Genomic DNA, 576,716 nt, shown 5'->3' on the forward strand with positions numbered 1-576,716 from the left:
GATGAAAAAAAAATGTATTTGTCCCTGTGGAAATAAACTATTAGTTATGCTTCCGCATAGAATCCTGTTATATAGTAATGCAATTGCCACCTATTATTTCCTGAGTCTCTGCACCTCTGCAGTGTAGAACGCGTCCTCGGCTTCTCTTGGTGCTCCGCCCCTTGATTGCCCTGGTACAGCCCAGATGCACCGCCTACCACTGCAGAGCCCTGCCCCCCGCTGATCCCTCCCTGTCCAAGTAAATGAGCATCCTGGAAGAAGGTTGGTAATAAAGTCATTCTCAGCTTTCGGACCGTTCGACCAATCGAAGCAGTTCTTCTCATGAGAGGCGGAGCTTCAGACATTGCTTCCTTCTTCCTCCTTTGCCCCGCCCCGCCCACTCAAACCACCACATCCCCTTTCTTTTTCCCTTTCGGATTGGGTGTCTATCTTTCTTTGGCAGAGGTTCTTTAAGCCCATTGGTCCAGGTTAGACAGGGAGGGAGGGGCTTTTCAGGAGCGCAGCCTCTGGCGCTGCAGGAGCCTCTGCCTCCGCCACCTCGTTGGGTGGGGCGGGGTCTTGTAGCAGCCGCCCTACGTGGGGAGGAGGCGGTGGCGGAGGGGGCGGTGGGTAAAGGAACCTGCGCTGCTTACGGCTCGGACCCGCTGCGGGTCTCGGTGAGAGGATTTTTCTTTACTTGGATCCTCCGTTCTTTGGCTCCTACGAGTTTGGGGGTAGGGGCGGTGCCTCCTGGGGCTACGGGCCCCCCTCCCCGGGGTCAGGGGATCCGGAGGACTTGGAGAGCCTCTCTCCGGCCCAAGGAAAGAGAGGAGCCGGGCTAGGCTGACTCCCTGCGGGGCTGCGGCTGCGGTGACATAAGCCGGAGGCCAAGACCTCCTCTGGCCCCCCGGGCCCGGCTCAGGTGGGCCCTTTTTGTCACTCGTGCCCTTGCGTACCCCTCCCTCTCTCTCGCTAGTCGTCATGTCGCAGTCGTAGTTCGGGATGGGTTTGATCTTGTTTTGGGGACTTTGGCAGCTGTGTCCTTCCCCCACTTTCGGCCCCCCCTCCCCCAATCTTGCCATCCCATCCCCACCCCCTCAATCCTAGCTCCTTTGCGGGAGGACCTTATCTCGCGCCTTTCTGCCCCCCTTCCTCCTCCATCCCCTTCTCACAAAGGCTTTGGATTTGTATTGAATTGCAGAGAACGGCCTCCCGTCCGTCCTTTCCTGCCCCTCTGTTATGCCATCGTATTTCTTTTCTGCTCTTCTGTCACTACATGTGTCTTCTCTAATTAGTCTATGCTACCCATTTCCTTAGACTGACCTGATGCCCCAAACAACTTTACATTAATTCTTCTGTATTTATCGTTGTTGTCCCTATCTGGCCTTCCTTGTCACTGCATTGTTTTCCACATTCTGTCATCTATTATGCCATATCTTCTATCAGTTTTCTCTAAAGTCTAACTTTCTTGTAAAAAATTCTTATACCAAATTTAAATAGGTGACTTTAAAATCTGTTCGTATTATGGAGTAAGAGTGGGATTGAATGTCATGGGTTTTAGTAATTGTAGATAAGCATTGTTAGATTAATTCCTCTCTGCAACAATTTAGTGCAATTTTAAGCTTTTTTAAGCTTAAACACCCTCAAATGTTCTCAGTGACTTAGCATTTTGATTCTGCACAGGCCTATTTGTTACAGGTTATATAAAGCAAGGATAGGTTGTCTGTGCTACTTTTGACATTATTTAGTTAATTACAAAGTTTGTTTTTTAATCGTGGAAGTTATTTATCCTCTTCGAAGACCACGTACATATTACATTGTAGCCACTTAAATATATTGGGTGTTAGTAGTTGGAGATGAAGGAAACTGCTAAAAATTAAGTATTTCAAATAGGTCTTGGCTATTTTTTAGATTGATTTTAGATTGAAAATTGTCTTAGTATGCATGTATGCTTTACCTACAACTAACATTGGTTTGAGTTCTTTATTAGATTTTAAATATGTAAACTATTTAGCTTTATAGTCGAAAGATATTTAAGGTAATTTCTTCTTCTTTACATCTTAATTTCATTGTTTAAATCTTCTTGTATTTCATTATCAATTGTCCATTTTTGAAATCTGTTTGAAAGTATTCCTTCCAGCATTATAAAACTAGTGTTTAATAGCATTATTATAGTCCCATATTTATAATTTCATATTTCTTCAATACATTTTTCTGACATTTGTCAGCTAAAGAATTATTTATAGTTGATAATCCTCTCCAAAATGCTATTTATTTTATTGACATTTAAAAAAAATTAATGAGGCAGTTTTGTCTTTTTAATATGTAAGCAGGATTGCCTTTCTCTGAAAAAAACTTTTCTACCTTCAGTTTTTTTTTTACTGTTAAATAATTAGAACAAAGAAATGTCAAGTTTTTCAGACATTGAATTGTGATTTAATCTTTCAAATTTTGTTATTATAAATTTGATTCTTAAATATAGTGCGCTAGCATTTTTCAGTGTTATCATATGACTTTTTTAATTTTGTAAGACTGCCTTCTTGTGCACAATTGGTATATATTTTAATATCCAATCATTTTATTTCACTAATAAATAAAAATAAAAGGTTAAATATAGGATCAATTAACATTTTCTTGTAATAAACTAACTGGAACTATTTTTAATTGTTTTGTTGTTGTTGTTTTGAGAAAATCTGCCCTTTATCCTTCCCCTTTTAGAGTCTGGCATGCTTCATTTTACTGAATACTTGTGTGGTATCAAATAAAGCCAGTTGATGGTGGTTTTGGGAAAAAGCTGACTTAGCTCAAGTGTTAATAGTATAGTAATGTTAGTATTTACTTGTATTATTCTTATTATATATTGAGAGTTATCATAGCAGTTAAGAATAGAGGGGCTGGCCTCAAATAAAGGAATCCAAATCTCTAAGTACTGTTTCTGTATACTAGTCTTGTGACTTCTGGCAATTAGTTTGACTTCTCTATGTTTTTTCCTAACTCCCTAAGTATATAAATTGCAGTTCAATTATCAGTGTTCTTTGGTAAAGGATGTTTCTTTGACAGGCATTCTCTATTGGGATGGGATCACAGATATAAAATCTCCACAAAAAGGGGGGGCTCCAAAACAACAAACTTTTATTTACTCTGAGTTCAAATTTCTTGGTTTTGTCAAGATATTTTGCTTCTCACATGATGAAAAATAGAAATTAATTCACCATTACTTATTCCTTTCTAGTCATCTTTTACTGGAGATGGTAGACTGGAGAGAAGTGGGGGAAAAAACTAGTGTTTTAAATTTTATGTCAAATGCATTTTATATATTTGTAACATTGCTTTATTAATATATTTAAATGGACTATAGAATAATGCTTTGATCTTTATAAGGAAGCGAAAACTTCTCTTAGAAATAACAATGAAAAGGGCTTTGTCATAACTTCAAAATTACCACAGAAACCATTATATTGCTGTTTTGTATTTTTTTTAGGCATTTTGGCTAGGAGTTTAGATATCACAAAAGACAAATTTCTTGCCTTATTTGAGTTTGTGATTTTTAAATGGAAAAGGAGATTTTAAATATTCCTCCCCATTTTAATTTCTATTTTTGGTGGCCAATACTTCCAAAGGAATAATTATGTGATAAATTAGCATTCTTAGTAGGTAAGAGATCTGGCCTTCCTCTCTAGCCCCCCCTCAAAAAAAAAGCACCCCTCTCCTCATATTCAAATGAAATATATTAAAGGGTATTTTCATTGAGGACTGAGGCTTTAGGAAGGCTATATAAGGGGAGTAAGTGGGGAAGAGTTTTGATAATACATTCAGACAGAATTCTTCATAGAATATTCAGTTTTTCTTTTTCTTCTTTTCATTTTTATTGTGAGAGAACCCATCTCTGATTTTAGTTTAATTTTCTGGATTTTAATACATTAAATAGTGGAGAAACAAGTTATTTCCTGATTCCCTTCTAACGCTTAAATTTTCATTTGGTGAAAATGGTTGGTGGAATACAGTATAGAGAAAAAAGAAAAGGAAATATGTAATAACTCTACCCATGGAAGATTTTGGGCCTTGCTATTATGGCCTTGATTAAACTCTTTAAAAACTTTCCTTGAGCCCAGGAGCTATTAGTTCAGAATAAGCCTCATGGCAAAAAACAAAGAACAAAAGTGCCATTAAGTTTATTTATAACCTGAATTTATGATTTAATTTTTAATTCTCCTAAACTCCTAGCATCCAGACACACAAAGATATGCCAACTGGAGCAATACAAATTTATATTACATAATCCCAACTAGACTCTCATTGCACAAGAAATCTATTCCATTCACTATCCCACTTACCATATTGGCTATTCCATACTTTTTCACCCTTTCTCAAACCTCCTATGGTTTGTCTCCCACCCGCTCATCTGAGAAAATTGTTTTCATGCTTAACCTATAGATGAGGCCCTTCAACGAGAAATTTCTCTTCTCATCTTATGGTAGTAAAAATAGCCACCAGGTTTCTTCCAAATGATTTATTTAACAATGTATTCATAATAAGTCTCTCTGTAAGCCAAAGATATCAAAATCTGGTTTCTCATAGTTAATAGGGAGTGAAAAACAGGGAAAACTGTTTTATAGAGATTTTGGCACCTGGGTTTTCATTATTCTGAGGGTGGGCATCAGGAGACAAGGAGGTGAGAAGGAAAGTGAGGTTAGTTTTGTGATATTTTTAAAGACAGGTGACCTTTGGGAAGGAAAGATTAATCTTGTGACTTAAAATTAGGTGACTTACAAGCAGGTGAAACTTAACTTCATATAATGGTGGATAAAAGCAAAATGGAGTTCCTCATACTCAATTTTAATGTAGCATTATTTCCTTTAATTCTGGTATACTTAAACATTAGGATTCCTTATTTAAAGCTTTATCTTATAGGGATTTCTGTATAGAATGATAATCTATCTTAAGGTACATCTAAGGAGTAGAATGAGAGACACAAAGAATACAAGCATCATAATCTTATATAATCCCTAAGGAGACAATCTTTGTTAAATAAAATCCTAGGTAAATTAAGTCATACTATAGGTCAGACTATAGCTCATTATGGACCAGATTAAGAGAGGAAATTTACATGCTACCAAGGTCACCAAGAAAACTCAGAACACAATGAAACAAAAAAGCTGAAGTAATGTAATAATGATCATCAATATTAAGTAATATCAGATTTTGTTTTGTAACCTGAAATCCATTCCCAATGTCTATTTATTCAGCCCTTTTCATCTTGGAGTCTTAGCTGTCCTATATAGTCATCTGGTTCCTAGAATTGTCTTTTCCTGGACATTTTGCAATAGAACTCATTCTCAAGGGCAGTTCAGAAAGTGGTTCCTCCTAACAGATAAACTTCTCTGGCTCCAAGTCACTTGTAGAGATTCCCAGGAAATTCTGCTAGAATTAATACAGTTTTGTACAATCTCCTAAATTTGCTTTTCCAATAACTAGTTCATATGTTAAACTAGCTCGAGTCTTATGACTCTAATCCTATTAAAAACATCAAATTAGGAACCCACACTTCACTTGAAACTTCAGATAATTTTCAGTCTTTACATACCACTTGCTGTTTCTATCTTTAAACTGTTGTACTTGATATGGAAACTGCCATCAACAGACTGAAGAAAGAATCTTTAAAAAAAAATCCATGAGGACTTAACTTGGAATATGAGGCCTTCTATCTCTTAAAATTATCAGGTGAAGACTTTAAAGAAATAGTTTTACTTTCTTTACAATTATCAGTATGATTTTATATGTAAAATCTTACTCCAAGTTTGAGAACTTGTTACTAAAACAAACTTCAGGTCAACATTTTCCATTAGAAAAATTTGGAAACCAGTAGTATACATTTATAGATATAGATATGTACTCTAGTTCTTATAGAAAAGTCTGCTGTTGCTTTCTCAAAATTTACAATTCCATTTAGTTAGAAAACTTTTACATCTTGTCTTCCTGCACATACACATATACAACCGTTGAAGATATTATTGCCATATCATCCTGAAAGAATATGTTTTAAGGACCTAATACTAGTAACAAAAAAGCCAAGAACTCATTTACCTAGTTAAATAGGATATAAAATTGACTACAAATTCAGATTAAAAAACAGTTAATATCTTTCATATTTGCATCCTATTATAGTAATTCAAATATATAGTAAATATAGTAAAACAAATTTTTTTTATTACTCTGTTGACATATTTAATATTGCAATGACAAACATTCACTGCTTACCTGCTTTGATTATATAAATTTTCCATAAAAGGAAAAAGAGAGACATAGTTATACTAATTGCAAGACTTTTCTTCTGAGGACACAGGGTGATCTGACACAATACGTAATAAATGAGGACAACTCCCTTTGCTCTTTTAGATGTCACATTATTCACAGGTTGTTATGACCAGGTTAAGAATTAACCAAGTGGGAAAATGTATTATTCAGGAAGAAACAGCACAATGGAAACTGAGTCATAAGGCTACTACTTTAGCCTATGTCAAGATTATTCCTTCAGTTTTTCTCAGTGACAGACATCCACTTGTAGCAGTTGTCTGCATTCCTTTTGAGCAGCACTTGGTGTTTTCTTTGAATGGTGGATTACTGGCTTACAGTTTAAACAATTGTTGTTGAGTTGTTTTTCAATTATGTCTAACTCTTTGTGACCCAGTTAAGGTTTTTTTTGGCAAAGATACTAGAATGACTTCTTCAGTTCATTTTACAATAAGAAAACTGAAGTGACTTATCTAGGATTATATAACTAACATATGCCTGAGGCTGTGTTTGAATCCAGAAATATGAATCTTCCTGACCGCAGGCCTGGCACTCTAACCACTTAACCACTTAGCTGCCTCTCATTCATACCTGAAATCAAAACTTAAAACAGTGTCAGTATCATTCTTATAACTGCCAAATCTGATATCTTTTCTTCTGTTCTTATCACTTTCTTATTCTTTTTTGACTTCTCTGCAACGATTAACAGTTTGATCAATCTCTTTTGGATACTCTTCCCTCTGTTTTTCTGATAACTGCCTTTTCATTCTTCTATCTCACCAACCACAGCTGAGTTACTTTTGCTAAATATTACCTCAGTTAACAAGATTTTACTAATCACAAGTAGGGCTTGGTTCTTATGTTAGTAATGACCAAACATAAGGACATTTCATCTGAATATTAAGATTAATTACATTCTGAACACATAACAATAAATACTTGCTAGTTGATTCAAAACTCCCAGAAAAATGCTAAACTATAGTAACCCTTCAAACTATATGTTGTGTACCCACACCTAATGCACGTTTGAAATCTTTGAATTATCTGTGTTAACTAAGCTGACTTAAAGATTAAGTAACTTCAGTATATCTTTAATGGGTACAAGTTCATCATTTTCATAAGTATAGCCAAATAATTTGAGATGAAACTTACTCTTTACTATAAACAAACTTGTAAGCTTCCCTACCTTGGCTGGGAGCTTCTACTTTAAAATTTTATCACCTTTCTGTTAGCAGAGCTGATAAGATCTTATTTATTTGGCAATATTTTTAGTTGCCAAAAAGCAGACCAAAAATTGGGGTCTAAAACTTTAGGTAAATCAAGGACCCAGAAGAATCTCACTCTAATATGCAGTTTGGAGGGAGTGAAAAACAGGATTATAGGGATTTGAACACCTGATTTGTCATTGTTGGGTGGGGAAAGTTTTGGGACACAGGGGAGAAGAGAGGGATTCATTTTGCCACATTTCTTAAATTGGATGACTCTTTGGCAGGAGAGATTAATCTTGTGACAAAATCAGGTAATTCATAAGATGAAATTTAACTTCACATATGATGGATAAAAGCAAAATGGTGTTATTCCTGTTTGTTTTTAATGTAACAGTCTCATATCACTTAGATTTATTTTCCTTTTTTCTTCTACCTATGTCACTTGTTGAGATGGTCCTTTTTGTCAAAACAAACTACTCTAAATGTGTGAACACATTCTATCTCTAGTCTTTCCAAAGATTGTTCCCTTTTATTACCATTATCTCCAGTTTCTCTCTAATCTCCAATTTCACCCATCCTATAGTATTTTCTTGCTGTCTAAAAACTCATATTTTTCTCATTCTTAAGAAAAAATCTCTTGATTCTTTGCTTCTCATCATGTTAGAGGCTAAATTCCTTAAGAAATCCATTTAAACTACTTGAACCTCATTTCTCTCCTATCACTGCTACAGTCAAGCTTCTAACACCATCATTCAACTTAAAATGCTCTCTCCAGAATTAGCATCATTCTTATAATCCAAATCTAATAGCTTTTCTTCAATTCTTATCACTCTTATTCTTTTTGACCTCTCTGCGACCTTTAACAGTGTTGATCAATCTCTTTTGGATACTCTCTGTTTTCCTGATAACTGCTCTTTCATTCTTCTTCTATCTGCCCAACCACAGCTGAGTCACTTTTGCTAAATCTTTATCCAAATTATATCCCCTAACCATGGATTTCCCTCAGGAATCTGACTTGGAATTTTAGTCTCCCTCTGTTTTCTCCTGCTTGATTATCTCTTTAACTCCCAATAACTTCACTGTGCATTTGATGTTCAGATCTATATATCTATCTGCAGTCTCTCTCCTGAGCCATCAAGGTCACATCATTGACTATCTTTTAGGTGTCTCAAACTTTATAATGTAGTGGTTATAAAACCATCACAGATGAGGAACATGTTTGCTTCCTGTGGGTAGTGAATCATATCTTTGTATCCCCAGTAAGTAGCGCTGAGGCAGTATAAAGCTTTGACAAATACTTGTTGACTGAATAGCAGGAAGTAATGAATAAGGGGGATAAATAGGCCATTGTTTATTCCATTACAATTTTTAAAAAAATAAAGATTTGCATCATAGGTGATTGGTGAATTCAGGAACTTCAGAGAAGATTGAAAGATAAGAATTGGAAACGATTGTTTATACACACACACAGACACACAAAAGGGACAATTTATGATTAGCAGAGAAAGGAGAAAGAATTAATTAGGTAAGGATAAAAAAAAATTAAAGAGTTGAGCTGATGTCTAAATCTCATTTTTATCTTTAAAATAATAATAGTTATCAACAAAGAAAAGAAATAATCATGGGGGTTTAAGCTCATAACTGCATATTTTTTGTGACTCATAATCATTAAAGAGCCGAAATTTTGAGAGACTGATGTGTATTTACTCCTTTTTAGAACAACTTTAAACCTTTTGGAAGTCTAGTAGAGATAGAAAGGACATAAGATATTTGATTCTTTTTCTCTTTAAAGGGAATACAATATAAATATTTTTAACCTAATGGTTTAGTTTAGTATACTCTAATTTATATAAATTCATATTTAAGCATAATAAATAATAGTCTCAGTTCTGCATATATGTCAGCTAGGTAATATAATGGATATTTTAATTCATTTTATTTCATTTCAAAATTTTATTTGAGAAACTTTAGTAATCTTTATTGAAAACTTTGAACCACAATTACTTTGTATTTAAAGGTTAAATTTCAGGTTAGATTGCCTGAAATCTCACTGACCTTGCCATTACTATATTATTGCCTTCTGCCTAACTATTATGACAAATACAATTTATCTCCTTATCTTTTGTCTTTCCGTTTCTTAACCTATGCTTCACACAGCTGCCAAAATAATCCTTATAAAAGGCTCTCATAATTGAAAAACCTTCAGTGGCTTCTTATTGACTGGAATAAAATGCAAACTCCTTAGCCAACATCTTTGGCCTTCTTTAATATAGCTTCAGCCTACCAGACTAGCATTATTTCATGTTACTTCTTTTTACAACCTCTTTGTTCCGGTGCTTAGTCCAATACCTGGACTTAAGTAAGTACTTAAAAATATTTTTTGGTTGATTGAACAAATTGCTAACTTACTAGACATTTCCCAGTCTTATCATTCTCTCCTTTGCCTCCATATATTTGTATGGGCTTTTCCCCACCTTGTAATATAGAATTATTTAAGGATTCATTGATAGATACTTCTACTAGTCAAAATCATCAAAATAAGATATAGGAGGTAAAACTATTATTTACTCTGCATAGACTCAAGGTATCTAAAATTAACCACTGAGTACCTGATAAGAGTTTTTAATCATTTTCATAGTTTCTAGTTATGTTCAAAGGGGAAAAAGTTATAATAGAAATTTATAGCTTCCAAATGAGAAAGGGTCAAGATTTGCATTTCAAAAATATGCTTGTAACAGTTGTAGTAGGATAGTGAAGAGAAAATAACATATGTCCAAAGATAGCAGAAGGGGAAAAATTGTTGTAAATTGATTAACAACTATTCCAAGTAGTAACTTTGGAATTTATAATTAGCAAATAGTTATCATAAAACTGAATCAAATTCTTTTACTCCTAAACAGATAATCATCTGAATTATTGGAGGTTTTTGTTAAATTTTATATAATAAGGAAAGCCTCATGTAGCTACATGATTTTCCTAACAAATAAAATTGCCACATCAAATACTAGAGAGGAAATTTAAAAATTTATAACACCTACAATTTACACTCCTCATTTCTACTGGTTCAGATCTTTTTGTTCCTTAAAGACTCTGTATAGATGCCACTATACCTTTCATCAACTTTTCCTTGTTCCCCATCCTCACAATTACAAGTTCTCTTAGTCCTTCAGTCTATATCCTGGTTTACTGTATCTCGTTTTGTTCTTATTTTTTATTGTAATCTCTTCTTAAAGGCAAGAACTTGTATTATTTGAATCTGTACATCTCCAGGGCTTAACACAATGTCTTTCAAATAACAGGTGCTTAATAAATGTCTGAAATGAATTAAATTACAAGTATGTTTAATTTTTTTCTTGTCTTTTTAAAAAAATTATCTCTCCATCCCTCATTGAGCAATGAAAAAACCAAAATCTTAACAACCACTAGTTTCCCCACTGGTGATATCTAAATCTTCATATCTCATTCCATATTTTAAGTGTAGTACCAATCTGGCAGGAAATGGGGGAGCATGATTCATCATTAGTCTTCTAGATTTGTGGCTTATTGTAGCATTAATTGCAGTTCTAAACGCTTTCAAAGTTGTTTTTCTGTACAATGTCATTGTTATTTTTGTGAATTGTTCTGCAATTTTGCTCACTTTATTTTGCATCTGATGACAGAGGTCAAATTAACAAGTATGTGTAGCACTAGTTATCCAGGTATCTGGAATGCTCCTCTCACCTGTAATTCAGAGCATTTCTGCTTCCCCCCCACCCCCCCCACCCCAAGACTCAGCTCAACTCCCATGTTCTGCTAGATTCCTTCCCATTGTTAGTGCTTTTCCTCTGTTACTTCTTTCCATTAGTAATGAATATATCTTGTACATAGTTTTTTGGTGTGTGTGTTCTTCTTTTACCTATTAGAATATCAACTCCTTGAGGGCAAGGACCATGTTTGATACAAAGATTTTCCAATCTGCTACCTTTTTTGTCCTTGTTATATTGATTTTGTTTGAACAAAAATATTTGAAATATGTTTTCATTTTAGTTTTTGAATATTTTTATTTATCATATTAAATAGTTCTAAATTACATTTTAAATTATAAATTCTTTTCCTCTCCTGCTTAATTACCCCTTGAAAAGGAAAGCAATGCAATATTGATTGTACATGTAGTCATGTAAAAAGTATTAACTATTTTGAAAAATAAAACACAAAAAGCAAGAAAAATGAAGTAAAAAAGTATACTTTAGTCTGATGAACAATGAGTGCAGTATTTCTTTCTGGAAGTAGATAGCATTTTTCATCGTGGTTCCTTTGGAATTATCTTGGATCATTGTCTTGATTAGAGTAACTAGTCTTTCATATTTGATCATCATTAAAATGTTACTGTTATTGTATCTTCTCATTTCACTTTCCATCAGTTCATGTATGTCCTAGGTTTCCTGAAAACATCCTCCTTGTTTCCTATAGAATAATAATATTCCATCATAATTATGTACCATAAACTTATTCAAGCTTACCACAACTAATTGGTATCCTTTTAATTGTTTAATTCTTTGCCATCAAAAATAGTTATTATAAATATTTTTGTACAAATCAGTCCTTTTCCTTTTTTCTTTGATTTCTTTGGAATTCTAAGTTGTTCTCATTATGCCTAAAGGGCTATAAAACTGTACATATTCTTTGACCTTAACAGGAACACTACTAAGTCTTTTCCAACTAAGTTGACAACTTCACCCGCAGTGCATTAATGTCTCTATATTTTCTAATTTCTCCATATTCCCTTTAGAATTTGTTGCTTTCTTTTTCTGTTATGCTAGCCAATGATAGATTGAAATATTTCAGAATTATTTTAATTTGAAGTTTTCTAATTGTTAGCACTTTAGAATATTTTTTCATGTGATTATTGATACCTTTCATTTCTTCTTCTAAAAACTTCCTATAAATATCCTTTGCTATTTATCAAGTGAGGGATGGTTCTTATTTTTATGATTAGATTTAGTTCTATATATATCTGAGAAATGAGGTCTTTGTCAGAGACTTACTATAAAACCTTTTCCCCCATTACAGACAAATCTTGCTGATGGTTTTAGATAGATACTGCTTATAATCTTAAGAAAAGTTCCATTTAGTCCTACATTTTCTACTATTTTTAATAGGAGTTAATATTGTATTTTGTCAAAAAGTTTTTATTGGGTCCATTGATATAATCAGGACAGTTAGATGGCACAATTGGACAGAATACCAGGCCTGTAGTTGGGAAGATTGATCTTCCCGAGTTCAGATCTAGCTTCAGACAAGTATTTAACTAGTTGTATAAATATCATACCCTTACCTGTGGGTACTCTGTCCTAAGAAATATAAGTTTTGGTCATTCAATTCACTTGCATGGCATGGTGTCATCACCTTGATGTCATGGTCCTCTTCAAGAATGAAGGATAAATTGCAAATAACAACTAGCTGTCTGACCTTGGACTAGTCATTTAATTTTGCTTGCTTCTGTCTTTTCATCTTACAATGAACTGGAAACTATTCCAGTGTATTTGCCAAGAAAACCCCAAATAATGTCATAAATAATTGGACATTACTGAAAATTAGTACAATCATATGATTTTTTGTTGTTTGTTTATACTTTTCTTAAGTATTCTGCCACAAATTCCATCTGGTCATTGTATATGATCTTTGTGATAAATTGCTGTGATCTCCTGCTAATATAGTTAAAATTTTTCTATTGATAGTTATTAGGGAAAATGGCCTGTAATTTTCTTTCTTTGTTTTTGTTCTCCTATCTTTAGGTATCAAAACTATATATGTAACATAAAAGTAATTTGGTAGGACTCCTTTAACTATAAAATGTAATCTTGAAGTGTATTTTTATCTTTTGAAATATATTTTATCTGGGACAGCTAGGTGGGGCAGTGGATAGAGCATCAGCTCTGAAGTCAGGAGGACCTGAGTTCAAATTTGATCTCAGACACTTAACACTTCCTAGCTGTGTGACCCTGAGCAAGTCATTGAACCACAAGTGCCTCAGCAAAAAAAAAAAAAAAAAGAAGAAGAAGAAGAAATATATTTTATCTCATGTATTTGAAATTATATGTTTTATCTTTTATGCATACTTCTGTTTCTCATTTTGTTAAGAATTTTCCCCTACTTACAGTTATGAAAGCTGTCTTACCTATTTTTCTTCTCATTTTATACTTTTAATATTCTTTTTTTATTTATCTTACTGATTTTATATCACATTCTCTACAAAGGCCTTTCATAACTTTTCCTTCAGCCCAAAATTTTATGTTTGATTCTCTTTTTCTGTAGATAATTTCACTTTTAAGACCATCCATTGTGAACTACTTCCTTTCTTATCTTCCATACTTCATACTGTCTGTTTTCACCCATCATCTCTTTTTTTCAATATAGTATTAAGTGGCCACTTAATCTTGTTGTAACTTTTCTCTTTATGCTCTTGATCCCACTTTTTCCCTCAGTATCTTTCCATTTTGGTTACCAGCTCCTACTTCATCTTCAGTGTCTTTAGATAGTTAACTCCATTATTTTTGGATTCCATATTTACAAATTCACCTACTCACGAAAATTTATTTGTCACCTCTAAAGCAATATTCATGGTGCTTTTGTAGTCATTTTCTGATGTGTACAGAAGTGGTAAGGAGAAAATGTCCTTTTGTGGTCTATTTTTTTTTTAAACATTTTCTTAGTTTTTATTGCTGATTTTACCGAGAGTAGTGCTGAAATACTTCTATTATTCCTAAATCCAAGAAGACTGAAATATACTTATAGAGAAAATATGTGTGAGATAAATATTTAGGCGTGAGTTATAGTGCTGTCATCTCTAATTTCAGTGTTAATGAAATAATAATATTGTACATCCAGAAAAAGAAAAAAGAAATTCATTTATCTATATATGAGGCCATTCTAGAAAGTGTTATAATACATGATGAAGCTATGGAAAAGATAGAAAAATGGTTAAATTTGTGGATTCATAAGATGATGACTGATAATGATAATTTTTAAATGCTTAGCAGATGACTTTGTTATGAAGTTGAAATCTAAAGACATTTACATCATGTTACCCTGGGTAAGGAAAAATTAAATCCCTTTTGATTAGTGCTGGTTGGCTCACAAACTATACAGCATGAAAGGTGTTAAACTTGCAGATGAAGCAGTTTCTTACAGATCAGGAAACTGTGAATGAATTTTTAAAAATATTTCTTGTTATACCTACAAGAGATTATGTAAAAGAATAGTTTTTTATGAGACTCCTTTGTTATACAAAGACTTTGGCAAAAAACCAATATCATGTAAACTCCCTGGCTTTAAATCAAAGATCATGCAATCTTTCTATTGTGTGCCAATGCCAAGGGTAACTTTAGTGCAAACCCCTAATAGTGTACAGAGCCCCACATCCAGAAGTACCTACAAAACCAAACTGTGTGCTAGTCCATTGGAAGTGGAACAATAAAGTGTGGATTATCAGTATATTCTGGAATTGTTTCTATAATTGCTTCATCCCAGAGGTTAAACTCTAATAGAATAAAATACTTGGCATCAAGGTTTTATTAATTTTGGACAATTCCCCAGTGCATTGTTGTGAGGAGCTTGAAAATGAATACCCTAACATATTCTTTTCATGCCCCCAAACATTACATTGCTCATATAGAACCTAGATCAGGGAATGATGTAGCTTTCAAGCCACACTACAGAGGAAGGCTCTTGACACCAACAGGAAAATCACTGGAAGTCATTACTATACACAATATTATTGATTATATTGGCATAATTTGGAACAGCATTAAGGCTACTAATTATTGTTAGAAAAATATTTATACTGTGAAAAATTTCTCATGCTGTTATAAAAAACATAAAAAAAAACACTGTTAAAAACATAATGCAGATTTCTTGGTAAATAAGAGGGGGAGTAGGCTATCATGATATGGAGCAAGAAGACATGCAAGAAATTTTGGTAGAGAAAGCAGTAGAACTCACCAATGAAGACCTGGACAAGCTGACATAGAAAAAGGCGTTGGAATCAGTAGTGACAATGACAGCAATCTTGGCTTAAAGTTCTAAGAATTAGAATGGAATTCCATGTTTTTGCTGTGTGTGAGTATGTTTATTGTGTGCATATGTTTATGTATAACTGAAAAAGTTAAAGAATTCAATCATAGCATAGTTGGCTATGTTAACAAAAATGCTATAATTGAAATTGCTTTATTATAAAGAAGTATTGCATATCATTATTTGAAAGCAATATTTGTATTAAATAAGGAATTGTTACACAGAAACACACATAAAACATCACCAGAGGCTCAAAAGAATCTAATCCCTTATTTCCCCTAGCAATAATGGCTTAGAATTTTTTTATTCAGTGTTCACAGTAGCTTTATAGAATATAACTACCATGAATGATGAAAACTGATTGAATACTATTTCCTTTCCTATTGCTTACAAACATGTTCAAATCTCTCCTATCTTTAAAATGACCTTCCCCGGGGGCAGCTAGTGGCACAATGAATAGAACACCAGCCCTGAAATCAGGGGAACCTGAGTTCAAATCTGATCTCAGATACTTTACACTTCCTAGTTGTGTGACCCTGGACAAATCACTTAACCCCAATTGCCTCAAGAAAAAAATTACCTTCCCTTAAACTGTAATTTTATGTCATTTCCCTTTATTGCTAAACTTCTGGAAAGAGTAATTAAGGCCACTTACGACCCAGTCTCTAACATCATTCTGTTACTGAAATTGCTCTTTTAAATTTGACCTTTGACCTCTTATTGCCATATCTGAATATTTTCATTTGTAGTATCTCTATTAAAAGTTGTCAGTGGCATAGTGAAGAAAGAGCCAGTCAGAAAAATTGGTTTAACAATCTTGAGTGTAACACATATTTTCCATGTGACCCTAGGCAAACTTGTAGTGGTCTAAAAAGCTCTAAATTGCAGAGAAGAGTGTTCTTGTATTGGTAGGTACATTGCCAATATTTATATAGTACTTTAATATTTCCAAAACACTTTACATACATTATCTCATTTTGTCCTCATGAATAACCCTGGGAAGATTGTGCCACTCTAATTCCCATTTTATAGATGAGGATCCTGAAGTACAGAAGTCAAATGTCTTTTCTCTGGATGACTCAGTTACTAAAGTCTGAAAAGAACTAAGTTCTTCCTCACATGAGTTCCTACACTCTAGTCACCACACAACTTAGAGATAGATAAAATATTTACTAAGTACTTACTTTGTAACAGATATTGGTAACCATTTGGGTTACAAATACAAGCAAACAAGGCAGTTCTTCCTTCAAGGAACTTACATTTTAATGGAGTAGACAGTACATAAAAGAGAAATGAAAATGGGGGGGAATGTCAAGAGAGAGGTGGAGAAATCTGCACATTGAGTCAAGATGGGAGTGAAGTAAATTTTGCTGAGACTCCTTGTGATAAATGATGGACCTTGACTAGTTACCAACTAAGAGAGCAAGGCTCCTGAAGACTAGAACATTAAGAAATTCAGTTATATAGGGAGTTTATTCATGCAGGAAATCTCACTTCACCAAAATCACTTAAACCTATTCCTTCTTATCCTTATTACAGCTTTTACCATCTTGACCTGTTGCTGAAGTAGGTATTTCTGGGCAGGAATCTCTTTAACTCCCAGTCTTGTCTTGAGAAAAACATTAAAATGATGGCTATGTGTCAGTTTTTCCTGCTCCGTGTACTCTATCAGTCCAGTGACAGTGGCTTCTTTGCTATTCCTCACACATGACCTCCCTCTCCTGACTATAGTATTTTCTACTACTTGTGCCTAGAATTCTTTTCCTTCCCATTTCTGTCTCTCAGCTTCCCTGACTTTTTTTTCCCCTACGTCTCAGCTAATGTCCTTCCTTCTATGAGAAGTCTTCCCCAGGTTTCTCTAATCTTAATCTGCTTTTTCTGATTGTCTCTAAAAATCCTGTACATGTTTTGTTTGTGCGCTTTATTTGCATGTTGTTGTCCTCATTAGACTCTGAACTCCTTGAGAGCAGATCCTGTTTTTATTTTTGCCTTGTTTTGTATGTTTAGGACTTAGCATACTGCTTGCCACATACTAAGGACTTATTAGTTGCTAATTGTAATTTTGACTGCATAGTCTTATACAGATGAACCTCTGTTCTCTATCTTTTCAACGATGATTGAGTCATTTTTGTACAAAATATTATATATTATATATATATGTATGCGTATATATATATATAAAACACATATATATATACACACACACAAACTATTGATATATTGTAATTGAGTTCAGGAATTATATTATTCTTTCAACTATACATGTCTAAATTCATTTGACAACCTGTTCTGAGAGATTTTATCAGTTAAATAATGATTTTTAAGTGACTTTTACAAAACATGGTTTCTTAAAAGCATGGTTTCCCTAGACTCTGTCATAAATGGAAAACCAACTTTAATTTTTAAAAGTAACTACTTCTAAATTAAGTATCAGCCTTGTGGTATATATGAGTCTCAAAATTAAGGCCCTGAAAAGAAAGAAAACTTCTAGAAAGGTAGAAAAAGGGTTTTCTAATTTTGTCTGGGACACTCAGAATTTAACCTTAGTCATGAAGTTAGCATTTTACTTGAGTACTTGAACATTTAAAAACACTTTTATTCATATATTAGTTATACTTTACTATGATTTTTCATGACCTTGACATGACCCTGTGTTTTTGAAAGATTTTGCCAACAAAGTGCAAGTTCTTCTAGCTTTAGATGATATGAGACTTTAAAGAAGGATCAAGTGATGCATGCCTGTTTTTCAAGGACCAGGCCAGAGGCATTCGTTACCACTTTAGTCATTATTTTGAACTTTTAGGATATATCACTGCTTACGGACTCAGAGGGGATGTGCTCTGTATCAAGGAGAGTACTTATACAGGTGAAATAACAAATCCTTGGAATGTTCTTGAATAAGTCTCAAAGATGGTAGGGCATATCCTTCATTGGTACAACTTACAGACTTAACCGTGCCATCTCAACCTGTGTGATTCTTATGCATTTTTAAAAATAAATCCTTGAAAGAAATATCCAACCCAATGAATATTCTTTAAATGTTTCATTGGATAACCATACAGCACTTGGGACATCTGTGGTTTGTTGCTCTTGTTTTACCTTTTTATGGTCATATATATGTTTAATGCTGCCTTTTCCATTTCTTTCTACATAGAAATTTCTATTGATGTTATGCTGTAATATTAATCTTTCCAGTTGTATTTGAGTCATTTGTGATTTTGATTCTTTTTATATGATGGTGTTATGAGATATTCAGACATGTAGTAGTATCTCTGACAAAATTGATTTCATTTTTAAAAAGCTTTTTGAACAAGTTGCAAGCAATAATCAAAAGCAATGTGAAGTTTTTAAAATGCAATCTGTGATAGGGTCAATATCTGCCATGATCTATCCCTTGTCCATTCTTTATCATTCCCTCTGTTCTTTTATAGATTAAATTAGGTTTTTTCCCCTCAAAAAAAGGCTATGAAGCTCATGTGCCTTCTTGGAAGTTTCCTGATGACCTAAAGAAATATAAGAAGCTTCCTGTGTGAAATAAAGGACTAAGTCACAATTCTGAATGGAGAAAAGATAGGGTCACCTGTCTACCTAAGTTAAATGTTGTATTCTTGTTGTCTTTTTTATGCTATAGCAAAGTTAACTGGTTGGATATATCCATGAGTATGTTTCATTTCATTCCTGTCTCAAATATGAACTACCACATATGTCTGATCAGTTATACCCTGTTATATAGTCCAAGTCAGATTAATTCAGTTTTTCTGTCTGATTGCTGTCTTTTCTACCCACTCTCCCCTCTTTTATTGGATTAACTCAGTGACCTGCCCATTCAAATGTTTCTTATAGTGTCACTATTCTCTCTCTCTCTCTCTCTCTCTCTCTCTCTCTCTCTCTCTCTTTCTCTCTCTCTTTGTATGTCTGTCTGTCTCTCTCGATTTGTGTGTGTGTGTGTGTGTGTGTGTGTGTGTGTGTGTCATTGTCTTTTAAAGGGCTGTGAATCTCAGTGGAGCCCCTGAAATGTTAACAGAGCTTGGTATATCTAGTTTCTCTTCAAACAGGAGTACGATAAGATCTCACTGCCTTGTAGAGATTTCCCTCTTCCATTTGGACTTTATGGAAGATAAACACAGGAATTAGGAGTCATCAGGAATCTGGATTACCATTATTCAACTCCAAATCTGATATGTATTAATTGTGTTACCCTAGAGAGGTCAGATTTTCAAGGTACTTCTCTAAGAAGATAAATAGCAGAATATTTCCTGATCTTCATTGGGAGAGGAAATGTCAATTACTGAATACCTTATATAAGCTGGGTAAGCCTGCTAGATTCTAGAAATACAAATACAAAAAAAAAACAATCTTTGCCTGTAAGAAGCTTATATTCTCTTGAGAAAAATAGTGAATACACATATAAATATATACAAAATAAATATAAAATAATTTTGGAGAAACATGCTTTAATTTAGAAGAGGATAGGCCTCCTATAGGATGTGGCTCTTGAACTGAATTAGGAATTATGTTAAGGATTCTAAGAGGCATAGGTAGGAAGGAATTATTCTGGGCCTGGGGGCTGGGGCTGGGACAATCAGTACCAGAATGAAAGATGGAATACCTTGTGTGAAGAACATCATCAGCCAGTTAATAGTATGTAAAGTGGAATTTGGAGGCAATAAATCTGGAAAAAGTAGTCTGGAATCAGACTAAGACAGGCTTTTAAATAAAGAGCTAAGAGTTTGTATGTAATCATGGAGCAATGAGGAGTACTGGAACTTCTTGAGCAAGTATGACAGAGTCAGAATTGGGCTTTAGTACTGTCATTTTGGCAGTTGTATAAAGAATGGATTGGAAAAAGGATAGTTTTGAGAGAGGGGAAAGTCAGCTAATAAACATATTAAGCAGAATGTCAGCATACCAAATCCTAGGAATACTGAAGTCAAGACAATCTTTACCCTCAAGGAACTCACAATTGAACAGAGGAGAAAACAAGAAACAGATGTACAAACAAGCTATGTACAGAATAAATAGGAAATAATTAAGAGAGAGAGAGAAAATACTGAAATTAAGAGCAATTAGGAAAACAGGGAAAAAATTCCAGGCATGGCAGACAGGCATCTAAAAGCTCAGAGCAGCCAAGAGATTGAATGGAGGCTAAACTGAAGCCTGAATTTGAAATATCTTCAAAATATATGTTTAAAATGTCCAACAAGCAATTGTTAATGAGGTTTGGCATTTTTGGAAAGAGAATAGAGCTGCATATGTGATAATTGAAACCTGAAGTTGAGAGGTCAGCAAGGACAGTATGTATAATGAAAGGGAAAAAAAAAAAAAAGATCAAGCTATGAGTATACTCTCATTTAATAGGTGAAATATGGATAATGCTCTATCAAAGGCTACTGAAGGAGTGGCCAAATGAGTAGAGAAGAACTAAGAGAGAAGAGCTGTATGATAACATAACCCTTAAAGGGAAACGTGTGTAAGAGAAGAGGGTGGTCAATTAGTTCATAAGAGAACCAGAGTTGTTTGACCTAGACTAACTATTGAAGGAAGCCACAGGAGAATTGGGAGCCATGGTGAAAAATATGCATTGGTAATTAACATGTTTTTGCAGCTAGACATAAATCCTGTTGTTTATTTCCAATATTGTTTTCTACTTTTTGATGTTATGTACATATTAATATTTAGTATTAAAGTTAATATCATATTTATTCTACTATTCTATTTTTAGTGCTGTTTTTTCCCCTACTTTCAGAATGATAGAAAACTTTGATGAATGTTTACTTTTTAATTTCAGTTTACCTAAAGCAAACATTCTTCTATCAACATTTTGATAATATTATTGAAAGGAAATTAATTACTTTCTTTGTTGATATGATTCTCAGTGAACTTTGAAAAATTTTGATAATTATTTTAATAAAAGGAAATCTCTGAACCAGTTCAAAAGTGACAGAGTAGCATAAAAATACTTCCATGAAATTTTACTACTAGCTAATTTAAAAGCTCTAGTACCAGCAAGATCAGATATTTTTCTGGCAATTGTTGATGGGAATTCAGTTTTTCATTTTGATGTGAAAAATTATGAAAATCATCTAGGTTATATGAAACACAGTTTTATATTTCATATTCCCTTAAGAATTGGTGGCATTAATTAGAAAACCTGTGCTTTTTGTCACTCAATAGATTTTACCCTGATAGATTTTTGATTTGCAAGACATCCAAGGAAGAGCAGTTTTAGAATGTTAAGTTATTGGTTATTATCATTTACAGAAATTTTTAGAGGAATTTTACATAGACTTTTGAAACAGTTTTCCTTTGGTTCATTGTTTATATAAATAATAATAGAAATGAGAAAAGTAAGAGATTTCTAATTATTGAATTTTTTATTAATACTTTATATTTCCATTGTGTTTCATTTTCATTACTTTATAAAAATACAATTAATAACGATATAAGCCTGAAATTAATTTTCATTTTTTTCTATTTAAAATTTTCCTTCTTTTATTTTTATTTTATTTTCTTGTTTCCATACTATATTAGTTTCATTTCAACCATTCTTTTTTTTCTTTTTGGTTGTACCATTAATGTGCTCATTTTTAGGAAATAATTTAGAGGTAGAAGGGACCTTAAAGGTCATCTGATTCACACATTGTTAATCTGAGGGCTATGAACATTATTTTTTAAAAATATTGTAAGACATGCATTTTGGTATAATTTATTTTCCTTCTAATTCTATGAATTTCAATTAATAAATTTCAAAACATTATTCTGAGAAGCCATCCATAGATTTCACCAGACTGCCAAAGCAGTCCATACCATTTTTAAAGCACATGGATACATCAGACCAAGCATGTTTTTATTCTTCTCCAGGCTATCCTCTTGACTCTCATGGACTTTCTGACATTTTCTCATGGCACATATGCCCCCACAACCTTCTTTACGCTGAAAGGTCATTTTGCCCCTGGAATGGAAGTAACTCTTATATTGCTGAACTCTAACATTAAAGAGCTCACATAACATTTGACAAAAGAGGAAAATTAAACCAGTTTGGATATTACGATTAAAGGGTGACAATAAGATAATTTTATAAATTCATTAAAAAAACTAATGTGAAGATAGAAATTTCATTTACCTGATAATTTTAATATGTCTGCTATGAGTATATATTGCAGGAAAAAAATTAGAACATTTATATTGGATATTTCATATCATCCCCAAAGTTTATAAAGTCTTGGGCAAGAAATTGAAGATCTTATGTTTAACATTGCTGCCAATTGAATATAAGGATTTCAGAAAAACCATAGAGATTTAAAAATGGAAGAATGGATTTTGTAGACAGTGTTTAAGAAATGGGATTGAATTTTTGGACCCTGACTAAAAAGATAGGAATGAAAGACCACCAACAAAGGAGAGAGTACAATTAACAAGAGTTAGTAAGAATATATTTGACTAGGTCTTACATTTAATCAAAATTTGTAGGAATAGAGAGAAAGAAAATAGTTTATGTGTGTTTATCAAGCTATATACTATATATCAGTGGTTTATTTTTTTAAAAATTCAAGGTACAAGTATTTTTAAAAATTCATCTGTCCCTCCCATTATGTCTTTCCTTGCCCTGTTGAGCAAATTAAAAAAATAAAAATTGACAAAACAGATCAATAGGAACCCCATCTTAATTCTTTGAGGCCATTGTTTATGTTTTGATGTCTTAGAATGAGTGTAAATAGCATTTGTTTTCTGTTCCGGATCAAAACTCTGAGTCTTCCTCTTCCAGGTTGATATCTTTGTGATGATAAATTGAGTCATCTTTTATCTCATATCTTGCCAAGACCTTAGTCAGACTGAGATCTGTGAAACACTTTAGTTTAGAAAGACCAAGGTTAGCCACTGTACTGTTGGCCATCACTAGTGATCTTGATCTTTGTCTTGCCACTGGACTTTGGTGACTGAAGGAGAAAGTGAGACTGATAACTTTGTGCAGCTCTTCCTCACTTATATTAGTTCACAGTTAAGTCAAGACAGCATATTCATGATGTCATTGATCTTCAAAAACAGAAGAGAAGAGGCAGCTAGGTGGTGCAGTGGATAGAGCACCAGCCCTGAAGTCAGGAGGACCTGAGTTCAAATTTGGCCTCAGACACTTAACACATCCTAACCGTGTGACCCTGGGCAAGTCACTTAACCCCAATTGCCTCAGCAAAAAAAAAAAAAAACAGAGGATAAACAACAACATACTTGTTGGAGTGCCTTCTGCCCCAAGATGAAAAAATTCGATTATGTAAATTTGTTTTATTTCTTAATTTGGGCTTTAATTTTTTTCAAAAATACATGAACCATGACATCAATTGCTATATTTGTTCTGAGTTTCACCCTTGAAAAGATGATTATCATTCTCTGGCTTTGATTTTCATCCTCAAGGAAGAACTGGTTGCTGGAGTAGAGGAACTCTTGGGGACCTTGAGGACAACTAATCCTTTTATTTTTGAGTTTGTGATACAGAACAAGATAATCAGGCAAAAGCTAATACATATCATAACATAGATTTGGGGAAAGTGGATTTCACAGAAGGCTAAAATTTGACAATCTCTTAGCCCCGACATTCTCAAAAATGAAATTCTGCACAAATTTTGACTCCCTTCTCTGTTTTTCTTCATTTTCTTACACTCCTTTTTTATTCCCTAACATTTAGAAAAAATACTGCTATCAGTATATTCTTTTGACTAACATAAAAACAACAGAAGAGTTGGTTTTAGTGCTTTAAAATACCATTGACTTCTTCAGAAAGAATGACTGAGGTTGAAGCCAGTATTTCAGCAAATGGCACCACTAGTGACTGTAGCAGAAAGTGATAATCTGAGTGAAACTTCATCCAAAGACGACAACCAGAAATCATTAAACAAGACCTTCAGACATATAGCAAAATTGTTTTTCCCAAGATTGTGTGGATAAAATAACAGACAAAGGCAAAGGCTGTAGCTCTGTAGGTTTTTTGGCAGCCTATAAACTGTACAAAAAACTCTTAACAATCCTGAATGCCAGTGGGTTCGTGCACAATGACAAAAATATAAATTCAGACTTCCTATTGATTTAGGGATGAACATAATTTGTAGGAGATATTGAAATAGGTGTGAACACTTAGATCATGCAGTCTAATCTTAGAATAACAGAGAACAGTGGATGGTCCTATACATGGGAAGGATATTACCTTTGCTTTTGTGTCCACCACTAGCTTGCATCACTTGTGGGTCTTGGGGTTACATATTTATATTCCTTTGTGCTACATTAATAGAGATCAGATTTTTAACCTGTTTTGCAAAGAAAGCCATTTTTTAAAACTTTTTTTTTTAAAGGTAACAATAACCTGTTATCATCTTCAAAAGGATCTCTATCATGGTGTGTCAGGAAATGCTTAGTCCAGCATTTATTCTGCCATTATTGTTGATAAGAATAATAAAAGATCTGGGCAGTTAACAGATTGGATAAAAGAATAAAAATCCTCAAGGGTCTTAATAAATTACAATATTGGACTTCTCTGATGTCTAATTTTACAATATGGAGAAGGGAGATATGGCCAGACAGTGCTTTGTCAGTAAAAGGTCTAGTGTTTTTAGTGGACTGCAAGCTGTGTGTGTGTGTGTGTATACACATACATATATAATATAATCTTGGGCTGAATTGAGAGGCATAATATCCAGGAGTATGGAGTTTATAGCTTTAGCTGTACTTTTCCACTATCAGATACATCTGAAATATGGTGCTAAGTTCTAGGCACTTTTAAGATTAACAGTGACAGGTTGGGCAGTCAGGTCAGTGAAGGAGCCTGAGAGTACTCCATATGAAGATTACTTGAAAGAACCCATGGTTGCTTAGCTTTGATAAGAGATGTTGTGAGTAAACATGATAGTTTGATTTAAAGTGTGTGAAGGACTGCAGTATAGCAGAGGGATTAGTTTTATTTTGTTTTGCCCCATTAGATAGAACTAACAGCAATAGGTAGAAGTAAAAGGGATCATTTGGCTTGCTTTAAGGAACAATTGTTAATTTTCCTAACAATTAGAGCTATCATAAAGAAGGGAATGAATCGCTTTAGGAAATAGTAGATGCCCCCTCTCTAGAGGTCTTCATATAAAGATTATTTGTTGGAAAGGGGATTTTTGTTTAGGTATGATTTAGACTCAAAGGGCTTCTAAAATCCAGTCAGATATTTAATTTAAAATTAAATTCGAGGAAATATGTCAGGTGGCAGATTCTGAATTTTGAGGGAATATGTTAGGTGGTAGATGAACATTTCTCTTTTCCATTATTTGCTATAATATAACTTGAAAAGAAAAAAAAAGATGATTCTTTACATTTAAGATTTAAATTGTGGTTCAAAAATTCTTATTTAAATCTGATTTAAAGTTTCTGTCCTGTTCTGTCCAAATCAGTTTGGATTTATAAAGTTATTCAAAAGAAATTAGGAAGCAGTTTCTAAAAGTTAAAATTTGCTGGGAAGTCACTGGGTGTTAATATCAAGTGGTTCATGCAATATAGTTCATTTTAAATTGTTTTTGAAGCCTTTTCTTCACAACAATCTTATGAGCTAGATTATGCAAATGTTATGTATTGTTGTACAGATAAGGAAATAGCCTCCAAGATTCTGATTTGCTGGTTGTAATGTGGCTAATTAAGTGGATGATCCCGGACTTAAATTCAGATTTACTGATTAAAAGTTCATTACTCTATTACACTATGCTACTATGATTGGATATAGCCTATTGGGGGAGGGGAGATGTTGAAAGGATGTGTTTCTCTATACTTTATAAGTAAATTTCATTTATGGATTTTAAAGGTATTTTGAATTATGTATTTTTCAACAATGGCCCTTTGGCTAAATTTTTACTCTTTGGATCATGTGGCCACAACAAAGAAAGCACTCCTTTGGTGAAATAGCCTATAGAATTATAGGCAGAGTGAGAAGAGATAAATAACTTCTTGAATCTGAACTTACAATTCTAGACATATCAAAGTTGTAATATTATCACTTTACAGAAGAGAATTTGATCTAAAATTTTAATTTCTTCCCAGGTACATTTAGATACAAGAAGACCCAGCAGGACCAGGAAGACCCTCTCTTTCATAACATCAATACTTATAAGGTAAGTTACATATAATGCCATAGGTTCTCTAATATTTATGGTCTTTATCTTTTGTTGATTTCACCAGTTATATATGTTAGCACACAAAATCTTGACAAACAGTTCCCTGATGTGTAGACAGAATAAAAGATGCCACTCTGCATTTTGTTTAACTACAAAATATTTAGGACTACAAATTCTCCAACTTGAATTTATTTTGTTTTATTGATGTCTTTTTTGTTGTTTTTACATCTTGTTTGTTTCTGAATATATCCTTCCCTCATTACCCTATAAAAAGTTAGGAAGAGAAAAAGAAAAACCATTGTATATAAACATACTCTTATCTGATGGCACATGAGACATTGCAGGCCATGTAGTCCCTTACTTTTTAAATGAAAAAGTAACATTTTCTAACTTCTTCTCTGGGGACATTCTTGGTCATTGTAATTAAATTTTTTTTCATTTCATTTTTTTCTCTTTACAATGGTGCAGTTCTTTTTCTAGTGACAAGGAACTGGAAATGGAATAGATTCCCACTAATGAGAATGGCTGAATAACTTAATAGTATACAAAGGTAATGGAGAACATTATTATTCTAAAAGAAATGATGTTCAGGCTAATTTTTTAAAAATCTCAAAAAATTTATATGAATTGATGTTAAGTGAAGTGAGCAGAACCACAAGAATATTGTATCAGTTACAACAAGATTATGTGACGATCAACTGTAATAGACTAGGTTCTTTTCAGCAATGCAATGATTCAAGACAATTCCAATAGACTTGGGATGAAAAATGCCCTCAACATCCAGAGAGAAAACTATGGAGCCTGAATGTGCATTAAAGTGCAATATTTTCATCTTTTTTGTTTGTTTATTTGCCTTTTCTTTCTAGTGGTCTTTTTCTCTTTTGGTCTTATTTTTCTTGTATAACATGACAAATATTGAAATATGTTTAAAAGGAATGTACATATTTAACCTATATCAGACAACTTAACTTGGGGAAAGGGGGAGGGAAGGGAGAGAGGAAGAAAAATTTGGAAGACAAAATCTTACAAAGATGAATATTGGAAACTATCTTTATGTGCATTTAGAAAAATAAAATACCATTGAGGGGGAAAAAAGAATTATTGGGCTACCTGAAAGCTATGATCAAAAGAAAAAATAGAAACAGAGGATTCCAGGAAGATGATGGAATAAGTTAGAAAATTCCAAAGTTTACACTGTATACAAGATGAACATAAATTTATTAAATACAAATAAGAGCTGAGGAAGAGTAGTAGTCCTCCTGGGACAATCTGAGAAGATCTAAAGAAAGGTGTAAGTTTGAACACTGAGGTGGAAACACTTACATGCTACTTCCACTGCAATAGCAAGTGGTGAGCCCTGGAATTAGTGGGATTGAGAGACATAATCAAAAAAAAAAAAGAATTCTGACACAATCATACAAGAAATTTAAAGAAAATTGTCCTGAAGTGTTAGAACAAAAAGGGAAAATAGAAATTTTAAAAATCCCTCATTCACTACCTGAAAGAGATCCTATGTGGAAAATCTACAGGAACATCATAGACAAATTCAGAAACCCCCAGAACAAGGAGAAAATTTTACAAGTAGCAAGAAAAAAAAATTCAAACACAGAAGATAATACTCACGTAAGACTTTCTAGTATAGCAGCTGCATTAAAAGACCGAAGATCTTGGAACACTATATATAGAAGAACAAAACAACTAAGATTGTGACCAAAAATATCACACTCAGCAAAATTAAGCATAATAACGAATGAAAAAAATGAATATTCAATGATTTGCCAGAGTTTCAGAATTTTGTTGCAAAAAAACCTTAATAGAAATTTCAATATATATATAAGATCTAAGAAAAATATAAAAAGTAAACTTCAAAGACTGATTTCAAGGGACTCAATCAGGAAAACTTTATATTTTAAACATGGAAATGTAAAACAAGTCTAAGATTGTCATTAGTAAGTAACTGGGTCATTAGTAAGTAAATGGGAAATACCCATTTCTACTCCTATATTTGTCAGCAAAGACTGCTCCAAATGACTGATTATGTGGCTATGAATGGGAATAGGAGAAAACAGGCATTGTATTTGTGACATGGCAGTTTTCTCCTTTTGTGTAGGAAAAACTCTCATTTCTGAAATGTTCCAGGAATTCCAGGGTAGTGATTGATGTAGTAACTTTCAAAAGAAAGATTGGGGTAGAGCTGAGAAATTGGAGTAGAGCTAAAAAAGCAAAACCATGCATGAAAAGATAAAAAGAGTAATTGTAAGAATGAAATGTGAAAATTTAAAGTATGGGCTAGCTCTCTAGAGGGCCTCAAGGTCAACCAGAGTCAGGATAAATCAAAGTCCTTGGTCTTTAAGGGGAGAAGTGAAGGAGGCAGGCAAACTGCCATGCGACTTGTCAAAGATGTATCCTGGATTTTGGAGTCCGGAGTCTCCAGCTGATCTCTTCCTCCTCTTGCAGCTAAGTGCCTCTCACTTCTATCCCTCCGCCCTCCAATCCTTGCCTATTACCAAACATTCTGCAAGCATCGGTGCTGAGGAGAACCCTCATCCAGATGTATGTTAATAGAGCCATTGTCTCACCTCAAATAGAGAGCCTTAAGTGCTCTCTTGCCTGATTCAGAGTTTTAGCTCTCTACATGAAAGCAAGAATTAGTACAGAATAATTAGGTGTGAAGGGAAGACTAATAGTTCTGGAATTCCACTTACATTGGGAATAAGGTGGAAACAAAGGGAACTATATATATCTGGAAGGATATAATAGTCTTCTAAATTTATAAAGAAATAAAAGAGGGAGGGAATAAGATGGGAGGCATAGAAGGGTATGTAGATTAATGGGAATGGGATAAAAAGGGAAGGAAAGAGTAGGGGGAGAGGATAAGGGAGGGATACTGGAAGAATAGGAAAGGTTAAGTAATAATAGCAAGGGAAAGTAGAGAGTAGAAGTAAAACAGCAGTCAGTAGAAATAGCAAATAAGAGATACACACAATAACAGTGATTAAGAGTAGAACCTGTTATGAAAAAAAAAAAAAACAGCTAGTAATCATTGATCTCAGATAAAGTCAAATAAATAGATTTAATCAAAAAAGAAAAACAGGGAATTTACACTATATGCCAACAATCTTAATATTGTTTTAGATTTATTTAAAATAACTAGATAATATAAGGTCATACAGAATATAGTCATGGTATAGGAAATGAGGAGTTAGTGAATTTAGAAAAATATGGAAAAATGTGAACTGATGAAGGATGATGGTCTCCTTTAGTACGGGAATATGTGAGAGCATTGACCACAGCAATACTACCTGGTCTTCTCACTCAGGGACTTAGATCAATCAGTTAAGTAGAGAAAAGGACCTTTGGTCTTTCTTTGTGTATTTTGCGTGTTAATTTTCACTTGTCCTAATTTTCATTAGGGACATTTCCTGTAATAGTTTGAGGGCTATTATGACTTCAAGGAAGTTTTTAAGACTTGAAAAGTTTTTCCTACCCATTTCTACTCCTATATTTGTCAGCAAAGACTGCTCCAATTCACTGATTATGTGGCTATGAATGGGAATAGGAGAAAACAGACATTGCATTTGTGACATGGCAGTTTTCCCCTTTTGTGTAGTAAAAACTTTTATTTCTGAAATGTTACAGGAATTCCAGGGTAGTGATTGATGTAGACCTGTTTCTAGATTTTTTATTTGAGATTTTTAAGCATCATAATTGGCTTAGAGGCCTTTTTTACAAAGAGAAGGAAGGAAAGAATCTGACTCATGACATCTAAAATCATAGGAGGTGAATGGATTCTGTTCTTCAGCCAGGGTGGTTTCTTACAAAGCAAAAAAGGTAGCAAAGTTTGCTTATTGCCTGAGTTTCGAATTCTATATACTCCAGACTACTAAAGCATACTAAATAGATATAAAGAATATAAGACCTTTGGCTAATTACTTCATATACTAGGGTTATTTGCATCTTTGAGATTGTCTAATAAGCAATTAATCAATTACCTAGGCATAGAGCTGGCCCTAATATGACCTATCAGTGAAATTTAAGCAATTTAAGAGGGCAAGAATTTTTGGGAAAACCCTAACTTTGGAATGTAGTAAGGAGAAACATTCCCAGGAAAACATACCCCAGTTTTCCCTTGTAGGGAAAGGTTTTGGGTCTTGTTCTCTTCTTTACCTTGTCATATTTGAAGTGCCTCCACCTCCCTATACTATGGCAGATGTTACCTTGTTGAGTATTTCCTGCCCTTATATAGAGAGGGCAGTTAGTTCATTTTCAGCCTGGCCCTGCTACTCAATCTCCTAATTTTTGTGCTCCCTACATTCATTCCTCACTGGTCTTGAGAAAGTTTGTAAAGGTAGGATGGGAAAATTTTAGAAGATAAGCTTCCTATAATTAAGGAGGCAAAATTGTCCCCCCAGAAAGGACAGTCCTTCAACTGGATCAGTAATGCTATCTCCTACTCCTCCCCTCTTCCTCCCAGATGCTGCCTGGAGAAGACTCATGTATTACTTCTTCTATTCTTAGCATCCTGTCAGCTCTTCCCATATCTTTCTTCTCCTAGGCCCTGCATGTAGAAAACAACTATTTCTTAATGGTTCTTAAACTCTCCTGCCCTTAGGCAAATTTCTTATTCTAGGGTAGTTGCCTACCCTGAGGCAGAACTCTAGTTATAGCTTTTAAATATCTCAAAGTCTTACTGTGCTATTTAAAAAATACAGAAGTAAAACATATTCCTTGAAAAGAATTTCTAGTTCCAAGTTTAAAAGCCAATTATACATTCAAAGATTCCCTGGTTTGAAGATGTGGAAGTTTAGCACATTAAACTGATGTGCTTTCCTTTTTAAATACATATTTTACCTACTACTAGTTGAATTTTGATCTTTTAATTTTCCAGTTGTGATCATGAATATGCCCCAGTCTGTGAGTCCTTTGCCATTTCATTTTGTATGCAACAGCATGCAGTTGGAAGAGTCTCGATAGGAATTAGGATAGGAATCTGGCCTAACAGCAATATCATCTCAGTCAACAAACATTTATTAGTGTCTACTATGTGCCAAGCACTGTTCTAAGTTCCATGGGTACCAAAAGAGGCAAAAAGTCAATCCTACTCTCGAAAAACTCAGTCTTCTGGGTAGGCGATAACACACATGATGTATACAGGATGAATTGGAGATAATAAACAGCATTTATATAGCAGTGTAAGATTTATAGAGCTCTTTATAAATGTTATTTCATTTGATCCTGACACACTATTGCTATTTTCCATGTTTTATAAATGAAGGTCTGAGGTTAAGTGGCTTATCATGGGTCTTACATCTACATTGTCTGCCTCCCTCCCACAAGATCATCACTCTGCTATACCATACTGAATAAAACTGAATCAATTAGCTCATGGCATTCTTAATATATTACTATAACTAACAGAGCTAAAGCCATGAACTATTTAAACAAATACTTTTACTGTAAATAAACAAAGTTTATTATGTGAATATTGCCGTATGCTTACCATAGTCAGAGCTGTGGATTAGTAGACATCACTGGTTTGAGAATCATAAGATCTGAGGTTGAATCCTTCTTTTGCCACTTACTAACAGAATAATTTAACCTATCAGAGTTTCATTTTCCTTATTTGACAAATACTTGCATTGCTTACATTACTCAGTTAATGTGAAGAAAATGCTTTATAACCTCATGCCATTTTTAAAATATAAGCCATGATAAGTTGCTTTATGTTACTCTAAGGAGAACATATAAAAAATATCTATTTTGTTCAGATTGGAAAATAACATATTCTTAATTCTGGTTAATGTTAATGAGGTCAAGAAGACCTGGTTTGAAGTCCTTCCTCTGGGACCCTGAGTCTCAGTTCCCCATTTATAAAAAGGAAATAATAATAGTATGAAACTCACGGGATTGTTGTGATAATCAGATCAGATAATGAATATAAAGTGCTCTGTAACTTCTCCCTTCCTTCTATATATACACACCCAGAATTCTTAAGAGGTACCTTCTATAGGACATTGGATAGATCAAATTTTGCCTAAGCCATTTACTAGCTTCCACACTGGATAAGCCAATTAGCTTAATCTCTCTTAGTTTCATTTTCCTGATTGGTAAAATGAGGACAATAATAGCACTTACCTCACAGGGTTGTTATAAGGATCAGATGAGCTAAGATATAAAATGCTTTGCAAACTTTAACGTGATATTTAGCAATAGATAGATATAGCTATATCATATATGTGTATGTATTAATGTGTAAACGTACATATGGGGGTATGTATATATATATATATATTATATATGGGATTATCATGCTGATGATAATATCTGTTTTCATTCTTAGTTTTCCTTGCTTACTGGGCAACTTCACTATTCAGATTGCATAACTTCCCTTCTTATGCCTCTTAAATCATTGTCTGATTTTTCATTTCATTTAAGGGAAAGAAGATTATCTTGGACTAGGACAGAAAAAAAAAGGATTAAAAAAAACAAATCTCAGTTGTAAAACAATTCAGCATAAGAAATGTTGTTACCTAAGTTCCATAAACCTTTAGGAATAGTATTAGTTGGAATTTTGGAGCCTTGGAAACTCTAGAAAATTGAGGCCATAATAGAGTAAGCGTATACATCAGCATTGTTTAAGTAGGCCAGCTCCCAAAAGTATACTCCTTGGGGTTTTAGTTCTCCTAAACTATATGCTTCTCTAATTTTTTAATTCACAGTTAACTCTTGGGGCAGTGAGGACTTTGAAGGTTGAGAGATGAAGGAGGGAGGAAAATAGTAATATCAGCTATTTGTTATGTCATTTAAAAATAATGTTTTTATGTAAGTTGCTAAATCCTTTGGAAAATAGAAATTAAAGCATTTTAATAATTTGCATTTTGCAAAAGAAATTATTTTGAAAGAAATGATATAGGAATTTTTATTTATTTTATAGATTTGGAGAAGGAAAAAATATCTTCAGAGAAATTAAATGATTTTTGCCATAGCCAAGTCATATAGTTAGTCATATAGTCATATACTAAGTTGGTACAGACATGTAGACCTGATTCCATAGCTAGTAATCTTTCTGCTACATCAAACAATATTATTTTGGTATACACTTTTGAATATCTGATAAATCTCAGAGATTTGACATAATTTGTTTTTATTTTTTATAATTTTTTTTGCAGTTACATGTAAAAAAGTTTTTAACACACATTTAGGAGATTTTAAATTTAACATTCTCTTTCTCCCTTCATTGCTCTTTGAGAAGGCAAGCAATTTGCTACAGATTACATATATTCACTCATGCAGAGCATTTCCCTATTAGCCATATTACAAAAGAAAACACAGACCAAAAAAACAAGAATAATAAAAATAAAGTTTAAAAAGTATGTTTGAAGATGTAAATCAGATGCATCAGTTCTTTCTTGGAGATGGATAGAATTTTTCTTTATAAGTCCTTTTGAATTGTTTTGGATCATTGTCTCTAAGTGGGTCACAGTTGATCATCATATGATATTGTACTGTTGTACAATGTTTTCCTGGTTCTATTCCTTTCCCATCAGTTTACATAAGTTTTCCCAGATTTTTTAGAAAGTATTGCCCCTCATCATTTTTAATACAACAATAGTATTCCATCACAATCGTAGACCATGACTTTTTGGTTATTCCCCAATTGATCGTAATTCCCTCAATTTTTAGTTCTTTGCCACTACAAAATAATCTGCTATGAATATTTTTTAGACATATAAGTTCTTTGTCTTTATTTTGATTGTGTTATTGCTCAATGTGTTATTGATCAAAGAGTATGCACAGTTTTATGGGTATAGTTCCAAATTGCTTTCCAGAATGATTGGAAGCCCATAATTCTACCAACAATACATTGGTGTCCCAATTTTTCTACATCTACTTCAATATTTTTCATATCCATTTCTGTCCTGTTAATCAATCTGATAGCTGTGAGGTAATACCTCAAAGTTATTTTAATTTGCATTTTTCTAATCTATAATAATTTATCATTATTTTTATATGATTACAGATAACTTTGATTTCTTCTTAAAATTTTCTATTCATATCCTTTGACAGTTTAATCAATTGGGTAACAAACAGTATTCTCATATATTTCACACAATTCTCTGTATATTTGAGAAATGAGGCTTCTGATAGAGAAACTCACTGTAAAAGTTCTCCCCCCCCCCAATTTCCTGTTTCTCTTCCAATCTTAGATATATATTTTTTGTTTTGTTTTTGTGCAGAATCCTTTTTAAATTTGATGTAATCAAAATAATTCATTTTATGTTACTTAATACTGTATCTCATTTGGTCATAAATTTTTCCCTTAGCCTTTCCCCATATAACAGGGCAAATAGTCTATGCTCCTCTAATTTGCTTTTGATATTCACTCCTTATGTCTAAATCAGGTACCCATCTTAGTATATGGTTTAAGATGTTGGTTTATAGTTTCTGCCAAACAGTTTTCCAATTTTCCCAGCAATTTTTGTCTTCAAAGATTGGATCTTTGTGTTTATCAAACACGAGATTACAATAGTCATTTAATACTATGTTATATACCTCATCTATTCCACTGCTCCAGCATTCTGTTTCTTTGTACTGTTTTGAAGTTAACTTCTTTGTAAAACATTTTGAGATCAGGTACTGTCCTTCACATTTTTTTTTTTCATTGATTCCTTTGATATTTTTCATCTTTTTTTTTTCACTCAAATGAATTTTGTTACAATTTTTTCTAGCTCTCTGAAATAATTTCTTATTATTGGTATAATTGTCATTTTAATTATATTGACTTAGTCTACTCATAAGTAATGAATAGTTCCCTTTTGTATATGATTTTATTTGTGTAAAAAGTGTATAATTTTGTTTATATAGTTCCTAGGTTTGTCTCAGCAGATAACTCTCAGTTATTTTATGTTATCTAAAGTAATTTTATATTGTCTAAAGTAATTTTAATTTATATTATTAAAAACAGAATAAGAAAAAATACAAAATACAAAAGAAAATTAAACAAAAGAGAATATTGTCATGTGGCCAGGAGAACGTCAGGGAAGATTCAAAATATGTAACAACAAATTATGAGTTCAAGAAAGCATATATATTTATTAGTAGAAGAAATTATATTCACATGTGTAAATTGTTTTTCTTCTAAATTTTTCTTCTAAATTGTCTTCTTCCCTCACACTTTTATTTCCTTATCTATCTATCCTTCCCCCTTATTTCTTTATAGATTTTGGAGGGATTGGAGTAACAATTATTATTTTTATCTTAACTTTGCCCTGCTCTTTCTTTTGTTGATGTCAATCTTAAACATATGGCATACATTTCCCATGTAAAGAAACATAAACAATTTGTTTATGTTGAGTTCCTTGAAATTGATCTTTGATTTTGACTCTTACAGATTAAATATTCTATTAAGTTTAGGTTTGGTTGATAGAAAGTACTGGAAATCTGCAAGTTCATTGAATGTCCATTTTTTCTTATTCATTGTTATAGATAATTTTGTTGGATGTGATATTTTTGGTCATAGACCTAGTTCTTTGGATTGTCAGTAGATTGTCAGTAATTCCAGGACTTGTGGTCTTTTATTGTGGCTGCTGATAAGTCCTATACAATTCCAATTATAGCTCCTACGTATTTGTCATTTTTCTTGTTTTTTGCAGAGTTTGATCTGGGGGTTTTGAAATTTGGCAATAATATTCCTACCATGTGTTTTCCACAAAGGATCTCATTAAAGTGATGATTGGTGGATTTTTTCTATTTCTACTTTCCCTTCCATGTTCTATCACTACAGGATAAATTTCTTAGATTATTTCTTGCATTGTTGTGTCAAGGTTCTTTTTCTTTCTTTCTTTCTTTCTTTTTTTTTTGGTTTCAATCGGTGCACTTTTTTTGATCTATTCTCCATATCTGTTGTTTTTTAAGCTGTTTCATATTCTGTTCTATTTTTTTCATTCTTTAGAATCTGTTTTGTCATTTCTTGGTCTCACCATTAGCTACACTATCTTCCCCTTGCCCAATTCTAATTTTCGAAGAGTTAGTTTTTTCTTTGAGATTCTGCTTCTCCTTTTACAATTGATTTTTTTTTTTTCATAATCTATTTTTTTCTTGGATGGTTTTTATTTTATTATTTTAGTTTTTTCTCAATGTCTCTTATTCAATTTTTAACTTCTTTTTGGAATTCTTCTACAAATTCTCTTTGGGCAGAGAGCCATTTCACATTATCTTTGGATCAGAAGAAGCTTTTTATTTCAATATCTTCCTTTGAAGATGAACCTTGGTCTTCCCTGTTCCCATAGTAAGTTTCTATGGTAGGATTCTTTCTTTACCGATTCATTTTTTTTTTTTTAAATAAGAAGTACTAGTGTAAGCACCTCTAATCATGAGTGGGAGGATGGTGCCTCTAGCTTCACTTGAATTCTCTTCTCTGACCTGGAACCCCAAACCAAGAGGTTCACTCTCCAGCAAGTGCCCACAGCCAGCAGTGCCATTGCCCCACTAACTCTGCACTCACCAGATTCTGGTTCCTTCTAGTCCAGGGCTGCATCTGCAACACAGCTGGACCTGGCATTCCTATTTAGCCTAGGTTTCCTCAGTCTTCCCAACACCACAAACAGTCCAGGAGGTGAACTGAGATTCTTGCTAGGGCTCCAGCCAAACCTAGCTCCTCCTAGGACTCTCCATTTGTTTCTGAGGAGTTAGCTTGAGGTATTTGCACTTCATTTGGGTTAATCCCTGGCCTGGGGTCTGTCTTCATATCTTCTTGGGTTGTACTTGAGGACTAATGTTCTGCTCCTAGTCTTCTTGATTTTTTACTAGTCTGTGTTTGCCCTGAGGCCCAAATTTGTTATATTTGTGGGGGAAACCTGGAGAGCTTGAAATTTACCAACCTGTTCTGCCATTTTCCCAGAATCCTCCTCCCTAAAGTTATTTTAAAAGAAATTTCTTTTGTCATCTCTTCCTACTGGATTCTTTAGTAATATGTATAAATACCAATGCTTTATGTAGGTTTAATTTTATATCCTGTAACTTTGCTAAAGTTGTTAAACATTTCAACTAGCCTTTTAGTTTATTCTCTAAAATTCTCAAAGTATACCATCATCCTCAAATGCAGAGTGATAGTTTTGTTTTCTCATTGCCTATTGTAATTCTTTTAATTTCTTTTTCTTCTCTTATTGCCAGAGCTAACATTTCTAGAAGAATATTGAATAATAGTAGTGATGGGCATTCTTTCTTCACCTCTGATTATATAGGAAAGGCTTTTAGCTTATCCCCATTATAGATAATGCTTGTTAATTATTTTAGATAAATGCTACTTATCATTTTAAGAAAAGCTGCATTTATTCTTATTAATTCAATGTGTTTAATAGGAATGAATGTTGTATTTTGTCAAAAGCTTTCTCAGTATCCATTGAGATCATCATATTGTTTTTGTTGGGTTTGGCCAGTAATGTTGATTATTGTGTTGTTCATTCATGTCTGACTCTTTGTGACCCCATGGACCATAGCATTCTAGGATCTTCTGTCCTTCACTGTCTCCCAAAGTTTGTCCAAACAGCTCATGTTCGTTACTTTCATGACACTATCTTATCCTCTGCCATTCTTTTATCCTTTTGCTTTCAGTCTTTTCCAACATCAGGGTCTTTTCCAATGAGTCCTGTCGTCTTATGTGGTCAAAATGTTTAAACTTCAGATTTATTATTTGTCCTTTCAATGAGTTGTCTGAATTAATTTAAGTATGATTTGATTTCTTTGCTGTCCAAGAAAATGGTGACTGTAGCACTCAGCTTTCCTCGTAATCTAACTCTCATATCCATACATTGCTACTGGAAAAACCACAGCTTTGACTAAATGGACTTTTGTCAGCAATGTGTTCTCCCTTCTTTTTATTATACTGTCCAAATTTGCTATAACTTTACTTCCAAGGAGCAAGTATCTTTTAACTTCCTGCCTGCAGTTGTTGTCTTCAGTGATCTTTGAGCCCAAGAATATAAAATTTGACCCTGCTTCCATTTTTTCCTTATTTGCTTGGATAGGATGGGACCAGTTGCCAAGATCTTAGTTGTTTTTGTTTTTTGTGATGTTAAGCTTCAAGCAAGCTTTTAAACTCTCCTCTTTTAATTTCTTCAAGTGGCTTCATAATTCCTCTTCATTTTCTGCTATTAGAGTGGTATCATCTGCTTTCCTGAGATGGTAGACAGTCTAAATTCTAGCTTTTAATTCATTCAGTCTGGCATTTCACATAATATACTCTCTATATAAAATAAATAAATAAGGTGACAATTTGCATCCTCATCATACTCTTTTCCTGTCTTCAACCAATCATTTGTTCCATATTCAGTTCTACCTTCTTTGGCTGTTTACAACATTTTCTTCTTGATCAGGAGTTCTGGAATTTGGTTATAATATTCCTGAGAGTTTTCATTTTGGAATACAGCCCAGTAGTTCCATTACTAGGTCAAAGGATATGCACAATATTATAGTCATTTGTAGCCCTTTTTTTCTTAAATCATCTCTCCTCAATCTATTTTCCAAGTCAGTTATTTTTCCAATGAGATATTTCACATTTTCTTCTATTTTAAAATTCTTTTGATTTTGTTTGATTATTTCTGGGTGTCTCATAGTCATTATCTTCCACTTGCCTGATTCTAATTTTTAAAGAATTATTTTCTTTAGTGTTCTTTTGTACTTCTTTTTCGATTTGTCCAATTCAACTTTATAAGGATTTCTTCTCTTCAGTGCTGAATTCTCTCTCTCTCTCTCTCTCTCTCTCTCTCTCTCTCTCTCTCTCTCTCTCTCTCTCTGTACGTGTGTGTGTCTGTGTCTGTGCATGCCTCTTTTACCATTTGGCCCATTCTGTTCTTTAAGGTGTTATTTTCTTCAGTATTTTGTGTTGCCACTTTTACCAATCTATTCACTCTCTTTTTATAATTTTCTTGCATCACTTTTATTTCTTTTCCCATTTTATCTCTACCTCTCATATTTGATTTTTAAAACCCTTTTTGAGCTCTTTCAGGAATTTTTGTATATAATACAAAAATTTTTTTTGAGGCTTTGCTCCTAACTGCTTTGACTTTTTTTTCCCCTGGGTTTGTATTTTGATCTTCTCTATTATTGTCAGATTACTTTTTTGTTGTTTGTTCATTTTTCCAGTCTGTTTCTTGACTTTTAATTTATATTAAAGTTGGGATGTGCTCTTGAGGTAGAGGAGGCACTGTCTCAAGCTTCAGGCCTTTCTTGCCTTGTCTTGCCTTGACTCCAGTGTCTCTGCAGGAGATTGTGAAGCTGATGACTTGACACAGCTGTGCCTCACTTAAATCGGTTCATTTGCAAGTCAAGACATCATCCTCCTTAATGTCATTGTTTCTCTTTGAAAATGAAAGCCCAACTACAATACATCTTTCAGAGATAGGTTCTGGAGGTCTTTAGGTTTTCAATCATTAAGAAGAAAAGAGGTGTGGTCAGTCCTTTCTTGATCTGTGCTCTGCCCTTTTCCCAGGAAGGAACATTATTTCCCTGAAGCCACCAGTGCTAGGACTCCTACAGACAACTGGGACTGTGACCAGGTCCAGCACTCTTCTATAGCCACAATTGTTGTTCCTCTCCTTGGTATTGAGAACCCGTACCTACTCCCACGGTGAGTGATCATAAGCAGTCCTCTCAGTGCTGGAACCATAACCTGAACTCCTGATCACCCTGGGTATGTCAGTGCATAGAGTCCTACACCCAGTGCTAGCAAAGGATCCCTTACAATCTCCTTTCAACCAGTCTTCTAATTCCCTCCCCTTTCCATCTGTGGCCTGAGAGCTCCTGAAGCTGTTACTACTTACCAGGATAATCTACATTCTGCTTGAGTGAGATAGATCTTTTCTGCTGATCTCCTAGGTTGTTTTGGCCTGAAAATTTGCTTTACCCAACCTTTTGTTGGTTATCCTGTTTTGGTTATCCTATTCCAGAGTTTTGTTTAGAATTGTTTAAAAGGAAATTTGGAAGAGCTCAGTGGAGAGCTTTTCTTTTTCACCATTTTGGCTCTCCCTACACTTTATTTTTTTTATAACTATTGGAATTAGTTTTTTCATTTTTTCTTTGATAAATACTTACAATTCACAATGAAAGCAAACTTAAATTTGAATCATTGTCAACTTCTTGGATACTTCTGGATTATTTTTGATAAACATGAATTTGATAGGCCTTTATTCTCTGAAAGCCAATATAAGATGGTATTTTAATAGGAAAAAAATTTATTATAAAATAGTGTTATTTTACACCATGAACTAGTGACTATTGATGATTGGTTTTATTTTAAATTTACTTTGAGCAATGGGATGAGGTCTTCCCTTGAGATTAGCTAAGAAAAATTTTATTGTGAAATAATGATTCATAATAATGTCAAATGCATGTTCTTACTATGTATATTGTTCTCATGCAAAGGTACATGATGATTTAATGTGCTGAGAACTCATGAGACTTAGATAATCCAAACTCATTGCTTTTTTCCCAGTTATATAAAATACACCTTTGATTATCTGGCATATCACAAAGATTGTGAATTAACATTGCTAGAATATTCTCCTAGCTTTTTAAGGATTTTTTGTTTGTTTTGTTTTAATTTAAGGATCATTCTGTAATTGAATCTGCATTTTTTTTATTTTGATTCACAAATAGTTATTGTATTTTATAATTATTTTGGATGAGATTCCCCTTCCTATTAGTACCTCCAGGATTTTTTTTTTTTAATTTAGAAATGCTATAAATTTTTTTTTTTTTTTTTTTTGGAGCCTGTTAAGTTTGCAGAAGCTAATTATCAGTTAATTTCTTTGCCTCAGCCCATTACAAGCATCAGCCAGAAGAAATATTTGGAAAAGTCCTGAGTCTATAACACAGAGAATGCCTCCTGCTTTGAATGAATCTGAAGGAATCAAATCCATATAATATGCATTATTACTTTCTTCTATCACTTCTTTGGGCTCAATACTTTCAGTCTTTTCAAAAACCATCTTTTCCAACTCTGTGCAACTTAACATTTGTCTTATCCATCTTTTCTTCCGCATCTCTCTTTAAAAAAAAAAAAAAAAAGAACCAGAGCTGAAATAATAAGCATTTTGGAAGATCCACTTCATTATTATGAAGGATCACCAGCAATAAACTCTGCCAAAGGTGTGGGGTCAAACTTTCTTTGGTGTTGTGTATACAAATGGAAAGCTAGAAAATTGGCTCAGAGGTACATTCTCGATCATCCCCCTCTAAATCATAAGATGATGTAAAAAGCCAGAAAACCAAGTAGTTCCCTATGTCCTGTCAGATTTCCCTTCTAGTAGAGTGAAAACCTGCATAGTATCCTTGACGAGCGCTGCTTTCAGCTGCAGATATAATGATCAAAAAAGTTGGCTTGAAAATTTTTCTTTTGATTGTAGTATCATTATTTGAAAGTGTAGAAAGAATAAGTCAGAGCTTTTGCAACAAAGTGGTGATGTCATCAGTGGGAGGGGCTACTTGGACAGTTGGGGTGGCTAGACAGTAACCTCACAGGATAGGTAGGGCCTGGGGTGGGGCCAGTCACATCACAGTGTGGGTGGGGTTTTAATTTAATAAATGGTTGTGGCTTTAACATTTTGACAGGTAGTAAATATAGCTTCTTACTTCTAGCAGATTTAAATGTAACTAAAAGCAGCATAAGCCAAGTGGAACAGGTTGTACTGAATGGAAGAGTAATATGACTGTCTGCATTGCCTTTTGGTGTCTAGGAGGTATCTGTAGCATTTTCTCCACTTGTGAGGTCAAACACTAGTAAACTCAATCAGTTTTCAGTAGTATCTTTTCATTTCTGAGTGTTGGTAGTTTTTTTGATACTTTGGTGCAGTTGGTCTTAACATAAGATGATAGATTAAAAGTTGGAAGAGATGTTAAGGTAATCAAATTGAGCTTCATTGTATTGTTCAGTTTTTCAGTTGTATCCAGCTCTTCATTATCCATTTGGGGTTTTCTGTATAAAAATACTGGAACAATTTGCTATTTCCTTTACTAGCTCATTTTACAAATGAGGTACCTGAGGCAAACAGGGTTAAATGACTTGTCCAGGATTACACAACTAGTGCTTGTCTAAGGACATACTTGAACTCAAGAAGATGAGTTTTCCTAGCTTCAGAACCCGCATTACTGCTTTTACGGATAAGGAAATGAGGCTCACAGAGGTTGTGATTTGCCCAAGCTAAACAAATGATAAAGAACAGCCATAATTCAAACCCATGTCTTTTGATTCCACTATCAAACTAATGGCATAAATCATATTGTCAATCAGTGCCTGCTCTATAGTAAGAAAGTTGTCCTCTTGTCAGTTCACTAACAACCGTATGATGTGATGTCATCACAATTATTATTAGATTCTCCACCCATTTGAAAAGACAATCTACCCACATATTTGAACTGGTACTACAAGACTGAGCAACTAAGTTTATAGTCAGTGAACAAATGCGAGAAATGATTTTAACTATTAATACTAGAAGTAGCTATCTAAATTAGATATTCTCCCTTGAGCTTTTCAAGAATTTATTTTGTTTGCTTTAGCAAGTGAATGTGATAAGAATATATGAAATGTTAATTTGCACAATTATAAAACTGTGATTTGTTGAGAAAAAGACTTGCTTTAGAATGGGAGGAATAAGTTGGAATACAAATCTGCAATTGAGACCGTCTCTGACATCAAACAAATCACAACTTCTGATTCTTTTTGAGGAACCATGATTTCTTTGCTCCCTCAGTTCCAGGTTCAAAGGATGTGAACATGGTTTTTCTGAAATTCTATATAAATTCGATCAGGCATAAATTTATATTCAAAAGTTTCTAATTTATTTATGATCTGTAGTTTTGTTCTGTGCAAATAACCAAAATGAGTACTATCTTGTTTGTGTGTGTGATTATAAAATCACTTCACCTAATAGAAATGTAAATCCGATGACTATTGAAATCTGTTATTTTTTTCACAAAGGGAGCTTTGAACTAATTAAATAATTTCATGGACCTGGAAGAAAGTTATTAGGTAAAACTAAATATGGCCTATTCTGTTTCTGCCTCATTCATTTCTCCCTTTTCTTCCCCCCCAAAATTGGTTCTTACTATATTTATTCATTGCTTAAACTTTTCATTTCTAGAAAAGACCCTTAAATACTAGTATAGACTTTCATTGTTGAATCCAAAAGATCCCAAATAAAAACTTTCATTTTAATAACTACTGAAGAAATACTAACTTGTTTATTTTTTTACTTAATTATATATTTTTCCCAATTATATGTAAAGATCGTTTTCAACATTTACTTTTGTAAGATTTCAAGTTCCAAGTTTCTTTTTCTCCCTCTTTTTTTTTCCCTCTTCCTCCATAGCTTTTTTTCTTTAATCTTTTCTTTAGGGGTTAAGTTTAGTGCTTGTCCTCTATATCTTATTTAACTAAATTTAACTTCTAAAAGAGTAGTATTTTGATCTTGGTTGGTGATCAGAGATAAAGATCAATTGATAACTGATTTCATTATTGCCAGTATGAATATCTCTATTGCTTTCCATGCTGGTGACAGCCAGTCTTGATAAAGTACAAAATAAAAGTTACCAAAGAATATTGAAAATCTTTGGAATTTTAGTAGCTTTCAATATGTTAGTCTTCTTGCAGGCATTTATTAGCAGTTTACTCTGTGTCAAGTATCTGGGCAAAGAGCTAAGTTATACAATATAAGATTAGATTAATATATTTAATTAAAGATAAATAAGTTATTTTAACCTGTATTAGAGTTGCCACACTGGGAGTGTCGAGGGGAACATTTAACAGATACCAAAAGAAAACTATGTTTTTTATGAAACTTGACACAAACTTGACCATTTAAAGAATTAACTATTTAACTGAGATAAAGATTTTGAATATATGTCACATTTTTGGCATAGGACATACCAGCTTTTTAAGAACTGGAAAATTTTTCTAGGCTTCTCACTTTCCAACAACCTTCCCATTTTTCTAGTTGCTATATATACCATTTTGGCCTTTCATTTCTTATCACTATGTGGGATGTAGAAGACCCTTACCCAAAATGACTACTCAGAGATCACTCCGTAGAAAGCAGAAAGGTTGTTTATTAAAAGCTCGGGAGGATGAGCGGTCCTATCACGAGATAAGAAAGAGAAAGCTTGTGCTAGGAGGGCTAAAGAAGTAGTAAAGATACACAGCTTTTATACAAGAGATTACTTCACAAGTAAGAGAGCATTAAGAAAAGGAGAGGGAGGCAACTAAGTGGTTGTTGCTATCTGGAGAAATTGGAATGGAAGGTTTCTGTTTTCCCGAAATCACCTGATTTCTAGGAAACAGAAAATCAGGCCTTCAGGCTTTTAGGTAATTAAACAGATGATCAAACTAATAGACTAAATATCCATAAATGTCAAATACTGATAAATGTCATCAACTCAGGTTAAGTAAATATGTTTATAGCTGGCAAAGGCTCAAGTAAATATGGGCTGGAACATATTATACAGGTCATAGGGGAAACACAGAAATAATGAAAATAAAATACAGACAAAGAGTTCACATATTCCTGTAAGTTCTTCTTCTTATCTCTCTATTCCATACATCACCATTTCCATCCTGGAAAGGAAAGAAAAGTCTTGTTTTGCTCCTTTGCAAAGGAGGTAAAATCATAGCTAAAAGATTTTTAAAAATACTTATGGATGTCAAATCAATCCATCTTTAAATCTGAGGTTACATAATATGGTGAAAAGAATTCATTAAAGAAATAATAAATAAATTGAGACATTAAACTACCAATTATTATATTTTGATGGGTAAAAAGTGGTAGATTCATTAGTTCTAATTTTTAATACAAAACAACAGTAAATTCATTAATAATATTAATCATTAGTTTTTCTTCTCTCATTTATCCTTTCCTGGTTTAATTATTAGGCCTTTATTTAATAAGTCTCAAAAAGGATTCTGATCAGGTATTGTCTCAGTTTTTGACAATAAGTTGTGTACAAATCTGACAAAATTTTCCTACGAATCCATCAGGATCAAAAGATTTTTCCTTTGGTAGTGAGTGCTCTTCTAATTGGTTCTACTTCCTTTTCTGATAGTGGGTTAAGATCTCTATCTAGACTTTTGACAGTTTGGATATTTTATATTTTTGAAGGTCTTCCTCTATTTGCTTTATGTTCTCATTTTGTCAGTATATAACTACCTTTGAAAAGAGCTTCTGATTATTCTTTTTATTCTGATTTTGTTGTGATTTTACCTTGCTTATATGCTATTTTTGGGATTTTATTGTCTGTGCTCTTCTTTTTAGTCAAATTAGTTTAAGATTTATCCATTGTTTTTTATAATTTCTTTGTGGGATTTTTTTGTTGTTGTCATTTGTTTTTGATTGCTTTTCCCCCAGATTATTTTTTTTTCTCTTAACTTTCAGTGTTTATTTTTGGTCTGAAAATAGTTGAACAATAACAACAAAAGCAATTAGAACAAATATGTTTAATATTAATAATTGATTTGTTGCTTAGACTTTTTTCCAATATAATGTAGTTTTCTTGTTTTTTTGTTGTTGTTGTTTGTTTTTTTTTGAATGTTGGAATTTGCTTTATCAGATAGCATGATTGCAACTCCTGTTGGTTTTTTTGGTTGTTGTTTGTTTTGGGCTTTTTTGCAGGGGTAGGGAGGAAAGTCAGATTCACTTGATCCATAGTAATTGTTTTCCTTTTTATTTTGTATGTATCTTTGTTTTTAAAATGAGTTTTCTTTAAGCAACAAATTGTAGGATTTTGTTTTGTTATCCAGTGTGTCGCTTTTTATTTTATTAGATTGTTCAGATTACATTTAAACAATTAGGGTTAGGTGTTTTTTTTTTTTTTTTTCCAAGTTATAGTTTTTTCTCTCTTCTGCTGTAAGTTTAATATTATGCCTCTTCAGTACTTTAGTTTAATCTTTCTTAAGATGACTCTGTTCCCACTGACTCTCTTTTTATAACTGCTGCCCTCCCCTTTCCATGTTATCCTTTCCCTTGAGAGCTCTGCTTATTAGTTCCTTTTTCTTTTCTGCTTTTATCTGACTGTTTAATTCTTCCCTTTTTTTCCTTCTCATATAGTCAAGGATATTCATCCTTACTTTCCTCTCCTTCAACTAGTCATGTTTTTTGTTATTTTTTAATTTTATTTTTTGGTTACTTTTTTTCCCAGGAAGAATTTTTCTCTGTCGGTCTTTTCATTATATATCCTCCCTTTCTGTCTATTCCAGATTTTCATCCTCTGGTTCATGATTTTATAATTAATTAGTCCCTCATCATTCTCTACATTTGTCATAGAATCAAAACTTCCTTTTTTGTGCCATTCAGTCTGCCTCTCCTTCTTCCATTGCACTACACTTCTAGAAAAATGTTCATTTCTGTACATCACTGTGAGCACTGCCAAGTGTCATAATCCTTCCCTTAACTACATCCTTAATTATGCAAAATATCATTGATTTATGTTCTCCATGATTACCTTCCTTCCTATTTGCCTGAACATTTTCATGTAGATGTTTCTGTGCTTCTCTATATTTTTTATTAAAGCTTTTTATTTTCAAAATATATACATGAATAATTTTTCAATATTGACCCTTGCAAAACCTTGTGTTCTAAATTTTCCCATTCCCCACCCTCTTCTCTAGATGGCAAGTAATCCAATATATATTAAACATGTTAAAACTATATGTTAAATCTAACATATGTATACATATTTATACAGTTATTTAGCTGCATAAGAAAATCAGATAAAAAGGAAACAAAAATGAGAAAGAAAACAAAATGTAATATGCTTCTCTGAATTAATTACATTTGTCATTTCAAACAGCATTGTAACATTCTATTACATTCATTTAATGGTTGGTTTTTTTTTTTTTTAAACTATTCCCCTGTTGATGGCTATTTACTTTGTTTCTAATTTTTTACTATCATGAAAAAGACTGCTGGAAATAATGTGCCATATATGGGATTTTTAACTTTCTCAGTAGCTCTGTTGGAGTTTGGTGATGAAATTGCTTTGTCAGGGGGGTATGGACATTTTGGTTATTTGTATAAATTCAAATTATTTTCCCAAATACTTGTACTGATTCATCAATAATGCATTATCTCCCACAATAAACCAATTATTAATATTAAATATATTTGTTCTAATTGCCTTTGTAATTCCACCATTTTCAGTTGTATCTGATTCTTTATGACCACATTGGCAGTGATAATAGAGTGGTTTGCCATTTCCTTCTCAAGCTTGTTTTAGAGATGATTAAGGCCAAATGTCAGCATTGACATCTTTTGTTATCTATATCAATTTTCAAGATATGTGATGAACCCTCAGGATTGTGGCAATATTCTTGTTATTAAGTGTTTAGGGGTATTCTTTCATTTGATTGTTAATTGTCAATCTTCTGAGAACTGTTCAAATCCTTTGACCTCATCTGTCAATGAATGGCCTGGAGACAGAAAGAGAGAAAAGAGAGATTGCATATGCATGCGTGATATCTGTTGATAGACTAACCTTTATTAAAGAAATCTAATGAAAAACTTTTTTTCCCCCATTTGTTTCCCTTCTATCCTAGGTACATTATTTTGTGTATACAAAAACAGTTCTATTGTTTCTTACTCTCTCTTCTTTAGTATCTCCCATTGATCTCCTTTTAAAATTTTTAACCAGTACCAGATGATTTTAATATGACTGTTGCTTTAATAATATAATTTTAATTCTGGAAGTTGCTATTCCCATTTCATCCCGATTTCTTTTTTGATGTTATAGATTTTTTTTTTTTTAGCGAATTTCAAAAATCAATTTCCGTAATATATTCTTTTCATAATTTGACCTAACATCTGACACATAAAGTAATTTTGGAAAGTGCTATTCCCACATCATCCTGATTTGTCTCTTGATATTATAGAATTTTTATTTTTTAATGAATTTTTAAATCAATTTCTGTAATATATCCTTTTGATAATTTGATCAAACATCTGACATGTAAATTAATTTTGGTAGTATTGTCATTTTTATTATGTTGGCACATTCAGTCATGACCACAAATAAAAGTCACTTACTGCATTTAATATTTCTGCCTTTCCGCATCTTACTGTAAGGTTTTTATGTCCTGATACATAATTAATTTTTTTTGTAGGTGCTATATACTTATGAGAAAAAGGTATATTCCTTTCTGTCCCCATTCAGTTTTCTCCAGAGGCCTATCATATGTAACTTTTCTAAAATTTTATTCTCCTCAATTTTTGTGTGTGTTTATTTTGTGGTTAGATTTATCCAGTTCTGAGGGAGGGAGGTTGAAGTTCCTGTCTAGTGTAGTTTTGCTGTTTGTTTCTTCCTCCAAGTCACTTACAACTTCTCCTCTAAGAATTTAGATTCTATACTATTTGGTGCATAAATGTTTATTATTGGCATTGCTTCATTATCTATGGTTTCCTTTAGCAAGATGGAATTTCCATCCTTATCTCTTTTAATAAAATCTATTTTTGCTTTTGCTTAATCTAAAATCAGGATCACTATCCTTACTTTTTTTTTTTTACTTCAGCTGAAGCATAATATATTCAACTCTAGCCTTTTACCTTTACTCTATGTGTATCTCTCTACTTCAAATGTATTTCTTATAAACAACATGTTGTAGGATTTTCATTTTTAATCCACTTTGCTGTTTCTATTTTATGGGAGAATTCAATCCATTCACATTCACAGTTAAGATTACCAACTTATAGGGGCAGCTAGGTGGTACAGTGGATAGAGCACCGGCCCTGAAGTCAGGAGGACCTGAGACACTTAATGCTTCCTAACTGTGTGACCCTGGGCAAGTCATTTAACTCCCCAATTGCTTCAGGCAAAAAAAAAATAAAATAAAAAGATTACTAATTATATTTCCTTCCCTTCTGTTTTTCCCCATTTATACTTTCCACTCTCCACTTACCCCCTTCCCTCCTCACCAGTGTTTTGCTTTAGACCTCCCCTTCCTTTCATCTGTCCTTCCTTTTATCAACCTCCCTCATTTATTATCCTTTTTCCCCTTCTTTTTCTACCCTCTTTTCTGCTAGCCTACCCTTTCTTTTCCCTTTCCCATCCTACTTTCCTGTGGGGTGAGACAAATTATTCCCTTTTTGAGCCAAATCCAGTGAAATTAAGGTTCAAACAGTGCTTATTCTTCTTCTTTCGTTCCTTCTACTATAATAGTTTTTGTGTCTCTTCATGTGATATAATTTAACCCATTATGCCTCCCCTTTCCACTTTTCTCAGTACAATCCTTTTTCTACTGCTTTAATTTCTTTTTTTTTTTTTATCATTTTCAACTTATATTCACTTCTTCTCTCTATGTATACTTCTTCTAACTGCCCTGACAAAGATACTGTTCTCAAGAGTTCCATGTATCATCTTCCCATGTAGGAATGTAAACAGTTTAAACCTTTATTTTTTTCCTGTTTACCTTTTTTATGATTCTCTTGAGTTTTGTATTTGAAGATCACATATTCTGTTCAACTGTGGTCTTTTCATCAGAAGTGATTGAAAATCCCCAATTTCATTGAATGACCATCTTTTTCCCTGAGAGATTATGCTCTTTTTTTTGCTGGATATTTGATTCTTAAGTATAGTCCAAGGTACTTTGCTTTCCAGATATCATATTCCAGGCCCTCGAATTCTTTAATGTGGAAGCTGCTAGGTTCTGAGTAAGACCAATTGTGATTTCTCAATATTTAAATTGTTTCTTTCTGGTTGTTTGCAATATTCTTTCCTTGATCTGATAATTTTGTAATTTAGCTACAATACTCCTTGGAGCTTTCATTTGAGGGTCTTTTTCAGGATTGATCAGTAGATTCTTTCAATGACAATTTTACCCTTTGATTCTAGGATATCAGAGCAATTTTCTTTGATGGTTTTTTTTTTTTTGAAAGATGTTGTCCTGGTTCTTTTTTTGATCATGGCTTTCAGATGGTCCAATAATTCTTAAGATTATCTCTCCTAATACTGTTTTCAGGTTTTGCCAATGAGGCATTTTATATTTCATTCTATTTTTTCTTTTTTTTTTTTTAATTTTGTTTGATTGATTCTTGATGTCTCATTGAGTCATTCACTTCCCATGTATTCAATTCAAATTTTTAGTCACTTGCTTAGCTTTTTTTTTTAATCACTTTTTCCATTTGATTAATCATACTTTAAAAGAGTAATTTTGTTTATTGGGGTGTTTTCTCATTTCACCAATTCTGTTTTTAAGGAGTTATTTTCATCAGAGTAAATATATATATATATACATATACACACACATACATATGCATATACGTATACATAACATATATATTTTTCATTTTACCAAATCTGTTTTTTAAATCAATTTCTGTACTTCTTTTTCCAAGCTGTTGACTTTTTCACCTGAAGCTTTCACACTTCTTCTGTATCACTCATTTTTTTCCCCATTTTTCTTCTGTGTCTCTTACTGGATTTCTAAAATCCCCTTTGAGCTCTTTTAAGACAAACTTTTGAGATTGAGAGTAATTCATATCCCTTTTTGAGGCTTTACATGTAAGCCTTTTGTCATTGCTGCCCTATTATGGGTTTGTTTTCTGATCTTCTCAGTTATTATAGTAGCTTTCTTCAGGGCTCTTTTTGCTCATTTTTAAAAGTTGAGCTATTCTCCTAGGGTACAGGGGAGATTGTCCCAAGCAAGAGTGCAAGGGGCTCCCTGACTTTCCATGGTACATTGTTGGTGCTGCCAGGCTTCCCACTGCACTGGGTTGACCTGACCTAGTCCCATCTGATATATTAGTATTTGGGGCTCACAATTTGTCTTATTTGGTTGGGTTGGAGGTCTCATAGCTGACCTGAGGAGTCATTTGGCATTCTGAACTAGGACAGTGGCCAATGCTGCTATACTTCATCTAAGATCCTCCTGCTAGATTTCCCATGCAATGTCCGTTTTGGGCCCCATTCCTCCTTGCCCAACTGAGACAGACCTTTCCTTAATCCCTTCCCATTATATCTTAAGCTGGAAAATTGTTTCACCTCAAATATTTGTGGATTTTGTCACTCTAGAATTCATTCAGAGGCTTTATCTAACATTGATTCTGAGGGAAAATAGGAAGAGCTTGGGCAATATTCTGCCTTCTTTCAGCCATCTAAGGTTGGCCTTCATAGCATTTTAGTGTTTTTTATTTACATTATTGTAATTCATGTGAAATACATTTTTCTTTTTGTTTTGCATTCACCATGTATAGATTTTACATGTTTTCTTGTGTCTCTGAACCCTTAAATTCATGGGTTTTGCTGGGTTTTGTTGCTTTTAAGTGCATTAATACTCTGTTACATCCTATACCACTTTTTGTTTACCCATTACACAGGTGATATTCAGTTTTTGCTTCCATAAAATAAAGAACCTTCCTTTCTGCTGAGGGATGAAGCTAGGAATCACATCACTGGATCAAAGGATATAATCAGTTTAGGGACTTGTTTCACATAATTCCAAATTGTTTTTCTTTTTCTAAAAGTTGTACCATTTTACAACCCTGTTGGTAATGCATTACTATTTTTAGCTCTCCAAAATTCTACTACTATTGACTGTCCATTGTGTTTGTCAGTTTAATGTCTATAAGATAAAACTTTAGAATTCTTTGATAGGAAGATACAAAATATTTAAAGACAGTTAAGTATAAGATATATGCAGAATAAATACACAGTGTATGGCCAAGGATCATTAGTACTTGGGACAAATGAAACTGTTTTTGCCTACTTGTATAAAATAATCATTTGATAACTTAATTGATACTGTCTTAAATCTGTCAACTTTTTTATTATATTGGCATTGATCAACTATGAATAATAAACATTTCTCCAATTGTTTAATTCTTCCTTTATTTATATAAAGCATATATTGAGTGTTATAAATTTCTTGGTAAACTAACTCGTAGATATTTTATGGATTAATTAGTTATTTTGAATAAAGTTTCGTTTCTTATTTCCTTTTCATTTCTTTGTAGTATGTACAAATATTGATGCATTATAAATTTAAGATGTATCTTACAACTTTTAGTGAAGTTATTGTCATGTTTATTTTTTGTTGATTTTCTAGGGGTTTCTAAATAACCTGTCAGCTCTAAATGGATATAATAGTGTATTCTTTTTACTGATCTATCTGTACATAAATGTAAATTATATCATTATATGACAGATAAATCAGTATAGTAGATAGAGTTGATGGGCCTCCAGTTTATAAGACCTGAATTCAAATCTGACCTGAGACACTTAAAAGCTGTGTGACCTGGCAAATCACTTAATCCTATTTGCCTCAGTTTCCTCAAATGTAAAATGAGCTGGAGAAAAAAATGATAAATTACTCTAGTATTTTTGACAGAAAATGCAAAATGGGATTCCAAAGAGTCAGAAGTATTTTATATCAAAGCAGTAAAATATTTTATGATTTATCATAATTTTTCTATGATTATATGATGCATAACTCACTTGTCTCATTAATCTAAATAGAATTTTTCAGACTTTATAAAATAATGAATAGAGTAGTTATGCTAGAGTTATTCCTTCTGTATTGGAATGTATTGTATGTATTGGAAACTCTTCTAGAGTTCCTCCATAATAAATAATATTACTCTTCTTGTTTTAATGTCTTATATATACACATATTGTGATCATATTAGAGAAAGCTCCTCTTCCCCATGTCTACACTTTTTAAGTTTGTTTTTGTTTTTTGTTTTGTTTTGTTTTTTGTGGGGAGAAGGAAGAAGCCAGGGGATCAAGGAAATATGAACCTGGGAAAAATCTATAAACACTTAAACAAATATTCATGTTAGGGGAAGGAGTAAAGTATGAGCACATCAAGAGTCATATATGAGGGTTATTGGAAGATCAAAGGGTTACTAAGAATAAAAGATTGTGTGTAAGAAAATAGAGTCTAGAATGCCCTTGAATAGATAGGAATTAGAAAAGGGAGGAATAAAAATGTTACTAGGCATAAAATGGACATTTCTTAAATGTAAAGAGGACCTGTGGAATTTAAGAGTTCATAATCTTTGCATCGTCAGCATTTTAGTGGCTGCAGTCTTCTTTTTTGAAAACTTATCTCTTATAATCAATTTTTTTTTCAAAACCTCGAATGCTACATTCTAGGAAGAATTAAAAGTTATAGGTCAATCAGAGGGCAGTAGAGAGATTTGTAATTGGTATTAGAAGGCTACAATATATACAAATGAATAACTACACAGAAGATATGTCATAAAAGATGAAATTTATTTTCAGAAACATATGGCCAAGGAAAAAAGTGGGCCAGGAAGCTCCAGGGGGAAAAAGTGATCTTGAAAGCAAGAAGGATAGAAAACTCTTTTATGCCATTGATCATCAGCACAAGTGATCTAGATGATGGACCCTGAGCGTGTTAGATGGACTCTGTGGAGGATTTATGGAGACTACATGAAAAGCATTTATAAAGAATAAAGTGTCAAAATGTTATTAACTGTGGCCTTAGATGGAAAATCTATTTTCACATGATCACAAATCTGTTAAAATATATAATCAGTAATGACTGATGAGACATATCAAAATAAATTGTTACCACAGTTAAATCGAATGTTTTATATAATCTCATCCAAATTCCACTGTGATAATCCTATGATTTATTATGCTTGCTTATAAGAAATCAGTTGAACCCATGCTTTGGGGGATTCTAGTTTTATTAGTTCCTTCAAATGCCACCTACCTTCCAAGCCATATCTGTATCAAAACTCTGGTATATAACAGATTATACAAAAAAAATTGTAAATTCTCCAATTGTGTGCATGATGCTGAGGATTATTTTACATTAATTTGTGAAAATGGTTAGGGTAAATATAAATATAAAAGTTTTACTATCTAGTATAAGAGAGCAATAACATAAATAATAGAAAATTAATTTCTTTTGGGTTTTGGAATATTTGGGGGGCAGTTATATTTAAAAATGGGATATCTGGATATTTACCCTGAGACCTTAAGAGAACTTTCTTGAGATTTTAATCTTTATTGTTTGCCTCAATTATTATGGGGTCCATGTTAAAAATATTGTAGTCAAGGTGAATTGTCATAAGCGTGCTATGTTTGTTTTCATGCATTGTATATCATACCTTTCTCGAATAGAGGTATTTGGTGCATTTAAGTGGTGTTTTGACTCTAAGGCCATATCTTGGTCTGCAAATTTCTTACCAGTTTGTTGTGAGGAAAATTTTTTAAACCTTAAAAAGCTATATATGTGTAAGCTTCTATTATTTGAGAAATTACAGAATTAGGTCAACAAAGAATTTTGTCATGATATTTTGCTTATCGTAAAATTATCAAGGCAAGATTTTTTTAGATTATTAAGAAATTAAGGATCATGATGTAGCTAATTTTTGAGGCTTCTTTCAAAATTAGTCTTCTGTTCTTTATATAGTATATATTATGTATTTTGTTTTAATAATTTTATAAAAAATTGTGATATTTTACATTCATTTTTATATAACTTTTTATGGATAGCTTAAAACTTGTCCATAAGCAGATTTAGTTATATGGGCATTCTGAGCCATGCCTTCCCCCTGCCAGGCCAATTTGTTGTAATTATGAAATAATATTTAAACATATTGTATAATAAAGTTACTTTATTAATAACAAAGGATAAAAAGAATATAGTTTCTAAGGTTAAATGTACAGTAATTCAGAAAACACTAAAATAAAGTTGTTTGCAATTATGTTCTAGAGACCATTTAAGTGCCAGGTTTTGTAATTGTTTGTTTTCCCTCTGTTTGCCCTAGGGAGCGCCTAAAAGTTTTTGGTCAAAGGAATGGCATATACTGTGTATTAGAGATATTAGTTTGGCAGGGGTCTAAAGAATTTGACAGAGGAGGGCTATAGATGGAGAAAGCTAGTTAGGCTGTCACTGTAAGTTAAGGGAGAGGTGATGAAGTCTTAAACTGGTATTGTGTGATAAAATAATGGTGATAGCTGATACTTGTATTGCATTATATTACTAAGTGCCTTACTTCTGTTACCTCTTTTGAACATCACCTATTAGGTAGATATTAAGCTATTATCATTGCTATTTTATTTTTTATGGGGTTTGAAGAGATTGATTTTGATTTGCCCAAATATAATCATACAGCATGGAGGCATTTAAATCAAGTCTTACTAACTTTTAGTCTAACTACTTTCCAATTTGTGCTACAGATTTGAGGGTGGGGGAGGGACTTAAAACCTGATTGTTATTACATAAGTTCAAAGCATGTCTTAAGTATTTCAAGAGATACCGGCTGGTGGTTTTCCTCAAAGAATTTATATTCAGCTAGGTCATAGTTAGGTCAAATAGTAACCAAGACAATTAGGAGTCTGACAATAAGGAAATTCTAGTGATAATAAAAATTTCATGGGAAATGGACAAATAAAGTCTTAAGTTTATTTGAAATTGGAATTTGGGATTAGGCATTATTTGGAACACTAAAGTAGTGGTAAATTTAAGAAAATATTTTAAGCATTATGTTATTAAAGTAACCTAAGGACAAAACCATTATGGACTAGAAAAAGGATTAACATATACTAAGCAATCTATGTTGATTATTAAATCTCAATTAGGTAGGAACTTTAATAATTTGTTTTGTGATATTTTTAGAGACAAACCATACATTGATATTTTCAATTTTTAAAAAAAAATTAATTTCCATATACTTTGAAAATAATCTACTACTTTTTAAACTAATACTAGTACTAATGTTTAGAATGCAATCCCAAGGACCACAAAAATATCTTTTTTCACTTACGTAGATATCTTCCAGTGTACACTGCTTTAAAAGACAAGAAATTTGGACAAAGGGACTAGAAAAAGGTTTTCAAAAAAGGTTTTAAATAGCCCTGAACTAACAAATTTGGACAAATTGAATCTATTAGGTATAACTGTCAAATGTGTGTTATAGCTTATATTGAAGTTAATTATGACTGAAATTTTGATAGGCTGAAGGCTCTTGGAATCTTTGTTTTTTTGCTGAGGCAACTGGGGTTAAGTGATCCCCAGGTTAACAGAAAGTGTTAAGTGTCTGAGATCAAATTGATTTCAAGGCCAGTGCTGTATCTACTATGTCATCTAGCTGCCTGTAGCTCTTGGAATCTTGATAAAATTCATTTTGGAGAAAGAGGAAACCATTGAATTATGTAGCAAAACTGAAATAATCAGTTGGTTAAATAGAAGTAATTATGTCTATTTTGAAGATATTTGCTGGAATTCTAGCATATATGGATTCTATGATAATGGGTCAGAGGGGAAGGCAGTATGACATTATGGAAAGTGCTAAATTAGAGTTAAAAAGCCTAAATTTGAATTCCTATACTGTATCAACCTTTTCCAGAGTTTCATCTAAGAAGGACAAATAGAATTGTATCTGTAGGGTTATTCACATCCTTTTAGAAAACCTCATTCATGTGTAACAACATTCATATTAAAAGGGAAATTTTGTTAATAATATTTTTGATTAGCAATGGTTTCTCATTTCATTATGTAGATTTAGAAATATGATACAATTTAGAAAAATAATAGTAACACAAACTTTAGGTGATACCCATTTCAAATTATCACATAAAAACCATTGATCTTATTATTTTTAGCATTATAAAACAACCTTTGAGTTATCAGATATGAAACAATTACATTCAGTTATATAAATAATAATAATGTAGTGCTGAGCATGTACTAGTCACTGTGTTAAGCATTTTAAAAGAAGTATATTACTTTGATCTCACAGTAGGAAATCTCAGGACAGCATAGTGCTAGAAAGTGACTAGAAACAGAGGGGAAATACTCCCATTCTAATTTAGATATCTTATAGCCTTTTGCATTACTTTGTTTTTAGGATAAACCAATTTGGACCCAGTCATAGGAACCCCACTGGAATTCAGGGCTGTCTTTAATTAGCCCACATCAATGCTGGCAATACTTAGGGTCATCAGACTATCTAATTTAGATTCTGACTGAGATACTAACTGACCCATGCCCAAAATACAGAGGATATCCTTACCTTCAAAGGAAACCTATACAACATGGTGTAGTCTCTGACTCCAGAACCTGCTTAGAGAGGAAAGTGGACTTTGAACAAGCAGGAGTCCAAGATAGAAGCAAGACATTTAAGCAAGGGACTCATTCACACATCAGCATCTGGACTTAAGGAGCAATTAATCCTGTGGCACCAAGCCTGGTGCTTTCAGGGAAAAAGTTCATATTCTCCAAATCTTCATCATCCTATCTGAATCACAGCACAATTACTGTCAACCTTTCCCCGCCAAAGTTTGGTCTAAAAAAGAGTTGTATTTTGGGGTTTAGTCCTCCTAGGAAGGTGGACATGTATACATGGGGGCACAGTTAGAATTGAACTCAGGATGGGCTTAGGAAGCAAGAGTTATAAAGACAAAAAAACACAAGTCAGGGAAAGGGAAGGAGTGGTGGTGGAGAGTAACTACTTAATGGTCAGGTTATCTCTGGGCTGGGTTGTTTTTCAAGACTGGGAATGACATGAGTCAGTCTAAGTTGATTATCTTGAGCGAGAGGACTTTTGGGTTTAATATGCCAATAAGTCAAGGAACTTCTGATGCACAAATACCACAAGGAATCTCTGATGTGCCCGGCTTAAAGAATGCTCAGTATCTCTTGCTCAGCTGGTTCTGATTGTCTTTTCTGTATAGTAAGTCAGTCTCTTCTGTATAGTAAGGGAGCCTGAGCAAATCAAGATGATAGTAACTCATTAAACATTCCATTTTCACATTACTCAATACCTTTGAGATTTGTAGTAAGTTCTTTGCTCTCTGAACCTTACTTTCCACTTCTTTAAAATCAGTAGTATATACTAAATAAGGACTTAGACTTGTGATTTCATTAATTTAGGGAAATACAATATAGAATACTCCTCATCCTAATGGAGAAACTCATGCCAGTGCAGGTTAGAATCTTTTTTTCCACTTATATTCTTAAAGATTTCCTAGGCCTTTGAAAAACTATTAACAGTATAAAAATATTTCTGCCCCCATTGGAACGTTGAAGTGGTCTTCCTAGCTGCAAGTCTACCTCTTTATCTAGCATACATCATTGCCCCTGTGGATTATATTTATTCCAGAATCCTAAATGGGAGACTCAAAATTTAAAAAAAAAAAAAAAAAAAAAACATGCTTTTAATCCAATGCCTAACAGCACTTTGTGCTGAATAGCACTGCTTGTTCCATTTGTTGAATTCAAATTTATTAAACATTTGGCAAAAGCTTTGACACATAAGAGCATACACATCCATGTGTTTTTACACACACACAGTTTCTCTTCTATTAGGATATATATACATAGATATATGCATTTATATAAATATATGCATAAATACATATATATCTTTTCTCCATTAGAATATACATTGACATATTTGTTGTAAACCTAACAGTAAAAAAATTAGCATGTATCCCTAATATTTGTATATTTATGAGCCATATATATGTACATATATGCTGATGTGATATAAATATATTAATTTTACTAATATATATTAGAAAATGGGCAGCTAGGTGGTACAACTAATAGAGTTCCTGGCTCTAGGTCCAGCACTCTATCAGACTTTTACTAGCTGTTTAATCCAGAGCAAGTCATTATTTGTCTCAGTTTCCACATGTATAAATATGAGATAGAGAAGGAAATGGTAATCTACAACAGCATCTTTGCCAAGAAAATCCTAGATGGAGCCCCAAAGAGTCAGATACAACTGAAACAATTAAACAACAATAAAATATTATAAAACATATATTTTAAAACAGATAAATCTGAAAAAAATATTTTAAAGTAATTTAATTTTTATGAACAGTAATATTTCTCATTAAAATATACAAATTATACTTTTTATAAATACTTTTAGTGAGAATAATGTGATTTAATATGTTTCATTATTTTCAAAAGTCTGTTTCACTTTGCAAGAGTGATTCAAAGGGCTGTTTCTAAGTTGTTTATATTTTGCTATTTACTATTTTTTCCCCCTCTGAGGCAATTGGGGTTAAGTGACTTGCCTGGAGTCACACAGCTAGAAAGTGTTAAGTGTCTGAAATTTCAATTCAGGTCCTCCTGAATTCAGGGCTGGTGCCCAATGCGTTCTATTACTTAGCTGCTCCATACTTACTTTTTAATGGCTATTATTGCTGAAAAACAAAACAAAACAAAAAACTCTCCGAAATACTTTTGATAGACGTATAAATTAGTTCAGCCATTCTGCTTGCTACACAATTTGGAAGTATGCCCTCCAAATTACTAAACTTTTCTACTAGGGTCCATAAAAGTATTGTTACCTCTTTTTAATAGTAGTAAGGAGCTATAAATTGAAAGGATATTTGCCAATGGCTGAACATATTATGAGATGTAAATGTAATAGAATGTTGCTGTGGTATAAGAAATGATAAAAGAAATATTTTCAAATAAATCTGGGGAAGCCTAGAGGAATTGATACAGAATGAAATGAACAGAAATAAGAGAACAATTTATACATAGCATCAACATTATAAATATAACTTTGAAAGACTTAAGATGTTTTATTAACCTAAGGACCATCTCTGATTTCTAAGGACTAGTGATGAGGCATGCCAGCTACTTCCAGACAGAAAAGTTGATGGAGCTCAGGATGCAGATTGAGGCATATTTATTTTGGACACTTCTGGGCAAGGAGGGCCCACCTGTCCCTATTGCAGCATAGGCCTTGTGGGAGATATGGACAATGTGGGAAGAACTGTATTCCATAAGTCCCCACCAAGGAGTAAGCCTTGAAAAGGTCCTTGCTCCTGGGTGAGCTCAGTAAATCAATAAATATTTAAGTATCTATTATTTATCACACTATCTGCTAAGTGCAGGAGATATAAGGAGAGGGAAAAGACAATTTCTCACTTAGTTTCCAGTGTAACATGGGCCCCCTGGGATCCAGATCATCCTGGGAACATGAAATATCTGCTTTGGTTGTGGTGGGGGAAAATAACTACTAGCATCATTCTTGCTTGGGAAGGAGCATGTAAGACTGACTTAGCATTCAATGCACTATGAATTAGCACTGACAGGGAGACAGAGAAGCAAAGATTGTTGGAATTTGCATATGTACTTAACAGTTGTACTCTTTTTCCTTAGTCCTGATTTTTTTCCATGTGCCACAAAAGATTTTTTTGTGTACCTTACTTTGGAGACTTTTGATTCACCTTCACTAATTTTTATTTGGAGAATCATAATTGTGTTTTCTTTTCAATTGCATTTGTAAAGTACCTTTCTAATATCTAGTTGATTTTATGTTGAGTATTTTGAATTATATCTTATGATAATCACTGTTTATTATCTATTACTGTACACATAACTTTTTTGTGCTTCATTTTCCTTGTCTTTAAGAGTGTTTGACCAGATGATCTCTGAAATATAATCTGAAAGTCTCTTCCAAATCTGAATCTATGATCAAATCACCATATAGTATTACTATGTTTGACATAAGAATAGTGTAAGTGACTTATTTTTAAGCCATCAAAATAAAAGTCACTTCATCCTATTGTGCTATATAGGTTAAAGTAACTTTGCTCTTGATTGCTGAGCATTATTAATTTAGATAATAATGAAACATTAAAAAATATTTGCCCACCATTCTTCTAGCTCAAATAGAAATGAGGCCAAAACTCAAGTAGAAACAGGAGCCATTAATTCATATATAAGGATCTCTGCAGGCAGCATGTTGACTTGACTTTAAAGTGTAATTTTATGTTTTGTTGTATTTTTTAAATTCTTTCCCAATTTTATTGAATATTTCCAAATTCATTTTAATCTGATTCAAACTTTACTTGGAATTACGGGACCTATGGGCTACATATTTGACATTTCTTTTCTAGATAATTCATTGTCCTCTCCCCTTCTAATTAATTTGGATATGTCCATTTTTTTTCAGACTTCTTCAGCAATGGGTCAGGAATCTGGAAAACCTACTTGGCCAAAACCAGCTGGAGGCTATCAAACAATAACAGGCAAGAGATATGGAAGGAGACATGCATATGTTAGTTTTAAACCATCTTTAAGCAATCAAGAAAGAAGCTCAAGTCAACAGAGTAGTGAATGCGAAGGTTTGGAACTGGATGATGTTCAAAAGAAAAAAGCATCATGTGAGTAATAATGTGAATATTTTGTGGATTATTAATGATTAATTGTTTAATGTCTTTGAAATTGCATAAAGTTTAGTTTATAATTTTCTATAATTCTGAGTGAGCTGAGTTCTAAACATTTCATCACAGGACAGAAATTTTTTTAATCAAATTTAGTATTCTTAGTGTTTTTAGAAAGAGCAAATAATTAAATTATAAGTATACTGTCATATCCCTTCAAAAGAGTGCTCCATGATATTTATAAAATCATACTAGAATTCCTTAAAGTTTTAAGGTATAATTAGGTATTATATAAAAAACCCAAAGAACTAGAAGAACCCAGTTTGTTGAGTAATTAGTCTTGTGACCTTGGGAAACTTACTTTAATTCTCTTAATCTTATTTTCCTCATTTGAAAAATAGGAAGGTAAAACAGTTCTCTCAAGTTATAATAGTTATAATAAGTTCTCAATCTGGATTGTCTTGTCTATCCTCCAAAACATCACAAAAATGAAGTCTTTATCAACCCTGATAGCTGTTTTATTTTTCTAACCTATTGGAACACCTGAAGCATCAAGATAGAGGAAGAATATCTCATATCTTTGACATTGTTAATAATTAAAAGGTTTTTCTTTTATTGAGCCAAAATCTGCTTCCCTGTAACTTCTAGATATTGGTCCTACTTCTATCCATTACAACAACACAGAATAATTTTATATCTACTCACAGTCTTTCTAGGTATTCTGAAAACTTAATTTAAGAAAATGCTATGAACTCATTTTTCTCCCTCTTGCATTTACATTCTGTTTCCTTGATTTAATTCTTATTCCTAAAGATATCTTTAATAAATACCAAAGTTTTTTATTGTTAGACTTCCCTAAATATTGTTATTTTAAAAGTACTTTAAAGATGGTTCCCTTTGATTTCATTCTTTGGGTTGTAATTTTTTTTCCTTTGGACGTGAGCAAATCTAATTCCATAGTTTTTCAAGATGTCAAATTAAAGCTTATATTATTATTGCTATTTTTTCAATAATCACTTTTTATAAGCCATGTCTAGCAATTTATTGAATAAAAAAGTTTAATGTTCTGACAAGCCAACCAAAGTCGTTGTCCTTTTTCTTGTCTGCTGAAAAAATATCAGTAGTGGGAGCCAAATGAAAAAGTCAATTGTAGTCTCCTAATAGAGGAGATTGACAAAATGTGATGATGTGAATAGGTTTATCATTGTGACCTTTTTATCAAGCTAATTACTCGAGTTTTCAGCTGGAGTTGTAAAAGACCCACTCCCATTCCCTCCCTCAAAAAATATAGATGAATTTAGGGGAATACTGTTCTTAATAAAATAGTTGTGGAAGCAAGTGGACATGATAAGTAAGTGTCTTATAGAGATTTCATTCATAGAGTTAAGTGGGTACTTGGCTGCTATAGATTTCTCATTGCATATTTATTATTGAATCAAATTTTATTATCTTTCTCTAAATATGTTTTCTTACATTCTCCTATGAAGGCTGCAACCCACTGGTTCAAGTTCGCCCTTCTTTATCAGGCATACCTTTATTAGAAAATGCCGGAGCTGAAATTCCCATTTGTAGAGCAGCATTGACTCAAGCTACTGAGAGAAGTCCATCACCATTTTCTGCTATACATCATAGTTTGGAAGGCAGTGAGACTTCAGGGAGCAGTTTGAATATTAATAATAATTCTGAGTACTCGTCAAGGTATACTCCAAGAAAGTATAATGTTTCATATGTCAAAAATGGAATTGCTTTTGTAAATATTGACTCATATGAGCCAGATAGCAGTGATGGAGAGGACAATAGCCAAATTGGTGTTTCCGGAGTTAAAATGGAAACTGGCAAATTTCAGGAAACATTGGATGATATGCTGTCTGACCTGGAAAAGGGGGTAGATTCTCTCAGTGGTTTACAATCTAAGTTCTCCACTTATAATTTAAAAGAAGGGTTTGAAGACAGAGCCCCAACATCACTAGTGAAATGTTCCAGTAGTGATACTGAATTTGCACAATACAGTGACAGGACATTTGAGAGTTCTTCTGCCGAAGATGAAGCTGTTGCAAAGAAATACCTAAACTATTCCGGTTGTGAGAGACAGAGGAAAAATTTATTTGAAGTCCCAATCAGAACTCCGGTGGATGTTCATAATGAACTAAATACCAATGATGGAAAGAAGAACCAGGGAAATTCATCTGAATTAGTAGTGAGGCCCAAAATTAGAAAACAGGCAGGTTCAAGCCAGTTGGACAGGAAAAATCTTTTTAATAGTGATGAGGATGAAAAAAGCAATATCGAGAGGTGGCAAGAGAACTCAGAAGCTGAGGAAATCCATTCAGAAGGTCTTTTGAGAAGCTTTAAAGACAAAAAAAATTCAAGCATGTTTTTTGACCCAAGAGACTATGATGGTGCACAAAAGAAAATGAAATATAATCAAATTAAACCAGAAACTGTAACTGTTCAAGAAAGGCAAGCCATTGTAGATGATAACACCTTTTGGAATAGTTTTGAAGATTATTGCAGATACTACTACAAAGGTGAAGATAGGTAAGCCTTTCCTCTCAAATAGAAATAGAATTCTATTTTATAATTTTGTTGAATGAAATGATTTCCCCTAGAAAGCATGAAATTAAGTTAAATTCCCAGTTGTCTGCTCCCTGGGTCAGAGAATGAGCTTTTACTAAGATAAAAGGGAAACAGTCCCTGCCCTTAAGGAGTTGGGCCACTGTCTACTACTCCAATTAATTAAGCCTTAACGTTGCAGAATTCTTACTTAAACAGATGTATTGAAACCTGTCAAAAATCACATTTCTTTTAAATATATTGGAGAATTGGATATGAAAAAAATGAGTTGCAATGGTGATTGAGATGTATATATAAGTTTTTAATCTAGGTAAGATGTTGCATATTTTATTAGTCTAAAGTTGACCTATTGTAGAAGCATTTTTGTTTTAAAGAAAAGAGAAAACTTAGTTCATTTGCTTCTGAAAATTGAGAGTTTTTGTTTAATTTTTCTGCTTAGCTAATTTGCCTTTTTCTTCCCTAACACCTCTGCTTTTTTAATACTTTAATTGCCTTGGACAGTACTGAATTTTTTGCTAGAAGCAATTAAATGCCGTTAGATGAATGAAGATTCCTTCTTCCTAAACCAACAATAATTTCATATTTCCACTGTGAGTTTTTATACTGTTGTTCTTTGGTAGAACATATGGCTTTAAAAAAGAGAACAGTTCTTTTTGTATTATTTTCTTATATTAGTCCTAGTTTAACATTTATTGATTATATAATATGTTTAATGAGCAGACTGAGAGATATCTAGGTATGAATTTATATACCATTTCTGATCTGAAAAGAGCTTATATTCTAATAGCTGTCAATGCTGAGAAAAATAAAAGTCAATGAATTTGATGGATAATCTCAAGACAATATCCAATCAAGAGAAATGGAAACTAGGGACTATTGTTTTTAAAATTCTTTTCTAGTAAATAAAAAATTGATTAACAAGCACTTATTTTTTTTTGCCTTTTTATTTTTGCCTTTTAAATATTGAATCTTTAGTTGTTATAGGAATTCTTAGATTTATAATTGAAAGGCATGTTAGAGATCATGCAGTTTAACCTCTCCTTCTTTCAGAATAATTCTTAGTAATTTTTCTTAATATAGTTCTTAAATAGTATGCCATTATGTGTTGTCAAACTCAGGATTTTAATTTGGAATAAAAAGTTTGAAGACAGAAGAATGAAGAATGGGGAGTTTTCTTTAGTTAACATAAGCTTTTTTCCAATCTTGTTGGCTTATTGAGCCCTACACTTGAAGGGCTGTCTCAAATCCTAAATGACTGAGTATAACTGCAGCATTCTGACTTAAGCAAGCATTTTGAAACATCAAAACATTAGTTATTTCTTATACAAATTTATCAGAAAACAATGTAAAAAAGAATGGAGTTGTACTTATAATGGAGATTCTGCGTAGATGTGCATAAACAAGCCTTTAATATAACAGATATGCACTTTAGTAATTTACTTCAACAGCCTATATGATTTCCAAAAGTAATTCAATTTTTCTTCTCTGTCCCCTTTTCTCATTATTCTACTTTAACTCCTCACACCTTCCCTTCTCTCTACTCATTTTGATTTTACTACTAGCCCTGTGAAAGTGTTATTAGTATAGCTTTTTCAGGTTAACAGTAGCAGATCATTGAAGAGGAAAGCATAGGAAACCCATCGTGAGCAGTCTGAGAAGAGAAATATAAATGATGCAAGCTTTATTTAACTTTTAAGGTTTTTTTTTTTTTTTTTTTTTTTTTTTTTTTGCTTTGTTTCATAAAAATTACCTTTGGTTATATTCTATTTTTAAAATCTAAACAAAAATAGTTATTTTCTTTAGATAATCACATATATTTTAATGAATACATGCTTCCTTTTTCTTCCTGAAGAACTCCCTAAGTATTCACCTAAATCACAATCAACATGTTAACACTATTTAGGATAATTACAACTCTGGTATAAAATTACCGTGGGCTGTTCTATAGGAACTGAACAATTCACTGTTAAATTTGGAGTGCAAAAAGGAATTTTGATAATCACTTGGACCAGAAATCTAAAATGGTCATTTCAATTTACAGAGTTAGGGCAGGAAAAGTTTTACATGAAATTGTACTTTTCCCATTAATATAAGTTCAATCTGTAGCTTTCAGAATTGTCCTTCTCTCTGCTTATTTCTGACCTTCCTCTCCCAAGATTTTGATTTTGATTTTGAAAGCCTCTTTTTATTATCTCAATTTCTATGGAGTGTTCACAAAAGGTGCTAATATGTTTTTTGAAACAGCTGCACAAGGATGACTGGATTTCACATTCATTCAATCTTAGTTAGAAAAGAGGTCTTCTACTACCCTACCTGAAATACAAGTTCTCTTTCTAACCTTTGTAACAAATATTTATTTTTTAAAAATCTCTTATCATCAAGGCAATGTTCTATAAATTTTGGGAACATAAAGTTATATAATATATAGTTCCTAAACTCATAGTGTTTATAGTCTATCATATGAGTTACATAACATTTCACTTACCTGAAATTCAACAGTCTGACAACCTAAACTGATGGGGCTCAGGAGAGAAATTACTGCTTCAAAAGGTGAGATGCAAAGTAAAAGGCCCTTGTGATGAATTCACAGTAGTATTCTCTTTGCCAAAAGGTACCTTTCTTTAAAAAAAGAAAAGGTTACAGACAAAATCCAAAGGTGATTTTGTGACATGTTTTGGGAAGGGGCTATAGAGAGAAGGAAGACGGGAAAAACCAGGAAAGAGTTGAGGAGATAAAGGATGTTTGAAGGAGAAGTTGGGAAGATTCTTGATAAAGGGGAAAATGATTTCAGAGTAGATGATCTGTTTAAGGAATTTACATCTTAGAAAGAGAACAAGCTGACTTGAGTTTCCATCAGAACTATCCAGGAAAAAGCCAGGAACCATGAAATAAACCAAAAAGATTCAAACATCCAAAACATATAATCAATCATGGCAAAATGTATATATTTTTAAAATTTATATTCTGTTATTACATAATACTATACAACTGTCACAGAGTCCATGCACTTAAAATCCATGCATTAAATTTATTCACAATGTGTATTATAATCCTCAATGAAAATTTATTTTTTGTACAATTCTAACAAGCTTAGTTTGTGATGCTGGAGAAACTGAGGCAAGATAGAGATTAGAGAGTTTTTAAAATTTATTTGAAAGGGAGAGATTTGCTGGGACCAAATGGATCCATGGTTTGATCTTGGGGCTGAATGAAACTATGATCTCCAAGAATCCAGCATCCAGCAGCCAATGCAAGTTTTCTATGACATATTTATACACAGAAGCTAAACAGAGGCGGGGGGGTGGAGTTCAAACTCTGGTGAGCAGGAATCTCCAGACAGGAACCATTAATTCAGTTCTGACATGTTGGGAGATAGGACCATAAATTCTAACAAACTAGGAGTTAAGAAAATGTCTCATTACAGACACAAAGTCTGGAGTCCCCCTTTCTGAGTTTACACATTGACAATTTATAACCTTCGAGCAAATAGCCCTCAGTTATATCAGAACCGGAGGGGGTGGGGGGTTGCCATTAAGGGGATTGAGGCAGAACAATTAAGGAAATTAGGCAGGACCAATTAGGGAAACTGAGGCAGAACAATTTAGGGAAGCTAAGTCAGGACAATAAAAGAGAATTGTAGCACAACAAGTTGTGCTTTCCAAAAACAACTCAATTCTTCCTTAACAATAATTCTGTGCTAAGTGCAGTTTCTATCTAAATTTTACAGGTGAAGAAACTGAGACAGGTTAAGTGATTTTCCTAATCATATAAGTACTGTGTGTCTGGTAAGAATTGAACCCAGGTTTTCTTGATACCAAATTTATAATTTTTCTGTGCTGCATTTCCAAACCCACAACTAATTGAAAATAGTAAGTAAGAAAGGAGAAGTGGTCAGTGAAAGATAGAAACCTGTACTATAGTTACAATTTGTAGAGAATAGCTAAATGACACAGTGGATAGAGCACTGACCCTGGAGTTGGGAAGACCTGAATTCATCCAGTTTCAGACACTTAATACTTACTAGCTATTTTGACTCTGGCAAGTCACTTAACCCCAATTGCCTCTCAAAAAAACCCAAAACAATTTGTAGAATTTATTGTGGCCAGCTTTGAATACATGGGGAAAAGAAATGCAAATTCAGATATATCACAGAAGCCTGAAAGCATATTAGCAAACAGTCCATAAACATTTATTAAGAAGCTGCTATATGCAAGGCACTGTTCTAAGTGCCAAGGAACACAAAAAAAATTTAAAAGGTCCCTGTTCTCAAGGAGCTTATAGTTCAATAGAAAAGTTTACAATCAAGTGGTGAGCTTACAAAAAAAAAATCAATCAGTGAACATTTATAAAGTGATAGGTAATGTAGTGGATAAGATTACTAGATCTTGAATCAGATGGTGTTTTGTAAAATTCTTTGCTAATCTTAAAAGAGTTTTATAAAGTTGTTGTTTGTGCCAGGTACAAATGACAGAGCCAACAATGAAACAGTCTTTGATTCCAGGATATGGCATTCTATTCAGGAAAGCAAAAACAAAAGGTTTTCCATTGTATCAGTTAGATCTTTGAGAGAGGATTTATGGAAGGACATCCTCATCATCAACATCACTTGTTGTTTTTGATGGATAATGAATTTTTTCCTGTATAGAAACCATGAAATATGAAATAATCATAAAGAAAAGCAGTATCCACTCCATTTGAATTCATGACTCTTCCAAAATAGAAGCTGATTTCTAGAAGGCAAGGAATAGATAGATTTTAGAATTATATCCACAGAGATTGAAATGGTTTAAAAATTTTTTTTAAAGATAGAAACTGAAAATCCAAACCAATTTATTGCACATTTTTTACTCTAATGTGTTAAGAACCACAAGCATAATACAAAATATTACAGACATTCAAAGCAAAGCCCTATCCCATTTTTGTTTGAACATTCAGTAAAATCTACAGGACTCAGAAAAACTTACTTTCCCATATGGATATTCTTATAAAGGTAAAAATAAAATTATATCAAAATATTATTAAAATATAAAATTATATTCACATATACACATATTCTTTTTAGTCCTATAATCCTTAGAGTTAAATATGGTTTGTCCTTATTATATCCTTTTCAAATTATGTATCCCAAAGATAATTCAGAATCAGGATATTACTGTCTCCTTTGAATCTATTAAAGGTTGTTCCCAAAATAATTTTCTTAGAACCACAGAATTGTTTTTTTAAAATGTGTGTTTTACCTCTTTTTGCAGTGTTCTTACTAATAGATGCCCCTCTTCCAAGTGCTTTCTTAAGTGAATAGTAAATAAAACTAGCCCATTTCTGTTAAGCTAGTTCATTATTTGACCTTGATATGAATATTTATTTGCACCTTTAAGTAGTGATTCAATGATTTTAAACTTTTGGGGTGAGAAAAAAACTTATTTTCAGGGGAATATTATCCTTTGCAAAAAAAAAAAAAAGTAACTTAAATTCATTTCTTCTTACTCAAATTGATTTGTGATTTTATCTGTGTGGATATCTTATGGTAATACAAATTACATCCTTTCCAAACCCACAGTCATCTTGTGTAATCTTTGTCTATGTCTGTTTATAAATTCAACACAGTAAGATCATCCAAATATGCTGAGAGCCTTCCTTGCCTTCTTGACATACCAACTATAGCAATGGAATTCATAAATGATCACTTTTTTTCTTTTGCCTTGTGAACTGCTTATCTTTGTTGATCTTCTTTTTTGATGATATCCTTTATTCTAATTCTTCTTTGTAATTCTTTCTTTATGTGTGGCAGCCTAGTCACACTCATTATGTGTTTCTTCATTGACCTTTTAGTGTGACATTAATTTTTAATTGTTCATAAATTCTTGTGTTCTAAGACTCATACTAATATATCATCTCTGGTAAAATATGGTTTTGTAAGAGAGATGATAATTAACATTTTTTTCCCAAATCTAGGACAAGGAATATAAAAAAGTTGCTGTTATAGCTTGACCAGCTCTTTTTTAAAATGTTCTCTTCATTAGTTTGCATATAAGTTATTTTAAAGATTTATTTAAAATCTTTACTCTCTTCTAGTCCTCAGGCTTTTTAATGGATTCTACTACTTTAGAAAATCATTGGAGTCATTAAGTACAGGCTTGCCCATTTCTACCTTAAAGTACCTTGGCATCTACACAAGTCCTTCCTTCCCTCCTTTGCCTTAGAAAAGGATATTCCTCTTTCTTCCTGAGACCTATTCTTCTACTTTTGCCCTTACTATCACTTTTTCCTGCTCCTTGAAAATGTTATAATTTTTCCCTCTCTCCTGTTTCCTTAAATTTCATCTTCATATCGTTCTCCCTTGCCTTCTAAGCATGCACAAATACTGTCTTGGGAGATGGGAAGTATTTCTTTGCTCTTTTCTTGATCCTAGCATTTTCCTATTTCTTTCCTCTCCAACAGATCTCTTTTTAACCTCCTGCAATCTAATATTTTTCATCCTAATGGAATTTAATTCTGGAATTCATCAAAGAAATCCCTTTCAGCTGTTCCAGGAACTTCATCTTGATTCCTTGTTCTATTTGACGTATGTCCCAATGGTGAGGTCAGGGTTACAGTTCCTAGTTTGTAATAAATATGTGACAAATTCACAATGAGGTATAACTTTCACCCTTCATTATTCCTTGATGTCCTTGTGGGTTTCAGTTTTCTAATTGAAGTTTCATTTCTCCAATTTAATTTTCCTAACAAACCAAGTGCCCATCCATTTCTCACATTATCAAGGAAAGAAGTTTGAAAGAATCCACTAAAAGAATATGCCATGATGCCTAGGTTGGCCATTGAGTGGCAAGTTAAATCCGTAGAGGAATTTAGTAGACCAATCAGAGTTAGCTATATAGTAGGGAGAAAGATGCCATTATAGAGAAGACACTGTGTGTGGAGGAGAGAGAGAACTTCATAGCAGTCTTAGTCCTAAAAAGGACTCAGTAAAGATACTCATCATGAGTAGATCTTATATAGGGGAAAATATGACCTGGGGAGTTTCTTAGGATCAGGGAAGAATTTGATAGCTAGAAAGGGAAGGATTAAGGAGGAGCCAGCTAGAAACCTGGCAAATCAGATCCCAGACCTGTCAAAAAGAAATACTAATCAATATCTCAAAAGTTGTTTAAAGATGCCAGGAGGTTAGAGAGAATAGACAATGGAGGTTGATAAAGAGTTCCATCCTCACAATCACTCTACATTAATAGGATGGTCAGGGAATTGGTCATATCTGATAATAGCCATTTGGGCTTCTTTCTGACCCAGGAAGAGAATTCATATCACCACCACATTCATCAGTTTCTGTGATACTTCTTTACTCATTTTCCTAACTTTTTTATTACTGGTGTGGCTCCTCTTTTTTTTAATCAGCTAAATATAAATTTACCCCAAGGTCCTTTTCTTTATGTTTCTTCTCTTGAATATTTCAATACCTCTTGCAACTTGACTAATTTCTTTGTGAAAAATTCTTAAATCTGAATCTCCAGCATGGGTTTCATTCTGGTTTTTCAGATACCTAGTGATTTCCATATGCAAATGTCACTTCAGACTCACATGTCCAAAACTAAACTCATCTGTTTGTATTCCATGTTTTCCTCATTAGAACTTTCTTGGTTCTATGGTAAAAATCACCTAAGCTTAAAATTTGTTATTTTGGATTCATTCTTCTAATGATAGTAGTGTTTTCTGATCTAAACTCTTCTGGAAATTGGTAACTACTTAGTGATAGAAACCAGAATCCTCTCCACCATCTCATGAAAGCTTACCAGACAAATTTTTGTCATTACTATTCAGTCATTTCAGTCTTGTCCAACTCTGTGACCCCATTTGAGTTTTTCTTGGCAGAGATACTAGAATGGTTTGCCATTTCTTTCTCCAGCTCATTTTTATACATGAGGAATGATTTACTCTGGGTTCCACATTAATAAGTGTTAGAGGCCAGATTTTAATCTTTATCTTCCTGACTCCTGGCATAGTGCCAGAGTGGTTGGGACTGAAGCCTAGCCCATAAAACTCAATATATCTTGCAAGGTTTTAGTAATCAAAATATGCATTCCTTTGGGAAGGTTAGGGTACGATACCCATATCCATATGATACCCTATGTGGACAGAAGGAAGGGAAGGGAAAGAAGAGAAGAAAAGGAGCTGTCTTGCCCAGTTGGCCAATTCCAGTTCAGTGAGGCAGTTCCTACTCCTTCTCACCAGCATTTTTATTATAACACAGGTCTGTCTGTTTTCTTTTCTTTCTCCTTTCCTACCCTCTCTCCACAGGATTTCATACTTGAGGGCTCTATCTAAAGGAATGTAAACTTTGATTATTGAAACTTCACCCAAATCTTATTATTTATAGGCCAGGATCTAGCCTTAAACTTGAATCACCCTGGTTCTCATTGCTTGACCAATAAGTTTCAGGCAAAGCCACATTTGGTCTAGTATAGGTCTTCTTTGTCCCCTAATATATGTAAATAGTTGTTGTTCCTATTTTGGCCAGAAACCTTAACAGGCTTCCTTTCTCAGACTGATTTTTTTTTTCTTTTATTAGGTAAAAGAAGCCATTCTGTGCCTCAGATCTTACCAGATTTAGTGATTGGACATTGCCTCAGCCATACTGAGATTTTTAAAAGACCTAAGCTTAAAATGATTAAGGTTTCCTACTGAATTTATGGCCATTTCCAATTGTCCTGATCTATAGCTGGACGTAAATAGCTCTGGAGGAGAAAGTGACTTTGCAAAGTCCTCCCTTACTTAAATCCAATTCACCTGTGTATTTTGGCATCACCACCCGAATGTCATGTCCTCTTTGAGAATGAAAGGCAAACAACAGCAAGCCTATACTCTATTTTACTGTGCCACTTGGGCCATTGAACTGCTTACAAACAATAAAACTCAATGTTTGAGCTACTTATAGGAAGTAATAAGGGCCTGAATTAATGTGGCAGGGAGACTGATTTTGATTTTCTTTTTTTAAAAGAAAAACAGGGAAGACAAAAGACAGCTGGAGTTTTTTGGGGGGTGTTAAGGGAACGGTGAATAGACTATGTCAAGTTTTGTTTTTAGGGAGTTTAAGGTGAAGGAAAGCAAACATTCGAAAGAGAACTTCTTAACTAGCTTGTTGAAGGCATGAAAGTAGAGGTTAAGAGAAAGATCAAAAATTTGTTACAGATTTTTGTGTTACCTTCCTTCAGTTATCCTTTTATGTTTCCTGTTATCTTTAATACCCTAGGGAGGTGATAATTGTAAGATAAGTTACAGTTATACAACAGACAGAAATATTGGTTTTTGACCATTGAGACTTTCTTTGAGTTGAAATTTAAGAATTTTCAGAAATTCTGAAAAGTGCTAGTCATGGTCTCCTGTATATTATGCTCCAGCTGCTGCTGGTATTACTATTACTACTACACTATCAAGACTACAACTACTGCTTCTGCTACTGCCTAATGCTGCTGCTGCTGCTGCTGCTGCTGCTGCTATTGCTACTCATAATAAAAATAATAATAACTAGGATTTATGTCAAACTTTAATATTTTTAAAGCATTCTATATTCTGTTATCTCAGTTTACCCATATAAATAACCCTGTGATTTAGATTCTATTATTATTCCCACTTTACAGTAGATAATCCAAGGGTCACACAGCTAATAAGTGAGTAAGCCAAGATAAAAACTCAGGTCTTAATGACTTTAGATCCAACCATTGTATTCACTTTACCATCAAAGGGCAATACTCTGTGATAAAGGAGGATGAATTTTCAAAAAAAAAAAAATCATAGTTGATTATCATACAATTGTCTTGACTTTTTCTAGAAAATGATATTTAAATAATGAATGTTAAGGCTTGACATTGGCAATAATTTAATTGTGAATTGTGGGATTGGTAATCATGTGCATATCACAGGGGAAAAAAAAGAATGACAGTGATCTTAGGGTTTTTTGTTTTGTTTTGGAAAGAGTTGTTTTTTGAGTCATAGAGAATTTTACACATAGCCAAGTATGATCTAAACCCAGGTGGGTGGTCTTCATGTATCAGCTACTTTGAAGCTATATCTCTTCATGAAAGCAGCTTTTCCTACCACTTTCTGTCCTTTAGGCCTAATACATTTCAAGCTATCTCTGCTGTTTTTTCAAAGGTCAAGCTAATATTTTTATGTTTTATTGGTATCATCTTTTAGGTAAGAGGAACATTGAATCTAATTATTTAAAATGTTACCATGTTGAATATGCATTTAATTTATGTTTGGGAAATTGTAAAAGACTTATTTGGAATCCATTGAAAATACAAACAACTAATCTAGATATTATGACATTATAGTTGTGAAGAAGAAATATTAATGAAAGTTTTGTAGATTTTGCTTCATGCTGTTTTTATATTTAATATGTTTATATTTCTTTAAATATATATGTTGCTAGACTTACAAAAATTCATTCAAATTTATATGTAATTAGTTAAACATAAATTTTTCTGATCTTGGATGATAGCAAACTATATTATCCAGTGTATACTATAATATATGGTTAAAACTATAAGAGAAATATCAGATGGCCAATCATTACCAATTTTTTCCTTTGTATCATAAATTTGCAGTTCAGAATGCAGTGATGGAGAATGGTCTGCTTCTTTGCCTCATTTTTCTGCTAGAGAAAAAGATCAGTCATCAAGTGATGAAAGCTGGGAGACTCTGCCAGGAAAAGAGGAACATGAACCTGAGTTACAGAGTAATAGTAGTGGTCCTGAAGAAGAAAACCCAGAATACTCTTTCCATACAGGGTATGTTAAATTGTACTCCACCTACCACCCACTACACAGTTTATAGATATATAGATATATATATTTCAAAGGAGTAGGAATTTTATTGATCATATATTTCATATAGCATTAACCCAATAATCAACTGTTACTGAAGTTATAAATGTTCAACATCCAACCTCCCCCTCCAAAAAACCTCCCCAATCATTTATTCAGTTCCAAAGTAATTAAATTGAAAACATGGATGGTTTTAAGTACATATGTTTAGTGATTATATATTCTGCTCTAGTAAAAGTACCAAATCGTAATAAAGAAATAGATATTTTTAGATAAAAGAATATTATAGTAGGATACTTGTGAAAAGTGAGATTTGAGTTATATAAGTGACAGGTCATTTTGATGGTTTCATTTTAATTGAGTTACCTGTATTGGAGAAGAAATTTTCAAGGCTCACTAGAGAATTCCCTATGCTGTGGAAATTACAAACAAACAAAAATAATAAAAATCCCAAATGATATATTAACATTGTTTCATTAATCAATGCTAGGCTAACTCATGAGTAGTTGCCTGGGGAGAAGAGGATTAGAGTAACCTGTGATATTGATACCCCAAAAAGACATCAACTTGGGACATCTACTCAAGGCACTTCAGTAACCTCTTTTTTTGTACTCTGGATATCCACCATTAAGAGTTGTTGCCATTCTAAACAAGATAGTCTGGCAGTATCCATGAACACACATGCAAGGGAATTACCCTAGAGAGTAAATAGAAGCATATCTATTTTTCAATTTTCTCCTGTACCTGATTCATATCTTTCTGTCATATTATTTCTCTTCCTCCAGCTTTATTTTCCTCATCTTACTTGAAAAGGTAGTTGCTATTATTTCTTAACATGAAATCAAAGTCAGGATAATACTAAAATCCATTTTTATTCTCTAAGCAAGTGGAGGAAAGTAGTTCAACATATATTGAGTGGCATAAGAAAGCAAGCCTTGGATAAAAAGGATACACAAATTATCTAAAAGAATGCCACTAATGAACCGTGGTTTAGATGAAATAGAATGCAATATTACTTAAATAGAAAGTTTCTTATATAATTTGGGATAAAGTCTACCTTAGACACTTATTAGATATGTGACCATGGGCAAGTCACTTAGCATTTCTCAGCCTTGGTTTCTTCATCTGTAAAATGGAAATAATAATAGTATCTTCTTCACATGGTTGTTGAGATTCAAACAAGGGTCATAGATGTAAAATACTTCATAAAATTTTAAATATTATATAAATGAGTTTTATTATTATAAAGATGCACTTTTAAAAGATATAGCTTAGTTGTTTTTAACTTTATTTTTTTAAACAACAAGTTTGGTTCATTGTATTATAGTGTATGAATTTGCACTATAGCTGTTCACAAGCTTTGAGAATATGCATGATACAGGCTCTCCCAAAAGTCTTATTAGTGCTGTTTTAAATTAGCTTTAAACTGGATTAACACTTTGGGGACAGTCTATATGTGGCAAGATGTTCTTGAAATATAAAATTTTATTTTACTCAGAACCATTTCAGCTAGCCTTTAAAGTCAAGAGTTTCCTTTTCTTTTGTGCTTTAATGTCAGTATATATCTTTTCTGTCTTTGAAAATACAAATTTCCTTAATGAATAAGCACTATTAAAAGTTAACCTGTAAAAGATTTGCAAACATTAGTGTTATAAAAAGCAGACTTTTCTAGGGGAAGTTGACAAGATGATTGAATAAGATGTTGTATATCAAACTCCTCTCCTGTTTATCACCTCAAAACCACAAGAAATGTTCCGCAATTTTTTTTTAAAAAAGGAAAGATGAAAGAAAAAACTCATAATGAAAATCCCATAGAAAAAATAATGCAGAGACTAAGGAAATAAGTAAATTTAAAAAGACTTCTTAAGGCAGTAAAGCTTGTGAGGTAAAAAGAAGACAAACAGAAAATGGAAATGACTGTCATGATTACATTTACACATCCAGAAATTAAAATGAAACTATTCTAACCCCAGGATTTGCTCAGTAATTTAATAATTAAATTAAATTAAAATATAAATTAAATCTGGAGGCATAAAAAACAATTTGACAGTAGAATTGATGTTTTACATCTGGAGGAGTAAGAAACCAAGAAAACTTGTAGCAAATGCCAGACCATTCAAATTTGTCCCAAGTACTGATTTTTCCAGATTTTACTGACAATTTTAGGAGGATCAAATATATTTTATTTTTATGAACTTTATTTTTCAGTTTATTTTGTAAATCTTTGGAACTTTATTTTTCATTTTCTAGAAATAAGCTATATATACAAAAAGTTGAAAGGTTTAATAAACAGTAGGAAAAGAATGAAAATGAAAAATATATAATGACAAAAAGAGTTAGAGAAGATTAAAAAACAGTATAATTAGAAGACTTGTGTAGGATTTTTACAAAGCAAAGCAACTGACAATGACAAAAGAGCTCAATGAAACAATTTAGGGTTTCCTTGGCCCTCAGAAAAATATAGTGAAACAAAAAAAGGCAAGTATATATCAGTAAATAATAAAATGAATTTAGTCAGAAGAATTTAAATTAGAGGACAGAGTATGCTGTGAATTCACCTAGAAATGCTGAGCTCCAAAACTTAGTGGCCAAAGAAAAAGTCTTTGAAGCAGCAAAATGTAAATGGCTCTCTTATCAAAGGACACCAGTATCAATCATACAGAACTTGTAGGAAAAAAAAAAGAAAAATAATCTTGTAATAAATGCTTGATGGCTATTTATAACACTATAATCTTAGGAGGAGGGAGGAAAAACATATGGGAGAAAAGATGGATTTTTAATAGAATGATTTCCCAGGCTTTCCAAGCAAGGTGAAGGTCAGCAGAATTTTGGAATACCAACTCAGTGGGCTGGAAAAAAAATATACAAAAGGTAAACAGAACAAAATATTTTGAAAGTTCTAAGAAATTAATCAGTACATGCTAAACATGTTATAAGGAAAAGACAAGACTATTTTCACTTGGTAGTATCTTGCCTGTGGAATATTGAAGATAACAAAGAACAATAATCTGTGGCCTTCGGTGATTAGACAAAAGTGTCTAAGAAAAGGCAAGGAGGAAAAAGGAACACGAAAAGGGACTTTTAGTATTTCCTGAAATCAAGGCACCATGGGTAAAGGTTATTCTAAAAAAAAAAAAAAAAAAAGAGGGGAGACTAAGTTAGGAAAGGAAAGCTAATTAGCTATATGCTTATTTGGGTTGAGAAAAAGAAGGATGGGAGGTTATTTGTAGGAAGCTACTACATGGTAAAGCTAGTCACAACAGCATAGGGCTGGTGTTTTTTTGTTTTAATACAGTGATTTGAGTTGGATCTAGGAAGAGAAATAATGACATGATTTGAGAGAGACAGATGAGACTGTGTGCGGCTTATTTCATGCAACATAAGCTGCAGGTAATGGATGCAAATTTTTAAAAAATTAATATCAAATGGGGGCAGCTAGTTGGCGCGGTGGATAGAGCACCAGCCCTTAAGTCAGGAGAACCTGAGTTCAAATTTGGTCTCAGATACTTAACATTTCTTACCTGTGTGACCCTGAGCAAGTCACTTAACCCCAATTGCCTCAGCAAAAAAATAATAATAATAATAATAATATCATCACAGGATTTGATGAAGGGAAAACAGACAGCTACTATAATCTTGAATGAGCAGAACTTATCCTAAAAAAAAAAGGAAAGGTGCAAAATGAATTCAAAACTAAAAATCCAAATTTGTTTCATATAAGAATATCAATCAAAATTTTAAAATTCATAAGAAGATAAAATGAAAGTTGGGAAGAAAAATTATATTTCAACTGAATAAAAACAAATAAGAATATTTTAAATAAGATAATGAAAAATATTCTTGAGAAACAAGAAAACATATTTAAAGGCACCATAGATAGGAAATATATATTAAATATACTTAGAGACAAACACACACAGACACACACACAACACACACATATACATATCAAATGTCATATAGCATCTAAGTACTTAAAAGAATAGCTTTCTGAATTTCAAAAGAAACCTAGATACTAAGATAGCAATTATAGATGAACAGCTTTTCTTTCAGTCACCTCTATTAGAAATCTAAAGAAGGATCTTAGCAGATGTTCTAGATGCTTGGCAATTACTGAATTAGAATCTGAAGACCTTCAAGATCCTTAGGATCATCTAGAGCTAGAACAAACATTAGGATCTACCTGCTTTCCAATGCCTCCATTTTGCAGATGTGGAAGTGAAGTTTAAGAAGACAAGTAACTTGCCCAAAGTCACTCAAACAATGAGCAACAGAGGTAGGGTTTGAACCCATTTCCCCTACTTCAGAATCATTGCTCTGTCACGTTTATTGTCATTTCTCCAACTCCAGCCTTTCATAGAATCTTTAAATAATGTACTGGCCTAAAGATAGATCATAAAAAATGCACAGATAAATGCAAAAATGTAAAAACTTTAAATCCTTTGTATACTGTTATAGATAAAAATTAGAAACAATAATAAATATTAATAAAATACTTAATTTTAGATTCAATGTTATGCTTAATGAATGCTACTAAAAAAATCATAAAAATGATAAGTATATGAAATAGAATGAAAACAAATGAGACATACCAAAATTTATTCAATATGGATAAAATAAGCCCTAGTTGGGTTTTTTCCTAGTTTTATAGTACTATATCTTTCAAATATGTGCAAAGACACTTGTCAGAATACTCCTTTGCAAAATCCTGTCTTCTAAATTCTTCTTTCTCTCTCCTGTCTACTCCATCCCCAAAACAACAAACAATCCAATAAAGGTTAAACGTGCAATTCTCCTAAACATATTTCCATATTTGTCAGGCTGAGGCCCTAAGTTTTTTTTTTTTTTTTTTTAAGCATCTTAGAACCCACACTAGTAAAAAAGATAAATGAATTTGATTATGCATTTTTAATCTGGAAAATAAAAAAAATTTTCTCAAAGAATTGCCAAAGTAGATATTTTGAAAATTTGCTGAACATTTATTAAGGATCTATTTACTCTGTGCAAGGCATTTACAAGTTACTAAAATACAGTGACAAAAAGAAAGACAATCTTTATTCTCACAGAGCTTCTATACTATAAACAATATGCAATATTTACACAGATAAGTATATACAGGATATTTAATAAGAGTCCCAAATACCACCACTTGGATGAGGGGTCTGGAAAAGCTTTTGGTAGGAAATAAAATCTAACCTGAGCCCCAAAGGAAACCAAAGATTTTGGGAGGTAGCATTTAAGAGGGAGCACATTTCTGGAACTTTAGGACAGCTAATATAATTACATGAAGGCAAGAAATGGAATTCTGAATTTGGAAGTACAACCAATAAAGTAATTTGGTTGGACCATTGAATATGAGAAGGGAAGTAAAATGAAATATGCCTATAAAGTTTGTCTGGAGCCAAATTGTTAAGAACTTAAAATGTAAAGCTTTTATTTGATCTTGTAGACAAGAAAGTGATTAAAGCTTCATAGAATCTGTGATTTAGGAACATCTATTTGGCAGCTATTTTAAAGATGTGCAGATATTAAAAAGGGAAAAAACAGAAATTCACAATTAAAAGGGAAGAAACAATTGGGTATAGTATTTTACTTAGAATGTGCAATTTCAGTACTTTGAATGTAAACTAGTTCACCTAGCTTGATATAGCAGATGTGGTTTCTAGTTTGATTAATGAAATGTGTTTTCAGTATGCATCATAGCTTCCTCCAAGGAGTTCTATGGGTGGATACCCTATGGATCAACCATGATCCTCTGACTGGATTTTCTTGGTCAAAACTGCTAGGAGTTTCAGGAATGAGCAGAAAAGGGTAGCTTGAGTCCACTTCATTGTTTTTGAGGGCCTTGGCCATCAGAAACAGAGTGGTCTGCTTGTGAAGGGAAGTCCAGGCAGTTCCAAATAACTGTGTCTTAAAAGCTGTAGTTTAAAATGTAGAGAGTCAAGATTGTCGTTTTGCTAGTTAGGAGTTAGCTCTAAGTATTAAGTACTTAAATGTAACTTATTTTTCTTTTGATGTTTTGGATCTCGTGTGAGATATCAAAGGGGAAGACAAGATACAGACAAATATATCACAGAAAATATTAATGTTCCCAAAAAGACAATTAGGAAAACATAAAACATCAATAAATACCAACTGACATTCTTTTTTTCATCTTTATAAAAATGACTTATGTACAGATTAAAGGTGTGTCCTTGATGAAAATGTGCGAGAAATATATGAGCTTTTATAAATTTTTCTGTTTTCAGATCATATCTAAGGAATGTCACTAAATTGATTGAAAGTTACAGAGAATACAAAATTCTGCTATGTTTTTGTTGTTTCTCTTAAAATAGTGTTAGAGTCAGCAGCATAGAATGGAATTTTGAAGGATGCTCTTCAACCGTGAGTCTTATACATGTATTAAAATCTTATAAGATTCTTTGGTGACACAGCCATATAGAGTAATAAGCAAGGCATCAGTGTCAAATGAGGCATAAAACAGGGAGCTAAATGTTTGTCAAGTTTTTACCACGAAGGATATCTTATGCCAAGGTCAAGATGGAAGAATTCCATTTAAATGGTGAGATACTCAAGATGCTCGTGCTAATTGCATTGTCTCCAAGTGTTATTTTTTCCTCCTCAGTGAGATTTATCATTATTCAAGAGAAGTCAATATGATGGTCTCTTTAGAGCAAAGTAAATTAATGAAAAGTTCTTAAGGTCAATATTATGACATACAGTAGAATGGCTAATCCTTTGAAATTACTGTGTATATTCCTGAGAGGAATGTTGACCTGGATCTAGGTTTGAATAGGAATTTTTATTTGTTTCTATTTTTGTACTCTTATTGTCCAGTGCAGCTACTTGTTAGTAATTGAAAATCATAGATTTGTTTGGAACACTCAGACATCAAAAGATTTTATGTTGATTAAACAAGTAATGTGTGTCAGAAGCAGAACTTAAACCCAGTTTTCTGTGACTCCAGATTCATCTTTCTTTATGCCCTATCATGTTGTCTCTGAATGCCTTGAAAAAGAAAGCACTTAAATAAATCTTGATTGAATTTTATTGAATTACTTCCTTGTAAGAAGTTACATAATGATTATTAATAAAATAAATGAACAGAGATAGATTGATTCTTTATGGAAAGCAAGAAATTAGTTATGCAGGTAGCATTTTTCTCTCCCCTCCCACATCCCCCCAAAATCTGTACTTGTACCTGTAAAGCATAAAAAGACCTATAAGAAAGAAACTCTTCTGAACATTGAGTTTGAGAAAAATCTATTGAAGAACATGTTTAAAAATCACACCAGATGAGAAAACATGGCTGGTTAGCAATCTGTATTAGTATAGAAATACTTATGAGATCAATGATACACCGACCTATGCTCATAGATTTAGAGCTAGATCTCTTGTAGTCTTATCTTTTTATTTTACAAGTAAGGAAATAGAACACCAGAAGTAACTTGATGGGGGGACACATATGGAAGTAAAGCCAGAATTCATACCTAGTTCTGACTCTTATAGATTTTTTTTCTTCTTTTCTATTTTTTTAAGGTTTCATACTTAGTGTATAGATAAAACAGGCTCATAATTACTCACAATTATGGGTTTGGAGTTTTTTGTTTCAAATCTGTGAATTTTTCTGTGTAGGGAGCACAATGTTTAGGATACTCCCTCTTTTAGTGCGTTTTAGCAACTTCTATGTAACCTTATCTTCAGTCACATAACCAGTGTACATCCAAGGAAGCTTTAAACCCAGATCTTGAGTAATGGATAGTTCTCCTCTATACCATGTTGGCACAGATCATATTAATAAATGAACATAATTTTTGGTTTGCCTTGTGTCTATGCTCTGGGCCCTAGGATCTTATTGAGTTTTTATTGTATTGTTTGTTGGAGTGGAATAATCATCTCTTAACTGTTTCATCAAAGAAGCTACATAAAGTCTCAAGAAAAAAATAGATACATTGGAATTATCCACAAGCCATTCAGTTCAGCAAATATTTGTCATATCTATACTATGTCTGAGAAGCCGTACCAAGGGATAATGATACAAAAGCAAAACAGTTCCTACACTCAAGGACCTTACATCCTATTTATTTACATTTTCTTGAAGACATTGCAGTGTTGTTACCTTCAAGTCAGTAAGATTCAATTGATTGTGTATTGAGTAGTTGGCAAAGCTTGTAATAGATTTATCAAATGATTTAAGTATTAAAAAAAAAGTGTTTCCGATTATGTAATATTACTAGAGCTATGTATTATATTATTCAATTATAATTAACATTAATAATTATTTTCATGATACAGGATTGACCCCGTTAAAGTTATTTTTTTTTAATCTGCAATGATTTTTATAACATTTACACCATGAATGACAAAATTGCCATCAAATTTATATTCTGACTCCTTAGTTGTTCTCAGTGAACTTCATGGAAAAATATAATTACATTAAAAAATGTCCAGATGAGAGTAACAGCTGGGGCTTTATCAAATATGGATATAGAGAAAACATCTTTGCCATAAGCAACAAAAATTCAAGACATTCAATAATGGAGTCTTAAGATACTGAACACTTGGAAGTATCATAGACTTCATTATTTTCCAGAAAGTCAGCTAAGATAACCATGAACTTATATGCCTGTATATACTTTCCAATTTCTGACAAAACTTTGAGAACAATCCATAACAAATAGTACGCATGTTTGATAATTGTATTATTAAAAATAGAAACATTTATATAAATGATATTCTACTGTAGACCAGAAGTGTCATACTCAAATTGGAATGGGGATCCATGAAACCATACATTAGAATCCTTGCAAGATGCATATTGACTTAGTTTTAAAATGTAACATTATCTATGTTTTATTGTGTTTTTATTTATTTTGTTAAGTATTTTACAATTTCATTTTAATATAAATTGGATTGTACTCAGGAGTGTTGTGGGCCACATGTGGTCTCCCGTGTGGTTGTGAGCTACTTCAAATGGTATTCTTAAGAGACTATTGCAGTAGTCCAGATTTTAAAAAATGATACAGAACCAAAATGGCAAAATGATAGGAAGGTAGTACAAGGAAATCTCCTCCATAAATTTCCTTTGAACAGATTTAGAAAAGGTATTAGACTTATTCCTGAATCAGAAAAAGTCACATTGAGTCATTTGTCTATCTCAACTTGACAGAAAGAGGCAGACTATAGAGACATGATTAGTCTAAGAATACCCTATACAAGAAACATTTTAATGCCTAGGAAAAGGCTGTCCTTTAGGTCAAGAATACTCCATGAGGCAACAAGAAATATTAAAATGAAGAGCTAAACAAAAACATAAAAAAATGTTTTGTAATAAAAAACAACTGATCTGAAAAAAAGAAAGGAGAAAAAAATTAAGAATTCTTAAACTACCTGAATGCTATGATCAAAAAAACCCCTAAAAATCTTATTTCAAGAAATTTTAAAACTACCTAGATCTCTTAAAATCAGAGAGCAAAGTAGAAATAGAATCCACCAATCACCTCTTGAATGAAACTCCCCCAACACTCCCAAGAATATGATGGTTAAAATCCAGAGTTTTTGGAGGAAGAAGAAGAGAATAACGGAAAAAAGTAAGGAGAGAGAGAGAAAGGAAGAAAGAGAGAAAAATAAAGAAAGAAAAAAGAGAAAAAGAGAGGAAAAAAGGAAGAAAATAAAGAGAAAGAATTAACTATTGAGGACAGTCAAGATCAACTACTGCTATAAAGGAATTAAAAACTTGGAATACAGTATTCCAGAAAACAAAAGATGTTAACTTACAATCAAGATTTACCCAGAAAAACTAAGTATAATATTATAGAGGAGGGGAAAAAATGGATTTATAATGAAATAGAGGATTTCCAAGTATTCTTCATAAAAAGGACCAGTATTATATGGAAACTTTAAAATTCAAACACAGGAATGAAGATAAATATAACAAAGTAAACCTAAATGAACAATGATAAAAGAGAAAACAAAAAGTAAATTTGTGTGCATTCAGTTTGGGGAAGATAATACATTCGTCTTCTTCTGAACTCTATCATCATCTTACATCATTGATTGAACCCATTTAGACAAGCCCCTGGGAGTATGTTTTATTATTTATTATATTTTTATGATTTTAAAAGAATGTAAAGAGAAGATAAGAGGCTACACTGGGCTGGGGTAGGGGAGACAAGGAACGTTAGAGCAAATTATCTGATATCTTTATGAATGGGTAGAAGAGAAAGAGGAGCATCTGACCTTGAACCTCATTCTCATCTGAACTGATCAGAAGAAGGAGCAGTATGCAAACAGTTGTGTACAGAAATACATTTCATGCAACAGGAAAATAACAGAAAGTGATGGAAGAGGAATTAGAGGAAAAATACATTTAGGGAAGGATTAATACTAAGTAGAGCAGACTCTAAGGATGTACAAAAATATTTCTAATTCTTTTTTGAGATAACAAAGAATGGAAATTTGAAGGGGAGGCCTATAAATTGGGGCATAGAAAAGCAAGTTATGTGATGGAATATTGTTGTTCTAAAGTCCTAGTGTAATGACCAACCTCAATTCCAGAAGACTATCTAATGGTTAAAGGTATTTCCTATCTCTTGAAGGAAATGAAGGACTCAGAATGCAGAATATAGCAAATTTTTTTTGACATGGCTAGTGTAGAAATTATTTGACTATAATGTTTTGTTTTTCTTATATTCTTTTTTGGGAAAGGGGGAATTTTAGTAAGGGGGTATGAGAAGGCAGATTTTTGCTAGTTAAATTTAATAAAATTTTTATAAAGTTTTTTAAATGATTATTAAGATCTGAATTAAAATGGTAGCTTTGTAGATAGAGAGAAGTAGGGGGCATCAAGGCTTGCTATGGAAATGAGAAACAATAAGGTTTGGTGACTGCATTTTGGGGTGGATGAGTGGTATCAGATATAACATTGAATAATTTATTAGCCTGGAGAATGATAGTGCCTCAATAACTAAGTAGGTCAGAAGAAGGATATATTGGGGATAGAATCAGAAATAATGAGTTCTGTTTTGAAGATATTATATAAAGATGACTATTGTTCCAGATTTCCCAGTAGAAAGTTGGTAATGCTAAAATGGAACTCAGGAGAGAGACTAAAGCTTCATAGGGGCAATAAGAAAAGCAATGTTCGAATGAGATCACATACCACTCCAAAAAATCTAATGAGAAACTTCAGTGACATCTTTCTCACTCAGAGTTTTACAGAAAGTCAGCCTCTGGATGATAAGAAACAGAATCCCTCAAAGCAAGTCATTGTCAGCATGATCAGGGATTGACCAAAGACATGTATAACCTGCAAGGTTTTGTATCCAGAGGTAGGAGGAGCAAAGAACTCTCTTGAGGAGACCCCAGGAATAGCAATGGGCAATAGGCAGCATATAAGAAAAACAGAACATAGTCAAACAATTTCTACTTACTTTTCACAAAGACTCTAGTCTTCAAGAATACATAGAAAAAAAAGGAATCAATAAAAATGAAATGCAAACTCTTGTGGAAAGAATTAGAAGAAGAACAAGTAGCTTACAAGAGAAATCGGTAAGCCTTTCCCCCAAAAGTGGAATGCTTGTAAACTAGGATAGATCAGACAAATCAAGGACTCATTGAGGCAGCAAGAAATATTAGAACAAAATCAAAAGATCGGAAAATAATGGGAGAAAATATAACATATCTGATATCAACAATTAACCTGGAAACACAAGTCAGGAAGAGAAAATCTAAGAATTATTCAGATTCTCTGAAAGCTATGTGAGGGAAGGAAAATTGGATACTTTATTTCGAGAAATTTTCAATATACTGCCCAGACCAATTAGGACCAGAAGGCAAAGAGAGTTTAGTAAGAATTCAATGATCATTTTCTGAAAGGAAATCTAAAAAGAAAAGACAGAAATGTCCCAGCCAAAAACCAGATCTCTAATATCAAAGAAAAAAAAATTTCAAACACCCAGAAGGAAGCACAACGTAGTCAGGATCACAGAGGACCTGGAAACGTCTAATAAAAACAAGAGGAGATCATGGTATACAGTATTGCAAAAGCTAAGAACCAAGAATAATTTATCTTGCAAGCTAAATATAGTAGGAATTTTAATGGAATAGAAGATTTTTAAGCATTCCTAATGGAAAAAATTGAGCTGAAAAGGAGCTTAGAAAATAAACACAAACATTAAAAGAAACCTAGAAAGGTGAATTTATTTGAGCAATTACAAAGAACTATTTCATCACTACTGACATTCAAATAGGAGAGAAGAAAAAATGTCCTTTGAAAACCATCACATTTTTTAAAATATCAAGGAAGATAAAGAAGAAAAACCGATCCTGATCATGGATGGGTTCTTTTTGAGATTCCTTTTAAAGGAAAAAGAAGGAATACACTAATATAGAAGAGAGAAAGAAAGGGTTGAACTTGACATTTTCTTATAAAAGGAATGCTTGAGAAGACTATATAAAGATGGATGGTAATGACAGTCTCAGATGAACTTCATTCTCTTTTGAAACAAAGGAAGATTGAACACAATTTTTTATAGAAATTATATCAGCCAGAATAGAAAATGAAGCGAGTGTGATTGAGGGAGGGGTCTGAATAGTCACAAGCAAATAAGACATACAAAGTTCTGCCCCTATTTCTGTTAATGGTAAGGGGTAGTTAATAAAGTGCATCTTTAAAAGCATCTTCCCTTAGCTCCCCCTCCCCCAAAAAAAGGCCATTTAAACTTTAAAATGTACATAAGTAAACAGAAGTAGTTTAAAACAAATAGAGGATTGTGACCTTATCAGAGCATTTTATTTTGAATTACACAGTTGAATAGTCTATTCAAGTCACTATGTATCCTTCTGTAATTTTGTGTCATCCTGAAAATAGTTTTAAGATATGAAGGATAAAACACATTAATAGATTTTACAATCTTGTACCCAATGGTAGTATGAATTAACTACACAAAATATATAATAAAATAAACTTATTTTCCAGAACAGCATTTCTTTTTTCAGAACTAGTATTCTTTTGCTACATTTCTTAAGTTAGCATAATAGTCAGCATATTACTGAAGCCATTTCTTTAAGATTTATGCGCCTCTTAAAGTTTATTCTATGTACAATTTATTTTCCATGGCCTTAACACTCTTGAGTCTTCTTTTTAATTTTATTAAATAACCACCAGAACTGTTTATAGTACATCTTCTGCAAACTACTGGGGTCACAGAAATTCATGGAACTTGAAAATTTATCTTTTCCAAACCAAACCTCTGTAATTTACCCAACATAAAGTCATTTAGCTTCTACCTGAGGACTACCAATGAGACAAAATAATAATTTCACAGTTTTAATTATGAAGTTAAGCTTGGATTAAGCCTAGACTTGCCTGTGCAAGTTTCAACTGTTATTTCTAGTTCTTCTTTCTGGAGTAAGCGAAATAAATGTAAGTCATCCATAGGATAACCCTTCATATCTTTAGGTGACTATGATATCTCTAGGGAGTCTTCTCCAGGGCAAATATTTTCATTTTCTTCAATCAGTGCTCTGATGGCATGAACTTTACTGTACAGTTCAGCTAATGAAGCCATGTTTCTCCCATCTTATAACTGTGTTTTACACCCAAGCATACATTTTATTCTGTTAAATTTTGTCTTACTGATTTCTAGCCTGTCCAGATTTTTTAAAAATCCTGACTGTGAACACAGTATGTTTGGGTCCTGGCTATTAACACAGTAGCTGTTCTTCCTAATGTGCCACTCGCAGTTTTGATAAGCATAGTATATATGATTTTATCCACATGCTAGATTTTTAAAATAATTTTTTAAAAAAGAGAAAAAAAGAACAAGCAGAGATCCCTGGGCTCATTACTGCAGATGTTTTTTCAAGTGATCTTTAAACTATTTATGACTAGCTCTGAACATTCAATTTGTTCTGAATCTACCTAATTATGATATTATTTAGCTCATTTTCCATATTTTCCATACATATTACTTGAGAGATTTTGCCAAATCTAGAAGACCATGACTACAATATTTCCCTGATCTAATATCCTAGTGTCATTGCCAAAAAATGAAATGAGTATAGTATAGGAGAACCATCTGTATTTGATGAATTTCTGATAATCAGTTCCAGAATTTTACTTAGGAATCATAGTCAAGCTTACTAGATAGTCTATATTTTCAAGATTCTATTTTCTTCTCTTTTTTGAAGTTAGGGCAATATTTGCTCTCCAGTCCCACATTATTCTTCCATTCTATATTGTTTTTCAAAGAATACTCCAGATTCACACATGCCATTTTCCCAATATTTTGTAATTCATCTTTTTATATGTTCTCTTTATATCTTCTTATCTTAGTTGTCAATTCCCTACTAACAATTTTTCTTGTCATTTCCATCATATATATCAGCCTTCTTTGTAGGAAAAAAAAGTAGAAATAAAATTAGTCAAACAGTTCTTCCTATACTCATCAGACATTGTTTAATTCGATAAATAATTATTAAGTACTTTTCATACACTAGTCACGGTGATAAGCACAATTCATGCTTTTGAATTCAATCAATTCTTTGTCATATTGATTTGAATGTCGGGTTCCAGATTCTTTTTTATACATTCTTGGCTGAAATGGTTATAATAGCTCAAAAAGAAATTTAAGTATAAAGTGAAAGAAGTACATTTTTGGCTGCACTTAACAAGTTATGACACCAATTTTTGATTCTTATTCATCAATTATACAGAGGTTTTATTGAAGTTTGGCTTATAATTTTTATCTTCCCTGATACCATTGTTATTCTGGTACACTGATCAGAAAGTATTATTTTTCATATTTGCATTAAATTAATTTAAAAGCTATTAAAACTCTTCATTGAAAAATTGCTTAAACCTCACAAAGTATCTTAGGATTTGGAGAATAGATTCTTTTTTCTCTTCCCTACTAATTCTTTTCCCCAGAAATAAACTAGGATAATTAACTGTTTTTCCCATGTAGTTTCCTTTATAATTTCTTGAAATAGAGTTTTGCAAAACCAGGGTTTGATAAAGCCCATTTGGGATTCAAACTGAACTGCATACTCTGGTTCTAACTGATTGACCAGTAATAGGTAATCAGCTCAAGCTTCACTTGGTCATTGGATTTTGATACCTTAGAGTGAGTTTAAATAACAATTGTTTCTGTTCTAACAAGAAATCTTGAGGGTCTTCCCCTTCAGGATTGATTTTCTCTCCCTTCCTCCCTCCTCCCCTCTCTCCCTCTCTCACCCCCTTTCTCTCTTCCCTCTCTCTCTCCCTTCTTCCCTCTTCCCCCTCCTTTCTCTCTCTCTCTCTCTCTCTCTCTCTCTCTCTCTCTCTCTCTCTCTCTCTCTCTCTCTCTCTCTTTCTCTCAACTAGGCCATTTTTTGCTTTATTTCTTACCTTGCCTTGAATCACTGAATAGGTATTGCCTCAGACAAACTGTGACCTGAGAAAGATCTTGGCTTAAAATGACCAATGTCTCCCATATCTTTGTCCATCTCTAGTCATCCTGACAATCATGTCTCTGGACACAGATGCTTCTAGAGGATAGAGTGAGACTGATGACTTTGCACAACCCTGCCTCACATAAATCTAGCTCACCTACAAGTTAAGACAATCACCTTCCTGATGTCTTTGATCTGATTGAACAACAAATATGTTCCAAATTATATTTTTGTATTTCAGTGTACAGATGAGAGTTTTGATTGGCAACATTTTTTTCTAATCTATAGAGGAGTTGGTATCTAAGAGAAGAGGGTAGTCAGCAGTGTCAAATACTTCCAAAGATGGTCAAGAAGGATGAGGGAGTTATATGATTTGGTCATTAAGAGGTTAAAAGGTGGTCATTGTTAACTTTGAAGAGAATATTTTGAGTTGAGTAATGAAAAGGTTGAGGACCTGAGTGACTAGAAGGAGAATGATGCCCTATGGAATGGATTAACAGTGTTGATAACCAACTGGCTATGTCCATTTATCCTGTGTAAATTATTCTACTAGAGATTAAAAAGCAGACAAGCCACTGCTGCAGAACACTAAGGCTGGTACCTACCACAGCAACAATGTGATCTGGGGTGGGAGCAGTGGAGTACCTTAGTTTTAGGTGTACTGCATGATAGTTTGTTTGGGGGTGTGGAATAGAGAGGATTGGTTTTTACCTGTGCATATCAATTTTTCCCTCCTGGTTCTTCTTTTGGTCTTCATCATCCCTCCAGAAATTCATCTTTCTACAAGATCACTTCAAATTTGAAACATAACTCCTCTGTGCCTTCTGGGGACCCTCCATCCTGTCAGGAGATGATTATCTGGAGATATCCCCTCCCAGATCTTCCATTTAAGGAAATGAGACCCTTTTGCCCTTCTGCCCTTCCTCCTTTCTCTCCCTTTTTCTGCCCCTTTTTTCAGCTTCTTTTTATGTATTGCATTCCCCATTAGATTGTGAGCTCCTTGAGGACAGGGACTATCTTCCTTTTGTATCTTCAGACAATGCTTGGTACATACTAGATGCTTAATAAATACTTATTCAGTATTAATTATATGTTGGAATGGGATTCTGGGCATGATTATGACATCACTAAAATCATGCTTTTAAAAGCCTGCTCTGATACTTAATAATCATAAGAAACAAACTTATAAATAACCTTTTAAGTAATGATATAACAATTTATGATAATTTCCAAATATTTTTCCCCATTTTAACTTTGTACATAGAACACACAGCATTGTTCAGTCCCCCTAATGTTAAATGCGTTTTATTTAATATGTTTTTTTTTCAATTTTCATAACAATGACTTGGATTGTCAGAGTATATATAGAATGTGTGTGTGTGTGTGTGTGTGTGTGTGTGTGTGTGTGTGTGTGTGTATTTAAATTTATCCTATGAAGGCAAATTGTTTCAGACTATTTGATAAAATCCATAAAATCACAAAAGTAGAACTGAAAGGAACCTCAGAGACCATCTAGCCCAACACCCTCATTTTACAGATGAGAAAATTGGTCCTTAGAAGTTAAATGATATGCTTAAGTTAATTGAATAGTAATATAAAAGGTGAAATTTTAACTTAGACTTTATTGCATTGCTAATGTTCTTTCTACTGTACCTCACTCTTAAATGTTATATGTTTTACTTAGGATGTAAATATGCTTTGCAGAAAATCTGTTACGTTTACAGGGTGAGATTCAGAGAAGAATGAAAAATAAGAAAATAGACAATTGTTCGAAATCATATTTAAATCTTAGTTATCATTCTTTGATATTACAATAATATTAAAAGTGGTTTGAATTTCTAAGAAATTCTATAGAAAAATTAATATTATAAGTTGAATTTAAGAAGCCTTGAATTTAAAAAAAAAATTTAATCATTTTAAGCTCAGATGAATCTCAGATTACTCATGATAATAGATCTGATGACTAGCATAAATTAAGGAAGGAGTTGTCAAGGAGGGGTCCCCATAGGTCTATTTCAGTATATGGGCAAAGCTGATTTATATTCAGAAAATTATTGGCAAGGGCAAAAAAACAAATTCTATATTACTGAAAATTCTATTTTTAGTAAAGTTATTTTATATAGGGTTGTTCCCTTGAAGTGTAAATCAAATTTTCAACCTAATTACTAAGGAAGTATTGCCACCTAAAGGTTTAGTGGACTTATTTTAGTGCAAAGGTAAAACTCATTTATATTTGGTGGATTAATTATTCTTGTGTAAATAGGTATACTACCAGAATTCTTAAAAACTTCATTTAAGTAGATTAAATATTCCCTAGTGTAGTCTTGTATACATTATTTATGCAAATAAACCTTTCATATATAAACTTTGTGTACAAATATGATAAAAATAAATGTCAGCTGCACCCCTACGGGCAGAGTATGACAGGTTCTTAATTAGTAGACACTGTTATGCTGATGTTTTGCTATATTTTCAGAGTTGCTGGTAACACATATAGTTTGTTTTATTTAGTGTGGTTGGATTTTTTTCTTTCTGCAAAAGGAAAGAACACAGAATAGCATATGAAGTTTAAAAAAAAAAAATCCATAGCATTTTATATACAGAAAGAATGTTAAGGAGTATATAGTCCAGTCACATTTTGTAGAAAAGTAAACCAAATTCTAAATAGTTATCTGGTTTAAGACCACACAGCTTTCACAGTTAATGAAATCTAGAATCTAAGTCTCCTGAACCCCAGTCCGGTCATTTTTCCATTATATCATTACAGTTATTTATAGTTGTTTGTATGTAGTCAAGAAAATAAATTTTGTTGTTAAAAAAAAACTGTAGTACTGGTGCAGGTAATAATAAAATATGAAAAACACTAGTTCTTTTTAAAACTTAAAATCCATTTGCAGACGATAGAATTTTAATAGAATCATTTTTATAATAAGTTTTAAAATTATATCCTTTTTCCCCCACAAAAAAAATGTAAAAGGGACCAGACTTCTTTGGAAGAGGGAGAAATTCCTTGGTTGCAATACCATGAAGAAATTGAAAGTAGTAGTGATGAGGAAAATGACCCTGTCAGCCATTTTATACACCCAGGATTTTTCATGCTGGATGGGAACAATAACCTGGAGGATGACTCCAGTATGAGCGAAGACTTAGATGTGGAATGGAGGTATGTATTACAGTATTATGTGGTATAATATGATTGGTTTTTTCATTGGGTAAGAGATATGTATGATATTAAAGTGCCAAGGTTAACTTCTCAGAGCTAGTTATGTTTTCTAGCTTCTGATCTATTCAAAAATCTATTCAGAATCCATGATTGATAGTCAACCTGAGTGGCTATCTTGTTATCCTGAAGATATTTTTAAAGAAGGTAGAAGGTTTTTCAATTTATTGGGTAGGTCAACTCTGCATGAATATTAATACCAGTGAGGGTAAGGATACACATCCATCTAAATGCGTTAAAATTTTCATAATTAGGGACAGTGATCAAAATATTTAATAGATTCTCTTTTCTGCTAATACTCACTGGCCACAAGTAAATCATTGATTCATTTTTCCTCAACTAAAACACAAGAGTGATACTACATTCCCTGGTATTTTTAAAAATAATTCCATGTGTATTTACAAAATATATATTTCAGAGCAATTGAAATGTATGAATGATTATTACTCATCTAGCTGCAATTGGTAAGCAAATTATAGAGTGCTGCTTCTTTGTAAAAAATAGTTTATTCTAATTCCATTAAAAGAATTTTTCTCCGAGAAAAAAACAAGCTTTTTATTGCTTTTCTCTACAGAAATAAAGTATTTGAAAAGTTATTAAAGGCTTATACTTTCATATAATTTTAATTTTGAAGGTTTTTTTTGGTACTCTTAACTTTGTTCTAATTTACCCTTTTCTGGGGAATGGATGCTGATAATACCTAGTATTTCTTGGCCTCTGCTAGTATCTTCCCAACTTCTAACTCCCAAATAATAATACAAGCACTCCTCTAGTATAATTTTCTAAACTGGAAACAATAATTTTCTGATACGATATTAGGTTTTCTGATTTGCTATTTCAAACCAAATTTTCTATGAGCACTTCAATTAGAAATCTTAATCAGTGAATCAAGCAATAGCTTGAATATTATACATTATTTACGTGGCACCTGTTGACTTAAAATTAGTGGATAATGTTAAGTTCTTGCTATATCAATATTGTAAGTTTTTTAGATTTTGTCAAAGGAAAGAATATATTGTTGCAAATATTCTCTATTAGGTAAACTGTTCTACCTTTTGTTAGTGTATAAGGGAAAAAGAAGAAATATTATTTGTTGTTATCATCAGAGAAGACTGCCCTACTCAAAGATTCCATCTCTTCCTATATTTCTTTTCTTGCTTGGATGCAATAAAATTTGCATAAGCATTAAAAAAAGAGTATCAATACATAGATAAAATGTAATTTAGATTTCCTTTCAATTTTTTTTTACTCATTCTATGCTTCTTAGCTAAAAACAGTATTTTCTTTTTTGCTAGAAAAAACTGAATTCATTTAAAAGTGAGTACTTTTTAAAAATAAGTGAGTTTCATTTTAATTTTTTTAAAACACTTAAAAATTTATTTGTATTTTGAAACCAAAAATCCATAAACATTAACATCATCATATATAAAGAATAGAATAAGATTGTACACTCTGTATATCTCTATTATGTACAGATTAGTTTAGGGAGGAAGGAGAGTGAGGATGAGAAGTTAAAGTATATAATTAGCACTGGAAGACCAAGAGAATATAAGCAACTTCTCCAGGGTCTCACAGCTAGTGAATGGCCAAAGCATGATTCAAACCCACGTCTTTCCAATGCCAAGTTCAATGTCCAATCCATTATAGTGGCATGTTAGTTCCAGAGTTCCAAATATCTGCATATTTGTGTTTCCTTCTCTCTTCTATTTTTTTAATGCTTCAATAACTTATTTCCTTTTACTTTTTGAGCGATGAAAGGGACATCACCATCAGTGTCTTCCCCTTCTTCCCACCAATATATTTTCCCCACAGACATAGAAAATCTTGTAGTGAATAAGCATGACAAGCAAAACAGATCCACACAGTTCTCATTGACAGTGTTTGGGGAGCATGCTTTATCATTAATCCTTTGAGGTAATGATTAGTCATTGCTTTGATCAAAATATTTCACTTAAATGTTTCAATTCTTCTCACTTTGCTCTGCATCATTTCATACAAGTACTCCCAGGTCTTTCTGAATCCATCTCTTTCATCATTTCTTACAATGTAATAATATTTTCCTATTATATTATTTATTATTCTCTTTGACATTCATGATCTTCTGTTCCTCCTATAGAATTATTTTTCTAATTCTATAAAAATATCCCTTTGTCAAATTGATATGGTACATAGATTAATGTAGCACTGGCATTTTTTTTTCATGTTGACACAATCAGACTATGAGCAGTTATGATTTCTCCAATTATTTAGATACATATTTGTGCAAAGAGTGTTTTGTAATTATATTTATGAAATACCTGAGTGTTTTAGTAGATAGTTTGCTAGATTTTTAATATATTCTATAAATTTACCTTGTCTTTTCCCTCAATTTCCTTATTAGTATAGCTAGCATTTCTAGAACTATATCAAATAATGTCCTTCTTTTATCCTTGATGTTATTTTAAAAGACCTCTAAGCATTTCTCCATTAAAAATTACAGTTTTAGATAGTTTATGTAATGTTGAACTTAATTGTTCTTTCAATATTTGCTAGAATTCACTTGTAAGTCCATCTGGTCCTAAAGATTATTATCTTAGGAATTCCATTATGGTTTTTTCTCCTTTATCATAATCTCTGCCAGGTTTTGTTTATCCTAGCTGTCGTACATTAAATTTTTTTGGGGGGGGGATAGATTGCAATATTTTTAGTTTGATATTGAAGTTCTGGATTTGGGCTATGAGATTCCAGAGAGATTTCATTTGAAATTTCTTTTTGAAGCAGCCCTGTAGCTGTTTTCTATTTTTATTTTACTCTCTGCACCTAATAAATCTAGTCAGTTTTCAGATATGATTCCTCAGAGTTAAATATATAAAGTTTTTGTTTGGTCCTTATTTTCAGAAATTCTAATGTTTCTTTTATCCAGGTCATTTTAAAAATAGAAGACATATTAAATTTTCTAATTTTTTTCTATCTTTTGTTTTTGTTCAATAGTTCTTGTCTCAATTATTTTCTCCAGAGCTCTAGTTTCCCTTTATAGTTCCATTTTCTTCCAGGTACTGTTGTAGTTTTTGTGACCAAACCATTTCTTTTTTTGAACTCCTTGTTGCTTGCCCATTTACAATGGAATTACTCTCTTCCTCTGATTTATCCATGATAATAATTTGCTTTTTTCTTTTTACTCATATCTTTAGTCTCATTTAACAATTTGGAATTTTATGCCAGAACAATCTTCACTGTCTCCCACACCCTTGAATGGAGTTACCAGGACCTGTTTGGTTTTGACTTCAATTTCTTGGGCTTTTGCCACTGGACTTTGTTTTTCCTAGTATGTCCGTGGTCAAAGAACTGGCAGCCTTCAGTGTCCTCAGTTAGAGCTCTGTCAAAATCCAACCCCACAAGGACATTCCAGTTTAAAGTAATGCTATAGGCTTCTTTCCCTTTTGATATATCAGAATACTAATCTGGATTTCTTTTTTCCTTTAGGACATCTTACCTCTTACTGGCTTCTTTAGTGATATCAGTCTTCTAATATGCATAGTTTCAGGCTATCTCTGATTAGTGTTGACTAGATAAAGTAGTCTGAGAAATCATGAGCTGGCTCAAGTTTAAAGTGAGCATAGTTGGCATGGATACTTTTTCAAATGAGAGTGTAGAGAGGAACTCAACAATCAGAGGAAGAGGCAATAGAAGTGAAGACTTTGTTGAAGTAAAAAAAAAAAAATACCATTCGGGTAGAAGTAGAAAAGTTGTCAGGGAGTCTGGGCTAGACTGGATTTAATGAATCAACAGATCATCATTATTAGCTGAGTCTTTTCTTTATGTTTTCTATGGTATTCCTCAAACAAGCTTTCACATTGATGCTGGAGTTCAATTTTTTATACTTAAACAAGAAAGTCAAGTCAACTACCAGAGCCTTAGTTTTCTAAACCAATGTAACTACAAGACAGTTTCAGTAAATTTAAAGAAAATGAATAAGCCCATTTCACATAGCAGGTGTTTCCTGATAGCTATTTCCTTTCCATTTTCATTATTCACATCTTCATATTCCTTGTCATCAAAGTTGAAGTTTGTTTTGGCAGTACTTAAAAGAATTTACCCTCCCTCTTAATCCCTCTTTTCCCTTCTCCATGTCACACCTATTTCCTATTTTCCCTGTTCATCTGAACTCTTACTGGCTTCTTTAATGGAAAAGTAAGATTTATGTGAAGTCTTTCCTTTCTTAAGATCTTTTACACCTAACACAGCAACTCTTAGGTTCTTACTTATTAAACTCTTTTTATGACCTTTGGAGATTTTAGGATTCTGGGTGGATACTAGTTTCTTTTCATCCTATTAGAATATGAACGCTTTTGACATACTGCCCCTTTCCAAATGTTCAAATAAATGTACCTTTCTGGGCTTCTCTGAACTATATTGTGTTTGAATTAAGATGCAAAAAGTTTCTACTCGGCTTTAATCTTTTCATAGGAATGCTTGGAAGTCCTTTAATTTCATTAATATTCTTTTTCTCTTTGTAACCTAACACTCACTTGTGCTGTGTATGTTATGTTTGTAAATCTTTATCGTTTCGTTTTTTGAATATAACATTCTAATTTTTCTCTCTTTTGTAGGAGTAACTGTCAAATCTTATATTGTGCTTATTGTGTAACGTTAGCACTTGAACTCCTTCTTTCTTTTTGTTTGCAGTTTGGGAATTTTGTTTATTATTTTTGTTTTGGACCTGGAAACTCTGGATTTTAGCAGTGATGATCCTGAGAACTTACAGTTGGTGGTTATTCTTCTAGGAGTTAATCTATGGATTCTTTCTATTTTCATTTTGCCCTGTGGTGCTAATAAACCTTAGTAGCTTTCATTTATGATTTCTTAAAAGATGGTATCAAAATTTTTTGTCATAATTTGGGGACAGTCTGATGATTCCTAAATAATCATTGCTTATTTCCTAGGTCATTTTTAATAGAATGTAACTTATCTTACATTTTAATCTATTTTTTCTTATGATTTGAATATTTTTTACTGTTTCATGGAATCATATCCTCCATATAGTTCATCCTAATTTTCAGAGAGTTTGCTACTTTTATAAAATTTTAGTTCTGTACTAAGCAGCTTTCCTCTAGAGATATATTTTCTTTTTTAATAAATAATTTGATCATTTATTTTTCTTTATTACATGTAAAAAATTTTTTTAATTTTTTTTCAAATTTTGAGTTCCAAATTCTCTCCCTGTTCTCTCATCATTTTAAATAGGTTACACATGTATAGTCATGCAAAACACATTTCCATGTAAATCATCTCTTAAAACTTTCAATTCTTTTTTCTAGAACTCTCGTTTCATTTATAATATCATTTTTTAAAACTCTTGCTTCACTTTTTCCTGAAATTCTTTGGTGTTTTTGAGGTTTATTTTTAGATTTTATAGCATTATTATGAGTTAGTATATCAGGAGCATCAGTTCCATATGTATCTATCATTAGTGTCTTCTTCTGTTTTGTTTTGTTTGTTTTGTTTGCTTTTTTTACTGAGGCAATTGAGGTTAAGTGACTTGCCCAGGGTCACTGAGTTAGGAAGTATTAAGTATTTGAGACTTTTTGAACTCAGGTCCTGCTGACTTCAGGGCTGGTGCTCTATTCACTGCACCACCTAGCTGCCCCATCCTCTTCTGTTTTCTCACTTTTTAAATCTTATTTAATTTGGACCTTTTGTCAGGTCCAGGCTCTGTCCACCTCTGGAAGAAAATTTGGGGACCTGTTTGTTCTGAATTGGTTTTATATGGTCCCTTTACACTGTGTCTTCCAGGTACTAAGTGCTATGTGCTTCAAGTACCTTAGGAGTGGCTCCAGGTAGTGAACTTCTGCAAATTTTTAAGTATCTATCCTCCCAATTAAGGTTTGCAGACTCTTGAGACTAATTAAGGGTCAGAGTGACCCAACTTGCAAATTCCAATTTTGCTGGCTCACCTTTGCTCTATGTTTTCTTCTTTATACCCTAGTATACAGCATCAGGCTCCAGATTCTCTGATTCAGTTCTGGTTCACATTCAGTAGTGTTGCTATGCTCTATATTGCCAGTCTAGACTTTTTAAACTAGACCTCTTCTATAGTTCTTGCTGCCTTCTAGTCTGATTTTTCTTTGGAATTCTTAACTATTATTTCATATAGTGCTCTATTTTCATCCTTGCCGAGGTAGCTTTGTAAGATTTGAGCTGCTTTTTTACCCAGTAACATCACCATCTTAGCCTAAAGCCCTTGAAATATGATAGCTGTTTCTGCTAGTAACAAGTCATATATTGATTTATTTATTTTCACAAGCAGTGAACTTTCCCTGGGGAAAGTATTTGGTGGGAGGGAAAGGCAGAATATATAGTCTGATAAATTCAGTCACATTCAAATTGTAATAGGGTTTTTTTTCCTTAAAGAGAAAACTCCAATACGTTATTTTTAATTAGTATTGCATTTGCTTGAAAAGTCAATATGTCCTATCACCTATTGTAAAATTGTTACTACCTAATTGTAGCAAAAATATTACTAATCTTACTAATTACTAATCTGTACAAAAAATGTTACTATATCTAATGTTCAAAAGGACATAAATACTTATAGAAGTTAATTTTTTCTATTTGTGAGATGTTTTGAACCTGATTATTTTCAGATTTGTTACCAAGTACTGAAGTGATACACAGTATATTTTAAACATTGTGAATGAAACTTTAATTTACAAATTAATTTTGTCTATAATAAATAGTTATTCTGTATTCATAGTATATTGTAATTAGAGAATAATCTCTCTGAATACCTTGTAAGGTTTCCTTATTAAATTCTGGACTATATATAGGGTAGCTCATATGATTTATAACAAAGAATTCATTACCATAATTATAAATATATAAAATAGCTTGAGAAGCGATTGAATTTTTTCATTACAGCATTTTCTCAAAAAAACTAACATTAGTTTAGAGAAAAATAGTTGAAAAGACTTAACTTGCACAGAGATCTGATTGAAAATTGGCACACATTCTTTTAAGAATTAAATTTGGAGTATCTTTTAAGAATAGGAATATCTGTCTTTTTCTTAAGATAAAATCAGCTACTATATAGTTTGTGGGGCGTGTGTGTGTGTGTGTGTGTGTGTGTGTGTGTGTGTGTGTTTTGCAGAGGAAATTGGGATTAAGTGACTTGCCCAGTGTCCTACAGCTAGACAGTGTTAAAGTGTCTAATGCCAGATTTAAACTCAGGTCGTCCTGACTTCAAGGCTGGTGCTCTATCCACTGTACTATCTAGCTACCCTTATATAGATTTTTTAAAGAGGTTCTTAAAGATTATGAAAATCAAAAGAATTTACTTGACTTTTTCCTTTGTTGCCAGCATTAATAGTGATATTGATAGTAGTGATATTAGTCAGGCTACTGAAATAAAATTTACTGTGATAAACCACTGCTGATATATAATATGATTGGCTAACTTATACATCTTGTCAGTGTCCCAGATTACTCTAACAGTATAAGTTTCCGAATTATTTTCAGTTTGCATTAGTACACAAAATTTTCCTCATCAAGAGTTAATTTTTACCAATCTCAGGTCCAGATCCTATGGTTGCTTCAACTTCCCCCCTCAAAAAATTATAAAATAATATAAATATTTAGGTTCATAAATAAGAGCTTCCTTTTTTTGATGAATAGACAATTTTAGTATATTTTACATAAGAATACTATGAATTCTACATTTGGCTGAACAGTCAAGATTTTATTGGCTTTGACCAGTAACCCACCATAGTAAGGAAAAAATCATTTTTAGGATATTGCATATTTGTAGCAGTTTTGTTATATTGTTTGTTCATACTCATTTGCCAACATTTGTGGTGGTGGTGGTATTTGGCAACTTTTTTTTTTTTTTTAATTATACAAGTCTTTTTAAAAACCAGCACCATTTTCAAGCTATGTTATATGTGACTATCATTGTTTCTGGCAATGACAAACACATTTTACTTATAGTCTGCCAAGAATATTTCATTTTATATTCTAATGATAACACTTAATCAAAGCAAAATCCTTCAGTAATTATCATGCCTTAAAAATGGCAAAAGAGTATTGTTTTGATAAGATCACTTAATGATATAATCCAAGGGTAAAAGTTTTTAGAAATTAGAATTAATGCTGTGTTAGGCAGATAAATTATTTATCATATTTATTGATGTGAACATACTTCAAAATAAAAAAAAGTAGATTTCAAGTTTTACCATATCTAACTTTCAGATGCTTTTTTCTGTGAGGTGTGTTAGTTACTAACGTCTGCCCAGTGTACTTGATTGACTCAATGAGTTTTTCGTTACCTATGTACAGAATAGATACTGTTTTTGATAACTTTTGCTGTATTAAAAAACACATCTGATACCATGAATATGAAATTAGGGGAAAATTTATACTAATACTGTTGCCCCAAAAATGTTTTATTGAATTTCTTACAGTGCAGTAGCATGTCCAAAATCAAGAAGATCCCATACATAAGTCAATCCGCATCAAGAATGTGTTTATTAAATTTGTGTATTGAGAGACTGGGAAAAAATGTATTAGGAAAATGAGCATTTATCTAAAAAAGTAGGATTAAAAATAAAGAATAATCATAGTTCATAACAATGAGTTGATATAAATTACTTCAAAGCTAAGTGACTATGAAATGAACCAAACACTTTAAAATAAAGGTACTAATTTAAAGAGATGAGAAAAAAAATTTTTTTAAGCTTGTGTAATTTGAACTCTATGAGATAAAACTAAGGGAAGGGAATAGTGACATCTTCCACAGTAATAGAGAATTTCTAAAGATTTGAGAGAAAAAATGAATTTTGTTTTGAACATGTTGATTTTGAGGTGCTTCTAAGACATCTCATTTGAATTATACAGTAAACAATTCATATATTTGGTAGAGCTCAGAAAACAGACTAGAGATATGGATATAAAGGTCTGATAATTATCTATATAGAGATTATAATTGAATTCATGAGAGCTAATGAGATCACTAATGTAGAGAGAAAAGATAAGAATATACAGGATATATTGGGATAACACACAGTTAGTGAGAATGTTCTAGATGAAGATCTAGTAAAAGAGATACAGGAAAAGAGGTAAGACAGGTAGAAGATTCAAAAGAAACCAACGTCAGGAAAACCCAGAGAAAATATCTGTGATGGTGACACCAATATAAATATAAATGCCTAACATTGTTTCTCTGCATACAAATGTAGTGAAATATTAATATGAAATAGTCTCTGGTATTGCGTGCTACACATTTTGTATCGTAGGTGTCATCACATTATAAGGATTCTTTTAATGTACTTGGTAATTTGAAGAATCATTGGAGAGTTGCTTCCTGTTCCTCAAAACCAAAGTTGTTTCAAACTAGCAAATTATTTTTGTTTTAAAATTTTAAATCCTAATAATATGAAAGGTTATCATTCAGTCAGCAAGTATTTACTAATCACCCGCTCTATGCTAGGCTCTGTGCTAGATGACTGAAATAAAAATATAGTGAATGAAGTAATTCCTACCTCCAGGGCACTTAACTTACAATGGGGAAGGCAAAAAGTATGTGATTTCAATATATGTGGGAAAGTTTTAGGGGAATACATAAAAATAAAAAGCCACCAAATATAGGGTAGCTTAAGGGAAGGAAGGCACTAGCAGTTGAAAGGATTAGGAAAATCTTTATATAGAACTTGATGATGAAGCTGTGTCTTAAATGAAAAGAAAAAAAAAAGGGATTGTGTGACTCAGAAGAGAGAAAGGAATATATTCCAAGTAGGAAGGGCCAGACAATGTAATGGTATAGAGTTGAGAAAGTGTTAAATAGTGCTGTGTTTAAGGAACAAAACAAAGACCAATTAGGGTGAATCAAGAAGGTAGGAGTATGAATAATACATAATAAAGCTGTTATAGGTTGGGACATGGTAAACAGAGGAGTTGATATTTCATCCTGGAGGCAATAAAGATCAACAGGATTGAGTTTGAGATAGGGGAGTTGTATGGCAATAGAAGTATTTTATTTAGATAAATCACTTTGGCACCATTGTGAAAGACGGAGAGAGTAAAGAAGTAGAGAAAAATAAGAGGGGGGGTGGGGGGAGAGAACTTCTTACATAATTTTAATCTCACATAATTTTAAAAAGGAGCTTATCTCACATAATTTTCTTTAATTTAAATTTTTAAATAACTCCAAAATATCAACAAGCGAAGCTCAAAGAAAAACACAGTTTGAACCCAAATTCAACTAGAATTCTAGAAAAGTTTCATGAAGCAAGAGTTTAAAAAGTTAAAAAAATTAGTTTTATAAATGAAATTAGAAGACTAGAAGGAAAAGAAGATAGGAAATTAGAGTTGTAAAAAAAACAAATTGGAGAAGAATTAACAGCTGAAATAAGAGGTACAAAACCCTTCCAAAGAACAAATTCCATGAAAATTAGGATGGACCTAATCAAAAGCCAGAGAGAGACTATAGAATAATGAGAAATATTACATGAAGTCAAAAAACTTGGAAAAATAGAAGAAAATATAGGATGTCTCCTAGCAAAAAAAAAAAAAATGACCTGGAAAATATATTGAAAAGAAAAAAATATAAGAATCATTGAACTGAATACCATGACCAAAAAAAAAATTGAAATAATCAATTGACTATAAAAGTGTGACAGAGACAGACAGACATACACAAATACTTCCAAAAATACCATAGCCAGAATCCATAGGTTCTAGGTTAAAGAAAAATTACTGCAAACAGCTAGAAAAAACCTTTGGGTACCAAGAACTCACAATCAGGATTACACAAGATTTAGCAGCCATCACAGTGAACAAGCATATACTAGCATAGATTTCCAGAAGATAAAGAAATACAGCCAAGAATAACTTACCTTATAAAATTGAATGTAATGCTGGGAGATGGGATGGAAATGATAGATCTTTAATGAAATAGAGAACTTCCAGACATTTCTGATGGGGAAAAAAAAAAAAAAAAAACTAGAGCTTATAGAAATTTTAACATTTGGAAATAGGAGTAAAGAGAAATACAGAAAGGTAAATATGAGTGAATTATAATAAAGGGATTAAACAAGGATTACCTGCTTACATTCAAATATGAAGAGAAGATGGCCCCTTTGAGCTTTTTCATGGGGGGTGGGGGTGGTAATTAAACAGGATTTAAGAGTGATCTTGTTATGTCTTGAAGAAGAAAAGAAAAGAGAGGGGAAGGTATACATTGAAAAGTAGGGAAGAAAAGGAAATGGAAAATTATTTCACATAATCAGGGCACACAGAATTATACACAAAAAAGGAGGAGGGTTGGGTGGACTTAAGCAGGTGATATTTGAATTTCACATTCATCTGAATTGGAGTTATTTTGCCTAATTACATGCCAATAAAATTAATGATTTAAGTGAAATGGAAGAAAATTTATAAATTTCCTATAATAGCAGAAAAGGAAATAGAATAAGTAGAACCATTTTAGAAAAAGAAGTTGAAAGGGCCATAAATGAACTTCTTAAGAAAAAAGCACTAGGATTAGATGGATTTACAAATAATTCTCAATTGATTTCAGTATTAAATTATTTGGAATAATAGGTAAGGAAGAAATCCTATCAAACTTCTTATATGAAACAAATTATGCTACTTATACCTAAACCAGGAAGAATGAAAACAGAAAAAATATATAGAAATCAATTTCATTAATGAATGTGATACAAAAATCCTAAACAAAATACTAGTCAAAAGATCACAACACTATATTAATAGATTCAGAAAAGGCTTTTGACAAAGTGTAACAAAGTATTATTAACACTTGAGAATGTTGTTATAAACAGATTTGTCTTAAATTGATTTTTAAAAGAACATTTATCTAAAATCATTAGCTAGCATTATTTGTAATGGGACTTAGCTAGATGCCTTCCAAGTCCATCATCACCATTATCAGATTTTTGCCAAATAAAAAAATAAAATTTTATATACACATATATATGTGTGTCTATGCTTCTAGAAATATGTACATATGTATACACATACATGTACATATATACATCTATATGTGTATAATGCCATGTCATTTACTATGTTTCAAAATTGAAACATGGACTAAATATTAAAAAGATATTACAAGAAAATTAGAAGAACATAATAATTCTCAGACTTAAGTATAAATGAACAACTTATGAATAAACAAGAAGTAGAGAATAAATTTAGGTGTAAAATGGATAATTTTGATTATATTAATTTGAAAAGGCTTTGTACAAATAGCCTAGATCATAAGGAAAGCAGAAAATTAGGGGAGGGAGAGAAAATTTATAGTTTCCCAAATAAAAGTTTTATATCTCAAATAAATAATGTCAATAAAATACATGTCAATACAAATATAACTCATTACTCAGTTGATAAATGATTAAAAGATATAAATAGACATTTATCCAATGAAGAAATCAAAGCAAATTATAGTCATGTAAAGATGTTCTAAATCATTGTTTATTAGAGAAATGTAAATTAAAATAGCTTTGAGATATTGTTTTGTACCTATTAGATTGGCTAAAATGATTGAAAGGAAAAATGACAAAATGTTGTAGGGAGTGTGGTAAAATTGGGTCACTACTTCAATATTGGTGGAATTGTGAATTGTCAACCATTTTGGAGAGCAATCTGGAATTTATGCCCAAAGAGTTATACCTTTATAACTATGCCCTTGGGCCCAGCAATACCACTACTAAATCTGTTTCCAAAGTTGATTAGGAAAAAAGAAAAAAACCTTTATGTTCTAAAATATTTATAACAGCTGTCTTTGTAGTAGCAAAGAACTGGGGTTTGGAAGGGTTCTCATCATTAAGTGGTGATACATGATTGTGATGGAATACTACTGTATTATAAGAAATGATGAGCTGAATGATCTTAGAAAAACATAGAACGACTTGTACAAAATAATGAAGAATGGAATGAACAGAATTAAGAAAACTGTATGTGGCAACAGCAATATTGTTTTAAGAATGACTGAGTGAATAAGTCATTTTGACTTAATTTACTGAATTTTTTTTTATTCTACTATGTTATGAAAATGTTTGTTTTATTCAATAAATTAAAAAATTATACATGCATTCAGTTGGGTACAGTAATATAGTTCTTCAACAGGGAAGTAGAAGGGAGAAGAAAAGAGAAGGGTGGGTTAGAGGGAGGATAGAAAAAGAAAAGGATTAGTTCTAAGCAAAACAACGCATATTCAAAAATATTTTTGGCTCTTTTTGAGGTGACAAAGAATAGGGATTTGAAAAGGTGCCCATAAATTGGGGAATGACTGAACAAGTTATGGCATATAAACGTAATAGAATATTATTGTAGTGCTCAAAATGATGGAGGTAATGGTCTAAAGAGAAACTTGAGAAGATAGTTTGAACTAATTAGGAATGAAGTCAACAGAATCAGGAGAATGATTTATATACAATGACAATATGGTAAAGAGAAAAACAACTTTGAAAGAATTGATTAGAATAATGATTAACCACTCAAGAACTAATAAAGAAATGTATTACCCACTTTTGGATAGAGAAGTAAAGGATTCCAAAAGCAGGATGAGCCATATATTTTGACAGACATGGCCAATGTGAAAATTTATTCTGCTTGATTATACATTTGTAACAGGAATTTGTTTTTCTTATTTTCTCAATTATAAGTGGAGCTTGGGATAAGAGGGAGAAAAGGCAGATTTTGCCAAATAAAAAAATAAATTTTTATATACACATATATATGTATATATACAGCCACACACACACATATGTGTGTGTCTGCTTCTAGAAATAGTACATATGTGTATACATACATATATATGTACACATCTATATATGTATAATGACTTGAAGTTCTCATTGAAAGAAAGGCAGGGGGGAAGATATGGGAGGTTTGAGAGAAGAGTTGATCACAAAGTTATTAGACTATAAAGTCCTTTGGAGTAAAGAGTGTTTCAATTTTTTTTGTATTTGTTTTCCCAACAATTAACACAATACCTGCCCCATTATAGCCATGTAATAAATGTTTGTTGTTTGAGTAAAACATTTTTATCTATATGTGTATTCCCACTGTCTAGTACAGCAGCTGACACTTATTAAGTACTTGATGTTTCTTGATTATTATGGGTCTTGGTATTGGCATATCCTTTTGATAAGACAAAATTATGTCTAATATAAATATATAGTGTTTAGGCATCCGGCTGAATATTATATTTTATAAAGAGTTAGAAACTAAATTATGCTATTTTGTGAACTTCTGCTATACATCTTAATATTTGGGCAGACTTTTAAAATATGATAATCTTATTGTAAAAACCAGCAAGCAAATGCAAATAAATTTTGCTTTCGTAATATATTACATCTTCAAGAATACAGGCACAATTAGCATCCTTATTGCTTAATTTCTCAGCTCAAGGTAGACCAAAGAATTGAACCACAAAGACTGATCTCCCCACTTATACTTTCAGAACTAAGGTGAAAACACAGTGGGAAAGAGTTTAGTTGGCAGAAATTAAGTCACTACATTGATAATTTCCCACAAATTTGTTCTATGTTTTTGACTCTTCTAACAAAATGTTTATTGCTTATGTGAGTACGATTTTTAAATTTCTCATACAAAAACTCAGTAATGTGATATTTTTTCCCCAGAGCAAAATTATTTCCCAAGTCATATATGTCTTTTCAGACTCCTGGATGAATTCGGTGATGGTTTAGGAGTTGCCCAAGCAATTTCTTATGTGGATCCCCAGTTTCTTACCTACATGGCATTAGAAGAGCGGTTAGCCCAGGCTATGGAGGTATGTTGTTTAAGTTTCTTTTATATACACATAATGAAATTTTTTTAAATGGGTATCCTCATGTTGCATTTAATTCCCTGTATTACATAATTCAATGAATAGTTATAAATGTCCTTAGCATATCTTAATAATACAAAACAAAAAAAGCAGTAGTCATTGCCCATCCTGTATTCACATAGAACTTACCCTAGGAAGACTGGCATTTTCTCTAAGAGTTAGAAATAATCTTATTATAGCATTTTTAATACCTGTGTGTGTATACACATATATACATATTTGTATATATATTGTACATATATAGACACATATATATATACATATATAGACACACACACACACACACACACACACACACACTTGTGAATCAGTAGTAAATAAAACTCTGATCTATGATCTGGAAGTTTCTGGGTACAAGTGCCTTCCCTGACATGTGCTGGATGCAGCCCAGGGATGTAAGTATTTCTCTGAGACTAGAAGCTGCTGAGAAGATGCTGACCTGCATTGGGAGAAGAAATTTCTTGTATCACTGAAATCGGAGTTCTGATACTTATCCCACTGTGTTTCTGTATGTGAGGTATAGAAATGTATGTGCATATGTGCATGTAAGAAACAGCCTGTGCTATTGTAGATCAGGGCTCCAGAATTGGAGTCAAACTTGGATTCAAATATTAAATGATCTCTCCCAAATCACTTAACCTCTTCGCTTTTCAGTTCCTTCAGGTGAAAGTCTTTGGATTGAATGGTTTTATCTTCCAATGATATTTTAACTCTAAATCTATAATCCTTTGTTTATATGTATGTGTATGTATACATTATTGATTTTAGCTGTATCCATGTATGATGACATGAAACTGCATTTGAATGTGTTTATATAGATAAATATTTATATTTCATTGTGCATGGGAGCAGTGTTTGTCAATGTATAAGATTGTGGGCTTGTGTTCAAGTGTGTCACTGCGTAGATGCATTGTGGATATGTTGTTTTATACATGTGTGCGTTGTGTGAATATGTTCATTTGTCCATGTGCCAGTGCATGTAGTTAAATTTGTGTGCTTAAATGTTTGCATGTAGATATATATTTATTTCCATATGAACATTTACATCTGTGTATGTGTATGTCTTAATTTGATTGCATTGTGTGTATACTTGTGGGTATATCTACATACTGTCCCAAAAGCCTTAGGATAGTTTTAAGTTTAACTTTAAATTAAACTTTTTTTAATACCTTAAGCTTTGAGAGCTTAAAACTGCCCTAAGATTTTTGAGAATCTTTGTATATTAAAAACAAAATGAAGGCATGATATAAGGTAATGTGTATATGCACATGGTATATAGGGATATGTGCATATATAATATGTATATTGTATTCACATACATATATATATATAGATGCATATATATGTATCTATATATATATATACACACATGTTTACAGTACATATTTGTATGAACTATCTGGTTTGTTTAATTATTCAGTCACTGCCTTTTTCATTTCTTATAGCTACTAGTCCAGGCCTCTTTGCTTACTCATCAAGCTCTCAACCTAATTCTACTTCTCTCATTCTCAGCTTTCATTTTTTTTTAGTGAGAAAAAAACAACTAGTATGAATTCCCTGAAGTTTCCTCTCCCATACCTCAACACTAATGTATTTCTGTTATCTTTTCCTTCTGATATAGAGGAAATTGTCTTTCAGCCCTTCTATCTGAATTCTTTGTCCTATCTTCTTACTTCTTAAATCAAGTTCCATCGGTCATTTCTTCTCTCGTCTTTCCATGTCCATATCTATAAGCAGAAGAAAAAGCATCAATATTTCATCACTATTATTAAAAATAAACCTTTTCCTCTACTTTGCTATCAATTTAAACTACTTAGTCTTTTCATTCCTTTCATTGCCATATTTCTAGAACAAGTTAGACACATTTCTTCATCATACTTTGAAAACAATATCATATGCTACTTCTTCATGATACTCCTCATTCCTCCCTTAGAAAGGAATTGTAATTAAGCAAAGCAAAACAACACATTAACTATTTCTGATAATAGTTACCTCATTTTGTACCTTTAGTCTACCATCTCTTTGCCAAAGAGAGGGATAATAAGATGTCAACCATTGATTCATTGATCACAGTTCTGAGGTTGACATCTAGGTAGTTCAGTGGCTAGAGCACTGGATTTGGAATTAGAAGAATCTGAGTTAGAATTCAGCATCAGGCAGTAGTTGAATGACTTTTTAACAAATCAATTCTCTCACTCTCATTTTCCTTAGCTGTAAATTGAGAATGGTAATAGCATCTATCTCATATGATTATTGTGAGATTCAAATGAGATTTTACACACACACACACACACACACACACACACACACACACACACACACATATATATTTATGTATGTATGTATGTATAAAATTCATTGCAAACCTGTAAAGTACGGGCTAGCCAAAGATATATCCTGGATTCTGGATTCTGGAATTCCAGCCTTTCTCCTCCTTATCCTGTCCCCATGCCATACTGACTTCTCTCCCCCAGCCCTCCAATTCTTCCAGTGATTACCTTACTACCACCCCTTCAGCCAGCCACTGGTGAGGAGAGCTGTCATCTAAATATGCTAATAGAACCATTGTCTTACATCAAATAGGTAATTAGCCTTAAGTGCTCTGCATTCTCAGATTCAAGTATACCTATTCAGAGTTTCAGTCCTCTACTGAAACCCTGAAACACGTTTATATAATTGTAACATATTTTTATTGTAAACATTTTTTTTAATTGGACTGTGTCAGTTTATACAAGTCTTACAAGTTTCCCTGAATTTTTTATATGTAGTTTTTTTAAAGGAATTTGTAATGAATAAGATTCTACTACATTTATATACTATAATTTGTTCAGCTATTTCCTTATTGGACATTCATTTTGCTTCCAATTGTTTGCTACCATAGAAATTGTTGTTATAAATTATTTTGAGAATTAGAACCTTTGCCTCTGGCTTTGGCCTCTTTCAAGGATATGTTCACTAGTGATATTAAGTCAAAGGATATTTACAATTTAATGACTTTTCTCTATGATTCCAAATTGTTAATGATTCCAAAATGCACCAACTTTACATGAATATATCCATCTTCCCATACCTTCAAACACTGACCATTTTTATCTTACAAATTTAATGTCACCCATTTACACAATCTGACATCTCTCTCAATTACTCCACTGAAATTGACTTCTCAAGTAACTTAATCATCAAATCCAATACTTTAATCTGCATCATTTTTTTTTCTTTTCAGTATTTGATACAGTTGATAATCCCATCCTTGAATACCACCCCCTCGTTTCATTATTTCTATTTTGTTCTAATAGATATCACATTATTTTAGAATCAAAAAACAGGGTTAGACTTTGCTAATATTTTACTAAATATTGTGTTACATCTGACCTTTTTCTCATTTCTTTTTTCTCCTAATTTAAAACAACAGCAACAAAAATCATAGTGCTTAATTTTATTTGTCTATAGTGAAGATCATTAATATAATAAAATAAAAGTCTGGTAAATCTTATTGTGTATTTCTTTATGGTAGTCTTAGAATAAGGAAGAGAGCCACCTATAGCCCTGTAGAGATTCCTTCTAACCCTCAGCATCTGAGTGCATCCTGCTCCCTGACTCTATGTATTCTCTCTTACGCCATTCAATTTTGTTATGGAACTATATGGAGTGGTGCCTCTAGTTGTTCCACTAGAACACTCCAAATTTTCTTTATCATGTTCTTCTTCCTGGAAGCTTACTCCAACCCTGGAATTCATATGTTAGAACGTACCCTCCACCTATGATAACGAATCAGAAATGTTCACAATTCCCCTCTGATTGAATGGATCCTGTCAGAACTTCCATTTAAGGAGGATGCCCAGGATAGCCATGTCTTTTTCCTTTCTCCAGACTTTTCCTGCCATTCTCCAGTGTCAGGTATCTTCTGTTTTCTTTTCCTTCCCTGCCCACCTCATGCCCATATTCCCCAACCCTTTCTCTCTCTCTCTCTCTCTCTCTCTGTGTGTGTGTGTGTGTGTGTGTGTGTGTGTGTGTGTGTGTGTAGAATGTGATTATTTTTATTTCTACTTGTATTTACAAATATATTTGCTGATAATACATTACCAGCATTTAGCACAGTGTCTGGTACAAGCATAGATTTAGAAAGTAGAAGGTTCTCAGTAGTGTCCCACATATGTTTTGGAGTTTGACTAAGTTATTTTAAGTCCTCTTCCCAGTTATCACTCTTTATTTCCAGGTCTTTGTTATAACAAAAAGAGCCATTATAAATATTTTTTGTACTTAGGGCTCTTTACCATTTTTCTTTTATCTCTTTGAGGTATAAGCCTAACAATAGGACCTCTGAGTTTGATGACTGTGGGGCAAAGTTTTAAATTATTTTTTAGAATTGCTAGATCTTTTCACAACAACTATGAATAGACCTGTTTTCTGGAAACCCCTTCAATTTTTGTCATTTTCATCTTTTGTTATTTTTGTCAATCTGACATAAGATGGAACCTCAGAGTTATATTAATTTTCCTTTACCTAATTATTAGTGATTTGGAGCATTTCTTTATATTGTTTTAGATAGCTTTGATATTTCCTTCTTCTTATCAGTTACCTTGCCTCTAAACAAATATCTTCCTTTTCCTTCCCTTCTACTTTCCCAGCTCTTCTTTTCCTCTCTCAGGATTTAATATGTGTTTTGAAATCAATCATCAATTAAGTCTTTAAACAAAGCAATGATTTGCATTTGATGCTTAAATTCACACATTGTACATTTAAGTTCTGAATATTCTTTGCCTTCCATTCATTTAGGCTAAAATTTAAATAAGTATGGATAATAGCTTTTATATGATTGAACATAAAGAAATCTTTCCTTTCAAAATAATGGAATATGTAATTTTAGTAACAAGTATAAAATATTACTAGTAGAAGGCTTTATATTTTTTTTCTTATGTAAATTATATTTAAAAAAAGAATTGTTATTCAGAATTTAAAATACAGAAAATCTATTGACATTCAATTACATTAAAAATATACATTATATATTATTCTGAGCTCTTGTTTTTTTTTAAAAAAAACTAAATTTCTCCCACCAAACAAATTAGCCCATTTTCAATCAAGTTTCTGTGTGGCTTTAAATTTCCTTAGTAGTGTTGAAGAATATCAGTATTAGGCTTTTTATTTGTCAATTCAATTTCTATAAGCCTCCTTTTCTCAAGACTTTTAAATTTTTTTTCCTCATTCCCATTTATGAGTAATAAATAATGAATAAAAAATTATTATGACTCTTTTCTCTGCTTCATGGAATACAAATCCTTCATCTAAGTGGAACTCTTGTTTTATTAACAAAACTATTCATCTCTCTCAGCAATATTGTGTTCTGTTTAAATTAAAACTGGTCTTTTTCAGGCATACATTTTTTACTCCTCTCAAATTCACCTTTTTCCAAAATTTTCTAAACTCAAAACAGTAGGTATGATTCTAAAAAATGTATTTTTTCTTCATTTTCTTATAAATTCTCTCCCAAGGTTAATTCTTTTCCCATTTTGTTATTTTCTCTTTATTCTTCTTGTACCTATCTTCTAAGTTTATTGTACCCTGTTTCAATCAATATAAATGTCAGTTGTGATTTCGTTTTTATAATAGTAAGGTGGTGGTAGGAATATAACTGAGATTTGAGCTTTTTCTTGAGCTAATAATCAAACATGCCTACATGTTTTCTTGTTTCCTCATTTCACTCCAAAAGGAGTCATCCACAAATGACCCATATTTTCTTGTGCACTTTAGTCAAAAGTTTTTGTAACCATTTGGACAGCATTGCCAACATGCTTATCTCATAAAAAAGAAAATGAAAAAAGTTCAAAACAAGAGGAATGGTTATAGAGGAGAGAAAATAAGAAAGAAAAAAGCAAAATATTTTAAAAATATTTTTCATGACTCTAGTAGGAATATATAGATAACTAATCAGAAATGTTCACAATTCCAGCTGTGTCTTACTTTGAAATTAGATTAATTTTGACTATATATTTTGTTTTTTAATTAAAAGTATCCCAGTTCATACAAAAGCAATTTTACTGCACTAGTAATTTGTTACACTAATAACATGATAACATGAAATAGTATTCTAAATAAACTTTCATCATATATTTAGTTTTAGTAATCCTTATATACAACCATTTCTTTTTTTAAAAAAGTACTTCTCTTAAAAGATAAAAGACTACTGATTTTCCATTCTGTGTACAATAGACAAATTCTCATTCAAGTTATATTTGCTATACATGTGTATTTGAAAAATAAATTTCTATTATTTGAACATCCTCAAGTCTCATAATCATTCATTTGTACACTCTGAGAAAATGGAAGGAGAGGGATTATTTACTTGCCAACCCTTTAGTAGTTTTTTTAGTTCATAATTACCTAGTTCTGCATTCCTAAAATATGCATTGTCATAGCAAAATCCATGTAAATTTTAAGGAATATTTCCTGATTCATAAATATTTTTGAAGGGACATTCTTGACTAATTCAATTCAGTTGAAGGAGCATTTATTAAGCACCTGTTATGTGCTAAGTATGGAGAGGGGTGAAGAAGGACTAAAACCTTCAAAGAAGTTGTATTCTTCAATGGACAAACTACATGTATTTTATTAAAGTAAATAAAAAATATGTCAAAAACTCAATTTAAAGTAATTGTTTAAGGACTAATAGTATGAAAAAGAAAGACCTCATGGAAGAGATAGATGGCACTGGAGCTGAGCTTTGAATGAAGCTAGGGAGTCTGAGAGACAGAGGGGAATGGAATTGTTGAAGCAAAATCAGGGCTTGATATTCTCATTTTAAAAACATGTAGCTCAGTTGTTTTAGAAGGAAAGGAAGCAATAGCACCAACTTCTAATCATAGTTAAATATTAAAAACTATGAGAATTATGCCCATTAACTGAAGGCAAAAAATGGATTGTTTTTGTTTCTTATTAATATTTTAAATGTAAGATTAATGCATAAATATATATATACACATATCTTTAATAATATTAACAGCAAACATGCATATGGAATTCTTTTAATCAAAAAAGATGGTTTTTTTATTACATTTGATATTATTTGATGCTTATAACACCCCTATGGGGTGGTAGATATTGTAGATGTTTGTATTTGGGTTTTAGAGATGAGGAAATTGAGGCATCAAAAACTGAAATTACTCAGCTAGGGTCACAAAACTAAGTAATATGACTGGTATTCAGATCCACATTATTATTATTTCCCAGTGTCTTGCAAATTGGTATGTGTATATGTACACATATATTTGTGTGTACATATATATATGTATTCATGTGTGTGTATATATATATACACACACCTACACATGTACATAAAATATAGTTCAGTATTTTGAACTTCGTCTTAGTTCTAGAGAAAAGTATGTTTCTGCTTTAAAAAAGAAAAATCTTTTTAAGTTTGACCCCTAAAGAGCAACTTTTGGTGTTGATAGAAACATTTTTATTTTATTTTTATTGACTTTTTTTAAAATTTTTTTTACCAGACATATGATTTTATTGATATAAGGAACTCATAGTGAGGAAATTCTTTCAAACAGTGCAAATCAGTAACTTTTTGAAGATTCTTATCTTTAAAAGTTTCCTACAGCACTGAAAGATAATGTGCCTTGCTCAACATATATTTGAAAGAGGTTCTCCTGACCTCATGTCTTACATGGTTTGTTAGACTGACACTTTATTTGAAACACAGTCTGGACTAAATATAGCTTGTGCTTCAAGAATAGTCAAGTTCAAATTTTGTTTTTGTTTCCTCAGCATTGGCCACACTTCCCCTCCCTCCGTCATTACATTGTTATCATCCTTGTGTAGAATTTCATTATTACCCACTTCGAATAATTACTACAATTATTACAATTAATGACAATTACAATTATTACCCCTTCTACCAGGGTTTTCTGCCTCTGATCCTCTTTTCCTCCAATATCCACCTTCACATAATTGGGAGATGGACTTAAAACTCCTTTCAAGGATTTCTTGTTTCTTTTTAAGTTAAGTTTCAAAATTTTGCCAATTATTGAAGGCCTACTGCAATATTGTTTCACCTTTTCTTTCTAGCTTTATCTCCTATTCACTTGTATTCAAACTTGTCCACTTATATCTGCAATGCACTTCTCTCTGCCTATTGAATTCATTTTCACCTTTTAAAGCCCACTTAAGAAAATACACCTATGATTCTCTCCTCCTTCAAAGTTGATCATAACTTTTATCTCCAAAACTCTGTTTGTCTTTTGTACTTAGTTTAAATTAGTTGTATACATGTGGTATTCTACTGTGTTAAATGAGGGGGAGTGATGATGTCTTAACTAAAGATGTATCTTTACAACATCTAGCATAGTTTCTATATCCAATGTTTAATAAATATTTGTTGAAATGAATAAAAAGTTGACTAATACTGTCCATAAACCAAAAGTTCAACTCTGCTGACTTTAACATTAGTTATGAAATAAAGTACCTGAGGTGAGTGAGGTTTTTCTTGCTTCTTTGTCCACCATGCTTTCCCTTTCACTTCCCCTTTCAACCATACCTAACTTGTGCTTCTATTCCTTCTCTTCCTCTATATTTTATAGTACTTGCTGATAATGTTTAAGACCCCTAGGGAGTGGGAGGAAGGCAGTGCCTCCATGGGGCTGCCATTCCTGGGGCCAAGTTCTATTTCCAATGAAAATGTAAAATACTTTAGGAAGGAGCATTGCTGATAAGGCAAGTAACTTTTTTTTTTTTGGTCTAAGGTTCTGTATTTTGAAGAAGAGATAAATTAAGTTAGTCTGTTGTATTGTGATTAAATTCTAAATAGTCACCATGAGACAGATTATTTGTTGTTTGAAGTTATTTTTGAATAAACCATCTTGACTTTTTCTCTCTCAGACTGCTCTGGCCCATTTAGAGTCTCTTGCAGTTGATGTTGATCAGGCTCATCCACCTGCCAGCAAAGAAAGCATTGATTGTCTTCCACAGACCATCGTTACAGAAGATCACACTGGTAGGAAAAGAGTGACCCAGAATATAATAAAAAGATTCATTCACTGTATGCTAATGTACATGATCAGTCTACATGTAAAATGGAATTTTAAACTTATAGAAGCTTTTGTTGCATTTTACCTAGCAGCTACATTTCATAGAATATGAAATGACATACTGAGACAGATATTCCTCCTTCAGTGTAGATTGTTAAAGACTAAATTGAACACCTGTTAGGTACAGTTTCGCAAATCCCAGCAGAGTATGGATTTTCAAGATTTGACTAACTCATTATTCTATTAGGAATTGATCAAAGTTTTGTTCTGAGTATATTCTTAAGCAGTGATTTTCATTTTCCATTTTATTTAAGTTAAACATTATTAACATGTAGTTGAACTAAATACTTTGTTTTTTCAGCTGTTGGTCAGGAACAGTGCTGTGCTATCTGCTGCAGTGAATATATTAAGGATGAAATAATAACAGAGTTACCATGTAGCCATTTCTTTCATAAACCCTGTGTAACTCTTTGGTTGCAGAAGGTAAGTTTTTATTTGACTTTTATTTCCTCTTGTTAATCAAGGATTTATACAGTTTTTATCTAGAAACTAATGCTGAAAGACTAGTTCTAAAGCATTTTTTAACTTTACTTCTTTCTTTATCAAGAACATAGAAATGATCAATCATAAGTCCTGTCTTTTTCCATCACTCTCCTTACTTCAAAATTGCCCATTCTCTTTTTCATCCTTTGTTTCACTTTCTCCAAGGCTAAACTGCCATTTATATTTTAAACCCCACTTCCTTTCTCCTTTAGAAGATTTACCTCCTTTAATCACTTGTTCTTTCTCACTATATATTTTTTAATCTTCACCCTTTCATAACCAATCTCTTAGAAAGTTCATATGCCTTCAATGCCTCATCATTTCCCATTTCTCTCTCCTCAGTCTCTTGCAATATGGCATTTAATATCTTCACTCAACAGAAAGTTCTCTGTCCAAGATTAGTAGTGTTTTCTTAACGACTAAAATCCAAATCACAGTTCTGCTTTACTTCACTGCAGATTCTGACACTATCAGCCACCTCTCCAGAAATTTGCTTTCCCCTTAGCTTCTGTGATAATGAGTTCTCTTAAGTTCTCCTCTTACCTGTTCTTGGTGTCCAATTGCAGTATCATATTCATCTTGCAGCCCACTAAGTGTGGGAATCTCATAAAACTCTTCCCAGACCTTGTTCTGAACTTAGTTTAGTGCATGACACATGGTAGGTATTTAGTAAATGCTTGTTTTCTTCCCTTCCTCCACCTCCTTATGTCAGTTCCCATAGATTTAACTGTCATCCCTATGCCAACTCCCCCAAGTACATATATCCTAATCTCTTTCCTGAACCATGTGAGATGCCCTATATTGCTTACTGCCTCCTGGACATCTCCTGCACAACAGTCCCATATAGGGATCGCAAATTCAGCATGTGCAAAACACAAGTCATTTTCCCCTCAGACAAACCCATTTCAGTTTTCACCACCATTCTATTTCCAGTCATTCAGATGACCACCTTGGTTACCACATCCAGGAACCTCTTTGATCTGGAAATCTCCTTGACTTTTCATAGTCCTAATATCCCTATCCCTTATCCAGTCATTTGCCAGGTTTCTCAGTTTTGTCTTTACTGCATCCCTTATAGTTTTTGCCTTCTCTTCACTGATATAGCCTCTACCTACTTAGGTCCTCATTACCTCTCCCCTTGGATGAATATAATAGCCTACTCTTTGGTTTCCTTACTTCTAATCTCTTTAATACATTTCCTACGTGAATCTGACCATTCCATATTTCCACCTCATCTGCTCTGAAAATTTCCAATGGCCCTTTATGACCTCTAGGATAAAATACAGAATTTTCAGCTTGATATTTAAAGGTCTTCACAGTCAGCCCCCTCCCCCACCATCTACTTTTTCCATTCTTTATTTCAAATAATTGTCCCTTATACACTATGTTCCATTCAAACTGAATGTCAGGGTGTTCATTGTAAACAACATTCATCTGCTTCCATGTCTTTGCATAGGTGGACCCTCATGTTGGGAATATACTTCTTCACTTCCATCTCCTTCAGAATAACTCAGTTGTTGCCCTATAAACAAGTATTTTTTTTTTTTTGATAGTTTTTTTGATAATTTTCTGTTTGTTATTCTTCCCTCTTCTCCCTTTTAAAATTACTATATGTTACTTTGTATATACTTTATATTTTACATGTTGCATCCTGTCTACTTCCCCTTGATGGAAAAAAAAAAAAAGAACAGTTTTATTTTCATCATTTCACCCCCACAACTTAATAAATATTTTTGTTGAATTGCTTATTTTTTGAATAATGTTTTTATTCACTATTAGAAATACATGCACACATAACTACAGATTGATAATTTTAAATCATTTTGCTAATTGATAGCTTTGGCAATATATAAGATAGAAAACAACTGTAATTAATGGAAATTCTAGAAATTTACAATCAATTTTTAGTCATAATCTTAAAAATAATTTAAAAACCTTTTGCAAATGTATATTTATTCTAGTATAACTATCAATATCTCAGTGGAGCTTTAAACAGTCCACTTAATGTATATTAAATAGTATTAGAGTATTTCCATATATTTCCTTTTTCTCAAATACCTTTGTGCATATAGTAGAGAATATTGAGATTTGGGGAAATTTTCCTTTATATTGATTTCCTTTATACATGCCATAAATATTTGATCAGCTTCATTTTAAAGAATGTAAATTTGTTTAGGTTTTTTGTCTTAGGTTTTTTCCCTTTTAAAAAAAAAAAATAATTGTTTTACTTCTTTATATGTACTTGGAATCATTTAAATTTAATAAATATTAATGATCTGCTCAGCTTAATTTATCTCTTGTCCCATTTTCTAAGAAAAAAAAATCCACTAAGTTATTTCCTTAAATCTAATTACCAAAATTACTTAAGAGCTATCTATTCAAGCTAATTTTCTATGTAATGCCCCAGAAATTCCTGAAAGTATGTAATGTGGATCACAACATTTTTATTCTTGACTTTAATAATTTATAAATTGATTATTGAAATTACTTACAGTGATCAAATTAATGATTTTATTTATTCCTTGGTTTGCTTATTCTAAAAATGCAATATTCTTCATAATATTATACCATTTATGTCATCCTGTTTAGAATGCCTATACTATTACTATATAGTATTTGACTTTACTCTTTTAACCACTTAGTTTTCTAACTCCTACATGCCACATTTTAGTGAGATTGTTTAGCCTTCTTATCTTTGCTGCTATTTAACAACAAATATGGCACCTGATCTTTGAGTATTTTGAGATAGTTGCTTATATCCTATGCCTTTCCTCAGTAGAACCGGTAAGAGCTACTTTCTTTTAGAGTTAGAGGAAGGTAGATAAATTGTGATTTAAAAATTTTTAATCATTTTTTTCTATGTTTTGATCCTTTGAGCAAAGAGGACTATGAATATTTTCTTTTGTCATTCTTTCATCCCAAAGAAAAAAACTCTTCATTTTCACCTTTAGTATATTAGAATCCTTAATAGAGCAGTAGAAACTTGGAAAAGTTTTGGTCTTGAAACTTTGCCCTAAAATGTCACAAAATATCCCATGATCTATGTATGTTCTCTTTTACCTGGCAATATAGTGGTCTAATTTTAAATGCCCACAATTTTGTCCCAAATATTATCTACAGTGTCTTGTATCCTTACTTTCATCATTGTGCCTGTTAGGAGATTAAAACTAAGTAGGAAAGAACATGTAACAACATAAAAAGAAAATCACAAACATTATTGCATGTACATGTATCTGACATACATAAGTATATCATATGTACTGCTTTTCTTGGTCTATTTAAAAAGCAACTATCTTTCCCAATTATAGTCAGTGAATACTGAATTGAACCTGGCATTAAAAAGAGACTCTTGAATTAAATCCTTTGGCTAGTGTCTTTGGAGGAACAAGCTAAGTCTGTTAAATGGGTTTTTTATTCCCCTAATCTTTACATTATACTTTAAATTATCTATTTAAAGTTTCCATTTAACCTGGGCCTCCCATGCTGGTTTGTTTTTTTTTTTTTTTTTTTTTTTTTTGAGTGTTTTTTTTACAGTATTTTAGCGGATCAGATTTAAGATGTTTTCCAAAAAATATCAGGGTACTTTTCATTGAGAGTTTTACTATGTCTTTACTATCTGTTAACTTGTTTTTTCCTCTCCTTCAGTCAGGAACATGCCCTGTTTGCCGTCACGTGCTTGCATCCATCCTTCCTGAAGCAAATTCTGCTACTTCTTTCCTGTCTGATCATGATTCCCTGCTTTCAATCCACACTGCTACAGGAACTCAGTAAAATTTAGCATTTGAAATGAGATCATTCAGTCCATCAAACTAAACTTGTAAATTCTTTCTAATTAATTCCAATGTGAAAATAAGTATATATAAATACCCATTAAATATTATATATAATATATTGTTGTTTAGAAAGGAAGCATTAAACTTTCTAAAACAAATTTAGGTTTGCAATAAAAACTGATATTTTCAAACGGAAAGTTGAAATAAATTGAACCAGTTTTCTTCAGTTGAATATGTTACTATCAATTGCAGTTAAAATAAGCATTAGTTAAATCTATCTAAAATAATTACCATTTATGTGACACATTATAGGTTTACTTTCTTGCAACTGCAGTGCAGTTAGAGCTTATTAAAGTTATGCTTATAATCTATTTACACAATATAATGAACTTCTTGGGTTTGTCAAAAATAGTGCCACTAAGTGACTTTGTAATTGATCTCTCATATTTGCATCAAATGTGAAGACTTTTGTGGTCACAGAAGTAATAAAGATTTGGTTTCACTGGAAATAAAATACATAATAAAACATTTGTGTTTTTTCATCATTTCCTATCCTTACATTGATAGATGTTGGTTGGAATTTGACATGAAATGTATTAAATGTCTGCCTTTTTCTCTTTAAAATTGTGTTATCAGAGGCAGTTAGATGGCCTAGTGGATCGAGCACTGACCCTGGAGTCAGGAGGACCTGAATTTAAATATAGCCCAAAGACACTTAATATTTACTAGTTGTGTGACCCTGGATAAGTCACTTGACTCTAATTGCTTCATCAAAAACAATGTATTATGCTTGACAACATTGGGGTTCTTCCAATTATAAATTATAAATGGAATTATAAATGAAAAATAATCATTCTTTTCAGACCATGAAGAAAAATACAAAATCTCTTATATTACCCTGAACAAGGCAGAAAACAGTTGCTTTTGTTTTTAGTTTTGAAATGGGAATAAAATTTAGCACTTACTTTCCTCCTTTAGCTTGCTCTAAAAGGAGAAAATAAAAGATAAAACATTCTTAACCCAAAGTTGAAATTTTGATATTCAATAACCCTTAATAGTAGGCATAATAGCAATATTTAATTTTGCATAAATAAGCCTAAAGAGATGCAGATGAGTTACACAAAAATGAGGAAAATAAGCCCTTTTTTAAATGTGACTCAGTATTGTTCTTTTATGATTCGATACTGATCTGTGTAGAAATGTTTAATCTTCTCGGTATAACTACATCTATTAGAAAAGTACAAACAGCCTAAGACTTGATTTTACTGTATTACATAATGTAATGTATTACATCCCAGAATATGAAGTGAAGGGAGGTCATAGTATAAAACAGCTTTACCAACCCAGCAAAAGCCCACATTATTATTTTTAGTTTGCACAAATACTACAAAAAATCAGAATTTTACAGCATTACATATGGCATCATATAGCAATATAGCCTAGTAACTATTGTTCTGGACTTGAAATCAGTAAGGATTTTAATTCATATGTTTTCCCTGATACTAAGTATCATTTAACCTGAGATTATGACAATTTTTTATGGTTTATCTACTAAGTTAGAGATGTCTGTATACATTCTATTTGTAGGAGGACTTTCTAATCAAGTAAAATCACTAAATCTTTATATGTTGTCATTTTTTTTGTGTATCTCTTGCCATAAGTCATTTTCGTTTATTGAAATTGAGCATCAAATGAAGATTTACAGTTTGTACAAGAAATTATTCATCAGTAGTATAAATTTTGTGTCTATTATGTAATTGAACAGTATTGAATAACAAATTCTAGCCTTATCCTTACAAGAAAACTTAGACTAACACATGTATAAAATGAGACTGCTTATTAACATTCTAAGTCAAAAATGGAAAAGAAAAAAAAAAAAACTCCCTGAAGAAAAGAATTCCTTAAAAATTAGAAGTGGGCAAGTGGAAGCTAATGACTCCATGAGACCTCAAGAAACAATAAAATAATCAAAAAATAGAAGAAAAATGTGAAACATCCCATTGGAAAAATAATTGACCTAGAACATGGATTCAGGAGAAATAATTTAAGGATTATTGTACTACCTGAAAACCACAATGTAAGTAGTAAAAAAGATCTTGGATATCATATTTCAGGGAATTATCAAGGAAAACTGCCTTGATATTTTTGAACTAGAAAGTAAACTAGAAATGGAAAGAATCTAATGATTACCTCCTGAAAGAGATCTCCCCAAAACTCACAGGAATATTTTAGCTCCCAGGTCAAGGAGAAAATATTGTAAGTAGCCAAAAGTAAGCAATTCAAATATTGTAAAACTACAATCAAGAACTCACCAAACTTAGAAGTTTCTGTATTAAGATTGGAGAGCTTGGAATATGATGGTCTAGAGGGAAATAAAAAAGATTACAACCAAGAATCACCTATCTAACAAAACTGAATATAATCCTTTGGGGAAGAAATAAAATTTTTTTCTGAGGTAATTGGGGTTAAGTGACTCACTGGAGGTCACACAACTAGGAAGTGTTAAGTGTTTGAGGTTGGATTTGAACTGAGGTCCTCCTGACTTTAGGACAGGTGCTCTATCCACAGCACCACCTAGCTGCCCTGAAATGGGTATTTTATTAAAAAGGATTGTCATGCATTACTGATTTAAAAAAAAAAAAAAGACAAAAAAATAGAAAATTTGACTGTCAAATGCAAGACTCAGGAGAAAAAAGGTAAACAAGAAAGAGAATTAATAGCAAATTCAATAAGGTTAAAATGTTCACTCTTCATAGGAAGATATTACTTGCAACTCCTAAGAACTTTATCAATATTAGGGCAATTAGAATGAGATACGTGTACAGAAGGCACAAATGTAAGCTGTCTTTAAATTTAAAGGGGTAGAAAAAGCAAACTGAAAGAGGGAGAAGGGAGAGATAGAATGGGGTTATTTGTCTCATGTAAAAGGCACAAGAATTTTTTCAGTGGAAAAGAAGGTGGGTGAGGTGGGCCGACAATGCTTGCTACACTAGTCAGAACTGGCTGTATGAGGGAATTAGATATACTCAATCAGGCATAAATATCTATCTTATCCTACAGAAAATTAGCAAAAGAAGAATATGGAGGTCAGGGGAAGAGATGATAAGGGAAGATAGTTTGGGATAGGGAGGGAACAGTCAGAAGGAAAACACTTTTAAGTAGGGTGAAAAGGGATAGGAGGATAAACAGGAAAAAATAGGATAGATTGCCATTAGTAATCACAACTCTGAAAAATTTTATAGCAAGTTTTGTGATAGAGGCCTCATTTCTCAAATATATAGTGAATTGAATAAAATTTATAAAAATACAAGTCATTCCCCAATTGATAAATGATTGAAGGATCTAAACAGGCAGTTTTCAGATGAAGAAATCAAAGGTCTCAATAGTCATATGAAAAAAAATGCCCTTAATTTCTATTTTTTAGAGAAATGCAAATGAAAACAATTCTAAGGTACCACCTCAGATATATCAGATTGGCTAATATGATGGAAAATAACAATGACAAATGTTGAAGGGGCTATGAGAAAACTGGGAGCACTAGAGCATTGTTGGTAGCATTGTGAACTGATCCAATCAGTTTAGAATGCAATTTAGAACTATGTCTAAAGAGCTATAAAACCACACAATCCAGCAGTTTGATCCAGCAATGCTACTACTAAGTCTTGTTTCCTCGAGAGATTTTTAAAAGAAAAAACTATATATGCATATATATAAATATACACATGCATGCACAAAAAAATAATTATAGTTACCTCTTTTTGTGGTGATAAAGATGTAGAAATTGGCTGCTAGGTGACAAAGTGGATAGAATGCTGAGCTTAAAGTCAGGAAGATCTGAATTTAAATCTGGTCTCAGATACTAATCATATGACTGATCATCCTGAGCAAGTCACTTAACTTGGTCAATTTTGCTCATGCAAAATGAAATAGAAAAGGAAATAGCAAACCACTCTAGTATCCCTGCCAATAAATCCCAAACATAACTAAAATAACTGAACAAAGGTATCAATTGTGGTATGGGTAAACAAGATGTGGTGTATGATTTTGATAGAAAATCATTGAGCAATAAAAAATGACAAACAGGATACTTTCAGAAAAACCTGAAAAGACTTACATAAACCAATGCAAAGAAGTGAGCAGAACCAGGAGATAAATGGATACAATAACACCCAATATTATACAACGATCATCTGCAAATGATTTGGCTATTCTTAGCAATATAATGATTCAAGAAAATTTCTAAGGACTGATGATAAAAAATGCTATCCACCTCCAGAGGAAAAAAAAATTTTTTTTAATTTTATTTAATAATTACTTTATATTGACAGAATCCATGCCAGGGTAATTTTTTTACAACATTATCCCTTGCACTCATTTCTGTTCCGATTTTTCCCCTCCCTCCCTCCATCCCCTCCCCTAGATGGCAAGCAGTTTTATATATGTTAGATATGTTGCAGTATATCCTAGATACAATATATGTTTACAGAACCGAACAGTTCTCTTGTTGCGTAGGGAGAATTGGATTCAGAAGGTAAAAATAACCCGGGAAGAAAAACAAAAATGCAGATAGTTCACATTCGTTTCCCAGTGTTCTTTCTTTGGGTGTAGCTGCTTCTGTCCGTCATTTATCAATTGAAACTCAGGTCTCTGTCAAAGAAATCCACTTCCATCAAAATATGTCCTCATACAATATCGTTGTCGAAGTGTATAATGATCTCCTGGTTCTGCTCATCTCACTTAGCATCAGTTCATGTAGGTCTCTCCAAGCCTCTCTGTATTCATCCTGCTGGTCATTTCTTACAGAACAATAATATTCCATAACATTCATATACCACAATTTACCCAGCCATTCTCCAATTGATGGGCATCCATTCATTTTCCAGTTTCTAGCCACTACAAACAGGGCTGCCACAAATGTTTTGGCACATACAGGTCCCTTTCCCTTTTTTAGTATCTCTTTGGGGTATAAGCCCAGTAGAAACACTGCTGGATCAAAGGGTATGCACAGTTTGATAACTTTTTGGGCATAATTCCAGATTGCTCTCCAGAATGGTTGGATTCGTTCACAACTCCACCAACAATGCATTAGTGTCCCAGTTTTCCCGCATCCCCTCCAACATTCATCATTATTTTTTCCTGTCATCTTAGCCAATCTGACAGGTGTGTAGTGGTATCTCAGAGTTGTCTAAATTTGCATTTCTCTGATCAATAATGATTTGGAACACTTTCATATGAGTGGTAATAGTTTCAATTTCATCCTCTGAAAATTGTCTGTTTTGTCCTTTGACCATTTATCAATTGGAGAATGGCTTGATTTCTTATAAATTTGAGTCAGTTCTCTATATATTTTGGAAATGAGGCCTTTATCAGAACCTTTCACTGTGAAGATGTTTTCCCAGTTTGTTGCTTCCCTTCTAATCTTGTTTGCATTAGTTTTATTTGTACAAAGGCTTTTTAATTTGATGTAATCAAAATTTTCTATTTTGTGATCAGTAATGGTCTGTAGTTCATTTTTGGTCACAAATTTCTTTCTCCAGAGAAAAAATTGATGGAAGTCTGAAAGCAAATTGAAACATACTTTAAAACAATTTTTTTCCTTGGGTTTTTTTTGGGGAGGGGGGAGGAGAGGAGTCTGTGATTTCTTTCACAACATGACTAATATAGAATTATGTTTTGCATGATTATATATATATGTAAAACCTAAATCAAATTGCTTGCTTTCTCAGTGAGGAGGGAGGGCAGGGGGAAAAGGAGAGAATTTGGAACTCAAAAAAAATGTTAATATATGTTAAAATTGTTTTTCATGTAATTGGAAAAAAATTAAATATTTTTAAATGATTTAGCAATCAATGTAATGAAGTAAAGAGCCTGGAATATTATATTCCAAAAGGGAAAATATATAGCTTTATAACCAAGAATGATTCACCCAGCAAAATTGAATACAATCCTACAGGAGAGGAATGAATCTTTAATGAAATAGAGGATTTCAAGCATTCCTGATGAAAAAAAAAAACATAAGGTAGTAGAAATTTTGAAATACAGGATTCAAGAGAATCACAATAAAGATAAATATAAGCATGTAATCAAGAGATTAAACAAAATTGAACTTTTCATTCTTATGATGATACATATAATCCCTGAAATCATCTGGTTCATAGAGGGAGTCTAACTTGAAAGAAAGCTTAAGAATGAATCTGTTGTTTTGATAATCTTAAGAATGGAAAGCATGGGAAAGAAAATACACAGAGAGAGGGAGAAAGGGAAAAAACGGGAAATATTTCATTAATGGAATGTTTAAGTAGAAGTCTGTAAAACAAGCAAGAGAGAGTAAAGGATGAGAAGGTGACATTTTAAGGGCAGAATGTAGAGAGAGAAACAGACACAGAAAAAGAGACAGACAAAGAGAACTGGATACAGAAATACATTTCAGTCAAAGGAGAAAATAGGAGGAAAAGTTATGGTAAAGTTGGTGGTAGGGAATAAAAGGGAAGGTAATTTAAGAGAATTCATTATAAATAAAACAATCTCTTAAAAGTGGAGAAAAAAGAAGGAAAAGTATAAAACAATAAAATGAGGAAAATATAAAATTAATCATAATAAGTAATCTGACTAGGATGAACTCCTAAAATGTGAGTGTGTAGCAGAACTGATTAGAAACCAGAATCCAAAATATGTTGTATAAACAACAGATTAATCAATAATCATTTGTTAAGTACCTACGACATGCTGGGCACTGTGCTAAGTACTTTAAAATTATTATCTCATTTTATCCACATAACAACCCAGGAAAGTAGGTACAATTATCACCCCCATTTTATAGATGAGGAAATGTAATGCCGGAGAAACTGAGGCAGGAGAGAGATTAGAGAATTTTTAATATTTTATTAATGGGAGAGTAAGATTGACTGAACAGGACTCTTGTCTCAAATTATCCAGTCAGACAGAGATAAAGATATACTGGAACCAAGGAATCCATGTTGGTCCCAGGGCTGGAGGAGACTGTCATCTCAAAGAATCCAGCGTCCAGCATCCACCCGCCAGCCGCCATTCTCCAGCGATGAATGGAGGAACCCCAGCTTCTTAAATACTTTTTCTCTGAACAAAGGAAGGGGTGAGAAGTGCGGGAAAACTGTCAGGATGGAAGAGGCCATAAACCCCAGAAAAAACCAGAGACAGGATGTCTGAATACACAGAGATAAAGATGTCAGTGAAATATCCTGGAATATTTTAGAGGGATATTGTAAATTCTTGAGGACAGAGAAGAGTCAGGAGGTCTACTCTCTCGTTTATCTTGCTTGGGCTAACAATTTATAACTTTAGAGTAATTGGTCCTCAGTAATGGACCAGAGGGGGAGGGGGGCGGCTTACAACTTAGGGGATTGACAAAGAACAGTTAAAGAAGGGAAACTAGTGCAAGGAAACTGAGTCAGGACAGTTAAAGAGAACTGTGGCATAACAGAAACAAACATTTTAAAGTGACCAATGTCACACAGTTCATATGTAAATGTCTGAGACTAAATTTAAACTCTCTCTTCCTGACTCCAAGTTCAGTGGTTCTATCCACTTTGACATCACCTACCTAAAAACTCATCACTGTAATATTTTGTAATGTCTTTAAATTCGTCTTATATTCCCCTTATCTTGCATAACCCCTGCATTTTGTTTAGCTGTAATTGACTCTGGAAGTTTGTGAAAAAAAAAAATACTGTTGCTGTGACCACTTTTGTGTTAAGAATTCAATTCAATGTAAAAACAATTTTGAACTAGTTTTTGCTGGTACCAGTTTAATTTTGCTCCTTCATTGATACAAACTTGTTTTTGCAGCAGGCCCTTTATTGAAACAAAAAAACTGAAAGTCTAAACTTTCAAATTATAATATTAGAGTAGGAAGTGGGAGCCAGTGATTGATGGCAAAGAAATAAAAAAGCTGCTGGATAAAAAATTTACACCAAAGGGATCATTTTATCTTGTAAATTGACAAACAGCATTTTCTAGTTAATATTGAAGATGATTTCCAGAAATGTGAAAATCAGCTTCACTGAACAGAATTTTTTTCTGTTTAATAAAAATCTAAATTCAATTTTAAACTGCAAGACAAGAACTACAGTACCATCTTCACACTAAAAATTATGACAGCAAAGTTCAATGAGAGCCTTGTCAATTTACTCAGAAGTAAACCTCCCTGATAAGAGTTTTTCCATTTTTCCCCCTAATTGACAGTTTAAAAAAAAAAAATACTAGCCCTTTTGAGCCTTATAACATTTCTCTTGACAAAAAGTAGTTCATAGTATATAACATGGAGATATTTTCCCCATCCATGTTACATAGTAACAGATCATTTATTGGTAGTTGGTAGAAAAGTGAATGACAGATCTTCTAGACGTGAACAGATAGATAGATGTAAGCTAAGTGCTGGAAAAAAACCCAGCAACAGCAACAAAGAAGTACCTCAAGTTCTAGCACAGTGCAGATACTCTTTGTGGCCAAATTTAGAAGCCAGGCCTGAGACCCGAATTTCAAACAAGGGCATCTGTGATATAATGGGAAGAAGTTAAACTAAAAATAAAAAAAATAGGCACTTCAATATCTTTCCTTTTATTTGCCAGCTGTATGATTTTGGACAAATAACGTTAATATGCAGTCTATTTTTCTTAATCTATAAAAGGGTTGTCATATCTTTATTATCAACCTCATAGTGTTGTTGTGAGGATTAAATGAGATAGAGTCAATGAACGTTAGAATTGGGAGAGAACTACCTCATAGACTCTGAGGTCTGTCCTACCTAAGCAATATCCAAAGCTTTTAAACTTTTTTGATGTTTAAATAGAAATTTATAATTCCTTTGACTCACTTATTTCCTCAGGAACTTGTTATGAGTCAACTAATAAAGATATTCGTATAATAATGAGGGCAGCTAGGTGGTGTGGTGAATAGAACTCTACCCTCACCCTCTATCCCATCTGGAGTCAGAAAGATCTGAGTTCAAATTCATCCTGGTACATTCACTAACTGGTGACCCCGGGCAAGTCACTTTACTCTGTTTGCCTCCATTTCTCATCTATAAAATGAGCTAGAGAAAAAATGACAAAGACCTCCAATATCTTTGTCAAGAAAATTCCAAAATGGGCTCACAAAAAATCATATAACTAAAACAACAGAAAAAGAATATAATAAAAAATAATAGTAATAATTGCAATAATAACTAGCATATATAAGGGACTTTAAGGGTTATAAAATTCTTTCCACATTTGAGCCTAATCTTACAAGTTGGTACAAAAGTGATTTGTAGACCTAAAAATACTAAAAAATGCCAACTTATATTGAATGTTGACAGGGTTAAAACACATACCAGCTCAAGAGTGTGACTCTTAGAACACAACCTGGATTAAACATGGAAATCAACAGTGTTGGATGCAGTTGACTTCCTATACTATTGCTGAAATTCTGGACTGTTTTTATATACCACAACTACAGGATACCCAGAGCAACACAGCTGGCTTTTACAGCCTCTCTGTGCTCTTTCTTGGGATAATGGGGCCCATTCAATTGTTTCCATAACCTGTGAATGCCATTTACAACTCCATTTCTAATCTTCTCTTCAGAATAACAGGGGACTCATTTTTTGTAGCACACTAAATACAATCTGTAATTCCTTTGATGATAAAATATAAAACCTTTCATAAGGTTATTTTTTATGTTGCAGAATAAACTCACTTGAGAGTATAGAAAATAGAATGGAGATTAGAAGTCTGAGATCCTGTATGTGGAGGCAAGGGTACTTTTTTCAAGTGTTACATATAATTAAGCATTATTATTTGCAAATCTGATGAGGAGGGGCCAAGCTAACTCATTCTCCTGATTTTACAGGGTTGGTACTGAGACAAGAAAGCTCTCCTTGGATTCTCTTCTCTTCTCAGGTTTCTCCACTATGAAAAGGAGCAAAATTCCAGATTCACAGAAGACCACTGAATTTAAGCCACAGACTATCTCTGGCCCCCCTCTCTTGTCTTAGTCACAAAAAGGACTTCTGAAAGTCAAGGGTTTAATGACTTTCAGATCATATAATTTATCTTCAAAGTTTGATGCCAAGTCTCCCTGAGAGGATCAAAAATTAGTCTTTGTGCATCCCACTTACTGCTAATTGATTTTAGGAAAATACAATGTGATAGAAATGATGAGGGAAAGCTAGTATCTTTGGGAAGCAATATTATGCCCATGACATTGGTCCAAGCTGGACAAAAGTCTTGGTTGTAATATACAAAGTTATTTCAAGAAGATATTGCTAAAATGATGATAAAAGTATCTGCTTGTAAACTGCTAGTAAGCATCAGGAAATTTTGATATGTGACTATAATAGATTTAGCTTTTTTCAGCAATAAAGCAATCCAAGACAATTCTAAAATATTTATAATGGAAAATGCTATCTATATCCAGAGAAAAAACTAAGGAGCTGAATGTAGATCAAAGCATATTATTTTCAATTTTTTAAATTTGGTTGTTTTTTCTCACAAAATTTCTTTCACAATATGATTAATATGGAAATATGATTAATATGCTTATATATGTATAACTTATATTGCTGACTGTCCTGAGGAAAGGAGAAGGGAAGGCAGAGAGGGAGAAAAAATTGGAACTCAAATATATTATAAAAGTGAATGTTGAAAACTATCTTTACAGAAAATTGAAAAAAAATTATATTAAGTGGGGGAGAAAGAAAATTTATCTTGTTTATAAGCTTTTAAGTTACTTTTTTTGCATTTTTAGACTGTGGTGCTAAAAAACAGGAAAACTCAAAATGAAGAGGATCTGTTAGGAAAGAAGGAACTATGTCTTGCCACATTCATATTCAGCCATATTAGCCTACTTGAAGTCATTTATACAAATGCTCTATCTATATAGCTCTATATGCTCTATCTATATATAAATATATAGAGATCTATATGTAGCTCTATATATATCTCTATATATAAATGCTCTATCTCTTACCTCTCAAGCCTGAAAGTTCCTTTCCTTACTGCATGTTCTCAAAAATACCAAGTTTCCCTCAAAACTTTGCTCAAGCATTACTTCTTCAGAAAACTTTTGCCAATACCCCACATATTAGTGCCTTTCCCTCCTCTCTAAGGTTACAAACAAAAAATGGAAGAAACCCCAGGTCCACAAATGAAGGCCTGAAATGAGTCAGAGTTTGATCATAGTTTGCACAATTTATAATTGCCTTATTTCCTGAGATGAAGTTTGCAAGCTGAAACAGTGAAACAGAGTCTACATCTTTTCAGAGAGGGGTTGAATACATTGAGTAATTTATAAATTTTTGAAATATTTCGGATTTATGGCTGTCAGGACTAAAAGAGAAACACAATAAATTGGAAATAAATGGAAAGTGGTGGTCTAGGGAGAAGATAGCTGCAAATAAAATAAATCAAAAAGTAGGACTTTTGTTGCTCTTTAGATAAGTCAGGAACCAAGATGTTTGCTTTTCTGAGCTGGTCAAGATTGGTTGCAGCAGGGATCTCTGAGTTTAGCTAAAATTTTTGTTTTTGTTTCTTTTCTTTCTTCCTTTCTATCTTTCTTTCTTTCTTTTTTTTTTTTTTTTTTTTTTTGTAAAGTATCACTTTACAAAGTCCTCTTAATTGGCTAGTTGTTGCACCATTCCATTGTCTGGTTCTCCTACAAACAAGGAAAACTCTGGCATATATAAGCAGTTAGCATAAACATTATAGAGTCCATGTTCACACTCTCTACTTTAATGTTACACATATGTGTACTGTATTTCTCTCCTGCTAGGGTTACATAAAGGCCTCCTCTCCTCTGGACAGTGATTGATTTCACTTTTCTTTTTTATTCCCAGTTCCAGAATACATAGTAAGTACTTAATTGAGATTGAGATAAAAGCACTTATGATTTAATTGGACCAAAAAGGTCAGTCAAAAAACTGAGATTATCATGTCCAGTTAAAATATGGATTGATATGCCCTATCATTAATGATAAATCTTTTTGTGAATGTGTATTGTCCCTGCAGGTATTAGGTGGTATTAGGTGATGAAACCATCACAAATTATTAACTAATATTTTACTGCCTAAATTAACATGTGTCATCTATAAAGGCAGTCATGTTTGCACTTAAGCTGGGAGACAGAATTTTCTAACCTATTTAAAAATTTCCAGATGAATATTCCTTAAAGATATAAAACTGCATTCCCTTCTGACTATAATTTATAAGAGCAACAGATTGGCATCAGTGAAAATGGAAAATGATTAGCCAAATTTCAGCAACAAAAATCTTTGCATAATTGATAGATGGGTTAGCAAATGAAGCCAATTATTCCCATTCTCCAAATACTATTTTCATGAGATATCATTTCATTTTCTTTTTGTTTTAAGCTAATAGAACTTAGAACTAAAACTTTAATTTCTGTATTATGAAGTCTTACAAGAAGATTTTTTAAAACAATGAAGCATTTTCAACCACAGTGTTCTCATGGGAAAATATAATGTTAGTAAAAATAAGAAGCTGTATAATATAATGAATTTTATTTTTTAAACTATTTTTAATATTTTTAATTTTAAAATATTTTCATCTTTATCTCATCCTTTAAAAATTTATTTTTGCATGTTTTATAATATATTAATATAATAATATACAACATATATTATAAATTATAAAAATCATCACATCAATTATGTATAAATTATATATTTATATATTGTATAAATATAAATTTTACACATGGAAGAGCATGCTTAAATATTATTAATGATATGATTATTACTGATACTTAAATAGTATTACTGATACATAATCAAAAATGTTTTAGAAACCTCTGATCTAGTCTATAACCCTATACCTTATGATCCAACTGTTTATCTAACCCAACCTTCAGCTCCATCCTCTGTGTTGAAAGGACAAAACCTGAATCCCTCTAAGTAGGGAGAATGTCACCAGTGGACATGGTCTTTGACTTTTTTTTTTTTTTTTTTTAGTGAGCACAAGTACCTGACAATCTTATTCAACTTATAGAACCTTCCAACAAAGCTAGAATTGAGATTCAAAAAGTGCAATTTTCCTCAAAATGCCTCATCTTCCAAAGATATCTCCTGTTCAATTGAATACCACCAAAATTTTACTCCCTTTGATCAAGAAGAAAAAAATTTATTTAATGAATTGCATGAAAATATGACTGAAATTTAGAAATCCAAAATGAATCTGTAACTGGTACCATTTCAATTATTATGATGTTAATAGGAAAAATTTAAAGCAGTATGAGGTAAACTTTTTTAAGAGAGGATCTATCACACCACCATTATATTCTTACTTGACTAATACCTATGACCAGCCCTTGGATTCCAAATAACTTCAAGAATCATTCCTATAGAATTCTATTAAGGTTTCCTTATTTGTCATTGAGGTTGAAAAGACCCATGGAAAATTCCCTGGATCTTTGAACAAATTGCCCTTAAGTTGTTGCACATCAAAAATTCTTCATACTTACCCTTAATGAATTGAGAGAACAATTGCAATTGGCACTAGAGGGCTGAGCTAGGAGTCAGGAAGATCTAAGATCTGAGTTCAAATCTTCATTGTGCCACTGGCAGTCTGAACCTAAACTCTGTGTGCTTCAGGCAGCTCCCTAGGACTCATTTACTATCTCATACATGGATCACCATGTGTTATGAAAGTTGACCAAATAATAAGTCATTTGCAAATTTGTAAAATTATAATGAACATCATGACAGAACTGGGAGTTATAAAGAGTGTTGCAGAGAGATAAATTTAGGCTTGGGATTGGGAAAATTTCTTAATGATTAAAGGAATCCAAAAGTAGAATGAATGACCTTTACAAGTAGTGGGTTCCTAATGATTTAAGATCTTCAGACAAAGGCTTGATAGTCACTTGTTGAATATGCTGGACTATGGATTCTTTGGGAAAGTATAGAATAGGTACAAGATTGCCAAGGTTGTATCCATCTTCAAAATTCCATGATTCTCATTTCCATTTTCTAAAAGTTATTTTTTTGTTGTTTTTATAGATGGGGGAAATCCCTTCTCAAGAGTCAGGCTGAGCTCCCTCCTCACAATAACCCTGTGTAGTCAGTAGTGTGGGCTATTATTCTTGCTCCATAGACTAGGGGAACCCAGAGAAGGGGGATGTCTTTACTCAGGATCACAACGCTAATGTGTTTTCATACTAGGACTTGGACCAAGAAACTTGGAATCCAGTACTCTCTCTAATGCACTAAGTTGCTCCAAGCCTATTGATGTATGGAACTACATCTTTGAAAGGAACCAATTGACTTAATGCATCATTTGACAATAATGAAAAAATAATAAGCCTGAATTTGTTATTGTTCAGTCATTTTTCAGCTGTCTGACTGTGACCCCATTTTAGGTTTTCTGACAAAGATATTGGAGTGATTTACCATTTCCTTTTCCAACTTATTTTACAGATGAGGAAACTGTAGCAAACAGGTTTAGTTGAATCACGTGGGCCCACACAGTTAAGTGTCAGTGTCTAGAACTGAATCCAAAAAGATGAGACTTACTGACTTCAGGTTCAGCAGTCTATCTGTTGTGCCATCTCACAGCCCTGATGAGCCTGTATTCCACAGCCCAAATATCCGAGCCAGGAAGACAAAAACATCCTTCTTTTGTTCGCCTATTCTTTCCTTACTTCACAGAGAGACTTTCATTTTTGAATGACTGACAACAGAGAATATTATAGAAGGGACATCTATTTAGATAAGAACTGGACCACATGACCTTTTAAGTTCTTCCTAACTTGGAGAATATATATAATTCCATGATTCAATGTTTCTTTTTTTGGTGTGTGTCAGGAGACCAGGGAATCTCTCAAACATAAATTTCCCATCATCTGCCACTATTTACTTTATTAATTGCTGCTTGTGGAATAATCCAAGACTTCTCCATGTCAGGTTTGCCCTTCACCTCTTTTTTTTTAAGCTTTTTATTTACAAAACATATGCATGGGTAATTTTTCAACATTGACAATTGCAAAACTTTCTGTCCAAATTTTCCCTCCTTCCCTCCCACCCTCTTCCCTACATGGCAGATAGGCCAATACATGTTAAATATGTTAATATATGTTAAATCCAATATATGTATACATAGTTATAGTTATCTTGTTGCACAAGAAAAATCGGATCAAGAAAAAAAAACTGAGAAAGAAAAATGCAACAACAGAGAGAGTGAGAATGCTGTGTTGTGGTCCACACAGTTCCCACTGTCCTCTCTTTGGGTGCGGATGGCTCTCATCATTGAACAATTGGAACTGGTTTGAATCTTTTCATTATTGGAAAGAGCCACATCCATCATAACTGATCATTGTATAGCCTTCTTGTTGCTATGTACAATGATCTCCTGGTTCTGCTCATTTCACTCAGCATCAGTTCATGTAAGTCTCTCCAAGCCCTTCTGAAATCATCTTGCTGGTCGTTTCTCACAGAACAATAATATTCCATAACATTCATATATCGTAATTTATTCAGCCATTCTCCAGTTGATGGGCATCCACTCAGTTTCCAGTTTCTTGCCACTACAGAAAGAGCTGCCACAAACATTTTGGCACATACAGGCCCCTTTCCTTTCTTCAGTATCTCTTTGGGGTATAAGCCCAGTAGAAACACTGCTGGATCAAAGAGTATGCACAATTTGATAACTTTTTGGGCATAGTTCCAAATCACTCTCCAGAATCGTTGGATCCATTCACAACAAGCATTTCTATTTTCAATTTTTTTTTCAATTTTTTGCTGAGGCAATTGGGGTTAAATGACTTGCCTAATATCACACAGCTAGGAAGTGTTAAATGTCTGAGACCAGATTTGAACTCAAGTCCTTCTGAGTTCAGGGCTGGTGCTCTATACACTGCACTATCTAGCTGTCCCTGCTCTTCACTTGTAATGTGTGATACTACTTTTCTGAGTCATGACTCCTGAGCAATAGTCATTTTATTAAATATAGTAAAAATTGCTGTAAAAAGACTCTAAGTGTATATATCTAAATAATTTTCATACAATATCAGGTTCACAATTGTTTAAGGAAGAAGTATTCTTCAAATACTTGCAGAATATTAAGAAGGTGACTTTTGTCTTTGACAACTCTTCCTTCCATCTTTCCTATTCCTCTTCCCCATTACCCTAGTTGTCTAGTTTTTACTTGTTGCTTAGAGACCCTTTTCCATGTGCTCGCAGACTTGTCTTCCTGTAGGTAAAGTCTCAGTATTTAGACTTTTCTTTTTAATGTTCCTATCATTCTTTTTATTTCTCCTCTCTACAACAATTTATCTTTCCATTGCAGCAGATGCCCAAGTTCCTCAGTGAATTTTTTTGTACCTCCTTTCCCCAATATGCCTTATCTCCTATCATCCTCCTCCCTTCTCTCATCCCTTCCCCTCCTACTTTCCCACAGGGTAAGATAGATTTCTACATCCATACTGAACATGGATGTTATTTTCTCTTTGAGTCAGTTCTGATGAGAGTAAGGTTTGCTCACTTCTCCTTCCTTTCTCCTCTTCCCCTCCACTGAAAAAGACTTTTTCTTGCCTCTTTATGATAGATCATTTATGCCATTCCACCTCTCCCTTTTCCTTTGTCTCTTAAAATTATTTTTTAAGGTATTATCCCTTTGTAGTCAATTTGTATCTGTGCCTTCTGTCTTTATATAGTCCTTCTGACTGCCTAATAAGGAGAAAATTCTTATGAGTTACAAATATATTCCCATGTAGAAAAGTAAACAGATTCACCTTGCTAAGTCTCTTATGATTTATCTTTCTTGATTAATCCTTTATGCTTCTCCTGAGTACTATATTTAAAAGTCAGATTTTCTATTCAACTTTGTTTTTGTCATCATGTATGTTTAAAAGTCCTCTATTTCACTGAATTTTCCCCCTGAAGGATTATACTAACTTTTTCTGGGTAGTTGATTCTTGGGTGTAATCTTAGCTTCTTTGCTTTCTGGAATATCATATTCCAAACTCTTTGATCCTTTAATGTAGAAGCTGCTAAATGTTGCATAATACTGACTGTGGTTCAACTATACTTAAATTAATTTTTCCTAGCTGCTTATAATATTTTCTCTTTGATGTGGAAGTTCTGGAATTTGACTATACTATTCTTGGGAGTTTCATCTTGGAATCTCTTTCAGGAGGTCATCAGTGGATTCTTTCAATTTCTATTTTATCCCCTTATTTTAGAATATCAGGATGATTTTCCTTGATGATTTTTTTTTATCTAGGCTCTTTTTTTTATTTTTTTAAATCATGATTTTCATGTAGACCACCAATTTTTAGACTATCTCTCCTGGATCTGTTTTCCGGGAAATATTTCACATTGTTTCTATCTTTTCATTCTTTTAGTTTTGTTTTATTTTTTTCTTGACTTCTCATAAAGTTGTTAGCTTCCATTTGCTCCCTCTCATTTTTGAGGAATTATTTTCCTCAGTGAACTTTTGTACCTCCTTTCCCAATTGGCCGATTTTCCTTTCTTCTCCTCATTAGCTTTTTATATTTCCTTTTGCATCCATCTCATTTCTTTTCTCAATTTTTCCTCTACCTGTCTTATTTGATTTTCAAAATCCCTTTTGAACTCTTCCATGGCTTGAGACCAATTTTTATTTTTCTTGCAGACTTTGGATGTAGGAGCTTTGACTTTATTTTCTTTTTCTGAGTATGTGTTTTGATCTTTCTTTATAGTAATTTTCTATGGTCATAATCTTTTCCTGTTATTTGCTGATTTTCCCAGACTATTACTCAGCTTTTAATTCTTTGCTAAAGAGGGCTCTGTTTCCAAGGTGGAAGGTGCAATATCCCAAGTTTCAGGGGGTAGCACAGATGTTTTCAGAGATCTTTCTAGGAACTTGTAAGTTTTCCTTTTTTCCAATGTGGTATGATTCAAGGAGAAGTGTGTTTACTATTCTCTTGGCTTATGCTCCGGTTTAAGAATGACCACAAGCACTTTTTTATGCCCCAGAATTGTGAGGAGGGTCTCCAGTCCACTCTGGACTGTAAGTTCTAGTGTGTTAGTGCTCCTCCTCACCCTGGAACTGTGAGCCAGCACTGCAGCCCAGATCGAGTATGGGCAAAGCAACAGAGTTCTGCCTCAGTGCCAGCAAAGAGACCCAGATAGTCTCCCTCTGAGTTTGACATCCTTACTCTCCATAGGTGAGACCTCTGGAAGCTTCCACCTCTGCTGATTCATCCCTCCTGGTTTAATGGTGCTCTACTCACATCCTAGTTCAACAAAACTTTCCTGGTGACCTTCCAAGTTGTCCTTGGTGTTGTGGGTTCAGAAGTCTGGAAACCTCCTTGCTGCCACTGAGTCAGAGGTCCCAAGCTGGCTCCTGGTTTGCTGCACAGAGACTCTGTTCAAGCAGTCTGTGCTGAAATGCACTCACACCCTGGTGCAACAGACCTTTCCTGCTGAGCTTCTAAGTTGTCTTTGACTGGAAAATTGTTATACTCCATCTTTTTGTGGATTATGATGCTCTAAAATTTGTTTAGAGCGATTATTTAGAGATATTTGGGAGAAAGCTCAGGCAAGTCCCAGCTTTTACTCTGCCATCTTGGTTCTATCTCCCCACTATTTCTTTATTTTTTGGGGGACAAACAATCAAATACAGACACAGGCTCCTTTAATGAAAAAAAAATCTAAGTGGAGATAACACACCTGAACAATGTTAACACTGAAGCCAAAGAGTTACTTAAAATAAGGGGAATTTTCAGATACTACTTATAAGAGGCAGCATGGTACAGAAGAGTTGACCTTCAAACCAAGAACTGGGTCCAAGTCTTGCCTTGCCAAACGTAATGGTTGTTTTAACATTGAGCAAATCACTTAATTTCTCAATTCTCTAGGCAATTCTGAGATTAAGTTGAAGACAAGATGCCAATGTACATTGGTAAAGTTTGTTTTTTCCTCTGAAAATTCCCTATATCAGTAAAATCATACTGTTTCCCTATGTAGCTATCAGCACACATTTGTGTTCCCAAGGGAGATGTTTAAAAGTAATTCAGAAATATTGGCTTTAGACTGTCCAAGCCTAGGATTGAAAGATCTACCAACTCCAAAAGGATCTTGAGTGCTAATTGAAAGGTATCTTGTGTCTTCCACAAAGAGTAATCATCACCTGGGAAGACCTCCCTTGAACCTTTTTGCATGACCCTTCTTAAACACTCACCTCAAATCCTACTTCCTCTGTGAATCTTCCCCTAGCTAGACCACATTGGGCTTTTCCCTTCTCCCAATTCCAAATTTGGCACTAAACCGTGAACTGTGACTTAACATTTCAAACAATGCAAGTTCTATGTCTTATGTCCTCAGTTAGCTTTCAAATTCATTGAGATCATTATCCATGATAGCCAACACAATTCTAAGAAGATAGTATTAGTTAAAACATAATTTCTGAATGAATAAATAAATGATCAAGGACATCTAGCTCATTTCCCCTACTATACAAAGAGCTGATTAACCCACAGCTCTTTTTTTTTTTTTTTTACTTACTTATTTACCTAATATAGTCTACTCTTAAAACTTTTTCGGGCAGAAGATTTTATTTTTTTTTCTCTTGTATATAGTTGTCACTGTTTCACAGATGCAAGATCCCTGGGCATATTAAGAGTCATAAGTAACTCTAACAGCACAACCTTGAATAAACCAGTTCATTCAATTATTTAAAAGAATTCTCATTAGTTTTAGAATTTGAAGAGTTTAAATTACTTTTGCCCAAGAAGCTTTTTAGGAAGAAAAATATAACAATAAAATAAAAATAATAAAATTCCCCAGCAGATGGGGGAAAATCCAAAAATACCTCTCAAAGTGAATATTGCTTGTGATTTTGATCCATGTAGATTGCTGGATTGGAGGTGTTAAAAATTCTTCAGATGATTTCCTTTGTCAGTTTAGATTGTGGGTGGCAAAGAAAGATCTAGATAAGAGTTTAAAGTGAGTTTTTCTATCATTTTATCACTTAATCAAGAATTATAAGAAGTTAAATGCAAGTAGCATTTGGTTAGTACTCCCAAGTTCACCTGACAGTTGTGAGGTGTGGGAGGATAGGTTGTCTTCTCTGTATCCTCATTCTGGCAGTCAAGCTGTCACCTTGATTGTTTTAATAGAGAGACAGAGTCTTCTTGTCAAAAGGAGGCTTACACAGGGGAACAGTTAGTGAGAGTAATGTTCTCTGTGTGTAAGGAAACTACCTCAGGATTAAGGCTTTTTTGGCTCTGAATCTTCTGCTTTGAACCCCATCCCTTTAATTTCCCTTCCTGTTTGGTGAGCATCTTCTGTTTCCCAATATAATTAGGTACCTTTAGCCATGTTTCACTTTACTCCCCACAATTTTCTTGCCAGCTACCTTGACTCTACACCCTCAAACCAGAGAGCATGATCACCATGGGATCCCTCTTATCTTAACCTGATTTGTGAGGTGAGTGCTGCATACCACTTAGGAAATTTCAGCTTTACTTTATATTACTCTCCTCCATCTTCTCATTAGTCATTCTGTCACTACATACATACCCTCTATCCTTCCTTTCCTTTGCTTTCCAATTCTAACCATAATCAAATGAATTCTGCAATACTCTTGGAGAGGTTGTATCAATTTTCTCCTCATTGGCTCCATTCACCATCCTTGTAACTTTCCAAATTGCCTTCTCTTGCCACCTCTCTTCTATTCTCCCTGTTAAATTATAACCTTCTTTAGAGAATTTTTGTACTTATATCACCCACAAAGCTTGATGTATAATAAGAGCTTAAAATTTTTTTCAATCATTCATTCAATCCATATGATGTGCTACATTCACAGTTACAGAAAAAGCAGTAGCCATGATAGTAACAATATTGTAAAGAATAATCACCTAGGGGAGTTGGGAGGAAAGAGATAGATAAGGATACCCTCTTATCAACCTAGTATATAGCTATCAGTTCCTAAAATTAAGGAAAACATTTAAATGTACAAAAAATCAACAAGTGAATTGAAGAATACTCCCATTTCCCTGATTTTGCACATCAGTAGTGCTGTCTGAAAAGCCTTACCTCACACTCTGCTAGACTACAGTACTCTGTCTGGAAGCACTTGCTTTACCTCCACCTCTACCATCTCTGATTCCTAGTCAGCTTAATCTCTGGTGAGTCATAATCTCATTATTATTTCACTGAAGATGGCCCAGAAAAAAAGGTCCATCAGTCTATCAATGAGGAGTCCACCCACTCAGGAGACCGAAGAGAAGAGAGAATGTTATTATATTTTTAATATTAAAGATATCCTTGGCAAGATGGTAGAATTGCTTTGTATTCTTGGTGTGTTGATATTGTAATGGCAAGAGTATTGGACTTGGGGGTCAGAATGCCTGGATTTGAGCCTTGGTTCTTTTTTCTCTGGTTTTTCTTATCTATACTTGCAAATTTTCATTGGAGAATCATCATCTCTGCACATTTCATCTTGTATCATAGGGCTCTGTTCTAGGCCCTCTATTCTCTATATAAATTGGGTGATTTAATTGAAACCTATGGGTTCAACTATCATCTTGTATAGATGACTCCCAAATTCATTCCTTAAAATTCGTCAAAATCTGGTTCCAATCTTGTTTTCCAGCATGATTCCCCATTTTTCCTACCCATGCAAATTATTCCAGTTAAACTAGCCTACTTGCTGACTACGTTCTCCCCAGACAATCCCATTTTTTATTTCTGGACTTTTGTACAAGTTTTCACATGCATCAGAATGTTCTTTCTCCTAATCTCTATTTCTTGGAAATCTTAGATCCTTTCAGGGGTTATTTGTACTTAATCTTCTTTTCTCCAAGCGATATATTCCCAGGGTTGTTGGGAGTTTTTTGAGTACTTGTCATATAATATAATTTACAGACTCTTCCTCCACTCTCAATGCACATTGGTCCATTTAAAACAGGTTTGAAGAACTCAATAGAAAGTTTTATATGTGTTCAGATTGAGAAAATATTCTCTGGATTTAAAATACGCTGTTGGTTAACAAGGTTTTACACTGGAATAGTATTTCTAATAATTTCTAATAATACCTGACACTTGGCTACATTTGGTTGTGCTCTTTAATTCCTTCTTTCTTTGAGTAGTGTCTGCCCATTATCTTCTTGTTCTTCACTTATTCTGAATTTCACATGACTTATCTTCAACTGGATTCATTTAATTAAAATATTTGTGAAATCTCACAAAAATCTCATGGAAGAAAAATAGTAGGCAAAAATCAAAGGAGGAAAAAGGGGAAGAAGAGAAAGAAAAGAAATAGATACGTAATTAAAGGATTATCTTCATTGTTGTGAATTATAGCAAAAAGAATGACATGGACTATGTTCATATACTAATAAGTAGCACTCTATTTTAAAGAGTTCTGAAGTTTTTAATGATAATATGTTTTCTATCAATATTGGTGGCAACTACTTCATCCTTAGTCAATTTTGACTTGAGTTCAGTAAGGGTCAGCAAAAGAAGAGATGAGCAGTGGTGATGGTTACTCCCTGCTGAGGGAGTACTGAGTTGTGAAATTGAAAACAATAAAAACGAGGCTTGATCTCTTCCTAAGGAATATATCAAGAGGTGATGGAGAACATACCAAGACTTGTCATATCTTACAACTACTACCATTCTTGTAAGCACAAATAATACTGACAGAAGAAATAGAGTCTACTATTGCTAAGCCTTGAACCACAGGCAATATTTTCATCTTTGCTACCAATGGAAGGCAAAGGATATAAAGGAGGAAAACAGATATGGTAAGGAAGCAGCTGTTTAAAAGTTGTTTTTGAGAATAGAATCTGATTTTCAAATGATGGCTTAAAATATGGGAATGATGGGTTCTCGGTCACAAATGAAGTACACTTTAAAAAAGGAATGTATTTTCCTGGAGTTCTATCAATCTAATTTTTAAAAAATCTAAAAAGGAAACAATAAGGAGGAGAAAAGGGAAAGAAAATCCCTCATAATTATCTCCCCACACTAATTGCCATTGTTACCCATGTCCAAGGAACCCCTCTTCTCATAAATGGATTCTTATAGACTCACAGAGATTGAGTTCAATCCTGGGATGGGCTATCCTCAAAAAGAGAGAATTAGATACTTTTCATTTCTCTCTGAATCAAAATTTCCCTAAGACAGAGTAGAACTCTTGGGGAAATATCTAAAACAAAGTTTGGTTATAATTCATATATAGGGTCTCTCCAAAACAGATTACAGTACAAAAATGTACTTAATGAACAAAATAGATTTGAGTCATTTCAGTCATTTTAAACTCTGAACCCATTTGGGCTTGATTTGAGCTCAGATTCTCCTCACTCCAGAGCCAGCACTCTATCTACTATATTACTTATCCCCTGTTACATTCACAACACATAGTACACACTAATGAAATTTTATATCAAAGGGATTGGCCCAGAGAAAGAGCATTTCATGAATAGAACAGGGAGATCATCATACATAGCAACAAGACTATACAAAGATCAGTTCCAATGGGCGTGGCTCTCTTTAACAATGAGATGTTTCAAAATAGTTCCAATTGTCAGGTAATGAAGAATCATCTACACCCAGAGAGAGAACTATGGGAAATGAGTGTGGAACACAACATAGCATTTTCACTCTTTCTGCAGCTTCCATTTTGTTTTCCTTCTCAGGTTTTTTCCTTTCTTTTTAGATTCTATTTTTCTTATGCAGCAAGATAACTGTATAAATATGTATACGTATATTGGATTTTATTTTTTTTAACATATTTAACATGTATTGGACTACCTGCCATGTAGGGGAGGGAGTGGGGGGGAAGGAGGAGAAAAGTTGGAAGAGGTTTTGCAAGGGTCAATATTGAAAAATTACCCATGCATATGTTTTTTTTTAATGGTTTTTTATTTACAAGATATATGCATGGGTAATTTTTCAACATTGACCCTTGCAAAACCTTTTGTTCCAATTTTCCCCTCTTCCCCACCCCCTCACTCAGATGGCAGGTTGACCAATACATATTAAATATGTTAAAGTATATGTTAAATACAATATATGTATACATGTCCATACAGTTATTTTGCTACCCATGCATTTGTTTTGTAAATAAAAAGGTATAATAATAAACAAGAAAGAAAGATGCAGTAAGGCAGAAATAGTAAATGCATCCTTTTCTGACCACGATGCAATGATTTTTTTTAAGACACTAGTAGAGAGAGAGCTATGAGCTCTTTTTGAACATGTGTTCCAAGTTTGAGCCTGCTTTCTATTAGATTTTATAAAGTTGTGGGAGAATATTTCACAGACTTTTTGAGAAATATGTTGTGCTATTTTTATTATACACTCATTAAATAAATATACATAATTAAAAGCTAATTAAGTCTGGCTGAATAGTTGACAACTAATAATCAATAGGATTTATCAGTGACAGGTGTTCCTAAGCAACAACTCTAGAAAAGCATTCCCGATAGCTATCCTCCAGAGACCTGTCAATGTGAATGAGTGTTTGAGGTAGAAGCCCAGAACATACACTCAACAGAAAGAACTCAACAATAGTGTCCTTGGCTATGTATATTATAATGTGTTCAGATCATATTAATCTGAAATAAAACAAAGGATTCAAATCTCAAGAGGCTAATTTGATTTATAGTTATATTAGTCTAATGTTGGACATCCAAAGTCTTAACTTATTTCTCAATACCTTATGAGACATGAAATGACTGGAAGTGTGTTTAGCTTTGCCTATTTAAAAGTCTATATATATATATAAAATGGTTATGCTCCATTCAGTAAAATGAAAGCATATAATTATAATAAGACTAAATACAATTTGTTATATTTTATAAGTGCAATTGAAATCAGAGCATCTGTCTGAACTGTGTTATTAATATTCAATGTATATTGAATGAGGCATGGAGGCACATATGAAAAAAGAGAAATGCCAACATTAAAGCAGAGGAAACAGATGGCATGCTTTTCTGTCAACTTTTTGATGCTTTAATCTGTAACATATATTTATTTTTAAATTGATGTCTACTACATAAAGAGCACTTTAATAGCAATAATATATTTTTTTAAATGATACTTTTTAACATATTTTAAATGTGTTAAAGACAGTATAATTTATCATCCAAATAAGCAATTTAACTTGGAAATAGAAAGTAGCAGCAAATCATTTTTAAAAATATTTTTCTATAATGTTCTATAAGTTCTGAAGGTATGTAAATTTAGAGAAGCCATTTTTTGGCAAATAGCTAATAAAACATTGATAATGATTTTATGAATGATTCACAAATGAATGTGATTATTCCATGTTGCTGCTTTTAAAAATATAATGTGCAGAAATATAAGATGCCTTTTGGTTATTTTTCACTTATGTCTATTTCATTCTTTTCAGAGACTATATTTCCTTTTTAAATCATTCAGATGTTTGTGCAAGCTCTGTCCATTTGGGATAAGTATAAACTAGTTCAAGATAGCGCTGTGGTTGCTGGCATAGCAGATATTTGGGGTTCACCCTGTGGACACCACAAAGGATCACTGGTATGTTAAACTGGAGCAGACTCATTCTACCGTGTGATTGGTTGGTTTTGATTTCCAGCTCCTTCTAAATAATAAGAGAGATCAAGCAAATCAAAGTGATCGATAAGCTTATTATTCATTCCATTTCTACAGAAGCACTGCTAAAAATAAGGCTAGCAGAGGTGATAGAATTTTAGCTAAGGTAGAGAAAGTAGAGACCAAATTGCCAACATTCACTGGAAAATGGAGAAAGCAAAAGAGTTCCAGGAAAACATCTACTTCTGCTACAGATTTCCAAAGCCTTTGACTGTGTGGATCACAAGAAAATGTGGCAAGTTCTCAAAGAGATGGGAATACCAGATCATCTTACTTGTCTCCCAAGGAACTGTATGCAGGCAAAGAAGCAAAGATTAGAATCAAATATGGAACAACTGATTGATTAAAATTGGAAAAGAAGTATGATAAATAAATATTGCCACTGTATTTATTTAACTTATATGCAGAGTATATCATGCAAAATGCCAGGATGGATGAATTAAAAGCTGGAATTAAGGTTGCTGGGAAAAATATCAACAATCTCAGATATGCAGATATAGCATCCTGATGTTTTGATAAATATATATATTTACATTGTCGTCTTCTTCTAAGTTTTTGCCTTGATTTTCCTTGTCATCATAGTAGCCTTTTATAATCAGAACTTGTTGTTTGCTCATATTTCTAGCCTATTTTTTTATTTTGAACTTTATATTAAAGTTGGTCTCTGTTCACTTGAAAGTTGGGTGGCATTGTCCCAAACTTCAAGGGTTTTTTTTGTGATGTTTCAGAGCTAGTTCTGAGGATCTGCAATTGTCAGGAGTTTCAAGGTTGTGCTATCTGAGGAGAGATGTGGTCACTGTTCTGCTGGTCTGTGCTCTGGACCAGCCTTGCTTTCTTGTAGTCATGAACCTTCATTCTCCTCTTGGTATTGGAACTGTGATCCACCACAAGTGCTCCTCTTTGGCCTGAAACTGCATATGCACAGTAGAGTTGCCAGTCAGCACCAGCTACCCCCATTCCAAAAAAGTGCTTTGTGTAATTTCTTTCTGACCAGTTTTTTGACCCCCTTACTATCCTTAGGCTGAGAGCTCCTGAAATTACTGCCAACACAATCACAGATGCTTCTAAGGTTTGTTGCTGCTTTTGCATGTGCTCAAGACTGGTCCCTATCCTGGTGCCATAACCTCTCTTAACAACCTCCTAAATTTTCTTAGGCTAGAAAAATGACTCTGACTTTTTTTATTTTTTGGGGGGGGGGTTCTTCTTCAAAATTTGATTTGAGATGTTATTTTTAAATTGTTTAGAAGATAATGTTGGGAAAATTCAGCTGGATTTTTTCTTATAGTCTGTCATTTTGGCAGAATTTTAAATAAATGATTTTGATGACTATATTTCAATAGGCAGATCCTTTCCTTTATAATACTATGTTTATTTTATGTACTTAAAAATTATTATGACACAGGTTTTCTAGATTTCACCAGACTGCCAGAAAGGTCCATCTCTCTCTCACACACACACACACACACACACTAAAAACCCTTGAACTAATAAACCTCTGTCATTTAGAACTGTAAAAAACTTAAAGAAATTGAATCTAAACATTTAAATGAACTTGCCTCAAAATCACATAAGCAGTAAGTAGCACAATTAAGATTCAGAGTCAACTCCCCTGGCTGTAAATACTATATTTCTTTCTTTACACTATACTTTCTTAAGCAAAGATGAAAAATACAGCATGGGAAATAGCCAGAGGGCTATCATAAGAATAGGCATCAGGGAGGGTAGAGGCAGAGGGATAGTCTGGGATGGAAGACTATTGGAGATTATTCAAAAGACTTTATTGTGTATGGTGCTATATAATGCTATATAAGGTTCATGAGACTGCATTTTTTACAATGGTTTGTTTCTGCTCACTCTCTGAAAGAAGCATAACTAGAGTTATATATCAAGAGAATCCAATGATTTTTCTCCACTCATAAAAATGAAGTTGCATACTATTTAGCTTCTCTCAAGATGCCAAATAAAGTATTATCATCTTCAAAATTCTCTTTGCAAGGTAAAGGTGAAAACAGCTTCAGTAGAATAGAATACCTCATCTCTTTGCTCTCTGAGTTCATCAGCTGTCCTTATGGACAGCTAATCCTAAACTATTCCATCTACAAGGGAGTCCAACACTTCGGGGGAACTTTACAGAGGTTTTAACTGCAGAGAAAAGCAAAAGAAAAACCACCTACATACTTCCATAAGAACAAAGACATGTTTCAAAAGAAATAATTCTACGATGCTGTGCTAATTATAGACATAATGCAATAGAAACAAGATTCTCTTTTAAGGGGCCTTTTAAATATTTTATTTGTGTTAATAACAATTGAAACAAGAATAAATTCTAAAATTATATATGCAGATTTTTTACATTGGAAAAATAAAAGCAAATATAGACTTTAGCACAATAATATCATTATCAATTTTAAGGCTGGGTTCTCTTCTAGATTTTTTTTATTAAAGCTTTTTATTTTTCAAAACATGTGAGAACAATTCTTCAACTAATGCAAAACCTTGTGTTCCAATTTCCCCCCTTTCTCCCACTTCCTCTTCTAGATGGCAAGTACTTCAATATATGTTAAACATGATAGAAATATATGTTAAATCCAATATATGCATACATATTTATACAATTATCATGCTGCACAAGAAAAATCTAATTAAACCAGTAAAGAAAAAGGAGAGAAGCAAAAAAAAAAAAAATGCAAGCAAACAAAAAAAGTGAAAAAGTTATGTTGTGAACCACATTTAGTTCCCACAGTCATCTCTCTGGGTGTAGATGACTCTCTTCATCACTCAACAATTAGAATTGATTTGAATCATCTCATTGTTGAAGAGAGCCACATCCATCAGAATTGATCATCATATAATCTTGTTGTTGCCATGTACAAAGATGATCTGGTTCTGCTCATTTCACTCAGCATCAGTTCATGTAAGTCTCTCTAGGCCTTTCTGAAATCATCCTGCTGGTCATTCCTTACAGAACAATAATATTCCATAACATTCATATACCACAATTTATTCAGCCATTCTCCAATTTCCAGAAATTGGCGATTCTTTTGTTTGAGGTCACTAGAATCTGTCTTATGATAATAGTGTCTGTTTTCCATATTGATCTCTGCTTCTTTCTATATGTGTACCTATACATATGGATATCTTTATGTATATATAAATATATTTAATAACTATCTGATATGTACACATGAACACCTAATTTAGTCTGTCTTTAATTTATTTCATCTCTTTGTAGCTTATAACACTATAAAAAATACTACAATATGCTTTACTCCCTTGGCTTTCCTAACATTTTCCTCTTTGGGTTCTCTACTTGTTCCTTCTCAATCTCCTTTTCTACATTCACTAAAAATGAACGTCTTTCTTGGTTCCTCTTCAATTTTTACATTTTCTCTTTTTTGACATTCTCATCAGCTTCACAGATTCAATTATCATCTCCACTCAATTCTTATATTATCAACTGCCTAATGGACTTTTACCTGGATACACACGAGCACTTCAAATTCAGATTGCCCCAAGCAGAGCTCATTATCATCCTCACTAAAACTGACTAGTTTCCAGAGTTTCCTATTTCTACCAAGTGTACCATGTACCAAGGTACAGATTATGAAATACTACCCAGTGATAACCTATATGGTATACTGAAAGATTAATTAAGAATTAAGAGACCTGAGTTCTAATGCCAGCTTTGCCCATAACAAGTTATATGACTTTGATCATGTAATTTACAAGCTGTTCTTTGTAAGTCTCTTTTCTTATCTACTAAGTGAAAGAATTAAATGAGACTCATAATGAAGTAGAACTTTAAAAATTTCAAAGCGTTTTTTTCAAGTATTAACATCCTCATTTTATATTTGGTAAATTTGAGTTTGCTTCTGATCACAAGTTAACAAAAGTTAGAGAAAGACCTTGAATCTGGACCTTTTATTTAAAAAAAAAAAAACTAGTATACATTCCACTCTACATAGTTGCTTTTACAATGGTTTATGACATCATAAACAAGTGGAAATGGGACAATCTGGGAAGGAGGCACATAAAAGGGAAAAGAAGTAGTTAAGGCAGAAAGAAAGAATAGGAATAAGGAATGAAAAGTAGTTCCCCAAATCCTCATACAGAAAACCTTGAAATGCTGGTAAATGATCTGCTCCAAATTAGATTCAAATTTTACATGATACAACAGTCCTCATGGTCATGTCAATCTAACCCTAATCAAACCAGTTATTCAGACAACCATTTGGGAATGACAGCTCCCAAGGACAACCAAGGGCTTGATACCATTTTCTAATTAGTCTAGAAAATGTTCCCCCATAAATTACTTTTATTCTTCTCCCATGTCTGCACAACAGAAAAGGTTCTGTGATATGTTTGTACTCCCCAGTGCATATATCACTGTGGGGGTTCTGAGATAATTAACATTCCCATTTTAAGCTTCAAGGTGTTAGCAGGCTTGAAAGATATAACAAATGAGTATTTCAAAACAAAGACAGACCATAAAATTTCTTCGGTTTTGAAGAAGCTATCTTGTAACAAGCTTCTTGCTCATTCCCATGGATAACAGTTTAAATGGCCACGTCAAATAAAATAGAAAATTTGATTTCTAGTCTACTGAGAAATGGCAAGAATTTTCTTTTCTTTCTTCTTTTTTTATATCAGAAACAAAAAAGTATTTCAATTTACAAATTAGAACAGAAAAAATTTTGTCTGAAAATTCAAATTACATATACATATTTATATATACATATTCATATACTTATCTTATGCATATGTGTATATCTTGCTTTTAAAAAGTATATAATAAATAAAACATATTACTTTCAAATCGGTCCTGCTTATGTTTTCTTTTATACTTCCTCCAGTTCTCATGGTTTTTTTTTTAAATATGTCAATGACCTTCTTTTCTTTATTTCCCTTATTTTTAAACAACTTTATCTAAAGTTTCTCATTGTCTCATGTATGTTTCATTCTACACTTTGAATTTATTACACCTCCACTAGGAGGTAAATAGAATAATTCCTCATCAGTCCTCTGGATTGATGGTTGACCATTGCATTAAATTTCTTGTCTTTCCAAATTTCTTACATCCTTCTTACATCTGTTTTCTTTACAAAGTTGTTAATACTATTAGATTAAATAAATTAGATTATCTGACATTTTCAGAGTTCATGAATTATAATGAAAGAGCATAGCCTTCAGGGAAGAAACCATCAGAGAAGAGAAACAGAATAAAAGGCAGAATTGCAAGACTATAGCATCTTCATTGTCAAGGTTAAACATTACAGGAAAAGTGATAGATATGTGGCCAACAAATGATTCAAACATCACCATCAGCAACGGTTCAAAGGTCCCTTAATCAATAACTATTGAATATGTCCTAAGCTAAGTTGCACAATGTTAGTCATAATTAAGAAAATCTGAGTTCAAAATATGTCTCAGATACTTACTAGGTATGTGATTCTGAGTTTAAGTCACCTCTCAAAATGGAGTCATCATAATATCACTTATTTCTCAAGGCTTTTCTGAAGATCAAATGAGATAACATGTTAAGTGCTTTGCAAACTTTAAAGCACTAAGTGCTAGGTATTATCATTGTCGATGCCAGATACTAGCTGAAAACATGCAGCAGTTACTGAATAGTAGTGTGGAATTCAGATTGTGTGTGTGTATGTATGTGTGTGTGTATGAATGAACAGATGACAAAGAAGTGTGAGAGTAAGAAAGTGTAAACTGCATGTTTGAAGAGAGAGTATTGTTACTGAAGAAATACTTATACAAATGTATTTTTGTATAATAGTAATACTATTTAGTCAGCACTTTATAGTTAGCAAAATACTTTCCATATATTATTTTATTTAACCCTCATAACAATTCTGAGAGGTAGATTATTATCTCTATTTTATAAATAAACAGCCTGATAGGCTTGTGATTTTACAGGATCACACAACTAACTGAAGTATGAGATTAGAAAGAACAGCATCAAATTACAGACTGGTGAGTCTTTTTTGTATTGAGTGCATGGAGGTGAATTCCAGTGCTAATGAGAGACAAGCAGCCTCAGATTGTGAGGCGGACCAGAGCAAGTGGTTTAAGTCCAGAGTCCTAATGCTCACCCTTTTTCTTCTTTCCCCTTCCCCTATTCACAAGTATTATTCTGTTCAATTCAACAACCAAGATTTTTAAGTCCTTTTACCACTTCCCATAATTCCCTAATTAAGAATGTTCCTGGGGAGACATAACTACTCTCATTGTTCAGATGAATAAGGAGTTAACAACTACAATCTTTCTGAAGGAAATCTATGATGGAGGACCAAGAAACCTTACCATCCTCCCTCAAGATGCCTTATCCTCAATTTGCCTTCTCATCTCATCTGCTAATAAACCACAATGATCCCTAGATTGTCATCCTCTTTATTGAAGTGTGCTAAGTACTAAAGGTCCTTTCCATCCACTCTGAAACTCAACCTTTAATTTATTTAAATTATGGTCTTCTTAAAAGCATGAGATGTCTTGTTTTTCTATTTGAATTTCTAGAATTTGTCAAAGAGCTTGAGATATGGTAAGTCTTTAATAAATTTTTTTAATTATTAATGTCATTATTGACTCTAATATTCCTTCTAGCTCTAAATCTATAATCCTATGAAATTAAAGAAATTTTTGTTGTTGCTCAAATAATAATAATCTACTCTCAGAGTTGTTGTATGTACAAACAAAGATTGAACATTTTGCCCATTTTGTTTGAACCATCATACATAAGAGATGAATTTGAAAATAAATGATGGTATGAAAAGGTGTTCCAAATCACTATGGATCAGAGAAATGCTAATTAAGACAATTCTGAGGTACCACTACACACCTTTCAGATTGGCTAAAATGACAGAAAATGATAATGACGAATGTTGGAGGGGATGTGGAAAAACTGGGACACTGATACATTGTTGGTGGAATTGTGAATGGATCCAACCATTCTGAAGAGCAATTTGGAACTATGCCCAAAGGGCTATCAAACTGTGCACACCTTTTGATCCAGCAGTGTTACTACTGGGTTTATATCCCAAAGAGATCTTAAAGAAGAGAAAGGGATCTGTATGTGCACGAATGTTTGGCAGTCCTGTTTGTAGTGGCCAGAAACTGGAAACTGAGTGGATGCCGATAATGGCTGAATAAATTATGGTATATGAATGTTATGGAATATTATTGTTTGGTAAGAAATGACCAGCAGAATGAATACAGAAAGGCCAGGAGAGACTTACATGAACTGATGCTGAGTGAAATGAGCAAGACCAGGAGATTATTTTATATACTTCAACAACAATACTATATGAGGATCAATTCTGATGGAAGTGGCTATCTTTGGCAATGAGAGGATACAATTCAGTTTCAATTGATCAGTGATAAACAGAACCAACTACACCCAGCGAAAGAATACTGGGAAATGAGTGTGGACCAAAATATAGCATTTGCACCCTTTTTGTTGTTGATTGCTTGCATTTTTGTTTTTCTTCCCAGGTTATTTTTACCTTCTTTCTAAATCTGATTTTTCTTGTGCAACAAGAGAACTATATAAATATGTATACATATATTGTATTTAACATATACTTTAACATGTTTAACATATATGGGACTACCTGCCATTTAGGGGAAGGAGTGGAGGGAAGGAGGGGAAAAGTTGGAACAGAAGTGTTTGCAAAGGTCAGTGTTGAAAAATTACCTATGCATATGTTCTGTCAACAAAAAGCTATAATAATAACAAAAAAGAAAAGAAATGACGGTAAGGACCACTGAACACTTGGATCTAAATAATATGAATAGAGATTGTCTGTCAGTGTCAAAAGCTAGACCCTTTCAAAAGGAAGCAGCTTCTTTCACTACAAGTAGTAATGATGTGGATACATAAATGATATCAGGACAGAAGGGAAAAGAGATCACCAGTACTACCTATCAACATTTTATTGAGGAGTCCAGAGATCTTTGTCTACCTGACATCAACATTATCTTCCTTAGGTATTATTTTCTGAGCAATCATGAAAAACCCGTAAGGATTTAGACTGATAGTTCTAGAGTTAGAAAAAACTTCAAGTGCCATTAAGTCCAACCCCCTACACACACAGATATGTGTGTGTGTGTGTGTGTGTGTGTGTGTGTGTGTGTGTGTGTGCCAGCCAAGCTGGCAATAATAGAATTTCCGTTACAACATAAGAAAGGGAATCAGATTTGAAGCCAAGACAAAAAAACAAAATTCAAGGAGGGAGCCCACTATAAATCTCTTGATAATAGAAGATTGGATAAATGGATAATAGAAAGTAAATTTGACCTCATCTTTGAGTTTTTACAAGGCAGGAATCATGGATAGACTATTGCTATGAAGGGAAATACAATAGGAATAGAATAGATAAAAGTGATTCTTTGACCCACTCATTGTTTAGGATTTCATTGTCAAGTTTCCATTTAGATCTGTGTCTTTTGTTTGTGGGCACTGATCCAATGACCATTTTTATTATGTTATGTTTTATAAAGGATGTATTTGCTATTCCTATTTGTATTTGCTTGCAATATCTCATGTGCTATATTATACTATATTTCTTCAATCATTATTATTATTATTATTATTTTTTTTTTTTGCTGAGGCAATTGAGGTTAATTGACTTGCTTAGGGTCACACAGCTAGGAAGTGTTAAGTGTCTGAGGCCAGATTTGAAATCAGGTTCTCCTGTCTTCAAGGCTGGTGCTCTATCCATTGCACCATCTAGTTGCCCCTTTGTTTAATTTTTTAAGGTGACCCTCTTTCCATAAGCTATCCCTTACCCCTGATTTATCCTTTCTACTTATTACCCCTTTAACATTGGGGTTTTGTTTATTAGTTTATTTTTTTTCTTTCCTGCTTTTTCTGTTCATTTAATTCTTTTACTCTTTTTTCTCTTCTTTTCAGCTAAACATGTAGATTTCCCCTTTTTTTTCCATTTCAACTAGTCCTGTTCATTGCGGGGGAGGGTTATTTCATTTTTCATGGCCCATTCCTTTCTCTCTCTTCGTTATCCATCCTCCATTTCTGTATACTCTAGACCCTCAGTTTTTTATTCATGACCTCAAAATTGCTGTTGATATTTCCAACTCCACTCTTCCCAAGACTCCCTGCCATGTCTGATAATACAGCATTAAAGTCACCCAGAATTATAAACTTGTCCTCTTTTGATACATTGATAATAAGAGTCTTCAGATCTTTGTAGAATTTTTCTTTGACCAAACCAGGGCTTGATAAAGGTACTGATGATCATAGCATGACATTTTCCTTCAAATGACAATTGCATTGTCATGAGCCTGTCTTTTACTCCTTTTGGAAGGCATGCGAGCTTGTTTTACTATTTTAGTTTTGATGGCAGAACCTACACCAGCTTCACCTTGCACTCTTTCACTATGACCACTTCAGAAAAACATTTATCCAGCTCCAACTTCAGTAAGCTGGCTTTCATTTGCCAACCTTGTTTCTAATTAAGTTCTAACCATTCCACAACACCTGCTTCACCTGCCTTCATGGCCATTGGAACACATTGTTCTCATTTGTCCATTCCACCAGGGGAAGTCTTTACATGCTTGGGGTAGACACCCCCTTAACTCACCATAGAATTTGAGACCCCTTGGTTACCCTCAATCTGGTTTTAGCAATCTGCTGTGCATGCTACAGCTTCTTGGAGTTACAGGATGGAGTTAGGTGAATCTGGTGGACACCAAAAGGGGAAAGCAGCCTTGTAAAGGACTCAGCAGCCCTTAACTGACCTATCTTTTCAGTCTTCTGTTTTGCTTCCTTATTCACTTCTCTGTAAACTGTTCTTACTACTCTGCTTCTCTTCTCTTTCTCAACCTAGACCCAGATGACTTATTTTTAGTTTTGTTCTCTTTTTTAATTCCCTTCCATGATCCATCGTCCTAAGTTCAAATTTGTTTAACTTGTCAATATTATGTCTCCAACTTTGCTTTCTCTCCTAAAAGTCCCTATCTCTACATGGTTCCCTGTTGAATTTAATGTGTTTCTATACCACTCTATTTGTGTGTGTGTGTGTGTGTGTGTGTGTGTGTGTGTGTGTGTGTTTAACTCTTTGTTGCCAATTTGAAATTACAGTAAGGTTCATGAGATACCTATTCCTCTACCTTCCACCTTCACATTCTCTATATATATTATTTTATTTGGTGATATCATTAGTTCCCATGGATTCAATTATCATCTCCATATTTGCATTTGAATTCAGGATTTCCTGACTCTGGGTTCAGTGGTCTAGCCACTACATCACCAGCTGCTTCTGTGGGTATAAATGTCCAATATTATTATCTTTATTAGAATGAGAATTAATGTCTCATTGTGGAAGATAAAGAGAAATATGACATAAGAAAAAACTTTCTAACAATTAGAGTTATTTAAAACTGAAAGGGGCTGCTTCAGGAGACAGAAGTTTCCTCTTCACTAGAGGCTTTCAAGCAGAGACCAGATCACCAAATGTCAGCAATGATGGGATTTTAGTTTAGGTATAGCTTTTGTTCAGTGTCAGGCTTTTAAGATTTTTATCACTTTGGACATTCTGAAATTATGAGTGGGAGGTGGAAGAAAAACATCTATGGACTACAATGATATTTATCCCAAGTCCCCTTTTGGCTTCAAAGTCCCTTTCTTGCCCTTCTTGCCAACTTGGGGAAAATTAAGCCAGAAATGGTGATAAGGCTATTAAGGTAACTTTCAAACTAATGAGGACTAAGGTTACATTTTAGTTCTAAAAGTCACACAGGGCACATAAGTGAAGGTGGAAATGTATGTTCCTAGCTGCCCCAAACTTTACCCTTTCACCAAATTTCACCCTTCTAAGTCTTATGATTGGTTGGTTAGTCATTATCCTTCATTCTCAAATAATACCATAATGACATCTCTATGTTGGAGTCAAGGTATAATGTGTTTAGCTGGGGCTGATTAGAGCAATATGACTGCAGGTCAGGTACAAATAGTGGAACTGAACATTTGGAATGGAGATCATTAAATTAGTTTTGTGCATCCACAGCAATTCTGCTTTACTCATTGAGCACAGCATTTTGTTTGTGAGTATAACATGCTAGATGGTTCTTTGCTAGTGTCTCCCATGTCACACTTGAGAGTGTGCTTGTGTTGCTTATTCTGACCTCCATGTGAGTGATTGCCTTTTGTGAATTCTCTATAAAATAGTATTAGGCAAACATATGTTTGGTATTCAAAAAATGTGGCCAGCAGTTCTGCTCCCTGCAGTTTAGTTTGAGAAAGGAGTTCAGTGTCTGCTACCTTATTTTGCAGGTAATTTTCAGAATCTTCATAAGACAATGGCACTTGTTTCATAAGCACAAGACAGAATCAGAATAATGGCTCTGTATACCTTCAGTTCGATATGTAGTGTAATACTCCTCTCCCACTTTACTTCAGAGCCTCCAAACAGTGAACTAGGTCTGTCAAGCTCCTCATCTACATGAACATCTCTGGAAAGTATGCCGCCAAGGTAAGTGAAGTTGTCTACAATCCTCAAAATTTCACCAATGATTCTACATAGTGTAGTGCTGACTGGTGGAGAACTTGTGTTTTCTTGGTATTAATGGTTAGAACAAAATTAGTAATAAGTAATAAACAGGTAGAAAATTTTTTAAGGATGAAATGACAATGCTTAATGGGTGGTTAATTGGGCAAATGTCTATTAAAACTGACATGCCAGATACTTACTGAATTTATAAGGAAAAAAAGCCTGATGAATCAAAAAACTTTTCAAAATCAGTAGACTAATGGCTGGTTTTAAATTGTAATTTATTCCTCTGTTCTTGTGAAAGTTGCTGAAAATAAAGAGGGTATGAGTATAAGAAAATGACAGTGTTAGCTGCTTAGTGCCAAAAGAGGAATCACTTGAATTCTTGTCAAAATCAAAAAGCATTTTTATAAATCTAAGGATATAAAGTAGAATAAAAAAATCAACTTTTACTTCATGAATCAATATGTCAACTACATTTTTGATTCATCTTTCCATTTTAGCTCCATTATATAAGCAATCTTTCTTTTTTTCTTTAAAAAAGCTTTATTAATTCATTTTCTTTATACATCATAATCATTTCTGGATCCCCATCCTCCCCACAGACCTCCCTCCCACCTCCCACACTCCCATCTTTGTAATAAAGAAAAAACAATAAAGACAAACCAACCAAAGAAGCAACTGTATCTAACAGTAAATGCAACATTCTGCATGCATGGTACTCCACCTCTCCAATGAAAGATAAGAGATGATTCTTTTTGTCTCTTCTCTGGACCAATACTTATTGAAATTATTGACCAATACTGATCAATACAAAATGTTCAGTTTTATTTTAATGTTCTTTTCATTTACATTATTGTAATTTATGAATATTGCTTTCCTGTTTCAGTTTATATCATATTGCATTAATTCATACAATCTTCCTGTTTCTTGAATTCCAAATATTCAATGTTTCAATGTACAACACCATTTCACCTTATTCATGTACTAGTTGTTCTGCTTTCTTAGTAGTAGTAACAAACTTTAAAACCTGGAATTGTTTTAGAAAGCATTTTATTAGGTAATTTGGCAAAAGAGAAAGCTGAAAAAAATATGTAGCCTCCCCTGAATTTTTTTGAGGTTATATTATTTAAGGGGTATAATAGGACATTTGCCTGCTTAGGCACATATTGGCAATAGGTAGTTTCCAGAAAAGGACAGTTTGAAATGAAACATTCAATCTAATTTGGGGAATCCAAATACTAGCTTTGGATGGACCCCAAACAGGTTCCATATGGGATCTAAGCATTCTTTAGAGCCAGTTGACTTTTCTGAAGTATCTTTGAGGTTAGACATGTTTTAATTACACAAAACAAGATCCAAATAATATTAATAAAGAATAAATAATAAAGCATTTTCCTCACATTTCTTCACCAACAAATGAGTACTAGCTTCATTTTTGATTCTTTGCTAAACCAAAATATGCAGCTGTGGATATTGTACTGTATAAAATCTTTCTTTGTGTCTTTTTGGGGTCTATATCTCACCATGGAATCTGAATAAAAGGATATATAACATGTGAGTTACTTTTCTCAGAAAATTCCCAATTCTTTTCAAAATAGTTGAACTAATTAAAAGTTTCATTAGTAGTATATTAAGTATACCTGAAGCTCCTCAATATTATTTTTCCATATTTTATCATCTTTCCCAGCTTACTGGTCTTAAGATTTTTTTTTGTTTGTTTTGCTCAGTTATTAGTGACATGGAGCAATTTTTTATGAGGATTAATAATTCATGATTCATGTTTTAAGATTTCTTTTGTCCACTTACATATTGGAAATTAGTTTATGATTTTGTGTCAATTTCTATATAGTTTAGATATCAAAACTTTATAAAAATATTTGATGCAATTTTTCACAATTGACATTTTCAGTTCTTCTTGCTACAATGATTTTATTTATTCAAAAGCCTTTCAATTTCATGTAAATGAAGTGGTTTCATCTTTTATAATCACTAATTTGTTTGTCTAGGAATTCTGTAAGAATGGATGATGGTACTATTTAAAACTAATTTTCTCCTTCCATTTCTATTTAATTCATTTATCCATTACTTAAAGATCTTTTCTGGCACACTACTTACTAGATTTTCCAGCAATTTTTATCAAATAGAGTCCTTCTACAACTAGTTTATTTTTGCATATTTTGCATATATTTGCAATATGGGCTATTAAGTTTGCCTGATTTTAATTTTACTAATCTTTACTTATCTTGTCTGATTCACTCACTGATTTCCTTTCTGTTTTTTTTTTTTATTTTTAATTTAATTTTAATTTAATAACCAATAGCAAATAATTTGGTGTTTCTTCATTATATTCTAGCATGCGATATGGATATGCTATTCTACCTTCATTCCTATTCTATTATTGAAAGTTATATTTTTTGCTCCTCCAAATGGATTTTGCTATTATTTTGTCTATTTCTATTTTAATCATCTTGATTGTTTTATTTCTGCAGCACTGCATCAGCAATTAATTTAGGTAGTATTGTTATTTTTATTATATTGTCAGGGCTCAACTATCTGTAGTAACTTACATCTTGAGTTATTTAAGCCTTTCTTTTTCCTTTAAAATATTTTGAAATCATACTTTATAAGCCACATATGTGTAAGTTTGCTCCCTAGGTTTTTGGTGCATTTGATCAATAATTTGAATGGAATTTCTTATGTCATGTTTCCCTTTTATTTTGTATTTTTAAAAATTTTAAGCTTATAAAATAAAACAAGCATTTCCAAAATAAAAAAGATGATTGTACATGAAACTGCAAATGTACTATGCAAAACTTGCTATTGATTTAAAATATACAAAAAATTATATACATTTTTCCTTCTGTTCCCCTCCTCCTGCCCTAGAGATAGCTACCTTTAGATACAAATAGGTACATATATATATATGTGTATATATATATATATATATACATATATATAATTATTTTTTATATATTTCTTTTTATCAGTTCTTTCTCTGAATGTACACAGTGTCTTTCTTTATGTGTCCTTTATAATTAATTTATTATTTATAATGGACAAAATAGCTTATTTGCTCAAAGTCATTCTTAAAACAATATTGCTATTACCATATAGATTGTTCTCTTGGTTTTGTTCTTTTCACTCTTCATTCTTTCCGTGAAAGTTTTTTTTATGTTTTTCTGAAATCATTGAGCTCATCATTTCTTACAGCACAGTAATATTTCATCATAATCATGTTATTTAATATGCTATAGAAATGCTAATGATTTTGGGTTCATTTTATTTCCTATTCTTTAATCAAAACTATTGTATGAATTAATTTTTATTTTTGCTGATTCCTTGCAATTTCCTACATAAATCATTTTATCATTGCAAATCAGGATTTTTCCTTCTTTCTACCAATTTACACAATATTTTATTTCTCTTTTTCTTATTGCTATTACAGTTATTTCTTATTGATAGAATTTCTCAAACTGTTTCAGATATGGAAAGAGGCAGCACATGTGAACAATTGATTTGTTTGTTTATATTCTATTTTTTATTTAAAATTTTAAAATATTTTTTGTTTTTATTTGTTTGTTTTATTTATTTTCTTGTATTTTTGTGTTTTATTTATTGAGAAAACTAATGTTACAAAGAAGAACATTGTAAATAATGCTAGATCTTGGTCATAAATCATATTTAAAATAGTCCTTAAAAGTTTTTTAAAGAGTTTTAACATAAATGAGTACTATATAGTATCATCTCTCATTTTCTGTGACTGTAATCTTCTCCATCTATGGAAATGTTTCTTTTTGTTTTTTTTTGTCTTTAATATAACTAACCCTGCTAATTTCCCCAATGTTGCATCATTCTTTCATTTCTGTTATAAGTTTGCTAGACTATTTTTGCCAAAATTATATTTAAAATAAATCTCCTGATAGTTTCCCTTCTATATTTTAAAATTAATTTGATAGAATGTTTTTTTTCTGAAATAAATGGGAATTATTTTTGCCTAGACCATGATTTTCTTCTCCTCTCACCCAATCCCCATCTCAAACTTGGTAGTTTTTTATGTTATGTGCAACTTTACTTTTCCAGAATCCTTTTAAGATGTTAGGTTTTTCGAATGCAAACAAGATTAGAAGGGAAGCAACAGACTGGGAAAACATCTTCACAGTTAAAGGTTCTGATAAAGGCCTCATTTCCAAAATATTTAGAGAATTGACTCTAATTTATAAGAAATCAAGCCATTCTCCAATTGATAAATGGTCAAAGGATTTCAGATGATGAAATTGAAACTATTACCACTCATATGAAAGAGTGTTCCAAATCACTATTGATCAGAGAAATGCAAATTAAGACAACTCTGAGATATCTCTACACCCCTGTCAGATTGGCTAAGATGAGAGGAAAAAGTAATGATGAATGTTGGAGGGGATGCGGAAAAACTGGGATACTGATGGTGAAGTTGTGAATGAATCCAATCATTCTGGAGAGCAATCTGGAATTATGCCCAAAAAGTTATCAAACTGTGCATACCCTTTGATCCAGCAGTGCTACTACTGGGCTTATACCCCAAAGAAATACTAAAGAAGGGAAAGGGACCTGTATGTGCCAAAATGTTTGTGGCAGCCCTGTTTGTAGTGGCTAGGAACTGGAAATTGAATGGATGCCCATCAATTGGAGAGTGGTTGGGTAAATTGTGGTATATGAATGTTATGGAATATTATTGTTGTGTAAGAAATGACCAGCAGGATGAATACAGAGAGGTTTGGGGAGATTTACATGAACTGATGTTAAGTGAAATGAGCAGAACCAGGAGATCATTATATATTTCAACAGCGATACTGTCTGAAGATGTATTCTGATGGAAGTGGATTTCTTTGACAAAGAGACCTAACTCAGTTTCAATTGATCAATGATGGACAGAAGCAGCTACACCCAAAGAAAGAACACTGGGAAATGAATGTAAACTATTTGCATTTTTGTTTTTCTTCCCGGATTATTTTTACCTTCTGAATCCAATTCTCCCTGTGCAACAAGAGAACTATTCAGTTCTGCAAACATATATTGTATCTAGGATATACTGTAACATAGTTAACATATATAGGACTGCTTGCCATCTAGGGGAGGAGATGGAGGGAGGGAGGGGAAAAATCGGAACAGAAGTGAGTGCATGGGATAATGTAAAAAATTACCCTGGCATGGGTTCTTATTATAAAATAAATTTAAAAAATAAAACAAAACAAAACAAAAAAAGATGTTTGTTTTTTTTTTTTTTAATTTGGATATTTTGTATTTTTTCAGCTTTACATTAATTTCCTTAGAATGTCTGTTTTGCCAGATTTAAACTCAGGTCTTCTTGACTTCAGAGAGTGTTTTAACTAATGTTTTAATGGCAAATCACCAATTTTAAGATATTTTCTAAGGTAATGCAACCAGCTTCTCCTATTAGCATCCTTTATTTTGTCTAATCATGGTTCAGATGGTTAACTACCCTTGCTCTGATGCTAGCTCTGGCGACTGTTTGATTGAGACTGGGAAAGAAAGGAAGATCTTTTTTATATGGAAAGGCTAATGAAAGCTCACAAACTCTGGGATGATAGTCTCGCTAAACCACAACGACAGGTTTCCAGACTACCCCAAAAAGGAAGCATGCCTCCACTACACTCTCAGCAAAAAGTATATCCTCCTAGATATTGATAATCTAGGAAAATGCCCTAATGGCCACATCCGAGTTGTATGTGTGTTTAAAATCCTTCACAAATTGAATCTTGTCCATCCTTCCAGATTTTTTTTGACAGCATTTCCTTCTCATAATTTAGAGTTCAAATTGTCCTATTTGCTTTATCCTATACACAACATTCCTTCTCCTTCCGCTGCACTTTTATATGGCTTTTTATCTATGTCTATATGTATAAAAACAGAAGTAGTTTCATTTTGACTATCTTCTATTAGTATCACGTTTGAAATAAAACATAGATTTTATGTTATCATTTTATACTTCTGCTTCTTAGCATAATTCTCTTCAAAAAATAAGCTCAAGTACCACCTACAAAAGGGTTTTCCTTTATGCCATTGTTAGTGCTTTTCTAAAAGAACTTTATTTTTTATTTACTTATCTGTAAACTTGATGTATCCCTCCACAGAAGCAAGATCTTTAAAGCCAGGAACTTTTAATTATGTTTATAGTTCCCTTGCTCTGCCAGATGTTTGGTACCAGCTAAGTACTTGATATCAATTTGCCAAGTCAAAATGAATTGACATTCATATCGGAATTGAATTAAATTATCATGCCTATGAATAACAATGTAGTAATGAAAGAAAGGATGAACTAAGAAAAATGATTATGAAATTCTAGTCCTAGGTGTCCCCCTTTACACCCCACTCTAGGATCAGTCCTACTAAAGGTTTCTCACAAACACACACATACACACACAAAACAAACAGAACTACATCCTCCTTCCTCCCTTTGGGCAGCCTTGATTCCTTAGAATATAAGGAACAAGATCTAGATTCTATTCCATTGCATTTTCTGGCCAGTCCCATCACATAGCTGTGATAAGATCAATGCAATCTTCAAGTATGAGCTCCTCTGAGTCTTTTTTCCAGATGAATGGAAATGATGGAAAAGATGCTTGAGACTGAAATTCCTTTCCTTTGCTGGTTGGCGGGACAGTCTTTCATTCCAACAGATCATTGGTTATGATTGATTAAATGGGATTCATTTTAAGAGAAGCTGACAAAGGCAATTACAACTGAACCATGTGCTCCAACAAATCCATGCTCTAAAATGGCAAACTGTGGTCCGGAACAGTAGCAGGCACCTTGATTCAATATTTCAGGCATCTATTCAGCATTGAGAATGGTTTTATGATTCACTGAAGACTCAGAATCAAAGCTAGACCCAGTGAAGGATATCTATTATAAGCCAAAGAAGCAGGTTGTACTTTTGGAGGGACAGAAGCCCAACAATAATTCCTCTAAGTGCTCAGCAGTAGAGTGATTGATTACTGTTCATGCTTAACACTACTGAAAGGCATGAGAACTGACCAAAGCCATCTACAGAGAAACGATATGGCACCTCTTTTCTTTTGCAGATGTATGGCATTCATGGGTGTGGATCACTGAATAAAATATTAGATTTGTTTAAATGGAGTGTGTTTTGTTAAATTTTTTCTGCTTTCTTTTTAAAAAATCTTTGTTGCAAAGGATAGAAGAGAGAAGGAAAGAATAAAGAGAATAATGGAGGAGAGGATATGGAAGTATAATTTAATTTTAATTTAATGTCAATTTTCAGAATTGTAAAATTCATAGTGGGAATCAGTGCAATAAAAAAGAAAAAAATTTACCTCTTCACTATCTTTCTGATGTTTTGTTTTGTTTTGTTTTTTTTTCCCCCAAGGCTGACCCATTCTTTGCTAAATGCCAGGTTCTCTTGAGGAATGAACAATCACATGAGATTCACAGGAAGATCTCCCCTAGTATTTTGTTCTGTCTCTTCTGCCTCGGGCATTTGCGAAATGTTAAAATTAGAACAAAAACAATAGCTGGCATTTCTGGAATGTTGTGTGCACTTTGACTCATCTGATTCCTCATGACAAGCCTGTGGTGAGGGATGATAGTAGACCAAAAACTGGTTTTAGAGTAAGGAGGCCTTAGCTCAAGCCTTGCCTTGGACGCATTATGAGCAAGACACTCATTCTTATAGTACCTTAGACAAGAAAGAATATGAATTTTAGAGAAAAATACTAATTAACACTGGAAGAAAAAGTTCCTTAAGGGGAGTTGTCTTTATTGCTGAGATAATTTTTTGGGGACAGACATGTGGTTTCATTGATATAGGGAACTCCTGAAAAGAAACTCTCTTTTACAATGCAGGATGTCTGTTATTGATTTAGTTGTTAAGTGACTTATCTATAGTCAGTGAGCTAAGTGTCAAATGGGATTCAAATCCAGATCTTCTAACTTCAAATCTAGCATGCTTTCTATTATAAAAATAGCAACAATTTTGTGATAAATGCTATGATAAATTGAGATAAATGCTATGATTATTTCCATTTTAAAAATTAGGATACTGATATACTGAGATATGATTTACTCAAGATCACAGTTTTCTAATTCTAAGCCCTATTCTCTGTCTACTAAACTTAGCTACCTATATCATACCACATTTAATTAAAATCATCTGTGTTGATATTTAGAAATGAAACCTCTGAAGGCAGAACAGGTCTTAACTAATTCTTGCATTTCACCTCTCAAATAGAGAACAGATATGAATATATGAAAACAAAAATTGGGAAACCTGTTGTTTGTAGCAATAAGCTCCCTGTGACATCTGAATGCCACTTATGCTAATAAGTTGGTTCCCCAAAACAAGACTAGCTATTGCTATCTCTGAGTTCTAGGAATAATCCTGAGGGTTTAAAGAGATTTTCTATTACTCACAGGTTTCCATCTAATATCATTTCTTATTACCAGTTACCAGATCACATCTTCTTAATATCATTTAGCCATTTAACATCAATTCGCTTTAATAAAAAGATGTTTAGTGAGAAAGTGTAGCAAGAACTAAAATACAACAACTTCTCAAGAACTCTTTGTTATTTTAATCTTTGGGGAGAATGAACTTAAACTGACAGTTTACAAAATATTCCTCCCACTAAATTCATTTCCTTACTTGTCAGGTCAACTCATTGCTGGATTGGATGAACAGGTCATTTCTTAGGTTGCTTTCTCAGGGAATTCAGCTGTGGTTGGAACTGACTATGGCTGCTGAGAAGATCTCTGATGGTTCTTTCTGAACTTTCAAAGGACACAAAATTGTTCAGCTATATATTCCTTCACATAAAAATCAGGGAAGAATAAAACAAAGCAGAGACAAAAAACAGGAGCACCGTGTATTCAGTGTCAAACAGTGGCTGAATAGGGACATAAGATCCTTGTGAAATGTTTGTTGAATTCCTAGAGAAAACATGGAAGCTTGAGAAAGGGAAATGAGGAGATTCATGAAAGAGACAATCTGCACAAAATAGATTAGAGGTTTCTATAATAAACTTTGATTCTATTACATTTTACATTCTATTACATGCATGGTAAAGATCAGGTGTCTATCAAATCAAAATCCTTTTTGTGATGACTTAATGAACTAACTTATTCTTAGTAAATAGTGACAATTCATAAGAAACCAAGGAACTTACTCCCCTTTGTATTTTGAGATTTTAATATTAAAACTCAGTCCCAAACTTTTTGCCATAGAACCTGTTTATATTTTTTAGATTATACATGTACAATTGTTTTTTTATTGAAGCTTTTTATTTACAAAGCATATGTATGAGCAATTTTTCCAACATTGACCCCAATTTTGTTCCAAATTTTCTCCTCTTTCTCCCCACCTCCTTCCCTAGCTGGCAGGTAGTTCAGTACATGTTAAATATGTTAAAATATATGTTAAATCCAATATATGTATACATATTTATACAGTTATCTTGTTGCACAAGAAAAATCAGATCAAGAAGGAAGAAAAAAACTGAGAAAGAAAACAAAATGCAAGCAAATAACAACAGAAAGAGTGAGGATGTTATGTTGTGTTCCATACTCTGTTCCCATGGTTCTCTCTCTGGGTGTAGATGGCTCTCTTCATCATTGCACAAGTGGAACTGGTTTGAATCATCTCAATGTTGAAGAGAGCCACGTCCATCAGAATTGATCATCCTATAGTCTTGTTGTTGCCATGTATAATGATCTCCTGGTTCTACTCATTTCACTTAGCATCAGTTCATATAGGTCTCTCCAAGTCTCTCTGAAATCATCCTGCTGGTCGTTTCTTACAGAACAATAGTATTCCATAGCATTCATATACCATAGTTTATTCAGCCATGCTCCTGAGTTTCCAGTTTCTAGCCACTACAAATAGGGCTGCCACAAACATTTTGGCACATACAAGGTCCCTTTCCCTTAAGATCTCTTTGGGGTATAAGCTCAGTAGTAATACTGCTGGATCAAAGGATATGCACAATTTGAACATAGTTTTTGAGCATAGTTCCAAATTGCTCCCCAGAATGGTTGGATCTGTTCACAATTCCATCAACAATGTATCAGTATTCCAGTTTTCCTACATCCCCTCCAACATTCATCATTATCTTTTCCTATCATCTTAGCCAATCTGACAGGTGTGTAGTGGTATCTCAGAGTTGTCTTAATTTGCATTTCTCTCATCTATAGTTGTGATGACCGCGCTAGCACCCCAGATATCTCAGAATCAGCCGGAATCAGGATAGACAAAAGTCCTTAGTCTTTATTCTTGGTTTTAAATGCAGGATTGAACAGGATGAAAGCAAAATCTCCACAACCGCCTTCTCCCTCGTCTACTGCCAAAGAGTGCCTCTGGCTAGTCTTACTCACCCCCTAGTCCCTCCTACAATCCTCTGTATACACCAATCATTGAGCCAGCATGGATAGTGGAAAGGACCATTTTCCAAGCATATACCCATAGAGTATTGTCCAATTGGTAGTTATCCTCAAGTCCTCGACAGTCCTCATCAGTGCATTGACTCAATAGTTTCAGCCTCTACAAATAGTGATTTGGAACACTTTTCATGTGGCTACAAATAGTTTCAATTTCTTCATCTGAAAACTGTCTGTTCATATCGTTTGACTATTTATCAATTGGAGAATGGCTTGAACTATTATAAATTTGAATCAATTCTCTATATATTTTAGAAATGAGGCCTTTGGAAGATCCTTTGGATGTAAAAATGTTTTCCCAGTTTATTGCTTCCCTTTTAATCTTGTCTGCATTAGTTTTGTTTGTATAAAACCTTTTTAACTTAATTAATATAGTCAAAATTATCTATTTTATGCTCAATAATGATCTCTAGTTCTTCTTTGGTCACAAATTCCATCTTTCTCCACAAATCTGAGAGGTAAACTATCCTATGTTCTTCTAATTTGTTTATAGTATTATTCTTTATGTCTAGATCATGAACTCATTTTGACCTTATCTTGGTATACAGTGTTAGGTTTGGGTCTATGCCTACTTTTTGCCATACTAGTTTCCAATTTTCCCAGCAGTTTTTGTCAAATAGTGAATTCTTATCCCAAAAGATAGGGCCTTTGGGTTTGTCAAATACTATATTGTTATAGTCATTGGCTATTTTGTTCTGTAAACTTAACCTAACCACTGATCAACTTCTCTATTTCTTAGCCAGTACCAAATGGTTTTGATGACTGCTACTTTATAATATGGTTTTAGATCTGTTACAGCTAGGCCACCTTCATTTGCTTTTCTCTTCCTCTGAAATTCTTGACCTTTTGTTCTTCCAGATGAATTTTGTTACTTTTTCTAGTTCAGTAAAATAGTTTCTTGGGAGTTTGCTTGGTATAACACTAAATAAATAGATTATCCCTAAAATAGGGAGTATTGTCATCTTTATTATATTCTCTCGACCTATCCGTGAGCACTTGTATTTTTCCAATTGGTTAGATCTAACTTTATTTATGTGGAAAGTGTTTTGTAGTTTTGCTCATATAGTTCCTGACTTTCTCTTGGCAGATAAATTCCCAAATATTTTATATTATCAAGTTATTTTAAATGGAATATGTCTTTGTATCTGTTGTTGTTGGATTTTGTTAGTAGTGTATAAGAATGCTGATAGTTTATGTGGATTTATTTTGGATCCTGCAGCATTGCTAAAGTTGTGGATTATTTCTAATAACTTTTTAGTTGATTCTCTGGGGTGTCTAAGTATACCATCATATCATCTGCAAAGAGTGATAATTTGTTTTCCTCATGACCTACTCTAATTCCTTTAATCTCTTTTTCTTCTCATTGCCACGGCCAACATTTCTAATACAATACTGAATAGCAATGGTGATAGTGGACAATATTGTTTCACTCCTGATCTTATTGGAAATGGTTCTAGTTTATCCCCATTACATATGATGCTTACTGATGGTTTAAAATAGATGCTACTGACTATTTTAAGGAAAAGTCCATTTATTCCTATACACTCTAGTGTTTTAAATAGAAATGGGTGTTGGATTTTATCAAATGCCTTTTCTGCATCTATTGAGATGATCATATGGCTTTTGTTAATTTGGTTATTGATATACTCAATTATGCTAATAATTTTCCTAATATTGAACCAGCCCTGCATTCCTGGTATAAATCCTACTTAGTCGTATTGTATTATCCTGGGGATGATTATCTGTAATCTTTGATAACATTTTATTTAAGATTCTTGCATCAATATTCATTAGGGACATTGGTTATAGTTTTCTTTCTGTGTTTTTGCCCTACCTGATTTAGGTATCCATACCATGTCTGTGTCATAAAAAGAATTTGATAGGAATCCTTCATTCCCTATTTTTTCAAATAGTTTCTATAGTATTGGAGTTAATTATTCTTTAAATGTTTGGTAGAATTCACATGAAATCCATCTGGTGCTGGGGATTTTTTCTTAGGGAGTTGGTTAATAGCTTGTTCTATTTCTTTTTCTAAAATGGGACTGTTTAGGATATTTACTTCTTCCTCTGTTAATCTGGGCAAGCTATATTTTTGGAGGTATTCTTCCATTTCATTTAAGTTGTCGAATTTATTGGCATAAAGTTGGGCAAAGTAACTCCTAATTATTGTTCTAATTTCCTTTTCGTTAGTGGCAAATTCTCCCTTTTAAAAAAAAAAATCCATCTGGTCCTGGGGATTTTTTCTTAGGGAGTTGATTAATAGCTTATTCTATTTCTTTTTCTAAAATGGGACTATTTAAGTAATTTATTTCCTCTTCTGTTAATCTAGGCAATCTATATTTTTGTAGGTATTGCTACATTTCACTTAGGTTGTCAAATTTATTGGCATAAGACTGGGTAAAATAATACCTGATAATTGCTCTAATCTCCTCTTCATTGGTGAGATAGTTCTCCATTTTCATTTTTGAGACTATCAATTTGATTTTCCTCTTTCCTTTTTCTAATCAAATTAATTAAAGTTTTATCTATTTTGTTGGTTTTTCATAAATCAACTCCTAGTTTTATTTATTAATTCAATAATTATTTTTAGTTTCAATTTTATTCATCTCTCCTTTTATTTTTAGAATTTCAAATTTGGTATTTGATTGCGGGGGTTAATTTGTTCTTTTTTCTAGCTTTTTTAGTTGTAAGCACAATTTATTGATCTTCTCTTTCTCTATTTTATGCAAGTAAGTATCCAGATTTCCCCTTATTAGAAAATTTCCCCTTATTACTGCTTTGGCTGCATCCCCCAAATTTTGGTATATTGTCTCATTATTGTCATTCTCTTGGATTAAATTATTGATTGTGTCTATGATTTGCTGTTTCATCCATTCATTCTTTAGGATGAGATTATTTAGTTTCCAATTTCTTGTTAGTCTATTTTCCCCTGGCCCTTTATTGAATGTAATTTTTATTGCATCATGAGCTGAAAAAAAATACATTTATTATTTCTCCCTTTTTGCTTTTGCTTTTGAAGTCTTTATGTCCTAATATATGGTCAGTTTTTGTATAGGTTTTGTGAACTGCTGAGAAGAAAATGTACTCTTTTCTGTTTCCCTTCAATTTTCTCCAAAGATCTATCATGTCTAATTTTTCTAGTATTTTATTTACCTCTTTAACTTTTTGCTTATTTTGTGGTTTGATTTATCTAATTCTGAGAGAGCAAAGTTGACATCTCCCACTATTATAGTTTTGCTATCTATTTCTTCTTGCAACTCTCTTAACTTCTTTAGGAATTTAGATGCTATATCACTTGGTGCATATATGTTTAATATTGATATTGCTTCATTATCTATGCTATCCTTTAGCAAGATTAGTTTCCTTCCTTATCTCTATTAATTTTATCAATTGTTGCTTTTGCTTGATCTGAGATCAGGATAGCTACCCCTGCTTTTTTTTTTTTTACTTCACCTGAAGCATAATAGATTCTGCTCTAGCCTTTTACTTTTATTCTGTATGTATCACTCTGCTTTAAATGTGTTTCTTGTAAATAACATAATGTAAGACTCTAGCTTTTAATCCAGTCTGCTATCTGCTTATGTTTTATGAGAGAGTTCACACCATTCACATTTTCAGTGATACTAATTCTGTATTTCCTCCATCTTATTAATCCCAAATTATGCTTTTCTCTCTCCTTTTCCCCTTTCCCTCCTCCCCAATATTTTATTTATGAGCACTTGCCTCAAGCAGTCCTTCATCTTTAGAGACTCTTCCTCTCTTATACCTTTCCCCTGCTATTTCTCTTTCCCTTCTATTTAGCCTACCCCTTCCCTTTTCTCCTTTCCCCTCCCACTTTTCTATAAAATGAAAGTATTCTTTCTTTGGGCCAAATCTGATGAGATTAATATTCACACAATATTTGTCACCCTCTCTTCTTTCCCTCAATTTTAATGTTTTCTTTGCCTCTTCCTGAGATGTAATTTCCCTCATTTTACCTCCACTTTCCCCTTTTTTTCTGTTACAATTCCCTTTCTATCTCTAGTTTCTTATTTTATATTATAACAGTAAAATCAGACTATACGTGTAATCTCAAAGTATACCCATAACAGAAATACAGTTCTCAAGTGTTTTGTTTTGTTTAATCTTTTTATGCTTCTCTTGAGTTCTATAGTTGGAGGTCAAATTTTTTGTTTAGCTCTGGTCTTTTCATCAAAAATAAATGGAATTCATCAGTTTCATTGAATGTCCATTTTCTTCCCTGAAAAAAAAATGCTCAGTTTAGCAGGGTAATTTATTCTTGGCTGCATTACAAGTTCTTTTGCCTTTCAGAATATCAGATTTCAGGCCCTTTGATACTTTACAATGGAAGCTGCTAAATCCTGAGTAATCCTTATTGTGGCTCCTTGATATTTGACTTGTTTCTGGCTGCTTGTAATATTTTTTCCTTGGTCCAATAGTTCTCAAATTTAGCCATGATACTCCTTGAGGTTTTAATTTTGGGGTCTCTTTCAGGAGGCATTTGATGAATTCTTTCAATGGTCATTTTACCTTCTGTTTCTACAACATCCAGACATTTTTCTTTGATGATTTCCTGAAAGATAGTGTCTAGGCTGTTTTGTTCATCATGTACTTCAGGGAGTCCAATAATCCTTAGATTGTCTCTCCTAGATCTATTTTCCAGGTCAGTTATTTTCCCAATTAGGTATTTTACATTTTTTCTATTTCTTCATTTTTTTTTTTTGCTTGACTGATTCTTGTTGTCTCATGAGTCATTCATTTCCATTTATTTAATTCTGATTTTTAGTGAATTGTTTTCTTCATTTACTTTTTCTACTTCTTTTTGTTTTTCTTCAATTGAATTTTTAAATGAGTTGTTTTGTTCTATGGAGTTTTTTTTTCATTTCACAAATTCTATTTTTTAAGGAGTTATTTTCTTTTTCTGTTTCACAAATTCTGTTTTTTTTTTTTTTCTGGGAGTTGCTTTCTTTTTCCATGTTATCAAATCTATCTTTTAATGAGTTATATGCTTTTCCCATTTCACTAAGTCTATTTTGTAGTAAATTTTCTTCAGATAGTTTGTGTTGCCTTTCCCAGATTCTCTTGCAAATTTTTCATTTCCTTTCCCCATTTCTCTTTTAGCTCTCTTTTAAGATCCTCTTGAATTTCTTCTAGGACAGACTTCTGTGATGGGGACCAGGTTATATCACCTTTTGGGCTTCATTTGGAGACAATCTGCCTTTAGTCTCCTCAGGGTTTGAACTCTGTTCTTCTCTTTCACCATAAAAGCTATCATCAGAGTCCTCTTTACTTTTTGACTATTTTTTTTTTTAAATTAAGGTCTGCCTTTAGGGAAGGGGAGGTTTTCCAAGTGGCTGCAGCTGTCCTGGGTCAGTACTGACTCATTGCTGGTGCTGGGTGAGTGTAGTCAGGTCCCATAAGATTCTGGCATTTGAAGGTTCACTACTGATCTTTTGTGTTTGTCTTAGATGTTTTATAACTTCTCTGCTGATCTACTGGCTTGCAACCAGGGCAGAGTGGCCAACACTGCTGTAGATTCTCTGTCATGTGGAGTCTGCAATACCCCAAGGTCTCTGTGCTGTCTGTGTCTCCTGTTTCCAATTGAAACAGACCTTTTCTGTTCAGTTTCCTCTGGTAGATTCTCTGCCATATGGAGTTTGCACCACCACATTGAGACTGCACTGCCCCAGGACTCTTCACTGTCTGTGCTGGTGTTTGTACTCAGTTGCTTGTGCTGTTTGCCTCCCTCCTGTTTCCAGTTGAAACAAACCTTTTCTGGTGATCTTCGAAATTATCCTCTGCTAATAATTTGTTGCACTCCCAATATTTGTGGTTTCTGCCGTTCCAGAGCTAATTCAGAGACTGGATTTTGTAATTAGTGTGAGGGTTGTAGGGAAGGTCAGAGAAAAACTTGTGTTGTCTCCGCCATCTTGACTCTGCCCCCAGAAATCTACAATTGTTTATATATAGAGAAAAATCAGACAAGAACAAAAGGAAAAAAGGTGAAAATAGAATTCATTGATCCACATTCAGTCTCCATGGATCTCTTTCTGCATACCTATGACATTTTTGATCCAAAGTTTATTGGAATTACCTTGAATCACTGACTTGCTGAGAAGAACCAAGTCTTTCAAAGCTGATCATTGCACCATCTTGCTATTGCTGTGTACATGTTTTCCTGGTTCTGCTTGTTTCACTCAGCATCAGTTCAAGTAACTCTTTCCAACTTTTTCTAAAATCAGCCTGTTCATCATGTTTTATAGAGCAATAATATTCCATTACTTTCAAATACAATAAATTATTCAGCCATTCCCCAATTGATGGGCATCTACTCATTTTCCAATTTTTTGCCACCACAAAAACAGCTGCTACAAACATTTTTGCACAAGGAGATCTTTTTCCCTTTTTTATGATCTCTTTGGGATATAGACCAGTAATTTATTATCATAATTTTTTTTTAATTATGCTGCCATGAAACTTCACAAAAATTGGGGAAAGGAAGTGATCACTGAAAAAAAAGAAGATGCCTTTCAAGTCTTCCAAGGCATTAAACTGGGAAACAGAGACCTTGTATTAGAAACCATTCTGGATTGGGAGTCAAGAGCCTAGGTTCAAATGTATCTTATAATAATTACTATTTTTTTGACCATCTCCTAACCTTTCTGACCTTCACTTTCCTTGACTATAAAAGAGGAATGATAATGATGGTACCTACCTTCAAAGGTTTGAAAGTATAGCCTTAAAGTATTATAGACCTTCCAGCTATTATTACTAGCTGTGTAAACATTTTCATGTAATCTTGCTTTCCAGATCAATTGAACTTACCATTACTTTTTGTATTATATTCACACCATGATTTAAAAAGTGGTGTTTAATTGGAAGCAAAAACACTAGTTATGGCTCTGATATGAATAAAGTTGTTAGAAAGAGAATATTTTTGTAAGTTTAAGGCAGTATTGGCATATAGTAGGAAAAACATTGACTCACCTGGGTGAGTTTGTCAAAATGTTTTGGAGATACCGTTTCCCAGAGTAAGATCCAGCAAATATGTCATATATACCCTAAACTTGGCTCTGAATGACCTTGCCATCTGGCAAAGTGTATTGTTTTGACCAGTATCACATGTTCACTAGGGATTTTTGATTTGTAGTTCCTATTTCCTAGGGACCTGAGAACTAGTATTTACTCTTGACAAGCTTACAATAATGTACTTCTGTGATACAGCAATTCAACACCTAAAAATGATTATGTCATGGTCCCACCTAATATATATACAAATTCTGCCTTTGCTCCAGCAAGATAGGCCCTTCTTCTTGGGGGAGGAGTAGCTTCCATGTGCAAACTTCATTTCCTCACTCTGAAACTAATTAAACTTTTAGGTATGTCTCGACTCTTGTCTTTGTCCTGCTTTGTGCAGCACCAGCCACCAGTTAACAAGCCTTCTATTTCTCTAGATCTGAGTTTCTTCATCTTTCAAAGAAAGATATTAATTTGGATTTCTGTAAGGTCTCCTAAAGATCTAAGTTTATGATTCTATATGAATGTGAATTATAATGATTGTTTCCAAAAATTCTTATATTTCCTTCTTCAAAGCCTTTAATTTAAAAATTCAAAGTTAGAAAAACAGGATAAATTCTATCTAATACTTTCTTGATAAAACCAACCAGTTGGTTGACCAAGGGATATGTTATTAAACACATTAAAAAATCAGCTTAAAATTGAAAAAAGACTACTTATTGGCAATGTTTCCCCAAAAGAGTCATGCATAATTACACAGGAGCTAGGATATTCACACTCACTGACAATCTTTGGACAGGTAAAGTATCTATTTCTTAATATCCCAATAATAAGAATTGTGCCACTGGACCTTTTTACATGTAAATATAAATATCTGAGGAGCCCCAGAGAGTGAATAGAGATAATGAAATGGATTGATCTAGGTAGGTTCAGTCTTCGGGAGAAGTGAATATGGAGCGTTGTTCTGAAGATGGGAAACAACATGATTTGTTAGAGAAGAATGAAATGGGGTTGGGAAATGTTTCAAAGCTGAGTGAATAAACTGCTTCATGGACTAGGATCATGATTTCTGGAGCTCCAAAAAGCAAAAAGAAATAGGAGAATGGTAGGACAATTGGCAAGACTGTATGGATAGAAATCTGAATGGGATGTCGAATGAAGATAAGGGAGGGCATTCATGATTTATGTAAGTAAAGTCTTGAAAGCATGAAAGTCTTAAAGGACTGGCATCCTGTTTGGCTGGAGTTCAGGAAGAGAAATCTCAGCAACCGCAATTAGTGAACTGATAAAAGCCAGCTGTCTTTGTTGAGGCAAGGAGGTAGAAGATATAAAAATATGTTGTTATTATTGTTGTTGTTGTTTTAATTGTTCAGGGAATTTAGCCCTATGATATTTCTGCCATGCTTTACAAGTGAGGAACTTTTTACTTTTAAAAAAAAATCACATAATTTCCTTGAAATGCTATCTTATTAGTAGGGTATTTGCTTTGGCATGAGTCCCCACATCTCAATTCCCTCACAGTTTTTTTCTGGCAATACTGGGGTCATATTTTGGATCACTGCCCTGGAGTTTCCCCTATTAGCTCTCATATTATCACTTTCTGCTAGCAATTTAACAGTTCAGCAAAAACTTTTAAGACACATTAAATTGTGTTGTATTGTTTCTTTCTTCCTGCGGATGTCCCTTTCTTGTGTGGTCTGGATTTCAGTCATTACTTCTTCTTCCAGAAGATTACAAAGTTGAAAAGCAGAATTTACTTTTTCACACTATTTGCATATATCTGAACTGTTTCACTTAGAATGTTAGAGACCGTGAAAGTCAATTAGTCACATCTCCACCTGCACTACCTATCTCTTAGTTCAAAAGTATCTTATTATTAAAAAATATAAAAATAGCACATTTCCCACTTTTTAAAAACATGTTTCAAACCCATATGATTCAAGAGAAAGAGGGAATGTCTTTGTCTGGATTTGTGTTGAGGGACGACTTAGAAACGAACAAACAGACAGGATACATGCTCTTATAATTTCTTAAGTCAAGTTTCCTATTTTATTTTGGGCTTTTTCATTGTCAAGATCATATTGGGAGAAATGCTTTTAGAAATAAAAAGAAAAGAAAAGAAAAGAAACTATCTTTAAAACTGGCTTGGCAATTTCTCACCCTGAGATATCAGAATTAGCATAAGGTGACCCCTGGAATTGTCTTCTAAATTCAATTTTGAATGGAGAAAAACTTGGGCATTGACTATAGCCCTTATGTTACCCTTATTTATTACAAAAAAAAAAAAAAAAAAAAAAAGAAAGTCTCATTTTAGGCATTTTGATTTGCTAATAACTAAACATATTAAAAGGATGAGGAAACTTGACTCATATAATCTTAATATAAAATAGCAGCAACTTAAGAAAGAGGAAAACAATAGGGAGATAAAACTGAGTTCATTCAACCATTCTTTTTATGACATGGTCCTCAGTCCCCTCAGCATCCCAGCTGCCCTCTTTGGATTTGAAGCCTCTGAACCTTATTACCCTCTGGAATTTGGGCAAATCACTTAACTTGCCTAACCATCAGTTTCCTCATTTATAAATGACAGACTAACTGGCCTCTGCCCTTAGAGTCTAAATATATGATGTTTTGATTCTAAGTTGTGGACAGTGCCGAGTGTGTCACAGAGCAGCAAAATATAGAAGAGTGAATATCTACACCTAAGTGAAAAGGGACTGGAACTATTTACATGACCTTAATTCTGTCTTTGTCTCTGACTCTTTCTTTCTCTCTTTCTGTCTATTTGTTTTCTCTTTCTCTTTCTGAGTCTCTTTCTATCTCTTTCTCAAAAAAGTGCTACTGTGCACTGAATAAATATAAAAGACAATAACATGAAACTTTTACATGAAAAAGAGGATTCTGTTGGTTCTCTGTAGATTGTAGAGCAAAATAAGAAGATTCAAAATAATTTAAAAAACAGTTTAAAAAGAAAGAAAAATCTATTGGGCATTGATTTAGGTTCAAAGTTCTTGAAGTAGAATTGAAAAGAGGAAGGAAGACAAAGAGAAGAGTGGGAAAAGTGGGCTAATGTTGAAGAATCTTGCCCCCTGAAGGGGGGCTTTCAGAGAATATGACATACTTAAAATACAATAGCCAAGTAGAGGAGAATTGATCAAGAAGCCAAAGTTAACAATAATAAAAAGGGAAAGAGGGACAGGCAGAGGAAAGGGGAGCATTAAGGATATACTATGTGCTAGGCACTATAGCAATAACAAATATAACCCTTATTTGATAGAAGAGTACTTTCGATTATCAATTCAATTCAAGAAGTACTTATCAAATGCTTGTTCTGTGCTAGGTATAGGGTATAAAGACAAACATGGGACAATCCTTCATCAAGGAAATTGTATTCTACCAAGGTGGTAGGAGATAGGGAATATTGCATGAACATGCAGAAGGAAATTCAAGAGATTTACAAAATAAACACTAAAGAATATTGAGAGTAAACTCTAGCAACTGTAGGGGATCAGGTAGGATCATTTTGTAGGAAGACATACTTGATTTGAACCTTAAAAAGGAGCTGGTGTATTTGGGAGATGGAGGTAATGGGGAAGAACATTCTGTTCACTTGCCTGTGCAGCAAAATGTCATATATAAAAAACAGAAAATACTCCAGTTTGGCCAGCATGTAGAGTGTAAGGAGGAATTATGATATGTAATTATCCTGAAAAGAGAAGCTATAGTCAGATGTTGAAGGAGTTTTAATGCCAAGTAAAAGAGTTTGATTGTATCCTAGAGGCCTACCCATTAGCAGCTGCTGAAGCTCCTTGACCTGGAATATAATGCATCTGTCATCTGTCCATTGTGAATTTTAATTTGGCAGCTATGTAGAGAATGAATTGGAGAGAGGAACAGCTTAAGGAAAAAGATGCTGATTAGGAGGCTATTGCTACAGTGCAAGTGAGAGGTGATGAAAGCCAGAATTAGAATGGCTGGAGGATTTGTAATTGTACTCGATTTTTAGTGGTGGAATCAATAAGGCTTGGTAATCAACTTGCCAATTTATTTGGAAATCAACTACACATGTGAGTTGGGAGAAAGCAAAAAGTCAAGAGTGAGATTTTGTTCATGAGCCTCGGTGACTGGAAAAATGTAGCCTTGACAGAAATCTGGGATGTGAAGAAATGAGGATTTAGGGAGAAAAATAATCATTTCTGATTACTAAAATCTTACCTTCAGCCAACCTTAATACTAACTCATTCTCTCTAATAACATCTCTTATTTCTCTTGTATATATCTTATTTATACAAAGCTATTTGCCAGCTGTCTCCCTCATTAGAGTAAGAATTGTCACTTGTCTTTTTTGTATAGGATTTAGCACAATGCCTGGTACCTAGTAGGCACTTCACAAATACTTGTTGACTGACTGAAGGAGATTGAGGAGGTATTTTGGTGAAAGTCTTGCAGGCAGCTGAAGATTTGGAACTAGAGCTTCAGAGAGAGAAGATTTGACATGTAAATTTTGGAGTTATGTGCATTGATATGATAGTTAAATCTGTGGGAACTGATGCTATTATAAAAATAATTAGTGTAAAGAGAGATGAGGTGGCCCAGAAAAGAGCCAAAAAGCCAACACATATGAGGCCTAATGTTTGCAAAATTGATTTACACATATAACTTCATTTGAACCTTTCAGCAACACTTTAAGGAAGACGTTATAGGAATTATAAACTCAGTTCCTGCAAATTGAGTGAATGCCCAGGGGAATGGCTGAATAAGTTATGGTATATGAATGTAATGGACTGTTATTATTCTATAAGAAATGATGAGTCAACTGTTTTCAGAAAAGGCCCGGGAAACCTTACATGCACTAATGCTAAGTGAAGTGAGCAGAAACAGAACATTGTACGCAGTAACAGGATTATGTGATGATCAACTGTGATGGACTTGGCACTTTTCAACAATGAGCTGATTCAAGGCAATTCCAGTAGACTTGTGATGAAGAGAATCATCCACATCCAGAGGGAGAATTATGGAAACTGAATGTGGATCAAAACATAGTATTTTCACCTTTTCGTTGTTATCGTTTGCTTGGTTTTTTTCCCTTTCGAGTGTTTTTTATCTAATTTTTTTATGCAGCATGATGAATATGAAAACATATTTGGAAGAATTGCACATGTTAACTGATATTGGGCATTTATATAGTGGTTAAGATTTTTTGAATTCTTACATTTATTATCTCCTTTGATTTTCATGATAATTCAGTGTAGCACATATTATTATTATCCCCATTTTATTGATGATGAAATTGAAGCTGAGAGATTATTTGAATGAAAGCTTTCCTAAGTCCAAACCTAGAGCTCTATCCACTTTGCCACCTGGTTACCTTTAAAATGTAAAGGCCTTTTAATTAGATTTGTAAGATTACAGACATCAAATTATATTCGCTTCTATTATATATACTCCATCTTTGTCCAGTAGCTAACACCCAGAAATCCAAATTCCCTTCACAGACATATCTTTTCTTTTTAATGCATTTTATTTAATATTTTATTTTTCTAATTACATGTGCAAAAAAATTTAACATTTTTAAAAAATTTTCAGTTCAAAATTCTCTCCCTCTTTCCTTTGCCCCCTCATTGAGAAGACAAGGAATTTGATGTAGGTTATACATGTGCAGTCATGTGAAATATTTCCTTATTAGTCATGTTATGAAAGAAAATACAAACCAATTTTTTTTTATTATGCTTTGATTTGCACTCAAGAGTACATCAGTTCTTTCTCTGGAGGTGGATAGCATTTTTTATCAGTAAGCTTTTGGAACTGCCTTGGATTATTATATTGCTGAAAAAAAACTAAGTTTTTCACAATTAGTCATTATACAATATTGCTATTCCTGTGTACAGTGTTCTCCTGGTTCTGCTCATTTCATTTTGCATCAGTTCATATAAATCTTTCCAGATTTTTCTGAGCACAATAAACTTGTCATTTATTATAGTATAATAGTATTCTATCACCATCATATAACACAACTTGTTCAGTTATTCCCCACTTGATGAATATTCTTTCAATTTCCTTTTTTTTTTTTTTTGCCACCACAAAAAGAGCTGCTATAAATACTTTTGTATATAAGTTCTTTTTTTGTTGTTTTTCATCTCTTTGAGATATAGGTCTAGTAGGGATATTGCTGGGTCAAAAGACATACACAGCTTGATAGTCCTTTGGGCATAGTTCCAAATTATTTTACAGAATGGTTGAATCAATTAACAACTCCACCAATAGTGCATTAGTATCTCAATTTTCCCAAATTCCCTCAAAATTTGTCATTTTTTCTGTTATTTTAGTAAGTCTGAGAGGTATGAGGTGATATCTAAGAGTTATTTTAATTTTCATTTCTCTAATCAATAGCAATTCAAAGCATTTTTTTTTTCATGCAACAATAGATAGTTTTGAGTACTTCATCTGGTCTGTTCATGTCCTTGGACCATTTATCAATTAGGAAATGACTTGCATTCTTCTAAATTTGCCTCATTTCTCTATATATTGAGAAATGAGGCCTTTATCTAAAATGCTTGCTGTAAAAACAATTTTTTGCACTTATGATTATTGTGTATTTTCCTCCATTCCATTTTACCCCATTTATTCTATTCTTTATTCTTTCACTTTGTCCATCCTCAAAAGTGTTTTGCTTCTAACATCCACCTCCCTCAATCTTCCTGACCTTCTATCAATGCTCCCCCTTTCTCTTACTCTCCTCCTTTCCTATAGAGTTAGATTTCTATACCCAACTGAATGTGTATATTATTCCTCTGTGAGTCAATTCTGATGAAAGTAAGATTCAAGTACTCCCCTTACCTGTCAATTTTATGCAATGATATTTTGCACACTTTTTTTTTTTTCTGTTTGGCCAAATCTACTGTTTAAGAAATTTATCTCTTGAGTGTCTTTGTTTGCCTCTTTCCTCACTTGGTCTATTCTATTTTTAAGGTGTTATTTTCTTCAATATTTTTGGTGCCTCCTTTCCAAACTGTTGACTTTTTTTTTCTTGATTTTATTGCATCATTCATTTGGTTTCCCAATTTTCCCTTTACTACTCTTATTTGATTTTTTAAAGTCTTTTTTGATCTCTTCCAGTAATTCTTTTGGGCCCTAAGATCAATTCACATTTTTTGAGGCTTTGGATATAGCAATTTTGAGCTGACTGAGTTTATGTTTTTATCTTCCCATTACCATATCAACTTTCTATGATCAGGTTCTGATTGCTGTTGTTTTTTGCCTTTTTTTTTCTGACTATTTCTTGACTTTTAGCTTATGTTAAATTTAGATTCTTCTCCAGGATGCAAGGGTCACTATCCTAAATTTTACATTTTTTGTGTAGCTGTTTTCAGAACTAGTTTTGGGGAACTGTAAGTTTTCCCCTTTTCTATAGTGCTATGGTACAAGGAGAGGTATCTTTAGTACTACTCTTCTGGCCTATGCTGTGGTGACTACAAGCAACTCTATTCAGTCTTGGAACTGTGATTAAGCTATTTGTTCTGCTGTGGTCACAGGTTTTGGTGTGCTATAGCATGCTTCCTCACTTTGGGACTGTAATTCAGGACTACAACCTGTATTTGCAAATGGGAAATGCAACAAGAGTCCACCATCCAGTGCCAGCAAAGAGATCCTTGTTCTCTCCATCTGACTGGTTGTTGTTCAATCTCTTTATTATCTGTGAGCTAAAATATCTGGAAACCACCATTGCTAGTATTGATTTAGTCTTCACCAAGGTTTACTGTTGTCTTGCTGGAGCCTTGCCTGAATTGTATTGCTCCATTCTCAGCTAGGTATGACAGATCATTTTTGCTAACCATCTATATTGTCTTGGAATAGAAAATTGGTGTGTTTTGTTTAGCTTTTTATTTTCAAAATATGTGCATAGATAAGTTTCAACATTTATCCCTGCAAAACTTTGTGTTCCAAATTTTTTTCTCCCTCTTTTACCATTACCCTCTACCTTAGACATCAAGTAATCAATATATGTTAAACATGTGCAAATCTATACATATTTCCACAATTTTCAGGCTTCCCAAGAAAAATCAGATCAAAAAGAAAAAAAAAAAATGAGAAAGAAAACAAAAAATCAAGCAAACCACAACAAAAAGGTGAAAATACTATGTTGTGATCTACATTCAATTCCACAATCCTCTCTCTGGATGCAGATGGCTCTCTCCATGGCAAGTCCATTGGAACTGGTCTGAATCACGTCACTATTGAAAAGAGCCACGTCAATCAGAATTAATTATCATATAATCTTGCTATTGCTGTGTACAATGTTCTCTTGGTTCTACTCACTTCACTTAGCATCAGTTCATGTAAGTCTCTCCAGACTTTTCTGAAATCATCCTGCTGGTCATTTCTTACAGAACAATAATATTCTATAACATTCATATACCATAATTTATTCAGCCATTCTTCAACTGATGGGCATCCATTCAGTTTCCAGTTTCTTGCCACTACAAAAAGGGCTGCCACAAACATTTTTGTATACATTAGTCCTTTTCCCTTTTTCTTTGGGATAAAAACCCAGGAGAGACACTGCTGGATCAAAAGATATGCACTGTTTGATGGCCCTTGGGGCAAAGTTCCAAATTCCTCTCCAGAATGCTTGGATCAGTTCACAACTCCACCAACAATGTATTTTCCCACATCTCCTCCAACATTCATCATTACCTTTTCCTGTCATCTTAGCCAATCTGAGATGGTACCCCAGAGTTGTCTTAATGTGCATTTCTCTGATCAATAGTGATTTAGAGCATTTTTTCATGTGTCTAGAAATGGTTTTAATTTCTTCGTCTGAAAATTGTCTCTTCATATCATTTGACCATTTATCAAGTGGAGAATGGCTTATATTCTTATTTGAGTCATTGCGCTATATATTTTAAAAATAAGGCCTTTATCAGAACCTTTAATGTAAAAATTTTTCCCATTTTTCTGCTTCCCTTCTAATTTTGTCTGCATTGTCTGTTTTGTTTATACAAAAACTTTTTATGCTGAGTGAAATGAGCAGGACCAGAAGATCATTATATACTTCAACAACAATACTATATGATGATCAATTCTGATGGACGTGGCCCTCTTCAACAATGAAGATGAACCAAATCAGTTTCAATAGATTAGTAATGAAAGTAAGTAACTTTCCCAGTTACACTCAGGGAAAGAACTCTGGGAGATGACTATGAACTACTACATAGAACTCCCAATCCCTCTATTTTTGTCTGCCTGAATTTTTGATTTACTTCACAGGCTAATTGTACACTATTTCAAATTCCAAACTCTTTTTATACAGCAAATTAACTGTTTGGACATGTATACATATATTGTATTTAACTTATACTTTAACATATTTAACATATATTGGTCTACCTGCCATCTCGGGGAGAGGATGGGGGAAGGACAGGAAAAGTTGGAACAAAAGGATTTGCAATGCTGAAAAATTACCTATGCATATATCTTGTAAATAAAAAGCTATTAAAAAAAACTTTTTAACTTAGAATCAAAATTATCCATTTTGCATTTTATAATGTAATCTAGTTCTTTGGCCATAAATTCCTCCCTTCTTCACAGATCTGAAAGGGAGACTTCTTTGGTTCTTCTAATTTGCTTATAGTATTACTCTTTATGTCTAAATCATAAATCCATTTCAACTTTATTTTGATACGGGGGTAAAATGTTGGTCAATACCTAGTTTCTGCCATACTATTTTCCAATTTTCCCAGCAATTTTTGTCAAATATTGAATTCCTACCCCAGAAGCTGGGGTCTTTGGGGTTATCAAACACTAAATTACAATTGTCACTGACTATTGTATCTTATGAACCTAACCTATTCCACTGATTGACTACTCTTTTTGTTAGCTGGTACTAAATGGTTTTGATTATCGCTACTTTATGGTATAATTTTAGGTCTGTTACAGCTAGACCATCTTCATTTGCATTTTTTTCATTAATTCCCTTGAAATTATTGATCTTTTGTTTTTTTTTTTCCCCAGATGAACTTTTTCTAGTTCTATAAAGTAATTTCTTGGAAGTTTGATTGGTATGGCACTGAATAAGTAGATTAAGTAGAATTTTCATTTTTATTATATTGGCTCAGCTTCCCCATAAGTATTTAATATTCTTCCAATTGTTTAGATCTGACTTTGTGTGGAAAGTGTTTTGTAATTGTGTTTATATAGTTACTGACTTTGTCTTGGCAGATAGAATCCCAAACATTTTATATTATCTACAGTTATTTTAAATGGAGCTCCCCTTTGTATCTCTTGCTGCTTGACTTTGTTTGCAACATATAGAAATACTAATTGTTTATGTGGATTTATGTTGTATGCTATAACTTTGCTAAAGTTGTAAATTGTTTCTAATAGTTTTTTTTAATGATTCTCTACAGTTCTCTAAGTATGCCATCATATCATCTGCAGAGTGACAATTTTGTTTCCTCATTACCTCCCATAATTCCTTATATATGTATTTTTTTTCTTCTCTCATTGCTAAAGCTAACATTTCTAAGACAATATTGAATAGTAATGGCGATACTGTGCAACCTTGTTTCACCCCTGATCTTACTGGGAATGGTTCTAGTTTAATTATATGATGCTTGCTGCTGGTTTTAAAAAGATGCTACTAATCATTTTAAGGAAAATTCCATTTATCCCTATACTCTCTAGTGTTTGTAACAGGAATGAGTATTGGGATTTTGTCAAATGCTTTTTTTTTTTTTTTTTGCATTTATTGAGGTAATCATATGATTTCTGTTAGTTTCATTGTTGATATAGTCAATTATGCTAATAATTTTCCTAATATTGAGCCCTGCCTTTCTGGTATAAATCCTACTTGGTCTTGGTCTATTGTCCTGGTGATAATTTGCTGAAATCTCTTTGCTAATATTTTACTTTTTTGCATCAATATTCATTAGAGAAATTAGTCTATAATTGTCTTTTCTCTAATTTGACTCTACCTGGTTTAGGTATCTGTACTGTATCTGTGTCATAAAAGGAATGTGATAGGACACCCTTTCCCTATTTTTTCAAATAATTTGCATAGTATTGGAATTAATTTTTCTTTAAATGTTTGGCAGTATTCACTTGTAAATCCATCTGGCCCTGGAGATTTTTTCTTAGGGAGTTGATTAATAGCTTTTCCAATTTCTTTTTCTAAAATAGGACTAGTTAAGCCATTTATTTCCTCTCCTGATAATCTGGATAAGCTATATTTTTGTAAATATTCATCCATTTTACTTAGATTATCAGATTTATTGGTATACAGTTGGGCAAAATAATTCCTAATTAGTGTTCACCCATTTCATTTTTGATACTAGCAATTTGATTTTCTTCCCTTTTTCTAATAAAATTAACTAAAAGTTTATCTATTTTGTTGTTTTTTTTTTCATTAAACCAACTTATAGTTTTGTTTATTAGCTCAATAGTTTTCTAACTTTTAATTTTGTTAACCTCCCCTTTTGTTTTCAGAATCTCAAATCTAGCATTTAATTGGGGTTTTAAAAATGTGTTCCTTTTTTCAATTTTTTTAGTTGCATGCCTGATTCATTGATCTATTTTGCTATTTATGGAGGTAAGCATCTAGAAATATAAAATTTCCCCTAAGAAGTACTTTGGCTTCACCTCATAAATTTTGGTATGTTGTCTCATTATTGTCATTCTCTGGGATAAAATTGTCAACTATGTCTATGATTTGTTGTTTCATCCACTCATTCTTTAGGAGTATATGATTTAGTTTTCAAATAATTTTTGGTCTATTTCCCCCTGGCCCTTTATTACATGTAATTTTTATTGCATTATAAAAGAAAAAGTTACTATTTTGTCTTTCTGCATTTGATTTTGAAGTTTTTAATGCTCTTTAATACATGGTCCATTTTTGTGTAGTTTCAAGTACCACTGGAAAAAAAAAAGTATATTATCTTTTGTCTCCATTCAATTTTCTCCAAAGGTTTGTCATACCTAACTTTTCTAAAATTCTATTTATCTCCTTTGTGTCTCCTTTTTTCTGTCTAATTCTTCTTGCAGTTCTCTTAACTTCTCCTCTAGGAATTTGGGTGTCAAACCACTTGGTGTATATATATTTAGTATTAATATTATTTCATTATCTATGGAACTCTTTAGCAAAATGTAGTTTTCTTTTTTATCTCTCTTAATTAAATATATATTTTGCTTTTGCTTGATCTGAAATCAGGATCACTACCCCTACTTTTTTTTTTTTTTTTTTTTTTTTTACTTCAGGTTCTCTAAGGAAGAGAAATTAGAGCCAGATAAGTGGAAACTAATGGGAGAACAACTAATTGAATATTACAATGATAATGGTCCTGATTCAATTCCTGAGGAAACATTCTCTATATACAACATAATACAATTGGCTATAAGGAACTACTTAAGTTCTAAAATAAAGAAAAAGGAGAAAGAGCAGGAGGGGGGATGGTACTGAAAAAGCAGCTGAAAAACATGAAAAACTGGACAAGAAAGTAGTTAAGTACAGTGCTAATGAAATCAAGGAGTGTGGTACTTCTCAATCAGCACCACCCATGCAGCAGCTTTGTCCATCTCCTATGACACTATTACAAAAGGCATTAATTAAAGCTAAAGATGGAGGACAGGATACAGCTGACTTGAAAACAGACGCATACCCTGGGATTGAAGAGTTTGACTCTTCAGGTCAAGAAAAAAAAATACACTCCGTTTAATTTGGATCAAATTTGTAATCAAATATCTGAAAAAAGCTTGCCATTTTTATGGGTCTACATCATCTTATGTTAAGATGTTATTAGAATGGAGCAGTAATGAACTGAACCAACTACACCCAGCAAAAGAACTCTAGGAGATGATTAAGAACCATTACATAGAATTCCCAATCCCTATATTTTTGCCCGCCTGCATTTTTGATTTCCTTCACAGGCTAATTGTACAATATTTCAGAGTCCAATTCTTTTTGTACAGCAAAATAACAGTTTGGGCATGTTTACTTATTTTGTATTTAATTCATACTTTAACATATTTAACATGTATTAGTCATCCTGCCATCTAGGGGAGGGAATGGAGAGAAGGAGGGGAAAAATTGGAATAAAAGGTTTGGTAATTGTCAATGCTATAAAATTACTCATGCATATAACTTGTAAATAAAAAGCTATTAAAATTTTTTTTAAAAGATGTTATTAGAGAATTTGGCTTTTGAAGTTTTAACCCCTAATGATTGGAAATCTATAGCAAGGACATATTTAGAACCTGGACAAAACTTGTTGTAGCTTTCTGAGTATAGTGAACTCTGTAGAATACAAGCCCAACAAAATAGGCAACCTGGAGTTAATATACTAGTCACTTTTGATCAACTAGCAGGTTAGGGTCTTTATGCAGACACTTACACACAGATTAATTACCCTATAGTAGTATATGAGCAAATTGCTTCTGCTGCTATCAAAGCAGCACCCTCCCAGGAAGACAAGATAGAGGGGAAGCCTTCACAAAAATAGCACAAGGTCCAAATGAACCTTTTGCTGTTTTGTGGAATATCTGCAGACAGCTGTCATATGAACTATTGGTGAAAATGAAGCAACAGAAATTATAAGACAAGTTGCTAAAGAAAATGTTAATGAGGTTTGTAGAAGAATTATACTAGGACTATACAAGGATGCTTCTTTAGAGAAGATCATAAGATGCTGTGCCATAGTGGGCACAAATATCTTTTATACTCTGGCTATGATGCAGACTTCCCAAGATCTGAACATGGGAAGACAGGGTCCCTTTTGGCAAGGGATTTCCAGAGAGACTCATCAATGCTTTCAATGTGATAAAGTAGGGCATTTGAAAGCTCAGTGTTGGCATAAAGACAGAGTGAGAAAACAGGTGGGAGAACAAAGCCCAAAACCCCATATCTAAAATGCAACATTGGGCATTAGAATGTAGAATGACTCAGGGAAATGGGAAGCAGGGCTCCACTCCAGAGCCCCAGGCAAAAAACACTTGGGGCATGAAGGCAGCCGATGCTACACCCAAAGAATCTTTAGAAGTTCAGGACTCAGACATGATCAATCAGCTGAGAAGCAACCTGATCAGAGAAAGGGATTGCAAGTGGGGAGCAATGGAGAGAGTAGCTTTACATGATTTGCCTAAGGAAATGTGTCATGGTGACACAGAGCCAGCATTAAGATCAGGAGGACTTCATTAAGACCTACCTTTAAAATATATTGTCTGTGTGTCCCTAAGCAAGTTGCTTAACCTCTGAGAACTCTAGGCAACTTCTTAATACTGTAAGTTGCAGAGAAGTACAGAGAGTAATCTGCACTAATAAAAAAAGTTTCTTCTTTTGAATTGGCTTTCTTTATACTATTAATTTTTTGATTTTTAATAAAGATGCACTAGCTCTCGCCAACAGGTTTTATAACCCACCGGAAGGGCAGTATCCAGTTTGAGCAGCTATCTTTAGATAATCGCCAGGTGATGTGGAGAGATCCAGAAAGTGGTGAATGGAAGGGACCAGATAGGTAAACTGCTTGGGGGAGAGAGTTTGCTTGTAGCCCTACAGTTAGAGAAGGAATCATATGGATGCCAATGAGCTACATTCACCTTGTCCATCAGAGAGAGAAAGAAAAGGAGAAGATCCTTGTAACAAAGAAAAAGACTCAAGAAACATCAGATGGTTCCATCTCTGACTACATGTGCCAATGAACAACAAAACAACAAACATTTGTAAATGAGACTACTACAGGTCTCCAAAATCTGCAGGAATCATTGGGTTTCCTGAGACGTGATGAGATTTTTGCAGGACTTCAAAATCTGTAGGAATCATTGGATTCCCTGACATGTGAAATAATGGACAATAGATTAGTTTTGGACTATCTCTTGATTGCTGAAGGAAGCGAATGTGTGATTGTTATTTATATACACTCCTTCTAGGACTTCTAGGACATGTATAATTCCTCATGTTGATTCATGTTGTTTGTTATATCACTACTAGCCTGAGTTACATTACTATGTGCTTGTGTAATACTTCCCATGCTGATGGACTTATGTATACCTGTTTCAAGTAAGACCCTTCAGCCCAGAGGAAATCTGCTAACAATATCTGGTTTGGTATTTTCACCTCCCTTCCTGAGAAGTCAGGGAAGGCGTGACCAACTGTGTTTTTAAATTTAAAAAAAAAAAGTGGGAGATGTAGAGGGCTGGAACTCTGGAGAAGTATACTTGAAACAAGTATACTTATAACAAGGTATTAACTCAGTGGAATCGATGAGATGATAGTTCTCTATATATACTTAGTACTTAGCACAGTGATGTAATGGTTCTCTAATTCACACATAATCAGTATGCTGTAATGATGTAATAGGGTATGTAAGGGCTGAGGACTGGAAATGAAACATTCCATTTTTGACTATCCTCCTGATGGCCCTCCTGCCTCCTGCACTTCTCTGCTAAGGACTCGGACTGGTCCTGAGGTCTTCCAGAAAGCTAGTTCAGACAGTATATTTTGGCACCCGAACTTAGGGGCTCTAGAAAGCACATTGCAAGGGAGTTGTTCTCTTTTTCCATTTTGCCAAATCCATTTTTAAGGAGTTTTCTTAAGATAATTTCTGTGTTTCCTTTTCCAAACTCTCCTGCAAAGCTCTCATTTCTTTTCTCCATTTTTCTTCTAACTCTCTCTTAAGATCCTTTTTGAATTCTTCCAAGAGAGTCTTTTGAGTTGGAGACCAACTTATATCACCCTTTAAGGCTTCATCTAGAGACATTTTGCCTTTAGTGTCCTCAGAGTCTGAATTCTGTTCTTCCTTATCTTCATAATAGCTATCTACGGTCAGAGCTTGTTTTGCTGTTTTGCTCAGTTTTAAAGGTTGAAGTATGTTCTTAGGGCAAAGGGCAAAGGGATTGTTCCAAGCTTCCTCTACAGGCGACAATAGCTTCACACTGCACTGAGGCTGGTGTTGCCAGATTCCTTCCCATGCTGGGTGGGCATGGCAAAGTCCCTTGTGTTCAGGGTCTTACTATTTAGCTTATGAAGTAAAGTTGGAAGTCTCATAGCTAATCTGTTGATCCACAGGCTTCTGCACCAGGACACTGCTGTATTTTGGCTAAGAGCCTCCCATTGGATTCCTCTGGCACATAGAGGCCTTTCCATCTTAGGTCCCTATGTTGTACCTGCACTGGGCTGCCACCACTCCCTCCAGGACCAATTGAGACAGACCTTTCCTGAAGCTCTTCCAAAGTATCTTCTGCTGGAAATTTGTTACACTCCAAATATTTGTGGGTTTTGTCACTCCAAAACCTGTTCATAGGTTTGATGTGGTGATAATCAGAGGGATGCCAGGAAAAGCTCAAACTAAGACACGTCTCTTCTCCAATATCTTGGCTCCATCCCCCCCTAGAAAATCATTTTACATCATCCTTTTGGGGATTCTGCTGCTCCAGAATTCTTTTTGAGGTGTTATTTTTAAGTTGTTTGGAGGAGAATTTGGAGGAGAGCTCAGACAAGTCTCTGTCCTTTCTCTGACATCTTGATTCTGCTCCATCAGATATATTTTTTAATTTGCTGGTCGTTTCACACATCTGCTTTTCTCTCTTGAAGAGCTTATCTTCATTTAAGAACAATCTTCACTTTTGTCCTAGTACTTTGTTATTTTTTTGGTAATTTTTGGTAATTAATTGATAGTTACCAATCAATTTGGTAAAAAAAAAAAAAAATGCAACTTTGTTGCTTCCTTTTGGGAGCATCCTTTAGGGCCACCTGAGGATTGGTTTGATACTAAGATAAAAACAAGGGCACAAGTTTAGAAGAGTTTTCTCAATATGCTCTACTCAGTTTCCCTTGGACACACTTGCATTTTTATGTGTAAGGCTGTGTAAGGCTGTCATAACCCTTCAGTATTTTATACATTTGATATCACTCCTGCTGCTACTCACATTGCTCTCCACAACAAGATTTTTCTCTCAAAAACATAGATTTAAATCTATGTAAATATAAGATTTTTCCAGGGAAAGCACTAAGTTGGACTAACTCATCTTCATTCAGTTTTAATTTTTGGATCAAAATTAGGTACTTATTCTTTCAGGTTTGATTTTTGGATCAAAATATATGTAAATATAAATAGCCAAATTGACTACAAAAGATCCTTTAAGGAAGATGCTAGCTCCATCCCAAGAACTGATAAATAGAAGTATGTATACAATGATTTGTATATATATATGTGTGTGTTGTATGTATAAATATATATATATATACACATATACATATTTGTATGTAATGGTAGCCATCTCAAGATGGAAGGGAAAGGGAAAAAAATAAACATTTGTGAAGAGAACAAAATGCCATTTTTTCCTTTTTCCTTCAATAATTTGCTCCATGTAATGTATGATGCCAAATCTTTTTTATTCACAGTGAGCCTCACTCTGCAGTGAGTTTTGGTGATTGTGAGTTGGTAGAGAGATAACATAGTACAAATGCTGACATCTCCAGGACAGTCAACAATTAAACAAGCATCAGAGTCATCAGCAGTAAAGTAGTTAAAAGGTCATAAGCCTGTTGTCTGTAACTTCTCCATTACCTCTACCTGCTCAGTACTCCTTAGTTCATCCATCAAAACTTCTATTTTCAGAAGAGATTTAAGGTGTTTCAGGGTCTCTCAATATTTTTGATCACTAAAAGAAACCAGTGACCATCAATTTATTGATTGTTAGCTAGCCTAATTAATAATTATTAATAACCCAGAAACTCTGTTTTTCAGATATCTAGTTAGAGTAGAATGTCATCTTTTTGAATCAAGTATGACTAAGAGGTCAGCCACTTGAAGAAGGTCAAAGAAAAGTTTGTATTTGGACTCTAATTCAGTTAGCTGTCACTGCAAAAGTATAACCTTAAAGAGATCCCTAAGGTTATAGTACTCTGCTCTGGAGAATATCTCAGCCTTGACTTCATTAGACTATGTGCTCTGAATCCATTGCTCCTGTGAATGATTCATCAGGTTACTTTTTGAACTTCTTTTGTAAACTTTTCAATCCCCAGTAGAGCAAACCCTTCTCTTTCCTGGAATAGTAATAAAATAAACCTAGGACTTTCTTACCACCAATAAAAGCTCTGAAGTCTCTTTCACACTTCCATCCTTATTTTGGCTGGGATGTGGCAAAACCTCTGGATCAAAAAAACAAACTTCCAACCCCAGGCCATGGCTCCTTACTGGAGGTTCTTCCATCAGGAGAACTCCCTTTAGTTTCCCTGTCACCAACTCCATAGCTGACTCTTATCTTTCATTATCCTTTTAAGTTCTTAAAAGTTAAGAAAGAGTTCTGAATCTTGCATTCTAATAACTTTTGATACTTCGTCTAATTATGGATTGAAACATGTTCTCACTTGATAAAAATATCAGGAATTATTGCCTTATGACTTACTTTAAGGGAAGGGGTGCCAACTATTTAGGCTGACCTTACCTGAGTAATTTGTCCAAGATCACAAAAAATAAGTCAGAAGAGATGAAATTTGACCTTTTTTTCTCTAACTCCAAATCCAGCTCATTTAGACTTATTTGTAGTCCTAAAATAAGTATGAGGACTAGGATTTAAACCCAGATTTTTAAAAATCCAGCTAAAAAATGAGCTATTTCCACTACATCATTATACCACCACAGATTTTTTTAAATTCCTGGTTTCTAGAAGTATTAATATGACAAAAAAGGCACTTCATGCTTTAAGCAATAACAGAGAGAAAAAAATGTATTACTATTACTATTGAGAGAACCACTACTCACCCAGTCATTCAAGTCACAATTTTTATCATCTCCTCACTTTTTAACTCCTCACACTCTTATTCAAATATCCAATCAGTTCCAAAGCCAATTTGTTTCTCCCTTTCATAACAAATCTCTTTCATATACTCCTTTTTTCTCCTCTGATGTTGATACCACTTTGGTGCATGATGCCCTCATCACCTCAAGCCTAATATTACAATACCTATTGAATGGTCTTCCTTTATCAAACCTCATGGAACTCCAGTCTATCTTGTACTCAGCTGTCAAAATGACTTTCTTAAAGAATAGGTTTCATGCTATGTTCACTTTTGTTTTGTTTTTTCTCTTCCATGATTTTTCTCTTTTGTTCTGAGTTTTCTCTCCCAACATGATTAATAAAGCAATGTATTAAGATAAATATATTTTTAAAAAGAATAGACTTCTTTGACCATGTGACTCCTTTTTCAATAAATTCCAATGATTCCTTAACATCTCTAGACTGTAATACTGAAAAAACTGAAACAAGATAGAGATTAGAAAGTTTTTACTATTTTATTTGAAAGGGAAAGATTGTGCTGGAGGCATGTTGCCCCCAGGGCTGATGTCTCAAAACTTTGAGCAGCTAATGTGAGTTCTCAATGACATATATACTTAGCTCCAAGCTCGAGTACACAAAATGGGATGAAGTCCAAACTCTGGTGAATGGGAATTTCCAGGCAGAGGCCATCAATCCAGTTCTGACAGGTTAAGGGTAGGACCATAAATTCTTACAAATTGGAAGGATTTAGGAGGTGTCCAACTAGAACCAGGAAGTCTGGGACTTAAGAGATACCAATTAGGTATCTGAGATAGGACACTGGAGTTTTATTTTTTGGAATGTCAGATGGGGGTTGCAACCAGGGAAACCGAGGTAGAACAATTCAAGGAAGCTGAGACAACAATTTAGGAAACTGAGGCAGAACAATTTAAGGAAACTGAGACAACAATTTAGGAAACCGAGGCAGAACAATTTAGGAAACTGAGGCAGAACAATTTAAGGAAACTGAGGCAGAACAATTAAGGTAACAGGTTAGGTTAATAACCTAATTATTCTTAGTCGCTGAAATAATCTAATTATTACTAGTCCTTGAAATTGGACTTCTTGGATTTGGAAGGGGGAATGAGATTACTAAAAAATCTTTGTAAGCAACTTTGCAGTTCTATCACTAGTGCCTAAATGTAGTATGCTTTAAGGAAAAACTTAATTAGGTATTTAAAATGGCAGTCTATGTGATTTTTTTTTCTATTCCTTTAAATCATTTCTCTCCTTTCTGCTCCTTTTGCTCCATATTACCAAATATTCCATCATGATCCTCCTAAAAACAGGATCTGAACTCAGCATTATAAGGGACCTTTATTCATTGTTAATTGTTTTTGCTAGGAAATTTATTTCCAAATTGTGTTCTTTTAGATTTTTTTTTCTATTCCTATTTTCCCTTTTTCTACCACTGAGATTCCTGGTTTCAGGAGTGATGCACTACTGATTAAACCAGACAGGCCATCTACCACTTTATAATCAGTATTTTAATTTAATCGCTCCTTTGATGTTTCTTTTTAAGAGGCACCATAATAACTTGTACTTTCTTAACTGCCATTTCTAAGCTCTTAATTTTTAGCTGCAGGATCAGCCTCTTTGCCCTTCTTAGTGCCTTTTCCCCAGAGTAATTAGCCATTACAGTGTTTTATCTACTCACAGAAAAATACCTTATCTCTCACCTCTCAGAAGATCATGCAATCTCATTAATTCCATAAACCTACTACCTATTCATTGATATTCTTCGGGCAACTGACAGAAGACCAATGGATCTTGAGCCCCAAATTGCCTGCACTGAAATACTGTGCTCTATATTAGTAAATATAATCAGCTGACAATGATGTTTGCATCAGGGACTAAGGGCAGACTAGAAAAAGATTAAAGACCCTACAAAGAACCCAAAAAGAAAAGCTATACAATATTTAAGTAGAATATCTTGAGGGCTTTAGCAAAAGGATTTTTAGGAGTAGTGAGTTACAGCTTTGCCACATATATTACATCTAAGCTTGAGCCAATTTTTCCTTGTACTCTGTACATGAGCAAGAATGAGTCATACACTTTTAGGGGAATATTTTGTAACAACTCTTATTTTATAGGATAGTTACATGGTATAGTGGATAGAGCACTTGGAATCAGAAGATTCATCTTCACAAGTTCAAATGTGGCCTCAAATACTTATGAGCTGTGTGATTATGAGCAAGTCACTTAACCCAGTTTGCCTCAGTTCCTCATCTTTAAAATGAGCTAGAGAAGGAAACTACTTCAGTTTTCTTGGTAAAGAAAATCCCCAAAAAGGATCATGAAGAATCAGACATGGCTGAAATAAATCAACAATTTTTTATTCTTAGTAAATACTTCTTTCTAAAAGCTAATTAAACCTGGCTAATTAAAAATCAAACTAAAACTCTTGTTGAAAAGCGCATTTGGTAGTGGGCTTCTGATAGCACATTTAGTAGAGGGCACTGGATAACCATCCACAATTCCTCAAGGCTACTCCTAAAGCTTTGAAAAGATAGTAGGATAAGCTTATATATAACAATATAAGTAGAGATTGGGATAGTCCATAGCAGATGCTATATTTTTTTTTCCATTTTTCATTCAGTTGCTAGGAAATTCAGAATTAAATTCAATGTCCTATTGCAGTATGCATGTCAGATGCTTGACATCTGTTCTTTCATTTTAAGATCATAGAATCCAGAAACTGGAAAGAATATTAAATATCTTCTGATTTCATCCTTTTCTTTTACAGATGAAAGATTCCACTCAGGCCCAGAAAGGTGAAGACATTTGCTCAAGTGACAGTAAATGTGAGAACCTAGACCCAAGCCTAGGTTGTTCAGCTCCCTTTTCTCTGCTTCTCTCTCTGATGCCATGCTTCCCTCCCTAATATTCTTTCAGTTGGCTCTTTTATTTTAAAAAAAAATCAGTTGCCTTATTTTATATATTCTCTATTGCATGACTTACAAATGTTTTGGGGAGTGGATGGAATACAAATTCTAAAAACAAAAGTTTCTTCCTTCTTTCACCACTTCCCAGCACTAGCAGCAGAAATTGAGTGCTTGCCTATCTTGTATAAATAAACAGGTAAGTAAATATCCAAAGAGAGGATTGATTTTATAATTTGAGGTACATCTTTTGTTTCAGCTTTGAAAAGGAGTGAAGTATGAGGATGGAGAAAAAGTAGGATTCAAATTATCATGGAAAACATTTGCCCCTATTTTCTTCATTTTCTGCAAGATGCTTTCTAGATTTCTAAGTGTAGAAATCTAGTAATTGACTCAAAGGAGAAAAAGAAAATTAATGCTCTCCAGGTTGCCTATTTGACTTAATAAAATGAAAAAGAATTGTTTAATACCTTCTCTTCTATCCTTCTCATCTATATATTTACTCCCACCCCCATTATTTGTCTCCTTAACTTAGTCAAGAAATCTAACAAAGCGTACCACTGGTGGGGTGAAATGCAATGGGGAAGTGGAACTAATTTCTGATTTTCTGGATCTTGTTTTGTGTCCATCAGACTATAATACCTGTAACTGAACTGAACAAATCTCCCCCTTTCATCAAGTCAAATTCATTTCAAGTTTGCTTATCAGAGCCACAACTGTTCTGCATTATATAATCTTCACTATCCAGAATTTCAAGGGACCATACTAATACTGAGGAATAGCATATTGAGGATGGGTGTCCAAAAAAGGATAGGGCAGGATATGTTCTCCAGCAAATTAGGACAAAAGGCCTATAATGTGGGAGATCCTGGAAATGAAAAGTAATCCAACTTAAATGATACATACATCTTAAGAGATTTCCTTGGCTTTTACTCCAAGCAAGTTGGAAACAATGGAAGCTTTCAGAGAGAAGGGAAGAAATATATGTTAAAAATTTGCATACGTGGTAAAACCAACTTCCACTTCTGTCTGAGATGAGGTAAGTTAGAGAAGGGTAACTTTGGAAATATCTTGACTTTCCAGTAACATGTTTTTCTATTAATCCCTTAGCATTTGTATTGCTGTGATCATTAGCCTCTTATAGTGTTATATTTCACTGATGATTTAATATTCTATATTACTTAACTCTCCTAAGGTACCATATGTTGAGACAGCAAGGCTGAAAAAGGAAAATGTATGTTTTTTTCACCTTCTTTCTACCATGAGATGCAGGGAATCCTAAAAGCTTTGATTTGGATAATTAAGTGATATATTTGGATTGCAACATGATTTCGTGTGTAGAAAGTATATTTGGTGCCCAGAGTTCAAATATCCTGATGATTACAAATAGATTGGGAGGCCATAGGTAACCTCTCTAAGATTCATTTTCCTTATCTATAAAATCAGAATGGTAGTGTCTACTTTCACAGAATTGTTTGGAAGCTCTAATGAGAAAATGTAAACAAAGCACTAGATAATTGTCAGTTGCATATTTTTACAGTTTTCTTTTTCATCATACCATTTTTTCCACTTGTTCTCTTAAAAGAACGAACTGCTTTTATGATCCAGAGCCCTGGCATCTATGTATTTTATGTGGTCCTTTAGAAGATTACTATGCTTGCAAGCCTGACTGCTTTATTATTTAATCAAATTCTGGGAGTAAGCACCCTGACTGATGGACAGAGAAGCTAAGCCAAATTGCTTTGAGGCTTTTTTGATTCAAATCAGTCATTAAAACAAATTACAAACCAATTTATCTATTTCTGAATATAATTTTACTTTGTCTTCTGTCAATAACTGTTCTTTCCTATGATATTATCAGGGTTTTATAAACTCAACCAGACTGAAATGGAGCTGATAACAACATAAAGGGTATTTAAATAATGCTGTTGATCTGAATTGGGGGATGAAAATTTATTTCTGTAAGAAAGAAGACATTTTCTTGTTCACTATTGGTACATATATCAAACTTGATGAATACAATACAAGGAAGCAGCCCCAGATAAGCAATTAGGAAGTACAGAGAATTAAGGTGTTCCTAGTTAATGTATTGAAAAGTGAGGGTAGAGTGAGAAAGGTTATATAGATGATTTGTATTTTAGTTTGGGAGAACAAGAGAAGTCACATAGTTAACTTCACAATCAGCAAACAACATATGTTTTTGAAAGCCCCCATAGAGTGACAGGTTTGATACGGGGAAGGGAGAAAGGATAGAGTACACAATATAAGAATAATCACTATGTAGGGTAACATCTGAAAAGCAAAAATGTAATATATACCAGCAAATCTAAGTAAATAACAGAAGGCAGTATTAAAAAGGTTACTGACTTGATGCTCCTGACTATATTACTAAATTAGGCAACAGTAAATGACTTCAGTGGCTTTAACTGACAGATTTCTGTAATCTTCCAACATATCAACTTTTCCACTGGGGTGTGTGTGTGTGTGTGTGTGTGTGTGTGTGTGTGTGTACTCTTTCTGAATCTAAAGCCCAAAATGATCCTGTTAGGAAACAAATCGCTGATGCTCACAAGAAATGAAATATGAATCCCATTTCACTTCTTATTTTTAGAGGAAACAAAAATTACATTTACAAGCAGCAAAAACATCCTCATCAAAACTTATAAGCTTAATTACAATAAATTAAAAACTAGTAATTTTTCAGTGTACCGTTGCATCCTAGAGAGAAGTTACTGCAGGAATCTCCCATTCCTTTTTTCCCCTTAGTGCATATTTATCCAGAAAAGTTGAAATAAAATCACAGTATAAAGATTAAATAGTACAAGATGCAGTTTGCTACAAATAGCTTACATTTATTATAAGAATACAGCAAAAGGATCTATAGACCCATTAGTGGTGATTGGTCCATTTGGAAAGAAAAAAACGACTACTAAGAAATAGTTTACAAAACAATGAACTCCCATTTTAAAGAGAGAAAATCAGGCAAATAAAAATACCATTTTAGGTGAAATTTAGAGTATTTCTTATGAATGTAAAAACTGACAAATAAATAAGTGATAAATACAGATCTGTGTTACAATGATAAAGAACAACTAATGACTGCTTTACATCCTTAAGAATCATTCATTTTCATATTGTTTTAAAGAGCCAAATGAACCTAATAAGACACTGTCTTTTCACACTTGCTAGAAGAAGCACCCATTTCCAGTGTTCTATATTAACTGTTTCACAAATATATTATTTTTAAACAACAACAAAAAGCAATAAAGGTGCTTTACTTGCTCTTAAGCTCATGGGAACATACTTTTGTCACAATATGGGGGAAAAAACCCATGAAACTTCTAGCTACATTTAAAAATCACAAGTCATAATAGCACTTGCTATCCTCAAAGCTGGGGATGGACAAAGGCAAAGGGCATATATGCTGACACCATATACCTCAGGCCTTCTACCTTCTACAGAGAATAAGTAAATAAAACAAAATAGAAAAATCCTTCTTCCATACCTATTATTCACGAGCCTGTCCCAGACTACCTCATTACTGATGGGCCTGGAACATTAAAAATTTGAATGGTCTGGCTGCATTTTGTACTTTTATACTTCAATTTATAGTTAGTTCAAAGGACTAAAAAGGGGGCCTTCCACATTGTAGCTTAGGGTCTTCAAAATACATATCTTTTTTTTTTAACTCACTTTATCAGAGTCCTACTATTTTAGGATATACTTGGTTTTCAGAATCAAAACAAAAACTCCATTTATAATCATATCATCTAATTTTAGGATCACAAAATTTAAGGATATCTGACTAAAAAACTTGTTTTCATATTAACCCTTAATAGCTTGCATCAAATACAGAGAAGTGGAAATAGTTAAAATATGTTTTTGATTATTGGATTCATACATTCTTTCAGCAAATCAGTGGGAATGGGAAAAATACATTTTTGCATGGACTTCACTAAAAAGTGAATTAAGCTTATTGTCACTACTGAATCTGAAATGGCACCTTCTTTTTCTGACTCTACAACCTCATGTCTCTACTTTGATTTATAATTATCTGACTTTTTTGTACATTACTAAATCTAATAGAACCAACATTTTAATAGCAAGAATAAGTGTAAAGATTTTGTCAAATTAATTGTACAATATTATAATATTAATATACAAAGATGTATATTTTCAGCATACTAAGGATGTGAGTCATTGAACATCCTGGGTGCAGTTATGGAAAACAAACTTCTGCTGAAATGGTCTTTTGGCTGTCCTTGATACAAGGTAATTAAAACCACTGGGGGCCAGGACTTAACTAATTGCTATTATGAGTCTAGGGAATGGTATTATGAGGGAAATAGTTACAGTTATTAAATGGCTCAGGGCACCTTATCAGCTACCATTTCAAACAGACTGAGATTTCTTAATACTAGGTTTACCATGTAGATTAAATTGCATTCAATACACTATTTGTCAAATTAAGTTCCCAACTAATGTTGTTCTATCCTTCCACTCTCATCTTCATCCAAGGATTAGGTTGTAGTACTCTCAGACTTATGCAGGGAGATCTTATTACAAATACTTATGGAAATTACAGGCTCTAAATAGGATCTCTTGCTCTCCTGCTCTTGGCTAGCTAGTTATAGGTGTCTTGAGTTTACATTAATGACTTATTTACGAGTGTTCACTGAAAATTGTTTTTTCTTTTAAAAAGATTTTTTAGAGAACTCAAAAATGGAACCCTCAAGAGTATGAATATTTAGTTTAAAAAAAATAGTGAAAAAGGAACTATTAATTAATGGTTTAGGGACTTGAGTAGCTTTCTCCTACAAAATCAGACAATATAAATATAACATAATACCCTTATGCCGTGCCATTTGACCTGTGAATTTTTGGTATAGTTTGTTGTCACATTTGTGTGTTCAATATCAGTCCCTTCTCATGATTCTTTCATGTATGTCTTAGAAACAAGGCAGAGATGACATGATTGGACTAATGGTCTAAATTTTGTTACAATGTTTCCACTTGGAAAGTATGGATCTATTTTGTCATATTATGAGCTTTGAAGCAATCTTCCATTTTCTCCTACCTTCCATCCTCCTTCATTGCCATCTTCCCTCACTATCAGAGAACACAAATCCTGCTTTCCCAGTTGTTCTATTTAACTACTTTGGATGAAATGATATATTATTTTAGTTTATAACATTTTGCTTCTTTGGGGACCAAGAATATTTGGTTTAGAGAATTCAGTCATAGTATTTTAACTGAGTAACATTTCAAAATGATGCTTCTTCATTTGCAATTCTAAGTCAGCTTCCTTTGAGGTTAAAGCTTTATATATGCTGCTATCACTTCCGAATTCTGCAAAATGATTGACTGCAGAGATAACATTAGACATTTACTAATGGTAGGGAGGAAAAAAAGAAAACACATTGAAAATACTGAGTGGGAGAGGTATGTAGAGCTGGGAATAAATCTTGCATAATAGTTTAAAGCAATTTTCTTTTATTTTTAGTGATTTCGAATTTTAGTCAATTCACAACCTAATCCTGCTAGCTTTCTGGGCAAAGGAAACACAACTGAGAGATTCCCAGACCTTTCTAATCCAAGGTAATCTCTGTTTTGTCATTCATTTTGCATTTATTTACTATTTTGTATGTTTCTATTTCTGTGTTCATGTCCTACCTCCCCAATTAGATTAAACTGAATCTTGCATTCTTTGGTACACTCAACTGCAATTAGCTTGGACCTTACACATAATAGATGCTTAATACATAATAATTTCATTTAATTCAACAAACATTAAGTATCTATCGTATACAAGGCAGTCAAGTACTGGGAACACAGAGACTGACAAATTGATGGATTGGCAGCTGCTAGTCAGAAAGGGACTTCAGAAAAACAGAGAAAACCTTCACAACTGTCAAACTGTTAAGATTAGTCCTTGTTCAACTAAGGCAGATGTTAACAAATGACATCTTGAAAGGGAAATGTCATTAACTAAAGGTCAAGACAAAAGCCAGAAAGACAAATTAGAGAAATTAGAATCTAGCATAGTACATCTCATATAGCACATCTTTCATATAGTATTCTTTAATGTATCAATGTAATTATTATAATTTAGTTGTTTCACTTTGTCCACTTGTACAACAAATATGATAAGGGACACATAGAATACAAATCTTGATTTCTTCTATGATTTTCAAAATTTGGTTTGAATTCTGTGTCCAAAGAAGACAGTTGAAGGAAAATCTGGTTATGTATTTCAATGCTTTGGTTTCTATGGTTTTTTGTTTTGTTTTTAAGGAAGAAATGTCTAATGGGGTGGATTCCTTATCAGGGACAGATAAAGACACCAGAAAGCCCAAATGCAAAGGAATATTAGATTAGTGAACAGAGGGCTGGCTTGCAGTCTGGGACACAATTTAAAATCCTGTCTTTGACCCTAATTGCCTATGTGACCTTGGACAAATCTTTAATCTTTTTGTGCTTTAGGTAACTACCTAGAATTTGTGAATCAGATATGAATTTTGATCCTCATTATTACAGATCTTTCATAATACATATATAGCCCCAAAAAATCTGCCCCTCAGGCAGTTCCAGCTTTTTTTTTTTTTTTTAATTTAGTTGCCAGGTGAATGGATCTAAACTACAAATTAAAGTAAGGAGCATTATGGGAAAAAACAAAAAGACAAGGAGTTAATTCCAATTCAATGGACTGAAAATCTTAACTCAAGCTTAATGGAAAGCAGAAAGAAAATCAGATCTAAATGAGTCTAATGCCTCCTTTTAAAAACCAATAACACTATGAAGAGGAAGTTTTTAAGAAATAAGATGAAAAGAATAAATCCATTGAGTTTTTTAATCTTTCTGTAGGTATGGAGACAAGCGAGATAAGAAAGAATAATTCAAAGTGGGAGTCTTTTCCAAACAACTCTTCTGAAATCAGGCAGTAGGGGGTCCTATTTCATCACTGCATTTATGCATCTGTCACTGCATCAATACCTTTGACTCTGAATATTTAAATCTTTTGTAATTTCCTCTAAGTTCTGCTATCATTATCCTTTATTTCTACACACATTTCCTTTTTCATCACTCTTTCTCTTTCTTGATGCATCATGGAAGTCTCTGAGATGCTTCTAAGTTTCTGCAGCAGTCATTATTAGCATAGAGAATTGTTATCTTGTTTGCTGACTGGCCAGCCCATGTGGTTGACATTGTGGCTTCTGAGAACAGGGTATGACAGTAAAATATAAGTCTGGAACATGAGTTGGTTAACAATAGCCAATTGGTGTTAACAGGGGTTGCTGTAAATGAACAGTAGCTCTTTGGGACCCTGATGATTACTGATATGATTGCTGACTACAAGGAGTTCCTATAGAGCTGGGAGTCACAATATTGGATCTATGCTGGAATACCTATGATATTAATCCATGAAAATGATCGCCTAGATTTTTAGCATTTTTGTTTATTTCTGAGATATGGATATATTATTATTTCAGTCAAATATGAAAGTCCTTTAGCTGATGGCCACATGGTAGTAGGTAATTTATTTTGCTTCTTTGGGTCCCAGTAGTCAATATTACTTCTTTCTAGTGGCTTTTTAGTGGTGTTTTCTCTGTTTTTGGTTCCCTTAAATTTCTCATGATATCTACAAGGCTATATCATCTTTGAATGAAATTTCTTCTCCAAACTGTCTTTGTAGAAAATGATTTCCTTTTCCCCCTCTGAGCTTATTACTTCTGTGTGGTTTAAAATGACTATAAATATTTATGCTTAATCTTTGCATTACAGAGAAGGTAATAATATGGTTTTCAAGGTAACAAATTATTCCCTTTAGTTGATTTAGGCCTACAATATATATTCTGAATACTTTTAAAGTAATAATTATGTCTAATTGGTAATATGTTTCAGTTTTGTAAAGAAATTTATGAAATCCTTGAGAATTTTTATCAATATTTCCTTCAAGAAGACGCTGAGTTGAGAAGTTTTTGAACATTTCCTTTGCAGAAAGAAATTATTCTAGTTCCCCAAAGAATCTAATATTCAGATTACAGACTATAGAGTAAATTAACTAAAATTGAGGAAAAGAAAGAAAATTAGACTGTTAAATAAAACAATTCTGGTGTGTTTTAGCAACATGTAATTGATAATAAAGGAAATGACAACTTTATTTTAATAGTGAACTTTCAAGCTGAGCCAAAAGTATAGAACAGAAATCCATCTATATATTGAAAATTTCTCATTTCATTTATTAATAAGATATTAAGATGGAAATATCTATTTTAGCTTCTTGTCTCTTTGTTGTCCTTTTTCACAACATATGCTCTGCAAGAGTGCTGTAACTTCTTAAAGATCAAAGCCTACACTTTCATGATCCAGACACTACTTGCTGCTAGTGACAACTCTACAATATTTAAATTAGAGCTGTGGTGAGGTGTACATGAGGAATGGAGCAAACTATGTTTCCTGAAATATTTTCAATTAATCTCATTATGATAGGAATAGTTCACACAAAAGTCTTAGTAACAGAACATGTGGAAATTTACAAGAACTAATCTTAAATAGGTAAGCTACACTAGAAATAACAATGATAGATGATTTGGAAATGAATTGTTTTCTTACTATTTCTTTTGTTCTCATTCAGTTATCAGATCCTTGGGGTGAGGCATAAATTATCAATGGTTCTCTTTTTTCTTGAAACATAGCCAAACAACAGTATTCTTAAGAATTTGGTGACATCATAATATTAGTGGTGTTAGCCAAAATTACACATAAAACTATTTTGTAAGATTGAAACACAGATTAAGTTTCACAGAAAAAATATCTTATGGTTCAAAGAAAATTCAAAACTATTTCATTTTATAAAGTTTGCTTTAGCTCTTCCAAATGGAAAAATTTTACTTTTAAATTGTAAAATTCAGACCATAAAAATGTAACATTTCTTTTCCAGCTCAAAGCCTATATTGGTTTGTAAACAGGGCATTTTAATACTGTACCTAGTGTGAAACTGTGATAAAGTTGGGGAATTTCTTACCAAGACTAAGGCATTTTTACCAAATAACTAAATTTGGTGAATTTATAAAAAGCAAATGAAAAACACCTTCATTAGAGAGTTTTGGGAGAACTGACAAAAAGTCTTTGTTTTTGAAAGTTCAAATAAAACCTGGTAATTGCTTCTCTCCACTCCCCCAAAAGGAATATGTTGCTTTGGGGTTATAACCATCAACTCCACAGAAAACCATAATCTATTTTTTGTAGGCAGCGAGTATTTGTCACTCTATGAATTCTTTGGTTGATAAAATTAGAGGCTACTTAAACATTTTCAATAAAAAGCTCAAGATTTCTAAATGAAAGAATTCAAGTCAGAGACTACTTGATTTTGTTGTACATCCATTAATTAGGAGTAAATCCAAGGAATCATATAAAGATCTGTACAAAAAAAAAAAAAAAAAGTTCATATCCAACCCTTAAACTAATCCAGTAATAGCATAAAGCTTTTGATCTAGCAATTACAAACACCACCAAGAAGAATGGAAAAGCAGATTGCAATGCTAACTTGGACTCTTTAATGCTGTTTTTCTTATTGAACAAATAAATCATAGTGTTTTGTGCTCTTCTGTAGATTCCCCCTTTCATAAACTAGCAAACTAGGAACAGATTTTATATTCATGCTTTTGGTATGGATTAGTCTCTTAAAGCACATAATTCTAAAAGTTATCAGTGAAAGAAAAATACATCTCAAATGCAACAAAATTTGTGGCATAAAAGTGGTTTGCTTAAAATTTTTTAAATATTTTTGACTATATTAAATTTTACATTCTATACAACTGATTTAATACTGAAAATCTCCCTAAAAGTTATTGATCTTGAATGGAACCACTGTCTTCTTTAGGATGAAGGACAAAATGAAATCTAAATGCTGAAAGCTTTCTTATGTCTTTTAATTCAAATAGGACATAGATTGCAAATTTTAACAACCTAGATAAGAAAAATATTGCTGCAACTTTTGTGTTTTCACACCAATGTTTAAGATTGTACTCCCAGTGCTGCTTAAAAAATTAAAACCCAAACAACCTATCTCCTAACCAAGTGGTTACCATTAAGGTTTGTTAAATAATCAGAGTATGTTTTCTCTTTCACAGGAAAAAAAAAAAGAATATTACAAGAACAGAAATTCTTTTGGGGAATTATGACCAGTAAGAGAAAATGCTACTAGTCTGTCTTTCATGAAAACCATCATTTTGTGAAAAATGCTATATAACACATTAAAGTATGATATAGGAATCTCTGATTGAGATAAATGTGGAAAGAAATAAAGGACTTGAACACAAAGCTAGTTTCTTCCATTTGGGGATCTGTGACAAGTCACTTCATGGAGCCTGTTTTTTTCATCTATAAAAAAGAGGGGACTGTAGTCAATCTACATGATGCCTCTTGACTCTAAATTCTGGGATCCTAAAAACTAAATAAACAAAAAAAAAGCACTGTTGGTTTATTTCTTTCTTTGTATATTTCGTGCATTATCTAGCACAGATCTATACAATATCAACAAAATGCTCAGTTTATTTACGTCATTTGATTGTACTGAAAAAAAAAAAAGGATTAAAAGGACATTTTCTTTAAACATAAATCATTAAGACTAAATTGATTATATTTTCACTTTAACTTAAATATAGTAACCAATATGTTTAAAAGATATTTTTACAGGAAGACTAGAATGATAAATAGAGGGAATTTTCTTTTAAGTATCATTTCTTTCATTCTTTAAAATTCTGTGCTTAGTTCTTGTGCACCAAAAATTGCAAAGGGTGAGAGGAATCTGTTATTTTTTTAAAACTGAAGTGGAACCAAAATACCTAGAATTTAAACCTATCTGAAACAAAGCAACATCATCAGGAATAAGTGTGGGTATTTTCAGTTTTACCATGCCAACGCTTACTCCTGACCACAATTACTGCTGCTTCCCACCTCTCCTAATACACACACACACACACACACACACACACACACACACACACACCCATTCATCTAAAAGAACAGCTGAGGTCATCTAGCTAAATCAAATGAGATGTAATTAACTGGACAAAGCTAGAGACAAAGGAGCCATTGAGCCCCAGTCTTACCTCTGCATCACTTTTATGCATATACTGAGGTCTCAGAAACACGGTCTTCTACCTGAAAGCTAATTTCTAATTGTCAGTATGACCAATGATCATGGCATGGGGTAGAAGAGATGTTCACAAAAGCTTTTCTCTTTAGAATTTTTTTTTGTTGTTTCTGAATCTGTATCTTCTCAGTTATATCTCTCTGTGTATGCTCATATCTGTGTATGCACTTGGGTCTGCATATGCATGTAAGAACTAAAATTATGAAATATCAACAGCTGGAGCATCTAGCTAGAACTAAATTCTGAGATACTTCCGTCAAGATGAAAGAGACTAAGATGAAAATAATCTGCAAGTTTTATGGATATATACTTTGTGGTTTCTTTAAAAATGACCTCTTGCTGACTCTATGAAATCTATGATACTGATACATTTCTATGGCCCTTTATAACAACAGTTTAGATTGTAACATTGACAAAGGTCAGGTAGGAAAAAGTTAGAAAGGTACTGGTTCAATTTTCTATTTCTTTTCATTTACTACTTTCATCATTATTACTGGACTGCATTTTTTAGGTCATTATCCTTTGTAGATAATTCCTCTTATTGGATAGCAGAGCTTTTTAAGTATTCATTTAAAAGTAGTTGCTAAAACTCTAGCTTATGCTCTTAAAGAAAACTATATGCAAAGGTTTCTGTTGATAGGGAAAAAAAATTATTGATAAAGTGAATGTGTGGTGACTCAGATGTGTTGGTCACTATACTTAAAAAAAAAAAAAATAGTCCAAATATTTTCAAATGTAAAATGTAGTAGTGTATTATTTTTTAAAGAAAACATTTTTGCATTTTCAAACCTTGACAACTGAAGTGATGCCAGCTATTAAGAAAATAGAAGTTTGGGAAAATATTCTAAAAATATAATCTTGCCTTAGTCATGAGATAAATAAGGTTGTGCTGGAATGTGTCTGCCAATTATGCACCACCATTTAAGATTATAGCACCAATGTATTAGATCTCTGTGACTTAAGGCAGCAAACTATGAATTGAGCAAACTATGAACTATGCAATATCAATAGTAGCTAATCCATGTCAAACAGATAGGATCCATGATCCCTTACATTTATAGGCTGTGCTTTTCTATGGTTGATGGCCAGGTACAGCAGAAGAGCTGTGATTGGCTAAGCAGCACTTGGCAGAACAGTCCATTTTTAAAATGCATATGCTCAGGACATTTTCAAATTGGCACATTAAAAAATCCAATTAATTTAAAAAAGTAACTCTAGACTACTGCAGGTAATGTAGTATAAACTTATTTTGTATGAGGGAAAAAATATTACTTTGTTGGGAAATAGAGTCTTGTAGATGGTGTCTGGCATAACTTCATCCCTATGTCACTTTTTTCTTGAGGGTAAGTAGCTCTTTCTGAAGGTCGCTGAACTTGGGGCGGTTTTCAGGTTTGTAGTCCCAACATCTCAGCATTATTTTATAAATGTCTTCAGGACACTTCTGAGGAGCTGACATCCGGTATCCTGGAGCCCCAAAAGAAGAAGGAAAGATAGTTTAGAAAATTAATAAAAAGGGAACAGAATTTGATCCTAGGACTTCCTTAATATCTGTGGTACAAGTTTTTAATTTTAAAACTAATTTTTTTAGGTACTGGGTATAATAGAAAGAGCATAGGATTTCTCTCTTCATATGGACTTCAATTCTGCTGCCCAGAAAATATTTCATTATCTCATTTACAGGAGCCATATTTTGTTTGCCTGAGAGCCTGAAATCATAATACTCCATGTGCTATATTATGACATAACTGGCATAAATTAGAACAAAATTTTCATTACAGGACATTCACAGATAATTTCAACTATATCCTTCAATCTCAGACTGGTAAAATTTATTAGTACACAAAAACTTTTATACGCACCCAAGAGTAAAATAAAAAAAAATAAATAACAATTAAAAGGAGCAAGATTCTTCTACATCCTGGGAAGAAAATAATTTGAAACTTCCTTAAAGAATAAAATTAGAATGAATAACTGGAATAGGAAAAGAGAGATTCAGGAACTTCTCAAATTCAGAGCTGGGAAAAAGGCTATGATATTATAGAAAAAAATCCTGTATTTTGTGTGTATCATAAGAGCCAAAACAAGAGCGGGGGGAGGAAGAGGGGAAAGAATCATTGTTCTAAACTACTTGATTTTACCATTTCACCTGTACATTATCCCCTACTCTTAAATCCTTGCTCCTTATTCCCTTCCTTCAATGTTCATCTTTTATTAAATACCAATGTTAGATTACTCTGATCATCTGTCTCATCCATTCATCCTAAAAAACAGTGCTGCCTAGAACTAGAGGAAATCATTCAACTGAACAGACTGGATCCACCATTACAAACTATTTCATCTAATCTCAAATGGTTCTCACATTAACAAGATAGTTCTTATACAACTACCTCCTTTTGTTTGTTTGCTCATCTGTAAAATAAACTGGAGAAGGAAATAGCGAACCACTATTTTGCCAAGAAAACCCTAAATAGAGTGACAAAGAGTTATACACAACTAAAACAACTGGACAACCACAAAAACAAACAAAAATTCCAACCCAGATTCTTTGTCCCACTTCCCCATTGCCACCCAGCTATTTTGTACATTTTCTTCTTCATTCAGATATCTCACATCAACTAAGGATCTCACTTTATACTTTATTAAGTACATTCAAATTCAACTGCTCCCTCCAGATTTACCTATCATTTCTTATCAACAAGTCTGATATACTTTTCTTGAACTTTACCTTCCTGACATTTTGTAGCATTTGAGGCATGTGTATAAGGCATTTTTTAAAAAAAAATGTTGTACTTAGACAGCAAATCAGTTGAGTATGTCTGCATACATAGCAGGAAAAAGAGACTGGATATGAGAATAAAAACATTATGTAAGACTTGACTTTCTTTTAAAATATATAACACATCCAATATGTAATTTCCAAAGCTGTGCTTGTTTGGAATTGTTCTATTTCCTTGTGTGAATCATCTTATAAAACTGTTTCAATAACCTTTCTTTATTTTCCTTTTCATTCTTTTTAGAATCTTTTGGCTACCCTGTCTCTAGTCCCCCCCACTTCCCTACGATCACCCCACTAAAATAACAAAAGCCTTGTAATAAGTATGTACAGGGAGGGAGGGTAGGAGGGAGGGAAGGAAGGAAGGAAAGAAGAAGGGAAGGAAGGAGGGAAGGAGGGAGGGAAGGAAGGAAGGAGGGAGGGAAAGAGGAAGGAAGGAGAGAAGGAAGGAAGGAGGGAAGGAAGGAAGGAAGGATGGAAGGGAGGGAAGGAAGGAAGGAAGGAGGGAAGGGAGGGAAGGAAGGAGGGAGGGAGGGAGGAAGGAAGGAGGGAGGGAAGGGAGGAAGGAGGGAAGGAAGGAGGGAGGGAACCAGGAAGGTGGGAGGGAATGAGGGAGGGAGGAGGGAAGGAAGGCGGGAGGGAGGGAAGAGAGGGAAGGAAGGAGGGAGGGAAGGGAGGAAAGGAAGGAGGGAGGGAGGAAGGGAGAAAAGGAAGGAGGAGGGAGGGAGGGAGGGAGGGAAAAGGAGGGAGGGAGGGAAGAGAAGGAAGGAAGGAGAGAGGGAAGGGAGGAAAGGAAGGAGGGAGGGAGGAAGGAGAAAAGGAAGGAGAGAGGGAAGGAGGGAGGAAAGGAGGGAGGGAGGGAAGAGAGGGAAGGAAGGAAGAGGGAGGGAGGAGGGAGGGAGGGAAGAAGGAGGGAGGGAGGGAGGGAAGAGAAGGAAGGAAGGAGAGAGGGAGGAAGGAAGGAAGGAAGGAGGGAGGGAGGGAAGGGAGAAAAGGAAGGAGAGAGGGAAGGAGGGAGGAGGAAGGAGGGAGGGAGGGAAGAGAGGGAAGGAAGGAGAGAGGGAAGGAAGGAAGGAAGGAGGGAGGGAGGGAGGAAGGAAGGAAGGAAGGAGGAGGGAGGAAGGGAGAAAGGAGGAGGGAGGAGAGGAGAAAGGAGGGAGGGAGGGAGGAGGGAAGGGAGAAAGGAGGGAGGGAGGGAGGGAGGGGAGAAAGGAGGGAGGGAGGGAGGGGAGAAAGGAGGGAGGAGGGAGGAGAGGAGAAAGGAGGGAGGGAGGGAAGGAAAAAGGGAGGGAGGAGAGGAAGGAAGAAGGGAGGGAGGAGAGGAAGGAAGAAGGGAGGGAGGAGAGGAAGGAAGAAGGGAGGAAGGGAGGAAAGGAAGGAGGAGGGAGGGAAGGAAGGAAGGAAGGAACGAACAAATAAACCTAAAATCTCAAATTGGCTGTCAAAACATTTGTCTTACATTGTATCTCAAATCTATCACCTTAGTCAGCATGCTTTACTATTGGTCCTATGGAATCACAATATGTTGTTTAATTGAAAAGAGGTCTTAAGTCTTCCAGAATTTTTTTGTTACAATGATGTTATCATATACATATCTCCTGCTTCTGCTCAATACTCTACCTAAGTCATACAAGTCTTCCCAGGATTCTATGAAACTCCTTTTATATTTTCTTTACAGAGAAATAATATAAGCATTTATAGATCATAATTTGTTCAGTCATTCTGCAATAAGGGACATTCCCTTAGCTTGCAGTTTCTTTGTCACTATAAAAAAGAGCTGCTATAAATGTTTTTTTTTTTTCTTCCATATCAATTCTTTCATTCTCCCTTGAAATTGCTAGCATATTAGATTAATAAAAGTATTGTTGGATGCAAAAATATGTATACACAGTTTAGTGAATTAGTGGGCATAATTTAAAATTGCTTTCCACAGTGACTAGAACATTCACTATTCTACCAACAATATATGGTGTTAGTTTTTTTTTTTTTAATTTAAATTTTTAAAAATTTATTTAACATTTTTCCCCAGCTACAATTTTTTTTTTTACATTTTAAAAAAAGTGTTTGAGTTCTAGGTTTTCTCCTTTATCCCTACCCACAATTAAGAAAGAATTTGTGAAGTTATGTAAAACATTTCCATAAAAGTCAAGTTGTGGGAAAAAAACAGATTTCCCATACTAATGAAAATAAAAACCCTCAAGAAAAATTAAGTTTTAAAAAAGAGAGAGAATATGTCAATATGTATTTGGGCACAATCAGTTATTTGTATTTAGACACAATCAGTTCCTTTTCTGGATATGGACAGGATTTTTCATCATAAATTTTTCAGAACAGTCATGGATGATTGTACTACTGAGGGTAGCAAAGTTAGTCACAGCTGGTCATCCCGGAAAATTGCTATTACTTTGTTTACAGTATATTTCACTTTGCTTGAGTTCATGAAGGACTTTCCAGGATTTTTTTTTCCCTGAGAGCATCCTGTTCATCATTTTCCTAAAAACAATAATATTCCATAATCATAAACACATACCACAGTTTATTGATCTATTCCTCAATTAATGGATATCCTCTCAATTTCCAATATTTTCACCCTGAGAAGAGAGTTGCTAAGCACATTTTTGGTACATAGAGGTCATTTTTCTTTTTTTTCAAATCTTTTTTGTATTTATGCCAATATAACAACAACTATGTTGTCATATATAAGGATATGGATGAATTTATAGCCCATATTATAGCTTTTAATTATTTATCAATTGGGGCATGGCTCTTATTTTTTATAAATTACAAATGTAATAAACTTATAAATTTGATTGAGAAATGAGGGCTTCAGAGAAACTTGTTTCAAAATTTGTTTTTATAATTAGTATTGCTAACTGTATTTCCCTCCATTTATTCTCTCTCCTTTTATCCTGTTTCTCCTCAAAAGTGTTTTAGTACTGACCATTCCCTCCCCCAATATACCCCTTTCTTTTATCACCCTCCCCCTCTTCCCATATCCCATTCCCCTCTTATTTTCTTGCAGGGTAAGACAGATTTCAATACTTCTATTTATGGTATTTCCTCTATGAGCTAATTCTGATGAAAGTAAGGTTCACTCTCACCCTTTCCTCCCTCTCTTCTCTTGCATTGTAAAAGTTTCTTGCCCTTTGAAAAATGTTAGATAATTTATTAATTCTTCTCCCTTTCCCTGACTCCCAGTATATTTCTCACTAACTCCTTAATTTCATCATTTTAAAAGAAGATATTATTCCTTCATATTCAATTCACATCCATGCCTTCTGTCTATATATATTCCTAACTGCGATAATGAGAATGTACTGACTTAGAAATATCATCTTATCATGAAGGAATGTAAACAAATAAATCTGATTAAGTCCCTTATGATATCACTTTCCTTATTACCTCTTTATGCTTCTCCAGAGCTCTGTATTTGGAAATCAAAATTTCCATTCGACTCTGGCCTTTTCATCACAAATATCTGAAAATCTTCTATTTCACTGAATGACCACTTTTTCCTCTGAAGGATTATATTCAGGGTTGCTGGGTAGGTGATTCTTGATTGTAATCCTAGCTCCACTGCTTGGAATATCATATTCCAGGTCCTTTGGTCCTTTCATATAGGAGCTGCTAAATCTTGTGTTATCCTGACTGATTCTACTATACTTGAATTGTTTTTTTCTGGATGCTTGCAAAATTCTTTCCTTGACCTAGGAGTTCTGGAATTTGGCTATAATATTTCTGGGAGTTTTCATTTTAGGATCTCTTTCAGATGATCAGGGGATTCTTTCAATTTCTATTTTCTCTACTTAAAGAATACCAGGACACTTGTCCTTGATAATTTCTTGAAAGATGGCGTCCAGGCTCTTTTTTTGATCGTCTTTCAAGTAGACCAATAATTTTTAAATTATCTCTCCTAGATCTATTTTTCAGTTCGATTGTTTTTCCAATGAGATATTTCCTTTCTCCCCCCTATATTGTTATTTTTTTGGTTTTGCTTTATTATATCTTGATTTCTCATAGAGTCATTAGCTTCCATTTGCTCAGTTCTATTTTTTAAGGAATTATTTTCCTCAGTGAGTTTTTGGACCTCCTTTTCCAATTGGCCAATTCTCTACCATGCCACCAAGACCTCTTAACCTCAAAAATCTCCGTAGCCCTGGACAGTTCTCACATTAGAAGTACTCTCTAAGGCCTCACCTATGATTGGTTCTTCTAGAACTTCTAATTTAATGAAGAGGCCAAGGCCAAAAATGTCCATATGGCTCAGCCTTTTTCCCTCCCTTCAGGCTCCATTTGCACTTTCAGCAAAATTATTTTCTTCTAGTTTTACAACTTGAGCTTTTTTTAACATAGAGTGTTTCATCAATGTATTCAGTGTTTTATTCTGTTTACTTACTCTAGCCTCATTTCTTGCTCTGGCACTTTGTTCCAGGGTCAGGTTTTACCCCTTCTTTCAAAACTTTGGCATTATTTTTGAAATCTATTTCACTATTAGGTAATATTTCTGGAGTTTTGGCTTAAGTATAGATTTTTAATATGAAGGTTCTTTATATTTTCTCTCTTTAGGTTTAAAGTAAAAGCTTCACTTTTACTCTTATTCCATCTCATCTGCTTTTTAGAATGAACTTGTTTCTTACGATTTCCCTGTATTGATCTGTAATAGCACAGTGTTCTCAGGGCATATAGAATTCTTAATATAATCAACATGGAGGGCATTTCCTATGTACTGCTCTCCAATAGGGATAATGATTGGACTTTATTAATAAAATCCTCACAGGCATTTTAATACTCAAGAACATACAATTATCAAATAAAGTAAATTTCCTGTAAGGGAGAGGTCAAAAACATCTAATACTTTCTACAGAAAACAAAGAAAATAAATTAATAAAATCAATTCAATGTACATTTATTAAGCATCTGTTATATTCCAGGCATTGTATTAGGCTGCATGGATATAAAAACAAAAATGAAATCAGTCTTTTCCCTCAACTACATTATACTGTAGAGAAGCACATGAACACAGGGAAGCAAATCCAAAATAAAAACAAAGTTAAGGAAGCTGTCTATCTACCTACAATTTTTTCTTCATTTTTTGGTCTTTACTCAAGGATCTGGCATTTTCTTGTAAATGTTTTTTTATTTTTTTTTCTTAAGAACAGTATAATTTGCTCAGTGGCCATGTTTAAGGTCACTTTAAGGGTATATACTACATATGGGTATATGTGCCATGACTGTCACCTAATGATTAGTAGACTCTGGGATTGTGATTTCCCAAGTTTCTCAAGTAGTGTTAAAAAAAATTCTTATAAGCTCCTCTAAACAGAAGGTAATTGAATTCTCTTTTTAAAAAAGTATTTGAGAATCACCAATCTATCTTGCCCAACCCAACTGTAGAGCCTCATTTCAATTCCTCACTTCAACTAATTGGGACAATTTCTCTGAACTTTTGCTTGCACATTTACTTTGTGAATTTTTGTGAAGATTTTAACTCTGATACTATACTAACCTTGCTCCACTTGCTCCCGAGCATGTTGATTGGTCATCCCAGGATATGGACAGACTCCTAAACTGAAAGTTTCCCACAAAAGGATACCAAAGCTCCACACATCACTTTCAGAACTGTATCTTCCTGGTTGGAAAAAAGGAGCAGACAAAAAATTAAGGTGAATAGGAAGATGATTTAAAGGTGAAGAACATTTTTTAACATGTACATTTTTACCATTACATTTTAAAATTACCAAAAGGATACAATTATCAATGTTTCTGCTTTAATTTTAAAAGTTTATTTAACAATCTTTAAATAGCAGACATATCAAATCTCTTATTTTCCTTTCAGGAAAAATATTTGTCAAGATGTGAAATTGTTCTTCAAGTGATGTTTGAACAGGATGATTATTTCCCATAGAAAATATATAAATTTAGACAGCTCATTGCTTGTGTGGAGATTTCTACTAGATTTCAAATATTTTGTTTTCTGCCCACTAAAATTATGAACCAACTTAAAGCAACAAAGCACATTCTTTACATTAATTTTTATTCTTTGCTATTTATGGTTTTTTTATGTATAAAGGTCTCATTTATCTTACTGATTCTTTCATTTGCCAAAAATGCTTTATTTTTCTGTTTTGAATAGAGAGGACGTTTATATAGGTGACTGATAAAAACAACTTCTTTAAAATAATGGCATCTTATTTTGTAAAAATATCTTGATGCAACCGCCTCACTAAATATATTATGAGTAAATTAATTTAGAGACAGATAATCCAAAAGAGAAAAAACTATCAGCAACAATTTAACAAAATCCTATCTCAATCTCCCAAAGTACCAAGAATTTCAAGGATTATCACAAATTACTCATTTTTATTTTAATTTCAAATTGAGGGCCAAAAAAAGTGCTAGTTTAAGTCCACTACTTGGCAAATGGATTTCCTTCTTTATTTCTTTCCTATCCTTTTTGTCTATTTGTTGTCATTCTAATATTTACAAATTCAATCCTTTCCCTATTTTTGATTATTATTTTAAATCAACTATCCTTGTTTCTTTTCTGAAGATTATAAAAATGGTACACAGGAAGTATGTATGAGTAGTGTTAAGGGTTTTGACATCACTTAGACTTCTGCACACTTAACTGAATATCATTTCCAGCTGTGTTAAATTAGTTGCCCTTCTTAGTAGACAGTAATTATAACAATCATAATACTGTTGGTGGTAAGATTAGTTTTCTTGTCTGTACATTAACTCCCTTCAACATTTAGCATTAGTCATTTAGTACTTTTCATTAAAGTCATTCAATTAATATAAGTTAAAAATAATTAGTTTCTTAAGAAAGTATAAGTTATTTGGTGAATTATGACCTCCATGCTAATCCTCCAACCTGCCTACCTCCACACAAAGTTAGATAATATGATGTAGAAATCAATACACAGAAAAAATACATAAAATCATGAACATATCTGTGGTTCATAAAGGCTATCACAAAACCACTGATTAAGTTTCAATTGTGTTTTAGGCAATGAGGGAAATGATCTATTGATAATAATGATTTAATTTCTGAATTTTGTATTTTAGCAGTCTATGTTTTCAAAATATTTTGGTTACACAAGTCTAATTAAAGTGAAAGGCTATTATTTGATTAAAATTTCCTTGTAACATACTGAAAAATATATATTTTTTTTTGGAGGGGGAAGGGGAGTGAGGCTATTGGGGTTAACTGACTTGCCCAGGGAAACACAACTAAGAAATATTAAGTGTTGGTGCAGTGAATAGAGCACAGCACTGAAGTCAAGAGGACTTGAGTTCAAATGTGACCTAAGACACTTAACACTTCCTAGCTTGTGACCCTGGGCAAGTCACTTAATCCCAATTGCCTCAGGGGAAAAAAAGGAATATTAAGTGTCTGGAGCTAAATTAGAACCTAGTCCTCCTGACTTCAGAGCTGGTGCTCTATCTGCTATCCCATCTAGCTGCCCCTGAAAAATATATTCTTGAAATTCTGAAATCAATTTCATGATTTAAAATATTTTATTCTAATTGTCCTTTGCAAAAATATCAATTTTCATGTTTGTTAATTCATTTAATTAGGTAGGATGCAAAGAAAACTGTAATGTAATGATAATGATACTTAATTTGGAATAGTGTTAATAAATTCATGTAGAGCTTTTTTATAGCCCACTGTCCCAGACATACACTTTCCATATATTCTAGTTAGCCTCCATCAGTTTCCCAATGTGCTGCATAGATCTATATAGATGTCAGATACAATACTGCAAATATACAAGAGGGGAAAATCAGTGACAGAAAATGGCTTGAAAAATGAGGAAGAAGCTCAATACCAAATACAAAACTCTTTTACAATAAAATTATGTAAAAAAAAAAAAAAAAAAAGTTTTCACCTCCCAAAATTCAACAGTATTTTCTTTAGAAAAATAACTCTAGGATGAAAAGCTAATTAATTCACATAAATTTTGGCCTGTGAATATTGAAATAGCTTTTCAGAGAGTGTCCTTGTCACGTAAAGACTTTCTTTGTAAGTGGTTTCATGAAAATTTCTTCTGAAATTTTTCAGTTCACGGTAAAGACTTCTAAACCTGGCCATAGCTACTGTAGACGATTTCTGTTGGGATGCTTTGTTCTCAGCAGTAAGAGCATTTGACAATGGAAAGACAGAACATAAAAATCTGTTTTAGTAAAACTTTGAATGAATGAATAAATGAATGAAAAAATATGGAGCTAGATTTTAAGTCTTTTAATAGCTTACTCAAAATAATTTCATTTCTGGGTCAGGAATTTAATAATTTATTAAGTAGAACCAAAAGCTGGTGTCTAGAGAGCTGAATTCTTATTAGGAAAACATTTAGGCAGCTGTGCATCAGTTGTCTACCCATAATTTTCTAATAGAGATGTAAGAATTAGCCAGAAAGTGTTTGGAGCTGTACAAAGAAAATGTTAAATACAAATCATTATAATCCTGATTTTTTTTCCTATTCTTGTTCACCATATCTAATTTATTCCTAGGGAAATATCAACACCAATCCCAAGAAGTGATTATGGAAAACTACAGGTAGCTAATGGCCGTTTGAAATTGCAGTGAATCTTCTTGCTGGCATGAAGGAAAACAAGCAAGAGGAGAGAGATTAGTTATCTTTGGAATGTTGGATTCATTCTTGAGAAGGAGAAATGCCTGGTCAATATCTGATCACATCACTTACACAGCCTTCATTTAACATTCCATACCATTCTGGCAACAGGATTTTAAGAAACATCACAGGTCAAAGTAAAGTCTCTGGGGCAGAACTGGGGAAGGTGACTTACATCACAATTGCCAGCATTGTTACTAAGAGTATTACCATAAATTTTAGTATACAGTTCTCATATGCATCAAATTCACATCAATTTTAAAAAATGAGATTAAATGTAATTAATAAGGCTATATTCATTTTTCATTCATTTTCAGTATCCTGAATTTACTAGAACTTCACTGCAACAAAACAATAAAAATAACAACTATGAATTTCAAATACATTTCAATCAAAAATCCAGAGTTCTTTGCCACCATTTCTTAGCTAGATGATTTGAAATATTCTGCTAAGAAAATTAAAGGAAAGCAATGTAGGGCATTAAGGAAATTAGAAATAAAGGAAAAGATTTCACAAGTCAAGCATGAAGGCAGATAATTCTGCAATTTGAGTATCAACATACAAAGATGAACTATTCAAAATATCTGTCAAAACAGATTCTGGTATATTTTGGATTATTTTTCATCCATAAAGACCAGTTGGTAGATATTGGACCAGCTTAACCTTAAGTTCATTTCAGAATCATAGTCTTATCTAATTTAAATATAGGAATATTAGAATTTTTTAAACTGAAGTCAAATTTTGGTTTGAAATCAACAAAGGATCAGTTTACACTTTCTAAAAATAATTTTTGTTACTTTATACTTGGCAACTCCAATTAAGAGAAATATTTGCATATGCAAAGAAGAAAATAAAATGAGATAAATACATGAAGTCATGAATCTCCATAACAAACAGCTTGCTTTTATTAAAAAGTCATATAATAAATTCAATGGGTTTTAAAGTTGACCATCTTATTTGGGTCCCTCCTATTTTCCTTCTATTCTCTATGTTTTGCTGTTTTGAAAAAAATTGCTTCTATGGCCTACTTTTCCTTATAAGAATGGGGTATATTGAATAAACAAATCAATCATCTCACCCTAATTAATCTAACACATTATATTATTAATAACATTCCATCAGGTTTTTTAAAAACCTCTACTGAATCAATCAACGAATCAATCAAAGTATATGGGGAAAACTTAGTTTATCAAATTAGAAACAAGTAGAGCCTATCAAGCTACAGAATGAAATGAAATGAAGCATTATCACAGAAGGATAATGGGATGACCTAGGGAACTTCAAAAAGTTGGAAGACTTTATCCAATAAGTTTTTGGTGTGTGTTCTTAAAGGAGCAGTGGCTTATGCAACATTTATATATAGTACCAAGAGGAAAAATAAAAACACCAAACTAGATTCATTGAGGAAAGGCAGCTTCCTGAGAAAGGAGGGGTCTAGTAGAAAACTCTGCCATACCTATAGGAAACTTAACCCAATGACTCCACAGGAAGAGAAAAAGAGCTGTGGGTTCTCCTATGGCCCTATGAACTCTCTTAGTCCACTTTCTATTAGACTCAGTATATACTTGGGAAAATGTCCTAGACTTTTAGAACAAATATTTGTATAGCAATAGTACTTACTATATTAGTAAATAACCTCAACCAAAAACTTATAAACTTTTGCTGGCAATTGATATTAAAGGATTATCAATGTGAGGAGCACACCAGTAGACACTTTGAGCGAACTTATAATTCATTCGGGGTTATTCCTAGAATCCTTAAGGCAGAAATAGCTAGCCAATATAGCCAATGTGAATGGGAATCGAGGATAGACGTCTCAGAACATATATTATATATTTCTCCCTTAAATTTAAAAAACAAAACCCTTAATGAATGGATGAATGAATTTAAAAAAAGAACTAATAATGCATAATGTTATGCTATTATGTTATAAATAATTATTATAGTGCTAAGCCTTGGAAATACAAATACAATGCAGAGGCTCTGCTCTTAAGGAACTCTAATTCAACAAGTTTCAGCTGCATGTAACATAGAAAGATCCCATCTTCTATTAGGGTTTGGAGGCAAAGCAAATGGTAATGTCTCTTTTTTGATGTTACTTCCCCTGATAAGTCGTATCAGTTTCTTAAATTGAACCATTTGACAGGATTCTGATGGTTTTTTACTTTCTTTTCTAGGTCTTCATTTGTTCTATCTCTATCTCATCACACTACCAAACTGGGTTGATTTTGAGGGATGAAAGTTAAGGGGTGCAAGGGAGTGCTGAAATGAAAGCAGAAGTAGCCTGGAAAGTACTGATGCTGTTGAGGCTTTTGGATTTAGCTGCCATTTGGTGATAGTCGGTATTTGTGGTGGTAAGCAAATTGGGTCCCTTTTTTCAAGGTGATATACTGCTAGTACCAAATCAAACAAAACAAATCCACCCATTGGCCATATCTGAAAATGAGTGTCCATGTTATACTTCAGCAGCAATTCCTCTGGAGTCATAAGTTGATCATTGTATTGATCAGAATTCACAAATTATTTAAGACATGCTATATCCATTCACCGATCCTAGGCTTGCATGCTGTTTCTTTATTGCCTTCCTGTATTGAAAATGCAATTTTGGATTTTTCTTTAAAATACAATCTGGTCATATTACTCCCAGCCCACATAAAATGTGGTTTGTATTTCCTTTTGAAATAATACACAAAATTTCAAGTTAAAAAACTCTTATATTTAAAAAAAAAAAAGTATCTTTCATCTTCCTTTTCCCATAAGAGTTATATAAAAAGTATATCCAAAAATATTTTTTAAAATTGAATGACATTTAGTCTATGGGTACCATAAGTAATTCAGTAAAGCTGTAAATTATAAAACAGCACTCCTGATCTGCATTGGCAAGGGGAAATTTTCTCAATGGTAAATCACAGGTACAAACCTGCCCACAATGTCTCCACCCCAACCCCCCAAAAAGATATTAGGAAAACATGTAAATTTTCATGATGAAAAACTAAAAAATTCAAGATTAATTTTAGGGACTTAACTTTAGATATAATTACTGAGTCAAATATAGTCAAATATAAACCACTCTGTTGCAGGGGCCTCACACTAGAGTCAGTGCACTATAATTACTGTGCATATACTTCAACTACTTGAGTTAGTAGAGATAGCTATCTTTTTGAGGAAGGGAAAAATACTTTTTATGCTTTTAAAATAGTATGTACCATCATATGTTTTTCAAAGTGATCAAAAATGCCTCAGTGTCACTGACGTGCAAATACTTTCTCTGGGTAAAGAAATCTAATAATTCCTATATATTTAATTTATGTGTGCATATTAAAGTATTATGGCATGAAAGTTTACACATCATTATGACCAAATATATACTGAAATAATTCTAAATTGCACTAAACTTCATATTCATGATCTATCATGTGAATAATTTCATGCTGTATGTAACTCATTTTATACACTAAAAGGAAAGAAAGAATATATTCTTACCATAATTGAGGGCCTCTGGAGCAGTCCATTTGATGGGAATTTGCTTTAAGCCAGAAGATGAATATATGCCACCATCTTCTTGACGAGACATTCCAAAGTCGCTGATTTTCAGAATATGATTTTCCCCTACTAAGCAGTTTCTTGCAGCAAGGTCCCTAAGTTAAAAGGAAACATAGAAGACTTTATCTATTAATACACAATGAAAGCTAGTTTCATGCTTATGATAACTACATTTTATATTTTTTAGGGTTTTTTCTACATAACTACAAAATAGATATTCCTAAAACAGATTCTTCCATTGCTCAAGATGCCAAAGTGACTCCATATTGCCACTAGATAAATCATAATCTCCTTTGGTTAGCATTTAAAGCCCTTCACAATTTGGCCTATCTTTCAAAGTCTATTACATTTTACTCTTTCACACATTACTACAATTCAACTTGCTGTTAGTATAAGACATTCCATCTTGTGTCTTTAGTACAGACTCTGTGATTTGAATGTTCTCTCTGTTCACTTCTACCTTTGTAACCTCTAGATGTCTTTAAGATTCAAACTTAAGTGTCAATTCTTACAAAAAGCATCTTTGGAATTTCTACATTATTAGTGTTCATTCCCATCAACACTTACTTTGTAGTCATTTTCTGTTTTGTGCATATTATTGAGAAAATTATAATATAAAACTAATACAATTAAGCCTACTTCAAAAAAGAATGCTTTATATGATATGCTATACCATTTGCTGATACAATTCATAGAGACCAGTCACTTTATCAGTGAGAATAGAGTTCAACTCTAAGAAACTCCAACTAAAAAAAATTAATTTACCTAATTACACATTTTAGAATCTATATACGGTGACTACTTTCTTTAATACAGATAGGATAAACTAAAAATGGACTGTAGCAAATAACATCACAAAAATTAAGTTGATTAAAGTCTAACAGAAGTTGAAGTCCTTTCCAAACTAGTCTCAGAGTATAGTAAGAAAAATGACTAATTATTTTGAACTTGACAAAATCATCAATCACAAACATTTATGTTTACAAAGAATATAAATATAATAGGAAAAGAAGATTGTATACAGAAGACTGTAAAGCTCATGTATAGATTTTTAAAAATATATCATAAATTCAACATATTAATTTCAAAGCTGTCTTGCTTGTTTGTACCTCTCTATCAACTACTTATTATAGCAAAAATAAAATGCAATATGAAATTAGAAAAAATAATGAGATATGGCATGCAACCAGAAGTGGATAAAAGACCAAGCATTAACATAAATTACCATCATTTTCTAAGTATTTGCTGATATAAATCATAACAATGAAGAAAACAAAAGGACAATACACAGCCAATAAACACTTGATTCTGACAAGCAAATTATATGATAGCCAAGGGCAAAACTGGTTTGCAATAAAAATGCATTTGTAAAATCTTATGGAGTATGGGAGAAGATAATTAACAATATCACCACATGAAATAGTGAGAAATAGTGGAGGGAAAAACAATTTTATAGAAACTCTGGTAAAAGACTCAATTTCTCCAAACCTCCCCAGATTATTTAAGTACAAAATCACAGAACTGATCTTGAGAACTTAGCACAGTACTTGGCACATAACAGGTGTTTGATAAATGTTTACTGATTGAAAGATGGCAAACAGATAAAAAATATAAAAGGAAAATGAAAATTTATAAAATAAGAACTATCACATTTGGAGTCTAACATCATATTCCTCGACATGCTAAATAAAGAAGTAAAAATAGCACTAAGGAAAACAAATATAGAAAAAGAAGTTGAATTAGACCAAGGATAAATGTAATGTTCAGGATAGCTTTCTGGAGGTCCTCTGGAAGGGCCTTGGTCTCAGCAGGATAGACACCACAAGAATGGAGTCCAAAGTCTTTTTTGTCTCTTACACAGTCTGTGTCTGTTATAGTCTGAGCCAGTCTCCTTCAGCAGTCTGCCAGTCTGCCTTAGGTCTGACTTCCTGTGCCCTTCTTATATACCCTTTTACTAGCACATCATCACAGCATACTGAATATGTGTGAACCAGAGAACTATTACATCATCATGCTAAGTACTAAGTATATGTAAACTAGATAACCATTATCTCATCAATTCCTCTGAATTAACACCTTGTTTCAAGTATAGTTCTTTTAAGTATACTTCTCCGGAGTTCTAGCTTTCTATAGATAAACAGAGAAAAACTGAGCTAGAGAAGTTTAGGAATGTTGAGGGATTGATTTTTAAAAGAAAAAAAGATAACAAATGTCTGCCCCCCCCCAAAAAAAATCATGTATATTATAAAGTGACTGGATAAAAAGGAAATTGAGGAAAACATCAAAAATCATCAATTCTTTCCTACTGCCAAAAAGCTTTTGAGAGAATAATAAACACCTTAAATTAAAGTTATCCATGACAAAAAGTAGGAAAAAGCAGGCTTTTGAAAATAAAACTTATTCATACAATTAAGTGAAAGGTGTAGAAAACATAAGACCTCACAGTATTTATTATTTATTGACTAAACAACATTTGATTTGGTAGAGTAAAATGAGTCAAATTGCATGCTCACATCAAAATTATACAAGATTCCTTCAAAAACTAACAGAGATAACTTTGATGACAGTTATTTTATGAATCTTAATAACCACCACTTTATTCTCCCTGTTCCTTTTTTCTCTTGATATTTAAAGACCTGTTGGGACAATGTGCGTTTTTTTTTTTTTTTTTCCTTTTTTAGTTTAGAAGAAATATAACAATCTCAGGTCAATTTTCTCTATTTTATGTGATCTATATTAGAGAAAAAGTAATTACAATCATAATAGCTCATAGAACCCATTTAGGAAAAAAAAAAAAAAAGACCAACAATCAGAGATTGAGCTCTCTATTCTTAAAATTTTCATTTATCCTTAGCTAACCTTTACCCTCTTTATTTAAAGCAAAACTTAGAATAAAAGCCAAGAAAGAAGCAGAGTATACACCATGGTTTATGTTATTGGACATCACAAAAAAAGAGAAGCTGGGTAAAGAGCTAAGTTGTTTTGTTTTTGTTTTTAAAGAGTTTTCCCTGGTCCTTTAATTGGTGTATTCCACAGACAACTTTAGATATCTGAAGAAAAGTAGTATTAGAGAGTAGAAATTGTGCTGGACTTGAAATCGGAGAACTGAAATTTAAATCACAACTATACCACTTATACGTGTGCTCTTGAGCTATTCACAGCTTCTCTAGTTATCTCAGTTCCTCATTTGTAAAATGAGGAGGCTTTATTAGATGGGCTCAAAAGTTCTTGCTCTAAATCCTATGATTCTGTGGTATACAATGTTATATTTGTTTGCTTAAATGTGTTTACCATTATTACAGAAAGTCTCCAAATGGATGATGAACTTTCTATAAATAGTGAATTTCTCCAGGTGCTTCTATTTTGGAGTAAACTTTTGCTGACTGCATTAAGCCCCAGAATATGGCAGAGCATACTAAATGAAATAAATAAACATTTAAGAGAATTGAGAGTATCTACACAAGAAAAACTTAGTGGATGAAAATAGGCTATTGTCCAAATAATATATAGTTGAATAGACAAATCATAGAGCTACCCATCAAAGCATATATCTTTAAAAGATACTGCATGTAGGCAATGGATTGGGCTTGGAACTGAACAGGAGGGCAGTAGGTTGGGCTGTATTTGAAAAATTGTGTAATGTTTCAATGACCCCCAGTTTTTTCTTGAAAAAAATCTTATCTTTTTAATCTTATTTTTCTCATAATTGTATATGAATACAAATCATGTAATACTAGAGTTTCCAAATAATTAAACTTGCGCATAAGATAAAAGAACAATGAAGAGCTGTGTCAATACACCTGACCCAAAACATCTATGCCTAAAATACAGATGTCTGTGTTGTGAGCATAAGGAGAAGTGCTTGTTTTCCATTTGCTAGAGAAAAGATAGGTATCCAGTTTACCTAAATGAATGTTGTATATGAAGTTGGTATCAAAAACTGTTTTATTACGAGAAAAAGTTAAGAGACTGATAGAGTGGGATGTTTCTAGGAAAATGTGAGAGGTCACTGCATAAAGTAATCTGAATACCAAACCTCATTTTTTTTTTCAAAGTGATTGGAAACCAAATATTCAATAGATAAAGTTTGGAAGATAAAAAATCAAAGCTATAAAAATTCCCAAAGAATCTCAACTTATAATTACAACATTCCCTGTAGTGCTTATTTTCTTTAGCCCTAAAATGTGCAATGTTGTACCTCTCCCTTTGTGAGTAACTTAACAATATGTTAAATACAGTGAATCAGAAATGATTAGATGGTAGAGATAGTGTTTACTCTTTTTGTGATTTCATTCATATATCATTTGCCATGTTTCTAATTCAGTACCTCCCACAAAGAAAAAGAGTAAAAGAAATATCTACTTTGTAAGAAAGCTTTTTAAATGAGATATAATGAAGCATCATATTACAAGCAGCATTGACAAAAAGAAAAAAAAGCTTCTTTTAGGAGAGGACCTATTCTCTTCTCTTTAGAGTCCTGCAGTTCTCCAATTCTAAAAATAATGTCTTGACAGGACAGTTTTTCTTGATTGTCCATTTAGAAAGAAATTTGTTTAAAAGATTTGAGGATTTTAGTAGGCTATGATTACAATATAAAACAACAGTGTAATATGTCAACCAAAAGTAGTGGTGCATTCTCGGGCTACATTAAGGTAGAGTTTCCAGGAATAAGAAGGTGGCAGTGTGATTGTATTTTGTCTTTAAAAGATCACATTGGAATACTATAATCATTTCTGGGTGTCATAGTTTAGAAGAGATATTGAAAATCCAAAGAGTGACAATTTATCAGCAAGAAGCATTTATTACAGATTCCTTCTGCCAGTAATTATGCTAGATATTTGAGCTATAAAGACAAAAATGAGAGTTCTTTCCTTCAAGGAGCTTGTGTTCTATTAGGAGAATTGTCCAGTTTTCGATTGTGTCCGACTTTTTGTCACTTCATTTGAGATTTTCTTGGCAAAAATACTGCAATGGTTTGATATTTCTTTCTCTAGCTCATTTGATGAATGATGCACTGAGCCAACCAAGGTCAAGTAACTTGCCCAGAGTCACATAGCTAGTAAGTGTCTGAGGCCATATTTGAACTCAGGTCTTCCCAATTTCAGGCCTAGCATTCTATCCCTCACACCACTTAGCTGCCCTCTACTAAGAGAACCAACATGGTTATATGAATATAAATGGTTATAAATATAGATGCATGTCCCAAAAGTTTCTGAGCAGTTTTAAACTTTTGTAGCTTAAGGAGTACATATTTTGTAGCTTAAAATTGAACTAAGATTTTTTAGACATTCCATAATACAAAGTTAAATGTTGGGGAAGGTATTAGCAGAAGTAGAAATCAAGAATCTTTCATGTAGAAAGTCGTGCTTAAATTATAATTAAAAAAAAAAAACAAAAACAAAACCTAGGGTTCTTACAGGTGGAGATAAAAAAGGAAAACATTCCAGGCAGGGAGGACTACAGTGCTGAGGTGTACAGATATCTATATAGCTGGGATTTATATTCAGGGAAGGGATGCAGATAAGATCATCAGATGAGAGTATATAGAAAGAGAATTTAAAAAAAGATACAGGAAAAAATCTTGTGGCATACCCATTGTTACGATTAGAAACAGGACGACCAGAGGTTGAGCTCTGAGAGAATAAAAAGTAGAAGCAATAGATATAGATGGCTTTTTCTAGGAGTTTGGTTGTAAAGAGAAAGAGATTTTATAAGTCAATATCTTGAAGAGACAATAGGATTAAGAATGGTATACATATCTATAGGCAATAGAAAAGGAATCACTCACTGGATAGGGAATGCTTAAAGGTTAGAGAGAGAAAATATGATTTGGGGGAATTTGCTGGAGAAGAAAGGATAAAAAAGGACTAAGGGTACAAATAAGAGACAACAACCTTGGTAAGAATTAGGATTACTTATTACTTCATTAGACATATTATAAAGAAGAGAATGGAGAAGATAATATCAATTGAGATATAGAGGAGGGAAGGGAATTAATGAACAATAATAGCCTCTATTTCTTTAGCAAAGTGTGACACAATGTCCTCACCTGCAAAGAATAAATAATGTAGAAGTAACATATGGGAGTTTTGAGGAGATAAGATAAGGTTTGGAACAATTCTCATGAGAAGTTTGATAAAGAATCCATTAGGGATGAGCAGGAGAACTGTATAGCTTCAGAGATGGACCAAATGAGATTAGATAACATAAATGTGTAATGGACCCAGTAAAAACAGTTCCAGGACTTTCTCCAACTGAGTCATGTTGTGTCCTCTTTTCCAGAGCCCCCAAGTTGGGGTGACAAAACATACCCCAATCTGGAGCTCCCATCCAGGGGTGATTAAAATATACCTTCCTAATGGAGAAATGATGAGGTGGGACTCCTGAGGATGGTGGGGAAATGGAGTTCGTTTATTTCAAGGACCTTCCCCTTTATATAATGTAACCCAAAACAACACTGGGGACCACATAAACAACTTGCTATTGTACGTAGTTTGCCACCTGGTAACTCTTCCACATGGTATCACTCTGCTTCAATCTTAACATAGGTAGTCACCGCCCCTGACTTCTCAGAAAGGCTGAGAGCCCTTTGGGGAAATGGGGAGGTGAACCAGACTTTGTTAGGAGGCTCCCTCTGGGCTGAAGGCTCTTACACCTTATCCAGAGTTTTCTCACTGACTGTGACCCTCTACAGAGTCAGTAGGAAGCAAAGTAGATAGTAGGTGTATCCCAGGATTGGGATTGGGGAAGGAATTCAAAAGCAGAGAACAGTGAAAATTTAAACTATTTAACTTTAAGGTAGAGAGTGGGAAGGGGGGAAAATATAGCCAAAACAAGGTTAATAACTTGGGAAAATACTAAAAGATAAGGAATAATTAGTCAGTAAGTATAATGAATAGGTTTAAGGGGAAAAGGCATAAGGTGAAATGAAATGTTATACTATGATCAAGCACATCAGAGTTCTCGTCATTAATCATGGACATACAACAATTGAGAGTAATGGTGAAAGTAAGGCTATGATCACCCCTGTGTGCTGATAAACTGAGGTGGAGAAGGAGACAGAAGTAGCCAAAGAACTGGAAGAGTTGCAAGGAAACATAAAAGCTATATTTAGTTATCTGAAAATTAATGGAAGAGCGGTTAGAATTGTTCTTCTTGGTTCCATAGAATAGAATCAAGACAAATAGATTAAAGTCTCAAAAAGGAAAATTAGGACTTAATGTCAGGAAAATCTTCCTAATAATTAAGACAGTTCAAAAATTCAATTGGTTGCTGTTTCAGGAGGTAGTGGTTACTTCCCATTGGAAATCTTGTAGCAATGACTGGATGACTATTTGATGAGTATACTTAGGTATAGATTTTAGGTATAAGTTGGACCAAAATGCCACTGAAGTCTCTCCAAATGCTAAAATTCTGTGATTCGGTAATATATAAAATGAAGTCTAATTTCTAAGGATATCAATTCACTTTTAGAAATAATTAAGTCAATATTTAGACAACTAAATTTCATATACTATAAATAGATTAGGAGTCAAAATCATAGGATCATGTAGCTAGAGATTACAGAAGCCTTCTAAATCAACTTCTCAGTTTACAATGAAGAAACCAAGCCCTAAAGAAATTAACTGATTTGACCAAGGTAACTGAGGTAGTAAGTGAACGATTGAGAATCTGAATTTAAATTCTCCTACTCTAAATCAATAATTTCTTTATTTGTGTCACATAAATATCTTACATATAATAGGAAATTCTTTTAATAATGAATAAAAACATAAAAACATATCAGCATTTCTAAGACCAAAGCAAATAGCAATAGCTCACATCTCAGTTCTAAATTTAATTGGAAAAACTTTGTTAATATTTTCATGCATTTAACCATTGTGTTTAATCTGTAAAGTTTACATTTGTGCTCTATAATTGAATTTTATGCTATTCAGTTGATGTTCTACTCTTCTCAGTAAGATAACACTATGGCATGTAGGACATATTGTTAAATGAGATACTAAATCTTAGTGAGTCTGTTCTTGTGTTTAAATTTTAAATAAATATTGATCGAGTAATAAATAAAAAGCAAGTCTCAGAGGCATATGGAGAAACAAATAAAAATTAGTCATGAAAAGTAAATTATGAAATATTTTTAGCTCAAAATACTCAGATGATGATTCAACAACAAAAAATTATTTCCTTTCTCAAGTACCTACATATTTCAAAGGTCAAGTGTTTTCTGATGATATAAGATTATATATATACATATACATATACATATATAAAAGATATAATAAAGCTCTGACTCTAAAGCTATCTTCATTTTAAATTGTTTTTCTTAAATTAGTAAAAAAAAAAATTGCTTTCTCCAATTGAGAACAAAAGGAAAAACAAACAAAACTATTATAAACATGTATAATCAAATAATACAAATTTTACATTGGCTATATCCAAAAAAAGTATATGTTTCACTTTATATTCTGAATCTTTCAATTCTTTATCAGGAGGTAGGTAGCATGTTTCATTATTTAGCTCTCCAGAATAGTTGGTTATTACATTGATCAGATTATACCAAGTCTTACAAAATTGTTAGAATTTATAATATTGTATATTGTCTTTTAATAAAACGTTCTCCTTATTCTCTTTCCCCCTCCATTCTTTCTCCATTTTCTTTCACTCCCACTATTGTCTGAGGTGAGATGAATTTCTGCACCTTATTTTATGTGTATGTGTATTCTTCTCTTCTTGAAACAATTAAGATGTCAGTGAGGCTCAAGTGTTTCTCACTCCCTGACATTGTTTCTTCTATTGTATGAATTCTTTCTTGTCCATTGTATAAATATTCCATTGCCTTTCTTTGTCCGCTTCTCTATGTATGTGAGATAATTTTTTCCATTCTTCCACTTCATTTCTTCCTCTCCAACTGCTTTCTTCTACCTCAGATTTTCCATTCTTCTTCTGAGATCATCCAAACATAATAAAAATTATGCCAAACCCTCTAATTTGGCTGTTTCTAAAATCCCTGGTGATGATAAAAGTTCTGAGAGTTACATGTATATATATCCTCATATAAAAATGTAAACATTTAGTTTTAGCCTCTTATGATTTTCACTCGCATTTGCCTTTTTATACTTTTCTTGAATCCTATGTTTGAAGGTCAAATTTCCCACTGAGCTCTAATCTTTTTAGTAGGAATGTTTGAAAGTCCTATTTCATTAAATATCCATTTCTGCCACCATAGCATTGTGCTCAGTTTTGTAGAGTACATTATTCTTGGTTGTAATCCAAGATACTTTTGGTTTTTGAATATCATAATCGAAGGCCTCTGTTCTTTTATAGTGGTAGTTGCTAAAGCTTGTGTGATATTGACTGTGGCTTTGCAATACTTTCTTACTGGCTGTAGTAGTATTTTCTTCTTGATGTAAGAGCTCTGGATTCTAACTATAATATTACTGGGAACTTATATTTTGTAGTTTCTTTCAGGATGTGGCCCATGACTTCTTTTGCCCTCTGGTTCTAAGATATCTGATTTGTTTTCCTTTATAATTTTTAAAAATTTGTTGTCTTGAATCTTTTTCTTTTTAATCCAGTAATTCTTAAATTGTCTATCCCTGATCTATTTTAATAGATATTTCACATTTTCCACTACTTTTCAATCTTTTGACTTCTTGAAAAAAATGTTATTTCTTGATATCTCATAAACTAATTAGTTTCTAAATGACCAATTCCAATTTAAAGGACTTACTTTCTTCCATAAGATTTGATACCTCTTTTACCAACCTGTTCATTCTTTTCAAATTTTTTTCACACAGTTCTGTACAACATCAGAGTAACTGAATTGCTAACTTAACTTTGGTCTTGATCCTCAGTCCAATTATTCTACTCCTAGCTCTTTTGCTGGATTAAAGGCTAGAACTGACTCTTTGCTGCTCTGCTCCTGGGTTCATATTCTACATTTCTGGAATTTATTCCTTGCTTAGAACTTAACAGGAACAATATATTCTAGGGACTTAGAATTTCAGTGGTCTCCTAGGATCTCTTTCCTAGAAACTACCTCAGTGTTTCCTGCCCTAATAGCTCTATCTTGGGCCCCTTTTCTACCCTTGGGTACAGAAATAATTACTGTCCTCTCTGCTGTGACTGCCAAGCTGCACTTCTGGCTGGCTCATCTACCTCAGTGTCCACAGACTTCTCTGTCTTCTTAAGCTGCCATGGACTAGAAAATTGACTCGCTGTGACTTTTTCTTGGCTTTCCTCATTGGAATTAACTCCAGCAGTTTTAGGTTGATAAGGAAAAGATATGCTAGGGACAAAACCACTTCCTCTCATTCATCAATCTTGACTCTTCCTTCCTCCCCATAAGTCATTTCCTATTGTATAAGAGTATTCTGATACACAAACACACACACACACACACACACACACACACACACACACAAAGATATAATGTATAGCACAATATACTGTGCCTAAATGATGGGCTTTTCCTTAGTTCCCAATCCTTTGCCACTGCAAAAAGAACTATAAATATTTTTACATGCTTATTTTTTTTCCTCTAAGGACTAATCCATTCCTTGATCTCCTTTCCTAATTTCCTTTTTTTTATTCTTCAAAGCTACTTTCAGTACTAGACCTCTGTTCCCATAAGATTTCTTTTGAAAAATAAAAACATTCTAGAGAAAGAATAATTTAAAAAACCTTTTAAAGACTTTAAAACTGATCAATGTAGTTATGTAATGAGCCCCGCCCCCATGAAAAAAACCATGCCATTCATCTCTTGACAAGAGATGTGAAAGTAGAAAATGCAGAGACATATATGTTCAGACATGACTAATATGAGAACATGTTTTGACAGAATATATAGATATGAATTGAGGAATCAGTTTTTTGAAGGGGTTATTTTTTTAAATTTGCTCAATAGAGGAAGGGATTAGTAGAAGAGAGATTAATTTTTAAAACTTATTACTTAAAAAATAAAAATAATAAACAAAATAAAACAAGGTAAACAACTTTTCCCCTTAATCTGGGACAATATAAAGTATAATTTATAACTACTGGAATAGTTCCAAATTCTTCACTTAAGAAAAAAAATATTTTCTTTAAGTGACAGAAAAAATGAGTACACAATTTATTAAAAAATTTTTACCATATTTGTCACTAATTCTAATCTATTCATTTTTGAAAATTAATCCTAATACATGCTCTCCTATGGATGAAACACATAAAAATATACAAGTAGCTTAATATTCTGTAATTATCAGACTAAATAAATGTCAGTTATTATAATTTTAAGTAAAACATTTCCACCTTTCCCCACAAACATGCAAAGCAATGATGCAAAGGGCATTAAAAGTCAATTAAATTCAATATTTATTAATAAGTTAAATTTATTATTAAATAGTACATTCTGAATGCACTATACCAGGCAGTATGTATTTATAAAGATAAATATCAAAATCTTTCCTCAGGGGTCCTTACTTTCTAGTACAAAATAACTGCTCAGATTTCTATAGGCTTTAAGATTTACAGTTATTTTCCTCATTTACTTTAGTAGGTGGGTGCTGCTAGCATTGGTATCCTCAATTTGGAGAGGAAGAAACTATAGCTCAGAGTACATCAGTTACTTGCTCAAGGTCACAATGATCCAATTTGAATCCAGAATTTTCCTGACTCGAGTCTGGTGCTTTCCCCACTGAACAAAAGAGAGATCCACACAAAGTAATCTAGAAAAATTTGAGAAGACTAATGGTTTGGTAAAGACCAAATTATATTCAGAAATGAATATAAATACAAAAGGTTCAAGAGGATAACTCATTTTTTTCTTCAGTAGCTTTCACATAAGAAAGAAATGTATATTTTCAGGTGGAGGAAGTAGCAGTATAATCAGATGCCTTATTTTAATCCCATTGGCTACTATATACCACACCACAATTTCTTTCTTCTCATGTATTTTTTTTTTTTCAGATCATAGATGACTAGGTATTTAGGAACAAAACTGACTAGTTTAAGATTTTGAAACTTTGTTAAACTTTGGTCCAGAAGTCATAAGAGGTATCACAACTAGAGTTAGTAACATAATTTTTAGTAGCAGCAGCATTTGAACCTACCAAAGTGTCAGCCAAAATGTGAGCAAGGGAAGGAATTATCTACTGGCTACAGAAATGAATTTGGGGAGAATCCATGAAGGAAAAAAATAATTCTCAGGGTCAGAAAGTATTCCTCAGCTGATATATTTCCTATGTATATGTTTCAAAACTTTTGTGATTAAAGTTTGTGCCCATTCTTCCCAAGGACAGTGTGCAAATAGGAGAGTTAAAGTCCCAGTCTGAAGGAATGTTTCTGTAACTTCTATTCCTTTTATAGCTTTTCATAAAATATTCTTTTTAAAATCTAATTAATATCACCTAGTTGACTGATATTAAGGAGACTAGTTAATTGGTTAATCATTACCAAGGGGAGCAGAGGTAGTAGAGATAGAGAAAGAGAAGTGCATGAGAAAGAATATTAGAAACTTCAGCTCCTCAGGATTTCCTCTAGAATCTAAGAAAATGAGTAATTAGATGACTTCTGGGAATCCAGTCTGCCAATGTGAAAAGGAATTGGGAGAGTAAAAAGTGAGGGAGTGCTACAAATATAAATACATGTGGCAATGTCGTTTTAAATCATTATTTATGATGGTTTACCTATGTGGTACAGTGGATAGAACAATGGATTTGTAGTTAGAAGTTCTGAGTTCAAATCCTAATCATGATGCTTACTGTCTGGGTAAATTACTTAATCCTTCTTGACTTTAGTTTACTTGTCTATAAGATCAGAATTGGATCAGATGATTTCTAAAGTCCCTTTTAATTCTAAAGGTATAATCTTATGGTTGCTCTCTTTTTAATTCCTTGCTCCTTTCCCCCTTCTCTCCTCCTTTTCTTGACCCCTCTTTCTTTCCCCTTTATTTTATATGTGCATTTATAATGAGCCTCAGGATTATTTAAATGTTTATAACGTACAAAATGTTCAGCTATACAGTTGATGTGTGCTTATATCTAGAACACAGAATGGTCTAGAGATGACAGAGTTATGCATTCTTTTAAAAGTCCTTTTCTCCTACAAGACTATAGTGGATATATGTTTTCTTGGAAGCAATAGAGAAATGAATTGTAGTATGTTCTCCACTGCTGCAAAGGACAATCATTCCAACCAAAACCATTTGATTAATAACACACATGTATATAATACTTTAAGGTTCATACAGCATTTTCATCAGGATAACCCAATGAAGCAGGTCAGCTAATCAATAAACATTAGTAAGTGCCAACTATGTGCCAAGCACTGTGCCAAGTACTGAAGATACAAAGAAAAGCAAAAATCAGTTCCTGGTCTGAGGACCTCACAGAATAATAGAGAGGACAACATGCAAACAATTACATGTAAACAAGACACATACAGGAAAATCTGGAGCTAATCAATAGAGAGAGGTACTAATGTTAACTTAATTTTATAATTATATATTATTATATACATTATATAATTATAATTAAATTATAACTGGGAAGGGCATTTTTAAAATGAGATTTAAGCTGGGTTAAAAAAAAAAAAATCAGAGAAGCCAGGAGGCAGAAATGAAGAGGGAAAGAGTTTTAGGAATAAAGAACAATCAATGAAAATGCTGGGAGTCAGAATATGTTGTCCTGTGCAAAGGAACTAGAAAGGAGGCTAGGCCACTGGGTTGCAGGGAGAGCTTTATCTTCTTTTTATAGATTAGAAGAGTTAGGCTTAGTAAGGATAGGTGATTTGCCTTAGGTTAAAACAACTAATAGAGGCTAAACCAGGATTTGAAATCAGTGCTCCTGACTACAATTTCAACATTCTTTTCACGATAATCAAATCAATCAATATTTATTGTTACAAATTAGCACCTTCAATGTGTCCCAGGCACTCTGTTCCTTTAGAGTCAATTTCTCCATGCTATAGGTACTACAAACAGCATGTACAAACCAGTGCAGTCTTCTTCCTCATATGTTTAGAATTAAAACTCATGACATTATGCAGCTACTATTCAACTTGTTCAGACTTTGCGCACTCAAATATTCTGAGGCCTGAATATGAGTTGGAAATCTTCCACCATTTGTTTGGTTCTCTATATGTGATCAAATAATTACTTACTTTGTCCTATAACTGTAGTTTCATCAATATTTAGATAATATAAAATACTTTTAAGTATTTGCAGGAAGATAAGGTATAGTGACTGATAAATCATATTTTTTCCTATGTTTCTCATATTTTGGGAAATTTTAGTTATTCTCATTTCAATTTCTAATGTAGTTTCCTTCCTGTACGTATATGTGACATGATATCCCAGGTGACTTAATAATGATTTTCCTTTGTTCCAATGATTTCTTTCCATATACTAAATCTACATCAAAAAAAACACGTTTCAAATATGGGCTCATATTAATATAATTCATTTTTATTGTGAAACAAAGTTCTGGAATTCAATTTCTTTTTTGTCTCGATTTATTTCACTGCTATAAGTGGAAAACTTACTCTATCTTTTGCCCACTTTTAATAATTCAAGATTATGTTTTATAAGACTTGATTTCTATGGCATTATATTAAGAATAATTTTATATGTATACCTATTTTTCTCTTTTCAATTTTACAAAATAAAGGTTAGTGGCTGGCTATGTACATGCATTGTTTTTTAAAAGCTTTTCAAACATAAGTCTCTAAATTGATCATTATGCATTGTTGTAAAGTCAGTAATTTTTATGTTATCTATATAAGATCTAGGTTTTACATATTTGAGTTTGCATACTCATACATATACATATATACATACATGTATGCACATACATACGAACTTCTGGTTTCTCAGTGAAGCTTCTAGTTTCCAAATTCATGGCTACTAAAACAAGAGTAATTCAAAGATCTGTGTGGAAGAATTTGTGAGGGAGGCCAAGATGGCAGAGTAAGGCAAAAAGCTTGCATGAATTCTCCCAAATTCATCTCGCCAAATTATAAAATAATTCCTTAAAATGAACGTTGGAGTGGCAGAACCAAAACTAGGATGGGGTAAAACAATTTTCCAGTCCAAGACAGTGTCTCAAGAAGATAAAAGAGGAATGCAGTCTAGTCTAGGCAAGCCAGAAACAGGCTATACTCCAGCAAATCAGCAGTTAGGCCCTAATCCTTAGGACAGGTCACCAGTGAGCGTGTGGCCTCCAGCACAGTTCACCAGCAAGACCTTGTGGATCCTAATTCCCAATGTGATCCAGGAGCACAGTCTTATAGCTTTTGGCTCCTCCTATAGATTAGAGATGAAGCTTTAAAGCCATTAGGGCAATCCAGTAGGGAGGCCCCGTGGCCTCTGGCTCCCAGCAAGGACCAAAGAGGCAAGAGATCCCTTTTCCCAGGTACAGCCTAGCAGCTAGGTCCACAGCTCTCAGAGCAGTCCAACAGTGAGGTTACCTAGCCCTCAATGCACATCAGTGGCAAGGCTCCAACCTAAACCAGTGGAAAGTTCTTAAAACCCCATGTAGGAAGCTTGCAACAGTGTCCCCTCCAATTCAGGAGCAAAGCCCAACTTTAACATAAAAGTCACAAAATAAAGTTGAAAAATGAGCAAAAAGAAAGAAAAAGAACTTTACCTGACCACAGAATATTTTGATGGTAAAAGGGAAGATCAAAACACAAACACAGAATAGGACAATAATGTCAAAACATCAACATGCAAAGTCTCAAAGATAAGTGTAAATTGGGCTCGGGCCCAAAAAAGAACTTTTGGAAGAGCTCAAAAAAGGACATTAAAAATAAGTAGAAGAAAAACCGTGCAAAGAAGGTGAGTTATATGAGAAAATCATTTAAAAAAAAAAAAAGAGAGAGAGAGAGAGAGAGAGAGAGAGAGAGAGAGAGAGACAATAGCTTGGTAAAGGAAAAAAAAATGGGAAAAGATATATCAAAATCCACTGAAAGAAACAACTTCCTAAAAAATAGAACTGGCCAAATGGAAAAGGAGACACAAAAGCTCACTGAAGAAAATAATTCCTCAGAAATAGAAATCAATAAGTGAAAGCTAATTACTCCATAAGATATCAAGAAATAGTAAAACAAAATCAAAAGAATGAAAAAAAAATAGAAGAAAATGTGAAATATTTCATTGGAAAAATAACTGACCTGGAACACAGACTGAAGAGAAATAACTTAAAAATTACCAGACTATTTAAAGCCATGATCAAAAAAGTTAAAAAAAAAAAAAAAAGAGCTTACATATATTTCAAGAAATTATCAAGGAAAGCTGCCTTGCTATTTTAGAACCAAAGTATAAACTCAAAACTAAAAGAGGCCAACAATCACCTCCTCAAAGAGATCAAACACACACACACACACACACACACACACACACACACACACACACACACACACACACAATTCACAGGAACATTAGAGCCAAGTTCCAGAACTTCCTTGTCAAAGAAAAAATACTGCAAAGCAACCAGAAAGAAATATTTCAAATATCATAGAGCTATACTCAGAATTACACAGGATTTAGCAGCTTTCTATATTAAAGAACTCTGGGACTTGGAATTTGATATCCTAGAAGGCAAAGGAGATGACAGGATTATAACCAAGGATCACCTGCCCAGTGAAACTGAGTATAATCTTATAGACATTCAATGAAATAGAAGACTTTCAAGCATTCCTGATAAAAAGAACAGAGATGGACAGAAGATTCAATTCTCAAATACAAAGATTCACTGTGAAATGATAATTTTTCTGTTTATAGCATTTTTAAACCCCAAAAGTATAACAAAATCCTACAGAGTGTAATAAAAGGTACTGCTATTATGACATCTAAATGAAATTATATCTGGAATTGTGAGAAGTAGCATTAACTATGTGGGAACTAGATTTAAAACTATTTCCCATGAAATTTAAGGAAGAAGGGAGTTTTGATGAAAATAACAAAATCTGATTTTATTTCATTTGCTTATTAAACTTGCATCAATAGTGCTGTTTAACATCTTTTTTGCTTCTGCATTTAAACTTGCATATAGAAGACATTTCAAAATTTATACAATTAAATCTGATGGAAAATGATACTTTGTCATTATTGTTGATTTGAATCACTTTATTTAAAACCAAATAAATAGAGGTCATACAAGTAAGTAAGCGTCTACAAAACCTTTCCTTGAAAGATTTTTTTTAATTTAAATCTTTATTTAAAGATAAAGAAACTGAGGTGAAGTTTGGTGTAACTTGTCCAAGGAAACAGAGGAGAAAAGTATCAGAACCAAATTCAAAATTGGATCCTTTGACTCAAGATTTTGTATCTTTTTTTGTAAGAAATTTAGAAAAATGGTATAGTGAATAAAAATCTTGATCTTTTCCTCTTAGGTGTCAAATGTTAGGGCTACTACCTGTAGATATCCTAGATAATAGATAATATAGAATGGGAAATAGCATAAGGATTATAGAACACTGTCATTTTCTCAGGAAGTAGCAAATAAAATGAATGGTCCAATTCAATTGGAAGGTGGAGAGCACAGCTATTAGAAGAAGGCAGAGCCCTGAGTAGAGGTAGATAAAAGCTTAATTGAAAAGAAGGTAAAAATTGTAATATTGTAAACAGCAAACATAAGAACCAAAATGAACAGGAATTATAAGGCAGTTAGGCTAGGGGAAAACTTCAACAAGCTCAGAAGACAATATTCTATACAGTATAATGATAATCACACATAATTAAGCCCTTCAGGAATACAAATTTTTATTATATATGCAACTGTAATAAAATATATAAAAGGTCTTAAAATATATCCTTCCCTGAAGAGAGGCAGGGAACTGTATGATTTACTTTAGAAAGATTGCCATTTTAAATGGATAAAACAAAATATTTTCTGTCTATCTCTAAAACATACAAATATAAAACACATACACAGTTCTTGAACTGAAAGAACTTTAATACTTTGGAGGGTACAAGACTTCGGTTAAACAGAGAACAATCAAAATTATTGCAAATTTGATTATAATCAAGAATTACAAGGTCTGGGACAGTAAATAATTGTTATAGGCAGTCAAAAAGAGGTAAGAAAGATATTGGCTAGATTTATTAAGAGAGGCTTTACTAAAGAAATGTGCCCTGATGAAATGGTATGATTTATAAAAAAGAAAAAATTATATACACCTGAATGCAAAAGCTGTAGGACTCATTTATGTGTGCATATGTTTATATGTGTACATGTGTATCTTTGAAAGATATTACAAATAGACATGGAGTTCTTTCCAACAATAAGTATTCATAATACAATTTAAGGAATTAACTCACAAATAAGAAAAAAACTATCCTATTTCAAGGGTATGTGAAATATACACAAAAGATCACAAAATTCAATAGTAGATCATTCTGTATTTATGACAAAACTTCTGCACCTTTTAATTCATCTTGAAGAGACAACTTTAGAAAAAGATCTTTATGGTTAGAGAATGGGAAAGACTGAAGGAATGTATCATATTTCCTTTCCCCTGTCAAACTAGTCAAATTCAAGAGAAAACATATGAAACAGAGGTTTAAGTTTGGCTATATGGCATGAAGAATTTAGAGAGAGGAAAATTTTCAATAATTTTAAAATAATAATACAATTTTCTGTTCTCAAAGATGTAGCTCAAAGACTGCCAACATGGTAGTCCTGATAACTCGAATCTACCAGAGATAGATCTTTAACTGCTGTTCTGTTACTCTGGTGACCTCTATCTCTATGAAGTATCTACTCTACAGATCTTAAGAACTTCAAAGTTAGTCAATGATATATAGAACTTATTTAAAAAATGGTAATAATCACCCAAAAAAGAATAAGGGAAGATTTCTGAGATATTTAGTAATTTCTTTGAAAGGTGTTAATGATGAAAGAGAGAAAAAACTTTACAACATAGTTTAGCAACAGCTACACAAAGTTGAGCTTGGGACCATAATGGCATTTTCCATTCTAATTTTATAATTTACAAAAGTATACAGTAATTCACCAAAAAGTTATTAAGCCACAAACACTAAACTATTTTGAATTTAGCAACAAACAAACAAACAAACAAACAAAAAAAAAACTGATAGATAATACAGCTAATGATTTCCGGATTCTGTCATTTATAATTCTTCACTGTTTTTCCCTTTGTAATTTGGAAGGAAAAACAATTCCCATGAATTGAGCTTAAAATTGAACTGAGTCTCAAAAAGCACTGAACAGTTCTATGAGATAACTTTAATTTTAGAATGCAATGCCTTATTTTACATTGTATCAATTAAAAACCAAAAGAACTGAATGACAAAAAATAATTTACCTGTCGGATCTTTGGAGAAGAGAGGAAATTATGACCCAACAAGAAATAGAGACTATCATAAAGTGCAAAATAGACAATTATGATTAATTATATTAAAAGGTTTTTGCACAGACAAAAATCAATGTGGCTAAGATTATAAGGGAAACAGAAAGCTGGGAAACAATTTTTATACCCAGTGTTTCTGATAAAGGCCTTGTTTCTAAAATACATAGAGAACTCAGTCAAATTTATAAGAATGTAAGTCATTCCCTAATTGATAAATAAGCAAAGGATATGATCAGACAATTTTCAGATAAGGTTAAGCCATCTATAGTCCTATGATAAAATGCTCTAAATCATTATTGATTAGAGAAATGCAAACTAAAACAACTCTGAGGTGCCCCATCCACAGCTAAGATAGGAAAATAAAATAATAAATGTGGGAGGAGATGTGGGAAAACTGGGAGACTCATGCCTTATTGGTGGAAGTGTGAACTGATGTAGCCATTTTGGAGAATAATTTGTAACTATGCTCAAAGGGCTATAAAACGTGCATACCTTTTCTCCAGCAGTGTCACTCCTAGGTCTGTATCCCAAAAAAGATCACAAAAGAGGGGAAAAGACGGATATGTGCAAAAATGTTTGTAGCAGCTCTTTTTGTGCTGGCAAGGAATTGGAAAATAAGTGGACGCCCATCAGTTGGAGAATGATTTAACAAATTAGGGTATATGAATGTAATATTATTATTCTATAAATGTTCAGGCTAAAAAGCTTAGACCAATTTTTGCTGAGTGAAGTGAGAATCACCAAGAAAACATTGTACACAGTAACAGCAAGGTTAGATGATGACCGTTTATGAAAGACTTGGCTATTCTCAGCAATACAGTGATACAAGACAATTCCAATTGACTAGGACTGGAAAATGCCATCTGCAGCCAAAGAGAGAACTATAGAGCCTGAATGAGGATTTTCACCTTTTTTGGTTGTTAGCTTTTCTTTCTCGTGGTTTTTTTCCTTTTGTTCTGATTTTTTAATTGACAGCATGAATAAAATGGAATTATGTTCAAAATGATCATATGTATATAATCTATACCAGTTTGCTAGCTGTCTTGAGGAAAAGAGAGATAAAGGAAAGAAGAAAAAAATTTGGAATTCAAAATCTTATAAAAATGAATGATGAAAACTATCTTTACATAAGTGAAAAAATAAAATTGTAAAAAATATTTCAGGTGTGTCAGAAAAACAGAAATAGGGATGGGAGGGACAGTAGAGAAGAGGAAGAGAGAATACAAGTACTCTTTAAGTTTTTCTCTTTTCTTCATCCTCTCCAACCTCTAACAAATATTCTTATAGTTTCAGAAGTAGTCTATTTGATTATCAGCTCAATAGTACATTCTAAGAAAATACTTCATGCTCAATGATATATAATCAATAGATTATTAGCACTGCATACTGTCATCATAAAAATCTATTTTTATACAGAGTTGTGACATTTTGAACCAGGTATGACATTCTATTCTTTTAATTCTGTATTTGCAATTTGGATCCACAATTACCAAAATCATTACTTTATTAGTCATGAGCCATGTTTCTTATTCATAAGTTCTCTTTTCTATAACTGGTGCCTTCACTACCATACCTAGAAACCTGAGATGCACAGACCAACTAATCACACATGATCTCATTGCATGCTAAGTTTATGTGGTATCTCCTGTTTACCTAGCATATAGTACATGTTAAATGTTGGTAAAATGAACAAAAATTTTTTAAAAGTTATTTAACTCTCAAAGTACTAAACTTTTCATGTATTTGTATCATTTTTAAACACTTCAAGTAAAAGAAGATATACTATACTTCTTTATATCCTTCACACTACCCGGCCCACATAATTTCTGAATGAATCTTTTTATCTCCCTGATCCATTGCCTGGAAAGACCCAAGGTCTCTCCTGGGTCTAGTACAGGGATTCTTAAACTTTTTATACTTGCAATTCTTTTTTGCCTGAAGAATTTTTACATGATTCTGAGCATATGGGTATATAAATCAAACATTTATTGATAATAAATCATAATTTTGAAATTCCTGCATTCAGTTATGAGATCTCATTCAGGGTCACAAATCACAGTTTAAGAAACTAGGTTTTAATGCATTCTCAGGCCAACTTTGTACTAATTTGGCTCAAAGCTTCCTTCTACCAGTAAGAACTTACTTTTACCCCAGTCAGTCGAAAGCCTTTTCTGTATTAAGCATATAATATGGTTAGGTTTGGGTAGGCAGCTATTATCTTTTCTCCAATTCAAAATGCTCCAGAAATACCTACCTCCTGGCTGCTTGACATGGGAAAATGATTTAACAGAACTCTAAAAGGATATATTTCAATTACTCTTACTAAAGTTTGCTCCCTTTAGCATTTACAAATTGGTTGTGGTTGTATTACAATATTTCCTAATGTGAATAATATTGAAAAACATAAATTAAGGAAATTAAGAGAAACAATTTTATTACTTTAAAATTCAATAATTTTAATTAATTAATAACAAAATATACTCAAGAAGGCGACCTATTTTAAACAACAGGCTCTAATAATTTGTATGGAAATGATGCTACTTAAGTATTAAGAGAAAAATCTGGTATAGTGGAAAGAAAACTCATCAGTCATAAGATTTAGATTCCATTCCTACTTCTTTGATCCTGAGCAAGTCACCTAAGTCCTAGGTCTTAGTTTCCTTATCAGTTAAATGAGAGACTTCGACTAAACGATCTCCAAGGTTCTTTTCAGTTGTGATTTTGCAAATCTAGATTTAATTACAATTATTTTTCTCAAAAATAATCTGTGTGTTTAGATAGGCTAAATATTTTTTTAATGACTGTATTTACCCCAGTAATTTGCTTTGTGATTATTTTGTTATTCAGTCATCTCCAACTCTTCCTAACGCCATGAACCATAGCATATCAATACTATCCATGGAGTTTTCTTGGCAAAGATACTGGAGTGATTTTCCATTTCCTTCTCCAGTAGATTAAAATAAATAGAGATGAAGTGACTTGCCCAGGGTGACACAGCTAATATCTAAGACTGGATTTGAATTTAAGTCTTCCTGACTCTAGGCCCAGAGCTCTATTCCCCTAGTTACGTAGATGCCTCCATTAATTTGCTTAGCTATATATTTTTTCCATAATTGGCACAAAAGCAAATTTCAGGTCAATCTGAATTTGAATTTCTGTACAGACAGTATTTAATAAAGGATTGTAGAATGAATTCTGAATTCACAATATCATAAAATCTGAGTACCTCAAAGATCAAATCAAATACCTAGCACAAATATTAAGTCTAGTGCCTAGTAGACACTTACTATTTTGAACTGAGCTCCTTTATTTTATAGGAAATTAAAGGTGTCAAAAGTTCTATAAGTATTGAACAGGCTATGTTTTCTGATTTTAAGCTCAATGTTATTTCTATTATGCTAAGAAATACAGGATTCTCTAAGAAAGAGGTTTTATTTTATATATGAGGAAAATGGCTTCATTGCTTTTGTAAAATAAAGGCAAAAGAATAAAGAAGTGGTAAATCATATAACAATTTTACAAATTGCTTTTAGGTGCTCTGAACAACTGGGTATCTATGTTCCCACATGTCCAAAATGAAAATGCAACTATATAAGTACATCAGTAGAGTTGTGGTAGGCGAAGTTAAATAAAATGTAAACAAGAATTAAGAAATTGTACAAATAGGAAAAACCACAAAAATAAACTTTCTCTGAGAATTTGTTCTCATAATAGGAAATCTATCAAAGTTAACAGCACTGTAACTCAGAGGCTGAGTTGATAGGGAAATGCTTGAAATGCTTAACATCAGAAAAATAAATTCAAAACTCTTTGTTAGTAATTAAATAAAACAAAAATTAAATAAAATATACATTACAACAGGGAATGCCAACAAGATGAATGATTTATTAAAGTTATAGGGATCAAAGAAAATGAAATATAGAACACCAAAAATTTTAGCCTTTATCGCTGATCATAACAGTAACCTACTTTTCAAAGTGTTTTCAAAGAAAGCATCGCGAAGGAAGTCTACTTAACATCGAACTGCCAACAAATTTTAAGGTGTAACCAATATCTCTTAGAAGTTTAATAAAGAATAGATTCAATCTAACCATGTATAAAATTTCTGTTAATTGAAAAATGAGATATTCAAGGCTCCTGAATGGTTTCAGAAACTAAAAGGATACCCCCAGCTCCATTACAATAAGTAATGTGAATTCCAACTAATTTAAACACTAATCATAATATACTTTGATGTTCCTGGCTGCTGGATAGCACATATAAATGGATGTGATGTGTATACGTCTAGTGAAAATGAATTAATTATTTAGTAGTTAATGATCATTTGTCTTATTTAGATTTTTTTGGTTCTTTTTTCAAACTCTTCCTTTTTTTCATTTTCTTTATGGCCAACTACTTGGATGCTTAATAATATATAAGAATTCCCCCAAAAAAGTTCTAGTCCTGTCCAATATTTGTTAAATTAAGTACATACCCTCTCAATTAAATTCAATTTGATTCAAGTTAACAAACATTCATTAAACATATAAGCAGCAAAGAAGTCCAAAATATTGTGGGTATAAAGTTGAGAAACAAAATATCTGTTAAGAAGATTCCATTTTACTAGAGGGATATGACATGTCCAAATTTACTACTGTGAATAATAATAACACTGATTTGGACAAACTGAATTCCATTTAATAAGCATTTATTAAGCTCTTACCAGTACCTGCACTGTGTCAGATAACAGAAATAAAAAGGGTAACATTAGGTAATCCTAGTACCCCTTTTTAAGAAGCTTACATTTTACTGGGAGAAAACAACTTGTACCTAGATCAGCAAATACAAAACTTGCAAAAAGTAAACAGAAAGTAATTTTGCTTATTTTTGTTAACTAATCAATATTAGTTGTTACAATTCATACTCCAAAGAATGCAATAGAAAAATAAAATTCTGGAATTCTTCAGAAGTCAGCTAGCATGGTATCTAGTATGTTAAAATCCAGTCCAACATTAATAATGTAAACATAAATCTTTTCTCTATCATATCCTATAACAAATATTGTTATATAGATATGGCTTGAATTTTTTTTAGTAGTAGACATGTCTAATCATTAGGAAATTCTTTCTGAGATTAAATCTGTCTCTATGACACTTTTAGCCACTTGGGCCAACTTCTGCCCTCTGGGACCATATAAATTACAAAATGAATTTTTAAGAATACAGAATTCAGCTTTCTGTATTCTATCAATCAACTAACAAATAGTCATTCCATCATTCCTGTACATAATGAGTTAATCCTTTGAAAGTTTTTTTTTTTTTTAAGTAGATGATTATAATATATCTGGGATAAGCAGAACAAAAGGAATAAGCTAATTTTTTTTTCTATTAATTTACACTTAATATACTCCTTAATTACAGAATTCTTTCACATTCTTATTCTACACCCCAGAAAACAATGCTGTGAGATAGGTATTGTAAACACTCATTTTTAAAATGAGGAAATGAAAGCTCAGAGATGTTAAGTGATTTGACTAAATTCTAACAATTAGGTGACAGTATTGTTCGCAAACTTAGGCCTTTTGACTCCAGTTTTGGAGCTCCTTCCTCTACATGATGCCATCCTTATTTATAGCACTGAATCACAGCTGCTAGAAAAAGGAATACTGGAAGATACATATTTATTATGTAGATAAGAAAACCAAGGCAGTTGTGACTAGAAGTATGCCAGTGTACTTTGGCTTTAAAAAAATTTTTTTTCATTAAATTATCTTCTGAATCTTCTGACTTGGGCACTGGATTGAATCTAGGTTCAGTCCTTTACTATCTACATGACCTTGAACAAGTCATTTAACTTGGGCCTCAGTTTTTTTCCTTTGTTAAATGAAAGGATTTGACAAGAATAATTTCTCAAGACCCTCCCAGGCCTTCATCTGTGATCTTGTGCTCTGCTCTGGTCCATGGTACTCTTAATACTACTTTCACAAAAAGGAAACTGTTTGGAACGTACAAGTGATACAATAAACAAGTGCTTGTATATTTCTTTTACAATCCAAAGTATATGAAATGTATAATCATTGTTTATAGCTATTTAATATAAATGTCTTTTCTGAGTCCCAAAACTGTTATCAACACTAAAATGGAAAGCTTTGTTCACAAGTATAATATGCAAAAACATATCTATTAAAAATGAATTATACAACAGGAAATAAGATACTGATATTAGAAATTCAAAACATTTTATTTTACTCTATTTGTAAAACATGTAAAAGGTCTGAAGGAATTTGTCAAATTAATTAAAATTAAGATCCTTGGGGAGTGTTTGTTTTAGTCATAAGTAGGACCTACTTATTTTAGATTTTTACCCAGTCTGCTTCCAAAAGGTTGTGGTAAATTTTCAGTGCAAAGTAAAATATAAATAGGACAGAAATCACCAGAAGCAAAATACATCTGTGCATTAACACTACATAAATTTTGTGGTAGCTAAGGCAAAAGAGTATATATTGGGTCAAGAAATTTTTGTCTGGATAAAAAATATAACAGATAATATTTAAAACAAACACTATACATAAATACTATTAAAATTGACAGCTCATATCAAAGGCGTAACATTAAATTTTACATCAGAGAAGGAATTTTATTAGAGGGAACATAAATGTAAAAGTTTATTTTTTTTTGATGATTTAATAATGCGAGAAATAGGGCTAGAAAAATCTTGTGCCCTATATACATTTGCCCTATATCCAACTGCTTTCCAAATCTCAATGTGTTAACTGAGCTTAGGACATACCAAATTACAGTGAAGTCATGAAGAATATCAATTCTTAGAATTTATAGCATTATAGCTAACTATAATTGTCATTGTGAAGATAAGTTGTTTCTAAAAATCTGACAATCTCATGTAGTGAAATATAGTGAGGCAATTCATTAATTAGGAAAAATATAGTGAGATAATTCACATAGTGAGGAAATATAGTAAAATATGAGGCAATTTATAAGAAGAAGTTATAACATTAGCAAAAAAAATAATGCAGTTTACAACTCAGAAAAATCTTTTAAGGGCAGCTAGGTGATGGAGTAGATAGAACACCAGCCCTTAAGTAAAGAGGACCTGAGTTCCAATTTGGCCTCAGACACTTAACATTTTCAAGCTATGTGACCTTGGGAAAGTCACAACCATAAAGGCCTCAGCAAAAAAAATAAAAATAAAAATAAAAAAATCTTTTATTTATTTTATTTTTGATTTGAACCAGTTAAACTATGTTTCTAATATGGCACAGTTTTTGAATTTTACTGATTCCTAATGTTTTATTTCTTATGATGGTAAGCCTCTTCCATTGATAACTCTGAAGTAAAAGTGATCCAATATACCACACTGGCTAGCATAAATCAGTTTTTCTTCTGAATTTAGTTTTTCTTCTGAATTTTGAATTGGAGTGAATATACTTTTTATTATGAATTTTAAATTTGGGTGAAAACTTCAATCCACTTTCTAGTTCCTAAATCTGATCCTTATTAAACATGTGAAAAAAGCATGTAAGAAATAAAATTTTCTTTGAAAAAATCTAAAACTTCTGTCAGAAACATTTCACAGCAAAAAATAATCTTTTAACAAATTATCAGATTTCTGATCAGTGAAACTATTTTAAAACTATTTTTACTCTTTCAAAGAAGATTTTAAAAACTGAATTGCTATTTCTTGTACAAAAATAATTCTACAAAATGATATTCTAATTACATTATAAATTACTTAAATGTAATCAAATAACATTGGCCTATTTTGTAATGAATTTTAAAGAAAAGTTAGTCTTCTTTTCATTCAAAAAAGGAAGTAAAGTTTGTCATGTGCTTTTTCTCAAGGTCAAATATTTAAAATGATACAAATAGGAGGGAGTTTGTGTTATGCAACAAATGATACAATGAAATCTGTATAAAAACCTCATTTTTAATAGCTTCACAATAAATTTACTTATCTGTGGACATATGTAGAGAAACTAATGTCAAGATGAAACAAAATAGGAATGTGAATATGCCTAGAGGAGTAATTAAATATATTAGTAGATGAGGGTGTGAACAACAATGTTTTTTTTTTTTTTTAATATGTAAATTATTGTTTTCTATGCAATTTTATGGATTTTGAAAAATAGTATTTCTAGATCCTGGCTAGTTTCAATAGGTGTAATTAGTAATTCTGTGCTTTATTATCTATTTTATTATAGCACTATATAATACTGTAGCCCTGTGGCCCTAAGATGGAAAGTACATAAAGGGAAAATTACTGTGAAAGCTTGGCTAATTTGACTTTGGCAAGTAGATTTTATCATCATATTACTCTATCATTGGTGATAGAGTATGTGTAAGGTGAAGGGTATGTGTTTTCTTAATGCAAACTTTAATTAATGACATTGATATACTACACTAAAGAAAAAGAGTTATACAATTTTTAAAAAATTCATATATTGAGAATCTTATTGTAAAGCTTCTATATTTTAATGGATCTTCTCTTCTTCTGCCTTTCTAGATAATATGGCACTGATTAAAAAGAAAGCCCCACAAAGTGAATTCTTTTTAATAATTACAATTGAAGATAGAAATCCTAGCTCTGACATGTATTACTTGTGTGAAAGACTTTCAGTAATGCATTTTATTTCTTTGAATTTCTTTTCTCATTGGTAAAGTGTGGGTAAAGACACCTGTACCATCTCTATCTCAAAGGATTCTTATAAATATCAAAGAATATTTACAGCACTTGTATATATTATTATTGTAGAAAAATGTAGAACAAAGACTAATTTAGAAATTTGGAAACAAGACTTTACTCTCAATCCATTAATTCAATGAATTAAATCCTCTGGTTAGTGGTATTAATGATAAAAACAATAATAATTAGCATTCACATTACACTTTAAAGTTTGCAAAATGCTTTATGAACAACATTTTATTCTCACCTCAGGAGATGGGTGCCAGTATGATCTTTATTTTACAGCTGAGGTGTTGAGGACCATGCCTAAGTGCAATACCCAGAAAACCTGTAAAAGGTTAAAGGGGACTGTAGCATTAAGGGTGGATTGGTTCTCCGAAAGCCCCCACAGTGTGAATCATAATGCACTTGAAGGAATTGCAAAGCATTCTTTACTGACCCAGATGTTGCTTGTGAATTGGGAATGAAACAAATCAGAGGCAAGTGGGAAGAGGAGAGTGGTCAGAGACCGCACCTGCCTCTCAGTCTCCTTATAAACTTATCATCCTCTCACATGAAGAGATCTCTTCTGCTGGTCAGAATTAGATCCCCAGCAGCCACTAGCAGGTTCCTGTAACACTGAGGAAACTGAGGCAGAGAGTAAATGGTTTGCCCTGGGTCACTCAGCCAATAAATGGCTCTGGATTTGAACTCATTTCTTTCTGACAATGCTCTTGCCACTATGCCAACAGAGGAGCAATGATTCATACATATATTACACTTCAGGATTTGCAAAGCATTTTTCTCAGACTCAGGGTGTGAGATAAGCATTAATGTCTCCTTTTTATAGATGAGAATGCTAAGCTTTCAGATGTTTGCAGCAACCATACCTTGTGAGTATGTTAGATCAGGAAAATCCGTGTTTTTCTACTTTATTGTAGAAAAACAGCTGACCAACTAACCTTTAATATAATTAACTTCCACAATTCTTTTCTCCTTTAATTTCTATGAGCTATCAATTTATGTTTTGCTTTCTTAATTTTAATTTCTATGGACCTGTATTTCCCATACAAGATTCTGGTGCTAGAATTATATTTTTATGTTACGATCTGAGATTCTAGCACATTTATTTTGCATGGAGTAACCATGACAATTACATAGCAATGGACTGATATTAATAGGTAACATTTTCCCCGATGTTCCTTCAGTGTTTTTAACTAACCTCACTCTTTTGGCTGCCAGAGGGTAACATTACATAGGGTTCTGGGTAAGAATAGTCCTATACTCTGGACCTTCCTCATTGTGTCTACAAAGCAATAATACCTATTTATCTGTATCATTTCATTCCCTCAGACTTCTGCATTCTGATAGACAATAACTAGTTGTTAAATATTAAATACAAAAGTTACTAATACTTGTGAATTTTCTAGCTGGATAATATATTATTCCTTAAGCCCCCCACAGTACATCCTACCCCTCAAGGCTAAAATTAAAATAAATCCCTTGCATGGACATCTATTCTACATTTCCAAAGTTATTTTTATATTAATTATATTTCCACTTAAATTTTGATGATCACAAGTATCAAAAAGAATTTTTGAAATGGCTAACTATATGCAGTGGGAACTATGTATAATAAATCTTAATTTATCTGGCATATCAGAAGAATGAATTAGTTATTCCATTTAAGTAAATTTTTCCATTAAAATGAATTTCATTCCTTAAAAGGGCACTGAAAATGTACTTCAAAATGAGTGAGGAAGAATTTCATAAGGAAGTCAGATCTAAGATAGGAGGTACTCAAGAAAGATTATGAAGACACAGAAAAACAATTCCAATGAGAAGAATAACAGTAAGGGTTCTTAAAGAATGTAGATTAACATGGAACTTAACAACCTTTTTTGGATTTTTAAATGGCAAGTATGGAAGGCTAAAAACAAGGTTAGGTGGAGGATAAATATAAAAGCATGGCATTATATTATAAAATTTGTCAAGAGTGCTGAAGATCAAAAAGACCTAAGGATGATAAGTTAAGCTAAGGACAACAAAATTTTTAAAGATGGCATTTTAAAGATGGCACTTTAAAGAAAACTAAGGATTCTAAAAAGTGAGAATAAGAAGGAAACACTTTATAGGAATGGGGGCAGGGAGTGTATACAAAGGCATAAAGACAGAAGATGGAATGTGTGAAGAATAATAAGAAAGCCAGTTTGGTAGGATTATAGAAAGATGAAAAAGGAAAAAAACAAAATGAATCTAAAAAGCTAAGCTGGAATCAGGATAAAGACAGGATAAATTTAGACAGAATCTAAATTATGTTTGCAAATGACACAAAATTGGGATAATAATTTCAACAATAACAGAATCAAGTCCAAAGAGGTCCTGACAGTCTAGAACAATAGGCCAAATCTAATATAAAAAGTTTAATAGGACAAATATACATTTGGATTCCAAAAATCAATTTCAAAGGTACAAGAAAGGTAAAGTACATTTGAAGAACAGTTTATCAGTGATATGACAACCAACAAAGCTAATGTGATCCAAGGCTATATAGTAAAAGAGGTAGAGCTTCCAGGAGTAAAGAACTTGATCCTGCTGCTGCACTCTGCTTTGATCAGGACACATTTGGAGTCCTGTGCACACACACAAATTTGAAGGATTTCTTAGTTTTACTATGAAATTTGACATCACAAGTTTTTTTTATCATTTGCTTACAGCATTTTCCAAATGTAAAAAGCAAATAAAAGGATAGCAATAATTTAAATTATTCAAACTGTGAGCTATGGAAAATTATTTTTAAAAATAATATGTACCTTATGGACTGTCATGTTTATTTTCTATGTCAAATGACCTAGATATTCAGACTTTCTTCTGAAAGGTCTTAAAAAAGGCAAGATCACATTAGCATACATTTCCTCAATGATGAAACATAAATGTGGTGATGCATCCTAGACAGATACAGATTCCCATCCATAATTCTCAATATAGAATAACCTAAAAATTTGCTTTACTATATTAGACTAAGGTTTTCCTTTAAAATTTCCTTATTTTAGAATGTTCAGTATCACCCATTCTACCTTAGTCCAAAAATTAATGGTTAAGGCCAACTGATGCAAAACACAACCAAGTGACTCAAATAAAAGAGGTGAGCCCTTTACAATACAATTAGATAAAATTCAAGCAAGACAGGTTGTAAAAGCCAAATACAATGCATGGAAGCACATTATTTTAAAATAAGTTTACCTTTATGAAGAGGCATAAAATCATTTATTTAAATTTCTCAAGTTATTAAAATGAAGCTGCGGGTGGATGTAGTTGCTATTTTTAAGTGCTTCTTTATTTAATGTAGATTCAGAGAAGAGGACATCATTTCTTTAGGATTTAGAGTAATTTTACTTTTAATGTGACTTTTAATAAGCTATAGTGAAGGAATCCCAACTCTTGATTTGGATCACAGTTTTATGCATATAAATATATGAACTATTTCAAATTTTATTTCTATTCCCATTTTATTTTCTCCAGAGGTTTATCACATCTAATTTTTCTAAAATTCTATTTACCTCCTTAACTTCCTGCTTGTTTTTTGTTTTTTGTAGTGAGATTTATCTAGTTCTGCGAGGGGAAAGTTGAGATCCCTCACTAGTATAGTTTTACTGTCTATTTCCTACTGTAAATCATTTAAATATTCCGTTATTAATTGGATGTTATTCCAGTTAGTGCATATGTTTAGATATTGATATTATTTAACCATATATAGTACTTTTTAGCAAGATGTTTCTTTTTTTAATCTTTTAATTAGGTCTATTTTTATTTATGCTTTATTTGATAGTGATTGTTACCTACCTTTCTTTCTTTCTTTCTTTCTTTCTTTCTTTCTTTCTTTCTTTCTTTTTTTCTTTCTTTCTTTCTTAACTTTAGCTAAAGCACAAGAGATTCTGCTCCAGCTGCTTAAGGTTTTTTTTTTTTTTTTGGTAATATTTTTTAAAATATGGATGCAATTGAAGTAAGACACTTAAAAAGTCAGACTCAGGGACTGCCAGAGTGGGACTTGGGATTTGAATCTGTGAGTCTCTGCTTGAAGTGTGGTTCTGTTAAACAACATATTGTAGGATTCTGGATTTTTAATCCATTCTGCTATCTGCTTCCATTTTATGGGTGGGTTCATCCCATTCATATTCAGAGTTATAATAACTGTGTATCTCCCTCCATTCTAGTTTTCCTCCTGTTTATCCTTCACTCTCTCCTTTTATTCTGTCTCTTCTTACCAGTGTTTTGTTTCTGACTACCACATCTCCCAATATGCCCTCACTTCTGTCATTCCCCATACCCATTTTTTCCTTCTTTTTCTGTTCTTCCTCTCTAAAGGGTAAGAGAGATTTCTATATCCAACTAAATGTGTATGTTACTCCCTTTGTGAATCTATTCTGATGAAAGTTCAAGTGATGCCCACTGCCCCACTCTTCTAGGTCTTTTGCCCCTCTTCATGTGAGATAATTCACTAGTCTCTCTCTCCCTTTCTTCTATTCCTATTATAATCCTTTCTCACCCCTTTTTTGTGTGGGGGATATCATCCCATCAAAATTATCTAACATCTACATCCTCTGTCTCTTTATATTCCTTCTAACTGATACAGTGATACAGTTCTCAAGAGTCACATAGGGACTTCCTGCATAGGGAAGTCTCACTGAATCCCTTATGTTTTCTCTTTCCTTTTTATGTTTCTCTTGAGTCTTGTATTTAGGAATCAATTTTTTTTTAAAATTCAGTTCTGTCTTTTCATCAGAAATGCTTAAAAAAAAACCTTTACTTCATGAATGATCACTTTCCCTCTTGTTGAGTAGGTGATTCTTAGTTGTAATCCTAGAATATTATATTCCATACTCTCTGATCCTTTAATGTATAAGCTGCTAAATCTTGTGTAATCCTGACTGTGGCTCCAAGATATGAGTTGTTTTCTTTTTGGCTGCTTGCAATATTTTCTCCTTGACTTGGGAATTCTAGAATTTGGCTATAATGTTCCTGAGAGTTCATTTAGGGAACTATCCAAAATTTGAAAAAATTGTCTAAAAACTCAAAATTTTAAATTTATTTTAAACTCCAATTAAAAAAGATAAAAGTAATATCATATACTTTGGAATTTAAGGAAAGCAGCAGAGTTTTATTATATCTGTAATCAAGGAAAAGACAATTAAATGTAAAGATATTTCCAGTCCAAATTTTAAATCATCTTTATAAATAATGTAAAGGAAAAAAGAAAAAGGCAGAGAGGGAGAGGGATAAGAACAAGAACTCTCTTTGCTTACTGAATATGTGAAGGAAAAAGAGACCCAAAGAAAATACCAAGAGCAGCAACTTTTTTGTTATGATGTTCTCCAAGACTCTCCTCTCTTCAGAATTAGAACTATGATGGAAAAATAATGATTATTTAGTTTTTCATATAATGTTATGCTTTCTTCCTCTTAGTGCAGGAACCAACTAATTCTTTACGGATGTCTACACATTTGATTTGTCTTCTGGTGACTGATAATCTCACCAATCTGGAAATATTAACAGTACCCATGAACTGTCCCTACACTTCTATGAAATCTTACTCTCTGATATTAATGTCAAAGAAAGTAATATTAAGGATAGTCTCTGTCAAGGAAAACAGCAGCAGCACTGTATAATAGAGACAAAGCCTTGAAGCCAGGACATGATGGGTTCAAGTCCCACCTATGACACATACTGGCTGTTTGAATGTAAGCAAATGCTCTAGGCAACTCTCTGAAGATTATACCTTAGAGAGGAACAGGTAAGTGATACAGTGTGTCCATTGGCCTTGGAGTCAGGAGGACTTGAGTTCAAATTTGGTTTCAGACATTAGACATAGCCTACCTGTGTGACCCTGGGCAAGTCACTTAACCCCAACTGCCTTGCAAACAAACAAAAAAATTATACATTATGGAAAAGATACTGCTCTGTACTGGTAGAAGGTGTTTTCTTATTTGGAATTTCCCTATACCAATGAAATTACAGATCCAATCCTTATCCTTATTTGCCAAGAGATATATGATACATTGAAAATACATAAAAAAGAATTTTTAATAAAAATTCATTTAATAAAAATATCTTATTTTTCTTATGTGATATAACGGGATTTTCTCCTTTATTCTATTCCTACAATTAAATGAAGGTTTAAAGGTTGGGGAGTAAGGAAAAACATAAGAAGCTGTGAAGAGAATATTTCTACATAAAATAGTCTTTTCATATAAATGTCAGCAAACATAGCAGGATGAGGTAGGACTATTTTGGCTAGAGAAGAGGCTCAGGCACAGGAGGTAGTCCAATTCCATTTTAAGTACCTATTAGGTACAAGATTATAGTATAGTGGACAGAAGGCCAAACTTAAGAAAGATTTGGATTCAAGTACTGCTTCTGACACAATCTAGCTGTGTAACCTTGAGCAAGCCATTTAACTATTCAGTGCTTTAGGCAACTTCATAAAACTATAAATTGTAGATAAGCTATGTGTTTCATTACGTCTTCTGAATGTGAACTAATCTTCCCTATTTCCTCATTCTTCACGCACTATTCCTCAATTATATGAACCATATAATTAGCTTTGCAAAACTACTAATATTCTAAGTGCCACATGGGAAGTGAAAGTCTTTTAAAAAATATATTTTGAAAGGTTACACACACACATACACACTCACATACATACACACACATTTAAATCCTGAAGGTTTATATTACAATATACAAAGCATTTAGCCTGTGATTTGGCATATAGTAGCTTCCTAATAAATGCTTGTTGAATTACTAAACAAACATCCATGTTCAAAATATGGGATGAAACAGATAATATGATATGAGAAAATATTGCAAATCACATTTATAGTTAAAAAATATTTTCCTTTAGAGGGACAAAAACATTAGTAAATACTAACGGAGCTTTTAATATTAGATCATGCCTCTACTGAATCTACTACTTGATTCAGTGAATTAAAGCAGAAAATATCTCAGTGCTATTTTAGAATTAATTTTTTTTCTTTCCTATCAATAAAACTATAATATGTGTTAAGACAGATTTGCAAGAATGTAATGTACTTCAAAAAAGAAGACATGAGTTAATTTTAGTAATTTTCACTAGGTCAGAAGTTCAATGTCATGTCAAATTCTATTGTCTGAAGTAAAATGGGGACTACAACTAAGTTCCCTTGACTTGCAGTAATAATAAAGTTCTTGGCATGATTAATATTACTTTCCCCCAAAAAAATGTCATTTAAATTCTTCAAATTGTTCCTTGAACAGCCTGATATATAAATGGTGAAACACTTCTGTTAGTTGTGAAGATGCTCATACTTGAATTTGGTATGAATACTGTGTAATCTTGACTGTGAAGATGCTCATACTTGACTTGGTATGAGTACTAAAAGATATCCTGACAGTTCTTGAATAATTAAATATTTGTATTGTAGAGATAAGGGGCTGAAACCTGCTTTCAAGTTCTGCTTCTTATATATACTGGCTAAGTGACCCTGAATAAATAACTTAAATACTCAGAAATCCAAGTAATTTTCTAAGGTATGTAACTTTAATAAAAATTGCACATTTATATCAATAGTGATTTCAATATACCAATGAAACTGTAAATCTATACCCTGCCAAAATTTCTATTTTTAGGAACTGATACTAAAATTAATTCATATTTTCCTGCCTGATTTTACTATGCAATTTAAACAGAACACCACTTATTATTCCTAATCTGCCTATTACTTCATATCACATTTAAAGGGGGGAAATTATGAAATAACATTGACTAGGTCCCTACAAATATACCATCTGATCTCAACTGTTGCAAGGCTAACCTTCCATTGCATTTCCATTAATCTGCTATCCCATTTTTGACTATGTTTGTTTTAAACCTTCTAATTTCTCCTTTTACATGACCAATGGCTTCCCCTCCTCTCATCCTTTTACGATCTGTCAAGAAAAATGGTTGGAACTATTCTGTGAGTAGTCTCTTCTTAAATAAAGAACTAGCCCATTACCTTGCCTTGATTTCATCTCCTCCTGACTTCTCCTACAGACTGACCCCATTATCATTTCTTATCTGTTGGCTTTTTCTCTGCCTCTCATCAATATCTATGTTCTGGTGTCAGGCAATCACAACATTACAAGACTTATGTGAAAATCTGGTTTATTACAAGAGAAATGATCATGAATGTGGAACCCAAAGAGTTCACAGTCCTTACAAAAGGTCATATATTTATGACAGTACAACAAAAGGAGAAGAAAGCAGGGAAGGGCAAGCACAGGGCAGGGAAAGGTGCAGTGTAAGTGGGCAAAAGACAAAACCCCTACTGAAGGGGAGAAGCAAGGCAATGGCAAAAGACTCATTCTTTCTCTTCATTCTTGGAGCTGGATAGTATATGAAGATAGGAGGTCCACTACTCTGCAAAGAACCCCATTGGGATAAACATTTTCCCAGCCTGGCAGAGACTAGCATCTCTTTTCCCTCCCAGACACACAAGGAATCCAGTTTGGGATACAAACATCAAATTATTTCAGGTGGAAGGGAGGGAAGCAAGAGGAACTTCATCCTTGACACATTCAGGGCCTCCTATGTCTTCTGGATTCAGTGTTTCTGGAAAATATGACAACTCAAAAAGACAAACTTAAGGAATCCTTTAACAGCCCTTAACAGCTGCATCCCACCCCTTCAGAAATCCTCACTTGATTCTACCATCCCTATATGACACCATCTACTACTTGAAAAAGTTCTCTTCCATTTCTCCTCTTATTCTTAAACCCCTTGTAAACTGATTTCTAATTTCAGTATTCAACTGAAATCAAAGTTATCAGTGATCTCTTAATTCCCAAATCTCTGGTCTTTTCTCAATCAGAATCCGTCTTCACCTCTATATAGTGTTCGATCCTGATAACTGTCTTTTGCTTTTGGATATTCTCCTCTCTTTCTAAGTATTCCTAACATCAATTTCCTGGTTCTCTTGCCATTCTACTCTGCAGATGCTTTTGCAGCTTGTTCATCTATGTCACACCTATTAATTATGGATGTTCCCTAAGGCACTGTCTTGAGTTCTCTTTTCACTCTATAATATCTCACTTGGTGATTTTTTTTAAAATTATGGGTTCAATTATAATCAATATGTAGAGTCCTCAGATTTATATACCCTGCTTTTATTTCCTGAGCTAAAGTCTCTCTTCTACTCAGCTGTCAAGGTGATTTTTCTAAGCTGGGAAATATTTTTACAGTCACTGCTTTTGATAAAGGTTTAATTTATCAGATATATAGACAACTGAGTCAAATTTATAAGAATGCAAGTCATTCCCCAAATGATAAAATAAACAAAAGATATGATCAGATAATTTTTAGATAAAGAAATTAAAACCATTTCTAGTCATATGAAAAAATGCTCTAAATCACTATTGATTAGAAAAATACAAATTCTTCACATTTTTGGCTTAGGTGTGGCTTAGATTGGCTAAGATGACAGAAAAAAATAATGGTAAATATGAGGTGTTGTGGGAAAACTGGGATAATGCATTGTTGGTGGAGTTGTGAAATGATCCAACCACTCTGGAAATCAATTTGGAACTGTGCCCAAAGGGCTATTAAACTGTGCATACCCTTTAATCCAGCAGTGTTTGTACTGGGTCTGTATTCAAAGAGATCATAAAGGAAGGAAAGGGTACATGTGCAAAAATGTTTGTAGCAGTCCTTTTTGTAGAGGCTGGAACTAGAAATTGAGTGGATGCTAATCAATTAGAGAATGGTTGAATAAATTATGGTAAATGAATGTAATGGAATATTATTGTTCTTCAGAAAAACCTGGAAAGACTTACATGAACTGATGCTAAGTAAAGCGAGAAGAACCAAGTTAGAACATTGTACATAGTAACAACAAAAGCATGTGATGATCAACTGAGATGGATTTGCTCCTCTCATCAATGTGGTGATTCAAGGCAATTCCAATAAACGAGAGATGAAAAATGCCATCTGCACCCAGAGAGAAAACTATGAAGACTGAATATAGATTATAATATTTTCATGTTTTTGTTTTGTTTTTCCTTTTTATGTTTTTTCCCCTTTTGGTCTGATTTTTCTTGCACAACATAACAAATAAGGAAATATGTTTAAAAGAACTGCACATATTCAATCTATAACATATTACTTGTGTTTTGGGGAGGAAGGAAGGAAAAAACCATGGAACACAAAGACTTACAAAAATGAATGTTGCAAACTATCTCTACATATATTTGGAAAAATAAAATACTATTACATTTTTTTAAAGGTGATTAAGGATATTTTTCTAAAGGATAGATATGGTCATCAAATCTACGTTTAATTCCCTCCCCAACCCACTCAATGAAAAGGGAGGTTTAAGTCTTTGAAATTTATATTAGCAGAATTTTCATCCCATCTTATATGGCTCAGCTGATCCTTTTAAAAAAGTTTCAGTATACAAAAGATACAATTAAGTTATAACATTTGTTATACAGTAAGACACTCATTCATATTCTTCAATTATTAAGAAGAAAAAATAATATATTAATATATTAATATTTTAGATATAGGTAAATGGGTCAGTGTATAAATGAGTTCATTATCAGGAAGCGTTTGGTTAATACTGCTGATCACTATATTTTTCATAAAACCTACAACTCAATGTCAAATTTGAAATGCTGTTTTACTGACTGATTATATGATGATTGATTTTACAATAGAATAGCAAATAACAAAATGATTGATGTTTGAAAAATATGAAGGGTAAATGTGTCTATTTACTTAACTGTTATGATTTTCTACAATTGCTTATGAGAACAAGTCTCATCTAGGAAACTTATTTTCAAGTTAAAGGAAACATCAACTAAATATAGTATTGTTCTTCAACATATTACTACTTAAGGATGCGCCATCATTTATTTGCCTAGAAAAAGCAAACTCATGTTTTTCCTAAATTGACATGAAATGGGACTAAGTAGATTAAGTACAAAACTAAATTAGTCCAAAATGTTAAAAATTTATAGTTAGATTATTATTAAATTAAAAACATACAATTCACACTGGATTTAAATAATAATAAAAATAGCATGGGATTATAAAGCAGTTATTTAACTTTATTTAACAATAAAAAAATAAGTAGCTTCTATTTATACATAACTTTGGATAACTTGGCTCAATTGTATTAAGATTTAGAGAAATAATATGGCAGAGGAAAAATAAATGCCTATTTCTTACTGTATGAAACTAATTAAATCTTAATTCTGTCATGTACTACATGTGAGAGTTTGAACAAATCACAAATCACTTAATCGCTCTAGTTTTTTCATATGTAAATGAGGAGATTGAAAAGGAAAATAAAATCCTTACAGTAGTAACTCTGTAACCATACTTAGTCTACCATTTACGTTTCCTTCAAGCAGGAAGCATAAATTGGAGCCAGAATTATTTCATATTATTTCCTTACACATACTTTATATTCTACTCAAGCCAGACTCCTTGATGATTTCTAAATTTATCAAAATACTTTCCAACTCTATGTCTTCACATAGGCTGTCCCAAATGCCTGTAATGTACTCCCTCCTTACCTCTGCCTTTGAGTCTTTATTATCCTTCAAAGCTCATTTTGTGTGTCATTTCCTCTGTAAAATCTTTCCTGATTTTCCTTCTCTTTTTCCCTTCTTTTTACCATTGCTATTGATCATATCTCCTCAAATATCTTTGTATTATATTTAAATGTTTATGCTACATACTCTAGAGCTGAATATAAGCTTCTTAAGGGAAAAGACTATGTCCCAATACTGTAACTTGCATATTGATAAATATTTGTTAAAATAAACAGTGAATCTATTGTTTCATAGAGGATGTAGATAAAATGATCTTGCATACAAGAGCTTAGGGAAACAAAGCCTAATTAAAAAAAACATAAAACTAAAATAAGGGAAAAAGAGTTACAATGAAAAAATGCAGAAAGATAGAACATACCCTGGAGTGGCTGAATAAAAGTTAATAATATATTTTTAGGTATCTCTCTGATCTACAGGCCGCCTGGCTACCAAAAGAATAATTTCAAATGTAACAGAGTAGACAAGAAGACAGAAGAGAAAGATGTAACTCTTTTCTAGATCAGAAAGGTAATGCCAGACTTTAAACTGGCTAACTGAAGGACATGCATTTGTACCTGTAATACTCCTCAAATGTATATAATTTGAAACTTAAGAATTCCCCATTAATTACATTTAGTGGATTGTATTTTCAGTTGACTGATGAATAGAACATATTCAAATACAATTAGAGGAAAAATTTTTCTTTTTTGAGAATGTTATGATATGATATAGAAAGTTATAGAGAGAAGGAATGCTTCTGGTTAGAGCCTGCCTGTCAGACTTATTTTATCATCAAAATTTTGGAACAAAATAGTGAAGACAGACTCAGTAGAAAATAGAAAGCTACTAAATTTCTTATCTATCTCTCTGAGCTGATAATGAGTTGTGTCACCTCTTTAGGTGATCAATAATTTCATTTCAAATTCAATTTTAATTGAACTAATAGTCATTAAACATCGCATGTGCTAAGCACTAGGGATATAAAGATAAGAGCCAAAATATTCAGAAGTTTACAATCTAGTATGGATACATAACATGTACTCAAATGAGCACAAAATAATGTAAGCTATAAGATGAAGTAAGAAGAAATCTAGACAAAATATGCTAGGGAAATGTAATAAGGGAAAGAAGCAATCAATGAGTTGGGTTTTGAAGAAAGAAAAAGTTTTCAAGATGCAGCAATGAAGAGAAACAACATGCTAGGCCTGAAGGATTGTCTGAAGGATGAAATGGGACAATAATTATTGGTCAAATTTTGAGGGAATTTACAAGAATTTCTAAGAATTTATAAGCTGAGCAGTATGAATTAGAGACAGGTTGGGATTCAACCCTAAAAGGCTGTTTGGCACAATTCTTGCACAAAGCAAAATAGGGGAGCCATAGAGGTTTCCAAGCAAGGGGAAAACACTTAAATGTATGAATTAGAAATATTAATTTAGCAAAGTGTGAAAGATGGAATGGGATGGAGATGAATCATAGACAGGAACATGGATGAGAAAGCTAACTATGAGATAAAAGAAAAGAAATAATGAGGCTTTGAAATAAGAAAAGCAGTAATTGGAGTGGAATTAAAGGAATATATGCAACAAATAACAAAAGAAAAAGAATTTATAAGACATGAAAATGAATGTATATGTGAAGAAAGATGAGAGTTAAAGAGTTCAAAGTTCTGCCTTTTTTGGGAGGCAGAAAAGTATTCTCAGATCTAAAAATTTGTGATCACAGATTTGGATGGCAGGGCTCCATTCCTTCTAGCTACTGGGTGTGCTAGGGTTACAAAGAAAAAAATACTATTACTTGAGCCATAGGATCTGAGGCTGAATATCAGATCTACAGCTTTCTATCAATATGATCTTTCAAGCAAATTATTTAATAACTCTGGCCTTAGTTTTACCATTTTAAAATAAAGGAGGTTGAATGAGATAACCTATTAGAGTCTTTCTAGATGTATATACAGAAGAAACAGCTTCTTCAAGGAAGCTTTCCTTGGGGGAACATAACACATATAATGCTGAGTATTAAATATAAGGCAATCTGAGAATAAAGAGAGCACCAATGACTAAAGGAAACAGGGAAAATTTTGTGGAACTGAACCTTAAAAGAATAAAAGAATAAGAAACCAAGATAAAGAGGAATTGAGAAGGAGGTAGAGAAGAGACAAGAATGATTTCAAGGTTATGAACATAGGTAAATAAATGAAAGGAAATAGGACTTTTGGAGAAGTGGTTTTAGGAGATAAAGTTAGTTCCTTTTTTTTGGCACAGATTTAGAGTCCTCTGTAGAGAAAAAATACATTTAAATGTTAACATTAAGCTGAAATGTATTTATCATACTACAACTTAAAAAGAATTAGTAACGTCCACAAAATTTCTTAAAATGAAAAGCAAGTTATTATAAAAGATGGAATTGAAGTCTAAAATCCTGGACAAATTACTACACAGTAAGTTTACTTCCAGAAGCTCTGACATTTATAATGCAAGTAAATCTTCTGTAACAAATGTAGAAAATACATTCATCTTCTGTTCTCTGACCTTTTAAGACACATGATCACATATTGTTTCTTATTCATTTCACTTACATCTTCACTGTAAACTGATGAATTAGTTTTATTCATACTGAGATAGAAAATAACATCATGCTCAGACTCATTTATCTTTACTCAAACCATGTTTTCCTCTTTACTTACAAAAGGCAATATCCCAAAGGCAAAATGCAAAGCTAATGTTTTTATGGGTAATAATAGATACTACCATAAGTAACAGATACTACTATCAGTAACAATTATCTTGTAAATAATGTGTCAGACTATAATAATTTAAAAAAAAAAAACCAAATACAATAAAAGCATGCAAATTTCCATTTGCTTTCTTGGTATTCACTGTCACCATTTAAAAGAAGGAATTTGACATTTATTCAGATTAATGCATCAGCTTTTTTAAAGAGAACTAAAACAGTATTTCTTAATATTCAAAATGACTAAGTTAACAAATTCACTTTACAACATATAAAACAGAATAATATTTGATAGTACATTTTATATTTGATGAATTGACAAATACATTCATTCACCTTGAAAGGGGTCATTTAAAATAATTAATCAAAGATATGAATAAAATGATTCAGTTTACAAGGGATATCTACAACCACTGGAAGTACCATGCTTTTCTCTGTTCATTCTGCTAAAGTGAAATAATTTATAAAGTAATATTAAATAAATTCCTATCTCTCCAGAATACATAATTGGAGAGGTAAATTTGTAATTTTAATCCAATATTGTTATTAAGAAGTAATCTGATAGCCTGAACTGGCAAATGAAGGTTAGAGTAGATCACAGAATATCAAGAGATTAGATGAAGCCTAACTGTTGATCATTCATCTAACACAAACGATAGAACTCATAAACTAAGCAGTGTATAATTATCTTAGAGCTGAACAAACTGAGGCCCAGCATAATATCTGCCTTAGGTCAAACTGGTAGTAAATAGGAGAATTGGCTTTAAAGCACACTTTTCTTATTCCTCCCAAGTTCAGTGAGGCTACTGACCCTAGTCTTCCTTTTGTTATGATAGAAATATTTAAGAGCTGAATATCCTGAGAAAATGACGTAATGTGATTTTGGAGTCCCCTGACTTTGAGGCTTGTGTACTAATAGGTCAGTGGTCCTTAATCTTCTAGACTTGGAGTCTGCCTCAGGAAACTGAGCACATCCAATTTATCTGATTCTGACAACTCCTTAGTCAGATAGCTTCTGGCCTCAGGAAACTTCCACAGATCAAACTCCTGAGAAAATAGTAAATAAGTCCACCCTTAATTCATCTGGAGATTACTTCCTAGCTTTTGACTCTGGTGACAGAATTTACATATTTATTGTAAAAACTGGATAAAATGACCCTCCTTAGTTCTGTTTCTTTACTACATTCTCTTAGAATTCAGTCCACTCAATAATGGCATCTCATTGTTTTTAATAAACTTTGCCCCTTGACTTAGGAGATGGATTCAAGCCTACAAATTCTTATCAAATTTATTGGCATAAAGTTGGGCAAAATAACTCCGAATTATTGCTCTTCATTTGGTGGCTAGCTCTCCCTTTTCATTTTTGAGACTTAACAATTTGATTTTCATCTTTCTTTTTCTAATCAAATTAATTAAAGGTTTATCTATTTTGTTGGGTTTTTTTTCATAAAACCAATTCTTAGTTTTATTTATTAATTCATATTTTTTACTTTCTATTTTATTAATCTCTCCTTTTATTTTTAGAATTTCAAATTTGGTATTGGATTGGGGATTTTTAATTTGCTTTTTTTTTAGCTTTTTTAGTTGCAGGCCCAATTCATTGATCTTCTCTTTCTCTATTTTATGCAAGTAAGCATCTAGAGATATAGAATTTCCCCTTATTACAGCTTTGGCTGCATCCCACAAATTTTGGTATGTTGTCTTATTACTGTCATTCTCCTGGATGAAATTATTAATTGTGTCTATGATTTGCTGTTTCACTCATTCATTCTTTAAGATGAGATTATTTAATTTCCAATTACTTTTTGGTCTATTTCTCCCTGGCCTTTTATTGAATGCAATTTTTACTGCATTGTGATCTAAAAAAAAAAAATGCATTTTCTGTCTTTCTACATTTGATTTTGAGGTCTTTATGTCCTAATATATGGTCAATTTTTGTATAGGTCCATGAACTGCTGAGAAGAAAGTGTACTCCTTTCTGTCGCCATTCGATTTTCTCCAAAGATACCTAACTTTTCTAGTATTCTATTTACCTCTTTAACTTCTTTTTTTTTATTTATGTTGTGGTTTCATTTATCTAATTCTGAGAGAGCAAGGTTGAGATCTCCCACTCTTATAGTTTTGCTATCTATTTCTTCTTGCCCTTCTCTTAACTTCTCCTCTAGGTATTTCCATGCTATACCACTTGGTGCATATATGTTTAATATTGAAATTGCTTCATTATCTATGATACCTTTAAGCAAGATAAAGTTTCCTTACTTATCTCTTTTAATTAGATCAATTTTTGCTTTTGTATGATCTGAGATCAAGATGGCTACTCCTGCTTTTTTTACTTCACCTGAAGCATAAAAGATTCTGCTCCAGCCTTTTACCTTTACTCTGTATGTATCACTCTGCTGTGGTGAGCTTTTTCTTCTCAAAATGCAGCCAGGTGATAAAAGTTCAGATCTTTTATTATCTCCAATATAGCCCGGTTAGCTTAGAGTCCTATCTCTCTGCTTGGTTCCAAGAGCTCTTGCCGCTTTGTCCTTTGCTTCTGCCTCTGCTTTCTTCAGCCTCCAGAGCCAGCACCACTCTTCATGTCATTCTGGTGAAATCTCGACTTGTAGCTTCTTCACTCTGTAAACTCTTCGTCTGCCACCAGCCAGCCAAGAGGAAAAAATGTATTCTGTCTTGCCTTGTCTCAGAGAGAGGGCTTCTGGCATAATTCTGCTGAAATCCCGACTTGTAGCTTCTTCACTCTGAAGAACTTCTTTGACTGGCCCATTGAAGCTCTATTTATGCTAGTGCTCTCTGGCCCAAAGAGCTTCAAGGAGGTGTGAACTCATTGAACTCCAATGAGTAAAGGTGTGAACACAAGCCTTGTATTAATTAGTTCTACTTAGTACCTTGTTTCAGGTTCTGCCCAAAACATCTTCTTGTAAGATTAGATCAACTCTAATTAGTTAGCAGTTAGTAAGGATTCCAACATCTCCCCCTTTCTTTTGTTAGATGAAAACACCAAAGGAAATAGGAAATCTAATCAGATTAGTGGGTTTCTGAAGGGGTACACATAAATCCATCAATATGATATACATGGTATACATAAATCCATCAATATGGGAAGCATTATACATAATTTACATAAGCACATAGCAATATAACACAGGCTAGTAGTAATGTAACAACATGAATCAACCTGAAAATTTACAGATGTCCATAAGTCCTAGAAATAGTCCATAAGCAATCCATTGTTCATTAGTTCATGTGCCCAGGAATCTAATAATTCCTGTAAGCGCTGAAGTACTGAAAAAAGTCTCATCAACAATTTTTCATCTCAGGGAACCCAATGATTCTTGCTGTTTTTTCAGGAACTGAAATAGTTTCATCTTGTGTTAGGAAATCCAATGATTTCTGAAGATTTTAAGAGTCCTTTTGACAGTCTCATTGTCAGCCATCTGATTCTTTCTTCATCTGTGGAAATATAAGCAGATCCTCTTCCCCAAGCAGTTAACCTAATTCCCTTCTATTTACCAAATTTGGGATTTCTCCTCATCATCTGGTAATTACATTGGAGCTGTTTGCACTGGATACTGCCTTGTTGTCTTAAAAGGCCTGTATTCTTCCCAACTGTAATCCTGATTGCTTTTCTGTTGGTTGATGACATCAGAATCCTGAATTTCTAAAGTCTCTCTGGGTGTAACCTCAGTTGCTATCATGCCCCACCTGTCCTTTGATTGATATTTTGGAGCTGGGCCCTGCCTCTCATTCTTCTGGGTCAATATACATTTAGAGGCCCAATGAAAGCCTCGGGTACATTTTGGACATGGGCTTTTAGGTTTTCTCTCACCCTGTCTTCTCACTCTATTTCCACATCTACAATGAGCTCTCAAATGTCCAACTTTTCCGCAATGAAAACATCGACGAGTTTCTCTAGAATTCCTCTGCCAAGAAGGACCTTGTCTTTCCATGTTCATCATAGTCTGGGCATAATAAGCATTTATGTCCACTGTGGCACAGCGTCTTATGATCTCTTCTAAAGGAGCATTTTTGTCTAGCCCCCACATAATTCTCTTGCAAATCTCATTGGCATTTTCCTTAGCCAAATGTCTGGTCATTATTTCTGTTGCTGCATTATCTCCAATGGTTCTTATTACAGCTGTTTGTAAACGTCCCACAAAATCTGCAAAAGGTTCATTGAGACCTTGCTCTATTTTTGTGAAAGCATTATTTCCATCTTTCTGTCCAAGGAGAGAATTCCAAGCTTTTATTGCAGCCTTACAAATTTGCTCATGCACTGTTATGGGATAATAAATTTGTTCTGAACTCTCTGCATACTGACCTTCACCAGCTAGTTGGTCAAAAGCAACTTGTACAATAGCTCCTGTTTGCCTATTGCGTTGGGCTTGAATCCTACATAATTCATGAAACTCTGAAAGCCACAATAAATTTTGTCCCGGTTCAAGACATGTTTTAGCGATGGATTTCCAGTCATTCGGGGTTAAGATTTCATAAGACAAATTATCCAGTAACATTTTCACATAAGATGATGTAGCCCCATAAAGAGTGCAACCCTTTTTCAAATCTTTAATTTTTCCCAAATTAAAAGGAGTGTATCTTCTCTCTTTTTGACCTGAGGAGTTGAGCTCCTCAATCACAGGATATGCATTTATAAAATCAGATATATCTTCTCCTTCATTTTTTGCTTTAATTAATGCTTTTTCTAATCTTGTCAAATTCTGCTTTACAGGAGAAGCTGACTGTGTTACTGTCTCTCTCCCTCCCCCTTGTTCATCCATGAAGGGTTAATTGCGGGGGGAGGGTCATGAGATGTGGAATCACCTAATTCCTCCTGCTGTGAAGTATCATGCTCAGAATTGTAATTAACTCCATTCTCATCTGATCCGTCCTCCTTTTCACCTAGTAAAGTTGGCACTTCTTCCTCCTGTACTTTCCTTTTCATCATTCTATCACTTAAATAACTTCTTATAGCCAATTGTATTACATTATATGTATTAATTATTGAGTTAGGCCCATTTTTATCATAGAATTGACAAAGATCCTCTCCAACCAATTTCCATTCATTTAGATCTAATTCCTTATCAAGAGAGAAACAAGGACATATGTCCTTTACAATTTGTAAAAATTCAGTGATTTGCTGTAAACTTATAATTAAACCTTGGCTTTCCATAACTTTGACAATGCTCTCTAAACATTTTCCTTGAACAGAAATAGGCTGTTTTCTAAATATCTGTCCCATCTTAGCTGAAATTCTACTTTAACTCTTTTAACAAAATTTCTTTGTTGTACTCACTCTAATTTCTGGGTTGAAGAGTCTTTTCCACTGGATCAGGATCAGAGGCTTTTCCACTTGAATCAGGATCGTAGCTTTTCCACTGAAATCCACTGAAGGGTCTGTTATGTCCCTGTTCGGGCGCCAAAATGTTGTGGTCTAGTTCAGATGGATCTGAATCAGTTCTTGTTCTTCTCAAAACACAGCCAGTTTAGCTTAGGGCCCTCCGAGTATCTCCAAATCCAAAGGTTCTTTCCTTTAGCCTCGGCCTCTGCTTTCTTCAGCCTCCAGCCAGCTCCATTCTTCATGTCATTCCAGTGAAATCTCTCAAAGTTCTCTGTGTCTTTTTCTTTTATACAAGAGGGAGGAATTGTGAGATACGAGAGAGAGGGATTATGGGTTTTCTCCCATATTGCTCTCTGGCCCAAAGAGCTTCAAGGGAGGTGTGAACTCATTGAACTCCAATGAGTAAAGGTGTGAACACAAGCCTTGTATTAATTAGTTCTACTTAGTACCTTGTTTCAGGTTTTGGCCAAAATCTTGTAAGATTAGATCAACTCTAATTAGTTAGCAGTTAGTAAGGATTCCAACACTCTGCTTTAAATGTGTTTAAGCCTACAAATTCTCTTGAGAAATCTTGTAACACTAGTCTGGGACTTTTTGGGTTTCCTCCCTTCTCAACCTCAACAAAACCAGGATAAGAAATTCATTAATTCCCTCAGCTGTCAATACTGAAAATCTTTGACTGGATGTGGTAATAGGTTAGTAACATGATAATCAATCAATACTTTTTAGACATGTAGTAATTCAGAGAATAGGCAGCAACTTGAGCAAAGGGAAGAGAATATCCTAGGGAAAATGTCCTTGGTGAACTACATTGGTCTCAGATGGTCCCATCTGACTATGTCTAGGTCATACCTCACCTTGATTATAATCTTTAACAAGGGGGCAATGCAGTAGAGAGCATGTTAGACTGAGAGTATAATTTTCTAATGTATAATTTTCACCAAATCACCTTTTTTTTCGCCTTTCTTGGTTTCATTTTTTTTTTTAAATCTATAAAACAGGCATAGTATGTAATATAGAACTTACTTCACAGGACTTTCATGAGGATCAACTGAGAATATGTAAAAATAGTATGTAAACCTAAAAGTTCCATAGAAACTCAGTTTCTATAAGTGAATGAGCAAATAGTGTTATTATCATCTTTGGGAGATCAGGTCAGTTCCAAGGCTACCACAAAAGACTTTTCAATGTTCTACAATACAGTAGTGTCTGGTTAGTTCACCCATATCTTAAATCTGAAAAGTGTTACTAGTATGCTTTATGATCTGGAAAGACAATTTTCCTAGCTACTGTGAGTTTCTATAAAGATTTAAGGAATATAAAATCTGAAATTGGAAACTTTTTTGTTTTCTTTTTTTTTTCCCTCTGGGTCTTATTAATAGTATTATTGCTTAAAACTTTATACCCTATACAATTCTTCTTCATGTATACTCAAGATTAGTTAATTACTTATCTTAGACCCTAAAATCTAATTAAATAACTAAAATTTATTCACAGAGTAGCAAGTCAAGATAGCAGGAAGCAATACAGCAGGCTCCCCTAACTTATCATCCAAAATCCCCTCCTCTAAATAGATCTAGAAAAAAGACCATACTGAATCCTGATGAAAAAATTTCAAGAAAAAATTCAGTTAAGTGATTTGTCCAAATGTGCCAAGGAAGAGAGAAAGGTCTATAGACATGGAGTCTGGCCAGGAGAAACGACATGAATATTCCAGGCAGAGGGAAAGGAGGGGCCCCAATTCACATTGCAGCATATTACAGGGATGAGGTGCCATCTGGCAACTCCATCGCCTACTATTCAATGTTTGGGTCACAGATTCCAGCTGGATTAAGGAGAGGCTTGTGAACAGGGATGGTAATCAATCAAGAATAGTTGTATGCCCTGGCCTTATTTAAAGAGGAGCAAATTCAGGAGCAAAGAGTAGCACTGTGAATGAAACTCCAATTATAGAGTGAAGTCTCATTTATAACTTCTAGTCCAAACTGAAGCTTGCAAAGGAATTAACAGGACAGGAATAACAGAATGAAAGAGTGCATCTATCTAAACCAGTAGAAATTTCAAGTCGGCTGAAAATGGCTGAGTTCAGCAGCAGTTTCTTCTTGCTCAGATCAGGAACTTACAGAGAGCATAGACTAGAGGGTAAAAAGGAGAGAGGGCAGCAATGAGAGCAGATCACTATGGAAGCACTGTAAAGTAAAAGGTTCCAATTTTGAGATGCTCCTGAGAACCTGAGTAACATAATAATCAATACTGCCAAAAATCTGCAACAGAACAAGCCCAGACCTTCCCTCAGATATGCACAAAGCCTGGTCCCACAAAGAAAGTGGGCTTGTAAGAATGAACAACCACAAAGAATCCCACCATTAGAAGCTATTATGGTGATAGTGATGATCAAGACACAAATCTAGAAAAAGAAACTGACTACAAAAAAATCTATAAGTAAGTCTCAGATTAAGACAGCTTGGGGACAAATTTAACTAGAATTCCTGAAGCAAGAGTTTAAAAAAGAGTTTAAAGTTTTTTTATAAATGAAATATGAGTATTAAGAGGAAAAACTTGGAGAAGAAATGGGATCTGTGAAAGTATGAATTAGAAAAAAATTAGAAATTGCCCAAGCTACAATGTACTGAAAATGAGAAAGGACTAAACAGAAAATAATTACTCCATAAGACAACAAGAAATATTAAAACAAAACCTAAAAGTTGAAAAGTAAAATAAAATATAAAGTGTCATAGCAAAAATAACTAATCTGGAAAATAGTTTGAAGAAAAAAAGCAAAAACAAAACCTAAATTAAAAGTTCTAGGAACATTAATGGCCAAAATTTCAGAATTTCCAGTTGAAAGAAAAAATATTGTAAGCATCAGAAAAAAAGAATTCAATTAATGAAGAGTCAGAGTCAGGATCAGAGATGATTTAGCAGCCACCATTTTAAAGAAAGAGAGAACATGAAATATGACATTAAAGAAGGCACAGGATATAGGCTTATAGCCAAGAATAACTTAGCCAGCAAAACGAAACATAATTTTAGAGGGAAAAAAATAGGTTTTTAATGAAATAGAAGAGTTCCAAGCATTCTTGATGAAAAGACCATAGTTGTATATGAGTGAAACCAGAAAATGAGGACTTCTCAAAATAATAACTAGGTAATTCAAGACTCAGCACCAAGGATCTGTTTAATCATTAGCCTCTAGGAGAAGAACAAAGACTTACTTAGGAGGTGGAGGAGTCCTGAGGAAAGATCCCTGGAATGATCTATTTACTTTAAGTAAAAACAGGCTGTATATGAAAGACATAGTCAAAGTGGAAATTTGTTTTATTTTTACTATATGAGTTTGCAAAAGTGTTTTTTGTTTTTCTTTCATTAACATTTAGGGGAAGGAGTTTGCTAGAAAGAAGATATGATGGATTTTTGCTGATTGAAAAAAAAGTAATATATAATTTTAAAAGATTTATTCATATATATTTATATGCAGTAACTGATGACATTTAAATATACTGTTAAGAATACATGTGATATGATTCTAAAGTAATAAGAATTATGTTTAGTGGTTTATAATCTCAAAAAGTAATACATATGAATTTATATATGCAAATGAATGTCACCCTTCAATGTAATTACTTTGGGAAGTGCTATACATTTTCCAAAAAAAGCTACCAATACTCAAAAACTTTTTCAATGTCTATTCAAAATCACTTACTGAACTAATTTATAAGCTATATAATAAAGTTAGCTCACGGTTATGTTTTTTAACATTGAATAATGTAAATAATGCAGCAATAAATAATGAAAACAATATGTGTCATTCTGTTAAGTGGAAATTTAAAGTCCTGATCATAAAAGATTTCTGATGAAGTCTAGATGAAGACTAGATGAAGAGATAAGTCACAAAAGAAAAAGGTAATTATAGTAGTTATACAAGGTAAGAAAGAAAATGCTAAGTAACAAATGAGTAGTATAGACAATACAAAACAAAAGAGGAAAAGGTTACTTAAAGTAGAAAGATATAATTTGATTTAACCCTTGAGGGAAATGTGGGATTTTATCAAGCAAAGGAAAAGCGTCAGAAAGGAAGAGAATCAACCAAGATTGTAAGGAAAAAAATAATATGGAATTTTTGAGAATTTAGTTCAATTTCCATGGAGCCACATAGTCTCTAAATTGTGATTCACATTGCTCTTAAACCAACTTTCTTGACTATTAATATAGCCTAGGCAAAAGGCCCAACTGTTAGGTAGGCTTCAGGAAGATACAAGAACCTGGAAAAAATAGACTTTTAACAAATGAAAACCTCAGGAGTTAGCTAACTAGCACAATGGGACAGCTAAAGGTAAACTATACATCTGCCCAAAGAACACAGCATCACCCATAGATACTGAGGTTGAGGGGACACAACTTCTGACATTAGGGAACAATGTGTGTTTTAATGGTTCTAGGCCTCTTTAAAAAAATAAAAAAAAAAGGCCCACTTGCAAGTAGAACTGACCCAGAAAATATAAGCTTTCTTCAAATAAAAGGCCTCATAGTGTTATCAGAACAACTAACCTTCCTTGTAACATACTTGGTGGTTGCCTCAGAGCCTGGCCTCTAATCTTCTAAATTGCCAAATTGGCTTTTTTTTTGTTCTTTTTATCAATAAATGAGCCAATCAATAAGAATTTAATAAAACACTTCTATGTGTTGAACACTAATAAGAATCAAGAATACAAATATAAAAGTGAAAGAGTCTCTGTCCTTAAGGAGCTTACATTTTATTGGGGGATATAATACATTCATGGATAACTAAATACAAATTCACATAAAACTAAAAGTGATAGGAGGTATATAACTGAGGCCCATGAAAAATACTTGCTAGGAGACAGACACAAAGTAGGTATTAGAAAAGGGTAGGGTTTTCAAAGGAATCAAGAGGTGAAGAAGGAGATTTCTTTCAGGAATGAAGGGCAATCCTATGAAAAGGCCTGAAGATGTAACAAGGTCTGTCACCTATCATGAATAGCCAGAAAGTCAGTTTTGTTGGAGCAATTAGTATGTTAAGAGAGAAAATATATGATCAGGTTAGAGTCAAATTGTAAAGGATTTTAAATTTTAAAAATGAGTTTGTATTTTAGTCTAAAGGTAATGGGGTAAGTAAGGAGAAGTGCACTGAAACTTCTTGAACAAAGAAATGATATGGTGAGACCTAGGCTTATTAATTCAGTCCAATTATTTTGCCATAAAATGAACAATGCTAATTGAAAATGTATTAACCACTACTGAAGGATCTTAAGGGAGCTGAATTAATATAAAAATATATTAAATTATTTTCATATATTAAAATATTAAAAGATTTCTAAATATATACATCTTATTATTGAAATATCTAATAAGTTCTCATCAATTAGATTAGAAAGTGAATATTCTAACAAATTCTCAAGGAGTCCTTTAATCTCAGAGGGGAGGGATATTAATTCAGTGAGTAGAGAAGCAGATATTCATCACCACCTATACATAAGATCTGCCAGGTAGAAAAACAATAGGCTTGAATTTCTAGAAACATCACCTTAATAGTAGTCTTCACTATTTTGGTTCACTTAAAAAATATTTCAAAATAATTCAACTATTCAAAAAGAAACTCCTACTTGTCCTTACAGTATTTTAGTATCCCTTAATGACTCATCTCAGCAACTAGAAATTTACATATTAAATGGTTTTAAAAAGATAATATTCTGAAGTATTTTTACCCCCCCAAAAGGAAAAACAGAAGAGTTCTCTTCTTTCTAACAGTTAGCCATCAAGCTACCATCAATGAGAAATAGAAGTCTGACTGTAGGTTAAATATATTTTATGCTTTCTCTGTAGCTAATATTAAGATTCTTTTAATTAATCCCTGGAAAAAACGCATATATTTCATCATGAATAGAATTGAATAGCCCATAAGGATACTGAATGCAAAGTATAAATGAAATTTAAAATGTATTTGCTCAATAAATGACAATAGGATTAGTTTAATGATATTTGAATGCTGGGGTTTTCTAGTCTTTTTTTATGTCACTGTTTTATTCCATTGTTACAGGGATTAAAACGTTCAAGCTCTATATTCTTTCATATATACTTACACCACCACCATCACATACAATTATTGGGGGTTTTATTCTGCTGCTTTTGGATATACAATTGTCTATTTTTTTTATTACCAGCAATCCCAAAAGTGGATTGTTATTCTTCCTGAGTCAATTTCACTGCCTAGATCAATGGTCCTCAAAGTGTAATCCAAAGAATTGTTGGGGTCTCTGAAATCCTTTCAGAGGGTCTACAAATTCAAAATTATTTTTTATTTCTAATATAGTAAATAGCTATAAATATAACCCATGTGAACAAAAACTCTTTGAACAGATCCTCGATAGTTTTTTAACATGAAAATACTGAGAACAAAGGTTTGAGAACCATTGGCCTAGATGGATGGATGCAGGACAAACATAGAGGTTAGAAGAAGAAACTGAATTGCAGTTCTGAGAATGATAGAAAAGGAACCCAACAAGGTACAGACCATATCTATCTGGCCTATAGAAAGCAACGTGTAAGTCATCCTTTTCAATTTTTTTATATCTGGCAAATTTCAAAAGATGCATATTATTTACCTGCTTTGGGACAGAAATTAAAACAACAATAAGGTCAGCAGATGAATTAAGAAAAAATTGCAAAAAAAAAAAAAAAAAAAAAAAAAAAGGCAAAATGCAGGCGGGGAGAAAGGGGAAAAGAGAGAAGAGAATGAAAAGCTGAGAAGTTAATCTTGAGAAGGGGGGAAGATTTTCTTAGGTTAGATTATGCTTGAGTTAATAAAAGAAAGGGAATGGATTACTTAGAGTCAGAGGACCAGGACTGGATCCAGGATTTGCAATTTTCTTTCTGACCTTGAACAAGTCAGTTAACTTTGCTGAGCATTGTGACTAAAAAAGTGAAGAACTGCAGCATTTCTCATTTTCATTTTATATAAAAGGATGGGGAATTTTTTTCTTTAAAAATATTTAGAGTCTGCTTCAAAACTAAAAGTGAAGAAAAATGGTGAATATGAGTTATTAAAAAAAAAAAAAAGAAAGACTGAAAGAAAAGTTGACAGAGCTGTGGATCAATATGTAAAAAGACTAACAAAGTAAATAAATTCAGGAAGAAAAAAGACCAAATGCAAAGATCAATATTAGTACAACATTGTCAACATTGAAATATATACTCCTTATTTCTGCTAATCTATAAACAAACTTCTTTCTCAAAAAATATATTTTTAAAAGGGCTTATCTAAATATTTATTGAACTGTATTCTTATAGTATATATAACTATTTTCAACAGTTTTGGGGATGGGAGAAGTTAACTTGTATGAAATTTCTGTCCAAGTATGTTATATCAAAGTAAAAAGTATTAAATATATCTAAAATAAGGAATACTTTAAGAACAAAACTCATGCTAGAATTCTCCTTTTGAAATTCTGTGAAGTATCGTAAACTCAAGTGTATTTTGTTTCATATAGAATTTTTAAAATTTAAAAAATTTTAAATACTACTTTTTAAATTTAAAAATATAAAATTTTCTTTATAGGAAACATTTCTTTTTCTAGTTCAGGATTTGATCATCTATTTTCCCCAATGGGATTCAGTCTTCTGTACAATTTACTGTATTTCATAAAATTCTAAATGCATCATGATTGTCATTGTGTTTGATGTACAGTCACTGACTGCCCGTCATACATGCAAGGAAGTGTTACTGATTTCACTATTGCTTAATTGCATCTGGCATTGAGTTTATTGCTCCTGACTGTCTTATTGTTTGTTAACTGATGGTGTAACTTTACACTTATCATTATAACAAGATATTCTACATTGTTTTCATTGGTACTATTGCTTTGCTGAGTAAACTACTAACTGTATTTAAAGCTACAATTTAAACTAGAATGTGAACAAAAAATTTTGAGAAGTGGTACATATTAATACATAAAGAAACATGAAGAGAATCTTCAGTTCTAGAAACAGATCCTGAATAAGGAATCAAAAGTACTTTTAAGGACAACAAATGCTTTGGAGAAAATGAAGACAGAATAGCTGGAGAAAAACCAGAGTTGCCACCATAAACAGGAAGCTCTGGTATAAATAAAAATATGAAATGAGAAGCTATACTGTTTGACTTAAAAGCAGTTGCCTCATATTGTTCGCCAATATGTTCTCTCCTTAGGAGAGAGATACCTAAAGGGAATGGCAAAGCATTAAGGGAGACATGGGTGTGGGAGAGGAAGTAAATGGGGAAAGAGGGGTCTGATTTGGGAGTTGGCTGGGGGTGGTTTAGGGGGTATGAGGGAGAAGAGTAACCATTCTTCTTTCCCTTCATCAACCAGATCTGTTCAATGGAAATTTTTGCCTGGCTTGCTGATCTAAAGCAGAATATCAGTGAAACTATTTCTCTTACTTTTCCCATGAGACTGACAAGTAACTGATTAAAAAAAAGCTTTCCTAAATTTTATAAACTTAAAAGTTTTAGCTGCTAAGTGCTATGTGGGAGAAAGTGAAACTTCAGACTTTAATACTTTATTAGGAATAATGAGGAACTCTTGAGAATTTTTAAATTGGTGCCTTTAATTTTTGTTTGGAGGTAGATGTTGATATTCCTGGTTTTGCCCAGTAGTGGACCTATTCCTCCAGGCTTATAACTAATTTCTATTTTATAACAGTAAAATGTACTCTACATAGTAGTGAACAATAGTTCGAGTTCACATAAATTGAGCAAGAGATCAACATGTCAGTGGGACAGGAGTTAAGCAATGATTTGTATTTTATTATATTCACATCTTTAGACAGAAACCTAAGCATAAACCCTAAAAGGAAAGGCTTCCAGGCAAGAAGAATCAGGCATATTCACTCTACACATGTGCAGAGAGATTAAGGAATTAGGGCAGGAAAGTTCTGTTTGTACATGCATACATAGTCAATTTGGGAGCTCTGAGCTTAAATCACCACCTAGTGGCTACCCTGATTTGTCAGACCAAAATGGTTGTTTTAGCAAACCTGCCTAAGAAAACGAGTTTCTGAAAGTGAGAAAACTACCTAACAAAAATGGCCATTTCACACATTCTGACAAATCATTTGAAGGGAGTAGAATAAAAGCCTGAAATATTTGCTGCATTGCTTTAATAAACAGGTTGTAATATTTCTGGGACATTGCTTCAGTAGTTAATAATTTTATAGGAAAATCACTTTGGTGGTTGTTGTTTTTCCTTCACTCTCAAAGGGAGGAAAGACATCAGAAGGAGGATGTCTTGACTTGCAAGTGAATTGGATTTAAGTGAAACACAGCAGCCTTATTGTCTCCTCTAAAATCAATGGATCCAGTGGCAAGACATAGGTCAGAACAACTGGTGGATGCAGTGGAAGACACTGATCTATTTTTAAGCTATGATTTTTCTCAGGTCTCAGTTTCTCTGATTGAAGGATGGATCAGATTGGGGAGAGATTTGAAGTGGAAAGACCAATCTTTAAACATTTAAATAGCCTACTAGTTAGTCAGCCTGTGTCATGGCTCTCCCCAATCCAGTTCATTCTCCATGGAGTGTGATTAAGAATTTTTTAAAAATGTGACTATGTTACTCCCTATGCCCCACCATCTCAATAAATTCCAAGGCCATTTTACTAGCTGTCTGCCATGCATGGAATGTTGTCTCCTCAATTAAACTGTGAGCTCCTTGAGAGCAGGGGTTGTCTTTTACCTTTCTTTGTAAGCCCAGTTTTTAGCATAATGACTGGCAGAGGCATTTAAATAAATTAGTGGTATTAACTAACAGTAATAAATATATTTGTATTATTAGTAAGTAATAATAACAGTAACATTAAGAAAATATAAATGATTGCATTTCTTAAATAACATAATAGAATCCAACTTTATAGCTTTTAATCTCTACCTATAACAAAGATCATTATTTAATAACTTTAGGAATTAAAAATGTTGAAAATAACACACTTTTTGAAAAATTGAAAAATTGATTTCATTGACATAGAGAACTGAGACGTAAACTTACTCTATCCATACAGATATCAATTACTCTATAAATTATAGCCTTAAAAGAGTTAGTTCTCTAAGAGTTCCTCCAGAAAGGAGAAAAACAAACAAACAACAACCACCAACCAAAATTAAAACTATTCAGTAACTGACAATTATGTAATATTAAAGTTATACCACATTTAAAAAAATTTAAAACATTTCCTATTGTTTGTAGTCAGTAAATTCAAATTCATGGCAATAAAATATTTACTAATCTTTCACTTTTCTAAGATATAAAAGAAGATAGTATAAAAAAGTTTCTAGGAACATTCATAAATATTATAGAAGATTTCTTTAGTTTAAAAAACAATTAAGGTCCAAATTCCTTTCACAATTGATCAAAAACTAAACCCCAATAAAAAATGCCCAGAAAATTTCATATTAAACTACAAGTTCATTTAGAAGCATCTCTACCAGAAAATCTATATCACCTCATAAAACAAGTATCTTCTCTACATTATACTTAACAAATAGATTTTGCTTAAAGCACTATTACTAAAGATCTTTAAAGAGTAAGAATACATTATGTCCTCCCCACACCCTTACTTTTATTTCCCTCTCAAGGCAGTTGATTTCACTTCTGGATGTTTTCCTGTATAACATCTGTCCCTTGATCCTGGTTCTACTTACTGAGGCCAATTAGAAAAAGGCTAAGTGTATCCTTTCACTTGATATTCTTTGAAGACACTTTCATGTCTCCTTTAAAGTCTTCTTTTCTCCAAGCTAAATGCCCTCAAATTCTTCTACCAATTCTTATATGGCATGATTTGAAGATTTTTTTATCCCCAGGGAAAACTTCCTTCAGATGGCTTTTACTTTATCTACTTCTATAAATATGAATGAATACTTATACCAAAACAAACTACACTGAAACTATTATGTTTATATCCTAAACACTATGCTCTTATTAATGTATATTTCCTGGTTGCTATAGCATTCTGTTGACTCATTTTGAGTACAAATTAACACAATCATTTTTAGTCAATCCAGAAGATGTCTTCAAATAATCTGAGATCTAGTCATGCTTTTATCCATATCGCATTTATGAAAATAGTTTTTGAAAACTATTTATTTTTCATTTTAGAATTATAATTTATCCAATTATATTCCAAATACTCTTGGCTTTATAAGCTTTTTGTTTTTAGTCCAACTCTTGTCATCCAATGTGTTACTATTTTCCTAACTTTGTGTTATCAACAAATTTAGTTCTGGGGGTAGAGCCATGATGGTCCAATAAAGTAAGAAAGATGCTCCAGCTCTTCCAGTTTCTCTCAAAAATCAAATATCACCAAATGTCACCAAACAAAATCTGATGGAATGAAACCGCTCTCCAGCTCCAGACAGACTAAAAAAAACTTCAAAAAAAGTCAGTTTCGCTAGGGTGAAAAGGGTGTTCAGCCCAGCTCAGGCAGGCTCTGGGAAAACCAGTGAGAGCATCTTAATCACATTTATAATTACTTGTGTTTTTCCCTCCATCCTATTTTCTCCCTTGTATATACTTTTGTTCTCTCTTTTCACCCTGTCCTTAGTTGTGTGTGTGTGTGTTTTTTTTTTACCCACCTCATTCACTACCTTATCTTCTATCACCCCTTTTTCTTTCTCTTACTCGTGTTTTTTTTTTTTTTTACCCCACTTCACCCACTATCTTGTCTTCTATCAACCCCTTCCTCCTTTCTCTTACCTTTTCCTATAGTTTTTCAGTCCTCCCTTCTATCCTGTCCCTCCCTTTTCTTTTTCTTTTTCTCCTCCTGCTTCTTTATAGGAGCAGATAAATTTCTATACCCAAATGAATGATTAACTTATCCCCTGTTAGAGTCAAAATTGATGATTTCAAGCTTCAGATAATGCTAATTTCTCTCCTTTTCCCCCCTTAGTTCTAATTTGCACCCCTTCATGTGAATTAATTGTGCCATTATATCTCCCCTTTCCTCTTCTTCCAGTACATATCTTTTTTTCACCCCTTAATGTCTTTTTGTTTGATATCATCATGTCACAGTCCATTCAGAACCACACCCTCAGTCCATGTGATGCCCTTCTTTTTCTGCTCCAGAGACAGATACAGTTCTCAAGAGTTACAGATATTGTTTTCCCATCTAGGGATATAAACAGTTTAACCTTTAAATATAATACATATATATATATATATATATATATTTTTTTTTTTTCCCCAGTTACCTTTCTATGGTTCCCTTGAGTCCTGTGTTTGTAGATTAAATTTTCTGTTTAATTCTGGTTTTTTCGATAGAAATTATTGTAAGTCTCTTACTAAGACCCTTGGTTCTGCTCAGCAGAGGAGCACAGCAGTGGGGCAGCTTCCTGTCTCAGCTCAGAAGGCAAACTCTGGGAAACCAAGCTGTTTCCTGAACAGAGCAGGCAAAGCGAGCTGCTGCAAACACAAGGGGGCGCTATGCTCAAAGCCAAGACTCAGAGCTGCACAGGCAGCTTGGGACAGTAACCCTTTTACCTCAGGAGCAGAGCTCCACCCTAAAAGTTAAAAAAAAAAAAAAAAAAAAAAAAAAAGGAGGAAATACCAAAAGAAAAGGAAAGAAAATGAACAAGAAACAAAAAGAACCTTGACCATAGAAAGCTACTATAGTGACAGGACAGACCAAAACATGAACTCAGAGAAGGACAGAATGTGCATAGAAGAAATCTCAAATAGATAAATTGGTCTCAAATTCAAAGAGGCTTCTTGTAAATGCTCATAAAAGACTTAAAGGGTTAATAAGAGAGATAGAAGAAAAAATGAGAAAGAAAATGAGAGGTATGCATGAGAGTGTCATCAGTTTGGAAAAGGAAGGAAAAAAATTGTCTGAAGAAAACAATAGAATTAGCCAAATGAAAAAAGAGATATAAAAGCTAACTTAAGAAAATCAGACATTAAAAACTAGAACAGAGCAAATGGAAGCTAATGACTTTGTGAGACAGCAAGAATCAGTCAAATAAATTAAAAAGAATGAAAAAATGAAAGAAAATGAGGAATATATCTCATTGGAAAAATAGATGACCTGGAAAATAGATCCAGAAAAGACAATGTAAAAATTATTGGCCTACTTGACAGTTTTGACCAAAAAAAGAGCCTGAATAGTATTCTATAAGAGATCATTAAGGAAAATTACCACAATATCCTAAAAACAGAGTGGGAAAATACTGATTGAAAGAATCCATTGATAACCTCTGGAAAGAGATCCCACAAGAAAACTCCAAGAAACATTGTTGCAAAACTCCAAATTTACAATATCAAGGAAAAAATATTGCAAGCTGCCAAATAAAAACAATTCAAATATCAAAGAACAACAGTCAGGATTACTCAAAATCTGGCAGCTTCTACAATAAAAGATCAGAGGTTCTGGAACACCATATTCTAGAAGGCAAAGGACCTAGGGCAACAACCAAGAAATAACTACCCTATGAGATTCAGCATCATCTTTCAGAGGAGGAGTTGGAGCTTCAATGAAGTAAGAGACTTACAATAATTTCTATCGAAAAAACCAGAATTAAACAGAAAATTTAATCTACAAACACAGGACTCAAGGGAACCATAGAAAGGTAACTGGGGAAAAAAAAAAAATATATATATATATATATATATATAATATTTAAAGGTTAAACTGTTTATATCCCTAGATGGGAAAACAATATCTGTAACTCTTGAGAACTGTATCTGTCTCTGGAGCAGAAAAAGAAGGGCATCACATGGACTGAGAGTGTGGTTCTGAATGGACTGTGACATGATGATATCAAACAAAAAGACATTAAGGGTTGAAAAAAAGATATGTACTGGAAGAAGAGGAAAGGGGAGATATAATGGCACAATTAATTCACATGAAGGGGTGCAAATTAGAACTAAGGGGGGAAAAGGAGAGAAATTAGCATTATCTGAAGCTTGAAATCATCAATTTTGACTCTAATAGGGGATAAGTTAATCATTCAGTTGGGTATAGAAATTTATCTGCTCCTATAAAGAAGCAGGAGGAGAAAAAGAAAAAGAAAAGGGAGGGACAGGATAGAAGGGAGGACTGAAAAACTATAGGAAAAGGTAAGAGAAAGGAGGAAGGGGTTGATAGAAGACAAGATAGTGGGTGAAGTGGGGTAAAAAAAAAAAACATGAGTAAGAGAAAGAAAAAGGGGTGATAGAAGATAAGGTAGTGAATGAGGTGGGTAAAAAAAAACACACACAACTAAGGACAGGGTGAAAAAGAGAACAAAAGTATATACAAGGGAGAAAATAGGATGGAGGGAAAAACACAAGTAATTATAAATATGAATGTGAATGGGATGAACTATCCCATAAAATGGAAGCAAATACAGTGGATTAAAAAACAATCCTACAATATGTTTACAAGAAAAATATTTGACATAGAAAGACACATATAGAGTAAAGATAAAAGGCTGGAACAAAATTTTCTCATGCTTCAGCTGAAGTAAAAAAAAAAAAAAACAGGAGTAGCAATTCTGATCTTAGATAAAACAAAAATAAAAATAGACCTTATTAAAAGAGAGAAGGAAGGAAAGTAAATCTTGATAAAGGGTACCATAAACAATGAAGTAGAAAGTATACTAAATGTATCTACACCAAGTGGTGGATCAGACAAATACCTAGAGAAGATTTTAAGCTAGTTACAGAAAGAAATAGAGAGCAAAACTATTCTAGTGGGAGACCTCAACTTTCCCCTCTCAGAATCAGACAAATCTAACCACAAAATAAACAAGAAGCTAGGGAGGTTAACAGGATCCTAGAAAACTAGGTATGATGACCCTCTGGAGAAAATTGAATAGGGACATAAAGGAATACACCTTTTTCTCAGCAGTACATGGCACCTACACAAAAACTGACCATGTATTGGGGCATTAAAACATCAATGTAGAAAGGCAAAAATAGTAAATATTTCCTTTTCAAACCACAATGCAATAAAAATTATATTCAATAAAAACCAATTGAAAATTAAATAATCTAATTCTAAAGATTAAGTGGATCAAACAACATCATCAAGGTCTTCATCTAGATCATTTCTGTTGTTGTTAATATCTTGTTTAAATAGTTCACTTAGAATTTAGTTAATGCCATATCCTTCATTATTATTCTTCATCAAATTTAGCATTGATTTTAATCTTTGCTCAAACAAGCTGGTGATCAGATTATGTACTGATGATAAGTTTTGAAACTGATTTCTTCATCAATAAAAAGGCCATTTTCTGTCAGAATAAAATTAATTTCAACTTTTTGGACATTATTTGGTGTTTGCCGTGTTAAGTTCCTTTGAACTCCCTTCTAGTACAAAGTAATCATGACATATAAACATTTGTAATCAAAGAATCTAGGTTCTGATTCTAGCTTGCAAGTAAACTATGTGGATTTGTTAACAAACAAGGCAGATAACTAATCTGTGTCTAGGTTTTCTCATTTGTAATAGAAAGGGATGGAATTAGATGATCACTAAGGTAGTTTCCAGGTCCAAATATTATGATCTCATGAAATAATGAGATAATTAAGTAACTTCTCTTCCCATCTTATTATTCCACCCTTTCCACGTCCCATTCCCAAAATCCAAATCAGTAGTACACATTTAGGAAAACTAATTTATGTTTTTAGAGTAAATTAAATAGATAATAGAAATTCATTATAATAGCCTTAGAATCCATGCTATGGATTTAGCTTATTACAATTATCACTCTATTCATTAGCAACTAAATCTCTTGGTAGAAGTTTATGATGGGCCCATCTGACATTGAATCCTACTCAAAAGAGAATGGTATTGTCACAATCAGAATACATAGTCAGTTGGTTTTTTGGTATTCCTTTATAGTGCAATCTTCATTTAGAATATCATAATTGTTTTTCTAGACAGAACTTGAGTTTTGTTGAAAGCTAGGATTAAGAACTTAATTTTTGTTTCTAAAAATATAAATCTGGATAAGACTATCTACCTCTAAATTGCCTTTTAGATCTAAATTCTGTGAGTATATGGCTGGATTTAGTTGCAAGTGTTTTCTATCATTATGTATGGTATAGGGGATTATGACTAGGGCATTACAAATTAGAAAACTTTCTCTAATTATTTTAAAGTAAGAATTCTATTGTCTTTAACCTTTAACTAAATTCAATAATGAATTTATGCTCTTACTATAAATTTACACAATTTTCCTAACAATCTCTGAAAATTAGGAACAGGAAAATAATAAAATATCAACTTGGTGATAACAGAAAGATCTTTACTTGTAGATGACTATTTTAGTAGATTTCAAGGTCTCTAAGTTATTTGTAATTATACTAAAACAAATCTTCATTCAGTAAGCAATTTTCAAATTGGTTATATTTACCTTAATGAAAATAAGTACAAATAAATGCATACAAGTTTGGGCTTTGTAAAAAAAATTAAAACATGTGGGATTAATAATTAACAAAGACCACAATAATTTTAATATAAAGTCTGAAAATTTTAGCTCTAGAATTCATCTTTTGAAACAATTCAGATGTTATCTTAAGGAAGTGGTTATCTTAATTTTGTAGTATTATGCTCCTTTATTCAGAGAAGAAAATATATCTTATAAAATTATAATTTTCCTTACCTGTGTATACAGTTTTTACTCTCAAGATATGCCATACCAGAAGCAGCATCTAATGCAAATTTCACTAAATGTTTGAGTTTTATGTCATCTTTCTTCTTTCTCAAAAAGGAAAGGAAATCACCTCCTAAAGAAAGTGACAGATAAACAATGAGACATGACAATAAAGATACTCATTTATTTACCATTAATACCAAACCTGACTTTCAATCTATTTATTTAGACTAGTATTTTTTTTTAAAGGCACCATATATAACAGAAAATACCCTCCTTACATGGTCTTAAATATTGCTTTAAGTGTTTCATACTGAAAGTTGCATGAAGCACAGGAACACTTCAAGCCACTTACTGACCATCTCCATAGATGTCATAGCAAACTCTTGTAGGTCTTTTCCTTTCCTGTTAGAATATAAGGTCTTTGAAGGCAAAGGCTGTCTTGCTTATATTTAAAGCTCTAATATTTAGCACAGTGGTTGGCGCTTATTAAGTACTTAATAAGTATTATATCTAAAAACAGCAGACCAGTCTAGAGTTGAAGGATTTGGGAATGTTTGAAATTAAGTCTCTGAAATGAATTCATCTCAGATAAGAGGAATTCTAACCCAAGAGTTCCTCTGGGTCTGTATCTATCTGACTCTTTCTTACCATGCTTCTGACCATATCACTAGAGAAACAGCAAGAGAAGCTTCAGAACTCCAGTCAGAAGCAATAAAGCACACCAAGGACAAACAAAGGTAGTGAGACAGCCAAAAGGGATCTGTGTTGAGTAGTGTGTGAAAGTACAATGCTCTTCTCCCAGTGAATTGTGAAGCATCTTCAAGGAATGTGGGCCTGAGAATTGAGCTAACTGTTAGCTATGGATGCTAGCAGACTAAAGGCATATAGAAAGGGAAGTCCACAAAGAGAGAAAAGATTTATAGTATAGGAATGTTAAATTACTTCTGGATTCACATGAAGAGAACCTGAGTTTCCTAAACATCTACTTCAATATCACTGGACTCTGTATTAGAGAACACTTTCCCAAGTCACTCTGGGATCTTCACTCTTTACTCTTTGGCCACTGCTTCCTACAATCTTTCCCAATCTTAAAAAAGCCTTATGCCTCATGGTCTTGACTGATGACTGCTTTGCCTGAACCAATATTTCAGGAAATCCCAGCCACTATGTTTTACTTCATTTTTCCTTTTTTTTTTTTTTTTTTTTTTTTTTTTTGGTTATCTCTAAAGCTTTAACTATCTTATTCTCACTTATGTAGGTGTCCCCATTCACCACCTAAATTACTTTCAGGACCAAAGTTACTATCCTCTTTAAGTAAGATATCTCTTCTATTAGAATGAAAGTTCCTTAATGGCAAGAACTGTCCTCATTTTTGTATTTGTATTCTTAGTATTTGACACAGAAAGGTACTGCCCTTAAACCTAGAAACTGGGGTGGATTTTTTAAATTTTGATTTTAAAACAATTTCATGTTAAAACAATTCTTAACTTTTCTAAAAAGTTTTGGGGAATGTTTTAAACCAATTGTTCTTATTAAATGTTCATAGTCAATACTTTGTTCTAAAACGTAACTGAAACAACTGGCTGATCATTAGTGGAAAGTGTACAGATAAGAGTTAGTAAGCTGAAGTATCAGAAATAAAGTCCTTCAGGATTAGTCACAAAACTGAGAATAATAATTGATTGCAGGTCCGTAACCTGCTAGTCTGAGTGCAATTTGGGGGGGTCCTCCAAATGGATAGTGCATTCAAAACAAATGTTTTAGTCTCTCTTCTTTTATTGATTATGTACATCCCCATATCAAATGAATTCTGCCTTCCTCCAGGTCTCAAAACCTGCCTGCCTTTCTCTGTCTAAGTCCTTGGGAAGACAAGAATTATCTACACTGAAATATGGGGAAATCAGTATATTCATGAAAACAACTGGGTCGATCCAAATCTTTGCATGGAGTAGGGGTGGAAGGTAGGCCAAGACACTCCCCATTTTTGAAGACAAATGGGTCTAAACTAAGTCCTCCCAGAGAGGTTAAAGAATACCCAATTAGGGAAGAAAATAAGCCAAATGAGCCTCTTTGTGAGATAAATGGGGCAAATCCAAACTACCTTTATTGGAAAAAGTTGGGCATCCCAATCTATTCCCAAGTAAGAAGGGAATGAGACAAATGCAGCCGGGATTCCAACTGGAAATCCAAGGATCAAATATGCTTACAGTGCTAAAGGACAGTGAAACCAGATAAATACAGGCTGATAGACGCCCAGACACTGGGGATGTCTCTTAATATTTTCATATATGCCTCTTCTTGGCATATGAACATCAGCTGCTAGGGAAGGTTATCCACCAGAATTCTCAAATTCTGTGTTGCCTATCTCTGAGATCTAGCTCCACCACCAGCTCCCACTAAATAATCTGGTTTCTACCGTTGTTGCTGCAAAGACCCTGTCATCCTGAGAGTACTACTCCATGGAACCCACAGAAACTGTTTAGAAATACATTGAGAGACCCTCTAACCAGAGATCAAAATATGGATCATAAACTAAGAATGGTTTTTATATTATAAAATATAATACAAATTTACTTACAAATAAAAAGCCATTCTTTAGCACATATAGGTACAAAAACAAAATTGGTCATAGTTTCCTGATCTTAATCATATAATCAAGTATAGTGAGTCAAAGCAACCAATTATCATATAAGGAAAAATAAGAACAAAATTACTAAAAACCAAATGTATTTAGAATATATTTCTAGGTCACCAGGTAATTCATACACACTGTTCAAGCTGCAGAAAGTTCTTGCCTGGCACATAGTAGGAGCTGAATAAATGTTGATAGTGTGAGAAAATACTTTATTATTGTCTGAATCTAGCTTTATATGGCTAGAAAACTATCTTATCTAAAAGCTTAGATTGATTTCAGATATACTCTAGGGAAGCAAAATGGCTATAAAGAATGCTTGATTTCCATCTAATACCTGTTTTGGGTTCCCCAAATTGGATTGGCTTATTTGCTGATACACATGTCAAATAACCCTTCTCTGAGACTACCTATTGTCTACATGAAGCCAATCAGGTAAATGTCTTTTTGCCTTTGTCTGAACTCTGTATAATGCAACTTACAGCACTTTCCTCTATCAAATGACTAAATCAATCTTTTTAAAACTATTTCAGATTTTGGGTTTTGTTCTTAAAACTAATGATAAATTGAAGAAAAGTGAAGTGACCTCAAAACTGTAGAAGGAAAGGCAATTGCTTGGTAGTAATGGGAATTCTAAACCAGCTCACTCTGTTGTTCTTGTCAAGAAATGCTAAAATGAGCCCATTCTATTCCTATAATTAGCCATGATTCCACACAAAAGGTCAGTATTCCCAGATTGTGTTATTAGCATTTAAGATAGTCTCAACAATTTCATTACAAGTTTGTCCTTTCCTAACTCTTCTCATACCTTTCTCCTTCTCAGACTCCAGTCTTGCTCCTCTTAAACCCTGAGATTTTAAAGGTTCCTGAATCCAAAAGAAAGTTTCTTAATTATTTATGATTCTGCCCTGTTTAGTAATATTTCAGGTAATTAATAGCAAATCTTTGTTCTGTGATAAATGACTCTGTCATGATTGTTTCATGTCATAAATCATTATGGTCTCCCACAAAATTACCTGGTATTCTCCTAATTTAATACATTCTAATAGTCTAAAACTATGATCTCTCTACCTCCTGCACCACTTCAGCAGGGTGTTATAAAATGTAACTGAAATACCAAAACAGATATACTGAAAAGGATAATTTGTAAGAAAAAAGGAGACAAGAAACTGGCTTATAATTGAGAAAGTTTTTCAAGGGAAAATAATATTGTATTAAAATTTAGGAAAGCATATCTTGTTTAAAATTAGTCTGAGAAACCCCAAATAATCACAATTAGGTTAAATAGTTTAAAGTTTTGTTTTTTGGTTTTTTCGCTTAATAAAATACTCTGGGAACTGGTTAGTTTTCTTACCCTTGTAAGGGTACCCTATAACCTTGTATATATACAAATATAAAAGATAAGCACATGAAATGTTTCAGAACCAAGAAGACAAGCCTTTCACTAGGACACAAAATGAAGAAGACAGTGAAAATGCATATGATCACAAGGTTTGAAAACTGCAAGGAACTTTAAAGGTAATTAGTCTAGAGGTGTCAAACTCCCAGACTAAAATGTCATCTTAGAAAGAGAGGATCATTGTGGAATATTAGGGAATGGCAAGTAAACTATTTTAAAATACAGTTGTAGGTTGGTGCATTTTGAGAATAGAGTTGAACTGTCTTCAAGTCTAAAGAAATATAAACTACAAAATACCTACAAAAATTGTGAATTAAGAAAATGGAATGGTTAATGAATTTACTAATTAAAATATAATTGAAGAATATTTAACTAAATTTTTTAAAAATACAATACAACATTGATAATTGTAATGCTCTGGTTGGTTTTCTGGAGGTCTTTGGACCAGCCTTTGTTTGAGCAAAGAAATTACCACGAGAATAGCCAGAGATAAAGCCAAAAATCTTTATTGTCTCCTCCACACTCTCACCTCCTTGCCTGGGGCTCAGGCTAGTTTTCTGGAGGTCCTCCAGAACGTGTCTTGGTTTCTATGGGGGAGACAGAAGGACCACCACAATGGTCTCTATATTGAAATCTCCCTGAGTCTGAGAAGTAGTGCTGCAGCCTCCAACCACGACAAAAGTGGGAGATGGTTTGTCCCAGCTTATATGCTCTATTATAATTACATCATTGTAGGTATGAATCTTGTAGAATACGTGTCCATTTTGTAGAACTATATTAAGTACTAAGTACATGTACTGAACTAGGGAACAATTAATCACCATGTGAAACTAGATAACCATTGTCTTATCAAGTCCACTGAGTTAACACCTTGTAAGAATCCTTGTTTCAGAGTTCTGACCTATTACACATAATGTTAATTTGTAGCTTTCTAAGTCAATATGCAACCTGCAGGGATCCCTCTCTGAGTTTGACACTACTGATCTAATCTATTTATTTCAGTTAACATATAAGGAAACAGATTCTGTGATCATTGTAAATCTTATACAGTTTGATGCTATTATTCGTTTAATGCTTGTTGTCACATTATAATTATAGGATTACAAATATATTGGGAATATATTTGCCCACAGACACATACAAAATAGGCAAAATAGACAGTTGTACTTTTCCATTGTTAGCTCTATGTTAGATGAATAAGACTTGCAATTTTTAGATGGGACAAACTCTTAACCCATAGGAGCCTGAATCATTCTCAATCCTTCTGTTTTAGTAACATTAGATCCTCTCACCAGTTTGGGATTGGATAAAAAAACTCCCCCACCTGAGCTTCATACAAGTCTGATGTTGATATATGATCTTGAGAACTTTTCCACATTTGGGTCTGATTAGGAATGCCTCCTCCTATATCTGGCTCATGCTACCTGTTTTCAAACATGTCTATTCTTAAGAGTATAATCTTGTCACCTAAACACTAACTCTGAATGTGTTTCACCCCCATTATGTCTCCTTGGTCCTCTAGCTGAGAGTTTCTTGCATGTGAGACAAACTATTTATATTGTGTCATAGTGTATGTACATGCTTTGTTTGCATTTTTGGTATATATATCACATTACAATAAAGCTCATGATAATTTGGAACTATGCTCAAAAAGTTATCCAACTGTACATATCCTTTGATCCAGCAGTGTTCCTACTGGGCTTATACCCCAAAGAGATACTAAAGAAGGGAAAGAGACCTGAATGTGCCAAAATGTTTGTGGCAGCCCTGTTTATAGTGGCTAGAAGCTGGAAAATGAATAGATGCCCATCAATTGGAGAATGGTTGAGTAAATTGTGGTATATGAATGTTATGGAATATTATTGTTGTGTAAGGAATGACCAGCAGGATGAATACAGAGAGGACTGGCGAGACTTACATGAACTGATGCTAAGTGAAATGAGCAGAACCAGGAGATCATTATATACCTCAACAACGATACTGTTTGAGGATGTATTCTGATGGAAGTGGATCTCTTCAATAAAGAGAGCTAATTCAGTTTCAATTGATCAAAGATGGGCAGAAGCAGTTACACCCAAAGAAAGAACACTGGGAGATGAATATAAACTGCTTGCATTTTTGTTTTTCTTCCCGGATTATTTATACCTTCTGAATTCAATTCTCACTGTGCAACAAGAAAACTGTTCGGTTCTGCACACATATATTGTATCCAGGATATACTGTAACCTATTCAACATGTAAAGGATTGCTTGCCATCTGGGGGAGGGGGTGGAGGGAGGAAGGGGAAAAATCGGAATAGAAGTGAATGCAAGGGATAATGTTGTAAAAAATTACCCTGGCATGAGTTCTATCAATAAAAAGTTATTTAAAAAAAACAAAAAACAAAAACAATAAAGCTCATGATTGTATCATTTCCCACAATACCAATTTTCTAAAAATCCTGAGCCCACATATTTGCTTCATTTGTAGTGCATCTAATCACAATGATTTTATAACTTTCTCTAGCTGTTTAATAGTGCATAAGTGGAAATGTAGATATCAGTTGGTGGGAGTTTGATAAGGTATGACTAGTGACAAAACAAGAAGTTAAGAGTTATGCTGATTTTGTATATCTCAACTCTTTAATTCATTGATATAAGAAATGAAGGGGAGTGTAACTGATGTAGGCGTGATGGCCTAAGAGAGAATTGAGATGTGGAGGGATTGGGGTGATTTTAAGAACATAAAACAGCACTAGGGCCTATGAAATATATGGAAAGATAGAATGATATTAGGAAATTCCAAGTTCATGAATAGAGATATGGAACTCACTCAGAGAAGTCCAAAAAAGCAGATTAAAAGTCATGCATGCTTGAAAATAATGACATCTGGTGTCCCTGAACAGAACTGGGCAAAGACGAAAATATTATCTTAGAAACATAGGATCATTGTGGAATGTTAGGGAATGAAAAACAAACTACTTTAAAATACAGTTGTAGGCTGATACATTTTGAGAAGAGAGTTAAACTATCTTCAAGTTTAAATAAATATAAACTACAAAAGACCTAAAAAATTGTGAGTTATAAAAATGGAATGGTTAATGAATTTACCAATCACCTTGATTTGTTCAAGCTCCCTTATTATCGAGATGAGACCAGACTGACCTGGGAACCAGAACAAGCAGAATAAAAGATAAAACTGAGCATTCCTTAAGCTGGGTGTATGGGAAGTGCCTTGTAGTATTTGTCCATTGGGAGTTCTTTGTGGTATTGGCATAGTAAACCCAGAACCTCCCCTGCTATGCTAGATAACCATCTCAGACTGATTCATATCAAGTTCCAATTATGTAAAACAACCTGGCCAAAGATGACCTGATAAGACCACTATGTAATTACACCACTGCCCTCTGTGATTTTTGTCTTTATAACCCCTGCTGCCTATGCCCACCCTAATATGAGTCCTAAATGTGTCTATATATATCCACCTACTTAGGAGGAATAAACCCACAGATACAACCTGTTTTGTCTTTCTTAGTCTGAACTCTGGGAAGCAGGGAGGGAAAGGGAAGAGAGAACAGAGTAGTAGAAGGTTGACAGGCTATATGGACAAACCAAAAGAAAGGTTTTTTTTCCTTCTGTTTTTATACTGTTTTCAACATTTGCATGAAGAGCTCCTGAAGTAGTGAAATTTTTAAGTCTTTAAAAGCATTAGGTACCATTATCTTAAGTCATGACCAAAGAAAGGAAAGAAAAAAAAAAAAAAAAACTATAGGAAAGTAGCAAACTGCACCAAAAACTCAAAATATTTTTACAATCCCTAGTAGGACACAATAAAATTTGGCATACAATTAAATGATTTAATCTTGAATTAAACAAATTATGAAAATTCAAAATGGGAAATGGATAACAGAAATAGTATCAACTCTGATTTTAATAATTTAATCCAGAAAATTAACTAATGTAAACTAACTGCCATTAAAAAGAGACTAAATGCCAACCAGAAAGGGTTAGTTGACAAAAGCAATACCTGATTAGAATATAAGCATTTGTAAGATCTTACAAATAAAGACTATGGAAGATTAGAAACTGGATAATTTCATAAGAATAGACAACCAGTGGAAGACAAAACAAATTTTAAAAAGGTTGGCAAGATGCCTAAACTCATTCCAAAGGAATTCAAGAATGAAAATGTTTAAATAGTAGATTTCAACATATATTTTAAGATTCTCTCAAATATCTTAACTTCCCAGTTCTTCAGCCTACTCCATTCTGAATTCTCATCCATTCCATCTCATTTATAGAGATGGTCTTCCCTTAATCTTACCATCAACCACTAGTGTTCCATATCTCTATTAATGAACTCTGAATTTCCTAATATCATTCTACCTTTCCATATATTTCATAGGCCCTAGTGCTGTTTTATGTTCTTAAAATCACCCCAATCCCTCCACATCTCAATTCTTTCTTTCACTCCTACATCATTTATACTCCCCTTCATTTCTTATATCAATGAATTAAAGAGTTGAGATATACAAAATCAGCATAACTCTTAACTTCTTACTTTGTCACTAGTCATACCTTATCAAACTCCCACCAACTGATACCTACATTTCCACTTATGCACTATTAAACAGCTAGAGAAAGTTATAAAATCATTGTGATTAGATACACTACAAATTCATTTCACATAATCTTACCTGGACCCTAACTATAGCACAGTACTCCTTTATACTCACATACTTAATTTGCTTTCCCATTAACTACAAGTATACCAAACCTTTTAATCCCTTCACAAGCTTCAGTTAAGAACGTTATTTCAGATTTCGCTGAAAAAATTAAGCCCATTCACCAAGAGCTCCCTATTATTCATTCCACAACTCTCATAACTCGGACATCTTCCCTCCTTCACTCTTGTCTCTTTTGATGTGGGGATCCTGAGGCAGCTGGATGACATACTGGATAGAATATGGGCTTGTAGGCAGGAGGATCTGAATTCAAATTCAGTCTCAGACATTTAACACTTACTACCTACGTGATCTAGGGCAAGTCATTTAACCCCAATTGTCTCATAGAAAGAAAAAAATAAAATAAAAAAAGGCGATCCTTCTCCTTACCAAGGCAAAGTCCTCTACATGCATCCTTGATCACATCCTATCTTATCCTACAGATTTCCGCCTGTATCATCCCTACTCCCTATCTGCCGACTCTTTTCTTGATGTCGTTGACTCTCTGTCAATATTCAAGATAAAATATAAAATTCTCTCTGTAGGATTTAAGGTTCTCAGAAACTATCCCTTTCCTATCTCTCCAGTTATTTTCTTTCTTTTATAATTTACTCCCTTCACACAATCACAATCTAACAAAACTTTATCTATTTTATTATGTTCTTTCATCTCCTATATCTGTGCCTTTTCATTGATTGCCCAATGTCTGTCATGCTGACTCATTACCATTCTCACCTTCTAAAAGCTTTTCCTTTTGCATTCTTACCTCTCTACATACTCCCACCCCAATCCAGTCTATTAGAGCTTCCTCCAGAAATAATAGGTACTAGACATGGTAAATACCAAATAATATCACAAAAAAAGAGAAATTCATTATTTTTTTTCTTTTTTTAAAATTTATATTATTTTATTTTATTTTCTAATAACTTTATACTGACAGAATCCATGCCAGGGTAATTTTTTTTTTACAACATTATCCCTTGCACTCGCTTCTGTTCCAATTTTTCCCCTCCCTCCCTCCACCCCCTCCCCTAGATGGCAAGCAGTCCTATATATGTTAAATATGTTGCAGTATATTATAGATACAATATATGTATGTAGAACCGAGCAGTTCTCTTGTTGCACAGGGAGAATTGGATTCAGAAGGTAAAAAACAACTCGGAAAGAAAAACAGAAATGCAAATAGTTCACATTCATTTCCCAGTGTTCTTTCTTTGGGTGTAGCTGCTTCTGTCCATCATTGATCAACTGAAATTGAGTCTTTGTCAAAGAAATCCATTTCCATCAGAATACATCCTCATACAATATCTTTGTCTAAGTGTAAAGTGATCTCCTGGTTCTGCTCATTTCGCTTACCATCAGGTCATGTAAGTCTCTCCAAGCCTCTCTGTATTCATCCTGCTGGTCATTTCTTACAGAACAATAATATTCCATAACATTCATATACCACAATTTACCCAGCCCTTCTCCAATTGATGGGCATCCATTCAATTTCCAGTTTCTAGCCATTACAAACAAGGCTGCCACAAACATTTTAGCACATACAGGTCCCTTTCCCTTCTTTAGTATTTCTTTGGGATATAAGCCCAATAGAAACACTGCTAGATCAAAGGGTATGCACAATTTGGTAACTTTTTGGGCATAATTCCAGATTGCTCTCCAGAATGGTTGGATTCGTTCACAGTTCCACCAACAATGCATCAGTGTCCCAGTTTTCTCGCATCCCCTCCAACATTCATCATTATTTTTTCCTGTCATCTTAGCCAATCTCACAGGTGTGTAGTGGTATCTCAGAGTTGTCTTAATTTGCATTTCTCTGATCAATAATGATTTGGAACACTCTTTCATATGAGTGGCAATACTTTCAATTTCATCATCTGAAAATTGTCTGTTCATATCCTTTGACCATTTATCAATTGAAGAATGGCTTGATTTCTTATAAATTTGATTCAGTTCTCTATATATTTTGGAAATGAGGCCTTTATCAGAACCTTTCACTGTGAAGATGTTTTCCCAGTTTGTTGCTTCCCTTCTAATCTTGTTTGCATTAGTTTTGTTTGTACAAAGGCTTTTTAATTTGATATAGTCAAAATTTTCTATTTTGTGAACAGTAATGGTCTCTAGTTCATCTTTGGTCACAAATTTCTTTCTCCTCCACAAGTCTGAGAGATAAACTATCCTATGTTCCTCCAATTTATTTATAATCTCGTTCTTTATGCCTAAGTCATGGACCCATTTCAATCTTATCTTGGTATATGGTGTTAAGTGTGGGTCCAAGCCTAATTTCTGCCATACTAATTTCCAGTTATCCCAGCAGTTTTTATCAAATAACGAATTCTTATCCCAAAAAGTTAGGATGTTTGGGTTTGTCAAACACTAGATGGCTATAGTTGACTATTCTGTCTTGTGAACCTAACCTTTTCCACTGATCAACTAATCTATTTCTTAGCCAATACCAAATGGTTTTGGTGACTGCTGCTTTATAATATAATTTTAGATCAGGTACAGCTAAGCCACCTTCATTTGATTTTTTTTTCATTAATTCCCTTGAGAGTCTCGACTTTTTATTGTTCCATATGAATTTTGTTGTTATTTTTTTCTAGATCATTAAAATATTTTCTTGGAAGTCTGATTGGTATAGCACTAAATAAATAGATTAGTTTAGGGAGTATTGTCATCTTTATTATATTCGCTCGGCCTATCCAAGAGCACTTAATATTTTTCCAATTATTTAAGCCTGACTTTATTTGTGTGGAAACTTTTTTGTAATTTTATTCATATAATTCCTGACTTTCCTTTGGTAGATAGATTCCCAAATATTTTATGCTATCAACAGTTATTCTGAATGGAATTTCTCTTTGTATCTCTTGCTGTTGGATTTTGTTGGTGATGTATAAAAATGCTGAGGATTTATGGGGACTTATTTTGTATCCAGCTACTTTGCTAAAATTGTGAATTATTTCTAATAGCTTTTTAGTAGAATCTCTGGGGTTTTCTAGGTATACCATCATATCATCTGCAAAGAGTGATAGTTTGGTTTCCTCATTGCCTACTCTAATTCCTTTAATATCTTTCTCGACTCTTATTGCAGAGGCTAGTGTTTCTAATACGATATTGAATAATAATGGTGATAGTAGGCAACCTTGATTCACTCCAGATCTTACTGGGAAGGATTCCAGATTTTCCCCATTGCATATGATGCTTACTGATGGTTTTAAATATATGCTCCTGACTATTTTAAGGAAAAGTCCATTTATTCCTATGCTCTCAAGTGTTTTTATTAAGAATGGATGTTGAATTTTATCAAATGGTTTTTCTGCATCTATTGAGATGATCATATAGTTTTTCTTTGGGTGGTTATTGATATAGTCAATTATGCTAATAGTTTTCCTAATATTGAACCAGCCCTGCATTCCTGGTATAAATCCTACTTGGTCATAGTATATTATCCTGGGGATGATTTTCTGTAATCTTTTTGCTAATATTTTATTTAAGATTTTAGCATCAATATTCATTAGGGAGATTGGTCTATAATTTTCTTTCTCTGTTTTCAGCCTACCTGGTTTAGGTATCAGTACCATGTCTGTGTCATAAAAGGAGTTTGGTAGGACTCCTTCAATCCCTATTTTTTCAAATAGTTTCTTTAGCATTGGAGTTAATTGTTCTTTAAATGTTTGGTAGAATTCACATGTAAATCCATCTGGTCCTGGGGATTTTTTCTTAGGGAGTTGGCTGATAGTTTGTTCTATTTCTTTTTCTGAGATGGGACTGTTTAGGATATTTACTTCTTCCTCTGTTAGTTTGGGCAAGCTATATTTTTGGAGGTATTCTTCTATTTCATTTAAGTTGTCAAATTTATTGGCATAAAGTTGGGCAAAGTAACTCCTAATTATTGCTCTAATTTCCTCTTCGTTAGTGGCGAGTTCTCCCTTTTCATTTTTAAGACTAACAATTTGATTTTCCTCTTTCCTTTTTTTAATCAGATTTACTAAGGGTTTATCTATTTTATTGGTTTTTTCATAGAACCAACTCTTAGTTTTATTAATTAATTCAATAGTTTTTTTTTTTACTTTCAATTTTATTGATCTCTCCTTTTATTTTTAGAAGTTCAAGTTTAGTATTTGACTGGGGGTTTTTAATTTGTTCCTTTTCTAGCATTTTTAGTTGCAAGCCCAATTCATTGACCTTCTCTTTCTCTATTTTATGCAAATAGGCCTCTAGAGATATGAAATTTCCCCTTATTGCCGCTTTGGCTGTATCCCACTCATTTTGGTATGATGTCTCATTATTATCGTTTTCTTGGATGAAATTATTAATTATGTCTATGATTTGCTGTTTCACCCAATCATTCTTTAGTATGAGATTATTTAGTTTCCAATTATTTTTTGGTCTACTTTCCCCTGGCTTTTTGTTGAATGTAATTTTCATTGCATCATGGTCTGAAAAGGATGCATTTACTATTTCTGCCTTACTGCATTTGAATGTGAGGTTTTTATGTCCTAATATATGGTCAATTTTTGTATAGGTTCCATGAACTGCTGAAAAGAAAGTGTAATCCTTTCTGTCTCCATTACATTTTCTCCAGAGATCTATCATATCTAACTTTTCTAGTATTCTATTTACCTCTTTGACTTCTTTCTTATTTTTTTTTGTGGTTTAATTTATCCAATTCTGAGAGTGCAAGGTTGAGATCTCCCACTATTATAGTTTTGCTGTCTATTTCTTCTTGCAGCTCTCTTAATTTCTCTTTTAAGAAATTAGATGCTACACCACTTGGCGCATATATGTTTAATAGTGCTATTGCTTCATTATCCATGCTATCCTTTAGCAAGATATAGTGCCCTTCCTTATCTCTTTTAATTAGATCAATTTTTGCTTTAGCTTGATCTGAGATCAGGATGGCTACCCCTGCTTTTTTGACTTCAACTGAAGCATGATAGATGTTCCTCCAACCTTTTACCTTTACTCTGCATATATCTCCCCGCTTCAGGTGTGTTTCCTGTAAACAATATAATGTAGGATTCTGGCTTTTAATCCATTCTGCTAACCGCTTCCTCTTAATGGGGGAGTTTACCCCATTCACATTTATGGTTAAAATGACCAATTCTGTATTACTTGCCATCTTGTTAACCCCTGTTGATGCTTTTCTCCCTTCTTTCTCCCTTACCCCTCTTCCCAGTATCAAGCTTGTGAGCACCACTTGCTTCTCACACCCCTCCCTTTTTAGTACCCCCCCCCGCTTAGATTTCCTCCCCCTATCTTACCCCTTTCCCTCCCCATTTCCATGTTCCCTTCCGCTTAGCTTATTCCTTCCCTTTTCACTTTTCCCTTCTCACTTCTCAATGAGGTGGGAGAAGTTTCACCATAAATTAAATATGTCTAAAATTTTTCTCTTAAAGCCAATTCTGAAGGCAGTAAGATACCCACTATATTCATCCCCCTCCATTCTTTCTTTCAGATATAATAGGTTTCCTTTGCCTCTTCATGAGATGTAGTACTCCCACTTTACCCTTTTTCTGGTACAATGTCCTTTCCACATCTACTTTCTAGAACAAGGTATACATGTATTCTTTATACCTCTTTATATCAGAAATATAGTTCCCAAGATTAATTTTTATCTTTTTAGATTTCTCTTGAGTTCTATATTTGTAGATCAAACTTTTTGTTAAGTTCTGGCTTTTTCATCAAAAATAGGTGAAATTCGCTTACTTTGTTGAATGACCATCTTCTTCCCTGGAAAAAGATGCTCATTCTAGCTGGGTAAGTTATTTTTGGTTGCATACCAAGTTCTTTAGCCTTTCAGAATATCATATTCCAGGCCCTTCGATCCTTTAATGTGGATGCTGCCAGATCCTGGGTGATCCTTATTGTGGCTCCTCGATACTTGAATTGGGTTTTTCTAGCTGCTTGCATTATTTTTTCCTTCGTCTGAGGGTTCTGGCATTTGGCCACTATATTTCTTGGTGTTTTGATTTTAGCATCCCTTTCAGTGGGTGATCGATGAATTCTTTCAATGTCTATTTTATCCTCTGTTTCTATGACTTCTGGGCAGTTCGCTTTGATAATTTCCTGGAAAATAGTATCCAGGCTCTTTTTTTCATCATGCTTTTCTGGGAGTCCAATGATTCTCAGATTGTCTCTCCTGGATCTGTTTTCCAGGTCTATTGTCTTCCCCAGAAGGTATTTCACATTCTTTTCCATTGTTTGATTTTTTTGGATTTGCTTGACTGATTCTTCTTGTCTCCTCAAGTCATTCAATTCCAATTGTTTGATTCTGATTTTTAATGAAGTGTTTTCTTCACTCACTCTTTTAAAATCTTTTTCTAATTGTCCCATTGAGTTCTTTTGTTCTGTGGAACTTTTTTCCATTTCGCCAATTTTGTTTTTTAGAGAGCTGTTTTCTGTTTCCAGTTCACTAATCCTATTTTTCAAGGATTTTATTTCTTTATCCACTCTGTCTTTAACTGAGTGGGATGACTTCTCCAGACTCTCTTGCCAAGCCTCCCTCTCCTTTTCCCATTTTTCTTCTAGCTCCCTTGTGAGAGCCTTTTTAATTACTTCTATGAGGTTCATCTGTGCTGAGGAACAGATGATCTCCTCCTTTGGGGATTCACCTGGGGACTGTCTGTTTTTAGTCTCCTCAGGATTTGGAGTCTGCTCTCTTTCTGTATAGAAGCTGTGAAGGGTTAAAGTCCTCTTCAGTTTTTTGCTCATTATGTCAAAGAATCAAAGACAAACTAGCAAAAAGAGAAAAAAAGAAAACCCCTAATTTGGAGTCTGCTTTTTGCGGGGAGGGGCTGGGTGGTGTACCGAGCTTCCTCTACAGACTGCAGGGCAGCACCGAGGCACTGGCCCTACTGTGCTGCGCCTGCGCTCTGAGATCCCAGAGCGTGCTAAGTCACTGTGGGGGGAGGGAGGGTGGTGGCCAGGTCCCGAGAGACTCCAGCTGTTTGGGGTTGTATTCTTTACCCCGGTGTTTTTAGCTTCTCTGCTGGGCTGCTGGCTTGCTGCCGGAGCAAAGTATCCAAACCTGTAGCAGAGCTCTCTCCGCAGAGATGGCTGCGGATCACACCCCATCCCCTCTCCAGTCTGCTCATCTGTGAACTGCCTTCCGTGCTCTCAGCTGCCTGCCCGCACCCTGTGCCCGATCCAAAACTGTCCCAGCCCTCACGCAAAAACAGACCTTTTTTGGCGAATCTCAAGGATGGCTTCTCTTGGTAACTATTTGTGAGTTTTTTTTCAGTCAAGCATCAATTCAGAGGCTTGTAATGAAATGGATAGTGAGAGAAAAACACAGAGCTACACAGCTATGTGCCTCCTCTCCGCCATCTTAACCGGAAGTCGAAATTCATTATTTTTAAAAGAAAAGTTAAGACTTGTTATTTATATGGCAGTAATCATTTTGGCTATGTATAATTGTAACACTGACTTACTAAAGTTTTAAGAATTAGAATAAAGATAAAATAAAAAATTAATGAGAAAAAGAAGTAACATGCAATTGAAACAATCTGAGATGGTCTTTTACACTGTTTATATTTTGTATGTATGTAGATTTTGCATGTTGTATTTTCCAAAGAAATGTGAACTCCTTAAGAACAGGATCCTTGTTTATACCTTTCCTTGTAACTCCTGGGACATAGTAAAGCAATTAATGAATGCAAAATTACCCTTAGTCCTATGCATCATTTTTTTTTCTTTCTTTGGTGCCCATGGCAGAATCATGGGAAAAAGTCAGAGGTTCATAAGAAATCACACTATTTTTTATAACATTCACAAATCTTGGGGACTTCCGGCCAAGATGGCGGACAGGAGGCATACAGCTGCGTAAGCTCCGTGTTTTCTCTCAGAATCCATTTCATGACAAGCCTCTGAATTAATGCTTGAGTGAAAAAAAACCCACAAATGTTACCAAGAGAAGACATCCGTGAAATTCGCCAGGAAAGGTCTGTTTTTGCTCGAGAACGGGGACAGTTTTAGATCAGGCGCAGGCTGAGGACAGGCAGAGGCAGCAAGAGCCCAGCAGGAAGCTCATAGCTCAGCAGACCGGAGGAGGGTGGGGTGTGATCTCAGCCATCTCTGAGGGGGGAGATTTGCTACAGGATTGGCTACTTTGCCCTGGCAGCAAGTCAGCAGCCCAGCAGAGAAGCTAAAAACATTGAGGGGGAGGGGGAGTGAAGAATACAAGCCCAAACAGCTGGACTTTGTTGGGACCTGGCCACTCCTCCCCCACAGTGTCTCAGCATGCTCTTGGAGTCTCAGAGTGCAGGGGCAACACAGTGTTGCTAGTGCCTCGCTGTTGCTCCTGCAGTCTGTAGAGGAAGCTCGGTAACACAACCCAGCCCCTCCTCAAAAAAAGCAGATTCATTTGGGGTTTTTTTCTTTGCTAGTTTGTCTTTGATTCTTCTCTGACAAAATCAGCAAAAAATTGAAAAGGACCTTAATCACTGACAGCTTCTATACGGATAGAGTGCAGACTCTAAACCCTGAGGAGACTAAAAACAGACTGTCTCCAGGTGAATCCCCAAAGGAGGAGAGCATCTGTTCCTCAGCACAGATGAATCTCATAGAAGAAATTAAAAAGGCTCTCTTGTGAGAGCTAGAAGAAAAATGGGAAAAGGAGAGGGAGGCTTGGCAAGAGAGTCTGGAGAAGTCATCCCACTCATTGAAAGACAGAGTGGATAAAGAAATAAAATCCTTGAAAAATAGGATTAGTGAACTGGAAACAGAAAATAGCTCTCTAAAAAACAAAATTGGCTAAATGGAAAAAAATTCCATAGAACAAAAGAACTCAATTGGACAATTAGAAAAAGATATTTAAAAAGTGAGTGAAGAAAATACTTCATTGAAAATCAGAATCAAACAAATGGAATTGAATGACTTGAGGAGACAACAAGAATCAGTCAAACAAAACCAAAAAAATCAAACAATGGAAAAAAATGTGAAATACCTTCTTTGGAAAACAACAGACCTGGAAAATAGGTCCAGGAGAGACAATCTGAGAATTATTGTACTCCCAGAAAAGTATGATGAAAAAAAGAGCCTGGACATTATTTTCCAGGAAATTATCAAAGAGAACTACTCAAAAGTCATAGAAACAGAGGGTAAAATAGACCTTGAAAAAATACATTGATCACCAACTGAAAGGGATGCTAAAATCAAAACACCAAGAAATATAGTGGCCAAATGCCAGAACCCTCAGATGAAGGAAAAAATACTGCAAGCGGCTAAAAAAACCCAATTCAAATATAAAGGAGCCACAATAAGGATCACCCAGGATCTAGCAGCATCCACATTAAAAGATCGAAGGGCCTGGAATATGTATTTCGAAAGGCTAAGGAACTCAGTATGCAACCAAAAATAACTTACCCAAACAGAATGAGCATCTTTTTCCAGGGAAGAAGATGGTCATTCAACGAAATAAGCCAATTTCACCTATTTTTGATGAAAAAACCAGAACTTAACAAAAAGTTTGATTTACAAATATAGAACTCAAGAGAAACCTAAAAAGGTAAAAAGAAATCTTGGGAACTATATTTCTGCTATAAAGATGTATAAAGAATACATGTATACCTTGTTACTGAAACTAGAGGTGGAAAGGACATTGTACCAGAAAAAGGGTAAAGTGGGGGTACTACATCTCACAAAGAGGCAAAGGAAACCTATTATATCTGAAAGAAAGAATGGAGGGGGATGAATATAGTGGGTATCTTACTGCCTTCAGAATTGGCTTTAAGAGAAAAATTTTAGACATATTTAATTTATGGTGAAACTTCTCCCATCTCATTGAAAAGTGAGAAGGGAAAAGTAAACAGGGAAGGAATAAGCTAAGCAGGAGGGAATATGAAAAATGTGAGGGAAAGGAGTAAGATAGGGGGAGGAACTCTAAGATGGGGGGAGGGATACTAAAAAGGGATGGCTGTGAGAAGCAAGTGGTGCTCACAAGATTAATCCTGGGAAGAGGGGTAAGGGAGAAAGAAGGGAGAAAAGCATCAACAGGGGTTAACAAGATGGCAAGTAATACAGAATTGGTCATTTTAACCATAAATGTGAATGGGGTAAACTCCCCCATTAAGAGGAAGCGGTTAGCAGAATGGATTAAATGCCAGAATCCTACAATATGTTGTTTACAGAAAACACATCTGAAGTGGGGAGATACATGCAGAGTAAAGGTAAAAGGTTGGAGCAACATCTATCATGCTTCAGATGAAGTCAAAAAAGCAGGGGTAGCCATCCTGATCTCAGATCAAGCTAAAGCAAAAATTGATCTAATTAAAAGAGATAAGGAAGGGCACTATATCTTGCTAAAGGGTAGCATCAATAACGAAGCAATATCAATATTAAACATGTATGCACCAAGTGGTGTAGCATCTAAATTCTTAAAAGAGAAATTAAGAGATCTGCAAGAAGAAATAGACAGCAAAATTATAATAGTGGGAGATCTCAACCTTGCACTCTCAGAATTGGATAAATCAAACCACAAAATAAATAAGAAAGAAGTGAAAGAGGTAAATAGAATGCTAGAACAGTTAGATATGATAGGTCTCTGGAGAAAACAAAATGGAGACAGAAAGGAGTACACTTTCTTTTCAGCAGTTCATGGAACCTATACAAAAATTGACCATATATTAAGACATAAAAACCTCACATTCAAATGCAGTAAGGCAGAAATAGTAAATACATCCTTTTCAGACCACGATGCAATGAAAATTACATTCAACAAAAAGCCAGGGGAAAGTAAAATTAATTGGAAACTAAATAATCTCATACTAAAGAATGATTGGGTGAAACAGCAAATTATAGACATGATTAACAACTTCACCCAAGAAAACGACAATAATGAGACATCATACCAAAATGAGTGGGATGCAGCCAAAGTGGTAATAAGGGGAAATTACATATTTCTAGAGGCCTACTTGCATAAAATAGAGAAAGAGAAGATCAATGAATTGGGCTTGCAACTAAAAATGCTAGAAAAGGAACACATTAAAACCCCCCAGTCAAACACTAAACTTGAAATTCTAAAAATAAAAGGAGAGATCAATAAAATTGAAAGTAAAAAAACTACTGAATTAATTAATAAAACTAAAAATTGGTTCTATGAAAAAACCAACAAAACAGACAAACCCTTAATAAATCTGATTAAAAAAAGGAAAGAGGAAAATCAAATTGTTAGTCTTAAAAATGAAAAGGGAGAACTCGCCACTAACGAAGAGGAAATTAGAGCAATAATTAGGAATTACTTTGCCTAACTTTATGCCAATAAATTTGACAACTTAAATGAAATAGAAGAATACCTTCAAAAATATAGCTTGCCCAGATTAACAGAAGTAGAAGTAAATATCCTAAACAGTCCCATCTCAGAAAAAGAAATAGAACAAGCTATTAACCAACTCCCTAAGAAAAAATCCCCAGGACCAGATGGATTTACATGTGAATTCTACCAAACATTTAAAGAACAATTAACTTCAATGCTATGTAAACTATTTGAAAAAATAGGGATTGAAGGAGTCCTACCAAACTTCTTTTATGACACATATATGGTACTGATACATAAACCAGATAGGCTGAAAACAGAGAAAGAAAATTATAGACCAATCTCCCTAATGAATATTGATGCTAAAATCTTAAATAAAATATTAGCAAAAAGATTATAGAAAATCATCCCAGGATAATACACTATGACTAATAGGATTTATACCAGGAATGCAGGGCTGGTTCAATATTAAAAAAACTATTAGAATAATCGACTATATCAATAACCAAACTAACAAAAACCATATGATCATCTCAATAGATGCAGAAAAGGTATTTGATAAAATCCAACATCCATTCCTAATTAAAAACACTCGAGAGTATGGGAATAAATGGACTTTTCCTTAAAATAGTCAGAAGCATATATTTAAATCCATCAGTAAGCATCATATACAATGGGGAAAAACTGGAACCTTTCCCAGTAAGATCAGGAATGAAGCAAGGTTGCCCACTATTACCATTATTATTAAATATTGTATTAGAAACACTAGCCTTGACAATAAGAATTGAGAAGGAGATTAAAGGAATTGGAATAGGCAATGAGGAAACTAAGCTATCACTTTTTGCAGATGATATGATGGTATATTTAGAGAACCCCAGAGATTCTACTAAAAAGCTATTAGAAATAATTCATAACTTTAGCAAAGTTGTAGGATACAAAATAAATCCCCATAAATCCTCAGCATTTTTATACATCACCAACAAAATCCAACAGCAAGAGATACAAAGAGAAATTCCATCCAAAAGTAATTGAAAATATTTGGGAATCTATCTACCAAAGGAAAGTCAGGAATTATATTAATAAAATTACAAAAAAAACTTTCCACACAAATAAAGTCAGACTTAAATAATTGGAAAAATATTAAGTGCTCTTGGATAGGCCGAGCGAATATAATAAAGATGACAATACTCCCTAAACTAATCTATTTATTTAGTGCTATACCAATCAGACTTCCAAGAAAATATTTTAATGATCTAGAAAAAATAACAACAAAATTCATATGGAATAATAAAAGGTCGAGAATCTCAAGGGAATTAATGGGAAAAAAATCAAATGAAGTGGCCTAGCTGTACCTGATCTAAACTATACTATAAAGCAGCAGTCTCCAAAACCATTTGTTATTGGCTAAGAAATAAATTAGTTGATCAGTGTAATAGGTTAGGTTCACAAGACAGAATAGTCAACTATAGCAATCTAGTGTTTGACAAACCCAGAGATTTTAACTTTTGGGATAAGAATTCATTATTTGACAAAAACTGCTGGGATAACTGGAAATTAGTATGGCAGAAATTAGGCATGGACCCACACTTAACACCATATACTAAGATAAGATCGAAATGGGTCCATGACCTAGGCATAAAGAACGAGATTATAAATAAATTAGAGGAACATAGGATAGTTTATCTCTCAGACTTGTGGAGGAGAAAGAAATTTGTGACCAAAGATGAACTAGAGACCATTACTGATCACAAAATAGAAAATTTTGATTACATCAAATTAAAAAGCCTTTGTACAAACAAAACTAATGCAAACAAGATTAGAAGGGAAGCAACAAACTGGGAAAACATCTTCACAGTGAAAGGTTCTGATAAAGGCCTCATTTCCAAAATATATAGAGAATTGACTATAATTTATAAGAAATCAAGCCATTCTCCAATTGATAAATGGTCAAAGGATATGAACAATTTTCAGATGATGAAATTGAAACTATTACCACTCATATGAAAGAGTGTTCCAAATCACTATTGATCAGAGAAATGCAAATTAAGACAACTCTGAGATACCACTACACACCTGTCAGATTGGCTAAGATGACAGGAAAAAATAATGATGAATGTTGGAGGGGATGCGGGAAAACTGGGACATTGATGCATTGTTGGTGGAACTGTGAACAAATCCAACCATTCTGGAGAGCAATCTGGAATTATGCCCAAAAAATTACCAAATTGTGCATACCCTTTGATCCAGCAGTGTTTCTATTGGGCTTATATCCCAAAGAAATACTAAAGAAGGGAAAGGTACCTGTATGTGGCAAAATGTTTGTGGCAGCCCTGTTTGTAGTGGCTAGAAACTGGAAATTGAATGGATGCCCATCAATTGGAAAATGGCTGGGTAAATTGTGATATATGAATGTTATGGAATATTATTGTTCTGTAAGAAATGACCAGCAGGATGAATACAGAGACACTTGGAGAGACTTATATGAATTGATGCTAAGTGAAATGAGCAGAACCAGGAGATCATTATATACTTCAACAATGATACTGTATCAAGATGCGTTCTAATGGAAGTGGATTTCTTTGACAAAGAGACCTAACTCAGTTTCAATTGATCAATGATGGACAGAAGCAGCTACACCCAAAGAAAGAACACTGGGAAATGAATGCAAACTGTTTGCATTTTTGTTTTTCTTCCTGGTTTATTTCTACCTTCTGAATCCAATTCTCCCTGCGCAACAAACAAGAGATCTGTTCGGTTCTGCACACGTATATTGTATCTAGGATATACTGCAACATATTTAACATATGTAGGACTGCTTGCCATTTAGGGGAGGGGATGTTGGGAGAGAGGGGAAAAATCGGAACAGAAGGGAGTGCAAAGGATAATATTGTAAAAAATTACCCTGGCATGGATTCTGTCAATAAAAAGTTATTATTTAAAAAAATAAAAAATAAATAAAAAATACTTTTTAAAAAAGCACACTGAGTTTTATAATATCAGGTATGCTTAACAATTAAATGCAGAAGAAAAGAATGACTCCAGAATTTCTGTAAGTGATGTCTGAGAGAAAAATTCAGCTTGGCCATAAATTTAATTAGAATTACCAGAAGAGATGAAGCAAGAGTTTTAAAATATTTTTATGAATGAATTAAGAATGCTAAATTAGGGGAAAAAAAGGGAGGGGGGAGGGTTAGAAATGAGAATTCTGTAAGACAAAATTAACAACCTAGCATAAAAATACAAAAACTTGCTCAAGCCATAAACTCCCTAAAAATCAGAATACACCAAATAGTTTCCATGAGCCAACATGAAATATCAATACAAAGTCACAAAGCTAAAAAGCAAGAAAGAAAAAATGTAAGATATTCTACTGCAAAAACCAATCAAGACAACTGATCAAGGGAAAAAAATAAGAATCTTTTACCTATGTGAAGGGATATAACAGAGAGAGAGAAAAGGGAGGGAGGGAGAAAGAAACAATAGCAAAGTCATTCACAGCTTTTTAGTGAGGTTTACTTAATCCATAATTTTTCCCAATGAGTTCACAAAATCATTTAGGTCATAAACCATAGGTTATTTAAACTATAAAAATGTATATTGTAACTAGCATAGTGCAACAGTATTTTAAGATAGTGCTAATGAAATAAAAATCCTAGGATTAAAAATTATGCAATAATAATAAAGGACATATTAAGAAGTTCTATTAAAATGGAAATTGTAGTAAAAGTAGGAGGAATGTGTACAACAATTCTCTGACAGTATAAGAATCACACAGGATTACACAGGATATCAATTCTGGAACATAATATTTATTATAATATTATATCCTCTTACCATTTATTTCTGATTATATATATATATATATATATATATATATATATAATATATATATAATACATATGTATTTTATATGTATATATGTGCATATATATATACACACATACATATTTCAATATATAGATACATACAGAAACATTAATACAAATATTCATTTATTGACTTGTACTTTTTTCCAAATACAACCAAAAAAAAAAAAAAATGATGGTGGCAAAAGTATCAGATTGCAAGCTTTTCAAAAGCAGAGACTAAATCTTACACTTTTTGTGCTTCCTCAGAACTTGGCCTGATGTATAATATAATAAATGTTTACTGACTGACATACTTCCATTTCTTTTATATTACAATTATCAGATATAGATATGCAAGTATGTGTACATGAATATTAAGTGTTTCCCTGGCAAATATTAATCATAAAGTATATATTCTCTATTATAGATGCAGAAAGTGAAATTCAAGGACTAGCAAAAATGACTAGCCCGAACAATCTGGACTGAGAAGAATCATGATCTATAGCAGAAATAACCAAAAATATACAACTTTTTAGCCATTATCTTTTTGAAAAGACACAAAATGGAAATGAGGGCAATAAAAGATGGAGTTCTTAGTTATACCTTGAGAACTTAAATCTAACTAACCAAAATTCTGCATAAGTATTTTCTTGTATATTTTTTGGTCATAAGACTGTAATCAATAAAGCCAATTTCTAATGAATGGAGTCACTTAATTCAAATAAAACCAAAAATGAACAACATATTCCTGAAGTAAACAAGGCAATTGACATTATCTAACATTATAACCTCGGTAAGGTAAATGTATTTTTTAAACAAAAGTATTAAATCTCACTATACCATACAACTAGAGTCAAGATCATTAAATATTTAATAAGGAAAATTCATGAAAACAATTTACCATAGGGCAAAAAAAATATATTAAAAAATAGGCTGAAATATATCTCATAAAGCAGGAAAAAGAAAATACTTACCTGGAATAAGTTCCATGATGATGTAGATGGGTTGTCTTTGTGTGCAAACTCCTATAAGCTTGACAATATTAGGATGGTCATATTGTTTGAGTATTCTGGATAGAAGAACAAATTATAGTACTATTTATAATTTATATTACTATAATTATGTCATATTTTATACATGTAATATTTTATTATTAAATATTTAAATATATTAATAAATTTAAAATTTAAATTAACACACAAAAAACTATTTACTCTATAGGCAAAGGCTTTAACATCAGATAACCTGAATCTGAAACTCTTATTCTGCTATTTCATAGTTGTAAAAGTTTAAACAAATCAATTTACCTTTCTGGGATTCAATTTCCTCATTTGTAAAACGAAGGGATGGGACTATATGACTATGAAGGTCTCTTATAGCTTTATGTTTATATATAAACATGTTTATGTTTATAGCTTTTATGTTTGAAGATTGATAATCTAAAATACAAATCCTGATTTTTCCGGACTGTCTGGTCCTCTTTCCACTGTACTTGATACCATGATTCATTCTTAATATTTACTTAATTGATATATGGTTGATTATCACATTTAATATAATTAGTTGAATTATGCATAAAATCCTATAGAACATATGCTTTCACAAAATCTGACTTTGAATCACATAATTATATATAAATGAAACTCAAAATTGTGTGTTCATCTTGAATTACAAGATAAACATGAATTTAAAATGTAATACTGTTTTTAGAAAGTTTGACACCATAATCTATAAAAAAAAAGATATACAGCATAGTGACTAGAGCTAAATTCACATTCCGAAAGCCTCGGGTTTCTAATTTCTAATACATCCTGCCTGTATGACTCTGGGCAAGTTATTTAACCTCTTAGCATTCCAGGAACTTCTCCAAGACTAGAAATTGTAGGCAGACCTGCATTAGTAGTGTAAGATTCTCACTAGCTGTTTCCTAAAACAATGAAATTATGGGGATTACCATCTACCCCAAATGAATCTCCCCTTCTTTCTGCCAAAAGAAAAATGCTGCTTTAAGCACAGAGCTTCACTTTGATAAAATTTAATTGATTATAATAATAATAATAAAATCATCACCAAAAAAAAAAAAAAAAAAGAACTTAGGCAAACACTATGGGAACTGAGATAATCTGAACTGGAAGAAAAGAGTACATTCTTTTCAATTCTGTGAAAAATTAAAAGTTATGATACTAAAATTTGATATTAATAGTTTGTCTCAATTTGGAATGAGGAAACATTCACATTGAATAGAAGAAAATTAGCTTAGATAATAAAGAGACACTTCCTAATAGAGATCATTATAAACATTGAGATAGGTCACTGATGTCCCTGGTATCTGCAAATGTAAACTACATATCTATACAAACAGGATGACTGAAGCAGGGGTAAAAATAGATAGTATTAACTCTGCAAATACTTTCCATTTTTATTATTCCATTGTTTCTCTATTATCATAGTCAAAGAGCTCTACTATTTCCAAAAGAGAAAGGACTACGGTATCAATGAAACTATTTAAATTTAGGATCAAAGAAAAAAAATTTTAAATGTATATATATACATATACACATACACATATACATACATACCTATATATAAATATGTATATACATATTAATACCAAGCAAAGAACTGAAAAATATTTTAAGAATGATAACATATTGTGACTTTTAAGTAGAAAGACAGTATAGGAATAATAGAGTCAGTTATGGCAGACAACTGTCAATGACTGATAACTAATCATTCATTCTATAATGGTTCTTAATCTTTTTTGTGTCAGAGGCATCTTTGTAAGGTGAGGCCTAAAGAACCCTTTCTGAGAATAATTGTATTTAAATGAATAAAGTAAAATAAAATAATATTACAAAAGAAAGTCAAGTATATTGAAAGATAGTTATCAATATTTTAGAAAACAAGGTCATAGTTAAAAACTACTCTAGAAATTTTTTTAAACTTTACAATGTTTGATTTAAATATCAAATCTCAGTTGGTGGGCAACAGTTTTCTAGCAAGTACAGAAATTCCATTAATCAACCAGCATGATATCAACACATAAAATTAAATGACTCTCAAAACATATAAAATATTTGAGTTCATTAAAGGCTAAAAAGTTTATTAAGTTATCAATGTTAAAATAATACACTGTCAAATAATAGAGCAGAAAATTAGTTAACTATTTGTGCAAATAATTCTGCAGCTAACATTATGACTAGAAAAAACAAATAGCAGTAAATTAATAACAGGTTGCCAAATTTTCTAATACATGATGATGTTTATCTTTTTAACTCCCTTCAGAAAATATAATTTTTTTACATACTATATTGTAAGCATGTTAAACAAAGTTTCACAACATTTTTCTACAAACTACTAATCAAATGTATTACTTTTTATATCCCATAAATAACATCATTCATTTTTAGCGAAGCTACTCTTGGCCCCCAAAAGATCAAAGGATTAATTGAAATGAAACAAATCATCAAAATAAAAATGTACCTATAAATATGTTCAAGGAAACATAAATGTGCAAGCAAAAATTTTAAAACCTGTAATCCAGGTAGGAATACAATGAAAGGCAGAAAAAAAAAAGGCCCTATCATAGACTAATGGAGGAAAAAATAACAACATAAATAACTAGATGCATGCTACATATAGAATAAATAATATGTAATCTCAGAAGAAAAGATTTCTCAGCTAGAGAGACCAAGAAAAGTATCTTCTAAAAGGTCATTTGAGTTGAAACTAAATTTGTGGAAGAAGATAGGAGAGCATTCCAAGCACTGGGAAGTATACAGTCAATGTAAAGGCAGAAAGAAGATGGAGTATCATGTTAAAAAGAACAAAAGGTAGTTCAGTATATCTGAGCCATTCAGGGAAGGAAAGAAACTGGAAGAAAAGTTGAAAGGGGTCACATTATGAAGATTTTTAAATGCAAAACAGAATATAAACATTTCGGTGTGATAAGAAACATAAATGTATAGTTACCTAGGAAACATGCATATTTAAAATGTGAAAAGAATATCTACATTTCTACAAGAATCTTTAAAAGTCTGGAAGGACTGTTAGGAAAAATCCCTCAAATGTATAAAAATTCCAGTACATTCCACTGTGAGAACCTTAAGCTTGGATTGTCTTTTTAAAAAAATCTTCTTAGAAAAAACTTTCAAGGGAACAAAAAAGTCTCACATTCTCCACTAAGTTGTAAGTGAATAGCTGCATAAATGTGAAGTAATATCCCTAACATTATAAAGGCAAATTTACCAGGTTTTCCTATAAAACAAGGACCTCAATTTATATTTAAACTAAGAGATATTGTATAGGTCATTTAAAAAATTAATCCAAAAAGAAACAGATAATACTAATAATAATAGGTCCTAACACTGAGATTTACAAAGCATATAAAAAATATTTCATTTTATCTTTCACAGTAATCCTGGGTTTAGGTATTAATATTAGACTCATTTTACAGATGAGAAAACTGGAGCATACTGGTTAAATGACTGGCTTAAAGACACAAAGCAAGTTTTGAGGGAGGATTTGAATTCAGGTCTACTGTGCCATCTAACTTCCCTGAAACAGAAAGAATCAAATATAATAAAGTCTTGCCATCATATTTTTTGAGAGGGAAAAATGTGTTGCTATTATTTAAACATTTTTTAATTGTACTTAGTGTTGACTGTGCCAACAACTAAACTGTTTTAACATTTTACATAATAGGGGAATGTGAGATAGGCCATGCAATTTTACTTAAAAGTAGAAAGAAGTTGACATAATTAGCAAGGGGAATTGGGAAGGATAAAATTGAAAGGTTAATGAAAAGGAAGAATTCAAGTAGAAGAAAGGAACTATGGCTTCCTGGATATGTGAGTTAGAAAGATATGAAAAAAAAATTGATGTCTAGTTCTAATGAAATGATACAAATGTAACAAACAGAATGTATAAATGAGATTGTAATGGTCTTATTCAATTAAAGTAAACTTGGAATGTCCATATTAGGTGTAATTTAACAATTGAATTATTTGACTAGAATTATCTAATTATTCAGTAAAGACTGGCTCTACATGACCCCATCTAGGGGGTTCCCTGCTGAAAATATTAGAATGGTTTCTTCTCCACTTCATTTTTACAGATGAGGACATGGAGGCAAACAAATTAAATATTTTGTCCAGGGTCACACAGTTATTAAGTGTCTGCAACCAATGAATTTAAACTCAGGGTTTCCTGACAACAGGCTACACTATCTACTACTGCACCACCTAGTAGTAATAATTCTTCTCAAACACATTATTGATTTCTTTTAGAAGTAGTACTAGATTTTAAAAAGACACTAGATTCACAAATCATTGAGCAAACCACAATTCAAAGTGTCTTAAACATTATATCACAATGAATTACTCAATATTTCATCAACAAAATTATGGTTCATTCAACAGAACTCACTTGGCCTCCTGTAAAAATTTTATTTTCAGTTCCTGAGGAAGATCTTCTTTACAAGTTTTTACAGCAACAGGAGTTTTATCCTTTAATGTTCCCTTATACACTTCACCAAAATTACCCTGAAAATGAAAATGTATTTACTATTAAAAATAAGCTTTTTGAATTTATGACCAAAGAAGAACTAGAGATCACTATTGACCACAAAATAGAAAATTTTGATTATATCAAATTGAAAAGTTTTTGTACAAACAAAACAAATGCAGACAAGATTAGAAGGGAAACAATAAACTGGGAAAACATTTTTACAGTCAAAGGTTCTGATAAAGGCCTCATTTCCAAAATATATAGAGAATTGACTCTAATTTATAAGAAATCAAGCCATTCTCCAATTGATAAATGGTCAAAGGATATGAATGGACAATTCTCAGATGAAGAAATTAAAACTATTTATAGACGTATGAAAATATGCTCCAAATCATTATTAATCAGAGAAATGCAAATTAAGACAACTCTGAGATACCACTACATACCTGTCAGATTGGCTAGAGTGACAGGGAAAGATAATGCGGAATGTTAGAGGGGATGTGGGAAAACAGGGACACTGATACATTGTTGGTGGAATTGTGAACACATCCAGCCATTCTGGAAAGCAATTTGGAACTATGCTCAAAAAGTTATCAAACTGTGCATACCCTTTGATCCAGCAGTGTTTCTACTGGGCTTATATCCCAAAGAGATACTAAAGAAATGGACCCACATGTGCAAGAATGTTCATGGCAGCCCTTTTTGTAGTGGCTAGAAACTGGAAACTGAATGGATGCCCATCAATTGGAGAATGGTTGAGTAAATTGTGGTATGGAATTTTATTATTATGGAATATTATTATTCTGTAAGGAATGACCAGCAGGATGAATACAGAGAGGACTGGCGAGACTTACATGAACTGATGCTAAGTGAAATGAGCAGAACCAGGAGATCATTATATACCTCAACAATGATACTGTTTGAGGATGTATTCTGATGGAAGTGGATCTCTTCGATAAAGAGAACTAATTCAGTTTCAATTGATCAAGAATGGACAGAAGCAGCTACACCCAAAGAAAGAACACTGGGAAATGAATATAAACTGCTTGCATTTTTGTTTTTCTTCCCGGGTTATTTATAACTTCTGAATCCAATTCTCCCTGTGCAACAAGAGAACTGTTCGGTTCTGCAAACATATATTGTATCTAGGATATACTGTAACCTATTTAACAAGTAAAGGACTGCTTGCCATCTGGGGGAGGGAATGGAGGGAGGGAGGGGAAAAATCGGAACAGAAGTGAATACAAGGGATAATGCTATTAAAAATTACCCTGGCATGGGTTCTGTCAATAAAAAGTTATTTAAAAAAATTTTTTTTAAATCACTGGGGCAAGGGGACAGGAAGAACTATTCAAAATAAAATTGAAAAATACCATTAGAACATATTCAAATTAATTTGAAGCACTCTTGCAAATAGAAATAAGAGCAATAAAGTTTGTATCTTAAGCTGAAAAAAAATAAGCTTTTGATAATTCAAGAACATAATTTGCATTATTATTATGATTTAAAGTTAGATTTAGTCAGATATTTGGGTGGAAAAAAATTCGGAATGGTTTCCATTCTTCATCCACCTAGTTATACCAATATCTTACAAAACAAAAGTGAAAGAAGAAGAGAGGAAGAAAAGTGAGAGAGATTAGAGGAAAAGGAAGAAACTAAAAAAGCTTTGTCCAAGAAGTTAAAATTTCATTTTCTCTCAAATCTCAAATTCTAATAACTTTATTTGAAAAAAGACTCTTTAAATACTAATTCAAATTAGTTTTAATTGAACATTCTATTGGTTTCAAAGTGTTGAAGTAAGTAGAAAGATGATTAAAACAGTGAGTTATTTTGGAAAAGTCAGAACTTATCACCCATCCAATAGGATGATTGTTGCTGTTGTAAATATTTAAGATAAGATTTTTGCTGTCTTTTTCAGAACTTTAAGAACTTCTCCAAAATTTTGTAAGTAAAACATTTAAGTATTAGAGACCTGAGTCAAGATTTCTAAAATATATGGGAAAAGTATCTCACTTAGGATTTGCTATTTTTCCCCTAGATTTCACATGTATAAGTGTGTATATTACAAACACACATACACACATATAATATACACACATACATTCACCCATAAAATTAAGAAAAAAAATTAAACATAATTTAAGGATGTCATAAAACAGGGATAAATTTTAGGAAGTTGTACTCCAAGGCTCTAAAATAGATCTTCTATTCTTCTTTCTCTAAATATATAACCTAAGGGCTATAAATTTAATTTTTTCTCTTTACTTGTTTTATTACATCTTAAGTTCTAAATGATTTCCCTAATCCACCTCAGCTCATACTAGAAAAAGCCACCATTCGATGCAGTTTTATAAATGTTTGTAAAACCATACAATGCATACTTTAGCAGTTCTTTCTCTAGAGGTATATAGTATTTTCCTTCATAGGCCCTTCACATTTGATTAGAGTATTTATAGTACTCAAAAATAACTTGGTTATTCACAATTCTATGAATACTATTGCTATTACTATACAAAATGATGTCTTGATTCTGCTTACTTCACTTTTCACCATTTCATGCAAGTTTTTTTTCATGTTCTTCTAAAAGTAGCCAGCTCATCATTTCTTATTGTTTAGTAGTATACCATAACAATCATATTAACAATTTGTTAGCAATTCTGTCATTAATGAGCAATATCTCAATTTCTAGTTCTTTGACACCCAAAAGAGAACTGCCATAATTATTTTGAACATATAAGCTCTTTTTTTTTAAACCTTAATCACCTTTGGGTGACCTAATAGTGATATTGCTGGGTCAAAGGTCGCAGTTTTACAACTCTTTGGGCATAATTTCAGGTTGTACTCCAAAATGGCAGAATCATTTCAGTTATACCAATATAAACTTAATTTTTAACTGGTTTTCTTTACAACAAATTTTATTACATGAATTTTTAAAAACTATCAAGAAGGCTTCATGAAACTGCCAAAGGTGTCCCATGGCATTGAAAAAATTTATCAAGCCACTGGTCATCTAGAACACTACAAAATTTATTGTAACTTAGGAATTATCAATAGTTTTTTGGAGTAAGAGTTTACTTTCAATCCATTTTGACAACTTTAATAAGTACTTATTTTGTTAATGGCATGCTTCTAGGAATAGGGATTAAAAAGATCCAATTTTCAAAGGGGTTTGATTATGATTTTTTTTTTTTGTTATGTAAGGCAATTTTGATTTGGGTCTTAAGGAAGTAAAGAAATGGGAATGAAATAAAATGAGGAATTTATTCTAGTTACTGGAATAGTGTGAATAAAGATAAAGAGATGGAATAATAGTAAATAAAGGTATAGGATGAGAGTAGTCTAATTATCTAGGAACTTAGGAAACTAGATAAAAGTTGCAGCTAGAGAGGAGGCTGAAACTAATGAAATCAATGATTTCAAAAGTTTTAATTTTAGTTGTTATTCCTGACTTTAATTCCCTTTAAAAATACATACATACATATGGTGTGTGTGCGTGTATATATATACATATCATATATATACACACATATATATGTATGTAAATGTTATCTATAAAAATATCTGCCTATCCATAATATACTAAACTCTTTAAAGACACTAAAATAAGAATGATTATGGAGTCAGGGGACTTGAGTTCAAACTCCATTTCTGATGCTGCCTGTGTGGTTACAAACCAGTCAGTCTTTCTGGGTCCTGATTATTTTTTATCTTTAAAGGATGGTCTATAAAAGAGTTCCTTTCTAACTTTAGATCAATGATATTATCATTATATGATCCATTTGCTACAAGGATATTAAGAAATCTCAAATAAGAGATGCATTTATTTATCATCTTGGAGCTGATGATTCTCAGATTTATTTATTTAATCCTAAACTTCCTACTGACTTTCAATCTCACATCTTTAACTGCCTGTGTCCTGAACTAAATATGCAGAAATCTTTAACTTAATGTGTCTAAAACTGTCCCCCCCCTCATTTCTTCTATTCCTAAATTTCCTACTACTATTGAAGACACCTAGTAACTGAGGTTTAGGTGTCATCCTCAACCCCCACTTTCCTATCTCTCATATCCAATCTTATACCCCAAACTGTCAATTCTACCTTTCTAACATCCTTTTGGTGACTTCTCTGAGGTAAGCCCTCATCACCACAAGCCAAGATTATTTTAATGACCTGCTTGCCACCTTTTGAGTCCACCCTACATTCAGATGTCAAAATGATCTTCTTGAAGCTAACGTCTAATCACATCACACAGTTTATAATTATACTATTTGATGAGCTCCAGTGGCTCCCCATTACCTTCATAACCTACCCTGTTTCTTACCTTTCAAGTCTCCTTACATATTTCCTACTTCCCATTTATATTTTGTTACAATCACACTGACCTCTTTACTATTCTTCACACAATGTATTTCATTTTCACCAATTTTCTCTTATGTCTGGAGACTTATTTTTCTCTCCTTATTATCTCTGTCTCTTGTTCTTTCTGGTTTCATTCCATTCTCAGATAAATTCCCATCTTCTACAAGAATCCTTTTCCAAATCTTAATTTTTCTCATAATTACTTCCATTTATCTTGTATGTGTCTTGTTTGTACGACATGATTATTTGCATGCTGTCTACCCAATTAGAGAAACTGTAAGCTTCCCACTTGTAAGCTCACTGAGAGTAGCCACTGTTTGCCATTCTTTGCTTAGTACAATGCCTGGTATATAATAGTTAATGAATACTTGTTGATTAACTGACAATATCTGTGATTCTGAAAGCTCTATAAGAAAGGTAAGTTCCAGGAAGAGGTAGAAATCGTAAACAGAGGTAGGGAGATTAAAAAAAGACAAAGTATATTTCATGAATGGGAAGCAGCACAGATAAGAACTAAGGATATGTGACAGCAATGCAGAAGATAAAGTTTAAAAGTTCATTTGAAGTTTAAAATATGCTTTACAAAAAAGTAAAGGTAGGTTTTCTGAATAATTGATGGTTTCTGAGCTGAGGAGTAGCATAACTAGTGATTTGGGTAGCACTGGATTCTAATAAGAGAATTTTATAATAACCAATTTACCATAATTCCAAGAAAGATCCTGTTCACTTGGTAATTCTATTTTCTATTCACTGAATCATTATGAAATGGTTCATTTCTTCTATTTGAAGAATTTCTTATGGAATGATTTATCAATTGTCATATCGGTTTTTTGGAGGACAGTCTTTCAAAGGAGGTTAATTAAACTTGCTGAAATTGGCACATTCTATTTCTGGTACTATTAAGTTTTTGAAATTTTTTAAAATGAATTCAATTTTAATTGTACTCCCAAACTGCATTTAAAAAAATAAGATGACTAAATATAATAATTATTAGAGGAATTTTCTTTAACTGAAAAATTTCCCTACTACTGAATATTTCAGCTTGTCACACACTCTCTCCTTATTTGACAGCTGTTTTATATGTATTATAATAATTATTTTTTTTTATTTTCCATTCCTTTATCATTCTAAATTTTCCACGGTATCTTATGATTCAAGGACCTGAAGATAATGAATGTATACTTCCATGAAAAATGATTAAGGAATAGAAAGCAAACATCTCTTATTATTTTATTATAAAATTTTATAATTTTATTATTATTATTAAAGAACCCTTTAGTTTGGGGTTCTTCCCCAAATTTTTCAACATCAATAACATATAAAGTCATTTGTATGTACAATGGAAATTTTGTGTCTTAATTTTACAAATTTATTAAATAGCTTATATCTTGAAAAAATATTTTGACCACACTTTTAGCAGTAATTTAACAAGCCCTTCATTGGTCCCTATGATAAGCCAAGTACCATAAATAATTTCATAAAATTTATATTTCTTGAATAGCTAATTTATCACATTATTAATATCTACCTTACATATTACAGCTTAATTACAAGACATTAATAATTTATAGATGAGATTGTTTGCCTTTCAAATTTTTTACTGTAAAACCTTTTGAAATTTTATAGTCTTGAATTTCATATCATGAAGATAAGATCAATCAAACCTTTTTATAGAAACACATCTAATGAAATAAATCAATATTTTAAATAAATTAACATTAAGCATTATAACTGAAGTATAAACAAAAGAATATTTAATTTGCAATCATTTTCTTCCATTCTTACTAGTTTTTCTTCCATTTCTTACCAAGCAATAATATATGCATTGGCACTTCCTTATAAAGTTAGTGTTGGGGAAAAGGAATAGTCCAATCATATAATTTTTCTGTAATTTACAGTTTCTATATCTTTATATAGCTTGACTACTCTGTTAAAAAATGCATTGCTGCATATGTATGTCTATTCATAACACTTTTTGTTAAAGGGTCCGGATGTGATTTTATTGATATGGGAAAATCCCATTCATGAACTTCCTTCTATGAGAGCTCCCCCACTGTTCTGCAACTTACAGTCTTAGTTGACAATTAGCATTAATAAACTTAACCAGTGCCATAAAGGCAGTATGTATTAGACAAAGGACTTGAATTTAGATCTTTCTAATTTGACACTGGGCCCCTTAAAACAAAACTGTTTCTTATCTTGAGATGATTTATATTTAAAACTTTTATCCAATTTGGTGATATAATTTGATACAACATAGAATTTTTAAAATTAAAGTGTTTAATGCATTGTTGATGGAATTGTGAAATGATCCATCTATTCTGGAGAGCAATTTGCCCAGCTATAAAACTGTCTATATGACCCTTGATTCAGCAATGTCCCCAAAAAGATCATAAAAGAGGGAAAAAGACCCACGTGTGCAAAAATGTTTGTAGCAGCCCCTGTTTGTAGTGGCAAGGAATTGTCAAGTCAGTTGGAGAATAGCTGAATAAATTATGGCAAATTAAGTAATAAAAAGTTATTGTTCCATAAGAAACAATCAACAAGAAGTTTTCAGAAAACCTTGGAAAGACTTGTGAATTGATGTTTAGTAAAGTGAGTTGAACATCAACAAATATGTGATAATCAACTGTGATAGCCTTGGCTCTTCTCAACAATGCGGTATTTCAAAGCAATTCCAATAGACCTAGGATGGAAAATACCATCTGCACCCAGAGAGAGAACTATGGAGAATGAATATAGATCAAAGAAAATATAGTATTTTTCCCCTATTGTTGTTTTTGTTGTTTTTTCTTTCTCATGTTTTTGGGTTTTTTCCCCTCCATTTTGGTGTGATTTTTTTTTTTTTTTTTGCTTAACACAACAAATATGGAATATGTTTAAAAGAACTGCACATATTTAACAGATTACTTGAGGAGGAGGAAAAAAAATTTGGAAAATAAAATGTTGCTAATATGAATGTTGAAAATATATTTACATGTATTTGGAAAAATAAAACAGCAGTGAAAATTTTTTAAAAATTAAAATTAAAAATGTTAATATTTAATTCTTAAAACTATTTCTGGTATATAACCCAGAAAGAGAAAGAAAGAATAAAGAATTTGTTTAATATACCCTACTTCTATGTAAGATCTTTCATTATTTCACTTCTACTGTGGCACTATTTTAAAAATACACATTTGTATTTGTAATATATCTTTTTCTTGTGTTTCCTTGAAAAAATTATGTAGATTATATTTTAAGCTATTATGAAACTTTAAATTATTACTCAGTTTCAATCAATTGTTTTAATAGGCAAATATACCAAAAGTGAACTGTATGTATGCATTCATATATACATATACATCACCAGATATGGTACTATGCTTTCGTTAATTTGTTTTAAATATACCTTAATGAATTTTAGGACATATGAAAAAAAAATTAGTTTTGAAGAAAAAAAATTAATGTTAAGATTTTACTACCAATATAAAATACAAATTTGAATTGAATTTTTAAAAGTTAACACATTTAATTATTTACCTTGCCTATTAGTTCTCCCAATGTGACATCTTCATGACTAAGGACCCATTTCTTATCCTATAGAAAATAAAATAAAATAAAACAAAACACTCGTTTAACCCACTGAAGAATATTATTTCCTAGAATAGAAGGTATTTGAGTCGGGGGGGAAAAATCTAAGAAGGTATAACCTTAGGAGAGAATAAAACAGATTTAAGAAACATTGTTGCTCAATAGGATATTAAACTCTACCTTATGGTAAATTTTGATCAGTTGACTAAACAACGTGCTAAATAGCTTTACCATAATAAATGGCATACCTCCTAGCAAGCATAGGCTATGATAGGTCATAGTAAAGAGGCAGTGAGGTCAAAATGTAGCATGCAAAAGGGAAAGCAATATGAAATTGGTCTGAAAATACAAATGGAATTAGATTATAAAATGAGACTAGGGGTTTAACTTGAGGTTCAGAGTTCTAACCTGCAGTAGGCTAAGCAGATTGGTGTCTACCACCAGCATCAATATAGTAAGCACCCAGGAATAGAGGGAGGGATGGGCACCAAGTTTGAGAGTAGAACAGTATCAGGCTGGAAACAGCAGATCAAAACTGTGAAGTCTTTAAAAAAAATAGAGCAATAAAAGTAATCCCAGGGAAGATATTATATGTATGGTAGAGGTTAAGAAAAGAGGGAAAGGAGGGCCAGTAAAAATGATCTAAGTTTTCTAAATATGTTGAATTTGAAGTAACAGGAGGAGATCCAAATAGACTTTGTTCAACAGACGGCTGAGCAGGTACACAAGCTCAGAAGTTGAGAAAAGGTCAAAGATGGTAATATAATGTCGGTAGACACCCAAATAGGTATGATCAATGAAATTATTAAATGGATGATATTCTTGAAGGAGTCTGTAAAACCACAGATATCAAGAGGTCTGAGAACTGAACTTAGGAAGCACTCAACTTTACAAGTTTTATGAAAGAAAAGAAACAATAAAAGAAGCATAGAAATAGAGACATAAGAAGAAAAACAGAAAAGGCTAACACAATTAAATCAAAGAAGACTAATAAGAAAAAAAGCTTTGGATTTGGAAATCAGAAGATTTGGGGAAATACAACCCAGGTAAAAAGAACCACCTTACATTTCCTTTCTACAATACTCCAAATTCAACTTCTACTCAAAGGAACCTATCTAAAGCTTTTGGAGTAGTATACTTTATAGAATCTTTTTAGTGATGGTATTGCTACATTCAAAGGTATCCATTATACTACATTTCCTCCAGAATGTAGAAAATAAATATATCTTTTCTTTCTATCATCCAAAAATAAAAAGTCGGGTTTAAATTTTTTTTTAAATTAATACTTAAGGGAAGTAAAAAGGTGAAATAAAAACAAATGTATAGAGTTCAGAATAATTAAGTTATAAAACAAAGGAATGGTATCTATCTGATTATTATCTGACAAAAATCTAATTAAAGAAGATTAAGAAGAGAGTAGATGGAAGGACAAAGGACAAAAACCCACGACAATGAGTCCATAACAATAGGGACCTAAGACAGGAGGCAAAAGAAGCAACAATGTCAAATTAAATAAACTGTACAAATCCTTTGTACATTTGAAACACATTGAAAATTAATTTTGATTTAATAGGACATGATTTGATATTTTAAATACATATATATTACATAATTTTAAAATTATTTCTATATAATGTTTTAGCCAAGAAAAATGGATTATAGTTAATAATGGCATTATTTTAGCTATAGGTATGTAATAATTCTCAATTTAGAGCATATTTGTTGTTTATCACTTAATTATCTAAAAATATTGAGTTATGATTTACATGTTAAGCCTTTTAATTTTTGTTTTTGGTTGTTGTTTTGCGAGGCAATTGGGGTTATGTAACTTGCCCATGGTCACACAGTAGTAAGTGTTAAGGGTCTGAGGCTGAATTTGACCTTAGATCCTCCTGAGTCCATAATAAGTATTCTATTCGCTGTGCCATATGAGTTTGATCTTAGGAAAAGAACATATTTTGATATCTTTTTTCTTTTTTTCCAAACATACCTAACATTTTCTTCAATTACATTTCAAATATTTTTTATCTTAACCATTATATCATAATGGAGTTTACTAAAATGTTTATCAATCCTAGTATTTTAAATTTCTTATTTTATACATTCAAAATATAAAAATTACTTGGAAAATATGATAGCATTGGGCAGCTAGGTGACACAATGTAAAGAACACTGGAGCTGGAATCAGACAGACCTGAGTTCAAATCTGCCCTCAAACTTGACACTAGCTCTATGAACTTCTGTAAATCACTTAATCCTAATTAACTCAAGGAAAAAAAAAAAGGAAAAGAATATTTAGTATTATTAACTTTATAGAATAGGCATACAATAATTAGGATGTAAATGATTATGAAGCAGAAATGTGGCTCAATTTGCTATAACTTTTTAGTGCAGAAATGGAGCAAGTACTAGTTTCTACATTATTTAATCTGTTTATACACATTGTTATGTTTATACAGAGTGTCCCAAAAGTCTTAGTGCAATTTTAAGTCAATAAGACTTAAATGATATCAAAATACATTTCAGAGGGGAAAAATTGGTGGATAAGATAAAAAAAAACATATCCTTCTATACAGGGGTTCCTAAAGTATTCATGTGGTTTTAATCTATGATGGCTTTAAGCTGTGAAGGCTTTAAAATTGCAGTAAGACTTTTAGGACACTCTCTATAGCAAGTGTTCTTCCACTGATCAACCTTTTTCCCTCCTATGAAATGTCTAAAATTAATTTAAGAAAAAAATAATTTAAAGAACCAAATAATTATAATGTTGACTTAATTCAATGAACAAAAGGGACTTATTATTTGAACATTAATATAAGTATATTATGGAAATAGCCAAAAAAACACTGAAAAGCAATTAACATTTTAAATTTTTTGAAATTAAATCTTCAAAATTATCTCTGCCTATTGAAGTCATTCAAATTGGTGAATAATACAGGAAATAAGAGACATCTCCTTCGCTCACCAACTGAAGGGAAACTAATACCTTCAGCACTGGTTGCAGGTAACAAGTCACTAATTTGGTACACAGGAAGAAGACATACTATTTTTGTTTAGGAAGTCAATCTATTTTATCTAAACATCACTGAGAAGAATGTAGATAACTTCTACAATGTAACTTTAAAAGTCTTTGAAGCTATTTTTAATCTTTTTTTTAACTGAGAGAATTTTAAAAAATAAGTCAAGGTGATTAGAAGAATAGTACAAATTCCATTTAGATATCTATTCAGTTCTTCACAATAAAAACCCATCCAAAGAAAAAGTTTTTGATAATCCTCTTGAAGAGTATAACTTTTATTTCTATCTATCTGATCCACACTGAGGATTAAAATTAAAAGCATTTCTGTTTTATTTATTTTTAATTTGATCAGTTATGTAAGTAAATAAGAAAAGTGAATTAATCATGTCTTTTAAAACAAAATTTCATTTTTAAAAATTTTAATTTACAAAAAAATAAGAATCAAATGACTTGAATTCAGTCCTCACTTTTCCATTTATTAACAGCGTAACCCTTGAAAGTCCTTTAACTTCCCTTGACTCAGTTTCTTCATCTATTTAAAGAGATTAATATTTACATTACCACACAATTGTTTACAGTTAAAAAAATACCATGTAAAGGTAAGTTATTTTATAATATTTGTTTCAAAATAGTAATTATGACATACTTTCTTATAATGGAACTGTGAGAAACAATACAATGTAGGTCCACTGTGGATATTTAGTGAAGCAGCCTCAATTATTCCATGTGATTAAAAATCTATACCCACAAAGATAGCACTACATTATAGTTCTTTGATAATTTATTTTTTAAAAGCACAAAGTAAAATAATTACTTTAACTGACCCATCCTTCCCAAAGAGGTACCATAAAATGAATTTCTTCCTTTTTTTTTCCTGAGGCAATTGGGGTTAAGTGACTTGCCCAGGATCTAGGAAACGTTAAGTGTCAGAGGCCACATTTGAACTCAGATCCTCCTGACTTCAGGGCTGGTGTTCTATGTACTGCACCACCTAGCTCCCCCAATGAATGAATTTCTTAACAGTGACAGCATGATATTTTGGAGTTTTTATTTTTAAGCTTCCGATAAAATTAATAGCTGAATAAAATTTCACAATGTATAACATTATTAAAAACTGTAATCTTACCAGTATTTATATTGGAAAATAAATTCATATCTACTTTTACACAGAGATTTTCAGGAAGCCTGTTTCATTATACCAGCTTAGAACATTTGGTCCACTCAAGATTTCAATCCCACAACATTTTTAAGGCCAAAGGATTATTCAGAATTTGATCAGTTTCTCAATGCATTAATAAAATTTTTACAGTAGATAAGAATATGTAAGATGGATTGCTTTGTTGGAACACTTTAGAAACTTTCAGTAACTGAACAATTGTTAAAATGCTACATGCATTAATTTTGTATAATTCAAGAGTTATTTACAACCAAATATTTTCTATTTATTAAAGATTTAAAATAAATAATCATCTTTACAATATATCTTATCTACTTCATTTACCTCATCCTCTTTCAGCAATTCCTAATTGTTCTTATTTTTATTCATGCCATACATATACCCACCCACATCTTTTCCAAAGAAAAATACTTCTGTTTTCACTAGCAAAATATGAACTAGAAGTAGAAAATATTAATTAAACAAAAAGTCCTAGAAGAAGCATTTGTCCTACATTCACCAATGCTTATGGTTTTAGTTTTAGAACCTGTTTTGTATTAAAAATTATAGCCAACTATTCTGCAATTAGCATTATATAAGATTTCTTACAATGGATCAGACATTATATATCTATTCTCTTTCATATAAGCACACATACCTGTGTTTGTACAGGCTAGCTGAAAAGATATATGAGTCAAAATTTTCATCTTAAAGCTCTACTTTTCTTAGTCAAATTCCATGAAAAAGTTGTCTTATATTCTTGGCCTTTTCTTCTCTCATTTACACTTGAGCTCTTTACAATCTAACTTTAGACTTCATCTCTCAAATGAAATTGCTTTCTCCAAAGTGATATCTTAATTGCTAAGTCTGATGGATTTTTCTTAGTCCTAATCTTTATCCTATTTTTTTGCATTTGATATTATTGACTACCTTCTCCTTCTGGATATTGCCCCTAATCTCTGAGCTTTTGTGACACAACTTTCTATCTCTGAAACTTCTTCATACTCTACTTTGGTGGATCAACATCTAAAAATTACATAGCCGAAGTGTTAAGTGTTTTCCAAAATTTTCTCCTAGGTCTTCTCTTTTCTCTCCACATCCTCTCTTTGATAATCCCATCAACTCACTGGATATAAATTAACATTTACATGCAGATGATTCTTAATTATAAATCATTGGTCCTAGTATCTCCTTAGTTCTTTAGTTGACATCACCAGTTGCCCATTGTATATCTCAAATGGGGATTTTCAAGCCATATTTTTAATTCAACATATCTAAAATCAGAATTTACTATCTTTCTTTTCCCCTTAAATTTTCCTTATTCCAAACATTTTTTGTTCTATCAAAGGCACTACCATACTTCTAGTCTCTAATTTCATCATTATCCAGGATTCTTTACTATCACCCCACACCTCTAGTCAGTCCCCAGATCTTACTGATTCTTCTTTCACAACATCTTTCATGTCCTGCTTCTACTCTGAAATCACAATAATCACCTAAATTCAAACCCTTATTAAATCTCACCTAAATTACTGAAACAGATTCATAATTTATTTCCTACTTTCAAATTTCTCATTACTCCTATCCATCCTATACAATAATGTCAAATTTTCCTTAAACATACAACTGAACATTTTTCTTCCTTACTCAGTCAACTCCAGTGATTTCTTACTGACTTTAGGATCAAATGTAAAATGCCTCTAAAACCCTTAGGAATCAGATTTGAACCTGAATTTCTAATTTCACTGGAAATTACCCTTTCCACATTTTGTGATCCAGCCAATATGACTTTCTTTCTATTCTTTCCTCGCTAAACTTCACCAGAAGACTGGAAAACTCATAGGAAATTTATTTGAAAACTAGTTAAGCATCATGATATATGCTTAGTGTAATCATAGAAACATTAAATGATTTCACTAGGTGACAGTATGCAAACTGCTTAAGGATTGAATCTATGACAAAGTTTAGAAGGCAAGAAAAGAGAAGATAGTGAGTATCCTTGGATATATGAGGGTATCAAGAACATCCAGGGTTCTTGAAGTGGACCCTGGTCCAGAGAGTGAAGATCAACAGCAGTGACCAGTCAACAAACAATAATTAACAAAGGGAAAGCACTAGAAATAAGAGGATTTGAAAAAGAACTCCCATAGAAGGGGTTTTACCTGAGACTTAAAGGAAGCCGGGGGTAAAGATTGAAGAGAGAGAACTTAAAAGAACATATGAAGCCTAGAGTTGAGAGGTGGAATGTATCATTTATGGAACATGAGGGCCAATGTCACTGAAACAAAGACTACATAGTGAAGAAAAAAGTATAAGAAGACTAAAAAGGTAGGAGGGCACTAGGTTATGAAAGGCTTTGAATACCAGAAGATCTTTGTATTTTATTGTGAAGATGATATGAAATTACAGGAGTTTACTGAGCAAGAGGGTGACTGAATCTAGTAAATCATTCTGGTAATTGGAGAATGGAGTGGAATAGAGAAAAGACTGGAGGCAAAGAGACTTACCGGCAGGCTATTGCCATAGTCCAAGCATGAAATGATGAGGGCCTGCATTAGAGAGGTGATAGCGTCAAAAATAAAAAGTGGGTGTATTTGAGAGATGTCAAGAACATGAAACTGACATGTCTTGTCATCAAATTAAATATAGGGGGATAAGAGTGAGGAATCTATGATAACAATATGAGCCTGAGGGATTGGGAGGAAAGTATTAACCTGGAAAATAATACAGAAGTAAAGCAAAAGAAAGTCATTTGGGAAAAAAGATAAAGAGTTCTGTTTTAGTGACTTCAAATGTGGAGAAAGATGAGGAAAATAAGAAATATTTGGGAAAGAATGAAAGATGTAAAAAACTTAAAGATTACACAGAAGCTTCGTCTTTACATCATGAATTCTTTCTTAGGATACTGCCAGAATAATCCTACATCTTTGTATCAAGCCCTAGTCTCACTCCAGAAGTCCTGATTACCATACTATCTATTAAATACTATCAACTAGATGCCTCTTGGATATTTCACACTCAATGTGTCTAAAAGAGAAGCCAGTATCTTTCCATCAGAATCATCTGCTTAATTTTCCTATTTTGTCTGAGAGTACTTTCATTCACACAAATAATCAAATTCATGTTTTAGAGTCATCTTTGTTTCTTCCTTTTCCTTCACATATAAGCAAGAAGTCAAGTCCTGTGGATTCTATCTCTGTAATGTGTTATATCTACTGCCTCATCTCCACTCTAGTTTAGGTTCTCAACATCTTTCAATTTGACTACTAACATAGTCTCCTAAATGGTATCTCATCTTCCAGTCTCTTTAATCCATTCTGAAAAGAGTTAATGAACTGAAACATCTAAAACTAAAGGTCTGATTATGTTACTTCTCTCTCTCTTTTTTAATCTTTGTAATTATAGTGTTTAGTTCATTTTCATAGAGCCAGCTGTCAAAATGATAACGTTGGCTAATTTTACTCCATTATTCATTCAACTGGGATCTGACAACAAAAACGAGATCATCTTTGTTTGGCCACTATTAAAAATCTACATTTTTTTTAATTAAAGCTTTTTATTTTTCAAAACATATCTATGGACAATTCTTTAACATCAGCCCTTGCAAAAACCTTTTGTTCCAATTTTCCTTCCCTTGCCCCAGGCCCTACCCTAGATGGTGAGTTGTCCAATATATGTTAAACATGGTAGAAATCTATATGTTAAATCTAATGTATGCATACATATTTATACAATTATTGTGCTACACAAGAAAAATCAAATCAAACCAGTTTTTTTTTTTTTTTTAAAGAAGCAAAATAAAATGCAAGCAAGCAACAACAAAAAGAGTGAAAATGCTATGTTGTGAACTACATTCAGTCCCTACAGTCCTCTCTCTGGGTGTAGATGGCTTTCTTCATCATTGAACAACTGGAACTAGTTATGTTACTTCTCTTAAGAAGCTCTAGTGAGCTCCCTCTTTTTTCATGAAAATGGAAGCTCCTTTCTTTAGAGCTAAAAGAACTTCACAATTTGGCTCCAAATTACATTTCCAAGCTTATTCCATATTACTCTCCCTCATGTGTTCTATATACCAGACAAATTTATGTTTGCTGTCCCTATACTTGAAATTCCATCTTCTACTTCTAAACCTTTGCACAATAATCTGTTTCACTAACATCTGCCTCAATGTACCCACTTCTCAATTCTTTCATGTAGAAAATTTCTTTCTTCGAAATTCAGTTCAACTGCTATCTCCAAAAGAAAACCTACTGTGCAATTCCCTCAAACTGCTAAGATACTCTCTCCCAGAAATATCTTTTTAAAAAATTGAGCTTTATCAATCAAACAAATAATAAACACTTAATATGTATTTTGTTTCCAAATATGTATTGTTTCCAAACTATAAACTATAAACTCCTTGAAGGCAGGAACTGTATCTTTTTTGTTTTTGTATGCTCAGTGTCTATCACTGTGACTGGAATATTAGGCAATTAATAAACATTTACTGAATTAGTATGAAAAGTGATACAGTGGGAATGATAAATGTTAATATATTATCAAGGTTATACACAATATACAACTGATGAATAATGCATATATTAGGAAGAATACTCATGTAATATGAATTCTAGCAACAATTAGGAATATATATACTCCACAATATGTTATTTCAATGAATCTTGAAAATGGAGGTTCTAGATAAATTAATCACAGTATTTATCATACAAAATTTAAAATTTGTCATAAAGTTTATATTTATATCTGAGAACTGTATTTACTATATGAAAGGGAGACACATCAAACACTCTTGTTTTTTTTTAAAAATAGACCATACCTTAACAACAGGGTTCAGCAGGACTACACCTGATTTCTTAGTTATGACTTGCTTTGATGTATAATGAAAATCTATAAGTTGAGGAATGTTTGTAAATCCAGTTCCTTCAAACCGATATAGATTCTGGGAAAGAAAAAATTATATTTTAGAAAATTTAAAGTAAAAAAATTATAAGACAATCACAGAATTTCAGATTGAATAAGAACTTGAGAAATAAGCTATCATAACGCCCATGTATAGAAACTGCAATTTACAAAAATCAAACTGATCCAGGTAACATAACTAATAGTTGGCAAAGCTAGTACTACAAGTCTCCTACATAATCCTTTAGATTTAACAATGTAATAATGATATTGCAAGTTAATTGTCTAAGTTAGAAATATTTACTATATTAGCTATTTATGCCTTTCACTGAATACATCACAAACTTTTAATAAGTCAATACTTATTAGCTCACCTATTAACAGTTCTTCATTCCAAACTATTATATAAACAATCAATTAATAAGCAAATGTCCCAAATCAGGGGGAAGCTGAGACACTTTAACCTCCATTGTGCTTGTAGCATCAAAGAGGGAAGAATCAGAAATCAAATGACAAGTATCTATTTTTTTTAAAAGCTGAAACACTAAATTTCAAGAGGAAGAAAAATGATTAAAAACCCAAATTAATAGAGAGCATTCTAAAATTAGAAGGATTTTATCAAGGAGATTATAAATCTCTCTTAACAAATAATATCAATGAAAAGGTAAGTGAACTGATGCCTAATAGAATGTGGAATTCTATAGACTTCTCAGAGAGCAAGAAAGGAGAAATCCCAAAATATTTCAAAGAGAAATAAAATTCACAACAGAAATTAAGGATGAATATGGGTAAGAATATAGAGCTTTCAATGCAGACAAAAAAAATCATTATAAAAAAACCTGAATCCACAGCAAAGAGTTTTTGTAAAGAAATAAAATTGAAAATAATAGGTAGGAAAACCAGAAAAAAAAGCAAAATAATGTTAAAAGAAAACTCTCTCTACATGAACCAGACTCATTGTCCTTTAAAATGAAGATTCACAGGCACAACTTAATGCAATTCTAGGAAGAACATGACAAATGAAACACTTAAATATCACAATGTTGAAAAACTTCCCAGAACTTCTGAATATAGAAAACAAACTATAAATCAAGAGAATTCAAAGATTCTACGCTTTAAACTTATAGAATAATTAAATTTAACGATTCCAGTTTTACCAAATTCTGCAAAAAGCGAAAAGAAAAACTTTCAAATGTGAAGGAAAGAAAATCCAAAAGACATAAAAGTTTTCCATGACCACTAAAAAAGACAAAAGAACATGAAATAACAACACATTCTGAAAGTAAAATAGTTCTAGTTGTAAACCAAAATGATATATTCTGTAAAACTGTCTTAAACATCAACAACAAAAGGATATTCAACAAAAGATAGCCATTTGAGGTAATTCAGTCCCTTCCACCAAAAAAAAAAACAAAAAATAAATCAACCTAGATGTAAGCAGATTATTCAACTTGTAAACATCCCAAACGTAATCAGAAAGTAAATAAGTATAATTACCAAGGAAAGAATAAATAATAAAATAATAATGTTTACAATATTTTTAAAGAAAAAGACACATAGTCAAAAAGCATCAATAGCAAAAAGACTGTCAAAAGCAAAAAAAAAAAAAAAAAAAACACGAGATTGAGATGCAAGTGAAATATTAAAAAATTGGAGAGCAGAATTGAAATATTATTGATTAAAAGAGAATTTTAGCAGAAATGGCTCAAATGACTTTCTCTTGTTTTGAAAAAACTCCTCTACTGACTGCCTATATTATCTTATCAAGAAGAAAGTAGCAAGAGAACTGGAAAGGCAGAAGGAAGGAAGTAAAACTTTTAGGAAGAATAAAGATAGAGAATCTCAACTTAATTGAGAAAAGAAGTAATACTAAAGAATGCATTCATAGTGGAAGAGCTATATGTCAATGATGAGATATATCCTTCATAATCTATGATGAGTTAGTGCATTACGAAACCAGTTTTTCTAAGAATTAAGTGTAGACATGCTGTTCTGGAATAAAGGGATTAGAAGCAGCTATTATGAAATGTGAAAAACATGGAGCCAATGATAAGATGGTGAAAGAACTAGAAACAGAAACAAATGGGATCCAAGGACAATATCTACTAAAGGGCACTGTTTTGATCCATTACCTGCTTCACAAATAAACAGAAGATTGAAACACAAGAGTAAAAAGGGATAATATACAATCAATAATACAGAAATTGATAGTAAAGAAAATTAAATGAGTTTTTATTAAGCTATTATATTATTTAAATGAGTTTTCCATTAACTTCAGCAGCTTCTTAGCTTATTGCTCATAATTTGTGTTGAGTATAGTTACATTCATGTTAGATAAGCATAAAACGAAGGCAGGAATCTTTTCAAAATGATTTCTATCTTTGCCTTTGCAAGCATATTAATGAATTGCAAAATAAAATTCCAGAATAGAATAAGTGATGGGAATAAACTACATAAAAAAAATTAATAAACAAGAAAAACTTGGAGATGAAAAGGATGATATTTCAAAAATAAACACATAATTGGGGAAGAGAAGAGCCAGCAAAAAAAGGAAGGGGAGCAGATAATTAGCTAAATAAATAAAAGAAACAATTTAAGTAAAACCTCAAATTCAGGAGGAAAAATGAAAAGTAGGTGGGAGAATTTGAGGCAGATAGGAGTCTGTATAAATGTGATTAAATCAGCACTTTAAGCAAAAATGAATCATAGCAACAAAGTAACTGATATAAAATTTGCATTTACATGCCTATAAAAACTGAAAACTCAAAAGAAATGAAGAATAATCTACAAAAATATAAAGATAACAAAATTAAAAGTATCTCATTAAAGTAAATTCAGTTACGTATAAAGGAACTACTAAGACAACAGACAGTTGGAAGAGGGAGAAAAACTATGGTCCAGATGTATTTAAAGAACAATTCGGTTCTTTAGGTGGAGCAGTGGATAGAGTACCAACCCTGAAATAAAGAGGACTTGAGTTCAAATCTGTTTTCAGACATAACACTTCCTAGCTGTGTGATCATGGGCAAGTCACTTAACCCCAATTGCCTCAGGAAAAAAAAAAGAACAATTTAAGTAAAGTCGATTAACCAAATATTCTTCAAAATTGAAAAGTAATTTCCAAATTCTTTTTTACAAGACAAATATAATCCTGATGTCTAAACTAGGAAAAAGACAAAGTTTAAAAAAGAAAGCCAGAACAGTATCATTAAGGAATGTCACTTAAAAATTCTTAATAAAATCCTAACCCCAAAGAAAATTTCTAGAAATTTATCCAAAAAATTTTTTTACTATAATTATATATTTATGCCAAGGATTTAAGGACAGATTAATAATGTGAAACAATTAACATAATTAGTCATATTAAAAACAAAAATAAGCCAAACTACATGATTTCTTCAATAAATGCCGAAAATGCCTTTGTCAAAAAAAATGCTGATTTATACTAAAAACCATTCAAAGAATATGCAATGAAGAACATTTCTTAACATGATTTAAAAAAATCTAAACTAAAATCTGGCATTATGTAAAATTAAAAAATACTGAAAGCTTTCTTAATAAGCATAAGTATAGCTTCTAATACTTTCCAAGAAGTCAATGTAAAGGAAGGATATGCCTCATTCCCACTGTTAAGTATCACAATTCCAGAACAGTAAACAATTTGATAAGGATAAATGAAAAGTATAAAGATAATCAAGGAAGAGATGAAACTAACCTTGTTTGGTTTCTTAGATAATCAGCAAAGAAACTGAAACACTTAATAGTTTTAGTAAAAATAGAATGCCACAAAATAAAGCCACAAAAATGAGCAGAATGTCTAACAATAAAAAAATCTCAGGAGGGAATAAATAATGTAAAGTGTTTCCCATTCAAAATAATTCCAAGGATAGAAAAGTAAAGAGAGCAGAGTGGGAAGAAACAATAAAGTTCAAGTGCTAACTTTCCTAAAAAGTTGAAAAGCAACTGTCCAACATTTTGATTTTCTTTAACAGACAAAATTTTGTGAAACATTGCTGTTCTTCCCTCCCCTCCCTCCCCTTTTTCCCCTCTTTCCCCTCCCACTGGGATTTACAACCCAAGTGTCAATCCTTTTCTTCCCTCTCACCCACCCCCATATCCAAGCAGTTGTGAAGTCTTGTTGTTTTGGCCTTCCTAGTGTCCCTTGTATATATTTCCATCTCTCATTTGATACTGCTCCTTCTCCCTTGTACAAGCCTTCATTACTTCATACCTAGATTATTACAATAGCCTGATAATTGATCCCATGCATGGCCTTAAGTCTCTCCCTATTCCAATTCATCTTCTACTCAGACATCAAAAAAATTTTCCTGAAAAGTACAGCTATAACTGTACCATCCCTTTATTCAAAAAAGTTGTGATTACTTACTACCTCTAATATCAAATTTAAAATCCTAGTAAATCCAAGGATTTTCATTGGTGTAAATCTCCCACAGTCCTTATCTCTAGCTCCTGACTATTCTGGGCTCCTTCAAGTCTCAACTAAAGCACCATCTTCTATAAGAAGCCTTTCCTAGTCTTCATCAAGAACCTTAGTGGTATTTCCCTAATTATCCCCAATTTATTCTGATTATGTCTTATGTGTATATAGTTATTTGCAAGCTATCTCCCTAATTGTGACCTCTTGAAAGTAGGGACAAGTTTTTTGGTTTTTTTTTTCCCCTTTTCTTTAAAATGCAAGTATCTGGTACATAGGTAAGTACCTGAATCATCAGGTATTCTGATCAATACCTGATCAACTGATTAAATCACCATCAAACAACAAATATAAGAAGAACATCAAAGTTAGTAATGATTGGGAAATCAAAAGAAAATAACAAAGTGAGTCATTTTTCCAATTTAGGTTAGCATAAAGAGCTAGAAATATGTGGACACTGGGGAAGAAAATTCAAGCTGGAAGGACCTACTCAGAGTATTCCAGGAAAGACTCATTCTACAATTCAGGACAGATAAGAAGGAAAGTTATATAGAAGGCAGAAAAAGGACTCAATTTGCAGCAGTATTACTCTAAGCTACATATCCTGCTCCATTGGCAGCCCTTTTTATAGTGGCAAGAAACTGGAAACTGAGTGGATATCCATCAGTTGGAGAATGGCTGAGTAAGTGGCATCAAGAATACACAATGATCAATTCTGATGGATGTGACTCTTTCTAACAATAAGATGATTCAGGCCAGTTCCAATGATCTTGTGGTGAAGATAGCTGTCTACACTCAGAGAAAGGACAGTGGGAATTGAGTGTGGATCATAACATAACATTCTCATTCTTTTTGTTGTTTGCTTGCATTTTGTTTTCTTTCTCATTTTTTTTTCATTTTTGATCTGACTTTTCTTGTACAGCAAGATTATTCTATAAATATGTATGCATATATTGGATTTAACATAAATTTTAACATGTTTAATATATATTACTTGCCATCTAAGGAAGGAGAATGAGGAGAAGGAAGGGAAAATTTGAAACACAAGGTGTTGTAAGGGACAAAGTTGAGAAATTATCCATGGATATGTTTTGAAAATAAAAAGATATAATTTTTTTAAAAAGCAGGGGGAGCTCCATAATTAGGTATTATAAACCAGGGGCTACATAACAAGGATTCCTGGAGATTGCTGGATTTAGCTCAAATTATCTCTAAGGCTGTGTGCAAAGAAAACAGGAACAAAAGTTAGCAGGAGGAATGTGGCTCCCACTTTAAAGGAAGGTTGGGGCCTGTAGTTAGGTAACCTGGGCAGACAACTGAGGACAATGTGAAGTCTATAGTTCCTCACTTCTAAATCCGCAGAGTTTTTCAGCTAGGGAAGAACAGTATGCTTCTGGCATGCCAAGGATTTCAAGGGCAATCCTACAGTTATGTTGCCTAGACCCAAATCAAGGTCAGGAACTTGCAAAGCACCGAGGAAGAAGGTAAGGGTAAAATTTTTCAAAATAAGTCCATTCAGGTCCAGGGAAAATTGGTGGGTCATCTACTTGAGCTGACTGAAATCCTGTAATAACACAATATTTGATATTTGCTGAAAATGGCATCAGGATTTCAAAGAGTCCTGGAAAGACTTATATGTAGTAATGATGCTAAATAAAGTGAGTACAACTAAGAGAACATTGTACCCAACAACAACAAAGATGATGATCTATTCTTATGGATGTGAATCTTTTCAACAGTGAGGAGAACGAGGTGACTGTCTTGTGATAGATAGAGTTATCTGCATCCAGGGAGGGGACTGGAGGACTGAGTGTGGATCACAACATAGCATTTTCACTTTTTATTGTTATTTGCTTGCATTTTGTTTTCTTTCTCATTTTTTCCCTTTTTGATCTGATTTTTCATGTGCAGCATGGTAATTGTGGAAATATGTATAGAAGAACTTCACATGTTTAACATATATTGGATTACTTGCTATCTAGGGGAAGGGGTGAAATGAAGGGAGAAAAAAAATTTGGAATGGAAAGTTTTGCAAGGGTGAATGTTGAAAACTATGCATAGGTGTTGAAAATAAAAAGCTTTATTTTTAAAAAAAAAAATAAAGTGGCATCAGGACCACAGAAAAGAAAATTAAAGAATTAAGCAACACAGGAAGAGAATTCAAGAATTAAAGAACACAGGAAACTAAACAAGGTGCCAGAATATAAAGGAGATTCTACCAGGCATAAAGAAAAAGAGAATGGCATCCAGCCAATACCATCCAGTTCCTCACCTTTGCCACATCTCAAATTTATTTATGGCAGGAACTGAGGTTAATGAAAAGTGAATTCTCAAGCATGGGAAGAGAACCCGGCAGGGGATTCTCCCACAAACGAGAAGAAGTCAAAACATGAACAATAAGAGACTATGAGGGAAAAAAAATCCAGAAATTATCAAAGATCACAGAAATAAGGAAACTAAGTTTAAAGCCTTAAGCACAAGGAAATAAATCAATGAAGATATAAATAATGAGTGAAAACTGTCTGAAAATGCAATTATAAACTATACCTGATGAGTAAGAGGGTCTTAAAGATTTACAACAGAGTCCTAAACTACCCCAGGATGTTCCCAAATGGTTCAAAAGAGAAATAAGAATGATGAAAACAGAATTTATGGCTAACAAAGCAAAAATAGTTGGCAGAAAAGAAAAACTTTAATCCACTATGGCAAATGTCATCAAAGAAATAAAAGAAAGAATAATACAATGGGAATGCAAATACACAGAAGTGAAGAACAATCTGGAAGAAAAGAAGAAAAAAGCAATAAAGAATACATGTTCTCTATGTCCCAAAGGCTATAAACTGTGCATACCTTTTGATTTAACAGCGTCTCTACTGGGTCTGTATCCCACAGAGATCATAAAAGAGGGAAAAGTATAAAAATGTTTGTAGCAGCCCTTTTCTGTAGTGACAAAGAACTGGAAACTGAATGGATGCCTATCATTTGGTGAATGGCTGAAAAGTAAATGACTGTAACAGAATATTATTTTACAAGAAATGATAAGCAAGCTGATTTCAGAAAAGCCTGCAAAGACTTATATGAACTAATACTAAGTGAAGTGAGCAGAACCAAGAGAATATTTTATACAAGAACACAAGATCATGTGATGATCAAGTGTTATGGACCTGGCTGTTTTCAACAATACAATGATTCAAGGCATTTCTAAATAGACTTATCATGTGCCATCTACATCCAGAGAGAGAACTATGGAGATTAAATATGAATCAAAGGATAGCATTTTTACCTTTTTAGTTGTTATTGTTTATTTGTTTGTTTCATTCCCCTTTCTTGTATTTTTTATTTCTTTTTGATCTGATTTTATTTTTTTCCTGTTGGAATCCTTACTAACTGCTAAGTAATTAGAGTTGATCTAATCTTACAAGAAGTTGTTTTGGCCAGAACCTGAAACAAGGTACTAAGTAGAACTAATCAAGACAAGGCTTGTGTTCCCACCTTTACTCAAAGTCCACACCTTAAAGCTCTTTGGGCCAGAGAGCACTATGGGAGAAAACCCATAATCCCATTCTCTCAGAAGGTTCACATATAAGGCGAGAAAGCCATTCCAGAATACATTTTTTTTCCTCTTGGCTGGCTGATCGCGCTAGACTCGAGAGAAACGACTCTGCTGCAGAGAACACTTTTGACGGACTTCAGTGGAGCTACGCCAGAAGCCCTCTCTCCGCGGCAAATTGGTGGCTGGGCCCCCCAGAAGGAGATAAGAGAGATCTTCCATCTCTGTTGGAGGCAGAAGAAGGCAGAGGCAGAGGCTGAAGGACAGAACCTTTGGATTTGGAGACATCCGAAGGGCTCTAAGCCTCTAAACCGGCTGTGCTCTGAGAAGAACAAACTCCAACATTTGAACTCTTAACATTTGGCGCCCTGAACGTGGGACAAACAGACCCCTCAGTGGATTTCAGTGGAAAAGCTCCGATCCTGATTCAAGTGGAAAAGCTCCGATCCTGATTCAAGTGGAAAAGCTCCGATCCTCATTCAAGTGGAAAAGCTCCGATCCTGATTCAAGTGGAAAAGCTCCGATCCTGATTCAAGTGGAAAAGCTCCGATCCTCATTCAAGTGGAAAAGCTCCGATCCTCATTCAAGTGGAAAAGCTCCGATCCTCATTCAAGTGGAAAAGCTCCGATCCTCATTCAAGTGGAAAAGCTCCGATCCTGATTCAAGTGGAAAAGCTCCGATCCTGATTCAAGTGGAAAAGCTCCGATCCTGATTCAAGTGGAAAAGCTCCGATCCTCATTCAAGTGGAAAAGCTCCGATCCTCATTCAAGTGGAAAAGCTCCGATCCTCATTCAAGTGGAAAAGCTCCGATCCTCATTCAAGTGGAAAAGCTCCGATCCTCATTCAAGTGGAAAAGCTCCGATCCTCATTCAAGTGGAAAAGCTCCGATCCTCATTCAAGTGGAAAAGCTCCGATCCTCATTCAAGTGGAAAAGCTCCGATCCTGATTCAAGTGGAAAAGCTCCGATCCTGATTCAAGTGGAAAAGCTCCGATCCTCATTCAAGTGGAAAAGCTCCGATCCTGATTCAAGTGGAAAAGCTCCGATCCTCATTCAAGTGGAAAAGCCTCTGATCCTGATCCAGGGGAAAAGACTTCAACCCAGAAATTAGGGTGAGTGCAACAAAGAAATTTTGTTAGAAGAGTTAAAGTAGAATTTCAGCTAAGATGGGACAGATATTTAGAAAACAGCCTGTTTCTGTTCAAGGAAAATGTTTAGAGAGCATTGTCAAAGTTATGGAAAGCCAAGGTTTAATTATAAGTTTACAGCAAATCACTGAACTTTTACAAACTGTAAAGGACATATGTCCTTGTTTCTCTCTTGATAAGGAATTAGATTTAAATGAATGGAAATTGGTTGGTCAACAGCTCTCCGCATATTACAATGAAAACGGTCCTCGTTCAGTTTCCATTGAAGTATTCTTTTTATATAATACGATACAGATGGCCTTAAAATACCGTACTTGTTCTAGGAGAAAAGGAAAAAACTCTAGGAATAGCCAAAGGGGGAAGCCTGAGATAAAGGAGGAAGACAAAGAACAGATTAATGGCCATATCCCCACAGGGCAGGGAGACTTAAGTGAGGCTCAAGGGTGGGGTGAATCTGAGGCAGCCTCAGCCCCACCTGAGGAGCAGGTAATTGACTTTCCTTCATCAACTCCACCCTCCTGGATGGAGGGAGGAGGGGTAGTGGGGGGGGCAGTGACAGCAACAGCACCTCCCCCCCAGCATCCAGCACCTCCCCCCCAGTATCCAGCACCTCCCCCCCAGTATCCAGCACCTCCTCCCCAGCATCCAGCACCTCCCCCCCAGCATCCAGCACCTCCCCCCAGCATCCAGCTGCTCCTTTGACTAGATTGCAAAAGGGACTAATTAAGGCCAGAGAAGAAGGGAAAAATGTAGCAGAATTTCAACACCACATTTTTCCTGTAATTCAACAGTTTAATTCTTCAGGTCAAGAAAGTAGAAGATACTCACCTTTTGATATAGAAATCCTCAAAGACCTGAAAAAAGCTTGCACTCTTTATGGGGCTACATCAGCTTATGTTAAGATGCTATTACAAAATTTGTCTTTTGAAATCTTGACCCCTAATGACTGGAAATCGATAGCAAAAATATGCCTAGAACCTGGACAGAACTACTTGTGGCTTTCTGAATATAGTGAGCTGTGTAGGATACAAGCCCAACAAAATAGTCAAAGTGGAGTTCATACTGCAATCACCTGTGACCTACTAACAGGTACAGGTCCTTATGCAGATGTCACAGCACAAATTAGTTATTCTGTAGCAGCATATCAGCAAATTGCTGATAATGCTATCAAAGCGTGGGCTTCTCTTCACAATAAAGACGACAAGGGGGGGGCCTTCACAAAAATAACACAAGGGCCAAATGAACCCTTCGCTGACTTTGTGGGACGCTTGCAGACAGCTATCATAAGAACAAATGGAGAAAATGCAATAACAGACATCTTGATAAGGCAACTTGCTAAGGAAAATGCTAATGAGGTTTGCAGAAGAATTATACTAGGACTGCGCAAGGATGCTCCTTTAGAGGAACTCATAAGACGCTGTGCCACAGTGGACACAGGTGCCTTTTATAGCCAGGCTATGATGCAGACTTCCCAAAATCCAAACATGAGAAGACAGAATCCCTCTTGGCAAGGGACTTCCAGAGAGACTCGTAGATGCTTTCAGTGTGGAAAAGTAGGACATCTGAAAGCTCAATGTTGGTATAGAGATAGAATGGGAAGACAAGGTGGGAGAACAAGACCCCAAACCCCATGTCCATTCTTTTTGTTATTATTTACTTGCATTTTTGTTTTCCTTTTTTTTTTTTTACCTTCTTTATAGATATGATTTTTCTTGGAGAGCAAGATATTTGCATAAATATTTATACATATATTGTATTTAACATATACTTTTAACATATTTAACATGTATTAGACTACCTGTCATTTAGGGGAGAGGGTGGGGGGGAAGAAAGGAAAAAGTTGGAACACAAAGTTTTTCAAGGGTCAATGTTGAAAAATTACCCATGCATATGTTTTGTAAATAAAAAGCTATAATTTAAAAATAACATAAAATAAAATAATACAAAAAGAAAGTAAGAAAGCTGTCTTCTTAGTGTACTGTCTTCTTAGTGTAAATAAATCTCTTATGCCACAAACTTCAAGTTTGTGAATTCTTTTTCAAAGAATCTGAGACATAGGCCAGAGGGGACCTCTCAACTCTCAATTCTCATACTCCAACAACTTTATGTTATAGAGTCCAAGATACACTGTGATTACAGCTAACAATTCCACCGAAAAAAATAAAATCTACAAATAACCAGAAGCAATTTCAAATTTTAAAGGAATGACAAATATGTGAATACCAGCACTTTTATGAAAGCAAAAAATTAGGGGGGAAAATAAATGCCCATTAAATTTACTGTTTGGATGTTTTTAGTCATGTCCAATTCTTTATGACTCCATTTGAGATTTTCTTAGCAAAGGTACTGAACTGATTTGCCACTTCTTTTTCCAGCTCATTTTATAAATGAGGAAACTAAAGCAGAACAGTACAAAGGACACAGAGTTAGTAAGTGTCTGAAGCCTGATTTGAATTCAGGAAGATAAGTCTTCCTGACTCCACGCCCAGCACTGCCTATCAAATATGGGAGGCAAAACAAATTGTGATATATTAAGTGGTATATTCTCTGCACCTAAAACTCCAGAAGGGAATGTAATATAATATAATGTGTTCTCAAGAGGAAAGAAGCTGAAGCTGCACTACAAAATGACATATTTACAAATTTGAGTCTGATTATCAATGAAAAAAGATGGACATTCAAAAGCCAGAGGCACGTTACACAATGCTACCAAAAAAAGTGAATAGACTTACCAAAAAAAAACAAAAAAAACAGACAAATGGTGTTACTGAGGAAAGCATAAATTACACTAGAAATAAAAATGGGAAAGGGAGTAAAAGCTAGAAAAGGAAAGAAACTGATGGAACTAAAAAAAAAAAAAACCAAGAGTATGACCAATAAGAGATTTCTTTATAAAAGAGTATAAAGGTAAAAGTAGAACTTAAATAGAAGCATTAGTGGAAGACAAGATTTGAAACAAAATAAGTTTTAATTTAGAAGCTTTAATTTCATGAGAAACACAAACTCAAAAGAATAAAGTTTAAGGACCATGAATCAATAAATAAAAGTATAGAACAGACAGAAAGAGAATTAAGGAATAGAATAGAGAGAAACATTTTTTTTTTTTTTTTAGAAAAGGGTACGTAATTAAAAAAAAAAATTAAATGGGGAAGAAAACTTTTAAAAGGGAAGGAAATTTTATTTAATTCTATAATGAAGAAGAAAAAGGAAAAGGATTGGATAAGTAGAAAAAAGGAAGAAAGGAAAAGGAACCCATTATTTAAATAAACTTACAAAACGAGGGAAATGCATGAAAAAAGTATTTGAGGTGAGGGGAAGAGAAACCATGGGAACAATTACCTTAAAGTAGATTAATCAAAAGTAACTGAAGGAACTAAGCACTATCTGAAAAAGGAAAAGCAACAATATCTTTGTATCAAATAATTCAGGTAAGAGTTTGTATCCAAGATATAATAATGATAATTAACAGATAGTAAATAAACACACAAATGTATACATATGTGCATAAAACCAAAAACCTTTCTTCAATAGAAAAAAGGTCAAAAGAAGTGAATCAATTCATCTCAAAGAAAAAATACTGTAAATTATTAGTAACCATATAAAAATACTACAAAATATTAAAATGAGAAACAAAATAATCTGAGGGTTCACCTCACATACAAAAACTGGTAAAGATAACAAAGGTTAGAGACAATCAGTACTGGAGAGGTTGTGGGAAAACAGGCAAATTTGTGCATTGCTGGTAGAAATGTAAACAAATCCAACAATTTTGTAAAGATATATGGAATTAAACAAAATGATTAAAATTGCCAAACTGACTGAGTCAGGGATTCTACTACTAGGCTTATATCCAAGGTATAATAGATGATAAAGTCTCCATACACATAAATATGTGAATACCAGCACTTTTATGAAAGCAAAAAATTAGGGGGGAAAATAAATGCCCATTAAATTTGTTGTTCAGTTCTTTTTAGTCATGTCTAATTCTTAATAACTCCATTTGGGATTTTCTTAGGAAAGGTACTAGACTGATTTGTCACTTCTTTTTCCAGCTCATTTTATAAATGAGGAAACTAAAGCAGAACAGTATAAAGGACACAGAGTTAGTAAGTGTCTGAAGCCTGATTTGAACTCAGGAAGATGAGTCTTCCTGACTCTAAGCCTAGCACTACAGATCAAATATGGGAGGCTAAACAAATTGTGTTACATAAAGGTAATGGAATATTAATGTGCTTTAAGAAACAATAGCTATGATGAATAAAGAGGAACATGGAAACATTTATATAGTCTGATGTAGAGTGAATTAAGCAAAGCAGATCTTGGGGGCAGAGCCAAAATGACGGAGAAGGCACACGTGACTTTCTAAGCTCCTCTCATACACTGGTGACCAACATTAAATGCAGCCTCAAAAATAACACTTGATTGGTAAAATTCATGAAGATTAGAAGTATAACAATTTACCACCTGAAGATAATCTGGAAGATTGACAGAAAAGGTTTGTCCTGAGCAGCTGGAGCAGATCAGTGCAAGCAGGGATAGAACCAAAGGCTAAGGTCCGGAGTGGAGAAGGGGCGAAGGTAGTTTCTGTGGTTGGAAAAGTTAGAGAGACAATTCTGCCATAGGATGACTGTTTTGCTTTGATTACAAAGCAGACCAGCAAAGAAATTAAAGCCAAAGGTGGAGGGTACTCTAAAAAACGCCAGAACCTAATAAAATTTGGCTATACCCACCCAAAACCAGAAGGGACTCAGCACAGACCACAGCACAGCTGTGCAGCTGCATTCCTCAGCACAGGCCGGGGCAGTCACAAATCTGCATGGCAGGGGGGCATAGTCTCTAATCTGCATAGTTGGGGGCTTGGCCTGGGGCAATACAACTTCTGCAGTGTGATTGTGCTTCCCTGGGCACAGACACTTGTGGTCCATGTCAGGCTATTCGCTGGTCAGCTGCTAATGCCCACAGCCCCACAAAAGGCTCTGTTTCAGGGTAGTGACACTTTCACTGCTCAGCCTCTAGCTCCAGGGCAGTCACTAATCCACACAGCAGGGTTCTTCACTGGGCACTTCTGCAGCTTAGCCCTGTGCTACCTAGGTCTGAGTCACTTCCAGTGGGGAACTTTTTCCCACAGCACTGCCATATCTCCCCGCTCTTTGCAGCCTGTTTGCAGGACAGCTACTGTCCATATACCTATCCCTACTCTGCAGAGGAAGCTGATAACCTCCATGCCCTGAAGGCAGACCCTACATGCTTTTTTTTAAAAAAATAACTTTTTATTGATAAAACGCATGCCAGGGTAATTTTTTACAGCATTATCCCTTGCATTCACTTCTGTTCCGATTTTTCCCCTCCCTCCCTCCACCTCCTCCCCCAGATGGCAAGCAGTCCTTTACATGTTGAATGGGTTGCAGTATAGCCTAGATACAATATATGTGTGCAGAACCGAACAGTTTTCTTGTTGCACAGGGAGAATTGAATTCAGAAGGTATAAATAATCCAGGAAGAAAAACAAAAATGAAAGCAGTTTATATTCATTTCCCAGTGTTCTTTCTCTGGGTGTAGCTGCTTCTGTCCATCTTTGATCAATTAAGGCTCCCTTTATCGAAGAGATCCACTTCCATCAGAATACATCCTCAAACAGTATCGTTGTTGAGATATATAATGATCTCCTGGTTCTGCTCATTTCACAGCATCAGTTCATGTAAGTCTCGCCAGTCCTCTCTGTATTCATCCTGCTGGTCATTCCTTACAGAACAATAATATTCCATAACATTCATATACCACAATTTACTCAACCATTCTCCAATTGATGGACATCCTTTCATTTTCCAGCTTCTAGCCACTACAAACAGGGCTGCCACAAACATTTTGGCACATACAGGTCCCTTTCCTTTCTTTAGTATCTCTTTGGGGTATAAGCCCAGTAGAAACACTGCTGGATCAAAAGGTATGCACAGTTTGATAACTTTTTGAGCATAGTTCCAAATTGCTCTCCACCGACATGCTTTAAAAAAAAAAAAAAAAAAAGGAGTAAAAAAATCAAAAGGAAGATAGATAACTTCTATACAGAAAGAGAGCAGATTTTTAATCCCAAGGAGACTAATAGAAACAGTCTCCAGACAAAACCATAAAGGGGGATGTAACCTGGTTACCATTACACAAATCTCTCCTACAAGAGACTATCAAAAATCTTAAAAGAGAGCTAGAAGAAAAATGGGGAAAGGAAAGAGAAGCTATGCAAGAGAGTAACGACTTCCTGAAATGTGAATTGGAAAAGATAAAGAACTCCCAGGAAGTGCAGGGAAACAGAATCTGTGAATTGGAGAAGGTAAAGAAATGCCAGGAAAGTAGGATTTGTGAATTGGAAAAAGAAAATAATGCACTAAAAGAAAAGATTAGTGAAATGGAAAAAAATTCCATAGAGCAAAACAACTCATTTAAACTAAATTGAACATATAAAAAAAGAAGTTAAAAAAGCTAATGAAGAAAATAACTCTTTAAAAATCAGAACTGAACAAACAGAAATGAATGATTCATTGAGACATCAAGAATTAGTCAAGCAAAACCAAAAAGATGAAAAATTAGAAAAAACAGTTAAATATCTACTTGGAAAAACAACAGATCTGGAAAATAGATCTAGGAGAAATAATCTGAGATTATTGGACTTGCAGAAAATTAACATGAAAAAAAGAGTCTAGATACTATTTTACAAGAAAGCATCAAAGAGAACTGCCTAGATATAATAGAATCAGAAGGTAAAATAGGCATTGAAAGAATTCATCGAACACCTTCTGAAAAAGACCCTAAAACAAAAACTCTCAAGGAATATTGTGGCCAAATTTCTTAACTATCAGACTAAGGAGAAAATATTACAAGCAGCCAGGAAAAAAACAATTCAAATACCAAGGTGCCACAATAAAGATCACTCAAGATCTGGCTGCCTCCACATTAAAGGATCAAAGGGCCTGGAATCTGATATTCTGAAAAGCAAAAGAATATGGAATGCAGAAAAGAATAAACCACCCAGCTAAGCTAAGCATTTTCTTCCATAGGAGAAGATGGACATTTAATAAAACAGATGAATTCCATTTGTTTCTAAAGAAAAAACCAGATCTAAACAAAAAAATTGATCTCCAATCATAGGACTCAAGAGAAGCAAAAAAGATAAAAGGAACTCTTAAGAACTGTATTTCTGTTGTGGATATACATAAAGACACATGTATAATGTGATTTTACTAATATAACATAAAAAAGGGAAGTAGAAAGTAATAGAAAGGGGATAGTCTCAGAAAAGGAAAAAGGAGAGATAAAAAGAGGGAAACTACATCCCACAAAGAGCAAAGGAAACCTATCATATCTGAGGGAACTTAGAGACGGGGAGGAACATTGTGTGAATCTTACTCCCATCAGAGTTGGCTCAAAGAGAAAATAATTGACATATTTGTTTTACAGAGAATTTTCTCTCACCTCATTAATAAGTGGGAGAGGAAAAGGGAAAAGGAAAAGAGTAATAAGGGAAGGGGGGGGTACAAGAAAGAGGAAGGAATTTAAAGGGAGGAGGGAAGGATCCTAAAGAGGGAGAGCTGCGTGACACAAGTGGAGCACATAAGTTTAATACTGGGAAAGGGGATAAGGGCGGGGCAAGAAAAACAAAAGCATAATCAGGGGATAATAAGATGGCAGGAAGTACAGAATTAATAATTTTAACCATAAATGTGAATGGGATGGACTCTCCCATAAAGCGAAGCCTGATAGCAGACTGGATCAAAAGTCAGAACCCTATGATATGTAGTTTACAGGAAACATGTTTAAAACAGGGACATACATACAGAGTAAAGGTAAAAGGCTAGAGCAGAATCTATTATGCATCAGGTTAAGTCAAAAAAGCAGGGGTAGCCATCCTTATCTCAGATCAAGCAAAAGCAAAAATTGATCTAATTAAAAGAGATAAGGAAGGAAACTATATCTTGCTAAAGGATAGCATAGACAATGAAGCAATAGCAATACTAAACATATATGCACTAAGTGGTATAGCATCGAACTTCCTAAAGGAGAAGTTAAAAGAGTTGCAAGAAGAAATAGACAGCAAAACTATAGTAGTGGGAGATCTCAACCTTGCACTCTCAGAATTAGAGAAATAAAATCCAAAAACAAATAAGAAAGAAATTAAAGAGGTAAATAGAATATTAGAAAAATTAGGTATGATAGATCTTTGGAGAAAACTGGATGGTGACAGAAAGGAGTATACTTTCTTCTCGGCAGTTCATGGAACCTACATAAAAATTGGCCATATATTAGGACATAAAGACCTCAAAAATGAATGCAGGAAGGCAGAAATAGTAAAAGCTTTGTTTTCAGATCACAATGAAATAAAAACTACATTCAACAAAAAATTAGGAGTAAATAGACCAAAAAGTAATTGGAAACTAAATGATCTCATCTTAAAGAATGATTGGGTGAAACAGCAAATTATAGACATAATTAATAATTTCATTCAAGATAATGACAAAGATGAGACATCATACCAAAATTTGTGGGATGCAGGAAAGCAGCAATAAGGGGAAATTTTATATCCTTAGAGGCGTACTTGAATAAAATAAGAAAGAGAAGATCAATGAATTGGGCTCACAACTTAAAAAGTTAGAAAAAGACCAAATTAAAACCCCAATCAAATATTAAACTTGAAATTCTAAAATTAAAAGGAGAAAGTAATAATATTGAAAGTAAAAAAAAAAACTACTGAATTAATAAATAAAACTAAGAGTTAGTTTTATGAAAAACCCAATAAAATAGATAAACATTTGGTAAATCTGATAAGAAAAAGGAAGGAGGAAAATCAAATTATTACTCTTAAAAATTAAAAGGGAGAATTTTCCACCTATGAAGAGGAAATTAGAGCAATAATAAGGAGTTTCCTTGCCCAACTTTATGACAGTAAATTTGATAAACTAAGTGAAATGGATGACTACCTTCAAAAATATAAGCTTCCCAGATTAAGAGAGGAAGAAGTAAATTGCTTAAATAGTCCCATTTCAGAAAAAGAAATAGAATAAACTATTAATCAACTCCCTAAGAAAAAATCCCCAGGGCCAGATGGATTTACATGTGAATTCTACCAAACATTTAAAGAACAATTAGTCCCAATGCTATAAAAACGATTTGAAAAAATAGGGAATGACACAGACATGGTATTGATACCTAAACCAGGTAGGTTGAAAATAGAGAAAGAAAATTATAGACCATTTTCCCTAATGAATATTGATGCTAAAAATCTTAAATGAGATATTAGCAAAAAGACTACAGAAAATCATCCCCAGGATAATACACCATGATCAAGTAGGATTTATACCAGGAATGCAGGGCCTGTTCAGTATTAGGAAAACTACTAGTATAATTGATCATATTAATAACCAAATTAACAAAAACCACATGATCATCTCAATAGATGCAGAAAAAGCATTTGCTAAAATCCAACATCCATTCCTAATAAAAATACTGGAGAGTATAGGAATAAATGGACTTTTCCTTAAAATAATCAGTAGCACACACCTGTCAGATTGGCTAGAATGACAGGGAAAGATAATGCAGAATGTTGGAGGGTATGTGGGAAAACAGAAACACTAATACATTATTGATGGAATTGTGAGTACATCCAGCCATTCTGGAGAGCAATTTGGAATTATGCTCAAAAAGTTATCAAACTGTGCATACCCTTTGATCCAGCAGTGTTTCTACTGGGCTTATATCCCAAAGAAATCTTAAAGAAGGGAAAGGGACCTGTATGTGCACGAATGTTTATGGCAGCCCTCTTTGTAGTGGCCAGAAACTGGAAACTGAGTAGATGCCCATCAATTGGAGAATAGCTAAATAAATTGTGGTATATGAATATTATGGAATATTATTGTTCAGTAAGAAATGACCAGCAGAAGGATTTCAGAAAGGCCTGGAGAGACTTACATGAACTGATGCTGAGTGAAATGAGCAGGACTAGAAGATCATTATATACTTCAATTATGATGATCAATTCTGATGGACGTGGTTCTCTTCAACAATGAGATGAACCAAAACAGCTCCAATAGAGCAGTAATGAATTGAACTACCTACACCCAGCGAAAGAACTCTGGGAGATGAATATGATCCATTACATAGAATTCCCAATCCCTCTATTTTTGTCCACCTGCATTTTTGATTTCCTTCACAGGCAAATAGTACACTATTTCAAACTACGATTCTTTTTGTACAGCAAAATAATTGTTAGGACATGTGTGCTAATATTGTATTTAATTTATCCTTTAACATATTTAACATGTATTGGTCAACCCGCCATTGCGAAGAGGAGATGGGGGGGAAAGAGGGGGAAAAATAAATGTTAAAATTATCTTTACATGTAATTGAAAAAATAAAATGCTATTTAAGAAAACAAAAACAAACAAACAAAAAAAATAATCAGTAGCATCTATTTAAAACCATCAGTAAGCATGATATGAAATAGGGATAAATTGCAACCAACCCCAATAAGATCAGGTGTGAAACAAGGTTGTCCACTATCACCATTACTATTCAATATTATATTAGAAATACTAGCTTTGGCAGTAAGAGTTGAGAAAGAGATTAAAGGAATTAGAGTAGGTAATGAGGAAACCTAATTATCATTCTTTGCTGATGATATGATGGTATATTTACAGAACCCCAGAGATTCTACTAAAAAACTATTAGAAATAATCCACACTTTTAGCAAAGTTGCAGGATACAAAATAAACCCACATAAGTCATCAGCATTCTTATATGTCACTAACAAAGTATACAAAAGTAACTTTGTAACTTGTATCAGAGTTACAAAGAGAAATTCCATTTAAAGTAACTATCAATAGTATAAAATATTTAGGAATCTATTTGCCAAGAGAAAATCAGAAACTATATGAGCAAAATTACAAAACACTTTCCACACAAATAAAGTCAGATCTAACCAACTGGAAAAATATTAAATGCTCTTGGATAGCAAATCCAAGCAATTATTGCAAATATTTTGCAATATAGATATTGCAAATATAATAAAGGTGACAATACTATCTAAACTAACTTATTTATTTAGCATTATACCAATCAGACTCCCCAAAAAAATATTTTAATGATCTAGAAAAAGTAACAACAAAGTTCATATGGAAAAACAAAAGGTCAAGAATTTCAAGGGAAATAATGGGAAAAAAAAAAATCAAATGAAGGTGGCCTAGCTATACCACATCTAAAATTATATTATAAAGCAGCAGTTACCAAAACCATTTGGTATTGGCTAAGAAATAAATTAGATCATCAGTGGAATAGATTAGGTTCAAAGGATAAAACAGTCAATAACTTTAATAATCTTGTTTGACAAACCCAAAGACACCAGTTTTGGGGATAAGAACTCACTTTTGACAAAAAATGCTGGGAAAGTTGGAAATTAGTATGGCAGAAACTAGACCCACACTTAACACTGTATACCAAGATAAGGTCAAAATGGGTTCATGACCTAGGCATAAAGAATGAAATTATAAATAAATTAGAGGAACATAGGATAGTTTATCTCTTAGACATGTGGAAGAGGAAGGAATTTATGACCAAAGAATAACTAGAGATCATTATTGATCACAAAATAGAAAATTTTGATTATATCAAATTTTAAAGTTTTTGTACAAACAAAACTAATGCAGACAAGATTAGAAGGGAAGCAATAAACTAGGAAAACATTTTACAGTTAAAGGTTCTGATAAAGGCCCCATTTCCAAAATATATAAAGAATTGACTCTAATTTATAAGAAATCAAGCCATTCTCCAATTGATAAATGGTCAAAGGATATGAACAGACAATTCTCAAAGAAATCAGAACTATTTCTAGCAATATGAAAAGATGCTCCAAGTCATTATTAATTAGAGAAATGAAAATTAAGATAACTCTGAGCTACCACTATACACATGTCAGATTGGCTAGAATGACAGGGAAAGAGAATGCGGAATGTTGGGAGGGAATGTGGGAAAAGAGGGACACTGATACATTGTTAGTGGAATTATGAATACATGCAGCCATTCTGGAGAGCAATTTGGAACTGTGCTCAAAAAGTTATCAAAATGTGCATACCCTTTGATCCTGCAGTGTTACTACTGGGCTAATGTCCCAAAGAGATTTTATAAAGGGAAAAGGACCTGTATGTGCAAAAATGTTTGTGGCAGCCCTCTTTGTAGTGGCCAGAAACTGGAAACTGAGTGGATGCCTATCAATTGGAGAATGGCTGAATAAATTGTGGTATATAAATGTTATAGAATATTATTGTTCTGTAAGAAATGACCAGCAGGATGATTTCTGAAAGGCCTGGAGAGACTTACAGGAATTGATACTGAGTGAAATGAGCAGGACCAGAAGATTATATACTTCAACAACAATACTATATGATAATCAATTCTGATGGATGTGGCCATCTTCAACAATGAGATGAACCAAATCAGTTCCAATAGAGCAGTAATGAATTGAACCAACTACACCCAGCAAAAGAACTCTGGGAGATGACTATGAACCACTACATAGAATTCTCAAATCCTCTATTTTTATCTCCCTGCACTTTTGATTTCCTTCACAGGCTAATTGTACACTCTTTCAAAGTCCGATTCTTTTTGTACAGCAAAATAATCGTTTGGACATGTATACATATATTTTATTTAACTTATACTTCAACATATTTAACATGTATTGGTCAACCTGCCATCTGGGGAAAGAGGTGGGGAGAAGGAAGGGAAAAATTGGAACAAAAGGATTTGCAAATGTCAATGCTGAAAAATTACCCATGCATATATCTTGTAAATAAAAAGCTATAATAAAAATTTTTTTTAAAAAAAGAATTAAGCAAAGCAAGAAAACAATAGAAACAATGAATATAAGATTGTAAACTGAATAAAAAATCAAAAGCAAATGTTAAGAAATTGCAAACAGTAAAAAAAAAAAAAGCAAGACTCCAAAGAAGAGATATGAGAAGACACTTCCACCCCACTACTTTACAAAGAGTGTTTCATGGGTATATGACACTACACATATTTTCAAACTTTGCCTTCTCATTTTCTATTTTCTTCTTTAAAAAAAAAAAAAAGGAATGGCTTTTGGGAAGGAGAGGGATATTGAGGAAAAAATACGGTGGTGTAAAAAGCTTTATATGTATATAAATATACACACATATATATGTCAGTATGTATATTTTTTTTTTAAAGAAATGAAAGCATTACAGGAAAGACAGAGGAAAAGAAGTGAATGGGAAAGGGGAACTGGAAGATGTTAGAGAACAAAATAAAGGAGTGTTTACTCATAAGGAAAACAAACAATTTCAAAATGAAAATTATCAAGACAGATTTAAAAGGAAAGAAATGTTAAGACTCTGTGATTGGAGGCCGAGTGAAAGAAAGAGAAGAGAAAGATAACTGAAGTTCGTGATATCAGTCTCCATTAGTCAAGAACTCTACTATCCACAGACAACTATAATTAATAACAATAACAGATAAAATTTATAAAGCACTTCTGTTTGAAAAATTAGATACAAATATTATCTCATTTTACTTTTATAATAATACTAGGAAATAGATACTATTATTATCTTCATTTTACAGTTGAGGAAACTAACAGTGAGAGAGGTTAAAAGTCTTACCCAGGACACATTAAATGATAAATGTCTCAGTCTGCATTTAAATTAGGACCCTTCTGATTTAAGGTTTAATACTATGCACAGAGTCATCTCACTACCTCAATGGTGTCTTTTTCATACTATTTTACTGTAAACCACAATTTCCACAATTCATTTTCTATCACTGTTTACTATGCAGTAATATTCTATGAGGTAGCTAGGTGACATAATAGATGAGAGCTGGGCCTGGAATCAGAAAGATTTGAGTTCAAATCCAGACTCAAACTTTCTTACTAGCTGTGTGACTCAAAGGAAGTCATTTAACCCTGTTTACTTCAGTTTCCTCATCTGTCAAATGAGCTGGAGAGAAATGGCAAAGACTCCAGTATTTTTGCCAAGAAAAATTCAAATGAGATCACAAAGAGTTGGACACTAATAAAAACTATTAAACAAGCAATATTCCATTAATTTAGTTATCACAGTTCATTTATTAGACATATATTTTTATATTCATTCTTATTAAACATAATTTTTCTTGTTGATGTTCAAACATATTTTTATCAAGAGATAGGAACTGCCTTTACTGATGCAATCCTGGATGGATCCTCTTTGCATGAAAGGTAGCTGTGTATTCTTTATCTATTTTAAATGGAATTTTTCCTTCTATCTTTTTCTCTTGTGTTTTTTTGTTGGTAATATATAGAAATTTCAATGATTTATGTGATTTATTTTATGACCTGATAATCTGCCAAATATATTGTTACAAATATTGTTGATTACTGAGGGTTTTATAAATATAGCACTCAAGTTCATCAGCAAAAAACTTTAATTTTGTTTTTTTTATGCTCATTCCAGCAATTTCCTTTTCTAATTTTATTGCTAATGATAATTATGCCAAGTATGCCAGAATTACAGCAAAGAGAAATTGTAGTGATAGATATTCTTTTATTTTCCTGATCTTATTAGAAAGTTTTCTAGTTTCTCCCTATTACATATAACTATTACATATTACACATAATAATACATATAATACATCTTACAAAACTTTTATAATTAAGGAAAGCTCCATTTATTCTTACAATTACATTATTGTTGTTGTTTAACAAAAATGTATATTGGATTTTGTCCATTTTTTCTGCCTGTACTAAAATAATCATAAAATATTTGTTGTTTTTGTGATTAATATAGCAAACTACATATGTAATTTCTAAAAATTAATCCTATATTCCTAGTATTAATCCTACTTGGTTAATATATATTTTCATGATATGTTGCTCTAATCCTTTTGCTAATATTTAGTTTAAAATTTTTCTGTCTTCCTCAGGGATAACAATCTATAGTATTTCCTCTTCCTTGGTTTTGAATTTCCCTGTTTAGGTGTCATGATCATATCTATATAATGGAAAGAGGTCCTTTCTTTTCCAATTTCTGTAAACAATTTGTGTCATATTAGGATTAATTGTTCTTTGAATTTCTGAAAAAGATCACTCAAAAATCCATCTTTCTGGACTTTTTTGGGGAAAGAAGTTAAATTATGACTCTATCAATTTCTTTCCATTTTTTTGGAAACCGGGTTCTATGTTATTCTGTTAATCTGGACATTTTGTAGTTTTGTAAATCTTTCAATTCATTTAAGTGTTCAGTTTTAGTAGCATACAATTGGGCAAAATAATTTCTAATATTATCCTTTTTTTGCTCCTTGTTTATGAATTCCCCCTTTTCATTTTTGATAATGATTATTTGATTATCTTCTTCCTTTTTTGAATTAAATTATATAATGGCTTATGTATCTGTTGTTTTGTTTAAACTACTACATTTATTTATTTATACCATTTTATTTTACTAGAAATTTCATTAATCTCTGACTTTACAGGTTTTCTATTTTGGTGTTTCAAGTTTTTTAATTTGTTTTTCAATTTGTTTTAGTTGTACATGTGCTTAATCGATTTATTCTTTTTCTCTTTTACTGCTGAAAATGTTTCAAATTATAAATTTTCCTTTATATACTGCTTTGGCTGCAGTCCCCAAATTTGGCATGTGGTTTCATTATTTTTACTATTATCTTTAATGAAATTATCTGTTATATCTGTGAATTGTTCTCATACCCATTAAATTTAAGGTGTTACAACAAGTCTCCAATTGACTTATAATTTTTTTTCTTCAATGGTCTTTTTCTGAACAAAGTTGATAAAAGATATGTTTAATATTTTACATTTTTTTATTTCTCTGAGATTTTCATGACCAAACACATTGTCAATTTTTGTAAAGGTGCCAAGAACAATGAAGAATAAATTAATTCCTATTTACTCCTGTTCAATCTCACATTTAATTTTTCTAAAATTCCACTTAGTCCAAGGAAATTCCAAAAATCTTTGAACAGAAAATGCTCTTTGCATCAAGGGAAAACAGTATGGAAATTAAGTGTAAATTGTTTTTTTTTCCTTTCATGCTTTTTCCCTCATGTTCTGATTTCTCTCTCCCACTATTTGGATGCAATGTGCATCCAAAATAAATAAATAAATAGATGAATGTTTGGGAAATAAATAAATAGATAAGATTCTACTGAGCTCCTTAAATTCCTACTTGTTCATTTTTTGTTTACATCATGCACATATAAAAAAAATTGCACTGAGTCCATTCCTCATTACAATTTAACTATTTTTGCTTGTCACTTATTTACCTTTTACTAAAATATTTAAATACTATGCCATTCAGAGTCTATCTTACATTATGAATTAATCATTGTTCATAGCATCTTTGTAGTGTTCTTGTTCCTCTCTATTAATTAAGCCTATTAAAATAGGCTTTTGCCTTGTCTGAATTTATGAATGCAACATTTATCTAAGTTCTGCCAAAGCTTAATCAATTTTGTCCCATGCTTTTATTTTAACTCTCAAAATTTTTATATCTCAAGTGGGTTTCTTGTAAATAACATGTTGTTAGATTCTACATTATAATCTAATCTGCAATACTCTTTAATTTTATTGAGATAGTACTGCAGATGAGTATGTACATATATTTATATATACACACATATATACAAAGAGAGCAAAATGGAAGAGACAGAGACAGAGAGATAGAGACAGACAAGACAGACAGACAGACAAGAAAAAAGGAAACTAGAGTGCCATATTTATGATAGCTTATTTTTAAATATTTGAAAGACTATCATGTAGCAAAATGATTGGACTTATTCTGCTTTACTGTAAAGCACACAAAAAGAACTAAATGAAAGATGTTTGCAAAGAAGTTCATTTCAGTTTGATGTGCAATGAAATTATTTATTAGGAGAGATATTAGGAAACAAGTTCCTAGAGAAACTATAGTTAAAGGACTGATCTTATAAATGGGACTATCAAAAAAATACATACTTCTCAGCACTACATGAAACTGAGACAAAAATTGACCATGTACAAGGGCACAGAGAATTGAAAACAAATGTAAAAAGAAGAAATATATATATATCCTTTAGACTAAAATACAATAAAAATAGAAATTAGTTGAGGGATCACAAACAAAAGATACAGACCAAATGGAGACTTAACAATGAAATTTTAAATAACAAGTAGGTCAAAGGATAAATCATAAAAACAATTAATAACTATGTAAAAGAAAATGATAATGATGAAACAACATACCAAAATTTCTGGGATGTAGCTAAAGCAGTCCTCAGGGGAAAAATCATATCCTTACAAACATACATTAACAAAATAGAAAAAGAGAGGATTAATAAACTGAATGTGCATTTAAAAAATTGAAAGGCAAAAAATAAACAAATCTAAAATAAGCACAAAAAGACATATTAAAAATAGAGGAAAAATAGATAAATCAAAAACTAACCAAAAAACCCATGTAAATGACAAATAAAACTAAAAATTAGTTCTTTTAGAAGTTCAACAAAATTGATAAGCCTTTAGGCTAATCTTGTCAAAAAGAAAACAGAAAATCAGATTTTTAAAATAGCAAATTACACCAAGGTAAAATAGCAACAAACTCAGAAAAATAAGAATAATAATATGAACATACTGTGAACAGTTAAATTTAGAAACACAAAAAATAGAGGGATATCATATAAAAATATTAAATATCCAAAGTATCAGAAGACTAAAGAGAGATATTTTAAATAAGCCTATCTTGGAAAAGGCAATAGATCTTTGATAGAGGAACTATCAAAGAAAAAAAAAAAATCCTCATTGTTATAAATTCACAGAAGAACTCTATCAAGCATTGAAAGAACAATAAGTACTCATATTTCACAAATTATTCTCAAGAATTTAGAAAAAAAGAGCTCTACCAGAGATAAATATAGTCCTTATATCTAAATTAGGGAATGACAAAACCCAGAAGGAAAACTTTGGCCAATATCATTAATAAATATTCACTAAAAAAATTTTGAAACAAAATCCCACATAATATACTACAGCAATTTATCTAAAAAATCATTTTTTATGATCAAATGTAATTTAAACCATTAATGGAAGAATGGTTCAACATTAGAAAAACAATCAACATAATTGTATTAAAAACCAAAATCACATGATTTTTTCAATAGATGCAGAAAAAGCCTGTAACAATTTTATACTAAAAAAAAAACCCCTACATAATACTGGCATAAAGGAAGTTTTTAAAACATCATAAAAGACATATGACAATCTATCATAACTTTTCCAGTAAACAGAGGAGTCAAACAAGGATGCCCACTCTCTCCATTATTATTTGATATAGTTATGAAAATACTAGCAAAAGCAATAAAACAAGAGAAAGAAATTAAATATATAAAGATATGTAAAGAAGAAATAAAAAGGTCCCTTCTTGCTAAGGATATGATGGTTTACTTGGAATATGCTAAGGAACTGTCCAAGAAGCTTATTGAATTAATGTTTTCTGCAAAACTGCAGACTACAAAATAAATGCTTAGAAATCTTTGTAGATTTCTAATGTAATAATGACATAACATAAGAAGCAATAAGAGAAAGGCAAATCCCATTCTAAATAACTTCAAAACACAAAATATCTGGGGAATGACCTAACAAAGCACATATATGACTAATATATTACAAAGTGTTCCTTAAAGAAATTTAAAAAAAAAACAAAAACTTAAATAGCTAGAATGATATTTAGTGATCATAGTTAGAACATGTCAATATAATAAAATGAAAATGCTATCAAAGTTAATTTACACTTTTAATTCTCATGGCATAAAATGATAAAAATTCATTTGGAAAAACAGATTGGAAAGGGGAGAGAGTTGAGTAGGTAGACTCATTAGCAAGCTATTGCAACAGTCCAGAAATGTGGTACTAAGGGCCTGCACCAGTTATAGGACGACAGTGTCACAGGAGAGAAAGTGGCATATTTGAATGATGTTGCAAAAAAGTAATAATTCTGTATTAGATGTTTCAAAAAGCCTTGGTATAATTTTAATCTAATAAAGATTAAGTCTTTTAAGTTTAAAATCGCACTAAGAATTTTGAAACACTATTATAGAACAGTGAACTTTACAGAATGAAAATAAAAACATAAATTCTTTGGCTCAAAAGACCTCAGCCTTGATACTTACCTTTTCTTTCTCTAAACACTCTTCCTACATAATCCCATTCTTCTCTGTTATTTCCACTATTATTTCAATACAGACAATTTCTATATTTTTTGTCCCTATCTTGTACTAATTTCCAGCTGTTTACAAAACATCTCCATCCATATGCCTTATAAAACTTCAAATTCAACTAAAGAGAGCTCAGTGGAATTAAGGAAAAAGCAGCGGGCCTTTAGTCAGAAGAACCTGAATTCAAGTTTACTCTCAGACATTTGCTAAGTATATGATCTTGGCAAGTAACTTAAATTTTGTCTGCCTCAGTTTCCTCAACCATAAAATGGAAATAATAGCAATTTGTTACAATTATTGTGAAGATCAAATGAGATAATAGTTATAAAGGGCTTACTTAGCCCAGTGCCTGATACATAGTAGGTACGTAATAAATATCTGAAATGCCCTTTTCTTCTTTACTCTTCAACTTTCCTAAAATTGAATTTATCATTTTCTTTTCAAAGATTGACCTTCTCCCAAATTCCTTATTTCTGAAAATCTCCTTTTTCCCTCAATAGCTTCCCTATAGCTATAAACTTTGCTTTTTCTATGCCATATCCTATCAGTTCTTTATAAAACATGTTGTTATCTTACCTCTTCTTACTACTCATGCCATCAAACTAAGTTCAGGTCCTTATTACCTCTTACCTCAAATATTATAATAGTTTCATGAACTAATCTCCCCATTTCTTATCTTATTTCTTCCCTTCCAGTACAACCATAACCCAGCTGCCACAGTAATTTTTCTGATGTATATCATTTTTCTGTTAAAAAATTTTAACACCTTTCTAATACTAAAAAGAACAGAGAATTCTTTACTCAGATATTCAGGGCCATGCACAATCTGGCTCCCATCTATTTTTCCAGTCCTATTTCAAATTATTCCCTTTGACAATTCTGGACAAACTGAACTAATCTCATACTCCCTCCTACTCCCTCTGTATAATTCACAAGACATTCCACATGGAATAAATCAAATGTGCATGTTCTACATGGAGGAGGAATTCCTTAAACATCTGCTTACTGAAAGCTTTAAAGACCCATTCTGAAATATCAATGCTTCTTGAAACTTTCTCTTATTCCCCCCTAAGCAGACGAAATCTGTTCTCATTGTGAGTTCTCCTATCTATTTAATCATATCAATCATGACCACAGTTATTTATGTTGAGGCTCTACAGCAGTAAAACTGTGACCTTTTGAGTTCAAAGCCAGCCTTTTATATTTATTCCCTATCAAGATGAAGTTGCTTAAGCATTCAGGACCTCTATTTTCCTCATCTATATAATAAGGATCATATTCTTCATACTACCCTTTTCATACAGTTATTTTGAATGCTCAATAAATATTGATTTTAAGTCCAAGAAGGCAAGAGAGGCTGATTTGAAGTCAAAAGACATGGGTTTGATATCAGGATATGGCTATTTAATATCAGCATAACCTGCAGCCAGTTGCCATAAAAATTCTTTTCAGACCCTCTTAGTGCAATCTTTATGAGTATATCTATTACTGCATATTTGCATCTCTATATTTCCAATCATGCTAATTCAAATGATCACATCTATATGTGAACTTGCATCAGGAATCCTCAGCAGATAGCTTAGCAGATAATTAATTGAATAGCACTTTAAGTTTTTTTGCAAGGTGATTTATATATTATTTTATCTGATTCTCATAAAAGTTATGACTATAACAATGCTAAAATGCTATTATAATATATGATGAGGTTGTTCTGTTATTATTATTCCCATTTTACAGGTAAGAAACCTGAGGCTAAAAGAAGTTAGACAACTTGACCAGGATCATATATCTAATAAGAGACAGACAGAATTTGAAATCAGGCTTTCCTGACGTCATATTTAGTATTCCATCATTAAACTATTTAGATATCTATAATAATAATAGAAAAATTGTCATTATTGTTACTTTTTATTTAATCTCAGACAAGTTTCAGTCCAGATTTTTAAAAGAAGTAATTTAGTAAATAACAAAAAAAAAAAAAAAAAAAAAAAAAAAAGCATTGAGTTGGCTTCCTAAATTGTGGTTTGGTCTACTAATAATCTCGTGACATTTTATTAATAATAAAAAGCAAAACAAGTTTCAAAAACACTACCAAAGGATTTTGCTATGACCACAAGGAAGAACATCACTGTTTCTAAATAAAATCTAGTAGGCCTTCTTGTTCTTTTCTAAACAAGAAAGAATGCAAATGTATCCTTATTACATCTAAAATACATGGCAGATTTAGTGTTACAGATAGAACATCAAAATCTAAATTCAAATATGAATAGAACACAAAGATTAATAATTGACATTAAACCAAACTGGCCATATAGAATGACCAGAAAGGTAAATGTCTATGTATATATATCTCTGATCAGCCTGTGACTAATTAGCTCAGTGGCTTTTATCAAAGAGCCATGTAAGTAAAGGTTATGGTTTGATTACATGTAGATCAAATTATTTTGTTCTATTCCCAAGGACAAAGGCTACATAACACCAACCCAAAAGCTACCCATTCAAACAAATTCATTTAATTCAGCACAAAACATTTAAGTGCTTGATGTGTATAGAACACTATAACAAAGACTAGGGAAAATGCAAAGATAAATGATATAAGAAATACAAACAAATAAAAATAAAGACTATGATGAGGGTCAAACTCTCTACTCCATAAAAAGGCAATAAGATAGAAAGCTAACTGGACAGACTAGAAGATGGCAAAATATAAGGCTTCAGGTAAACACAACTATCTTTATGAAAACCTCCAAAATATTAAGAAACATACCACATGAAACTAACTAAATTAAAGGTGGAAAATTCAAGAAAAAGAAATTCAGGAAAGAAAAAGCAAAGGACATGAAAGGAAAAAAGCTATGAAGAAGCCACAGTATTTCCCCTCTATTCCAATTCTTAAGGCTGAGGGGCTTAAAACTTAGGACTAAAGACAAGAATCTTATATGGATGCTATCCTTTCCTGGGTGGCATCCCAATCTGTACTAAGGGATGAGAGGTGACAATACTGAGGCTCAAGGAGTTAGAGAATAAAGTTAAATTTGAAAATAATAATAGATCATCAGTAACAGACTCACCTCATATGCAAAAATATAATCAAAGATCTTCAACTACCAATAACAGAAATTGAGAAGTTAAAATTCCACAAGAATGGAAAATAGCGTAGAGTTTGAAGAAAAGTCATAGCATAATAAAATTCCTAACACAATTAAGAAATACTCTGGGTATAACATGGATATAAAATGTTAGTGAAATTGTAGAACATCATCTTTTAATTGCTATGAAAAATAATTAAAATTAACTTAAAATAATTATTCTACATGGGTACCTCACATTTATTAAAACTCATTTGTGACTCCAAGATTACTTTCTAGTATTAATATAGGAATCTGTCAGAAACTACCCATTATTATATTATTTCTATATATTAAAATAAACTTCAACACCAACATACATCAGCAAACTGTATAATAAAGTGTCTTCGTTGTCCATCTGAAAACACAGACAGGACATATTCACCAGGTTTCCCGTGACTCTCCCGAACCAAGAAGTCTCCTTGTTGCTTTAAGAGTTCCTGTGCTTCTATTCTGGGAATTGCACCATGGTACCAATCCTGTTCTACCAATGGCTTGTCACATGCTGATATTACATCACAGAACTTGAATAAACATTAAAGAGAAAAATAAATTAGAAGAAATAACGTTTTACTTTTTTCATTACAATGAAATTACATTTCATTACAAAAATACTTTATTTGTATTTTTCATTGATGGTCTAAAACTTTCCTAATTAATACATCATACTTTTCAGAATGAAAGTGACTGCTTTATATATTATTTTTATCTAAACAAAATTAAGTATTTTTAAGAGTTGTAAAGAATCTCAGAGGTCATCTACTCCATCCCCCTAATTTTATAGATTAGAAAAATGAGACCAAGAAAAGTTAAGTGACTGGCCTAAAGTCACAAAGTTCTGTAGAAAGTAGTAGAACTGAGATCTAAAACCAGATACTTTGAATCTAAATCCTGAATTCTTTCTACTATATAATGTTTTTAATAGACATCTTCCAAAAAGGTCTATTTGTGTTTTTAGTAAAATAACTCTAAGAAATTCTATGCTTTTAAAATTCTGATAATTAAAAAGTCAAAAAGTATATGGAAAAATAATACCAATAATACTGATTTTGTTCAACCGATATCAAAAATTACAAAATTAGGTTTCTAGTTTATATACAAAAAAAATAAAATATGCATCATAATGTACACTTATTTTTACTTATAAAGTTGTATTAATTATTTTTGTATAATCAGTTCAATTTATTGTATTATATATTATCTATGCATTCCAAGGCCAAGCTTTCCTGTCAACTGCAAACTGCTACTGCTTTATTTACTACTGCTTTTAGAGATGTCTTGTGAAGGATTCACTAGTATTTTCATCTCTATCAAGATTTCTTATTGTTGCCAACTCTGTAATTTGTTTGTTTTCATTCTTAGAAAGCTACTACATAAAACCAGAAAAAAAAACCTTGTAAATGAAAAATCTCAATGGTTAATATTAGGCAAAGCTTCAGAAATTGTGAGCAATTCCTAGAAGACAAGACCCCAGCTAAAAAAAAAAAAAGTAAAATGTCTGTGATATTATACAGATACTAAAATATTAAGATAGCCCAGGGTTAACAATACTTTCTTGACATATCTCTAATTTGTGGTAAATGGAATCTTACATTTTCTCATACAAAGTGAATAGATTTGAAATTTTCTTTTAGTTAAATGGAGGAATACAGAATAGTAGACAGAGAACTATCCTTGAGGTCAGGAAGCCTAAGATTCAAATTCTACCTCTAATACACAACAGGCCACTTAAATCTCAGTATTCCAGCCAACTCTGTAAGACTAAGTTGCAAGAGAAAATGCCTACCTAAATTAATAGAGGGAATTTCCTCACTTAAGTATAATATTAGTAAAATCATAGATTGATATCTATGTTCTATTTATTTACATATATACAAGTATGTAAAAAGCTTAGAGACTAAACAGAAGTCATTTAACCTCTGAATGTCCCTAAAACTCTCAAAGATTAAATTTGAGAGGATTTGTAGGTTTGCATAATTAAATGAAATTTTGACATTTGGAAGTTACTGACACAGATGAAATGATTCAGATTAAATCTCTCACCCTTCTCCTCCACCCTTTATAATCCACTGCTGTTGGCCCCCCACCATAAACATAGCCATTTAAAATAATAATAATGATAATGATAATTCCAAGTATGAATGAAACAGCTAAGAGTAACATTTTCAACAGTTATATATGGAGAATAAATCTTCACCAATTAAAACATGCATTTAACATAATCATATGATTAACAAATAATTAAATTATAAAATACATCTAATAAGGGAAAGGTAAAGCTAATTTAAGTAATGTTTGTTAATGCAAAATTGAGGAGCATCGCAGAGACTTTAAAATTTTGAAAATGGGTTTTATAGGCTAAACAGTATAGCAGAAAGATCATTTAATTACAAAACATGGGTTAAAAATCCTGCTTTGAAAATTATTCCTAGTTAATCTCAGGCAAGTTAATTGACCTCTCTGCAACTCAGTTTCCTCACCTGTAAAAGAGATAATACCCAATCATATTCTCATACGATTCTTATTTAAATAAAATGAAATGAAATTTCTTTTTAAGATTTACAGTATGGCCAAATAAACATATTATCTTCATTGTACAAGAAGTTAGTTAAGCTTGCCTGTAATCTTTGTATCACTTATTTTAAAAATATATTTTTTCTCAGTTACAAGTAAAAACCATTTTTAATATTTGGGTTTTTTAAAATTTTGAGCTTTAAATTCCCTTCCCCCTTCTTGAAAATGCTAAACAAATATGATCTGATGGATTATACATTGCACCATTTCTGATATCTAAATCAATTAGGATGTTTCCCCAAGGGATCTGAAATGAATAGTGCAACAAAACTTGTATTCAGTTCGTTACAACAATATTCAATGTAGTATATTAGAGAAAATGCACTTGAAACTGTTTTAAGTTTAAGAAATCTTTTCTCTACCTCTGTATAAAATGTTTTTAAATCTAAAAGGGCAGCTAAGGGTCTCCACAAAATTCTCCTAATATAATACTTATCTATTTGGCCTTTAAAGAGGTGATCAAACAAAGCTATAAACCTAGTTACTGGTACATTTAAAACTAATGGTTGGGCCATTTCCATTGCATAGAAAAGGCAGATTTTTTTTAAAAGCCTAAGAATTATGTCCAATAGGACCCTATAGGAAACCTAAGTTTTGTACCTTCAAATAATATTTACTGAGCATACATATGGCTAAATGTCTCTACATTTACAGATAGTGGGGAACTTTGGGTAAGGTATAAGACCCTTCAGCCCAGAGGGAACCTACTGACAATGTCTGGTTTGGTTCCCCATTTCCCTTTGGTGCTCTTACCTTTCCTGACAAATTAGGGAGGGCATGAGAAGTCAAGGAGGGTGTGACTACCTATGTGCTATTTGAAGCAAGGGATACTTACAATAAAGAGGCATTTACATAGCAGGGTACTTATAGTTAGCACTTGCACAGTGTGCTAGGGTGATGTAATGCTACCATAGTTAGCACTTGCTCAAAGTGATGTGATGATATAATGGTTCTCTAATTGGCACATGCTTAGTGTACTGTAATGATGTAATCATACTAAAGTATTTAAGGGCTGAGAGGAATAAATACTCCATCTTTGACTATCCTCATAAGTCTCCTGCCTCTTCACTCCTCCACTAAGACCAAGGCTGCTCCTGAGATCCTTCAGAGAGCTAGTCCTGATGGTATATTTTGGCACCTGAACAGGATCTCCAGAAGGACCCTACAGCTAAATATTTTAAAAGTTCACAATCTGAAAGGAAAAAGATTCTAGAATACCTCTAATTATACATAATTTATTTTAACTGGATTTATAACTCTAAACACTAAAAATTCAACTGAGCCTTTACTGTCCTTCTCTAATTTGATTTTGTGACTTATTATATAGGAATCTTTCAATTGAAACAAATTATCCAACTAAACTTCACTAATTTTCTTTTTTTTTTTTAATTTCAAGCCCTTTTATTATTAATGAACAAAAAGAAACTGGTAATTATTTTAATTACTTTCTTTTAAATGAATAATATTTCTATATATTTTTCACTTTAAATTCTTCAATTTAGAAAAAATGATAAATTTAATATTAAATACAAATACAACTCAACTTTTTTGTAAACAGTAATTTCAATGAATAAAATTCAACTATTCAATCATTCCTTCTATCTATATCATGTTTATTTGGCCATTTTTATTCCCCACTACTTTTTCTTTTACATTTTTGTAGAGTTACTCTGTTCTTTTGTTATCCTTTAATCCCCCAGTTTCTTCATATAGTCATCAAGTACATTTTTAAATGGAAAAATGGCTACAGAAGTCTTTCTATTTCAATATAAATTTTGAGAAACATTTTTTAAAAATATATCCAAAGAATGTTTTTAAGGAAGAACCAAAGGCCTAGTAAAGGATGGAATACTGAGATTTTTATAAATGAGAATACAATAAACATATTATTAACTGAATAACCTGTAAATGATTTAAAGTTCAGAATTCTAAAGGGTTTTTTTTCCAAAATGATTAAAATGTTACTTTTTTTCAAAGTTTTAACTATCAAATCACATTGAAAAAAAAATGTTTAATGTAACTAAAATGAAAAAATTCTAAGCTCAGCCAGTGATTCATTATAATAGGTTTTAAAATAATTGGTTAATAAAAAATTTTAAAACATAACAGTGTATCTTTTTCTCTTTTTTTGGCAAAGGAATGCAATGTGGTACAGTGGAAAGAACATTGGGTTTGCAGAAAATATGGGGTTGGAAATCCTAGGCAAGGCAAATTTAACCTCTCGGCCTCAGTTTCCTTATCTAAAAATGAGGGGCTGGTTTACATGATCTCTAAGGTCCCTTCCAGTTATAAATCTATGTTCCTATGAAAAATGTTATTAAAAAAATCATTATAAGCAATAACATCCTAGGTTCGTACATTTATTTGCCTTTCCCTTTCTCTTTCTAACAATATTCTAGTATGAGTAGGGAGCAGTGTGGCATAATGAAAAAACACAGGTTTTTTTTCTCAAAGGACTGCTGTTCAAACCCTCATTCTGCTACTTACTATCCCTGTCACCTCAATTATAACCTGATCTTTAAAATGAAAGGGCGAGACTAGTAAATCTAGATGACCTCTAAAATCTCTTCCTACTCTATATCAAAGATCCTAAACCTGTGAAGATTACAGCATAGGAAATTCTAAACAAGAGGTGCACACATTGAATAAGCCATTTGACTTTGATACCTGGTAGCAATGTGACATCTAAATACAATTTCCGAGTTTGCTTTTTTGATACTTCTTTAATCCAGACAGTTAATAAGGACAAGAATCTTGTCTTATTGTCTTATTTTAATAAGAGGGCTAATGATAAACTAATGCATTCAAAAAGGACAGCCAGGATGGCAAGAAGGCCCAAATGATGGTTAATGGCTGAAGGAAATGGGGCTAAAACACCAAGGGATGGAAAAATTTATAGGGAATTCTACTACTATGCTCAAATATTTCAAGTGATTCTACCTGAAAAAAGGATGAGACTTACACTAACTCTCTGAAGGGCAGAAGTAGGACAACTAGGCTAAAAGATCATAGATTTATAATAGGAAGGGATTTGGGGGCATCTAGTCCAACACCCTCATTTTACAGATGAGGAAACTGAGGCCCAGAGAAACCAAACAACTTGTCCATGTTCATACATAAAATAAGCCAGAGTCCAGAGTCTAATTAATCTTCTGAATCCAATGTCAGGGTTCTTTCCACTAAACTACACAGTAGAATACCAGATTTTAAACTTCTGGTCTAAAAGGATTTTCTCTCAGAATTGCTCAAAAATAGAATTCAAAAGTTTTCTACCACAAGGAGTTTTTTAAACTAGGAAGGAAATTTGATGAACTGACCTCTAAATTCCCTTCCAAATCTAAGATTCTTGTTTTTTTAGACATAGCAAGTAAACTTTACTTCTATCACTTTGGGAACATATACCTAGTTGCTTTGCTAATTAGTTTCTGCTGGGAAGCAAGACAAAGTAGCCATGATCTCAGTAAATTAGTCTCTTTCTTAGCCAGAGCTAATTGCAAAAGTGTTGTCTACCCTAGGCTGAAGTTTATATGGATTTAACACATCCTTTACCAACTCAAATTTGCTTCTCTATGATCATCTTAGAAATAGAATTTTTGCCAATAGTCACTTCAACAGAACTCTATATATTTTGAGGTTGGTTATAATAGGATTTAAGATATATAAGAATTATTCATCATCCTCAGCCCTCTGTGTTCTTAGAATTGTTCGCAAAGTGTCCAAATGTTTATTATCACATACATAAGTTGGGGGGAGGGGGGAAAGGGAGTGGAACTTTCCTTTAAGCAAAGTAGCTGACACTTTTCTAATGTTATAGAAAAACGCTATGTTCACACTTCTAAAAAAGAAATTTTTCTCTTCTACTATTCTGGTCCTCTGAATGGTCAATTTCTTCCTGAGGCTAAATGTCACAAGACAAGGCAGAACAAAGCAGGCAACTAAGACTGTGGTCTATACCCAAGAATAAATGGGAGGCACATTTGGAAAGCAACAAACTTTCTATTTGTGGGGTGGGCTGGGTAGCTAATATAGGAAGCAAGGAAGGTGGGGTGAAGAAATATATTATCTATTCTAATAAGTTCTGGTAAATCACCAAAAATGTAAGAAGACATAGTTCAGTCTTTATCACAGTTTAATAGAAAAGGTAAGTACCTTTTTAAAGGACAAATTGCTAAAAAAGTTAAAGTTTTGAAAATAAAAAATCCAAATTTTAAGAACAGTATGGAAAAGAATTCAAGTAAAATTCCATATATAACTCAACCAAAGAATCAAATTTCAAAGCTTACTTGAATAATCATTATTTTTTTATTCCTTTATTTAGACTTAATATTGGATTAATTATTTCTTGGCATTTCTTGGCATGTCATGAAATTCTAAAATAGAAAAAAAAATCACTTTGCTTTTAAAAATTAATGTCACATAGAATTCTTAGGAAGAATTTGGAAGGACTGAGTAATCAGATATAAAATAATGTTTGAATTTTAGAAATGTGAGAGAACTCCTGGTGGAAGAATAAGAATGTGACGACTCATGAAGCCAAAAATATATTTAAGGAAAAGGAAGCCAATCAATTTAGGAAAATGATGATATTGAAAAATCAAACTATTTGGTTTAAAAATTATATGTATTAAGGTTTAAATAAGTTATGAAACTCTAAGTAGCAATATTCTCCATTAAAAAGTATGAAAAATAAGAATATTGGCCTAAATATTTTATATGATCCAATTCTAGACACAATAAAAATTAGGAAAGGAAGCAAACTATATACTTCACATTTCTTTGGTTACCTGTTCTGCAGTATTCTTGTATGACAAGACACTCTCTAGAGAAATAAATTATTTTTACCTTTCATTTCTTGTCTAATACTTCTGCTGCCAGCACATCTTCTGTTTTCCTGTGTCTTCTCTTTTTTTTTAACTTCTTTTCTTTCCTTCATTTATCTTTATTCCTTAATTTTTAGCCTTTTTCCTCCACTTTCTTTTCTCATTCCCATATTATTATTTTAATTACACTTGCCACACCATTCTTTTCTTACACTTCTCTACTCACCTACCATTTTATTTTCTCTTCTCCTATATTCATTTCTCTTCTCATATTCAATATTTCTCTCCTCTTAAGTATTTTTTTTTTTGCTATTCTAGAACAATAATATATACAAATGTGGCAAAAATGAATTATTAACATTTACCACTTTGGGGAAAGCAATTCATAATCCACTTTATTGCACCAAAGTCTATTTCTTATAATACAACTGAACTACAATGAGTCAGTATAGCGTTCTTTTTCAATAGAAAAAAAAACAGGCACCATTTTGGGATTTCCTAACCAAAGCACATTATCAATCTAATGGGATCTCTGTCATTTATTTTCAAGATTCAGCCAGGATAATAAACAGATTTTCTCCCTCAAAGTGAGATATATCCTGTTAGCCATCCTTTGTTTATCCTAACAAATATGAATGTGCTATATAATTAATAAAATAAAACTTCCTTCTGATAGTATAAAAATTAAGTCAACTTTTTCTAAGGATGGCCATGCAAGAAAATATTGGATATAGCAGTGATTCATGATACAAGTAATTTTAACTTTTTATCCTCCCTTGTTTCTTATTCTTTGCATCTTAGAGCTTAGGCAAAAATGTAAATAAAGACCTTGAGAATAATAAAAGACAACTAACATTTTAAAAAATACATAAATAGTAACCTGAGCTTAATAACATGCCTTTTTAGAGGAAGTACAAGGTTTCTCTCCTACTTTCGATGGAGCGCACTAAAAAATACAAGAGGTTTCTTTGTTATGCAAAATAATAACTCCATTTCCTATACTATGTGTGGAAACTAAATATTATCATACTGCAAATATTATATACAAAATATCTATATACATATATAATCTAAGCAAATGTTGAAATTGCATTCATACAAACACTCAAAGATTATCTTAAGGGATTATCATACTTCATATCAGAAAATCATATCTTTCTTTTCCTCAACATTTTTATATTAAATTGCAAGGCAATAGAAATCTAAGGTGAATAATATTTATATCAATAAAATATAAAATGAATAAAAGTATTAATTAATAAAGTATTATTTCATTGGTTACATAAGTATTTTTCTAAAGTCTCAAGTGTTTATAGCAGATTTGTCGAAAATGCAAGCTCATTAAAGAATTCTTCTAAGAGCACTCCTAAATCATAAACCAAGGGCATATTGGCATTATTAGGCAAATCACTTCACTTTTCAGAGTCTCAGTTCTTTCATCTGTAAAGAGATGGAGGAGTTCTATAGGAAACATAGCAAGTAGGGCAATCAATAATTCATTAACAAAAAAAAAAAACACTAATAAACAACAAAATGTCTATTTAAATAATGCAAGGATACATTATGTCATATAATGATGTGAAACACATTTTATTAAATATAGAATGATTTTAATAGAATCTGTTTGAAATAAATTCTGAACACTGAGTAACTGGTTTCTACTTAAACTTCTAAGGAGTGCTCTTTGAAAAATTAGCTTTTTGAGGGCCTGTCTAGGTTTCCAGGGGCCTAGTAACTAATCATATTTTGGCACACTTGATACTTTTTAGAAAGATGTTTGTATAATATATAACAATTTTCAAAAGACCAGTCTATCACAAAAATAAGTATTAATTCTTTATAGATAACTATAATTTATACCTTATTTAACCTTAAATTCTTTTAGTCTCATTATGAAATTGATCTAAATATTCATTTTATGCTTTTAAAGTTAGATACAGATTTTGATTCCCTTGTTAGACAGATGAATTTATATCCTGAGGAAATTACTCAGATAATTCAGAGCTTAGGAGTGCTTTTGTTTGAAATATTCACAAAACTTTTTGACCTGGAAATTTATCTAAATGTTCCACCCCATTTTGTTAATTCAGTGTATATTTTTTTATAGACTATAACACTTCGCCTCACAAGCTTTTTAAATTCTATCTACCCTTTTTATTAACAGCAAAAAGTTTGTTGTAAAAGATGCTCACCATTTTTATTGATTAAGCTTTTATTCATATATAGGCAAATGAAGGGAATTATTTTTCAGAATCTTGTCTAAAAAGCCTTTCCAGAAAAATCTTCTTATGAACACATAAGTTCTTTCTGTACCCCTTTTTATCAGTATTTATTGATAACATACTTTTATTTAAAATATAAAAGTAAGTACTTATAAAGTAAGTTTATTGATGACATGCTTCACATGGAAAATAACACAAAAAAGAAAATTTTATAATTGTCTTTGAGTCTTGATAGGTAGATTAATCCTAATTTAAACTAATTACTAAGTGGCAAAATTTCAGGAAAATATTCATTAATAATATTTTACATGGCTTATGAAGTAATATACAGTTTCGGTAGTTGTGTATACATGGTGTGTGTGTGACAGAGACAGAGAGCGAGAGAGAGAGAGAGAAACAGGGGTGGAGGAAAGACAGAGAAAGAGAGGGAGACAAAGAAAGACAGAGATAGAGAGACAGAGACAAAGACAGAGACAGAGAAAAGGAGATGAGATAGGGGAAAAGGGGGAGGTAAACATGAGGAGAAAAAAGGGACTCCAGGATGTTGTAGCAAACAATTGTCAGAAAAAAGGTCATCTTCTAAGATCTTTAATGTTTTTTACTTAACTTAGCTCTCAAAGTATTTGGAATACCTTTTTGTATAATATTTTAAAACTGAAAAAAAAAGGTTTACAAATAATCCAAGAAACTTTATAAATGCTAATCTTTTAATATTTAACAAACTAGAATTAAAATGATAATCTTTTGGGAAAGGGGATATTGTGCTAAGATGAACTGTCATAATGCCTAAGACAACTAAAAATGAATACTTAAATCAAGATTACTTATCTTTAGCTAATACTAATAATTATGATAGTCATAATAAAAAGAACAAGCTAACATTTACATAGTTCTTTAAAGTTTATAAAGCAAGTTCTACATATGGCCTCAATTATTTTACTTCAAGAAATTACTATATGTATCAAGAGAATTGAAAATCTTAGGGCATTCATCTGATCTAAGAAGGGAGGGCTTTTATCTGTTAGAAAGATGTCACTTATTATCCTGGCTATACCAAGAAAGTAAACATTTCCCTAAATTCTCAAATGTATCAAGAGTTCTGTTCTTTTTTAGAAATATGATTTATACTAATAGAAATTTTAAGGATTTAAAAGTAAAATGGGAAACACTAAAGGGAAATGGACATTTTAGTAGTATACATTAATTTTGAGGAAGGCAATTCAATTAGACTGATATAAATTGAATTGTACTTAAATGATTGTCAATATATATGCTAAAGAATACTTCAAGAAAAATGATTTCACTTAACACGTCCTAGCTGTGTGACCCTGGGCAAGTCATTTACCCAAACTGCCTCAGGGAAAAAAAATGGTTGGAATGAAATGTAGATTTAAAAGTTATGTTTTTATAACATTAATTCACTGACATTGCAAATAAGAGGTATGATACATACTATATAAGAATGTAACTCAGTAGATTATTAATATAATGAACACTTTGATTTCCCCTACGTTCTTCATTTCCCAATTAGCTGCTCTCCTTTGGATTTTGGATTTGTCCCCAAGAACCTCATCATCCTGCAAGATTGATCAGATGTGGTACTCATATCTACTTAGCATCCTCTTATCCTAGAATGCTTCTGATTGGAAGATTCAACTAAGAGGTTCTCTCAAAATTTCACTAAGCTTTATAAAGCTAATGGAACCAACTACCTGTTGTACAGGATATAAACTGACTGAAGACCTTTCATAAGGATGAGGCTTCGACCTAATTGTTACCTGAGACTCTGCAATAATAAGTTGAGCTAATAGCTAAAAAGCTGCAGGTGTTCAATTGAATGAACATTCCCCTCTTGGTTCCTACCAACTCTTAATTAGCATTTAAGCACTTCTTTTAAAGATGATGTTAGTTTGGGGAATTCAGGTAAGGAAATTCTCATTTGTTTGTATAGTTCTCTAGGGAAATTTGAATTAAGAATTTGTTATTTACTAATATTCTTTTTTCTTCTTTCTGTTTCTTTGTTTAGAGAGTACTCCCCCGGACAAAGAGAAAAAAACCTGGGGGGGAGAGGGTTGGGAGCTTCTGTGTTCAGTGTCTATTTAATCTAGTGTTTTGCAGTTTGTGCTTTGCACAAACTACTGACAACTTGTCTATTGGGAGTTGCCCTTTCTTGCAAACTAATACCCCCCTCTTGCTTTTCTTTCTCTGAGAGTCTCTGATTTTAATTGGGGGTCCCTGTCCCACACACTAATAACAAAATGGCAGAAACTATTTCTCTTGTGGCTGAACAGACTGTATATTATGTCTGTTCTCTAATGTAGTCATTTCTTTTTAATAGTAGTAAATTTGGAGAGATTCTGGCTGGGATAACATTTTAAACTATACAAAGATAAAGTATTTTGTTTGATTTAAATAAATTATTTTTATTTGAATATGAAAAAAAAATTTCTGTTTAAAAAAGCCTCCCAGGCCGTCCATTCCTTCACATTTCCAACTACCTACTTGTGAGCTTCTCCATGATGCCTTTTTCTGTTTCCTTTTCTATAATGTGTTTCCCCACAAAATAGCAAGCTTCTTGAGGGCTGGGGTGTCTTTGTTTTAGCAAATAAAACAGTGCCTGGCACACAGTAGATAATTAATGATTATTTGCTGACTTTCTACTACTATATATTCCATATATAGTGGAATTCACTGACATTGCAAATAAGAGGTGTGATACATACTATATAAGAATGTAACTCAGTAGATTACTGAGTGGAGCAAAAAGAAAAAGCTCACCCTTTCTACCACTTTTCTATCTTGTATGGAATTTGAATTACTTACTTAGTACTAACTTAGGTCCAAAAGCCTTTACTAGTTTCCTAACATCTGTAGTTATGTCAAAGAAATGTGACATACTAAAAAGTCTCAGGAAAAGATATTGGACAAATGTAACCTCCAACAATCTCTGGTCATAAGAAAATTGTATAAGCAGGAATTAGCTCCCTTTTCTTAGAGAATAATTTTCTTTTCTCCTACCTTTATATGTTTTTAAGGATATTCCCTTGACTAAAGCTTAGTCAACAATAAAATAGTCAACAATGTTGACTATTTTAGATTTAGTTGAGTAATTGGGCATTAAAAGAAGTACTATTATTCACAAAGTAAAATAATAAGCTTTTCTCCTATTGCTCAAACATAAACTACTAGCCCTTGACACACAGGTTTTACAGCCCCTGACATGAAATGAAGTGGAAAGTGAGTTAATGTTATGAAAAAATATCAAATGATTTTATCAGTTAATTTTCATATTAAAGCATTGAGGGAAAGGTTTTTTAATATTTCATTATTTTTTTTCCTTTGTATTTTCATCATTACTTCTATATACTATATATATGGTATTCAGAACAAAATAAATTTTCCTTTTTTTCCCAAAAAAAGTCACTCATAAGTATATTATTTATTTCATATTTACAAAAGGTTCTCAAATTCTTGAATCAGCTTTCTGTATTCTTAGCATTAGAAAATCAAATCTTTGTAAGATTTGGACTCTTATTAGTTGCTAAATCATAAAGGGTCTTAAGTTTCATAGTAGAATTGCTTTTCTGAAAAGCATAAAAAGGCTATGAATTTTGGCAGAAGTTTCCAGAAGAATAATTTTTGCAAAAATGTTGGTGAAATATAGGGAATAGAATGCTGACCTTGGAGTAACAATGCTCTGCATTCAAATTTCTGACTCCTAGCTCTGTGATCCTAGGCAAGCATTTACCAACCCCTCAAAGCCCTAAGACAAATCCCTACAATATAATAATAAATGAGCTGTCATTTGCTTTGAAAAAGCAGGATTTATACAATTCCTGGAAGACATAGTTGGTGAGGACCCCTGTCCCATTCCCAGTAATTTTTTTTGTTTGATAGTAATTGTTTTGTCTCTTTCCTTGCCGCCTTCCTCCCCTCACCCCCCACTCTCCCAAAGCTCTGCAAGGTAGCTTATCATTCAGGTCATCTCTCTGCCTTTTAATTCCCACAAAAATAATTGCTTTAATTGGAAGTAACACTACTAGCAATAAAGGGTAAAATATGTTGATAATTTTTAAATTTTTTTTTCCTTTTAACTAGTAGCCCATCTGAACAAATTATTTTACTGAATCAAAAAACAAAATTTCATATGCATATGTTTCATTTTTAAATAGTTATCAAGTAATTTGAAATAGTAATTTTAAAAATTATTTTACAACAGGAAAAACATAAAAATAATAAATATAATAAACAACAGATGATGATTCAGGATTTATTAATCATTTCAATGAAATTCTGTCATCCTTGAGTGCAAAAAATACATTCTGCTTCTGTGGGACAGGTATCACTATATACACAAGTGAATTCAGAAGGTACTTGGGTTATTAAGTTGCTATTTAGCTTTTTAGACTAACTTAATTTCTACTTTTTTGTAAATATGATCCATTTCCCTAAAAAGCAAAATTTTTAACATACATATCTGTGACACCTACTCATATGTATACTAACAAATACTCATAATGCCTTTTATTAGGTAGAAAATTACATAATTACAACCAAAATTGTTTTCAAAAGAATAGTCATTAATTTTTGTTATGTACTGCATATTTGATCAACAATCCAAGAGAAACCATGTTATAGCTTCACTGTGGATTGCTAATTTCTTAGAATTAAAAAATAAACAAAAATAATTTTAAAGCATATGAAGTGGGATAAAAACATCCTTTAATTCCCTCAGTCAATGAGCTGTTACAAATGGGACAAACTGTTTTTCTACTAGCTATATTTATATGACAGATTTACATATCAACAAGACTTCATGTACTTTTAAAACCAAAATAACATTAAAACCTACTAATATATAGATAATATTTTGCCAAATCATAATTTCATAAAGTGACTTAAATTAACATGCAATACAACTGATCCTACTATTGATCAAATTAGGCCTCCAAACCTTTAAAGCAAAGAGAATCTCTGTAGGTATAGTTTACAAATTACATATTTTCAATCATCTCCCCATCTAGGGACTCACTGAGGCATAACAAAATGAAAAATCACATCCCATTTTTAGAACAATAGGAAGATTTACAAAAGCACAGAACAGTTAATCCTACTTACTGATGAAGAGCCCAACATAGATTTGGGAGACCGAATCATTCCAGCAATGGAGTGGCGAAGTGACTCGAATTTAGATAACTTTTCCTTCCTTTCCTAATTTAGAGGAAGAAAAAAAGTTGTTAATAAAGATATATTTTGATAAGAATATGTTATAATATCCTTAAATTCTAAGTTAAAAAAGAAAAATTCATCAACATTAAATTCCTCAAATTTTTTTCCAAACTAACTTTCATTTAGACCTTAAGGTTGTATGGAATATCCTTAGGATAAAGGAAGCAATGAGTTGAAGTTACAAAGCCCTAAATTTCAGCTTGATATCTAAATGAAAAGGAAAAAAAAAAGGAAAGAAAGACTACTACTAGAACATAGAAATAGAAATAACAGGTCTTGTCCCATTTTTAAATGTCCCTGGGTCCAGCAAACCTTTACAAAGATGATAAACTAAATTAACACTGTTACATAAAGCCAAACAACTGCAGAGATGTAGGGCTCTCTTTTTAAATTTTTTATTCAAAAAGAAATAGAAAATAAGGGAATTTGGATAATGTAAAAAAAATTTTATTTTAAAACAAAGAAATAGAAATGTTTTCTTCTATGGCATGATCCCCCCCAAATCTTATTGTTCGTTGTTATGCTTTTTAGAAATCACCACAACTGCTAAAATATTAGTGACAGTTTGATAAAGAGATAGTTTGAGCTTTCTGTTGAGTAAATTTCAGTTTTCAACTTACCTTAATATTAAGAACATTCATAAGTAAGGAAAGGAAACAAATTATACTGAAAAACATGGTAATCAAAATATTGTAAAAACAAATTCAAAGACCTGTAAGGAATCCTAGTGAGTAAAGAATCTTAAGTGAGTCCCATCCATATCTTTTATGTAACTTTTTGCTAAAAACATTAGAATGTATTTGCAGTATCTGATGAACTAATAGGAAAAAACAAAAGTTGGAAAGGCATCCTTTCTTATGTGTTAATCAATGATTATCCTTTATTATAGGTCTGTTTTACCCCAGAAACCTGATCAGTTCTTTCAAGAAACATAATCTTCCTAAAGGAATGAACAAATATTCTTCTTGATGGGGCTCTTGTGATGAAGCATCCTGTACGTGGAAGGCTTTTCATCTCAAGAGTCATGTATCAAATGAGAATACTTAGTGTAGTGCTTTCTTTGTTCTCAGCTAATAAAATCCCTTTAGTAGAAAAAGGATCTGGCTGGGAAGTAATACAGTTTGCCTAGCAATAATGCCCACCAATAGCTGTGACCATGAATTTTCCCAGCCAAGGAATTCAGGTGTTGGGGTTTCCTCAGGGTGGTGATGATGTATGTAATATGTTGTTTGTTTGTTACGGTGTCATTGTTACTGCAGTCACTATGCTAATTGTGTATTACTTTGGTGCTATGAATTTCCTCTCCCCTTATGTCTTATTTAAATCAAGATCTGAGAATAATAAACTTGTATCCACCCTCTTTAAGATTATGCCTGCTGAACTGCAGGGCCTTGACTTCTTTTACTTTTCTGTGGAATCTTCATGAGGCTCTCCAAAAGCCTAACTCCTGATGTCTAAGAGCCCATCTCTTTTCTCAGTCTGTACAAAAGTCCCATTCCTGGGATCTCTTTCCTTTAAAAAAGGTTACAAGGTGTACTGCTGATATTTTGTCTATGGCTAGCTAGCTATGCCCTAACTCCATCAATGTTGAGAGAAGAAATTGTTCATACTTTGTGAATGAAGGAATGAATGAAGGAATGAAAAAAATTAAGTGCTTACTATGTGCCAAATACTGGGGACACAAAATCAATGTAGATTCCCTAACTTTAAGAAGCTTACATTAGAATAATAAAAGGAAACCATATGTTTAAATAGGGGCATGATGGACAGAGAAGAGTATTTTGGTCTAGAAAGTTACAGAAATGGATAAGGCAACAATAGGGCAGCCCACTGACCATGGTGTAAAGGGTGAGCAGCGTACAGATAAATTTTTTAAACTTAAGATATCAAAACCTTAGTTTTCTTTCCCTTACCTTCTATAGCTTCACCAACCAAAGAAATCAATTGATCAAGGTGGTCCTAAGAGACTCCCACTACAGCTTTAATACAGTTTTGAGACTTGGATGGATCTGGAATTTCATTTATAGGAGTTTTCCTTACAATCATACAAGACCCCTATTATAGAAAAATTATAATATTATAAATAGAATGCTAGTGTGGGACCAAATTTCAAATCTCACTAGATCACCAGGTAGTGCTAGGTGAGATTTGAAATTTGATCCCACATGAGTTACTTAACTAGTTACTAAACAACTATGTGCCACATACAACTTTCAAGAGCTAAAGAAATGTGTCAACATTAGTGGAAGGAAAAATCAATGGGGAAAAAAATCATATAACTTATATTTATGTAAATTTTAGGATGTCAAAAAATAAAAATGTTTTAGAATGATGGGATTGCTAAGGGTAGTAAGGAGCCATATTTTCCAGAAATGCTAGACCCAAAGCATGCAGGAGACCCAACATGTATAAAGGAAAAACCTCATCACCACTTTGAACTGACATAATTTGTTGTTTACATCCCAAGGTGGATTCCCTGTATAATCTTTAGGAGGCAAGACAGGTGCCAGTCAGTCTGTGCCAGGCTGGGAAAATGGTTATCCAGCTGGGGTCCTTTGCAGAGAAGCAGACCCTCCTATTTTTATAGTTCTGTCAATCCTAAGAAGAAAAAATATAGTTTTGCCATCTCCTTGCTGTACTCCTTTGGGAGGGGTTTTGCCTTTTACACACCTTTACTGCACCTTTCCCCTTCCAAGTCTCACCCCTTCCTATTTTCTCCTCTTTCTTTTGTTTGCAAAAATATGCAAACTTCTGTAGGGATTGTGAACTCCTTGAGTTCCACATGCACATCCATTTCTCTTGTAATAAATTTGGTTTTCACACAAGTCTCATGATGTTTTGACTGGATTTCAGACTGAAAGTCTGTTCCAGAAGTTGAATTCCTACATTTTACATGTGAAGAATATTTGTATATAAAGTAGTGTGTGTGTGTGTGTGTGTGTGTGTGTGTGTGTGTGTGTGGGTGTGTGTATCAAAGCAAACTGCTCAAGATGGTGAAGTGAAGTAATGAAACCCAGCTCCCTGGACAAACTCCAACAAAGATCTCAGAGAAACTTCAGACCATATCATAAATGGAAAACTAAAAAGTAACCAAAATAGATCATTTTTTTCAGAACAAGGTCACAAATTCAACCCAAAGGGAAAGAAGTATATAATGGAGGATGAAGATCAAGATCCCAGAGGCACTGAGAAGCAGAACAGAGCTGACTACAATAAGCCCTCAGACATAGAGACCTCAGTATTGTCACCAACCCCAGAGATAGGATAGAATCTTAGAACCAGATTGCTGGAGGAAAGAGAACACAGCACTAATTCAGAGGAGGAAATCTTTGCACTAGATTTCAAGCGTAGAATACTGCCCCAGGGCTACAGCTGCACATGTATAGAATAATTTTACACAGGTATACATACACACAGACATACATCTATATTTATAAATTTGTGTCTGAAATGGTAGCCATCTCTAGAGTGAGGAGAGGAAGAGAAGAAAAAAGGGAAAAAGTTACATAACTTTCTTTAAAAGGAATAGCAAATTGTACATAATAGATTTGCAATTTCAAGTGCAATCATCTTTTCTTTCTATTCTATTGTAAACTATATTTCTATGTTATAGAAATACAAGATTTTATGTTTTAAGTTCAAACTAAAATTAATAAAAAATTTAAAAAACAGGAATTTTTCTGTATCTCTGACTCTTGGCTTTCATAAGAGTTAAAGAATAAAAGGTTAAAATTTATAAAAAGAATAAACAAACCACAAATTTCACAAACTACTAAAACCATAAACATCAGTCCATTAAGGCACATGAAAAACACAGTCAACAGGTACACTGTGTCAAAATGTATATTACAAATTAATTATTACATATGTACATATTAGGAATTAATTCACTAATATTTTTAGTTCCTAATAAATTCTATCAGTAATAGAAAAATACGAAGGCAACATTAGTATACCCCACAGCAACCAATTCAATTGTCTTGACATATGAAAACTGCTTTGGCAATATAAGGAAATCAATGCCTTCTCATTCTGAGAAGGAATTATTATTCTTTCTCTCTTTTCATTTCCTATTAGCTCAGATGGGAATATCCTAAGTTTGTGAGGATACTGGTAAAAACTGCTAGAGTTCAAGGAAAATGCTCTTTTCTTTCACTCTGGCCTGAAAGTAATGGTTGGGAGGAGGATTTCTCACAACTGGTCAGTTTGGGCAGTGAAACTACAGCTTGTATGAAGGGGGGTCCCCCATCACCCTCTGCTGCACCTCCCGCATTCCTGCCTCACCCCCCTCTCCCCTTACTCCCCAGCCCTGCCTCTTCCCTATTTCCCTGTTATCCCCTCCACTCTCCCCATCACTCTCCCAACCCCAATCACTCCCCCAGGATCACTGCATCCCCTTACCAAGTCTTTTGTAAACAAGGACTTCTCAGCTTCTTTCAAGGCACAGGCTCTACACAAGAGGGAGTCCCTTTCCCGGGACTTACCGCATCTCACACACTTGTAGGAAGTTGCCATTTGGCCTGCTCCTTGCAGGCCCAGGGCGTGGCTAAGCTTGGCCTCTGCTGCCCCCTGAGGACTGAGCAGGGCCTGCTGTTGAGGCTGCATCCCAGGCCTCAGGAGCAGGCCACAAGCAGCCTCTCGAGGTTCCTGTATCTCATTTGATCCTCATCCCACTCCAGGAGAATGGATGCTATGAATATCCTCATTGCACAGATGAGGAAACTGAGGCAAAAAGGAGTTAAGTGATTTGCTCAGGATCACACAGCCAGATTTGAACCCAGTCCTTCTGACATCTTCCTGAGTTTAAATTTTGTCTCATTTAATAGCTGTGTGACTGTGGACAAGCCCTTTAGCCCTGTTTGCCTCAGTTTCCTCATCTATAAAACAAGTCAAAGAAAGAAAAAACAAATCACTCCAGTATCTTTGCCAAGAAAATAAATCCCAGTGGGATTACAAAAATCTGGACATGATCTTGTAGATGTGGAAGAGACATGAGGTAGCAATCAATTAGAGGGAAGAGTTGAGGGTAAATATTAGCTTGAAGATACAGCTTATTAGAAGGATCAAAAGGGATGGTTTAGGAGATAAATATAATGAGCCCATTTTGGACACATTGAGTTTGAAATACCTACAAGACATTCTATCACAGCTGGTTTCACTGTATGTTTCCCTTCTGCGCTCTATAACCCAGACAAATAGACATGGCACTTTATCTCTCATCTCTTTCTTACTTTTCATTTCTTGATAAAACTTAAGAGTGTACTATATAGCACTGTTTACTTATATTGACCTTGCAGTTCATTCAAACCTTCAGACCGTTATCACACTTACTATTTGCATTTCTCCAAATTAAAACTCCTCTTCAAATTTTATGACCTCACAGACATTTATAAGATTTTTTAAAAATTTATCTTCATCATTCTTTTCTATAAAGAAAAGTTTAGTATTAATCAATTTGAAGTTTCTATTATACTCTTTCCTTCCCTTAATCATTTACTTCACTTATTGCTTAAAAAAAATAAACAAAATTGACTCTAGCATCAATTCTTGAGAAACTGCTATTTACCTTGCTCTCTCCAAAGAAGTAATTTTATACTTAATATTCATACTTAATTTGTAGAGAAGATGAAGATTTCTGTGGTCAAAATACAACCTAAAATGCTTAGGCTTTTGCTGTGGGCAGACATGCATTAAGACTGTGCTGTAGAGAAAGTGTTGTAATCAAGAAGACTTGAGTTCAAATCATGTCTCAGGTACTTTACAATCTTCTAGTCCTGGACAACTCACTACATTTCTATCTACATCACTTTCTTCATTTGTCAAATATAGATAATAAAAGCAAGTACCTTCTGGAATTGTTGTAAAGCTAAAATAAGTTATTTATAAAGCACTTTGTAATCCTCAAAGCACTATGTAAATGGTAAATATTTGTCCCTTTTAGGCCTGAGATTATCATCTTGCAATATCTGTAATAGAATTTCATTATGCTGGAAGAAATGACAAATGACTACATTAGAGAAACATGGAAAAATCTTAATATTAAGATTGTCAGACTCCTTAGTTGAAGTGTCATCTGTAACTGAAGGCTTTGACTGTTATCTCAGATTCAGAATTTGAAAAATAAAGACCAAATGATAGTCTGCTGGGATTCTTCCTGGCATTTATTAGATGAGGGTAGTGCTATCTACTTTTATTATAAAGGAGAATCTGTAGTCATTTAACCTTAGCAGATTAAACTTCATACGGCCTAGCTGGCCCTGGAGATAGAAACGAAAGGGATAGTAGCAAAAGAATCCAAGAGAGTCATGCTGAGAGGAACAGAGCAGTAGAGACTAGAGAGTGAGGCTGGAATAGTACAAGAAAGTAAATATTCCTGACCCCATGAAAAGCAAACCAAATGAGAACAGTATGATGATAAAAACAAAATATCAGGTCTCCCAAAGCACAAATTTTATATTCTATTCTCTTCCTCCATGAAAAGCTAGTTTTTTCATTTAAAGTAATGCAACCATCCTTGAGACTTGACTGGCTCAGAAGACTAACGTTATTACAATATTTCCAGTCACCTAAATGGAAAACAACTATAAAGATGTCTCTCCGATACTTGCCAGAACACAACAGGCAAGAAAACTTTGCTCAGTTGAATAATCTACTCCAGAAATCTTCAATGTATATCTTTGTTGAAACTGTTGTAGCTTTAGTGAATTAAGGGCAGGAGGCTTAGTAGACTTTGAAGTAGTGACCAGAAGACACAGACTCGGGTCTCACAATTCAACCAGAGGAAGAGACTCTAGCAGCAGTGGTTCTTGTCAGAAAAATGAGCACTGGAATGAGTAGAGGCAAAAATAAGTTCATTATGACATTATATACTGCACTCCAGAAGTGATTAGTACTGATGATGAGTGAAACAAGCAGAACCAGAAATACATTATACACACAACAGGATTGTGCAATGATCAACTATGAAAGACTTGGTTCTTCTCAGTGGTTCAGTGATGCAAAGTAATTGCAATAATCTTTGTATAGGAAATGTCATCTGCATCCAGAAAGAGAATTATGGAGATTGAATGAACATCGACACATACTATGTTCACTTATTTTTTCTGGGATTTTTTTCCTCTCCCGTGGTTTTTCCCTTTTGTTCTGATTTTTCTCTCTCAACATAATTCAAAAGGAAACGTGTATTTAAAAAGTTAATATACATGTATAACCAGGAAAAAAAATAAAAGAAACAAACAAACACAAAATAATTAGCCCTGCTATGTAAAGGGGCTGGTACCACAACACCTAGTGATCACATACAACTGTCCCCTGTAGGAGGGCTTGGAAGACAAAAGGGTGAAATTATTTGAAGGGAATATGCTTGCAGTCAACAGAGAAGTTAAAGTATCCAGCCCCAATAGAAGAAGTAGGATAGTCTCTCAGAAGCATCTCATAGAGTTAAGAGTTTTTAATCCCCACTCCTAAGAAGGAGGAGGTCTGGGTCAGAACCCAGGGAACATCCTTGATCCATGATAAAAACCAGTAATATTCAGGAAGGGTCATTATCTTTGGTCCAAGTGATACTCTTGCATATGGTCACTTCTTTACATTGAGAGACACGTTGAAAACTGCAAGAAATTAACATTACCACATGGATGTGATTATTTAGACCCAGGATTTAACCATTCAAAGGTAAAAGAAGTAAGGAGCCACAGAAGAACGTGAAGTTTGTAACTGTAATTTTCCCATACTGTCACTCCTTAAGGGAACAGATACATTGTTTTGTTTTTTCTCCTTTTAAAGCTTTTCTTTCCCATCTTTCAGGCTACCTAAATCAGACTTCTTGAATACTTGAATTACACTTGAAAACTAAATAGATCAGTATTAACTCTAAAGTCACAAAAGTGGTGAAAGGTCCTCTAGAACCCAACTTCTTAAACTGGGGTTTGTGACTCCATGAGGTCTCATAACAAGATCAGGGTCATGCAATTATTATTTATTATCAGTTAAAGTTTTACTGGTGTACTTATAGCAATTTTTAAATCTTACATATCAATATATACCTACATTTTATATAACTATATGCCTAGGATCAAGTAAAATTTCTTGGTGAAAAAGGGTCATGGGTAGAAAACTTCAAGCCCTGCTCTAGACGTAAAATCTTATACTGTTCTCCCATGAGTTACAATTATTATTTTTTCCTGAAAAGGGATTAAAACAATCATTGAAACTTGATTGACTCAGGATACTGAAGGCTCAAACTAATGGCATTGTATGCTAGTCACCTGAGTACACAATAGCTACAAGACATTCCAGGCTCTTTCTTCCTAGTCTGCTTTAATGATCACTTTATAAAAGGAAGCTTCACTCAGTTCAATCAATATCAGGTATCCTCAATGCATATCCTTGTTGAACATTCTGCTAATATGTTGTGACTATTCTCTGGCATAAGAGAAAAACATAAGATTCTTCTCTTGTCTTTTGTTTTCTATGATAGGGTTCACAGTGACACTCCCTTCATATAAGTGCTACTGTCAATAAGTTAAGAACTTATCTGGAAATCCAATTAATATTCTAGGAAAGGCCCATGAACCAGCCAGAAACAAGGGAAAAGAACACCTCAATGATGCCAAGAATAATGTATAATAACACCTGAGATCAGTTCAAGGCTAATTTGATTGGCAATTGACAGGGAAAGGGAAAGAGGAATGAGAAGAGGAAAAAGAGAAGTGAAGAAAGAAAGAGGAATATTTGATATACAACTCAAATATACACAGAGTAAAACTCAGATTCTAAAAGTCAAATAAGCTGAGAAGATTACAAGAGCAGGACTGTTTTCACAGAAGGGAAAGATGCTCTCTAAAGTGTCCTTCTGAGAGTGGGATACTCAAACCCTGATTTTGATGACTACTTAATTAGCTATTTTGGATGTCAAGGTTCATAACATAAAGGTAATTCTGGTTAGCAGATATAGCCTGGATGAAAAGGACCAAGACCAGTCAGACAGGCCTAAGAACCAGGAAAAAACAGTGAAACAAAACCTAGATAGAAGAGGGTATGAATGAGAAATTTTAAAAGTTACAGAAGATTGAGAAAAGGCTATTAGGTTTGGCAATTAGGAGATCTTTGCTAACTTTGAAGAGAGCAATTCAAGGAACAAAAAACAGGCTAGTATCTTAATCTCAGAACATATATTACAAATTGTAATAAGGCTAGAAAGGTAAGAAGGAAATGTAATTCATGGCAATCATAAAATCATATGTATGCTTATAAGAGCTGACAATACACTAAGAAGGCATACATTCAATGTTGATAAACATTTATCTAGTAGATACATGCAACAACAAAAAACAACAAACCTTTATAGACTATTCGATGATAACATCAAGCCTAATAAGATCTACCAACCTGATTCCTAAAAGTAACAGTAAACATGTCTTATTGCTCATGACAAGGTTCCCTCCAAGATAGCATTCTGGCAAATCACCATCAATTATCCCTGCTCTGGAATGAATAGAAAATGTTCACATTTTCAGGAACAAAGAACACAGGAGTCTGCCTGCCCTAGGCGAATCAGACTGAGGGCAGATATAGAGTGTTTTGGTCCTAACCAAAGGTATTTACAAGTTACATTTGAGTTCTCACTGGTTTTCAGTTACCAAAGCTTATAATAAAAAGAAACTATCAATCAAACCACAGGCATCATTAAGTGCTTATCTGTTATTTATAAGATTTGGGAGACACACACACATTCAATAGCAGTTATCTACCAAACTTGTAGTTTACCAAATGTACATACACACACCATTGTGAAACTATACCACAGAAATCATTATCTTATTCTAAAAAAAAAAAAAAAAAAAAAAAACCTTATGTAGGGTCAAATAGATAATAAGTGTTTGAGGACACTTTTGAACTCAAATCTTCCTGACTCCAGGCCCAGAACTCTAACCACTGAGCTACCTTGCTCCCTCCATGGCAAACAGAGGTCAGAGAATTAATAAGTATTTGAGGTCAGATCTGGATTCATATTAGAAACGAGGTGCCTCATTCTATCCACTAAGCCAACTTTTTTACAAATCTCCATCAAATGTCTCTGCCATGTTTTGGAGCTTGATGGAATTAGTACAATTTCATTTTCAAATAGGACCCTCTAAGGATTTCTCCATGAACAAGAACAATGAAGTGTGACTGGGATCTCCTCCACAACAATGGCTAACACTGAAGCATATCTCCATGTTTTATGATTCGTGTGATTTTTATGATCAGAGGTTTGCAGAAGAGGTCTATTTCTGTTTTATATTTTTGAAGGAATCTTGAGTGGGAGAAACCTTGAAAAAGAGTTTATAACCGATTTCAGAAAAGATGCTTAGTGAAGTAAGTTGAATGAAGAGAATTTTGTACACAGTAACAACAAAATTATGTGATGATCAACTCTGATGGACTTGGCTTTTTTCAATAATGAGATGAGTCAAGGAAATTCCAATAGACTTGTGATGGAAAGAACCATCTACATCCAGAGAGAGAACTATGGAGAAGGAATGTGGATCAAAGCATATCATTTTCACCTTTTTGTTATTATTGTTTGTTTGCTTGGGTTTTTTCTTTCTTGTGTTTTTTCCCCCTTTTGATCTGATTTTTCTTGTGCAACTTGATAAATATGGAAATAAGTTTAGAAGAATTGCAGAACATTTTGGAATAAAGGATTTTGCAATGTTGAAAACTATCTTTGCATTTATTTGAAAAAATAAAAAGCTATAAAAAGAATATAATGTTGGTCTCCCAGTCTAAATGTTTATGATAAGCAAAATAAAATAAATACAGTGACATCATATATTCACCACATCTTTCCATTCGGTGCATATAAAACATTATTTGTGAGAACTCACTTATTCCCTATTAAAATACCCATCTAAGAGACCTTTAATTTCTATAAAAATAATATAAAAATATCGGACAGAAGTGATAATCTCTTGGGAATCTAATCTTATAGTTAAAAAATATGAGGTCTTCTTTGTAGTGTCCAGAAACTGGAAATTGAGTGGATGCCCATCAATTGGAGAATGGCTGAATAAATTGTGGTATATAAATGTTATAGAATATTATTGTTCTATTAAGAAATGACCAGCAGGATGATTTCTGAAAGGCCTGGAGAGACTTACATGAATTGATGCTGAGTGAAATGAGCAGGACCAGGAGATTATTATATACTTCAACAACAATACTATATGATAATCAATTCTGATGGACCAGTTCCAGTAGAGCAGTAATGAATTGAACCAACTACACCCAGCAAAAGAACTCTGGGAGATGACTATGAATCACTACATAGAATTCTCAAATCCTCTATTTTTATCTCCCTGCACTTTTGATTTCCTTCACAGGCTAATTGTACACTCTTTCAAAGTCCGATTCTTTTTGTACAGCAAAATAATTGTTTGGACATGTATACATATATTTTATTTAACTTATACTTCAACATATTTAACATGTATTGGTCAACCTGCCATCTGGGGGAAGGAGTGGAAGGAAGGAGGGGAAAAGTTGGAACAAAAGGATATGCAATTGTCAATGTTGAAAAAATTACCCATGCATATATCTTGTAAATAAAAAGCTATAATAATTTTTTTAAAAAGAATTAAGCAAAACAAGAAAACAATAGAAACAATGAATATAAGATTGTAAACTGAATAAAAAATCAAAAGCAAATGTTAAGAAATTGCAAACAGTTAAAAAAAAAAAAAAAAAGCAAGACTCCAAAGAAGAGATATGAGAAGACACTTCCACCCCACTACTTTACAAAAGATGGTTCATGGGTATATGACACTACACATACTTTCAGACTTTGCCTTCTCATTTTCTATTTTCTTCTTAAAAAAAAAAAAAAAAAAGGAATGGCTTTTGGGAAGGAGAGGGATATTGAGGAAAAAATACGGTGATGTAAAAAGCTATATATGTATATAAATATATATACACATATACACATATATATATATATATCAGTATGTATATTTTTTTTTAAAAGAAATGAAAGCATTATAGGAAAGACAGAGGAAAAGAAGTGAATGGGAAAGGGGAATTGGAAGATGTTAGAGAACAAAATAAAGAAGTGTTTACTCATTAGGAAAACAAACAATTTCAAAATGAAAATTATCAAGACAGATTTAAAAGGAAAGGAATGTTAAGAATCTATGACTGGAGGCCAAGTGAGAGAAAGAGAAGAGAAAGATAACTGAAGTTTGTGGTATCAGTCTCTTCATTAGTCAAGAACTCTTCTACTATCCACAGACAATTATAATTAATAACAATAACAAATAGAATTTATAAAGCACTTCAGTTTGAAAAATTAGATACAAATATTATCTCATTTTACTTTTATAATAATACTAAGAAATAGATACTATTATTATCTTCATTTTACAGCTGAGGAAACTAAGAGTGAGAGAGGTTAAAAATCTTACCCAGGATACATTAAATGATAAATGTCTCCGTCTGCATTTAAATTAGGACCCTTCTGATTTAAGGTTTAATACTATGCACAGAGTCATCTCACTACCTCAATGGTGTCTTTTTCATACTATTTTACTGTAAACCACAATTTCCACAATTCATTTTCTATCACTGTTTACTATGCAGTAATATTCTATGAGGTAGCTAGGTGACATAATAGATGAGAGCTGGGCCTGGAATCAGAAAGATTTGAGTTCAAATCCAGACTCAAACTTTCTTACTAGCTGTGTGACTCTAAAGAAGTCATTTAACTCTGTTTACTTCAGTTTCCTCATCTGTCAAATGAACTAGAGAGAAATGGCAAAGACTCCAGTATTTTTGCCAAGAAAAATTCAAAAAAGATCACAAAGAGTTGGACACTAATAAAAACTATTAAACAAGCAATATTCCATTAATTCAGTTATCACAGTTCATTTATTAGACATGTATTTTTATATTCATTCTTATTAAACATAATTTTTCTTGTTGATATTCAAATATATTTTTATCAGAGATAGGAACTGCCTTTACTGATGCAATCCTAGATGGATACACAGGTAGCTGTGTATTCTTTATCTATTTTAAATGGAATTTTTCCTTCTATCTTTTTCTTCTGTGTTTTGTTGATAATATATAGAAATTTCAATGATTTATGTGATTTATTTTATGACCTGATAATCTGCCAAATATATCGTTTCAAATATTGTTGATTACTTAGGGTTTTATAAATATAGCACCCAAGTTCATCAGCAAAAAACTTTTTGTTTTTCTTTTATGCTCATTCTAGTAATTTCCTTTTCTAATTTTATTACTAATGATAATTATACCAAGTATGCCAGAATTACAGCAAAGAGAAATTATAGTGATATTCTTTTATTTTCCTGATCTTATTAGAAAATCTTCTAGTTTCTCCCCATTACATATAACAATTACATATTACATATAATAATACATATAACAATTACATATAACACATCTTCCAAAACTTTTATAAGTAAGGAAAGCTCCATTTATTCCTATAATTACATTATTGTTGTTGTTAAACAAAAATGTATATTGGATTTTGTTCATTTTTTCTGCCTGTACTAAAATAATCATAAAATGTTTACTGTTTTTGATTAATATAGTAAACTATGTATATAATTTCTAAAAATTAATCCTATATTCCTAGTATTAATCCCACCTGGTCACCCTGTTTAGGTGTCATGATCATATCTATATACTGGAAAGAGATCCTTTCTTTTCCAGAGAGAGAACTATAGAGAATGAATGTGGATCGAAGCATATCATTTTCACCTTTTTGTTATTATTGTTTGTTTGCTTGGGTTTTTTTCTTTCTTGTGTTTTTTCCCCTTTTGATCTGATTTTTCTTGCGCAACTTGATAAATATGGAAATAAGTTAGAAGAATTGCACATGTTTTACTTATACTGGATTACTTCCATTCTAGGGGAGAGAGAAAATTTTGGAATAAAGGATTTTGCAATGTTGAAAACTATCTTTGCATTTATTTGAAAAAATAAAAAGCTATAAAAAGAATATAATTTTGGTCTCCCAGTCTAAATGTTTATGATAAACAAAATAAAATAAATATAGTGATATCAGATATTCACCACATCTTTCCATTCGGTGCATATAAAACATTATTTGTGAGAACTCACTTATTCCCTATTGAAATACCCATTTAAGATACCTTTAATTTCTATAAAAAAATATAAAAATATAGGACAGAAGTGATGATCTCTTGGGAATCTTATCTTGTAGTTAAAAAATATGAGGGCTTCTTTGTAGTGTCCAGAAACTGGAAACTGAGTGGATGCCTATCAATTGGAGAATGGCTGAATAAATTGTGGTATATGAATATAATGGAATATTATTGTTCTATAAGAAATGACCAGCAGGAAGATTTCTGAAAGGCCTGGAGAGACTTACATGAATTGATGCTAAGTGAAATGAGCAGAACCAAGAGATCATTATATACATCAACAACAATACTACATGATGATCAATTCTGATGGATGTGGCCATCTTTTCAACAATGAAGATGAATTAAATCAGTTCCAATAGAGCAGTAATGAATTGAACCAGCTACACCCAGCAAAAGAACTCTGGGAGATGACTATGAACCACTACATAGAATTCCCAATTCCTCTATTTTTATCTCCCTGAATTTTTGATTTCCTTCACAGGCTAACTGTACACTATTTCAAAGTCTGACTCTTTTTATACAGCAAATTAACTGTTTGGACATGTGTACATATATTGTACTTAACTCATACTTTAACATATTTAACATATATTGGTCAACCTGCCATCTGGGGGAAAGGATGGGGGGAAGGAGGGAAAAAGTTGGAACAAAAGGATTTGCAAATGTCAATGCTGAAAAATTACCTATGCATATATCTTGTAAATAAAAAGCTATAATTAAAATATTTTTCCCTACATTGTTAATATTGCTTTTCCCTACATTGTTAATATTGTACTTCTCTTCATGTATCTTATCTTCACAATTGTATTGCCTCCAGCGTGGATATCTTCTATAAGTGCTTGATCCAGTCCAGGTGTTTTTTCCTAACTTTGGTCTCTTCAAGTGTTATCTCTACTTTTCTGTAAGCATATCTACTAGATCCAAGGGTGGCAGTTCCACTGTTTTTGATGGAGAAAAATGTTTATTAAATGAACTTCTTACAAATCTTCCCTTTTTCTTCAGTTTATTGTCCTCTTTCCATTATTACCATTAAATGTCTTCAGTCTGAATGCTAGAAATCTAGACAAATTTTCTTAAAATTGGCTTTATGCTCCACTTCTTTGCAAATATATGCCAGATTAAACACGGTTTAATAATCATTCATCATCCTTCCCACTTAACTGAACTATAAAGGAATATACTTCAACATTACTAGTTCAGGACCAGTTTATATATACTTCTACATTATCTATTCTGTAAAACCACGAACTCTGAAACTATTAATTTTGTGTTGTGGTCCATTATATTCAAGTCTTATAACATATATCATAGGTTTCTAATCTCTACATTTTTGTACAATTTTATTATTTTTAAATTTAATCTGCATAAGCAATATAGCATTAATATCATGGAACATACTTCTTAAAACAGAAGGAAATTATACAATGTTTCGCTTTTAAGATTAAACTAAATATAGTCATGATACAAAATTAAAGATAAAGTTTTCTTTATAAATACTGACAGTGTTTCATGTCAATAAGACAAATCTTAAATAACTTAACCAGTATGCATTATTACCAATAGAATGATGGGATAATAAATTGCTTCAAATTGATTTTTCTGATTGAAATCTCTCCCATTTCAAAACATGCTATATTTATAACTTTCCATTGGCTATTACTAACAAATGTAATTCACTCCTTACTGACATCCATATCACTGAATCTTTTTTTTATGGTGCAACTCAAGAATCATTTTCTATATGGAGCTTTGCTTGATTCCCCCTAACTCCTGGTATTCTCTCACTTCCAAACTATATAATATTTCTTCACTTCTTTATTTATTTATTTGGATTTATTCTCTCATCAATACTATTGCAAAAGTGATTTTCTGTAAACTATGAACTTAACATATCATTAACCTTCTCAATCAATTCCAGTGGCTCTCATTGCCTCCAAGATCAAAAATAAACATTTGTTTAGTTTTTAAAGCCTTATACAACTAGCCCAAATCTACTTTTTCAAATTCTGACATTATTCCTGCAATCCAGTTAAAGTTGTCTACTCTCTAATCCGCAATTATTATATCTCACTTTTAAAAGAACAAGGTTTTTTTATTTTCCCTTTATGGCATTTAGCACCACATACTATTATTTTTTTCAACAATTAACAGATTACAACATGACACAGAACAAAAAACTACTGAATCCTAAAATAAGATATAGAATATGGCCACAATCATGATAATGCTGAAAGTTTTCAGCGTTAAAATTCTTTGTGTGTGTGTGTATATATGTGTGTGTGTGTGTGTGCATGTACGTGTGTGTATGTATTATAGATACATATACATACACATACATTATATTTCTAAAGTCATGAAACAAATGAAATAACATCTGTAGACATAATGCCATGGAATATTTTTCTTCAAATGTTTATTAGTATTTCAAAATTTTTAAAGAGCTGCATAGCAGTTAAAAAGATTTACTTTGAAAAAAATCTCCTTTCCCTCAAAAACACAGCTATAATATGACTTATACAAAGTCATATTTTACTTATTCTTTAAACATTTGAAATCAACGCAAATTTTACAAATTATGTACATGATATCAACAAAGCAATTATGGTTCTCTCAAAAAGCAGGATTACACCAACAAAACAGAAAATACATCTCTCACAATTTACTCAAAGCCAATTAATCAACTCTTATTCAATTTATTGTTATTTGATTGGTGAATTAAGCAGAACAGAATTAAATGAAGTAATTATGTTAGTTGATGCTGTTTAGCTAAAACATAGTACTAGAATATTAAGTATAATAATAAAACCAAAATAAGATTCTGAGGGAATAAGCATGGACAATGAAAAAACAAATTAGCTTTTTTGTAAGTGATATGATAGTTTAAAGAACTCTATAGAGTTAATTGAAACAATAACTTCAGCAAAGTTGCAGGATATAAAATAAACTCACATAAATCTGCATTTCTGTATATCCACAAAATCTACTAGAAAGAGACAAACTATCCATTTAAAAGAACTACATGTTGTATAAAATACATGGAAGTCTACCTGCCAAGACACACATAGGAATTGTATAAATACAATCACAAAACATTCTATACAAATAAAGATGTAAGTAATCAAAGAAATATTAAATATGAGTAGACCAAGGTATTATAATGAAAGGGATAATACTAAATGTAAGTTAATTTATTAACTGAGTACCATACCAATAAACTACCAAAGGATTACTTCCCAAAACATGAAAAAATAAAATAAAATGCCCTGTATTTTACAATGGGAACAAATGATCAAGAATAAAGAATAAATTGGAGTGTGGGGGGAGAACAAAGGAGGACTTACAGTACAGATCTAAACCTAAACTAAAAAGCAACATCAATACAAATTGGTAGTGGTAAAGAAACTGAGAAGGGATCAGTGGAACAAATGAGAAAAATAAAACAGAAGGAAATTTCTACAGTAGCTTAGTGATCAATAAATCTAAAGATCTCAGTTACTAGGTCAAGAACTCACTATTTTAGTAGGAATATCAAAATTGTTATCTTAAATGCTGCTAGCTTCTATGTGTCCTTGCTATAATACCTCAGTGTGAGTATAAAAGTAGCTTGGTATAGGACCTTCTTATCCTAATTCACAGGATTTCCCTAATTCTGAGAAAATTGAAAAGCAGTCTGGCAAAAACTAGGTATAAGCCAATATCTCATACCATATACCAAGACAACCTCTAAATAGTTGTATGATTTAAACATATAGAATGATATCACATAAATGTGAAAATATGATTAAAACAATCACATATATTTAACCTATACTGGATAACTTGGTGTTTGGGGGGAGAGAAGGGAGAAAAATTTAGAACAATGATTTTGCAAGGAGGAGTGTTGAAAACTATCTTTACATGTATTTTGAAAATAAAAAGCTATTATTAAAAAAAAAAAAAAAAAGAGTGTATCACAAAAATATTAGAGAAACAAGAAAGAAATTACCTGTCAAATCTATGGTTCATGACCAAACAAGGGATAAGTCAAAAAATGTAAAATATAAAATTCTGATTATGTAAAATGTAAAAGATTTTGCACAAACAAAAACAATTCAGTTAAAATTATAAAACATATAAGCAAAGAAAGAAAAAAAATCTTTGTGGCAAATTCCTCAAATAAAGGAATGTAATCTTGAAAATACAACTCTAAACTGTGATGGATTCACAGTATGGACTGAACTGTTTGGGTTGTTTTTCTGTTTTTGCTTTTTTTGGATAGGATAAATAGACTAAGTTGTTTTGTTTTACTCTGTATGTTTAAAACTCACAATCTTGGTGTTCATAAGAGAAAACATCACTGTAAAACAATGTAAATACATGCCAACCAACTGTTTAAACACAAGTTCCAGTATTGAGAATTAAAGTTATTCTTATATTAAGTATTTCATAGTTCACAGAAAAAGTGAAGGACACCAAGGGAGGAAAATATAAGTAAAAAATACGCATTGAGAAGTAGTATGGCTTACCAGATAGAGAGCCAGCTTCAAAACCAAAAAGATCCACATTCAGTTTCTGCTTCCTACACATGATACAGTTGTGTAACTCTGGGCAAATCTATTCATATTTCAGGACTCTAGATAAATTTCTATGAAAGTTCAGTTACAGAAAAGTTGACAACCTCCATTGATAAAATAAACTTCCTCATATGGGAATTCCTAGTATTCAGTTTTACATTAAGCTTGATTTTGCAAAATGTCTATATTCTAGCATAATGGTTACTTTAATAAATATTAACTGATATACTAACAGCGCCCACACACATTCTTAGCAACAACCTTCTCTTGTTATTACCAGTGTGGACCACTGTTCACTTACCATAGATGTAACGGATCTAGCATCTTCTTCATAATTGAAGACAGGAGGTGGCTCTTTTCCATCATTCTCTTGCACCTTTTGTTCAAGGAGTTCTTTTTGTGCTGTGAACTTGGTCTCAGCACATCTTAACTGCTGTACTGACTGTTTTAGTTCTTCTAGTGCCTGTTTTTGGCTCAGCAGAAGCACAATACTAAGAAAGAGTAAAAGAAACATAAATGAATTAAAAACAATTATGCTAAAGAATATAGTCATCAAGGCAACTAAGTGGCACAGCATATAGAGCACCAGCCCTGAATTCAGGATGACCTGAGTTCAAATCTGGTCTCAGACACTTAACACTTCTTGGCTGTGTGATCCTGAGCAAGTCACTTAACCCCAATTGTCTCAGCAAAAACAAAACAAAAAAAAAGTATAGTCATGTCAAAAAGAAATATGAAAAAAACTTTATAAATTATACATCCTTAAAAAGCAATCAGTAGGGACACATTAAGCACTTTCTATGAGTGGTAGGCTCTGGCAATACAAACACAAAGATTTAAAATAATCCTTACTTACAGGAGATTGTTTTACTTATAGGAGGCATACATTCTAATGGAGGGAATTAAAGTCGTGTGTGTGTGTGTGTGTGTGTGTGTGTGTGTGTGTGTGTACACATAAAATAAATATAGAGAGAATCAATGCAAATTAATACAAAGTAATTAGATAGTGACATAATGTGGTTTGAGAAAACACTAACAAAAGCTTCAGATATAAGGTGGTGCTTGAGTTTGTCCTGAAGAAGAGTCATGTGGAAATGGATAGGCATTCTTTCCAAGTATGGGGGTTAACAAAGTAAAAAGACACAGTAATAGGAGATAGACTCCTATGAGAAAAAGAGAGGTGGTCAGTTTAGTTAAATTATAGAGTATAGAAGGAGGAAAATGTACACTGAAAATGGAAAAATATGTTAGAGCCAGATACTGATGTGTATTAAAAGTTAACAAGGATTTTTATTCCATTTCTGAGTACAAAAAATCTTGTACAGCTATTAAATAAAATTTAAACTATTTCAAATAGTTTATTTCATCTTTTCTCTTATCCTTTTTAATTATTTTTATGTTCTGAGAAAGTGCATAATATATCATTATTGTAATATATATTTATTTTTATATAAAATATAAAATTTAATAGTGTAAAATATGTATATCTATATAGAGAGAGTACATATATATATGCATATACACACATACATATAAAAAAAGAGAAGTAAAGCTATTGGGGATGCCTAATGAAAAACATTTTACTAACAGTGACATGAGATTAAAAAAAGATTTGGAGACCTTTACTGTAGATGCTTCCTAATGAAAACACAGATTCTAGAATTTTGTCAGAAATCAAAGTCAAGCTCAGTGTTCTACAATTTAAGGCAGGGGTCCTCAAACTTTTTAAATAGAGGGCCAGTTCACTGTCCCTCAGACTGTTGGAGGGCCAGACTATAGTAAAAACAAAAACTTTGTTTTGTGGGCCTTTAAATAAAGAAACTTCATAGCCCTGGGTGAGGGGGATAAATGTCCTCAGCTGCCGCATCTGGCCTGCGGGCTGTAGTCTGAGGACCTCTGGAAGGATTTCATCCTTTTTTCTACTTTGAAAATGAAGGCCTTGTGATTCCCAATTTCCACAACCTTTCAATGATCACTGACAGTGGCTCATCCCATGTAACTTTTTTAGCTGAGTATTTAGTTCAAGTGGACCATACTTGCTGTAATGGGCTGAGGCTTGAGTTGATGCACTGAAGTCCCAAGCACATGAGGCTAAATAGTAATTGGACCATACTCTATTAATATATAAGCTTGGAGAAAGAATGGCCCCTACCCACTCTTTGTGCAAGTCCTGATGTGTTGTATAGGAAATGACGATTTTGGTGGGTGGAGGCAGGGGAGTGGAAAAGGAAGGGGAAGGAGAGACTTTTGGCATTGCCATTGCAACAGTTTGCTCCGCTCAGATCTCTCTCTGTTAGCTGGCTTCCTGTCGCAACTGCCCATATTGCTATTGCAATCTTTCTTGCTTATATTTGCTATCGCAATCCTTATTCATCTCTTCACTTCAATAAATATTGAAGATTTTTCCCTTAACCTGAATTCCTGACTCCAGCTGATTTTAAATACGCGGTCATTACAACTTGCACTCATCTTGATGATTTTTTATTATCTCTTTCTTTATCTTGAGTATCAATTCCCTATAACCATTCTTGCTCTATCCTTCCAAGGCCAGGTCCATTGTTTTTGACAGAAAGAAATTAATTTTGTATATGTTTGTACATACATCTGATAAAAGCAATATACCAATCCCTCTCTTTCCCCCATAACAAGTTAGGCAATTTTTTTTACAAGTTATTGAGAATATCCTCAAGTCTTGGTTGATCAGAGGACAAAATATTACTGACATTGACATTTGCTGGTTGTTTGAATACAAAGAAGCTATGAGGAATTCCAGGGCTATGCCAGGGCTTGAAGGGTGAGTTGATAACTTGGATAAGGAAGTTTTATTTCCCTGAATAAAATGATAGTACCTCCAGTGTCTATCTTTTCTGAATATCCCTCTCCTATTTTGGCTGTGTAAAAGTATTTTTGTTAACTGTTAAATGACTTTAAATTGTTTCATGGTGTTCTAGCAAATAAAAATTAACAAGGTAGATTCTGTGCCAGTATGCATATATTAAATAGTTTCTATTTAGAAAGTAAACTTCATTAAGGCAGAGACTGTTTCACTTTTGCCTTTGAATTCCTGGCACTTCATTCAGTATTTAATGAATTTACATGATTAATTTAATCTAGTTTACCCTGGATAATATCTTCCAAAATTCTATTTTTAAAAATTTTAAGTTAAGATGTGGGTATTCACATCATTCTCTTCAGATAATAAGGCATAGTGGATAGAGTGCTGGACATGGAGTAATTAAAGATGAGTATTAATCCTTTCTCAGAGACATACTAGCTGTGTGATCCTAAGCAATTCACTTTCCTCATATGTAAAATGGAGGCAGTAATAACCCCTACTTCACAGTGTTTTATGAGGCTCAAATAATGTGATATAGATAAAAGTACACTGTAAAACAAAAAGTTCAGTATAAATGTGATAAATAAAATCTATTTTTCTTCCTCACTGGAATTGATTTTTTTGTGTTTTCTTAATTTCAATTTTTGTGCTTCTCATCTCTCTTGCAATGAATTTACCTGAAAAATTTTAGACCACGAGATCCTATCTATCCTTCATAGGCATCCCCTTTAAAATTTACTCATATAAAATATAAAGCACATGTGAGAACTAAGAAGATTTAATAATGTAATAATAATGTAATAACTATAAAATAAATAACTATAAAATGATGTATCAAAAATAAATTTTTCATATATGTACATAGCCTGTATGCAGGTAGTCTGTAGCATATTTTCAATGGTAATCTAAGTATAAGAAGTGCTATAAGGAATATCATCAAGGAAATATATGATGATAAAAGAAGATAGCCAAACAGAAAGCTCTCTGGCTAGATAAGCAAATCAAGGAACATGAAGAAGATAATATTACTTTTTTGTACAAAAAAGGATAAACATGAAGAATTCAGAGAAACATGATAAGATTATTTGAACTACTGGAAACTAAAGTAAGAAAAACGAAGAAATCAAAATACATAATGACTATAACAATGTAAACAAACAATAAAACAAACTGACTACTACATAATTATCATGGTCAAAGCTGGCTATGAAAGACAGATAAAAAATGCTCCTTTCCTTCATATTATATTAAGGAATTGTGAGCAAGGAATGTTGAATATACTATCACATATGATCAAGATGTTCATAGGTTTTGTTTAATTGTTTTTCTTTTATAATCTTTGTTACAAGGAAAGATTCATTAAGTAGAGGAAATAAGGAAAATATATTTAGAGACAAGTTATTGAAAAACAAAAGGCATAAATAAACATTTTTAAAAGCTGAGTCAGAAGCTGCATCTAAGTACAATTGCCCTTGTTCATCTGAAAATAGTAAGAAATGTGCCAAATAAAATTAATTAAAATAGAGACAAAAGAAAATCTTACAAGAAAAATTCCATCCACCCCCCACAAAAGGCAGAAACTTAAGAAAGTAAATAAAGTAAAAACGAGAGATACTAGCACAATAAAGAAATACTATTAATTGAAAGAATGGAAGGAAAAATCTATGAAACAAGAAAATAATACTGGAATCAGCCCAAACAGAAAAACAGAAAAGAGAAGGAAACAAAAATGAGTAGCCCCAAACTGACTGAAACTTAATAAAAGAATTAAAGGAGGAGATAAGAAATGAAATTTCAGATGTAAAAGAAAAATAATATAAAAAGAAATTAGTAATCTAAGACAAAAGCTTTCTAGCTTTTAATAAAACAATAAATACTATGGGATAAAGAAGGAAGAGACAGATCTCAAGAGTACAAATATTAAGAGATGTTAGAATAAATCCAAAAGAAAATAAAATTGGAAAAGCACAAAATATCTCTATAAACCAAAACAACTCTCATACACAAATTCAGCTAGATAATCACTGACTTCCCAGAAAAGATATTTTAAAAAATAAAAGAAAAAGTCTGTGTACCACATTTCCGAAGTTATGAAAAAAAATGTCTGAAATTACTGGAACAAAAAGGTCAAAGGGCAGTTTAATTGGCTCCACTGAGTACCAGCAGAGAGAAATCTCAGATTTACATTATCCTCAAATGCAGCCATTCTACTCTGTTTATTTTCCAGATCAAAGAGGTGGTAGGGTAAGGAAGGAAATCTCACAGATGCTCAGGAGACAGTCCATTTATTGAAAGAAAACAATCTGAATTACTGAAATATGACATACTCTAACAGCAAAACAAAAATAGTGTACATCCTTCAAAAGGAAACATTTATGCAGTAAACAAATCAAATAAGGAGGTAAAAAGTAACTGAAGTAATAACTTCCAACCATTCCTTTTGAGAAAAGCAAAGATGAACAGAATTATTATAAAGCAAACATACAAGACAAAATAAACTTTTAAAAAGTTAAGTTTCAATACATTGAAAAGGCTAGGTAAAGTGTTTACATTCTAAAAACTTTGGTGCATAGAGAAGTTTTTTCTATGATAACTTTGTTATCATTAAGAAAAAGATTAGTTATAGGCTTTAGTGATCAGGATAAAGTATAATAATGAATGAAAGGGGACTAATAGGGCTGTACTTAATATTTCTTTAAAACAGTACCTTAAGAAAAGGCCAATGAGAAAAAGAGTGGATGGAAATAGAAGAGGACTCTGCTTGCCTACGCTGAGCAAAAGGAGATATAAAAATTATAAAAGCAATAAGAGTAGAATCAAGTGAGGCTAAATAAGGAGATGGAAGAAGAATGAACTGACCAGTAAGAGAAGAATGTAGAGTTAGGATGAGTGTTGTTTTAAGCTTTAAAAAAGTGAAGATACTTAGGGTTCATATCAATAGGAGGAAAAAAAGAACAAAATTTAAGCCTGAACTAGTAGTTAGAGGTTAGTGGATTATCCCAAGAAAAACAAGGTAAATATAACAAATACTGATTTTAAAAATTTAAAGATCCATAACAAAATTTGATAGAGGAAAAATAAATGGAGAAATCATGACTTTGAATATTAATGGATTTAATTAGCCCATAAAAATAGAAAATGGCATAGCAATGATTGGGATAAGAATGTTTAACCATACAAGAGAAACCAAGCAAAAAAATCAAAATAGACTACTTCAATTACATAAAATAAAGGAACTTTGCATAAGTAAAATCAATACAGTTAGAATAAGAATGGCTGTCAAGTAAAGAAAAAAAATCTTTTAAAAAAAGTATCCCTAATAAAAGTCATATTCAAGATGTACAGCAAATTGACACAAATATTAATATAATACAAGAGCCACTCTCCAATAATTATTTAAACTCATAAGATAAACTCTAAATCAGCAAATTAAAACAAACTGGAGATCTCATCTCACACCCATCAGATTCACAATGATAATACAAAACAAATATTCAATGGGAGGGGAGGGAGATGAAGGTTTGCATGCTAAGGCTATATGGGCACATCAGTAAAGTTTTTAATAGGTTTCTCCATTCTACAAAGAAATTTGTAAATCTGGTAAAAAGTATAAAAGCAGAAAAGTAGATGTAATGTTTATTAGAATTATTTCCTGAAAGAGTGCAAAAATTTTTGTTTGTTTCATGGCCACAAGTCATCATAAGCCAAAAGTCAACATAAAACAGGTAGAATGTATTCAAAATGTGCTGTTTAAGTAATGAAGGGAGCATATAAAGCATTCTGGAAAGATTTCTCAAAAATAACTTAAATAAAATATAAACTGGTGATTAAAACTGTTTCATTATCTAGAACTGGATCTCAGGATACAGTTATATTCTTTATTTTTTTAATACAGTGGACAACAGCAAGTATTATTATGAAAAGTTTCAACAACATGGACTACTTCAAAGGGAATTCCCAGAGAACCTTGGACAACATTCTGAAAGTCACTGATGTAGAATATTAGCTTTTGGTAGAAACTCTCATTTTCCAATAGATGACAAATAAGTACTATTTTACTATTAAAATAATTATACTTCTTTCTTTTAAATTGTTTTATTACTTACTCAGACTTCTTTTCACAGGTCTTAGAAGATTCTTCAATACTCTTTTCTAGTTCCAGGACTAATTCCTCCTTGTTTAAAAGCATCTGTTGTGTTTGGATCAATTCTTCTTCAACAGTTTTCAACCTAGAAAAAATAAATGCTACCCAATCAACTAATGCATGACCTATATACATGGTGTACAGAGATAAACAATACATATATGAAGATTCTCAAATATCTGAATGCATGGTGGGCAATTTCTATTTCTACTTAGTTTCTTAATATGCACAATTTTTCATTTCTACATGTTTTATAGACACATAGACATAAGATAAATACCATTAGAAAAATCTGTGGTAGCAAAAAATAATTACTACTAATTAAACATTTTTAATTACCTTTTTGAAAGCATTTTGAAATTTTTATTGTGAATCTTGGGTAGTATAATATTAAAGAATGCTAATTTTTATGTATTTTTTGAAGGATCCAGTACTCTGATTCCAAATATAAAAGTTAATTATTAACTGTTTTAATGAAAGAAAGAACTAATAGCATATTAAGAAAGATTTGGCCTCTACTCAATTATGCCTCTGAGCACAAATGAATATCTGGAATTCTTTCCTTTTAATTCTACCTTCACCTTGGAGAATCCCTAACTTCTTCCAAAGGACAGTTTAGCTGCCATCTTTTCCTAATGAGGGTTTTCCTGATTCCCCAAATTTTCAACATACTCTCTCCTTTGAAAATACTTTAATTTATGTATGTGTTAATTTTTATATACTTTATATTTAGTTATATCTCCAAAAAGATGTAAGCTCCTTGAAGATAGAAGAAATTTCCTTTGGGTTTTTTTTTGGGGGGAGCTTTATTTCCGCCAAGTTCTAATATGGTTACTTAGATATATGTACATAATCAACATTTGCTAAACTAAAATGAATTTATTACAACTAAAGTTTAAAAAAAAAGAATTCATACAGCTTAGTATGAAATAAAAGAGAGCTTAGTAGAAAATAAGAGCAAAAATGTAATAGAAAGTGTATTTGATCAAGTGTCAAAAGATGTGAGTTATAGTCACACTCAGGTATAATTCATTCAGCGCAGTTAAAATTATAACTCAGCTCCAGCTAGCTATGTGAACACTGATGAAAATCAGATCATTTGAATTTTATTTTTCTCATCTATAAAATGGAGTTAAATAAGTATTTTCAGAGTCCTCTAAAAATTCAAATGATATATTCAGATGGAAACTAGATAATACCTTCCTAGAGTTTTGGAAGACAAATGTAACAATGTTAATTAAATTTTAAAATTTAAGAGAATCATATTCCTTTTCTTCATCTAAAAAATAAAATTTTGGAACATAAAAATGATCCTTCAGATAAAGGTGTAGGATATTGGTTTAAGGAATATTAAAGGAAAAATTAAAAGTTAACTACTAAAAATTATTATTATTTTGTAAAGATATGTCAAATAGAAGAATGGATATGAGTAAGATAATAGTATATTAATAAATGTTATGGTCTCAGACAAAACTTTCATATAAAGCATCACCAAAATTAATGATAAGAATGATAGTAAAAGCTTTGAATAAAAATTGGTTCATGAAGCAATTATAATGTATTTTATAGCTCAATATATTAAAATAAGCATTTAAAATTCAGTAAACCACTTAAATCTAACATAAAAATTAAGACAATTCTATTAATCTATAAATAGTTTGAATTTTTTACTTACATTATTTGCAAACTCTCTGCTGTTAAATTATTCCACATGATCTCATTAGCCTGAAGACTTTCATTTTCTTCAAGTAAAGAAGCATCAAATTCAATTTCTTGCTCCTCAATAGCTGGTGATCTGGCAAAACATGGGAAATAGTTCAGACTGCACATACTAATTATTATATACCAAGGACAAATATACATCATGTTATGAGAGCTAGAAGGAACCATTGAAGCTACTTGTCCAAATCTCTCATTTTACAAATGAGGAAAGTGAAGCTGAGATATTAAGTGATTTGCCCACACATAAAGGTAATAGTTGAACCCAGGTTCTTGAATGCAAAATCCATTGTGCTTTTTTCCATCACAGTAAACATGCAAAAATTCTTGGGACAAATCAAGAGTTCATTTGCTCTGCTCAAAGATAATATTTCCTTCTTTAGTTATCTCATATCCGCATGCTGTACACATCTCTACTCAAAAGAATCCAAGATCCTTAAAAGATGTTTCATTTTTGTCTTTGATACTCTCAAAGCCTACCACAGTACTTTAGACATTGTATGCATATGAGTTAAACTGAACTATATTGAGATTAAAAAATAACTTTCAAAATAACTAAAAGTCAACAATTTTTTTTTTTTGCTTTACTATACTTTCACAGTCGTTCGACTATATTCAACAACCTTTTGACATAAATGCTAAAAGCACAATAAAAATCTCATACCTGTAAACATCTATGAAATTGTTGTATTCCGTGCTAGGGTCAATCTGTTCAACTGATGTCTGAATCTCTTTATGGACATTGACTATTTCCTCTGTAACAAGACTGGTAATCTGGCTGTATTCATCAAATATACTTTTTCTAAGAACAAAAATATAAATAATAAACATGTTTCAGTTTTGAAAGAGATTGAAGTAAGAGCAGAATGACAAACATTAGATTTAAAATACTAGTTGTATGTCAAAAACTGTTTGTGAGATTCCTAATATACTGCAAATACTTGTAGAAGTAAGTAAAAGAATTTATAATGGAAAAGAATGAAATAGATTTTGAAATCTTATGCCAATCACTGACATCAAAATGGTTCAAAATTACTAATTATAGATGTTAAGCTAACACAAGGAAAAATATGATGGACTAGAATAGTCAGAGGAGACCTTCAAGAGTAGACTTAGAGAAAAAAGGAAGGGTTTACTAGGCAATAGAAAAAGTAAAGGCACAAATTTGAGAATAATGTGCAGAATATTTGGAAAACAGTGAGGAAATGGACTATAAGTAGAGTAAGGTATACTTAGTGGAGAATAATGAAAATGAGGATGGATAAGATCAAATATAGCTTTCCCTTCCTACTCTACTCCATGTATTTTCCTCCCTCCTTTGAATTCCAGCAAAACTTAATGTCTACAACTTAGACATTTGACTTAGATAATTCTCTTTATTCCCAAATTTTGTTAATGTGAAATTATCTCCCAAAGAAGATTATAAACTTCTTGAAGATAGAGATTAGTTCAGGAAACAATCTTACATTAAACAATTAATATCTGTTTATTAAATGATTGATTCCTAGTAGATAAGTCTAAGAAATAAATGCACAGAAGAAAAGTGATTTTAATATAATGATTGTATATCCCTAGAGAATAGGAATAATAGAATAATGGTAGGAACAGTGAAAGTATTAGCAGGGAAAACTTGTTTATTTTCTTGTAAGTTGTATGGTAGTAGGACACTGAAGAAGAGAGATTCTATGGGCAGTAAAAAATAATTAAAAATAGAAAGTGGCTAACCAAGGCTTAGTGCATAGAAGAATGGGACACAATATGCTCTAATAAAAGTAAAGAATGCTAGCTTGTGAGTCAAGAGGCCTTGCTTTTTTTGACTGACTGTTAAAGCCTACGTACCCCATCTCAGAATAATGTTTTTATATTCCTAAAACAAAATACATGGGACTATGAAGGAAATCAATTATACTGAAATAGTTATAAAAAAAATTAAAGTATATAGTCACCAAATTATGAACATGTGGATAAAATAATTCTAATATTTCTTTTAGTTTTATGTCTCTATAGCATTCTATTGTTATACTGTGCAATGGTTTTATGGAAATAAACTAACTAATACTTTAGTTGGAACAAGGGAAACTGAAAGATTTAGAATCAGAACACCTCATTTCAAATCCCACTTTTTGCCATTTATTACCTCTGTGTCACCTTAGAAAAAACTGCTTCACCTCTCTTGGACTCCTGTTCCTCACCTTTAAATTAAGAAAATTTGACTAGATGACCTAAGGCTCAACTAAGCCACCAGGTGATGTCTCTTTAGGAAATATATATGAACAATTCACACTAATGTAGATGAGTCATGTTAAAGAAAAGAGAAAGAAAGACAAAATTCAGGCAGATAATTCTGGATAAGGAACTAACATTTCTCCCCTAAATGTCCTGAAGGGGAACTTGGAATAACTGACATTTGCACAGCAGTGGCAATAAAGCACAGAGAATGAACTGTGAAAAATATAAGCTCATATACCTGATTGATATCTACTGACTATATAACTAAAGGAAAGTCACTTAACTGCTCAGTACTCTTGGTAAGTGTCTTTGACTATGATTTACAGTTAAGTTATTAGTCCATATTAATGGAAAACATATATACACGTAGATATGTGTATGTGTGTGTGTATATATATATATATATATATATATATATATATGTATATAACTTTAAAGTTTGCAAAGAGCTTTGTATATATCTCTCAAGAATCACAACAACCCTGGGAGGCATGTACAATAGACATTACACCTACTTTATAGATTAGAAAATACAACAGAGAACTGGCTCAGTCTCCTGTAATTAATTATCAGATACAGGATTGAAACTCAAGACTCCAGGTCCAGCAATATATTCACTATGCCACACTTTGGGGGCGAGGTCAGGTAAAACAGTGGATGGAGAAGGAAATGGCAAACCACTTCAATATTTTTGCCAAAAAACCTCCAAATTAGATCATGAAGAATCAAGACTGAAAAATCTAAATTAACAAAATGTCATACTGCTTCAATTTGGCCATTTATTAGGAAAGTAATAAAACTTAAATGAAGTTTTTTTTAAATTTATTTTTATACTGTTTTCTGGTTTGAATTTTTTAAATTCTCATATGTGCTGTGTTACTCAACAACTTCCTAATGGGAAGGCACTAGAAACTAGAATGTCTGATATCTTACAATTCAAATTATCAATCTAATTATTCACCAAGATTATTAATTATTAATTAAATACTATTATAATTATGTAACATACTAAATTATATTATGTAAATTTATATCAAGTAATTATATTGTAGTTATAGTATATAAATATATTATATAAATAATATATGTGCTAATATAATATTAAACAATTGCTATAATTAAATAATATAGTTATAAATAATTAAATGATCTTATATCAAAATTAAGTAGAGATGCAGGTAACTTAAGTTTTTTAAGTGGCATAGTTTCTTTTAACAGGGAAATGTTTAACAAAATAAAAATACAATAAAACATGGATAATATCAATTTGTGGTTTTCTAAGTCAATATGTATCTTCAAGGATCCATTTCTACTTGAATTTGACATCACTGATGCTGTTTTGTGGGTGAAGATTTTGTAAGTTTTTGGAAGAAGTCAAGAGGAACAAAAGATTTTCACAAACAAGTGACTAGCCTTTGTAAATCCTTTCAATTATTTAAAAGTTTAAAGGTGGGAAATTAAGGAAAAGAGAATTTTTTTCTGGGAAAAAAAATGTATTTTAAGCAATCTATTAAAATACTTGACTCAACAGGTATTCCATCATTCCCCCAACATACAAAATAGATATATAATAAAATAGTATTTTAGATAATAAAAAGTATTAATTGGTTGTTGTCCTTTATTCTCAAATAGGATCAAAATGATATCATCTATGTTAAGAGATGAGTTACAATGTCTGATTGTGCTGATCAAACCAATACAAGCTTGGAATGTTCTGCCACAGGTCAGACACAAAATAGTCCCTATAAAGATTTGGAACAGATTCTCTAACTTGGCACATATCACATTTCTTCTGAGCTAATTCAATTCTACTTTCCTCATAGAGTACAGAACCTTCTCTGATGAGGGCAAGCCATCTTAAGTAGTCCTGTGCCAGTGTCTCCCATGTCATACAATCAATTGTAAAGTTCTTAAGAGAAACGTTGAGAGTGTCCATATATCACTTTTTCTAACCACCTTGTAAAACCTTGTTCTATGTGAGTTCTCCGTAAAATAATCTTTTTGGCAAGCATACATTTGGCATTCACACAATATGGTCAGAGTTTAGTAGGTGAAATATGAATTAAGTTATAATAGATTTAAAATCACACTAATCATTCACTAAACTAAAACTACATCTGATTACATTCAAAATTACAAACATATTTAAACATTCAGAAACAATAAAGCAATAGAAAATACTCAGAAACTCAAATGTACTCATCACTAACTTTTACCATTCACAAATCACATGAAAAAAGGTACATAATCTGCCTTGGGTATACAACTATATAATCAGCATAAGCAATTTCCTTCAGTGCCATATAAATAAAATACAGATTATAGAAGTGTTAATGTAAATTGCTTAACTTATCCATAGTTTTTGAATAAGAGTCAATAAAGATCTGTCTACATAAGTAGTTAAAATACTAAAGCAGCAATATATCAAAAAAACTTTGAAAGATTCTCTGCAATATCCAGAGATTATAACCCTAAATATAGTCAGAAGAGCTGCCAGATATTCTAGAATAGCTTCACAAAATATCTAAACAACCAACACATGTAAAGGTTTTAAAGCACTGGCCAATAAGGAACCAGCTAGCACAGGACATATGACTTCATAGGAAGGCCATTTTAATACTCAACCATTTTTAGGAATTCCTTAACCTGCCTGAATTCTGATTGTGTGAAAGTATGAAACAAAACAACCAGAATTATAGAACTAGAAATACAACTGGCCTTGGAGTCAGGAAGACTGGCTACATACAATAGTCGCATGCAGCATGCACAAATCCTGGTAAGCTATCTCAGCAGATGAGCTAAACCAGGGTGATAGTAACCAAAGGGTCTCAATCCTATAGTGAGTTGGGAGGGATGGGGATGCATCTACCTCAAACATGTAAAGACTTCTCCTGATGGAATGGGCAGATGAGAACAACTGGTTCCAATGACCACAGGTGCAGCAGGCACTGTGGAGCCCTTGGAGTTTGGTTTGACCCCGAGGACACCAAGGTCATTCACTGCATCCTGAGCCATCACCAGCTGGCTTGACTCTGTCCTGTCCCTGGACACTCGTGGATTTAGAAAAGAGACTGAGGCTTTGTGCAGCTTTGCTGCACTTCAATACAATTTACGCACAAATGCAGACATCCCCAGACCATGTGGCAGAGCACCATGAGCCTGCATTGTCTGATCCGCCTCAGCTGGACCCACTGTAACCCGACTCTAACATGGAGTAACATGTTTCAAGAACAAAGGACAACCCCCATACCATACCATACCAAGCTGGTCACATAAGATCTCAGTGTCCCAAGCAACTCCCTAATTCACTGATATAATCACACAAAGTAAAAGATAAGAAATGAGGTCTTATGTGGATAGAATACAAATACTCATCCAAACCTTGTTATCCCTTTACAATGTGGAGAAAAAGAGTACTTGAAGTAGAAGGAGAACTTGGCATTAGCAGATAATCAACAGAACTTCAGCAGGACTTTAAAAAAGAAACTTAATTATCCCAAAGTCTGAAAGAGTTGGGAGTGCCATTATGATGTATCCAGGAAGGGACAAAGAGACACACTTTCTATAGAGTCATAAGCACAAAAGAGTACCATTCCATCTAGGAAACACTTTCAAGGAATAAGACCTTTGGCAACAGAGAAGAGAATCACCTATGCATTCTAAGAACTGAAAGTTGAACTTGTAGTAAGGAAGATCTAGATAGCCCATATGAGTGTATAGCTGAGTAGTATGAGCAGCCACAAAGAGAACAAGAACATCACTCAAGGAACATGCTATCTTAGTCACACATATTCCCTACATTTATGTATTCTCTCTATGAAATTACTCAAGATTTTTTCTTAGTCATCACATGTATATATTTGTGGAAGATGTATATATTTGCAGGGTTATGAGAAGTGATTTGTCATCACTCTCCAGATTATATCATTTTTAGCAAATACCTTTGCTTGATGTTAATTATGTCTACTGGCTAGCTATTATAAGCAATCACACTAGTGGGGACTAATGATTACAATTTCAGGGACCTTGGAATCTATCAGTTACTCCACTCAAGCACCTAACCTGAAAAATATATATTTATATGTAGCAATAGAGAAAGTAATTATTTCTTTCCTTTTGAGAATATCTTTGTGCATTAGAAAGTTATTCCTGACCTCCTATGGAATCTTAATTAGCATCCCATAAATATTCCCATAAATCCTTTAATTTTCATCTCTCAGCTCCAGATATTTTCTCTTGCTGTCCCTCATGCATGGAAAACTCTCCCTTCTCTGTTTCTCAATTCCAACTACTGATCTCTCTAGTTTTAAGTACCAACTAAAATCCTACCTTCTGCAGGAAGATTTCCCCAATCTCTCTTAATTCTACTACCTACTTTTTGTTATTTCCTATATATCCTGTAGATAGATTGCTTTGTATATATTTGTTTGCAAGTGATCTCTTCCATTAGCTTGTAAATTCCATGAAAGCAGACACTGTCTCTTGCCTTTTTTTTCCTCTCCTGTGCTTACTGTATCTGATATGTATCTGGTGTGCTTAATAGATGTACACATGCTTAATAAATGTCTGATGCAATGATCAGAGAAAAACATCCCAGAGCTGTATTTCTGATACTTCTCCTGACTTTGCTGGGAAGATTCATGCCGATGTTATTTAATAATAATATAAATGTATGTGTATGTATATTTTATATGACATAGATACACATATGCACTCATATACATACACTTACATATACATACAAATGTATGCATATATTTTTTGTATATATGCATATAATAAAATTTAATTGTTTCTTGTCTTTATTCCTAAAAGACAACTCATATCTCTTTTGGAGACATAAGATACATGATTTTCTCCTTTTTTCCTCTACTTAGTTGTCACATAACTGTAAATTTGAAGTTATTAGTTGAAAAATATAAGAATTTAAACAGGCAGAGAATTCCCTCATTTTAAAATTCCTTGAAAGACTTGTTCCTATTGCTACATCAAGAAGCCTAATTTATCTCCACAACTAACATTTCAATAGCACTGTCTACCTATATCACTGCCATACTAAAAAGTTTCATAAGCTTCCCATTGTTTAAAAGACAGAACACAAAGCTCCTCTGTGGCATTTAAAACTGTTCATAATCTAGATCTTTACAGAGTGAGAATAGAATACCTTCTCTCCTATGCTTTTCACACTGGTCTGCTTGTTATTATCTGACCATGACTTTCCTTCTTCTGTCTGCATGCCTTTGTCCAAGCTGCCCCCAAGTCCAGAAATGTCTCGTTCAACCTAACCTCTTGGAACTCCTTCAAGGTTCAATTCAATTTGCCACTTCCTTCAAGTGACCTTTCCTAATTGCCTCAGCTGTTTCACACCACAACCATCCCATCACTGTACTTTTCTTGCACATATCCTCCCATTAGCCTCCCAGTGTAGAATATAAGCTTCTTGAGAACAAGGACTGCATTGGATCTTCAGGACCAAGAATTAGAATATGTAATCAAGGCATGAGCTGATTTATTACTTTGATTACTTGGGAAAATTATTCAAAGAAAAGGAAGGCTGAAAGGCAGCATTTTTAGTGGAAAAAAATAATAGCACTAAACTAAAATTGAAGATAGTTATCTGAGTTTTGTCCCATTAACTGTGTGACTTTTAAAAAATCACTTTAGTCCTTTGGGTCTCAATTTCTTCATTTGTGAAATGACAGATGTAGTTGAGAAGTTTACTTCCAGCTGTAATATTTTGTGATTATAAACCAAGTGAATGCTGGACCTAGAAGTGTTCAACAAAGGAACAAAGGGGCTTCTGGTTTCTGGTTATGAAAAACCTTCTATCTCTACTATCTATTTCTACCACACCACTACCTCCTCCCTCTGACAGAATTTAAGTTCCAAGAGGTCAGGAGTTTTTTGTTTTTACTTAGATATTTTCAGTGCCTACCAAATAATAAATACTTAATAAATGCTTGCTAAATTAATGAATGAATTAATAACAGCTTCCAAAGTACCCCTTAGCAAAGATCCAATATATCAGAAAAGCACCAGTTTCTAATTGATCCAAACAAAATGGGGGGAGAGAGGGGGAGAAGGTAAAATATTTTCAGATTTCCTTAAAATAATTTACTTTTTAAAATCACAAAATTAAAAGTACAACAAAAAAACACAATGAAACATATGTATGGTACAAAATCCAGCACTATAAAAGGTGAAGAAAAAGCTCAGCCTAGTGAATGTCAGACTTTACAAGCAAATGCAGTATCAGTACAAGAAAATATAAATGATTACTGCTATCACAAAATAAAACCATTATTCTACTACTCTAGGAGAGAGGTTTAGAAACACCCAAACATAAGGGACAGGATGTGAATAATAATCTTGCAAAGGAGACCAAAAAGAATCAGTGTGATAAGATGGGAAGAGAAGCACAATAAAGCACTGTCAGGAGAATTCAGAAAGGAATGACTATTCAGAAAATATTGGTCAAGAGTGCCAAATGCTTACGAGGGATCAAGAAGAATGTGGACTAAGAAAAACTATTTGAGTTAGTAATTAAACGGTCACATGTCACCTCTAAGAGAATAGTTTCTTTTGAGTGGTGGGGGGAAAAAAAGCCAAATTGCAAGGAGTTGAAGTGTGGGAGGTTGAGAAAGTTAAGGTCACTAGGGTTAAACAGGTTTTTCTAGGAGTACTGCTGGGAAAGAAGAAAAGAAGGAGATAGAGTAGGGTCAAATAATATTTTTAAGGATGGTATGCTTGTGAGTAAGAACGGAAGGAACCAAAGGATAAGAAAGGCTAAAAGCTGGAGATTAAGATGGGGAATAAATGAAATGATAAATTCCTAGAGAAAGATGAGGGGATAGGATCAAGGACACAAGTAGAGTGGCTGGCTTTGGCAAATAGAAACATCAGTTCTTTAGAAATTCAGAAGAGGAGAGAATAGGAGGAAAAGATTAAGATAATATAACATGTTGAATTGAGAAGAACTCTTAATGGATGTTTTCAATTGTTTGTTAAACACTAAGTGAGATCTTCTGCTAACAAGGAGAAGAAATGGGACAAAATAAGTGACAAATAGAGAAGAAGAGAAGGTATCAGGGAAAATTAAATGAAAAGTCCATCAGGGAAGAGTAAAAGCAACATTAAGGGCCCAGTCAAGAATACAGAGCATAAGTTTGTAGTGGTCTCAAACAGCAAAACTATGATTTTCTCCATTAGCATTTAGCATTAAAGGTATATGATGAACCATAGATAAGAAGAGTAGAAAAAAAGATCATAAGGGAGAATCGAGTGTGCAACAGAAATTTTTGTATACCTATTAAAATATTAATGAGGATAGAAAACAGCAAAATTACTTTAAAAGATCAATTCTGAACAAAAGTAAGTTTATCTTACAATGCATTTATCATTTCTTCTTGCATTTTTTGTAACGAATCCAAGAGTTGAGGAAGTGTATTATCATAATACTGATGCTGATGAAGCTGAGCTGCTTTCAAAGCCAATACGTATTGATTATGCAACACATGAAGTTTCATTGTAGCTTTGTCATAACGATCTTTTGCCTTCTCTGTTTCTTTCCCTGAAGAAAAGAAGAGAAAGGTTAGCAAAATTAATTATCATGTCATAAAAATATTTTATCATTACTGAATAAGAGTGATATCAAGTTATCATTCAGCATAATTTGATGTTTTTCATAAGTCAACCAATTGATTGTTAATCAATAAGCCTGTGCTCAGTCTTGTCCTAGGTACTTTTGAGGAATAAGAAAAAAAATTTTATTGAATTAAAATCTCATATCTCATGAATATTTCCTTTGTCACTTTGAACAGATCACTTAACATTCCTGGACCTCTGTTTCCTCATCTGTATAAATTGAAAGGGTTGGCCTCTTAATTTTCTTTTGTACTAAGACTACTATCTTTTAATCTTCAGTAGTAGCAATTTCATTTAAAAAGATAATTATAACAGTTAAAAAAGAATAAATAATGAAAATATAATAGCAAGAAAAACAGGAATATTTCATACTTTACAAAGAAATTTTAAGATTTACAAATAACTGAAATGACTTGTTCATGATCACACAGCTAATTAATCAGAATCAGAACTGGGATTTAAGCACGAAATCTTGACCAAGTACACTGCTCTTACAGTACCTCACTGCCTTAAGACATAATAGAAAATCAATCAAAGTTCTTGGTCTTTAGGGGGAGAAGTGAAGGAGGCAGGCAAGCTGCCATGTGATTTGCCAAAGATGTATCCTGGATTCCGGAGTCCAGAGTCTCCTGCCTCTCGCCTCCTCCTCAAGCCAAGTGACTCTGAATTTTCTCCCTCAGCCCTCTAATCCTTCCCTACGATTACCTCACCACCAAACATTCAGCAAGCACCAATGGTGAGAACAGCCATCACATCACCATTTCATCTAAATATATGTATTATCTCATTATTGAATATTGAATAGATAATTAGCCGTAAGTGCTCTGCTGTCTGATCAAAGCACACTTTTTTTAGAGTTTCAGCCTTCTACAGTTGGGTATGAACAGATCACGGTGATCCTTAAAAGCAAAAAAAAAAAAAAAAAAATTGCAATTAAGACTACTTGGAAGAGAAAGAAAAAGAGGGTTACAGTAAAAAAAAATGACTTAAAAGTAAGAAAAACCATCATTATTTTAAAGTTTTTATAATTAATTTATAACATATTGGCATATCTATTGCATAACTGATAAAAATAAATTATCAAGTATAATAAAAGATATTTTTATGTTTTACTTTTATTTTTTCAATTAATCAATAATTTCAATTCAAAAATTCAAATAATTCAATTTTCAATTTCAATTCAATTTTTTCAATTCAATTTTCAATCAATCAATAAATAAAATTTCAATTTTAAAAATTAATCTTTCCTTCCAACAACTACCCCTCGAGCAAATGTTAGAAAGTTAAAATAAAAGCTTTGACATTGATACTCCCGGGGGGAGGGGGGGGGGGGAAATAATACAAAAACAAAAACAAAAAAAATTCCTCCATTTCTCATGTCCAAAATTGTACAGATCGTTTGTCATTTTAACTTCAACACCTCTTGGTGGCATGTTTTGTCTTTATTCTTTTGAATTCCTGATTATAATTAATCAAAGTTCTAAAGTCCTTCAAATTGGCTTTTTTCTATAACGCTACTGCCTCTGTATAAATGATTTTTTGATTTCTTCTCAATTCGATCTTATATCATTTCAAAGACATCTTTTCATTTCCTTTGAAATTGTCTATTTCATAATTTGTTATGGCACAATATTATTCCATTACATTCATATTCATAAAGAATCTGTTCAGCTATTCCCTAACAGGAAGATAATTCCTTAGTTTCCAATTTGGCAAAAAATAAAAATAAAAAAAGCTGCTAAAAAGTTTTTGTACATATAGACCCTTTTCTCTGAATTAATTAATTAATTTAATTAAATACATAGGCCCTCATAGTGGTATAGCTGGATCAAAAAGTATTCATGATTAGGTAACTTTGTAAGCAAAGTTCCAAATTGCTTTCCAGAATGGTTTGCTTCCAACTCACAAATTCAATAGTGCTCTAGTACCTATTTTCTCCACAGTCCTTTCACCATTTGTCATTTTTCTCTTTTGTCATCTTTGCCAAGCTGACAGGTATACAACAGAAGCTCTAAATTGCTCTATTTATGAGGAAACAAAGGGGGTACAGTGGATAGAATGCCAGGCTTAGAGTCAAGAAAACGCTTCCTGTGTTCAGACACTTCCTAGTGGTATGATCCTGGTCTAGTCACTTAATCCTTTTTGTCTCCATTTTCTCATCTGTAAAATGAACTGGAGAAGGAAACAGCAAACTACTCCAGGATCTTTGCCAAGAAAACTCCCAAGGGGGTCATTAGGAGTCAGACACAACTGGAAAACAACTAATTATTAGTGATTTAAAGCATTTTTCATAGGAATGTTAATAGCTTGGACTTTGCCCTTTGAAAACTGACTTTTAATATGTTCTACTTATCTCCTGGGGAATGATCCTTAGTTAAATTCATTTAAATTAGTTCCTTATATAACCTGGATATAAAAACTTTATCAAAGAAAACTGCTGAACAGATTGTTCTAAGCTACCTGTTTCTCTTGATTTTAACTAACTCAGATTTTGGATAAAAAAACTTTAAAAATTTTAAATAATCAAAATTATCTATTTAATCTTCTGTAATCCTATCATTTCTTTAGTCCTGAATTCTCATATCCATAGAATGAGAAAGATAATTTCTTACTTGCTCCTCTAATTTATTTATGATAAGAACCTTTTTATCTTAGTTATAAATCTATTTGGAGTTGAATTTGCTGCATAGGGTGAGGAACTAGCTCAACTTACCCATCAGCTATTATTATTTCTCTAATTACTTAAGTCTGTATTTCTGTAGAGTATTTTACAGTTGGATTCACATTGTCCCTGGATGGATCTTGGAAAACTCCCAAATATTTTAAGAGTTTCAAATTGTGCATTGAATTTTACCTTCTATGTTTTCTACTGGATTTTACAGGTTAAATATAAGAATGCCAATAATTTATTTCCTGCATTTAGACTTGTTATTATTTCAATTAAATTTAATTGACTCTCAAGGATTATCTAAATACTACCATTGTATCTGAAAAAAAAAAACCTCTAATTTTTGTTTCTTCTTTCTCAATAATTCTTTTCTTAATTTTTTTTCTTGCTTTATTATTTTATACATAACATTTGTAGCACTATTCAACAACACTACTGATAATGAGTATCCTATCCTAACTTTATACTTGATCTTACCAGAAAACACTATAATTTTTCATCATTACATATAATGTAAGCTCTTGAATTTTGATAATAATTATCATATTAGGGAAAACTTGATTTATTTCTATGAGTTCTAGAATTGTGAATAAAAACAAGCACCAGTTATAAATAGTGCTTGTTTTTATTCACAATTCTAGAACTCGTAATCATTTTCTTTAACTCGAATCAATTCTTTATTTATGATAAAACCCAATCTAATTATATAATATGATTATTTTATTATGTTAGGGCCATTTGGCACATTTTATGAAAATCTAAGGATTGAAGTTCATTAGAGTGTATTTGCATCACAGAAAGATTGGGTCATTTCTTTTATTGTCATTTCAAATAGTTCATATATTTGTAAAATTAACTATTCTTTGAAGGTTTTATAGAGTTTGTTTTAAATTCATTAGGCCTGGAGTCTTTTCCCCCTTATTAGAAGTTAATTGTGGCTTCAAAAAATCATTTTTATTATACTGTTATATTTAATTGTTTTCTATTTTTGTTAATAGTTTTTCATATTTTTGTAAATATCCATTTATTTTAAGTTATCAAAGTTATTTTTTCATTGTTGATGTGAACAATATGGTTTTGAGTTGAGTGTTTATCAATATTATCAGATTTGTTAAATATGGCTCATTTTATAAATGCAACTATATTTTTTACTTTCAATTTTATTTGTCCTTGATTTTTACTATTTCTACTTTGATATTTAATGATTTTGGTTTGTTGTTAAAATTTTTAATTGCATACTTAACTCATTTTTTCTTTTTGTTCTTTTTCTCTTTTGATAGTAAAAGCAGTAAGAAATAAAAATACTTCAAATACTTTGTACTGAATGTATTTTGGTATAGTATCTTGTTATTTTATTTGATGAAATTTTCTTTCATTTCTATAATTTGTTATTTGACCTCCTATATTTTTTAGTTTTTTAGATATATCAGTCTTCAATTAATTTTTAAATCTTTCGTTATGGGCTTTGCAAATTATGTTCTTACTCTGTTTCTGTTTTTCTGAATTCTTTGTTAAGATCTTTTTGCCCTAATATATGGTCAATTTTTGTAAAACTGCCATGTACTTAGCTTGCTGGTAAGTATATTATTTTCTATTCCTATTTAGTAGTCACCAAAGATCTATTATCTGTAGTTTTTTTTTAAGTTCTATTCAACTCTTTAATTCTTTCTTATTTATTTGTGCCTAGGTCTGAAAGAAATATATTAAGTTCCTTTAAATTATACTTTTACTATGCATTTCTTCCTCCAATTCTTTTAGCTTTTCCTTTAAGAATTTATAGCCTGTTATTGTATATATATACATTAACTACTAGTATTTTGATTTGTATCAATAGTACTTTTTAATAAAATTTCCTTAATATAATTTAATGTAACTTCCTGTTTATCTTTTTAAATTTATCTATATCTATTGTAGCTTTATCTGAAGTCAACATTGTTACTCCTGTTTTTTTAAGTTCAGCAGACATGTAGTAGATTTTACTCCAGCTCTTCATTTAAACTCTAGGTAAATCTTTGTAGTTCAATTTTTTTTTTAAACACTTACTATCAGATTATATTTTCTAATACATTTGGTTATATTCTTCCATTTTATGAATGGATTTATCCCATTCACCTTCACAATTTTGTTGCTAATTGCATATATCTCTTCATATACTTTTCTTCTGTTTACTTCACCCCTTTCTTTACAAATAAAAAGGTAGTGAAAAAAGGTAGGAAATTATCTGACAATAGTAATCTTGTAAGTCAAATAACAAGTAATTTTTTTTTTTGGTAACTCTTTTCTTCTTACTCTGACATTAATCCCAGGTTTTTACACTTTCTTCTTTCCCTTCTAATCTTCCTTTCATATTCTTCCAACATTCCAGATCTTTTTGCTGATGTCTATTCTCTTATGTAGTCTATCTTCTTAGACCTTTCTCTACCTTCCCATGATATATTCGATATTGTAGTATTAAACATTCCTTTATCTAATTCAAATGAAAATAAGTTTCCCAGAGTAACTATTCTCTCTATAAGTACAAATTTTTCATTCTACGTGCCTCTATTAGACAATAAAGATTTCCCTCACTTTTTATTTCTTCCCCAAAATGTCCCAACCACTTTTGTCTCCTCTTATTATATTTGAATCTAAGAGTTCCAGGCATTTTTCATTTATCATTTTGTGAAGTTTGGTTTCTAGACTTGTATTTCTGATCATGTTTTTCAGATAGTTCAAGCTCCGCAACTGAATGGTGAGGGCAAGACCTGCCTGGTTCTGAAAGTAAAGTAGTTTGCATAATCCTCTCCTTCAAGAGACTCAGGTACTGGGTTCTGCCTTAGAGCTTCTTGTCTAGGACCTTTCTACCATAGGCTCTAGCTGGAGTACTTTCCCCCTGTCAATGAGCTCATTGACTACTTAAGTGCCAGTTCTAGTTCTGAACTGATCCAATCATTCTAAAAAGAAATTTAGATATAAACCTCAAAACTACTGAACTGTATAGATCCTTTTGACCAGTTTTTCTGCTACTCGATCAATATCCCAAAGAGATCAAATAAGAAGGAAAAGGAGATGGAAAAGAGACAAATACATATAAAAATATTAAGAGTAGTAAGAATTTTTTGTTGCTGTTTTACGTATTTTTTTTGGTAATGGCAAAGAATTAGAACTTTAAGAAGTGTCCATCAATTGAGGAAATGCTAAACAAGTCATATTATATTAATCTTGTGGAATACTTTTTTGCTATAAGAAATTATAAAGGAGATAGTTTTAAAGAAACCTTGGAAAGACTTGTAGAAACTGATATAAAGTAAAGTAAGCAGAACCAGAAAATATTTTATACAATAATAATAATATTTGAAAACACTTAGAATTCTCATTAATATAATGACCAATCACAATTCCAAAGGACAATTAATTAAAACATATTATCTACCTACAAATAGAAACCCAAAGGACTCAGTATATATTGAATTATATTTTCTCTCTCTGTTTCACTGTCTTTGTCTCTCTCATTCAACGTGTGTATGTATGTGTGTGTCTCATTTTGGGAATTTATTTTCACTGACTATGAATACTTTAAATGAGTTTTGTTTTTCTTGCTTTATCAATGGGTAGTATATGAAAAACAGTGAAAGAGAAAATTCCCAACTGAAAATAAAGCTGATTTAAAAAAAAAAAGAAGAAGAAAAGAAAAGAAATACAACCACATAAGTCAAAAGAAACCTAAAAAAGTAAGTATGTTTAAGAAATTGAAAGCAGGTAAATAATGAGATAATTACATCCTACTGGGGAAGAAGGGAAATATAAATCTTTAGAATCCAAATGTCTTTTTAAGAATTACAATTCTCCATGTAATGCAATGGATCACTCAAAGTTCAAGGGATCAAACAAATAGTATTTTTACTAATAAAGATATTCCGGTGACCTCAGATAAAAGCAGTTCCCAAGGTAAAATAAAAAGCAGTTCAAGAAGATAAAAAGAAATAAAGTCACTGCCAAGGAAATTAAAGGAAGTTCCCTGAGATCTTAACAATTTTACACCAAAGTACTAAAAGTTTCTTTTGTATTCTTTTTGCTCAAAGGGTTCCAAGATGAATCTAGCTAGGGCCAAATTTAAATATTAAAACTCTTATACTCCCAACAGTCCTGGCCAGGCTTATGAAAATATGGAGGTTAATTCATGCTTGCCCAGTTCCACCAATTCCCTGGCTTACCAAGGTCTTCCAGAGTCATGGAGCAAATTAAGTAACAGATAAAAGGTCTCATAGGTTCTTTATTTTACTCTTTATTTTTTTTAAGAAAGGAACTTTTAAAAAGAAGCAAGAAATAAATAAAGGGAGTAACACAATTTTGCATGAATGGGTTACTCAAGAAGAACATTGGAATATAAAGGAAGGGAAAGGTCTGAGAGTATTTCATGAGCTATTATTCTGCCTAAATTAGATAAAAAGAGATTTGAAAACATACACAGGTAAAAAGACTGGCCCAAAAGTATATTAAATTCAAAAGGAATAAAATTAAAACAGGAAAAATTGTGAATAATAGGAAGGGTAAATTTAAATGGACTAGGCAAAAGTAAAGCAAACTTCTACATTAGAGGTCTGATAACAAAGCATGACTAAAAAGAGAAAATGTAAGTGCAAGAACCAGAGATAAAAGTATGAGCCAGATAAAGAGCAGGGCAGAGAATTAGAAATCGTATACTTTACTTAAAGATAATTAGTCCTAATCAGATTCCTTCTTTTTCTCCATTTCCTTCTTTTTAAAGAGAGGAGTCAAAAGAAAAAACAGAAAAAAGATGCAAGAAAGCTACCATGAAGATAAAAACACAATCAAAAATCATAATCCTAAAAATTAATAGGATTAAGTTCACTCAAAAAACAGCTGGGGATGGTAGCACAATGGATAAACAATATCCTGTTTACATAATATATAAAATATATAGACAAAACTCAAATGTAAAGGAAGCTAAAACAAAATTATATATCAAGCATATTCAAAAGAGCAAAGAAAGCAACCATGATCTCAAGACAAGGAAACAGTAAAAACAGAATGTTTAAGAAATAAGCAAAGAAACTACAACTTGCTTAAAATATTATAAATAAGTAACAACACCAAAATGGACCAAATGACATAGCATCTAAGCACCATGTTAGTTCTAAGACAAATTAGTTCTATAGAAGTATTTTTGGTAGCAAAATTATAATAGTTTATGCAATTAGGAAAATCTAACAAAATAATGAATAAGAAAAAGCTAAGACCTGAACAGAATATTATAAAGTTAAATAAGACAAATCTTTGTCAATTACAAAATAAGAAGAGAAAGAAACAGACATATTTCTCAGTCTAATGTAGCAACTTTACAAAAACCGATCATATGCTATGGCATAAAAACATAATAAACAAATGCAAAAAAAAGCAAACATATTAAATATATCCTTTACTCCCAACAAAATAATAAAAAATTAAAATCATTAAAGTGCCTTTGAAGAAAAGATCTAAATTTAAACAGAGACTAAATAAACCATAAAAAAATGACAATATAAAGAACAAATCAGAGGAATAATAGATAATTTCATAAAAGAAATGTTTGTATAAAAGCATGATTCTTCTTTGTAGTACTTGATTTTAAATGATTCCTGCTCATAATCATATAATCTCATCATCTCTATAAGACATATTTTAAATTTTTCACACTAGTGTTTCAGGGCTAGAAATGATACTATAATATTATAGGTAAAATAGGGCAAGGATGGGATCTGAACCTTTAATTTCATTTGTGAAGGGAATTTTCAGATAAATAAATTTTTTCTATCAATGCAGATCAGCACTGCATAGGGCCCTGAGACTTGTCCAGGATCACTCAATTAGTATGTAGTGGGCACCCATCTTGGATCAGTTCTAATTACCCAAAACCTGGGGAAGATACTTAGTCTGGAGAACCATAAATTTCCAAGAAGAATAGAAGGCTAAGATGTTTAGATTCAGTCCTCAATGAAATCACAGTCAGAGTGAAGAGAGACAGAAAGTAAGTGATAAGGAAATAAAGAGGGAAGGGAAAGGAAGACAGAAAATAAAAAAGATTTTAGGAACAGGAAAACTCAAATATTTTGAACATAAACAGATAAATTAACAGGAAAAACAGTAACAAAAGAAGGAAATAGTGACCTCCAGATCTAGTAACTGAGTTCAGACAATTATTTATAAATATGGAAAATGATCTATGAAATGCTATTCCTGATCTCAAAAGAGAAATGTGAATTGTGAGATCAGAATTTATGGCATACATAGGAAAAAATAAATAATGGTCAGAATCTGAATCTACAACAGCAAGTCTCACCAAAGAAACCACAGAAAAATAGACTAAAAATGCAAATACACAGAAATAAAGAACAATCTAAAAGAAGAGCAAAAAAGTATTAAAAAATAATTTTTTTAAATTGTTTTTTGCTTTTAAAAAACAATTAAAAGACAAAAAAGCTTTAAAGACAATATCCTCACCCTGTAAATACATGCAAATATACTGATATCAAAGACAGGCTAAATAGACAGATAGATAAATAGATACAGATATAGATAACATAAGGATCTTAGGTGTCCCAGAATAGGAAAAAAGGAACTTTCACACTATAATGAAGATAAAAAATAGAAATGTCCAGAAATTCTGCAAGAAAATGAAAATACCAACTAAAAATTCTCATTGCCTCTAAAAAAAAAAAAAAAAAAAAAAAACCTTCAAGATTCCAGACTTGAAGATATATAGTAGTTAAAATTAATAATTCAATTCAGAAATAACAAGCCCTGGAAGCCATCAAAAGAAAGACCTTCAAATAATGTAAAACTATTCCACACTCACTAAAAAAGCATAGAAAGTAACACAATAATGTGTTCCAAAGAGCAGTATAGCTGAGAATGAAGCTGAAAGTGATCTATTCTGTAAATCTGAGCCTAACCATATAGGACAAAAGATGAATGTTTAATAATAAAGATGAATTTGAAACACTAGGAGTAAGAAAATAAGAACTGAAAAGATTATAGCTTCTCAAAAAACCCAAACAACAAAAGTGCAGGACTGAATAAATGTAGCATTCAATGTTAGCAACAGCAACAGGGTGACAACACAGAAATCAATAAGAAACATTTCCAAATGCAAAAAAAGAAGTGAAGACAAAAATCTGGTTGAAGTGAAAAAGTACATGAATGACATTATGTAAAGAATATAGGGACACCCTACTTACAGGTGAATTCATGCTTTGTGGGGATTTTTTTATGGGCCTACATTACAACATAGAAGAAAGGGAGAATGCGTATAGAAAGGTTTCTGTGATGTGTTGGGATCAAATAAAGGGTTAGCAATAAGAAGACTGTGAATGCTATGATCTCTGATCAAGAAAAGCCTACAGAAGAGTAGGTGAGGAAAAAGGGGGAAGATAGAAAAAAGGAACAAAGAAAGAAAACCTAATTTTGAATGTGAGAGGGAGATCCACTAATGAATGAGCATGGATAAAGAAGTAACAGTCAGTAAAAGGAGATAAAAATTTTAAACTAGATAAAGCCTGGAGGATTTGGTCCTTCAAAAATCTAGTTGTCCCACATTGAAATAGGGGTAGTTAGAATCCCTCGTGACATCTGGAGGAATGAGAAGGCATAAACAAAATGTAAGGAAAACAATAAGGTATAGATAAGTAACGGGCTACATAATCAAAGACATAGTAAGGGAGGGGACCTAGAATGGAGCAGCATCTTCTCAATATCTGAAATAACTGGACTTTGTTCTGGGAGTTAAGCACAACAAAAAGAGGATACATAGAGCAAACCTTACTAAGAAGTAGCAAAAATGAGAAGGGAGAGAACCTAGAACAGATACCATGGAAGTTCTGATTACATGAAGAACATAGAAAAACAAAAAGACCAGATGACTACAGAAGTCATGAATCATATAATGAGGTTTTACAATAATCCAAAAGATAGAGTAAATAATGAAAATAATAAAAGAAATCTTTTTTAGAAAGGGACACAAAAATAAATTTTTTAAAATCAAAAAGTTAATGAACAGGACCAATTAAAGAGAGAAAAGGGGGGGGATCCTACTTGACTGAAATTAAAAAAGGAAAAAGAAATATATAACCAGATAAAAGCAAGAGAGAAAAAGAAACTAATAAACAAAACCCTAAAAAGGAAAAGTAATAATAATTGAGAAAACAGGATCAGAATAAGAGAAAGGGAGCCAATAGGAACAGGGCCATCTTGAATAAAGATTAAAGTTAAGTAACTGAAAGAACATAAGACTGAATTTACAACAGAAGAGAGGAAAGAATATAATTTTTTTAAAAGAAAAAATTTTAGGGACAAAGAAGATCTTGCATAATTTTAAATGTAAATTTATTAAAAAATCCAATAAAAATGAAAAAGTAACAGACTATATTAAAAAACCAAAATGCAAAACACTACAATCTGGTACTTGTAAGAAACACATTTAAAAAACAGAGACAAGATAAACAAAAATAAATAAATAAATAAAGCTTGAATTTTCTAAATTGGACAGCAAAAATATATACATATTCAAGGTGGAAAAGTGAAACTAGAATAAATTTTTTAAAATAAGAACAAATTATATAAAGATATATGCTAACAAAACTAAGGACACAAAAACAAATTAAGAGAAATGCCTCAAAAATAAAAAATACGTAGAGTATCAGAAGAACAGAGAGAGAACTTAAATAATCTATCTCAGAAATGCTCTGTAAAATGACTTTATGGTGTTTTGAAAACTCCAGGTAGAAAAGAAAAAAATATAGTTCTCCAAACAAATACATAATGCTCCATTTATTATTCATAAAAATCTACAAAAAGGGAGAATGGCTTAAAGAAACATTTTTCATATTATATGATAATCTATATAAATATGTTAATATATTATATTACAATGTATATTAATCATATTATTTATTAATTATATAATTGTATATGTATTTATGTATTATGTAATATATAATGATATAATTAATTATATTGAATATGTTAATATATTATAATTTATAAATTAATATATTATAATAATACAATATAATATGTATAATATGTGTTGTGTGTGTGTGTATATGTATGTATGTGTGTATATATATATATATATATATATACACACGTGTGTTTATATTTACATAATTTACCATGCTAAGAAATATGCAGTGTTTTGAGAGAGTAAAATTTGTAAGCTATGTATTTTATCTAAGTAACTTTTTTAAAAATTTTGTGTACTACTCTCTTTTTTTTCTTGAGGCAACTGGAGTTAAGCTACTTGCCGAAGATCACACAACTAGAAAGTGTTAAGTATCTGAGGCCATATTTGAACTCAGGTCCTCCCTATTTCAGGGCTGATACTCTAACCAATGCACCACCTAGTGGCCCCTTGTGTACTACTCTCAAGTGAATTGTTAAAAATAAAAATAGTTAATTTTCAAATTGCAACAATAAGAATTATTAAAATCAAACATTGTAATTCACTAACTGCTACATACCTTTAGCCAAAGCATCTTTATATTTCTCTTTGGCATAATTCATTTCTTTTATTAATTGCCTATAGCTTGTTTTTAATTTCTCCAATTCTGTCTTTGTGACCTATAAAGGAAGCAAATGCAGAAAAGATATTTGGACCCATAAATTAAACACAAAACTAATTCTTTATTTTTTAAAACAAATCTATGATTTCCTTGGTGTAAGGCACTCCTAATTATGAAATTCCCTTTACCAATGCTGATCAAGAAATATTCTACAATTTGTAATATCAAAAGAGTTTCCAGGGATCCTGAGAATTTAAGCAATTTATTCAAAATCATGGTACCAATATGTCAAAAACAAGACTCAAACCCAAGTGTTCCTGACTTGGCTCTCAATTCTTAAACTCTAAAAATCAGACACAGAATTTTAATTATTTTTATTTAATATGCAATTATAAACTAACTTGGCCAAGCAAGTTAAAATAACTTTAAGCCCCAATGAAATAAAATGTTCACTGTTACAAAAATAAACCAAAAATTCTTTTTCACAATATGTAGGTTAATAGACTTTTATTTGCCAGTTGCAAACAATACTTCTTACAATTAAACCACAATTCAATTCAATAAATCATTCCTTTTGATCATAGAAAACAACTTTTCATCTAACCCAACCAAATAATTATTTTAAGAAAAACTACCAATTAAATAAGTTACAAAAAGATGATTAAAAACTTTTAATAAGGATAAAAGACAAATGAATAAAAGCCATGCCCAAAAGATTACCTTGAACATATCTGCCTCAATTTGCTGGTGAACACCTATATAACTCTTCTTCACTTGCTGCTTGTCTTTGATCATCATAGTGAGCCTATGTAATGGTCCAGAGTTAAGGTCTTCTGCATGTGTCTTCATTATTTTGCTAAGCTGTTCTGTTTGTTGAATCATTAGTAGCCAAGTCTAGGCAAAAATAATAAAGGAAAAAGAAATATATTAGAGATGCCATCTACTTTAAATGGACAAGCAAATGTTTTTAATATAGACAACATTTTCAATAAAGAATTATAGCTTTATATATATATATATATATATTATATATTATATTATTACATAATATATTACATATATTATACGATAATATAGTGTATGTTTTATATATAGATAGATATTATATCAAACACCTTTAGTTTCAAAGATAAACTGACACTCTAAAAATTCAAAAAAGGAGCAACAAGAACTCAGAAACAACCAGAAATATACAATTTGTATGTGTGCGTGTGTGTTTGTGTATATAAATCAACAGTTCAAAATTTGTTAAGTGCTACTGGCTCACCATAAACTAACACAAATTTCTACCACAGCTTAAATAATAGAAAGTCAGATTGAAAATCTAAAGAATCATTCTGTCCTTGGTTAAAGAGATATGGATTAGGATTGGAACTGATCTATTTTAATTGTAGAAATGAACTCCCAGAGGAGAAAACATATAACAGAAATACAGGCTGTCACTTTATCTGCCACATTATATAGATATAATTACTCTAGCTAGAATAATGAAAATTAAGGAGGCTTGCATAGAGTTACTAAGTCAGTATGTGTCAGAGATAGAATTTGAATATAAATATCCCTGGCTCTAGGGACAATTCTCTGTGCCTTATAACAAAGCTGCCCTACATTATAGATTATAAACAGATATAAAAAGAAAAATGAAAATGTCAATCAATGTAGCTAAATAATAAAACAAAAATTGTGAGGATTTTCAGCTTTTTTAGACATCTGGTCTTGATATCTAATAATCATTCCTCTTCATTGAAAACTTTTAGGTTGCCAAAGCACTAAAATTCTATTGGTAGGGGAAAAAGGAAGGTATAGTTCAAGAATTTTTATATGGAGGAAAATGAAGTTCTGAGGTGTTAAATACCTTAACTATGAAAAAAGTCTCCTATGAACTCAAATCTCCTGCTTCCAAGTCCAGCACTTTGTTCAATATAGTTACACTGCTTTAAAATATCTCTAATTTAAATAAATTCAACCACCATTAATAGTGTAACTGGTTCAAATTCAATCTCCTCTATTTAGTACTTTATTTGGTTGAATTTAGCAGGTTGTCTCTTAAGATACTTCCTACTCTAAATACATGATCTTTGATCTCAAAAAGTATCTAAGATGTGACCAGCAGAAAGACTATAATGAATCTATTAGAAAATAGCTTTAGCATTCATAAATTGTTAAAAATTCAATATTATTTATTATTTTAAAAGTCAGGGAAATAGAGTTAAGATTACTTGGTTCCTACTTATATTTGAGCTACTTTGCTTTACTTTTACAAAGGGGAAACTTATTATTTGACTTTGAAATTTATGTCTTGGACAGAGATCTGATCAGATACCCCAGTCAAATATAATTCATTACCAAGTCCCTGAATTCCTGGTCTTTATTACATTTAATTATGATGAATGGTGTGATAAGCAAAGTTGCCAAAAAAAAAAAAAAAGTTGTTCATTAAGGAGAAAATGACTTCCCCGACTTTTTTCTCAACAAGGAGTTGATTCAGGACAATTTAAATAGACTTTTGATGGCAAGAGCCATCTGTATCCAGAGAGAGGACTATGGGGACTAAATGTGGATCACACATAGTATTTTCACCTTTTTTTGTTGCTGTTGTTGTTTGCTTGGGTTTTTTTCCTCTCATTTTTTCCTTTTTGATCTGATTTTTCTTGTGCAGCATGATAAATGTGGAAATATGTTTAGAAGAATTGTATATGTTTAACCTATGTAGGATTACTTGCTGTCAAGAAGAAGGGGGAAGAGAGGCAAGAAGGCAGAAAAAAATATGGAACACAAGATTTTGCAAGGGTGAATGCTGAAAACTATCTTTGCATATATTTTAAAAAATAAAAAGCTATCACTAAAATAAAAATTACTTCCCTGAAAAGGTGGCCTGTTTTTTTTTAATTATTTTTTTTAATTTTAAACCTAACAAAAACTAAATAGGAATTTTCATATGCAAAGTAGAATTTAAAAAAAAGATTATACATAAAATTACTACTATATATAGTTTGCTTATCCTTTTACATATGCAATCAATTAAAAAACAATTTTCAAGGCTCTCCTTTTGGTCTGAGCTTCTTTTCTGTTCTCTTCTATGCAACTTTAAATTGCTTCAGTGACTCTCATCTGTCTTTTCTTTCTGTTTTTTGGCAACCTTCTTACTAGCTTCCCTTGATCTAAGCTTTCTTCCACATATATATTCACACATCTAAAAAGGAAAAGGAAAAATAAAATATTTGTAATAAATATACATCAACAAGCAAAACTATTTTCAACACTGAAAATGTCGAGAAACCTACATTTCATAATGCACTTTGAGTCCATCATTTCTCTACCAAGAAATGGATAACATGCTTCACCATAAATTAGTTCATTTTACTGAACAAAGTTTTTGGTTTTTTTTTTAATATGTTCCTGTTATTGTGGAAATTTTATCTAATTTTTGCATCAGTTCATACAAGTCATTCCAGTTTATTCTGAAATTATCCCTTTTGTGATTTCTTACAACATAATATCCCCATACATTCATATTCTACAATTTCTTCAGTCATTTCCTGATTGAGAGATAATCCTGTACTTTCTAGTTCACTGCTATAACAAAAAGAACTGCTATGAACATTCTTACATGAGTTATTTCTTCTCTTTTTTGTTCAAATAAACATTAATATCATTTATTTTAATATGGCTTGATTTCCCACACATCCCTCCCAAGTAACTACCCTTTATAGCAAATATATATTTTAAGTAGAAAAGGAGAAAGACAAAAATATTCACCAAAATCAATAAATGTATTGAAAAAATTTGGCATTATATACAGTGTGCCACACCTATGGAATTTGATTTTTGCAAAGAAACAAGGGATGTGTCTTTTAACATTTTGTTTGGGGTCAGCTTGTTCTTTATAGTTTCCCAATATGAGTTTCTACTGTTTTACTGTGGTCCTTTCCACTTCTATTGCTATCCTATTAAATTGTGTGACAAGGCTCTATTTTGTTCAATGTGCATCAGTTTTTTTTTTTTTTTAATCTTTCATTTATCCATGCTTCTCTGTATTCATCATTCTCACTGTTTCTTACAGCATAATATTCCACTGCCTTCACATAACACAATTCATTTCACTAGTCCCCAATCAATAGAAATAACAACTTGGTTTGGGTACTACAAAAGCTGAATATTTTTGTGTACACAGAGCCTTTCTTTTTGTCAACAAATTCTTGAGGGATACATATGCCTAGCAAAAAAAAAATTTTTTTTGCAGTCAAAAGATAAAGGCACTTTCTTCATTTCATTTGTTAATTCCAAATTGCTTTCCAAAATGGTTCTGCCAATTCAGAGCTCCAATTCATGATTATACCTATTAACAACCATCTTTGAAATTTACTATTATGAGGTGAAACATCAAAGTTATTTTGATTTGCATAACTCTTCTTAAAAGTGATTTGAAGAATTCTTTCAGATAGTTATTAATGGTTTTCAATTCTTTTGAAAACTGTTTGTTTATATTCTGTCCAACCTAATACCCAATTATAAAGCCAACTAACCACTATGTTCCCTGGAATATTTGCTGTCATCTTAACATTTTTTCTTTCTCAATTAATTCCATCTTCCTAGCCATCTTTTCTTCTGGTGAAAGAGTTGGAATACTCCTTGTTCCCCACAGACACTTCTAAGTAAAGATTCCTCTTCAGTAAAGATTTCCTCCTTTAAGTCATTTACTCCACAACTACTATCCAATCAAAATTCTGCCAGCTGTTATCTAGAATCTTCTATGCAACTTTAAATTGCTTCAGTGACTCTCATCAATGAGTAAGTTCCTGGCTCTCAATATTTCCTCCTCGACTGCTACCCTTAAACTAAGGAGATTTCAACATATATATTGATACACCCTCATACATTCTAAGCTCATATTTCCTTAATCAACTGATTTCACATAGCCTCTATTCCACCGCATTACAGAGGGATAATCATGCTGTATATCTTGCCAACAACATTCATAAACTCCATATCCATGTGCGTAGCCTTTGAAATTCCCTGATTGGATCACAATTATTGCCATTCCATCTCTACCTCGGCTTTTAACACCAAACCATGTCCTTCATAATCACAGTGATCTCCAACCCTTCTGGGTTTCCTAGGCGATCACCTCACATCGGCCAGATTCCTTTCCCTTCCCCATCTTGACCTCTTGGGAAACGAGTGTCTGTGCGGTCCTCTTTTCTCAGGTCCCTTTTGCCCTTATCCTTTTATCAGCGCTGCCCTACCAATGCTTAACTTTAATCATTACCACCATCTTCATTCCCAACATGCCCTCACACTTCAATATGCTGTTGAACAAAGCTGAAGAAAATCACAAAACTTTCTGACTGAATCAAATAAAAATAAATACTAATGGGGTCCTTACTAAAGTAAGTCAATCCTTTTTTCACCTCCCTAATGGACTCACTATTGCTTTTCATCCCTCCTCAAACTTCCCGTGGCTATGCCTCCCCTCACTATGTTCTACACAGTTCATGGAAAAACCTGAGACCACTTGCCAAGGGTTCTCTCCTTTCCCATGTTCCTCAACTCACATTACTCGAGTCCCTTCTGCCACTATCTCCTCCTTCACTTCTGTCTCACATGAAGAAGTGGCTTTCTCCTTCCAAACTAAACCCCAATCTGGCCTGGCCTCTCCAGCACATGGCCTCCTCTATCATTCCCATTCTCCCATGTATCTTCATTCTTTATCTCTTGCCTGCTTCCCTACTGATACAAACTTGTCCATATTTCCCTCATCCTCAAAGAAATCTCAGTTTACCTATCTTATCTATCCCCTTAGACTGACTAGAAAAAATGTAGAATGATCCCTTAGTGATCATTCTACATTTTTTCTAGTCAGTCTAATAGGCTAGTATTAGTACAAGAATTATATTCATTAATGCATATTTTACATATATTATGCCTAGGGATAATTAGAAAAGATAAATCCTTTCTTATTATAAGCTCCAAACTTTAAATTACCAGCTATAAGTTCACTGTTCATAACACTGACTAGAGGACATTTTAGGTGATAAGTGCATGATCAAGCCTAGAGAGAATGGTATAGCTTGCCATGATATGGAAAGTCCCCCAGTTTATTTTTGTACTCCTACCTACACTCTCTTGCCCATCAGTCTTAGTCAAAAGAGATAACCCTTTCCTTACCCATCCTATGACTACACATGCTGATGCATCCTTTCTAGACCTCCTGGATCAAAATCAAGGCCTATTAAACAATAAAACTCAGTATTTTACTTTGGCTCTTCTGTGAGTCTGAGTACCAAGTACAATAAAAGTAAGGCCCTAGTAAGGGAACATCTCTGATTGCAAGGAATATCTAAGGTCCCATTTATTGAAAGGATCGAGTCCCTTTAATAAAAGCTTATTGGCTCAGAGCTCTGTCTCCATAGTTTTCTTGCAGAATGAGTAATTTTAGACCCCATAATGCTTAACACTATGAGAAATTCACTTAATCCTCATAACATCTGATGGCATGTGCTATTATTATTTCTATTTTACAGATAAGAAAACTGAGGCAAAGAGGTTAAGGCCAGGTTTGAACTAAGGTCTTCCTGAATCCAGGCCCAGCACTCTGTGCACTATGGCACCACCTAACTGCACCTCTCTAAACTTGTATCCTCATCAGTAAAACCAAGGAGCTTTATTGTATGTTCTTGAAGGTACTCCATTGTTTATTAAGGACTGTTAAGGAGTTTTTAGTGCTAGCAGAGTTCTTGCATTTTGCTGCTGTTTCTTATGTGGACCGCTTCTTCCTCATCCTACTATTAAGTGCCCCACACTTGTCTTTTTGGATCATCATATTCACCAGAAACACTGAACCCAGAAAACACAAAAGACTCTGAATGTGACAAAGTATCCCCTCCTACCCCAACTCTCAGCTGATTTAATTTGTTGTTTGTGTCCTTGGGAATCAAGACAGGCATCAGTCAGTTTAGACCAGACAGAGAAGTTGCTTCTGCATCTGAGACATATGCAGATAAGCAGATCATCCTATCTTCACACTATAGCAGATCCCAAGGGAAAAGAATAGTTTTTGTCATTGTCTTGCTTCTCTCCTTTGGGAGGGGTTTTGTCCTTTTCCTGCCTTTATTGCAACTTTCCCCCACCCATACTATGCCCCTTTGGGTGGACATTTCTGGTATTTCTTCTTTCCTTTGTCTTACTATTAAAAAAAAAATGCAAACTTCTATATGGATTGTGAACTCTTTGGATTCCATGTGCACATTCATTTCTCTCATAATAAACCTAGTTTTCATGTAAGTTTCAAGAAAATGTCATTGCCTACTGATAACCTCCAAATCCTGTACTTTTACAAAAACCTGGAAGAAAGTGATATCAGGGGAGGAAGAGAAGGATTTCTGGTTTTTATTTTTTAATTTCTTTTAGTATTTATTTTAAATAGTATAGTTGGTAGATTAAAAGACTAAAGAAAATTAGCTTGTTAATGAAATCACTTATTTTAATAAAATACATTGAATGATTTTGTTACAGCTAAAAAGATGTTCAAATAGAAAATAACCGAACAAAACGAATGTAGATGAGTGTAATAAGACGCTATGTTGCCATAAAAAAATAGCAGATGAGGATTTTAGGGAAATGTGGGAACACTTGTGGGAACTGGTGCAGAGTAAGATAAGAAGAGGCATGGCAGTCCTAGGTACAGAGCCTGCAACAATGCAATACATACAATATCAAAGACAGCCTCAATCAGACTAATTGTGGTGACAAATGTGATCCCACAAAGATGATGAAATTCTCCTCCAGCTAGAAGACTTAGAGGATGACTAGAAGAGAAAGTCATATACATCTAGAAGCATAGTCATTTTTTAAGTTTGGTTTTACTTTAACTTCTTTGTTACAAGGAAAAGTTCAGTAATAAGTGATATATAACAGGAAAGGCCTAATGTAAAAACAAAATTAGCTACTGGGTAAAAGTAAAATCTTTCTGAAGATTTTTTTAAATCTTGAAAGCTGGCCCAAAATCTTTAAAGTAATAGAAATGGCATAAGGTGTGAGGCAGAAACACCCAAACACCTTCACATTATACTTACAGACTTCTTAAATGAAAGATTTTTGTAACTTTAACAATAAGGAAGAAAGCCTTAGGTTACTTAAGAGTTTTGGGATCTGATCCTTTGTATGCAGAAATCTGTACCTCCCCAATCATGAGGATATTGGTGGAATATAATGAAAGCCTGTTTCCATGTGAAAAATAATAAAAATCTCTCACATACAAGAATTTATAAAAATGGTAGTTTCTATTAGTAGACTACTGGTAGACAATTCTTATCTGTATCTTAAGACAATGAACTGTTTATTTTCAACTTTCCAAAAGTATTAAAATGGATTTTTTTTTAATTTGTCATTTAAAAACTATCATTAAGTTCGATATCACAATAAATGAAAAAAAATTGTACAATTCAGGAAATCTGACAGCAGATGTAGATTTCATCTCTATTTTTTTTTAATTGTAAAACACATTTTAATATTTCAAGTACAAGTATGGCTTTGTTCCTGGCTCCTCTCTAACAATATGACCTCAAATTATAAAACTATTTTCTTATTTAATTTATTTAACAACTGGATAGTTCATCAATATGCTATTATTGTAGATTCATACTACAGTTTATCAAGGAGCAAAAAAATCTCTATTTTGACTAATGGAGTAACAGAATGTACAATGCTAAAATTAGAATTAATACACTATGTCTTTCAAAATATCTAGGTATAATATAGAAATATACAAGAATCTAATGTAGTAGGGTTCAACAAAGCAAAGAAATAGATATAAGAGATAAAATAACAAAGACTCATTTGTTAAAGTGGGATCATTTTGTTTTAAGTATAATTATTACATTTAAGACATTTTGACTTTTCTGTATTCCCAAATAATAAAATTGTTTTCTTACCTGGGATACATTGCTAACATAATTCATGTGGGCAGTACTTTCCTTATCAATTTGATTGCAGAGATTCTGTAAAGTAGATGCATATTCTTTATCACTTTTTATTCTCAGTGCCATAAACTTCTTTACTGTTTCCAAGAGTCTTAATTCCCAATCTTGCAATTTTAACAGTGCATCATGTGAATTCTTCAGGTCACTTCCAAATCCCATCTTCATAAAGCACTAATACAGGTTGTAAGAAATTCTTTTAATCAGCATGTGTCCATATCTGTAAAAAGAGAAAATTTTAATCTAAAAAGGAGCTTGGCTCTCCAACAGTACATATTATGGAAAAAGTACTAAACTGAGTTTGGCCCTTACTAGAGTGTTAACTTCTGTTTACATACTATTTAAAACTGCAGTGAGAGACATAGCACAGAAATGTGTGGACTATAGGAGACCTCAGGGATATTTGGGTTCAAGTTCTGCCTCTGATATGTTCTGGCTGTGAAGTCATTTAATAATTCAGCGCCCCAAAGAATTTTCTAAAATACCAAACTGAAGAAAAAGTACCAATATGTATGGATCAGAGGAAGCTCCTCAGAAGGAACTTTCTAAATTGATTAAACCACTTTATGGTTTAGTAGATCTGCTTTAAAAAACAAAGAAAATTTACTAGTCCTACCTCCATCACATGATAGCACTTTGTAAACTATAATCTTATAACTATATATATGTATATATGATAATATTTTTAAAGCAAAATATCACTATAATTTCTAATTATGCAAACTTCATCTAAAACTTGTCAATAAACAATAATCTGTTATTAAATAGTAATCATATTTCCTGAAGACTACAATAAACTTTACTTGTTTTGTATTCGTTTTTTTCAAAATAAAGTAACTGAACATAAGATGAAAACATCTTTTTTTTATAATCTTAATATATTTCAAAGTCAATTTAAGCTGACTTGCCTTAAACTAGATAGCAAAAAGGCATTTTTTTCCCTTTCTTTCTGACCTTTGTGATTTGATCTAAAAAAATGTTAGGTGTTAAGACTTTGCAAATGCAGAAAAAAGAACAGCCTTATTTCCAAGCAAATGGCACATATCTAAATAACCATTAGTTGGGGCAAAATGTGTATGAGGAAAAAGTCAGTAGACTCTTCATACCCTTGGGTCCATAAATTGCACTACTAGACACATGAACAAAGGTCACTAAAAAAGAAAAAGAAAATGAAAAACATGATCTTCTATATGACAAAAAAAGCCATAGCATCTCTTTTTATGGTGGCCAAAAAAAAAAAAAAAAAAAGGAAATGATTGATAATGGACTGGAAAAAAATTGAATAAATTGTGACACATGAATATGATACAATATTATTAAGCCATTAAAAAGAAAACCAACAAATCTGAGTTCCAGGGGGAAAGGATAGTTAATGTAAAGGCAGAAAAGTGGGAGATGGGAGTGGCATTTGAGAAGAACTGGGAGAAGACCAGTTTAGGTTGGCCCTTAAAAGGAAGATAATGTATAATTAACATACAAAGAAAGGATCAAATTATGTTGTGAAGGGCTTTGGTTTGACTCTTTCTGCAGCTTTGTTAATAATAATTTAGTTATATATCCATTCACAAAGTTTTCCAAAGTTTCTATGAATTCATTTTTGTCATTTCTTATGGCATGGTAACATTGTTATATTCATATACCATAATGTGTTTAGCTATTCTCCTATTTTATGTTTAATCTTTAAACTCCTTGGGATATATACCCTGTTGTAGAAATGAGGTGTCAAAAAGCATGCAATTTTTCTAACATAATCCTTGTTTTCCAAAGGATTCTCTTCTTTGTTCTTGTTACATAAACTTGGAAAGACTTTATGAACAGATGTAAATAACTTTTGTACTAACAAATCCTACAGCTTTTATTTGTTGAATTTGAGATAAGTGATTCATCAGCGTTACATACTTAAGTAAATAAAGCAAGATTCAAACTCAGTTTAACAAAATAAATTTGTAAAAACAAATGAGATAGCACAGTACCTGTCATATAATAGGCATTATATAAATAAATGTTTATTCTCTTTCAACTCTAAAAAAATGTTCTAAATACTATGCCTCCAAAGAATGACATAAATATTCAAGAAACAATTTTAATACTTCTGGATTTTCAGAAACTCTAAGTTCAAGTTTTAAAAAGAACTTTATGTTTTATCACTAACAATATATTTTTGCTACCAGCATTCTATAAACAGAGATGTAGCACATTTATGCAATTGAAATATACAGAACATCTAAAGAATAGGCTTTTCCCATTTAGGCCTTATCAAAAGAGTCTGATAGTATCACATTTTCTACTGAAGACTTTTTGTTTTTAAATTATTTTACTTCATTGATGGTGAAAAGAATGCCTGCTCTGGCCCCATCACCTCTTGGATTCTTATTCACTTAAAATACTGATACTTTTTCCTAGAAATCTTCCCTGATTCTCCTTCTAAATATAATACTTCCCTCTTCCTAGACCTTACAAAGTATTCTGTATCTCTGTCATGCAATTAACATGTACTACTTTATATTATTGTTTCTTGTATATGCATCATATTTCCCACTCAATTTTAAAGTCCAAAAACTACAGAAACTATAGTAGAAACTATAACAACTAAATTTTGTACCTCTCTCAGCATTTAACACAGTGTTCTGAACATAAAGAGTAATTAATAACTAAATTAAATACAAAGTAACATCAATTTTGGGAATATTAAGATTTTTATCTCACTGAAGACATTTTTAAAAAGCACTTTATAATAGAAATGGATATGAGAAATAATTTGTTTTATCTATATATAATGGAAATTAATATGAGAAATAATTTATTTTATATTTACACATACACACATACATCTCTGAGGTCCTGAATTCCAAATTCAGTATTTCCTTGACCTCCATCTACATCATACCTTTTATAAATATAAATCAACATTAGTCATATATTCATATAGTTTCTTTTCAAGATGAAAGACATATAGGAAAAGCTTCATGCAAAAAAGTGGGATGTTATCTGAGATTTGAAGAAAGCCAGGAAGCAGAAATGAGGGCAGAACACTACGGGCCTGCCAGGGGGAAGGGGATAGAGCAGAAAGCCAAAGAAAATTCTCTTAGTCAAGAATTAGAGTCTACTGTGCAAGGAGCAGCAAGAAAACTAAAGTTCCTGCATGACAGAGTGCATTTTAAGGAACAAGGTATAAGAAAAATCTTTAAAGTCTTTAAAAGCAAGGGATTTAATATTTGACAGAGGCAACAGAAAGCCACTATATTTTATTGAATAGGAGGTAACATGGTCGGACATATGCTTTAAGAAGATCTATTTACCAGTGCAGTGGAAAATAGACTGTAGTGAGGCATGTGAATTAGGTGAAAGAAGGTACAAGTGAGATGTGTTCTCAGCAAATGGTTTAATTTTTTTTTCTGTGAATTTTGAGCAATCTCCTTAGCCTAGAGAGTGAGAAAGAGTATCATCAAAGTCTGAAGGAAATGGGGAAAAGGGGGAGAAGGGAAGAGCAGGAAGAAAAGCAAAGGTGAATGTTGAAAACTATCTTTGCATATATTTGGAAAAATAAAAAAAACTATTATGAAAATAAAATAAAGTTGGCAAATAGGAAAAAAAAGGTTTGAGAAGATTTTTTTAAAGTTTGCAATAGCAGCTGTGAGGAGTGGAAGAGTAAATTGATTAATATAATATAATAAGAGTCCAGATGAGATTTCAGAAAATAAAGTGGTTAGTGGGTCCAGTGAGTATGCTTTTCTGACTTTCTCCAGTTGTAGCTGTGAAGGGCAGAAGTAATCTAAAGCTGGGAATATCAAAGCATGATCAGTGGAAGAAAAAGGGAATCAGCTATAGAACTTATTCACCAAGAGGTCAAAATAGAAAAGGGAGGCAAGCATAGTCAGTATATGAAGTTATGTCCTAGGAAAGAACTGAGAATTCAAGGGACTCAAAGTCTCTGTGAACACAAAGCATTATGAGAAAAGGAAAGATAAAAGGATAAAAGATTTCAGTGTAAAAAAGTATTAATAATTTTTTTTAAATGCAGACAAGCAATTTTCTGTACCATAAAGTATTCAACAAAGCCAATATTTAGTTTCTACACTGATTAGTAATGATGTAAAAATAATTTTTTAAATTTTATTTTAAAGGGCAAGGCCAAAATGGCAAAGAAAAGGCAGGGATTTGCCTGAGTTCTCCCCAAAACCCTTCTGAACACCTTTAAATATTATGATTAAACAATTCCAGGAGCAGCAAAATGCACAAAAAGACAGAGTGAAATAATTTTCCATCCAAAGACAACTTAGAATGTCAGCAGGAAAGATCGGTAACACCTGGGTGAGAGTGGAATACAGTCCATTAAAGGCCTCACCAACATAGACTCAGTCCCAGTCTCAGCAAAACAGGAACAGGCTTGAGAATCAGCAGTAGCTGCTTCCAAAGCGCTCAGCCCACAGACAATAAGGGAGTCAAAAATTTGGTCAGAAGGAGATTATAGAGACTCTTTGCTAGCACTGAAGCAGGACCCTTGCTTTGCTCTACTCAGATCTGAGTCATAGTACTAACTGGCAGTTCCAGGATGAAAAAGAGCACTAATACACCAGAGTTTGCAGCTACAATAAAGAAAGGGACCCTTCTCACATTTTTAGAAAATGTGTTTATGGTCACTCAATCAGTTCAGTTCTGAACTATCCTCTTCTCTGGAATCCTTTACTCTCTCATCCTTTCATTTATCCCATATCATGGACTATTCCCATCTGCTACCTTTACTCCCATGCACACATGATATTAAATAAAGCTGATAAAATCAGGCAATCATGTTGACTAGTTTCATTACAATTTAATGCTATGTGATCTCATCTGGGCCTTACATGTAGCTAGGAAAATTCTATCTCTCCAATAAGTTTACTCTTCTTTTCTAAGCTTTTTTATTCCTCTTCAAAACTCTCCTGGCTCCTCTTTCTTTCAATCTCTCAGCTGAAAACTTTGCTTCATATTTCACTGAAAAAATTGAGGCTATTTGCTGAAAGTTACTTCTTTTTCTCCTTTTCCTTAAATTATATTATTCAAATATCTCCTTAATCAATCAGTCTTTAACTTAATCAATAATCATTTATGAAGCAACTACTATATGCTTAGGCATGGTATTAAGTGGTAGGGATACAAAAGGAAGCAAAGGCAGCTCCTGCCCTCAAGGAACTAGAGAAGGAAATCACAAACTACTAGAATCTTTGCCAAGAAAGCTCCAAATGGGGTAATGAGGGGTCACATATGACTAATTGGGTTAAAAAAAAAAAATCCTAAGCTAATAATGAAGAAAAGCAAACCAATATATAGAAACAAGTAATATACAGGATAAGTAGGAACTGAGAAGCCTTTCTATAAAAAATGGCATTTCAGTTGAAACTTAAAGGAAGAGAGGAAACAAATAGGTCAAGTTCCAGGCATGGGAGATAAAGAAAAAAGCTCAGAAAAAAAGATGTTAGTGTAACAGTCATGATGTCAGCATCACTGCAACAAAGAGCAGATGACAAGGACTGAGAAGACTACAAAGATAGGATGAGGATAGGTTATAAAGTTCTTTCTATGCCAAAGACAAAATATTATATCTGATTCTAGCTGCAATAAGGAGTCCCTGGAGCTTATTGACCAATGGAGTGACAGAGTTGGTCCTGTTCTTTAGAAAAATCAGTCTGATAGCTAAATGGACAATGAATCTGAATGAAGAGAGACTTGAAGCAGACAAATACACCAGTAGACTATTAATCCAGCCATGAGGCTAATACAAGCCTTAACTAATGTGGTAGCAGTATCAGAGGAAAGATAGGAGCAAAAGATGTAACAGTGAAATTGATAGATATAATGATGAGTCAAAAATATCAGTTGTGAGACTGAGAAGATGATTTTTCTCTCAACAGTAAAATGGAAGCTAGGAAGAAGAGAAGGTTTAGAAGGAAAGAGAATGAGCTCAGTTTTGGAAATGTTCAGTTTAAGATCTCTAACAGACATTCAGTTCAAAATGTCTAAAAGATGAACTGATGCTGAGTGAAATGAACAGAACCAGGAGATCATTATATATCTCAACAACAATACTGTTTGAGGATGTATTCTGATGGAAGTGGATCTCTTCGATAAAGAGAGCCTTAATTGATCAAAGATGGACAGAAGCAGCTACACCCAGAGAAAGAACACTGGGAAATGAATATAAACTGCTTGCATTTTTGTTTTTCTTCCCGGGTTATTTATACCTTCTGAATTCAATTCTCCCTGTGCAACAAGAAAACTGTTTGGTTCTGCACACATATATTGTATCTAGGATATACTGCAACCCATTCAACATGTAAAGGACTGCTTGCCATCTGGGGGAAGGGGTGGAGGGAGGGAGGGGAAAAATCAGAACAGAAGTGAATGCAAGGGATAATGCTGTAAAAAATTACCCTGGCATGCGTTCTATCAATAAAAAGTTATTTTAAAAAAAATGTCTAAAAGGCAGTTGTATAGGGGAGACTGGAGGTCAGAAAAGAGCCTGAGACAGGATAGTTAAATCTGTGAATCATCAGTATTGAAATGTAATGAAATCTAAATGAAATAGTATAGAGGGAAAAAAGAAGAAAGATTAGACAGAATCCTGATAGACACCTATGATTCAAAGGAGAAATATGGATGAAAATCCAGCAAAATAGATGCACAGATTAAATAAGTAAGAGGAAAAAATATGGCATGGTGAGATTCAAAAATCCTAGAGAGAAGAGAATATCAAGAAGAGGATGATCAACAGTACTGAAGATTACGAGAAAGCAGAGAGATGAGAACTGAGAAAAGGACATTAGATTTGGAAACTGAAAGATCACTGGTATCTTTGGAGAGAATAGTTTGGTTGAATAAGGGTTAGAAGTAGGATTGTAAGGGGTTAAGAGGAGAGTGAGACTATTTCAAAGTCCAATTCTTTTTATGCAGCAAAATAACTGTATGGACATATAGATACATATATTGTATTTAACATATACTTTAACATATTTAACATGTATTGATCTACCTGCCATCTGAGAAAAGGAATGGGGGGGGAGGGGAGAAGAGAGGAAAAATTGGAACAATAGGTTTTGCAATTGTCAATGCTGAAAAATTACATGCATATATCTTGCAAATAAAAAGCTATAATTAAAAAAAAGAGAGAGAAGAGAGGAAAAAATGGCCTTTTTAAGGAGTTTAGCTACAAAGAGCAGAAGAGCTCTAAGGACACAGTTATTGAGAATGGAAGGATGAAATAAAGGTTTACTCATAATGGAGGGAAACATGGCAATGCTTATAAGCAGTAGGGAATAAGCCAGTAGACAGAGATTGAAAATAAGTGATAGGGTAGGATTGACAGAGGGAGACAATGTTGAAGGAGACAAGATGGAGTGGAATCACTTCATGTGAGATGGGGTTAAGGAGGACATAATGGCAGAAGGCATCTGAGTGACAGGAGATTAGGAAAAAAGGAAAAGAGGGAGCTCACAGTAAACAGCCTCTATTTTTTCTGTAAAATATGAGGAAAGGTTCTCAGCTGAGAGGGTAGGATGAGAGGAAAACATATTAGATTTGAAGGGCAATGAAAAGGTTTAGAAGAGTTGCTATGAACAATAGGACAGAGAGATAATAAGGCAGATAAAGACTGTCTAGCAGCAATGAAGGCCCAAGTGAAGTTCCATAATATAAATTCATAATAAATCTAGTCAGAATAATTGTGTGATTGTCTCTATAATATAAATTCATAATAAATCTAGTCAGAACAATTGTGTGCAGGAGTGAAGGTAGCAAACTATGAGAATGATCCCAGACTGAGAGCTTGGCAAAATGAACAAGTTTAGCCATCATCCTCATAATAACTGCCCCAAATAACCCATGCGCCACAGAAGCTGCCACAAAATACTTCCTCACTGAAGCCACTGCCTCCATAATAATAATATTTGCCATCACTTGCAATGCATGGTTGACGAACCAATAGACACTATTTCAACTCTCCGACCAATGAGCCTCCATCTCAATAACTCTAGCCCTATCCATCAAATTAGGCCTCGCTCCATTCCACTTCTGAGTTCCTGAAGTAACACAAGGAATCCCATTCCTAACCAGAATGATTCTTCTAACATGACAAAAAATTGCCTCCCACATCCATTCTCTTCCAAATTGCCCCATACCTAAGGGGGCATGGGTTTGAAGAGGACAGTATAAAAACTGAATTGGTACATGAACAGGTCAAAATGGGGAAAAGAAGAGGGAGTGGCCAATATAAGGAAGATGGTCTAGGAGAGAACTGAGGGGTCAAGAGATTGGAGATCATGGTATAGACAAAGAATAAAGTTTTGTAAGCAAAAGCGAAGTAGAGGTAAAAAGTGAGAAATCAAGTAAGTTTATTCAACATTCTTAAACACAGAAATGGTACATCTTTGGATGACAGCAAAAACAAGAACCTTTGTGTGTAGTTGAGATAGGGTAGAGGAGTAGCTTATGAGAAGTGAGTAATTTGAGTAACTGAATGATTAAGGTATTTGAGAGAAAGCTGTAGAAGTCCCCTAAAATGAGAACAGAAGTAGGGGAAGAAAAAGTGTTGAAATAGATACTAAAGTCCATGAGGAAGGAGAATGACTTGGGAATTTGTAGATAACATCCACCAGGATATTGATTGGATGGCAGCTATGAATAGTATGAACCTCAAAAGAAGAGAGATTACTGAATGATGGATGCAGGAAGAAAGCTAGAAAGTGGAGAGCAAAGAGTATTCAACCACTGAAACAATGAAAATGAGTGAAAGTATAGACAATACTAGAAAGGGTGGCTAGGAAGGTTTCATCTGAGGGGAGCCAAGTTTCCCTAATAGGTAAAGTAGATGGAACGAGTGGGAGCAGAAAAAAAATTAAGATGGTTTATTGCCTGTGCAATAGGCATTCCAAGGGCTCAAGGAAAGAGCATTGTTGGTTAAAATTTTCAAGTGGGAAAATTGAGAGAGGTGGTAGATGTCACATACAAAAATAATAAAAACAAGCAAACAAACAAAGCATGATCCACAATGTCAAATGCTACAAAGAGGTCAAGAATGAGAATTTTTTAAATGCTTTTAGATTTGGCTATTAGATCATTAGCAACTTTGGAAAGAGAAATTTCAGTTGGGAAGTTAGGATGCAGAGTTAAGAAAATAGACAAGAAGTAGAAGCACCAATTGTACATTGGCTTTTCTAGAAATTTAGCTGCAAAAAGGAAAGAAAAGGGATGAAAGCTTTTGGGGGTGGATATAACACATGAAGGTGTTTTGATGATGGAGGAGAGACTGGTAGACATATATACTTGTTGCTGCTATATATGCTGGAAGCTTTTTGTGAATAGGAATTGTTTTTGAAACAGGGAAAGATTAAAAATTAGTGAGTGAAGCTGATAGTAATCTGCTTGAAAAGACAGGATGGAATTGGATGACTTGTACATACAGAGAGGTTTTCCATGGCAAAAAAAATAAATGTGTTTTCATACTCAACAGGGATAGTCACAGTCTACCACTTTGTGTTCCTACTTCATAACCAAAGAGAAGAGGAGCCAAACATTCCTCTATTTTCCTTGCCTTCTATCTTCTGCTGGGCTCAATGTGTCCCTTGAGGGAAGGTGACAAGAGGCCTTAATTACCTTTCACCCATATGGTAAGTGAATGTGTTTACTACTTTTTCTTAGTTAGGCATTGTGTCTTATGGCTTGAAGGCTATTCAAAGCCTGCTTTCTTGAAACAGATTCTCTTCCAGACTATATCTTCCTTCAAATACAAGAGTAGTGAGTGAAGATGATAGTAATCTGCTGGAGATGACAGGATGAAATTGGATGACTTATGAATGTAGAGAGATTTGCATTAGCAAGGAAACAAGCACCTTTTCATAGAGCCTCTATTCCTAAATGTGCTTGTTGCTCTCATTAAAATATAAGTAGACATACTGGCAATACAAAAATAAAGAATAAAAACAATTCCTATTCACAAAAAGCTTCCAGCATATATAGCAGCAACAAGCATATATAGAAATATTTATATCATGAATATAAAATGACCAAGTCAAACATATACAAAGTAATTAAATATAAGGTGACTTGGGAAGGAGGAAACTAGCAAAATAAGGAATCGGGAAAGGCTTCATGCAGAAGATGGTGCTCAAACTGAATCTTTATGGGAGTGGCTCTATGAAGAGGAGATAAAAATGAAAAAACCAGAGCAGAAGGCAGTATGTTAATTTCTTCATCTTTCAGAAATCTTTTGGATGTGAATTTGTATGAACAATTTAGATAAACTGTAAAACAAAAACTAATATCAAAGCTGTCATCATCGCTTGCTAAATATTTTTTTAAATGTATTCAAAGGAAAATAGAATCAAGAAAAAAGGATCTGGTCCAGGAAAGTAGGATCTGAATAGTTTCCAAGCAACAAGATACAATACTAAGAAAAAGCTTAAGTAAATACATACACTCACATATTTCAACCATGAAAGATAGCTAAAGCAAGTAAGAGTTGAAAGGGATTAGACCAGCTATCTAATCCAACCCTTTCACTAAAGGAATTCTCAGTATAGCACAACAAATGGTCAGCCATCTTATGCTTTAGGATGTACAAAAAAGGAGACCCCATTACCTCTCTTGCAAGCCCATTCTACTTTTGGAGTTCCAATAGTTAATAAAATTTTCTTGACAAGCTAAATTTTGCTTCTTTTCAATATATAACTATTGCTCCTAGTTCTATTCTCAAGGACTAAATTTAACAAGTCCAGTGCCTCTTCTACATGACAGCCTCTTCAAATACCTAAAGACATCTATCAATCACCATCCCTCCGACTCTTCTCTTCTTCAAGCTAACCAAGTCTAGTTCTTTCACCTGAAGCTCATATGACATAGCCTCAGGTCGCTTTCATGATTGAAGGAGATTGCCCTCCTCTGGACACTCTCCATTTTGTCTGTGTCCATCTTAAACCATAGCCACTGAATTATAGAGCTTTATCATGTCACAGAAGTTACCCCATCTTCTTGAAGGTTACATTAATAGTACAACTCCTTGGGTCTTTGACCAAGTTTTGACTATGTATCTAAAGTGTCTTTCATATAAAGTCTAAACTAATTAAAATCAGGAAGGCTCATGACTAGAAAGTTAACCACAAGATAATTAATTCTTTTGACCACAGCAATTTCTTAATAGGCAGGGTATACAGTGAAAAGAATGTTGGTTCAGAGGCCTTTAGTTTAAGTATCTATCTCACCTGCTTAAGTTACCTGATCAGAGATGAAACAATGACGTCCATTATTACCTCATCTATTTGGCATAGTATTTTAAAAAATGACAACTATATCAACAAAACAAGAAAAATAAATTTAAGTAATAAGCATAATTAAAGAAAAATAAAAATTAACACTTTTTGCAGATGACATAATGGTATATATATAAAGAACCCTAAAAAGTCAACTAAAAAATTAACTAACAATAACTTCTACAAAATTTCAGGATATAAAATAAATTGTTAGTACTTCTACATATTGCTAACAATTCAACAAGAAGAGATAGAAAAAGAAATTCTATTTAAAATTAGTACAGATATAAAATAATTGGGAATCTACCTACCAAGATATACACAAGAACAACATACAGACAGTTCTTTCCTTACCTAAGGAGATCATTCAGCAAATTTCTACTTAAAGTAGATTTTTATATAATGAAAAGTCAGAAACAGGAGGAAAGTAAGGAGAGAGGCAGGCAGTAAAGAACCCAATACTCCCATGGAGGGAGGGGGTTGGCACATTATTCAAAGACACATGGACAGAGAGGGGAAGAGAAACACAAAAAGGCCCAGATCAGCCATATGGGGCCTGGCCAGAACCAAGAGGAAGAATACAAAGGGCACAGAAATGTGGGGGCTAGACACAGACGCAGAGAGGAGAGGGCTGATACATGGTTCCAAGGACAGACACATGGTAACTGAGTGCAGATGGGCAGAAAACATATGCAGGGTCCAGACACATTGGCAGGCAGGCAAGCAGAATGGGACAAAAGTCTTCTCTCAGTTCCACAGTACAATGGCAGTAGTCTCTCCTGCCTTCACTTGAGAGGCTGCAGATCTCTGAGCCAAGAGGCAGGAATAGAGAAAAAGTGCACAGTAAAGGACATAAAAGTTAACATACACTTTTTTTGTTTCTGTTTAGTTGTTTCAGTTGCTTCCAATGCTTCAAGACCCTAGTTTAGCATTTTCTTGGCAAAGATAGTGAAGTAGTTTACTATTTCTTTCTCCACTTCATTTTGCACTTGAGGAACAGAGACAGAGTTAAATGGCTTGCCCTGGTTCACATAGTTAGTGAGGCTGGTTTTGAAAATGAGTTTTTTAATTCAAAGCCTGGTGCCCACTGTGACACAAAATACCCATCGATGTTTTTAAGGAATGAGGATTTCTTTCAGAATTCTTTGCAAAAAGTCAAATTTATGTAATGTGAACTTATATAAAGAAAGAACTATGAAAAACTGTTTACAAAAATAAAGAGACCTAAGTGGGAAAATATTAATAGTTTACAGGTAAGATAAGTTTATTAAAAAAAAAAAAACACTACCTAAATTAATTTACTTATCCAATGCCATACCAATTAAACAACTAACAGAATTAGAAAATATAATGACAAAATTCATGTAGAGAAAAAAAAAAGGATAATCTTAAGGGGAAAAAAATGAATAGAAATAGACATAAAGGGAGCCTAGAAGTGCTAGATCTCAAATATATCAGAAAGGAATAATTCCATCCTTCCTCCCCTCAACACCTTCTTTGCATACTGGTTAAAAATTAAAGAACATGATAATGAAAAGATTGGCTAAATAACACAGGTAAGCAAACTTATATACTAGCCTAATATACAATAAAAAAATGCAGCTGTTGAGATAAGAATTCAGTATTTTATTAAAAAAAAAAACTGGAGAAAATTAAAAAGTAGCACAGAAGAAATTAGAACACCATCTCACACTTTATATCAAGATAATCTCAAAATAAGAAACATGATCTAGATATAAAAGATCAAACCATAAACAAGTTAGAGAAAGTAAAACAAAGTACCTATGTACCTATTAAGAGCTATGGATAGAAGAAAAGTTCATGATCAAATAAGAGTGTAGAAAGGTAACAGAATTAAAAAAAACAATTTTTTTGATTATATAAAATTAATAATTTTTGAACAAACAAATCCAATAAAACTAAGGTTAAAAAAAAAGAAATAATTGGGGAAAAACTTTTGCATTATATTTCTCTGAAAAAATCTCATTCACTTACAAGAAAAAAAGCTATTCCCTAGCTTATAAATGATGAAAAATAATTCTCAAGGGAAGAAACTCAAGGCATCTATCTTAGCTGATGTGAACTTTAAACTAGCTTGTGAATTTTAAACTCAGTGGAGTGGACCCCAGCAAGGCCTCTATTTATAGTTAGGGGCAGGGGAATAAAAAGAAGTTGTTGCCCACCAAGACAGGTGCAAAAAGCTTAGATTGTGGTAAATAGGACTTGGGTAACCACACATCCAGGTGCAAGCCACTTGGGTCCTAGTAGATAGAATGCCAGAAAGCTTGGGTCCTCCTACGTGTTTCTATTACTTGTTTTTCTCAAAATGTGGCCAATGGTTAGGAAATAAACTGGAGAGGAGGGGAAAGAGGGAAGGAGGAGGGAGGAAGAGAGAGAGAAAGAGAGATCCCTTATTGATTTCTGTAAACTTCTATTAAGATCCTTAACTTCTTTCTTGGTTAGCTTTTGATTAGATTTATATAAATCTGGAACGGATATATTAAGATTCTCCCACTATTATAGCTTAACTATTTCTCTAATTTGATTAACTTTCCTTTAAGTAGATACTATGTTTTTAAGTGTGTATATATGTGTGTACATATATATATTTAAATATTGATATTGACTTTATTATTATTATAATTTACAATAATATAATAATAATGTTAATAAAAGGATAATTTGGGAATCCAAGGTAGGAATGAGCAATGCATGAGTGAAAAAGATGTATCCCAGAAATAAGAATTAGTTTTCCCTAAAAGGCAAAGCTATCCTTCCAATCTTTATAATTTGCTTGGCTCCTGCCCCTCTTGGAATAGCTTTCTAATCATCTAAAGAACTTAAAAAGTATCACCCAAAGGGAGTCAAGGTCCCTCCAATTAGAAAGATTTCTGTAGAAAACAGGAATCAACATATTCTGCCCAATTAACCAGACATATTTCCACATAGAAGGAGACAGAAGGAGGAGAGAACAAGTCAAGATAAACTAAGCACCATTAGGGCAAACTAAGCTTCCTTTTCTTAACTATTTGCTAATTATTTGCAAATGCTGAATTTTTTCCCAGTATCAACCCTGAACTACCAGGGTGCTGGTGTTAAGCTTATTCCAAACAGCTAGTCATAGTGCAAGAATAATGAATAAAAGATGAAAAAAACTTAACTCTTACTATTACCACACTAGTAGAGGACTTAAGCTGTCCACCTGTTATATATTGTTCTTGCAATGTGACCAACTGTTTGGTGGACTAGCATGCTGAGCCTACCCTCTGTGTAGGATAAGGTCAAGGGCTGCACAAATGGGCAAGTATGCATAAGTTAAAACCTGAATTATTGAAGACAATGTACAAATCAATGAGATTAAATCAATTTGAATGTTTATGTAATATTAACAAAATGCTACATAATGTGACAGTAATATTTAAAGTCCAAAAAATATTGACTGAAGAATGTGACCTAAATAAAATAAAAACATGGCTGAAAGGTAGTCATTAAAAGAACTAATACACAATTTTTAAAATCACAGAGACTAAACATAAATTAGACAATGAAAGAGAAAATTGGACTATGTAGATTGCTAAATAGCATAAAATAAACTTGAACCAAAAATATTTTGCAATTCAAACTGAAAATATAATTTTAAGGATTTATTAAGTAATATAAGTGAAATAAAGAAAAAAGCAATCTTACCTTATTAATCTTTTACAGTCAGATCGCAATTAAAATGATAGGTCCATTTGGGGACATCACACTTTTAAGATTTTGGAGAACTTGCAGAAGAGAATGATGAAAATGGTCATAGGTCTATCTCAAATACACTGAAAAAAAAATATTTTAAAAGTTTGACTTTGTCAACCTGAAGAAGAAGGTTAATAGCATACATAGGCTTAATAGCTTACTCACTTCAATATGTCAATAGTTCTGTGCCTTAGTAGATGGCATTCATGACTTGCTGTGGCCAAAACAAATTCATCCCCTGATGGCCAACCTTCTGGTGATGGGCATCTCCAAACATTGCTACAATGGTCCTTGGACAACAGGAAAACAGGACATCACCATGTTCATACTTAAAAGTTTTCTAACTTAGTTTCTAGACTATGCCAGGGTGTATACCACAACAGCATAAATCTGGAGAACCCAAAGCTCTATACCATAAAGAGGCACTGGGCATAGAACTTTAATTAAGAAAAATGAATAATAATGATGGTTGACCATGACCCCTGTGGAAAGGGTAAAGTGGCTACATTTATATTTGTAAGACAACAGTTTGTCCAAAAAATTTCTGAGAATCAGTAAACTACAAGGTGAGTCATAAATATGATATGGCAACCAAAAAAGCTAATGTGAATTTGGGTCACAGATTTCAGGGATAAGGAAGTAAAATTGTTGTATTCTATCAATTTATTATTCAAACAAGCATTAAGTTAAAACTACATGCCAGAAATTTAGGATCCAAAGACAGAAATGAAATAAAACTTGTCTTCAAAGAACTTATACTTTATTAGAGAAAATAACATTTACACAGATATAGTACAAGATACATACAAGGTAAAAAAATAATTTTGGCAGCAAGAGGCACTAGTATCAAGGAGAATCAAGAAAGGCCTTATGTAGACAGTGATCCTTGAGCTAAGATGTAAAGAGCTAGGAATTATGAAAATTGGAGATATAGATAAAGTACATTCCAGATATGAGAGAGAGTCTATGCAAAGGCTATTTTCAGAAACTGAAAATAGAATGATATCCAAAGCAAGCAGACCAGGTGAGTTGGAATATAAATTATATAAAAGGTAAAATATGCAACAAGGATCAATGGAACACATGAACAATAAGATAGAAGAGAAATTTTCTCTAGATGTCAAGCCCTCTCAAAACTCTCCAAAACATAAATCATAAGCCAAAAATATAGCAATTTCAGCTGTCTCCATTGTCTAGTACTCCAAATCCAAAAAAGATTTTTAAAAATCCTTTTAGTGTTACCCCCAACCGTCACCTCTCTATCAGAAATGATAGTCCAGCAGACTCAATAATCTGACACAGGCTTTAAAAAAAAGCCATCCCTCACCTCACCCCTCTCCTTCTCTCCAGTGCTTTGGATACAGCAGGTTCTAGGTTGCAGAAGTTTGCCTTGGCCATAATAAATAGGCAGTGTAGCTACAAGCCTTAAAAAACAAAAGCCAGTCTAGCATCTCAACACTATAGCACAGAGCCTAAAAAGATCTAGACAGACAGTGCTAGGAGAAAAGCCCTCCAGTTCTCGAAGGCTCACAGCAGCTTATCTGCTCTACTGACAAGGACCAAAAGGAGTGGGATATGACCCCAGGATAAGACATTGTGGGGAAGGGGAAGGAAGGCAGTACTCCATTAACTGAAAAAAAGACTCCATGATATAGCTGGGGCCAGTTCTGAAGAGACCTAGACTAGAGAACTGATTGTTGCCCAGCATGGGAGAAGTCTGAGAGGCTTTGAGATACCACCTCCAGAGAAGCCACCAGATCAGAGGATAGTCAGAAAGTGGATGGGAGAAACTTTAAGGGGAAGGATGAGGTGGAAGGGGGAAACTAAAATGATCAAAGATTTCAGAACAAAACTCCAGAACACTGAACATAAGCAGATAAACTGAAGAAGTTCTCAGTAGCTGGGTGCAGCTGACAGAGAGAAACTGGAATATTGATGGAATCTAGGAGAAGGCTCTGACAGAGGTCAATTTAGCAATGTGGTCCCCTTCTCTGGAGAGGTCGTGGGCTGCCTTGCTGTGTCCAGCCAAGAAATCCCATGTCCCTAAGGTTAAATTATCCTTACAAATTTGCTTATGGCCCATGCAATCTTTGCTGAACCCCTTAGAGCAATCATTATGACTCTATCTCATGGTGTCTCTCTTCTCAGCTCCCCATTATGACTCCCCATACTCCCCACGTGGTGTCTCTCTTCTGATCCCCCACAATGTTTTCATGGTATCTCTCCTCTCAACCCCTCCCCACAACCATGACTTATAATGCCTCTCTCTTCAGGGTGCTAAATCCCTTTTAGGGGTTAGCCTGCTAACGTCATGGGGTTTTCCTTTTCTCCTTCTCCTGATTAAATGTAAGTTCCACTAGGGAACTTGTCTTTTCCATTATTAAGTATTAAAATCCCTTTCTTGTTCTCTCACACTATTTATTATTTACCATTCCTAGTATTTTTGGTGTATCTCTTAATTTTATCTGTAACCTCTTCTTCTAAATAAATCTATATTTTGCCAAAGAGAATGCCCATTTTGGATTCTTCACATAACTGGGCCCCAATATTTGGTGCTCTCCTAAATTAACACCATTTGGTGCCTACAGTAGGTACATCATATGTCAGCCACATCAAAACCAACAAGGAAAATATTTAACAATAGAATGGCCTACAGAGCTAGTAAATGGATCAAGCATCTATGAAGATTGTAAATCAAAAGAAAACGACCCAACACTTGAAGCAGATGTGATAAGAGCATGAAACCATAAGATACTGCTTCTGAGTAGTCCAAAATAAATATGAGAATGAAAGGAGAATTTATGGGCTGCACAATACAAATGATTGACCGGAATCTGAAATGGCAAGTCCCAGCAAATAAACAAGAGAGAACAATAGTCTAGGAATGCAAATACATAGAAGTGAAGGTCAATCTAGATGGGAAGCCAAAACAAAAAACACTAAAATAAAACATGTTCTCTATACAAGCAAAACTTGTTGATCTCAAAGATAAATATAAAGATAACCCAAGGGTCGCAGGTCTCCAAAGACATTGAAGTACAAAGAAATCTTAAAACCATAAGGCAGGAAATAATAGAAAAGAACTACCCAAACATCTACTGGTCATTCTACCATCTAGGGAAGGGGGAAGGAGGAAGGAGGGAGAAAAATTGGAACAAAAGGTTTGGCAATTGTCAATGCTGTAAAATTATCCATACATATAACTTGTAAATAAAAAGCTATGGGGAAAAAAAAAAAGATAGCATGGGAATAAAATCAATAAGATTTGGCAATTGATTAAAAAAAAAAAGAACTACCCAAAATGTCTAAACATAAAACACAGAAAAGAAAATGAAATATTAACTAAAAGAATTCACAAATTGGGGGCAGAGTCAAGATAGTATATAATAGATAGGTCTTTTGAGTTCTTCCTGGCTTCCCTCAGATCAACACCAGATCAAGCCTCTGAATGGGTTTTAGACTGATACAACCCACAAATACTTGGAATGTTACAAACTTCCAGCAGAAGATATTTTGAAAGAACTTCAATAAAAGTCTGTCTCAATCAGGCTGGGGGGCAGGAGAGGAGAAGGTGAAGGGACTCAGCCTAACACAGGCACAGCACAGGGAGGCCCAGAGTGGAAAGGCCATCTCAAACCGGGGGAGAATCTAGTGGCAGACTCTTAACCAAAATACAGCAGTATTGGCTATTCTGTCCTGGTTCAGAAACCAGTGAATCAGCAGACTAGCTGTGAGATCTCCAACACAACTACAGAAAACAAATGGTGAGTCCCTAAACTCCAAGACGGCAAACAGGACTTGGATAAGCTAACCCAGCACGGGAAGGAAGCCAGGAACACTGACCCAACCCAGGGCAGCATGAAGCTACTGTTGTCGTCTATAGAGGAAGCTTGGGAAAATCTCCCCTTTGCCCTAAGAGCAAACCTCAATCTTTAAAAGTGAAAAAGTAAAAAGAGCTGTGACTACAAATAGCTATAAGGAGACAAGGGAGAACAGAACTCAAACTCTGAAGACACTACAGGCAAAACATCTCCAGATGAAAAATCAAAGGGTGATATACGTTGGTCTCCAACTCAAAAAGCTCTCTTGGAAGAATTCAAAAAGGATCTTAAAAGATAGTTAAAAGAAAAAATGGAAATGAGAGCTTTGGGAAAGGAAACAGAAATTGTCTGAAGAAAACCACTCCTTAAAAAGTAGTTTTGGCAAAATGGAAAAAAGAAAACTCCTTGAAAAATAAAATTTGTATAATGAGGAAAAAAATCCAATGAACAAAAAACCCAACTCATTTAAAAGTTCAATTGGCCAAATGCAAAAGGAAATTAAAAAAGCTAACTGAAGAATTCACATATCACCTCCAGAGGGGGGAAAAGTCTACAAACTCCAGACACACAGTGATTAAATTTAACAATTCAATTAAGAAATAACAAATCCTGTAAATCTAATCTTAATCATACATGAAACTAGATGGACATTGAAAAATAAAGAGCTATGTGAAACATATTAAGAAAACTAGATATGAAGAGAGTATCTTAAAAACCCCAAACTACAAAAATGCAGGAGTTAATAAAAATCAGAGTCAAGCACAACAGCAACAATAACAACAGACTACTAAGAAAATTCTTTCTAAATGTATACAATGACAAAAATAAAAGCAAAAGTTTGTAGGAGGGAGACATGGAACATTATTATAGACAAAAATTCTACTGCCATTCTGTTTTTATGGGACTACATTACAGTATGAGAAGGTACAGGAAAGTGAGGAAGGGGAACAAAAGGAGAGTAATATGTAATATACCAGGTCAAATAAGGGGTTAGCAATGAAAAGGTAGCTTCTGTGGTCTTAAAATGACAACAGTTGACAAGAGTGGGGGTGAGGGAAAGGAAGGGATGCAGTATATAAGATGAGAAGTCTGGAAGTAAACCTTGATAGGAAATTCCACATGAATGCTCCTGTGAGAAAGATGTAACCTGTTAATGGAAAAGTAGAGAATGTACTAGGTGTGTCCTGGAGGATTTGGTGTATTATTAGTCTATTAGTTATTAACTCCCAGAGGGGAAATTTCCTGGAAGTAAGGAGCACTTGGGAGAGTATGGACCAAGGAAGGTCATTTTCAGGGAAACATGGAAAAAGATAGGGGGGGAAATATAGATCAGTGATGGGGTGCACAATCAGGAATTGGGGGGGGGGGGTCCAACCAATGCACTGTATCCTTTCTAATATCTTCAATACCTGGTATAGTTCTGGAAATGAGGCAAAATGGAAAAGATAAGTTTACTGGGCAAACTCTGCAAGACAGTAACCCAAAAACTATCAAGAGGGAAAAGCAGAGAAGCTTTGATTACATAAGAAATAGAGAGAAAACAGTGACAAGATAATTGCAGAGAATGAGAGTCTTGAATGGACACAAAGTATGAAATGAAATGAATGATAAGAGTGAGAGAAATCCTTTTTGAAAGTGGCACCAATCTGATAAAGCCCTCATTTCCAAAATATATGGAGAATTGACTCTAATTTATAAGAAATCAAGCCTCTGTCAATATAAAGTTATTAAAAAAAAAAATCAAGCCATTCTCCAATTGATAAATGGTCAAAGGATATGAACAGACAATTCTCAGATGAAGAAATTGAAATTATTTCTAGCCATATGAAAAAATGCTCCAAGTCATTATTAATCAGAGAAATATAAATTAAGACAACTCTGAGTACCACTATACACCTGTCAGATTGGCTAGAATGACAGGGAAAGATAATGCTGAATGTTGGAGGGGATGTGAGAAAACAGGGACACTGATACATTGTTGGTGGAATTGTGAATACATCCCAGCCATTCTGGAGAGCAATTTGGAACTATGCTCAAAAAGTTATCAAACTGTGCATACCCTTTGATCCAGCAGTATTACTACTGAGCTTATACCCCAAAGAGATACTAAAGAAAGGAAAGGGACCTGTATGTACAAGAATGTTTGTAGCAGCCCTCCAGAAACTGGAAACTGAGTGGATGCCCATCAATTGGAAAATGGCTAAATAAGGTATATGAATATAATGGAATATTATTGTTCTGTAAGAAATGACCAGCAGGAGGATTTCAGAAAGGCCTGGAGAGACTTATATAAACTGAGGCTGAGTGAAATGAGCAGGACCAGGAGATCATTATATACTTCAACAACAATACTATATGATGATCAATTCTAATGGACGCAGCCATCTTCAACAATGAGATGAACCAAATCAGTTCCAATAGAGCAGTAATGAATTGAACCAGCTATACCCAGGGAAAGAATTCTGGGAGATGATTATGAACCACTACATAGAATTCCCAATCCCTCTATTTTTGTCCACCTGCATTTTTTATTTCCTTCACAGGCTAACTGTACACTATTTCAAAGTCCGATTCTTTTTGTACAACAAAATAACTGTTTGGACATGTATACATATATTGTATTTAATTTATACTTTAACATATTTAACATGTATTGGTCAACCTGCCATCTGGGGCAAGAGGTGGGGAGGAGGGGAAAAGTTGGAACAAAAGGTTTTGCAATTGTCAATGCTGAAAAATTACTCGTGTATATACCTTGTAAATAAAAAGCTATAATAATAATTTTTTAAAAAGAAAGTGGTACTGCAGCTCTTATTATCTAAGATTATGAAGTCTGGTCTTAAGGCCTCTCCTCCTAGTCTTGGAATTGTTGAATTTGGCTAAATTCCAGGGTTTTTTTTTTGTTTGTTTGTTTTTTGTTTTTTTTGGCACACTGATGGTTTTAACAAGTCTATATAAGATAATATCTATCAAGTAATAATCCCACTTAGTGGAAGACTAAAATGGCAAAGGACAGGTGAGAGAATTTCATTTGATATTCCACATCAATGATAGCACATAGTTCCAGAATCAAATCTCCTGGCCCCATTCAATGGAATGTAGTCCAGTCTGTCTCTGTGAAATGAAGTGCCAGACCACAAATCAGATAAAAATTCCCTTACTAAATATATATGTATGTATATATTGAGGCCATAGCCATGGAGCTGATGGGATATATCTTATCCTGAACAGGTTTGCCGACTAGCTGCTGTTTAAAATATCTTGGTGCATATTTCAAATTCCTCTCCACTTCTAGAGCCAACCGCCAAGACACCATTTTTTAATTCTCAATTGAGATTTTAACTGACAATTGTCAGGAGGTTTTTCATAACTGGGACCAGATGTTAGAAGCTACTACATCTTTATATCCAAATTTTCCTTCCATAGTTGTTTAAATAAATGAAAAAGTCTTCTTGTTGAGGATTACATTTAACTCTATTCTTCAACACATCACTGGTAGCACAATGAAGCAATTGACCCACACTGCCTGATGCCAGAAATCTCACTCCATGAGCTACCTGATAACTAGAACAACCTTTGAGGGAAGTGTAGCCATCTCCTGGTAATTTAATCTAAGTGTCTAAGGGCACTCTTGGGAAACAAACCATTTTTAAGATGGAATGATATATAGAGTTGGGGGGGGGGGGGGAAGTATTTGTGTGTTTTCTTACAAGGAGCCAAATTAGACTTATAACAAAGTATGTAAACATATTATTGTATCTTTCACAGAATTTACATTGTGGAACCCCAGGGAATTCCAAGAATAGGTGTTAGACATCACTGAGATCCCAACTTTGAATATGGAATACCCTCTACATCTGATCATCAGTCAGTATGGTTGCAGATTTGGTCTCATTGAAATATATTAGATAACCTCATACTGTTCAGCATTTTCTTCAGGCAGTCCCAGCTGTCACCAACTACAACTAAATCATTTGCATATGCTAGGACATTAATTTTCCTATTGTACAAATCATAATCTAGTCCAGTATGTACAATCCTATAAACATGTATTATTAGTTCTATTGTTATTAAAAATTTGGGGCCAAAGAGGCTAGTCTTGTATCACTCTGGCTGGATGTTAATGTATGGTATAAGGTGTGCAGAGATCATGTTGTCCTGCAAGAGTCTATAACAATCTCTTCTTCATGCAAACCAACCCATTTTAATGCTAATACTACTATTTTGTGTGGCAGTGAATCAAATGCATTGGTTAGAGTAAGCCAGGACACGCTACACATTTCCCTTTTATGTTTATCTTCATCCAATATGAACTGCAATAAATATCTACTATAACCATCAGTATACATGAAACCCTTTTGATTCCTGTTGGTGAAACCATTTCTCATCCTCCAATCAGTGAGTCAGGATGGAAGCCACAGACCTTACCCATGGTGTTAGCCCAGAAACATGTCTCCAAATGGATGACTCATTTCTACTACCTTTTCTGTAAATTTAAAAAGTAATGGATGACTGCCACTTTTTCAGATAATAACCATACTGATAAATTAACACAGTGGTTAAAATATGTTCTTTGAGATCAATCCTCTTCCAGATTCAATATTTAATTCTATCCAGTCTTGGGGCTGTATACAAACATTTTAATCAGTCACACTCTCCAAATGGATCACAAAATGGGTTGCCTAAGTCAGCAGAAGTATCATGCTTCCCTATAAAAACATACATGACTATAGGAGGGATGGCACTGAGCCTGATTACTTTTTTTTAAAGTATTCATACAATATTACCCTATAAATCTAGAATATCAAGGCCTCATGAATTACCTATCTGAAGTAGGGAGTTGATTAGCTCTATATAATTTCTGTAACCAGGAAGCTTGTGGCTTAATTTATTAGTAATAAGACAAAAAGGTATTAATTGGAAATGAGGAGGGGGTGGGTATCTTCTATATGTAATTCAATAAACATCAGGGTCTCAAGTTATCTTCTCTGTACAAGAGTTTAACTAAATTACTATTAAGACCATTCTTTCCTGTTCTAAAATTCTGTGATTCTAACTACTATAAATATCAACCATTTATTTACTTTATAGAATCTTGTTTCATAGGCAGGTTTTTTCCCCCCAGAATACACGTATTCCATAAGCATGAAATACCAATATTAAAAAAGATTCTTTAACAAGTGTTACATAAGAGAATGTCAAGAATAGTTTGTATGCTGGCTAGTTCCATATTAAAAATTAACCACAGCTTAATCATGGAAAATTGAAAAATTATTGTGTTTTAACAACAGCTAATAATGGCTAGCCATGTATAAAAGGCTTTAAAGTTTGCAAAGCACTTTACAATTATTGTCTCATTGTAACCTCACAATAATTTGGGAAGTTGCTTCTTTCATTACCATTCCCATCTTTCTGATAAGGAAGCTGAAACAGAGAGAGGTTAAGTGACTTGCCCAGGTCACATGGCTAGTAAGGATCTTAGGCAAAATTTGAACTTCTTTTCATGACTCCAGCATTCTACCCTTCACTCATAGTGGTGTGGTACCAACTAGTGCCATCTAAAAAAACCTATGGTGCAAAAAATGACTCTAGGATATCTTAAGGTAGAAAGCAAATCAAGTTTCAGTTGAAGAAGGTCATGGGAGAGTACCTAAAATACTTAAGTTGAAAAACCATTATAACAAGGTAGTGAATGATTGGCCTTTTGGCTAGAAGAATTGGAAAGTTTTCAGAAACTGAAGGTTTACTGTAAAATTAAAAGTCTTACAAAGATGGAAAGATAGGTTCCATATATACCAAAATAATGATAGCAGTATTTTTTGGTAACAAAAAGCCAGTAAAAATAAGATGTCCATAAATTTAGGAAATGACTAATGCTCTCCAAAAGTCCACTATGATATAGAGGAGATCCAGCACAGAGATCAAGTTAAAAAGTGGTTTCTTGTAGGTAAGGAATTCAAAATGCTCATTTTCTTGTAGATAAGGAATTCGAGATGCTCCTGTCTCAGAACAATGCAGATCTTCCTAGTAATCTGTAATCACTCAAAGAAATCTCATCTAACTATCCATACTGGAAAAAGCAAGTGGATGAAGAATATCAACTAGCCAGATTTCAGTATGTACTTGGATGACATCCCAGAGTCTGGTCCAAGCCTTGTATTTGAAAGAGCGTGGCACAAACTTGGACAAGAAAATGAGAACTGTCTGTAATGCTTTTTGGAAACTGCAAAACTCTTACTAATATCAAGCTTCTCATGAAAGTAATCCTTCTTTTTAATACTCCCTTTTAACCAGTATGATTATAGGACAGCAAGACCAGAAGGACTACTGGTTCTGAAAAACTAAAATAAGTTTCATAGGTCAATGAAGATCAAAAGGATAGTGTGATTATGCTGCAACCTAAAATTAATATGGAATTCCAAAGAATAACAATAAAATGTCATCAAGGAATTGTAGGATAGGAAGAGAAAACAGGTATGGGACTAGCCTGTTCCCATACCAAAAGCAAGGTCAGAAGTGAACAGAAGTGAGTGCCACTGATCTCCCATAGCAAATTTAATGACTTCAGTATAATAGCTAATCTTTATACATTTTAAATTTTGTAAAGCATACTCAAATCAAAGAGATCACAAGTCCAATTGGATACTTATCACAGGGTAATTAAAATTCTAATAAATCTAGGAATTTCTCAAAGGATTGTAAACAGTAGTTCCTGGCAAACTCAAGGTTCACAAATTGGCCCTTTAAAAAGTACATCTTGAATAGTATGTCTATAATGCATTAACAAAACAATATCTAGATTTGCAGTTTTACAGAGTGTTACTAAATCTATCAACTCCCAAAACACCATAATACCTCAGTAAACTCCATAGCAATGTGAGTGTTCTAGCCAACATACGCAAAGACCAGCTGAATGGAAAATGCATGTTACCTAAATGGTTAGGTTATCTATCTTTTTCTGAGCTTATATAAACTGGATAATAAGATGGTCCTAGAACTGAGAGGAAAACTGGCTGAATCACATGTGGGAAATTACATTTTTAATTATCCTAAACTCTTCACAGACGCCTACTACTACTTATCAAAATGATGCATGAATCAGAATTACTAAAAACGTCTTCAGTCAAAACAAGTAGCCAAAGGGCAATGGAAAGACTAATAACTTTAAGTAGGCTGTAGCAGGCTGTAATGTATTAGCTATAATCAACAACCCAGGAAGTGGCATAGATCATGAAGGTCATGTATGACCAAAAAGAATGAGGGAGGGGTAATAAGAAGAATGATAACAAAAACCCAAGAGCTTAAAATAACTATAGAGAACCTTTCAGCACATCTCATATGAGGTTTATGGGAAAATATAGCTGAGAATTACAGGGAGTAAGACCAGTTTAAAAAACTGCATTGATTATTCACAGCAAAGAAATTAGGCAATATCAAAGTAGTCTTTTAGTGCACCAAAGTCCTCATTCCAAAAATCCAAAAGGCCTTCATCACAGTGCTTACCTCTTTATTAAAGAACAATGACTCATTCCAAATAACACAGCTGTGCAAAATAGCAATCTGTGGCAAGGTTAATTGGAACTGAATTTTCTCAACCATTTCTCCTTCTCTTTAAGTCCAATGTTTCTATAATAATAATCATCTGACATTTACATACTTCTTTAACTTTTCAGTACACATCAGCTAAGAAGTGTCCGAAGAAGATTTGAACGAGAACTTTACCCACTATGACATGTGCTGGGTCAATATGTAGATATTGTCTCTTGCCCTGAAACTGATTAATATTTCTATAACGTGACTCTGGCCACGCCCACTGACAAAGATCGGTTACATCTTTAAAAAATGTTTTTGGAAGGGAAGAGAGGAAATAGGAATAAAACTTTAACTACTGAATGAACTTTAATTGTTTTAGTCGTAGTTCAAAATGTGTCAGATACAATTTGTTGCCTCCTCTGAACGTTAAATGAAGATTGACAGTTTTTCACAATGCAGAATGAAAAATTAAAACAAAAATCTGTATAAACAAATCAAGATTTCCGGATGGCACTACATAGCGAGAACAACTATCTGTACCCCAAAAGATAAAATAAAATGCATTACCCATGGAGTCATACTGGTTTTAAGTGATGTCACCCAGTTCTACAAGCACCTTTCAAACCCAAAGTCACTTCAGTCCCATAGCAGACTATCAGAAACCAAGGAGAACAGTAGATCAGGAATAGACCTAAGGGACATAGTGAACGAGATCCAGTTCTTTTCATACCCTAAGGGAAACTAAAAAAAGAGGGGGGTGTGCAGCAATTTCAATCCCCAAGCCTCAGGGTGACCTCCCCCAACCTCCTCCGCAAACACAGCGGAGAGGAGGGGGAAAACACCCACGCAAAGGAGGCGAAAGAGAATGGGGTATACTTAGAGGGTGTGGACCAAATACCCCAAGGCAGGAGACACTAAGTGACCCCCTGACCCAGCTGCGGGGGTAGGGCGGGGCGGGGGCGGAGCCATCTCCAGCCACCTTCCCTCCCCCCTTATCTTTCAATCCCTAGGGCCCCAAAGGGGCAGGCCCGGGCCTTTGGATGGAGCGGGGGCTAAGCCTGCACCCCAACCTCCACCGGAGAAGCCCCTCCACGAGCCGGAGGGAGGGAGGGGGCAACGGCCTCAGGGCTAGGGGGCTAGAAGTGGGGGGAGGGAGTCGGAAAGGAGGAGGAAGAGGAGGAGCCCCCGCCAAGGCCGCCGCCTTAGGTGCCGAGCGCCGGGCGCCCCCCAGAGGGCGCGGGGTGTTGCCCCAGCTACTAGTACGCCCTCCCCGCTCCCCCAGCGTTGCCCGGGGCGACGGCGGGCTCGCGGAAATACACCTACCTAGAACCTGACAAGCAGGAGCCCCTCAGACCAGGAGCCGTCAGTCACCACCCCGCATCACGGGGACCTCTGCAGCCAATGGGAACCGCCGCCCAGACCAGCTTCGGCCAATCCCGACGTACTCCGGTCTCTAGGATCCCTCGAGCCCAGAGCCAATGGGTGCTGGCGAAGGCGGGAAGCCTTGCTTCTCTCCTTGCCCCGGCCTCCGCCTCCACTTCCCTGGAGGCGGGTGCGGCCGATTGGCCGAAACCGGGAAGGGGCGGGTCACTGAGTCGCGGTGGGCTCTTAGAGAGTGAGAGCCGGAGGGCATGGGTGGGGCGCCCAGCCTTAGAATGAGGAGATGTGGTCCGGGGCTTCCCCAGCCTCCTGGGCAAGCCGGCTGCCGGGTCCCGGCGCCGCCTTCAGGTTTCGAGTATGTTTCTCTCCAGTTCCATTTTTACTGAGCACGCCTGGAAAACCGAATTGGGTCTTGGAAGCAAAGGTCTGGAAGAGACTTCCCTCCCATATTATAAAATAGTGACTTTCCCCGGGTCGCAGATTAGGAAATAGCGGAGTCAAGATTTGAACCCAGGACTAACGTCTCCAAAGCCAGCCCCCTTTTGATTCTAAGGATGTGAGATCTAGCCTGACCAGTGATACCACTGGAAACTGCAGGATTGCCCAGAGTAGGCTTGTGTACAGTGACTCGAGAGTTCCAGCAGGTAGACTAATGCCAAAAGGGCACAGAAGGCTGTGCACATTCTGCCTTAATATTTCCCACAATAATTCTGATGGAAGTGGATCTCTTCGATAAAGAGAGCTTTAATTGATCAAAGATGGACAGAAGCAGCTACACCCAAAGAAAGAATGTTGGGAAATGAATATAAACTGCTTGCATTTTTGTTTTTCTTCCCGGGTTATTTCTACCTTCTGAAGTCAATTCTCCCTGTGCAAAAAGAAAACTGTTCGGTTCTGCACATATATATTGTATCTAAGATATACTGTAACCTATTCAACATGTAAAGGACTGCTTGCCATCTGAGGGAGAGGGTGGAGGGAGGGAGGGGAAGAATCGTAACAGAAGTGAATGCAAGGGATAATGCTGTAAAAAATTACCCTGGCATGTGTTCTATCAATAAAAAGTTAATTTTATATATATATACATATATATATGTATATGTATATATATATATATATTTCCCACAATAGGGGGAATCGTAGGATTTACACCCAAAAGCGATTTTTTAAAGGCTCAGAAAGACCAAGGTATTTATCTAAACTCAAGTGACAGGACAAAGATTCAAACCAAATTCTCTGTTTCCAAAGCAGAGAATACTCTGATATGCCTTCTCTCTGAGGATGGTTAAGAAGGAATGCTAAATAGAGAATAGTTTCTGCTTCCAAAAGGTACCTTAAATGAGGCCTTGCCAATCTGAGAATATCTAAATAAGACCATCTAAACTCTATAGGCAAGCAGCCTTTCATCTAAGGGACCCTGAGAGTTTTCTCCATCAGCCAGATTTTTTTTATTTTTTGGACTAGGTGAAAGAGACCTTTCTTTGCCTCAAATGCTACCTACCCTTAATAACTAAATGACTTCAGTCTCAATCAAACTGAGACCTGTTGAAAAAAGTTTTAGTTTAACAAGGCCAGGAGACAAATGGCCATTGAATCTAAGGCCATCTTCAGTCTTCCTGATCCATCTCTTGCCACTGGACCTACATGGCTTTGGAGGAGAAAGTAAAGCAGGTGACTTTGCACAGCCCTTCCTCATCTAAATCCAATTCACTTGCATGTCCTCTTTGAGAATGAAGGACCAGGGAAAAGTAGGGGAAGCAGGGGAGCTAAGTTAATAACGATTTAACAAAGCAAAGATAACACAAGTATATGAAAGAAAGTCTTATGATCCCATGGTCAATTCAAAGACAATTCTAGGCTCCTGGAAGAATACTAATTTTTAAAGTATTTTTTGTTTTAAGTTAGGCAACATTAAGTTCTAGCAGATCTTTCAGAGCTTCTTTTCCCCCTTGCCTGCCTTCTCCCTAAGCAAAAAGAAGAAAATCAAGCTTTGCATAGTTTAATTTCAAGGCAATCGTACTTTTGGGCCACTATGGTCAGGCTTAAAAGAAAGAAAGTAAATTTTAAGCATATTTAAACTGCAAAGTTTAAAATTTTGGCTTTAAGTCCAAAGTAGCATAAATGAAAAATGAGAGAAGTGATCACTTTTCTGTTTTGAAATTTTTGAAAATTTGCTCACTCATTCCCCTTGCTCACTGGCTGAGACAGGATTTGTAATACTTATTGCTTCCCATTGCTACTTCCAGGTTTTCTCTATACCTTGGATCATTCAATAGACCCTCCTTCTTATGAGGTTTATGCAATCCATATTTTCCAGTCAATCAAAATACTGGTCATTGTTGCCTTCAGACTTCCAGAGTAATCTTTGCTTCCTCAATAATTTCTGTATTTGATCAATCTTTGTCATTTCTTTGACTTCTGACCTCATAGAAGACTTCGCTAGGCATCCTGACTGCTTCGAACACCCTAACTACTCACTTCCTTGATCTACTCACAATTGCCATGACTTAATACTATTTCTTAATCCCCACCTCAGCCATATTCAAAGATGGCCATTCCCTGGATCTTGCCATTATCCAGATATGTACCAATTCCAATTTTCAAGAGCTTCAAAATTCCCTTGACCATTATCTACTGGCTTTCCACCTCCCTCTGTCTATCCATGCCAAATCTTCATCTATACTGTGACCTCCAGTTTCCCAACTCTTCAGCTCTCTTCGAGGCTGTCTCCCCTGCACTAATTGTCTGACATATAACTGACTGACTTTAGGTTGACCCCTTATTCCTGGACAACTTTTAACTGAATTATACTACTTATTGGGTTCAAATTGGATAGAAAAAAAATTCTACTTGTTATAGGTATTTTAGGGTAAATTTGGATATTTTATATATTGTGTTTTAGCTTAATAAAGCTTTTGATTTGGGAGGGGAAGGCAGGAAATTGTTCTGGAAACACTCTTGTGCTTTTGTGTCCATAATAATAATTTAGGTTCACACATATACTTTAAAGTTTTGAAAGCCTTTATGTTTTGTCAGTATTACCTAAAACAACCTAGAAATTGTCTCTAATTTACAGGTGATCAGAGTCTCAAAGAAGTTAAAATTATTAAGTTAGTATCAGAAGTAGTATTTGAACCAGCTCAGGGGACCACAAAATCATATTTCATCAATTCTAGCTCCAAGTTGAACACTTTACATAGTACAGTAGGCTGCTCTTTGTAGAAATGAAAATATTTCTTAATATAGTAAAACTAAAGTATAACAGAAATAAATTATAGCTGAGAACAGAGATTATTTCAACAAGAGAAGCATTGCAGAACAATGAAAGGTTGGAGTCAGAAGATCCTGGTTCTAATCCCAATTCTGTCAATAATTAGTTTTAAAATAAGAGGAGAATAAAAGATTGGTTGTTTAGTCATTTTAGTTATGTCCTGATTTTTCATGTCCCCATTGGAAATTTTCGTGGCACAGATATTACAGTGGTTTACTATTAATTTCTCCACCTCATTTTACAGATGAAGAACCAAGGTACACAGGGTTAACAATCAGTATCTGAGGCTAGATTTGAACTCATGATGATGTCTTCTTCCTCATTCCAAGCTCACTATGCTACTAGCTACTCAAAACAAAAAATTAGATGATTTTATTTATTTTTTCCTCAATAGTATTTTATTTTTCCAAGTACATAATACAGTTTTCAACATTCATTTTTGTAAGATTGTGTTTCAAATTTTTCTCTCCCTTCCCCAAGATAGCAAGATAATCTGATATAAGATAAATATGTACAATCCTTTTAAACATTTTTCCATATTTTTCACATTGTGCAAGAAAAGTCAGACCAAAGGGGAAAAACAACAAGAAAGAAAAAAAGCAAACAAACAAGCCCTCCCCCCACAAAAAAAAAGGTGAAAATACTATTCTTCCATCTACCTTCAGTCTCTCATAGTTCTCTTTCTTGGTGTAGATGGCATTTTCCAATCCAGATCTGTTGGAATTGTCTTAGCTCACATTGCTGAGAAGAACCAAGTCCATCACAGTTGATCATCACATAAGATAAGATGATTTTTAAAGATCCTTTTAGCCATAAATTTTGTGACTGGAAGAAATGCATATTACCAAAGACAAAGGAGAGGGAACAATGTACAAGCCTTCCTGTTTAGTTCATAAGGATAGGCAGTTCTGAAAATAATTTTGTTGTTGTGTTGTTAAAGATATAATAGTAAAAAATAGACATTTTTATGCATAATATACAATAATGCTAGTGAGACACATTGAAATATGCTGAACCAGTATATCAAAATAACCAGAATCTTTCCTATATTTCATTCTATCCCATTTAATTCAAGTGATTTTAGCAATTTCTAGTCTTACAATTCCTTGTCATACATTTAAATTTCTATATATTCCCCAAATCTAATATACTGCTTGAGTTTCATATGACTTCATTAATTGTAAATAAGTAGGTGACATGAAGCTGCATTTGCTCATCTGAGTCAGAAGATTCACAAATATCAAAATTGGTTTGATAAAAATGATGGGGAAATTCAGAAGCTGCTAAATGAAAAATGAGAACTCTACAGGGTGTATAAGCTGGATAGTTCATCCATCTCTAAAAAGATAGCATTCAATTCCATCAAAAGTAAAGTACAATCAAAACTTAGAGACATTCAGGATTCTTGGCTAAGTATGAAATGCAGATAAAATTCAGTTTAATTTTGATAGTAACAATCCAAAGTACTTTTATGATTTACTGAAATCTATTTATGGGCCAAAGACCTGTGCTGCATCTCAAGTACTGGGTACTGATGGAGTCATATTGATTAGTGATCAGGACATTATGCTAGAGAAATGGGCTGAAATCTTCCATAGTGTTCTCAATAGACTGTTATTAATCCATGCAAAAGCTATTGATCATTTGTCTCAGGTTAAAATCAATCATTCCCTAGCGGAAGCTCCAACTAAAGTGGAGGTTTTGAATGCAATTAGGCTACTTTAGTGTGGTAAAATACCTGGTGCTGATTCTAGTCCAGCTGAGATTTACAATGCAGGAGTTCCACTGCTCATACAAAAACTGACTGAAATTTTCCAAATTAAATGGCAAAAGGAGATTATGCCCCAGAAATTCAATGACACCTCTATTGTCCATCTTTATAAAAGTAAATGAAATAGATTGTCCGGTGACAATCATAGTGGGTTCTCTCTCTTAGTCATTGTTGACAAGATTCTTGCCAGAATCCTCCTTAATAGGCTGATCTTACACCTGGAAGAAAGTCAAATCTGAGAGGCAGTGTGGTTTCAGAGGGGGCTAAGGAACAGTTAACTTGGTGTTTCCTTCCCAACAACTTCAATACACGGAGCAGAAGTCTGGATACAACATTTGTAGATCTGACCAAGACATTTGATACTGTTAGTTGCAAGGGCTTGTGGGAAATTATGTCAAAATTTGGTTGCCCAGAGAAGTTCATGAGTATAGTAAGGTCAATTTTGGCATGTTTGCCATGATTCAAGCTTTTCTTGTCACCAATGAAGTGAAACAAGGCTGCAGGCTGGTTCCCATGCTTTTTAGCATGATATTTTCAGCCATGATGCCAAACATCTTCATTGAGGAAAACCATGGCATCAAAGTTATCTACCACACAGATGGTAAATTCTTCAACTTGAAAAGGCTATGAGCCAAAACTAGAGTAAAGGGAGTATTGATGCATAATTTTTTGTTTGTAGAAGATTTGAGCACTCAATTTAGCCTCTTAAGCTGAGATGCAACAGAGTATGGATCGATTCTCTGCTGCTTATACTCATTTTGACCTAACAATTACATCAAGAAACACAGGTACTCCATTAGCCAGCATCACACCATCCGTATGTCGAAGCATCAGATATAGCAAATGGAAAAATTTTGAATGCTGTGGATAAGTTCACTACCTTGGCACTATACTTTCCAGGCATGCAATTGATAATGAGGTTGATACATATATTGTCAGAGTTAGCTCAGCATTTGGGAGGCTCCAAAGAAAAGGATGGGAGAGGAGAGATATCAGACTGATTACCAAACTGAGCTATTGTGCTGACCTCATTATTGTATGCTTGTGAAACCTGAACAGTGTACCAGCATCATGCCAGGAAACTGAATCACTTCCATTTGAATTGTCTTAGAAAGATTCTGCAGATCTCCTGGCAGGATAAATACCAGATACTAAAGTTCTTTCTCCAACTAAACTGCCAAGCATTCAAGCTCTACTGCAGAGAGTGTAACTCCATTGGGCTGACAGCATTGTTCGAATGTACACTAGTCAAAAAGACTATTTTATGGAGAACTTACATACCATTTATTAAGCATCTATTGAGTGCAAGGGGCTATGCTAAGCAATTTACAAGTAGTTCCTCTGATTCTCACAACAGTCTTAGAGATAAGTGTTATTGTCCACATTTACATATTATCTACATTTGAGGAAACTGAGGCAGAAGTTAAGTGGTTAAAAAGATTAAGGGACTTGAACAGAGTCACACAGTATCTGAATTTGAATTCAGTTTTTTTGTTTTGTTTTGTTTTGTTTTTTTGCTAAGACGATTGGGGTTAAGTGACTTGCACAGGGTCAAACAGCTAGGAAATATTAAGTGTCTGAGGCCAGATTTGAACTCAGATGTTGAATTCGAACATTGAAGTCCTCCTGACTTCAAGGCTAGTCCTCTAACCACTGTGTCATCTAGCTGCCCCAAATTCAACTCTTTTTGTTGAATTCAGCAACAAGATTTGGGAAAGGATTTGGCTGTATGCAAGAAGATAACATCCTAGGTGACTAGAAGTTGCCATCCTTGGTGACTAGGATGTTGGGGTTCTCTTGAAAGTACTAGAGAAATTCAAAAGAGGGGGAGATTTCAGGGGAAAGATAATGAATTCTGTTTTGGATATGTGGAGTTTCAGATACATATAAGACATCTGGTTCAAGATATCAAAAAGACAATATGGGACTGGAGCTCTGGAAGAAGTCTTGGACTAGATAGATCTGAGAATCTTTTGCATAGAAGCCATGAGAGCTAATGAGATCATTGAGACAGAGGGAAAACAGAATAGTGCCCAAGATAGGATCTTAAGAGACACAGGGCTTCTTAAAGTCTAGAAAATTGCCCAAATTAGTGGCAGAACTGGGGCTAGTCTCAGTCTACTAACTTTGAGCCCAATATTCTTTTTGTAATATTCACTACTCTTCTTGTACATCTATACATTTGAACACACAGTGCATACAATATAACATATATAAGACTACTCCTTGGGATATTTGAAGATATTTCCTGTCTGGTTCCAGTCTAATGGGTGGAAGCTTCAGAAAGGCTACTTCCAGCCATTCTCAAGAGCTTGTGCTGTGTCATGATGAAGATTTTCCTAATTGGCTGCTCAATCACAAAAGTCTCAGGGGTTATATTAAAACAAAACAAAACAAAACAAAACTACCAGACTTTTGGAGTTCTCTCTCCTGACATTTTCACTGATATTTTAAACTGATATTGAGAATGATTGGTTGCTGACATTGCAACTCTGTATCCATTGACCATTAAACACACATCTTTTTGTGCTTTTTCTTTCTTGATCTTAAGCAAATGAATATACTGGGAATACTGAAAGAGAGGAATTTCCTAGAAATCCCATGAAGAGGTGACAATACAATTCCCAAAATGGTAATATCTAACAACAAAGAAATCAGAGAGTAAAAGAAACACACCAAAGACTGGCAAGACTCTGGCAAGAGTGAAAAGATAATCACCTGAGAAAAGATGTGGTTTGAGTGAGCATGATTCTTCATGGCAGAAAAAGCATCATGTATTTAGTATAAAAATGAAAAGATCCTGACTTGACCTGAGCTGAATGACCCATATAACAGAAAGCTGCATCCAAGAGGAGCTTCGGGAATACTCTATAATTAGAATGTGTTTTTCAGTACCTAGGATTTGTAAGTTAGCCCTGTCCACATATGTTCCCCATCTGTGTGCCTTACTATTCTGCTCCAAGTTTGAGCTCACTCTTAGCATGTATTTTTGGGAAAGTGTGTCCCCTGGCTTTTAGAAATGTTTTATACCAACTGTTCTTATTGGACTATATTAATAAATACCTTTGCTAAAAGTTAGCTAAATTGACTGACTGATTACTAATGGTAATGAGGCTTCCTGAAACTTTTAAGTATACTAGAGCTAGGCAGGGAATCTCTGTGTACTCATAAGGAATGACTCTTATAGACCAGTATATTCTGGGTGCTGTGGGAAAAATACATAGGAATAGCATAAATAATGATACCATATTTAAATATGTTTGAAACTACTCCAAATAGAATACTAATAAATATAATTGTCAAAAATAAGTTTCTGGGATTTAGTAAAGCTAAACATTATCTGTGTAGAGTTAAATATACATTGTCCTTACTCTTTGTTAGCTTTTAATTCTAATAAGATTTATTAAGTTGGACAAAAAATATATAATTTATTATGAAAGTAGACCAAGTGGATTAATTATGAATAACTTATTTTTGTGAGTGAAAGTGAAGTGTAACTTTCTCATTGGCATTTATATAATGCTTTAAAATTTACAAAATGTTTTATATACATGGTCTCATTTGAGCCTTCAAACAGCCCTTTGAGTTCCATCCCATAAATATTATAATTATTCTTTTATAGATAAGAGAACTGAAGAACAGGTAGTTGAAATGATTAGCCCAAGGTCATATAAGTAGTAAGGAGCTGAACAAGGATTCAGCCCAGTGTTATCTGATTCTAGGTTTAATACACCTCATACCGAACTCCACTATCTGGTCACATAGCTAATGAGCCTCTAAAGTAATCTGAGAACCAAGGTCTTCTGACTCCAGGTTTAAAATGCAATCTGAAATCTTGGCTCTTATGACCTTGGGCAAAACCTTTAACCTGTATTTCATCATTTGTAAAATCCCTTTCAATTTCTAAATTTATGATTCACTGCTCCTAGTAGTCCAACCTTTATTTCTAATCAATTTGACAGATAGCAGGAACTATATGAATTTTCCAAGAACATATAAGGAATTGCTTACAATCTAGCTTTCATCCTCACCACTCTATTTTTTCTTTTTTTAAAAATAATGATAGCTTTTTAGTTTTCAAAATACATGTAAAGATAGTTTTTAACATTCATCCTTGCTAAACCTTGTATTCCAAATTTTTCTACCTCTACTAGATAATAAGTAATCCAGTATAGGTTAAACATTTGCAATTCTTCTAAACATATTTCTACATTTATCATGCTGCACAAGAAAAAGCAGATCAAAAGGGGAAAAAATTTTGAGAAAAAAAAAAGTAGGCAAACAAAAACAAAAAAGATGAAAATACTATGTTGTGATCCACATTCAGTCCCCATAGTCCTCTCTCTGGATGTAGATGGCTCTCTTCATCACAAATCTATTGGAATTGGCCTGAATCACTTCCTTGTTGAAAAGTAGATCATCACATAATCTTTTTGTTGCTATGTATAGTGATCTCCTAGTTCTAGTGATCTCCTAGTTCTACTCACTTCACTCAGCATCAGTTCATGTAAGTCTCTCCAGGCCTCTTTGAAATAATCTTGCTGATTTATATAACAATATTATTTCATAACATTCATATACCATCACTTATTCAGCTATTCTCCAGTTGATGGGCATCCACTCAGTTTCTAGTTCCTTGCCACTACAAAAAGAGCTGCCACATTCAAACTTTTTCCTTACAATAACTAACTCTGTTATCTATCCTCACTATGACCTTTATTCCTCTACTCCTCACTTCTTTCCAAGACCATTATACCTATACTGATAATATTCTCCTCTCTGCCTCATTCTGACTTGGTGAACCAGTTAGTTAAATTCCACACTCTCTTCTTCTTAAAGCTTTGACTTCAGCCCTCTCGGTCTGGATTGTCAAAATCCAGTGTCTTCACTCCTACTCATGGGTTACTAAATAAAACTGGAGAAAATCACGAAATCATGTTGATGGGGTTCACCACAAATTTATATTAAAATCTCAACTCGTTAAGGTAAGGCAATCCTTTTTTACCTCTCTAATAGATTCACCATTCCATTCACCAAGCAGCTTTTCCAACCTTTTCATTCCTCTTCAAACCTCTCATGATTCCCTCCTATTCTCTCAACTTTAGAAAATCAATCTTCAACAAACAGAAAATAAGGCCGTTCATCAAGAATTTCCTTTTCTTATCTAATATTGCTCATATGCTTTCTTCCATTCTCTTCTTCACATCTACAGTACATGAAGAGACCTTCCTCTTGCAAGACAAATCTCTCCACATGTAAAAATATCATTCTATTTCATTTTCTACAGAGATCCTTATGCTCTCAATATTATTTGCCTTCACTCTGCCTGCTAGCTACTTGCATACTATTAACAAACATTCTTATTTCTACTTAATACTGAAAACATTTTCAATTTGATCTATCCATACTAATAGCTATAAGGCCCTGTGTCTTCTTCCTTTTGTGACTAAACTTCTTGTGAAGACCACCTACAATTGATATTTTCACTTTCTGTTCTCTCACTCTTTTCTTAACTCTCAAGTCTGTCTTCTGGTTTCATTATCCAATTGAAACTGCTATCTCCAAAGTGACTGGTGATCTCTCAACTGTCAAATTTAATAGTATTTTCTCAAATTTGCCTTCTTGAGTTCTCTACAATGTTTAACATGATCAATTACTCTTTTTTCTTCTTTCTAGGTTTTTGTGTCACAGTTCTACTTCTTATCTGAAGTTGTTTTTTGTTTTTTTTTTGTTTTTTAATCAGAGTTCTTTGTTGAATCTTCATCCAGGTCATGCTCATTAATAGTAAGGTTCTGATTTAGATCTTCATCTCTTCTCCCTTTATATTGTTTCTCTTGGTAATCTTATTAGTTCTGGTGGATACAGTCTTCATCTCTATGCAGATAAAATCCTCAGATCTATTTATTTAGACTTAATCCCTCTCTTGACCTCCTATCTCAAAAATCTCCTCTTGCCTATTAAATATATGAAACTGAATGTCTTATAGACATCTTTAGCTCTCTGAAATTGAACTCATTATCCCCCACCTCAACCCCTTCCCTCTTCCTAACTTTTCTATTTACATTGAAAGCATCACTATTCTCACAGTTATCCAGGCTCTGATTCTATGTGTAATCTTTGAAGGACACAGAACCGGTTGTTAAATTTTCTGAGCCACTTTGGAAATGGCTACAAATCACATCTGGACTTAAGAAAGTATAGTGGTCGCTCAGTATTTGTTAGTTGGTTCCAAAAGGCACAATGAATGGCAAAAAGGAGTACTAAATGAATTTTTCCCATAAGAAGTTTATCTCCCTTCCACAGCCTGATCATCCCTCCCCACCCAATTTCCCAAAGGGCAGGTGGGGCTTCCAGCTAAGGAGAAACAAGTCAGCTCAACCCAGCCAGGATCCTCCCTTCTTAACTCAATTCACTTTCTGAGAGGAACCTCTCCCCCTTCTTCACACCATCCAAGCATCCTTGGTGGGGCTGGGGGAGGCCTGGATGTGGAGGATGAAGCTATGGTCCCCCACTGATCATGCTCTGTCTGCCTCCTGGTGCTCAGGCTTCTGAGAGTCCTGGATCCTCCACCAAAATCACTGCTGCCTCGGCCTGGGCTCCCACTGCTGCTGCTCGGGGCCCACTGTGGCTCCAGCTCCTGCTACTTCTCCTGCTGGACACTCTGGCTGCTCTGTGCGCCTTCCAGTACTACTGTTCTGGGAGCTGGGAGATTATAAGATAAATATGGTAATAAACACAATCAAACCTGTCTCATTCCTTCCTTTGTACTAACTCAGAAAGGGCTTATCAAAGGATATCAATAATTGATTAGGTTAAGAAGGTAGTATGTCTGGCCACTAAATGATGCCTTAGCTGCCCCTACCACTCAATGTTCCCACTTTCTCTGTGGGTGACTAAATTGACCCAACATTCAGTATTTAAAATATATAACTCAAAATTAAGAAAAAAAATCAAACTTTCTCCATAAACATCAATCCCCCAACACATGGCTCCATCTCCTTCAAACATGACACACAAGAATCAATAATTAATAGTTAATAGTTGTGCTACAATTAGGTCGCATAGGAAATCCAAGCAAATAATAAAGTTTCAAATAGCAGATTGCAATATCATTATAATTTACAATTATTTCCTTTCTCCCTTATCTCTTTTCCCAGCTAGCCTAAGGGAATAGAAAACAAAAGGATCAAGCAGGTTAGAAAAAGACAGAAAAGAAAAAACCACTAAAGCTATCCTAACTAGATAGCTCCCAGCTAGCTCACTTTATACTGTATTTTCATTTTTAGTACCAGCTTCCTCTGTGTGCTCCAGTTAACTACATCACTACTTTGTGCATTCTATATCTAGTTCATGAAGGAGATTACAAAGCACTATCTATTTCTTATTTCCCTTTTTCTTGCTTATGACTTTAGGACGTATTTTTCCCAATCTATGATTGTAGTAGTTCTTTCTTCTAATCTAATGTACAGAGCCTACATAGCACAAATATAAGAAGTGTTCAGTCCAATTATCTACATGTGAAAAGTCAATTGAAAAGTCTTTTCCTAATTTAATAGATAGTAATAATTAAAATCTGGCCTGTTAGAATATATCTATAAAATTAGCTAGAAATATTTTTGCAGCTATCTATTCATGAAGATAATAATTACTGAAAGCATAAATATGCTCTATTTTAAAGCTCTGAGACATGAAAAATTGATTTAACAAAGTAAATAAATAAAGCATAATTATTAGCTACCAAAAGATTTTTTGCTTTATAAAAGATAGAACATTAGAGAAAATATGATCTGAGGTCTGACATTTTGACTATCCTCAAAAACAAAGTAAAACAAAAGCAATAACAACAACAAAAAATGAAAACCAAGCACAATTACAGCATTTCCTAAATTATGTTTCTCCTGTAATTTAATTTTTAATATTAAACCCTCAATTTAAGTTTAAGAACATAATTATTGCATAAAATACTTGGTGAACTTTTTAATGTTAAAGCACACTGGCATATAAAATAAAATGAATAATTTTTCAACAAAGATAATTGTTCTATGATTATTTTGTAGGTATTATTGCAGAACTTCTATGTTCCTTATTCCTGTAATTATGTTTTAATTATATGGTCAATGAAAAAAATGTAACAGAACTTATTTATAACAAAATTAAAACTAGTCCTGTAAAATGGGAGGAGGGGAAATGGAGATCCCAGGTGTTATAATGTGGTCCTGATTCAGGCTGGACTGGTTCTTCAGGTTTCTGAACAAAATGAAATATCCATGGACCATCTAATAGTTAACAAAAGGAGATTTACTTGGCCAAAGAAAGAAAAGAATATACAAGAAGTTTATACTGTTCATTCAGCTGGGCACAGCTTGTTGAGCATTCTGTTTTGCTGGTCAGAAGCCTAAGAAAGGAGCTGCTGACTTCCCTGTTTTCTGTTTTTTGTACTTAGTCCACCAGGAAATTCAGTCAATAGCTCTAGCCTTAATCCCCTTGACTAAACTAAATCTCAGAGATGGTTTTAATACATCTTAAAGAAAAGATAATTTTGCCTGTGTTCAGTAAAACATTAAAATATTGATCTAACCAAACCAAGGCAGCTGAGCATCTTGGCAACCCATAATTCCAGTTTACATATTATATATTGCCTTTAATAAATTATTACCATACTTTCCAATAGATTTTGGCAAGTACCTTTGAATACAATGGCTTTTCTGTAAAGTACTTACTAAATTAATCTACTGCACTGATTTTTTCCATTTTATTTTTCTGTTCTTGCATATTTTAGTTCATTTATAATCTTAGAAGTTTTTGTTATTTTATAATATATATTTTTAAAACTTCTGGAAAGACCAAGATAAAAGAGAAGGATCACAGAAAACTGAGTAAGCAAGGCATACTTTCAACAGAATTTGAGCATTTGGTGTATTTCTTTTTAAAATAAATTTGATGATATCTTTTGCTTTTTACATAACTTAAATTTCCCTTTTGTGTACCTTTCCCTCCCTTCTTCTAAAAAGCCATACCATATAACAAAGGATTTTTTCAAAGAAAAAGACAAAAAATTCATCAAAACCGATCAATTAAAAAAATATCTGACGTGTAATGGTGCTTTGTTGAGCATGCCCCAATCATCTAAGATGGACATATTCATGTGAGAGATGGCAAGGATTTGCTTCTGAAAGAAGACATTCTGCTTTCCCTTGTTACAAGGATAGGAGCAACTTCTTTGGCTAATGGCTGTTTAGGCCAGAGCCCAAGACCAAGACAGTTTTTTCTCTTTCCAGAAACTTCAAAGGAGTGAGTTCTGTTGACTCAAAACAGAAACTCCATCCCTTTGGCTGATGTCCCCACTCACTTCTAAGCCCTGTGGCCTCAAGAAATGAACTTGAGATTTTAGTCTTTTGTCTGTCCTTTGCAAATCTAGGCCCAGACGGTGGTGTCCCTAGAGCAGGGAGCACAAGCCACGGAGACCTTGTCATGGTGAAAGAGAGACTGTCTCAGGCTGGAAGTTTTTAAAGCTAAAGCTTGTTCTAGTAGCCAGTGAAAGAGGCTGTTCTCACTCATGTGGTGGAAGAATGTAGGATATGAATACAGTTCTTGTCCCCAGTTCAGAACAATCTTCTAGGGTCTCTGGGAGACAGTAATGTCCTTTCACTTGCTTCCTGAGCACCATGCAGCAAGGAGTCTCAGAATTTTTGGTGTTGCACCATCCTCGAGTCACCCAGACAGCACAACTTAAATGCCATTCTCAGTTCTCCCCATATGCAATCCATTGCCAAGTCTGGTTCATTCTACCTTCATAACATTTCTCCTAAATATATCCTTTCTCTCTCATGTTGCCACCATCCTGGTTGCAAGCCCCTATCATCCCCTAAAGAGACCCTTTGGTTGGTCTCCTTGCCTTAAGTCTCTTTATCCACTCTGTTCCTTATGCTCAAAAGTCAATGATTTTTCCGAATGCTGATCGTCTCCCAGTGATTCCCCCATCACCTCTAGAATAAAATACCTATGCCATTAAAAGTCCTTTAGAACCTAGCTCCCCTCTACTTTTCCAATGTTCTTACATTTTACTCACCTCCATGTACATAGTGATACAGTGCCTGGTTTTATACTATTTCCTTTTCTGTTCTAGATGAAAGGAGTAGAGACTATAGCATTGACAGTTTCAAAGGTAGGAGATCAAATCATGAAGATTCGAGAGTTAGAATCCAGGATGCTGGGTTTTTTTGTTTGTTTGTTTGTTTGTTTGTTTTGTTTTTCAAAATATCAGTGTTCAGAAAAGCAAAGACTAATCTTCAAGAATTATCTTCATTCAACACCCTTACCTGGAATATCCTATCATCCCTGGGACTCACTCATCAAGGAGTACTTCTCCACCAATGTCATCCCCCTTCTCCCATTGGTGAGTTCCTCCTGTAACTCCTCCTAACTATGTAGAAAGTTTTTAGGCAGGCCTACCTTCATTGTCCTCCCAGTCCAGTTTGGGTTTCCTGAACTTCAAAAACTATTCCTCTAGCTAAGGATCTTCATTTCCTCCCATCCCTTCCCCAGTCTTCTCTAATATAAACTCTTTGAGAGTAGAGGTTGTCCTTTTTGCTTTTATTTCTATTTCCAGTTGCCTGGCTCAAAGCAAATACTTCATAACTGTCCCCTCTTTCCCTCCTTTCTCTCTTTCCTTTCTTCTTTCCTTCTTTTTTCCCCCTTCTTTTCTTCCTTCCTTCCTTCCTTTTCACTTATAATCTTAAAAGTTTTTGTTATTATATATATGTGTACATATATATATATATATTTTTAAGACTTCTGTGCAAGGTTAAAGAGAAGAATCAGAGAAAATTGAGTAAGCTAAGCTTCCTTCCTTCCTTCCTTCCTTTTCTACTCCTGCACAGCAGAACCAGCTAGTCATCATGTCACATTTGGTTATAAACTTGATAGGATTCGTGTTTTGTAGGAACTGAGCCAAGTTTTGAGCCTACTCCCCACAAAAATGAGGTAGCATCTGTGCTCCCTGAGTTATTAGAATAAATGTTAATTCCTATAATATCTTTCTAGTAAATAACCCTTTATCAAAATTAATTGTTATTAAGTGGAACTGGGGCACTAGTAGCTGGCCCCTAACAATGGGGGAACACGGTTTGTGGAGGCTCAAGCTAAGGACATTAGAGAAGAGACATTACATTCCCAACCCCCTGGAGTTTTATCAAGCCTGGATCAGGCAGAGAGGGCCCGAGCACACTGTTACATGTAGAGCTCCTTCCAAATACTAGGAAGATCAGAAGTCTAAGAGTTGGGAGTTCACTGGTCCTTTTCATCTAGAAGTTTTCATTTCTGATTGGTTTGGGCAGGGTGATGATGTCCCCCTTACTAAAGAGGAAGAAAGGACCTTGACCCAGAGGACAATGCAATTGTGGAGGAGGGAGCCAAGACAGCATACCAACCTGGGCCCTAATGCTATCCCAGTATGATTTGGCTGCAGGATGAATGAATAATCTACAACTTTCTATAACTCAGAAGCATAGAAAAAGCTTAGATGCCAGAGACAGATACACAAAGAAAGAACAATCCACAGATTGCTAGCACTGTAAGACATGTAGGAATGAGTGTTTGCTGGTGACACAGAATTTAAGATTACTCTTTATGATCTTCTAAGAAAAGCGACCCATTCCTCATTTAACTGCCCTCATCCACACTTACATTCAAATATACTAAAATAGGGCAGTTGCTATCAGTATAACAGTCCTCTTTAGAATTCTTATTTCTTTTTTTTTCCTAAAGCTTTTTATTTCCAAAACATATGCATGGATAATTTGACAGCATTGACCCTTGCATAGGCTTGTGTTTCAGATTTTCTCCTCCTTCCCCCCATCCCCTCTCCTCGAGGACAAGCAATTCAATATAAGTTAAACATGTTAAAATATATGTTAAATCCAATCTGTGTACGCATATTTATACAATTCTCTTGCTGCACAAGAGAAATCAGATCAAAATAAGAAAGTAAATGAATAAGAAAACAAAATGCAATTGAAGAACAACATAAAGTGTAAGAATGTTGTCAGTTCCCACAGTCCTCTCTCTCAGTGTAGATGTCTCTCTTTATCACAAGATCATTGGAACTGGCATCAATCATCTCATTGTTGCAAAGAGTCACATCCATCAGAATTGATTGACGTATAATATACAATGATCTCCTGGTTCATTTCATTTCATTTAGCATCAAGAACTCTTATTTCTTTAGATGGGCTTCTCTTATTCTAGAGATTGAATCAGTCATATCCTGAGGACCAATATAATGCCCTCCTAGGCCATGTGGTCATTATCTATGGGGTTTTATTAGACAAAAAGGTAAAAAGTAAAATTATAGTAGTTCAGAGCCCTCCAGTTAGAAAAATTCCAAATATTCTGGCAGAAGTTTAGTTCTTTGTCCCTAATTTAAATTTTGTATATTTCCACCTGACCTCTGACTTCTTCCATTCTCTTTTTCCTAGGCATCCTAAGAAATGGATAAAATATTAGACCTGGAGTCAGAAAGATCTGGCTTCAATTACAGGCTCAGATACTTAGTAGTTGTGTGATTCTGGGCAAAAAAACATAAACTCTCCCTGCCTCAGTTTCCTCATCCACAAAAGGGGTTAATAAAAGCACCTATTTCATAGGATTGTTATAAGAACAAAATAATATAATATTTTATATATAAGATATATAAGATTAGGACTTTGAAAATCTTTTAAAATATAAAAGAATTTTATTATTAAAGATATCTATCATTCTAAAAACTTCTATTGTCTGGAACTTCATAAACTCTCACCCTCAAATTATCATTCATTTCTTCTTTAAGTATGATTTAAACATTTTTTCTTGCTATTTTTAATAGATATTCTGTTCTACTAATTTAGACTCCAGGCCCCCAGATTCTATGGAAAACAACACTAGCATTTGTATAGCTTTTTAAGATTTGCATAATGCATTATAAATATCTCATTTAAACCTCATAACAATCCTGTATTAGGGTGATTGAAGATATACAACTAGTAAGTGCTGAAGACTGATACTACTCAGATTTTCCTGACTCCCAAATCAATACTCTATCACTTGAACTACTTGACTTGATTTTCTCCTTTCATCTTTTTCTACCACTCATCAAAGACAGGTAGTTTGGTATCAATTTCTATGTGTTAGCTCTTTTCATACCTTCTACTTTCAAATGTTTTGTCTTCAGTTCCCAAATGTAAGATTCAGAGTTTTCTGCAGTATTTATCTTTTGTTAGAAACCTAAAAACTGTATTGGAGAAACAATCATTGCTTTGTACTTCATTATTGGATTTAGTAAAACAATTAATGAAATTATATTCCTAAAAGGGGATTATAAATGTAAAAATGAGAGATTTGTCATAATTCCTTCAAGTTGCTAAAGCAAAGCTTGAGTTACTGCAAATTTCAACATCAAAAACCCTTTTGGTTATACTTAAGAATGCTATATGCATATAGCAATAAAATGAGGAAGTTAGTGGAGAGAACCAATAAGAATATTAACAAGGCAGATTCCTGTGATGTTTAAAATAATAAGCTTATTAATAGTCAGCTCTAAGATTTGTCAATTGAAATTTTATTCCTAGAAGTTTTTAGCTAGTCAAAGGACATCAACTTATTCTGTTTAGATAAATAATTCCCAGTTCTTTGTTGAAACATGCTCAAACAATTCTAACTATATCTCTGTGACAAAAAGATTTGCATTGGGAAGTGATATTTATCAAAGATATTTTGTCTCCTTATTTCTACTTTCCTTATAATGGAAACAACCTTTTTTTTTTAATCTGAGGAAAAACTTACAGAAGTCTTTTGAATGGCAGATGTGTAGGAGTGAAACAAGCTTCCAAATCATGTTATAAAACTGAAAATGCTTTCAGTGCCTTCAGAATACTAAAACTTTTCCTTTTGTGAAGTGTTCAAGAATTGTTACCCTTGCTCAATAAATTTCCAGTCACTGCAAGTTTTCTAGTGGAAGAGGCTATTCTTTTGTAGTGCATGCTCCTAGACAATTTAATTTACCTCTTTCTCAAGCTAAAACAAAATCCATAATGATTGTCTCATTTGTGCTTCACACTTTTTATTTTCCACAGCTGTCTTAATCGTGTAGTCAAAATGTTTCATACAAAATCTTCTTAACAATATAGTATTATTAGGTATGTTCCCCCATCTCTTGGTGGTCTTTGAAGAATTATAAATACTTGAAACACAAGGCTATCCAAGGATTAATATTGTCAAATTATCTGTGCATATGTTTTGAAAATAAAAAGCTTTATTAAAAAAAAGGTTATGCCAGTGGAGTATAAGCTCTGTACCATGAAGTATTATTGTTTTATAAGAAATGGTCAGCAAGATGATTTTTAGAAAGCCCTGAATAGACTTACTTAAATTGATACTAAGTGAAGTGAGTAGAACCAAGAAAACATTGTACCAACCACAGCAAAATTACGGGACTGAATGTGGATCACAACATAGTATTTTCACCTTTTTGTTGTTGTTGTTTGCTTGCTTTTTGTTTTCTTTCTTATTTTTTTCCCTTTTTGATCTAATTTTTCTTGTGCAGCATGATAATTGTGGGAATATATATCTATATATGAATTGCACATTTTACATATATTGGATTACTTGCTGTCTAGGGGAGGGAATAGGGAAAAGGAGGGAGAAAAAATTTGAAACACAAGGTCTTGCAAGAATAAATGTTGAAAATTACCTTTATATATATTTTGAAAATAAAATGCTATTATTAAAAAAAGAAAGGAAGGAAGGAAGGAAGGAAGGAAGGAAGGAAGGAAGGAAGGAAGGAAGGAAGGAAGGAAGGAAGGAAGGAAGAAGGAAGGAAGGAAGAAAGAAAGAAGAAAGAAAGAAAGAAAGAAAGAAAGAAAGAAAGAAAGAAAGAAAGAAAGAAAGAAAGAAAGAAAGAAAGAAAGAAAGAAATTAAGAACTGATCCACTTAGGAGTTAAGTGATTTACTTATGCTCAAACAGCTTAAATATCTGAGGTGAATCTTGAACTCAACTCTCCCTGTATTTAGGTCCAGATTTTTATAAACTGTGCCACACTGCCTCATCCAGTTTTTTTGAACTCTTAAAAACAGGAAGAAGGGGACGAGGTCTAGACATGGGTTAAAATGTCTTATTTGTGGGTGAAAGTGAAAGTCTGGAAAGTAATTTAGAAGATTATGAATGGAATGATATACAAGAACATAGATGGAAGAAAATGATATTAGAAATCATGAATTTTAGTTTATAACTTCAGTTCCAGTATTTGTGTTGGCATGAAAACAAAATATAGCTTCTAAGGAGAATAGCTGGAAAGTGAAAACAATTTTAAGTGGTTTTACAAGCCTTAAGCAAAGAGGGAAAAGATTGGGCAGGGGGTTTAATTGAATACTTAAGCTCTTAACAATAGAAGAGCTGAAGATACACACACACACACACACACACACACACACACACACACATTTAATTTAGAAAGAAAGTCTTCATAATGACAAACTTAATTTTGCAAGTAAATTTAATTTCTTTTTCTTGGAATGAAGAATTCAAAAGCCTTTCTTTTATTTCAACAACAATAGATATATTTACAGTTTGTTTTCTTATAGAACTTTTATATTGTCTAATGAATTCTGGTAAATGAGTAATTGTGCATTTTTAAAATTACATTAATCCTCTTAAAATAACTTTTTGTCTTTATGGAATTTTTATTCTAATCCTAGTAACATTTTTAAAAAAAGAATTACAAAAGTAACAATCATAAATGAATAAACTTTTTAGATTATTTAATTTAGTACTAACTTAAAACTCAATTTCAAAAACTAATATTAAAGGTTCTCATCAACGAATTAGAAATCAATTCAATATAATGATTGTGTTAAATGTGTGTTATGTACAAGACACTATGCTAACTAAAATGGTAATTACTGTTTAAAAGACCATTTACACTTTTAACAAATATACCAGATAAATATCTTCTTTTTCTAACTTTTCCAATTGCATTTCCATTTCATTGATTTGCTCTTTCTGTTTTTCATTCATGTAAGCATTTAGAGCTATGCAATTTCCCTTCAGTACTGCTTCTCTGCATCTCATAAATTTTGGCATGTTGTCTCATATTGTAATTTTCTTTAATGAAATTATTAACTGTTTCTATGATTTGTTCTTTAACTCACTCATTCTTTAGAAGTAGATTATTTCATTTTCAATTTATTTTTAATCTTTTTCTATGGCCTTTTATTAAATGCAATTTTTATCGCATCACAATCTAAAAAGGTTTCATTTACTATTTTTGTCTTTCTGCATTGTTAGATTTTTATGCTCTTAATATATGTTCAATTTTTGTGTAGATACCCATGTACTACTGAGAAGGAAGTATATTTCTAGTTCCACTCAGTTTTCTCCAGAGATGTATCATAGCCAACTTTTCTAAAATTCTATTTATCTCCTTAATTTCTTTCTTGTTTATTTTGTGGTAATATTTATCTAGTTCTGAGAGGGGAAGTGTAGTTTTTACACTTTATTTCCTCTTGTAACTCACTTAACTTCTTTAAGAAATTTGGATGCTATACCATTTGGTACATATATGTTTAGTATTGATATTATTTCATTGTCTATGGTACCTTTTAACAAGATGTAATTTTCTTCCTTGTCTCTTTTAATTAGACCTATGTTTGTATTTGCTTTATTTGCAATCATGATTGATGTCCCTGATTTTTTTTCAGCAGAAGCACAATATACTAAGCTCCCTCTGTTACCTTTACTCTGTATTTATCTCTCTGCTTCAAGTGTATTTCTTGTAAACAACATATTATAGGATTCTGGTTTTTAATGTACTTTGCTATCCACTTCTGTTTTATGGGAGAATTCATTCCATTTGCAGTCATTATTATGATTATTAACTGTGTATTTCTCTCTATCCTGTTTTTTACCTACTTTTCTCTTTCTCCTTTCACCTTTACCTTCCTCACCAGTGTTTTGCTTCTGACCACCATCTCCATCCAAATGACCTTCCTTTTATCAATCCTTTCCTTTTCTTGTACTCCTTCCTTTCTACTTCCCTGTAGGTTAAGATAGACTTCTATAACCAACTGAGTGTATGTGTTATTCCCTCATTGAGCCAAAGCTGATGAAAGTAAGATTCAAACAATGCTAACTCCTTCCCCTTTTCTCTTTCTTTTGGAATAGGTCTTCTGCACGTTTTTCAGTGATATAATTTACCTCATTCTGCCTCTATTTTCCCTCTTCTACCAGTACAATCCTCTTTTTCTCCCCTTATTTTTTTTCTAACAGCCCATCAAAGTCAACTTATACTTGTACCCTCTGTCTATGTATCCTTCTTTTAACTGTCCTAACAGAGATACAAGTTCTTAAGAGTTACAAGTATCATCTTCCCATGTAGGGATGTAAATAATTTAACCTTACTGAATAATGTGTTTTGTTTTGTTTGTTCCTGTTTATCTTTATATATTTCTCTTGAATCTTATATTTGAAAATCTAATTTTCTATTCAGCTCTGGTCTTTTCATCAGGAAAGTTTGAAAGTCCCCTATTTCATTGAAAGTCCCCTATTTCATTGTACCCTCTGTCTATGTATCCTTCTTTTAACTGTCCTAATAGAGATAGATACAAGTTCTTAGGAGTTACAAGTATCATCTTCCCATGTAGGGATGTAAACAATTTAACCCTGAATAATGTGTTTTGTTTTGTTTGTTCCTGTTTACCTATATATATTTCTCTTGAATCTTATATTTGAAAATCTAATTTTCTATTCAGCTCTGGTCTTTTCATCAGGAAAGTTTGAAAGTCCCCTATTTCATAGTCAGGTAGTCCACACATTTTAAAATTCTCTTTCTCATATCTATTTTTCAGGTCAGTTGTTTTTCCAATAAGATATTTTGCAATTTCTTCTATATTTTCCCTTCTATTAAATTTGTTTTGTTTCTTGATGTCTCATAGAGTCATTATCTTGTATCTTCCATTGGCACAGTTGTAATATTTAAGGTATTATTTTCTTCAATTAGCTTTTATATCTCCTTTTCTATTTGGCCAAAAGGAAGTATTTTCTTTTTCTAAGATGCTGACTTTTTTTTTTTTTTGCAATTCTCTTACATTACTCTTTTTTCTTTCCCCAATTTTGCTTTTATGTCTCTTATTTGACTTTTAAATTTTTTCTAGCTCTTCCAGGAAGACTTTTGGGGCTTGAGATTAATTCATATTTCTCTCTGAGGCTTCATATGTAGGCATTTTGATATAGTTTTCCTCATCTGAGTTGTATTTTGATCTTCCCTGTTGCCATAGTGGCTTTCTACCATCAGAGCTTATGGGGGTTTTTTTGGTCTGTTTGTTTATTGCTCATTTTCTAGCCTATTGCATGACTTTTAAAACTGAGGTCTGCTTCTGGGGCACAAGCTTCTTGCATGAGGACCATTGATTTTCTTCACTGGGGCCTCCCTGGTTGATGGCTCACCTTTTGTATGTGCAGCTCAGGACCTGGCACTGCTCACTGCCCTGATGTTATCCAGCCTGTTGCACTGGGGGTTTGGGGCCTGACAGTTTGCCTGTTTGACTAGGGCTGGAAGCCTCACAACTGACCATACTGGGGTGCTAAACCTCAAGTGATGATCTCTGCTGTGGCTTGGGGCATAATCTAATTTTTATGCCTTCTTTCATGATACAAGAGTATATTTGCATGTTGTGAGATCCTTTAGAGAAGATACTGCCTTTTACCTCTTTGTATCCCCAGGGTTTAACATGTGCCTGGCACATAGATCATTTCTTATTGCCAGGACAAATTCTGGGTCAATTAAGAACATAATTGAAAAACACCTCTCATAAAAATAAACTGGAGATATATTAATTGCTCCTGGGTAGGCTAACTCAATATGATAAAAATTATAATTCTACCTAAATTAATTTACATAAGTAAATTAGTGCCATAGCAATCAAATTATTTTCTGAGTATTTCATGGAGCTAGCAAACTACAGTAACAAAATTCATCTGTAAGAAAAAAGTCAAGAATATCAAGAGAATCAATGAAAAAGAAAAGTAAGGAAAGCAGCCTAGTAGTACCAGATTTGAGACTATATTGTTGTTGTTCAGTTGTTTCAGTCTTGTATGAATTTTTATGACCCTATTTGGGGTTTTCTTGACAAAGATACTAGAGTGGTTTGTCATTTCCTCCTTCAGCTCAATAGGAACTTGAGACAAGTTAAATGATTTGTTTAGAATCACATAGCTAGTAAATAACTGAGGTCAGATTTGAACTCATGAAGTGGGTCTCTGTAGTGAGTTCAAATGTTGGAGTTCTTGTTCTTCTCCAAACACAGCCGGTTTAGCTTAGAGCCCTCCGGATGTCTCCAAATCCAAAGGTTCTGTCCATTAGCCTCTGCCTCTGCTTTCTTCAGCCTCCAACCAGCACAGAGATGGAATGAATCTCTTGTTTCCTTCTCTTGGGGCTCAGCTAGCTTTCTGGTGAGTCTTTCAGACCAGCTTGGTCTCAGTGGGGGGTGTGCAGGAGCCCAGCCACCAACTACAGTGGTGTGAGATGAAGATGAATCTGGTTGTCCACTGAACTCTCCACTCGTAGCTTTATCCTCTGAAAACTCTTTGTCCCCGACCAGCCAGCCAAGAGGAAAATGTGTATTCTCGAATAGCTCTCTCTCCTTATATGCGAATCTTCTGAGAGAATGGGATTATGGGTTTTCTCCCATAGTGCTCTCTGGCCCAAAGAGCTTTAAGGGAGGTGTGAACTCCCTTGAAGTTAGAAAGTTTACTTTGTGAAGCTGGCATACTTGTGAACTCCAATGAGTAAAGGTGTGAACACAAGCCTTGTATTAATTAGTTCTACTTAGTACCTTGTTTCAGGTTCTGGCCAAAATCTTCTTGTAAGATTAGATCAACTCTAATTAGTTAGCAGTTAGTAAGGATTCCAACAGGTCTCCCTGATTTCAAACTCAGCACTCTATCCACTATATCACTCAGTTGTTCTTGAAACTGCAATATAGTAATCATGAAAACAAACTGGTACTACAAAATACATTGGTAGATCAGTGAAATAGATTGTTTATAACATATTACAATAAATTACCATAGTAATCTAGTATTTGATAAACCCAAAGATCTAAGCTTTGAGGGCAGAAAGTCATCATTTCACAAAAATTGTTGGGAATCCTTACAATATTATTGCTATTAACTTCAACTAACATCTCACTCTACATATCAAGATGAGGTTAAAATGGGTGCATGATTTACACATAAAAGATGATATCATAAACAAGTAAAGGAGCATAGAAAAATTTACCTATCAGATGTATGAAAAAGGAATATTTATGATCAAATAAGAGAGAGGATAATAGAAAGTATAATGAATAATTTTCATTACATGAAATTTAAATGTTTATACGCAAACAAAACCAAGGCCTCCAAAATTAGAAGGAAAGTGGAAAGCTGGGGGAAAATTTTTATTATAACTTTTTTTTATAAATATGTATGTATACATCTAAATATATGTACATATGTATAGTAAGTTTCTTTGACATATACACATACACATGAGCATATGCTCATTATTAATTATATGTATATATAATGGAGAGAAATTTAAAGAAATAAGAGCTATTTACTAATTGATAAATGATCAAGGGACATGAATAGGCAGTTTTAGGAGAAATCAAAACTATAGTCATATAAAAATGTCCTAAATCACTAGTGATTAAAATTAAATTACTAAAATTAATTACAAATTAATTAAAACAACTCTGAGATGCCACCTAACACCTATAAGATTGCTCATATGACAGAAAAAGAAAAGGACAGCTCCTAGAGGGAATGTGGAAACATAGACATTAATTCACTGTTGATGGAGTTGTGAACTGGTCCGACCATTCTGTAGAACAATTGGAAGTACACCCCAATGGCTAAAAAACTGCACATACCTTTTGACGAAAGAATACCACTACGAGGTCTGAGTTCCCCAAAAAAATAAAAGGAAAAGACCTATCTATAAAAATATTTGTAGCAGCTCTTTTTGTGGTGTCAAAGATTGGGAAATTGAGGAGGATGCCCATCAATTGGGGAATAGCTAAACAAGTTGTGGTATATCTTTGTGATGGAATCTTACTGTGATATAAAAAATGATAAATAGGATCATTTTAGTAAAAACTGGGAAGATATATGAATGCATGTCAAGTGAAATGAGCAGAACCAAGAGATCATTTTGCACAGTAGCAATAATATTGTAAGGATGATCAGTTGTGAAAGACTTAACTACTCAGATCAATTCAAAATTCCAAGAACGTTCCAAAGGACATATGATTAAAAAAAAATTCTATCCACCCCCAGAGAGTACTGATGAACTCTGAGTGTGAATTTTAGGATAATTTTTAAACTTCATTTCTTCTTTTTTTCTTTTGCAACATGGTTAATGTGAAATATTATTTGCATGGTTTCACATATATAATTGATAACATATCACTTGTTTTTTCAGTGGGTGGGAGAGAGGATTAAGGGAGAAAGAGTTTGGAATTTATTTTAAAGCATGTAAAAATAAATTATATACGCATATGTATGTATATATGTATATCTTTATATCTCTCTCTCTCTCTTTGTCTATCTCCTGGGATTAAATTTAGCAAAACAGCAAAGGATCTAGGTGGAACTGGGGTTACAAGATTTCCTTCAAATCAATAATATTCCTCATAGAATACAAATCAACTTGGAATTTCAGTCCAGGTGGAAGGGGCATCCTCTACTCTGATTCCTTTGCCCAATACTCCTACCTTTGTTGTACATTCCTTCTGGAAACTATTTAAAGTCTTTGGGGAGAATGGAACAAATCAACTCCTGAAAGTGCTTTAACTAAATATCTTTGGAGGAATTAATTTTAAAATATAGGAGATATGATATCGATACAAGTAATTTGCTGATTTTTAAAAGTCTGCACCATACATTTTGAGAATAGTCCCCACTCAAAAACATAAACCTAAGATAGAGCATCCTAGCTTACTCTACACCTCCAGCTTCCTTTGGATCAACATTTCCTGCCTGTCTCAGAAGAAAGAATCTTCACAAAACTCCCCAACAAAAACAGTTTATTCAGCTTTTCCTCCCTGCAGAAATAGATTTGGGCTGTTAATGAAAAACAAGCTTAAATTCTTGCTCCCCATCTTAAAACTTCTAGATCACGATGAAAATCAGAACATTCTGAGGGGCCTCATTTTCATTATATAAATATCATTCCCTCTCTTCTGTCAAGTAGGTACTGCAGGGATCATCAAGACAATATTTTCTTTTACTTTTCTCTTTCTTCTTGGAATTTTAAAGGCAAAAGTCAATGAAATTGCACTACTAGTTTCTGAAATGCTTTCTCTGACATTTAGGAAATAACTGATCATATTTCACTAAGTAAATATTTTTTATATTAGCTGCAATTGACTTTTCATGGATTTTTTATAAAACTGACCTTTTGTTTTCATATCATTCTGATTCCTTAAGTTTTAAAGCATTTAAACAATTAATCTTATAGGAGTAGGAAATCATCTAAAAATTACTGCCAAAGTTGAATGCAAAGCATAATTTTTATTTTTTCTTCCATTTAATAGTAACTTGTCTGCCTGGGCTTGCCTGCTTGTATTTGACTTTTCCTAACTCCATTTGAGGCTTTCTGTATGCTAGGATGATTTGCCATTTCCTTCTCTAGATCATTTTACAGATGAGGAAACTGAGACAGAGTTAAGTGACTTACCAAGATCACACAGCTAATAAGTGTGTGAAGCCAGATTTGAACTTAAGAAGATGTCTTCCTGATTTCAGTCCCAGTGCTTTATTTACTATGCCATGTTTATTTTAGTTAAAGGCACTTTTGCATCTTTAAAAAAAGTGCATCTGATTTAATTCATTTCTTTTGTGGGGAGAGATGATCTAGGAGCATCTTCACTATAAGGTTGTTTTTTGTTGTTTTCCCTTTATCCCTTTGTGGCTCAAATGCATTGCCAGCCCACACCTAACTTTGGAAAGGATTGAGGAACAGGCAGCTCCAGCAAATGAAAGTCCCAACACAGTAATAATCACTTAGGTCACTTTTGACAGGGCTTTTATTAAAAATAAAATATTTTTTCAAACATATCTACACATAGACCATGTCTGTATGACTGACAATTTCAGTCTAACATAGTTATCTGTTTAAGTAGACAATATAAAACTGCATTGGAATTATGCACTATGTTGTGAGCAGCAGCAATCAATAGTCAGTTTGACTGTGTTGTTTATTCAGAGACATTTGTTGTTGCACTATATAGAGTATTATATCTGATCTCAGGAACACCTCTCTTCAAATCTGGCCTCAGACACTAGCTGTGTGACTCTGGGCAAATCGGGTTTCCCTTCTGAAAACAGGGTTAATAACTGTGCCCACCCCTTAGGATGGTTGAGGTTCAATTAAGATAACAGTTGACAAGTGTTTTATAAACATTAGCTATTTTTGTCCCAGCTTTGCTCAATTAAATAGTGGGTGGAAAACAATTAATTATTAGGCTTGGGCACAGTAATTTCCAGGAATTTTGAAGAGCAAGTTTTTAGTTAGGTAGAGATGGTACTAAATGACCTTTCCAATTGCCTTATTCAAATGTCCTTTCCTGCTTGGTCGGTCTATAATAGCTAATGCAGCTGATGGCACAATGGATAGAGTGCTCAGCCTAGAGTCAGAAGTTCAAATCCTACCTCATATACTTGCTAGCTGTGTGATCCTGGATGAATCATTTAACTTTCTTTTGCCTTTCTTTCCTCAACTACAAAATGGTGATAATAGCACCTATCTTGCAAGGATTGGGGGAATCAAATGAGATATTTGTTAATCCCCACTGGTACAAAATAGGTGCCATATAAATGCTTATTCCCTCCCCGTAGTATTAAAAGAAATATAAATATCTATAATGGATTGTTATTGTGCTATAAGAATTAACAAATGAGGAATTTAAGGAAACTTTAGAAGAGTTATATGAATTGATGTAGAATAAAATAGACATAAATAGGAAAACAATATACACAATGACTATAACAATATAAACAGAAAGGACATAACAATTGGTGAAGTCCTGAGTAACTTGGTGTGGTTGGTAGAGAAAGAATGAAGTATTGATAGAATTGTCCCACCTTCTGTGGAGGTTGTGGATGGCCCCTTCTTTCTATGTCCAGTCAGAAATCCGACTTATGTCAACTTAGATCAAACCCCTATAAATCTGTCCATGACTTGTACCATCTTTGTTGAGCTCCTTTTGGGTTATAACCTTCCATAACATTCTCCCTTATATTTGTCCCTTCTCCCTTCCCCATGCTACATGGTGTGTCTCCTCTTCCCCATTGGTTGTTGTTATTCTGTCTCAAAGAGGACCAAAATGACATCTCTATATATATTCTGTGGCTGATCAGACCAATATGAGCTCTGAGTGCTCTACCACATGTCGGAAACAAATAGTCCTTATGAAATTTGGAGTGCTTCTCTAACTTTGAGCATCTCACATTTTTTCTGAGCTAATTCAATTCTGCTTTGCTCATAGAGCACAGCACCTTCTCTGATGAGGGCACGCCATGCTGGATGGTCCTGTACCAGTGACTCCCACATCACATTATCAATTCTAAAGTTCTTGAGAGACCTTGAGGAAGTAAAGGAAAAAACGCAAATGAAGGTGGCTTAGTTGTACGAGACCTAAAAGATATTATAAAGCAATGGTCATCAAAATCACTTGGTACTGGCTAAGTTGATCAGTGGAATAGGTTAAGTTTATAGGACAAAATAGTCAATGACTATAGTAATCTAGTATTTGACAAACCCAAAGACCCCAGCTTTTGGAATAAGAACTCACTATTTGACAAAAACTGCTGGGAAAATTGGAAACTAGTAGGGCAGAAATGAGACATTGACTCATAACACTCTATACCAAGATAAAGTTGAAATGGGTTCATAATTTAGACATGAAGAGTAATATTATAGGCAAATTAGAAGAACAAAGGATAATTTATCTCTCAGATCTCTGGAGAATTTGTGGCCAAAGAACTGAAGTACATTATTGGATACAAAATGAATAATTTTGATTATATTAAGTTAAACAGTTTTTGTACAAACAAAACCAATGCAGACAAGATTAGAAGGGAAGCAATAAATTGGGAAAAAATTACATTCAAAGGTTCTGATAAAGGCCTCATTTCTAAAATATATAGAGAATTGACCCAAATTTATAAAAATTCAAACCATTCTCCAATTGACAAATGGTCAAGTAATATGAACAGATAATTTTCAGATAAAGAAATTGAAACCATTTCTACTCACATGAAAAGGTGCTCTAAATCACTATTATCAGAGAAATGCAAATTAAGACAACTCTACTTCTACACACTTCTCATATTGGCTAAGATGACAGGAAAAAATAATGAGAAATGTTGGAGGGGATGTGGGAAAACTGGGACACTAACACATTGTTAGTGGAATTGTGAACTGATTCAGCCATTCTGGAGAACAATTTGGAGCTATACCCAAACAGTTATCAAACTGCATACCCTTTGATCCAACAGTGTTCCTACTAGGCTTATATCACAAAGAGATCTTAAAGGAGGGAAAGGGACCCACATGTGCAAAAATGTTTATGGCAATTCTTTTTGTAGTGGCTAGAAACTGGAAACTGAGCAGATACCATCAGTTGGAGAAATGGCTGAATAACTGATGGTATATGAATGTTATGGAATATTATTGTTCTGTAAGAAATGACCAGCAGGATGATTTTAGAGAGGACTGGAGAGACTTACATGAACTGATGCTAAATGAAATGAGCAGAACCAGGAGATCATTGTGCACGGCAACCGCAAGATTATATGATGATCAATTCTGTTGGACATGGCTTTCTTCAACAATGAGATGATTTAGGTCAATTCCAATGGTCTTGTGATGAAGAGCCATCTGCATGCAGAGAGAGGACTGTGGGAACTGAGTGTGGATCACAACATAGTATTTTCATTCTTTTTGTTGTTTTTTGCTTGCATTTTGGTTTTTTTGTCATTTTTTCCTTTTTGAACTGATTTTTCTTGTGCAGCATGTTATTTATGGAAATATGTATAGAAGAAATACATATATTTAACATATATTGGATTACTTGCCATCTGGGGGGGAGGGAAAGAAAAAACTAGAACACAAGGTTTTGTAAGGGTGAATGTTGTAAATTATCCATGTATATATTTTGAAAATAAAAAAGCTTTAATTAAAAAGAGAGAGAGAGACACTTTGAGAGTGGCCTTATATCACTTTTTTTGACCACCTTGTGATCACTTCCTATGTGTGAGTTTTTCATAAAATAATCTTTTTGGCAAATGTACACTTGGCATTTGAACAATGAACAACCTAATATGCCTTGTTACGTCTCTCCTCGCATTCCCCTCCATGCCTCTTTCTCCTTTTATTTAACTGTAGATTTGACCTGTCAGCTAAGGACATACACCAACCTTGTGGGATGTTCCCTTTCTTCTAGTTATTTGTGAGTTCCACTAGGGAACTTGTCTTTTCCCTCATTAATGAATCCCTTGCTAACTATACACTCTCCCAAATCTATTTCACATTTACTTCTACTAATGTCCATTAATCTCTTTGTTTTGTCTGTAATTTCTCCTAAATAAACCTACCTTTTGCCAAAGAGAATGGCCACTGTGAATTCTTCACATGACTAAACCCCAACATTTGGTGCCTACAATATCATTATTTGGTGCTAAATCTCAAACACATCATTTGGAACCAGCAATTGCTTCTAATTTACATCATTTGATGCCAAAATTGCAAACCTAAATCATATCAAAAATGAAACTGGATCATTGTATAATTATATTAACTAAGCTTGAATTGGAAAAGAAAATATAACCCCAGCCATTCATAGGTATGGAGGAGGGAAGATCTATCTATAGATGTAGAATATTTTTATTTCATCAGATATTTTTGATTTAAAGATTAGTTTTACTAATTTCTCCTTTTTTATCTCCATTATGTGGAGAATTTTTAAAAACCTGTGTATTCCCAATCTGGATAAAACATTTTTTCCCAAGAAAAAGTAATTATAGAGATTGTGTACCTCATGACCTTCTTATCACCAACACTATCTTCCATTACTTTAAATAACACCATAAAATTTCATGGATGCATCCTTGCAGCAAACATTAGCATTTAATAGAGCATGTCACTGTAAAAAGAGAAAGATAAGATGTGAGAGTAATAAAGTTGTGATGCAGAGTGCTCAAGTGATCATAGATTTATCCTGTCTAAGCTGAGATTGAATTCTCAGAGAGATGGGACAGCTTTATTGTCCTGGAGAGCAGATGCTACTAGAGATGGCCTGGGGCAAGGGGGCAAGGCTGAGACCAGATTGAAGAGCAGGTCCATGCAGGCTCATATTGTTGGAAACACCTCTGTGGAAAGCTTGCTGTGTAGTACCAGGCATTTTGCCAGACAAAAGGGATAGAGGCTGAGGGAGCTCTGAGGTAGCCCTAAGGGCCTCGGGCAGAAATGTTGAGGAGTTTGTCTCATTTCCTACTACTCAGGTCCTGTGTTGTAAGGATAAGAGAGGGGTCTTGCTTAGATTTAACCCCTCTGAGGGCTCTTGGGGGAAACAATACAAACCCCAAGTCTGAAGAAACATCCATGCTAGTGGTAGTTGCTGGTTCAGACAATAGCCTAGACCTCCCTGTGGAGATGTCATCCTGGAGAATGGGGTCAGTGGGAGAGCCTGCCAATCTCCTGAGTCCAGCTGCTTGGGAACATCTTTCATGTTCTTTGATAGTTGCCAAGAACTCCTGATCAGGCCTAATCACCTTGAGAGAATGCTCCAGGGGCCTGGTTAGTGGGATGATGATAGAGATCCTTATGTGAGCCAGGGGATTGGTTGGAGAAGAATCTTTTTAGGTAGAGGCTATTTTCTTAGTCCTCCCCCCCCAAAAAAAAAAAAAAATGAAATCCAGACCTGATGGGTCAAGAGCTAATAGCTGGGATGGAAATTGTGAAGCTGTCTGCTTTCTAGGGTTCTCTGAGCTATGTGAGAAAAGAAAAGATCTCAAAGGTTTGAAAAAATGAAGCTCTGTCTCTGTGCCCCATGACATCCCTAAACTTGGGAAAGAAGTAACCTTAAATGTCTTGCCCTTTTTTGGAAGGCTCAGACACCTGTATACCTTTTGAGAGGCAAGAGCTTGTGTGCATTCCCATGGATACCAAGACTTCCTTGAAAGATGATAGAGCAAAACTGACCTCATATTTGGGAGGAGCAAGACCCTAGAGTGGGATTTCATATTCAACTGAACTTTGAAGGCAAATGCTTTGGTAGAGTAAACTCTGTGGGTAAATTGTGATGCCTGAGCTCAATTTTGTCATCCCTTTTAGTACCACTGATTTTGTTGTCTCATCATCCCCAAAGAATTAATGTCTGGAGTCTGAGATGATGGAAGCAGTCCGGTGTTTAGGGAGTAGTCCTTATATATTTGGTTAACTTTGGCAAATGACTTTTCAGTGTGATCTTTTTTGGGACCCATAGCCAAAATCTCTGCCTGGGACTTAAGACTCAGGACTATATAAGCATGCAAATCTCTGATTTGGTAAGAGGAAAGCTTTATATAAAATGTATTATGCAGTGTCTATTTCAGATGTAGTAGAGTAATTAATTTGAGACAGAGTGACAGCTAAATAGCCCTGCTTGTATCCAGTAATTTATCTAATTTTGCTTATTAAATGACTATATAGGAACATCATGGATCTATTATTGGGATTGTGAAATTAATAATAATCTATGCTGCCCTTGCATTGATTTGGCATAATCTAATCTCAAAATTATTTGTATCCAGACTGCTCCTAAGATATGTGAAAAGGACTCGTACTAGCACTCAAGGTATGAAATGCTTTTAAATGTCGAACATAATTTCCCTCTATGAAATATTCTATGCTGTAGAAAATGCAAAAGATGCAAATGACTTAGAAGAGCCAAAGAACAGATGCAAAAAGTCAAATTATTCTAACATCACACTATCACCCCCCATCCCCACCAGATTGCTCTGTTGAACCTGATTTTTTCAGCAAGGTAGAACATTGAAATTTCTCTTTCCCATAAATTAGTCCCTCATAGATTCTTTGATTTTCCCTGTCCCAAAGCTCATTGGTATAGCACTCTCTCCTTATTGATGGAGATGAAGTCCTGTCCTCTGTGAGGGGGTAGATTTGTTGAAAGGAGAAAGGAATTTCTTAAATTTCAAGTCTTCAAACTCTGAGTTGTTTCAAGCACTTCTGGTTCACAGCTTTAAGAGGGAAGATGGAAGAAGCCAACCCCTCAAGTTGCTGAAGGAAAACACTCTGGGAAAACATGGTAAAAACTGTTAGCTCTATCATGTCCTTTCTCTCCAATTTGGTGCACTACTATTCATGGGGAGTTTCCTCTTGAGTAAGATCAAGGACTCTTTTGATTACTACCAAGTTACCTTACTCTCTGTGAAAGAGTTCCTTTACTCTGTATTGTTTGGTATATATCATTCCTACAAATAACTTCTTCAATTCATTTTTGCTATTAATTTGGATAAATGATTTGGTTTTCTTTGCTACTTATTATGTTTATATTATGTGATATTGGTGGGAAAGGGGTCGGGCATTGGATACAGAACTTGAGGGTCCTCCTTTTCTCCAAATGATGAAAAAACAATCAGAAGTTAAATTAAATCTGATCATATCTCCTAGACTAATCAGATTTAAGGGAATATAGATAAAGGAATCCTAGCCTCTCTCTGATTCTCTCTCTGAGGAGAACAAAGGGATGTCTGGGCCCAATTTCTAGTTTCCCTTCGTAGCAGGAATTAAAGTGTCCTTTGGAAGAGAGTTGTTGTTTTTCATCCTTTGTTCTCAAGAGAACCAAAGATATCATAGAGGTTTTGTCTTGATTTTTGAGTGTACTGAATTTAAATGAAGCAGAATTCTGCCTCTTATTAAGCTACATATGGATATTTCTTGCAACAAGGTTCTCTATATATGCAGAGCCTGCTTTCCTATGCACTAAATGAATTAATATTTAAATTTGGCATGGGTGGAGGAAATAAATATCTTTTAAAAGATTAAAGGGAAAAAGTTACTTGTGTTCACTTAGTATGAATTAGTTCAGCATCTGACTTTCTTGTAAAATTCTAAGATTGACTAGAGATCTTAATTATCTTAGTTACACTGCATGAGTTGGAACTTTTATGTAAATCATATTACCCAGGCTAAAGCATCCTAGGTAGCTAGTCAGGATAATTAGGTAGCTATCATCCAACCTAGATATCATCAATGATTCTCTCACACTCCCTAACTTTCTTTATCTAAATGTTTCCAAGATCTGTCAATTTTAGCTTTGTAATATTTCTCCCATAGGCCCCTTTTTCTTCTGTGATACTACTATCAAACAGGGGCAAATCTTGGGGAACTACCAATTCAATAAACATTTATTATCAGGTGCCAGGCACTGTACAAATTTTTGAGATTACAAATAAGAAAAGAAAAGATATTCTTTGCCCTCCAGGAGCTTACACTATAATGGAGAAGACAATCTGCCAAAAGAAGTTGAAAAGAGGGAAAGAAGACTAAGGAAATAGGAGATTCTGTCAAATTGAAACTAAAGAAAATTGCTAATGGAAAATGCAGAGTTGCTTTTAAAGTTCTACAATCTCAAAAAAGGAAGGCTTTAATAAGAATTTATTGATTCATCCCTCCATTCAGAAGAGAGAGACAACTAAGACAATTGAGACAATGCTAAGAATCAAAAAATGAGTCAATCAGTAGAGTGATGAGATTTCAGGTGATCAGCTTATCAGATATGATGTTTCCAGGAATCAAAACCAGCAGAGCAATTTATGGATACTTTCTCTGATTTTTGTTTTGCTATTGATTTCAATAAATTGCTTTATTAACTATTCACTGTTAGTTCAGTCATGTCTAACTCTTCATGAACCTATTTGAAGTTTCTTGTTAGAGATAACTGAAGTAGTTTACCATTTCTTTCTCCAGATCATTTTACAAATGAGGAAACTAAGGCAGACAGATTAAGGGATCTTCCCAGTCACACAGCTGGTCACATAGCCCAGATTTGGACTTAGGAAAATGAGTTTTCCTGAAGATCCAGGTACTCTATCTATTGTATCTTCTGGTTGCCCTTATTATTCACTATGTATGTTCATTATGGAATTAGCATATGATGAGAAATGAATTAGGCCTTGCACATTTATGTATACATACACACACATATATATTTGGAATAGTCTTTCCCCATTAAAGGATAGTAACCAATAGCAATTTGAACATAAAAATTATGACTCCCTAGACTAATAACATTTAAGGGAGCAGCTAGATATAATTCTAGCCCAGTGTTTCCTCTCTCTGAGAAGAGTAGAATGACCCACCTCTCATCCAAAACTCCTGTTTTTCCTCCCATCAGGAATCAATATTTCCCATAGAAAAAGGTGGGAAGGTGGTGATGGTGGTGGAAACTAGAGAGATCTCTTCTTCCTCCCTATGAGTCACATCTAGACAAACCCATGTGGACACACATAATCCATTTTGAACTTTTACTTGGCTCAAATTACATCCATGAATTAATGGAAAAGGAGAAGAATCTTCAGTGACCAAGTTCTAAAGGGCAATTTGATTTACAAAATGTTTTAAAATTCATAACAATATCCTTCCTGGACAGAGCCAGGACATTTTCTTTAGTTCCTTTCAAAAAACTTCCTGAAATTGGAAGCTACTCCAGCGTATCTGTGACTGACATGTTACAGTTAACATGTTGTAAGAATATCTGATTATCAATAATCCAACTCATAAATATGTTAAATAAGTGCAGACTAAAAAATGTGAAGAGAGTTCAGATTTAATTGCCAATTGAACCATAAAGTGAGCTGTTTGCCGGCTAAATTATCTCTTCCAGACTTTACTGATAGTCATTCTTTCATTTTATGCATAAAGCAGACCTGTAGTTTTATAGAGGGAAAAGTGAGCTTTAACTTAGAATTTGTCCCTATGTCCTACTTCTATCATCCTTAGCAGTCAGTTCCTCAGAAGTTAGTGCAATTAGTTATTTCCTTATTTTTATCTAAAATTAATCCTACTTAAATCAAGAACTCCCTCCTCACTATTCCTAAAAATAAGAATCGAATTGTTTATATCCTTCTGAAATGTTTTATCTCCAAAGAAAGATTTCAAAGTCACAGGAAAGTCACTTTGAAAAGGGCACAATAGTGAGAGTTGTAAATTGCCAAAATATTTCAGGAAGAAATTTCCATTTTGTTCTAATTGAAAAACACTATATTGAGATAAGGCAGCATATAGACAACAGTTGTGGGATCAGAGACACTGGAAGACATCTCCAAGACCAAGTAAACCAATCCCTTTCTTTATAGATAAGGAAACTGAGGTTCAAGAAGATTACACAGTAATATGTGATAGGAGCAAAATCCTATCCAAAATCCTATTAGAATCCAACATTTATAATTCTGGAATTATTCCTTTTTCCCACTATACCACATTATCTTTATCCAGTAGTGAAATGTTCAATTTTCAGAATTCTTTCCACTTAAAAGATTCTTTAAATTTATCTAAATCTTCTGGGACAATAGGCAATAATAATTGAAATTGAGATTCTGATAGCTTTAAAAGTCATAGCCCTCCAAAAATACATTTTTTACATTTTATTTACATTTACATTTACATTGTGATTAAAATGAATGATTATCTCTTGGATATCTTTGGTCATTTCATCTTCTAGGGAAGATTAATTCAGTTCAGGTGTAATAGACTATACCTACCTGTCTTCAAATTTCATACAGACAACAGTTTCACCTTGAATTCTCATTATTCTTATTCATGTGAAGTTGTTGAAGTTGGGAAAGAGGAGACTCCAAAAGTTTGGAGTCCCAGACTGGTGTCACTAAATGTCTCAAAAGAATTTGCAGGTTTGAACCCATCTCCTTACCCAAGGGGCAAAGCTTTATTGCAATAGTAACACATTACAAAGCATACTGAATTGTAAGGGAATTCAGCAGAGAAACAGAAGCAAGGAGATAAATTTATCCAGCTTTCAATCATAGATATGCTAATTCTATGGTTCATAGGCAGGAAGAAATGGTCTCCGGATTTTGGTTGTACCATTGACATGTTAATTCTATGGCCCAAGGGTAGGGCTAGGGAGTAGTCTCTGGAATCTGATTCTCACCAGATCCTCAGTCTGCAATGAACTGAGGAGTGGCTCTGGAACTTTGTTCCTACTGACTATCAGTTATCAACAAATTGGGAAATAATCTATTCAGAATCAGATTGTTGTTCTTAGATTGGAAATTGTAGGAAGTCTTTGAGGCAGACTCTCAAATCAAAAGATTTAGGATTTCCTGATTTTTTGTTAGAACAGAAGGCCCCCTAAAATCAGTGGACCTCAAAATCATACTATACAAAGTTATCTTACAAAACTCTTCTGTTGAATAACAGGATATTTCTGGGACAACTGATATAGTTTTTATATGTAGAGATAACACAGAAATACAGATTATCTCCACATCTTGCATTTTAAAAAGATGTCCTCTGAGTGATAGGAGAGTTTTGATGATTTGGTTCATAATACAATTTTCCTGTCCTATAGGATTGGAGTTGCATGGCAGAAGTCCCCAACACTGCTCCAGTGCTTTTGGGGAGGATGGCTATCAACCAGAAGATTGGTCCAAGTCTGATTACTAGTAGACGTATCTTAAGAATTATTTGTTTTTCTTGTGCAGCATGATAATTATATAAATATATATGTATGTGTATATATATATATATATAATTTAACACATATTTTTAACATGTTTAATATATATTGGATTACTTGCCATCTAAAAGAGGGGGTAGGGGGAAGGAGGGGAAAATTTTGGAACACAAGGTTTTGCAAGGGTCAATGTTGAAAAAATATCCATACATATGTTTTGAAAATAAAAAGCTTTATTAAAAAAAGGAGGAATATTTTAAAAAGAGTTGTTTGGACAGGGTAGAATCAAGACAAAATATAAAATACCTACAGAGAATTCTAGCCCACTGCTTTCTGTTCAGATTAATTTTAAATATAAACTCCTTACCAAATTATAAATTATTGATTTCTATAGACTTAGGAAGGATTTTAGAGGCCATTAAGTCAAACTCCCTCATTTTAGAGAAGAGGAAACTGAGTCAGAGAGAGGTTAATTGACTTGCCTGTGTTACACTAGAGAAAGTCTAAGATGGGATTTGAACCTCATTCTTCCTAACTCCAAATCCTGTATCTATCTTTTGAGCTATCTACCTGCCTTTCAGTTAAATTTCTGAAATGTGGTCTTAATTGTTTCATGAAAGTGTCTTGTTAGTCTTTTATTGAAGCAGCTAAGTGGAGGGTGGTGGATGAGTGCCAGCCCTGAAATCAGGAAGATTCATTTTCCTAAATTCAAATCTGATCTCAGACTTACTAGCTCTGTCACCCTGGGTAAATCTCTTAATCCTTTTTACCTCAGTTTCCTCACCTATAAAATGAGCTGGAAAAGAAAATAACAAACCACTTCAGTATCTTTGCCAAAAAAAATCCAAACCCACAAAAACCACAAATGGGATCACAAGCTAAAATACAACTGAACACATATCTTTTATGTTTAGCATTTCTTTTGAGTATAGAAATAAATTTTATGAATGCAGGAATAAATTAAACTGATTCATATTATATACTATTATACTTTATTACCCTTTTAAAAGAGAAGTCCTAGGTGTAAGTCATAATCTAAGCTTTAAGTAAAATATTCTACATGTCACCTGGGTAGGATTTAAAAAGCTGAAGAGTGAGAACAAAAAACCTAGAAACCAAGTTTCTCAGGAATGAATCTGGTGCAGACCATTTCTGATTATAGAACAAAGTCAGTACAGTATTCCAGCTCCCATGACCTCAGCTAATGAGCATCTATAGCTATATTTCAACTCAAGTCTTCTTCATTCCAGGCCTAGTATCCTATTTATTGTTCCATCTAGCAGCGCCATCTAGGACTGGAGCATATTATTTGTCCACTGAAAGAGGTGATCATGTCAGCTGATGTTAAAAATAAACAAAAATTCACATACATACAAAAATTCAATAATCATGAAAACTAGGGAAAAACAGCATGGTACTTTGAAATGAACCCTGGATTTGAAATGAACTGAGTGGATCTGTATTAAAATTCTCTATTTTACCTCCTTTGTGACTTAGAGCTTAGTCAATATCCCAACTGAACAAATTCCACTTTGTATTTTAGTTGACTAATACAAAATGAATAGTTTGATATAGATGTTAGGCAACAGCACAAGAATGATACACACCTAGTACTTCTTCCCATTTTTTAATAACAAAGCTGAGCAAAGAACTTAAATAAGAATGATATCTGAAGGATGAAATCATGATATTTTTTGCTCTGCTAACCATCTGAAGAACAGAATAAATTCTTTGTCTAAAAAAAAAAACAAAGGAAGAAAGCACTTGATTGAAATTCGAATCACAGAGCTTGCCTGTCATTCCTAGAATAATCTATTTGTAAAATAACAGGAGAATATAATAATTTTAAGCACTTGAAGTTCCTATGGTCTATATGCTTGAGAAATTTATGTACTCAGATAAACTACCAAACAAATCTTTCAAGAGCCAGGAGAAGAAAGATTTTTTAGTTTAAGAGAAGAAACACTATAGCTAGGTCATTGTAATGGAATTTTTCTTTAAGCAAAAGGAGAATAAAGGAAGGTTAAAAAAAACTGAGCAACATTTTATTTTCTGAATGTTAATACAGTCTGCTAGTATATGAGCAGCCTTTCATTAGCCAAGGGTATATGCTTGTATTTACATCTCACAGAAACTTGGCACTTTTACCCAATTTATTTTTAAGGCCTTGCTTTGAGATTTTTGGTGATATTTAAATTTCATGTAGTCACTCAATTGTTGTTTTCTTGAATCAGATTTTATACATGAAAATTTCAAAACTATTGATAAGAACTTTAGCTTTTTGAATTAGTAGAAATCCCAATATGAAATAGGAAAATTTAGGAAATTTCTAATTTAAAAAATTAGAAAAAAATAGGAAAAGTGTTTGAAATCTTTTGTTGTTGTTTTGCTTTAGATAAATATGTTAATATTGTGCCTTCTAATAGAAGTTCAGAATGTCTGCATGATTCAAATCTCTGAGAATGTGAATGGTCTGTTCATATGTAGATGAAAGTGGCATATGAAGTTCAATGTTTTGCAATATCTATAGCTTGTCTAAAAGGAAAAAAAAAAAAAAACTAATGTTTACTTTCAATTAGTTTTAATGGGACATGGGATGATTACTTGAACCAGAAATATATTCCAATACTAAAGTCATATATTCTTCCTTTGAATATGTCATTTTTCCCTTTCTTTCCACTGTTATTACCTGGTCATACTCTCATCATTTTAGGCCCAAGTACAAGAGCCTTCTATCCGACCTCCCAGTCTTTAGTTGTTTTTTCTTCCTTCTACAAGTTGACACCAACCTATATTTTCATCCAATTATTATGCCCCCAAAATACTGATTCTTAGACTTCAGTTGCTCTTCCCCTCCAATCTAACTGGCTGAATATTACCAGCTTAAATTTCCTAAAACACTGATTTTGTCCGTACTTCAATGGATTCTCATTTCTAACAAGATACGTCCAAAGTCTTTAGCTTCTCTTATATGTTTTTCCATAAGTTAGCCCCAAACTATCCCTGATATCTGAAATGTATTCTTTCTTTAACTCTGTCAATTAAAATTTTTCTGTATTCAAGAATTAGTTCAAATGCCAAATCTTCTGGATAGTGTTCTTGATCTTTCCAGCTAACAACGTTCTTTTCTACTTCAAATTTTATTTAAAAACCTTGACTGGATTTTTCCTCTGCCTCTATCACACTTGTGTAAATGCTTATTAATTATTTGAATAGATTTTTATATCCTATTTTTAAATTGTAAATTCCTTCACACTAATAAGTATATCTTAATATTTGTCATGGAATTTTACACCTAAGAGTTAAATAAATGTGTTTCTTCCTTCCCCTCTAGCTTATAAATCTTCAGCATCCTTCTGAAAACATTTCAAATATATCTCTTACATGAAGCCTTCTCTTATCAACCTTCCTGAAATGATCTCTCCTTTAATCAATGACAGTATTTGTTATCTATGCTGCTTATATGGCATTTATTATGTACTGTTTTATATTTTTAGTAACCTAATATTTGTCTCGATTGCAAATTCCTTTAAGACAGAAACAGTATACATATAACCAACAAGTATCTTTGTAGAGGTAACATTTTTTTTTTACTCATTGTTCTTTTTTACTCCCTGCTCAGCAGAGGAAAAGGGAAGAACTCATTTTTTCCAAAACTCCACTGAGTGGCCTTAAGGGATGTCATCTTTCCTTTGGTCTCCCTTTCTGCTCTCTACCAGCTCATCTTCTAGTTAGAGACTGGAGCTATGCCTAAGGCTCCTCAGTTCAAAGCAACTTGTATAAACTTACTACAAATGACTTGAGCAGATTCATTCTGGGAAAACTGGCCTGAATCCACAAGAATTTCTTTCTTTGCCATTTTAAGGAAGTTATAAATGAAGGTTATTAACAAAATTCACAATCATGAAATCCTTTCTTTCATGTATCACTTGTCAAGCTATCAATTATAGAACTCCCTAAAGTTCAGCTAGAGGTTGAGATCACTCATCTATTTAAATTTTGGATATTTCCTAACTAATGATGATAGTTTTCCATTAGTTCCTTTATATACATACAAATATACAGTGCATACTATTTATAGTTGCTTGTGGATTTTATGTCATGAAAAAAAAATTTTCAAAGTCTAATATTAAATCAGTACTAAAAGGACAAAGATACAACCAGAAGAAAGTGATTAACATTTGTAGACTGAGATTGAAACCAAGAATTGTATTGAAGCACTACTAGTTCTACTTTCAGAGAGAAATCATTCTCAAAGAATTCCTGTAATAAATTGATGGTGACTAAGAGAGACCTCAGCTGATCAATGTTTATTATAAATTCCTAATCAATGTGTCCAACATTGAACTGCTATCATCGATTACATTTCATTTCCCCATCTAGGTATTACTTTCTTCTTCTCTCAGAGTGATTCTAAAAGTTCCAATTTGGTGAAAATTCCATTCAGCTTAAACCCATGGTAGATTTCCCAATATGATGAAGACTCAAATTTTCAAAATTCTCAGTTGAAGAATTAAGCATTTTGTTTTGCCTATAGGGAAATTAATCTGAGCCAGTTACACACTTCTCTGTGTAGATCATAATGCCTAGCATAGGACACAGAAGACACTAAATAATTTTTTTAAATTATTCTTTGCGTCATTAATTTTGGCCATTTCTGTGCCATTTGGATACAGTTCTAGTTTATTTCCGGTTTTGTCAGATATTTCTGAGTTTACATCAAATCTAAATGAAAAACCATTTCATTTATTCTCTAAGTTCAAAATGATTATAAATTTAATACTAAATACCAGTACAACCAATTAAGCTTGCTTAACACCTAATTTTATATAAATGGATTTCAATGAATAAAATATGCAATTTTTGCCACTTCCTCTAGGTCTCTATCAGGATTATTTGTTTGTTTTCTGTTTATGGTTATGATATGTACTCTGTTCTTTGGATTCTGCTTTGGGCTCTGCATTATTTCATGTAATAGTAATAAAGGTGCCTAGCTCCATCACCCATTAATAATGTTTTTCAAGATTTTTTTATATGTTTCATACTTCTTGGTATTAATTACATTATAATATTCCATTACATTATATACCACTATTTCTCCTACAGTTAGATATTCAAGGTGCTTCCAGTTTTGTTTTGTTTTGGTTTTTTTTTTTTTTTGCAATTACAAATAATGCATCAGCAACAATATTATTTAGGTATGGGAACAAGCTTTAGGGAAATTGAAAGTAAGTTTTTTATTTTCCAAACCACCTAAGAAATTTTTTATGCATTATCATTCTGTTAAATGAATGGTATCTTGATTATTCCAGTTCTGTTCTTCCTGAGTAATACTATGCTGTACATTCTAGACATACCACAGTGTTGCTAATAACTATTTAACATAGGTATTTTTATTTCCAGTCTCAATATCTTTAAGTTACTTTCATATGGATGTTGATAACTGTGGGAAAACATTGAGCTGTAAGAAACTAATATCAACAGTTAGTCAATGCCAGCTGTACTGATGATTTGATTCATTATAAAAAATTAATATCAACAATAACTGGTTTATCTGGCTTTGACAGGCTACTATTTTAAAGTTTCAAATGACTGATTTAATTATATTGAGATATTTGCAAACTTAGGCTTTAAAAATGAAATTAATAATATAGCACGCACAAGGAAATGAAAAGCTGCCACATAATACTTTTTACTACAATAGCTGAGTTACTTCGTCTACATCAAGATACATTTGCGATTTTTGAAAATGAAATTAACAGATTAATTTTACAAATCCAAGGCCAATACAATTTAGGTCTAAGATAATTCTTGCTATATTGGAATATATTTGAAATACCTGAGACTTCCTTCATTGGCCAAGTGAAAAGATAAATGTTCCCAGTCACTGAGACTCATTCTTCTGCAAGAGTCATTCTCTGCTCCTCATCCTTTCTCATCTCCTCATATTCAATCTATTTGTGATGAGGTTTGAGTGGTCTAGATTCCTGGTGGTCTAGAGGTTAGTGGCAATAAGAGAGTTGTTAAGAATCTCCTTTAAATCGACCACAGGTTCTAGGAGTGAAAGAATTCACTCATTCCTGAATTATTAGTTACAAAATGAAAGTTTATTGTTATATAGAAATCAGTTTAACCAGAGACTGACTTCGATAGTGGCAGATCTATGGAAGGTGGAGTTTTGCACTGAGAATGCAGTTCTCAGTGGATAGAAGGGTCCTGGCAGCTGAGTGAGCTACCAAGGTCCATATGCAAAAGACTTTTGTTGAAGGAAGCTGTTATATTGGATCTTAGTGGGGGCTGGGACAGCCCGAGCAAGTCAGACCTGGTGGGGGGCTGGGACAACCCGGATCTCCTATTGGAATTACCAACACTTCAAAGGGGTGCTTTTTGACCAGGAGTTCTACTTGAATCAAAGGCCCTGACATCCTGGAAAGATAACTTATCTAAGGGGATATATATGCCTTCCCCAGGAGGAGCTGAGAATCTGAAGGGGATCAAAACAGATCAAAAGGAAATAGTTTCTTAAAGGGACCACAACCTGCTTCATTTCCAAGACCTATTGATTTTATATTTATAAGATCTGCTGTTATAGGTTCTCTTCTCTGCTCTGACAATGCTACCCTGGCGCACCCCCTCATCACCTCCAGGTGATGCTGATTGGCAAGTCTCTTCCCCACTTCACTCTATACTTCATTCAGCCTTCAAAGTGATCTTCCTGAAGTACAAATCTGACTATGGTACTCCTCTATTCAATAAACTCAAGTAATTCTTTATCACCTCCAGGATCCCAAACCCTTCAGATCCTGCCCCTGCCCTCCCCTTACTTTCTAGTCTTCTTACACTTACATCATCACCCTCCTCCCATACTACCATATTCTATGAGATCTAGTGACACTGATTTATTGGTGTTCCTGGAACAAGACCCTCCATCTACCAAATCTGGACATTTCACTGGTTGCCATCCATGCCTGAAATGCTCTTCCTCTTCATCTGTACATCCTGACTTCCCTAACTTCCATCAAGCCTTCAAAGTTTACAAGAAGACTTTCCTGATTCCCCTTAATTTAATGCTTTCCTTTTATTATTTCAATTTTCCCTCTACATAATTATTCATAATTATTTGCATTGTCTCCAATGCAAACTCACAAATTAGGTGTGAGTTCCTTTAGAGCAGGGGTATTTTCCCCCTTTCTTTAAATCTTTAGTCCTTAGCACAGTACTTCTTAGCACTTAGATGCTCAGTAAATGTTTACTAACTGATCTGACTAGTCAGACCCAGATAACACTTACATGGAATGTAAAGATCAGAACTTCATTATATAAAATCTTCAAAGTCAACAACACTGCAAAATTTTACCATATGAGTGATTGCTGTTCCTATTTGTACATATTCTGATTTCTCATGCCATAAATAAATAAATAAATAAATCCCAACCTCACCCAAAAAACAAAACCATATCTGTTTTTTCCTTCCCATCTCCATCCCTAGACTCAACTACAAGATGAAAGGAGATCAATTTTGACCTTTTGTCCTTTCTTCAATTAGTTGGTTATGAGTGAGTAATGGGTAGGCAGATTTAATGATCTCCTGAAAAAGACTTCCACTCATTGCTTAGTATGTCATTTGTCACCAGGGTCAAGAAGCAGAAAAAGTCACATTAGAAATTCCTATAAAAATTAATCTTTTCCTACCCCCCAGCCCCAGTCCTGGCCGACTCTCTTACTGCTATAAAAAATATGTCATGCAGTAGCTATTTCAGATGTAGTCAGAGGTCTGAGGAAAAGAACACAATTATAGTACTCTTTTTTAAGCTTTCTCAGAGCTTTCCATTGTCCAGATTATAATTAATTAGTCAGAGTGACAACTGAATGGCCTTGCTTGTATCCAATTATGTGTCCAGTTGTATTTATTAAATGACTATAGAAACATCATGGACTCATTACCAGAAATGTGGAATTAATAATAGCATGTAGCCCTTCTATTGACAGCATATTCCCACTCCAAATTTGTTCATTTCCTCCCGCTCTTCCTTTGGCAGTAATATTGATGAGTTTGGAGTTCAGTACCAAATGATGAGATTGATGTTCAGGTGCTAAATATTGGGGTTTGGACATGTGAAGAATTCACAATGGCTATTCTCTGGCAGAAATTAGGTTTATTTAATTATGAGAAGAGGTTACAGGCAAAATGAAGAGATACAATACCAGGAATGGAAATTATGAAATAGAATTGGGAGAGCATCTAGTTAGTTAGCTATAAGAAGGAAAAAGATACCAAGAGGCATGGGGGAGGAGTGAAGAGAAAGTCACCATGAAGCAGAAGGGAATGATAGACTTAATCCAAAAGGGATTCAGCAAAGATGGCATGGGCCTTGAACAGATATAAAATTTTAACTTTGGGGGTTTGATATAAGTTGGATTTTTGACTGGACACAGAAAAGTGGGACTACCAAAGACATCCACAGAGAGTGGGATTATAAGGTTAAACTGATCCCTGCTTGCTTCAGGGAGTAATTTTTATCAGGACTTCAGGCTCTCTCTGCCAACCCCCCTAGTGACCCAGGACTTCACCTGTTCTGTATAATGTAAAAGATAATGGATGGTTAAAATTCCTGATTGTAAGGCTAGTGTAATGGAGGTCTAATTCCTATCTGGATTACTGAAGAGAGAAGCATACACATGGAAGATGTGAGGGAAGACCAAAGGACTGGAGTCTACAGGAACATTCTACAGTGGACCATCACAGGGTTATGTGGTGATTTTTTTCTTCTCAAGACACAGCCAGGTGATAAAAGTTCAGATCTTTTGTTATCTCCAGTATAGCCCGGTTAGCTTAGAGGCCTATATCTCTGCTTGGTTCCAAGAGCTCTCTTCAAATGTCTTTAAATCCAAAGGTCTGGTCCTTCAGCCTCTGCCTCTGCTTTCTTCAGCCTCAAGCCAACTCCAGTCTTCATATCATTCCGGTGAAATCTCGACTTGTAGCGTCTTCCTCTCTCCTGCCTCTCCAACTGGCCCATTGGCCTATTTATGCTCCTTCCAGAGAGAGGGATTATGGGTAGTTCTACTTAGTACCTTGTTTCAGGTTCTGCCCAAAACATCTTCTTGTAAGATTAGATCAACTCTAATTACTTAGCAGTTAGTAAGGATTCCAACATCTCCCCCTTTCTTTTGTTTTAAAACATAGGGGGTTTCTGAGGGGGTACACATAAATCCATCAATATGGGCCAGAACTTTGTAACAGATATACATGGTATACATAAATCCATCAATATGGGAGGCATTATACATAATTTACATATGTACATAGCAATATAACACAGGCTAGTAGTAACATGAAAATTTAAATCCATCAATATGGGAGGCATTATACATAATTTACAAAAGCACACAGCAATATAACACAGGCTAGTGGTAATGTAACAAATAACATGAATCAACATGAAAATTAACAACATAAATCGACCTGAAAATTTACAAATGTCCATAAGTCCTAGAAATAGTCCATAAGGAATCCATTGTCCATTAGTTCATGCGCCAGGAATCTAATAATTCCTATAAGCTCTGAAGTACTGCAAAAAGTCTCATCAACAATTTTTCATCTCAGGGAATCCAGTGATTCTTGCTGGTTTTTCAAGAACTAAAACAGTTTCCTCTTGTGTCAGGAAATCCAATGACTCCTGAAGATTTTAAAAGTCTTTTTTAACAGTCTCCTTGTCAGCCATTTGATTCTTTCTCCATCTGTGGAAATATAAGCAGATCCTCTTCCCCAAGCAGTTAATCTAATTCCCTTCTATTTACCAAGTTTACATTGGAGTTGTTTGCATTGGATATTATCTTGTTGTCTTAAAAGGCCTGTATTCTTCCCAACTGTAATCCTGATTGCTTTTCTGTTGGTTGATGACATCAGAGTTCTGAATTTCTAAAGTCTCTCTGGGTGTAACCTCAGCTGCTATCATGCCCCACCTGTCCTTTGATTGATACTTTAGAGCTGGGCCCTGCCTCTCATTCCTCTGGGTCAATATACATTTAGAGGCCCAGTGAAAGCCTCGGTTACATTTTGGACATGGGGTTTTGGGTTTTCTCTCACCCTGTCTTCTCACTCTATCTCCATATCTACAATGAGCTCTCAAATGTCCAATTTTTCTGCACTGAAAACATCGACGAGTTTCTCTAGAATTCCTCTGCCAAGAAGGACCTTGTCTTTCCATGTTCATCATAGTCTGGGCATAATAAGCATTTGTGCCCACTGTGGCACAGCATCTTATGATTTCTTCTAAAGGAGCATTTTTGTCTAGCCCCCATATGATTCTCTTGCAAATCTCATTGGCATTTTCCTTAGCCAAATGTCTAGTCATTATTTCTGTTGCTGCATTGTCTCCAATGGTTCTTATTACAGCTGTTTGTAAACGTCCCACAAAATCTGCAAAAGGTTCATTGGGACCTTGCTCTATTTTTGTGAAAGCATTATTTCCATCTTTCTGTCCAGGGAGAGAATTCCAAGCTTTTATTGCAGCCTTAGAAATTTGCTCATACACTGTTATGGGATAATAAATCTGTTCTGAACTCTCTGCATACTGACCTTCTCCAGTTAGTTGGTCAAAAGCAACTTGTACAATAGCTCCTGTTTGCCTATTGCGTTGGGCTTGAATCCTACATAATTCATGAAACTCCGAAAGCCACAATAAATTTTGTCCTGGTTCTAGACAAGTTTTCGTTATGGATTTCCAGTCATTCGGGGTTAGGATTTCATTAGACAAATTATCCAGTAACATCTTCACATAAGATGATGTAGCCCCATAAAGAGTGCAACCCTTTTTCAAATCTTTAATTTTTCCCAAATTAAAAGGAGTGTATTTTCTCTCTTTTTGACCTGAGGAGTTGAGCTCTTCAATCACAGGATATGCAATTATAAAATCAGATATATCTTCTCCTTCATTTTTTGCTTTAATTAATGCTTTTTCTAATCTTGTCAAATTCTGCTTTACAGGAGAAGCTGACTGTGTTTCTGTCTCTCTCCCTCCCCCTTGTTCCACCCATGAAGGGTTAATTGTGGGGGGAGGGTCATGAGATGTGGAATCACCTAATTCCTCCTGCTGTGAAGTATCATACTCAGAATTGTAATTAACTCCATTCTCATCTGATTCATCCTCCTTTTCACCTAGTAAAGTTGGCACTTCCTCCTGTACTTTCCTTTTCATCATTCTATCACTTAAATAACTTCTTATAGCCAATTGTATTACATTATATGTATTAATTATTGAGTTAGGCCCATTTTTATCATAGAATTGACAAAGATCCTCTCCAACCAATTTCCATTCATTTAAATCTAATTCCTTATCAAGAGAGAAACAAGGACATATGTCCTTTACAGTTTGTAAAAGTTCAGTGATTTGCTGTAAACTTATAATTAAACCTTGGCTTTCCATAACTTTGACAATGTTCTCTAAACATTTTCCTTGAACAGAAACAGGCTGTTTTCTAAATATCTGTCCCATCTTAGCTGAAATTCTACTTTAACTCTTCTAACAAAATTTCTTTGTTGCACTCACCCTAATTTCTGGGTTGAAGAGTCTTTTCCACTGGATCAGGATCAGAGGCTTTTCCCCTTGAATCAGGATCGGAGCTTTTCCACTTGAATCCGGATCGGAGCTTTTCCACTTGAATCCGGATTGGAGCTTTTCCACTGAAATCCACTGAGGGGGTCTGTCAGCCCCACGTTCAGGGCGCCAAAATGTGGTGATTTTTTTCTTCTCAAGACACAGCCAGGTGATAAAAGTTCAGATCTTTTGTTATCTCCAGTATAGCCCGGTTAGCTTAGAGGCCTATCTCTCTGCTTGGTTCCAAGAGCTCTCTTCAAATGTCTTTAAATCCAAAGGTCTGGTCCTTCAGCCTCTGCCTCTGCTTTCTTCAGCCTCCAGCCAACTCCAGTCTTCATGTCATTCCGGTGAAATCTCGACTTGTAGCGTCTTCCTCTCTCCTGCCTCTCCGACTGGCCCATTGGCCTATTTATGCTCCTTCCAGAGAGAGGGATTATGGGTAGTTCTACTTAGTACCTTGTTTCAGGTTCTGCCCAAAACATCTTCTTGTAAGATTAGATCAACTCTAATTACTTAGCAGTTAGTAAGGATTCCAACAGGGTTAGGAGCAACCTTTTTCCTTTGGCTTCATAACCAGAACCATGTCCTTTTAAAAAAAAAAAAAAGACCTGGCTCAAATCTTAGGAGTTTTTGTTGCATTCATGTCTGAAAACTAATTCACTCACACCATATCAAAAGGAAGGATTCTCGGTTGTGAAAATTGTAGCCAGGAATAAGTTCTAGACAAAATGGACACAAGTGATGATTGACATCTTTCTAGCTTTTTTTTTTTTTCTTTCTCTATACTGCTCAGTACATTCCCAAATGTTCCCATTTGGTCTAATTCTCAGACTCACCATAGCAGTGTTCACTCTAAACCATGTTTCTCTTCTTAGCTTTATTAAAATTTACTTTTCACATATTTCATGTCCCTAAGTCTTTGCTAAGTGAAAGACTGATTATTATCCTAATAATCTAATATGTGAATATGGTGTTCTCATGAACATTTACATTTTAAAAGGAAATTCTTAGAGATAAAGTACTTTAAGCTAAAAGAACTATGATAGATGGGGAAGAAGAGAAGTTTTGTAAGGAGTGGGAAAGAGCATTTTAAAATCCTCAAATCATTTCTGGATTTGGGGATTCCTCCCTTTTCTATATATACAGCCAATTCAGAGTCAACAAAGATGGCTCCAAAGAGAAATTAAACATAAAGGAGTAAGTAGGAAAACATCTAGGCATTTAAAATCTAAAATTTGTATCATTAAACAATCTCTATTTCTATTTGAACCAAAGGTCTTTAGAGTAAAGAATAAATAAACCCCCTTGGTAAAATTTCATGACCTCCAAATGAATGTTGTCTCTCTTTTTCTACTTCTAGTAAATGTTCATTCATGCAGCATCCCACTGAAAATATATTAAAAAGACAAGAAGTAGCTAAAACTTTGGACAAGTTTTATACATGCACTGATGATGAAGGCCAACAAAGCAACAAAGGTGGGGAGTAATTCAGAATGAATTCACAGACTAAAACCATCTCCAGGTCAAAAGGAAAAGCTTTATTATAATGCCACAAGACAGGCAAAATTCCTAATGTATTCATAATTAACAAGGAGGAAGGTGAGACCTTTTATGGGAAAGGACCTAGAGCCAGGTGTTCTAACTATACTAATTGTGTGAGTCAATAAATCAACTTGTCATCATGGCCCTCCTATTTATACAAGATGCCTCTGGAGTTGATATTCTATAACTTAACTTTCAGATTGTATAAGGTAACAGTGGGTAGCAGTACAGAACAGTACAGGATCTGTCTGTACTTGATAATTTTATCAGAACAAGATAATTCTACAAAGTCAGTTTCCTCCTCACTGGGGCTCATTTAGATACTGGGTTGCCTCCAGGAACATGACTGGAGTCCATTCACCCCATTGTTGAGATAAAGAGATTTAAAAGGGGTAGAAGAATAAGAATCACAGATTTAGAGCTGAAGGAACATAGTAGATATTTTATCCAACTCCCTCATTTTACAAAAGAGGAATTGAAGCTCAAAAAAAGGTGACCCCCTCCCCCCCAACCATGCAGGTAAGAGGTATCAGGGACAGAAAATGAATTCAGGCTCTCCTGATTCCAGGTGCAGATGAATAAAATGAAGAGAAAGATTAAGTGATTTTTTTCCTATGATGAATCACACAGCTAAAAAGTGTAAGAACCAAGACTTAAACTCAATCTTTTAAGCTGAGATAACTAAAAAGCTCAGAGACAGAATTTCTAGGTAATTAATAATCAATTTATTAATTTAGCTAGCAAATAGCAAATAAATTGATGGTCAATGGTCTCTCTTGGTAACTAAAAACAAAAGACAATGGAAATCATCAAATATCTAAATACCTTTGGAAAAGTGGGTGTCTTTGACAGGTTGAGATCAATCCTGATTGGTGAAAATCAATGAGGGAGTAGACATATTAATGAGGAGTTGGGCCTTAAGTGTTTAGCCTTTTTTGCTGGAAACTTGACTTGCTCAGGAGACTCAGCCTCCAGCACTCCCCAACCAAAAATATCCATACCCAGACCACTTATGCTGAGCAATGAAGGGTTCCAAGGGTCTGAGTCTAATGCATTTTTTTTTTTAGATTGATAAAAGAGGTTTATTATTAGGTTTGGAAGTAAGGAGATAGGTGAAGCTAGAGATAAGGAGGGCACTGGACAGAGGGTCCAGTGGACAGAGGATTCTCACATGGCTAGCATGTTTGGAATCTCTGCCTCTAATGCATTTTTTAAGGGCCTGAATTGACTTAGATTAAATTCTCTTTATTCAGACACTCAGAACAATTCCTGTGCTTGTAACTGCTAAGTGAACTGAATCGGGTGCTGCGCTCCTATTCTTACCACACTAACTCTGGTTATGTAACATGCTGAACAATCACAAAGCTCAATGACCCTTAAGACTTGAGATAATCACAAAGCTCAATAACTTGGAGACCAAAGACCAAAGAATGCCTGTATTGTCCCCAAAATGCCAACCATGGAAACTGTTTACTCAACACCTAAGAATGACTGCATTAAGTTCCTGCCTGTTATAGTTTTCCTACTTAAAAATTTCATCCCTTCTGTAAGCCATTAACCTTTTTTCTCAGGAGAACTTCTATTTGCAATTGTCTTCTTCACCTTGAAATTAACTTCTATTTGATTCCTGATTTTTTTGTCTTTAGCCTACTTTGTGAGGCTCCAGCCAACCACAAGTTAGGGACTTATTCCAGTGAAGCTGACATTGCTTTTCCTTCTAGTACCCCAGATAACTTTCTAAAAATAATAGAGAAAGTACTTATCTACAATGGTGGAGGAAATCCTTCATCCAGCATTTTCTACACCAATGATATAACAATTACCCTAAAATTTCTTTTATCAGAAATAAGCTCTTCCAGTTGAGTAGGTGCTTGCCCAAGATTGAGAAGAATAGTAAAGACTGGGCTTTGAATGAGTAAGTAAAAAGACAAAAAACTCCAGATCTTGTTATTAAAAATTGATTATTAATAATCATTTCTCTCAAACCTCAGAGTCTGCTGTTCTTCCCCAGTAGGTATAAGGATAGCCCTTCAAGAGTTTACAGTCTCCAAGGACTATATTCTTACAAAAAAGGGAGAATAAAGAGGGTCCAGAATATTTCTAGAGTTGATGCCAAACATTTTCTTCTGACTCTAATAAACATGAAAGTTAAAGAGAAAAGTTTTTTTTTTTTTCATTTGGATACCTCTAGATCATCTCTGCTAACTGGGGAAGGAGATAATCACCTGAATAAATGAGAACTATTATTTTACAATTATTTTCAACTAGGATTAGTCTAGTGGTGAGTAAAGTAACTTCAGGCTCAAGAAGCACAGAAAGATTCAGTCAAGTCCTTCAACACCACAGTTATTTCCAAAATAGACTATTTTAATAAGACATTGTGTTGAAAAGAAATTTTAGGGTAATTGTTATATCATTGGTGTAGAAAATGCTGGATGAAGGATTTCCTCCACCATTGTAGATAAGTACTTTCTCTATTATTTTTAGAAAGTTATCTGGGGTACTAGAAGGAAAAGCAATGTCAGCTTCACTGGAATAAGGCCCTAACTTGTGGTTGGCTGGAGCCCCACAAAGTAGGCTAAAGACAGAAAAATCAGGAATCAAATAGAAGTTAATTTCAAGGTGAAGAAGACAATTGCAAATAGAAGTTCTCCTGAGAAAAAAGGTTAATGGCTTACAGAAGGGATGAAATTTTTAAGTAGGAAAACTATAACAGGCAGGAACTTAATGCAGTCATTCTTAGGTGTTGAGTAAACAGTTTCCATGGTTGGCATTTTGGGGACAATACAGGCATTCTTTGGTCTTTGGTCTCCAAGTTATTGAGCTTTGTGATTATCTCAAGTCTTAAGGGTCATTGAGCTTTGTGATTGTTCAGCATGTTACATAACCAGAGGTAGTGTGGTAAGAATAGGAGCGCAGCACCCGATTCAGTTCACTTAGCAATTACAAGCACAGGAATTGTTCTGAGTGTCAGATATGATTGATCACTTCCTGCTGCAGTTCCAGCTCTCAGGTCAGGATCACCTGGGAAATAAGTCTAAATAGTTAAAATTACAAATGTCAATTCCAAGGTTTTGTTGTGACTGAAATCATCCATGGAATGAATGCAAAGATTTGTTAGTATCTCAAGCTCAGTATGATTTGCTTATTGGGTGTTAGCTCTGAAAAAGAGAGTTTTAACAGTATCTTTCTTGACAGTAATTCATCCAGCTAAATATACTTCAAAGTCTAGGTCTATGTGAGGGCAATGCATTTGGTTTAAAGTAAATAATTTAGTACATATTTCTATCTTTATCAGGTTAAATACCTGGTTTGATTTTGTACCTTATTCTCCCTCCCCAGCAGTAACTTTTGAAGTCTCAGTCTTCTATTATTTGTCTTTTGTAATGAAGATAAAATCACTTCCCTTTACCAGCTTTATAAATGAAGTTTTGAGAAACTTCCCTTGTCGAACTTGGAGGATATTTAAATGAACAGACTGAAAAAAAATAAAAACAGTTTACCTGAATTATCTTCAAAGTATAGTTCTTAAGATCACAAAACATATTTATATTGGTCTCTCCCTACCAAATGGCTACTGATGATTTAGTCTCTAATTAGGCTTCTCATTGTAAACAACCCCCATTTCTAGAGGTACAAAAGCACCTTATCTTGGCTTATCTTCCCCAGCACTGTCCATTTCCTACTTCAGTAAGTCCCAATCCTGTATGGCTAGCTAACTGTTCTGGTCTGGGCCTAATTCAGGTTAGTCTTCTGGTAATTTATATTTGATAGTGAAATGAAGTGAAATACTCATAGGTCACTCAGTGATTAACAAAAGAGATTGTCTTAGCCATAACAGAAGGATATTAAACAAGGAATATTCATCTGATTGAAATCCCCTTGCCCAAATTGCCCACTGTTTTTTGCCAGTCAAGGACCAAAGAATTTCTAACATTCCTTGTGACTATTTTATATTCAACTGATAGGAAAGTGATGACAACAGTCTTTAGATCCCCTGAACCAATTAAGTCTTGAGAATAGTTTCAATACCTTTTAGAGAAAACTTACATTGGAGTGAGGTAATATAACAATGATTTTGTGGTTCCCTGATTTTAGCGGGGCTTCTATTCTAACAACAAGTCAATAAATCCTAAATCTGTCTGATTCTGAATAGACTACTTCTCAATTCGTTGCTGACTGATAATCTTGTCAGTGATAATCTGGTCAAATAAGAACAAAATTCCAGAGACACTCCTCTGTCCTAGCATTAGCATGTCAATGATAGAAAGCTGGGTAGATGTGTCTCTTTGCTTCTAAGTTTCTTTGCCAAATTCTCTTGGAATTCAGTCCACTTGTAATAGCATTACAATGCAATAAACTTTGCCCCTTTGACAAGGAAATAGGTTCAAGCCTGCAAATTCTTTTGAGACAGACACCTTACCACACTGTCTGTGACCCCAAACTTTTGGGTCCCCTTCCCAATCTCAACAGGAACAAGGGCTAGAATATAGCTCTTACAACATGTTTAAAATTTTAATCCTCCTTTGCTTTTTGTTGTTTTTTTTTTTTTGTTAGTTATATTATTATGATAAATAAAGACATAGTAAAAGGGTGTTTAGCTACATTAATGAAATTAAGTCACTCAGTCAGATGAATTACATACTCAGGTCCTGCAAGAACTGCCAGATGTAATTGCTGAATCAGTGATATTTGAAAGACCATGGACAGCTAGGCATGAAATCTTTTAAAACTGACTATATTGGAGCGTTAAAATGTCACAAACAAATGCAGAAACAAATGAAAACCATTCCTCAATGAATAGAACATTTTCAAAAGAAGAAATCCAAGCAATCAACAATCACATTTAAAATGCTTCAAAACACTTCTAATTAGAGACTTGCAAATTAAAGTGACTCTTCAGTTTCATCTCTTATACATCAGATTGGTGAAGATGACAAAAAAGAGAAAATGACAATTACTGAAGGGGCTGTTGAAAAAGAGGCACTCTAATTTACTATTGGTAGAACTGTGAATCAGTCTAGCAATTTTAGAAAGCTATTTGAAACAATGAAAAAAAGTTAATTCACAGAAGAGAAGGAAGACCAGAAAGAACCACAGATAGTTAGGACAACCTTGAAAGTTTTGTGTTGAATTTACCATCCACTTACAAGCAAGCTGCTCATTCTATTCTATGTATAGGGAAATGTATGTTTAACTTAGTGTTTCTGACTTCAGAATTTAAAAAAATAACAATAAAAAAGATTAAGGAAAAAGTACTAATAATTATAGAATGGTAAGTATACATGCTTTCAAAAAAGGTAAGAGACCAGTCTGCACATTACAGGCCACGAAACTTAACATTATTTCCTCAGAAAATTCTAAAACAAACCATTGAAAAGGTAGTTGGCTAACATCTAGAAAAAGAATGGGTAACCAGCATTGACTTCATTAAATCATGACTATTTATCATGTTAATCTAATCTAATCCTATTTTGAAAGTATTTCAAAACTAGTAGATGAAGGGAATGATATGGATAGTTTGTCTAGATTTTATATGGATATGGATAGTTTGTCTAGATTTTAACAAAACTTTTGACAAAATATCTCATCCTATTGGTATGATTGAGATGCCCACTAAACAACATAATTAGATGGATTCACAACTGACCAAGTGCCTGGACTCAAAGAATATTTTTTAATACAATGGCATTGTGGAACGAGGTCTCTAGAGGAGTGCCCCAAGGATCTGTATTTGGCTCTGTACCTTTTCATTTTTATATCAGAGACTTGGATGTTATGATTATGTTATGTTAGAGCACAGATGTTATGGTTATCAAATTTGTATATGAAACAAAGCTTATTTCTCCAATTTAATTTTCATAACTGTGGAAACCAAATAAATGCCTATCCATTTCTCATAATTCTATCTGATTCTGCTCTGTGGTATTCAGAATTGCAATTATTTTACCTTGAATTGCAATTTCTTTACTTCTTTTGCTCTACTACTTTATGAATAGTTAATGCAGGTTGATATGCCTCATGTCAAAAGTGGAATTTGAAGGCTCCTATCCAAACTATCATCATGATCTAAGCTCAGATGCTCAATTCCAAGAGCAACTCCTGGTATTCAGTTTAGATTTGGGCCAGAAATTCTGATTCAGGTAAGTGATCTCTTGAGTCATGAATTCCCATGGTTTTTAAAAATCAAGTTTAAAGATTTATTAGAAGACTGTTTCCTTTGGATCCTCTGAAACACTGAGCTGGCTCTAGCAATGTGTGTGTCAGCCTCATTATTGATATGTATATCACTGGAAAGTATTCTGCCAAGGTTCTATTGAGTTCTCTCACAACAAAAGCTATTTGGTTTTCAGATCTACTGGATTTTGTGTAATGTTTAACACACATTCCATGTTCAAATGGTGAGTGGAATCAACATTGCAGAAGTTTCTGTATATTTTTTAGTGTGTCAGCCATAGAATGGGATCACTGCGCACTGTGGAAATCAGACCATGATTGGGGAAGCAGACAATGTTTAAGGCACCTTAGCTAGCCCCTTCCTCACATCTGAAGTGAGCAGTACTATACTTAAAGGGCTGCTCAGATACCCAGGGAATGCCAAATTCCACTGCTTCTTCCAGCGAGAAGGCATGACCTGGGCCACCTGTATTCAAGGATGTGACTGCAGCTCCAGAGCATCCTGAGCCATCACCAGCCGGCTTGACTCTGTCCTGCCCCTGAACAGTAATGATTCTGGAAGAGACAATGAAGCCCAAAACTTACAATTCTGCCTCACTTACTTAGTGCATGAATCAAATGACATCACTATACCATTTTGCCATTTCTATCTATCTCAAAGCCCAGAGAATTATGGGCAAGTGAGACAGTAGCAGATGCAGATGCTCTGGAGCTGCAGTCACATCCTTGAATACAGGTGGCCCAGGCCATGTCTTCTCGCTGGAAGAAGCAGTGGAATTTGGCATTCCCTGGGTGTCTGAGCAGCCCTTTAAGGATAGTACTGCTCACTTCAGATGTGAGGTAGGGGCTAGCTAAGGTGCCTTAAACATTGTCTGCTTCCCCAATCATGGAGTGATTTCCACAGTGCACAGTGATCCCATTCTATGGCTGAAACACTAAAAAGCTCTAAGGGCTGCAGGGCACTTGCTGCACATGCCCTTGTTGGAACCAGTTGTTCTCCTCTGCCCACAATATCCACACCCTGATAAACCATTTAGGCAGAAAGACTAAACCAGATTGAGGGTAACCAAGGAGTCTCAAACCCTACAGTGTGTTAGGGAGGAGAGTTTTCTCTACCACTTAATCCGTGGTACATTCCATAATCACAATCATGATGCAATTCTGAGGGTTTTTTTCCTTTTGGGGGGAGGGAGGGAGGGAGGGAATCTCCCCTGTCATTTCTGCTTTCCCAAATGACTTCAATGAATCAACTGTTGAGATCCTGGTTAATACTGGAGCCACTTCCTTAGTCCTAAACCTCACAACCTTTTCTGACCAGTTCTTTCAGTGTTCAAAACTAATTTCTATCATGGTTATCTCCAGTGTTGTACAAATTGTACCTCTTTCTGATCCTTTCTCCTTTTCTCTTGTGAATCACTCTGGAAATCATGACTTTCTCCTCTGCCCAGACTCCCCATTCCACCTGCTCAAAAAGTACTATGGAGGAAAAATATTACCCTGCTTTTGACTTCTCTTCAAAAGGAGATCTTCATCTCCCTCATTAGCCCTTCTCACACCTGCCCTCTCTCTCCTCCTAGCATCTCTCTCACTATTACTATTACCTCATCCATCTGTACTTCCCTTCTTGAAGATGGAAATCCATCTTTCCTATGGGCCTCTGCCTCCACTGACAGGGGATGAGTCCTTAGCATACCTCCTGTTGAGATTCAGTTGCACTCCTCCAAGACCTGTTCTGGATATCCCAGTACTCTTTTTCCAGGGAAGCCATTGAGGGCATTTGCCCCTTCATCTCTTGTTTCTGGAGTTTCTTATTTCTTGTACCACACTATGAAAAACCCCCATTCTTCCCATCAGCAAATGTGGGGAAAGAGACTGGCATTTGGTACAAAATCTAAGGGCAGTTAATACTGAGGTCATTCCTCATATCACCGTCTTGCCCAGCCTTTATACCTTTCTGAATTTTATTCCCTTGGATTCCTCCATATTTCCTGCAGTTGACCTTTGCAGTGACTTCTTCAGTGTTCCCCAGGCTATGTCCAGTCAACTTCTTTACATGGGAAGAGCAGCAGTTCACTAGGTCTGTCTTGCCTCAGGCTTACACTGAAAATCCACTATTTCTCTCAGATCCTCCATCCAGACTTTGCTGACTTAGTCCTTGCCCACAACTTCATCCTGTTATAGTATTGATGCTCTCTTACTCTGTTCTTCTCCCCACCTCTATAGACTTTGGATGTCCTCCTTTTCCCTGATTGTTCAACTTTTGAATGATTTACTAAAAGACTCCTTTCCAGATCCACTCTTTCCCCAAGCTCCCCATTCTGAATTTTCTTTCTCAACCCTCAAGTATTATTCAACAGTCCCTGCTTTAAGGAGACCAAATTATTTATTTCCTTTCCACCTCTTTGTGATGGAAAAAAGAGGGGAATAGGCTTAGACTACCAACTCAAAAATATGGGGACAATTACAGATTCCTGAGCTATTACAGCAAACTCCTGGATCCAGTAGCTAGGGAGCTTCCACTGTGCCTATGAACCATATGAGCCATTGATAGCTTCTGACTTTTTGAAGCTTATAGAGGCCACAATACTTGATTTTGACTTAAATCTTCATATTCCTTATGCCACAAAGGCTTTTCTAAATTCACATTATACATCACTCCCAACATCTCTTGGCCTGCTGCCTGACCCAACTATAAAATTCCTTGCTTTCGAGTTCTAATGTTCTCATTACAAGATATAAAACCCTCAATCTTGTCTCCCTTTCATCAAAACCAAAGGAACCTGAGAAATTGGACAATTTCCATAGCTTCATTGAGATCTTTGGTGTCCCAGAGTAACTTTCAGGAAACAGCTCAAAAAACCTCACTGTTCCTGGTCTATTGATGACTTATACCTTTGAAATTCAGTAGGAAATCTATCCTCTGTTTATGCTACAAAAACCTTTGATTCTATTATAGAAGCCGACCATCTTCCCTATTCCACCTTCTGACAAGCTGAACTAGAGGTAGTCAGCAAAGGTAGCAGGTATGTCTGCTTTGGGGCCCTTTGGAGTCACCCATGACTTTGGGATGCTTTGGAAACAGAAGGGTTTTCTCACTTCCTATGAGTCCACCATAAATAACAATCAGCAGGTCAATCTCCTTCAGCCAACGGAAGTGGACATTATCTCGGGACTTGCCTCCTCCAGGGAAGATTTCCTTTTTAAGGAAACATACTTGCCAACTAGGTAGCCCAAAAAGGCAGCCTTCAATCCTCTCATCACTATTGTTCTTTTTCAGATCTCCAGCCCTAAACCCCGCTCTTTAAATTTCAGCCCTGACCTGTGCAGGTCTAGGAATTCTTGTGTCAAGAGGGTTGCCTCAGGAACCTTCAGTATGGACTTTTGGTAAACCTAAAAGGTCTCATAGTTTTGCCTGGCTCTGGGTACCTCCCCAGGTGGAGTTCTTGCATTCTTTGAGCCTCAGTTTAGCCCACAAATATTGATGGGGAAAGTTCTGAGCTGTTAAAGTGACTTATCACTTGTTCTCTATTTGCCCTAAGCATAATGCTTGCAAATCCTTGTTACCATTACCAGGCAAATTTCATCACTCTAGTGGCCCTTTCTACATCTGGCAGATGGATTTTATCCAGCTTCTTCAGGTTCCAAATACAACTATTTGTCTTCCTGGTGGGTGAAGTCATTCCCATGCTGACAGGTTATGACCACCACTGTGACCATCTCCTCCTTGAAAGAACATTCTCTGCTTGGGGTAGTCCTCAAAACATTCATAGTGATAGGAGAGCCATTTACCCATTTAGGCAGAAAGGCTGTTTTCTGAATTTTTGATTGTTTGGTCCATTTTGTAGCACTTCCATTGTGCCAAGATTTGCAGGCTGATAAAAATCCAGCTGTCCAAATTTTCTGATAATTTTAGTATTCTATGATCCAAAGCCTTGTCCCTGGTCCTCCTCAATTTCTAGGCTGTCCCTTTTGGGAAGCACAAAATTTCACTTTGAAAATTGTTACTGGATGCCCCACAAGTCTGTCACTTCCAACCAGTGGTCCCCTGGGATCAAGGGTTCTCTCATTTTCTATTGCAAGAAGCTCATGTAATCCATTTCAGTTCTTAACCGTATAATTTCTCAGTCCTACTTTAAGTCAAAGCTTCTTAAACTGAACTGTGATCCTCATATTGAGATTCATAACTGAGTGTAGGGGTTGAGAAATTATGATTTACCAATAAATGTTTGATTTATATTCCCCTTTTACTTATCTATATACCCAAGGTTACTTTAAAATTTCTTGAGTGAGGAGTTGCGAGTGGAAAAAGTTTAAGAGACCCTACTCTAGGCCACTCTCTGACCAAGAGAATCTCACTTTTGGTTTATTGGCTGTAATGGAAATAGCATCTCCAAAAGGACACACTGCAGGCCTGAAGGAAGGGACCATGCAAGTCATGCAAACCAACCTGTGTATGGCCAAACTCCAAGGCATGGCTAGCTAGATCCACCTTTCCCACCACTAGAAAGCTCAATACTGGAGGTGACTTATCAGATATCTCTCCTTACATTTGATCAGGAGTGAGAAGCAGCCAATGTCTGTGGTGAATAGCTCTCCCAAGATTCCAGATGAGGGCTGAGTCTAACTGATGACTCCATTCTTTATCATATTCTTTGACCTTATCCCTTTTATCTACTTTTTCTTTCTGGTCTTCCTTGTGCTACTGTTCTTTGACATCCCTCAGCATATGACTCTTGGCAACTATTTGGCCTGACTGCATCTGACTGACTTGATCTCCTCAGTTGTCTTTATGGTATTACATCTCATTGACCAGACTTGGCATGGTACCTTTTAAGGGTGGTCATTATCTTAACTATTTTGAGCTATGGTTTGGCTGTTTCTCACTAGTACAGCAGCCAGCCTGTCCATTTGCTGGCTCTGTAATGCAACAATTATACTACCATTGAACCTATCCCCCTCACATACCCTACAAGATGGTACATTTGGGCCAATATGGTGCCCCCATGTGCCATGTTTTCCTTCAGCCTTTCTGTATATTTCTCTTCTTCTACTATGTGCCAACAACCTGAATGGGATCACCACTGTATGAGTATCCCTCTTGTGGAGGAGATTTCTAGAGTTCACCCAACTCTACTATTTTCTTCTCCTTCTCTGGTCACTCAGTCTACCCAACTTTCCCCATGACATGGAGACTCCCACTTATCAGAGTCTTCTGCTTTTCTCCTTGTCCAGGGAATCTTGGGGCTTTGATGTAATTATTAGGGGACTTTTAAGCCAGATCATCTCTGAAAATTGCCCTTACAATGACTCCGCTAGGTTTTGTGTCCAAAATGCACAATCGTCTTCACTGCCCTTGTGGGCAGAGACAGTGCCAAGAGAAACTTGTCTGTGTGTGCAGTGGCCCTTGCCCTTGAGGGACCATTGCCTATTCTACCTCTGTGGCACTCACCTACATCAGGCTCTCCTACCCTGGCGATGTAGGATGTGCGGCTTGGTCATCACTGTACCTGACCTTTCTAAGCATACTGGCCCCATTGCTTCAGAAACCTTCAACTGTGATACCTTTGAATGGGACTAATTGGATGAAGTTTTCTCAATTTATGAGATTAGACCTAAATCACATGATCCCTATTCCCAGAGTCAGAAGATCAGGTCTTGGACCCTGGGTTGCAGGAAACCACATGGTTTCTAAAAGGTCAGACCCTAAGCCAGTGACAGAAAGTTACAGGAAGTGACATGATCCAAGGAAGCAGACAATGTTGGTGATCATTGGTCAAGGATGGTTACTTCCTTTTAGTCTATCCAATGAAAAGGCTTGGGTCTTTTGCTATTTAAATCCTGACAAGCCTGAAGCTGGTCAGGTTCCACAAGCACATGGTAGGAGCTGAGATGTCTCCTAGGTGTACTTGGGTCTCTCCCTGCAGGGACTAAATAAATGCTTTTTCTTTGTACCTGAAGATGTCTCTGATTAATTAATTTAGGGAAGAGGGTCTAGCACTTGTCCCATACACCTTCTTTCCTTTCTGGCAGTACCCAACCAACCCTTTGGTTAAATATGGTTACTGAGTTTGGACAGGACTTCGGGGGTCTCAGGGATTGGTGTCCTGGAGCTCAAAAAAACCGTGAGGAACTTTTCCACCATCTTGGCCAACTCCTTTAATAAGACCGCTTCAGTCTTTGAGACCTCAGGATGGGTTGGGGTTTCTCACACTCCTGCTACATGGCCTTCTTCAGCTACTTGTCTGTGTTATCATTTTTTTTCCTCCTCATAATGTTTGGCAATTTTTGTGTTTTGAGACTCAGAATTAGAATTATTAACTCCACTAGGGTCCAGTGGCAGGGATGACCCTTGAAGCTTCTGATGGTCAGCAGTACCAGTCACTGCCTTTACTAAAAGGGGGAGAATGAGGAACTAGGTGGTGCAGTGGTTAGAGCATTAGCCCTGAAGTCAGGAGGACCTGAGTTCAAGTGTGACCTCAGACCCTTATCACTTCCTAACTGTGTGACCCTGAGCAAGTCACTTAACCCCAACTGCCTCAGCAAAAAAAAGAGGGGTGGGATGTTGAACTTTTGTACAACTGCATGACCTTTAATATATTCTTTTCCTCTAAACTCCTCAGTCATCCAAAAATGGGAAAAACTGGTTAAGATCAGCCTTGTGGTCTTTCTAATGACATACACACAGAGAACTACTCTTGTGCTATTCCCACTATTGTTCCCCACCCCGCTTCTCTGTACTTGTTTACCTTATGAAGCTTTGGGTAAAATGATAAATATCCTGCTTCCTAGTGTTCCATCACCAGGTTTTTTCTCCCTTTTCCTTTGAATGTAATATAATCACCCAGTCTGTCTGGTTCTGTCAGTCACTTTTCATGCTGTGTGGTATCCCAAATTATAATTTCTTTACTTTGAATGAATTTCTTTTGCTTCATTACTGCATGAATGATTATTGCAGGATGACATGGGACATCACTGTTTCCAGGTATTCTCCTCCTATTTATATGACCACTTCCTTTTGTTGGATCTTCTTCCAGATCATGCCTTCTACCTGTAGGTTTCCCTCAGGGTTTTGTCCTGGGTTCTTTTCTTCTCCCTCTACACTATCTCACTTAGTGATCTCCTCCTCTCCCATGGATATAATTGCCATTTATATGTTTATGATTCTCAAATCTGCCAATCTAGCTCTAATCTCTCTGCTGACCCTCCAACAGATATCTCAGATTGGGTGGCTGTCCAGTAGATATCTTAAACTCAGTATGTCTAAAACAGAATTCATCATCTTTCCTCTAACTCCTCCCGTGCTCTTCTCTTCACTAATACTTTAAAGGATAATACCCTCCTCCCAATCCCCAAGGCTTTGAATATAGGAAGGAGTCTTCCTGGATTTCTTACTTTCTCACTCTTCCACTCTCCCATGTCTCTCTCCCATGTCCAATCAACAGATTGACACGATGACAAGACCTGTCAACATCTCCTTCGCAACATCTCTGCAATCCTTTTTCCACTGACATTGCCACTATTCCAGTGCAGCTTCTCATTACCTCATCTCTTGATTACTGCAATAGCCTGCTGGTAAGTCTACCTGCTCCAAGTTTCTCTCCTCTCCAATCCATTGTCTGTTCAGCCACTGAAGTGATTTTCTCAAAGCACAATTCTGATCACATTCCCCTCACCTCACTCCCCATAAACTCCAGTGACTCCCTAGTACCTCTGGGATCAAATATAAGATTCTGTTAGGCACTTTTTAAAATTCTTCATAATTTAGTCCCTTCCTATGTTTTTAGTCTTTTTATATCTTATTCCCAACTATTTTTTTTCAATCCAGTGACACTGGCTTTCTGTCTATTCCATGAACAAAACACTTCAATTCTCAGCTGTAGGCATTTTCTCTGACTTTCCCCCACATCTGGAACACTCTCCCTCCTCCTCTCTGACTGCTGACCTCCTAAGCTTCCTTTAAATGACATCTAAAATCTAGAAGAAGCCTTCTCCAATCCCTTTTAATTCCAGCACTTTCCCTCTGTTAATTATCTATTTATCCTGTTTATAGCTTGCTTTATTTATATATGCTATCTCCCCCTTAAAATGTAAACTCTTAGAGGGCAGAGATTGTCTTTTGCCTCTTTTCAAATCCCTGGAGATTAACAAACTGCCTGACACTTAGGAAGTGCTTAATATATGATTATTGACTTATTTTAGTTGATTGCTTGATTAACTGAAGGGAGAACACACTGGACAAAATGACTGATTATGTTTAGGCTATGTGGGCTCATGGAACACACAGTTCTCTTTTGAAAAAAAAAAAAATCCTCAGATTACCTGAATAAGAAACAGAGTAGAAGAAAATGGAATTTGAATGCTTAACAGACTGAAAACGCATCCTTCAAAATGAGGCTAGAGGGCTATGCATGGCAGTTTTTTGAGTACACACAAAAAAAACCCCACTGTATGAATTACTTCAAAAATCTAATTTGCAAAGGCCATTGGCATTGCTTGGGTACATCTGTAAATCAGGCAGTCGCCTAAGTCATCTTGCTTGGCTGAAGCTGTAATTTCCATGAAAAAAGTTCAAAATACTAAAACATTAATTGAAAAAAAAAAGTGCACTTTAAAAATCTTGTCTGTGGGGTTCATTCAGCTAGAGAGGATGAGGTCAGTACACTTTGTCATTTGTAAGAGTGCCTGAGCCCTTTTGTATGATTTCCCCAGAAAACAAATTCTTTGTATTATAAACAAATGGCTCCTTGGTTTGTCTACTTTACTACAACCCATCAGGAAATTTTTATTTATTATCCTTTTAGTTTCTACTAAATCCTCTGATATGAACATAGATTGTTCTTAGTTATTTAATCTTCTCACTATTGTTTATTCCCCCGTCTTATTAAAGCCCTAGCCAACATAACTACTTTTCACTGTTTGCTATAAAATGCCCACAGCATCTGTCAGGAGGACCAGCATGACAGGCTGGCAATCTGTTCTCTGATGAACAATTATAGTATGGGACAGCAGAGAATGGGGTGAATTCCATGCCCTGTTCCATCTGACCTTCCCCCTGTCCCACCACTCCTCTTCCTCTTATGCCCTTCCATCTTCCCAGAACAGAAAGTCATAGATGATGCAATGTCAGCACCTGTAAGCTGGCTTCTGACACAGATGACAAAGATGCTTAAGCATGGATGTTTGAGTCTTACCAGATGGTACTCAAAGTTTTTGTACTTCAGAAGGTCAAGGAGGTGTTGTTGTACATATTGTCTTCATTAGAACAGAGACTGGAGGAGCTAGAATTCTAATTAAACTTGGCCATTAATGGGGTGCCCTTTATTGGGTCTTTTCTACTTTTACTGGTTCATCTGTAAGGAAAAGCAAGCACGTTTATGTTTGCTGAAGTTTATGCCCAAGGTATAACTCAAGTTCAGTTCCATTTCCCAATTCATGGATAATTACAACTTATTTGTTATTTCACTGCTCTAGCAGGTCAAGTGGGGGCATTTTCCTATTCTTATCACATATACCTTTTACATTTTTTAATCTTTCAGCCATGGGATTAATTTGGTCAATTAAATGACCTTCCCATAAAGCTTGCTGCTTAACTGAAGTGTCAAAAAAATTTAAATCTAATATTTTATGAATTAGGCTGATGTGTCATACTTCTTTGATCCTTTTTATAGTCAATGTTATGACCATCTGGATGCTTTCTTCCTCTTGGCATTTTTGAATAGCAGTCAAAACAAGTACAGAATACTGAAAAGATCAATATACTCAAGCACATTACCATAATCCACAAACATTAAAACAGCAATACCTTCTTCCCCTGACAAAGCTCATATCAAACAGAAGACCTGATAGACTCACTAGGCTTTTACCTCTATGGATGAGTTTCAGTATGAAGTAGTTTCATTTTAACTTCATTTAAAAAACATAATTTGGTATCCAATCATGATTTTTGAAAAATTGTCAGCCTTTCCCTTAGGAAAGTAAGCAAGGAAGAGATTCTATTACATTTGTCCAATCAAACCTGGTACAGCACTAATTCTGAGATTGAAATTCATTTAGAGCTTTGCAATTTATTGATTAGCCTATTTTTTCTCAGAACTCTCTTCAGGCATATCTATTTTTTTAAAAGTGAGATTACACCTACAATATATCAATTTAAGCATCAAAAATTCAAAGGTAAAATTCAGTCTTCTAGTAGCTTTACGAGATTTCTTCCTCCTTACTTCTACCATTCACAGCTAATATTTCTGCAATTCATTACATATTTCAAACAACTGAATTTATTATATCCTTCCCACAAGTACCATTCTACTTTGGAGAGAAAAAAAGACATAGAACTATCTTATAATCTGGAGAGATTAGCTTAATTCTAACCTCCTATGATGTGAAAAATTAGCAGAAAATAAATGATTTATCAATTGCTTATATGTGTGGTACAAGTTGATTTGTTAAATTGAGTATTTTAATGAATCAATGAATCAATATTTACTGAGCATCTGCCAAACATAAGCTAATATGTTAAGGCTATCGGTCACAAAGAAAAAGAAGAGGCAACAATTACTTAGTTGAAAATGCCTGGACCAGGAAACAGAAGGCTAGGCTCCTAGTTTTGGCTCATCTAATAGATAAGTGCAACTTCTTGGAACCACAGGTGAGAGTTGGGTGGCAGGTAGACACCAAAATTGGATGAGCAGCCCTGAAAAATACTTGGCAAGCCTTCGCAGATGAGAGTCCTCCTGAAAAACTCTATATTCCCCAAGCAAGAATGGTAGTACTCTTTAATAATCATAGACAGGTTAGGAAGAGGAAAGGTTTTAGGGAAAAAAATCATGAGTTCAGTTTTGGACATGTTGAATTTAAGATATTTATAGGATTCCAGTTCTGAATAACCAATTGGAATTTGGGAATGAAATTATTTGAGTTCAGTAAAGGTGTTGGAGCTGGATAAATAGATTTGAGAATGATCAGTATAGATATGATAATTGAATCCAAAGTTGCTGAAGAAATGACCAAGTAGAATAATATAGAGAGAAAAGAAAAGAAGCTCTAGGACAAAGCCTTACTCTTTTTTTGATAGTCAGTCTGGATAACTAATGTGAAAAACTTGGGGATTATGGTGGACTGAAAAGTCATATGAATCAAAACAAAGCTGCTAAAAAAACTATTTTAAATGTAGACTAGATGGCATTGTTAGAAATATGTTCAGACCTTGAGGGTAGTAATCCTTGCTTTTCTCTATCCTGGTCAGACTCTACCTGTGATACTGTATTAAATTTTAGGTATGTTTTGGAAAGGACATTGATAAGCTACAATGCATTTAGAGGATGTCACCTAGCATTGTCAGAGGATTAGAGACCATACCATTAAAGGTTTGATTGAAGAAATTGGGATCTTTAGCGTGGAGAAGTAATGACAGGAGAGAATGGGTAAGTTAAGCTGAGTACATACAACAATTGATATGAAATCTATTCATACATCCCCTGGAAGTCTTGACCCTAAGTTAACAACCTCCACTGTAGATTTCAACTCAAAATAGGAAAGACTTCCTGATTATTAGAGAGGTTTAGAAATGAAATGGACTGTCTAGGGAGCTGGAGAGGAACGTCTCACTGGAAATACTGGCTTTAGGACCATTTATTAAATCAAATCTGTTGTTGAGAAAACTCTTGCTTCAAATAGGAATTGAATATGGATCATGACTTGGATTCTTTTCTGTTCTGCAGTTCTGTGTTTCTACATGTGAGGGTTGCCTTCACTAGGAGAAATGAAAAAATGTGTTTTTTACAGTGTAAATGGACCAAGAAAGCTGATTTAAGGGAAAGGAAGAGTAGGGGAAATAAGTCCTAAGGGAGGGAATAAACCTGTTTATAAATAAAGGAATAAACATATATGCATATTTGTGTGTGTGTATGTATTTTGTGACAGATACCATGCTAAGAGCTTTTTACAAATATTGTTTCTTTGGTCGTCACAACCTACAAAGTTGGTGCTATCATTATTCTCATTTTACAATTGAGGAACTTAGGTAAACAGAGGTTAAATGACTTACTTAGCATAACCCAACTAATAAATGTCTGAGACTGGATTTGCACTTGGGATTTCATGACTCTAAGCAGAGAGCTTTGTCCATTGCCGACAGCTACTTCTAACAGGAGAGAGTTAATACTTCCCTTTGACTCAGCTAGGGGCTAGGAAAAGACTTGGAGTTGGCAATGAGTATGTATGTGGGTGAAAGAAAGACAATATTTAGATTGAGAAACTCATTAATTGACAGTAGTCTTCAGTAGTCTTCATATTATACTTGGGTGCTCATATTGTCTTTTTGATATCAATACAGACTACATTTTTTTTTTCTAGTTGAGTTTGTGTAAAACACAATCATGGTCTATGATCATGCACCTGTTGACTTTTTTCCTTGCTCTTCAATCACGTCTTCCCCACCTTCCCTGTCTTTCAATATAAAAAGGAGCTCCATACAGAATTTACATTCACCCCCTGCTGTTTTTTTCCTTTTAATTTAGTTTGATTATAGGTCTGTGAATTTTCTCCACTGCTACCACTGCTACAGATTCTGAGTTTATGAATGTTTATAACAGAATTTGTTTTTCTTTAATTTTCAAGTTGGGGGGTATATAGGGAACAAAGGCAGATTTTTGCTAATATATATACATATTATATATATATATTATACACACATATATTATATATATCATATTACATATATTATACATATTATATATGTATATTATATATATTATTACATATATTATATATTATTTATTATACATATATCATATATATATACATATATATATTTAAGAGCAAATCCTATGATCTTCTGCTCTGTTTCCATGGCTACTGATCATTCAATATCATACTAAACTTCTACAGATAGTTGCAAATCATCATCAAATGAGAGTTCAAGATCTCCTTTAGTTACAAACTTATATACAACTTACCATCAATGAGTGGTGACAGAACATACTGTGGTTTTCTGTTTTTAAAAAGTCTATAGCATCCTTTACTTCATAAGCAGTCTTTTATGACTACAAACTATCTAATATACTCTTTGAAGTAAGGGTAAGTTTTTCTTATAATTTTATCTTCTCATATGGGCTTTACTTGTTAAAACACAAAACTATCCATATATATATATTACATTAAAATAGTTCATATATACATATATATTATATATATATATATATATATATATACTATTTACTATATTATATATATATACTATTTGAATGTATATATATACTATACATAGTGTGTGTGTGTGTATATATATATATATATACTCTTTGAATGTAAAGAAAATTATAAATTTCCACTATAGGTTTCAGTTCTATGACAAGGACCAGATGGAGAGTCACAATTATTGGAAATCTCAGTTTTTCCATAGATATTAAGTGGCAGGACTACTGTCCTAAGTGCTACAAACTTCCTCATAACTTGCCATTTTCAAACTATTCATATATTTTAAGATAAAAAAATTGTATTCAGTAGATGTTATAGTTTGTACATTTCTCACTGATCAATATCAATTACCATTAGGAGAAACACAGAGAACTTATTTTCTTCTTTCTCCTCTCTTAGCAAATGATCACTAATAAATAATTCTTTTTTTAAAAAAAGTATTAAGAAATGTGGTATAAGAATAAAAAGCATAATATTTACTGGTTTCCAAGTTCTTAAGATGTCTACTACTTTGTAAATTATTATTTTTGCTGCATTGTACTAGAGATTTTCATTCAATAAGGCAAAGTCATATGAGTGTTTATATAATCAATATTTTAGGTGCATCTGCCTCAGACAGCAAGTTTCACAGTGGCATTGTTGTACCATGTGTTCTCATTTGCAATTATTTGTTGTTAGGCTATAAGACTGGGTGATTCTGATTATCCCATGCTTCTACAGTCATATAAGATTTTTCTTCTTTGCTTTAAAAAGATAGAGTTCCCCTTTTTCTAAGACCTTGAAAAATGTCTTGTTTCTCTGTATTTGTACCAAAAAATAGGAAACAATTATCTATTTTCATTTCTTTTCTTTCACATCAGTTGCCAAGGTAATCCTCCCTGGATTTCCAGTGGATGTATATATCCTCATTTCTAAAATCCAATGAAAGATTCCTATTGAAGGATTGTTTTCTATGTATAACTGTAACAAGGTAATCTGCTGTAAAGAAACTTCAGAATAGGGATGTATAAAAACTTGTTTGAGAACTTAAAAAATATATTTAATGTAGGCAACAGATATCGAGGAGTTTTTCTTCCATATTCATGGCTAGTACCTCAAAGGTTATGTAAAAAGAGACATAATCAAGTGTGATGAATTTTATTCTATTAAACATATAACTAAATGATTTTTGTGGGTGGTTAGTTGTATTAAATAACTGTTATGGACTTGGATTCAGGAAGACCTAAAACTGAATCTTGCCTTTGACACTAATTCTGTCATACCATAAGATATTAAGTGTCTCAAAGCCTTTCTGATCTATAAAATGAATAATCCTATGAAAAGTTTTCTCTATCTTCCCTGAGAGGTTATATTTTTTAAAATAGCAAAATGATCAATTACATAGGAATTCAAACTAGATGAACAATAATACATGCATATATGTATATATGTGTGTATATAATTTATTTAACTATATATCTATATATATAATCAACTAGTTTATTATATTGTAATTATATAGTATATATTATATAAAAGTATGATTACATACAATATATTTTTCCGTTTAATTTGCTTTTGATATAGATCTTTTAATTTAATTATGTAACTAGGATATTTGTAATGATAATAATTATTATAATTTTTCTTTTCAACTAGTTTATTATATCATCTTCCTAACTAGTCTTCATTTTTCTGATTTGCTCATTCAGTCTATCTTTCACACAACTGACCAATCTTCCCAAAGCACTGTTATAAATATGTCATTCCTCTGCTCAAAAAATTTCTTTATCTTCCCATTCCTTACCAAAGTACAGATTCCTAATCTTGGTTTTTAAAGCTTTCCATGATCCAGCTCCCGTTTATCTTTCATCTTTATTTTAAAATTATTTCCTTTATGTAACATATTCTAGAAAACTGGATTATTTTGGCTATTCTTCTCTCTGTGCTTTTGTTTATATTGTTCTCCATATCTAAAATGAACTCCTTGCACCTATATCTATTTTTGTTTATAAATATTATTGATATGTTTTGTTTTTATATTGCAGGCATTTTTTGTTAAGCACTTTCTCTCTCTACTCTCTCTAATATTATTTTACCATAACAAAGAAAAAAATTAGTTTTGAAAAACCAACCAACATCTGACATTATGTAGTATTCTACAACTTTACTTCTCCATTTTTACAATCCAGATGAAATTCAGATATGTCTAAGGGAAAAGATACAAATGTCTCAAGAAGCAGTGGACATTGAGGAAGGACCTGATTGAACTTTCCAGGACTGTGTGTCTGTGGCAAAGGGTGACTTCACCAATAGGACAACAAGAGCTACTGAGAAGTATGACCTGAAAACATGGTCATGATGGGGCTTAGTAGAAGATTGAGAGAGCAATAGATCTTTGTGCTGTAAATGAGACATCACAGAGAGAAAGACACACACAAAGAGAGATACAGAGACAGAGAGAAAAAGCGAGAGAGAGAATCTGCAGTAACTGAACTGGAATACATCAGTGAGTATTCTTGGGGGAGATTCAGACACTAACAAAGGCATTGTCCAGACTTTGAACTAGACATACCAACAGCACTTATTGTCATACTCTTCCTACACCAGAGTATGAGTCTTAAAGACTATTGTTTTCTCTACTTCTGTCTCATAAATGAAGCCTTAAAAGGAGTGGTGAATGAAAAAAGTTTAAAAAGACTTGCTCCAGAAATGGGATTTTAGTTGGTACTTGAAGGAAACCAGGAAAATTAGTAGTCAGAAAGGGAGAGAGAGCATCCAGTCAAAGACTGGAAACCACTCAGTTAATGGCATTTATTAAGTATGTACTATATACCAGACACTGTGTAAAGTGCTGCAGATTTTTTTTTAAAGCCAAAAGACAGGCTCTGCCTTCAAAGAGCTCACAATCTAATGGAATAGAGAACAAATAAACAAATATGTACAAACTATACATAGCATAAATTAAAAAAAAAACAATTAACAGAGGGACGGCACGATAATTAAGAGGAGGTCAGGAAAGGCTCTCTCTAGAATAAAGCTTCTTAAACTATATGGCCCCCTGTATGGGGCCACATAACTAAACATGGAGGGTGCGAAATTATAATTTATTATAAATAAGTATTTTATTTATATACCTATTTTATATACCTACATACCCCAGAATCAAGTAAAAATTTATTGGACGAAAAGGAGTGGTGAATGAAAAAAGTTTAAAAAAGACTTGCTCCAGAAATGGGATTTTAGTTGGTACTTGAAGGAAACCAGAAAAATTAGTAGTCAGAGAGGGAGAGAGAGCATCCAATCAAAGAGAATGTCCAGAGATAAGAGACAGAATATCTTATTTGCAGAATAGCCAGGTGATCAGTGTCATTGGATCACAGAGTTTGTGTCTGGGAGCAAAATGCAAGAAGTAGATCAGGAAGGGCTTTGAATGACAAACAAAATGTTTTATTTGATCCTGGATGCAACAGAAAGTCTCTGGAGTTATACCAAGTATTTTGAATTATATTGAGGGTGGTGACATGGAAAATCACTTTAGTGACTGAGTGGAACATGATTGGAGTTGGGATAAACTTGAGGCAGATGGACTCACTAGCAAGTTGTTGCAATCGTCCATGTATGAAGTGATGAGGAGCTGCACTAGAGTAATGATAGTGTCTGAAGAGAGAAGGGAATGTATATGAGAGATGAGAGATGTAATTGGGAAAAAATTGAATATGGAGGATGAGAGAGAATGAGGAATTGAGGATGACATAGATTGCAAGCCTGAGGCACTGAGAAGATGGTGTTGCCCCCTACAATTAATAGAGAAGGGTATGAGGAAAGAGGCTTGGGGGGGGGAATAATGAGTTCCATTTTGGATATGTTGAATTTAAGATGCCTACTGGACATTCAGTCTGAAATATCTGAAAGGCACTTGAAAATGGGAAATTGGAATTCAACAGAGAGATTGGGACAGGATAGGTAGATTTGTGAATCATTAGCATAGAGATGATAATTAAATTCAAAGGAACTGATGAGATCACCCAAGTGAAGCGGTATAGAGGTAGAAGAGAAGAGAACCGAGGATAAAACCTTGAGGGACATGTAAGGGCCTTATCTGGAAGAGGATCTATCAAAGGAGATAGAGGAGAAGGTAGGAGGAGAACCAGGAGGAAGAGGTATCCCAAAAACCTAGACAGAAAAGAATATGAAGGAAGAGAAGGTGATCAGCAATGTTAAATACTGCATAGAAATCAAGGAAAATGAGCATTAAGAGAAGGCCATTAGATCTGGCAACTGAGAGATCATTATTAATTCTGGAGAGAGAGCAGTATCAATATAATGATAAGATACGAAGCTAGACTATAAGGGGCTAAGGAAGAGAGTGAGAGAAGTGGAATTTAGCTATAAAGAGCAAAAAATATAGGATGATAAGGATATAATGATCAAATGAATTTATTCAGAATGGAGGAGACAGGGACATGCTTGTAGAAAGTAAAGAATAAGTCAAGAGTCAGGGAAAGATTGACAATTGATAAAAAGGGACAGACTTGGAAGAAACAGGGTAGAATGGAATCACTTGAGCAGGTAAAGGGCTTATCCTTGGTAAGGAGAAAGGTTACTTCTTCATGTGAGATAGGGGTGAAAGAGGAATGGCAGAAGGCAATCTGAATGATAGGAGTTGAGGAAAAGGTGAGAAGAGAGGATCTTGATGACTGGTCTGAATTATTTTCTTTTCTTTTTAATTTATTTTATTTTATAAAGTTTTTTTTTAATTTATAAAACATATATATATAATTTTCAACATTTACTGTTGCAAAACCTTATGTTTTAATTTTTTCCTCCCTCCTTTCCCCCCACCCCTCCCCTAGACACCAAGCAATCCAATATATGTTAAACATGTGCAGTGAATTATTTTAATTGGAATTTGAGATAAACTTCTCAACTGAGAGTGGGAGGAGGAGGAAGGAAACAATGGGAGATTAGAGGAGGCATGAAAAGATTTAGAAGAGGTACTGTGGAGAATAGGGTAGTGAGTCGAAAAGGCTAAATGGGGCTAATAATAGCATCCACCTCACAGGCTTGTTGTAAAGATCTAGAGAAATGATATTTGACAGCGCCTGGCTCATAAGAGGCAGCATATAAATACTTATTTTCCTCTTAACTGATTATTCTCTATCCTTTCCACTCTCACTATCTCCATTGAAGACTCCCATGTGGAGGTGACTTCAGCAGCAATTCATTTTTATGGCGTTATATATGAATAATTTCTCATCTTAGCTGTTTAAAAAGTGTTCCCTTTCTGGAGATGCTAATAAATTTGGTTCATCCTTAGAGATCTCGTTATAGAGAACAGCTAAACAGTGGTTCAATATTGAACCTAATCCTTGGAATATGGATGTTGAGATTGTTTCCTAGTTCTTTACTGTTTTAGTCCTGGTTAAATGTAGTTGTACCACTTTGTAGTTGTAACACAGATTCATTGTCTGGTCAGATACATTTGTGCAATACAAATTTAGATGATTTTTCCAAGTTTAAATAGCAGCCAGTGATTAGAATAGTGGCCTTGGGAGATCAGTAAAACCTAAGTTCAAATTCAGCCTCAGACTCCAGTTGTATGATTCTGGGTAAGTCATTTAACCTCCTTCAGTCTCAGTTTTCTTATTTGCAAAATGGCCATAATAACAGTACCTACCTCACAGGTTTGTTTTGAGGATTGATGAGTTAATATATATGTAAAGTGCTTTTAAAACTTTAAATATTGTTGTTGTTATTACTACTATTATTATTTTCAATTGAGGCAGAATTGGGATTGAAGTTAAATTGAGTTACATTTTTTGTTCAGCATGCTCCACATTGAACCTAACCTATGTCAACTCAGAACTGAATAGCATTTGAGTTATATTGGAGGTACTTTTCCAGGATTACTTATAGATGAGTATGGAATTTGGAGCAATGTATTCATATTCACCATGTATTTCTTCATTGCCTTTTGGATTAGATCAACAAAAAACAATAGCTCTTTGGATTACTTGCAATTTTGATCCTTTAGAGATCATAGTATTCCAAAATTATAAGTATTACAAGAAAAAGTATTGTTAAAATGATGATTGTTTAAAATTTGGGGGGAAAATTTGGGACTGTAGAAAGCACTTTACAATTTCCTAAGTGCAACCCAGTTTATTCTCTTCCTTCTATTCAATTCTGGGTCCAATTCATTATCAATTACTTCCAACATAGATTTAATGAAGTACTAATTCAATGCCTTGCTTAAACAGATGTATGACTATGCAATAATCATTCTTCATGCTCTTGGCTAATCTCTAAGTGAAGCTAATCTCTTTCACTGAGGCATTTCTATATGGTCTATAAGCCTTTGACTTCTTTTATTTCTCAATCCAAAACCACATTTTCCAACAATTTTTTCCTGTCCTGCCTATGACTTAATTTTGAAGATCTTGCCACATTCTTCATTGAATTTCTCTTCTTTGCAACCTCTGCAGTATGCATTGTGATGATCACTGAGTCAACATTTTTTCAATAAGTATTTATTAAATGTCTATCACTGTATTCCTGGTACTATGTAGGTGTTGGAATACAAGTCCAAAGAATGATTATTTTTTTGTTTATCTTCATTATCTTATGTTTATTCTGAGCTCTGAAAAATAAGATGCCTTTCATGTAAAATTAAATATTCCTTGTTCTTCTAGGTTAATATTAGGATGGCCCATTTTATTGTTATTATAGAGTCCCATGAAATTGTATTTTGTCTTGACTTTTATGTGCATGATGAAGACAAATCGACCAACTCCTTAATTCACCACTCTGGGAGACACTGTCCTTCTATTTAATTGCAACTTCTTTATATTTTTGGTTTTCTTTGATGAGTGGGTATTTTTTTAAATAAGGAAATTATTTAAACAAGATGATTGGCTTGAAGAGAACTCTAACTAGAAATGATTACTTAATAGTAATTAATCTCTACTGAAAGAATTTGTTCTTTAAGGAACAGCTAATTGAAAAACAAGCATGAATTGTCCTTAGTTTTACAACAATTAAAAAAATTGATTATATAATCAAAGAAGGTATTAACAATTTTGACAAGTTTTGGTGCTGTTGTTAAACAGTGAGAACAAAGTAAATCAAAAAGTGGAATATAAAGATAAAAGTTGATTGAGCATGTTACTACTGAAGAAAATGGGATATTTTCACAGAAGCAGTTTGCCTTTTTTTTTTCTTTCTTTTCTTATCTGCTTTTCAGGCTGATCAAAACCCAACCATCAGTCACTTGGCTTAAACCATCCACGACAATAACAACAACAAATTACGCCTATTCATATACTCTCTTCAATTACTCTATTTGTAATAAAAGAAAAGGGCTGTGGGAAAGGGGTATCAAAGAAGAGACAAAATACACTTCAGGAACCAGAATAACTATTTCCTTCTTGTGAATGTGTTGTTTTTCATGAGAGCAAAGATCTGGAATAAAATCGCAAGTTGCTAATTGATGTCTTTCATCAATTGTATCTTCACCATCCATTTCTAACTATTGTGCAAAATAGATTTTTATTAGTGTACTAAGTTCCTCTTAATCTTAAATTGAACTATAGAACCATATTTCCCTTATACCTTCAAATGAATGTGGTTGTGGATTTAAATCTTGACTCTTTCCTTAGGCTTTTCATCAGTGATGGTCAATCCTAAGCCAAAACTACACAAAAGAGACACTTAGAATTGTTTCAAGCAAGGGGATCTCTTAGGTAGGGATTGATTATATTCCATTCAGCTATTCCATTTTATTTGGGAGGGGAGGAATATGCAAGTGATTGATGCCAAGGGATAAGTACAAGATTTGGAAACCTAGGGAGATGGAAAGAGAACTCAGTAACAGTAACAACCAGTACATGTAGCCTTTATTTTGTGGAATCCTCTTTGTCCTAGAGTATATACATGAAGGTTCATTACTTCCCAGAAACTATCTATAAAATATGAATTCATTGTAATTACATCTTACACAGGTACTTTTAAAAAACTTTCTTTCTTTAGACTATGGTACAGCTATAAGTATAATAATTTTCTCAAATGAAATTTAACCACTTCCCTAAAAATCAGTCAAAATATTGTACTGACTCATGTAAATCTCAGTATCCATTTTTAAATTTGGGGGATAATACCTAGTGCAGATTAAGGCAAACTCTAGGTTATCTGATAGAACTGGAGGGAACTATGTATTTTGAGGGATACTTAAAAGTATACATTCCTGCTAAAAACTCATAGGCATAAACCAAGATTTATTGTTTTAATTGGTATAAGTTCAAAGTACCCTGAAAAATACTAAAACAATCCTAGGATGTAAAAATGGAATAGTTTCTCAAAACCCAGAATTTTCTCATCAATGCCTTATGTAACAGATGTCACACTCAGGCACTCAGTCCATGGTATGATAGGAAACACAATAATTCAAAGGTTGAACCATCTGTTGTTGGATTAAATACAGCTCTCATTCATTTATGGGCTCCCAATTTGAGTTGTTTAAAGTGAATCCAAGCAGGACATCCAGAAGGTTCACAACTCAAGTTGGTAGCTACCCTACTTCCTGAACTACTGATGAGTTTTCAGCCAATTAGCCTATATGATACGTGCAAATTACACTTTTGAGCACCAGCACTTTTTTGCTTTGTCAACTCCTATAAATAAAGGGAGGATGGGTATAGAAATGAAAGAGGACAACTATTTTAATTTTAAATTTTAAAAAAATACTAAATTAATATTGCACTTGAATATAGGCAAGTTCTGTTTTCAGAAGTATGAGGCATCATGCTTCTTGAGCATCAGACTTAATTTTGTCTCCTCCTCTTCCCTTTTTCTGATCCCTTTATTCCACTTGTGTATTCTATTTATAGTACACTAAATTATGAGAAACAAACAAAAAAAAACAACAAAAAAGTGAAAATAGTATGCTTTACTCTGTTTTTATTCTTCATAGTTCTTTCTCTGGATGTGGATGGCATTTTCTATCCCAACTCTATTGTAATTGTCTTGGATTACTGTATTACTGAGAAGAGCTAAATCTATCATAGATGATCATCACATCATTTTGCTATTACTGTATACAATGTTCCCCTGGTTCTGTTCACTTCATTCAGCGTTAGATTATGTGAGTTTTTTCAGGTTTTTCTGAAATCAGTGTATTCATCATTTCTTATAGAACAACAATATTCCATTACATTTATATACCATAACTTTTTCAGCCATTACCCAAATGATAGACATCTACTCAATTTCCAATTCCTTGCCTCCACAAAAAGAGCTGCTACAGATATTTTTGCACATATAGGTCCTTTACCCTCTTTTGTGATCTCTTTGGGATACAAACCCACTAGTGATACTGTTGGATTAAAGGCTATATACAGTTTTATAGCCTTTTGGGCATAGTTTCAAATCACTCTCCAAAATGACTAGATCAAGTCACAATTCCACCAACAGTCCATTAGTGTTCCAGTTTTCTCACATCCCTGCCAACATTTATCCTTATTTTTTCCTGTTATCTTAGTTAATTTGAGAAGTTGCCTCATTCATTATTTTTCTTTTTCTTTTTCTTTTTTTTTTTTTTTTTTTGAGACAATTGGGGTTAAGTGACTTACCCAGGGTTCCACAGCTAGGAAGTGCTAAGTGTCTGAGGCCAGATTTGAACTCAGGTTCTCCTGACTTCAGGGCTGGTGCTCTATTCACTGCATCAACTAGTTGTGCCCCCCACCCCCTGACTCATTTTTAAAAGATTTTAAATATAATCATTTATTTAATATGAAAGTAACAGAACAACAACGTCATCGGTATCCACATAAGCTAAATTAAGATATAATAAATCATAGTTTACACATAAATCTTGTTTTTTTCTTTCCCACTAATGGCCTACATATCTGTGTATTAGAGTGAGTACACACCTAAAGAAACCTATCAGAGAAGCACATAAGTTAGATAAGCTTATTTATTAAAAGTAATTCACAACTCTGGAATCATAAAGTTTCCATTGCTAAGTTAAATTGATCTATATTATGTTTGACTACTATCTCACTCTGTGTGGGTAATTCTGACAACCAGATGATCTAAAAGATAATTTCTCTCATTCTTTGTTTCTGCTCACCTGGACTTATTCTTCAACAGCAATTTTAGTGTCCATCATTTCCAGTTTCAGTTTTATTTATATCTTCAGCTATAGGTGGTGAAAGCCTCTCCTATTTTGCTCCAGAGAATTGTTTTTTTCCTTCACTTCTTATAAACAAAATATTTTACAATGAAGAATTTAAATCTTGACTCTTTCCTTAGGCTTTTCATCAGTGGTGGTCAATCCTAAGCCAAAACTATACAAAAGAGACACTTAGAATTGTTTAAACCAAGGGAATCTCTTAGGTAGGGACTGATTATATTCCATTCAGCTATTCCATTTTATTTGGGAGGGGAGGAATATGCAAGTGACTTCTCTCTCTTCTCATTCTCCTCCCTTCCTGATCTTTTTACTTCCTTCTCCAATTCTCTCCCTGCCTCCTTCTAGTTTCCCCTTCTCTGACTAATTATATGAAATCACTGAAACATATTTCTCACTCTTTATTAAGAATTTATAAAAATATTTATAGATATCATTGAAGTTTCCCATTGGTATCATACTGGTTTTTTTTTTTTTTTAAATCAAATTGTATATAATTTTGAGCCCTGAAGGACTCTGAATAGATCAGGAAAACCTCTCTCATCCACTCTCTGTGTTACCCATTGAAGGAATGTAGGGTACCTATTGAAACCTTCTCTGCTAACAATTCTCCTCTCCATATGAGGAGTAAAAAAAGTTGTCAAAGCTATTTCTATGAGAACTGACAATTTTCATCTGGATTTCTCTTCATTATGATCTGGTAGTAATAGTGAGAATAAAAGCATATTCCAATAGGTAGCTTTTTGAAGAAAGATAAGAGAAGACAGAGAATGGAAAAGAATAGGAATCTTCCCAATAGTTTAATAACTAGATATCTAGAAGATTCAGGTTAGAAGGGTAATCTAAATTCATTGGTCAAGGTTTTGAACTTGAACAATCGGTTACATAAGAAAAAAAGATTAATCTAAGGATTTTATTACTTAGATGCTTCTAATAGAAGCTTCTAACAGAATTTCTCATCTAGGAAGGAAAAGAAGTGGCAGGAAGAAACTCAGAAACTGCACAAATAAGCATAATTTGCCTGGTAACAGCTTCCAGTTGCAAAATGGCAGATTGAACAAAAGTACAGATCTGTTGTGAGAGGGTACTTGCTAGCATTTTAGACATGTACCAAAGAAATCCTGAGGCTTCTTTAGAAGCCTGGATGATTCACAATATTGATAAAGGCAACTAAATTATCCCCATTGTGAAAGATGAATAGATTGGCCCGGGGGCTTACTCACTGATTCTTTCCTGACTAAAATATTGGCTATCCAAAAAATGCAGAGACGAAAATGATGGCTATCAGACAACACAGAGACAACAAGCTGATCTATTAGAATGATATTGCACAAACATTAAAGAAACATGGTCTTGTCCCCATCCCGCAGGTCAAATCTTGCTTTAAATACTTATTTTCCCCCAGGTACATTACTCTTTACTGTACCTGACTCAAGAAATAGTATTAACTGATAATTTCAGTAGAAAATGGATTTGTCACTTGGTTCCAATAACACCTGATGGGAGGAATTCCAGGTTTCTAATAGCAACAAAATCTCCAAACTCTACAACCTGTAGTCCTGGATGGTCAAGAGGATGAGGAGGGATTGTCAATCCAATCTAATGCTGGTGACATGATATCACAGTTGTAAGAAAGAGGTACCAATCCAGAGGAAAAGAGTAGAATTTTGGATATTAATACTATTATTAGGTACTTCAGTGGTAAAGAAAGAATCTTGCCAGCTCTGCTGTGCATTTATAAATGGCATATTTACATGAGACAATACCATAGGCAAACATGAATCCTTCCTTCCCATCATGCTTCATTCTCAGATGTGCAGAAATTTAAGGTCAGGACTGTCCTTGTGACCAATACTACAAAGTTTCTAATTATACAAATTTAGATTATGTGACTCAGAAGCATACTTCCTTGAAACAGTGGGTTTGTACCTCCCCTGATATCATCTTCAATCAACTAGATTTGTGCAATTTATTCTTATGGCTAAGGTTGGGGTCCTGGTGAAAGAGACCAGGTGAAGATTTCTCAGAAAGTCTATGAAATGGAGTGGATTAGACCGTAGGCCTACCCAAAGTCACCATCCCTATCAGGTCAAGAGGGCAGAAAAGGTCAAACCCCAGGCCTAAGCTTCAGCAAGCTGGATGACCCACAGGAAGTAGCCAGTGTAGCTAACCATTGGTCAATGGTTTCTTCCTTTTCAGTCCATCCAATGAAAAGACATGGGTCTTTTGCTATTTAACTATCCATTATTACTGACTCCCCAGGCCAGGCACATGCTGGGAGATGGGAGCTGAGAGGCTCTGGGTCTGCTCAGCTGACATGCTTGGGCCTGTCCTTGCAAGGACCTGATAAATGCTTCCTTTTGTATCTGAAGATGCCTCTGAGTATTCAGTTTGGCTAAGGGGCTCGGGTGCCTGAATCCCAAGGATCCCCGGAGAATCCCAAATCCTGACCTTCAACATGGCAGATATTGCCATAATCCTGCTCACAAGTTGCTGCTGCTGCAAAACATCCAGGTTCAGTTTCATATTTCCTTCACCAGTGGCAATATACCTGCCTCGAAGAGAAGCACTTTTTTTGATGTTAATGAAGGAAGGATGAGATCAGAGGGATGGATTGTGAGCTGATGAAAACCAGTTTGACTGCTACAGCCCCAATCCCTCCCCCAGCTTCTTCTTCAGTGTCTCACTGGCATAGGACCATAAGCGTTAAATTCTGTTTTTCCCTGCTCATTCCTCACTCCTTATTGGGCAATTTGGAAAAAACCTTCACTTTATTGGTTCTACAGATAACAGGGCAGTCTTCCATTGGTATCATTCTGGCTCTTTGTCTCAAACAATGCATAAGTTTGAGTCCCGAGGGATTTGAGGCCTTCAATAAAAGCCCAGAGACCCCACCCAATGGGCTACTTGCTGCAGACATGGAGGCCACACACAGAGTCTGCCCCTCCTTGCTACTATTCTTTTTTCCCCCTTGTGAGTAGCAATAAAGTTTATCAACGCTATCTCTGTGTGGGCTGCTGCTTTTCATCTGAACTCTCCTTCATTGCAAATAAGAGTAGTAGTTACAAAACACTCCCACCCTTCAAACACATCAGCACACGTTCCAACAAAAACACATAGAAAGAGAGGGTACACTTAAAACGCTTGTTGGGTTCACATTGTGGACAACTGGCTCACAATTCTGGAGCTATAGGTCTTCAATGTCCTTTTTCTCTTAGGACTTAGAACTTTTTATCAGGAGGTAGGTGATATTATTATCCCTATTTTATTTTTGAGGTAACTGAGGCTGAAGAACACAAATTGATTTGTTTGACGATAATAAGTATCTGACGCAACATTTGAACAGAGATCTTGCTGATTCCAAGTCTGGCACGGAATATACTGTGTAACCTAATTGTTATTTACCCAGACCATCCCAAAACAAAGGAAATATCAGGCAGAAGAAAAGTTTCTCTGAATCTAAACTGTAAAACCTATATTCTCAAGCATAAAATTATGAAAATTATTTTTTAGATAATCTACTGTGATTCATCTTATTGGTCTCAATTCTACTTCACAAATACCAGTGCAGTGAAACTGAACACTTAGAAAAAGTGTTAATGGTGACAGGACTGGCTCATAACTTCTTGAAGCTTAAGATGAACATTATACAAATAAATGATATAGATACATTTAAGGTGTATTGTTAATAGTTAAGTTGTACAGTTAAACTCAAGCAATTGGTTCTGAATAAATTTGTTATGGTCAGAGAAAGCTTAAGTTACTTCTTATGTTTATAGACTTTTGTGGTCTCTTGGGAGTTGTGGAACTGGGAATTCACATCTGCATTTCTCTAATCAGTGAGGGGAGTTGGCTATTAAATTTTAACACATACAATCTTATTCAGTCAAGGTCACTTATAAATCAAATAGATGTCATATCATAAAAACCCCTAAACAACTGTACTCCATTACCTAAATGGGAAGCATCACAGTTAATGGGTGTCTAAGGGCTAAAATCAATTTAACTTATAGGCATTCAGCTGCTAGAACAGTTGTGAACACATTGGAATGCTGATAAACACTGATTAGTATTAATATCTTACAAGCTTTCAGCCTTATGATAAAGATCTAGTCTTTTTTCCCTTTAAACAAAGAAACAATTCCTGGATTGATGGTTTTGCCACTAAATTCACAAGGTTGCTGTAGCACGTTTTATGTTTTTAAAGAAAAATTAAGTTTACAAGTGATGTTACTGTTGCAGATATTCACTGTGAGGAAACTCTTATCAGTGTGGGTCAACACCTTCTCTATAATTTATATTCTTAGAGAGTGCCCAGATCCCTGAGAGTTTGACTTCTCTAGGGCAACACAGCTGCTAGTTCTCCCTGATTTGGCAGCCAACTCTCTATTTATATGACTCTGCCTCTCAAGATGCCACAATAATAAATTAATAAGTGAGAAATTCAGTTAACCAGTGGGTTGTTTTTTTCTCCCAACATCAAAAAAAAAACCAAAAAAACTCTTCTTTGGAGTTTGATTGATTTGGAATCGATTGAATTGACATCGAATTGTTTTGATGTTAGAAAGTCATTCAGTTGTCAATCACAGAAACAGTTTTTGTGATGTGATGAAACTTAGAGGGGTTGGTGACACAGAAGTAAGTGCCAAGTCAATAGAATGCAGGTAGCTACAAACTATACATAGAAATTCTACCCAAGAGGGGTTGCAAGCCCCTTTGGAGAGAGACAATATTTTTCTACATATTAATATAAAAGCAGCATATATGACTAAGATTACATCTAGCTTGTTAAAGAAGATTGAGATTGATCATTATTGTGTTAGCATGCATGCCTCGGCCTCAGTTCTACATCTTAGATGCCTTAGCTGTATTATTGTATTATTCCAAAATCCTTATGGAGACAAATTTGGTTCTTCCTGTAGTTCCATCTTCACATTATGCAAAAAGTCTGCAAAGATTTGGTTCATTAATTTTGTTAACTTGTCCCTTAATTCATAATTGCATTTGCAACAAAATATCATCCACTTTCTCACTATAATTTTTTGACCTAAGCTGCTGACAATATGCAGAATAATCTAGTTAAAACATTACTACCTGGTGTGGTATGAGTCAAATCCTAAGCCCTGTTCCCATTTAAGTTAGACTAGTTTTTCCCTACTGAGAGCTAATCTAATTAAGCTATAAAAGGAATACTTTATAGAACTCAATAAAATAACAAAATTCAATTGGAAAAATTAGGATTTAGAACAGGAGTTGGTAGATGATAGTCCATCTGGTTCTCCACCTGTTATTGAATAGTCCATGAAATAAGAATGATTTTGACATTTTAAAATAAAGTTTTATAGTATTTTAAAATGTAAAAAACTAATATATAAATCTATAAAAATATTCACATACATATATCTACATGCACAAAAATATGCATATACATGCAAATATAAACACACACATATACATAGAATATGTACATGCACACATATATACACATACATATATATATATACACATTGTGTGTAGATATATTTATGGGAATAAATGTGTATATAAAATATTTCTATATGATATATATATCATATTAATTTTGATATAAGAAATAAATCCCATTTTAAAAATATTATACATACTATTAGAAATAGAAATATATATTTGTTAAAAGACATTTTCCAAAACATAAGTGATCAAAGGATATAAACAAACAGTTTTTAAAACAAGAATTGTAAACTATTAACAACTATGTGAAATAATGCTCCAAATCATTTGTAATAAGAGAAATACAAACCAAAACCACCACGAAGTTTCACCTTATACCTTACAAATTGGCAAAGAAGACAAAAGATAGGAATAGTCAGTGTTGGAGGAATTGTAGGAAGATATGCATATTAGTATATCATTGGTGGATCTGGGGTCATGAAGAGCTGGACACTACTGAAAATGACTGAACAACAACATATGGGATGGCTCTCTGGGAGGAACAATAGGAATAATAGGGGAAATCATGATAAGATTATAAAAAAAAAAAAAAAAGAAGACATCAACAAGGAGGGATTCAGCTTGATAATAACAACTTTCCTGATAGGAATAAATGCCATATTGTCTGATGAACTATCCTTGCTTTTGATATCCATTTTGATGATGATACTAAAAACAAACAAACAAATTAAAAAAAAAAAAAACAGACCTAACATTCCTAATTTCATCATTTCTAAAAATAGTCTTTAAAAAGTCAATATAACATGGCGAATGAAAGATTGGGCTTAGAATCAGGAAAGCCTAAGATTAGTTTCTAACACTGAAATTCATTTCAATTCTTGTTATATTCTTAGCAAATGTAAATATTCCTTTGTAAAATATAAACATTAATTGGGTAAATGCTACTGGAATGCTAATCACTGTATTAATTAATAATAATACTAACAATAATTAGCAATTGATGCCAGAAAAAATACCATAATGAGATCCAGAGCCAATAGCATTAGAAATAAACTCAATTTCTCCAGGCATCCTTAGAACTCAGAGGGGGAAATGTAGTCTTGCTCTGGGAACCTGATTTGCCTCTAAGAGTAGAATTGAGGTAAAGAGTCTCACAGTTTATATGGGTAATATATATAAATCAGAACACATAAGGTAAATATATAGTGGATGAAAGATAGGACTTGAACCAAATTTTAAGATTTCTACATCCATTAAAAGTGCACATTTATAGAATGCCCACCAGTGATGGCAATCTAGAGTTGCCATCTTCTAGGGTCCAAGTCTGATTTCATTAGTGTTACGATAGCTCCTTTATAAAAACATCCTGTAGATGCAACTCATCTGTAATTTGCTGAAATTTATCTGAAGGTATGAACAGACAATTCTCAGATGAAGAAATTGAAACTATTTCTAGCCATATGAAAAGATGCTCCAAGTCATTATTAATCATAGAAATGCAAATTAAGACAACTCTGAGATACCACTATACATCTGTCTGATTGGCTAGAATGACAGGGACAGATAATGCGGAATGTTGGAGGGATGTGGGAAAACAGGGACAATAATTTTGTTGATGGAATTGTGAACACATCCAGCCATTCTGGAGAGCAATTCGGAACTATGCTCAAAAAGTTATCAAACTGTGCATACCCTTTGATCCAGCAGTGTTTCTACTGGGCTTATATCCCAATGAGATACTAAAGAAGGAAAGGGACCTGTATGTGCCAAAATGTTTGTGGCAGCCCTGTTTGTAGTGGCTAGAAACTGGAAAATGAATGGATGCCCATCAATTGGAGAATGGTTGGGTAAATTGTGGTATATGAATGTTATATAATATTATTGTTCTGGAAGAAACAATCAGCAGGATGATACAGAAAGGCTTGGAGAGACTTACATGAACTGATGTTGAGTGAAATGAGCAGAACCAGGAGATCATCATATACTTCAACAACGATACTGTATGAGGATATATTCTGATGGAAGTGGATTTTTTCGACAAAGAGAAGATCTAACTCAGTTTCAATCAATCAGTGATGGACAGAAGCTGCTTCACCCAAAGAAAGAACACTGGGAAATGAATGTTAACTGTTTGCATTTTGGTTCTTCTTCCCGGATTATTTTTATCTTCTGATTTCAATTCTCCCTGTGCAACAAGAGAACTGTTCGGTTCTGCACACATATATTATATCTAGGATATACTGTGACATATTTAACATGTATAGAAGTGTTTGCCATCTGGGGGAGGGAGGAGAGGGAGGGAAAGAAGGGAGGAGAAAAGTCAGAACAGAAGTGAGTGCAAGGGCTAATGTTGTAAAAAATTACCCAGGCATGGATTCTGAAAATAAAAAGTTATAATTATGAAAAAAAAGAAATTTATCTGAAGACACCAAGAAATTCAATGACTTGCATATGACTATATAAACCTAACAAGATTAAAGGCATAAAAAACATTTTTGATTTGTCTCTCTGGAGGATATTGATACTTATGACTACTTTATGAGCCCAATGGAGTGTGATGAGAATAGAAAGGATACTCCAGCCTATTGGGCCAGAGAGAACTCTAGTGATCCATTAAAGGCTCAAGATAACGAAGAGGTGGAAGGGAAGGAAAATAGCATTTTACAAATATTGTCTCATTTGGACCTCCCAACTACCCTGTGAGATAGGTGCTGTTAGTATTTCACAGTTGAGGAAACTGAGAGAAATTGAGGTTTAAGTGACTTGCCCAGGATCACACAACCAGTGACTCTCTGAGGCTGAATTTAAACTTGTTTTCCTCCCTTTGGGCCAAGCATTCTATCCACAGTACCATCTGGTTGACAATAGAGAGCTATTAAGTGACTTAGGATCACGTAATTAATGAGTATTTGAAACAGGATTAGAACTCAGATCTTGCTGACTCCAAGTCTAATACTTTATTCACTGCATCTTCCAGTGTCCCTAAAATGGATACAGATATTTTGACCAGTTTTGCTCATAAATAATTAAAATATGATAAATCTAACTATATGTCAATAGAAGGAAGGTTCTGAATTTTTATATCAAGCTGCAAATTTATCAACCATTTTAGTTATCCATCTAAAGATATCCATAATATAAATATTTGTTAGACTATATTTGCTCACCTCACTTATTGATTATTGATCTTTCTAATTAAATAAAAATTGTTCATAGTTCCACTGTGCCACTCACTCACTAGGATATAGGTCATTTTGCATGTTTACCCTGACACCCACTTTTTCCTTTCCTCCACCTCAATAATAAGGATTCTTCTGGAATTATTGGAGCTCAAAACCATTTCATTCAAACATAGCAGTAGCAAAGGATTATATCTATGTTCTATTTGTTGACTTAGTTAGCCCCATGCCTTGGGTTCATTCCACCAGTAAATCTTCTACTGAGTGTTTCTACTCAAAACTGGAGAGAGCTTTCAGGTAAAACTATCTTAGCTGAAGATTGGAGGAGAATTATCTCAAGTGTGCCTCACACTTCATTAAGTAGAAAGAGCTGAGGGTTCCACTTATGTTTCCTTATCCATTAGACAAGTCAAGAATCTGACCATTTGCTTGACATCCTTCTACTCAGGCCAACTAGAGGCTTTTCTAAATTCCTTTAAATTCTGCCCCAAGTTCTGGAGCAGAGCTCATTTGATTGAAAATTGAAAGGGAGGGGAGGGCAAGTGCTGACTTTGTGTCTCCAGTACCTTACACAGAGCCTGTCTCTTAATAGATGCTTGTTAAAGAATTATTGGATTAATTAATTAATTAAAATTCCTAAAACAAGGTTTACTAATGCAACTTTATGTGCCAATAGAACAAATGGGCTAACAGGAAAAAAATAATGCTAAGAAATAAAGCAAAAAAGAAAATAAAATTGCATTAACAGGAAAAAGTTTGTTCTCCTATCTGCATCTACTTTTCCAAGTTGAGATTACTAGAACAACATTGTGCCTCTGATGAGAAATAGCTCTTGAGATGACCATGGAGCCATGCTGGGACCATCTAGGGAGAAATCAGCAAATCAGCAAAACTCCAAATAATTATTGTTAATTCATGCAAAGGAGAAAGAGAACAGGTAAATGTCCTGTGTCCCAGAAGCCTCATCTTACGGGATGTGGACTCTGTCAACTTCAAAGTGAGTACAAATACAAATATTTTTGATCTTTTATTAATCCAAATGAATTTTGTTATTATTTTGTCTTAGCTTCATAAGATTTTTTTGGCAATTTAATTGTAATGACATTGACTAATTAGATTAAGTAGAATTGTCATTTTTATTATATTGGTTCTGCCCACCCATTAACAATTAATCTTCCTCCAATTATTTAAATCTGACTTTGAATAAAAAGTATTTTATGATTATCATCTAGTTCCATGTATTTTATACTGATTATGATTATTTTAAATGAAGTATTCATTGCTTATTATCTCTTCTTGCAGGATTTTCTTGGTGATATATAAAAGTGCTGATGATTTATGTTGGTTTATTTTATATTCTGGTACTTTGCTAAAATTATTGATAATTTCAACTAGGTTTTTAATTGAATCAATGGGATTTTCCAAGTATAATATGATAATCATCGGCAGAAAGAGATAGTTCTATTACCTCATTGCCCAGATTCCTTCAATTTCTCTTTCTTCTCTTTTTCTTATAGCATTTTTAATACAATATTGAGTAATATTACTGATAATGGGCATCTTTGTCTCACTCCCGGTTTTACTGAGAAAGAAAGAAAAGCTTTCCTTACACTGTAAGGAAAAATTCATTCATATCCAAACTTTCAAGGGTCTTTTTTTTATTTAAACAGGAATGAGTGTTGCATTTTGTCAAGTTTTTTTTTTTTTGCATCTATTGATAGTTATATGATTTTTAAACTTTTATTATTGACATGATAAATTATTTTGATAGTTTTCCTTATGTCAAACCTTTCTTGTACTCCTGGTATAAATTCCACTTGAATATAATGTATAATCTTTGTGATTTGTTATTGTAGTTTCCTAGGTAGGATTTTTTTTTTTTAGGATTTTGGCATCCATATTCATTAATGAAATTGGTCTATAATGGGTTTTTTCTGTTTTTGCTCTTTCTAGTTTAAGTATAAATACCATATTTGCTTCATAAAAGGAGTTTGATGATAGAATTCTTTTGCCTAAAGTTCCAATGATTTATTTAACATTAGGATGATTTGATCTTTAAAAGTTTGATAGAATTCACTTGTAAATTCTTTTAGACCTGATGTTTTGTTTTGTTTTAGGAAGTTCATTTATGGCCTATCAATTTCTTTTCCTAAAATGGGTTTGTTTAGATACTCTTTCACCTCACTTTTCTATGTTCTTGAGTTGAGCTCAGGAATTTATCTTTCCCCCTTTGTTTAAACTTATAAAGTTATAATTATTATAATTATTGCATTCAAGTTATAAAGTTGTAATTGAAAGAAGAGTTGATATCTTTCATGTCAGTATTTCCAGTACATGTTTGTTATCTTTAAGCTAACTTGATACTATTCCCAAAAAGATATGTTATCTATCCTTGTCTGTCTTTATGCAATTAGAGAACATTTCATCTCTTCCAAGGAGACGGCATGTCAGGTAGTTTTGATGTCCTAGCAAAGATTACAAGATAAAAATGGGTCCCATAAAGCAGTTAACATTCCCTAATGCTCAAAAAGAGATATGATCAGCCTTTTCTGAATGTCAAGCCACCTTCATTAGTATAGCTAATTGTAATATTCCAAGATTACCAAGATTCCTTCTTTCTTAAGTGTCAACAATATGGTGCCCTTCTCTTTAGAGTTGCTGACTTTAATAGAGTGGCCAGTCTGACCCATTTTGTTAACAAGTTATACAAGTCACTGTTAATAAATTGATCTTGTACAGAATCAGTAGACTGTACCTCAGTCTACTTTCATTAAATTTATTCAAGACAGTTTTGAAAATCCCACGAGATTAGGGAATGGAGCTTCATTCTTCAAATTCACTTAGGGAAAGCCCTCTCTTTTCTTCTGGGTGTCCCTGGTTTGATGTTTCACCTGAAGGGAGGGCTTCTAGAGAACTTCATTTAAGACCTAATTCTCTCATAAAATGCAGATCTCTGAACTTATCTTTTAGTTCCCCATCAGGGAAAAGTCACAATTTTATCTATTTATATTTGTCTTGAGATGCTGTTTTGTGTTTAGTATGAGAATTTGGAAATAATTGGACAATAGCAAAATCCCCTGGGAACAGTCCCTTGAAGGAATTTTTTTCCCCAAGGAAAACTCCTCCCAAATTGAGGGTGGAGTTTAATCAGAGAGTATAAACTATATTGATACTTTTCAGCACATATGAAGGGTTCAGGAAGTCTTGTCTTCTTTGTCAAAGACAGAGATAACTAAAGCATAGAACAAATTAATTTAAATCCCAATATTGCTCTGAAAAAGGGGTTCTTACGTATGCACACTGATTCTTTTTGGAACTCCATTAACAATGCTTAATATTGCTATTGGTTTATTTGTGTAAACGAAGCTATAGTCTTCCCATGACCTGATCAGTCTGAGAGTATTGTATAACAGATCTCTGAAGACATCTAGTGACCAAAGTGGGAATAACAACATGCTTGTCTTTATTTTTGTGTATGAAATTTCTAAGTTTTCTAAGACTTCAGAGTGATAGTCTCTTTCTGCTACCTGACTCTGGCCAGGTTAGGTTAGAAAGTAAACAAGAGACAGAGATAAGAGGAGTCTGAAGGGAATTTATGGCATCATAAACTAATCATATTAAAATGTAATTCCTTTAAAATGAATTTCCAAATTTGTTAACTGAAAAATTTTATACTTTAATCATGATTATAAGAAATGATGACCAGAATGCTTTCAGAAAAAATTTGGAAGACTTACACAAAATGATACAAAGTAAAATGAGCAGAACCAAGAGAACTTTGTACACAATAATAGAAAAGCTGCATGATGACCAACTGTGAATGATTTAGCTATTCTCAGCAATACAATGATTCAAAACAATTCAAAGAACTCATGATTAAAAATGCCATCCACATCCAGAAATAGGTAGAATCTAAATGTAGTTCAAATCATACTGTTTTTTATTTATTTTTATTTTGGGGGAGAAGAGGGTTGGTGTCTTCTTTTGTGACATGACAATATGGAAATAAATTATGTATGGTTTTACATGTAGAATCTATATCAAATGGCTTACCATATCAGAGAGGAAGAAAAGAGGAGAGAGAAAGAGAATTTGGAATTCAAAAAAAATTAAAATGTTTATAATTATCTTTTCTTATAATTGGAAGGAATAAAATATTATTTTAAAAGAATTGCAAAATGCAATTCTGTAGATCTGGAAATTACACAACATTTGTCTGGATATTTTTTTTAAAAAGGAGGAAAGACTGAATCTGCAGAGAAAACTATCTAGATTCTGAAAAGTGAAAAGTAGTATCAGTGAGATTCCAAAATGAAGAATAAATATATATGTAAAAAAAGAGAGAGTAAGTAAAATTTAATTTTTAAAAAATGCTTTGTGTTACTTCTGTGAATAACATCAAAAAACTGAACTGTTATTTGAATAGACCAGGCATTAATAAATTGTTGCTTGATTGTTGTCCTTCATTCTTGAATAATACCAAAATGTGAGTCAGGGTACAGTGTTTTCAACTATGGCTGATCAGAGCAATATGAACTCAGAAGACTATCACAGCTTGAACCCAAATAAGCCACATGAATATTTGGAGTGGATGTCTCCAAATTTGTGCATCTCACATTTCTTTTGAACTACTGCAATTCTCTTTCACTCATAGAGCACAGGTCCTTCTTTAATGTGAGGGCACAATGCTGGGCAATCTTGTGCCAGCATCTCCCATGTCACACAATCAATCCAAAAATTCTTCAGAGAACCACTGAAAGTGTCTGTATCTTTGACTTCCATGTGATTGATTGCTTGCCTTGTGTTAAGTTCTCCATAAAAGTATTTCGGGCAAAAAAAGGTTGGCATTTGAACAAATGGTCAGCCAATTGTAATTGCCCTCTCTGCTGTAGAGTTTGAATGTTTGGCAGTTCAGCTTGAGAAAGATCCTCAGTGTCTGATACCTTATTTTGATACTCAGAATCAACTTAAGGCAACTTAATTGGAAACATTTCAGTTTCCTGGCATGCTGGTATACTGTCCAGGTTTCACAGACATATAACAATAACAGTATTACAAAGGCTTTGTACAATTTTTGTACAAAAATTAGCCAGCCTAAAACCTCTTCTCTCTCACACTTTCTTTCAGAGTCTCCCAAACACTAAACTAATTCTGGCAATGCTTTTGTCAATCTCATCATCTATGGCCACTCCCTGGAAAGTGTACTGCCAAGGTCAATGAATTTATCAGCAGTATTAAAAATGTCTCCATTTGCTGTAACCAATTATATCACATATGGATGGTATGGTGGTAGCTGGTAGAGAATCTATGTTTTCTTGCTGTTAATTGTTAGGTCAAAATTAGTATAAGCAGGAGAGAATCAATCCTTACTTTGTTGCATTTTAGTATCAGAGGCTGCAGTGAGTCTGAGAGGCTTATCTGCGAACAGCTCTCTCTCCACTTTAGTCTTAGCTTGTAGTCCTTTCAAGTTAAGTGATTTAACATCACTGTGAGAGCTGACCCTGATGCTGTTTTCATCTCTGTTGAAGGTGTCTGACAACATTGCTGAAAACATCATGCTCACAAGCATGGGAGCAAGCACATTATTCCATTGGTAACGAGGAAAACTCAAGATTGTTGTCCATTATTCAGACCTATTCAAGCAAGCTGTCATTAAATACAATACTGGCAATCAAATTTTGACATAATTCTCCACATGCTTTCACAGCTGAAAGGATCAAAGGCTTTGGTCAGATCAACAACTTTTGTGTACTGATCTCTGTTCTGCTTCTATTATTTCTCTTGGAGCTGTTGGGCAGCAAATACCATATCAGCTGTTTTTTGGCCACACTGGCTTTCTAGTATATGACAATGAAAGATCAGCCTCTTAAGGAGGACTCTGGCAAGAATTTTGCCAACAATGACTAAGAGACCTATCCTTCCCCCAATGTGATTGTTATAAGACAATCTATTTCCTTTACTTTTATAGAGTTGAACAACAGAGGCATCCAATGGCAAGACAAAAATCAAGTTAATGGTTTGGGATGTAATGGATGATCTTGGTATCTTTAATGTCTAACCAAATTCTCAGTGTTCCCAGTGTCTGCTTCCACTGCTCTTATAACTGTTGGAACAAATTGTTCTCATCCATCCGTTCAACTAGAAGTCTTCACATGCTTTTGGTAGATACCTACCTAACTCACCAACAAGTTCCTCAGTTATCCTCAACCTGGTTTAGCCCATCTGCCCAAACAGTTTACTGGAGTCTGTCTGCTGCACATGCAATAGCTTCTTTGAGCCACAGATGAGAATTAGGTGAATCAGATAGATACCAAAGGTAGAAAACAATTTTGAATAAGACTGAATACACCACGTGCTTCAAGTAAGTTATAAATTAGAGCCGGGAAAATAAAGATTCCCCCTCTCTTATGCTTTGTGAAGACCATTTTGACAGCTCTGTAAATAATAAATTGGAGAGGAAATATATTCAAGGCAGGGAGACCATTAGTCCCAATAAGGAATGGCAGGGGATTGATCTACAATAATGTTAAATGTTTGAACTGAGAGAAAATGGTCTGAGCATGACCAATTTATTAGTTAGACTAATAGTAACCAATAAATTGGATTAGTGGTCTCTCAGTGACCCAACACCAGAGGTAGGGCTCACTTTAGTGTAGTTAAATAAGTCCAGAAAAAGTAGTTTGGAGTCAGGTTATGAAGACCTTAAAATGCTAAGCAGGAGAGTTTGAATTTGGCCCTACAGGTAATAGAGCATGACTGTAATTTATTGAGTAAGAAAGTAATATGGTCAGGTTTATGCTTGATGAAAATCACTGTGGCAGCTCTATGATGGATGGATTGATGAGGAGAAAACTAGTTAGTTGCCTACTATCATAGTACAGTCAAGAAGTGATGAAGATCTGAAGTAGGGTGGTTATAGTGTAAGTGGCAAGAAAGGGATGGATGCAAGAGATCTCAACAAGACTTAGTAGCTAGTTGGATAGCTGAGTGAGAGAGTGAGGGTTTGAGTATCAATCAGTCAATAAACATTAAGTGCCATGTTATATGCCAGGCACAGGGTAATTAAAAAAAAATGGTCCAGCACAATATTCCTTCAAAAAGACTCTGGGAAGAAGTAAAAACACACAAACAAACAAAAATCAACAATAAAAAGCAAGTAGTCTTCATCATGTCCCTATCCCCAACTAGTTACACTAGAAATTTGGGGGAACCTTCCCTTGAGTGAGATCTAGAACTACCTTCTGGATTGAGCTGCCTTATCTTGCTCCCAATGGGAAAGCCCCTTTACTCTGTATTATCTGGTATATGTTATCATATATATATATATATCTTGTTTGCTTTCTGTTTTGCTATATTTGGATAAATGGGATCCTTTGCTATAAACACTTTGGAAACAGTATTTTGTGGGAAAGGGGCCAAGCTTTGTATGTAAAACTTGGGATTCTTCTTCCTTCCCAAAATTACAGAAATCAAAAATTATACTGAACCTAGTTTTATTCCTTAGACTAAATATTTAGGGGAGCAGACAGATAAAATTCTAGCCCAGTATCCCCTCTCCCTGAGGAGAGCAGACTGGTTTCCCTTCACCTCAACTTTTTCACCCTTTCCTCCTGGCAGGAATGAAAGTTACATAATACATAAATTAGATGAGTTTTTGTATTTTATTGTAATGGAGTTTGTTTATATTTCCTTATTACTGAACTCATTTAACCTCTCTGTTTTTGAAATTCTTTTTCATAGAGGAAGAAGAGGAGGAGGTTAGAAGTGCTAATTCAATGGCAAATTTTTTTTAACAGTAAGAAAATTGAAAAGTAACCTGAGAATTGGAAAGTTCTTGTTGTTTTCACACCTACAATTTTCTTTTGGGAGTATCTTGACAAAGCTCTTTTTTTTTTCCTATGCAAAAAGATAACTTCAAGTTGGAAAAATATTATTTAAACAGGTATGAGTTCTAATGCAAAAGGGATTTTTTTCTTTTGGAAGTTACAACCATATTTTTTCTTAAAATTTTAATTATTCAATTTTTAAAGTTCATTAGATTTTTATGTGATGTTATGCTCTAAGAAAATAACATAAAAGTCATTACATATATGTTTCCTAAGTTTTTAGAAGTTTTGCATAACACAGTGTTGCTATTATTATAAGAGGAATAAACTGCCAAATCTCCCTCATCCCATCCCTAAGATTTTTGTGCTTTATTGAGGCTTAGTGGAACTTCAAAATATTTACATGATAGAAATATTTTTTCTAGGGAAGCTTGATGAAAATCAAAAAGACAAACAAAATGGATTATGATTGTTTATTTGCTTCCTCGGATATAATAAAGAGATAAAGGCTGTTGAGGTATACTTCCTGTCTCCTGAGGTAGGGAAGAAGTAAAAGAAAGTCATTTAATCTAACCAGGATAGGAGTAAAGTCTCTGCTGACAAGGAAGAAATAGTAGAGGAAGAATGGTCTCCAAATAACCTGAGCAGTCTTTTTGAGTATTTGTTGGATGAAATTGAGTTAGATAAAAAGATAAGTCTAAATATATGGATTGATTTGCTTGACTTAACTTACTTGTTATCAGAAAGGAATCCTACTTGAGGGGGAAGGAGATATGAGTGGAAGGAATTGACAAGTAATAATAATCAAGTCACATATCAAGAAGATTAAAAAAGAAGAGCATTAATGAAATAAAAAACACATAAAACAGGACATAAGAAAGTTCAAAAGGGGACACAAACAGGACAGTTCTGTTACAATTATATTAAATTTAATATACACTTTCAAAAACTGTGTTAATAGAAGTTCACAATTTCCCACAAAATCTTTTTTGTTCTATTCTGTTCTCTACATATTGCAATTCGTGTTAGCTCATAGTGAAGTTCATACTTCTTTGAAAATCAAAGAAAGAGGCCTAAAAATCAAAAAATGCCACAAAAACCTGCAGCCCTGAAGTCTGGCTCTAAAAGAATATTTACCTGAAACAATAGCAGCAATAAGTGAGACAGTTTTAACGTGCACAACCAAGGAATCTGTAGTAACCGTGGCATAGAAATAGCTTTGGAGTAAAAAGGAGCAGAAGCAAAGTTTTGGGACTTAGCTTCTTCAGAAAGAATTTTCAGCAAATGTCAGCTAAACAAGCAAGATGCTAAGTGTCCAAGTGTTTCCACTGCAGTACAAAATAGCCCTTTCTTCTTCATTGTGGTAGACACATTTCTCTAGGAGGGCACTATGGGGCTTTTCCCATTGGCACATGTTTATAAGAAGATTGTTCTCATGTATTTATTGGAGATCTAAAGCTACTACACAGCATTTCCCTGTTATTAATTGTATTATTCTGTTTCAGTTGCATGATCTGCTATTTGACTTATGGTTCCTATTAGATCTGCAAAGAATAATCTGGAAAGATGGTGGTTCCAGCCAAATGCACTTGCTCATACTGAAACTGAGAATTTTGAGGAGTCTAAATTGAGTGAAAGCCTATTACACAACATTTATGAATCCAATATAAATAACAGTAAAGCTTAGATATGCATATTACTTCAAAATCGAATGAGATAAGAGAAATACAGATAAAAAACAATAGTTTAAAAGTATATATATTTTAAATTGAGTAGATTATTTAGACAAACCATTTTATTTAAACATTTTTACATATTTTTCAATTCATTCAATTATTCTGTATTGGAACAGATTTTAGAAAGATTTATAAACTAAGCATAGACCCACATCTTACATCCTATACCAAGATAAGATTTAAATACATTCATGATGTAGACATAAAGGATGATACTATAAGCACATTAAGAGAGTAAGAAATAGTTCCCCTATCAGACTTTTGGAAAAGGAAGGATCAAAGAAGAAATAGAGAGCATGATGAAAAGCAAAATAGATAATTCTGATTACCTTAAATTAAAGAAAAGTTTTGTACAAACAAAACCAATGGAGCAAAAATCAGAAAAGGAAGCAGAAAGCTGGGAAACAATTTTTACAACCAATTGTTTCTGATAAAGGCTTAATTTCTAAAATATAGAGAGGACTGAGTCATATTTTATAAGAATACAAGTCATTCCCTAATTGATAAATGGCTAAAGGATAGGAACAAGCAGTTTTCAGATGAGGATATTAAAGCTTTCTATAGTCATCTGAAAAAAAAATGCTCTAAATCTTTATTGACTAGAGAAATGCAAATTAAAACCACTCTGAGGTACTACCTTATACCCATCAGTTTGGCTAATATAACAAGAAAAGATTATCATACAAGTCTTTCCATGTTTTGCTAAAATCATTGAGCTAAAATCATTTCTTATTACACAGTAGTATGGAATACTACTCAATTATATACCACAATTTGTTTAGCCATTCCCCAATTAAAGGGTATTTCTGCAGTTTCCAGTTCTTTGCCACCACAAAGAGAGCTACTATAAACATTTTGGAAATAGGTGCAATATCAATTAAATTAAACAGATTTGGTCACTTTCCTTGACAAATTTATTACCTAAAGAAATACTGATGTACTTGATCAAAGAGCTAGCTATATGACAGTGAATTTGAATGTTGCATTATTCAAATATAAATATATTCTCTGAACAGCAAATATATAAAATCAGAATTTTTTCTCTGGGAAACAGATCACTGGGTAGGGGTAAAAGACTTAGCATCAATGTGGCATATTCCCTTAATAATGTTTCATGACTGCTAAAATAGCACAACCAATCTCCACTATGAAACAATACTGGAATTCATTTGGCTATTTTATGATGTTCCTCTGACTTTAATTGCCCTCTATATTAGCTTCACCTAAAGTCAGATCTTCTAGGAAGCAATTAATGATGCTAGGTTAAGTTTTCCTGTGTGAAGCTGGAAACTATATATCTCCATACACTTAGGAGCTCTTAAGAACTGGGTCCAAATATATAAATACAATGAGAATTGGTGATTTCATTTGTAATTGGGAAAAAATAATCTAATCAAATAGCAAGGTAGAAAAATAATATATTCCACTCAGCTCATAGTCTAAGGAAAAATATATCTCTATACATCATCACCTATTCTGTCTCTCACATTGAGTACATCTCTTTTGCTGTCCTTTTCTTGTTCCTACGGAGTATAAGCTGACCCATACATTAAGTCAGGGGAGTGACAGGGTAAAAGCTTTACCTGGTAATAATGTTGTCTTTCTGTTTCTGTGATATTGATTCTAGTTCCAAAGATTCTCTATTCATCAATTGACACGCATCAGAATAATTATATTCTGTCTAGTTACACCCAAAATAGTTTCTTTTCAATTCTAAGCAATGTCACCTTTTTTGTGAAGCTATATTTTCAAATGTTTATCCTCCTACAACAAAAATAAAAAAAATTTATTTAAAATTTTTTGTAAAAATAGGATCCAGAGTCCATATATTATCTGAGACCCTTTTTCTACAGCTCTACTCTCCCTCAGAAAGCTTATACATTTCTTCCAATTTTACAGATGTATAGCTAAGAACTTGTCTTTTATGCCTTAATATCTGGAATACTGTCCTGCAAAAATCATAGAGAAAAGCATTTAATTAATACAGGGCTATTCCTGTTTTATAGAACAAATCAAATGACATTCTCACTTTATGGAGTTTAGAAAAATGGAGTGCTTTATATTCTTTGAAGTTCTTGAGAAATATGGATTATCCATTTCTAAAGCCCAAATGTATAATTCTCCTGAGTAAGCAATATTCTGTTGATGATGATGATTTGATGATATGTGGTCTCTATATGTATCAGTATCAGTCAATCAAAATATCTGTTATAAAAAAAAAAAGATCTGTTATATATCAGGCACTCACCTACACACTTTGAAAAAAATAATAACTAGGCTAAATAACTAAAATAACTTTTATTCTAGAAACTAGTTATCATAATGCTGTGTTGTGAGGAATATAAAGAAGTATAATAAATAGCTTCTGCCTTCAAGGAATTTATAGTTTCAATCACAGATAAATGTAATTATGTGAAGAGTTAACAATAAAAGAGTGAAACCATATGCAAGAATATAACACAACATATCACAACAATATAATTAATTGACAAATAACTGATATACTCAATACTTATAGTGCTTTCAGAGAAGTGAGAATTTGCTTAAAATTGGCAAAAGTGGTCTGATGGAAACTTTTAGAAGAAAGATCAGACTTAATTTGGATTTTAAATATTGAGTAAGATTTAATTAAATGGAGGAAAGGATGATCTCAGATTTGGGAAACAAAAGACAAGTACAAGAGAAGAGTAGCTATCCAACAAGTATTGATCTACAGGCATGATAACTTTTTTTTTCTTTCAACATGATAGCCAGAAAACTAAATGTCTAACTAACTCTAGAATACTCATTTGCATTTGATGATTTGTTGGTAATAACTTTCTTTGCATAACTGTTAAATTTGTGGGCCAGGAAAATCTGCATTCTATAATTCAAATTAAAATCTCTTTGTTTCTTTTTGTAGAGGAGCATCTGGATGTTAGCATCAAGCAATTGTGCCTAGGAGTCAAAATGCAGATAAACCTATTGGGAAACTGACTTTTCCTTGTGTCCTTGAGAAGCTTATTGTAATGAAAACTTTAGTTCAATTATTATTTGTGCTGTGGAACCAAATTCTAGTGAAGTTACTAAAATTGTATTGAAAATTCTGATTTGAACTTGCTTTAAGTTTCAAGCTGGCATCTCCTATTGTTTACAAATTACAACCATTTCTAAATTGTCCTGTTATATTGTGCCCTGCAGCAGCACAACAGTGTTGCAATTGTATCTAATTAACCTCCTGCTAAATGCAAAATCAGGAAGGCCTAACAATAAAATCAGAGAAAGTTGTGTTTTAAATAGAATTTGAACTCTTGCTTCAGATCTTAAGCCCCCTGCTCTGATATTTGGCAAGACATTAGTTCTATTTGCATTTCAAAGGATTTTATATAGAGCATATAACTTAGAGAAGTTCACATTTTAAACTCAGGAGCTAGAGAGGGTATAAAGAAATTTGTTTTTGATGATTTTTTTTATTCCCAAGAAATCCCCCCCAAAAAAATCTGTTGTCTGAATAACACAATTATTATACTCAAATTTCTCTTTGTTCAATATTATTGGTAGATAAGTAGGGAAATCAAAAAATTAATGTTAAAAATATAATGAAAGAGTTAGGTTCGATATGTATATATACATGGCATATAACATGGATACATACAAATATGCATGTGAAATAAATTTGGTTATTATAACAATAAATCAGTAATAACTGTGCTTTTTTTGTTTACAAGTGAGTGTAATTATATGAGATACACTGGTGAGTGGCAACAATATGAAACAGAAACATCATTAACACTTTTTTTAAATTTAAAAAAAATACATGAAGCAGCCTCTTCGTAGTGACAAGGAATTGGAAATTGAGTGGATTGTCCAACAGTTAGGGAATGGCCAAATAATTTATGGTATATGAATGTTATGGAATATTATTGTTCTATAAGAAACAGCAGGATGATTTCAGAGAGACCTGGAGAGACTTACATGAACTGATACTAAGTGAAATGAGCAGAATTACGAGAACATTGTACACAGCAACAAGAAGATTATACAATGATCAATTCTGATGGATGTGGCTCTTTTCACCATTGAGGTGATTCAGGGCAGTCCCATGGTCTTGTGCTGAAGAGAGCCATCTGCATCTAGAGAAAGGACTGTGTGGGGATGAATGTTGTCATAGTATTTTCACCTTTTTTGTTATTGTTTGCTTGCCTTTTTTTCTTTCTCATTTATTTCTTTTTTGATCTGATTTTTTCTTATGCAGCATGATAAATGTCAAAATATGTTTAGAAGACTAGCACATGTTTAATTTATATTGGGTTACTCGCTATCTAAGAGAGAGAGATTGGAGGAAGAAGGGAAAAAAATTTGGAATACAAGGTTTTGCAAGGGTTAGTGTTAAAAACTATTTTTGTGTGTGTTTTTTTCCCCTGAGGTAATTGGGTTAAGTGACTTGCCCAGGGTCACACATTCATATGTATTTTAAAAATAAAAAACTATTATTAAATTAAAAAAATAAAAAAGAATACACCAGCTAAAATTGATCAGTTCTTTAAATAACTAGGTAACAGATCATTAAAGTTATAATGGTATAATCAGTAATATGTGTTGACCCAATATGAAAGTTATTGGAATTGGACTCATCTCTTCATAATATTTTATGACTGAAGAAATCATTGATATCATCTATTTCTTAGATTTATTCAATCCCAGAAATTATTAGAATCTCAGATTATAGAGGGACCTCTCAAAGGCCATGTAATTCAACCTTTTCTGAACAGAAATACCCTTAAAAACATCTCTAGCAAGTGGTCATCTATCTAGTTTCCACTTGAAGAAGTCCAGGGAACAGATAAACAATTTATCTGATAAAAACCTTCTAAGAAACATGTAAGACAAATTTCCACACTGACTACATAAAAATGGCTGTTTCATTCTGTTTCAAGTACAATACCTCCATGCTAGGAAATGGGTTGCATTTGTGCTCTGGATTCCTGCTTGGTCACTGCATTGATCAGAGTTTTTAAGTATTTCGAAGCTGTTTGTTTTGACACTGTTGTTATAATATAAATAATTCTGGTTCTACTCACTTTACTTTATATCATACTTCTTGGCTAGATTTCTTTATTATATTCATATAATCAAATTTGTTCAGCCATTCCTCAATTTAAAGGCATTCCTCCCCTTCACATTTTTTGCCACTAAACAAAGACTTGCTGTACCATGGGGCCTTTTTACCTTTTGTGGTTACAAGCCTATCATTAGTATTAGGATGCTAATAGGTATGTACAATTTAGTAACTTCTTTGGCATAGTTTAAAACTTCTGGAGGCTAAACCAAGATGACAGAAAACAGACAGAACATTACCTGAACTCCCTGCCAGCTTCTCTCAGAATCAACATTAGATCAAGCTTCTGAACAGATTTTGGAGTGACAGGACCCACAAACATTCAGAATGTAATGATTTTCCAGTTTAAAATATCTTGGAAGGACTTTGGGATAGCCTTAACTGGGCAGGCGGGGTTGTGGCCCAGTGCATGGCTAAATGAGGTCCAGCATGGAGAAACCCAGCTCAGGGAATCCAGCAGAAGACTCTTAGCCAAAAAACAGCAATATTGGCTACTCTTTCCTGGTTTAGAGGGCCAGTGGATCAGGAGATTAGCTGTGAGACCTCCAACACAAATATAGAAGACAAATGGTGAGCCCCTGAACCCCAGAATAGCAAGCAGGACGTGGCCACACCCATCCAGTATAATAGAGAAATGTGCAGCACTAGCAGCCCCAGTGCAGTGAGAAGTCCCTGTCACCCTACAGACAAAGCCAGTTCAATCTTCCCTGCGCCCTAGGAGCTGACCTCAACTTTTAGTATTGAACAAAAAAATCAAAAAGATCAGAAGCAAAACACTGGTGAGGAGAGAAAGAGTGAAAGGAGAAAAAATATATAATGGGAAAAATAGGATGGCAGGAAATACAAATTTAGTAATCTTCACTGTCAATGCGAATGGGATGAGCTCTCCCATAAAATGTAAGTGGATAGCAGAATGGATTAAAAGCCAGAATCCTATAATATGTTGTTTACAAGAAAGACATTTAAAGCAGATATATACAGAGTAATAATAAGGTTGTAGTATTATATATATATATATATGTATATATATATGTGTATATATATATATATATATGTCATATTATGTTTTAACCAAAGTAAAAAAAAAAAAAGGCAGAAGTAGCAATCCTTATCTCAGATCAAGCAAAAGAAAAAATAGATCTAATTAAAAGAGGAAGGAAACTACATCTTGCTAAAGGGTACCATAAAAAACAAAACAATATCAATATTAAACATATGTGCACCAAGTAATATAGCATCCAAATTCCTAGAGTAGTAATTAAGTGATTTGCAAGAAAAAATAAATAGCAAAACTATACTAGTAGGGGATCTCAATTTCCTTCTATCAGAACTAGGTAAATCTGATCACAAAATAAACAAGAAGGAAGTTAAAGGGCTGAATAGAACTTTAGAAAAAGTCAGGCATGATAAACCTTCGGAGAAATCTGAATGGGGATAGAAAGGAATAAACCTTTTTCTCAGCAGTACATGGCACCATCATAAAAAATGACCATTTATTAGGGCATAAAAACCCCACAATCAAATCCAGAAAGGCAGAAGTAGTAAATGCATCCTTTTCAGATCATGATCCAATTAAAAGTACATTAATGAAAGACTTTATAAAAATAGACCAAAAATTAATTGGAAACTAAATAATCTAATCCTAAAAAAATGAGTAGGTAGGCAGAGCCAAGATGGTGAAGTGAAGCAGGAACTCACCCACCTCTCCCAAAAACTACTCAAAATTCCTTTAAATAATGATTCTAAAGGAATTTTTGGAGCATCAGAACACTCAAAAAGATGGAATAAAATATTTTCTAGCTGAAGACAACTAAGAAGCTCAGAAGAAAAGATATGTGACACTAAGTTGGGAGTCCAGTATGCAGTCCTGGTGCAGACCCAACCACAGCCACAGCCACAGCCCAGGCCTTATTTCAGCAAGCAGGAATAGGTTTAGAGACCTTTGAATCATCAGCAAAATTGATGACTTCTAGATGTCTCAACTCAGAGACATCAAGAAGACTTGGAAAGTCAACAGAAAAGATCTGTTACAACAAGGTGGAAGTACAGCATGCAATTCCAATATAGGCCACACAAGTGTAGCCCCGGATCAAGCCCCAGCTCCAGCATCAGCAATGTAGAAGTTTATTGCTTTAGCATACTAGATCATACTAGATACACAGCTATAGTGGGGCGGAATATTCTCCACAGTTCCAAGAGAGAAAATAGTGCATGTGGTCAGGTCACTAGAAGGATCTTTGAAAACAGCTGCACAAAATCCCTGAAACACCTTAGAAACAGAGCCCTACTTTAACAAAAAGTTAAAAGTCTAGTAATAGGCAAGGAAAATGAGGCAAGGAAAGTTTATGAATATTGAAAGATGTAATGGGCTGAGGCTTAGTTGATGCACTGAGGTCCCAAGCACATGAGGCTAAATAGTAATTGGATCATACTCTATTAATATATAAGCTTGGAGAAAGAATGGCCCCCGCCCACTCTTTGTGCAAGTCCTGATGTGTTGTATAGGAAATGATGATTTTGGTGGGTGGAGGCAGGGGAGTGGAAAAGGAAGGGGAAGGAGAGACTGTTTGCATTGCCATTGCTACGGCCCTTTCAGCTCAGATCCCCTCTGTTAGCTGGCTTCCTGTCGCAGCTGCCCATATTGCTATCGCAATCTTTCTTGCCCATATCGCAATCCTTATTCATCTCTTCACTTCAATAAAGATTGAAAAATTTTCCCTTAACCTGAATTCCTGACTCCAGCTGATTTTAAATACGCAGTCGTTACAGAAAATTACTATGGTAACAAGGAATATCAAAACACACACTCAAAAGAATATTACAAAGTCAAAACTGCTACATCCAAAGCCTCCAAGAAAAATAAGAATTGAGCTCAGCCATAGAAGAGCTCGAAAATGATTTTGAAAATCAAGTAAGAAAGATAGAGGAAAAATAAGGCAACAAATTGACAGTGGTGCAAAGGGAAAAAATAAAGTTAATGATCAGAAGAATACCTTAAAAAGCAAAATTGGCCAAATGTGAAAGGAGGTACAAAAGTTCACAGAGGAAAATAATTCCTGAAAAATTAGAATTGAGCAAATGGAAGTTAATTACTTTGTGAGAAATCAAGATACAATAAAGTAAAATCAAAAAATTTAAACATAGAAAAAAAAGTAAAATGTCTTTTTGGAAAAACAATTGACCTGGAAAACAGATCCAGGAGAGATCATTTTAAAACGATTAGTCTACCTGAAAGTCATGATCAAAAAAAAGAACCTGGATATCATCTTTCAAGAAATTATCAAGGAAAACTGTCCTGATATTTTGGAATCAAAGGTAAAAAAGAAATTGAAAGAATCCACCAATCACCTCTTGAGATAGATCCCAAAATGAAAACTCCCAGAATATTATAGCCAAATTCCATAACTCCAAAATAGAACAGAAAATTTTGCAAACATCCAGAAAGTAACAATTCAGGTACAGTAGAGCCACAGTCAGGATAACACAAGATTTAGCAGCTTCTACATTAAAGGATCAGAGGCTTGGAATATAATATTCCAGAGAGCAATGGAGCTAGGATTACAGCCAAGAATCACCTAGCCAGCAAACCTGAATATTATCCTTCAAGGGAAAAGGTGGAAATTCAATGAAATTTAGGATTTTCAAGCATTTGTGATGAAAAGACTAGGGTTGAATGGAAAATTTGATTTTCAAATACAGGACTCAGGAGAAGCTTAAGGAAGTAATCAAGGAAGTGATATTAAGAGGCTTAATCAGGTTTATCTGTTTATATTTCTACATGGGAGGATGACACTTGTATCTCCTTAGTAGTTTCTCATTATTATGGCAATTAGAAGGAGTAGATATAGACAGTGCACAGATGTGAGTTGAATATGAAAGAATAATATCTTTTTTTAAATATAATTAAGAGGTAAGAGAGGAATGTACTGGGAGAAAGAGAAAGAGAAAGATGGAATGGTGTAAATTATCTGTCATTAAAAAAGAGGCAAGAAAAAGCTTTTACAATAGGGGGAAGAGAAAGAAAGGGTGAGTGAGTAAACTTATTCTCATCAGAACTGACTCAAACATATACACTGAATATGGGTATAGAAGTCTATCTTAGCCTGCAGGAAAATAAGAAGAGAATGGGATATGGGAAGGGGGGAGGGTGATAAAAGAGAGGAATAATGGTGTAGGAAGTAATCAATAAAAAAACATTTTTAAGAATGAACAGGATGAAAAGAGAGAGAGAATAGAATAAAAGGAGGGAAATACAGTTAGCAATAATATAGTAAAAAGAA

General features: G+C 33.4%; 2 protein-coding genes across 8 annotated transcripts; one reads left to right on the forward strand and one right to left on the reverse strand.

The window, feature by feature from the left end:
- Positions 1-574: 574 nt before the first annotated feature.
- On the forward strand, positions 575-122,569 carry PJA2 (praja ring finger ubiquitin ligase 2). Of its 6 annotated transcripts, none has more exons than XM_051994803.1 (11): positions 575-656; positions 26,589-26,659; positions 40,152-40,289; positions 61,597-61,807; positions 63,295-64,345; positions 74,980-75,162; positions 93,611-93,796; positions 108,527-108,638; positions 117,579-117,693; positions 118,089-118,210; positions 121,916-122,569. In XM_051994803.1, exons 4-11 carry the CDS (start codon positions 61,609-61,611, stop codon positions 122,039-122,041), a joined length of 2,094 nt encoding a protein of 697 aa, XP_051850763.1. In that variant the 5' UTR covers positions 575-656; positions 26,589-26,659; positions 40,152-40,289; positions 61,597-61,608; the 3' UTR covers positions 122,042-122,569. The 6 variants fall into 6 exon arrangements, with proteins under 6 accessions (XP_051850763.1, XP_051850761.1, XP_051850753.1 ...); XM_051994793.1 differs by lacking the exon at positions 575-656 and adding an exon at positions 664-901; XM_051994801.1 differs by lacking the exon at positions 40,152-40,289.
- Positions 122,570-210,195: 87,626 nt separating this feature from the next.
- FER (FER tyrosine kinase) lies at positions 210,196-455,012 on the reverse strand. Of its 2 annotated transcripts, XM_051994832.1 has the most exons (19): positions 454,894-455,012; positions 439,883-440,147; positions 431,670-431,843; positions 430,908-431,007; positions 418,485-418,668; positions 409,534-409,671; positions 408,826-408,945; positions 407,113-407,235; positions 400,472-400,661; positions 381,330-381,422; positions 366,916-367,119; positions 335,012-335,134; positions 325,970-326,026; positions 318,006-318,121; positions 313,553-313,647; positions 288,750-288,873; positions 224,362-224,516; positions 217,749-217,871; positions 210,196-210,933 (listed from the first exon to the last, which is right to left on the reverse strand). In XM_051994832.1, exons 2-19 carry the CDS (start codon positions 440,093-440,095, stop codon positions 210,791-210,793), a joined length of 2,475 nt encoding a protein of 824 aa, XP_051850792.1. In that variant the 5' UTR covers positions 440,096-440,147; positions 454,894-455,012; the 3' UTR covers positions 210,196-210,790. The 2 variants fall into 2 exon arrangements, with proteins under 2 accessions (XP_051850792.1, XP_051850801.1); XM_051994841.1 differs by lacking the exons at positions 439,883-440,147; positions 454,894-455,012 and adding an exon at positions 433,530-434,228.
- Between the last annotated feature and the right edge of the window lie 121,704 nt (positions 455,013-576,716).

This window comes from Antechinus flavipes, chromosome 1 (assembly GCF_016432865.1).
Source record: "Antechinus flavipes isolate AdamAnt ecotype Samford, QLD, Australia chromosome 1, AdamAnt_v2, whole genome shotgun sequence".
NCBI classification, from domain to species: domain Eukaryota; kingdom Metazoa; phylum Chordata; class Mammalia; order Dasyuromorphia; family Dasyuridae; genus Antechinus; species Antechinus flavipes.

Coding starts and splice junctions, on each gene's coding strand:
- PJA2 (XM_051994803.1), top strand. CDS start 61,609: ATGGGTCAGGAATCTGGAAAACCTACTTGGCCAAAACCAGCTGGAGGC. Junction 75,163..93,610: donor GAATACTCTTTCCATACAGG/GTATGTTAAATT, acceptor AAAATGTAAAAG/GGACCAGACTTCTTTGGAAG. Junction 118,211..121,915: donor TAACTCTTTGGTTGCAGAAG/GTAAGTTTTTAT, acceptor CCTCTCCTTCAG/TCAGGAACATGCCCTGTTTG.
- FER (XM_051994832.1), bottom strand. CDS start 440,095: ATGAAGATGGGATTTGGAAGTGACCTGAAGAATTCACATGATGCACTG. Junction 381,423..400,471: donor CTAGATCCGTTACATCTATG/GTAAGTGAACAG, acceptor CCTCTAAATTAG/GAAAGGAAGGAAAAGTTATC. Junction 217,872..224,361: donor TCCAGAGGCCCTCAATTATG/GTAAGAATATAT, acceptor TTTTCCAACCAG/GAAGATACAGTTCTGAAAGT.